We start from the raw sequence: 576,716 nt of genomic DNA on the forward strand, positions 1-576,716 counted from the left end.
CACCTCTAAAAGGTTGACTGGTCCTGTAATTTAATTCCGGCAGTAATGAGGACTTTCGCAGATTAACGGGTTGTGTTTTGGGGCCAGTTCGGGATTTAGAGGGACAAACCAACAATATTTACGATGGTTTTAAGCGTCCATCACATCGACAGCTTTTAGTTTCTTCACCTGCATTTGATTAGCATTAAATATAGGCTACATTTCAGTCTAGTTCATTTATTTATTTATTTATTTTTATTTTTTATTTTTATTTTTTTATCAAAAACGAACTCTAAAGTTTTAGCTTCATATTCCAAAATTATTATTAATTACGACGAGTATGGACTAAATCCAACTGCTATAATGGTGCACACCACGCACAATCAATTTTAAATATTTTTAATTTCCATCTCGTGCCATTGTAGAGAGAATAGCCTGTAAATTATGGTTTGAATTTGTTTTTCAAGGGCATTATAGTGTCATTTTGACATTCTTCAAAAAAAATAGATGTCATGCCTCGGTTTCTACTCTATTCAACCTCTGTCGCATAGAAAAAATCTTTCCAATGCAATCTCAAAATTTGACGTTCATTTCATCCTTGAGAAAATTATGGAGAAGTAGCTCCTCCTGCTGTTTACTTTTCGCTAGTACATGGATGAGAAAAAGAGGATGCGCACACAGAGATAGGCCTACGTTTAACTTGTAGGCTACTAGGCCTACGTTGTTTAACATTTACTAAACATGTTCACATGCTGTCATATTATAATACACTAGGTTTACAGATAACTTTAAAAAAAAAACGAAAAATAACACACAGGCGTAGGCTATATAAGCAAACAAGCAAATGCAAAACTGAAATCTGAAATGTCCATGCCTTACCACAGGGTTATACAGAAGAACATATCTGACCGTACAACAAGTCGTACGTGTTTTGATCTACAGTGGAAGATCACAGAAGAGAAAATCCCATTTCTGTCAGATACAGTGTTTCCCAACCATGGTCCTGGAGCACCCCCAACAGGTGATTCGTTTTACAATAGACCGTAAAAAGTAAGCTACATGTTGAAAATGATAGGGGAAGATGCCCCCTTTAAGAACAATGTGCATTTACTTGCATTTCAATTGTGCATTTCAAATGTGCATTTCAATTGTAACATAGGCATTTTTCATAGGCATACTATTCAACATTTTTTTACAGAATGTATAAATTACTTTTTTTTTATCTAGCCTAATTCTTATTAATATTTATATATTTTTTAAGTTTCTTTAATGTAAAATATTAAATCAATTATTCTATTTAAAATGTTATTTGGACAATTTGGTTGATTACTGATTACATTACTGAACAATTATACATTTAAAAATAATAACACTAGTAACAACATGCCACTTGAGGCTTTCTGTGCCAATTCTGTGGGGTCATCTTACCCTGACTTACCCTGTAGTTTTTCACCGTATATAAAGCTAATTTACTAGTAACTAATTAACACGGTTTTAGTAGGCCTACTATGCAGTGTTTTCCGTCAAACTACATTTTTTACAGTTCAATCTGGATTTTTTTTATATATATATAAAAGTTCTAATGAGGAGAGACTGTCATTTTTCGTCATTAGCAAATAGAGCGCGTCCTGGCGTCTTCACATTAAGCGCATTTCTGGGGGAAATGAGCGAATTCAGCGAAATGTCTTAACTTGCCTTAATTGGCTATAACTCGCTTAAAAACTGAGATTCATTGGTGTCGGGAAATTTTCCGAAGCGTCGTAACTTGTACGTTGTAGAACATTGTAGATGTATGAGTGCTCTGACTCAGAGCACTCATCTACAATGTTCTACAACGTGTTACGACGCTTCGGAAAATTTCATACATACATCATACATACATTTCACACTCATACATCTACAATGTTCTACAACGTACAAGTTACGACGCTTCGGAAAATTTCGGAAAAATTCGGAAAAGCCTCTGAGTACAGTGTTGTGAATCTATTGGCTGGATCATCGTTATTTAAAGTCCACGTAAATTTTGAGGACAAGCTCAGACCACTCACAAGTCATTGATGTGTTGTGACTTGATGTTGATGTGATATTTAGACAAAGGGGTTCATCAATTATTTAGAAAATGATTTGTTTTATAAATTATTTAACCCTCTGGTAGCTAGGCCTGCTGTTCGCGTTTCGGTCAAAAATGACCGATTTTTTTTTACTATTATTTCAATGAAATGATTGTAGCCTATAAGATTTTAGCCATTTATTCACCATTTATTCACTTTTTGAACATGGACCTGAAAATGAAATTTCCAACTTAAACTGTCATAAATCTTAAATGCTTTGGAGAACAGACTTAAGTTTGATCTCTTTTTAAAGACGACACTTGACAGATTATTGCTGAAGTTTAAAAAAGTGAACTTGAAAAAAAGTTGAAAAATGCAACAAAAAATAAAACATTTTCAATTTTTATATGAAAAATAGCTATATTTTCCAAAAACGCGTTTTACTTAAAAAATTTAAGAAAACCAAAGCCATAAGTCTAAACAAGCAGTGTTCCTAATTTGAAGTTGATATCTCAAAAAATGAGCTTTCAGTAAGAATGTGTTTGTGCGCAGTACCAAACGTTTCCAATAGATGAAATCCGTCTCACATTCATTTCCAATAGTCTTTTTGAACCGCTAACAAGTGTGACTATGTTTTCAGGACTATTTAACCTTTTGGAATCATGTCCATGATGTGTGTGTGTGTGTGTGTGTGTGTGTGTGTGTGTGTGTGTGTGTGTGTGTGTGTGTGTGTGTGCTAAAACCTTTACAAAGTTATACTATTCCGATGAAGTTAAACATTCTCAAAAAATTTGTAAAAAAAATTATTCTGTCAAAAATGACAGAGCCTATCAGGTCTCGCCCCTTTTTAAATTAGGCAATATGGCCTACGTTTCAGTTCGGTCACGGCCACGGTTCGGTCGGTCATTTTTTTGTAAATTTGGAGTGCTGTCAGTACAGAGAACAACGACAAAAATCGGTGTTGCCTACACCGTGTTATCCTCTTTTTAAAATTTGCACCCTGTTGACTTCAATGGGGCAAGTTTTAAACCTGCTTTTAGCCTCTTAACATCCTTGATGTGTCATTACAAGTGCCCAGCCATGTGAGTGATTCCTTCAGAGTGAACACGGGTGAATCTGACTGCAGTAGATGTGAAAGATATTAATAAAAGTGATGTTAATTCAGCCAGCGCACATACCTGTATTTTCTTCCTGTTTTATAAGTCCACAGTAATCGATTGTCGAGTTCACGCTGCCTTGCCCTCATGAGCCTGCTATGCCATTCAACACATGACTGCGGATATTTGAAAATTATCTACGAGTTATTGATGCTTCAGGGGATGCCTGGCCGGAGGTAAGACAGAGAGCTGTACTGCTTCACTGCCTTGGCACAGAGGGACAACAGACTTTCCACTCATTGCCTAACACAGGTACAATGTATAAGAATGCAGAGGATGCTTTGAAAGCCTACGTCGTGCCAAAAGCTTACATAGTAGCTAAATGCCATGCCTTCTGTAAACGCTGTCAGTAGCCTCACAAGGCAGTTTTACAGTATGTTGTAGCTTTGCGAGAGGTTGTTGTTTCATGTGAATTTGGTGCCAGTACTGATTAAATGATTCACGATCAGTACAGAATGTGCTTAGCCCACGAATACGTGAGATAATTTACTAGAAACTGATCTTACACTGGACAGAGTGGTTATGAAAGCAAGCCAGATTGAATCTGCTGCCGATCAGGGGGTCCAACACACAGTAAAACGCAGACTAACTAGGAAACCATCACATGCACCTCTTAATTCTGCTCAGGTGTGGAAAGGAAGTCTTGCTTTCGCTGTGGATCGGAGGAACCCTTGGCTAATGCTGCGAATTGCCAGGCTGCAACTGCAACATGCTGGAAGTGTAAAAATATTGGACATTACACTAAACTGTGCCAATCAGTGCAATCAAATACGCACAAGGCCTGTGAAATTTGAATTAACATTAGTTATTGTACTGTACATGGAATATACAGCTTGTACTCCAAGCATTACAAACACAGTGACTATATCTACTTCTGACTCACAGACTTGTATGGTGGATTTGGTGGTTGACACTGGGTCTTCCGGATCTATCCTTCCCTACAGTACTTATGCATGGCATTTCAGTAACGTTGTGCTGTTGAAACCCGCAGTCAGGCTTGTGACATACTCAAAAGCCCAAATGTGGCTTGGTGTTTGTCAGCTAACGTTTCCCTACATGACCACTCAGTTCCTGCTATGTTCTTCATTGTGGACAAAGGGACTCAACTCATGGGGAGGGACCTAATGTCTGCTCTGCATGTGAGGATTGAAAACAATCAAATCCTGCCTCCTAATGTCCTTTCTGTTCCTGCTTCTCAAGTGCCAGTCTTTCAGTGAACTAAGTCAACTGAGATTGTATGGGCTTAAAAACTTTATATCAGAGGAATAAAATCGCTTGCAAGCAGCTGGGATGATAGAATGCATCGATCGATACCTCTGCATGGGTGTTACCAATTGTTACATGGAAAAAGTCAGGTAAAATTAGGATGTGCGTTGATCTCAGATAGCCTAATAAAGCAGTGCTCATGGACTCTTTTCCATTGCCACACATGGATGAACTGGTTCTACTGTTTTCTCTACCATCAACCTGACAAATGCTTACTACCAAGTGCTGCATGAAAACAGTGGTGACCTCAAGGCCTTTATTACATATGACAGACCGTTCCGTTTTTGTTGTTTTCCATTCCTAAAGGATTGGCTTCAGTACCTGTAGAATTTCAGAAGATGATCACCATCATCCTGACCGGCTTGTCAGGGGTTGAAAATTACCTGGACAACATTATCATCCACAGACGTGACATGACAAAGTACTTCAAGCGGTCTTACAACAACTAGAAGCTGCTGGCTTGTAGCTCAATAAAGGCAAGTGTCGCTTCCGGCAAACCAGCCTGCAGTTCTTGGGTCGTACTGTTTCAGCAGAGGGTCTTCTTCCTGAAGAATCACGTGTACAGGCAATTCTCAAAGCCCCTGCACCTTGGACTTATGTCGTGGTACAGTACATTTATTCCTGGTTTTGCCACTGTTGTAGTGCATGTGCATGCCTACAAGATCCAAATGGATTCAGCTGGTCAAAAAAGGCTGAACATAGTTTGACCAAAGTTAAATGACTGCTAGCAAACAACCTTGCTTTGGCAGTATTCAACCCCACATTACCCACAATTGTCTCCGCTTCTGACTATGGACTGGGACCCATTCTTTCTCAGGTCAGCCCGGATGGCATTGAACGAACTGTGGCTTTTGCATCAAGTCTGCTGTCTACCGCTAGTGTAAAGATTCCACCATAGAAAAGGACATGCTAGCATGCATGTGAGCCGTTTAGAGGTGGCGTACATAGCGTTGGGGCTGGCGTTTCACTCTACGTACAGATCATCAGGCAATGACAACCCTGCTCACCACTAAGGGTGTCGGTGTGCTGGACTTTGTGTAGCAAGGTGGTCTGCATGTCTCGTGTCATTGTAATTATGATGTGGTTTATACCCAGGTTCTTAAAATGCTCCTGCTGGTTATCTGTCTCTTTTGACCTTACCTGCTTCTCCTGCAGATAATTCTGTTGCTCCAGCTCCTGATGAGGAGTTAGTTGCTTTTCTATCTGCCACCTGTAATTCTCTGTCTGCTGCTGATGTGCTTCTTGTCCTGCTATAACCAAACTTCATATATACATTTCTAATGGTCCTTCACCCAAGGGACTGGACATTGAGTTGTTGCCTTACTATAAACTGTGACTGGAACTGTCTGTTAAGGACAGTTTTGTCTTTCGGGACTCACGGCCAATTGCACCTGCTTCTCTTCGATCTGCGCTGGACTTCATAGCGCATGAAGGACATCAGGGAGAGGTAAGAAACAAAAATATGCCATTGTGATGTCTACTGGTGGCCAGGGATGGATGCTTAGGTTCATGATGCTGTCTGCCCCTACCACGTGTGTCAGCTCAACTCAACGACAAAACTGTCAAGACACGTTCTACTCCTCTCCAGCTGGTGTCACTGCCAGATGGACCATGGCAGAGAGTGACTGTGGATATAGACACTGCTGTATCCCACTGAAGGTTAGCGATAACATTAATTGACTGTTACAGCAAATGGCCTGAGGTCTCTTTTATTTACACGGGTCACTACGGATTTTGTGGTTTCAGTTTTTCACTGCCATGGAAATCCATTAAATATAGTTACTGATAATGGTGTTCAGTTTACATCTGCTGCTTTCTCTGCTTTTCTGGAAGGAAGGAATATTCGGCAGCTAATTGTAGTGTAGAGAGGTTTAACCATGTGCTCAAACACACTGTCCAAATGGCCATCCTCAACATCAGCCATGGAAACCTGCGGTAACTGACTCCTTTTAGATGTATGTGCCACTCCACATGCTGGAACTGGTACTTTATCCTGTGCACAAGGCTGTCTATTTTTCATCTGCTCCTGCGCAACCACCAACTGACAGGACTGTTTGCCAAAGGGTTACACAGCTGCTACACAAAAAGAAAAGTACACTGATGCTAAGTGGAGTGCTCATACTCCTTTCCAGGAGGGGGATAAAGTGAGGGTATGGAACCCCTTGTAAGGGACACAGAAAGTTTACTGATCCTCTCACGGTTACTGAAAGACTGGGGGTGGGTACATGAGTTCTTAGTGATGGAAAGACATGGAATGCTTTACATCTCACAGCATTTCCATGTGCGCCAACAACTCCAGCTGAGAACACTGCTCACTACACAAACGCTCATACCACTAGACCTAAACGTTATGTTCGGAAGCCTAGTTGGTTTAAGGACTATGTCACTTAAACTGATGTAATATTCTGTTCTTTAAAAAGGGGGAAAATGTTGTTGACTTCTATTTTGAAAATGAAGTCTGAACTGTTGAAGTTTTTTTAATAAAGAAGATGGATGAAATTCGCTACTCCTGTTTTGTGTGCTTTATTGCTGTTTAATAACTCCTGACAAATACCAGACCTTCATCAGAGAAACAAAGTTATTTTGATTAAAGGGGACACATGCATTTTATTAAACGATGTGCCCTGATAAATTATTTTTAACAAATACTGCAAAATTCTATAAAAAAAAAGAAGAATTGTCTATTTTGATTTTGTGGTGACTTAAGCATGAGATGGTTATTAGAATACATTTTTAAAATGTAAATGTTTATGTGACTTTAAAGTTCTCAATGTATTTATGTCTTATAATCTTTCTTGTGTGGGTTTTATGTTTGGTTTACTTTTTTTCCTTAGCAGTGCTGTCCCGAAAATGTGAGGTGGGGTTATGAGTTTCAGATCGAGTTCACAGGCAGGCATTCTGGTTTTATTGTTGAGCTCTTGTTGGGGATATTTAATTTAATTAATCAATCAACGATACTATTGATCAGCATTACCAAACGTGGACGTTCCACTAGAAACAAACATTGATGTATTGTTTTAATTTAATACTGTGAAGCTGCTTTGATACAACCTACGTTGTGAAAAGCGCTATATAAATAAACTTGACAAAACTTGACAGCTCTTGAGTCTTAAAAGCTCTGTGTGTCAACTTGTGGTACTTTATTTTAGATGCATAATATTGGAGATAATTTTTTAATGTAATTTTTGAATGGATTTTCTGTGTGTGTACACGCGCACACGTGTATGGATGTAACAGTGGTGACACTTGATCCACATTTAAAAATACATGGACGTTTTTCTTTAAATAAATTTTTAAAAATTGCTCCAAATGTAATTTTTTCTAGGTGTGCGATATGTATCAAGTCCGTTACACTCAATATCACAGGTGCCATTTTGTCTTCTGATGTAATTGTTCATACATCTTTGAATATTTCTTAAATGGAATAATTGTCATGATTTACACTTTTTTCTTTTTACAATTTTTCAATACAATTATCTGTATTAATCAACGCAACCTGAGCAACAAACAATTGAGAATATTAGGATATGCTGAAATTCACAGAACAATCCCCGTTTTCTTAACAGTGTGTAAAGTGTTTTAACATACAGTATAATGATTTTAAATAAGATCTGGTGAGAGTCTAATGTGTGTTTACCCACATATATGTAAATCCCATGAAACTATCTTTTTTTTATTAGGCTATTGTAAATATTAAAAAAAAAATGTATTGGTTGGTCTTCGCGCGGAAATGTTTGTTTCTGTAGATTATTCTCTGTTTCCCGTTGTCTGACTCCTTGGGTTTGAGAAGTCAAACAACAAGGGTAAATATTTGACACTGAAGAGCTCTTGGGTGCTTGAGAGTGCACACTTTTCCTGAAGCATACTTCTATCTGTGGGTGTCTAATAGATTAAGGAGATACGAGAGGTCATTAGAAACTAAACTGTGTGCCTACACGGGCCTTTATTGATACTCTGAGAGCGTGCGCCTAAATTCAAAGAGCTTGGCAAATATTTTAATTTACTTTATAGCCTACAGTTTAACAACATCCATAGAATGCAGCATGTCGTAGTTACTAACGGAAAACACTATTTAGAATGAAACCTGATACAACGAAAATAATCATTAGCCTATAAAACCTTTATATATATATATATTCATCTCGTCCTTATTTTTTGACAATTGTAAAGTTTAGTTGTTGTTGTTTTTTTTTTATTAAATAAAATTAAATCTATTTTTAAAAAGACTTTGATTAATCAGGAGACAACTTGCAATTTGATGGAAACGAAAAGTCTTTTAATTCCGTTTGGAAACGCATAACTAATAATTCAGTTTAGACGTAAGCAGCTAGACGTGTAGCAGTAGATAGTTGCCCAGATCCCGTTCATCCCTATTCAAAACCATGACAACATGAAACAAGCTCGGATTTATTCGAGAAAGTTAAAGGACATTGTGCGGGGGCGTCAATCAAGCATTATTTCAGGACTGAACAAATGCAAAATCTTGACTGGAACAAATGCTTCCAACGGGTCTCGGACGCGGGGCTACATTTCCCTCTTTTGTTCCTGGTCGCTGGTTGGCATGTATTTGTGTTCCTTTTTTCGGCCGACCACCCAGGACGACTAGACGAGAACGGATACCCACTCTGTTTGGGAGGGTCTCTGCAGTCATCCAGAGCGCGCTCTCTCAGGAATCATCCGAACCCAGTGATGCCTCGTGCACTTACTGGTGAGGTGAAGGAGTAAGCAAGTGTCCATAACGACATATTACTGTTTCCTTGATGTCTGGATCTTTTTTTGGAAGTTCTTTATTCCTGTGGTTATCTCGGATTTCTAGGAAGAAATAACCTGTTAAGTTAAATATTCATAAATATGAAAATTGCAGTGTAACAGGTGCAACTTTAAAACATAAACAGCTAGGTTTTAATTTCATATCTCAAAAATCTACTTGATGGAGACATTTGTGTGCTTCTTACAGTACACAAAGGGCAGGCTATTTTTCCATGAGCCCAAGAATATATAGATTTCATGAATTACCATGAAATATCACCCTAGATTTAACCCGTGTTTGTGCAATAACACCTGCAATAAACGACATTACCCCAATAAACGAATTAGGAAAACCAACTCTGGACGCTAATGGATCACTTTGTATGCAAATATCCGATATGTTATTTGAGCGGGGGGAAGAAGGGAGGGCTCTTGTTGTCACTTGCCACCCAAGACGTGATTCAGCCTCAACAATTACCATTATCTGTTTCCCACTTTTCACGAATTCGGACGAATCAGTAATGATGAAGAGTGTTACCCTCCATCATTGTGAAAGTAACGGGCTATTCTTTGGCGAGTTCACACCTACCATTACAGGGATTTAAGTACACGAGTCATTGAGGTACTTAGAACCCATAAGTAGGAGAGGCCTGAAAGCAGCCAGCAAGTGCTGTTTATATAAACACCGCGACATCAGTGTACACATTGTCACTTGGATGCGCGTCTCGTAAACGCACACATCACTTCAGCACTGCGACTGAGGATAGCTCTTCCACACCGAGAACCAGACCTGGAACTAACAGCACTCCAGCGCTACAGATGGCTATTTCGAACAAGTTCAGTTTCACCGTGAGAAGTATTTTGGATTTGCCAGAAAACGACTCCGAAAGCATCGCGCACCATTCTCCAGTGGACACGTTTTCCGTCTCACCTTACTCGTCTTGGACTGAAAACGACAGAGGACATATATGTAAGTTTAAAAAAACAAAAACAAAAACAAAAAAACATTTCCAAATCAATTTTAAGAAAATGTTTCAAACGTACATCCTTTTTTTTCATGTCCTATTAATTAGTGTTAGTTATACGTGTTACCATTTGGTAACTGTAAAGTGCATACACATGTTTCTAATAATCGTTTTTTTTTTTTTATTATTTTTTTTTTTAGCATCAGACGAGAGCAACCTCGAGGCTTCACCAGACTCCACGGGCCAAGATGTGCTTTCAGTGGATACAGAGCATGAAAAGAGGAAGAAGCGACGCGTGTTATTCTCCAAGGCTCAGACTTATGAACTGGAGAGACGCTTTCGTCAGCAGCGGTACCTGTCCGCTCCAGAACGAGAGCAGCTCGCGCACCTGCTCCGTCTCACGCCCACGCAGATCAAGATCTGGTTCCAAAACCACAGATACAAAATGAAGAGAGCGCGGATAGAGTGCGCTCAGGACCTCAATCAGCCTCCGGTTTTGCGCAGGGTCGTGGTGCCCATTTTGGTCCGAGATGGCAAACCGTATCAGAACTGCTCAATCGATGCAGAAAAAGGAAGATGCATCGTTCCACCAACAGTCCCATCCTCATCCTTCAGCGTTCAAGGTTTCCAGTCTTTACAGCAGCAGACGCCCTTTGCGCTTTTCCCCACATACCAGCACTTTCCCAACACAGCGGCCTCCCGTCACCACTTCTGTGTTTGGTGAGACTCACTTGAACTAACCACACGAACTATTTCGAGACTTACCCCACAGGACAGCGCATGGATTCAAGTTCATTCAAGTTGTTTTTAATTACATAAAGTCTTAGCTCTATTAAAGTAGAAACTTTCAGCGTTGATATAAAATTAATAAATAAATGCTGTTTGCACATATTATGTGATCTATTTAGTTTTGTTTTGGCCAGTTGCGTTTTGCAAATTGTTAATTAATTGATGATGTGTATAATTGCTTAGATAGTGTATTTTTGAACAGTTTGTATTTGTTTTAAACCAAAAGTTTATATATCAGTGAGAAAAAAATATATGTTTTATACAGTGAACAGTGTAGTTATGATTTGGATGAAATGGCATCATCTTAAAATGTTACACGTTTTCGTTCTTTATTCTTCTATGTATTACAACAACAAAAAAACTGAGAATAAAAACATTTTTTTTAGCAGTGTATAGCCTACTTCTGTTTGAATTTTCCATACAAATTGTGTTTATACAGATCATATTAAATATTCTTTCAGCATGAAAATCACTCCTTTTAATCATAAAGATTTCAAAATATATCAAATATATTCCCCCTTTATTGTTTGTCATTTGTTTAGTATAATTCGTTCACCTTTCTGTTAATCCCCGCGATTGTTAGATAGTGTTTGTATAAAAGATCTCAGATTGAACTGAAAAGAGTACGAGAATTAGCGCACAGCAAGAGGTGAGTGCTTTTGTAATGTTAAGACGTCCACTTTCACCCAACAGAGCAAATAACCATCTTAAAGAAAGAACCCTTATTTAAGACTCAACAGTAAACACTGAGGAAGAAATATAAGATGCACAATGGATTTTGATTCTTGTGTGATTCTGGGATTTGCGCATTTATTTATAGGCCTAGGCATATACCGCACAAGCACTTTTGTTTGTTTTAAGCGTTGATTTGATTTGAGTGGTGACTAAATGATAAAATCGAAGTTCTTAAAAATGATTCCTCAACATACAGCAGCAAAAAAGAACAGCAGCGGTTTGTGACAAATTGCACGGAGACTTTAGAAAGTTCAAGCAACTCAAGGCCTCCTCCATATTTTAAAAGAGGGTGATCATTGTTGTAAGTAACATTAATGAAAGAGGCGTGCTTTCTCAATCCCGAGCTTGTCCCAATTAATTCAGCGACCCAGTTAGTATCATCCTTGTCACCTGGTCTTTTGTCCCCTCTCTCAGGCCACCTTGTTCTACATATGGAGGGGACTGACCGCAGCGCTCTCTTCGCTACATCTTCCCTAAAACACTTTTTTGTGTCGTCCTCTGAAAGGACCATTGTGTGGCTTCCAAAGGGACCTAGACAAAATCCGCAGTGTCTCAATTCTCGTGATGTTTAATCAGTCCCGGGTGACAAATTTATGGGCTTTAACAAGACAATGGAGTTTTAAAAGTCGTTGGGTTTGGGGGAGTGACAAAGACAGGCTTTTAGAGGTCTTCCCTGGTTTATGGCGAGACTTGGCCACAACAACTTGGTAGTAACATAGTAAAACTCAACAATTACTCTAATGAAGTTGTGTTTTTCTCTTAAGTAGGGCCTACTGAAATAAATCGCGTGATTTGAGTAAACATTTTACTCTAACTTAATGCACTAAAAGAAATTAAAATCATATACAACTGATACATTGAAATGTCTGTACCAAAAAAACTGATTCATTGAGCAGACCAGATAAAATGTTATATACTGTAAATGTCCCCCTGGCCTTTCATCTGAATATAAACATTTGTGAGTTTTAGTCGAAACAGTTTTGAGGTTAATTGATCTAATTTTGTCTTTGGAAAATAGTGAACTATGACATTGTATTATGTTGAATATCAAAAGTTGTTAATGAGGCATTTGTGGACACATTAATGTTTTTAGATTTGTGGAGTAAAAGTTTTAAAAAAATTATTTTAAAGTAAAAAGATCAGATTAGACCCTTGGGGTAAGATGATTTAGCACAGAAGGCCCCAAGTGGTATGCTGTTACTAGTGTTATTAGTTTTAAATTTGATTATTATTGTAATTAATGGGGTTATTATTCAGAATTCATTAATTAGATGTACATTCCAGACATATTTGCTTGCATTAAAACCTATAGTTTAGTTTAGAAATCATTGATTCATAGTGTTGCTATTATGACATATCTTCAAATAAATATGAATAAACACAGAATAATTTTACCTTTCAGATCAATCTATTTCACTAGGGTTCTGCTTACTGTGGTTAGTCTATTCAGTTATTCAAATTGTCAAAATTCAATTTTAAATAGAATAGTTTATTTAGTATTTTACATTAATGATACTTTAAAAATATATAAATATTAATTCATTTCTAAAAGTAATTTAGCTTATACGTTATGGGGGGGGGCTCTTTGAATTGAATCATTTTACTTTTTTTTAAATACATTTTACATAAACAAATGTTTCTATTTATTTCCTATAATAAAAAAAATTGCCTGATGCATCATCATTATCCTGTACATGCTGAACGTATATCTGAATTGGCTTTCAATTTAAAAGTAAATGCACATTGTTCCCCCATCTTATATGTAATTCCAAATGCGTTTTTATGCCTCCAGTTGGTCTGTCAGACTTTACTTTTCAGACTATAGAGTTGGCTGCCTGGCCGTGCGCAGTGCCACTCTGCCATCTTGAGGTTCACAGCTTCCGGTGGGCCTGATCAGGGGTGCGTTGCCCTTAGGTTAAGTAAATACCATAGTACGATCTTCGATGTATCGTTAAAGAAAGTCACAACTGTTTCCCAAAACTGTACTGTCGCAAATTTGTCGTTCAACCGCGTTGGTTAATGATGTCGCGTAGGTGGTAGAGTAGCTTTTTTTTTTTTTATGAATCTGTTTGAGATCAAATAATTGCTAGATGTTTTGCTATAAATTACGGACATGTCATCTGAGGACCTATTCTCGTTTTTCCCTGTTATTTTGCTTTATTTCCCGATTCAATCATACGTAGCCTAATAGAGCACGTTCGCACATGTATAGGCCTACTCTTCAAAAACGGTGCTTTAAATTTCTTGACAAACTAAAAGACGTAGCCTAATTTTTTTTCGAAAAAAAGATGTAGATTTCACTGAATGTCAGCTTGTTGTTGTTGGTTTTTTTTATGTTTTTTTTTTTTTTTTTTTGCACAAGATAATGATTTATAAAGTCCACATGTCAAGCAAACAAGAAATTATGCTTCTAACCACAGGTCGAGCTGTAGTTCTAACCACAGAACTGTACGATGCTGTTTTCCCATGTTCGATGGAACTTTGGTTTCGGGAAACACCGACTCGTTGAACTAGTTGAACATTATAACGATGCTTTCGGGAAAAGCACCCCTGATTTGTCTCAGAAGGAAACCAATATTCTCACACAACTCTCTCCCATGGGCCATGAGTGCTCTCTGTACAAACTGTTACTCTCCACTAGATGTCACAATAGCATCGTGGAGTCTAAAGTTTGCGTCCTCTGCTCTGGTGTCAATATTTACTGCACCTGATGAGCGTCAACAGCACTCCCGTCCCACCGTAAACAAACGTTCAATAAAACACATTAGGAGAAATAAGCCAAATATAGACTGCAATATAATATAGGCCTATAGGCCAAACATAATATAATATAACATAATATAATATAATATAATATAATATAATATAATATAATATAATATAATATAATTAATATAATATAATATAAAACGCATTTGACTTCATATTTTCATCTATATAATGTATATTGAAAACGTAAGCCACCCAGGTAGCGCTGAACAAAACTCCGGTTTGTCAATAGAAAAAGATGTTAAAAACAACACAAATCGTAGCCTACCAGTAATTGCCGTTAATTGACCATGATAGCCGTACTCCAGTAGAGAGCAGCGAGCCTGATTAAGATAATTAAGAGAGCCTTTTGTAAACTGGATCAAGTATGCCGAACACCTTGAAAGCAACGTTGGACGCTGCATAGTTTTGACACTAATTGTTATAATTGCACGCGCGATTATAATCTCTGGTGCACAAACTACGCCCACCTGTGCTAACTTCAAACTACAGAGATGCGCAGTTGACTGCTTAAGGAGGTTCACGTAGCCTATTTCATTTCACTGAAATGACAAGCTGACTATCACGATCGTTTTCACTAAGCTTGAGCACTCCCCAAAGATGTGAACGCTCGCTGGATATGATGTAAACATTTGTAAGGTTGAAAATAACTAAAGTGTTTCTCATAATCCTGTAAAATGTTACGAATGTGTTGTTGGCATTATATTAAAACTATTAGACTTACTTTGCACATTGGATTGGCTTTATTGATAGTGCTTTTTGTCTTGACATTTGAAAATATTCATGCTGTGACCACCAGAAGACGCTGTATTCCCTCGTGTCAAAGGTTTTCGGCTAATCCTAATAGAGATGGTTTGGTATGTTATTCTGTTTCATTTTTTATGTATTTTTTGGTCTTCTTATTATTTTGGCGTAAGAGCAATTTGACAGATTTCTTAGGGATATACTATTAGGTAGGCTAGGCCTATGTATAGGATGACCAATGTGTGTTCCTGTTACTCTTCAGGACAGCTCGTTATTTCACATGTGAAACACTTGAAGTGTTCCACAAGATCGTAAAGAAATACATAGCGAAAGAAAATGCCATTTTCGAAAATTATAGCCTAACATTTGAATTCAGGTAGAAAGCATAAAAGCAAAATTGTGCAAATTTGTATTTCCTGCTTTAACAACGTGATTTTATACTCGGAATTATTTAATCCGATTTTTTTTTTTGCATTTCTTGGACTTAGGTTGAGCTGTTTTGGTCTCTATACATCCAGAAAATGGATAGCCTAGCATGATATCTTTAAAAAGATAAAAACACAGTTGTTTATTCTATATTACTCTATAATTTGTAATTAAAAAAAAAAACATCTTAAATCATAAACAGTCTCTGTTATTCCTAATGGTTTCAGCAATAAGATAATTTTTTTTCATCTAAATCTAAGTTTTTTTGCCGATTTTGTTTAGAAGCTTGTAGCGCTTAAGAAGCTTTCTCGATGAACGCAGGTCTTGACAAAAACGAAAGTTTAAACCAAATATCTAAGTCTACAATATGAGAATCTTACCCACTCACTTGTGATTTAGCTACATGTTTTGTTTAACCAAAAAACATGAACTCTTGGTGTCCCAAACTATTGGCAGTTTTAAATTTGATACGATAAATGGGTGTTATTGTCTGAGTAGCCTAAATGAACGATAAATCCACATAGGCTTGCGATATTAGGAGGACGAAAATAAAATGAAAACATGTCATCCTAAACAATAGTATCCTATTATTAGTTGTAATGTTTGACATTAGAATAAAATATTAGCGTTGTTTTGAAAATAGCAACAAATAAAAAAAATATATTTGTTAAAATAGAAATATGATGAAATAGCTAATAATAATAACAATAAAGAATATAAAAAATGAAACTTGTCTGCTTAATTTGTAAAATTAATCTTGTCGATTTTGTAAAGTATACTGTCCAATCATACACATTTCTGTAAAATTATGTTTCTGTTCTGAGGGAGAACTATAGGGCGTCGGGGCGCACTGGTAAGCTATGCATTATTGAACTAACACGGAGTTACTTCAGGACTTACTCAGGTTATTTCAGCGTCGTTAAATTTACCTGAGAGCCTCTCCTCCTCCCGAGTTCACTCTCTTCAGTACCGGGTGTCTGAGCCCGAGTGCATGGATGGGAATTTGGACGACACGCTGCCTATGTCTAATAAAATCAAACGGAAACGGGCTTAATCATTTACTTGGCCTCTTAACACGCTCATATGTATTTATTTATTTGTCAGTCAGTGTTCCTGAGTCGTTGCAAGGGCCCTTTGCATGTTTGAGTACGATGGAGCATAATACAAACACGCCTGCAATCACCAGAAGCCTCTTGTGGCCATTAAAAGTCAGTAGTTCAACTCAAGTTTTTTTTTTTTTTTTTTTTCAGAAACTGAGTGGTTCTCAAAGTCTGAAGTCCGCATATGCTCTCACATCAAGGGGCCCTTATAAACATCACTCCAACTGTCAATATTTCATCCTTTGCTGTGTTCCTTGTCGTTCTTGCAAAAGCACCACCGCGAAATAAACAGCCTCGCGCGGAAAATGAACTATGGACGAATTAAATTTACGCACAGGTGTTGTTACATGCGCAAATGTTTTCGGGGTTGGGGGATGGCATGGGTTGCTGAAGACCGCGTAATAGAAATTGTGCGTGGGTGCACAGATGATAGCGCTGCTTTGTATTGTTGCCCTGGCTGCTGATGCCCCGCCTCTGATGGAAGCCTTAAACCTGGCACCAAGCTAAAACAAACGAAAGTCAGCTTCGAGCTCCCACTCAAACCAATTAAGGCGGACTCCAGTGCACACTCATACGTTTCCATCCTGCTGCAGCGACGGTGAAACAACAGGAACAGAGGAGCTGGCCAAAAAAAAGAAGGAGAGATTGCCTTGCCTTCTAATTTCTCCCTTTCCAACACAGAACAATGTCGATGAGCCCTAAGCATACGACTCCTTTTTCTGTATCCGATATCTTAAGTCCTCTTGAAGAGAGCTACAAAAAAGTGAGTATGGAGGGGAACAACTTGGGGGCTCCACTTGCATCGTACAGACAACCCCAAGTCACGCAAGCGGCGATGCAGCAGCACCACATGGGCCACAATGGAACAGTACCCGCTGCCTACCACATGACTGCAGCTGGAGTTTCCCAGCTGTCACACTCAGCCATGGGGGGCTACTGTAACGGGAATTTGGGCAACATGAGCGACCTGCCGGCCTATCAAGACGGGATGAGAGGCAGCACGACGGCCACCAGCTGGTACGGGACGAATCCGGACCCACGCTTCTCTACAAGTACGTGAGGCTGAGCTGTATTTGCAAGAACTGTTTGTGGATTTTTATACAAAAATGTTCAAATATACTGAGTGCATTAAACATGTCAGCTATGAAATGAGCAATTTTGAATTTGGTTGTAGCTGTTTAGTTAACTTTATAGTTTGAAAATGTGGCTTTTGGCAGTATTAAGGGGAAATATGTTAAGCCAAACACGCTTTAAACGTGCCAGGTGCTTTATCTAAACCCAAACAAACTGTATCAATAAACAGACTCTTAACCGCAGTTCTAGTGTATGTCCAACGCTGGGAACAGTCTAACAAGATGCGATTGCGTAATAGTGCACAATCGCAATATTTGCTCTTTTTACTGTGCTGTTAATAACTCACTGAGCTGAGCGTTTGTATTATTATTATTTTATTTTTTTGTGGTCATTATTAGTAGGAATTATTGTACTGTTTGCTGTTAAATTGCAAAGCTAAATCAGACTGTTCGGTCTTGTGTGTGTGTTTTTTTTTTTTTTTTTTTTTTCAGTCTCTCGTTTCATGGGTTCCTCGTCTGGTATGAATATGGGCAGTATGGGCACTCTGGGTTCTTTGGCGGATGTTGGTAAAAGCATGGGTCCGCTGACCAGCACACCTCGCAGGAAGAGACGGGTACTCTTCTCCCAGGCGCAGGTGTACGAGCTCGAGCGACGGTTCAAGCAGCAGAAGTACCTCTCCGCGCCGGAAAGGGAACATCTGGCCAGCATGATTCACTTGACTCCAACTCAAGTTAAAATTTGGTTTCAAAACCACCGATATAAAATGAAAAGACAGGCCAAGGACAAAGTGTCCCAGCAGCAAATGCAACAAGACAATGGCTCCTGTCAGCAGCAGCAACAGTCTCCAAGGCGGGTGGCCGTGCCAGTGTTGGTGAAAGACGGCAAGCCATGCCAAGGCAGCAGCCATACACCCAACACCGGTGTACAAAACCACCATCACCAGGGAGGAAACGTCATGATTATGTCCAATAACAGTTCTTCAATGGGCCAGCAGCATCAAAGTCAGCAGGTAGGCAGCGCCGGCCAGTCCCCAGATCTGGGCCAACATGCTGCCAGCCCTCCATCTCTTCAAACCCAGGTATCCGGCCTGTCACACCTGAACTCTTCTGGTTCCGAATATGGAGCGGCCTTGCCCTGCTCTGCTCTGCTTTATGGCAGGACGTGGTGACACCGGAACAGACAATGACACAATAACAAAATGACAGGTGGATGCAGATGATCTGTACACTCTGCTAAAAAAAAAAAAAAAAGACCATGCGAACAGTGGTTGCGCTCTGAAATCCTTGTCTCCTTTCTGGAGGGAGAAGTGACAAGGCTGCAAGCGACACGAGGATTGCCAAATGCCAAAAGGTATCAAATCTTTTATTGTGAGGATGAGCGCCAAAACACCATTAAGAAGATGGAATTATTTATATATACACTAGATTTTAAACGGAGACTGATTGAAAAGCTAAACTCACAAATATACTGTCATCCTGTTGGATTTTAAAAATGAAGACGTACCCCTCACAGTTAGACTGCTAAATACCTTTCATGATTTCTTATAGATTTCACTGTAAAACGTAGCTTGTATATTTCTGTAAAAGGTTTGGACTGATTACATAGTTTTTAGCGATATGTATATTGTACAAAATTTTTATCGATATTAAGGGTCAAATGTTTTTTCAGTTCCATTGTTATTTGTACGTTTTAATTTTCTTGTAACTTATATAGATATTTGACTTAAACGCAGTCATACAATCATATTAATAAATTATGACAATAATAACAGTAGCCTAACAATACGTTTATTCTAGATTTGGGTGTAAGAATCTTTCACTCGGCGGTGCTAAAAGTGGGACCTGACTAACTGAACATTTTTCTTCAGGATGAATCAAATTAACTAACTAGCCTAATTAACTAGTTTAAAAGTCAACAGACTTCCACACAATTAGCCTTACATTTAAAGGCTACAAGCTTTTGCTGCAGTCGCACATTGTTCGCAATCGTCAATTTCTACTGTTTGTAATGGATATTCCTTCAGGATTGTGAAGATGGACAGGCCTCCTAGTAAAGTGTTCATTCTGCAAATAGTTAGGCTATGTCGTTTTCTGTGTGTCGCAACACTCATGAAGTCACACCACATACATTAGTAGCCTAAATATGTCGGAAGTTAATTAAATGCTGCCTTTGTGCCGTGTTTTTAACATTTTAATATCTTTGAAAAACCCGGAATACATTTACGTGCAAAATGACGCCGAAAAGCAATTATTAGCCTAAATATTTTTAAATGCTTAGGCTATAAAACTTACACATTTTTATACCAATTGGATTAATAAGGGTAAAAGTTCCTTTTAACAAACTCGATCCTAAGTTAATTGTATTCAGTGAATAACCTATTAAATGAGGTGTAGCCTATCCCTTTGATAAGTAAACGAAGTTTTTGTGGAGATTTCTTTTTGTAACTCTTTGTCGTATGAAGAATGAGTCAGAGCAGGTGAGGTCTACACTCCTTGAGAGAAACTCACATCAAACAAACGCTCCTAAAAGCTAACCTATCAATCACATCGCTGTGCAAACTACACAATTCTCCTAAACAACTTTGCAAGACGAAATAAACACACTTATCAGAGCGCCGTCCATCAATACCGTGTTTGTGAAGATCAAAATCAAATGCCCGTGTTTACCACTGATAAAGACCGTAAACATCAGAGGCTGAGGTAAGACTGACTGAGTTTGAAAGTGTGTGCCGTGGGTTTCTCTGTGAGAGATGTAGCCTATAGTCCACACAAGCGAATCATCGAATTAAATTTCTACTTGACATTTCTTTTACACGTTTTGACCAAATAAAAATTAATTCACATAAATTGCCCACGTAGGATTCGGTATTGACATACAAAGCCCGCGGTCCATTAAAGAGTCAGACTTTTTCTTTCTTTCTTTCTTTCTTTCTTTCTTTCTTTCTTTCTTTCTTTCTTTCTTTCTTTCTTTCCTCTTCAATAATATCCTAATTATTTATGTCTTATTTTTTTCAATATTATTTTTGATGATTTTTATTTTTGGATTATTTTCAAAGGATATTTTGGACTTCTGTGATTTATAAACTCTATGACATGCAGATATTAATTTTATATTTATCGATTATGTGGTGCAAAACATTTAACTTTTCAATTATATTTAAGTCTTAAATTTCACTAGTTTCGACCATGTTATTGTTATTTCAAAGATTTTAAGAACCCCTTGATTAAATGTGTCGTCACCCCCCCCCCCCCCCCCAAAAAAAAAACCTAAACAAAACAATTGTGTCGCTTTTATGACACAATTACACAATTATCTTACACAATTGCACAAAATACATGTGCTAAATTGATTAAAAAAATATTTCCAGAAGAAGAATATCCTTAGCGTTGTGAGGGAATCTTTTTGCTTGACAAACCAGAGCTGAAGAACATTGATTGGTCTGTTAGTGTTTCTAACCCTCTGTTATTTGTGAAAATTGTAATAAACGATGTAGGCTACTGATGATATTTTATAGGCTACTACGAACCAACAGCGATAGTCAAGTAAAGTCAAGTCACCTTTTCTACACCACAATACAGATGGTTTCAAAGTTGATGTAACTATTAATGCAAAGCAAAAGTTGTACAATAGGCCATTAGCCAAAATGGTCGGTGAGGCCCTTGTTGCTGTTCACGCCTGGGTTTTTATATATTTTATTCGCAAAAAAAAAAAAAAAAAAACCTCTGCATGTAGTAAACCTTCAACTGATGAAGGTATTTATGTGAAGCTCTCGCGCCAGTAAGCGGGCAGTGGGGCGCGAGCGTTTTAATGACTCACTGATTGTAATGGCGCTCTTCTTTTCTGTGAAGGGTCGTTAAATCAACAGATCATTTTGTCGATTATGTCCGAAATTATACTTTCGAAGGCTTACAGATGCTTCTTTTACTTGCACTGATACTCAATTATATGTAACCTCCACCTAAAACTTCAAGCAATGTCTATAATGTGTCTAAAAAGATAAGATCAATGGGCGACTACTATGAGTATTATGATTACGATCTAAAAAAAAATCCCAAAAATGTGTAGCCTACTTTCCAGTCAAGAGAGTACACGTGTTTAAGAATTTAAATATTCGTTTGTCAGTTTCTCATGACAAGATATAAGCTCAAATGTATAGTTAATTTGTATTTACAAGGAGCGAAATTTATTTTTTACAATATTACCTGTATTTGAGGATGTCTGCTATCGTACTTTCCTCGCAAGACTGCATAAATTGATTAACCAAATACATGAAATAAACGTTCATTTTATAGGCGAGTAAGATTTTCTCTTTTATCCGTTGTGCAAATTCAATCATTTTCCACAGCAATCTAGCAGCGCCGAAAGAGTCTATTAGGTTTTTCGGGGATTCGTTTTGTTAGAGCTCCTCTGAAAGACTCCAGATTACATTAACATGTCTGAGGCTCGGTGTGTGGTCTTTATGTGGAGCTTGTAGCTGTTGAAAATGACTTGTTGGAAGCGTGTATGCTCTCATCACTCTCACTCAACACACGTTGCACAACTGCGGACTGTCCTCGAGGCTTTGGGTGCAAAGGTCTCTGTCACCTCTCTGCAATTACACACCAATCTCTATGCAATCAGGGTTTCCGAGGTCCGTTCCCTGGTTTATTCTAAACTGTAGTTCGGGGAAGTGATTGATTTGCATTATCTGCATTTATAGCACAAACGTTGTGCCCATCTCGACAAAAATAACCATACGCATTTGGCATTAATCTTGTATCTAAGATTTTCAACATAAATAAAACTGGATTTTAAGAGCATTGTCCTACAGAGATTTTTAAAGAGCAGAAATAAATGTAAGGCTATGTAAAGTACAGTGCAAATAAAACGCCAGATTCGTGTCAAATACGACAAATAGCCTTCTAATCATGCCAGTTGATTTAACTAAAACGACCATCTTTTATTCACTGACTTTAAACATGTCCACACAAAACAAACTTGGTTTGGCCACACCTTCGAAAAGTAAGTTTATGCAATGGTTTGCCACAGTGTATCTTTAGATTGCATTATGTAATTTGCTGTGGAGCTGTCCGGGGTGCTGAAGTTTCTATCACCATCATTGCCATGCACACTATACTTAATAATAACTTCATTTATTTTAAAAACACATCTTTGTTCAGTTAAAATTGCAAATATAGGCTATAACTTATACGTAGTTTTAAATAAAATGCTTAACTGGAAAATGTACATTCCGCAACGAAGTCCATATACAAATGACAAAATATAATCATATTTCAACATGACTCAAACTCCATTCCTGACACACCACAGACGCAGCATGTGCTTGGAATGAGAGAGCTACAACTACAAACGAAGTACCGAGAGAAAGGTTTAACAGACTTAAAACTGACATTAAATTTGGCTGGATCGTTTACACAATGGAGTAAAAAGCAAAATTTGTATTTGTCGGTACTTCTGCACTGAATTACTTTTTAATTTAAGTTTTTAAAACGAGAGAACTAGAATGAAGTTAGCCTTTGATTAAAAAGGACAGACTTTTTCTTCATACCTCATCTTTCAAGTTTAATCTAAAAACGTCTTAAATGGGGATTGTAAAAGCAAAGTAACAAAGAAAAAAGACTGGTTTTCGTCTACGGCTTCCAACTCTTTCTTAGACCAGCTTCTGTATGTACATGAACAAATAGCACAATTACACATTAACTGCAATCACCTCCTTTAGTAAATCTTATTGTCAACTAGTAGCAAAAATATATTTAATTGTCCAGTATTTATCTGCTTCTTGAGGCCATTGTACTGCGCACGCAGACGAGGGTCATTTGCAAGAAGAAATACTTAACATGCAGCGCGGAACACAAGATGCAGCAATACTTGACCTTTCAGTGTAATTGAGGCACCAGTGAAATGCAGCGCATTCAGCCTTATGTGAATGCAGTCTTTCTCATCCATTGAACAAAAACTGCATTTTCATACCTTCTCGTTTCTTTACTGTTTTTTTCTTTCTTTCATTATTATTATTTTGCTTGTCATCAAAGAAAATTACTCTTTAAATGGCAGTGTTTTTTTAGAATCCTGCCGTTCAAATGGTCAAATTTACAATGAGGCAAATTATCATAACCTGCTGAAATGTTCCGATAAGAAAATAGGCTACCTAATTTCTTCTCGGATGTAAGAAAAGATTAAATCGATTTTCACGCATGTTTTGAAACAATGAATCAGCCGGGTCGTGATCATTTGATTTATTTTTCATGTGTAACAGATTCTTGTGGACAGGCCTCATACTGTAGGATTGGGCAGTCGTAGAGTAAGACGGGGGAAGATGTCCCCCTTAAGAACAATGTGCATTTACTTTTAAATTGTAACATAGATAGAAGTATAGCATGCGCAGGATGATGATCAACCAATATGTGTTGTTAAAGGAAATAAATATAAACATTTCCTAAATGTTTTAATTGAATAACCGATGACAAAGCAGAATCACAAAGAGATTGATCTGAAAGGTAAATGTATTCTATGACCTATATTCAGGCATCTCCTTCTTTAAGCCTACATATTCAGTTAGCCGAATTTTAATTAAAAGTAACACTAATCAAATTGAATGATTTCATTCAATTACTGAATAATAACCTAATTAATTACAATAATTCGATTAAAAAACAACACTAGTAACAACATGCCACTTTGGGTCTTCTGCGCCAATTCTGTGGGCCTTCTCTGTGCTCTAATCTTTTCACTTCAAAATAAAAACTATAATTTTTACTCCACATATCTAAAAATATGAATGTGTCCACAAATTAGACCACACGTTGCATATGCAAGGAGACAGAATACACGTCTTTTTAAATAATAAGCATGTTCTGAAATGTCCGTGTGGCTCGTGCGACAGCGCGCGGGTCATGACTCCATAATGAAACAGTGAGCAGACAAGAGGCGCTCTATGCAGTCTTGTACTGTACCAGCGGGAGTCCTTTGGTGATCAGCGAACCATTGCTAACCGTGTTAACACTTCCTCGCCCGCTAAATAACATGTAATCACCTCACCCCACTGCTATTTTCATCAACTTTTTGTCACTTAAACACTATCTGATTACTTAAGCGTGGTACAACAAAAACTATTAAAACAGCATCAAAATTAGACATAGCGGATCTAAACCGTAAGTTTGCAGTCACCACCAGCCATCATTTTTAGGACTAAACAACCCATCTATAAATAACAAAACTGATTAACAATAATCAGCAACGAGGGAATTATATATTAAAATCATAATAAGCTAATGCAATTGACCATCAGAACAAGACAAATGCAGTAAACAATGTCATGAACTAGTTTCACCATGTAACATAAAATAAGCTTTATGTCGGTATTTAACTGGATTATTCACTTTAAAAGGGTGAACCATCTCTTTCAGGGTCAAAGTTTCCACAGTGTTTGTGGAGTAGGGCCTAATTAGCATGCAAGTGCAATCTAGCGTGAAGAAAGAAGCATTCTAAATAATATTCTACATTAAACACTATTCTAAGAGGAAAGCAACAAAATACAGTCACTCTATATCTTAAAGATAAAGGTTCCAAAATGTGTGTTTTTTTCACAGCAATGCCATTGAACCACAATTTTTGGTTCCCCAAAGAAACTTTTAGTGATCATTTCTTAAAAGAACCATTTTTTTTCTTAGTGTGAACATTTTAATAATCTAACAACCTTTTTACACTATAAAGAACCTTTAATGGTTCCATGGATGTTAAAGGTTCTTCATGGAACCATCGATGCCAATAAAGAACCTTTATTTTTAAGAGTGTATATTTGGGATTTTGCCTAATTGAGTAGAATAACCATCTTTCAATATAATTGCAGTCGTTAAGAAATTATTAAGTCAAATTCAAATGTCAAAAAGACAACTATAGCCAACAAGATTGTGCATAAACAATTAACAGTGCTTGTCCCAAGAAATCAAATACGCCGAAAGGCAATTCTAGAGTGAAAAATAAGAATTATTGTTATCTCTCAAACCATTGCATTCTGCTAGTCATGTCAGGCCTAAATGCGGGCGACCGTGGAGTGGGCGGAACACAATAAGCAGGCCTGTGAAAAATCAGCCTATAGAGGAGTGCGGTGCATGGTTTAAACATTAAGACCTGTTGAGATTATGGATTTTTTTCTGTAGAACCGGAAGGAGAGATGCTATTTGCCCCTTTATAAAATATGTCATTAGGAAGAATTCATGTCACACAAAGGGACGGCAGTAAAAAATTGCCCCACCACTGTTCAGTAATTATATAGTTTGCCCAGGCTGCGAGCTGTCATGCGTCGAGGCAGGTGGCAAGTCCATCATGCAAATGGTTTGGCGGTGCCGCCATAATTAGCCAGCGCGAGTCGCCCAAATTAACAATTAGCTAACATGCAATTCTCTCTGTGAGCGCAGCGGCTCGCCGTTGTGTGACCATTGTATTACTCAGCCATTTGCACGTATGGCGTATCATTTATTATTTCTATGCTCAATTTACAATTCTATGCCAAAGAAAATCGGGGTAAACGTCTGTGACGATTATAATTTCTGTGACTGGTTGTTTAGTTTCCGGAGTAAGCTATGCACAATATAAATCACATAGCTACATTTAGGCCTATTTTACCAGTCTGAAAGACAGACACCAACACTCCCCCATGCAGTCCAACTTGCCTTAGTAATCTTGGGGATTTTTTTCCTGGCTACAGTTATTCAGTTTTATTATTAAGATTTGGAACGGAAAATGCTACTTAAATTTAACTGTATTATTTACTATTGAATTTTTATACTGAGACTACACTGTAAAAAACTATATGATCAATAAGTTATGCTTTTACATTGCTTTAAATCATCAAAATGAGTTAAGCCATTTTCAACTTTCTTTACAAGTTATACAAGATTCAACTCATTTTAAAGTCAGTTTATTGTGATTTAAGTTGAATTTACTTAAATATCAAAGTTGATAGTACTTGAAAATTTAAGTCAGTAGTTTTTTTTTTTACAGTATATTTGGACTAAGTAGGATTTATTAGACCTTTGGTAAATTATATTTGAACAACCAACCAGATCTCACCGGTGGCAATTCGTACGTATTTTACGAGGTGGCTAATTCATAGGACCTCACTCGTACGAATTCGTACGATTTTTGCTAAATCGTAGCCTACATATTTTACGAGTTGCCCAATTCGTATATGAATTCGTACGAATGACCTATCCCTGACCCCGCCCCTAACCCTACCCATCACTGGGGTTTAGACAAATCGTACGAATTCGCCACCTCGTAGGCTACTCACTCGTACGAATTGGTCTTTAGTGTTGACTGAAATTTGTTGCCATTACATAACTAATATTTCGTTGAAAGATCTCGGGAAAATGCTGCATTTACAAAACTGCAGCTATTGCACCCTTAACATTGCGCTATGGTGCCTTTTTGGTGCGCGGCAACCTGAAAAGTGTTTGAGCGCTGCAACCTAAAATGCACACCTGGTTACCACAGCATCATGTAGGTGTAAATGAATTTCTAGCTATTTGTTTAAAGTTAATTTGATAGTGTGACATAGAGTTCGGAGTCTATATCACTAATCGAGCCCTGAGCCCAAGTGATCGCTTCAGGTTGTTGGTTAAAATGGAAGAGGGACCCACGCTGTGCAGCAGTTAAAAGTAATCCAGACCTAAGAGGTGCTGCTTTTTTAACCCCTCCAGTGATCTCCTTGCACCCGGCAGACTAAACGCCTCCCCAGCAGATAGCCCCAAACACAGCCCACCCACACTTACTCATTATTCCGGGCTGCCCTCCGACATGACACGGGAACAAAGTAGGCGTTAAGCCACATTAGAGCCGGGATGGGAGTCATCAGTAACCCGTTATCAGTTAATGAAGGGAAACACATGCGGGGCGATACACAGTAGCCGATCAATAGCGCGCTCGGACAATGAGTGCCTGCTCACAAAAAAAGAGAAATGCAAATCAATTAGAAACCTTGTTTGCTTCTGGTCCGCACAGTCTATTCCCAGCAATTACATGCTCATTAAAGCTAATTTAAACGGGATGCTGCCGCAGGGACAACAACAGTTGTTTGTTGCTCCATCGTTTTCAAAGGCAGAGAATGACAGCATAATGCGTTATAGCTTAATGGCGACTGTCCACAGGGACATTTCCCATTATGTGGCTCATTAATTTTGGGAGATTTAAGCCGAAATGTTTGATCATAAGCCTTTCCCTATAAACTGCTATAGCAGTGGTTAGAATTACCCCAGCACTGTCTTTGTTATTGAACAGGATTGTGTTTGTAGGCTACAATACCTGATTGTCAGATTAAGGAAGACATCCAAAGTGTGCCATGGTTGTGCCAGATCTTCTGCTCTATCTATAGCATCAAACATTATTGAGGATGACATTGCTTTTTTATTTTCTGCATCACACTGCTGGCATGGCATCCACACATGGCACCAAACCACAGCTTCAATATGTATCCAAAACAGGGAATGGAAAGGGCTCCATGACTCGGCTAATGAAGTTCCTCTGCCCGTTAAGACAACAAACACTTCAGACACCTTCAGATTCACCAGTTTGGCAGTGAACACGTGTAAGTTTGAATCAGCTCTTTCATATTATAAGAAGATCTTTGCCAAATCTACTGCCGATTGAGAGCCATTTCGAGTAAGCATACTTGACATGAGCTATGTATAGTGACACGCTGAAGTTTATCTGATGAATGGTAAATGAAAGGGGTTCAAGCTAAAATCATCCACATGATTGCACGGCTGTTCTTTCCAGGAAAAAAGTCTGCATGGGGTGGATTCATGGTGGCAACAAAATGCATTTATGAATTAGAATGACTTCAATCAATGTGAAATAGAAAAGAGCATTGATAGCATAGATGTGAATGCTTTTGTTCATAAGTACGTTTTATTGTTTGAGATTTTCCATTTATTTCAGACTATCCCCTTTTAGGATATTCAGTCACAATTTTGTCGGATAGGATGGACATTTGCAGCATCTTTTATTTAATTTATTGGTTATAAAGTTTTGCCTTTACAGTATAACATTTACTTTCAAAATGACTTGCTTTCCACTTCGGAACACGAAGTAAGATATTTAAAAAAAAACATTTGATATATAGATATATAGAAAACATTTGGTTTTTGCCTGTAAAATGAAAGTCAATGGAGTCCAAAACAGCATTGGACCACATTGACTTATAGACAAAAAATTATAGAATGAAAGTCGTACAGGTTTAGAATGACATGAAGATGAGTTAATGAAGAATTTTAAGCAATAATGTTATAGCAAACCTTTCATACACTTGGATTTTTCCTAAATGTTTTCTTAAAAGAGATTCATGAGAACAATATCATGATGATGTGATGTAGCTTTGTAATGTTGTACAGTGTGTCTAAATATTATAATATCTAATAAAGCCCAACATGCTCCACTTGATTTTATTTCCTACTTCATTAATATCGTTTCAGTGTTGCTTAAGAAGGAAGCGCATTCGCTTTCTGGTAATGTTGACATTGCTCTTTTTGTGCTCAATGAATGGTCACCTGGGGAAACATCTAACTTAATATTTTAAGCTTCTCATTAATCTCTCATTCACAGCCTAGTGTTTGCCATCTTGCAATTTCATATACAGTATTACGGCGGTGGTGTGCAAAGACTTTTTGCCACGTGATCACGCAGACCCCTGCCCTCGTCTCAAGCTTTTGCCCCCCTCTCCCGATCCGAGTTAGCTTCCTAGTGCAGGACCGTGGCATGCTGTGTTTTGGCAGAAAATCAATAAAGGGGAAAATCTGCTCTAATCATCCGCACATTTACCATCACAATCAACAATCAAAGCCAAGACCTGAGTCTTTATTTGTAGGCCTGAGCTGCCCAATTTTCCCACTGTGAAAGGCAGGCTAAATTAGAACCCTTGGTTCCTGTTAGCAGCTCTTAATGGCTCTGATTTGTGAACTGCTAAATGAGGTTATGTAAATGTATCCTGAGTGCAGGCAGGGGCCCCCAGGTGACAGGTGCAGCTTCCTGTGAGCGGGGGCCGAGGGGGAGTTATGAGACAAGGAGCGAGAAAACTTAGCAAGGCTGTAGGAGCAAATCCCCTCGATAAAAGGCAGAACAGTATTAGATGGATTTTCAATTAAACTCTTAAAAAGTACAGTTGACTTTCATTAGTCAAGAAATAATTGTAATGTTTGCTAATTGTCTGTGTGTTGACTATAAGACAATAGCTAAGACGCTTCTACAAAATTGACTCGTCACACAAGAGAGGAAAATGACTTCATTTTTTTGTTTTGATGATCAAATGGTGTTTATCTACACCACATACAGAATACACAGTGTTGTAAAATAGTATTAAAGACGTTTCTCATAAAAATAGGCATATAGGAGCAACATTTTGTTAATGTTAAAAATGTTAAACCTGGTGGGGAACGACCCAGAAATAACACATATAAGGTTGGCAAAACCGCTGATCAATTCAAAGATATTAAATAAACAAATATTAGGCCTATTTATTTGACTTAAGGGAGAGGACAAATATTCTCATTTTGAAGTCAAACGCTGTGTGTCCAGACAAACTCAGTATTTTGTCACAAATTCATCTCTTACTTGAGATAGAAAATTGGGTTTCCTTTAGTTTCCTACGTGCTAGCCACACAAACATCATGGGTTCGAATCCCAGGGAAAGCAAGAACTGCTAAAATGCATACCTCGAATGCAATGTAAGTCTCTTTGGATAAAAAAATGTTTGTCAAATGCATAAATGTTTTGAATAACCCTCTCATTTGACAGGATGATATTACAACATCACGACAATACAACATTAAGATATTGGTAAGAGAATCTCTAAGCTGTTCTGTAAACAAGTAATTATGAAATAACAAAGCACATATATGAGTTAGTATACTGTGACTTTTTGCATCATTGCAATAAATCCAATAAATCCATCAAATAAATTCACAATAGAAACAGAATGTTCTGTCACTCCTGTTTTCATTTCACAAAGAGGTATTATTGTTCATGTCAGTAGCATTTCCATTATTTTAAAAGAAAATAATTCTTCTGGAGGCATTATGCGCAAACTATCACATGCTTCTATAGAGAACAACATCAGAAATACGTATGTTGCCAGTGCATAGATTCTTATAGATTTGAACAGGAATATGTGGTGTGCCTTATATAGATTGCTTTGAAGAAATGAAAACATGGCAGATAGGGCTACTTCCTTTCTACTAAATCTGATCACTATTTGTACAGCAAATAGATGAAAGCACCTGAGGTCACTATTACATATTAGATGGGTCTTAGATATTTCTAAATTGAATGGTCCTCTTCCTCTCTCTTTCAGGTTCTTTCAGACTCCCCACCGACTTTTTTTTCTTCATGTACTCCTTTACGCTCCAGAAGGAAAGAAAGGATGAGACACAAAGGCAAAGACATTTTACTAAGAGATGCAGTTGAACAGGAAATAGGTGAAACAATAATGTAGATCTGCCCTTGCACATTCTGCTCACAGTTGCTGGGTAAAATAGAATATAACTGGAATCTGCTGACTCGTACCTTCTACTGACCTGACCACCAACAATGTTTTTCTCAAACAAGAGATCAAAATCCTGCTCCATAAACGTAATATGCCTGTAATTGGGCACTCAGCATCAGAAACTTTCCATGTTTTTCCAGTGTAAATGAGACGCAGAGGAGCCGCTTATCTCATTGAATACACACCAACACAGTCAGATATTTAGAGAGGATAAGAATTGTTTGTAGTATGCTTTTAAAGTACTTGGTGTTATTTAACTGTCAATAAGGGTCATTTTTGAGTGCCTTGAGAGCAATGTAAACAGTGTTGCTCACAGTGTAAAGTATGTTAAGTGAATGTTAGATCACGATCAATGATAAAGTATCATTGAAAACAAAGGATATGAAAGAAAAAAGCCATCGCCTGTTAATCACTTGACGAACAACATGTCTGCAGCTGAGAAGTTAAGAGATGGATGGATAAAGTAAAATAAAGTCCCCCTGTAGTCAATCATTTTATCCTTTAAAACGCATCTTTGATCACCAAAATTACATATAAATGTTTTTTACGTGAAAAAAAAAATCCACTCGTTGACGATCACATCACACGTTGACGTGATTGGTTACAAGGAAAGTTTGTGATGTCAGAAACACCAGCGATTTCAAACCACATTTTTGAGACTGTCTTTGGTTCACCGCAGTTTTAAGGGGAAATTACTCAGCAATGTTGTTGACTTGTGAAATTGTACATGGTTTGTCTTAAATCATATTACAGTAAAAACACCACATAGACATATAAAAAACATTAAAAGCTTGATTTACACCTCAGGAAGACTTTAAGCGAATGTTAGACCATGTTTAATGATAAAGTATTATTGAAAACAAAAGATATAAGAAAAAAGCAATTGCCTGTTAATCACTTGACGAACAACATGTCTGCAGCTGAGAAGTTATGGATGGATGGATGGATGGATGGATGGATGATGAACAACATGTCTGCAGCTGAGAAGTTATGGATGGATGGATGGATGGATGACGAACAACATGTCTGCAGCTGAGAAGTTAAGAGATGGATGGATGGATGGATGGATGGATGGATGATGGATGGATGGATGGATGGATGGATGACGAACGACATGTCTGCAGCTGAGAAGTTATGGATGGATGGATGGATGGATGGATGGATGGATGGATGACGAACAACATGTCTGCAACTAAGAAGTTAAGAGATGGATGGATGGATGGATGGATGGATGGATGGATGACGAACAACATGTCTGCAGCTGAGAAGTTAAGAGATGGATGGATGGCTGGATGATGAACAACATGTCTGCAGCTGAGAAGTTAAGAGATGGATGGATGGATGGATGGATGGATGGATGACGAACAACATGTCTGCAGCTGAGAAGTTAAGAGATGGATGGATGGATGGATGATGAACAACATGTCTGCAGCTGAGAAGTTAAGAGATGGATGGATGGATGGATGGATGATGGATGGATGGATGACGAACAACATGTCTGCAGCTGAGAAGTTAAGAGATGGATGGATGGATGGATGATGGATGGATGGATGGATGGATGGATGGATGGATGGATGGATGGATGGATGACGAACAACATGTCTGCAGCTGAGAAGTTAAGAGATGGATGGATGGATGGATGGATGGATGGATGACGAACAACATGTCTGCAGCTGAGAAGTTATGGATGGATGGATGGATGGATGGATAGATAGAAATCATTCTAATATGCTGATTTGGTGCTCAAGAAACATTTCTTATTATTTTCAATGTTGAAAATAGTTGTGCTGCTTCATGTATTTGTGGAAATGGTGGTACTTTTTTTCAGGATTCTTTCAGGAAGCTCAATGAACAACATTTATTTGCATTTATGAAATTTATTTATGCAATTTATTAAGCAACATTTTTTTCAACATTGATAATATTAATAATGAAGGATTCTTGAGCATCACTGATTTCTGAAGGATCATGTGACTCTGAAGACTGGAGTAATGATGCTGAAAATCCAGTTGTCATCGCAAGAATAAATTACATTTGTAAATGCATTAAATATATATTGTGTGTACAGTAGATACATCAGCAAGTTTCTACATGTATTAAACTAAAAACCTGGTTTCTCTAAGTGGCCGACCCAAGCCACTGTCTTCATGTGTCCTGCTGCGTGGGAATATGCTCAAACAGCACAGAGTGTAAGAGGATGTCAAGTGTTACAGTTCTCTTCCAACTGGAGGAATTAAAGAGCGCCACAGAAAGGACTGGAGCTGAAAGGTTTGTCTCCAAAACCCTTCCTAAAATGATTAACCCTTCCAGAAGACATTACAGGGTTCAGCATCGAGCACTTGTGCTTTGTCATTGATGGCAATTGTTCTTTTTCTCAGTTGTTGCGTTCATCAGTCTCCTCATTATATGGAAAAAAAGAAGAAAAAATGTATGAATAGACGAGGGAGATTTTCCCACACTTTCTCGGGCAAGAAAGCTGCTCCATTGTGAGCAGCTTCCCATCCCTATTGCCCTTACACTATTGTTTGACAGTCAGTATTGCTATAAACGGGCAGCCTGCCTTTCAAAACGCTCCCTGGAAGAAAAACTTTGAGTGCTGAGCACAATCTGACCATATCCCCTAAAGAGTGAAACGTCTGACGTTGAATATGAGGGATACTGAACCAATGTCAAAACCCTTCAGTTTGTCTTAAAGGTCACATTTTTGGCCACAATATACAAGCTCAGCCGAGTTGACGCTACTTTGATTGACAGGGGATGTGATTAACAAGAAGAGTAATGTCCTCATGACTCAAAACAAACCAGACCTCGGCTACATTTACCAATATAGAAAAGGTATATTATGAATAATAATAACTGGCTACCCAGAAAACTGTTGTCTTTACGGATGCATTATCATTAGTAATTATACACTTAAAATATATGGAGATTACAGTATATGTTATATAATATTTGACACTGCAAAAAAAAGTATCATTACACTTTATTTTAAGGTGTTTTGTTACTGTGCAATAACTCAAATGTCTGTTTAAATGTCTGATTAAAAAAAAATGATTAAAGGGTTAGTTCACCCAAAAATTACAATTATCCCATAATTTACTCACCCCAAGCCATCCTGTAGGTGTATGCGACTTTCTTCTTTCAACCAAACAGAGTTCACTCTTTCGCCAGAACTAGACTCGCGTACGGCCAGTACCGGAAGCCAGTGATTATAGTTTATAAAGTTATAAATAAAGTGGATATTTTTCCTACAAAAATGCATCGCTTTGCTACAGAAGGCCTTTATTAACACCCTGGAGCTGTATGGATTACTTTTATGATGGATGCATGAACTTTTTGGGGCTTCAAAATCTCAGTTACTATTCACTCCCATTATAAAGCTTGGAAGAGCCAGGATATTTTTAAATATAACTCCGATTGTGTTGGCTGAAAGAAGAAATAAGAAATAATATACACCTAGGATGGCTTGAAGGTGAGTAAATTATGGGATAATTTTCGTTTTTTGGATGAACTAAATCTTTAATAGTTTTATTGCATTAAATTGATCAAAAGTGACAGTGACTTTGCTGTCACAGGAATAAATTACGGTACATTTAACATTTGTTTTACATTGTAATAATATTTTACAGTATTCACAATTTTACTGCATTTGATCGTATATTTACACAAACTGAGTAACGTTACCAACATCTGCTTACTAAAGTTGCTTGTAATTTGGCATAATTTAATAAGTACAATATTAAGTACTTAACGTGTAACAAGGACACAATAAAATAAATTGTTACCAAATTATCATATCATATTCATAGCTTACAATAGCCTATATTATAGTGTTTGATACAGAAGGGTATACATGATAAAAATGTAGGCTACTACAGACATTTACGTGGCACAAAATAAAAAATACAATGTAACTAAATATACAAAGGAACTATCATAGTAGACCTACATGTTCCAAAAATAATATGGATAATAATATGGACGAATTGTCAAATATGGCATAGTAAAAACACAACAGAATGAAACCGAAGAATGCACATAATAAATGTAAAACAAAATTTTCAAACAATTTAAATGAAAGTAAAATCACCCTAGTTCTGTTTTGCTGTCGACATTTTTGAACCACGATCAGAGCGTATATTCCTAGCGGCGTATTAAACTTTCTAATTTCCATAAGCAGATGTTCTTGGCCTGGTCCCTAATATACAAACACAACTTATCTCTGCACGGATATTACTTATGGAACACTAAGGATATTCTCTACAAGAATAAATCACTTTTCTTTGACAACTGGTTCAAAAACAACCTTTTTTTAGTTGGACAGCTTTTTAGCTCACATGACAGAATTTATAATTATTATAGATATATATAATTCCTATAACTGTTAATGAATATGTTGTTGTTTTCAATGCCATTCCCTCTGCAGTGTCTTTTCTGTTGCAAAGTTATAAACTTCCATGGCCATGTACTTACTCTTTAAACATAACTGACACAAAAAAAAAATCAAAAAAAAAAAATCAGAGCTCTCTTCCAGAGAGAGTTAATAACAATGCCTTATGTAATACCATATTGGAATAACATTGAATAGCTTACCAATCTGCTTACCAATAAAGTAAAAGAAATAACATTAAAATGAATTCACAAGTGTTACCCGACCAAAGCCTTTCTTAGGAAATATACATCAGACATTGAAGTGAATTGCTGTTTTTGTCACTCTTCTTAGGAAGATGTCATTCACTTGTTTTGGCAATGTACCAGATTAGTAAATGTTTATCCATCTTTTTTTTTTTTTTTTTTTGGAAGTGACTTTTCATTCAGTTTTAAAGTAGTTTTCTTTGGATTGTTTGACTACTCGAAGAGAATACAGGGAAATACTAAATAATTAATTTGTGTTTCATACCAACTAAATTTCATATACATAAACAAAACTTTACTGGCTCTAAACCTCTCTTTTCTCTACTCAAAGATGATCTAGACAAGTATATGGAAACTATCCAAAACTCTGTTAATCCTAAAGCAGTTAAAAGATTAAAACTGAATCTCCTCTTTAGGAGTACATTTATTATTTATTTATCTTTTTGCCAACACGTCTGTATCTGTGTATCATCTTTTTTGTCTTCTTTGTTTCGTTCTTTCTATCTATATTTTGTACTGTAAAAAAAGAAAATTATATTCCTAGCGGAAGTGAGGTCATGTTATTCAGGAGCGGGTTACTCCAATCAGCGTTGCCGTCAGGAGCGGAAGTGTGATGGCGGCGGACGGAGAGAGACGCGATGCGCGTGCAGAAAGTAAACAGGAGCAGCGCAGCAGCCAGATTTCACATCATGGTGGACACCGGGATGTATTCAAACACTGCATTGGCTCTATTATCGAGTCACTCGCTGAGCTTGGCGCAAAGGTTTGTGCAAATATGATGCAAGCGCTTTAAAACAGCGTTGGGAAAACTGGCATTGATTGTATCACAACGTGCGAGCACATACGTTATTTTAATATAGCCTAACGTTACCTTTAGTTTTTTTTCCGAAGTAACCAGATCACCCATGTCGTAATATTGTATGGTTTCTCTGCAGTAAAGCAATAAAGATGAATGCATATGTTAATTCTAATAGTGCTGCTGAAACGCCACTAGCATGAGATTGTTCGTTTGACGGTCTCACTTGGTCTAGCTGATCGTTGCTGGTTTTAATACCTCTAAAACCAATAAACAGACCAGCCTGACCAGATAGGGAGACTACCTAGGCTGGTTTAGTATTTTTTTTCAGCAGAGATACCCATTAAAAGCAAATTAACAAGTTAGAATCAACAATAACAAATAACTTTCTCTTGATTTCCAGTTAAACGTGGGTGAGAAAGTGTTGAGCATAAGTGCCAATGTCAACAATGTCTCTGAGCTTCCGCCATCTCATGTGTACACCTGTTTACAACAGCACATCTCCAAATTACAGGTAAATAGAACGCACAAATAGTGCTATCATGTGCATTAAAATTTAATTACATAAATAGATGTTCTTCTTTTTTTTTAATGGAAACAAGGCTGTGGGGGATAGACAATGCTTGTGTTACACTTTATTTTTGGTGACAGTTTCATTGTACTTAAATAAGCACTGAGTGATATTAATTTACTACATGTAGAGAACTGTCTGTGTTACCACTTCACTTGTCATTAACTTTCTGATTCTTCCAGTCAGTCTCTGAAAATCTGAAGCAAATGGTTGAGTCTGAAAGTCACTCCAATCCAGGCAACAATGGCAGGAGAGAAAGAGCAGATACACCTGAGCAGATGTTGGTTGACTTGGAGCATGTTGCTCCTACATCCGTCCTTGAGGATCGTAACAAGACTCAAGTCGATGATAATGTGCAGATCAAGGCTGCTAAATCTGAGGTAAAACCTCAAACATAACACTACACAAAATATTGTGTATTTATTTTTATTACATTGTAACTTTATATTCTCAAAAAGAAGAGTAAGCATAGTAATAAATAAAAACTGAAAAAAGAACCTTTGTTTTTATGCTGCCTGCAATAAAAGCATTATTTTGTACTTTGTCCATTTAGTTGAACAGTTAAGCTGTTATTGGTTTTATTTGTATTTACCAATGATTATCATTGGACCAAACATTCACATTTAGGATGTATTCAAGCAATCTCTTCCCAAGCACAATTAAAGTTGATTGTTTGACAGTCGCTATTTATTATTTGCATGTAATCTGCCCCAGTTGGCCAGTCATAGGGAATGTGAATTGCTATCTGTGGACAGACAGTTGAGAATGAATGGAAGGCTCTTTCGCCGCCTGCTTTCCTTCAGAGAGAAACAAATAGCCACCCACTTTGAGAGTCCTATGAGAGGTCCTGGTCCTTGCAACGTTATGAAGTGGATGTTCATTACATGCTGAAATTGCATGTGGGCGAAGGACAAGGAGGCCCTCATTTTTATTGCTTATTTATTTACAGTCACTGTAATAAAAGGCCCAAGCAAATCACAACTATCTGAAATGGTTGTGTGTGAGAAATATTTTGATTTTTGGAATAATTGTGTCCACTGCGGTCATTTGTTAGTCATGCAGCCCATATGGCCTAGTGTTCCTCATTAAAACTAAACAGCATAAAGAAGACAGTGGATTGATTTTTTTTTTCTTCTTCAATAGCTCATCAGTCTGACCCTCATTGCTCTCTCTCTCTCTCTCACTCATTTTCTCAGATTGAACGCAGGATATCTGCATTTATAGAGCGCAAACAGCTGGAGATCAATGAAAACAATGTGCGAGAGTTTTGCAACGTGATCGACTGCAATCAGGGTGAGAATGGGGGGTGGTCAGAGGAATACTGCACAGCAATTGCCAATGTTTGTAAGAGTGCTGATTTCCACGGGCGTGAGGTCAGAATACACACATCATCTAAGACTCAAGCCTCCAAATACAACCTGATCTTAAAAGCTCTTTATGTTTTACCAAATCAGGTCATTTGCTTTGGTCATCTATGGGGTGTTTACAATATGTGTAATTAATCATTAAACTAGCGAAGCAGACATTTTATGCAGTTTCTTTTGTAAATGTATACACAGTGTATATATATATATATATATATATATATATATATATATATATATATATATATATAATTATATTATATATTATAATACAATATATATATACAATATATAAAAAATATACTTTTTTGCAGAAACTCTACAAACTAACATTATTTTCCCGTGTGATATATAGAAGACAGCTGTGCAAGAACTGATGCAGTCTTCACACCATATCCTGGTTTTAAGAGTCACGTCAAAGGTTAGACGCTTGTTCATTCTCATTATATGGAAACTCAAGTCTGCTGTTCAAATCTTTGGGGTCAGTAAGATTTTTTGTTTGAAAGAAATTAATATTTTTAATTGTGCCTTAAATTAATCATAGTTACATTTATAATGTTACTAAAGATTAAAATAAATGCTGTTTAAAAAAAACAACAACTTTCTATTCATCAAAGAATCTTGAAAAATATATCACCGTTTACACAAAATATTAAGCAGTACAATTTTCTATGTGAAAATAATTATAAATGTTTCCTGAGGAGCAAATCGGCATATTAGAATGATTTCTGAAGGATCATGTGACACTGAAGACTGGAGCAATGATGCTGAAAATTCAGCTTTGCCATCACAAGAATAAATTATATTTTAAAGTATATTAAAATAAAAAAGGTTTTCAAATTGTAATAATATTTCACATGATTGCTGTTTACTGTATTTTGGACCAAATAAATGTAGCCAACGTGAGCGTTTGAGAATTTCACAAACATAAAAAAACCCAATCCCAAACACATGTACATACATATACATGTTTTTTACATGTACATCCATATACATGTTCAAAACAAATTTTGTTGTTGGAAATAATGGTAGTAAATACAGTATATAAATAGTCTTTTTTTAGAATTAAAATATGAAATGATTATACACTCTGTGTTTATTGTTTCATGTACTTGCACTCACATTCTAGACTAATAATATCTGGATGATCTATCGATTTGTGAGCATTAATTGGTGTTTGTTTGCTATTGCAGTGACACGTGTTATAAATACATACGGACCTCAAACCAGAGGGGCACATTCTGAGTTAGGAGACCAGCAGCAGGGGTCCATCAGCCGAGACTGTGGAAACCCTGTCATTGAGGAGAGGCTCCGTAACATGGAATCACACCTGAAACTTCCACCAGGTAAGTGGGATCAATAGAAGAGCTATAGGATGTTCACGATCTTAAAGGGGCTATATGTAAGAATTTTCATATATTAATCGCTTTTTTTATTGCCAATGTGTCAGCAGCTTGAAACGAGAACTTCCCAGGCTAACTAGGTTGTCTGAAAGCCTATATACTGATTTCTTTTTGTGAAGGACTCTGATGGTTTTTGCCAGGTGTGCTGAATGTCACTTTACGCGCTCCCAAAAGCCTCTCTTCCATTCTATGAAACGGGTGGTTATGTTCAGGATAATGCTGAAAGAGATATTTTGCACTGTCATGTCAATTTGTTATGCAAAGAAAAGGGATTCATTCAAACCAAAGTCTCACATAGCCAGATCTGTACAGTCTACAGTCTCATATATACTTTATAATCAAACTATCACAACAGTGTAATTATAATTACCTCATCTGTTGACATGATGCCACTGAATTGCCAGCAGGGAACATATCAACATCACTATGATCAGATTGTTTCTTAACTGCTGTTTCCTCACCGCTGTCATTTTTGTTGTATTTTTGTTACTGAGAGGAAAGCGCACAGCACATATTTACATTTTTCATCTAACTGTCGCTGTCAGCAGCGTGGACGCGTCTGGATGTTGTTAACAATAGGACAATGTTATCAAAAGGTATTTTCAACGTATTTTTACTTCTAAGCAAAGAATGACAAAGAACTTCGCTGTGAGTAGATATCAAGGCCTTGAGTGCACAAGTGCGATCATGAGCAATAAGTTGCTGGATACAGGTCACTTAACAGCCGCAGGTCTCACTAGTAACACAGGTTTCTGAATTCTACATATAGCCCCTTTAATGTATTAGACATTGTATTTAATTAGACTATTTTTCGTAGTCCTAAGTGTGTGCTGACAGATAAATGCTAGTTTGTCATGTAACTCTACTGTATCTGTCTCTTAGTAGGTCCAGTTCCTCAAAGCGTTTATCAGCGGCTAAAGAAACTTGAAGATCGAATTCTGGAGCTCGAGGGTCTTTCGCCAGAGTACTTCCATTCCACAGTAAGTGGTGGGAAAAGAGAGAGAGAGAGAATGTGTGTGTGTGTGTGTCCTTGTTTGTTGGAGTGGATGATCAGATATTGAATTAGTTTGTTCATCTTAGTGGTTTCTTTCTACAACTTCCATGCTCTTTGAACATCCACAGTAGCTTATGAACACAGAGAACTAGGTATTAGGTGGTTTTGATAGGGAGTTTTTTTTTCTCTCTTTTTTTTAATTAATCAACATCAAAGACTATATTCCACTGGCTAATCACACAATGTGTTTGTATTCTAAAAGATTAATAGATAACAATGTCTAACAAGAACATAAGCATGTAAATATGCCTCTGGAGTTCCTGCCTAAAATTACAATGTGTACATTTTTATCCTTAAGAATTAATCTAAAGATTAAAACTTTCACATACAAAGTGATATTCATTCAAATTTATAATGATGTTTTGAGATATTAGTAAAAAATTAACTGATTTCAATTAAATCTAATTCAATTGCATTGCTTAAAGTCTAACTTCGCCGATTTTCAACCCGTGGTCTTTAATGAGCCGAAGAGAGCACACTCTCCTCATAACACACTCTACCTCTCCTCATAAAATTGCACTGGATGCCAATTGCTGCTCACATCAAATTCAAGGCACTGTTTGCCTATAGAACAACCACTGGCTCTACATACCTTTACCTAGACTCACTAATTCAAACCTATGTGCCCTCCAAAATCTTGAATTCTGCAAGTGAACGGTACCATGTGGTGCCATCCCAAAGAGGCACAAAATCTCTTTCACGGACCTTTACCCTGACTGTTCCCTGCTGGTAGAATGTCCTTCCTAACTCAACCTGAGCTGATGAGTCTTTAGCCATTTTCAAGAAACGATTGAAGATGCATCTTTTTCAGCAACACTTGATCCATTAATACTAACGCTTACTAGTGTATATCTATTTAAAAAATCAACTACAACCTTGCTATGTGTACTGTGCTGGACTAACTGGTCACAGCACTTGCATATTGTTGCCTTATTGTTAGTTTGATTGCTTCTATTGCTCTCCTCATTTGGAAGTCGCATTGGATAAAAGCATCTGCTAAATGATTAAATGTAGATGTATGTTACAATGTCGGTAGTTTATGTAAATGAACAATGTTTACTTGTTCTCCGTGTTTCCTGGACCGAGAAATTCATGCTTATTTGTCAGCAAAAGTCCACTTTTTTGGACTTTGGACAACTCCATGGCTTTCGCATTTTTGTATCTTCATTAATAACAGAACAGTTATTCAGTCATTCAGTTTGAAAAGTTGACTTGAAACATGAAGGTTTTTCAGATTTTCCATCACTGCGTTCTCACCGTATTTATGATTCTTTGCCGCCTTTTTGCCACTGCCTTCAACGTGCTGGATTGAAACTGAAAAAGTCACTCACTCCCACTAAACGTTTACTTTTTGAATTCGTGCACCAAGTACATTTCATCATCAAAATACAAGTCGACACCATTACGGCTAAAAGTTTGCTAAGAAGTATTTCCTACGGCATTTGACTGGTAAGCGCATCCATAGCAGACTGGTGGGAGTGAGTGGCCTTGGACAGCAACATGGCCAGTGCAAAACAGAAGACAACAGGCAATTAAAAAATGTGCCTTTCTACTGTACAGGCAGCCAAGTTTTATTGAAAGCCCATTTTGCCAGCGGTGAAATATCACTTTAAGGACAGCATAAAAAATCAAATCATGAATATCTATGTGTTAGTGTATTCCTGAAAAAAACTAAAAGAAAAACTATTGCTGCATCTTGATCTCAGAGGCATGTACAAGTTTTGTCCAATAAAATGCTGTTTAGAAGGAGAATGTCCCCTCATCCTAATAGCATCTGCTAGTGAACTTTATTTTTAACATGATGATCATTACCCTGTCCCTGATCATTTCATTAATGTGGCAAATTTGAGTGAAGATAGTTTTATGAATCTGTCACAATGCAAAACATGCTTTGCAAAGAGGCTGAAACTTGTGAAGAAAATCACTGTTGCTCATGTTACATACAAAGGGACATTTTTTAAAGTCACGGGGTCAGCGAAATGGTGGTGCATTATACACTACTATTCAAAAGTTTAGGGTCAGTAAGATATTATTTATTTACTTTTTTTAATACTTTTATTCAGTAAGGACAGATTAAAATGATCAAAAGTGACAGTAAAAACTTTTTTTTTAAATAAATGCTGTTCTTTTGAACTTTCAGTTAATCAAAAAAAAATTATAGCTTTTCAACATTGACATAAATAAATGTTTCTTGGGCAGCAAATCATATTAGAATGATTTCTGAAGGATCATGTGACCATGAAGACTAGAGTAATGATGCTGAAAATTAAGCTTTGCCATCACAGGAATACATTACATTTTAAATTATAATAAAATAGAAAAGTTATTTATATTTGTTATAAAATGTAAAAAAAAAACATATATATATATATATATATACTTTAGTTTTTATGAGAGACATTTAAAAAACTACAAAGTCTTACTGACTCCAAACTTTTGAAGTAGTGCAAGTGTAGGTCAGGGGGGAAAGACTGAAAAAAAAGATATGACCTCTTATGACCCTTTTATTGTGCAATTAGACCAAGTTTGTGTCACTGGTTCCTCTGTTTGTTTTTACACTGACTATCTATGCTACGCTGAAGACTTCTCACTTATGTGTTTTCTCCTGCGCTCACGACAGTCAGCCAGAGAGTTCTTCAAAACCATTAAAAGCTGATATGAGTGAATTTTTTTTTTTTTTTTTCTCACTTCAGAATTTGTTATCCCTGTCAGATTGTAGCCCATCAAAGTTAGCTGAGTAAGTGCTCTTGAACCATTTCTACGCCTCCTCACACCAGCTTCACTTAGTTCAGTGCTGGGCTGAAAGCTAGCTGATTTCCATGTCCTTTACAATGTGTGTGTCTGTGTGTGCATATTGCCTGTAAAGTGGGACTTTGAGTGCCGTCAAATATGCTGATCTTCTTAGTTTGTAGCGCAGCTTTCAGCAAGTCGAATGAATTAATTGAACTCTGCTGACCAGGGTGAGCGGATATCATGTATCTGCCAAGTGGGTCCATATGCACACTGAAAAGTGATTAAAATGAAGATAAATTATGGGTAATAGATAAAAAGAAATGGACAGAATAAATGAAAGGGCCATCGGGTGACAGAAAGAATCCCGATGGCTCCCACTTAATACTATTAATCAGTGTAAGTCTATAGCAGCTCGGGTCTGTTGGCGGTGATTGAGTGATGCTGAAGGACATCTGTTTCATACTCTAATCATGTGCCGTTTCTGTCCACTCATGGGTGTCCTTGGTTCAATTTATTGTTTTGGTTGCCATTTAATCCCTCATTAAACCCCACCCCCCACACACACACTATTTTCTTTTCTTTTCTTTTTCTATGGAAAACCAGAACATGTAAGAGTCTGATATTGAGATAAATGCTTTGCCGTTTTGTTGAATGACGACTGATGTGCATTGTTCATATAAATCAGCATTCATTTCATGCTTTTATTTCCCTTTTTCCCACAGAATTACTCGCACAAACGACCTAAAGCCTCAATGTCGCAGGTAAGTTGCATTACTGATGCATTTGCGTATTCATTGAGGGGAAGATATACAAAGGTCCTGCTGTTCAGCAAAAACATTTCAGCTGATGAAAACGTTCTTGTTTTCACAGAACTACAGTCTCGCTGAGCTGGATGGGAAGATAAGTGCTGTCAAAGCTGCCTTGATGAAGAAAACCAGCGAGTTCCAACCCACAGACGCAGGAGACTTTCCATACTGACACGTGGACTTTTGCTTTAAATGTTTTCTACCTTCTCTTAATGAGTTAGATCTTTACTTTTGGTCATGTATAGATCTGTGATGGTCACAGATTTCAAAGAAGATTTAGGATTTATGTTTCACTGAATATTTTATATCTGTAAAAATGTACATGTTTTGCTTTGTCATACATATGTGTTGTGTGTTTACTTTTTTGGACACCATTTATGTGAATAAATGTACTAACTAATAAATCTAATTCCTGCAGTTTTATTTGTGCATATGTTCCTTACCCCCATTTTTCACATATAGTCCAGTCATTTTCTAAAAATAAAGAAAAAATCCTCAGTAGATGTTTTTGGTTGTGTACAATTCATTTTTAGGGGCTCGAAAAAATTATAATTTCATACACAAATTTACGTTACAGTAAATGATCTGCAAGGTAGTTATAAGGACTTATTAGAGCTCACCATGTTATACTGTATATTTTCTATATTAATATTAATTAATATTTATATTAATGAGCTGTACTGTTACAGCTACTTGTAAGCCCAAATTATGACAAAAAATATTTATTTTTCGAGAAATGCTGAAAATTCTGGATATTTGGCTGTACAAGACATTTGAAGAATCCTTATACAGCTATGGCAGCGAAGGGCCCGTGAATATGTTAACGTTAAAACCGATCTATGATTATTGCGTGTGATTGAGGGTAGAGGTGACTGCTCAGAGAATATGTGAATGTGATTGCAAACGGCAGGCAGTGTGAGCAGACAGCAGTGGCTGCTGTGACACAGATTTCGTCTCTAGCCTCTCAATGCAGTTTTTAAAAAATTTAAAAGTGAAACAATTTTTTTTTAAAGTTGACAATTATCTTTGATTTTAGCCTAAATGAATCAAATCAAGTGGTTTATAAATTCATAACTGTTTTTTTTTTTACTTTGAAGTGTTTGATCATAGAAAATGAAAAGGATAGTTCACCAAAAAATGAATTCGCTCCAAATCTGTATGATTTTTATTTTGTGACAATGGTGTAAAGCATTTGAGTAAATGTAATTAGTTACTGTACTTAGATTTTTTTTCAGCTACTTTGTACTTTGACTTAGTATAAAATATATTAGCAACTTTTTTCTTTACTTGCCTACATTTTTGAATAACCATATTTATTCTTTACTCCAATAAATTTGTGATTAGTAATGCAATAACTCATTACATTTTGCATGGCACCTAACTTTTTATGCAGCAATTTATTTCTGCTACAAAAGAAGTGATATCGCAATCTACAGGGCATTGAAGGTACATTCTTGCAATATTCTTGTGTGGTTTGGCCTTACCCACCCAAACTTGTCAACAAGGCTAAAATGGGAGTGCATTAGCAGGTAGTTGCTGATTCGCAGGTGTTTCATATATGAGGTGAAGACATGCAGCCGGTAATGAGGCCCAAAAGGCACGTCCAGTCCAAGTAGCCTTTGACTTTTTTAAGGTTTTAATTATAGTTGATATTATTTTATTTATTCATTACACTGAAGAGACCTTTTTGAAGGATTTTGGTTTTCTTATGCCTTTTTTTTTTTTTTTTTTTGAGCACTTGAGCTTAACTGAGACTTGAGTGTCTGTAAACGTTTAAGAGGCTTTTGTGTCGATTGCAATATTGAGGTGTTCAGTTTCATTTCGATTTTAGAAAATAAACACGTGATTGCTCTCCACAAAAATCAACTTTCTTGTTTTTCACTGGCATGTCTCTTAGGTGTTGAGGACTAGTGCATCTCTGAGCCTACATTCAGTACAAGTAAAATAGGCATACTGAAGTATTGTTAAAATACTCAAGTGGTATTGAAATTGGTGACTTTTAACTTGTAATGGACTCATTTTCACTGTAAGGTTAATTTTACTTAAGTATGGTGTTAGTTTTTTTGTATGGAAGTCAATGGTCAAAAACATTCTTCAATTTCTTTGTGTGTGTGTGTGTGTGTGTTCTGCAGAAGAAATGCATACAGGTTTGGAATGACATGAAGTGCAGTAAATGATGACAATTTTCATTTTTCAACTATCCCTTTAAGGCAGTTTGCACCAAATGGAAGTTGCGACAGTCTTTTCTTCCCTATTGTGACGTATATGACATGAAACAGCTTCTCGTACAAGAACAAATGATGGACTTGATTTTGTCCATCGGGAATTGATTGGATTGTTGTGGTTTGCTATTGGTCGATCTCATGTGAGTGACAGGTTGTCATCAGAGAAGAGAAGAGATGTTGCTGCAAGAGGGAGGGGAAGTTATTTCGATAAAAGATAAAGAGGGCACAATAATTACAAAAATTAAGTGCTCAGATAAACAAATTAGAATAAATACTCCAATATTCCATTAAAAAAAGAATAGTGAATTTTGATTTCATGGGGACTTTAAAACCGAAGACTCCTTTTTTAACTGGATGTGCATAGACAGATTTTTTTTGAAAGACAATTTATTTAAACTCCACATCGATAAACTTATCTATGAAAATATCTAGTCCAACAGAAGAAATGTACAAATTTCACCAAAGACATGTTTGGATCTCGCTGTACTTTTATTGCACAAGCTGTACCTAGGGTTCCTGTTCCTCTCAGCTTGTACCCACATTCACAATCCCATCATGACAGGTAATTAAAACTGCCTGAGTGAAGGCTTGTCAAAACACGGGACTTGTTGGAATTCTCTGTGTGAGGGCTGCGATCTGTTGTAACTGTGAAGTGGGAGAAGCAAAAGCTGACTCCTCCAGGTGTTCTACCAGACCTCGCTAATTTTTGCTCTAGCTTTCCAGATCCCGAAAAAGGCCCGCAATGCACCCTGGGAGGTGTGTACTTGAACAGTAACAAAGCAAACGGGGGGGAGTTGTCTATTGTTACCCCTCAGCTTTTGTCTCAGGCTTGGACCCTTGTGTAGCTTAAGAGAACAAATTGGCCGGACAATAACACATGGATTATAAAAGTGAATTAAGGCCTTTGTTCTGAAGTATGGCTCAGCAGTGTCCGTTTGTCTTTCTGGTCATTAAGCTGAGAACGCAGGCAGGTGAAATATAGTCTACATCAGGGACTGTCAGTCTCTGTCCTTTGTTGACTTTCTACAAATTGGTTCCTCGTTTTTTTTTTTTTTTTAAACATGAGAGTTGAGTAATCTTACACTTTAATACTTTAACAATGCATTTCTCCTCAATCACCATAAATTCCAAACAAAATCTTTTTTTTCCACCAGAAAGTAGAGACACACAGCATGTTATACACCCAAAGAAGTCTTTAGAGCAGTCAATGGCTATATTCTCATGATTTTATAAGGGTAGAGGGGGACGTTTTGAGGCCCGCCGGAGGATTAACTCCGTTCCCCAACCCCCATCCACTCCACTTCACCCAGCCATTCTGTCTGTAGCAAAAGGTACTTCCGTCCTGATTCGTTTACTGGTTTCTCTCTGTCACCCGCTTTCTCGCTCTTTCGCTACCTTTTACTATCTCCTCTGTACGGCCTGTATGTGATTAAGACTTTTTGCAAAGCCAGTTAGGTTTTTCTCTTTTTCTTTGGTTCGCCTACATTGTGCGAGGGAGAGACATGGACTCATAACCATTCATAACTCCCAAACTCTTAATGGGCTTCAACCCTCCAAAAAGAAGGAAAGAAAGCTTTTATCCCCCTTCTCTCTCCTGTGACTAGTCAGCTTCAGTCTTTCTTCCCCCCATGGCTCTGTGTCAAAAAAGACTGTTGCTCGTTTGTGCGGGGAACAATGGCGAACAAGGCTGAATCTCTAGCACTGAACAAAGGGAAGAAAACAGGTTTTTCATTCTGTGGAACATTAGATTCTGACACATTTTAGCATGGCAGTTTTTTTCGTCCTGAGTGCAGTGGCTAGGCTCTTTAAAAAGGACCACCTGTTGGCTAGCAGGCTGCTCTTCATTACGCGAGCAACTATTCTCACAGAGAGAGGAGCTCCGCAGGGGAGTTCTGAAGTTAACCCTGCCGGTGTGAGCCCGCACGCTTCCTGCCATGCAGCAGGAAGTCACACGCTCATGCTGGTACAATGCATGTACTTCAAGAGGTGTCTGGATGTACTTTTTGATTTTTCAAGTTTTAATGGAATGTTTGTAAATCCTCAAGGCACTTCATTAAAAGATATCTTGGTAATGGTCATTTGTTTGACTTGTACACTGGGAAAATACTACAGGCAAGTTTATTATTAGATTAGATTATAAGTGTGATTATTAGATTACCATTTTTCATTAAAAAAAAATTGGCAAAACTATTCTAGAATCCTAATTCTCAACTGAAAATTCTCATTTGCTCACCCTCATGTTGTTTCAAACCTGCATGAGTTCCTTTCTTCTGTTCAACAGAAAAGAAGATATTTTGAAGAATATGGCTAACCAGACCAAAACAAACCAAATCTGCAATTCAAAAATCTTAATTTTTTATTAACTAAAGTTTTTATCCAAAGCAATTGGTGTGTTCCAAGGTATAGATTTAATCAGAAACCCATGGCCTTTGCTGTTGCTAGTGCTGTGCTCTACCAGCTACTGGAACAGAATGAAAAATAAATATTTAAACCAAATAGATATAAAAGCTCATTTGTCCCCTTTCTAGACTGCAATTCAAACTGAAAGCAAAGGCAATATATTTGGAAGCCTTTGACCATATATGCACAGATGTTGCCCAAGTGGAGTCAAATATAACATCCTTCCAAACAGCCAAAGGGCTGTGTGGCAGTGTCTAGGCTCGCTGGGGTTAAAATGTGGCAGTTATATTGCCAGGATGGAGCAGCGGGAGCCGAATTCAGGCAATTACAATCAAGTCAGGGCGCAGTTAGAGCGTGGGCCTGGAACATGAGTAGGATGCTGATGAGACACTTAGCCACACAGCCTCAGCCATTGGCCCTCTCCGCTGACTGCCAACCCCCCCTGCTGGACGGCCTTAGATCCCTGCATCCCATACTTACACATACTCTCTCACGTTCAGCCAGGAGTGCATCCGTGTCATTGAAAAACCATAAATATGCAATGTAAGCGCTGCTCTGGTTCACTATGTGGGGGTGGGCATTTGTATATTATCCTCTCAAATGCTTGGACTGGTTGTTTTCATGTAAAACTTGAAACACTTGACGACTTATGTCATGATTTACCAATTATTTACACAGTTTTCCCTATAAGAAAATGTCTTAGTCATACAGGAATCCATATAAACGGCGGCTCTCGAGTTTTAGGAAACTCATATTGTCACCTTGCGAAAACATGCTGCCAGAAGTCTTTCCACCTGACAAGAAGCAAGCTTTTCAAAGTGCATATACACCTACACTCGCGCTCCAACACAAATACACTCTTGAACATCGACGCATTAGGTTGCACACCTGAGGCCTGTGCCTGCCCTGTGTGAGCTCTAATCTAGGGTCCATTCATCAGAGTAGGCCTGTCTGACACACATAGGCGAGAGGAGGGTGTGTGTTCCCCATCCTGATTACTCCAACCCATCCCAGCTTCACTCCGGCCTCCTGCAACGCCAGCATCTACACAAATCACTTCTGGTGGCAGAGTCACTGTGCATTGAGAGGAAGACACCTGAAAGCAATTAGGGGTTCAACCGTAGCTTGGAACTGGGGACTTTTCGAGAGCTTTTCAAACTTTTTTCCCCCCACTGGTTGAAGTTTTTGTCATGCGAAGACACAAACCTGATTCCGGAGCACTTGAGATGCTTTGGAGCCCAGCTGCTTCAAAACAAAATAGGATATTTTTAGTAATTGCACGAGGAAATGCATAACTTCGATGCAACATTCTCCTAGATACTTGTAGCTTGTAGCCGCTAAAATGCAAAACAGCGCATTGCAAGTTTCTCCCATGGCATGGAAACCTCATCTTGCTGCATCTAAGCTGTAATCCACATAAAATATGTTTCCGCATGTCTCATGTTTCGGCAGAGCTCTGTTTTGGGCTAGATTGCTAGTTAGTCACCTCAATTTACCCGTAGCTTTCTCTCACTTGATGTTTTGGAAGCCACTTCCCATCTGTATTGTCGACTTGGGGGTTCTGTTGTCCTGAAACACCTCTCGCCCAATTCCTCTTGTAATGGCTGTTTTTTAACAGCACTTTATCTTCCCCCCTGGATCCCAGGCGCTAGGCTTGGCGACTCCATTCTTTCAAATTATTCCATCTTTGCACAGAGAGAGAAATTGGATTGTGTTGATCCCGTTTTTGCAGCGGGGAAGGTGGCCATAGCATTATCCTCGGTTTACACTGGTGACGGAGAGGCAATCACACAGAGGCCTCACTCTGACACAAACACTCCAGCCTTTGGACGAGGAAATTACACCACAATAAGCTTGGACTCTGTGTTTCGAGGTCAGAAACTGCCTCAAACACAGACACACACACAAAAGCCATAGTGTGATGTGATCACCTGCTGAAAGGCATTATCCATATCACTAGATGTCTCATTTATTTTCTCATTTTGTTCAGTCAAGTGTATTTTCCGTTGAGTGTCAGTAAATTTCGTTGAGGGAAACTGATAACATTTGTATGTTTAACCTCTATCAAGCTCTTCTAGTTTAAAAGCAACCGTTTACATTATTTTAACAAAAAAAAAACGAAAAAGAAAAGAAAATGAAAACTTGCTAGGGTGTTGTGGGTGGTTTCTAGTGGTTTCTCATACATGAAAGAGATTGGGGAGAAAAACAAGAATGTTGATCCAGGAACATGTTCTACTTGGTGAAATCACGTTCACCATTTTAATAGCACATATTTAAGCACAGCTTTTAAAAACGTACAATGTACACTACAGTCTCTTTGGCCTCACGGTGTCCAAACTTAACACCCGGTGTTGTGATATGGACTCCATTATTCTCTTATAGTTTGAACAGTTTTTACAGGTATATGGTTATAGTTATTGCTCTTTGTCAATTGGCCTTAAGCTTGAACAACAGTTATGTTCGTCTCAATGATGTTAGTGTTTTAGTAATTGAGTCCAGACAAGACCATCCATCTAAAGACCATATTTTCAGGTGATTTGGACTCGGCCTTGACGCAGACTCGAATAAGCTAGTTTCGACTATTCGTAGAAAATATGGTTCTTGGACTCGGATTTAAGACTTTGTCCGGACTCAAGTACTACAACACTGCGTACCACTAGTAATTTGCTGTATGGCCATGTAAAAGTATCAACTCAAACGACAGACATTTTGGAATATTTTGTAGAATGAAAGTCATAGATTATAGACTAGACATCTTTGCCTTATATTGAGCATTATATATTCAGTGCAACACATTGCACATTGAAAACAGTATAAGGAAATGCCGCTGGAGCTATTACACAAATGAAGACAAGCAGATGAACGTGTCCTACCCCATAAAAAACAATCCATTAACATTCATTGTGTCAACCACCGAGTTGAATCTGGGGATCAGGTGAAGCTCTTTGTGCAAGAGCTCTGACCCCCTATTATTTACACACAGAGAGACGGCCCAGCTGTTACCACCCCAACAGCACTACCTTACACATACAGACCTGTCATTACCACCCCGCCTTCTCTCTCCACACAGCACAGCCACCCATTTCCACAAGAGACCTTAATCTCTTCTCCAATAGGCAACTCCTGTTAAACTCCTTGACATGCCGAGCTGTGCAGGAGACACACAGGACCCATGAATAATCAATAGCACGCTATTTACGCCAAGGCAGAGACAAGCATGTGCCACAACAGGTCATTTCTGTTCGCGATTGCTTGCAGATTAGAGTTGAGATTAGAATTTCAGAGGCGAACGGGGCGGAGGGGGTCTCTGCGCAAGATGGAGGGAAAACCAAGGGCTGCAGAAGAGAAGAAATTAGAATGGAGACACAGAGACACATGTGGGCTTCTAGATAGTTAATTAGCTGGCTTTCATTTTCCTTGCTAAAGAAATGCTCCTGAGCATGGGAAAAAACACATCAAGCTTTCTTTTGTACGCCGAGCGCGCACACGTCACGCACTCACATGCGAGCGCACACCTACGGATACGAGGACCGAACCCAATTTCATCTGCAAGGGGCAGAAATCAATCTCATATCTCTCTAGTTAATCCGCAATGGCTCTCCACAGATCCTGACACTAATAAGGTATTGAGCAGGTGAGGCCAAGGGATGCAGGGAAACAGGCAGCCTGGAGGAGGAGGGGGGCCAAGTCTGGCTCTATTCCAGTTCAATTATGTGACTTGTGTACAGGAGAGTGGAGTGCAGGAGACAGAAGAGAATGAGAGAGAGAGAGAGAGAGAGAGAGAGAGAGAGAGAGAGAGAGAGAGAGAGAGAGAGAGAGGGAAGCATAGAGAAGAAGGGCCACGAGATGAGAGGCAGAGGAGGAGAGCTAGGTGAAAGACTTTAGAGAAGGGGGTTGAGAAAGGCATGTAAGGTTGGTGGAGAAGGAGAGAAAGAATGAGAGCGACCCAGAGAACAGGGGGGTTAAAATCGATCCCATCTGTGGTATGATGGTTAATTAAAGCAGCTCTCGAGTAGACTAAGGATGAGAGGTTTGGCTGGGATCCTGCAGGCAGGGCTCTGATTGCTCCGAGAATGGCTGCTTTCTCGGCTCTGAGAGCTGCCGCTGGCATCCACAGACTCGGCCATACTCTCCAACGGAAACGCGCAAATGCTTGTTTGAACAAACACAGGCGTACAGACAGCCGCAGATCGAAGTTCACCTAAGGATGCTGTTTGAAAGATTTCAATATGCATGAGAGGTGCATCCTCAAGAAAATCATTGATCTCTGCCATGGCTGTTGTGATTTGTTTTGTTGGATTCTTCTTTCATGGCTTGACATTTTTATGGCGATTCACTGTTAAAAAAAAAAAGAAGCTCCTTTGTATTTACAAAATAGGCTAAATGAAAGCAAGTAGATAATACACTACAGTTCTCAAGGATAGTAATAAAAAGACAAGGTATTTTGGTCACATGGAAATATACTGTTTTTGTACTGTTCTACTCTTGTCTTGCTGTGTGACGTTACACTTTGATCATTATTTCATCATTTTAATTATATTAATTAAGAGACTTAATTACATATTTGTGCTTTTAAACATTAACTGGACCTTTCAGTGAGAACACACAAACACAGTTGTTTTATCAAATCATACATCATTAATAGCGGTTCACTTCCGCGCTGCACACACAAAAGCACAGAAACTTAACGCTGCAAAGTTGCCCCCACATTGTGCATTAAAATCGTTTGATCATTATTTCATCCTTTTAATTATATTAATTAAGAGACTTAATTACATATTTGTGCTTTTAAACATTAACTGGACCTTTTAAAATGCAAAAATTGTGAAAAACCTCAGAAATGCAAGTCATATTTTTCTTCTAAACACATAAATGTATCTAACATATGTTATGTTAATAACAGTCAGTCACTGCACATGTTGAGTGTCAAATACAAAATATTATGTAAATATCCATGTTTATTTTTATTGAATTATTAGCACTTAGCATAAATGTACACATTTGCACATTTAAGTATTTCACATTTTTTTCTGAAAGGAACCTTCCCTATGTGTATTTCAGAGTATGTTGTTTTGAGATGCATTTCCTTTATAAATCGAGGAGTTTTGTAAGCTGCCCTTTCAGCACTGTTAATGTTATTTGAATGCACAAAAGCCTGACTGTCCTTGAGGTGCCTACTAGTACAACAAAAGACATGATTAGCATTATCATGTCAAGATTAGCCAACCAATATACATCCAATCCACACCAGTACAGACAAAAACCAGATTTAGCGGTTTAAGTTAGAGCATGTCTACTGCTTAATCTATTTATTCATTAACTTTCTACTATTGAAGTGACAGGCGAGCTGGTTAACACTGTAGCCTGTGTGCTACTACCACTTGTGCAACCAAAATTCTGACACAATTTACGCACCCTCACCACCCATTTAGCTTTCTTTCCCTAAAGAAGAAATTCAGAAAAATGTCTTGGTCGATCTTTTCCAAAATGAATGGAGTTTTCAAGCATCAAAAAAAGAAACAAAACCTCCATAAAAGTATTATAAAAGTGAACTGTATGACTTCAATTTTGGTCTTTTCCAAACACAAAGCTATTTTATGACTTCAGATGACCCGAATATCACAAACAAGTCATATGGACTACTATAAGGATACGTCTATTTATGGTCATTTTCAATCTTTTTGAAACTTTGAAAGCTTGATATCCTCCTTTAAAACTCCTCTCTATTCCACATTTGAGCACAAAAGCTATAATAGGTGTCCCACTAAGTCTAAGTCCCCCAAATCAGGGAAGACTTAAAATAGAGCCTCCTGCCCAAATGAGTGAAAGTGCATTTAATTCAAAACTGCAGAGTGAATCCCAAGAAACTAGAAAAGAGGACTATTTTCTTATGAAGTGACGGCAAACCATGCAGATTAATCTGTAATCATACTCTTCATGTTGCAGAAGTGTGGAAATAGAGCACATCCCTTCACAGGTGTATGAATTATGTATATGGAGATGATTTGATGGGTGTGAAAGAGAGCGTGTCTGATTGAAATCCTGTATTTCGCGCATTACGCCGTCTCCTCGCTCCCTCCGCGTGTAACGTCGGGGTCAGAGCCCTACACTAATTTGCGAAGGGCCAACTGCTTGTGAGGGAAATGAGAAAATTATACATTCCAGCAGGAATCAGCTGTGGTTCTTCAGGATCCGTGCACTATGCCGTCTGCAGCCGGCTTTATGTGGCAGACACCTGCCAGCTTCTCAATGGCGTGAATCGACGTGCCTGAAACTCATATACAAACACGCCCACACCTAGAAGTACATCAAGAGATATTACCACATCAAAAGCCTGAGCTGAGAAATTTGATGTATCTCAACCCTTACAGTACACGCAGAAGCATGTAACAGAGGCTGTGGAATCGTATGTTTTAAATTGAGAGTACATGGGCTTAATGTTGAATATTTCGTGAGCATTTTATATTTATTTAGGGATGTGTAAAACTACATGTTTTCAAAATTGACTAGTCAGTCGAAATAGCGAGTTGACTAATTGTTATTAAGGAAGCCTTGAGTAATTAGTCAGGTTCACCTGAAGATGACCTATATAAGGGGCTGTTTACACAACACCCCGTTTTCAACTAAAAACTTAAAACTTTTTATGCGCTTTGGCCGTTCATTTAGACGACAACTGCGTTTTTGGATGTCTGAAAACGCAAACTTTTGAAAACGGGTTTCAAAGTGCAAGTTTTTGAAAACGGTCTCTGTGTAAACAGCAAAAACGCAAATCTCTGAAGACGATGACGTTGTGCACATGCGTATTATGTGTTCAGTCTATAGTGTTTCATCACCATCTAATGGACTGGCGGCAGAATACAGGGTTTTTAGTCGTTTTCGGATCCGTGTGAATGGGGATCATTTTGACAATATGCGGAAAACTCAAAGGAAAAACATTGGTCTTGCATTTAAAAACAGCTGGACAGAGTGTGAATAGAACAGAATATTTTTAAATATTTTTTAAAAAGTTGTAATATTTTGAACTTGACAAGCTATAGGTTATTTAAAAAAAAAAATCCTATAGGATGCTTAAAAACTGAATGTGTATGGCTATAGCAGTGTTGCTTTTAGCTTTAGAGTACTTTGTGTCAGTCATGCTTGTCAAGAAAGTAAGTGAGAACACACAAACACAGTTTTATCAAATCATACATCATTAATAGCGGTTCACTTCCGCGCTGCACACACAAAAGCCCAGAAACTTAACGCTGCAAAGTTGCCTCCACATTGTGCATTAAAATCGTTTAATGCACAGCTAGCCAGGGATTATCCCTCACTTAAAAAACGTACTTTTAGCGTGAAGGCAGATTATATCAATATTGCTTTGTCATGTTGTGTTATTACAAAATTAAATTTTGTGCTTTGTTTTCTCACAATTTCCATACATTGCACAGTTGCGTGTGCTTTTGAGCTTAATCATGCCATTAGCTGACTAGTCAAATCAACCACTGTGACCCATCCCTAACTAGTCTTGCTAGGGAATCCTCTTTTGCGGTTACTTGCGATCGGCTACTTGCACATCATCTACAGCCACTTATGTAGGGTCCCAGACATCGAAAACTTTACCTTCAGTAAAAGGCTGAGAGTAGAAACATGTTTTTGACCCAAAGGAAGGTTTAGTTTAGAGGTCATCACAAAGCTTTAACTCTGGCAACGATTAACTCTTCCTTATATGCTTGAGATAAGTTCCCTCTTGAGTTGCTGCTTCTGAGCACCAGCCATGTCTGTCTACAGTATGCGAGCGGAGAAAAGAACATGCAACGCCATTTCACCAAGTGGAAGAGTGGAGAGGTCTTCAGGGACGATTTTAATAGGAGAAAAGTGCTAAGTCGAGCATGGGGTGAGCGTTGAGCATGCTCGAAAGGGCATAGCACTCTATTTGCTCACTCACAATATTAATTGTCACTTCCATTGCTTTTAATTGCCGAGTTTTTCACCCTTGCATGCCATTCAACCCAGCGCACTGATCCCTCCTTTAGATACTTAGAGGTTGCTAAGACAACGAAGGATCGGAGCGACTCTGCATTCTGGCTTTCCTTTAGCTCTCGTCCAAAAATAAATAAACACTTGTGTACAATTTGGCCCTCAATTTCTGTTTCACACAGTTCACTGTGTGATATTTCTCATGGGGCTTCTCCTTAATCAAAAGCACTTTACAAATATAAAACACGACTTTTAAAAACATATTCAGTCTTCAATCACCTTCTAGCATTACCTCTTGGTGAACTAAACTACCACAAAAAAACTGGTGAATAATTCACCTAAAGGTGACATTCCTTCTGGCCACAGTCACACCCTACAAACATCTATACAACAAAGCCTTGCCCCCTTTTTTCTTTCTACCTCTGACTGGTTTTCTGGAGGGAGGCTGATAATCTTGAGCAAACATCATTAACTGTTTGCTCCTATCGGCCACAGAGAGTGTGGCAGTGACTCTATTGTGCTGCTATCAGGAGTTTAAAGAGGTTTTGTACCATAATGGGGTTGGTCAGCAGTGCCAGTTCTTTCAAGTGGAGATTCACCCTGAACACTGAACTCCCCTGCACATGGATCAGAAATTAGACTTAGCCTATATAAAGTATGAGCCTCTAAACACTGTTGAGATTAGAAAGTATATCCACGGACCATGGGAAGTCGCAGAGTTCAGTATCCTGTCCAGCTCCAGAGTAACAGAAATGGGGGTTGATTTGTGGAGAGAAGATGTACTCTATGTTTGGCCTGAGCTAACATAGGTCAGAGGAGCCCACAGCCGAGATTAAAGGAGGTGATTTAATAGAGATTCGACCTGTCTCGCTTCCTGCACTATGCTTGATGGGGTTGACATCAACGCACACACATACACACTCACTCAATTCAACACAAAAGGAAAAACCCATTTAAATGTAAACAGAAATGTTGTAAGTAATCCCCTACATTTGACAAATACAGTAGCTTGGTTTCAAAACCAAGTGAGCTGCCTGAATATGTACTGCCTAAATAAGCAAGCTGTCTTTTAAGTGAAATGGAACCTCATAAGTGGCTGATTTGGAACACACTATTTAGTGTTCTTCACATACTGTGTACAGGAAGCTCGACAGTTAATTACAATGGAGTCCGATGTTAGCATGTTGCTAAGATAACGACATGAAAATCAGACCTCAACAGAAAATCTGCAGGAATGTTCTAAATGGATTTAAACATAATAAAATGTGTTAAAAGGAGAATTATACTTTTATTGGTAGAATTGTCATTTGCTAAAATAATAAACAAACACATTTGGATGGAGATGTATAGCATTGTGAATGACGGATGTATTTTTAACGTAAGAGTGGATGCAGCCATTTGTAACTTGCGAGCCTTCCGGTGATGTCCGCTTCCAGTTATTTTAGCTGTGCAATAACAGTGTGTTATGCTTCATGATATTGCAAACTGGCATTTGTTATGTGACGTCTGTTTTATATTTTGGTTAAACTTTTTGTTTTCATGTCTTTTATTTTGTAATTCCCTTGTCATGGTGTGATCATGTCTTGTCTTCCCCTGTTTATGTGTCACTGTCTGACTGATTCGTTGTTTGATTGTTCAAAGGAGTTTCTTGTTGTCATTATTCTTTGTGTATTTAAGCCCTGCATGTTTGCCATGTTACTTTGTCGTGTATTGAAGTTTGAATGCTATTCAGTGTTCCAAGATTATGGCTTCTATGGTTTCATGCTTTGGATTAACTCAGTTTTATGTTTCACGTTTTTTGGATTATCACCATTATAATAAACTGCACTTGGGTCCTCTACATCATTGTTTCCGTCTGCTTCCATGTCAGCATTGTTACGTTATCACATTATTTTACCTTATTATTATAGGCTAATCATAAACACATTGGTTTGTCACGCAAATAGTTTTACCGTTTACTGTACCTAATGAATTTTTTCTCTATTTAACAATAAATTTAAAAAAAGAATAAGAAAAAGAATAAGAATAAGAAAATGAGTAAATAGATCTAATTTCCCTTGATTTGTCCGGCATTTTCAAAGATCCAGCATAACGCCTAACTTTTTGAACAGCCTTTGTATTGCAGCTAATTCGCCTGCAATGCCTCAAAATGCGTTTTAAGTTGGCACCTTTTTTTGGTTTTGGAATATAACCCATACTTTATGGTAACGTGCACATGCTTATATATCCTTGCGTTAACAACCCAATTTTCTGCCTCTGACCTGACCCTCATCAAAAAGGTTAAAGAGAAGTATACATCTGAAATGTCCATCACACCACAGCAAAGAGAAAAAGACCCAGTGACAGAAAGAGAGAAAGGGTTAGAGGAAGCATGTAGACTGATCACAACCCCTACAGTGGTGAGTAAATACAGTCTAATGGCCACTGATTAATTCTTCATTGCTCTCATCGGCCCCATAAAGAGAGATGTAATGACCCGTCTGTGTCTGTCATTCTCTTCTTCTCCCTCTCCCTCCCAACTCCCGCACCCGCTCAATTTTTGATTATAAATTAAAAGGGATTGTAAATGGTGTAATGCTGGTTTGAGGTTCCTGATTGCTGTATTTGATTAGAGAATGTCAGTGCACGCATTTCCCCCTCTCTCCTGCACTTCAATAGCTGCCACACTCAGCAATGCACAAAGAACACAATGGACCAACTGCTTAACACTACCAACTAAACCATAACTAGCACTAGCTGCAATCAAACACATTCTTTCAGCCTCCCTTTTCTCTTTCGGCTCGTTTTCTCTTAGTGTGGCTCTTTGGTGACTTTTCGGAGTTTGTTTCAGGTGTGCAAAACACCAACAAGTGAAAATCACCAGCAATTAAAAAGCATTCACTCATGCAGGTATGAGGAATGTATGACCCTTTGTTTCTCTCCATTATGGTGCAGTGTTGTCTCTCCCAGCATACAATGTCAGGTGTTTTGTGATAATAGGTTTTCAGAAAGTATTCAGAGAGGAGGGTGATGATGATAGATGTAGTGACAGCCAAAATTATTGTTTAAAAAGAAAATGTTAGTACTTTTTAGTTTGAAATATGGTAAGTCCTTTCTGGGACAAAGGAAATAATGATCTTTTAACAAATTGTTATTTTTACGTAAGATTAAAAGTTGTTATATGTTCTACCATGTATTTAGAATAAATATCAATTGGATTATAGCAGATATAAATATTTACATATATATATATAAGTTTGGGGTCAATAAAAAAAAAATATTTGAAAGAATTACTTTTCGGCAAGGGTGCATTCAATTAATCAAAAGTGACAGTAAATACATTTATAACGTTGCAAAAGATTTCAGTTTTAAATAAATGTTGATCTTTTGAACTTTCTATTCATCAAAGAACAAGATATCACAGTTTCCACAACAATATTAAGCAGCACAACTGTTTTCAACACTGATAATAATAAAAACTGTTTCTACAGTACCAAATCCATGTTAGAATGATTTCTGAAGGATCATGTGAAAAGTTATGAATTTAGGAAATTGAAGACACGAGTGGGTAGCTCAATTGGACTGACCAAATTTAGATATATGAATGTGTGATTTCTGCAATAGCGTTTAAACAAACACTATACACAATAATCATTCTAACTTGTTAAAGGCATAGTTTACCCAAAAATAAAAATTCTGTCATTAATTACTCACCCTCGTTCCAAACCCATAAGACTTTCGTTCATCTTCTGAACACAAATAAAGATCTTTTTGATGAAATCTGAGAGATGTCTGTCCCTCTGTTGACAGCTACGCAACTACCACTTTGACTTTTCAAAAAGATCATAAAGAGATTGTAAAACTAATCCATATGAATTGAGAGGTTTAGTCCAAATTTTCTGATGCATTATATGATGAACAGATTGACTTTAGGCTTTTATTTATATATAAACATTCATCAACCCACATCAGTTGTGGTAAACAGAAGCTCAAGCATGTTCGCTTGACGTTCGCTTGAGGTTCATTCTCGTGTTACGCAGCACTTTTGAGCTTCTGCAAGTACCAATGAGGTTTGATCTTGCAGGTCAAGCAGGTTCGGTTGAGCTTCTGTTTATGTTTGCTGATCAATGTTTAAATGTGAATAAAAGCTTAAATTAAATCTCTTCATCATATAAAGCGATCGAGTCTCTTCAGAAAATTTGTACTAAACCACTCAATTCATATAGCCTGGATGCCAGGCGAACTTAGCCCCGCCCACAACATTTGAGTTCGGGAAGTTCGGTCTGGACTTGATCCGTTGTGGAGCAACTATGCTCGAACCAGAGCTGTTTGGACCAATCAAATTGTCATTATGGGCTTTATGGACAGATGATCAACAGTAACGTAATCATCCACGTCACCAAAGAGCGCTTGGGTTAAATTCGTTTACAACAAAGATGACTCCGGCTGGAGAATTGAGATGTGTAGATTCCGCCATCGCGTCTGTTATAGAAGATATCGACAGTGCATTCATTTTAAAAGAGGAACAGAGAACCGCGATCAAGGCATTTGTCGATCGGAAAGATGAATGAAGAACATACATCACTTACTCCATTGCTCTGATTGGTTGTAGGTCTATCCAATTGAGTGCAGAGGCATTTTCTTTCCTGGTTCGGTTGAAACACGCCCCTTAATCACAGCCCAATGGAGCAGTATCAGATTCATATTCTGACTAGAATCTGAGTATGACGACGTCAGGCTACAATTCATATGGATTAGTTTTACATTCTTTTAATTTTAGCTCTTCATGAACTTTTTGAAGAGTCAAAGTGGTAGTTGCGTAGCTGTCAATGGAGGGAGAGAAAGCTCTCAGATTTCATCAAAAAGATTTTCATTTGTGTTCCGAAGACGAACGAAAGTCTTACAGGTTTGGAACGACATGAGGGTGAGTAATTAATGACAGAATTTTCATTAACTAATTAAAATGTAACTAATTACCAAATACACAAAAAAAATTTGGAAGCTGCATTCAAAATCCATTTGGCTCACAAATCCGACGGAGGCACGTTTAAATGAGCCTATTTTTTGGTGCTCAGTCCCAAAAACTGTGAACTTCCCCTCAGCCATGTTAATACGCTCCGTCCACGCACCCCTCTCTCTTTCTGTCTCTCTCTCCCCTCTGCCCTCAGTCTCATCCATCCATTGGAGGGTGGAAAAAGAATTTCTGTTCCTTTCTTTCCATTGCATTTATCCGTGGCCGGGGTCATTCCACTGCGCCGTATAGTGAGGTGGGGGGAGAACACACTGGTAATGGGACCATCAGCACCAACCAAGACACACACACAGATATGCTCACCGCCAGACACAGGGTAAGATCAAATTTGTACCAACTTAAATCAATTCTCCTGTCCAACTTGAAGAAGAAAAAAAACCACACAAAGATATTTTTTCCATCTGCAAGTATGCACAAAGAACAAGTAAAGAAAGACACAGGATAGGAAGTAGAAAGTCCTGATATTAAGAAAAATAAATAAAGGTGGCTCGATCAGAGCTGATGATTGTAGAATGGAAGAAGCACAAAAGACGAGGTGCTTTCTCCCACCAGTGAGACTCAAGAAACCTCTCTACAACTTCACAGGATGAAAAAAGCTCTCGACGGAGCACAAGGTTACACGAGGATGGGACTGAAGAGGATGGGAAAAGGGAAGCTCAAGGTGAGGATGTAGGAGAAGGAGTGAGGGAGGGTGTTAATGAGAAAAAGGGGGTCCTGTTGTTGGGAGATGCTTTGTGTCAGACCTCTTGCATTATGTTGTTGACTCTCTCCCTCGGAAGGGCTGGATAATAGGCCTCAGGGTGCAGGGCAGGAAAAATGCTCCGCTAAAGAAAGTCAGGAGAGGGTAGAAGGTAAAAGGGCGAGTTTGAGCAGCTCATTCTCACAAGATTCCTGATATCAATGGCTGCATTTTTCAGTGTTTTCCTCAACCTCCTTATTTTTTCTTCTCCACCTGTCCCCTTAACCCTACGCCTCATCAAGCCTCTTACATGTGTCAGTCATTTTGTGAGAGATAGCCAAGCATTTAGCAGGAGAAAAGGAACAGATGGGCGACCCAAAATGTACTCTGTACAAGTGTTTGAATACAAAATCGCTAACTCAAACACATTTATTCAGCAAGGATGCATTAAATTGATCAAAAGTGACAGTAAAGACATTTATATAAAATATTTATATTTCAAATACTGTTTTTATTTTACTTTCTACTCAAAGAAACCTGAAACAAATGTATCACAAAAATATTAAGCAGCACAACTGTTTTCAACTGTGATAATAAGAAATCTTACTTGAGCACCAAATCAGCTTATTAGAATGATTCATGAAGGATCAAGTGAAAACTGACTTAATGGCTACCGCTAACGTTGCAAATTTCAATTCACTTCTTGTTGCTTCCTTAAAGGGGGGGTACAATGGTGTTTCATGTATTCAGAGTTGTTTACAGTGTTAAAGAGATGGATTCTCATGCTTAACATGGCCAAAGTTTTTTAAAAATATTTTGGACGAATAACGGAGAATTTCTGTGCCGAAAATCTTACTTCTGGGTTGGTACAAGTTTCGGCTGGTTTTTTTTTCGACCGTGGATCTAATGACGTAGACCAGAGTGGAACTCCTTATATGAGCATTTCTCCCGGAAAAGCGCGGCCGCGCACACGTCGACTAGAGGAGAGCGAGACCGCGCACCTCAACGCGCTTCAACAGGAAATCATCGGCAGCGCTGCATAGTGTCTCCAAAGTGTGTTTTTGGATGTGAGGGAAAGCTTACCAAAGAACCCAGCGTTAGGAACAGTGGATGCTGTTTGATCCCTGCATTTCGACGATGAATGTTTTACAGATCGACGGATTCTCTCTATGGCTCTGGCTTCGCCCACACGGCCCGCCTCCAGACGCTCGTTTTTTTCCGGAAAGACTCGGTACAGCCTATCTTTTCTGTTATAAATATAATAAAACTAAAGACTTTTTGGAGATATGAAGGATGCAATACTACTCTATAGGTACTCAAGATTAACAGGAGATTGAGTGAAAATGAGCATTTCACCCCCCCCTTTAAACATGTCAGATCACAATTCTAAAGTCGCTTTTCTCTTTCAGGTTAACTACTATCATGGTGGAGAAATGGTTTGAAAAAAAATCTTGCTCTGTCAGTTAAATTGACCTGTACATTATCTTCACTATTTATTAGCTTTCGCTAATAAGCTAACACTGCAACAACACTGAAGTCCTCTGAGGCGATTTTCAGTCTACAATCAATAGCTGAGATGCAAGATGGCATAGGTGGATTTATGAAACGAGAGGGAGTCTGTGGTGATGCGAGCGACATGAAAGTAGCACCAGTGTAATGAACAAATGCATTCACCGGTCAAATTTGCTATCAGGGATAGCTATTTTGTCAAATGTAGCATGTAGGCTTATCAGTTTTTAAACTGTGTTAGCTTGTACACCTGTAATTGTGCCGTGCAACAGATGATAATTTTATGGGCATATATTAAAATTGTACTGTTTCACATTTTATTATTTGTATGTTCATACCAAATGATAATATGGTAATATGAGATTTAATAAGCTAGCAGGCTAACAGGCTATCCGTATTCTAAGCTAGTATGCTGAATGGTTAAATAACAAGAAATATTAATTTCAAAATATGTAACATATAATTTTAAATTAATTAGCATAATTAAGACACATACACATATTAATCGAATAATTAGGTTTTATAATCACAGAGTACTTATTAAAAGGCCTTTTGACTGAATCATTTGTTCATAGCACCAGTTTTGCTGTATTCAGACTTATACTACGGGGCTATTGAATGCTTGAATCTGATTGGTTGACGAAGGTGTGCAATTATTTCCAGGGAAACACATAGTTTCAGGCAGGTCTTGAGCATTACAGTTCCATATCACTTTGCCAAATCATTTCAGTTAAGGACATTACAGCCTACAACAGCAAAATAACCAAAACCCACAATGACACTGACCAAGCAAATAAATATAAGAAACAATAAATTATAAAAACGACAAATTATGTCCATGTTCACAAAATTAAGTTTTATTATGTATGGAAAGCACATAGGCTACACTCTTTTTCCCGCTCTCTCTCACACTCAAATGCACACACATACAGAAAGTAAACGTGTTGTTAGCTCTGCTCTTGCGATTTTATCAGTAAAATAGTTTAACAACTTAAAAGCTTCATGAATTTCCCACTATCGAGGTAGATAAACTTACAGTTTCGCTATTAGTAGAGATGCTGCTGCAGAACAGTGTTGAGAGACGCACCAGACTCAGGTAATTCACATACGCTTAATCTCTCTCTCTAACTGCATTAATAACTGCATTAGTCTGCTATCAATGGCTTAAGCCTCTGTTACTAGCTCTAAAATAACGTTATGTAATTAGCAACGGAGGCTTGGGATGAGATGTGTAAGAAATTAGTCGAACACACGCTAGAGTTTTAAGGACAAAAACCTGACAAATGTCTTGAAATACATCATCTGAACAACGTTTTGAGGTGTGGTAACCGTAGTATAAGTGCTTCGCGTCGTGGCCGCATTACCACCTCAGGTGTTCATTTTTTTCTAATAATTCATGGTCCCATCGTCAATTATTCCTTTCTTAAACCAAAGACACAAGACACGTCACTAGTAGTGATGTAGTACTCGAGTCCGGTCTCGGACTCGAGTCCGGTCTCGAGACCGATTTCTGCTTTCTCGGACTCGACTCGGACTTGTTCTTACAAAGACTCGGTCTTGACTCGGACTCGACCCTTCAAAGACTCGGTCTTGACTCGGACTCGGCATAGGCGGTCTCGTCCCATCACTAGTCCACTAGAATACATACCACTAGAAAATTTTAATTGACTGTTCGCAAAGACCCGCCCCCCTTAGTTACTGTCGCTATGTCCGACAAGCTACACCGTTCTCACGCCACACCATGTTCTCACGCAGTGAAAAATACATCGCGGAGCAGAGAGGAGACTGACAACACGCTGACAGACAGGACAGACCAGGTTACTTTTCGGTTACTTTTGATATTAAACATATTAAACAAAGTCTCGCCTTTCAAACTTGGTCATTTTTTAAAAGAAATTTAAACAATAAATACCGTTTTGTGGCTCTTAAATGTGTAGTGACAGATCGCTGTAGAGCATCAGTTAAAGCTGCTCGTGAACCGATCATCTCTTCCTTCTAGTTAATTTATAGCCTCAAAATCATAAACATGAACAAACATAAGAAGCCATGTTGTTTTAACCACGGAAAGGCGTCAGTACACTCCGTGTTTCAAGTTCAAATCCTCCCATGTTAACCAACGGACTCGGTCTCGACTCGGACTCGACCCTTCAAAGACTCGGTCTTGACTCGGACTCGGCATAGGCGGTCTCGTCCCCATCACTAGTCACTAGTATTGCAAAAGCTAATCGCCGATTGGTAAAGTCATCGTGTCACTGCAGCTGTCGTTAGGAGCTCCGGAAACAGTCAGACATGCGCATTAAATTGGTCCAGCCTGAAAAAAATATTTTTCTGTCATGATTTAGAAACAAACTTTATGAGACAGTTTTTGTCAGATTTCATTGGTGATTTCAAATATGAAATTTAATCGTAAGCTTGGCGAACAGTTTTGGAGAATTTGATGTTTCCCCATTCAAAGAGACAGGAGCTGCACTTGCATGCCCGAGAGGCGTTTTAAAGATGGCCGCCAAGTGAAATGATTTGTCTTAAAGGGACTTTGCTTATACTTTGGGTCTGTTGAATGCTTGACTCTGATTGGTTAATGAATGTTTTAAGGTGTGCAATTATTTTCAGGGAAACGCACGGCTAAAGTAGTTCCATCACTTCGGCAAATTATTTACGTTATTTCAAAAGTCTTTACAGCCTACAGAACCAAAACTACACAACTTCACTGACAAAAAAAACAAATATAGTAAACAATAGGATAAAAACAACAAATTATTTCCAAGTTTTTTGCCACTCTCTCTCCCACTCAAACGCACACAAATACAGCACGGACACACACTCGCGTGTAACTTGTCAGCGCTGCTCTGACGATTTTATCAGTAAAATAGTTTAGCAACTTAACCCTCTATTGCATAGCGTTGCCATATGGCAACAATTACTTTATCTTAATTTTTTTTTAAAGCTGTGATATAAAATCTATGTTTTTACAGTTAGTTGTGAAAAGGGGGCTTTAACTTTTAAGAAAATACAATTTATGAGGTCACATGACCAGGATATCCTGTTTGCCAGTCCTTTTTGCTCATGGACATTGACATGCAAACATCACTGTCTGGGGCTCCTGAAGATAGCCTTTTATTCAGAATTTTGGAAAATTTTCATCAAATAAAAAAATTAAATCAGTATCTGGGGTAAGTAAACTTTAATTTTTTAACATTAAATTCAGTTTTGATTTTATAAGTTTTTTGTAATATGCTAAAATACATTTGTTGCCATATGGCAACTATATGCAAATATGGAAACGTCCTGGTGCATTCAACCTAATGGAGTCCCATTGACTTACATAGCATGAAACTACTCTGAGACTATGTTTACAACTTTTGCTTATATTTTAAAGGTAAAAACATTAGACCTTCACAAGCTGTTGTGGTGGGGAAAAATAAAAGAGGGCCCCAAAGCTTTGTCCCGCCAGATCCTGTCCGCAGAGACCGCACAGACCACTGGCCCTTGCATGCATCTGAGAAGGGCAGATGCAAAATGCCAGGATGCAAGGGCATTGTAAGAAGCAAGTGCTCCAAGTGTTTAGTTTTCCTCTGCTTCACTGACTTTCACAAGTCATGAAGAGAATTAAATGAAATGAAACGGCAAAAAAAATGACTAAATGAAATGAAACGAATGAATAGTGTATTTCAGTGAGACAGGTTCCAGGTTCCTGGTTATTATTACCAGACATTTCAGATAACTGTTGAAATTATATAATGTTTTTACTGTATAAATGTTTGTTTAAACATTTCACTAAGTATGAGATGGATTTGTTGAGTCTTGTTTTAAATAAAATTAGTTTTTTTAATTTTTTTTTGATTTTATGGTACTTTCCACGATTGCATATTGTTGCCATATGGCAACAATTTACCAACGACCCCCCTTTAAACTTTTTTTTAGATTTTTTTTATATATATCTGTTATTTAGCTCATGTTAAGTAATAAAAACATGCAAAACATTTTTTACAATGTCTAATTAATAATGCGTGCAATAGAGGGTTAAAAGCTATGACGTTTCTCACTAGCGGGGTGCAGATAAATGTAGTTTCGCTATTAGTAGACGCTGGTGCCGAACACTGTTGAGAGACGCACAGACTGAGGTAGTTCACACATGCTAACTATCTCTCTCTCTCTCTCTCTAATAACTGCATTTATAACTGCACTTGCCTGCTATCAATGGCTCAAGCTTCCGTCACTAGCTCTAAAATTACGTTTTTGGAATTAGCAACGGAGGCTTGGGATGAGATGCATAAGATGATCAACCAATGAGTGTCGAGTATTAAAAAAGCCATGTAATGAAATAACACATGCAATTGTCAATATTGTTCCTTACACCGTTCCTTAAGAAGTTAATGAGAGCATTCAACATACATATTCAGTTGTCAAGCATAAGGATAACTCTCGCACCTTCCCGCATGCAAACGCATCCCTTTCCAACCCCGCTGCACCCCATCCCTAAAAGTATAACCATAAACAAAATCAGAGGATACAGTAAGGTCTCTAATCAAGGCAATCAGTGCTGTTTTCAAACGTGCACCGTGCACTAACAGCGAGCTGGGCTCATCTTTGTCTGCGGTTTAATTACTTGTTTTTGCATTCTGATGGAGGGGGGTGATTGTGCCTTGTCACCTATTTCTGAAGATAAAGGACTAGCCAATTACTTTGTTTGGATGCTAATGATTGGGTTTCATTAGTGGCCGCTCTTAGCCCCCCTCACCCGGTAAATGAATGAATATGCTATGATTTCAATTATTGGAATTATGAAAATTGCTTTTAAAAAGACGACACGGGTATCATCAACTCTCCGCTGTGACATAATGTCATTTTAATTTCCATAATAGTTTTAATTGTCGGTGGCCCTGTTGCGCGTTAATCATTTAATTGTATTGTCTTTTTCCGTCGGCGACACCCACATCCATCCGCCCCTCAGCTACACCAAATCACAATCAGAATTAGCTGAGGACTTGGCAAAGGCCAGTTGAAGGTGTATTTTAAAAGTTTCAGATATGGTTTTGACACCATCTGTGGCCTGAGTCAATGACGGCACGAACTGAAATACTGAAGGAGAAGGTGAAAATGATCGTGAAACAACTTTTGCATCATATAAAATTGCATCTGCCCTCCCACAAGTGTTGTACATTCCATCTAGTGTGCCGGCAATAAAAATGTAGATTCAGGTTGATTCAGAGGGTTAATTGGTACATGAATCCTAAAGCTTAGGCTAAACTGTACAATCCATGTACACTCAAAGAAGCCTTGTTTTTGCAGACTCTTAGGGACTTGTTTTCTCCGGGCTCCTGAAGGAATGCAGCCTTTTCTTTCTCCAAGCGTTTATGAAAAAGCACATGGTGATGAAGCTGAGGTGTGAAAAGAAGACAAATTACCAGCCTACACAGACCAGCACAATGAAAAAAACATGGACATGTAAACCATTCAATTCCTGAACTGTGTGGCTGGAGCACAATCAACAGTAAATTACCTCAGAACCGATGTCTGTTATCATCAGTGCGATGAAGACTGGAGGAAAAAGAAAAGCCTTTACCCAAACAAAGGACAAGGATACCTAATGGGTCAAGGCCCAGCAAGGCCTTTGACAAGTGACAGAAAAGAATCATTGTGGATTTCTCTCCAAGGTCAGGGTTCTAGATTTAAATGAAAGATTTAGTTTTTTGTGCCATGAAGGTTACCTGGCCACATCAGACAGAGATTTACAGCATAATGTACACAAAACATGTGTCCATTAGTGAGGAAGTATTTGCATGGTACATAGAATCAATTCAAGGACAGATTTCAGGCAAGGCCAGGTAGGTTTATTTTTGTGCTCTGCAGAAACCCGAATTTTTCCTTCATCTCCATGGAGATGGAGTCTGCCAGAACAAACGGTCACGATCAAAGGGCACCGCAGAGGACGAGACCTCATTCACAGCCGAGCCAAGAACAACGAGGACGGATTTGAGGAAAAAACTAATCAACCGTCTAAATCTAAAAGCGCACTGCAATGAAAATGGCTAAATATTTAAATGACACAGACTGGTGACACGTTTTCAGTTACTAACATTGTTAAAAAAAAAACACGTACATTTATATATATTCTTATATTACCTTGTCAATAAATGACAAAAAACTATTTAACACTGCTGCGTGAGATGTAGTGATGGCAAATTTTTCTCTTCTGACCAACGTAATCAATCTCTCTCTATATATTTTTCCTCTTGTTTGTGTTGTTTTTTTTTTTTTTGCCAGTGGGGTAATATTGGCAAATGAGAATGCAAAAAAATTGATTTGTTGTGTTTCCATTCACCACTATATAAGTTTACCCAACTCTGATGTCTTGCGCTTCTGAGAACCCCAGAAATGCAAAAATGGTCCATTGTTTAGCATACAAAAGTAAACAAAAATGAACATAGAAATGTATTATTATATTATCAATATTAGTAATATTTATCATTACGTATTATATAATAATAATAATAATAAAACAACTATTAATAATACTTTTATTATATTAATCATTGACTGGAATAAAACACACTGGGGCACAAACTATGTTTAATGTACTCCAGGTTGTATATTTTTTTACCTTGCATTATTTGTTTTTTAGGATGATGACGTCATGCAATCTGTCCATGTCGCTATCTGACCACTTTTTCAAGCTTTTACTCTTAGCTTGTCAAAATCGAGCTTGATTTGAAGTATGGCCTGTGATGTCAACAACATAAGATATGGGAAGTGTTTCGCCTCAATTTTAAAGATTGATCCTCCTAATTATTTTGTTATCCAAACTATGCACCATTATATCAGTCACACACATATTATTTGCACTCAGCATGTTGCAGTCCATGACAATATGAGTACAGGTCTGCGCTTCATTTTTGGGAGCCCACCACTGTATTATGAGGTCATGCGTTGAGCAGTTCAAGAAGCAGTTCGGTTGACTCCCAATAGGCTCCAATGGAGTGAGCGAGTGTGTGACTGACAGCTTTAAGCAGCTCTCTAACCTCTCTCCTCCATCTCTCGGTGTGCCAGAAAGGGGCGGTCAAGTGAGCCCCTCAAAACTGGAAAAAAGGGACATTCAGATGCAACCATGCAGAACACCTCAGTGCCATTCCTCCTCAAGCAAAGACGTTTCTCTTGAATGCAAGTCAGAATATGAGAGGACGTGAATATGGGTTAGGGTGGGGGTTGAGAGTAAAGAGAAGCTCCGAGAGCCTTTTCCCTAAAGTCTTTGAACCATCTTGAAGTCTCCTCCAGTAATTGACAAAGGCTGAAACGTCTCGGCAGCACAAACACACCCACCGATGTTTGAATTTACAACTGACGTTGTCAGTGCAGTGCTGGAAATGACATTCAGGAATGTCAGCATGTAAATCCTGTTTCTTCCATAGTTTAGAAACAGATGTGCTTTCTCTTCCCTTTGAACGACACTTCATGATTGGAGTAGAAAGATTGAAAGACCGCAAGAGAGAGAGAGAGAGAGAGAGCGAGAGAGAGAGAGACGTATGATAACTGTACAACTTCTGGAGAGTAGACAGGCTGAAGATGAGGATACTTGTGGTTCCCATGTAGGACTCAAAAAGAGTGGTAGAAAGGACACAGAAGGAGGGGGAGGGGCATTTTGTCCTCTGTGCTTGTGCAAGTATGCCACCTGCTGGATCGTAAGCGAACAACACCTCGAGCAACTGCCAGGAAGCCCACTTCTGCATGGTTTCTTGAAATGAAACAGTAGTCATGGAATCATAAATTTCATCTGTCTCTCTCTCTCTCTCTCTCTCTCACACATACACACACACACACACACACACACACAGTCACCTTGCATTTGGTTTGCCTCAGGGAGAAGGCCTCTATCAGGCTCCATTGTGTTTTGAGCACTGAGAGGCCCTTCTGGCAGGCTAAGGTAGAGAGAGAGGGTTAGAGGCCATACTAGAGAAGAGGGATGAGAGCGATTCAATCGCTCAACAAATGGACCAGGCTAATAGAGGCAGCCTCTGATCCTATCCGACGCACAGCTGGGGGCCTTCTAATAAGAAAGGGCTGAAGAGGAGAGACGAGAGAAAGCGAGAGAGGGAGATGGAAGAGGAAAGGGTAAACAGGGACTGCTCTATTGGCCTAATTATGAAGCAGATATAATATTAAGGGTATAAGCTGATGTGCTATTTAGAAACTAAAGCTTAGGACGGTCTTGAGTGGAGAAGCCCTTTTCCATGCATGTTTCCTGTAGGAGTAAATCAAAAGAGAATGGATTACCATGGTAATTTATTTTCATTTAATAAGCTGTGATAACTTGGTAACAGCCACTGTCATCAAAAAAGTAAAAAAAACAAAACTACTGTATGTTTGGAATAGCATGCACTGTAAAAATATTGTTAATATTTACAGAAAAAGACTAAGCATGATTCATAACATTAAATGGCTAACTGTAGGTTATGGTTTAACATTGCGTTAGTAGCATTCATTATGGCATTTCGTGTTACATTTTCTGTTATTTGGTTGATGTTTATTGCATTATATTAGTGTTGTGTGTTCCTCTGATGGTGTTTTGTCTTTGTGTGCATGACCATGTCCAGCATCTAAACACGAGTCTGTATCTAACAATGCAAAGAGCTCAGATTAACTATTCATTTCTTGTGTGACTCATTAACCATAAGTATTATCTGGTGTTTAAAAATACAATTTTAGTTACTTTCCTTCCTTTTTCTTTACTTAAATTTTAAAGGTGCTTCTAAGAGTTAAATCAAGACATAATTAAAAAAATTGTGGGTGTTGGGAGAAAAAAAATGAGTTAGGAGGAAATATAGTAAGTCAATGATTTTGTGTTCTCTGGGGAGCGCAAACAATTTGCGAGAGAACGAAAAAAAAAAAAAAAATTCCTCCCATCTCATATTTTTTCCATCACCATGTCCCATGGGCTCTGTAAAATTGTAAAATGATAATAATTAATAATTAGTAATAGATTTAACTTACATAAAATGAGGGAACGAATGAAAACAAGGTGGGCACAATAACTAAAATAAGGAAATTCATTAATAAAATGTGACCACAAATTAATAATGCGGGGGAATATTTTTTCCCACATGACGTGGATTATCTGTTTGTATTATTTTTTATTTTTTTTATTTTTTTATAAACTGTGCTTACATTTGAATTCTTGCCTCTCCTCATCCCTTATCACATGTTACAGATACATTTTTGTTAGAGGGGAAACACAAGCGTAATTTTACATTTTAAACTATCTAATCACTAAATAGTTTGCTTTAAATTGCAACACTGTATTCAAATGAAATGTGTATTGGGGCGACAATAGATATTTGCATACTTTTTACATCAAGACTGACAAAAAGAAAAATTTCATGGACAATAGCGCAGAGTGCCATACTAGGCTACCTTTCTAATCTCTCAGATGTCCACTGGAAAGTGATACAACCATTTTCTCTTGTACAGTCACAGTGGCGGCTTTAGTATGCAGCGTCTAGTGTGCGGGAGACGTGGATGGACGGAGGATATCCCTACTCTTAACACACACAAAGAGCTACTTAACATCCACACAGCAGGAAAGCTTCAGGGAAAGAGAGGGAGGGGCTTATAACCCATCCAAAGCTGGCATCATCACAATGTCACTATAACTTTGTTTATATATATATGTTCATAATGCCAGCAATTAATCTCCCAGAGGTGTGCGTAACTGCAGTAATGATCAAATACACGGGCAGAACATTAAATAATTCCTCCGAGACACAAACAGAAAGTCCGTCCCTCCCACTGTGTTTCCTTTGTGTTGGCCATTGTAACAGTTTTGTCTGGACATATGGAGTGGTTTAGACCGCTGGGACCCCCAACGGTCCTGGCTTTGTGCCGGGGTCACAAAGGTTGCTGGGATTGTGTTCCAAACTAATTCCCCCTTTCACTGACTCCAGATCAGAGTCTATAATGATCTGGGAGGTGCTGTAGCGGGGTTAGATTATGGTTGTGACACCCACAGGGTGGGAAGGGAGAGAGCAAGACAGAGACGGACCCCCACGAGGGCAGCAAGTCTTTAAAGGAAACATTCTTGTGTTTTGCACTTGGCATCTCTAGACTCTCTCTTTAACTTGTGGTATCAATGGCTGGGATACACACATTCACTCCCACTGTTATAGCCACACACACACACACATCATTTTCCACCTCATTTCCCAATTGCAGCTTGAGCAAACATTATAAAGAGGGGAGAGTGTGGGCACTGAAGAGAGCTAGTGTAATTGTAACAATAATGAAAGAGTTGAAGAGAGGCTCTTACTTCCTATGGCCCCTGCATACATCCACATCTCCACACACTCACGCAGGGCCGAAGCCAGCATTATGACTGTGTCCTCACCACAATTTGAAATTTCTTTAGATTCATCTGAGAAATTCAATATGATGCCAATATGAAACATGAAATCAGAATTGACCCTATTTATTTTCTTAATACATTTCTGACCTTACTTTATATAATTCATAAGCGCATTGTCAAATAAAATTATTTGCGTATAATTAAAAATTCATTGTAATCTTAAATCAAGAAGTAATAGCTTGTTCTGCCTCTGAAATGACTTTTCTTTTTTGCTGACATCACCAAGCCCGCCAAAACTGAAAACCTGCCATACAGTTCTTTTGTTATTGAACATCCTGTTTCACTCATTTTTCATCATATTAGTAATACAAGTAAAATAAGTTGCAAATACCATTTCATGTCTGACTTTAAAAGTACACATTTTTTCACATTAAACTATGTTTAAAATTATGTACTCACATAAGATGAAGTATCTGGTCATATCAGTGGCCTTAAAAAAGTTGTCCTGTGTTACATTGGGGAAAACCCACCTCACAGTGGCAGCCATGTTGAGATCACATGACTAGCCGAAAAGTTACTCTTTAAACACCCTATTAACAATTTTTTTTTGTGGATTTTTTTCCCCTTCATTATCATAAGAGTACCTGTGACATACCTGTAAATAGGATATTAGATTACAATAGCATCAGTAGCCAAAATCTTTGGCGTAATACTGCATCCACACCAATAGGTGTCAGTATACATTTCAAAAATTACATCCGTCAGTGAAACAGCGAAAAACAAATACTAAGGCTGTGAAATAGCATACTCTCTTCTTTTACTTTGCAATGTTAAAAAAAAAAGTAGTATGCGTGTAGTATGAATGTAATCTGGATGTAGCCTACTACATTCGTCATTGTCATGTGACCTTGCAGCGTCAGCACTTCACTGCCGCTTACAACTCCTCTCCTGTGGCCTCTTGGGAATGGGATAGTAAAGTGTCCATTGGATCCACACCAAAGACTTTAAATATACAAAGACAGTGGACTCATATTACTCATGAATAAGAGAAAGTGCAACACACAAAATGGCGGAAATGTCCCACCCTCTAAATAAAAGAGCTAATCACCAATTGGTGAAGTCACTGCAGCTGCGCTGCAACCATAGAAATAGTCAGTGTCCTGAAACGCCCGCTTTGGCCTACATATGCACATTGGCTGGTCCAGCCTGAAAAATATGTTATTTGAGCATATAAACCTACATATGGGACATTTCATGTGAGATTTTGTTGCTGATTTTAAATATGTTATAGATATACAACTTGCAGTTTTATTTTTTATTTCAGGATTTTCCCATTCAAGTAGATAGGACTTGGTCTTGGATGCCCTACGCAGAGTGAACAGATATTCCTTGTTGGAGACTTTGATCCACATTTGGAAAGTCCCCAGAAGTATATCATCTGGGTACTTTGTGCTTACTGTTTTATGAATTCTGTGAATTTGGACATCTTTACACATACACAGGGAAGTATGCATTTATTCGAATGGAACCTAAGAGCACATTTAATGTGTTTCCTGCATTTTACAAACATACATCAGAGATTATAATCAATTATTAATGTATTTTACAAAACAAGAACTTTGTCTTCGAGCTGTGCCAATAAATAATAATAGCCAATAACTCACCTTTAACAAACATATAGCAAACATCAGCGAATAAAGAGTTAACAAATCACTATTTTGTTGATTGAGCGTGGTTATGTATACCAAACACTGTGACAGGACATCTCTTAAAGCCAAAGAAAAAGTTTTTTAGCAAAAACAGCATGAAGCGCATTGAGCCATAACCTTCAGCTGGATTGTCGTGGCTGATGAGCAGAAGTAAATGGAGATATTTCCACTGCTGATATCACAAAGCCATTCTGACAGATATGCACATATGCGTTATATTCCCTACAATATCCACGAGTGTTCTCCACTCGGCAAGAGCTGGAGCAATCACTCACGGAGACACTTATAGCCTGCATGGGAGCGGGGCTGAGTGACAGAGAATGAGGACTAAATTAAGAGCTCTCTCTATTTGCTATTGTTAAAACAGCATTCTGCTGATGAGCTCAACTCGCACGCTTTTTAAAAAAAATCACACTTTTCTGTGTTTTGTTTTTCCGATATTATATATTCATACTGACATCTTTGCTTTTTTACCGCGCCGTTCTCGGTTTCTCTCGCTGACTGTCATTCAAATTCATGTTCTCAAGGACCCAGTGCACACAAGGCCTGGGGAATAATAGGCAAACCCATTTATCAGCTGCCTTTGTTTTTTATTCCTCTTTCCCCCTTTGGGAAATTCTGAGAGGCCATGTTCCATGTAAGATGGCAGCTGTCTCCTGACCATTAGCATTGCAAATGAGGTCAGAAGAGAGAGACCCTCAGCCCGGCATTTAGGGGCCAGAGACTGGGTCTCAACAAGTCCCATAGACAGGCGTTGAGCGCCGTCCAGTTTTGTCAAAGTGAAGAGTGACTGTTCAAGAGAGTAATTGGTCATTTGCAAAAAATGCAAGGCATTTATTACATGACTCGAAAAGAGGTCTGAACAGAAACAAGCGGTGAGGGGGACTTCAGTGGTGTTGAGTTTCATTTCTGCTGGTTTTCTGATGAAAAGATATTATGGAAAGTGTTTGTGAATTGTGAATAGTGCTGTGCAAATACAAAAAAAAAAAATAGATGATGTGTAATCTAAATGGTTTTATGTAATCCAAATGGATTTTATGTAGCTGTGGTCATTCGTACAATAATTAGCTTGTTGTAACGAGGCTCCTTCGTTTCGAAAAAATACATATGGTATATAGTGGCACAATTGTTCTCAAAGGCTGCACAGACCTCAGCGACCAACACAGCGGCTCGCAGGTGATTGTTCTCCGAACCCTCAGCAAGCGCTATTGTCATGGTAACCGGAAAGTACTTCAGATCACAGAGGACACACACACACACACACACACACACACACACACACACACTCACAATAAACAAACTCCAGCGAAGTTTGGCGAGCCCCAAAACACTAACTAATCAATGTTGATTAACTTTTCCTCTTAATTACACTTAAAGGGATAGTTCACCTAAAAATGAAAAATCCTGTCATTTACTCACCCTCATGTTGCTCCAAACCTGTATGACTTTCTTCTGTGAAAGAAGAAAGAAGATATTTTGAAGAATATTGGTAACCAAGCAGTTTTGGTTCCCATTGACTTATAAGGACAAAAACAAACAAACAATGGAAGTCAATGGGAACCAAAACTGCTTCTCAAAATGTATTTTTGTTCATCAGAAAAAGAAACCCTTACAGGTTTGCAACAGCATGAGAGTGAATAAATGAAAACAGAATTTTCATTTTTGGGTGGACTATCCCTTTAAGGCTCTCAAATGGTCAAATTTGTTGCATAAACGTTGTAGTGAATACTGTAAGCGCAAGAATGCACATAATAATCTATAATAATATTTGTAGATTTGGCTGCCATGTGCTCCAGAGGGCCAGATTCCTTAAAACAACACTCGAGTCCACACAAATGAATTTCATTCAAATGCATAGCATGGATCAGTGAAATGGTTGACCTCAAATTACACAGCTAATATATTCTAATTGGGTAGACACTCAAATCCACATGCACAGAGACATAAAGAGAAGGTGAAGGAGCAAAAGATTTACACTGCTCTGAAAAGTCAAACACATGCACACAAAGAGCAATGGGCTAAATTTCATTAAAGATTCTGTTGATATTTATCTATAGTAAGGAAAGAGAAAGCAATATCAGAATTTATAGATACTTTTAGAGCTGTTGCTGTGTGTGTCTGCATGAGAGCAGGCTTTGTGCTGAAGTCACAGGGGGGTTGTGGTGACCAGGCCTGGGTCAGCTTTGTCTGTCCAGCTTTCCATCAACCACATGATGGATCTGTATGGTGGACAGAGACGACGCACTCAAAACATCTACAAACTTCACTTTCTTCATTAGCAATATCCTATACTGTGCAGTTCCATGATATAAGATTAACGTATTCCCATTATCCACAGTATTATATAAACATTTATTTTATTAAATCTTCTCTTCTCTAGCTGGTTCCTAATATAATTGCCTAATTAACCAGGTATTGTGCACAACAACGATTGTTGGCTCTTTGATGAATGCTTTGTTCCTCTTTTGCAAGTCGTTTTGGATAAAAGCATCTGCTAAATGCATAAATGTAAATATATGTCTCAAAATTTTGTTGAAAAGTTTTTTAGTGTTTTTGAAATAATTCTCTTATGCTCACCAAAGCTGCAATTATTTCATCAAAAATACAGTAAAAACAGTCATATTCTGAAATGTTATTACAATATAGTTTTCTATTTGAATATATTTTAAAATGTAATATTCCTGTGATGACAAAACTGAAGTGTCACATGATCCTTCAGAATTTTTTTTCTAGAATTCTGAGTTGGTGTTCAAGAAAATGTTCCTAATATTATCAACGTTGAAAAAGTTGTGCTGTTTAAACTGTTTTGTTGAAACAATGACACTTTTTTTCAGAATTCTCTGATAAAACTGAAAAGCACAGCATTTATTAAAAAAATTATAGTGTCACTTTTGATCAATTTAATTTGTCCTTGCTGAATAAAATGACTAATTTCTTTAAAATAAAAATCTTACTGACCCTAAACATTTGAATGGCAGTGTATGTATAATTTATTAAATTAAAAAAATAAACCTTTGAACCTTTATTCATTTATTTTGAATGTTAGTTGTCCAGTTGTCCCTTATATGAATATAATAAAATGGCCAGTTGTCCCTTACATGTAATTACGTAGTACTCAAATCTTAAAGAATATCATGGCATTACTAGGCCTCAAATGAATTAACAGAACATTTTGATACCATATACATGTATAATGATCACTGAACTGTACGATTTTCCTTCAGGGAATTTCCTACATAGCTCTTGATTGAATAATTTCAAGTTAGCTCCATTAGTATCAAAACACAATTTTTAATATATTTCATTTTATTTTCTGTGTTAGAAATGGGATCATTAGCTGGTCATTATCATAATCTCTGACAGAGTGGCCTCACAATTCTTCGATATTATCCATTACATATAGGTAAAAGGCACAGAAATGCTCAGTTTCTATGAGCTCAAACTCTTGCTGAGCGCCGCTTCACCTCACTCCTCACCCTGCGACCCACGTTTGTGTGTGTGGGATTGCCATGGGGACAGCTGGGTGTGGGAAGCCAGAGCAAACATGGCAAGGCCTGGACGGTGACTCCGACCGACTCACAAGGAGACAATAGAGGCTCCCGTCGGAGCTAATGGGGACACATGTAATGGGATTACGGCTCTGGTCACTGATGGTAAAGGTTGGGGAGGGGGGAGACCACATTGGTAGCTACTACACTTCTACACACCTCCCCCTCGTCTGCCCCTCCTGCCGTACCCTGAGAAGTTCCCACTCAATCACATCCCACTGACACACTCAGCCACAGCAGGCCCATTCAGATCCTCCAGGAGCACTCCAACCTGAACGGGCCTTTCCCACAGCCCGCTACGCCAAAACCTCTGCTGCTTCTTTTCAAATTCCACTTGCCATATACAAGGAAGGTTAATGACAGCAGCTGTCTCATTTCTTTAAGGTTGATAGTCAAAATCAGTGCATGTAGAAAACCCAAACTATTGTAAAGCGAGCTTCACTATAGGGTTATGGTTTTGAACAACATTAAAAATACCATTATGGGGTGTTTTGACATGTTCAGTGTACAGATTAATCATGGAAATAGTTTAATGGTCTGGATCTACAACTTTATTCAAAAATTCATTAACAAATGAAACTCATACATACAATGATTTGAACACATTTCTATGATGAGCATGTATTGATGTTGAATACACACACGACTGTTAAAAATTTTGGGGTTGGGAGATTTTTTTTTAAAAAAATTTAAAAACATTTTTATGTTCACCGAGGCTGCATTTATTTGATCAAAAATATTGTAAAAACAGTGATATTGTGAAAAATTATTACACAATTTTTTTTTTTTTTTAAGTATATTTCAAAATGTAATTTATTCCTGAGAAAGCTGAATGTTCAGCATAATTACTCTAGTACTTTTTCAGTATCATATGATCCTTCAGAAATAATTTTAATATGTTGATTTGGTACTCAAGAAACATTTCTTATTATTATCAATGTTGAAAACAGTTGTGCTGCTTAATATTCTTGTGGAAAGTTGTTTCAGGAGTATTTGATGAATTAAAAGCTCAAAAGAAACAGCATCTTATTTTGATCAGTTTAAATCTAACAAACCCCAAACTTTTGAACGGCAATGTACATACAGATATCATAATGAAGAAAATAGTTTCATTAAAAGAATGAAATTCATGAAAAGAAAACCTTTTTGAGTAGTTTGGCATTGTCTTTCATAATTATATATATATATATTATATATATATATATATATATACTGTATATATATAAATACATTAAATCAGCTTTGTTAAAATATTATGACCATTTGAAAAGCCAAATTTGTAAGCCAAATTTAAAGAAAAGTTGCAATCAACATGCAGAAACACACAGGAAACCCTTAAACGTTTGTAGGAAATGGTATATTTGATTTTCATTCATCCGTAGGTTTTCCATTTAAGTTAAGTAAAAAAAAAAAGCCACAAGAATACAAAGAGTATTTCTAAGAACTTGGCACGTGATTTAAACTAGATTTTCAGAAAATTTTACCTTTTTTAATGTGTACACTCATTATGTCATTCATTAGCATCTGATACCATCACTGTACCACGGTACTGTCACAGTACTTTTCGGTAAGGGAAACCCTTTTTCTATGTGATTTTCCCCTAACAAAGCATTTTGGATATAAAGCAATATATTTAGCAACACCCTAGCAACCATCCACAACACTATAGTATTGTGGCATTGACTTTCTATCACTGCTTCCATTTTTTTTCCTCAGAAAATGTAAATATCTAGTTGACATTTATGATTGAGTAGGAGGTCCAGGCTAAGCTGCGAGGCAGTCCTTCCTCTCCTTTTTCTCCCGCAGCCAAATTCCTACACTTCTTCCAAGACACCCAGTCAATTAATAAGACATCGTCTCCTCCCCTTTGCAGCCCCCTGCACAAGAGGCCACCCAAGAGCGAGCAGCCCGTCTCTAAAGCAGCTTCTCTGGTGGCCCAGTGGAATGCCGGGCGAAGACAGGAGGACTGAGGTGGAGAAGAAAAGAAAAAGTCCCATCACTGCTCGCCAGGGCAGCCTGGTCAAAATTTAAGGGAGACAATAGGAGACGTGGGTCCCGTGCAGAAATCCCGTATTTCCCGCCATTGACTCCTCAACACCTCCCACTTTAGACCCAAAGCTCTTTCTGCCCTCTTTTTCGTTCATTGCGTTTTGGAGTTCTTGACTAAGATACGCCAATCTGTGCTCAAATCAACACACAAAATGATGGACCTGTGCTTTTGAATCTAGTAAAATTGGGATACATTTTTTTGGTGAAATATTGATCTTTATTGATTTTTTTTTTCAAGAGTTTCTTGTTGGAGGAAACAATATTAATGCCATGGTCTGATTATTTAACATACTTTTATGTGCGTATATATACAGTTGCAATCAAAATTATTCAACCAAATATGGCCAAGTAAAAAGAGATCTCACAAAAGCTATAGAGAACAAATTGTTTTATTACATTAGAAAGTCTATAGCTATAAGATTACCAAGGCACTAAAAGTTCCTAGAGACACAGCTGGCAGCATTATTCATAAGTTTAAACATTTGTTGTACCAGAAAACCATTGATGGTTTTGAAGAAAAAGCACAATATCATTAAGGGGAATTAAATGTTTGATCAGAGCAACTGAGAAAAACCTTCGATTTACTCCCAAAGACCTGCAAGATAATCTGATGGAAAGAAGAAAAAACATTTCAATGTAGAGTATAAGAAGAACACTTAGACAAGCATGGCCTTCGTGTTGGGACATCTTGCCGAATGCCACTCTTGACCAAGAAGAACATAAAAGGTCGACTTGAATATGCTAATATTCATTTGGATAGACCTGTGGAGTTCTGGAAGAATGTTTTATGGAGGGATGTGACCAAACTGGAACTTCTTGGACCCATGGATCATGTCTGGTCCAAAAAAGACAAAGCTTATGAGCAGAAGAACACTGTCTCCATGGTCAAACATGCTCCAGTCTTCTAATAGGGGTGCTTTGCTGTTGCAGGAAGCGGACATCTTGACTGTGTGAAGGACATCTGGAAGCTTTTTTAAGTGAGGAATGGGCCGAGATTGCAGTAGAGAGGTGACTGAAGCTTCTATATGCTCTTACAGGGATTGGAGGTTATAAAAGAAAATGTCCTGCACAAAATTTGACATTTGGGGGTTAAATAATTTTTAACACGAATGTTTAGGGCCAATTAGATTTTTATTTTTTTTATCATCAACTTTGCCTTTGTTGAATTGTTTTCATAAAATTTCCTCCTATCATCCTTTCATCAGGTCATCTTGCAGGTCTTCGGCAATAAATTGAAGGTTTTTCTCAGTTGCTCTCAAACATTTTATTCCCCCTTAATGATATTGTGCTTTTTGATTGCAACTGTGCAACATATATATATAAATATATATATATATATATATATATATATATATATGTGTGTGTGTGTGTGTGTGTGTGTGTGTGTGTGTGTGTGTGTGTGTGTGTGTGTGTGTGTGTGTGTGTGTGTGTGTGTAAATGAAGTCACTCTGGTATGGTTAATGAAATTTATCATAACTTTTTGGGGGATAATTAATCCCCCAAAGATCAGCATTTTAGACAGAAAATCTCAATCACCAAACTCTTACTACTCAGACATAGAAAAATATAATAATAGTAAATAGTGAAATAATAGTAAATAGTAAAATATATATAAATAGCAAAAAATATTTCAGGCAAATTTCATGTTGTACTTTTGATAAATGTAATTATCATTTTGTGCTTTAGATATTAAAAACATAATTTTGACCCCCAAACTAATATAGGTCTATATATATATATATATATATATATATATACATATATATAATTGCATATATAATAATCTAAGTAAACAAAGAGTTTGGGAATATCAAGATTATATTGTAACATATCACAAAATTACAATAATTATTCAACATTAAAACATAATTCAGAAAATATGAAACATGAATTTTGCTTTATTTTTGCCATTTCTTACACAAAATTGTATATTTACTTACAACTAAATCAAACATTAAAATCAAAGGCTTAATAAATTCAATACTAAAAAAGTCAATTAAAATCTGCACACATTGGATAATACTGAGAATATATGAATTAATATTGTAGCCAACACTGAGAACATAATACAAACTGAAAATATAGAAAAATATTTATACAAAAACACAGAATAAATACACAAGCATTTTGTGAATTTAGAGGTTTTATTCCATTTTGTGACAATTTAAATTATATTACTCTTTGTTCAATAAAACTTTAAGCCCTTATTTTTTTAACAACCACCTCAGACATATTTTGAATCACAAAACAAATGGGAAAACAGTTGCTAACAAGACCAGTTAATAAAAGGAGCACACTTTCTGACATCAGTCAGAAACATGAGCTGATTCAACTCATCTGAGACTAAAACACTCACGCAAGACACTCCAACTCGCATTTGTATCAACATAATGGACTAATATAACCACACAATCGTTGAAAATATGACCTTTTCATGTATATTGTGTATTCTAAAAGTATATCATCTTAAAAACAAAGCACTGGACACAACAACAGGGTTCAGTGTCATACTGTGTGTGGTGAAGTAGCCTAGTATATGGCTTATCACTTACAAAACACATACATAGCATTACAACTCACTATAAATAGGACTATTTTTGGTGCTTTTAAGCATTATAGCTCAATAATAATTCAGATTAAATAAATTAATGAGAGTAAAACTCTAGCCCAGCTAGTTAGCTAAAAAAATGCATTTGTGATAATCCATTAGCTCTCATGTTCAAATCAGTCTTCATGTAATGCCTAAACATTAAACAATTTGCACAGTGAGGACTAGTACAGAGTTTAAAGACAGGAAAGCTCTTCTATACATCCCATAATAAAAAAATTATTTCCTCAGAAACGGCCATCGATGCAAACAAGCTATCTAAATCTGTGTAAACAGCGCCGCTTGTTGGCAGCGTTTGGTTTTACACTAGTAGGAAAACAGCCTGTGAAAATTCTCTATAAATCGATTTACTCAAAATTCCCTTCGCGATTTAATGCAACAACTGGACAATAAACAGCAAAAATACATATTTTACAAATAAGCATCTTTGAAAAACATTAAATTTTAGATCATCACGATCACAATATCTGAATTTGTTGCGACACCAAATGTACATCGGCAGTTACACTATCAAACACATAAGCCCGTAAACAGCAGGAACATATGATGTACAATTTGTATTATGCTTTTTGGTTGCACAATGCTTTTAGGTGGCTTTGTGGAAAGTGCAATGAAAGTAGGCCTACCTGGTCCATTTCTACATCAGACGGAACAAAAAAAAAAAAAAAAAAAAGTAAAGTCTGGGATTGTGCTAGTTATCTATGCTTCTTAATATGACTCTTACAACAAACATCATTTATAAATGTGTTTCACAGCAGGAAATGCTGGAGGAAGGAAGCGCATGGACAAGAACCTAACCAAACCAACATATTTTTAAAGACTTTACCACAAAGAAAATTAAAGCTCAGTGTATGTTGAAAAAAATGTCACTGCTACAAATGTCTTTGGTAAAAATAAAACGGATATGTAAATCATTCAATTATAAACCCCCTTGTCTATAGATTCAGGAGCGGAGACAAGGCATTGATATGCACAGATGCTTTTAGAATAAAAATACAGGCTACAGGAAAGTGGCCGGAGCTGGAAACAATACATCAAAACAGTGTACAATCTGAGTTCATTTCATTTTCACATAATCCATTTTCAGTGTTTGTTAAATGATTTCCAATACTGAATAAATGCCTGTGATTTAATGTAACTTCAAAGTATTAGACTAAAAGCTTTGTGTCAAGACCAACAAACTATCCAAAATGAAATTGTTTGTCTGGTCACATTAGCCAAAAAGACAATAACAGGCATACAGACAATAATGCTGCATACACTACCGTTCAAAAGTCTGGGGTCAGTATATATTTTTTAATTCAAAGAAATCTCTTATCCTCACCAAAGTTGCATTAAAATACAGCAAAAAATAAAAATACTGTAATATTGTGAAATATTGTTACAATTCAAAATAACTTTTGATGAGCGAGCACATCATGAATCCATTTTCCAAACCGTGTTTTTGTCTTATCCTGAATCACTACAGTACACCTATAATAAATGTTTATATTCGGACTATTTTAGACTGGTTCGGGTCGTACTACTGCGGAGTAGCCCAGTACCTTTCAGTCTATTGACATTAACAGAGAGAAGTAGATCCGGCTACAATTCTTCCGCAAGACGCATGCAGTTCTGATTATTAACCGCTAGAGCGCCAACAGTTACGGACAGCAGTCTTTAAAGGGACTATTTTTATGAGTTTCATGTATTAATTGCGTTTTTATTGCCAATGTGTGAACAGCTTGTAACGAAAATTTTTAAATAATAATAATAAAAAAAAGAGATATTCCACAGACTTCTATGAAATCCTGTATAACGTTACTGTTGTTGTTGGTTTTTTTTGTGTGTGTGAAGGACTCCGACGTTTTTTAAAATTAAAAGGATGTGATGTTTAAGCCCGTTCAAGAGAGCCTCTCTTCCGTTAAACGACAGATGAAATTAATGTATTTAATGTTCAGGATAATGCAGAAAGAGCCATTTTGCACTGCAATGTGTCATGTAAAGAAAAGTGATTAATTCAAACTAAAGTCTCGCACAGTCAGGTCTATAGAAAAGTCTCAAATATAGGCTTTATAATCAAACTATCATAACGGTGTAAATTGAATTAGGCCTACCTCATCTGTTGACATGATGCCATGAATTGCAAAGCTAGTCCAAATAAATCCACATGGCTATGATCAGAAGTTTTCTTAACTGCTGTTTTCTCACCGCTGTCATTTTTGTTGTGCGTTTATTTTGTTACTGAGAGGAAAACTCGCAGCACATATTTATATTTTCATCTAACGTTAACCGTCGCTCTCAGCAGCGTGGACGAGTCTGGATGTTGTTAACAGTATATCGCTGCAAAGGTATTTCCAACTTTTTTTTACTTCTAAGTGGAGAATGATAAAGTTCGTGAGCAAATATCGAGGGCGAGGCCTTGAACCACGTTCATTCTCTTGCACGTTTACGTTACATGTGCACGAGACAGTGCTAGCACGAGCAAGAGCAATAAGTTGCTGGCTGCAATTCACTTAACAGCCACCCGTGTCGCTAATAACAAGGATTTCTGAATTCTACATAAAGCCCCTTTAAAATATTTTAAAATATAATTTATTCCCGTGATGGTAAAGCTGGATTTTCAGAATCATTACTTCAGTCTTCAGTGTCACATGATCCTTCAGAAATCATTCTAATATACTGATTTGGAACATTAATAATAATGTCTAGAGTTGTGCTGGTTAAAATTTTTGTAGAAACCATTATTTCAGGATTATTTTAATGAACAAAATGCAGCATTATAAATGCGTTACTTTCACTTTTGATGAACTTCTGAATACAAGTATTAATTTCTTTTCTTTTCTTTTTTTAAATCTTATTTAAACCAACTGGTATTTCAGAAAGAATGTAAAAAGTTGTATTAAGGTGGGTTACATGACATTTCAAGAATTTTTACAGCAAAAGCATAGCGACCTCTAAAACAAGGTAATTCTACTAAATATATCATGAAACAGAGTGGGAACAAGTTTCCATGCAATTAAAAAAATCCATTTCCATTCCAGCATCAACTCTTCAAATCCACAACCCCTTAAAAAAACAAGGTGGAGTTTAAAAAGTCAAATCACCTCACATCCACGAGCAGATGAGCCGCCCACAACCGCCGCTATCACAGATACAAGCGCACAGGGCTACATTTCACAACCAGACAACACAATTTACAAGAGCACTAAAATAGAGCAACAAAAACGAAGTGCACAGTTCAAAGGAGCGAGTTCAGTTTAAGCTCACAACATGCTCACTACGCTTTTAGAAACGCTAAACGAAAAAAACCACGTCTGGCCTTTAATCTCATAACAGCTAAAACAAGCTAAAACAAAAACCCCTAAAAACTTATCAAACCGTAAAGCAAGCTCCATGTTTGAGCAATTGGACACAGAGAGCCGGTGGGACAAACAGCAGCACAGCAAATCATCAAATAAAGCTTCACTCCCAGAGGAGAGTTCAATGTAGGACTCTCTCGGCCTCCCATCATTCTTGTTCTATTAATACACCCAAACAAAAAGAGGAGGCAGTAATGAGGGAGCTTCAGGGAGAACAGTGATGGGGAAGAGGCCAAATGTGGCAGCTTTCAGCCACATGAAAGTGAGCCGAGCTCCTGCTGTTCTTATTGCTCTTGTCCTTTGCCCGGGTTCGAGTGGGCAGGAGCACCAGTTTGTGTGTGTTTGATTCTGTGCGTGCGTGCATGTATGCGTACCCGCCGCTGGGTCCTGATCCAGCCCTCGCCATTTAAACACTCAATATGATGTCTTGTCTCGGTTAGTGCACAAGAAGTGGAATGCATGATTTACTTAGAGACCAGAGCCTTACGACTGTCCCTAAAGATGGCAGTTATGTTCGCCCTGATGATGAGGCACCGTTTATATTCATTATTTTCTAATGCATAAAGGTCTTTCAGGATATGAACAGAGACAAACATAAGAAAGGAAGAAAATAACTTTGCATAGCAATGTATAGTTCAAGTGGCTTTCAAATAGTTTTGTAGAGCTAGCAAGATATGAAGGAATTGTAGAATAATGCTCTGAATAATAAAGATGGTCCTTTTGGGCCAAAGATAAAACCATTCCTTTTCAACTATAGAACGCCACCACCGAATAGAAAATACAATCTACTCAAACACAGAGAACCATATAATCAGCTCAGCAGTGTTGTACACGGCGCATTCAAAGATCGATTGCATCACAGCGGCATGCCAAAGTTCGAAGACTCCTTCGTATGTGGCCTCAAAATGAGTCCTTCGTTTCACGAGCAATGAATGATACAACACATGAATCCTTTGCTGCCTAGCCCTAGCCTACATCAAAATTCATTGCGTGCTGATAACAACAGGACTTTTTGGAGAGAAATTGCCGGATTACACTGTTAAATGCAAGTATTAGGTTTCAACTTACTCGAATGCAAATGTTAAAATACCAAAATAATTATATAAAGCAGTTCAGATGGTTCATCTAAGATGCGATTTTTTATAGTTTTTACTCTTTATTATGTTCAGAAATGGACCAAGGTGAAAATATTTAGACGTGTTGTGGTTGTGAACCTTGCTTTGTTTTCAGACAGTTAAATATAACTTTCAAAAAAGTCCAGAACTAACGTTACTGCCGCTCTTCAATGGCAGCTGTCACAGTTGTTAGGTGACAAGAACAATCCTCCGTAGGCTAGACCGTCTCATTTAACAACGCTCAGTCGGACCTTTGCGGCCTTCGGAGGAGTGGCCTTTGAAGTCTGTGTCCTTTGAAGGATGCAGCCTCTCAATTGGGACACAGCTTTAAAAGTAAAGGTTCTTTGTTGGTATCCATGGTTCCATGAAGAACCTTTAACATCCTTAGAAACTTTCCATTGTGCAAGAAGTTCTTTATAGTGGAAAAAGGTTCTTCATACTTTTCCACCGGCACGGTTCCGGTGCGGGTTCCCGGCCTTTGTCCATTCTTGAACCATTTCATTCAAGATCGGTTCAACTCCGGCTCTAAAAACCTGCTAGTCTCGAACAGAGCCAGGGAGCTGTGGCGAAGAATAGCTGTCACTCTCTATGGCAATCTCATGAGCAATGTAATATTGTTGCACTACATAGGTCTTTATACCTAAATAAATAAAACTTTGCACGCAAGAGAGACCCCACGTGCGAGAGAGCGAGTGAATCGTTTCAATATATCTCCAAAAAGGACAGATGATAGTACCAGGAATTTATGCAAGCTGCCGATACACTAAAAGCACTACCGGTACTGTGAACAGCAAAACAGAAGTGCCGCACTGCCTGTACAAACATCAGGATGCACACTGTTTGATTTGAGACTGTTTATAGTCAGGTAAACAACAATTAACAGCATTACATCACTGTTTGTTCCTCAGGTCTGTGGAAACACGTGGCCAGTTTGCGACAGGCTCCAGTTCGCCTGGCCGAGAAATGCTCTAGCTTAGAGAACGCGAACTATTCTGGTGGAAAAGAGCAATGAAAGGTTCTTTAGGGAACCCAAAATGGTTCTTCAATGGCATTGTGTGAAAACTCCCTTTTGGAACTTATTTTTAAGAGTTTGGACTCACACTCAAATTACCATATTTTCTATGACTAGTCAAGACCAGCTCATTCGAGTCCGAGTCCAGGCTGTTTAAATGCTCCTGAAAATATCTGATCTTGTCCAGACTTGAGTACTATAAGATTTCAGCTCAGTGTCACAAAAACTTCACGGCTTGTGAAACAGACGATGCAAACATGAAAAAACGCAAGCGCATCGTTTTAAACACCACAGGCTCTACCACAGCCTGTTTTGAACTAACACAGAGCCAAAAAACACAACGTGCCACCATCAAACAGGAAACCACAGATGTCTTCTGGCATTTCACTTCATTTCAGGCTAAAATGTGGTGTCATTAGATAAGCATAAGATAAGCGTGTCATTAGACTTTGCAGACGAATAGTTTAAAGTCTACGTGAATTGCAACCCATTGTACTTCCTCTAATATACCGCTTTTTCAAGAAATTAGATTATCCATCAGGTATTGATTGGATCATGAAAAGTAGGCAGTGATACAAACCAGAATACAGCCAGATCAAAAGTGAGTCTGCTAAATCTACGGCTAAATAGCCATTTAGCCTGGATAACCTAAGTGATGTTACTGGAATAGAAAAGTCATTGCAGAGGAAGCAAGAGTTATTAAAGTTTTATTAAACTATGAAAACTTTTTTTTCTTCTTTGTAATAACATGCACCAAAGAATCGTTCACAATAGAACCAGGTGCATTAATTTAAAATGGGTCTATTCTGAATTCATGTTGACTTTAAACAGCTATCCCCAGATTCATGCTCAGCCTAATCTTATACTCAAGCATAAAACCTTGAGTAACGAAATCCAACGTCCAAGTCAACACCTCTAGTGTTTTCTCTTTTAGGGCGTGTCACATTAGCGAAATTTCAGCAAAAAACATTGTTCCATTGTCCACTGTCAATAGTGTATCGATGCACGAAGAAACGCTCATACAGAAGTCACTTTCAAACCAAGCAGTTTCTTGTTGGTCAATGCTGAAAATCTGTGTGACAGCTTGAACCAAATACAAAATTGGATTTCAGCGACAAAATTTCACAGAGCAAGGGTAAATGTGATCGCACCTTCACCCAGTGGCTTTGTCTTTAACTCTTTAGAAATGAGCTCAAGTTTATAAGAACAAATAAATAACCTGAGGAAGGTATCTCAACAGAAAATTCAAATAAAACATAAATGTGAAACAAACGGTCTCTTTTACCTTGCCCATAAACAAGAGTTTTACACAGACACTATTACACCTAGTTGTTGCTACTTCAGTAAAATCTTTTGGAAGAAGTCAAAGATTAAAGTTAAATATGTGAATCAACACCATAAAGCTCCCAGCACAAATGGAGCTGTTGTATTTGGTATATACCAGTTTGTCAAATATACCAAATTTCTATTATATACCAAATTTGAGAGAAGTCTGTATAAACAATAAATCTTCTTTTAAATAAATTCTATTTATATATTTATTTAAAATACATATTCCTTATCTTTTTTGCCTAAAGCAAAGCGCCTGGTCTGTCAGGACACTGCACAAGCCGGCTTTTCTTCTTTCTCCATCAGTGGAAGGTCTCGATGCTCCTCAAAGTGAACTTCTCTCTCGTGTTTGAGACACTGGACTTGATGCAGTGATATTCAGCCATGCAGAACTTGAGCCAGAAGTTCACTCCAGCTCGGTCTTCAGTGCTCATGGTGTGCATCTATTGCTAATGATGGATTTGAGTTGGTCCCCACATGCAAATTCTGGAGTTGTACAGCCTTTCCAGAGTGTGAGGAGAAAGAATGAGACAGTGGGAAAGTTATGTCCTATCACTCTGTAAGCTGGAGTTCACCCTGAGAAGGCTCATCATCAGGGCCCAGAGTGAAAGGCGTGCTCACGGAGGCCTGGGGAATGATGGCCGTCTCTCCGCCCGGTGGCGTCTTATCCTGAGACTGGGAGGAAGAGGAAGAGGAGTGCGTGCTCTCGCTAGAGCTGCTGCGGGTCTCTGTGCTGGTGCTGGTCTTCTTCATCTTCCTGCGTTTGGCCAAAGGAGCCTTGTCAACCGTCTGAAGTCGGAATCCCTCCCGCTTACACTTATTAAAGGCCTGGGGAAGAAAAAATGGATGACCATATCAGTATCTGCCAGAATTACAGTTATAATATACAAAGCTTACTGTATAATAATTTATTGTTATTTTATTACTTTTTCAAATTAAAACAGGAAATGTATTAAACAGTAAAAAAAAAAAAAAAAAAAACAAGTTAAGCACTTATCCAAATGTCCTACTCTGCATTGTCAGCATGTTCTGTAAATTGCATGTAAAAAAAGATTCAAGCTTTATTCTGAACACTATTCCCCCCCCCCAAACAAAACAGCCAAAATATATTTTTTGCTGTATGCCAAATAAATTATGTATTTATCATTAACATTTATCCACACCCATCTACTCTTTTATAGTATGTTGTAATATTTATTTTTTAGCCTCTTTCCATTTTTCTTACATTGAAGGTGGCTTTGAAACAAGAGTGCACTGATCTGGTAGAAGATCCCAGGATGTCAGGGGTCATAAGAGGGTTGGAGGAGAGCTGGCTGTCGTCCTGTAGCCAGGCATTATAGCGCAGGCCGCACATCTTTATCCGCTTGTTAGGGTCCACTGTCAGCAGCTCTGTACCATGAGTAGGCCATACATTCACATTTTAGTTTTAACAAATGTATTCCTATTTAACCTACCCAATGGTCTCTAAACATATCTTGCTGTATCTCACCTTGTATCAGATCCTTGGCCTGGTTGGACACATTCCTCCAGGCTTCACCTTCAAAAGAGAAGTCTCCTTGTTTGATTTTCCTCATGATCTCCTCTGCACTGGTGTGCGTTAGACTCTTCTCCTGACACTGAAATGGGACCTGGCCAGATAGCATGGTGTACTGCAACAAAAAGCATACAAGAGCACCTTAATGCGAGATACCTCAAGGTTCTATCTTAGGACCAATTTAATTTTCTTCATTTATGCTTCTCTTTGGCTTCATTAAAAAAAAAAACTTCATAGTTATGCTTACGATACAGAGCTGTATCTAACTTTTGAAGTAAACATGAAATGAAAAAAGTGACCTAATTTATTTTCCAAATACCAACTGTTGATATGGAGGAGAATAGTCCTCCATAACTGACTGTAAATACTTTTCTTTATCCAATCAACTTAAATCCTTTTTGATAGGCAGGATGATGTATAATGTAGGATGGCTAAAACCTATCACTGATTAATAAAAGAAAAGAACAAGACAGTGTTTACATTATAAATCATTCAGTTTTATATCAGTTTACATCACTTATTTATTTATTTATTTATATTCAGCAGGGACCGCGCACATACGATTACTGTAAATGTGCCAGAATTAGCCAAAGGCCATTTTCATTTGTAGTTCCTGGACAGCACACATCATCGTCATCTACATAACCAAAAGGTTTTGTTTGATTAAGCCCTTAAATTTCGCAAGCATATTAAAGCTGTTTCGAAGAGTTGCCTCTTCCAGCTTAGAGCTATTGCCAATCTGAAATCACACATACAGGTCTCTTAAACGTCCCAACCAGCTGCCCTTCACTTGGTGGCACTTAATGTTTAAAGGTAATGTGCCTTCCGTGTTCGGTCATAAAATAGCCTATCACAGTCCGCTGGGTCCTCCCCCATCATCAGCATGTTTAAAATGTGTCTTAAGACTTATTTGTTTTTGCTAGACATTGCAAAAGTCATTGTGTGCTAGATAGATGTAATGTGCGTTCTTCTATTTGTCTGTATTTGAGAACAGCACAGCACTTTAAAAACAACAGAAGTTGATCAATGTGCACTATAATTATATTGGAGATAAAAAATACATTATTAAGATTTTATTGTTAGGAAAGTGAAATAAAATAGAGAACATGTACACAGCTAAATAAGCTCTCGTCTCTCTACGTGCTGCGCAGAGCTCCAGGGTCTTTAAGCTCACAGCCTATCAGAGATCATCATGTCAAACTCTGCTGCACTACTCTGTTCTCCCCCCCCAGTCAGGTCCTGCTCCTCAATAAAGAGCGAGGCAGAAATGGACCCACAAAAATAACTCAGCTATGGACATCTCCCCCAGGCTCATCTCGCTATCTCCTCTCATCTTTCTCTTAATGAAGTTCTGGCTGAAATCTTCCGCTTAAGGGTAGCTGTGATGACTCCAATCAGCAATGCTAAGCTGTTTGGAAAAGGGCTTGACAGTTTGTTTATATTGGTTGGTGTTCAACTGAATAAGTGTCAGAAACAGCAAGACATGGATTCATATCCAAAATGAGTAAGTTATCTACATGAAGCAGGATAAAAGCTTGTGTATACAGAAGCACTCGTATATCTTCACCATTCGAAATTTTATTTCCATTAAAAAGCCTGAACAAGGAGATACTTCCAAATGACCTAAAGCAGAGTGGTGTGGGTCACATGTATTACTTGCCCCAGGGATTACTTGCCCTCGCTGCAGGGATGACATGATTTTTGTAGGCCAAAACCAAGAAATGGGTTGGCATTTTAGCAAATTTAACAATTTTTTTTTTTTAAATGCGTGTTCATTAGTCAAGATTATAATGATGAACAAGATGTGTAAGAATCATAAACTTTTGTTGGTCACAGAACTCATTTTCTTCATTAATCTAAAAGCCAATAGAAAAATCCTACTGGATTTTTGGTAAGAGAACCAGGGTGATGCAAACTTCCGGGTTGGCCTACAAAAATACGTCATCACAGAAGCAATCTATAATGAACACAACTGTTTCAGACAAACCCTAGTGGGCTTCCTTGCTGTCAATTGTCTACAAATCTGTTCCTAGTGCCCATACATTAAACACTATACCAGCAAGACAATTACAATGTGAATACTGGCCCTACCAAAATGACTCCTAAACTCCAGAGGTCACAGGACTCATCGTAACCATCGTATTTCAGGATTTCTGGTGCGGCGTACTGAAGAGTGAAGCAGGGAGTCTTCAGGAGCTGATTGTCAGGGGGTTTGAGGCGTGCAAAGCCAAAGTCAATAACTTTTATCTCTGAATTCTCAGTGTCGTCAGTAAAGAGCAAATTCTACGAAGAGAAAAGAGAAACTGAAGAACATCTCCATTACACATTCAGAAAAATAAAACCTCAAGCAGTACAACCTCATTATTAGTTTACCAATATAAACATTTACTAATTCACTGTTCACCAAACTGAAACACAAGCAATATTGAGTAGCATAAACTTAATGCAGATGTTTCTTGAAAACATATCCTTTTAATTAAGCAAGACTTGTCAACTATGAGGCCTGACTATGATGTAAACTGCACTTTGGGGCTCCTCGGCCTAGAGTGCGCTGTGACATGTGGGTTGTATATCTACGATAATGACAGTGGATGTGTTGTGGCGTGCTGTACCTCTGGTTTGAGGTCCCTGTGCACCACGCCAACATCATGCATGTGGCTGACGGCAGACACCAGTCTGCGCATGATACGACTGGCCTCCGTCTCGCTGAAGTGCTGCTTTCTTCTGATCCTCTCCAGCAGCTCTCCACCTCGCAAGAGCTCCAGAACAAGATATGCGTGTAGCTATACAAACACACAAACATAAATTCACCATATTAGAGAGCTCAAGTAATTCAGAGCCATGCTGCAGTGGTTTATCCATGTGATCCAGAAAGTTGAATCCTTGGTGCTCATGTGAGCAATCCTGATCACATTTCTCCTCTCCTTCCAACAGTTTCCTGACACTTTCTACCAGGGTTGGAAATTAAGGGGGTTTGCCACCAAAATGAACAAAACATAATATATATAATTGGCAAAAATTGCCCCTGCACAATTAAACTAAATCTATTACAACTGTCACAACTCAAGTATGAAAATGAATGAAAAGTATTAATTGCAGCATTTCATTCAGATCTGCTCACATTGCTTAAAACATTTCATTTACACATTTTTTGCACTGTTAAGAATTATAACCAATCGCACACACTTCTGTTGAGCGTATGAATGCGACGGCCAATCAGATGCATTTAGATTACTCACCAGTAAACAAGAAATCCACTGAAAACACCTGAGTTTTGTTCAGTATGTTCACTGACTGAATTGTAATTCAGAATTTAAACGAGATTTACTTCGCAGTGCGCTTCAAATCGAACACACCATCTTCATAAATACTAGAAAATTATAAGCAGGTGAGTTTGAATAAGATTGGAGCTAAAATTAGAGTTGAGTTGAACCTCTGACCTATAGTATAAACTGAAAAAAATTGGTTAAATATAAGTATTTGACATAAAAAACACAGATACATTCAATGAGGTAATCATAAAAACTACCTTTACAAAGGTAAAAAAATGACCTGAAATCAAATGCAGGGGACAAATATTGGCCCTTAATATAAAAGTTAATTTCTGACCCTGCTTTCTACTATCATTCTGCCTAAGAGACTGCTAGAGGCAAGAGTCCAAATATAAAATTAGTGAGCACAGGGAAACACACCATTTGCAAGAATAACCACATGGAATGGTATATGATCGCAATTACACAAAACTGACAGATAGTTATTATGAAGTGCAAATCCTTCTATCCTGGCACAGATGTACATTTAATGACAGGTAGTCAGAGGGAATGATGCCTTTGAAGGACTGGAAAATAAATCAGTTTGGCAAAGGTTCAGATTTAGGATGATTTTTAAAATGGGCTTCAGTCTCATTATACGCTGAATGAGTGTGAATAAGTGAACGGCAGAACAAGTGTTTGGGTGCTGTATGGGGGTGGGATGAGATAGAAAAGAGTGTATGAGTGTGCAAGTGTGTGTGCACAGAAGAAAAAAAGAGAGGCAAATGAAAAAGAGCAAGCTAATGTCTCTCATTATCTCTGGTATAGAGGAACAAAGACCCTGACCGGGCAGGGCGGCTCTGCTTTTCATCTGGGGCACGGCACTGGGTACAGAGCGTGGGGGTTGATAACCTCCAATTGGCAAGTGGGCACGCACACACATACACACTTTCACAGATCTGAAGAGGAGCCCAACTGACTCTGTCTTATCATACTAATGAATAGAACCATGGATCAGGATGTCTGGCACACACTGAAATACACACACACACACACACACACACACACACACACTAAACGCCTAATTAGCCTCCAGCAACAGTGATGATAAATAATATAAATAAATATATATTTTTAAAGAACTTAATATTTTTATTCAGCAAGGATGCATTAAATTGATTAAAAGTGACAGTAAAGACATTAATAACATTACAAAAGATTTCAAATTCAAAAGATTTTTATTTAATAAATGCTGTTCGTTTGAACCTTCTCTTCTCCAAAAAATCCTGAAACAATGTATCATGTTTTTCACAAAACATTAAGCAGCACAACTGTTTACAACATTAATAAAAATAAGCATATTAGAATGATTTCTGAAGGATCATGGAGTAATGATGCAGAAAATTCAGCTTTGCCATCACAAGAAAAAATTACATTTTAAAATATATTATATATATATATTGTTTTATTTTTAAGCATTTAAAATCGAATTCATAATATGAGGTCATATTCATATTTACATAATTAATTCTGATTTGTCTTCCATCTTTCTTAGATTGGCATATTGTATTGTAATCGGCCTATTTTCTTCCAAACACAGCTGTCACAACAATGAGAAAACAGATTCCATTGTTTTGCTGCCTTGTGAGGACTTACACTTCCTTTAGGAAATGTAAATCTGTTTTTTTCTTTAGAAAAAGAGGCCGAGTATGCATATTAAAAAGTAAATAGGACCAATTTTTGTTGTATAATGAAATCCAACATGGTGTTATTTTTACAGACCTGCGTTTCTCAAAAGCATTGCGAGCTAAGATGATTGTAGAGACCATTGGTGCCCAATCCTTCTACGATCTACTTGGCTTACGATGCTTTTAAGAAACGCATCCCAGTTAGTTTTAACCTTCTTTTGTGCTGCATCTGATAAAGAATGGATGGTAATTAAGATAAAGTACTATAAAAAGCAAGGGGAGGAATTAAATCTGGGGCAGGTGTGAGGACAAAGAGGGTTCAAACTTATTCAGACTAGCCCAGTTCTTTGAATGAATGAGGCTTTAATGTGCACAAGATCTCTAGGTTTCAGTCTCAAACACTGTCATACCTGGTCATGGTAGATTTCATGTAGTTTTACTATGTTGGGGTGTCCGTCACAGAGTTTGAGAGCGGCAATCTCTTTCTGCGTTTGTGCCTCCATTCTGCAGAACAATAAATGAGCACAACAAATCACTTCCATCACTATTATATAATACAACTGAACTTTAAATAAATAATAAATATTCTATTATCAGGCTGCATAGTCGGTACCTTTTACTGACAATTTTTACAGCATATTTTTGTCCGGTCTTCTTGTGAGTGCATTGTCTGCAGATGGAGAAGCTTCCCTCTCCCAGAGCGTTCTCCCTCAGGTCCATCTCATAGTTCATGTAGAACGGCGAGTCCTATGGTCAGTTTGTCAGAAGTTTAGAGGTCAAGGAAAGGCGATGGCATTATTTGCTTAAAGGGAGCATATTCTATACCACATGTGTTAAACTCTGCTCCTGGTCACTGTCCTGCAGATTTTAGCTCTAACCAGCTCCAAAACACCTGCCTGGAAGTTTCCAGTAACCCTGAAGACCTTGATTAGCAGGTTCAGGTGTTAAATTAGGGTTGCAGCTAAACCCTGCAGAACAGAAGCTCTCCAGGAACTGAGTTTGACACCCCTGTTCTACACTTTTGTAGTGTATCAAAAATTAGCCCAAAAATCAGCCTATAATGGTTTCTTGCACCAAAACAATTGAAATATACTTTCACATCACTCTCTGTCTGCCTCTTAGCCCTATTCGGACGGGACTAGTTTCACAGGGGGACGTTAGAGAAATTTCTGTTTCACAGACGTACTTTGAGATTTTAATCCTGTCCGAATCTGCCATGTCTGTCTTTTTCTCACACGACCTATGTAAAAATTCCAGAGCAAATTACCTACTGTTTTTCGTCAAACTCGGCGGTCCTCAGAGAAATCTAATCCCGTCCGAATGCGAATGTCTGTGATTGCCGAAAATGTTTTTTTCCAAAACGCTTTTTCTTGTGTGTTTTGGTCAACGTGAACTACCATACAATCTCTCGCTATCGCGCCGGTATTCAAGTTTCTGCTTTTTGCGCACCGATAATGGATGTAGTAGATGTGTTCAGTACACTGCGAAGAAATAAAAAAATGAAATCAACAAGAAGAGCCAAATCATGTAAACTGTTAAGACTGGCTACTGTTTCAGGTAAGATTAAATATAAGGTAAATTATATAAGTTAAAACTTTTTATTCCAGTAGGTTTATTATAAGAACCCATTTATATAAAATCATGATGATAAATGTAGGTTTAGTTTTTTTATACTACAATTTTTATAAAATGTTTACAAAACACTAAATACGTTAGGACGTTTTACTTTATATTTCATACGCAATCCACGCATTCTGAACACGTGATCTTCTGCAATGCCCACATGTAAAACACAGACACTCCTACCTCGGTAATAAACACGGAGATGTTAGTCCCGTCCGAATCCGTACATGAAATCACAGACGTAGGTTGATAAGAATTGTAACTCAAACGTCGTTTGGAAAACTAGTCCCGTCCGAATAGGGCTTAGACAGTTTTTTGTTAGGGTACCTTGAACATTTATATATGTAAATGACCTCTGTTTTGATTGGCTAGCCTCCTTACTATACGCAGGTGAATTTTAAACTAACGTTCAAGTCAAGTAACCGTTAATGCGTTACTGTTGCAAAAATAGGAGGTCATGTGTTAATGTGCTTGTGGTTCTGATGTCACAACCACAATGATTTCTGAACGACCGATTTTGCAGCTTTATTTTGATAAATGGTCTGGGACTAGGGTCCTGTTTAAATCTGGTATTAAGATGCATTTTGGTCGATGGGATCACAAGTAGACGGGGGAGACACATTCACGTTTACACCTGTTGTGATCAGTCTCTTTTGTCCACTTTCGACCTCTTCTGTCCTCATTTCTTCGAGGGGAGGGTCTACATGCTTGTATGTGTTTTTTTCACATCTTTCGATATAATGGACGAAATGAGCTCACGCAATATACTTTTATTAACACGATCTGTTAATAAAGCATAAGGACACTGACCCTGATGAATAGAATGAACGTAAAGCCTACATACAAATCCATCCCAGCTAACACATGACATACCAGATACATAATTTATTAGTTCTTTTTGATAATTTCATGACTTACTAATTGACAACATAACCACGACGTTGCAAGCTCATGATTTTATTCGCTGTTTAAAGTGAAGTGATATACAGCGTGCGCAAGTGAAGAGTATAAAAGTATAACATCTGACAGGACAGTATAGTTTGTTTTTCTGAAGTGAGAGACTTTTTATTTAGTAACAAGTTATGAAAATAATGTTAAAATAATGAAACTGACATATAGCCAGACAACATCTCATCTCAAAGTAGCAACTGAATCAGTACAATGCATTTTTCTCCAGCACTTTGTCTGACAGAAGAGTCAACAGTTTTCATGCTAGCCTTTTAAAATAAAAGTCTTGCATCAGAAAAACAATTATACTTTTATTGTTGTAGTTTCTTTGACTACACACAACGTGACCCACTCAAAACAGTCTTGCCACCCGCCGGTTGAGAAACGCTAGTGTATTGGTCTATCACTACCTAAAACCAATTTGCTGGTTTTGCCACTGGTGTTTTAAACAGGTTTCCCAAACATTTCACCCATTTTCCATTGGTCAGACTTTGTCGCGTTGGAATAGCATAGAAATGTTTACACTTTTTGGTGAAATTAACCAAATTGCTTACTTACAGTAGTCTCTGCATATTCAATTGGGATGGGAGGAAGTCATTTGAAATGAAAAAAAAAAAATTATACACTTCAGCTTTAAATGTTGTAATGTTTTTACAACACAGCAATATGCAGACTGACCTTCATCATAGCGCTACGGGCAACAGCAGCAGAGCCCGGCCTCTCTGACCCGCCGCACAGCAGAGCCGAGTCGTCCATCACCGCATTCCTCTTAAAAAGGATGGAGGGAGCCATGAAGGAATAGCCCTGCAGATACAAACATCTATTAAGACACTCACTGACAGAAGAGGGAACTAATGCAGAGGAAGTATCAGGGTCACTGAAGGAACTCTAACAGCACAGCCTTTTGCATTTCTGCAAATCCTACATGCTTAGGGACTCCAGTCACATTGTTTGCGACGACTGCATCATGTGCACCCTTCTAAATAAAGCCTCCGCCAGCCCATGTCCCACTTACGCGGCCAGACTGCAGCTGTGTGCTACATGGGCGGAAGAGTGGCTGGCTGGATGAGAGGATGGCTGGACGGAAGGATGAGGAGATGAATGGTTGAAATGCTTTTAATTGCTAAGCCAAGGTATTTGATTGCCCTGCTTTTCAAATTATCACAGTCCTCTAATGCAGCTTAATTTCAGTTTGTGAGGAGTTTGAGGGGGTGGCTGGGTTTATAAGCGGCTATGCATGTGTGTGCGCGTGGTGGAGCGTTTCGAAAGTTATCATTGCAGACGTCGCTGCAATTGTACCGCCCGAGAATTATGAAAGATCAAAATTCCAGCGCACATGAAAGGCGAACGCTCAGAAAAGCCAAGATGAAGTTGGTAATCAAAGGTTGAAGGAGTAATTGAGCCAGACATGGTTGTTCTCGCAGACGCCGACCTTTTATTCCATGACAGAGCCGTTTAATGGCGGCATTGATCCGCCAGACTGAAGGATTCAGAAGGCAATCATAGACACCATCTCTTTCGCAGCCTCCCATTTCAGCTGGCATCATGCTATAGGCAACGTTATGGATCAAGCCGCATCAAAAATAGTCATTCACATCTGATGCTTGAAACCATCTTCATATCACCATAATTACATCTCCAAAAAGCTCTCTAATTCATCTGAATACCAACACAGACAGCCGGGCTCACGTTGCATAAGTGATCATTATAAAGGCTGACTTGCCCATTTCCTCTTCAGTACTTCCTGCTTACTAATAATAAAGGGTTAACTGAACAATTATATCCTAACGCAACATCAAATGTCCACTCGTGTGCAGAAATTCATTCTCAGTGTGATAAATAAATGCTCAATGTGAATCAACATTGGTTTAGGTAAATCATCACACATTTGCCAACATTAGTGATTTCTGATGTATTGGCTTGGCAAAGGAATCATCTGACTTTTTGGGATTATTCTGCTCAAACGCTGAAATATATTTGTAGAAGTTTGGGGTCGGCAAGATTTTTTAAGAAATTAACACTTTTACGTAAGCATGCAATAAATTGAACAAAAGTGACATTTAAAACATTAATGATTTTACAACAAAATTCTGCTTCAAATAAATGCTGTTCTTTTGAACTTTTCTATTCATCAAAGAATCCAAACAAAAATGTATCATGGTTTACACAAAAACATTAAGCTGCACAACTGCTTTCAACATTGATGATAATAATAAGAAATGTTTCTTGAGCAGCAAATCAGCATATTAGAATGATTTCTGAAAGATCATGTGACACTGAAGACTGGAGTAAAGACTGCTGAAAATTCAACTTTGTCAACAAATAAATTATATTTGTTTGTTTGTTTTTTACTGTATTTTTGGTCAAATAAATGCAGCCTTGGTGAGCAAAGACCCCAAACTTGTAAACAGTAGTGTGTTTTCATATAATTTAAGAATAATTTTTGGTATCATTTAATAAAAAATTAACATTTGTCAAATGCAAGTAAAAATTGGATTAGTGTGTAAATGTTGCATGGTAACTTTATTATAAACTGCAAAATTTTCCATTAAATATTGCACAGAGGTAGAATGAATAATAATAATCATCATATTTAAAATATTTACAAATGTTAAAATTATCTACTGTTTCTAATGTTAGAATTAGGATCCACTTTCACATTATTCACATTGATGTTTTTGGAACCCAGTCAACGTGAAAACTGATGAGAATTATAATAATCATTATTGTTGCTGAATATTGGAATATTGTGCAATATTAATACTGAAATATTAATATTGTCTTAAATTCCTCAAATACTGTGCAATATTAATACTGAAATATTAATATTGTCTTACATTCCTCACTTTTACGCATCATATTAGAGCAGCCCAACCTGCAGAGACCAAAAATATATGCCATTACAGAATAGTTATTAATTCTACTACCTGGAAGATTCGGTCACAGTTGTTTGGAAGTGCCGCTGGAGAGTAGGTTGGGTCCATCTCTGTAAACTCCTCTGCAAAGTTGCTCACATCCAGCTCATCGCGAATTACAGGTTTAAAAGGAGCTGGAACCTTCTTAGCTGCTAAATCCTCCCAATTCATTTTCTGAAGCAACAAAAGTCAAACATTTTTGATGTTGGTCCTTCAAAGCCTGAGTGAACTTTAACAAGCCAAGGAAATGACAAGGGAAATAGTTGTACTTCTCTTTTAAAATGAATTTTTGTGGAAAGAAAGTCTTGCCTGGTAAAATGGATGGCTTTTCACATTCTGGGCCCCTGACGGGCCAGAACCCAGCCTCTTCTTTGGGTCTTTAATTAGCAGTCGCTGGATAATGTCTTTGGCCAGAGGACCCATGTCTTTGGGGAATGGAGGATCCTTTTTCATAATTCTCCTATTAGGCAAGGAGAGAGAATTCATCAAAACCGTACCCTACCTGCAGATTCGTATTTGAATTGTATAAAAAAAAAAACTGCAGCTTGAAGTAGGTAATTTGATGCTATTTTGTAAACATGCTGATGCAACCAAATATTCAGCTCATGATTTCGAAACAAGATGAACTTCTAGATAATGAAAAGGAAACTGGTGTAAACTTAACCACATAAAGGCGTTTTTTTTTTCAGAGCAAGTTCCACAAAAAAGTTACAAATGTTCATTTTCATATCCGTTTAAGATCCATGCGCTTTCAGATCCATTTAAGTCAGATTCTTGAATAAATTACTCTTATCAGTCATCAAATTTCATCATGTCCAATTCAAAATGAACAATTTTTTTTTATGTGTATGTAGGCTTATGATACTAAAATCAGTGTAGTTAACAGATTTCTTTTTTTAGTAAGTGGTATTTTATCAAAATTAACAAATTAAATAAGTATATTTCATTTAGTTCATCAAAGAACTTAAAGAATTATTAATTGAACCAGAGTTTCTAAGAAGAATCACAATCATAATCAAAATAGTTACAGGGATAGTTCACCCAAAAATGAAAGTTCAGTCATCATTTACTCACCCTCAAGTTGTTCCAAACCCTTATAATTTTTTTCTTCTTCTGCTGAACACAAAAGAAGATATTTTAAAGAATATGGGTAACCAAAAAGTTGATGGACCCCATTGACTTCCATAGTATGGAAAAAAAATGGGGTCCATCAATTGATTGGTTACTGACATTCTTCAAAATATCTTCCTGTGTTCAGCAGATGAAAGAAATTCATACAGGTTTGGAACAACTTGAGGGTGAGTAAATGATGACAGAATTTTCATTTTTGGGTGAACTACGCCTTTAAATTCCTTAAAATTCTCATCCCATCATGTATTGGTGTACGTACAGTGCTATGCATAAGTTTAGACACCCAGGCTAATGTTGACTAAAAAGAGGAATAAAAAATCATCTTTTGGAAATTGAACTTAATGCCTTAATTAAAAAAAATAGGAAAAATCCAACCTTTAAGGACATCAATTTTCTTTGTGAATGAATAATGTATCGTAAATAAATAAATGTTCTTCCTTAAAATACAGGGTGCATAAGTCTGGACACCCCTATGTTAAATTCCCATAGAGGCAGGCAGATTTTTATTTTTAAAGGCCAGTTACTTCATGGATCCAGGATACTATGCATCCTGATAAAGTTCCCTTGGCCTTTGGAATTAAAATATCCCCATATCATCACACAGCCTTCACCATACCTAGAGACTGGCATGGTTTTATTTCAGTTAGCCTAATAGCTGGTTTGATTTGCATTGAGAGATGATCTTATGGAAAGTACTCCATGCCAATCTCTAGGTATGGTGAAGGCTATGTGATGATATGGGGCTATTTTAATTCCAAAGGCCAAGGGAACTTTATCAGGATGCATAGTATCTTGGATCCATGAAGTAACTGGCCTTTAAAAATAAAAATCTGCCTGTCTCTATGGGAATTTAACATAGGGGTGTCCAGACTTATGCACCCTGTATTTTAAGGAAGAACATTTATTTATTTACGATACATTATTCATTCACAAAGAAAATTGGTGTCCTTAAAGGTTGGATTTTTCCTAATTTTTTTAATTAAGGCATTAAGTTCAATTTCCAAAAGATGATTTTTTATTCCTCTTTTTAGTCAACTTTAGCATGGGTGTCTAAACTTATGCATAGCACTGTATGTGCTGGTCTTACTCGGCAATGTCAGAATGAGAGTTCTCATTGCCATCGACAGTGAAAGGAGAGCCTCCGGTCAACAGCTCATACATCAGAACTCCCATGCTCCACCAGTCCACCGCCTGCAGGAGAACATTGGTACATCACACTGGTTACATTCCCAACAGCACATTCAAATGTATGCTGAATCATTTAAATAAATGAATGAATGAATCACTGTTCAATAAAGTCAAACTTAAAGCTGCGGTGTATAGTTGAAAAAAAATTACTCATGTAATTAAAATGTGGTGAATGGATGGATGAGCGGTTCACTTTACCTTGTCATGTCCTGACTCTCCTCCCGCAACAATCTCAGGTGCCATGTACTCAATAGTGCCGCAGATGGAATAAGTCCTCTCCACCTACAAGAAAAGAAAAGTGTTTATTTTACTGTTTGTAAAAACCTGTAAAAAAAAAAAAAAACCTGTACTGTTTCTTATACAGTTTTAGTTTTCACAGTTGCCTTTTAATTTTTTTTGGAAGAGTAGATATAAATGAATGTGCTGTTTAGGGCTGGGTATCAGCAATTACACCATGTTACACCATTACACCAAGTCATGACTCAATACATCATGAATGCGAAGGCGTTTACACAATTCAAAATCTCATTAATTTACCATAAGCCAGTTGTCTACTGTAGTGGAAGCATCATCTCACAATGTTTACTAACTATGGACCAATCAGTTTTGAACTCAAGGCAAAATTCACACAGAAAGAGAGAGAATTTCTTTGTTTACCACTTTTTCAAAACTAACATCACTTTATATTAGGTGTCTTTAACTACTATAAAAAAAACATTTAAATTAATAATTTGATACAATGCACTTATTGAGTACATACATGTTTTTACATTGTACTTATATTTAAAGCACACCTGCATATAATTACATATGTAATTAATTTCTGTAATTGCATCTATAATTACACTGTTGACCCTTCCCTTACCCCTTAAACCTACCCATACTACCACACCTGTCCCTAATCTTACCCGCATCCCACCTCAATAGCAGCACAAGTATTGAATGCAACATGGACACAATAAGTACATTGTACATATTTTTTATGCAAGTAGTTAAAGACACCTAATACAAAGTGTGACCAAAAAAAACTTACTAGTATAAATTATTTTTTCACAACGAGTCTGGCATTGCTGTAACAATCACAACTGTGTTCAGTTTGTTCCTGTTTTCACAGAGTTTTAGTTTGTATTCATCAGTTCCTGTTGTCTTTGTTCTATTTTCCGCCACTATTTTGTTGTCATGGGAATTCATTTAATCAGCACATGTGTTTGTCCGGACCATAGACTGTAAAAAAAAGTCATGACACGTTGGATTCGAGTATATTTGCTGCTATCGTTTGGACTATTTTCCTGTGTATTATTATTAAAGTAACGTGTGGAACTTTATTAAAGGGATAGTTCACTTTGAAATTAAATTTTGGTATGTTTTAGCTTACCTCAAGGGCATCCAAGATGTAGGTGTCTTTTTTTCCGCAGTAGTTTCAATTTTGATATTTTTAGGTCAAACCATTCTTGTCTGTCAGTCATATAATGCAGGTCTATGGTCACTATCTGAAAGAGCATGCACAGAGAAGTCCAAATTAAACAATTCTCCATCGCAAGTACACATTGATGGCCTAAGACACGAAACGAGCGGTTTGTGTGAGAAAACGAACAGTATTTATATCGTTTTTACCTCTTATACACAGCCACGTCCAAGTGATCTGAGGGCGCGCACGCATCCTGGTGTGTGACGTGTACGCAGACTGGTGCATAGATATTTACACTAGATGTCGCCTTGTCTACGGCAGTTCATCGGAACGAATGTCTTTAAGGCGACATCTAGTGTATATCTATGCACCAGTCTGCGTACACGTCACACACCAGGATGCGCGCGCGCCCTCAGATCAAAAACGATATAAATACTGTAAAAACGATATAAATACTGTTCGTTTTCTCACACAAACCGCTCGTTTCGTGTCTTAGGCCATCAATGTGTACTTACGATGGGGAATTGTTTAATTTGGACGATGGGGAATTGTTTTAATTTGGACTCTGTCCATGCTCTTTGAGACAGTGTCCATAGACCTGCATTAAATGACTAACAGACAAGAACGGTTTGACCTAAAAATATCAAAATTGAAACTACTGCGGAAAAAAAAGACACCTACATCTTGGATGCCCTTGAGGTAAGCTAAAACATACCAAAATTTAATTTCAAAGTGAACTATCCCTTTAATCAGTTTTGTCTTCTGTCTGTGCATACACTGCTGACAGTAACGGTCAGAAGTTATTTAAATATTTACACTACCGTTCAAAAGTTTAGGGGTGGCAAGATTTTTAAGTCTCTTATGCTCACCAAGGCTGCATTTATTTGATCAAAAACAAAGTAAAAAATAGGAGTATTGTGAAACAATATTACAATTTAAAATAAATGTTTTCTATTTGAATATATTTTAAAATGGAATTTATTCCTGTAATGGCAAAGCTAAATTTCCAGCATTACTACTACAGTTTTCAGTGTCACATGATCATTCCGAAATCATTATAATTATGCTAATGCTCAAGAAACATTTATTATTATCAATGTTGAAAACAGTTCTGTTTAATATTTCTGTGGAAATATAAAACAGTAACATTATAAATGTCTTTACTGTCACATTTGATCAATTAAATGTGTCCTTGCGGAATAAAAGTATTAATTTCTTACAAAAAGAAAATCTTACTGACCCCAAACTTTTGAGTGTTTCAAAAGTTAAAAATACAATTAAATATTCTTCAGTCTATGATTAATTATTGCACTTAGATGGCATTGTGGCTAAGATTAAACACACCATCTGTGCTGAATTATGCGGTATTATGGAATGAAATACATGAAAACATCTGGAACAATCTTCTTTAATATCCATTTAACATTCTTGCCACATTTGAATACCGGTACAAGCACATGGCTTTTCATAATTAAAAGTTCCTGAGTACATTTATTAATTGCTTTTATTTTTATGCATCTCATAATCAGCATATTTCTCCCGGATGAATTTACTCGTTTTATGTGTGCTGGTTTATATGTACGCTATAAAGTCTTAATAGTCACTGGCGTGTTTTCAAACCACACTCATAAAAGAAATTCTGGCTGAAATGGGTTGTTAGCTGGTACAACAAAGGTCAAACTGAGAAAAACAAAAAGTTAATATAATCTTTTAGAATAAAGAGCACGATCAATAAAATTGCATCCATGGGACGGCGGAAAGGTTCACTGTGAACTACTGAAACATCAAACAGAACATCTCTGACAGAGCAGGACAGCCAGGACCTGCATGTGCAGAATATTGGGTGGTCCCCGGGAATAAACAATCATTTGTTAGCAAAGAAATAGCTAAGAATTTGTTAGGATGAATGAATGAATGAATGGATGAATGTCAAAACCCCAGACAACGATGCACCAAGAACTCTCTCAATACAGATCTTTAAACATTTGCCTCATACACCCATAACACAAATTTCAAAAAGTAGAAGTCTGGGTGTTTTTTTAATAAGGAACAGTTTAAAGGGACATTTTAAAGGTACACTATGTATTTAAATAAAGAGTCAATTTATCAGCAATCCTTCTTCCAAAACTTGTCTTTGACTTACTATGATTTACAATGGTATGCCTGTTATAAGTGTTTGTATTTTAGACCTGACAGGATGGTTTTCAAGGGAAATTGCATGCATGCATCACTCGCCCATGTGTCTTGTCATATCCGTTAATAGAGAAAAGCTGCTCCGGCTACTCTGACATGGTGTGGGAGTGCCACAGGTTAGTTGTCACAAGGTTGACATGGAGTAGCTAAATCTCCAACCTCCAGGGAATCTCACGTTTGGGAGAATTCACGCTGGAATTTATTTTCAAGGAAGTACCGTGTCTATTAATGGGTAAAGCTACAGTAACGTCTTCAGCTAGTCAGCTTGAGATCCTTTCCATCTAAACTGGTAATATCTCTTAAGCCTAGTAGTGAATGTTTTATGAGTAGTAATATAGTTTCTCTCTTTTTTTAGTTATGAGAAAGAACCATATTCATCCGCACAGTCACGCAGAGCCAAAGCACAACCAAAACAATATTCTTTCACAAAATGCCTGCATAGTTACATAGTGTAGCCTACCTTTAATGTTTTAATATAAAACCACTCTTTTCAAGCATACATAAAAGCCATGAAAGTTTGAGTATTGAGATGTTCCAAATATCATGACAACAATAGCTGTGAAATATTAAACACTTGTTGGCCTGTCTAGTTAAATAACTTGTTTTCACCCTCCCAGTAGTTCTCAAACTAGCATGTCACTCTAACACAATGTTCCAGAAAAAAATATATATTTTTGGACAAACCCAGGTGGCCAACCATCTGAGCAGAAACACCCCAAGTTCAAGTTCAAAGGGTCATTCTTAACAAAGAAACATTTTCACAATGAAGAAACACAATTTCTATATTATGCCATTTCAGTTTTAGAGGTTTGAGGGCATTGCATTGCATTTTTTACAGTAACTAAAAAAAGCACTATATTTACAAATATATTTAAATATACATTACTGTTTAAAAAAAGGTTAGGGTCAAGATTTCGGCTTCAAATAAATGCTGTTCTATTCCCCTTTCTATTTAAAGAATCCTGAAAAAAATGCGTCATAGTTTCCAAAATAAATATTAGGCAGCAAAAAAATGTATGACGATTTCGAGCACCAAATCAGCATGTTAGAATGGGTCATGTGACACTGAAGACTGAATTCAGCTTTGCCATCACAGGAATAAACAATTTAAATATATTAAAATAGAAAACAGTTATTTTAAATAGCTGTAATATTTCACAATATATACTTGTGTCAGGATGGTAGTTCTTGAACCAGTGGGTGAAATCAGTGCTTTTTTTTCTGTGGTTGTGCACAAATGATAACCTTTCAAGTATGTGAAACACTTTTACTTATAACGCTTATTTGGTATTTTTGTCCTTGGCTGGACAGCAACTTATCTGATGGCTCCCACATATGTTTGTTTGCACAGGGTGAGCACATGGTTTTGTGGCACATCCGCCTAATAAGCAGTTCTGCACACCGCACGGCACTTATCTGTATCTGTGATGTTCTGCCCTGAGCATGCTTTTCAATAACCAGAATTATAAGTGTTTATAAGTGTTATTATTCTGTGATCCAGAATTGTGTGAAAAATAATCCTAATCCCTATGAACTAGGAAGACTGTGCAAGGATGCAGTCTTTATCTCATGAATCAATCAGCACGGTGTATTTCTGCACATTTTTTCTCCCAGTTTCACTTCCATACTGAAAATCAGTGCATATGCAGACAGACTCTAGTTGAAACCGTTTCAGTCTCCCTTCAAGAGAAGTTTAGAGGGAACATTGTACTTTAGAGATGCACAATATATTGGTACAGTTATTGTGTGTGTGTGTGTGTGTGTGTGTGTGTGTGTGTGTGTGTGTGTGTGTGTGTGTGTGTGTGTGTGTGTGTGTGTGTGTGTGTGTGTGTGTGTGTGTGTGTGTGTGCGTGTGTGCAAACAATTGATTTCAGTTGTTTTTAGTAATGTTTTATTTTTTAAGACAAAATAGTATAGATTTATAATATTTGCCATTTATTGGTTATTGGCCATAACGTGACAATCATTATCAGCTTATCAGTACCTGACAGAATTTTAAAATGCATGATGTTTTTGAACAAACACAGTGATTTTGATCATTTATTTTTTAATAAAATTTGTAGAACTGACAAGAATGCAAAATGCAAAATGAGTTTCTGAAAAGAGAAAAATTATATAAAGACAATCTCACCTCATGAAATTCCTTACTAAGGCCAAAATCCGTCAGCACAATGTGACCGTTTGAATCAAGAAGGATATTCTCAAGTTTTAGATCTCTGTAGACGATTCCTAGCTGAAAAACAAACAGAACCGAATAAGGTCTTATGTTTAGATGTGAGACCAAATACTTCAATTTCATGTCATCATTCATCACTTCTTTTTTCGTTGTTCAACTGCTGAGTTTACAACCTCAACTTGTCTGGGGTCATAAAATGCACCCATTCACCTGGAAAATGTACTTCTACTTTAATAAATAATAAATGGCAACATAATAGGAAATGACAAAAAATTAGACTGAACCAAAACAAAGTTAATCTCACTGTCATGGTCCTTTCTACAAACTCTGTAATCGCCCCTGGGCAACTCTCTTCTCTCTGAATAATGGCTGCTGCTGTGCACAGAACAAGCATGCATTAAAAACACTTCTCTTCCTCTTTCTGTAAACACAGCATTCGAGTAATTTTGAGCACTGCAGATACATGCGGTCTGGCCTGGTTATCTGAGTGAGGAATTGATCTGAGTAGGCAGGAGAGAGAAGTACCTCCTCCTGAGAAAAGGAAGGAATTTCGTTTACTTCTATCTCAAAATGAGGCGCCGTTCAGCCAGATTGCAAAGGAAATGAAGAGTGAAAGTAAGTGTGCAATTTTACCTTATGCAAGTGCTCCAGCGCAAGTACAATCTCCCCACTGTACAAGGTAACCTCTTGCTCTTTAAAGCGAACCCTTTGGACCAAGTGTGTGAAGAGCTCACCTCCATTCACATAATCTGTGATTTAAGATATAGAAAACAAATTTGCAACTGGTTAATGATGGTTTTATGTTTCAAATGCACCTGGTATTGTGCAGTTACTGCAAAATCCTGCTTTTATGTCAACATAGGTTCCAAGCAATACCACAAAAGCCACGAGTTTCTGTAGTGGTATACAGGCTTCTGCTTTTCATTATTATAGCAAATAAACTGTGTTACAATTCTCAGGGTCACAGGGTGCTCACTGTTATCTACAAACTCAGTTTAGATAGAAGTTCAGTTTATTTGGAATGCCCTTCAGCTCACACTTGAGTCACACAGATATGGGGTTTCAAGTTTGATGAAATTATTTTTTTCACTCAAATAATGAATTAAAAGAAATGTAAATAAATTAAATAGTGCCGTCAGTAAGAATTTTATTTTATTTTATTCAACAAGGATGTTAAATTTATCAAATTATGTGACACTGAAGACGGGAGTAATGATGCTGAAAATTCAGCTTTGCCATCACAGGAATAAATTACATTTTAAAATAAATTAAAATAAAATAAAAAGTTATTTTTAATTGTAAAAACATTTCACAATATTATTGTTTTTAGCTATTTTTGATCAAATAAATGCAGCTTTGGTGAACATTAAAAAATCTTACTGATTTAAAAAAATGTGTATTTATATAAAAATAAAAATATAATATTATATCTTTATTTAAAAAAAATTACAAACTTGAACCCCCTGAATTTTGTCAAATAAATAAATGAATTAATTAATGAATTAATGAAATACTGTGCGATGTTAATAATATTTTGAAAACGTATATATTCTTAACTGTTGTAACAGATGGACATAGTAAAAATGGTTTTCTAATGGTCACATATCTGGTGCACTTATACCCTCCCTCATATTGCTAAGTAAACCACTTCTGAGGTTAATTAAGCTGAATAAAAATGCCTGAGGTTATGCACAATGGCTGATGGGTAAATTTCCCTACCCACTTCCTGTGAAGTGAGATATCAATGTACACTTGCTCACTAAGCTATTTGCAGTTAGAAATGCTTCTTATGACTGAATCACACTTGATGGCCAAATACCCTTTAAAGTCCACTTCGTAGAGCACTATTAGACACTGGAACCATAGTTCACTGTAACAATACTGGTGAGCAATGCAGAGTAAAAGTTCTGCTGCACAGATTGCACTCTTTTAAATGCAAAAGTAAAATTGAAGCATAACATTTTTGCAATCCACACGGGAGAGAGGAGAGAAAGCGTCAACGTACCTAGAATGAGATGCAGTTTGGTGTCTGTCTGGAAGGCATAATGGAGTGTCACCAGGAAAGGAGACTGTCTGATATGTTCGAGGACCTGTCTCTCCGTGCGTGTGTGTTCTGCCGTCTTGGCCTTCTGCACAATAGTGGCCTTTTTCAGCACCTTCATGGCATACAGTTTACACGAATCATGGCCGCTCACCTTGCGAACCAAGAACACCTTGCCGTAGGCTGCCCGGAGGAGGAGAACGGTTTGTTAGTGGAGTAGGAGCAAAGATAAAGACAGAACACATGGTTCACATACTTGAACTACCACTGACCTCCTGTTCCCAGCACTTTCAGCAGCTCAAAGTTCTCAATGCCCACACGCTCCACGTGACCAGTCAGATTGGCTGGAGAAAGATTTAAACACATCCATCAGGTCACGCAGCCAAAAAATCGTGTTTTTCACTTGGATATCATACAAGAAAACCGTCTGTAAACCTTCACAGCTTCAGTTACTTGAACCCTTGCCACTTTCTCACAACAGTGAGAAAAGAAAATATGTTCAAAATGGCCAACTCTTGGGACAAGCCTGCAGCTATTTGTAAATACAGTATGTTGCTTATAAACAGGTCCAGATGGAATCTGCTGACTTTAATATGCATTTTCTGCACTGACTTTAAATATTTAAACATGGAAAAAATATGACGTGGCAGCTGAAAGCATTATGAAATTAGGCAAACATAATGTAATACACTACTGTTCAGCTGTTTGGGCTAAATAAGATTTTTTAGTTACACTTTATTTGAAGGTGTCCATGTTACAGTGTAATTATACATTTAAGTAATGAGTAATAATAATTAACTTCATGTACTTACTATAGGGTTGGGGTTAGCATTAGGGTTTGGTTTAGGGTTAGTTGCATGTAATTATGCATAATTTAAAGTTATTACTATAGTAACTACATGTAACACGTGCAACAAGGACACAAAATAATAAAAATGTAAAACAAAATAATGCTTTTATTCTGCAAGGGTCCATTAAATGTATCAAAAGTGACAGTAAATATTTTTTTTAACTTTCTATTCATCAAGAAATCCTGGAAAAATGCATCACAGTTTCCAAAAAAAAAAAAAAATTAAGCAGCACAACATTTATCAACATTGATAATAATAAGAATTGTTTCTTAAGCAGCAAATCAGCATATTAGAATGATTTCTGAAGGATCATGTGACACTGAAGATGCTGAAAATTCAGCTTTGCATCACAGGAATAAATCACATTTTAAAATATATTAAAATAGAACATATTTACTTTAAACTGTAATAATATTTCACAATATAACTGTATTTTTAATCAAATAAATGCAGCTTTAGTGAGCATAAGAGACCGACACCAAACTTTTGAATGGTAATGTAAATAAACAGAAGCCAGAACTATGAATTAAAGGCACTTGAATTCTGCAGAAATGTGAGTTTTGCAGGCACTGATTCTTTATAGGCCTGCTCATAAATAAAGAAGAGCTTGATGATTTAGAGGAAACAAAACAGCCTTCATGAATGAGCATGGAAGAACGTGAGCATGTGCGTGGGATATGTTTACACGTTAGCTGGGGCTAAAGTGAAGTCGCTTGTTTTATGCAGTAGATTGCTCAGCGAGGTGAACACATTCCTGCTGTTATCCTCACTCACAGGTTATCTGCATCTGACAGAAAACTGCCATCTTTCTCTGTCTTTGCAAATTATCTGATTTTAGATGAAAAAAAACAAAACATAGGCTACCATTACCACATCCTCTGACTGGATATCAAGCAGCATGTTTAAAGTGTGTGTGGCCCCCTTTGAAACCACCCTAGAGGCCCATGGGAACCACAATTATTAATAAGCTTCCAGACCCTGACTTTCTCCACTCAGGAACCGAAGGCTTTTAAGGAGAGAATTTGGTCCCCATTGGGCTTTATCAGATGACCGACTTCTTGTCTTTAGCCCTTCACTCTAATGTTACAGTTTGTTAACCATAAGTCAGAAACAATTAAGTGCCTGATCATGTAAACTGATCATCGCCATTATATACAGTACAGTATACAGATACAGTATTGCACTATAAAATCTTGATTAGTGGATTAAATTACTGTTAATCTGCACAGTTATGGGCCAAACAGCAATCTGAAAATACTGACTGATCTTTCGGTCAGCCTGATGCATCGGTAGTTGAAAAACCCATTTTTATGATATAGCCTAATACAGAAGTCAAAACAGGCCTTTTGACAGGAGATCTTTAGTGTCAGGGTTGCACAGTAAATGCTCAAATGATAGTTACTGCTGATTTCTATGTATAGGGTACAAAATGGGGCCTGAAACTCTTTAAAAAATGGTCAGTGAAAGGAGGTTGTTAACCTTCAGAAAATACTGATCGTCAACCTCATCAGGTTATGCTGAAGTAAAAGACAAAAAAAAAAAAAAAATCATAGGGGTCAACTTTAAAACATGTTGTATTTTCTGAAACTGCGATAACAGACCAAAAACACATTTAAATGGTTTTGCCATTTAAATTAGTTAAGAATTAAAAAAAAAAAAAAAAGTACTACAATTAAATTAATTGTTATATGAATTCAATAAATGGTTCAAAATATATTACTTTGAATTATTATACACTGCCCAGCCAAAAAAAAAAAGTCACTGTTTGGATTTAAATAGGCAAATGATTAAGAGTCTATTATTGGATCATTGTTGCAGTGATTAGCATGCACTATATGATGAAAATAACATCACATGTATTTCCATCAACAGGTGCATACATTTTAGGTCAAGATCTTGTATTGACAATGCAGGAGTCAAGCACTCTGTAAAGTCTACTTCAATACATCCCAAAGACTTTCAATGAATTTAGGTCTGAACTCAGAGGTGCCAATTCATGTTTAAAAATGATTCTTCACAATTTGAGCCTGATGAATCTTGACATTGTCAGCCTGGAATATGGCCATGATGGGTTTTTTTTTTTTTTTTTTTTTTGCCAGGCAGTGTATACATACAGTTTACAAAAAATTGGAACATGTCAACATACAGTTTAACAAATATTTGGCTGCTCATTTTTTTCTTACAATAACTTGGGTAACATGGTTGAATTGTTTAGGTTAATCAATGCAGTCAAAAACAAAAAAGTAAGAAAGAATGAGATTACAGTGAAAAGTAACGAGACAACAAAGTACTGTACCGTACCATACTGATATTATGTGCCTGCAAAGCATTTGTACCAAGTTTACTAACACAGGCAAGTGAGGACACACACCTGGTCACTTCATTTACTATACAAAGACATCATCAGGGCCCTAGAGATTAAATTAGCTCCAGCAATTGGGTTGCTTTGGACTCAAGTCCATGTCATGACTGAGACACTAATTAAAGCGCTGACACATAATAAATGCATTCCACACAATACAATACTTCCCTTCTAATGTCAATCTAATTTCTTACTAATGTTTCTCAGCTTCAAACACGACACGCACTGAAAATGCAAGTGCACTTCTGCGGTTATGAATGTGAAATATTGCACATGTAGAACATCCTCCAACCTCAAAGCACCACATTTGTGATGATATATATATAACATAGGCTGCTAATAACACTTAATGCATTTACACTAGCCGACCAGCTAACATTAAAGCTGTCTCTTCCATTATATAATGAAAACACCACCAGTCCAAGATATATAAGCGCTGTTTCTTAAAAACAAGCGTAGGACGGACTGTCCGGCGGTCATTTACCGTTTCTGAGTTCGTGTTTGACGGTAAACAGGTCACCTTCCTCCGACGAGCCCTCCATCGTAGACGGCATTACTCGCGTGAACGGAGCGCACACTCTTTCCTCTGCTCGCTGCGCGACACTAATGCAAAATACTACAGCAGAGACTATCACAGCAGGATTACATAAACGGAGTTATTGCAGTAAAGCAACCTTGGGGAAAATAATGCAAATGACAATAACTGCATTCTCGTGGGAAGGACAGTGGGGCTGTAAATACTACAGCTACACTAACAGAGATACACACACACACACGCGCGCCGGCCGAGCACCATTAGACACGCCCACTGGTGCTGTTGGGAGAAATACTTCTCCTCTATTGGACCGCCCGACTGTCACTCACCGCCCATCGTACAGTTCTACTTTAATATTTATTACAACAATGTAACAAACAGATAGCTTACATTTTATTATTGTTAAAGAATAAATATTAATAAATAAATATACAAAAATATATCAGATATATTAAAACAAATGTAATTAATAATAATAATTAATATAATGATTAAAATGAAATAAGGCCCGGTTTCACAGACAGGGCTTAGATTAAGCCAGGATTAGGCCTTAATTCAATTAAATAGCTTTTATAAACATTCCTTAGAAGAAAAGAAAAAAAACATTACTGGTTTGAATCTTGAGACAAAAAAAAAATGGCCCTGACATGATATGTCATTGCAAGTTGCTTTCAGTTAAAACAGCTCAAACATGCATTTTTGTCTGGAACTAGGCTTAAACCTTGTCTGTGAAATATATCTGGGTATATATAGTCTGGGTCTGGGTATATATAGTGTATATTATTAAAACTATTACCCTATTGGTAGAAGTTACTGAGTTAGCAGTCTTTAGAGTTCTTGCAGGAATTTATGCGTATAATTTTGAAAGGGTGCTAACATGGTGCCTTAAGTATCTTTTCACTTTTACAGTTTATTATTAAATAATATATTTTTTTAATAATCAAGTTTTTTCCCGGGCAGTTTAGTAGTGTATTAGCTACAGAATGCTGTGATATAATGAGCACTTAAATTGACCCTTTACTATTTCTACTCTGTTGTGTGTGCGTGAGTTTGAAGTATGTTATTTTATTTATTTATTTTTTGTGCATGCACTGTGATTGGTAAAGGGCGCCTGAGGCTCAGGCTGTACTGAGAGAAAAGTGCAGGTTTATAATTTCTCAGGGGGAAGGGAAGCCTGTGTCCTCATTTGGACAAGCAAGGGCCTGTACAGCATTTCTATTATGTGGACCTTTAAGTTAATTTCTAGTGCAATCCTATGGGAAACACCCAGTGTACTTCCAGTATTTGTTGTATACTGCCCACACACAGTTATAGATAGTTTACAATGTAAATATTTCCTAAACATATTGATTTAGATGTTTACACAATGTACGGATAAGAAGTTGTAACCAAACAGACATGAGGGAGACACACCTGTGCATGCAGTGCAAACAAGCAGAGCTTGTGTATTCTTATGACTATTCTTAATGTTTGTCCATGGTCTACATCAGGGATAATGGTTCTATTAATGGGTTTCCAGTTTTCCATATGGCAATAATTGTCTCCTGTTTTGTTTACTACACAAGTCGTTCCTTGTGGTTACAATATATTGTCTTCATAACATTCTAAACAGATGGCTATATGGACCAATAAATAGGTAACAGCGTTATATTTCAGCAGAACTGTTCTGTTTATAGTCAGAAAACCCTGAAGAGAATGACCACTTTTGAGAAACGATCGAGATAAATTTAACTCCAAAAGAATTAACACTTACAAATTTACTGTTTAAAGGTTTTTAGAGCAGCATTTTTTGACTTATGAGTAAAATAACATGAACTTGAAGAAAAGGTTAACATTACTTGAAGAGACTGTCAGGTTTTCTACAATGCTAACAACTTGCTAAATACAGGCTACTGTTTGTTTTAGATCATTTACAATGTTAAACTGTAATGTTAACCTCAGATCTGATTTTAATTAAGGAATCCATGATGCATTAGTCTTATGGTTTGGCTTACACAAATCATAATTTAACATCTCAGTTGTTCTAAATACAGTGATTTAATGGATCTTTTTAAGGGTAAACAGTAAACACTATAAGCAATTTTCCACAAAAGAAAATGAAGCTTGACGTACAGGTTGTTCAAGGTTGTTATGAAACATCTGTTTGTCATAATGATAGACATCCAGGTCCAAAACAGGTGTGTGGATTAATTACATATGGCCCTGAAGGTCATAGGGCACACAATGTTGCCTAACAAAAAGAAAAAAAAAAGCCTTTTTCCTCATTAGATGCCAGCAAAGCTCCACTGATACATGGTTGTATTTGTGATTTGCAGTACAGTAGTTTTTATCTCTCAAATATTACATGCACGCACACACACATTTTTTTAATTACACTCATACAAACCATACTCTGACATCCATACCAACACATCCACACAATATAGCTGCATAATTTATCCAATTGGCCCTATAATATACAGATGAAAAAAAAATAATGAAAAAAAAAACATGAATAAAGCAAGTATTTACTTTATAGGCCAAACCTGAGAAAATGAAGTAAAAAATAAAAGTAAAAATTTACATTCTGAAGCCTTGCCAACAGAATGAAAGCCTATTAACAAAGGCCTATTAAGTCAAGTCAAGTCAGGTCAAGTATATTTGTATAGCGCTTTTCACAATGCAGATTGTATCAAAGCAGCTTCACAGTATTAAATTAAAATAATACAACAAGGTTTGTTTCTAGTGGAATTTATGGATTGATAAAATAAAATTAAATATCCCCAAAATATCCCCAACTGAGCAAGCCAAAGGCAACAGTGGCAAGGAACCGAAAAACTCCATCAAGTGACCTAATGGTGTCCTAAAACTCCATCAGGTGACCTAATGGAGAAAAAAAAAAAACCTTGGGAGAACCCAGGCTCAGTCGGGGGCCGGTTCTCCTCTGGCATTTATGAACTAGAGGCCGGATTGTAGTTTGAACTGTAAGATTAAAAATATTATATGAATGCCTGGCCGAAAAGATGCGTCTTTAAAGGGTTAGTTCACCCAAAAATGAAAATTCTGTCAGTAATTACTCACCCTCATGTTGTTCCAACCGCGTAAGACCTTCGTTCATAGCCTGGTAATACCAGACTCTGCTACTTCACTTTGCTTCGTAGACAGAGTCTGGAATGGCATAACAGAGAAGTGTTTTCTCTCTTGCTAGGGGGCGCTTGTCTGAAGTTTAAAATCATTGGTTACCCGTAAGCCAATCACATAACGTTTGGTTATGGCGTGTGTTATGCGCATGCTCGGCCGCATTTAACTTTCACTGTAAACACATGTATGATGCGAAAACAAAACCATCGAGCGAAATACCGGAGTGAACATGGCTGTGAACGACTTTTGCAGGTTAAGTTAAGTAAATCTACGCATCCACGGTACAATCAGCGTGTACGTCACGGCTCTCAGCCCGCCCTCTGTTCGTTGATTGGCCCGGCTGTTTCCAGACCGGTGGCAAACAGAAAGCTCTGAAGCTGTCTCAGACTGAGTACAGAAGCGAAATGAAATTGAGCGGAAGTACGAAGTCTGACGTAGTCAGGCTACTTCGTTCATCTTCGGAACATAAATGAAGATATTTTTGATTAAATCTGAGAGCTGTCTCACTCCTCCATAGGTTGCTAGGTGACCGAAACTTGCTGGCCCAGAAAAGTTATTAAAGAGATCGTTAATATAGTCCAAGTGACTCCAGTGGCTCAATCTTAAGTATATCAAGCGACGAGAATACTTTTTGTGCGCAAAAACAAACAAAAATAACGACTTTATTCCACTATTCATTTCCTTCTATCTGGGCCTCGAGTTGGTTCACGTAGTGTTTTTGCGCAGCGTGTCTGTGTTGCACGTCACCACGTAGGCTCACAATTGGCCGAAGCTGGTCATGTGTGTGATGCGTGTTGACGTGCAACACAGACGCGCTACGCAAAAACACTACAAGGCCCAGAGAGAAGGAAATGAATAGTGGAATAAAGTCGTTATTTTTGTTTGTTTTTGCGCACAAAAAGTATTCTCGTCGCTTGATATACTTAAGATTGAGCCACTGGAGTCACTTGGACTATATTAACGATCTCTTTAATAACTTTTCTGGGCCAGCAAGTTTCGGTCACCTAGCAGCCTATGGAGGAGTGAGACAGCTCTCAGATTTAATCAAAAATATCTTAATTTATGTTCCGAAGATGAACGAAGGTCTTACGCGGTTGGAACAACATGAGGGTGAGTAATTACTGACAGAATTTTCATTTTTGGGTGAACTAACCCTTTAATCTAGTTTTAAACTGGGAGAGTGAGTCTGAGCAACGAACAGTATCAGGAAGGCTATTCCAGAGTTTTGGAGCTAAATGTGAAAATGATATCCCTCCTTTGGTGGATCTGGATATCCTAGGTATGACCAAAAGCCTCGAATTTATTGACCTATTAACCTATTATTTTTGTTGTGAACACTTTTCCCCCAAATTTATGCAGTTAGCATTAACAACAAAACAAACCCATAAGGACATACAGGGGTTAGAAGAGTTACAAACAAGTTTTACCAACAAAAAAACAAAAACAATCCGTATCTTAAAGTTAAATGTTTCTGTAGGCCTATATTTGTTTAGAGAACAATTGATTTGTGTATGTACTGTAGCCATAGACTGTAAAAAAGACTGTAGCCCGAACCCACACACACATACAGATAAATTGTTTTTTAAACCAATAAAGGCCTACATAAACATTTAACCTTTTTAAGACCCTCTCTGAAAAAGTTTTACTCAGTAATCAAATGGAAGGTACAAACCAACGCAAGTGTTCTCTGAACTTTTATTTTGAAGGACTGGCAATGTCTTCAGTGTTGTTGAGGTTTGCGCGCGTTGCACTGCTCAGCCAATCCCGCCCCTGACAAGAGGCACGTCACCCTCATGATACTCCGAGAAGAATGGCGGCTCTTTTGGAATCGTTGCTGCACAGTAAAGTGGAGTTAAGCGAGACAGTGCTCTGGCTCAAAGCACAACACGTAAGAGTTTACACCGCGCTCTCTCTCTCATACTGTGTTTTTTCACTGTCACTGCGTAGCGGAGTGTATGAGTGATTGGTTTCCTGAAATTCAGTCAGCTAATCTATAGCTACGTTAGCAAACAACCATTAAAGAGTCGCATTATTTTATATGTGGGTTTCAGTTTTGTTTTTAAGGTAAATGTAAGGTTTACATTTAGATGGTAACTGTTAACGCCACAAAACATTTTCGAGCAATAAAAGAGAACGTTGTCATCATCAAGTTTCTTTTTGGTGGGAATTCTGGGAAATTACATAACTTATGTTTTGGGGAATGTAAATATTTCATAAATTAGCTATAACGTTACCTTTCATGGTGTTTTGTTTGTGATCATTTGAAAACAGAACATTCTCAATATTTCTCAATATAATTGCATCATATTGCGTAAGTTAGTCTTACACAAAATTGTAGAAAAAACTAAGCCTTATTTACGAGGTATAATTGTGCTATTTTAGAATTATTTAAGTAAAATTATGGTATTTATTAATTTTAATTAGGTTTTAATTTTGAATTAGCAGTTTTAGTCATTTTAGTACTTCATCTTAAAGTGATTAATTTCATTGAGATGCCATTGTCAAGGCAACATTTTTATTTATTTTATTGTTTCAGCTACGGAAATTACTGAAACAAATAATTATAGTTTTAGTTTAGTTAATTATGACAACACTAATAATATAATGTTAAACAGAGATAAATGGGTTGTATTTCACACGTAAAGTTTTTTTTTTTTGTATTTTTTGTATTTCTTTTACTGAGAAATTACTTTAATGATTTTTTGATAGATAATTTAATGTAAAAAATAAATAAGTAATAAGTTTCATTCGTTTTGCTCAATTTTAAAGTTTGTTCAAGTCTTTTCATGACTTAACTAGATGTTTCTTTTTGTTTCGGCAGGTTTGTGAATCCCAAGACTTTCTATTCAAGGTCAGCAGAGAGGAGTTTGTGCCTTTCCTTTTGAATTTTTTGCGAGAGCAAAGCAGTCAGACTTTGACCCATGGCCCCACCACACCCGCCAAGACCCCCAGCACCTCCAAATCTGTCAGGACTCAGCACTCTTCTGAGCGGAGAGGCAACAAATCCACGCCAGTCCAGGGTCTGCGCAGTGCCAGTCGAGTCCAGCTCTTCTCTCCTGCCCCATCTGCGTCCCCAGTGGGTGGGAGGAGTGAGCAGGAGACCTCATATACCAGCTCTCATTGTTTGAGTGGCGTCAGCGCCTTCAGCAGCCCTTCCTTCAGCTCTGTCTGGAGTCCTTCTCCCCGCAACACCCCCTCCGAGCGCCGCTCCGCCCAGCGTCCCAGTCTTGGCGACTTCATGACGTCACCCCCAGAGGTCCAGCCCAGCTCCTCCACACAGCAGCACAAAGGCCGCAAGAGGAGTGGGGGGTTTGGGGGGTGCGCGTCTGGCCGACAGACGGGAACTCGCGTTGCTGTGTCTGAAGAAGGAGGTGGCAGGAGGAGTAGAGGTGTAGCGAGGTTTGAACCAGTATCACCTCCAACACCGGTGCAGCTCAACTTCAATAATTTGGAAGACTTTCCTCCAGTGGGTGCCGCCCAGTCTTCACCAGTGTAAGTGATGAATCATACCTCTTTTCCAGAAAGATCGGTTCAACTCCGGCCCTAAAAACGTACTGGTCTCGAACGGAGCCGGACAGTGGGGGACTGAGAGGGTGCTGCCGTTGTCTCGTTGAGCAGTCTAAAAACATTGCACTATATTACTCTTTATATCTAAATATAAAACTATGCACGCGAGAGACCCTGCATGCAAGAGAGCGAGTGAATCAACTGGTTACAGTTTAAATTTACTAATATAAGAAGAAAAAAAAATAGCGTCCACATTAAATAAAATAAAAAAGTACACATGTGCCGAATTCTTAGAATTTAATTCATGTTAGGTTCAAATAGGTTTTTACCATTTTCAAGCTCATTTACTGAAAATAAAATAATGAAAAAATAATGAATTATATATATATATATATATATATATATATATATATATATATATATAAATATATATATATATATATTTTTTTTTTTTTATTTTTTTTTTTAAAATATAATATTGATAATAAAATATGATATAAATTCATATTTGACTTATGAATTTACTTTGTTAAACTAATTTGGTTATAAAATAGGTCAAATTATCTGATTGTCTTTGGAGACTTGTTTTCCCATTCCATACACACAGTCTGCTTTTGTATACTTTTCAGTTTAGTTATTTTGAAGACACACCAAAATAGAAATAGAAATATGCCAAATTTAATTATAATATTATTACATTATAATATCAGGACAGTTGTTTCACCCTGACATTTTTACATTGTGCCTCCCAGAAATGTTTTAATTGATTATACGTCCCAATAGGGAAGGAAAGATAAAGGCGATTTTCTTTTCTTTTTTACGTCATGACATTGACCCTGCTAATAAAACAATTCAGATCCTCTCTGTATTTTAATTTGGCATATTTCGAGTGTTTTATTTAGTGATGCAAATGTGTATTCATTGCAATTTTATGAATATGAAAGATCAAATGAAACCTTTCTGCTGTTTTTCCAGAGCAACCAAACCTTCACGGAGAATTAACCCAACTCCTGTAAGTGCAGAGCGGCCTAACTGTAAACCTAAGAGCTGCTTCACGTCCACCCCGCTCAGCCTGCCAGAGAGCGTACCAGAGAGCGCTGGGGCCAAACTGACCGCTGCCAGTCCTCTCAGTCTGCAGGAAGAGAGAGAGTTGCTCAGGAGAGAAAGGTATGTTGGGTGATGTTGTGAGATTCAGTTTGAATTATATCTCTGTGGTTCTGTCATCATTTGCCGCCTCATCTTCTCTAGGTCTAAACTTGCCCAGCAGACCAGCTCCCCACTGACAACCACCCCCGCCATTTGTACCCCAACCAAAACAGTGCACAGGCAGGGATCAAAAGTGACCCCTGACCCCCAGTCACCTTGCCCTGACCCTGACAAAATTACACAGAAATCAGAGTTGGATCTCTTAGCAGAGCTGTATTGTACCTGCATTTCAGGTAAGTGGCCTGCAGAGGGTGCTGTATACTGCGCTATTAATTTACAATTGATGGAAAAGTATATTTGCCAATGTGATGATTCACAGCTCAGCCAGTAAAGAAGCGACTGTAAAGACTTGTACATTTACAAAAGTTCAAGTACAAATCTATTTTCTTTAGAACTTTATATTCCATCACAATAAATTAGAGTTTAAAATATATTATAATAAAAAAGGAGCATAAAGGCTAAATATAAAGTATAGCACCACAACTATAACGATAACAGGGCAGAAAATTCACTTTCAGAATGAATTTTTCCAGCTGATGAACCTTAAAAACATTGACAGCCAATCAGAATCCATCCTATTTTAATGAGCTTGTGCAAAACACCAGACGACAAAACTGCAGTGCACGTTTATAATAAACGGAGCGTTATCGTTCGGTGGTGTGGATGCTAATATAGTTATAGTTATGGTTATGTTTATAGTGTGAATGGGCCTTAAGACTCTTGCCAACCCTAAACTTTTAAATGATAGAAGCATACATATACATAAGCATGCTACATCTGTTTTAAGTTTTAATGCATTTTGTTTGTAGAGAATCTGGTTCCGTGTGTTTTCCTGGAGCTGTTCTTCATGCTGCAGCTCCTGACATCTCGTGGTGTGTCTGTCTCTAAATCTACAGAGGCAGGAATCAGTGTGTGTGAAGACAGTCCAGGTGTGTCAATATTTAAAAACTTTCTTTAAAATTAATATTTAAAATTCTTTAAGGCTTCTGACTACACTTACATGTTAAATCATGCTGAAGAGATGTCATAAAGATGAGGCGTTTCATAATCCTGCTGTCAACACAAAGCTAGTAGAGTTCAGCTTTAAAAATGCATTACTCGTGCATTATGCTGCAAGTAGCTAAAACATTTATTGCAAAACATTTTTGCCTTTTTAAATTTACTGTAAAAGAAAATTCTTAAATACTTGATTTATTTAACAGTACAATAGTATTATTGTAATAGTAATATTTAAATAATTGTATTATTGTTTGCATTTTTATTAAATTAAATATATTTGTATTAGTAATAATAATTATTTTATATTATTATTATTATTATTGTTTTTGTTGTCATATTGACTGGGATCCATAGTGGAATAGAACAAAACAATATGATTTTCATGCAGGGGGATCTGTTGAACACGCCAGTTAGATATTTATTCTGGTTTTGAGGATGAGTCAGTCTAAAAATGATTAATTTGGTCATGTCCTGGTTGTGTCCTGTTCATTTATGGTCTTGAAGAGGTGCTGGAGAAATCTTACCTGGGAAATGTCCACAACTGTGTGTATTTTTCCGTGAGAGTGTTGGAGAATCAGTTTGAGTAAGTCTGATTACAGTTTCATTACCGCTTACTGCTTCGGATCGGACTCCGCGTGCCTGACTTTCTGTCTTATCTGTTCGTCAGGTTGGTGTCACACCTGGACAAATGCACTCTGCGGCTTCTGTCTGAGAATGAGAGAGTGGCGACTTTCTCCCCATCCCTCAGAGATCGCCTGGCACAAGCTCAGGACAACTGCACAGCTAAAGTAAGCATTAGTTTAAAAGCAACCAATAAGTAACCTTTGAAAGCTCATGCTGAATAATGTCCTCACTTCCTCAGGAGCTCCCCAGTCCACCCTTGTTCGTTCATTCAGTACCATTCCAGGCCGCCACAGATAACCGGTCCAATTTTGTCAGCGATAGGGGCTTCCACACATTTAAAAAGCAGAGGTACACTGAACACCATAAATATGTTTCAAATATGTGATGTTTCAGGTCATTTATCAGTTTTGTTGCCTTGATATATATGGGACATGTTATTTGTTTCTGCTTTTGTTGTAGGGATGTGTTTTACGGGCTGATCAGAGAATGGGAGGACTCTCATAAGGAGCCTGGCTGGGATTTTGAGGCAGCATTAGGCAATAGAGTCAGGTGACTATTGGGCAGTGTTAAAAGGGACATTTTATAGTTAAAACTAATAGGCCCGGTTTCACAGACAGGGCTTAGACTAAGCCAGGATTAGACCATAGATCAATTAGGACATTTAAGTAATTTTTATAAACATGCTTAGAAAAAAACATTACCGATGTGCATCTTAAAACTAAAAAGGCACTGATATATTTTTAAGATCAGTCAGTGCAAGTTTATTTCAGTGGAAACAGCTCAGACTTACATTTTAGTCTAGGACTAGTCTTAAGCCCTGTCTGTGAAACCAGGGGATAGTATATTCTTTGCTCTTTTTATATGAATGATAAACATTTCTTCCTTCAATCATTTTGATTGTGATTCCAAATTAAAATGTTATAAATTATACCCACAGGATAATGGTCAGTCAGCTGACAGCAGCAGGAAGTCATTCTCACTTTGCCAGACTCTTCCAGAAGCAGCTGATCCAGGTGTGCCAAAATGGCTGATTATTTTCACATTTCCTCTTATTCTGTCCCTTTTTTATTCTCTCTGTCTCTTTTTTTTTTAGATGTGTAAGAGCCCTTGTGTGCTGGGCTCCTCCAGTGACGCTCCTGACGCTGATCTGCTGGGCATGCTGGGGGCAGACAGCCTGGGTCGCCTGAAGCGCCTGCAGCAGCGTCTGGTCCAGCCTCAGGGACTCATTGGTCCCTGCCCTCCACCTTCCTTTCCTGGCCATCAGGAGTTCTTCAAGGGCTTCCTTCAGACAGCCAGCTGGTAAATGTTGTATCCACCGGACTCGTTGGGACTTTTAGATGTGCAATTGATGCTTTCATGATGTCATAATTTAAGCTTTGCAAGTCTTGCTCCAGCTGTATGAATTATTTTGAGTGCAGTTTACTTTCCTATGTAGACTGTTTCTGTTGACAAGGACAGTGCTTATCGAAGTGCTTTTCCCATTGTTTAAATGGCAAAGATATTTGTTACATTTTAGCACAGCAAAATCACAGCTTGTATGTTTGGCAAAAGCAATGAACGACGCTTTCAAAATACTTTTCAAAATAGCATCCAAGCTGCATTTATTTAATCAAAAAATACAGTAACATGACTATTGTGAAATTTTAATACATTTGAACTGTTTTTTATTTGAATATATTTTAAAATGTAATTTATTTCTATGATGGCAAAGCTTAATTTTTATATAATGCATCCTTTCTGAAAAGTTTTAATTTCTTTAAAAAAAATTGCTGACCCTAAACCTTTAAATGCTAAGCTAGTGTATACCTGCTTAAAGTACATTTTATCAGCTGTAATGAGTATAGCATGGACGGTATTCTACGCTGATTTTAATAGACTAAAAGTCACAAAACTCTTTAAGGTTCTTAATGTGTTTTTGATGCTTGGCTCTAATTACGGTCATCTTTGTTCTAGCTGTCAGCTGAACCAGCACCTGAAAGATGGTCTGTGTCAGCAGCTGCTGAAGTTAGACGAGGTGTCCATCCTCGGTCCAGACGCCAGCCCTGCCCGGGGAGAGGAGACCGGTGACGGAGACATGGAGCAACAGGTTAGACCAGAAAGAAAAATATTCAACCACTCCAAAGTAAGGCTTTGAATTGGTTTAAAACACATTTTTGGGCTCTTTGTTTCAGGATGAGAAGCAACGTTTCTCCTCTGTGCTTCTCACGGCACGACTTCTGGCCAAGTTTTTGGGCTTCATCTCTTTTCTGCCTTACCAGACCTCTGAGCTGCCATCAAGAGACATACAGGACGCTGCAGTCACTCTGCGGAGCAAGGTACACAGGCCAGAATTTTTATTTTTCCAGCAAGCTATGTATTCTTTAGGACCTAATTTGTTTTCTTGTGTGTATTGTCAGAGTTCTCCAGTGCTGGATGTGTGTGCGGTGTTGAGAAGTTCAGTGTATCGGAGACGCACCATTCTGACAGTGCCCTGGATGGTGGAGTTCCTGTCCATGCTGGATTATATTGGCCCATTTCTGCCTTGTTACAGGACTGCTCTGTGCCTTTTGCTCCAGATCTACAAGTGAGTTTATCACATACACATCAAAGATTATCTTTTTGTGTGATTGTGCTATTAATTATGCTTATTTGTGTTTCAGGAGGATGGTATTGGGTCGAGGAGGGGAGCTGTGTTACATGAATCAGCTGCTCATGGTGGCAGTTTTGGGCTGGCTCTTCCAGGTGAGATGTCTCACTTTCAGTGGGGCTGAAAAAATCAAACACCAGGAAGAAAACTGTTGCAGATGGGCACCTCTAATGTGACCTGCTTTGTGTGCAATTAGACAAATGTACTTCTGACATCGCACCATGCCATCATTTATTATATTGCATAATAAAGTTGCATTATTTAAAATAATAATAATTCCACATTGCTATATTATAATAATTTCAAAAGTTGTGACAACATGCAAGTGAAAAATGTAATAAAAATGCACCCAAATAGTGATCTGGATCCAGTTATATGGTCAAGGCCAGTGTGAATGCAAAGAGATTGCAGGGTTTGATAAAGAACTGCAGAGAATGGGCTAAACAGGACTTGTATCATTTTGATAGTCTGTTTCTGCATACACTGAAAATAAGTGCTGTTTCAATGTGTGTGTGGTTATTTTTTATTTTATTTATTTGTTAAAACATTTTGTAAAAGAGATGATGAACATTTATCAAATTGAAATTGACCAAATAATACAGCCTGGACAAAGAGGTGGGTTATGAGCCTGTCAAATCTTTCTGTTGCTGTCCCTATTTTAGATCCCAATCTTCCCAGAAGATCTCTTCTTCAGCACAGATCTAAAGGAAGAAATCAAGGAACTGGAGAATAATACAAGCTGTCAGGGGCTGGTTAGTGGAACACTGATCTTCTGCTCTGGATACATTTAGCTGTTTCCTTTTTAAGGAGGGAAAAAAATGTTTATTTATCTTTTCATTTTCCTTTACAATGTGTATAATACTGTATATTTTCTTTTAAGGACACCCTCCCATTAGTGGACCAACAGCTTCTCTTAACTTGCTGTCCATATTTAGGTGAGAGTGGACTGTTTGGGAAAAAATGTCTTTTACTAAGTTTCGGTTGGAATAAATTCCAGTTGAGGGTGATTTTGGTACCTTTACATCATTCATTTTGCAGGGGAGTTTCGTAAACTTCTTGCTGCTTTTGTGGCTGGTAGCACGTCCAAGAGCGGAGGCTTGATTCGCAAGATCACCCCCACATCTGCAGAACTGAGGGGACCCTCCACCACCCGTTCACAACAGAAACTTCAGGTATCCTGCAAGCAAATGCCTTCCATCTGTTGAAGAATTGAGATCATGTCATCCATGTGTAGACGTCCATGTTTTTCCATGTGTTTTAACAGGTTGATTTGGAACAGGCCTTTTTTCACAACCAGCCCCCATCTCTCAGACGCACTGTAGAGTTTGTTGCGGAAAGAGTCGGTTCCAACTGCGTCAAACACATCAAGTCAGTCTCCCACCATTTTGTCAGTCTTTTTGGCTCTTTCTGCCTGTTAGTCCATGTAAATCAATTTGATTTCTTAACTCTAATTTCTAATTTCTTAACTCTATGTGGCAGGGCTACGCTTGTGTTGGAGCTTGTGAAGGGTGGAGAGAAAACTCTCAGAGATAGTTTGGGTTTGGCGGGTGTCAACACGGCCAAACTAAACGATTCTATCTGTGCTCAGCTGTGTGACGCAGGCATGCAGACTCTGGAGAGAGCCACCAGGTCAGCAGCTCTCTTCTCTCATTACATATACATCATGTTGTAGGACATGTTTTGGACTAGTCACATCTCCCATGATAGGTTCTGCAGTGAGAATGCCCCTGGAGCTGTCCGAGTTCTTCTTCCTCTGGAGACCTCTCCTTCTGTGAGTTAAACAGTCACTCTTAATTAATTCAATCCACTTACTACCATGTAGAAAAATAGAGATGCTCAATAACAGTGTTTGTCTTGGGTGGAAATTTGCTGTACAGTGATGCTCTTATTTGTCATCTCATTTTGTGGTTAATTTTAGAAAAAAGACTTCAAGATCATCATTTATTTACTTAGAGATACGATTCTTTTTTGTTGTTGTGTTTTAGGTCCTGACCACAGCTGAGAGCATCACCACTCGTTTGGCTACAGAAAAGGCTTGCAGCTGGCTGTCCTCCAACATCACAAGTAGTGAAGCCTAATTTTATTCACATTTTTAAAATGACATATTCTCCATTTAGACTTATTACATACTTTGTGGCCTTTTTTTTTAATATAGAGATTAAAAAAATTCCTGTATGAATGTCTCCCTTAGCACTGCTAAAGAGAGAGTGGAAGAGTGCATTTGAGAGGGTGATTAAGAGTGTGCCCTCAACCTTCATTTTGGATGCTGAAGAGGGTGAGGGATCAAGCAAGAGTCAGCAGGTCCAGAGGAGTGCCTCAGGGCTCAGTGCTGGGTCCTCATGTGTTTCAGGCTGCAACCATAAGGTTCCACTTGGATCAGAAGTCATAATTGAAGTTAAGGTAATTATTGGGAATTAGTAATCCAGACAAGTTGTAAAAAATTGTTAAAATGGATTCATTAAGAAGGGTGGTTGATCAAATTTGTGAGAGAATTTGAGTGAGAAATGAGACATGCTGAAATCAAACGCATAATTCACACCAATAGTCAAACTTGCTAAACACTAAATTGTTTCTTTATTCTTGGACAAGGCCATTAGAAGTGTTGTAATTGTTAATTAAACTTAAGCTAATAAAAATTAAGTTTAGAATTTTAAGTGAAGTGAATAAAACTGAATTTAACACTAAACTAAATAGAAATATTAAAAACAACTAATACAAATTACAAATACACTTAAATACTTGCACTAAAATTAAATTGAAAACTGAATATATATAAAGGCTAATTCAAAATATGATTCAATATTATAATAGTATATTAGTAATACTGTTTACCAATGACAATGGCTATCAGTAGAATTTGGAATTAATAAATTGGAAATCATTGTAATTAATGATCAGCAGTATCATGGAATTTGGCCAATTAATTAGCCTGAACTAGACAGCAATAAGCAAACCTAAAGTAATTTACAGTAATTTTCAAATGTAAGTGGTTCAGATCTCAAATAATTTTGTCTCATGATGTTTCAGGAGGTTCTGAGTGTGTCTGTTGGACCCAGGTCTGATGAGGAGGTTTTCACTGTTCATCAGATTGAGTCTCTGCTGGACAGAGTGGGACAAACACTTGGATGCCGAAAAGTAATCAGACCCCCCCCCCCCCCCCCCCCATACTATTTCAGTGTACTAATATCATTCAATGTTTTTAATTCTTTATTTAGAACGGTTTACCTTTCTTACAAATTCTCTCCCGTGTCCTGGTCTTTTTCTAGCTCCTCGCTCCTGTGGTCGAGCAGATGCTGTTGCGTTGTACTGTTCAGATGGCCTGCAAACTTGGTGAGAGAACAGTTAATGCAAAACTGAGAATGGTACATGAAGTCAATTCTGAAAGTGATTAATACCCTAATGTGTCTGTTTGTGTTTGTTTCCATGTGCAGTATCTGGGGAGCTTCCTCTGGTGTTTTCAGCCGAGGGGAACAAGAGACCTGCTCTTCTGGAAAAGTTTTTAATTCTGTGGACTCGGAGTCCCTCTCCACCTCTGCACCTTCTCTACAGTGAACCCACCCTGACTGCAATTTCCAGTGCCACAGATAGTGAGGTAAAACCGCTGATCAAACCTTGGTGTTGTTGATGCAGTTTTGCCGAGCTGTTACATTCTTAACCTGTGTGCATTTTTTTATTTTATTTAAGTGTTATTTTAACTCTAGTTTTAGTAACTTTGTAATTTTTTTATATATATATATATTTTTGTATAACACTAATTTTAGTATTTTAGCACTTAAACATATGTATTTGTCAGTTAGTTGCAAAGACTAAATTTCTGACATTTGACATTTTTGTATATTTAACATTTATACTCCATTTATTTTTTAGCTATATTTTGATTACTGAGAACCATTTTTTTATAGGTTTAGTTTTAGGTGATTTAAACATTGGTTTATCCTTTAATCCTACAGAGGAATGACTACCTGTTCCTGATAAGACAGCTAATAGAGAGAGGTCTTTTAGGAGAGAAGGAAGTGGGCAGCAACTGGCCAAAGTTGTCAGCGTTATCTTGGCCAGAGGTAATTGCTTCTTACATATGCTGTTCATTCATTATTTTAGAGACAACAAAACATGATTTTCTGAGGCTGGAATTCTTACAAATTGCTCTCTGATGGCTTTTCTCATTTGCTGTTGTAGGAGTCTGTAGAGAAGTTTCAGCAGCTCTCCCTGACCACCCAGTTCCCAGTGCCTTCACTGCCAAACCACAGGGACATACTGCAGGTCTCTCAGTGACCACTAGGGGGACACGTGTCGACATTACCAACTAGAATCCCAGCCAAACACTATTGGATGAATAGGCAATGAGTTATGCATATTTGAACAAAAGAATGTTTAAACCTACAATATATATGATTTTAAAAATATTTTAAAGTCTGATTTATTGTTAGTTGCAAGGAGAATATTTGCTGCTCAAAAAATGCTGAGTTGATAGACCAGTCATTGATTATAAATCTTCAAAACTTTTTGTGGGAAATTTTAACAGGGTTTTGCCCATTTTCACTCATACAGCCTTGCAGTAGAACATGATAAAGACCATTCACTGTGCTTCTTTGTCATGAAATTCTATTTATTTATTTTAAGTGTTTGTAAATGTTTTTCTGCTTGTTGGTGAGTTGGTTTGTATACATGCATTTCTTATAGTCTATATTTGTGAAAAATTTGCACTTTGTTCATGTTGGACAATTTTATCTGTTTAATTCTAAACCTATCTAAAGTAATAAAATGTGATATTGTGAACATGCTTGAGTACCTTTTGTTCACATTTCTCATACAGTTTATAGCAAAGTTAGAGTCCATATGCAGGGCTGCACCTTTTACAAAATACATGACAGTTGTGAACTTTAAAAAAGTCATGGAAATTAATGCATTAACGCTATAGTTCACCCAAAAATGAAAATTCTGTCATTTACTCACCCTCAAATTGATCCAAACCTGCATGAAGTTTTCTCTTCTGTTGATAATAAAGGAATATATTTAGAAGAATATGGGTAGCCAAACAGTTGCTGGTCCCCATTGACTTCCATAGTATCGAAAAAAATATTATGGGTGGTGTCATAAAAATACAAGAAGTCAATGTGGATCAGAAACATACATTCTTCAAAATACTGTATATTTTGTGTTCAGCAGGTTTGGAATAACTTGTGGGTGAATAAGTAATGACAGAATTATCTCTAAGCCAAGGAGAAGTCTGAACATTTTTTATTCTGGATATTCATGCTTATTTACTCTCGGCTTTAAAATACTTCATCAGGTAGATGATGCTCTATGTGAGTGCAATATCTGTCAGATTATGATTTTTTCCCTTAATCATGAGTCCTAATAACAGAAAGTCATGGAAAATTATTGGTCAAATGCTATTCAAATATTTCATATTTAAGAGTTGTGCCGCTTAATTTTGAACCGCATTCAAAAGAAAAGCATTTATTGCTTTTGAAATATTTTGTAATTTTATAAATGTCTTTGTCACTTTTGTTCAATTTAATGCTTCCTTGCTGAATACAAAACTTGATTTCTTTCAAGACAATTGTCTTAATGACTAATTGAGTCATTAAGTTTATAAAGCAGAGACAGACAGGCAGTTAACGTGTGCCTTCAGGCGAGCACTTCGCCTTTGTTTGTCTTGCCCTAGTTTCCTACTATGGCGATGGCTGAGCTCATTAATGTTAAAGACCTTCTGAACGAGCGTCTAGTAACAAATCATTATGAATGTTTAGAAGCCACGCCTTATGCAAAGTAAGCTTACTCGTTCAGCAAATCAGAAAGTACTATTGAACTAACGTCACGTTGCACTCTGAATATTCATGAGCAGAGCCTTCGCTATAGTAGGATTCGTAATCTCCCCTCCTGAAGAGACGGCAGGAAGTTTTAGCGCAGTTCAACTGCGGCCACGGCTTCATTATGTGCTCTGTGATTGTCTAGACTCTAGACGATATCAATAACATGACCCGAAAAACGTGTATTCGGTTTCATTACTCTGCTCGGGATAATTCTATGCTGTGGAGACATTTAATAAATGGACTCTAACGGACAGCTGAACTTTAATTCATCGTTTCCCTCCTCCGCCTGGTGTCAAACGAATGGCAAACGTGAAAGTCGCGATTCGAGTCCGTCCGCTGAACTCCAGGTACGACCAGCTTTCATGGATCTTATATGAAATTGATTGTAAAAGTGCATGACAAGAACTGCTGAATGATGTCCTATGAAGTATATAAACAGCCTTGAGTTGTTGTACTGTTGCTATGTCTGGGAATAGACCTGCGCTGACAGCAAACTGAAACAAATAAGCTGCCATTCAAAAAAAAAGTATTGCTTGATGTTTGCATGTAGCTACATCTCTTTATATTGCATATGTTAAGTATATAATGTAATGTATAGGTAACTAGTTTTAACATGCATCAATGCATCAACAAAAACTAAATCAAAGCCTATTCAAAAACCTGTATTGCAGTGCATAAATTGAGATAATGTATCAGCAGTGCATGTTAAGTTTGAGATTAAGAACAATGTGTTTTGCTTTTTGTGCACAATACATTTACTATAATCTCCAAAATCTCATTAAATCCCCTTAAAACCCCTCCCCCAAAAGTTTATCTGGTACTGTATGATTTTAAGATCTTGTTTTTATCAGTTTCACAAAATTGCATTACAAATGTTATGCATGTTGTGTTAGTAAAAATCCAAAGCATGTGTTTTGCTTTAACTTTTTAAAAAGGGGGGTTTTCAAACAGAGTTTGCCCCATGAGAGCCCATTGCCCCACCCTCCAGCATTAGCCAAATTACTACAGTATGTGGGTGCTGGACAGGGGGGGGGGGGGGGTAAAGAAACTCCTCCCAGATTTAGACACAAAGATGTGTGCGTGTGTTTGGCCGTTTCTGCTAGCCTTGACATTTAAAGAGTCTCCCTGAAGCGTGCATCACAAAGGACGACTTCATGGCTTTCCAACACTATTGTGCTAACGAAGATGGCCTTTTAATAGGCAGCCATTGGTTTTTATGAGTATGCGCATAATAAATATTTGACTCTTTGCACTTTTTTGCTTTTGTCAAATGCTTGAAATACAACTTCTTTTAGCCTTCTTTTTGAGTTTAGCTATTCCGCTGGAAACGAACTAATACTCATTCCTGGAGATGGCAGGAATTGAGTTGGAATGGCACAGAAATCCAAGTTTGTAAACATGCTTTCCTCATAACGAGAGTTATTTTTTCTTTCCACTGATTATGTTATAAAATGCACCATTTCTAGGCAGAAGCATGCGCACACACACACACAATGACAGGCGAGGTAGGTTGTTGTGGTTGTGGACAGGGCCTTCATTCATCATTGGCAGAGTGAAACAGACCCATGTACTACACAAGCTAAGAGCTTCATAACAAGCTCCCAGCCTTCGGTGGATGAGTCCATTGCTTAAAGGGATAGTTCACCCAAAAATGAAAACTGTCGTCATTGACTTGCCCTCATATTGTTCCAAACCTGTATGAGTTTCTTTCTTCTGTTGAACACAAAAGAAGATATTTTAAAGAATGTTGGTAACCAGACAGTTGACAGTAGCCATTGACTTTCATTGTATTTTTCCCCCTGTATGATTTATTAAGTGTCTGGGACATGGCTTTTAATGATGAGCCTTTTGTATTTGTAATCAGGCTCTCAAAGTATTTTAAAATTTGGATTTAGATTTAAGACGATATATTAGACTGCCAATATATCGGTTATCGGCTTTCAAATATAAAGAATTATCGGTATCGGTTATCGGTGTTGGTATTGGCCAAAATGTTCATGTCGGTGCATCACTAATAATAATTTTAAATAGCAATTTATTAAATATTATTTAAAAAAAAATTATCCAAAGCAGCTTACATTGCATTCACGGGTGTACATTTTATGTCAGTTCCCTGTGAAGCAAACCCATGATGAACATGGTGTTTCTAGCGCCATGCTCTACTGTTTGAGCCATTATTAAGTATTTTGTGTTTTGAATATCTCGTTTCTCATTTAATGTTTGATGATTTTAATTTATATAGTCTTTTTCATATTTTTGTGGTTCCATAAAAACATCAACAACAAACGGGTTGTTCCACCCCAAACTGAGCCAGAAATTGACGTTGGCAGTGTTTTGAAAGTGCCACAGAGTCACAGTGTGAAAGTCCACATACAAGTGACTTGCTTATAGCTGTGTGTGTGTTTGCACACTGAGCTGGATAGGAAGAAAACATATTTTTTAACATTGAAAAATGACACACTTTAGCTTTAGGATGCAGTGTAGATGACAAGGCCTTCCCCAGCCTGCTCACATTGTCAGACTTCTTCAGGTTTGTACACAGCCATGCTCCTACACTGGATTTCATTCTCTTGCATCAGTTTATCTGGAACCCGATACTGGAGAGATTGAACAGCTGTCCTCGCTGCTCTCTCACACACTGACACACATATCCTGCACGCTCACGCACACACCTGCTTCAGCTCAGCTGTGCGGCTCATGGAGGAGTTTTCAGCGCTCTGTTTTCATTTAAAACGGACCTTCTCTGTGCAGACGAATCCTGCAGACCCCTGGCCTCTCTCTGCTGCCCTGTCTGAATATGATCACAGCCAAATAAACATGCCTCTGCGGGTTTTAGAAAGCTCAATGGTAACCTGGAGTCATTGAAAGCATGCAATATAAAAACAGAAAAGTTACATATAAATTAAGTCTGTTATCTTGGAGAAAAAAAAATTATATGCAGAAACGAATCTTGCCACATGGCACATGATTCATTTTTTTGTCAGGATTCTTTGATTACAAAGTTTAAAAGAACAGCATTTATTTGAAATAGAAATATTTTTGTAACATTGTTTAATGTCTTTACTGTCACTTGATCAATTTAATCAGTCCATTGTAAATAAGTGTTATTTCTTTTAAAAAAAAATCATACATACAGCAAACTTTTGAGTAATAGTGTAAAAAAACCAGAAGAATTCTATGTGGGCTTTTTTGCCTGCATATTCCAAATATCTGGTTCATTTTTGATATTTTTAATGGCCTTACATTCTACACTTTCACACCGTGTTCTAACCAGACGCGACGCAGTAACATTCGATTAAAGGTATCTTTTCATAATCAAAGTTTTTGTACCAACCAGCCGCAACGGCAATACTCAACAATCCTATTTTAGAAACGTTTTCTATTTTTGGCAACATTGCGGCAGGAACAACACAAAGTATGACAATAATAATCTCAGGTACTGTTTATGTTGGTCATTCCTGGGATTCTGTGCCCTTTGTGTTCCCAGTAAAGATTATGATCTTATACTGCCTTATAACATTGAACAATATAAATTTTAAACCTGTCTTTCCAAGCATATTGACATTGATTAATACTTTTGTTTTACAGCATTTTGAACCATATATTCACTATTTCACTATCTCCCCCCAAAAAATGTGAAATGGTGTGTTTGTGAGAAAGTACAATTCATACACAATATTTATATTTTCTGATAATTTATTAACTGATGTGCTTTTAAATGGACAAAGGTACACGAGTTGTTTAATGTACACAGTGCCCAATGTCCATAAATTAGAATCATAAGAATCATAGAATCAAATCACATTTGATTTTTCATTTAATTTATTTTGTTTAATTAATGGTAACATTTATTTACCTGAGTTTGACCAAAATCATTTTTCAAATGTTTTACATCACCCTATCATGACTACACAGTTTATTTACATATTTTTTTTTTTTTAAACTGAGTTTGATTTTCCACATTTTATGATGGCCAAAAGGCACGAATACCAGGAATGACCCATACGCTTTATTTAATGTTAAATGTTTGAATATCATTTTGCCTGCCCTTTATAGCCATACTGAAAGCAACAATGGATAATTCACCTCAGATCTTGAAAATAAATAAAAGGAAACAAGAATGTTCAAACTGTCAACTCAATGTGAACAAACAAGTGTATTCTATGACAAAGATTGTTTCAGTCACTCAGTATGTATTTTTTAATAATGTTAAAATGGTGTAATATTTATGAATTTGATTATCTATTTCACACGCTCTTCTGATTGGCTGTGATTTTAATTGGTTTTGTCGCGTCTCGTAGTCGCGTCGCGCCTGGTTTGGACAGACAAATTGCTTGTCACTGGGATCTCATCGCATTGCGTCTTGTTGGGATATGGTGTCACCTTGATCTTTTAGCGTGTTTTAACAGCGATCATTTATTAATAAGGAACTAGTCTATAAAAAATAATAAACATGCTTGTATTGTAAATGTTTACTTAACAGTGCTCTGTACAGTGTCTTAAATATCAATTTGTTTTTGTTCTGCAGGGAGAGTCTGGATGGAGGACGGTTAGCTGTACAAGTGGAGGACAAAGTAGTGAGGGTCCGAAATGTGAAGGTAAATTCATGTTTGTTTTTTTAATTCAATTTTATTTTCAATAATTATTGAGCCTTATTTATGAAAGATTTATGTATGGTATGGTGTCAGAAAGTACATGCTTTTATAAAACACAGAAATACCACAGTTGTTGACATTCATTTACATTAACATTTATTCATTTAGCAAACCTTAAAGAGGCAATACACGTGAGAATCATAGTTATGTATACATAGATGCCTCATTTGCGGCCGTTTATTTGGGCCGCGATACGCAAGTCTTCTGCCATCTTGGAACGGTCAAAGCCGAGAGCGAGTTGACTGTGAGTCTGCAACCGTAGTTAGACGCATGTATGATTATCTATATCTGATACAGTATATCGCTGCTCACGAATTTCAAACTTCTTTTTACCCCTAGCGAACTTCGCCGTGAGTATATCAGGGCCTTAACACAATACAACAAGACAAATGCGTTAGCTATAACATTAAAAAGTAACCATAGTTTATATATATATATATATATATATATATATATATATATATATATATATATATACATAATGAGTTAATGCATAAAACACAAACCAAGACATTCTCACAAGTGAAAGGTTATCCCATTTCTTCAGGGCAGTTTTACAACCAGATGCTATTCAATGTTGCGGCATCATTGATTCTTACTATGAGTGACGACACTTTGACCGTTCCAAGATGGCGGGCACCCCCGTGTTCAGAGCGGTCGAATGTGACATCTACGTATACATATCTATGATGAGAAGTGTCGAATAGTACAAGCTAGAACATGGAGGGATTAATGAATAGTGAAAGCGTAGGAGAAGAGTTTGTTGTAAGAGGAGTCAGTGTCAGGATTAGACAGCTATTTGCAGTATATCAGTGACAGGAAGTTTATAGTGAAAATGATTCTCTTCCTGCTGGATTACTCAGTTGTTTATTTATGCATGTATGAACTGAGTAAACATATTCGAATAGCAGCACCATGCAATTATCGCTTTCCTCTTGGAAACCCCAAATGCCTAAACAAGCAGCACTCTTGCCTTACACTTTCTAATGTCATTCCTCATTCTTCACTAAAGAGCTTCAAAACCTGATCGATGGGATGACTTTTAAGATGGACTGCTTCTGGACCAAATAGTGATAACTACAGGCACTACAGGCCAAAATATAAACAAAATAAATGTACACTATTGTTCTAAAGTTTGCGGTCAGTTAGATGTATACATAATTCTTTTTTCTAAAGAAATAAACACTTTTATTCAGCAAGGGTGCATTGAAATTAAATAATGCTTTTTTAAATTTTATTTTTATTTTCTACACCTCAAAGAATCTTGAAAAAATGTATGATGGTTTCCACAAAAATATTATACAACTGTTTTAAACAGTGATATGAAGAAATGTTTCTTGAGCAACAAATCAGTATATTATAATGATTTGTGAAGGATCATGTGACCCTGAAGACTTGCATCACAGGAATATATTTTTTAAATATTTTCAATTAGAAAATTTCACAATAATACTGTTTAATTGTATTTGTGATCAAATAAAAGATCTTGCTGAGTATAAGACACTTCTTTCAATAACATTAAAAACATCTTACCGACCACAAACTTTTGAATGGTAGTGTATGTAATTAGAAAAAATAGACATTTTATTTAAATTGAATTGATTTAAATATAAATAAGTATGTGTGTCTAAATGTTAAGACTAATGCATAGCCTACATTCTTCCTCCTGAAACAGGAAATACTCCCTTGCATTCAGTTCATGATTGATGGATTAATGAAATAGCAGGAGCCACATCTGGTCACCTGCTGTGAGCACGAGAGCAAGACAAAGACTTGCTTTCCACTAGTTATTTAAGGAAAGTAGGACAGTTTTCAAGGGAAAAGATGGGCTGACATAAACAAACAAAAGACAGGCGTGGAAAGCTGACAGGAAGACTTCATACAGAAATTAAGAGGCACACAATTTGACATTATATTATTTGTTCATGCTGCACACTTTCCCGGGTCCCGGGGCAGAAGGCAGTCACATTGATGAATGCCTTGAGCCCAATGTGTGTCAGTCGACAGAACCTCATTTAAACTGTTAACATTTGAAGGAGAATACAGAGGTCCAAGGAAATATGAAAGATGAGATGCATTATTATCTTCATCTATTGTTCAGTAAAAAGTTAGGATCTGGTTTTATATCAAACAGTTTTGGTGACCACTGACTTCCATTGTCTAGAAGCCAGCAAACTTCAGTATTTTATACCACAGTAAAATTACTGTAAAACGAACTATATCAGTTTTAAGCATACTGTCAAATAAAGTACAGCATTATACTGTTATTTTTTATTATTATTTTTTAATTTTACTGTTATATATTCAACAACACAAGTTATTGGTTCACATCAACAGCTTTATTCAGGTTTCATCTTTTACATTTCATTGCTGAACTTTAATAAAATATACAGAATTACCAGCATATTAACCACTTTTCATCAATGAACAAAATACAATTAAAGCCATACCAGTAAAATCACAGTAACACATTGTGCCAGTGGAAATTATAAGTTGCTTAATTAGTAGAAGTATACAACACTAACAAGCAAATACATATCATCTTAAAACATTTTAAACCACATGCTTTAAAGGAAAATGTCTTCTTTATCGCGATGACTCTTCCCGCCTGTCTCACGATGGTTCAGCCGGTCTGCCAGTGACGTTGTGGGAAGAAAATGCTAGTTAGCATGGAGCAAACTTATGTTTCGTATTGCTTCAGGATACCAGGCCTATTGGAGCATGGCAATATAATCAGATCTGATTTTGTTTATTATTATTGAGCCTAAATATAACAGTGCTGAGTGCAGTGTTAGGGCTCATTAGTGTAGCTGTGGGCCATATTGTGAGGTCATTAAGTCAGCTGCGGGATTGCCATTTTGTGAATAATTACACACCAGAGCCGCAAAAGTAACGTTGTCGTGGTGATAGGCTGGCAATGCCCGGGCATGTTTCTGCACGCTGTGCAGTGAAGATCTGTTTGACTGGGCGAATAAACTGCTGAGGTTTATGTGGTATCTGTTTGCTGAGATCTGGGTAATAACTTGATGCTGACAGTCAGGTCATGCTCAGATGCTTAAGTCATTTGTCCCCCAGCCTAACTACTTCCTAATTGTTGTCTTTGAGTGCGCTGAAGAGTATCCCTGACGTAGGCTATAGGCACACAGCCTTGCTTCTTGGCATCAGTATGCTGTAGTATTATTAGTAGAAAAATTGAACACATAAAGGGCTTGTCACCTAGTAACCGATTAAATGGACTAAACAGACTTTCAATGGAAAAATCACTTTTCTCAATGGAGTGTAATGTAGTTTGTGGCAGCACTTAATCAGAAGCAATCATAATGAAGAGTTATCAGCTGTTATGAGTGTTGTTGTATTTGAAAACGCTATAATAGAAAACTTGGCTGGCTGGATAACGAACAGTGTGTGAAATCTCTTCAATCATTTTAACAGAAAACATGATATCACTGGCGCCAGTGACTATATGTGATGTAATATGATTTATGTTTTAGTGAAGTTGTTAAATATCACTACTACTCATTTCATTTCAATAAACCACTAACCCTGAGCATTACACTTTACCATGTACCTTAAATTGCATGGCTTGTTGAGGAGAGTTAGCAACTGCATAGCAATGCCATAAAAACACTATTAAAACCCTAGCAACTGCATAACACCTCTCCGGCAACCACCCAGGGGTGCATTTTCTCAGAACCATCGTCAGCCAGCTATGTTCACAATTTCCATTGATAGAAACATTGTTTATTGAAACTAGTTCCAACAAACATTCGCAAACAGCATCGCAGTTGTGTTCTGAACTACAGCTCTCGAACTGTGGTTAGAAGCATCGTTTCTTGTCAGTATAACGTGGAGTTAAATATATAATTGAGCAAAATAAGCAAGCTATCATGCAGTACAATCTATATCTTACATCAGGGTTTCTCAAACTCGGTCCTGGAGGGCCACTGTCCTGCACAGTTTAGCTCCAACCCTGATCAAACACACCTAGCTGTGAGTTTCTAGTGATCCTGAAGACATTGATTAGCTTGCTCAGGTGTGTTTGATTAGGGTTGGAGCTAAAGTGTGCAGGACAGCGGCCCTCCAGGACCGAGTTTGAGAAACCCTGTCTTACATGATCCAATCATCATGTGTATATATACATGTACAAATATAATTTAATGCCTTTTAAGAAATGAAAGTGTTTTTTTTAAAGGTAGGGTAGGCAATTTTCTGAGTGGCTAGCAATAGTGATCCCACCCTCCCTTCAGAGCGTCTCCAAAGCCACGCTTCCTTCAAAACACATGAACGCACAGCAGAGAGCAAACAAAAGCGTCAATAGAGACGGCATTTAACTACCTCATGTCTCAAAGCACGTAACATTACAATTATAATGAACATAAACAACTTAAAAGAGCACTGACCTGTACCACCTGACTGCTGCAGATTCATTTCGGCGTTAATAGTGTTGCCATTGAATCAATCGGTTTAAAAAAAGCCAAAAAAACAGAAAACAGAAATCATTATTTACAGCAATAATCTGACATGAATTCAATCTCTAACCGAAGAATTAGCAGAAGTTTTTACTCCACCATCTGCATGGCATCAACATCATATATGTTGAACCAATATGGTTTGACTTTGAACGTTGGATGTGCAACAAAATTACTACAGTTTTGGGAAACAGTCGTTACTAGCTAGTTCGTTTTTCCAATGACGCATCATAATATGACATCAGTGTACAGGAAACAGAACAGCATTGTGGCCGGGAGGAAGCACCGCTCTTCAGAAAATGTACAAATCTAGTTTATTCTGCTAACCACCTCCCGTTTATCACTCTTTTTTTCCCCCTTTATATAGCTGGAGGGGCGTTTGGACGGGCGATCAGAGGGACTGGCTGACTCCAGGGAGAAGTTGATGGAGTTTGGGTTTGATTACTGCTACTGGTCTGTGGATCCAGCGGCTCCCAACTATGCGTCACAAGAGGAGGTGGGCTTCCACTCTCATGACTGTTTACTGCATCTGTGCTGATGTTGATGACACGCTGATGAGATTGTGTATGTCCTGTGTCCTGTGTCGGTTCTAGTGCATGAGAACCAGAGGACTAATCCCCCCCCAAAAAAGGCGCAAGCATAATCAAAAAACTTGACCCACAGGGAAAGGATCTGAGGATATATTATCCTTCTGCAGAATCAAAACACTGCTTGAATCAAAACACTCATCTCGGTGAAGGGAGTCTTCACCTCCCTGCTTAATCTGAGATTTAGTTCATTTTAACTTGTATGTGGGTGTGCTGTTGGCTGGACGAAACATACTCTATACAAGTGCGCAAATGTTGTGAAGACCTAATCAATACCTCATATGAATTGAGGTGATTTTAATACATTGAATATTTGTACTTTGTACATTGCGTTATGAAGTATTTGAAAACATTTGTGTGTGTGAAATAGACCTTGCGTTACTGGAAGTCTTTGTGTTCACATGCTTACTTTACTTAATTTAAAGGCTCATTCATACCAAGAACAATACCTATAAAGTTAATTATAATGAGAATTATTAGCGTCCAACCTAATGGATGATATTGCACACTGCAGTTATGTCGTCAGGCGCTTTAAATACGCAAGCTCTTTAAAGTCGGGTGGATTCTGATTGGCTCCATGTCAGTTTTTTCCATTCATCAGCTAAAAAATTATCGTTCTACAAGTGATTTCAATGATATTATTCCTCTGTGTCGTTATTGTTATAGTTGTGGTGTGGACTCTTCCCTATTCTCTTAGAATTAGAACGACTATTAAAACTTTATAGTTATCGTTCTTGGTGTGAACAGGCCTTAACTCAATAAACCTTTTATTTGATTATTTGATTCACAAGTGGAAGTGACAAAATGACAGCCAATCAGAACATATTTGATGTTTAATATACAGCTGTGTGGGATATTGAAACACTGAGATATCATTGATTCAACAAAAATTGAACACTCTGTTGGACTACTGCAAAAAAAATCACAAGTTCTCACAAACTTCAGACCAACAAAAAGCATGGATCTTATATATGCAGTACTCACAGTTAACCAAGTTTACTGTTAAACAAGTGAACTGTATCTTTCCTTTGTCCTTTTGAGAGATAGACCGAGAGAGGCAGTGAATCGTCTCCTCAGTCCCGCCCTGGTGTTCCCTTCAGAGTGTCTTTGTCTGCACTGTATGAAAGAATGAGCTGTGATGGTGCACTGTATGAAAGAATGAGCTGTGATGGCCCACGTACAGAGGATGACCTTGTCTGCACAACACTTTTCTTTCTCTTCACTTGCTTCCTCTCTTTCAATTTTGCCCAGTCAGAGCTTTACGGCAGAGGCCTGGAGCTTGCATTCCTGAGGCGGCCTGCAGCAGGGTCTGCTCCGGAAGAGAGAAACTGACCTCTTTTTGGAGTCCTGTGGGAGGGTGTCCATCTGAAGAAAAAAAATAAATAAATCCAGACAATCTCATCATCATGTGTGCTCTGTGATCAGCTAACAGTCTGTGAGCTTGCGTCGTGCCGTGACCACTTAAAGGTAGGGTAGGCAATTTTCGGAGAGGCTAGCAATACCGAGCTAGCTTTGATCCCACCCTCCCTTCAGAGCGTCTCCTTCAAAGCACATGAACGCACAACAGGGAGCAAACAAAAGCGTCACGTGAGACGGCAATAAACTACCTCATGTCTCAAAGCACAGAACATGCATGAAACACGTTGATGACGTGTGATGTCTGTGCAAGCAGAATGTGCAGAGGTATAAAAATACATATGTTAAGAGGCAGGTAGGACATCGGACTGAATGCAGTGATTAGATGAACATTTTATGGTCCTATGCCTCCCACAGTCGATATAAATGCATATAAAAACATTTAGACCATTTAACTTATAGTGATTGCTATCAGGATGTGAAGAGACTTTCAACCAGCATAACAAAAAAATGTTTCTGGTACAAATCACCTACTCTGCCTTTAAGGCTGTTTACACTAAACACGTCAAATCAAAAATTCTAAATCTATATTTGTACTGTTGTCAAGTCAAGTCAAGTCACCTTTATTTATATAGCGCTTTTTACAATACAGATTGCATCAAAGCAGCTTCACAGTGATAACATGAAAATAATACAACAAAGTTTGTTTCTAGAAGAAAATTGTGTCATCGTCCACCTTAAGTAAGGCAGATCAATAATTTTGTTGAATATTAAATGTCCCCAACTAAACAAGCCAAAAGCCAAGGCAAAAAAAGGTTGTCAAAAGTAGTGCAAGCGTGTGGAGTATTTCAGAAATGGAACGGGGCGTCAATTTACTGTAGGTGTCTCAATGGACTGCATCCAGTGTAGACAGTTTCGCTTATTTTAATGAGTTCATTTTGATTCTGTCGCATCACGTCGCACACTTTTTTTAAGTCAGCATGAAACTGAAGTTGTGATAGTCTTTTCTTCCCTATTGTGTTGTATATCCCAAGTGAAACTGTAGGTTGAGAATTGATTTGTCCATCGAAAATGTATTGGATTGTTGGTTTGTTGTGGTTTGCTATTGCTGTGATCTCATGTGAGTGACAGGTTGTTCCACCCTCATGCCGGTAAACACTTCATCAGAGAAGCACAGATTTTTCTAATTGTGCATACTCTGTACACTCAGCTCTCAGATACAGCTTGAACTAATCAGTTTGTCGACAAGGTGGCAACACTGGCCAAAGTCATTGTCACATTGACAGTCAAAAAAGAAACAGACAAAACAACAAAATACACGTAAGTCTAGTTTAAATGAGTACAAAGACATTTTTATTGCTCACAACTTCTGGAAAGACACAGTATACTTCGAAAGACTACACGTTCAGCTGTACGCATACGCTACGTACGCGTCAAAACTGAAGTTTACTTTGGGCTTTAGAGCACATTACTAGCCTTGTGGTGAACAATTTAATTTAATTTTAACTCTCTCTTTCTCTGTTAAAAAAAAAAGCTTTGTCTTTGTAATCTTTAAAATTTGCTTCCCTCTGGAATGATGTTTCTTCTCTGGTGACGTCAGTTTGACTGCTTTGACAAACATCCTTAAACCATTTTCCTCCAACCACCAGTTTACTGCAAGCTAAAGTCAATCAACTTTCATTTCAAGACTTTAATTTATTAATCAAGTTAAGAGCTTATGCCAAGTTACCACAGTTTTACTAACAAGTCACTGTGGGATTTTGAATGAAAATTTGTTTAGCATGTAAATCTTTCCAAGGGTAAGTCTGACCACATTACAGCCAGTATAAATGCATTTCTCTGTTCACTACTTTTTTTTATTATTATTTAAATATTCACTTAATAAAGTCAGTAAATGCCGTCTTTCAGATTGCACACATTGCTGACATTATGAATTTTTCCGTCTAATTTAGTTTAAAAGAGTCTCATGAAGTCGCACGTTACTCTTTAATTGGAACTTTCCGTGAAGTGCTGTTCTCTAAGGCTGCAAGCAACAAAATGAGACTGGAGTCTGTCCTTCCTGTGGGGTCTCCAGAGACGCCTCAGTGGAGGGGAAACCAGCCCTGCTCCTTCTCTCCGACTTCTCCCCTATTTCTTCCCTTTAGGATCCAGCTGCCCCTCCCTGCCCCCTTCTATCTGCATGTGGGAAGATACTGGCCTATGTGTTTGTTTTAGTGGCTAAAAGATTGGTGGTTGTCTTTGGCGGAGCATGTTTATCTGTATATTTCCATGTGTGAAGAGAAAATGGAGCACAGAGGGCTGAGAGGAGGACAGAGAAGAGAATCAGGCCTTGGAGCAGAATAGATAAAGATGAGAAATGGAAGCCAGCTGTTGTGAGGGCAAGGTTGCATCACATCCTGAATTCATTAAACAGCATCTTAACCATCTTTAAAGCTTTGGAGTATAACCCACACATTTGTGAGTGAATACATTTTTTGACTTAGTTCTTTTTAATGAGTCAGTTGAACAGATTCACAAATCAGTCTGAATGGTAATGAATCACTCATAAAACGGTTTTTAAAATCCAGTAATCACAAATTACTGGGAAGATCATGGAAATTCATCCAACAAATAACGACAGATCATTTCTTCCTGTGATTATCGGGAAAAAATGTAGGGGACTTGGTTCAGTTCATCAGTTGTTGATTGGATGGAGACAGATCTGAATCCAAGCTTGCAGTCGATTGTAAGAAAGGGGCATGGTTTATGCGGACAAAAGGTTTACATGAACAAATACAATTTAAAAAAAAAATGCCTGGATGAATTGTTCACAATAAGATCAATAATATGCATTTAGTACATACACGGTAAATTTCTGTTTTGCAGACTTCAATCAAAATGTGTCCAGACTAAAAGTAAAGAGTAAAGCAAATGATGTTTTCCATTATATGTGCCCTTTAAATCTATTCTATTTTAGTTTCAATTTATTTGATTTTCTCAGGTTAATTTTCAAAGCTTCAAATAATGATTTTATGGAGAGGATTGAGATGACATAGACATAAATAAATAATGAGAGTGTAAAGTAGAAGGTGAAGCGCACTGGGGTCACTTTAGCTGCAGTCCCTCTCTCGCCAACAGCACAGCTGCTTTAGTAAATCATTTTACACATACAGATTGCACTAGGAAGACGTCATTGGTCCAGAGCTGGAGCACAATGCTGGTTTTCTTTTCCAAGTGAAGTCAGCTTTGTGGGTTTTTTTTTTTACCCTCCCTTTTTATCACTCTCTCTCTCTCCCCTCCCTCTGTTCCTTTTCGATACAGTGCACGACTTTATTATGCTTTTGGTATTTCTGGGTTTCTGTGTGAGTGGCATGAACAAAATTTGCACAAAACATCTTTACACACAGTCTTACCACGTACGTCAACTATCTAATTTTTTCAGTGAAGCACAAATGAACATGTTTCTTTACAAAGAAGTTCTTTGATTATACTTTTATTCAGCAAGGACGCGTTAAATTGATTTAACGCATTTACAATGTTACGAAAGATTTCTTTCAAATAAATGGTGTTCTTTTGAACTTTCTATTCATTAAAGAATCCTGAAAAAATAGTAAGCTGCATAACTGTTTGTTCAACATTAATAATAAGTAGAATTGTTTCTTAAGCACCAAATCGGCATATCAGAATGATTTCTGAAGGATCATGTGACACTGAAGACTGGAGTAATGATGATGAAAATTCAGCTTTGCAATCACAGGAAGAAATTACATTTTAAAATATTTTCGGATAGTAAACAACTGTTTTTTTTTTTTACTATGTTTTTGATCAAATAAATACAGCCTTGCTGAGCATAAGATAATTATTTTTAAAAAGCTAAAACATTTTGCAGACCCCAAGCTTTTGAACGGTAGTGTATACTTCTCCATAACTGTAGCATGGACTTTAAATCACGCTGCTGGCTGTGGAAGTCATTTACCCTCATAAGAACAGCTGCGTTGGGAAGAACCTTTATTTGAATGGGAGTAGAAAAACTCCATTGGTTTTGGGTCTTTTTCTTCAATCCTTTAGTTTTTGCTCCATCGGCTAATTGCATCAACAGTTGGTGTCTTGGCGTTCCTGTTTGAAACTCAAGTCCAGTCTCTCTCTCTCTCTCTCTCTCTCTCTCTCTCTCTCTCTCTCTCTCTCTCTCTCTCTCTCTCTCTCTCTCTCTCTCTCTCTCTCTCTCTCTCTCTCTCTCTCTCTCTCTCTCTCTCTCTCTCTCTCTCTTTCTCTCTCTCTCTCTCATTCTTTAGCTCTTTCTGTGGGTCGTCTCTGTGTAGCTCTCAGAATCCCCTGACCTCCTTCCCTCCCCTTGCAAATTTGACCCACATAATGTCTGTGAAAGTATGACAATCGTGTAGCAAGTTGAACCCCTGCCAATCAGCTCCGTGTCATTCTCTCTCTCCCACAGTCCCCTCCACCACCCATTTAACCCAGCTTTCCCTACAGTCGCATGCAGCTATAAACAGGATCCCAGAGTCATTACATGAAAATATCTCAGTCAGAACAAGTCTAGTTGTTATTATTCCCAGGTTTGTGAATACAACATTTGGATTTTGAGACAAAATCTCAAAATCAAGTGAGACAAGTGACAGAAATGACTTTCTCTTTTGCATGGAAATCAAAAAAAGATGTTTAGCACAATGTCCAAGCTGTTCTTTTTCCATAAAATAACAGTCAATCATTTACAGTTGTGGTCAACACTCTCTTTCATCAGATGATTTTGTATTTGACATTTTTAATATTTATTAGTTATATATTACATACACTACCATTCAAAATTTAAGAGTTAAGGTCATTTTAAAAGAAGACTCTTATGCTCACCAAAATACAGTAAAACATTAATATTGTGAAATATTATTATTATAATAATTTAAATTGTTTTCTATCTGAATATATTTTAAAATCAAATTTATTCATGTGATGGCAAAGCTGAGAAGTCCCTTCAATGTAAACCATGTGTTTCAGTATTTTTGTCCCAGTGCTCTGTATAAAAGCGGGACTGACGTATTGGTCTGTGGTCTGGGACGGCCCTTGCCTTGGATGGGCTCCAGTTGGCACTCCCATGAGATATCACAAGAAACAAGGAGTTTTTGAGAGGTGGCTATTAAGAAAGCCACATTAAAGAGCCTCTCCTCACTGTAGCGCTCCACACTCTGATTACAGGCCTTAGGATTTTAAAAGTGGGTGTATTACGAACTAACAGCTTTTTAACAGATTGGATTATTCGTCCTAAAGCATCCTGCTTTAGCCTCCTTTTTAGAGTCTTTGACCAAGGCCTTTAAACGTTCACTGAGAAGCCAAGACTGATCCCATGATGGTGTTTTTTTGTTATTGAAAGACGTCATCTCCCATAAATAAGACTGCCTGACACTTCCTTTCCACTGCCCCACTTTTGGATTTGCCCCTCCCAGACTGAGCATCTCCTCAAAGGGGTCAACTTCCTGTCCAGAATCAACTCTAAATTCAGCTTTCCTCTAGCATTGTGACCAGAAGTACATTTGTTTTTGTTTGTGGTATGAGGAGGAAAGCAAACATAAGATGCTTTTGTCCAAGGTTTCCTATGTCTGTACACATGCGCACATTCATAATTGCATACACGCATAATCTTAGAGGGGGATTTAATTCTATTTTGGCCAAAGTCTTTAAGTATTATAATTATTATTATTATTCATAGGATTAATAATATGAATTGTCATTGTGTTTTTTGTGTATTAATGTTTACACAGTGAAACAGTTTAACATGAGCTGCCTTTTTTGCAGTCTATCAAATAAACTGAAAATATTAAGTTTGGTTTGCCAAAGTAAACTTCTTTGTCATGACACACATTATGTTTCTGAATTTTGTCATAATTGATCATCTCCATTTTCTCATGCCTATTTGTGCATGTTATATTGTGGGACCATCTCTAAATAATCTACACTTACATTTTTGTCTTTTGAATTGTTTTTAAATTAGGAGCATAAGTGAGCAAGTTTTACTTTTAGTGTAGTCAGACAAATGACATCTGTGTTCGAAATCGCCCCCTATACCATTAAATGGGGCACTATTTGAGGGTACAGCCATTTGTAGTAATATCCGAAACCATAGTGGATGTTATCAAGTGCACTTATTAAAATCCCATAATACACCGCAATAATGTGTACAACCGATTCTCTGTGAGGGTCACGCCGAATGAATTCCCACATTGTAAGGTTTATACATGCTATTTTCCATGACGGTGTACAAGATAAATCGATTACACTTTATTTTATGGTGACGTAGTTACGTTGTACTTGCTCAAATAAGTACTGAGTAATATTAATTAACTACATGTAGTTACTATAGATTTACGGTTAGGGTTAGGTTTTGGTTTAGGGTTAGTTACTGTACTTGTAATTATGCATAACATACTGTTATTATTATGTAGTAACGTGTAACAATGTCACCTTAAATAAAGTGTTACCGATTAATCTTTTCATTACTACTGGAATTACCAGTTTGCAAAGTTTCAAATGATTATTTAAAAAACAAGCACAAATGATGAAAAAGCGTCAGTCCTTACATCGCATTCAGTGTCCGAATTCACTCACTCCTTCAAGTGGACTATATTAGTGGAATAATGTGGGGCCGATTACGAACACAGCCCATGTCATGTGTCAGTTCACTACTTTAAGCTATAAACACTAATATAATGCTGTTTAAGAACTTGTTTGAGACTTGAGAGACTTTTGGCTAAAGTCCAGTAGTGACAGGGAGAGCAAATTAAAAAGAGAGTGCTGTGACATTGAAAAGCATCTAACATGAGCTCAGTTCAGTGGAGAGTGGGTTAAGATGGACTTGTCTAACAAGCTCCCTCACTGATTCTTTCAAGCTGAAGAATGGAACTCAGGATAATTAGAGTAAGTCAGACAGCAGCGGCTGCTAGATCCACTCTCCCTGCAGACAGCATCCCAATTAGCCTTCATTCACACCCTACACCGAGACCGGCCTGGCCCCAGGACTCTTCTCATCTCTGCCAAATACATACCTGGGTTACAATACCCTGAGAGAGTCTCTTGTTTTGCTGACTCACTGGGTTTTCAGTGGACGTGAAGGTCAAATTACTTTCTCTCTCTCTCCCACACCTGTAGCACACAAAGAAAGATGTATTTTATGTGTTTAGTTTTGTAATCCTTTTCAAAGTTCATGAAGATAGACAAGGGTGTATGAAAAACAAACGTTTGTGTTGGTTTTGTTCTTTTCGGCTCACTGGATATGGTGCTTTATTCACAAATGTTTTGTGCGATATTTCAATTTTGTGCACAAGATACATTCACAACTTTGGTTGGAAATATAGCTACTGTGTGGATGGTGGATGTATATGTTAAAGGTAGCAGAAAAAGGGCTGAATTAATTAGTTTTTTTTTTCTGTAAAAATGCCAGTTTTACAGTGTACAATCCCTCTTAAATTACATATCTACACAGTTACTCTACTATACATAATGGGGGTTGTTTGGTTGGTGTGCTTTTTTAACATGCCAGACTGGCATGTGTCAGTGTCTTATGAAGTGTAACATAAACACAGGGTAAATGCCAGCGTAGCTCTGAGATGGACAACATGCTGTCAAGGAGATTTCGTTTAGACACAGGAGTTCAATGAATTCTGAAGAAAAACAAACTGAAGGAAGAGAACGAGGAAAATAGAGCAGTCCAAGTGGGGCTGGTGATAGAGGAGTAGGTCTCTGTATTTTCATTTCTCCTCTCCTTACAGTTAAAAAGGCCAAAGCTTGATCTCCACTCGCTCTGAGGGTCTCAAGCAAACACAGATGCAGCACATTCTCTTTGCTCTAAACATACACAAACATACGCAGGCAACCTTCAAAGAACAGGTTGGCTCTCTCTCTCAAACAAACATGGATCAACAATAACGCTCTCTCAACAAACTCATTCAAAGTATACAGAACAAGAATTTCAACACCTTGAGATCCAGGCAGGTTTTGCACTAACCTAACAAAATTTGTCTAAAAAAAGTGTGTCGTCTCCTCTAGGTGTTTCAGGACCTGGGTGTGTGTGTCCTGTCTGGGGCTTCAGAGGGGTATAACGTGTGTCTGTTTGCGTACGGACAGACGGGCTCAGGGAAAACGTACACCATGATGGGTACTCCGGTAAGTAACAGCACTAGCATGAGATAAAGTTATTGATGAAGCTTTATTTCAACCTAAATATTATGTCGTCTTCATCTTTGCAGGACTCCATTGGGCTGACACCAAGGATCTGTCAAGTAAGATGCACACCAGTAATGTTTTTTCTAAGGGAAATTTAAAAAAGTTAATTAAATGTCCTAATTTAACTAAGGCCTAATCCTGGCTTAATCTAAGCCCTGTCTGTGAAACAAGGCTATAATTTCTTTCATCTTCAAAATACAGTTTAATATATTTCTGTCCCTCCATTGAAAGTCTATGCAACCAAAGTTGACACTTCAAAAAGTTGATAAAAGCCCTATTCGCACTGGATTAGTATTACCTGGTGACCTCTAGTGATTTGTAATAATTGCAGAGGTTGTCTGTGATCTTAATCCCGTGCGAATCGGCCATGTCTGTAATTTGTAAAGTAAAAATTCCCCCGCAAATGATCTACCATATTTCGCTGAACACCGAGGTCCTGTGATAATATTAGTCCTGTGCGAATCGGCATCTCTGTGATTTGGCAGGGTCGTATATAATTTTTTCAAGGTTTTTGTTTCCTTTTATCCATCTTTCGCGAAGAATGGAGGCTGCGTTGGAGTGTTTTGATAGTAATTTGGGTGCTGGGTAATATTGCTATACCTACACCACAACCATACAATTTGCAGAAAGATGAGGCTGAAAATCATCAGAAGAGCGAAAAAAAAAAAAAAAAAGAATGATTAGATGGAGATGGATGACATGTATAACAACATGCGGTAAGGAACATTATTCTGTTTATGATATATCATACAGCTAGACCTATAATAACGACAAGACATTTCCAAGCAATAGCCTATTGACATCATATCTGGGAGATAAGTCAGTAAATTCGAGTAAAATCACAGGCTTCGCTTATCCTGTGCGAATGCGCCACACTAAATTCAGATGTGGGTGGGTAATTTCTAAATCACACGAGGTCCCCAGATAATACTAATCCAGTGCAAATAGGGCTAAAGACATTGGAAAAGTAATCCATATAAATCAACCTGTTTTGAGCATGTCTTTTGAAGTAATGGACTGTTTAAATAGAAAATGGAAGATCAAATGAGCTTTCTTGACACACATGCATCAAGCAAGTACAGTTGAGCTTCTGTTAACCATATTTGATGTGCTCTATGTGTGTTGAACAATGATCATAAAAAACAATTGTAAACAGAAGACTTGGATTAAAGGGATACTTCAGGATTTAGCATTAAGCTTTGTATTAGTAGAAAACCTGTAGTATTTTCGAATTACCATGCTTTCCACCCTCATATCCCCCTAAGACAAGAGATTTATGTATTTTTTGTCTGGAAAAAATCCTCCGATGACGCAAAAATCGTCATTTTGCGTCATCGGAGGATTTTCTGGCCAGAGGCTAAAGACTACAGCCAGTAGATGGCGTTGTTCCGCATGTTTTCAGCCCGCCCATAGAGGGTTGGATCTCACTCACAGAATGTACACAGTGTCAGCCGTCTTTCTTGGAAGCTAAGCTAGCAGGCTCTTGTTCTGTGGAGAAAGCTGAATAGTAGGAGAAAGCTGAGTAAGTAGGGGTTTCCATCCTCCTTTTCTCGGACTTGTCCCGCGGGCAAGATCATTCAAAATGTACGGGATTCAGCTTTTGCGTTCTGCGGTCGCCATTCATTGTTTAAGTTACATGCACACCTTTTGTTTCAATCTAACTGAATTCATTCCGATTGGTGAATCTGAATGTAGTGTTTACATGAACGCTAAACAAGTGATCGGTTGATGTGCGTTTTACCATTGCTAAGAAAATTCCCGCTCCTCCGTGAGAGATGCGAGACCCGGCGCGTCTCAGTAATGACGCCACCGGTCTCGCGCCGTTCTCCCGCGGCCGTCAGCCTCGTCCTGCTCGCCACAGTAAACATGATGAAAGAATGGCGACTGTAGAATGCAAAAGCCGAATCCCGGACATTTTCGGCGATCTCTAAATCCCTGGCAAACTCATCACGTAGGCTAGTCTTGTTTGTTTCCAACTGCGCTCCCTTACCGGTAGGCGTGGCCTCCTAAGGCAGCGAAGCAAGTGCATTCTGGGAGTTGTTGTCTTTCATCCACATAAGCCAAAAATACATTTTCTGGCTTTTCCCAGTCTAGAAAGCTCCAAATTGAAAAATTTCTTCACATTTCTTCTACTTAAATGACCTATTTTAAATACACATTCATCTTCCCAGAGGTGAAGTATCCCTTTAAACAACTCAATTCAGATGAATTACTTTTATTGATATCAATTTTTTCTTTTGTGGACTTTCAGTGGAGGGCTGAAAAAATTCTCAGTTTTAAATAAATATGTCTGCATTTGTGTTCTGAAGATGAACGAAAATCTTTTATTGGGTGAACTATCCCTTTAATAATGACATATATTTACCAGCACTGCCACTTTACATTATCCATGGCGTTATCTTTGAAAGTTTTCTTACAAAACAAGCCTTTTTTATCGTTTATTAAGGGTCTATTTAGGTCTGAAGTTGACTCTGCTGATGGACAGAGCTGTAGTGTTGAAATAAGGTGAGAGGAAAACCCTTGGATTCTTTTCCTTTGACACTTTCGCAACAGTACCAACAAACATATGCTGAGAATGAAGCAAGAAAAATGCCTGTAAGTGAAAGCAAATCACAACCTTATGTTTTCCCTCTCAGTTTTTTAGAGATTTATAATGAGCGTGTCCGCGATCTGCTGAGAGGTGCGGAGCAGAAGAAGCCAGCACCCCTGAGGGTTCGAGAACACCCAGAGAAGGGGCCCTACGTGCAGGGTGAGTGTTCACACGGCAAACTTTAAATGGCTTTCAAGCTGATTTGTTGTAGAAAGAACAAAACTGGTAAAGTAAGTCTGGTGAATCTCCTCAAACAAAGTCAAAATATCTCTTGTAACTTACACTTATGAAAACACGAGGAAAGCGCTCACTGTGTTATAAAGTTTAATGAATGGTTGTATATTTTTATTAAAGAAGTAATTGTGTACATAAGTTATTCGTTCCTGATTGTTTGCATTTGTAACTCAGGGTGTGTTCACACTTGGCAGATTTGGTTCGATTAAAACAAACTCTGGTGAGATTGCTCTGTCATGCCGGTTCATGTAAATAAGTATGAATGCTGCCATCCAAACCCTGGTGCAGTTCAACCGAAATTTGAATGCAACACTGACCAAAGACATCTAAACTAACCAAAAACAGGACGCAATGTCACAAGATGGGGCCCTTAGGAAGGACAGAATGCTGAAGCATACCTGTTTTTTCTCATCATAGTCACAATGTTGCCCATCACAGATTGGTACAGGCGTCAGAAACACTGTCTCCTTGCAGCAGATCTTTATTTGTGTGCTACGGAAGACTCCTTTACACATTTTCATAAAATACCATCATACGTATGCACATACAAGCCTAGAACACAGAATTGTTTTGGATGTTCAAGTTAAGTTCTGTCACAAAATAAAACATTTTTTTTTTGTTTCTTTAGGTTCAGTCTTAAAATGACAGTGTGAACGCTAAGCGAACCAGGACTAAATGTATTGTTTTCTTTTTTTAGTCCAGACCAAAAGAACCAAGAGAACCGAACCACAAGTGTGAACATACCCTCAGTTCCCACCACAGCTTGTGTTGAGCGTAGCCAACTTGTAGGCTTTGCTCTCTCTCTCTTCCTTCTTGTCCAACATCCAGTCATTGTGTGTATTAGGAGAAAGCCCAGTGCAGCAAAGGAAGTGACCTCACTTCCATGTGGCTTCTGGGAGCTGAGTAGAAAGACATTGTGTATTGACCAGATGTCTTTCTCAAACATGTAAACACAGTAACTCCAAAAAGTATTTGGACGTAATGGATACTTGAAAAGGTTGAATTTTCCAAGCATTAAATAACAAAATACATGCCTTTTCTCATAACTGTTCTGTTTTTTCAATTATATCCCCGACAGATTAACAACCAGTTGGACAACCAGATCTATATTATAATATGTATGCATATATTACAATTTAAAACCTAACAAATGAAAATATAATGTAAATGTTTTGCTTGAAAATTTGTGGTCACTATACGCACATGCACATTTAAACTGAGGCTAAACTCAGACCAAATTACATCATAAAAGACCAATTAGTAAATGTTTTAGCACCGCAGTCCACTTTATATTAAAAGAGGATTTTGCATCTGAGTGTCATTCTCAGGCAGGAAGAGAGTATCTGTGACTCAAATTGTGGAAAGGATGATGATGATGCTATTATGTGTTTATCATAGGTCTTTCTCAGCATGTAGTGACCGACTACAAGCAAGCAGTGGATCTGCTTGAGGAGGGCATCGCTAACCGCATCACAGCCGCTACACACGTTCATGATGCTAGCAGTCGATCTCATGCCATCTTTACTATTCAATACACACAGGTTTGAATCTCTGATCATGTCCATAGCATCTGAAGATCTCCCATTTGTCTTTTTTTTTAAAAGCAAACTGCATTAAACTAGTGTTGTTGTATGACTGGTTAAAGCACCTTAAAGCTCTAAATGGCTGCAAGTCACACTGGATATTTTCTTGATTCATCATCCAAGTGTCAAAAAATATAATTAAATTAAATATACATTACCATTCAAATGTTTCGGGACAGTACGCTAATACTTTTATACAGCAAGGATGCATTACATTGATCAGAAGATTTCTGGTCCTAATCGAAATTGAACATAGAATTGAAAAGAGTTGAACTTTCTATTCATCTGCAAAGAATCCTGAAAAAATGTATCACGGTTTCCACAAGAATATTAAGTAGTACAACTGTTTTCAACATTAATAATGATAATAAATGTTATTTAGCACCAAATCAGCATATTAGAATGATTTCTTCAGGATCATGTGACACTGAAGACTGGAGTAATGATGCTGAAAATTTAGCTTTGCATCACAGAAATAAATTACATTTTACAATACATTCAAATAGAAATAGTTATTTTAAATTTTAATAATATTTCACAATATTACTGTTTTTCCTGTAGTTTGATCAAATAAATGCAGCCTTGCTGAGGACAAGAGACTCCTTCCAAAAACATAAAATATCTTACCGACCCCAAACTTTTGAATGGTATGTTGTAAAAATGATTTTTAGAAGTTGTAAATAGAACAAAAAATACTGGAGTATGTTTTGCAAAAAAAAAAAAAAAAAAAAAAATTCTACTTAAAAATGTTATGTTTAAATCAATGTATTACTTACAGTATCTTTGTAATTATTTGTGACATTAACAGGAATTTAGCAATTTCTGAGTGAAAATTGTACACTACATTTTCTTTTCCAGTGTAGTATATATTGTAGTGAGAATAGTGTTTTCTTTTTATAGGCTATTCTAGAAAATAACCTTCCTTCAGAAATAGTGAGCAAGATCAACTTGGTGGACCTGGCTGGCAGGTTAGTGTCTTTTGTTTAACTTTAAATAATCATTCCTCTCAGGCAGTATAGATCCTGTAAAGTCAACATCTAGATCAAGGATGTCCAAACACAGTCCTGGAGGGCCACTATCCTGCAGAGTTTAGCTCAAACTTGCCTCCACACAACAGCTTGGATGTTTCTAGTATGCCTAGTAAGACCTTGATTGGCTGGTTCAGGTGTGTTTAAGTTGGGTTGGAGCTGAACTCTACTGGACAGTGGAATAACCAGGAGCAGGATTGGACACTCCTAATCTAGAATGTGGCTTTTAGTGAACATGATAGAGATGCCCCCTAGTGGGTGATCTCTGGAATGCAAGCGCAATGGTGAAAAGTAAAGTTCTGACACTGACTCTGCCTCTCTTTGTGCTGTGTCAGTGAACGAGCAGACCCTCAATACTGCAGAGACAGAATAACTGAAGGAGCCAACATCAACAAATCTCTTGTCACCCTTGGCATTGTCATATCCGCTCTTGGTAGGCACTGGCCTTCTTAACTCTTATCATCCTTTCTTATCTTCCTTGTCATCACATTTCACTTTGTTTTTCTAGCCCAAAACTCTCAGATGTTCAGCAGCAGTCAGAGCATTAACAGTGTGCTCAGTGAGGGTGAAGGGAGCACCGTGGGCAGCCAGTCCAGCTCTCTGTCGGGCAGCGGGCGCAGGCACTGCTTCATTCCCTACAGGGACTCTGTCCTCACCTGGCTTCTCAAAGACAGTCTGGGCGGCAACTCCAAAACCATCATGGTTGCAAGTAAGTCATTCAGCATGGTGAATTGTTGGTGTTTGTTGCAGTGCCAGAAGAATTGATTCTGAGATTTGTTTTTCGCCAGCTGTCTCGCCATCCAGCAGCAGCTACAATGAAACTCTGAGCACCCTCCGCTATGCAGCTCATGCCAGGAACATCGTCAACAAGCCAAGAGTCAATGAGGTTTGTCCAAATGCATTCAAAATGTCGGCACAACATGTTTTTCTTGTGAGATGAAGTTAAGGAATCTAAAAAAAAAAAACGTGTTTTACCTCAGGACGCCAATGTGAGGTTGATCAGAGAACTGCGAGAGGAAATTGATCGTCTGAAGAGCATGCTGCTCAACTTTGAAATGGTATTAGAACGTGTCTGTGTCCTGACTTTTTCATTGTCTACATATTTTAGTAATCATCATTGATATCTTTTGAATGCATAAACACTGCAAATTCATCCTGTTTTAAAATTGGACATTACATTTTCATGGAACTTTAAAACTTAGCTGGCTCAATTTGTGTGACATCAACTTCAATTTTGGAATACAACTTGGTTAGACATATAGTACAGCTTTGATTTGTTTGTTTTTTAGAGTCCAAAATATTATGTAGTGAGACCAACCTGTCAAGCCATTTAGAACATATTTGAGGTTTACTAATTAACTGTATGGAGTGAGAATTTGGACATAAGAGATTTCACTGTCCAAATTTCACATCAACAATAACAGACACCAGTCTTCTTGTCCTGTGCTCTTTGCTGCTGCTTAGGAATGGACACTTGTCAGGTGCCTGGTTAGGATATGGTGTCACAATGCCAATGATGTTAGCCAAATTTCCATACTTGTATAAGACAAAAGTTGCTGACTGCTAATTGTTTTTTCCATCCACAGCAGAGGAACCCCAGTCCGTCTCTCAGTGATGAGAGAGAAGGTAGCTTGTCTGATATAGTCCTACAGAATGAACTGAAGGTTAGTTCACGTCCTTGAAACGCTGGAGTCTGTGTTAATTCTGAGCTCACTCTGTAGGAGCTCTCTTTTATGTGCACTACTGTTCAAAAGTTTGGGGTCGATAAGATTTTTAAATGTTTTTGAAAGAAGTTTCTTATGCTCACCAAGGCTGCATTTTATCGTGACTTTACTTCATGTAATTGCAACTTTATATCTTGCAATGTGACCGTTTCCTCATAATTACTATAACAAAAAATACAGTAAAATGAGTAGTATTGTGAAATATTATTCAAATAAAAATAACTGTATTTTAATATATTTTAAAATATACCGTAATTTATTCATGTGATGGCAAAGCTAAGTTTTCAGCATCATTACTCCAGTCTTCAGTGTCACATGATCCGACCTTCATAAATCATTCTAATATGCTGATTTGCTGCTCAGAAACATTTCTTATAATTATCAATGTTGAAAACAGTTGTGCTGCTTAATATTTCTGTGGAAACTGTGATATATATATTTTCAGGATTCTATGATGAAAAGAAATTTCAAAAGAACAGCATTTATTTGAAAGAGAAATCTTTTGTAACATTATAAAAGTCTTTTTATATTTTTAAACAAAAAACTAAAATCTGACCCCAGACTTTTGAACAGTATTGTACTTTTATAAGGAATTCTATAACTGTTCTGTAACACTTCTCATGTTACTGTCTTCCTAGGATGACTCACTTGTGTCGTTTTTGTGTGTGCGTGCGCGTGTGTTTTCCAGTTGTCTTTTCACTTGCTTTTTTCACAGTCGCTCATGTTTCCTCTGCAGGTGGAGCAGCTGACTAAAGACTGGTCTGACAGTTGGCGTGATAAGCGAGCTCTGTTGGAGCGCTACAGTGTGGACATTAACCAGGACAGGGCAGGAGTTCTTATCCGCTCGCTTCTGCCCCACCTCATCGCTCTAGAGCCAGACGTCCTCAGCACAGGCGTCACTATCTACCACCTTCGGGTAGAATTATTCAGCTAGTCATACATTGCTTTTTCCTGTCACATCCATATTGCCTTCAGCTAATCTTTACTCTACAAAATCCTTTGCTCTTTCGGGTCATTAACCAATGATTCTTTCTCTTTTCCCTCCAATAGATTCTCCCTTCATCTTTATTTCTCTTCTGTCTTTTCTTTTCTTGTTCTATGTGCAAAACTCTTGAGATTCTTCTCACAGGAAGGTAAAACAGCCCAGAGCTATGGTCATGTGGTCCAGATATTCACCCTCTCCTTTTTCACTTTCCTTCTTTCGTACTTCTGTGTGATTTGTGCTGGAACATTTTAGTGAGTTACTCAGTGGTGTATGTAAATCTGTGCGAAGAGGTTAGTCCTGATAGCCTGTAAAAAAAAACTCAAGACTGCAATTTCAGCAGTTTCCTTGCTTTAAAAGTTAAAACCACCTGGGAATGATTGTGCGCCCTTGGAACCAGGCTTATATAAGCAGGCTTTTTATCCTCTATAAACAGTAGACAAATCCTGTGCTAGGCTTTGAGGTGTGAAAGAAACAAAAATTATGAAATGGAAGAAGAAAAGGTTTCATTCTGGCCATGCACTAAATGCTCACATTGACTCCTTTTAATGTTTGTTTCATTTTGGTGCTATAGGAAGGGGTGACAAGAATTGGGCCCCAGGGCGACAATCTGGAAGAGCCTCACATAGGTATCTGATATTCATCTCAGCATCTTTAAGTACTATGGTCCGTTTACATCTGGTACTAACTGTGCTAAATAGAGTTCTGCAGGGATGATGCAATTTTGTATGGAATGACCTATAAAAAGAAATCAACAGGTTTTTTGAATGGGGTTTTTGGTTAAATGCCTGAAATCAGGTCTGTGGTTACAGTAACACAAACTCAAAATATTTTTGTTTTATTCTAAGACATAAAATACATCAGTAATACCCCTTGTGATTTAAAAAAAAAAGATTTTACTCATCTTTAAAAGGTGGTTGCTAACAATTGGCTAAATCGGACTACTGAGGTTGTCGGGGGCATTAAACCTCATTATGAACAAACATTATGAAAACTCATCTACTGACGAGTCCACTTTCACAGCCTCATTGTGTTTATAATCATGCTCTTGCAATTATTCTATCTTAAACTTTCAGGAAACAAAAAGTGGTCAGAAGCTTAGTAATGGTTATGTTGAAGTCATGAAACTGGTGTAGTTTGTCTATAGCCTACGTTTAGCTTTATTCCTGTGGCGACTGTAATTAGGCTTGCTTCTTGTGATCGGATTGACTTTCGGAGGTGGTCAGAGACGCATATTTTGCCACATCGCAATTGTAGTGTAATGTGTTAAGATTTGACATGTGTTGAAACCAGTCTGAAGACCTGTATGGCAATATAATAGTTTGAAGTGGACAGCAGTGATTAACTTGCACCTCAAACCCTCAGTCTTGCCAGAAGGTTCCTCCTGTGAGATCGGAAATAAGAGCGGGGTGGTGACTCTGAAGCCAGTCTCAGGGAACATCTGCATGGTCAATGACAGAGAAATCACAGAGCCCTGCAGACTTGCACAAGGTAAATGCAATGTGCAGAAAATTACCCTTCATACCTATTTATGTACGAACAAAATAATGTGTTTACATGACATATTTTGATTATCCTGATGTATTATTGTGTATCTCTATTTCCCTTAAGGTGCAGTGATTACCTTAGGAGGACTCCATAAGTTTAGGTTCAACCATCCTGCAGAGGCGGCTGTTCTGAGGGAGAGGAGACTGGTACAGTCCATGCTTTGTAATGCATAAATCCACTAAAAATTACCTTGAGATACGAGGGCTGGAATATTTTAACAATGTCTTTTGTACTTTTTAATGTGAAATATTACATACAAAAATGAAAAATATCTTCGTACTAGTCTAAAAAAAAAACTTCCTTTTGGGTTTGGAATGACTTGAGGGTGAGTATATGATGACTGAATTTTCATTTTTGGGTGAGCTATACCTTTAGGGTTTTAGTTAGTAGTCCTAAAAAAATAATATTACTTGTTTGTAGGCTTTTTTTTGTTTGTTTGTTTATTAGCATATTTTGTAGGTCATCTTTTAATTTATTACTCAGTCAGCCTTATTTACTTAAATAGTGGGCAATTTTAAAGGGAGACTTTAAGAACTTTAAGTTACATTCCTAGAGATATTAGTTTGATTTGTGCTTGTGCACTGTTTTTGTAATAAACTCAGAGTAATTGTATTTCTTAAATCTAAATGCCTAACCAAGGTAGAAACCTTCTGAAAAATAATGTCTCTGATCCAAATCTGTTGAGAAAAATGTATTGAGGTATTAAATGTATTTTTCTAGGGCTTTCAAAGTTAACATACAATTAATGAATTAACTCATGAGGTTAATTAAATGTCTAATGGCATTATTTTGTATGTAATGCAATTAATGGATATAATGTAAAATGTTGGTCTTTGCAGACCAGTGAAGGAGGTTTGGTCTACAGCTCTACAGAGCTCAGCCTACCCAGTTCTGACACCAGGTAAATATGATTTTTTCATTCAAAAGCAGTACATTTTCGAACTATATATGTATCGTACAAGTTAATGATGTTTCTAAATGTTCCTCTGGTAATGAGCCCTCTGGAGAAAATATTGTTTATAGAGTTGTCATGGTGTTGCTTGGTTACTACAGGGAGTATGTCGAAAACAAAAGAAATGAACAATGGAAGTAAATTAGACTTGTGTTAAAAGGTCTCTGATTTTTCAGCACCATCTGTCATTTTCTGGTTGACTAGTGGATCATCCTTAGAGTTTGCGTTTGTTGTGTGCTCAGGGTTGCTGGAGCAAGTGTTCATGAGAGCGGCAATGGGACAGCACCCAGACATCGACTAGAGGAGCAGCAGTGGTACATAGAGTGTCTAGGAGAGGAGATTCAGATGGAACAGAAAAGAGCGGAAAGAGATCTGGAAAGAGAGCAGGCATGTCTCCGACAGCAGTATACTGAGAGTGAGTACAGAAAACACACTGAGTTGTGCTTAAATGCTGGATTCAATGCTGAATTGCACTTTTGTTATAAGAGAGTTTACTGCTATTTTTATAGCATTCAGAAAGGTTGAACTGAAATACTATATTATGTTCTTCAGCAAAGAACTTAAAACATAGACTTTTAAGTAATAGATTAAAACCTTTCATCCTAGTCAAATACTATAGCAAATGAACCTTGAATACCTGACAGTAACTAAGAAATTGTCCTTTCAAATTGTTGTTTCAATTGTAAAGCCTTGTGCTTCTCTAAACTCTGGTTTCTTTTGCATCTAAAGTCAAGCGGTGGATCTTGCAAGAAAAGCAACGGCTTGCAGCCCACAGGGAACAGGGAATACTTGAGTCAGGGGTTCAGACAGATCTCATACTTCCTATTGGTTTATCAAGTCAGGGGACTGAGAAAGAAGGCAGTGCTGAAACAGTCCCACCGTCACTCTTAATGGGTGACAGGAAAAGGGTGGTGCAAGAGGAACTGCTGAAACATCATGCATTGCGCAGAGCTGAGAACCGTGTGCGCCGCAAAAGGTTACATTACCAACTGGAGAAGATTGCACGAAAGCGCCATCTGTTGGAGGCTAAGCGAGAGCTGCAGAGGATGGAAAATGAACTTCTACAAGGAGGCGATGAAGCCTCGTCTTCAGAACTGGGGTACTCCTCAAAGTTCAGGGGACGCCCAATGACTTTACGAAGGCATTCCTTTTCTGCTGATCTGCTGTCCCGATTGTATCCCCAGCACACTCCCATTTTTAGGTAGGTGTAAACCAGGTGGATAATTAACATTTGTGATGCGATCTGGGAAAACCCGTCGGATGTCGCGCTGGGCCGTTTTCAGTAAATTCCTAAATAGTTTGATGTCAGTTTTTTTGTCAATTTTTTTTTTCCATTAAATTATTATTCTATAACATCTTTTCTCTTATCTCTGAAAATATCTTGGCAAAATTCCCTTGTTTAGTGCAGAAAAACAGCGATTTATAGTGTCAAGCTGAAAATACTCTCTCTAATGCATTCTATGTGACCATTTTCTCTAACGCCCGGCAGAGGTGAAAAAAAAAAAACAATCGCCGTATATCCCATACACCTGTCCATCTCTTAACACTACAAAGATAGTTTACCTTTAAAATAAACCACATACAGTACAGGCCAAAAGTTTGGACACATTACTATTTTTAATGTTTTTGATAGAAGTTTCTTCTGCTCATCAAGCCTGCATTTATTTGATCAAAAATACAGAAAAAAATGTAATATTGTGATATATTATTACAATTTAAAATAAGTGGTTTTCAATTTATTATACTTTAAATTATCATTTATTTCGGTGATGCAAAGCTGAATTTTCAGGATCATTACTCCAGTCTATCAAATGATCCTTTAGAAATCATTCTAATATGAGGATTCATTATCAAAGCTGGAAACAGTTCTGCTGCTTAATATTTTTTCATAACCTGTGATACTTTTTTAGGATACTTTGATGAATAAAAAAAAGAAAAAGAAAAAAGAAAAGAAAAAAAAAGAAGCAAATGTTTTCAAGATAGAAATCTTTTATAACAACAATATACACTACTGGTCAGTAATTTGGGGTCAGTAATTTTTTTCTTTATTTTTTTTTTAAATAAATCAATAATTTTATTCAGCAAGGATGTGTTAAATTGATAAAAAGTGATAATAAAGAAGATTTATATAAAAAAAATATATATATATATATTTTGAATAAATGCAGTTCTTTTTAACCTTTTATTCATCAAATATATTAGGCCGCAGAACTGTTTCCAACACTCATAATAAATCAGAATATTAGAATGATTTCTAAAGGATCATGTGATTGACTGGATGTCACATGTGACAATGAAGACTGGAGTAAAGATCCTGAAAATTCAGCTTTGCATCACCGAAATAAATGATAATTTAAAGTATAATAAATTGAAAACCAATTATTTTAAATTGTAATAATATATCACAATATTACATTTTTTTCTGTATTTTTGATCAAATAAATGCAGGCTTGATGAGCAGAAGAAACTTCTTTCAAAAACATTAAAAATAGTAATGTGTCCAAACTTTTGGCCTGTACTGTACATGTACAGTGAATGTGTATAGTGCGCATTTCGCGCCAATCCTGTTTAAATAACGTCACGCAGTTTTATAACAATCGCGAGATGGACAAGAAGCGTCTCGACGGTGACGGTGACAGTTAATTAAACCTGTTTTTCTCAAAATTCCGTTCCAGAAAATCAGCGATCGGCCGACTTCAGATAAACATAACTTTTGCTACCAACAAGCTATGATAAAAATAAAAACAGATTTGGAAAGGGCTTGATACCAGCTTCCATATGATATCAAAACCTGTAATAGGTAAAATTTCACCATGTGGTGGGTTTTCCCAGATCGCATCACATTTGGTCTCATTCACTAACCGTGCATATGCACAAATTTGTGTGAAATCTGCATATGAACGTTTTCACAAAACAAACATGATTCATCTAAAACTTTCACAACAGAAACCACATGTACACAAAAACCCAAATACTCTCAGGGGCATTATAGCCCAAGCTGCGAGGTTCCTCTGAATAAAATCTCAGATACGCGCATCTAGAGATGGCTAATAAGAGGTCCGTAACCTGGGTCTGTATAAAAGGTTTTATTGTGTTTGAACTGGAGACATTAGAATGAGCTGAAGAACAAATTCATGGGTGCATGTTGTGAATTAGGCAAAAAAAAGTGATATTTTTTTGTGAATAAGACCCCTGTGCCTGTTTTTTTAAGTTTACCTTGTCTAGTAGTAGTAAATTTGAATGAGCAAAGTTTTATTCATGTGAAGATAACACTTAATTTAAAATAATAATCACTATCATTACACCAAGAACAGTATATTTTGTTTTTACTTTTTTAAAAATCTATTTTCCTTTTTCTCCAAACAGCCAATTCCTTAAAAGGAATAGATCTTCTGAGTGTACAGCATCTCAAGCTGGCTTAGCTTGTCCCACTGAATGGGAATCTGATGAATGTCTCCAAGATCAAAAGATCAGAAGGCGTTCAAACACAATGCCCTCAAGATATGACCAAGTATCCTCAAGTTGGGCCAGTTTCTCAGACAGCTTCAAAAGCCCTTTAAAAGATGCAAATTCACCTGAAGCGAAAAAGGCAAAAACTGCTTCCTCAAGGTTGTTAGTCAAGAAAAGCACAAGTGACCAAGACAAGCACTGTCTGGATTCAAACACCAAAGGCACTAGAAAAGTATTACCTATAATAAAACAGAAAACTACTGTTAAGGGAACAAAGAGTCTATCTCAAGGTGGAAATAAAAGTTTAGAGACCATCCGCAAGGTTTTTTCACACTCTGTTGGTTCTGGGTTCAGGACTGCCTTGGCAAAAGTTTTCCGCAAGCCACCATCAGGCTTGAGGGGACATAGAAGTGTGAAATCTGTTAACCAAGTGATATGTCAATTTAATGAGAAGTCAAATAAAAATAAGTCTGTGAAAGACCTAGAGGAAAAACAGGAACCGTGCCCTATCAAATCAACAATGTCTTATGAAAGTTTGGAGCAGCTTAGCTCACTAAAAAATAAGCAACCAAGGCACTGGCATAGTGCAGAAGCTCTGACGAGTACCAAGCAATGTGTTGCAGTGCAAAAAGAAGCAGCTGGGTGGATGAAACAAGGTGGTGGAGAGGATCCCAATGGTTCTTCAGATTGTGATAGTATTTTCTCATTGGATTCGCTGTCGTCAGCTTATGCTACAGCTCTGTCTGAGCAGCTTCAGCAAGAGGAATATGATTCCAGTGAAGCTGAGAGTGAAGACAGTCGGATGTCTCAAGATTCTCTTGTTATGGAGAGAAGTGGAAAGCATGTAACTGTCAGACCAGTGCTCAGGTTTAAAAAAGTTCCAAGCCACTTAACCTCCCATACATTATCGGCGCCATTCAGCTCTCAGTCAATCGGCAATAAAGAGAAGATGAAAATATCCAAAGATGTACCTGCAGAGGTTTTCTGGAGCCTAAATGGTAGTCAAAAGTTGAAACCGACGAATGGCCAAGGGTCTTGTCAAGCGTCTGAATCTAGACCCTGTAGTGGTGCCAGTCTCAGAGAAACAGAGAATCCACTTGCTCTTACTGATGCTTGGTCATCCACTGACGCAGCAGACAGTCCCAGAACCATCAGGGCTTCAGGACACTTGCTCAAACAGGATCCACACACACAGAACAGTAAATGCCAAGGCTCTACTAGTCTGGATCTGTCAGACAACATGAATGTCTCAGAAAGCCAGAGCTCACCTCGCTCTGACTCCACTCAGGATGAAAATGCAACACTTGAAGAACAAAATGACACGTCCTTTGAGAATACCTTGTTGTTTGATAGCAATGAGAGTAATTCTAGTTTTATAGTTTTAGGGCAGGAGATGGATTTTAAGGAGCTGATTACCAATGCAGAACCATGTATAACTCACACAGTGTGTGATTCTACAGATATCAATCCAGATGGGGTAGCATACACAAATAAACTAACCACTGAATATGAACCACTGAATCCCATTGTGACTGAAGCTTTGGTGACTAACTCTTGTTCCAAAGATGGTGACATCTCAACAGATACTAGAATTTTAAAGTGCTTCCCAGTTAACTTGAGTAGGAAAGATTCACATATTAGTGAGGAGAACCCATCATCTTATCCAATGTACCCTGAGGATTCTTCTCTGAAGTCAAACTTAAACCTAACAATTGGTTATCAGGTTTCAACACACAACAATGCAGGAGATCCAGAAGTAAAGAACTCAAAAGCAGCACCGATTCTAAATGAACCACTCATCAATGCAAGCAATGACCATGGCAAAACCACGGGTGATGAAGAAAATAATTGTTTCTACTCAAAACAGTGCACTGAAATTGCTTGTATAAAAGATACCAACAATTATGCCTTGACAATCGAACAATCAGAAGAGCATGATGAAGAAGTTAATAGTTTTGGCAGAGATGGTAAAAGCTTTTGTGTCCAGTTGGGGTATGAGTCAGTCACTGGAACATGTAAAATGAAAGACTTTGTGGGAAATATGAAGCTATCAAAGAAAAATTATGATGTTTCAGACACTGAGACAACACTCTTAAATATGGATCAGGAACAGTCTATTTGTTCAACTATCAACAAAGAATCAGTAAAAAATGTATCTGTTTTGGAAAATGTGTTCACTAAGATGGAAAACTCTGGTCAAGAGCTTAAAGAGAAGGGAATGGAAAGTGCATCACCAACCAGTGATGCTCACAAGGATTTAATCAGCAAAGATCACATTAATATTTTTAGAAATGACAGCAGTACATATGATTGTGGATTGACACCAACAAATTGTGATAGCCTGAAATCCTCTAGGAGTCCTGAGATTAAAAACATTAATGACAACTGTAAAGAGGATACAAGAGATGCAATTCAGATTTTGGAGAGAAAGACATTCAATAACAGATATTTTCAAATGAGCAACTCTGCAATTAATGATAAAATATCAGAGGTGGTGAAAGAACACTTTAATTTGTCTCTGAGAGAAGGCTGTGGTGAAGATCACGAGTTGGACACAAAGAAAGAAAACACTTCTTTTGTTAAGCTGGATGATTTCAAGTCCAAGACAAACAACTATGAATTTGATTACAAAAGTACTCAGGATGGACATGGTGAAAATAGTAATTCCCAGCATTTCTCACATATGGCAAAATCTGAGAATTATACGGACAACACTACTGTGCACTCGGAGAATGGAACAGAATCAAGACATTCTTTGTCTATGAGGAACTCTAATGGCACAGAAGAGTTTATTGTGAGGAAGACAGAGAGAAAAGTAGAACAAGAAAGTCCAAAATGTGGATATATTAACGAAAACGTGGAGTCAGTACCATATTGTGCTATAGAGGCACAGAGCACAGATAGAGTAAATTCAAGTGAATCAGTGTCGTCTTGTGTTAAGGAAACTATTATTGGGTTGAATACATCTAGAGAGAACATTACTGTATGCACGCAACTAAGAAAGTACATTGATGCTTCAACCCCAGTTCAAAAGCCACCCTGCATGTATGCACAAGCTACTCCATCTCTTAAGCTGACAAATGGGTTTGATAAAGTCCAGAAAGATCATCAGTCCACATACCTGAATGCACAGATTGTCAACAATGAAACAAAACAAAATGAAAGTGTGCCGACCTCAGTGGAAATGCACAAATTTGATATTAAACCACTAACCCATGGACATTCAAGACTTTTGAATGAAACCAAATGTTCACTGAGTGAAAATTGTTTTGTGAAGATTTCAACTCCTGTAATGTCCAGTCAATGCCACATTCCTCAGGTGTCATTACCTACCGAAGCAACAGTAAAACATACAGTCTCAGCTTTACTCTCTGAAGAGACAGATATGGCTAACACATGTCAGCAAACCATGGAAGACAGTGCTATAACGTTACCTAATTCAGAGGTAAAAAATAAAAAAACACATTCGTATAATTTTACAACATCACGTATGGAACATTACCATTCAGCAGTGGACGAGAATTACCCTGCTCCTGAAGCCCGGCCTTTAAGCAAGCTAACGTTTTATGAATTTGGTCCAGGAAACCTTGGAAAATATACTGGTTTTGTAAGCCAAGATAAAAATTGTTCTAAACATTCCTTGGAAACCATTACCACTACTATCAATTGTAGTAGTGATAAAGACAGAGTAAGATCCGTGGAGCACATACCTAACAGTTACTCTGAAGATTTCATAAAAGATGCTACAATTTCAGATGTACACCATCAGGCATCACAAAGACCACAAATGCACAATGTGCTTAAAACCGGTGATATTGAAAAAGTTGACAAGGATCTACAATCAGAGAATCAGTCCATCTGCAAAAGTAATGATGTGAATTTTGTGATTAAATCTCAATATAACAATAGTTACCTCAAAGAGATTCAAAGTTTTGGTAACCAACCAATGGAAAAACAAGATCCATATATGCCTAAAAATAACCAGTCAAGTCACCAGTCAACTTGTAAACCTGATAAATCTGTGGCCAACCCCTCATCGACTGTTGAGGTATGTCACAGCATAAAACCAACTCCTTGCAGTCAAAATACAAAGGAATGTTATAACAGATGTAAATCTACAGACCGAGGTAGAGGAGAAAATTGCACAACAGCAGATGCTACAAAACATTTTGTTGGCAATGGCAATGATGATAGACGGAAAGGAAAACAAAAGCGATGCAGAAGGGCCCACTTTATGGCACCTCCAAGTTCATCCACTGATTCTGCACCTGATTTATCCTCAGATGAGAGTACCACATCTAAAATTCATGTTTCTCATATCAAACCTTCTTCACGGGCAAACCTGCTTGCTAGCAGACAAAATGTCCTTGGCAAACACGAAAAGCCTCCACATAACGAAAGCATTCCTTTACCTTCAAGAATTAGTCCAAGATCAGAAGAAGCACAACCAAAAGAGAGATATACCCAGCAGCCCAACACAGGAATTACACCCTCTGTGCTTGGAGTTTCCTTACGTGGAGAAGCAGAGATTGAGACAATAGCATGTCAACAAGAGCTTGGTTTCACTGAAGAAATGCAAAAGACAGAGATGATTCATTCAAAGGGCGATAAAGACATTACTTTCAGGATGAATGCTTCTTCAGAAGATATTTTAGATGTTTGTGTGAAAGACCATGCACATCCATTTGAGAAGACACAAACACAGACAAGGGATTCTGCAATGCATTTTGCTTCAAGTGATATTAACCCATTTATTCATGCAAGAAGTACTATAGGGGTGAAAACAGCAGTCCCCAAAAAGCAGGTCTTTGGAAGTGCTGCTAGTATATCCTGCCAACACTCTCCACTTAATAGTTCCAACAATAATATGACCAGGTGCTGTAGTGTAGACAATGGCCTAAATATTCAGGACCCACCTTTCAGTTCCCATTTGAGCACTTATGTAAATCATAAAGGGCTCTCTAGCACAATGAGTGGTAATGGATATTCTAGAGATCAAATTTCTTCTGAGCCTGTGCTGAAAGATGCTTCTTATTCCTCTAGTTGTTCAAATAAGCAGACCCTAACTGCTTTGAAATGCGACTCTTACAGTGGTGCCTCAGAGGAGTTACGCCACAGTTCAGGTCAAGTTGACGAAATAGTCCTGGTCTACTCCTCTGAGTATGAATCTCAGGAACATCAGAGTCCAAGCAGGTGTGATCATGGCACACAGACCATTGAGGTTAATAAGGATCTTAAAAGAAAGAGTCGTCACAGAAGAAGCAGCACCCAGACACCAGTGTCCAAACCAGGGAATAGTGCCCCAACCACATGGGCAAGTCTACAGAACATGTCTGAACATCTCTCTGACCTGATACACAACACCTCTGATCTTCTGGGGAACATACAGTGTATGCGAACAGGGGAAAGGCCACCAAAGTATGACTCTCCTAAACACTGTTTCCAGGTTTCTACTGTGCATTCTGGCAGTAACCACAAGATGGACAGTTGTACACAAACTTCATTGGATATTGGGGTCCAGACAGAGAATGCTCCAGTGTCAAAGAATGCTACGTCCCATGAAGTCAATGTTATTGTCAAAGTGATTGGCTCAGATATTTGCAATGTGTCTCAGCTAGATGGTGATGCAGAAAGTGAACAAGCCTTTGAAAGGATTAAAAGCCTGCCCGATTTACGTCCCAAAGGCTCAAAGGGAACTGACAGACAAAATTTTCAGATTCCTCCCCAAAAGGTTCTTTCATTAGAGACTATTGTGCCGAATCTGGATTCCTCCACTTTGGAAGCTTTTGAAGGTAACACTGTAGATCATTCTTATAAGAAACACTCACATATAAAGCAAAAGGATAATCAGACTTACCACAGAAATGTAGACCAGAGGACATGCTTTAATAAACACATTATGCTCATGGATCGTGCATGCTCCCCTATCCTTACAGTGAAGGCTGCAAGATACACCCAGCAAAGACAAATAAAAACAACCCATGGTTTAATAAACTATAAGACAACTGAGGGACAACATATCGCAGAGAAACAATGTTCAAAAGTATACAACATGCAATTTAAAGGTCATAAAATGTCTAAACATGAGAATATTGTACTAGCTCAGGAGAACCTTCACAGTAAAAATGCAAAAACAATATCTACATCAGTATCATCTGTGACCTTTGAAAACCAGAGTGACCTTAGTTGTCCAAATCTGAATGGATCTGACTACTCAAATAGTGTCTTTCCACGAAGCAAATGTATGCAAAATGAGAGAAATGAATACTCTTGTGAAGTTGAGGACAGGGTAATAAGTCAACCCACTATTAACTGTTCTCCATCTCACCTACAAAGAATCTCCCTCTCTCCTTCAAGCAGTACCATTGGTGTCCAACTTGCATCATCCTCAGTTCAAGTTAGACCATCTAAATTGGAAACTTCAGGAAGGCCTCATTTGTCACCTGTGAAAAGCCAGTTGAGTCACAGATCATCTGAGTATATAATAAAGTGTTGGGATCATTCGAATCAAAGTACAATGCAACAGCAGGAAGATGACGTGATGTCTCTGGTGCCAAGCGATTGCAACACAGATGTTCTGGTCAGCATCAATCCTCTGGCAGAGACCAGCATGCTCAGAGAATATCAGTGGATCCCTGATGATCTGCCCATGCACAACAAATTTACTAACTGGTCTGGCATCAGTCAGCAGTCACCATCAACGCTTAGTAAAATAAACAGACCAACTGGACATCACTTCACAAGGCTCAGTCCCAGTTACCGGCAGCCAATGGAGTCACAAAGCCCTAGTTCTGTCTATAGACCAGAGTCATCCGAGAAAGCGGATAGGAGAACACAAGAAATTGAGAAGCTGAGGAAAGAACGTGAACAGGTTTTAGCATCTGTACATCTGGATCTGAGCCCTCATCCACTGACTGTTGAACTCACAGAGGCCAGGCTGCACTACGGCCAAGGGGAAACAGACACTCTGCTTAAAATGCTCAAGTCTGGTTCTAAAGAAGTATCTTCAGCCTGTAACAAACAGGAGCTCCTTAACAGGTCTGTCTAATCTGTGATTTACGGATTTTAAGTATTTTTAAAGTTTGACAGTTGACATTTAGGGTGCTTTCACACTAGCACTTTTGGCATGTACCCGGGTTTTTTTGATGTCAGAATTTGGTTTGTTTGGATGATGTGAATGACTCCAGCAGAATGTGAATTTTTTACAACTTGTGCAATACATTTGCAGATAGATGTAAGTACCTCTCTGTGTTGATGCTTTGAAAAACAAAATCAAATGTTCAAAAGGCAAGGCAAGACAAGTTTATTTATATAGCACATTTCATACACTATGGTAATTCAAAGTGCTTTACACAGAAAGGAATTAAAATAATCACAAAATAAAAGCAAGGAAAATTAAAACAGTTGTAAAAGGAATTAAAAGAGTAAAAATATGATACATAGATAAACTTCTCATCTGGCAAAACACCGGTGCATCACAGCTCCCAGTTATACTCTGAGATTTTCCCATGGTGATTAAACTGTGACTGTGGTGTTCTTTCGGCGCCTAAGAAATCTATTGGACGTCTCTAATAGACCCAGATTTTTCCCTCTATGAATGGAATCGATCCAGTCCGCACCCCACAGAACCTCGAGTTTAATTACACGTCAAACTCACTACTCCACCACAGACCCAGGTCATCAGCATGGTTTCATCTCTCAGTTTCCCCAATTAAGTAATTTATGTTCATAATTTATTCTCAGTGCCACTTGAGTTCAGTTTAGAATCGAAAGGAGGAATACAGCGCAATCAGTCAGATGCACAGTGGATACAGTTATAAAATAATTAAAAGAGTAAAAAGATTATACATAGATAAACTTCTCATCTGGCAAATCACCGGTGTATCATATTTTGCACAGCTGCTTGTTTTACTGTGAGATATTCCCATGTTGACTGAACTGTGTCTGTGGTGTTTTTTGGCGCGCCTAAGAAATCTATTTGACGTCTCCAATAAGACCCTATTTTTCCCTAAAATCAAAGTACAAAACTGAGATGAGCAAACGCTATGCATTTTGCCGTCTCCTCCTGTGTAGTCATTAATTAGCAACACAACAAAACAAAACAAAAATACAGTGTGAACACAATCCAGTGGGTCAGGGGGAGAGAGGAACAATCAAACTCTGGTTCGGACCAACTAAGCAACTGAACCTAGTGTGAAAGCACCCTTAGTTTACAGAGCTTGTTATGAATGGAATTCTATTCTGTCATAAGGCATAGGAAGAGCATTGAAAGTTTGAGAAAAGAGAGAGAAGCCCGTCTCCAGATGTGTCGTCGTGCTCGGAGTCTCAGTCCCAGTAAGCATCGGATCCCTATAAATTCTGAGAAGGAGCAATCTCAAAGAATTGCAGGCCTGCCTAGCAGACGTCAGGAATATCTGCAGCAGCTCAGACAAGAGATTGTCGAAACCAGCAGGTGATTTGGAAATGCATTAAACAAAAGATAATATTCTACAATTCTATATACTAAACCAGATGTTCTTCCCCAGAGTTCCTGATCCACCAAGGCGGGAGGGTCAGTGTCCATCTGATATTGAGCTTCTATTGCGTGACTACAGCCGAGCCCGCGAGGAGGCAAGAGTAGAGATTGCCCGTGCACGAGATCGACTCCGTGAGAGGGCCGAACAGGAGAAGAGACGCATACAGCAGCAAGCTGTCTCGCAGGCAGTTAAGGTCAGTGGCACTTGATCATTCTTAATTCTTATAAAGTATTGCTGCCCTTTTCTTATTTAGAAATCGTTTAATATTTTCTGTCCTTTTCTCCCTGTGTCTTGCGTAGGATGACCTGCTGTTTCGCACACGCATTAGTAACAGTACTTTATGTAGTGGTTCAAACCTGAGTCTTTCCTCAGGGCCCACTTCAGGGTATAACAGCAGCAATGCTGCCATTCTGAAAGACATTACCTCACCATTAATACAGGTAGGCACCACACTAAAAAGTGTGTTTAAGTGTTATTTTAATTTAGAAAGCTATTTTTCAAGCTCTTCACCTCATTCTTCAGGTAAATGGAGCCTCAGAATTCAAAGCAAGGACTCGACCTCCTATGATCCCGTTGCAGACTTCAAAAGCTCAGCGTAGATGGCTGTCAGTCCAGGGTGAGCAATAACCCATAAACAATTGGAAACCCAGGGGCTATGCTTCGAATTCACTTAATTAATCAGATCCACTATTATCTCTAGATGTCAGCCTGGAGACATCGGTCACTGGATATGAGCCCGAGTCTTCCTCCACTCCATCATCTCCTCCCTTTGCTCGACAACGCACTCTCTCCTTTGGCTCTCCCTCGTCTATATCAACTTCATATCAGGATATCGCAGACTGCACTCTTGCCAGTGCTATCTCTGAAGTATGCTACTCCAACTTACTTAAGTATCAAAATAAATTTGCAGTAAATTTGCAACAACATAAGTTTCAAAATATGCAAGAGCATGTCAATGTGAAATACTTCATGGACTTACTTGTCTTTTTTAGGTATATTTGGCCTCTGGAGGTAATGCGAGGAATTTGCTGGCTGGGAAAGCAGCTTCTGGCTGGAGGTACACTAATATGCATTTTGTGCATGTATAAATCTTTTACATGGATTCCGTCCTCAAGTTTCATTTCTCACCAGGCATCAAGGCGTGGAGAGAGGTGTTCAAGTCTTTCACAAGGCTACTTCCAAACCTTCAGCTCATGGGTTTCTTGGAGCAGTAGAGCTGGAGAGACCTTTGGCCAGTCTTTGGTGTATTATTCGAGATCATTCAAAGACTCACCTCTACCACGAGTCTATTAAATCTGCCTGGACACGACCACTGGATGAATGCACACAACTAGGTAAATACCAGTGTACACTGTACGATTTTGCCATCTGAGACAAATTTCTGGGATTGTAAAGGATTTCTGTTGTCCTAGGGTAAACTCGTGAGTATTTGATCACCTAGTGCAGTGGTATTCAAATAGCGAACCGGTTCCGGACTCCGGCTTGGAGTTTCCATTCAGACCACGGGACATAACTGTTGCTTTTTACAAGTTCTACAGTTTAAAGTGAACAGTGTCTCATAACAACGGAGCGGTACACACCACAAGTGCTCAAGGTCGTTTAATGTGATGACCTTTCGGTGCTACATCCTCTAATATTTTTATCTAGAGCCATACGCGCTTCATTCAAGCCCTTTCTGCTTCGTGCGTGTTGCTTCTGCAGATGACACTGATATTTTAACAATAGCAGAAACATGGTGCACAGCTAAATAGATACTTTTGCTAAAATGCTGCAGAAAATGAACATGTATAAATTATTTTTATCTGTCATACAGATGACTCCGACCATTTAACTTAACCAGGTTTGTGACAAGTTAACGTGTGGCATCTTTATATGTTTTTTCCCCCCATACATTTAGCTTTATTCATTTGCATATTAAGAGCATTTCATATTAAACAGTGTTATAATTTGGAAAATTATTTAGAGATGGCAAGGGAAGACAAAAAACTATGAAATTACTAGTTAACTTTGTTTTGCGCTCATGATGAGAGCTTTGATTATTAGATTATGTACATTGTTTGTTTTTAGTAGTTTATTACTTTAGGATAAATATAAAAATGGTCCATACTTTTTTTAAGAGGTAAACCCCAGTGTTTTCTCACATCCCGAGGCCTTCTATGTGCCATACACGTGAGTGTCTAAATGTAAAAAATGAATATAAAAATAAATAAATATAAAATAATAATAATAGCCTGATAAAACATCTGATCTCACCTTTTTATATTCATGTCCAGTTGGGAGAAATATTTACTTCTTTTGGTAATATTGGTAAAAATCTTAAAAATCATCACTGCTTTGGCTCTCAGGGCCCAATGACTATTTTAAGTGTTTAGGATTTTGTCTTTTACAAAGTACAACGGCTGCCCTGATGGAAATGTATAACTTTTCCAAAAAAGTTTTGGACCTCCGCTGGCAAGGAAATGTATAGACTCTTGGAACTTTAACTGAATGCCACTGACCTAGTATGACATGTGGTTGATGAATCTAGATGGTGACGAAGTTCTGGCAGAGTCAGAAAATTTGAATCACACTCCTACATTGTGACAGCTCCTACAGCTCGTGTGCACTGAAGAACCAATAGGACTGATGAATTTCGAACATATTGTTTTCTATGGATTGCAGTGTTTTCTGTTGTGCTGACAGCGAACTTCAAACCAATGCCACTTTGTTCATTCTTAAAGTGAAATTTTGTCTGTATGGTGATTAGATTCAACTGTCGTCTTCAGCTTGAGAACACAAGTACAGAATGGTTCGGCCTGTGTGCGATACAATACCTGTGAGTTGTGTCTGAGCCGTTGTACTTTGTAAAAGACAAAATCCTAAACACTTAAAATAGTCATTGGGCCCTGAGAGCCAAAGCAGTGATGATTTTTAAGATTTTTACCAATATTACCAAAAGACATGCTGTTTGTGTGACAGGTTCGTCAACGCTGGCTAGTCTAATGCTGGCTAATCATGGCTAGATGTCTTGGCTACAATTCATTATATAGTCTGACATGAAACACTGTACACATTGCACAATCTGTCTTGTCTATGTCTTTGAGATCACATTGTACACAATCTGTCATTACATTATCTCATTGAAAAATCGTACAGTGAACAGCAGGCTTAATAGGTAAGAGAGGTAACGATTATAACTTGCCTTCAAATGCAGGCAAAAGCAAAAATGTACTCTGATTGTATTGCTTTGTCTCTGTCTTTCTCTCCAATCAGTCTATTTGTTGATGGACATATCCAACTGCCAGCTGAAACAGCCGCGGGACTTCTGCTGCCTCAGTACAGAATCTAAACAGGTGTTCTGTACACTCTTTTCTGTGAATGGCTTTATCCAAAAGTACCTTACCTTAATCACACATTCATTTTGATACATCTTTTTTTCTTTAGGATGATATGTGGGTGCTGGCCATGCAGTCTGTATTTGAGGAGACACTGCCACGTCCCAGTGTGGATACTATCCGTGGTGAGATGCTACCGAGCGCGTGGATCCTTCAACCCAGCCAGCGCAATGGTCGAGAGGTTGTCACGGTCATCTACTTGTTACAAGTAAGCTTGTTTACCCTTGTAAGCATTTACATTAGCATTATGCTTGCTTAAAGGAATAGTTCACCCAAAAATGAAAATTCTGTCATCATTCATTCACCCTCAAGTTGTTCCAACCCTGTATGAGTTTGTTTCTTCTGCTGAACACAATATAAGATATTTTGAAGAATGTCAGTAACCAAACAGTTGATGGACCCCACTGACTTCCATGGTCTTTTTTTCAATGGGTCAATGGGAACTGTTTGATTACCGACATTCTTCAAAATATCTTCTTTTGTATTCAGCAGAAGAAAGAAACTCATCAGGTATGGAACAACTTAAAGAGTGAGTAATTATGACATTTTTGGGTGAACTATCCGTTTAACTATGACGTTACCTGAGATGGTAAATAATCAATTGTCAATCGTTCCCTATAGGTAGATTTGGGAAGCCCGTCCTTGGCTGCTAGACTGCTGAATGCAGTATCTAGGAAGCAAGCAGCTGTCATAGCAGACCTTGATTCTTTCTTTTCTTTGTGACAAATCAGGTTACACATGTAGCAACAAGCACTTACACTAAAAGCCTGAAGGTTTTTGCTAAGATTTGCACCTCGTGTTCTTGCTCTTTACTTGATTCTTTTTCACATAGCACTGATGGTATGAATATTTTGTGTAACAAATTTATCTTGCCACTTAAAATATTTTCTTTATTTTTTTGTTATTATGAATATGTTTGTGGTGCCCCTATGTGCCAAAGTATTGTTTATTCTAAAAAAAATGTTGTAATACTTTGATCAATGTAAAGACCCAAAGCTATTTTTGTTTTCATTTATGTACATATTTATCACTTTATCACGATTATCACTATATATTGATTACACTAAACATAGCTTGGCTTATTGAAGGGATATTCATATCTAAACAATCCACTGTATTACAGTATTCCTTTAATGCATTGCATTGTCTTAAGCTACTTCATCAGCTGTAGAGACGTTTTTTTTAAAATCTTTTCTGTAATATGCAGTACAGTGCCTTCCATACACGTCATTTTTGTGGAGTATTTGTTGCGTGTAGCATAATTTTGTTTTTCTGTTTGTGCAAAATTTCTGTGTAATTGCCAACACAGAATTTATGACAAGTTCTATATCAGCTGAGATAGAATAGATTGACTGTCATAAAACTTATTGACTGCAAAGCAATTGTTGATATTGATACTTTCAGTATTGTCATTTTATTTTATTTTTTTAGAAATGTGTATGCAAAATGTTCTTTTAAGTTTCTTGTTTAATGAAATGCAATCAAATGTTAATAATTTTTAATATGAGTTATGCTCTACAGTGGCTTCAGCTATATAAATTATACACACATCTAGATTTGCAAGCCATTACAGTTTGACATGGTAATCAAGAGAGCCTTTGCTCAAGCACTGTAGAATGTTACAAGACCAGTGGTTTTATTTGTAACATAGACAGCTGATCTGAAGAATTATGTTGCCACTGAAACATTCAAAAAGTATACCCTATAAATGAAGGATATTTTTTTATTATAATCACATTGTTTTAATATACTGTAAAGGCCTTCTATAATATGTAATCTACTATATCTAAATGTAAAATAATTTATCATTTGATATGTTATGTGTTATTATTATATGTTTTTATGTTTGAAAATGGTCTCTTCATTATGACTTTTTTCTTTGCAAGAGCTTCCAAAATCTTAATGTCTTAATTTATGAACCAGAACATATTTTTATTAAATACATTTGGCATTTTTTATACAAGTTTCTTGTTTTCTGTCTTTATTTTAGTATTTAAAAGGATCTCACTTGAATAATAAGTGATAAGTCAGTGAACAAGTACTTGAGTGCAAGGTTAAAACCACATCAGAGAACAAAAAAAAATATTTTTTTGTTTAAATTACTTTATGTAGTTAACATATGAACTATAAAATGGGTTGTTTACATGTGTGTGTGTATATATATATATATATATATATATATATATATATATATATATATATATATATATATATATATATATATATATATATATATATTGTGTGTGTGTGTAAAATATTAATAAAGCTTTAATGGTTTTGGAAATCAGAAGTTATTACAAAGCTTCATAATGCATTTAAAATCAGATTTTTTTACACTCTGGTCTATTTGAACCTGGTGGAACATAATCTTATAAAACACTTTTCAACTAAAACGATATTGTATCTAATCAATAAATTATCATTAATGAGTGAATGTGGAAACATGTTAACGTTTTGAATGTTACTGTGTTACTACCATGTTATTACTACATTTATTAGAACATGTAATCTGAGGATTACCAGCATTAAATTCCTTTGATTTTATTTGATTTTAACTCATGACTGCTCAAAAACAATCCAAATGTAAGAAACCCACATATTAGCCTATTTCCTAACAAAACATCAATATTTTTTTAAATGTTTTCAAACGAAATATATTTTTTTTAAAATCTGCATAAATGTTCACTTTCAGTTGAAAGTTTTTTTCTTCTTCTGCTGTTCACAGATAGTTATTTATAGTTTAAATGTTTATTAGTTTATAGTAGCCTACATTTATCAGTAATTATATATTCCGTATTTTTAATGTATGATCCCGAGTTAAGAAGATGACCTCAGGATATTTGCTGTTACGAAATCACGACACTACATTTATAACTGTAAATTAAGTTGCTCAGATCTTTCTGGATTTTTATTGACTACTGGAATTACTGTGCTCGCTTCTTGTTAGGCTACTTGAATGAAGCAGTAAACGCAGATGATTTCTTAGGCCATTAGTGGGGTGAAGATGACCTCTGGTGGTGATCTGTCAACATAAATCCTAACCAAAAAACATATTTAAAAAGATAATGAGGTGATGAGGTAAGAATAATTTAATCTTTTTCAATAAAATGTCTGTTAGTTATTTAGTGCTGATTAAGGGCTGATTGTCTAATCATATCAGTAGTGTCGAATTCTGTGTCCCTAGGTGCTGTAGTAATGGTTGGGATAGGATTGGGATTAGGAGTAGGTCGGATGAGCTCGATACAGCGCAGGCCTACTAGGGTGAGATAATTTGGTGGGTCACAGAATTCAGCACAACATGGGAACTGTGGTTTGGATCTAGCCTGGGTCATTCACCGATCCCATTCCCCCTCTACCCCCGCTTTCTGCTGTCCTTTCCCAAAAATAAGGCCACAAATGTGCCTTTAACTACTCTGCCATTACACATTATAGATACAGCTAGCCTAAGTGAACTGTATAGTAGCCTAGCAAATATTTTATTGTTCAAGTGTAGTTTTGTTTTTTAATAGAACATTTAAGAAGGACTAGAAAAGCACAAACGAGCAACAAGTGTTCACCATGTAAAATAATCCTTAAAGAAAGTGCATTTAGGTAGCATGTCCTTATCGGCACTATTCGCTATTGATTCGTCGTAGTAGGCTACAGTTTTGCGGTTTTATATTTATGCTGGGCTTGTGATAGAGGCGGGCAGAATAAGGGTGGGGAACGCCATTTAAAGTCAGCGACTCTTGACAGGAATGCGCGTGCCCTGCTCTCAGGCAGCGAGCGCTCCTCCGCTCCTCTACTTTATTTATAACTCTTTGGGAGGGTCAGACAAGCGCTGAGGAGAATGAGCGACCCCGCGCGCGCTCCCTGCCCCTTCAGCAGCTCCCCACCGTGACCTACACCTCACCGCCTCTCATGGGATTATTATTGCCCTTCAAATAACGGACTTTTGTTACAAAGACATCGATAAAGAAGCGTGTCATTCTCCCGGATTGTTTTTCATTTGTATCGGTAAGTTTGTTACATGTCAAACTGTGTAGCCTATACTAGAGCTTCTGTCTTCAGGTTAGGATTCCCAATGTCATTCGATAGCCTATTAGGCGTATTTCGCTGTTTGTTTCTTGCTTTGTTTGAATTAAATTTTATATAAAAACATGTTTAATATCCCACTGACAGGTCTGATTATTGTTTGTGAAAGTATCGCAGTCTTATGGGAAGAGCAGCAACCTGTTGTGCACTGAACAATGTGTGAGCAGGAGAAAACATACTGAATACAAAACGATGCAAAAATGTCAGAACTGCTTTGAGAACTTTTGTCTTATGAAAGTTCAATTCTATTACAACATTCATCTCTCATACTTTGCTTTCTTTTACATGATCAAAACTGTGAGCAACTCTTTTGTCCTCCTAGGTCCAAGCTGGTAACCACACTGGACCAGCAACAAACCAGCTTGTCATATAAGTTTAAGTCAAGCTAGATTTTGAAACATAATGACTGGTCAACCAGTGAATTACCAGTTTGGGCTGCTAAAACCAGCTACAATTTTCCAACTTTTGCCTGCTCTTTGTTTCTCATTGAATAAACAAAAGAAAGCAGTTTCTCAATATTAGCGAAAGAAAAACAGCTGTCACTACATCTTTGTTTCAACTTCACCTTATAGGGAGAACTGCCATGATGTAAACACCATTACTTACTGCTCATAACTTCACTATATGACCATAAAGTTCATTTCAGGAATAGTTTTGCATTATGCTGTCTGTTCTGCTTGCCTGAAGATCACTGTTGTGCTTAACTTACTGCACCTTTAAAGGAATAGTTCATTCACTTTGTTTTCGTTTCATTGTGGTATGGAAAAGAGCAGAGTGAACATTCTTTAAAACATCTCTGTGTTTTACAGTAGAAAGAAGGTCGTACGGGTTTGGAATGGCATACATGACAGAATATTAGTTGTTGGAAACTTATTTCTTTAAGTTGGTGTATGTACCCACAATTTACTTTCCGTAATCTAATTAAAACAAAGAATACTCTGGTGCCATAGCGCCATGGGTTCAGCTGTTCCTAAAGTAACATGGTACACAGGGTGCGTCATGATTCGCACCACACCTTGCGGCCTCTCCCTCACACATGCATGAAATACCCTGCTGTGTTGGCTTCCTGACACCCTTTCAGCTTTGGATGCAGAATTTGAGCGAAAACACACTGTGACATTATCATGTCAGTGATGGATATCATATCATTAGCTAGAAATTTAAATTTTTATTTTACAGTTATTGCCATATACTGTTATTTTAATGACCTAAATATTAAAATGTATCCAATTCTCTAGCATATAGATGTATAATAATTTAAAGGTCACCCAGAAATGAATAAAGTAAAGTATGTGCAAATGCAAATGAGATTTAAAAGGATAATTCACCCAAAAATTCGCCCTCAAGTTCCAAACCTGTATGAGTTTCTATCTTATGTTGAACACAAACGAAGATATTTTAAAGAATGTTGGTAATCAAAAAGTGAACTATCCCTATAGGAGCTTCTGCAGAGGGTACGTTTTTAAGTGAACAACAACTTAAACTTCAATCTGTTACTCACACAAAGCTATCATATAAAGCAAATCATACTTTTATGGTGCTTTCTGACATATGCAGCTTGACAGTGCCGGGTCACTATACGTGTACATCATATGGAAAAAGAGCAGCATTTATATTGTTTAGAATTTCTGCTTTTGTGTTCTATTGAAGGAAGAAAGTCATACAGGTTTGGAATGCCAATGACATGATTTTCTTTTTTATGTGAAGCAGTCCTATAAAGCTGTCCCTTCTGTCTCTCTCTTTCAGTTAAGATAGTGGAAACTTTGTCATAAACTGTATGTGTGCATGTGAGCACATTGCAGAGACACCGTACGCAGAGAGAGCAGCAAAGTTGTGTCTCTTGTGATAACGGGTTTCCCGCTGGTGGGTGGAGAATAGTTCTCTGATAACATCCCCCCTGCGTTGGACTGATAGAGAGAGAGAACCACCATCATCCTTCTTTCTGAGACCTGTTAGATTCTTCTCTTTCCTCAGTTTCTTTATCTGTCTGTTGATTGTCATAGATTTTTGATTATATATTTATAATTGACATCTCCACCCCTAGCACTGTGTCAGTACACTAACCCTGATGACCTACTAGAAACAGTAACATTACAGTAGGTGAATTTCATTCGGTACAGTGCTTTTTAATGGCCTAGATATTTGGAGCCAACTAGAGCAGAAGCTTTGGATTGTCTGAAGCAGTTCACTGCTAATGTTTAGCTAAGCATTTTCCCCCCAATTATATATATTTTTTATTATTTCAAAAAAGGACAGTGTACATTAATCAACATTCATTAATGTAAATGTACCCAAATTAGTCCAAAGGCTAGTTTTCATTGGTAGTCCCCAATGAAATAGATCTACATCTAATAGATACATCTAATAGCCATTGGCCAGATGTCATTAGGCGTAAAAACTAAAATAAAAGAAAAGAGAGAAAATGTTATTGCAAGGAAAAACGCAAGCAAATATCTAATCACGTAGTGTATGACGAAGTAGGAAAATTTGTGAAGGGTGCTCTTCGCATTCTCTTGCTCAGAGGGGTTGCCCAGCCCCGCGTTCAGGGCGATAAGACTACACATGAGCAACATGCCTCACAAAGATAGAACTATCTTAGCAGCTAACCTTCACCCGCCATTCCACAGTAGCACGCGCAAATACACACCCTCATTACGACTGACGGTTAGAAGACATGTGCTGAAAATGGCGCCCTTTGGAATCCTGAGGGTATAGGGAAACAATCTATAAGGGAAACAGGAATACATTTATTAGTTTTATTATGTATTATTTTGTCACTTTATAGATGGGGACAAGCACAGATTCAGGAAAGGATATAAGAGGATTGACAATGAAAAAAACACAAATTTGCTCATACGTGCATCATGGGTATCTTTTACATTTATGTACCTACATTTATGCATTTAATATCTGATTATTGCAAAAGTATTGTTGAAAACGGCGAACATGATGTTTGAGATCTTTTCTAGTTTATATTTTGTATCTTTCTAATTAAAATATTTATTCATTACAAATTTTATTATCAATATAACAATTTAAGTAAAAAGTTGGGTTACACTTTATTTTAAGGTAAAGTAGTTACACGTTACTACATGTACTTACTATAGTAATAACAGTAAATTATGCATGATTACAACTAACCCTACAGTAAACCAAACTCTATAGTAAGTACATGTACATGTAGTTAATTCATTTTACTCAGTACTTATTTGAGTAAGGACAATGCAACTACGTCACCTTAAAATAAAGTGTAACCAAAAGTTGAATTTTAAATCAATTTCAAAATTTCTTTGTATTTGGTTTGTCTCCCTATTGTTTAAATGACAGCTGCGCTCAAGCTGACATGAACAAAAAATGATGATCAATGTTCTCCAGCATAATTTGAGAATGTTTCAAAGAGCATCTTGTGCAAGAACATCTGACCTTTTGGTTTAAAGGAGTTCGCACGATCAGTGTCACGAATTTGTTAAATTGAAGAGTGGCCTAAAAATAGCACGCAATGTTTAATATTTCTAAGTTTGAAAAATTTCTAACTTTCAAAATAGAGCTCAGCAGTTGGGTTCCAGAAGTAAAAACATTCATTTTCTCCATAGGGAAATGATAACTTATAAGAAATCTTTTTAGACAGCCATACTGTGAGCTACGAGGTTGTTAATCGATGGTTTTTGCTTCTGTTGAAGCCATGAGCCTGCATTATTTCAACTTAATTTTTAAATGACCGTGTTTAACAGTGGAATTTGTGGTGAAAAACTACATTACCCATGATGCTGTACAGAAAATTCCTCCAATCAGAGTTGAAACAAGCAGACCCCACCAAAAGTGCTCTTTAGCCCTGCCCACTCCCCTGAAACACAGCGAATGACGTAATCGAGTCGATCTCTCTATGCTCCCCGAAATACTTAAATATTTGCTTGTATATCTTAAAATATAATGTTTATATAGATATAATCAACATTTTTAAACAAGTAGTTTTATATTTCTACATCATTGCTATTTGCAATGCTTTAAGGGATTGTAGTTCTTTCCCTCACTAAAGCCGTTAAGTACACATTACCTATGTATTTTTGTCCAATATTCAAATACTTTAATTTCATATCAAAGTTTGCACCAAGGGGCTGTGCTCACAGGGATGCACTTTTGCATTCTATTAATGTCTCAGAATGTGTTTTCTGTGTGAATGGCCCCTTAGGAACGAGTACTGAATGTCTAAATAATATAGTGAAATGCAAATATATAACGGTCATCAGTGCAATATCTATAAAGTCTTTTTTGAAGTTAAATGTCCAGTTAAACTCCTCCTCCATCTCTTTCTCCTTTCAGATCATCCATCTCTGGCATTCCACTGTCTTGTGTTCGTGTGGCACGCTGAGGTGTTTGGTCCCTCTCATTCCTCAGCATCTCGATGGCAACTATGACCTCCACAACAGACTTTGACAATGCTGAAATCACTCAGCAGTACAGCCGCATCAACACCCGCTTCGAACTATCTGATGAAGAGCTTGACAACGACAACAGCTCGGCCAGACTCTTTGAGCGCTCGCGCATTAAAGCTCTTGCAGGTGAGTCGTCTCAGGTGACATAAAAAGGGGCACATGTGGTTTAGATATACAGAGGCCCACAAATGTGCGAATACATATACAGACGTACAGGCAGCTGAACCCTATCCTCTTCTGCCCCCCTGACCAGCCAGGATCATTTGCACATACCCAGCATGCCTCTGTATGACTGAGCTGGACAGCTGCCCTGCCCGTCTGTGCCCATAGCTTAGATCTCTGTAATAACTGCAGGAGCTTGTCATTTTTGGCACACCTGTGGGGTCTGTTGCTCTCAGAAACAGCAGGTTTTAAATAGTGATTTCACGACCACACTTACAAGCTTCTTTCCAGGGACTAGGTAATCCACACATGACATATGAAAACTGTTTGAGTGACAGTACACTATCATATGTCATGTGTGGATTACCTAGTCCCTGGAAAGAAGCTTGTAAGTGTGGTCGTGAAATCACACATGACATATGAAAACTGTTTGAGTGACAGTACACTATCATATTTTTTTTTTCCTGAAGAAAATGCTTTATAATGCCAGGGTGTTGCTATGTGGTTGCTTGGGTGTTGTGAGTGGTTTCTGGGACATTGTTGGACATTAACACTTTAAACCAGTTCATTTAGTGCAGACCAGATTTTGTTACATGCATCTAAATAGCAAGAACACATGTCCAATGCAATGTTTTGTATCCAATTTGGGACACTTAATATCCACTGTAATGGAATACTTTTCTTGAGGTATGAAATGTCAAAGAGTTGCATTTTACATTAAGGAGCATGTACAGTAAGAAGAAAAATCATTTGTTAAAATGCAAGATTTATCTGTCATTTGAAATTGTATTAATTAGTTGATGTACATTTTAGAATATAAAATTAAGATAATTTAGGAATAAAGTCAGAAGTCTGGCATGGGCTTAATTGGTACTTTGGCACCCTTTAAGCCCGCATGTGTTCCAAATAAGCCCACATCATCATCACAAAATATAAAAAAATGATTGATTTTAAAGAAGTAAAACATCAATATACACTGCTCAAAAAAATTAAAGGAACACTTTGAAAACACATCAGATCTCAATGGGGAAAAATATAATGCTGGATATCTATACTAATATGGACTGGGTAATGTGTTATGAACGAAAGGATGCCACTTCGTTTGATGGAAATGAAAATGATCAACCTACAGCAGCAGCGGCGCCAGGATTTTGATTGTAGGTGGGCCTCCAGAAAACTGGATGGGCCAGTTAAAATAAGCCAAAAAAAAAAAAAAAAAAAAACGGGTTTCCCTTCATCTCCGTTTCAGCGCTTTTCTGCGGCACTGAGGACAGCGACTCATAGCCTACCTGAATTTAATGCGTAGGCCTAATTAGCACAGGTAAAAAAGAAAAGAAAAACTTAAACAGGAATTTTTTGTTGCTTTTAAATTTTTTTTTTTACAATTTCATTTAATGTATTGTTTAATAAAATTATAGGCCTATTATTTTTAGTTTATTAACAGCAGCAACAGCTGTAAAGATGAAGTTGTCGATCGTCAACTCCGTGAACGCGCCTAGAGAGAAATGCACATCATGGATTGCATAATCAGAGAGTAGGCCTAGCCTTTTTCTTTTCGTTTTAAATTGTTAAAAAGACATTTCAAGCTTTAAGATAGATTTCATGTCTGTGAGGCATATGCTGAGTTTCGTTAAGTTAGGATGAGATGCGCTCCTGTTCACGAGCAATGCAAGTGACCGCGCGGGCGCGCCTCTTATATTGTCTCCTATTTGCTTCATTAAATACAGGCAATTGGTTGATAAAAAAAATATTAAAATTAAGATACAATTTATACAAAACGAAATTCACTTAAAAAAGGGCTTTCTAACTTAATTAAGTGGTCAAAATCATGTCTGGCCCGCTCCATGTCTCTCGATATTGTATATCCTATCATACTCGTGCGGTTCACTTTTCATAATCAACTTAGATGAAAAAATAACATTATAATATTTTAACAAATATGAAACTAAATGAGCTTGATGGCTACAACACATATAGTAAGTAGGCCTACAGACTCTCTATTTGTACAAATTGCTGCACATTAATTTTATTCTGAATTTTGCACACCTAAGTTAAAAGGCATTTGTTTGTGCATGCATAGTAAAACATATCTGCAACATTTATCAAGTCCACTGAAAATTATGCGTGCATTTATTAATTATTATCTTAATGAATAATGTAACAAGGACGAAGCATTTAGGCTAAACTGCGTTGTTTGTTTAGAATGGAATGGATCGCAAATAGATCCGAATGAAGAAACGTACAAAACCATAGAAAATGGGTGGGCCCGGACCTAAAATGGGTGGGCCCAGGCCCACCCGGGCCCAATGGTAGCGCCGCGGCTGACCTACAGAGGATTGAATTCAAAGACACCCCGGAAATCTAAGTGAAAAAATGATGCAGCAGGCTTGTCAATTTTGCTGAAATTTCATTGCAGCAACTCAGAATGGTACTCAGTAGTTTGTATGGCCCCCACGTGCTTGTATGCATGCCTGACAACGTCGGGGCATGCTCCTAATGATACGACGGATGGTGTCCTGCGGTATTTCCTCCCAGATCTGGACCAGCACATCACTGAGCTCCTGGACAGTCTGAGGTGCAACCAGGTGATGTCAGATGGACCGAAACACAATGTCCCAGAGGTGTTCTATTGGATGTAGGTCAGGTGAGCGTGGTGGCCCTTCAATGATATCATTCCTTCATCCTCCAGGAACTGCCTGCATGCTCTCGCCACATGAGGCCGGGCATTGTTGTGCACCAGGAGGAACCCAGGACCCACTGCACCAGCATAGGGTCTGACAATGGATCCAAGGATTTCATCCCGATACCTAATGGCAGCCAGGGTGCCATTGTCTAGCCTGCAGAGGTCTGTGCATCCCTCCATGGATATGCCTCCCCAGACCATCACTGACCCACCACCAAACCAGTCATGCTGAACGATGTTACAGGCAGCATAACATTCTCCACGGCTTCTCCAGACCCTTTCCTGTCTGTCACGTGCTCAGGGTGAACCTGCTCTCATTTGTGAAAACCACAGGGCACCAGTGGCGGACCTGCCAATTCTGGTGTTCAATGGGAAATGCCAATCGAGCTCCCTGGTGCTGGGCAGTGAGCACAGGGCCCACTCGAGGACGTCGGGCCCTCAGGCCACCCTCATGAAGTCTGTTTCTGATTGTTTGGTCAGAGACATTCACACCAGTGGCCTGCTGGAGGTCATTTTGTAGGGCTCTGGCAGTGCTCATCATGTTCCTCCTCGCACAAAGGAGCAGATACCGGTCCTGCTGATGGGTTAAGGACCTTCTATGGCCCTGTCCAGCTCTCCTAGAGTAGCTGTCTGTCTTCCTGGAATCTCCTCCATGCTCTTGAGACTGTGCTGGAAGACACAGCAAACCTTCTGGCAATAGCACGTATTGATGAGCCATCCTGAAGGAGCTGGACTGCCTGCGCAACCTCTGTAGGGTCCAGGTATCGCCTCATGCTACCAGTAGTGACACTGACCCTAGCCAAATGCAAAACTGGTGAAAAACAGTCCGAAAAGATGAGTAGGGAAAAAATGTCAGTGGCCTCCACCTGTAAAACCATTCCTGTTTTGGGGGTTGTCTCACTGTTGCCCATCTAGTGCACCTGCTGTTAATGTCATTAACACTAAAGCAGCTGAAAGTGATTACCAACTCACTCTGTTACTTAACTGACCAGATCAATATCCCAGGAGTTTAACTGACTTGATGCTATTCTCTGATTAAAAAGTGTTCCCTTTATTTTTTTGAGCAGTGTATTTATTCAGTGACAGGGAGGTATTAAAAAAAATCCTTTTGCTAATGTTTGATTAGAGCCCTGGGTGGGATGGGTAGGTGTTAGTGGCCGGTGGTCTGGAGCCTTAAGTCGGCTTGACTGGAGTTGTAGCTGGAGTCAAGCTGGAAGTTTGACCGGGTGTATCTTGGGAGCCAAGCCGAGTTGGGGCTCCATACTCTGGGCTTAGGGGGGACTCCTAGTGGGCCCCCCACACCGAGAGTATGGAGCCTTAAGTCGGCTTGGCTCCTGAGTTATGCCTGGTCAAAGGTAGAAGTTAAAATGGGTGTATCTCGGGAAGGAAGCCGAGTTGGGGCTCCAGACTCTGGGGTGTCGGGGGGTCTCCTAGTGGGCCCCCCACACTGGGAGTATGCAGCCTTAGGTCGGCTTGACTCTGGAATTATGCCCGATCAAAGTTCCACAGGAAGTGGCCATATCTCGGGAAGAAAGCCGAATTAGGGCTCAATACTCCCGGCATAGGGGGCTCACTAGGTGACCCCTCCATGCCCGGAGTCCAGAGCCCCAACTCTAGCTTGGGTCCCGAGTTTTGCCTGGACAAAGCTGGACAGGAAGTGGCGGTATCTCGGAGCTGGACGGTCCCAGGGGCTCAGGACTGTGGGGAATGTAGCGTCCTTCTGGGACCTCTACATGCCTAGAATCTCAAGCCTTAACTCAGCTTGGCTCCCGAATTATGCCCAGTTATACATAAAGGACTTTAGGACAAAACGGGCTCTATCTCATTTTAAAGGAGAACTCGGCAACTCTAGCGAACTCTAGTCACTTCTTCGCTGATTTTCCCTTTTGTTGTCGCATGTTTTCCCCACGAGCTCCCCCTACAGCTGTGGGGGGGCGTATATTTCACAACACGGTCGTAAACAACTCACTTGCGGCGGCCTCCTCCCCCTCTCTACCGCTGCTCATGTGCGTTTGTTTTGATCGGAGCAAGCTAACTGTATCGTGTGGAGCTATGTCTACTGAGGTGGGTAATCTGGTAATACATCATACATGCGTGTGTGTTTATGTCGAATTGCCGTAAAGCAATTCGTGTTTCGCGCTCGTTCTCGTTCTCGTTCTCGCTTCTCACGAGACTTCCAATTTCTATCTTGCCGGGACGGTAGTCCCCAAGTTGCAAGGTTGGTTTTCCGCCTGGGAACGCTGGGGGGAGCGGGGAAAGTCACCAATATCACCAGAACAGGTTGTTTAACCATCCAAATGATTTCTAGACAGTTTTATTAAGTTAAAAAAGTTACCAAGTTCTCCTTTAATGAATGTGTGTAATTTGTGTGTAAGTAAGGTAAGGTTAAACGGTTAGTAAGGTACAAAGACATGTTATCATTAAACAGGGTTAGGCCTAACCCTAACTTTCAGAAATGTGTCAAAGTTTGCAATTAGAGGGATTCCTCATTGAAACACATAAGGTGGGCTTAAATGGTTCCACAGTGAGTAATGGTGAAAAAGACAATGTTTTCCTTTAAAAATGTAAGATATGTTTACAAATACATGCATGGAGCTTAAATATACTGTGGACTAGTGTGTCACGCCTGGCTATGCAGTGCTGGGTGTGTCTCTTCCTGGCTTGGCCATGTGTGGGTAATCAAGCCTGAATTGCCTACTGCTGCTGTTCTGTGTCACTTTTAGGTGGAGCTGTTGCGGTGGGCCGTGCCGTGCTAATTGGTGGACCGATGAGAGAGTCTTTAAAATCATTGCCTTCTAGTGGATTCGGGGTTCTCTTTCTGCTATTCCGGCCTGACGATGAGAGGCTGGCTTCGGTCGGCGCTCCTTGCCCGTTCTCCTTTTTGGCTTCCCATTTACTGACTTTTGTAAATCATTCGTTAATAAACCAGCATTCTAATTAAATATTAAATTCAGTGTGGTCTCCCCTATGTCAACTCTACATTGAGCCAAGTGGTCTTGACATATGGGGGCTCGTCCGATAAGTTTTGATCCCGAATATTGGTACATATAGTCTACTTTGATTCCCACTGTCGGCTATGGCAGCGTAGGGTGGTGTGTAGCAACGTCATCGGTGTGATTTTGTGAATGAAACCAGTGGGCGTAGTTTTAAGCATGCCGTTTTTTTTGCCGGATGTTTTGTTTTGGGGAGATCTGCGCTGATCTTGTTGGTTTTGATTTTCTTGTTGGTAGCATTATTTAGTAGATTGGAGCATTTAGTGCAGCCACTTTGTTTGTAGTGTGTGATTGCTGTTTACGTAGTGGGGCGACTAATCATCTGGAGCTATCGTTATCCCCGTGTTAGAGCGCTTCCGCGCTGGGATTTAGGTTGTGTTGTCACTGGAGTCTGGACCAGGGCACCGGCGTAGAGAACCGGCTGAATTGGCTTCGGTCGGGGCAGTACGTCTCTGTCGGTATTGGTGAGTAAATTATCCTGATTCTTGGACTCAGTGTGAAGATAGGTTTGTATAGTTGGGGGGGTAAATGTTTAGGGGGAGGGCTCCGTGATTAGTTTGCTCTGCTGCTTGAACTGCTTTTCCACTTTGCAAAATTGTTAGTTTGTGGTTGTTTAAGAGTAATTGGAAAACCTATACTTAGTTAGTTTGGTTGATAGTGTACATATTATTGAATAGTCTGTACAATGAGTGTGTTGGAGGATTTTTTTGGAGTATGAACAGGAGCGGGCTCGTGAACTTGAACGCACCAGGCTTAAGCTGGTGGCTGAAGGCAGAGCCGGTGGAAATTCCACTCAGAAATCGGGTGTAGCAAATATGATAAAGTTTCTTCCAAAGTTCAACGAACGAGATCCGGACATATTTTTCTCTTTGTTTGAAAATGTTGCTGCCGACCAGAATTGGAGTGATGAAGATAAGACTTTGCTTTTACAAACGGTATTAGTTGGGCGCGCACAAGAGGCATTTGTGGCACTGCCTTTTGTGGAAAGAAAGAGTTACCAATCAGTAAAGGAGGCTGTGTTAAAAAGTTACGAACTGATTCCTGAGGCTTATAGACAACGTTTTCGCAATTGGAGAAAGTCGGAAAAACAAACTCACGCTGATGTGGCCAGAGAGCTTAGTAGTTTTTTTAATCGCTGGCGCACAGCGGAGGGAATTGATTCGTTTAATGACTTGTGCGATTTAGTTATTTTGGAACAGTTTAAGAACATTTTGCCCGAACAGATTGCTACATATTTAAACGAACATAAGGTGAAGACAGCTGCCGAGGCTGCTGTCCTCGCTGATGGATATGTGTTGACGCATATAAATCATATGCGGGATTTTTCTCCGCGTTATGATAATCGCAAGGAAAATCGCCCTGTCCGCGTTAATGCGGGTTTTCCTCGGAGGTCTTATATTGCGCCTCGTAATAGAACATGGGAAAGTGATGCCGACAGTAAGTGCCATTATTGTTTTGAATTGGGTCATTGGAAAAAGGAATGTCCAGTCTTGAGTGCCCGTAATAAGAGTAAAGTAAGCAATGTCAAAGATGTTGCCTGTGCCTCGTCGATTCCCGCTGCAAAGTTGACCAATGTTAAGTTAAATGGAACTCAAACTGACCCTGAGCATTCTAACATGTTGTGTGATGAACCTAAAATCACAGTGTCTGATTACGCTCCTTTTATCACCGAAGGGTTTGTTTCACTGGTGGGAGATGCTCATAGGGTACCAGTTAAAATATTGCGTGACACTGGAGCTTCGGAGAGTTTCATTTGCCAATCGGTCCTGCCTTTCTCCTCTTTGTCTGATATTGGGAGTTTTGTGTTGATTCGAGGAATTGGGCTCCAACCGTTTCCAGTGCCATTGCATAGAATTCAGTTGCAGTCGGGGTTTGTGAATGGAGAGGTGACTATAGCTGTACGTCCGACTCTACCGGTAGAAAATATTGACCTGATTATCGGAAATAATTTGGCAGGGGGTTGTGTGTGGCCGGAGAGGTCATGTCCGTCCCCCGTGGTTAAAACAGTGGCTATGCCATCAGTTGAGCCGGACAAATGTCTTAAAGATTTTCCAGAGGTGTTCACTGCCTGCGCGGTGACGCGAGCAATGGCTCGTGCTCAGACAGTGAAACCATCTGATGTATCTAAGGCTAGTGCAGTTAAAGTGTTTGTACCAGATTTACCAGCACCGTTATCTCCTAGTGAGGTAATTGAGGCGCAAAAGAATGATTGTACTCTTGAGAAGTATTTTGCTTTGGCCTCGGGCAATGATAATGTTGATCATGGTTATCTGATCCAAAATGGTTTGTTGCTGCGCAGGTGGTCGCCTCGGGCGGACAATGATGTGGCAGATCAGGTGTTGCAGGTGGTGATGCCTGTGAAATACCTGGAGTTGGTGTTAAAAGCAGTGCACGGAGTAGCGTCTGGCCATTTTGGTGTGAGGAAAACCTACAATCATGTATTGGAACATTTCTATTGGCCACGGATAAAAAGGGACATAGCGAGTTTCGTAAAAGGTTGCCATGCTTGTCAAATTGCAGGTAAACCAAATGTTTCAATTAAACCTGCGCCGCTACAACCCATTCAGTCCGTGGGCATTCCATTTGAACATCTAGTTATTGATTGTGTGGGCCCTTTGCCACAGTCAAAGTCTGGCAGTGTTTATCTTTTCACAGTGATGTGCCAAGCGACACGTTACCCTGCGGCATATGCTTTAAGGACTATAACCACAAGATCAATTGTGAAGGCTTTGTCTCAGTTTATATCCATTTTTGGTCTACCAAAAGTAATCCAAAGCGATCGTGGATCAAATTTTACGTCCAAGACATTTGCGGCGGCGTTAAAAGAACTGCGAGTAAAACATAATTTAAGTAGCGCATATCACGCCCAGAGCCAGGAGGTTCTGGAACGTTTTCATGCCACATTGAAATCGTTGTTGCGCGCTTATTGTGTAGAACTTAAGAGAGATTGGGAAGAGGGCTTACCGTGGCTACTACTGGCGGCCCGTGCGGTAGTACAGGAGAGCACGGGGTTTAGCCCTAATGACTTAGTTTTTGGGCACAAAGTGCGCACCTTTCTGTCGGTGTTGAGTGGTGATTTAGATGGTGGCGTGGAGATACCTGGGAATTTGGCCGATTATGTGCATGGCTTTCACCGAAGGTTGTTCTTGGCTGGGAAGTTGGCTAATGCAAATCTATGTGAAGCGCAAACTAAAATGAAGCGACGGTACGATCTTAAAGCAGAGGTAAGAATGTTTAGCCCTGGTGATCGAGTGGTTGCGTTGCTGCCAATTCCGGGTTCTGCATTAGAGGCTAAATATACTGGTCCATATACTGTTGTGCGGAAAATATTGGAGAACAACTATGTGGTGTCCACCCCTGAGCGGAGGAGGAAAACACAACGGATTCATGTTAACTTACTCAAACCATATTATTCCTCACCATTGCAGGTGGTGGGTGATAAGACTGCTTATAGACCTGTTGGACTGGCTATTGGGGAGGGCGCATCCAACGCTTTTGAGGTGGCAGCTGGGGATGGGGTGCGAGATCCGGATGATGCGGTCCTGCAGGCTAGGCTAAACAATTCAGACACGTTGGTTAGCTTGGATAGCCTCTTAGGGCATTTGGATGGGGAACAACGTGATCAGTTAAAATCTTTACTTTTTGAGTTTTCGTCTTTATTTTCCGACACACCAACCTGTACCAATCTTATCGAACATGACATTGACGTGGGGGATGCAAAACCCATTCGACAGAGATTTTACCGTGTTGCTCCGGACAAACGAAAAAGCTTGGATGCCAGTGTGCAATATCTGCTTGATAATGGCTTAGCAAAACCATCACATTCGAGCTGGGCATCACCATGCTTACTTGTTAAAAAATCTGACAACACATTTAGGTTTTGTACAGACTATAGAAAGGTGAATGCGGTAACAAAGGCTGATTCCTTTCCTTTACCACGTATCGAAGATTGTGTGGATCAGGTTGGTAGTGCTCGATATGTAAGTAAATTTGATTTATTAAAGGGGTATTATCAGGTACCGCTTACGCCTAGGGCGCAGGAAATTTCTGCATTTATTACACCTTCGGGGTTGTATTCTTACACCCGTATGAGTTTTGGACTGCGAAACGCCCCCTGCACATTCCAACGTCTCATGAATCGTGTCATTGCGGGGTTGGACGGGTGTGCAGTTTATATAGACGACGTGGTGTGTTACGCAGACACCTGGGAAATACATCTGATGCGCATACGTTCGCTGCTTGAGAGGTTGGTGGCAGCAACGCTCACGGTGAATCTTGCGAAATGCGAGTTTGCCCAGGCCACTGTGGTTTTTTTAGGCAAGGTGGTGGGGCAGGGGCAAGTGCGGCCAATTAGGGCTAAAGTATTGGCCATTGACCAGTTTCCTTCGCCGACTACCAAAAAGGAAGTGATGCGTTTTCTAGGGATGATTGGGTTTTATCGAAATTTTTGTTGCAATTTTTCCACCGTTGTGGCCCCACTTACCAATTTGTTAAAACAAGCGGTTAAGTTTGTGTGGTCCGATGATTGTAAGCATGCATTTGAAAATGCAAAGCTTTTGTTGAGTTCTGTGCCTGTCCTGGCTGCACCCAAGTTAGATGATCCTTTTCAACTTCAAGTGGATGCAAGTCAGGTGGGGGCTGGCGCAGTGCTCATACAAAAAGATGAGCAAGATATTGAGCGACCAGTAGGTTATTTTTCACGCAAATTTAATCGTCACCAGCCTAATTATTCGACGATCGAAAAGGAGGCTCTAGCGTTGATCTGGGCGCTCCAGCATTTCGAGGTATATGTGGGGGGTGGTTTACATCCCGTTGTGGTTTATTCAGACCACAATCCGCTCACATTCCTACAGTCTTTACAAAATGCTAATCAGCGTCTCATGCGGTGGGCGCTGTTTTTGCAGCCCTACCGACTGTCTATTAGACACATTCGTGGCGCTGACAATGTGTTAGCAGATGCGCTTTCTCGGGCCCCGGATGAGTCGATGTGATGTTGTCCTTTTTCTACTCTGTCTTTGTCTTGTCTCTGTCCTCCCTTAATTAGCTATCCAAGGTGCCAGGACTTTGCTGGGTGGTAAGATACAGTGGAGATCTGGGGTGAGAGTGGTCAGTGTTGGTTATGGGTTGTAACAGTTGTGACCACATGGATAAATGAGTGAATGTGCACGATTGAATGTGTGTATGGGTATTCCCGTGTGATTAAGTTTAGTTTAATATTTGCTTTGTAGTTATTTGTTACTTTGGAGATTGGGAGTGTTTAATTATGAATCCAGAGTCCCACTAACGTGGGCCTCTGTTTTTTGGGGGGGAGTGATGTCACGCCTGGCTATGCAGTGCTGGGTGTGTCTCTTCCTGGCTTGGCCATGTGTGGGTAATCAAGCCTGAATTGCCTACTGCTGCTGTTCTGTGTCACTTTTAGGTGGAGCTGTTGCGGTGGGCCGTGCCGTGCTAATTGGTGGACCGATGAGAGAGTCTTTAAAATCATTGCCTTCTAGTGGATTCGGGGTTCTCTTTCTGCTATTCCGGCCTGATGATGAGAGGCTGGCTTCGGTCGGCGCTCCTTGCCCATTCTCCTTTTTGGCTTCCCATTTACTGACTTTTGTAAATCATTCGTTAATAAACCAGCATTCTAATTAAATATTAAGTTCAGTGTGGTCTCCCCTATGTCAACTCTACATTGAGCGAAGTGGTCTTGACAAGTGTCATAGTAATTTTCATTGTGCCCACATTGAGAAATGTTTTTTTCGTTTAAGGTTAGCTTGTGTTGGCTATAGTTTGCATGCGTTTTGTGGCGCTGTACCATTTAAGTCCATCTTAAAAAAAAGTTAATTTATGAAAATAATCTTCTCTACAAAACTATTTATGATGTATGTATTTGTAAATTAATGTAAAATGAATCACAAAACATTTATTGTTTGCAGTTCACATCCTTAATTCTTTGGCAGTCTAGCCTTTCTGTAAGGCTAATTGGTTTGACCTAGAGATTAGCTTTGAACGCAAGCTAATAAAACTCATCTTTCCAATTAAAGGAAAATGATATAAAATGATAAAGTACTATTTGTTCATACACAAAAAACAATACATTTATCTCTTATTTGACATAATAGCAACGTAGTTACCAAAGAAATGGCTGAAAATTGCAGAAATGTGTTGATTTCTGAAGGGTCCCGAAACACCAAAGTTTTGAGGTGACTTTTTTTACCTTGAAATAATGTTTCCAAAATCGTATCAGTGGTTCATCAAGTCGTAACAGGGTGAAAGGCACTTCTGGATTTGCTTTGCAGCCCTATATCTGCTATAACCACACTATGCAAGTTTGCCAAACCGGGTCGCGTTTCTGTAGTTCGAATGAGACATAAGAAAACTACAAATTTGACTTGCTTTAGTCAAGCGTTACAATAGTCATTATTTAGTTTTTCTTCGTTTCTGATGTCTCAATACATCATACTTTCATGAAATCATGCAACATACTCTACCTTGTCTGTGGAGATCGTTCATTCCAAAGCCGGTGCTAGATAAACAGCGAGCGTGTGTGCGACGGTAGGCTTTGGACGGCAAAATTATTTACGACAGCGGTACTGGACAATTCCGCTTCCAACCTGTAGGGCGACCGAAGTGGAAAAGTTCCTTAGTGTTGCTTTAATGGGTACACTTACCCTACTCTCTTCAAGTACACTTAAATGGCCTTTTATTTAATCTGTAAGTACATTTTTTTAATTAGTGAGAGAGTTTTGTGAGAATGAATTATGCACAGTTGTTTAAGGCTACGGGTCTTTTTGTTTGAAATGCATTAATGATGGTGAACTCGAATTCAGGCCTGCTTCTTTAAGTCAAGTGTATGTTGCTGAGCCAGGGCTGGTGTGATGTGTTCTGTTGGTGCGTCTGTGCTCTGCTTTTTCTGTAATGCAATTAGAGAGAGTTAAAAAGTGGGGGCGAGCGAGAGAGAGAGAGAGAGGAGTGGTTCCCATTCTTCACCTTTGATTTACAGCCTTTGAACAGACACGCATCCCTCTGAGTATACTAAGTACACTTTGAGTACACAGTCATTAATACATTTGTAGTTGGTATTTACATCAGGGCCAAAACTGCTTATGCACGCACTTGCAGTCTGACATCACATTGTATTTGTAACACAAATCAACACACACGCATACGCCCATCAGAAGACATTTTAGATGAGTGTGTTTGAGTGTGTGTTATGGGGCAGTCAGGAACGGGGGCATATTATATGCATGGCTGGGGTGCTGGAGAACCACTCCATGTGCTACTGGGGAGAGGCACAACAGCATCATTGCTAAGTGAAGAGTGAGTAAGGGAGGGAAGGAGAAAGAGAGAGAGAGGGAGGGAGGGAGGAAGGGAAGGAGGGAGGGAAGGAGGGAGGGCGATAGGACGGGAGAAGATAACAGAACTCGAGACAGAAGGAGGGAAGAAGAGTGTCCTGTTTGTCTCGTTCTTTCCCTGGCTGTGCGTGTTGATTTAACGTGGTGAGGATGAGCAGCCCCTGTTTGTGTCGCGCGGTGCCCGTGAGCCAGACCCGGCTGAGGGAGGTCAAACTCAGCTTGAAGACCAGCAGAGAGACCATACCGATCCGCCCTACCCCAGTCGTCCGGGAGGTCAGCAGCCGGCATTATACCACGGTGAAAGAAGTCCCAACCAGGACCAATGCACCAGGCAGCCGGAGCAGGAGCACCCCACCAGTTTATAGGGCCCAGAGCAGGAGAGGGGCCAAAACCAACAGTCCCCACAATCGTGAACCTGAGCACCTGCCAGAGAGGAACGGAACTTTACTGGGCATCACATCTAAAGTAGCGCCCATGACTTTTACTCCAGTCTCCTCAACCTCATCCTCTTCCTCCTGCACCCCGAAGGGCCATCGGCCCTCACCTCCACGATCCTCACCATCTTGCCCGCTGTCCCCGTCCCGGAGTATGAAACGAGCACGCTGGCTGAGCTACAGTGCTTCCAACATTTCCTTCAACAACTCCATCCTGGATGGGCGCTTCAGACAACTGCAAGGTAGTGTCCTGATGGAGTTTTTCCCTCCCCCCTCAAAGAGGGGGCAGTCATTCCCGACATACCCCTTTAGTACGCCACAGGGGAATTGTTGGATTAGGTAGAGATCCGGAGAAGTGTGTGGGAAGTGCTTTAAGGTGGTATGCAAGATTGTTTTCTATTGGCCGCTGTGGTAACTGAAACCTGGTTTTGTTTTTTTATGTGCAGTATTTATTAATTTCATTATTTATGCTGTATATATGCCCAATTGCTCACAGTGTTACCTCTAAATATTTATTTGACAAACTCATAAAAAGACCATTCAGTGCAAAAAATACTACTTGTCCCCCCCATCAATCTTTTGAATTCTTGCTGAATGACAAAGTGATTGGTACATTGGCAGACTAACCACCATCTACTTCTTGTCTTCTGCTATTCTTGTCTCTTTCAGGAATATGTTTTCTTTGTCTATCCCTTTCTGTGATTTGGGGTATTCATCATCGAGGTCTCTTACCTCACTTATTCAGCGCTGTTTATTTTTAGAAGAAGTTGACTGTCACTGTTAATTTGTGTAAAACTGAGCTTCCTGTTTCTCTCTGATGAGAGAGTTCTTTAATGCTGTGAAGCAGAAAGAGAGTATTTCAGAGAGATTGTATTTTATTTCCTTAACTATCCCTAATATTTAGATGCATTATATGAATGCATAGGGATGGATTTAAAAAACAAACATGCACTATAATTTGAATACTATTCTCATATTTTTGCTCATACATAGGGTTACAGTGTTTTATGGAAACCCATTTTAGAGTAAAAAATAAAGTAACTGTGAGATAAAGTTTAAAATAAGAAATACAGTAAAAAAAAACTTAGACTGTAAGATATAAAGTTGTAATTGTGAAATATAGTCACAACTGGTGGATATAAAATTGCAGTTATTAGAAATAAAGTTGCAAGTACCTAGGACATGGGTGCTGCCTAAAATTGAGCGGCTTTTTGCCTGATGGACGATAAAATGGGTAGAAAAATCGTATTTAGATTGAAGGAGGTATTTGAGCTATATCTAAAGACAAGAACATCATAAATGCTTACATCATGGCTGCATGTTTTACACGGACAAGCACCACTTACATTGCATTTAAATCTATTGCTTCTATGCGTCCACCCATCACACTAGCTTGTAGTGTACAGGGAAAATCCATCAATATAAATATTTCACAGACCTTTCGTGTGAGCTAGAGAGAATATCAGAGATCAGCAGGACCCAAGCAAACTCTATTTAGACTCACTGCTGTTCTAATGGAGAGGAAGAGAGAATCATTTAGTAGAGGTTCAATTGCAGTCCTGCTGTACAAAGTGTGAACAGGAAGAGGAATCATTTGGCAGCAGTTTGGTCATGAAATATGTAGTGTTGCCGGGCTTAGCTCTCTTATTATGCTTTAGCACATCTGGAGCTTTCCTAACTCTGGCAGGAACATGGTAAATTGCACTTTAAAAAGTGAAACTGTACAGCTGGTGCCTTAGAGAGCTTTTCCTACCCGACCTGACCCTTAATAATTGCTTTTCTCTGTGCTTTTCTCTTTGGCTGGTTAGCATGGCCTGTTAGCCCTGGCTATTAGATGCTGTATTTACACCATCTGGACACACACCCACACACAAAAAGCATATTTCCATTGATAGCTGTTTAAACAAGCCATTTATTCTACATACAGTATATTATTATTATTTTCTATTTTTTTGCAAGTGACTTGTATTCATATGTTTCGTTTTATTGTAGATGTTTTACTTTTCATGACACAACTCAGTATAGCCACAAGTGAAGGGCTTGGGACTGATTTCCAATCAGTGTTGTTATGGCAGCATTTTCCTCTGGCTCCAGGGTAATTAACCACATGGCATGGACAGCTCAGGAGATTGGCGGAAAAAAATTTGTGTTCGTAATTGAGCAAGTATTTTATTATAGATCTGAAAATTAAAGCTATTTTGTCTTTCTACAGATGTGTCTTTCAAGTCTGTTATACAGAACAAACATTTTGTAATATAAAATTAACTAATCTTAACACGGATTATTCCTGCACATGCTCAAAACTGGTTCAGACATCATGCATTACACATTTGAATGATTATTATTTTTTCATTGCTTTGTGATTCAAATGGAGGAGACATGCTTCCACACTGTAGTTTTTCCATTCAGAGAATATGTAAAAACTTCAAGGTGTAGTCGAGACCAGTTCATTTAGTCCAAGTCCAGGCCGAGACCTGAGTAGGTTGAGTCTGACTCAGGGCCAAGACCAGAAGAGGGCCGAGTCTGAGTCGACACAGGGACCATTGGAAGGTCTAAATGATTCAGACAGTGTAAATATTCTTTCCTTTGGGGTGAATGAAGCCTAGTTTTGTGTCAGTGCCACACGGATCTCTGCAGCACACACACAGTGTGCTCTGGTCCAGAGACACAATAGCACAGATCAGATCATATAGACGAGTCGGCACAGACCACAAAATGTATCCAGTGTTGTGGTACTTGAATCGTCTCAAGTTCAAGTCAAGACAAGTCCATGACAAGACTAAGATATTGAAAATATGGTACTGGACTCGAGTCTGGTCTCAAGTACTACACTGTGTTAAACTAACATTGTAATTAAATGACTGTTTTGTGTCTTTCAATTGTATGTTTGTATGATAGTGCAAAACTGAGATATATGTTGGCAGAACAAGGCCAAATGTGAAAAAAGTCCCTGACTATGATACTGAACTGTTTATCTGTAGTTTACGCATAAATGACAAGGTAACGCCTAATGGTTCTAGGCTTAAAAGAATGTACCGGTATCCTTTCCACTCTCCACCCTCTTCGAATTCTAATGTTTTTCCTTTCGTCTTTTTCTCCCTTCCACTCACTCTATTTTTTCTACCTCTCTCTTTTTGTCATTTACATCCCTCCATCCTTCCAGTTTTCTGCAGCCATAAGATCTGAATCATTTATAAAACACATCATTAAGAATGCACATTTTTGTTCTTTTTGTGGTAGAATCTTAAATAAACGTGGTACTGCAGAAGACTTGCTCAGGGAAAACACATGGATATAGGCCTACATACACTATGAAGAATACATATACATAGATTGAACTGTATTTGAGTAAGTAACTGTATGATTGTGACAATATTTTGCTCTACATATTCCTTATATTGTACATCCATTCCCAATCTAAAAGGGTGAATCTCATGAAAACTGTCAAGAAAGGTCTAATTTCACTCCAAAAGCATGAAAATGAAGCCTAGTTTTTAGGACCCTTAAGGTTGTTAACATTGTGACATTATTTTCAGGACTAATTTGCACACTAACAATTAAGAGCATTTACAGTGACTGGATTTTTTTTTTTTTTTTAGCATTTGTAAATTACATTTGTAAGCATGATATTTATTGTACTGAATTTAAGTTGATATTAAGAAATTAAACACTGTGTCTGAATAGGATGACTTTTATTGTGATAATTTGGTGGAGATATGCTTAATTGCCATCACAATGAAAATTCTTATTGGTCCTAAAAGTAGACCTCTTTTTACTTTTTTTAAATATTATTTCATATTTTATTTTGTTTTCTTTACGAGATTCATGTAAACATTATCATTAAGGTTCCATTAAGTTTATTTTCCATGCAAATAAAACATCAGAAGTGAAAGTACCAGACCATATCAGAATTGCTGAATGTTCTTCTCTTGCTGTCAAAACCAGATGAGCGAGAGGCTGTCCAGAAGAAGACTTTTACAAAATGGGTGAATTCCATATTAGCCAGAGTCAGCTGCCGAATCTCAGATCTCTATCTAGACCTGCGGGATGGTAGAATGCTCATCAGACTACTGGAAGTTCTTTCAGGGGAGAGACTGGTGAGTGTGTTTAGTGTGTAACCTTGAATTGACAACACCACTGATGTAATTCCAGTAATGTCTTTGATTGCCCATCTTTCCACCATTTAGCCCAAGCCGACCAAGGGCCGAATGCGCATCCACTGTCTGGAGAATGTGGATAAAGCTCTACAGTTTCTAAAGGAGCAGAGAGTGCACTTAGAGAACATGGGATCACATGATATTGTAGATGGGAATCACCGGCTCATCCTGGGCCTCATCTGGACCATCATTCTTCGCTTCCAGGTCAGCCCATCATTCTGATCAGCTTTATTCATTCTGTGCATCTAAGTATGATTTAAACTGAATAACAAGGAATTGGAACTATCATACAACATTGCACTGGCTATAAAACATACAGAACAACCCAAACTTTCTGATATTTACAGTAGACCTAGAGTAGAGTTTTTGTATTGTGTCTTATGCTGATGGAAAAAGCTTACATTTATTTGGCTGATTGGAAAAGCTTATATTTATTTTTAATCTCTCAGTTTGATAGCAGGATATTTTTAGCCCAGCCACTTCAAACAATGTAGTCTGCTACATAATTCAGATCCTCAAAAATGAAAGGAAACAGACCGGAATGGGAATTGTTGACTGCTCTTTATTCTGCCTAGTTCCCACAGCAATGTACAAACTATTGAGACATCAAAAGTCACAATCTAAATAAAGTAACAATGCCTCTGCATATCCAAGAATGGATCCAAAATCCATATTACAGTAGCTCTTCTAGTTAATTTAGAGTATGTTAAATACTATGAGAGTTTACCATTTTATTATTATTGCTTTTAAAAGCTTTAAAACAGAAGGTATGTCTAGTTGACAGCAATAAGGTATTAATATAGTTTAAGTGGGATTTATTTAAGTTTTTATATGCATACAGATTCAAGACATTATAGTAGAGACAGGACAAGCTGACCAGACAGGCCGACTAGAGACCCGCTCTGCCAAAGATGCACTGCTCCTCTGGTGCCAGATGAAGACTGCGGGGTAGGACAACAACTGTTGTATTTTAGTAGTAATGAATTTGACAGCAAATGCTCTATTTTTATTATGTGTTTGCAGATGGATTTGTCTGATATTATTTTGTATCTGCAGGTATCGCAATGTAAACATCACTAATTTCACCACAAGCTGGAAAGACGGCATGGCTTTCAATGCTCTCATTCACAAACACAGGTGATAAATATCAAGAGAAAAGATCAAATTCAAAGACAAAATATAAATATTGAGACAAAAGATAGCTTGTGGAGACATTGCTTAGTGGTTAGGAGAGATGCAATGACACACAATCATATGGATGTCAACTGTTTCTTTCATTCATTGATCAAGTTCCTCAAAGACCAGTTTTACAGGTAACAAAAAGTTGACACTTAAATGAAACATAACTAAAAACTCAATTAAACCACCTGAGCAATAAACAAACAACCACTGAGAAATTAAACGTATCCTGTTCTCCCCTCTTGCCTTGCCTTCTTTAAACTATTCTATCAATAAAAAATAAATAAATATTAACCAAATAATCTCTCCTCTTCGTACTTTTTCTCATTTCCCTCTATCAGGCCAGATCTGGTGGAATATGGCAATCTACAGAGGTCCAACCCCACTCACAACCTTCAGCAGGCTTTTAACGTAGCTGAACAGAAACTTGGTGTCACCAAGCTCCTGGACCCAGAAGGCAAGTAACACCTTTTGACTATTAAGTTAAAACTTATAATAATTATCCTCCCATTATAGAGATAGATAACATTATATTGTATTGTTTGCAGATGTGTTCACTGAGAACCCAGATGAGAAGTCCATAATCACATACGTTGTTGCATTTTACCACTACTTCTCTAAGATGAAAGCTCTGGCAGTTGAGGGCAAGCGAGTCGGGAAGGTGCAAAATATGAGCCAGTCCATTCCCATGTGAATATGTGTTTAATTCAAGAGTACATTTGTATTGATCTATACTCATATTCTCCAGGTGCTGGACCAGGCCATTGAAACAGAGAAGATGATTGAGAAGTATGAGACATTGTCATCAGACCTGCTAATATGGATTGAGCAAACCATCATTGTGCTAAACAACCGCAAGCTTGCTAACTCCCTTACAGGTGTCCAACAGCAGCTGCAGGCTTTCAACTCTTACCGTACCGTGGAGAAACCACCTAAGTAATTCAGGATATTTATGAACAAATGTCTCTTTTTTGTAGGACTGTTAAGCATCCAACTTTAATTTCTTTTTAACTCTTTCTCTTCAGGTTTCAGGAGAAAGGTAACTTGGAAGTACTGCTGTTTACCATCCAGAGCAGAATGAGGGCCAACAATCAGAGAGTCTACACACCCAAAGAGGGTGCACTGGTGTCAGATATCAACAAGGTGAGATGCTAAGATTAATGCTGCATTCATTTCAACTCAGAAAGTATGAACTTCCAACCTCCAATTAGGGAAAGTGCAATCTAATGCCACTTAAAGTTAGACTTTGAACTTGGAAACAGAAATCTACAACTGTGATTTTATTGTGATAAAGGTGACATCATGCAAATATGGTTGGACCCAGAGAATAACTAAAATACATCAATGCGTCAACGTTCCTATATTACTTTACAATAGAACCTATTCGCTTTTCTGTTGATAAATGTACATCTACAAAACCAACTTGTTTTTTTGTTTTGTTACATCTCTATATCTTCTAAACATCAAACAATAGAGTATGGTGGTTATCTGGTGACATCATGTACTGTAGGAATAACTCATACCTGACTTTGTATGGAAGGCGCCATAAGCTCCAGGAATGACATCAATCAATTCATAAGAAAAACTTTTATGAATCAAAACGACACCTGCTAGTCCCAACCACTTTGGTTATATTTTCTGCAGGCACAGTGACAGAGGTTGAACATGATAGTCATTCCAGTGGTCTGAGAGGCTCTGAGCTGTTTGAATGTGTGCGTGTGTGTGTGTGTGTGTGTGTGTGTGTGTGTGTGTGTGTGTGTGTGTGTGTGTGTGTGTGTTGTTCTCAGGCTTGGGAGCGGTTGGAGAAGGCAGAACATGACCGTGAGCGGGTCCTGAGAGATGAACTCATTAGGCAGGAGAAGCTGGAGCAGATGGCTCGTCGCTTTGACAGGAAGGCAGCCATGAGAGAGACCTGGCTTCAGGAAAATCAGAGACTAGTTGCACAGGTAACTAGCTTTCCACAGCTTCTGTCATTGTAAGATGAAATGTGAAGAGAGCCTTTATATAGATACCCATCTTTTCATGGTTGCAACACCTGAAGATTAAAATTAATGGTCATTATTTTGCTTGCTTTCTACTGTGAAGGACAACTTTGGCTATGACTTAACAGCAGTGGAGGCAGCTAAGAAGAAACATGATGCCATAGAGACAGACATTGCTGCATATGAAGAACGCGTTCAGGCACTGGTGGCCCTGTCTAAAGAATTGGAAACAGAACGATACCATGATGCTAAACGCATTGATGCTAGAAAAGACAAGATCTTGAGGCTGTGGGACTACCTGCAGGAGCTCTTGAAAGCTCGCAGAAGTCGTCTAGACAAGAATCTCACCCTTCAGAGTATATTCCAGGAGATGCTCTACATCATCAGCTGGATGGATGAAATGAAGGTAGGAATAGTGAATAGCATGCTTGATTTATACAATTTGATTTATATTATGCTAATATTATGGTTGCATTGCAACTCGTGTAATTAAAGCAAAAAATAATAATTTAAACTATTTCTTATTGGACATTTGTTCTTCAGAACCGACTCTTGTCCCCAGACTTTGGAAAACAGTTATTGGAAGTGGAAGACTTGTTGCAGAAACATTCGTTGGTAGAGGCTGATATAGCGGTGCAGGCAGGAAGAGTACAATCAGCCAATGCAGCTGCTCTTAAATTTGCCAATGGTGATAGTAAGTACAGTTAAACCCTTATGTACTTAGCTGTTTACTTGGTGATGTAGGTGTGAAGTAGTCTTTGTAATCTTTACACACAATTCATTGTCATTTTACTTTTCTGCTCTTAATTGTCAAGGTTATAAACCATGTGACCCTAAAGTGATCCGTGATCGGGTACAGCACTTGGACCTGTGCTACCAGGAGTTGTGTGCTCTGGCAGCTCAGAGGAAAGCCCGTCTTGAGCAGTCGCGACGGCTTTGGAACTTTTTATGGGAAATTGCAGAGCTGGAGAGCTGGATTCGGGAAAAGGAGCACATTTTCTCCTCTCTTGACTATGGTAAGGACCTGACCAGTGTGCTGGTACTGCAGAGCAAACACAGTGTCTTTGAGGATGAGCTTGCTGCCAGGCGGGACAGCTTGAAGCAGGTGATGGACGAGGGAGAGAGCATGATCCAGGCCAAGCACTTGGGTTCCCCCAAAGTGCAGCAGCGCATGGATGATGTGCGAAGACAGTGGCAGCAGCTGGAGGAACTGGCCGCCTTCCGTAAACAGAATCTACAAGACACCCAACGCTTCTTCCAGTTTCAGGGTGATGCTGATGACCTCAAGGCCTGGCTGGTTGATGCTATGCGGCAGATGAGCAGTGACGACATTGGGCATGATGAATACACTACCAAGCGTCTTCTTAAGAAACATCGTGACTTAAGAGATGAAGCCGCTAAGAATGGTGCCACCATTGATGCTCTATCCAAACAGGCCAATGCACTTCCGGAGGAATTAAGGAACACACCAGACATTGAGGGGCGTTTGAATGATATCCGGGATATGTATATTGAGCTTCTGACCCTCTCAGACCTGAGGCAAAAGAAACTGGATGACACCATGGCTCTTTACACTATCTTCAGTGAGACGGATGCTTGCGAGCTCTGGATGGGCCAGAAGGAGACCTGGCTGGTTGGGCTAGAGACACCTGAGAATTTGGAAGATCTTGAAGTTGTACAAAACAGGTATGGCTATTGGTTTTATGAACCCAGGGACATTACTGTAAGTGTGTTTCATAAACTGGGAAACTAATCCAATTTATGCCACTTTCATAAAATCCTGTTCTGTTTGTTGGTAGGCTAAGCATTCTTGCTCAAGAAATGGGTAATATGCAGGCTCAGGTTGATAACGTCAATAAAGCAGCCAAACAACTCGAAGATAGCAGACATCCAAAAACAAAACAAGTGAAAGACTGTCAAATTCGTCTCAATAAGAGGTAAGAGTTATAATCCTGGATATGAATGCCAGTTTCATTCAAAATACTTTAGAATTGGTTTGTAATGTTCCTTTTTTCTCTTCTCATAGGTGGGAAGCTTTTAAAGCAATGGTGGAGGATAAGAAGCGTAAAGTGGATTCAGCCCTCAGCCTACATAACTATGATCTTGAATGTGATGAAACAGAGTCATGGATAAAAGAGAAGACACGAGTGATTGAGTCTACACAGGACCTTGGAAATGACCTGGCTGCAGTCATTACCATTCAGAGGAAGCTCTTTGGCATGGAAAGAGACCTCGCTGCCATCCAAGATAAGTTGGATTTTCTGCATGATGAGGCCCAGAAGCTTGTGAAGGAACACCCAGAAAATGCTTCCGATATACTTGTCAGACAGAAAGAGTTGGACGCAGCATGGAACTCCTTGAAACGTACCCTGAAAGACCGCGAAGACTCTCTTGGGGAGGTCAGCAAGCTGCAGACCTTCCTACAGGACATGGATGATTTTCAAGCCTGGCTGTTCAAGACACAGAAAGCTGTTGCATCTGAAGATATGCCTGATGGTTTACCAGAGACTGAGCAGTTTCTGAGTCTCCACGATGCTGTGAGGGATGATATGGATGGCCACGAGGAAGACTACCATCGTGTGAGGGACACAGGAGCAGCAGTCATTCAGGGCCAAGAAGATGATCCTCAGTACCAGCAGCTGGAGCAGAGGCTGGAGGGCCTTGATAAGGGCTGGGATGAACTGCACAAAATGTGGGACAGCCGTAAGAATTTCCTTGATCAGGGTCTTGGCTTCCAGCAATTCATGAGGGACGCCAAGCAGGCTGATGCCATATTAAATAACCAGGTATACATAAACAGTTTTCATCTATAATCAAAATAGATGTCATTTTGTTATGCTGTCTTCTTATCATTGAGAAGAGTAATCTTTGGGGAAACCTATTCTTTGCAAATGACCTTCAATTGCTAGTCAATAACATTGTTCCTCCCTTTTAATTTGCTCCCATTTTTCTGTACTTTTTGAAAGGAATACACTCTAGCCCATGTAGACAAGCCTGACACCCTGGATGGAGCAGAAAAGGCCCTGAAAAAACATGAGGACTTTGTTACCACCATGGATGCTAATGAAGAGAAGATACTCAGCACACTGGAAAATGGTCAGAGGCTGGTGGACAGTGGAAACCTTTACTCAGGAAGGGTGAAAGACAAGATGGGCTCCATTGAGGATAGGTCTGTTTTTGTATAGTATTTGTCTATTTTACATCCAAGGTCAGACATAGAATTTTTTTCTGTGATCTAGCATATGAGCTATCCACAAAAATGAACTTGCCATTTTATTCTAAATTCCTCATAGGACATCATAGGACAAGTGGTTTGAAAAATGGTTCAATAGGTGGATTTTCATTTCAATATGGATTACCGTGACAACAAAACAATTACATAAGGGCCTTAGAAATATATTAGCATGACAAGAATTATATTTAAATATTATATAAATTGGCATGATAAGAACATCGAATACTTGACTGTTGTAATCCCTCAATGTCAGTGTAATTCAGAAAACAATCATAGGTTTCTTTTTGAAGTTCATGTTAATGCTAACTCAGCAGTGAGTGAGATAAGCATTATTCTGTAAAGGAGTAGCCTGCATTTCCCCTATTTGCCCAGGCAGTCTGTAACTCCTTAAGATGGGCGCCTGCCCTGATGGTTATTGATCGCTTTGTGAAAGTACACCTAATCCATGGGGTTATGTTGCTCTTTTAAAGTGTTCTCTCTGAAGTGGAAATGGAGGAGTAAAGAAAAGCCATGTCAATGTCTGCTAGTGTTCATTTAACCATATACACTTTTTACACCAATTTGCAATAGAGACATTCCAGTAAATAACCCAAGTATTTTTGTGTGTATGACTTCAGGTACAACAAGAACAAAGACAAAGCCAAGGAAGTCTCAGGGAAACTCAAAGACAACAGGGAACTTCAGCACTTCCTTCAAAACACCCAGGATGTGAGCAATACTTTACTCAATTTTCACTGGCAAGATCTCACAGCTTTGCTTCTAATAAAATGTTCTTTGTGATATTTTCTCTCATTCAATTAACATTTACTTCTCTCTTTTAGCTTACACTGTGGATAAATGAGAAAATGTTGACTGCACAGGATACATCATATGATGAGGCTCGAAACCTCCATAGCAAGTGGCAAAAACACCAAGCCTTCATGGCAGAGCTAGCATCAAACAAGGATTGGCTTCATAACATTGATAAGGTATATAGCAATTGTATGTGTTCCATATCTTTAATAGAGCACAGCAGTTTGGTGTCGGAAGTAAAAAATGTCTACATAGGAGTAATGATTTAACAATATCTTTCATAGACAGACCTACCTTGAGCTCTGATTTACCTCTCATTTACACTGCACACCTCTGCGGTGCATTACGTCTGCGACAAGGTTTTATTCCGTCCTCCACGCGGTGCCAACTCACACCAGGAGCATTTCAGAAGCGGAGCGACTGGATGCGCGGGACCACGTGATTTGCCTGTCCGACGTGGTTTTTCTTGATTCTTGAGTTTCTACCATATAGTCTATGGTTTCTACCAAGGATATTGGTGTGTAATACGTTTGGGAGTTTGCACAGGGTGTTTATTTTGAATTTGACAATGTTTTTTTGACTTTTATTTTGTATTCCCGGTGCGACTTGGACGCGCGTTCGTCAAAAATAGACTAGGCGCCTATATTTAGCAAAGCGGCACGGAGAGCCGCTTCTGGGAAGCTTCTGAAACGCGCTGCGTCGCGGCCGGTGTAAACACAACCATTGACTAGAATGGGCACGATCAGCTCCGGTAACCGTGTCGCAGCCGTAATGCGCCGCAGACGTGTGCGGTGTAAATGAGGGGTAATTGTTATTAAATGATGATATAGGATTCTGATGAAGCCTTTGGTTCACATTATTTTAAATCGTGTTGAATAACATATACAAAGTGGACAGGCCCCTTCTCCTGTGTACCATAATCCCAATAATTCCTTAGTATCAATGTGTTCAAATGAATGGAAACAATTATGTGTACATTGAACCATGCTCATATATTTAGGAGGGACAGGAACTGATGGAATCCAAGCCTGAGTATGAGCCTATTGTTATGGATCGTCTTGCTAAGCTTCATGAACTATGGGATAAGCTGGAGAGCACCACACAAGAGAAGGCTCGGCTGCTGTTCGACGCAAACCGTTCTGAGTTGTTTGATCAGAGCCTGGCTGACGTAAAGAAATGGTTGACTAAATTGCAGCAGCAGCTTCAGGGTGATGTGGACGAAGAGGTCAAGGATCTTACCAGTGCCAACATCCAACTGAAGAAGCATCAGGTGTGACATTAAATTTGTGTGTGCTACAATTCTACAGTAGATTACCTCACTTAAGTTACAATTATGGTGTATTATGGTCTGTGCATTGTTCTTCCATATCTGATGTTAGCTTATAAGATACTGCATAAATCTGCCTTTTTCTCTCCTAGATGACAGAGAATCAAGTTCGGGATCGTGCACGGGAGCTTGAAGAACTTCAGGAAGCTGTACAACAGCATGCTTCACTTAGAGAGGACCAACCCGAGTTTGAGGTTGAGCAGCAAACTCTTCAGAGGGACTTCCAGAAGCTCCTCACACCTCTCGCCCAACGCAGGGGCAAGCTGGAGGCTGCTAAGGCAGTGCACCAGTTCTTCAGAGATCTTGCAGATGAGATAGTATGTACATACATAGCATACCCAAACTACAGCTTTTCATTAGTCTTTTTCTAAAGAACTCTTACATAGAAGTTTTCATTTGTGCTCCTCAGCTCTGGGTGAATGAGAGGTTGCCAATAGCAATGTCAGAGGATCATGGCAACAATCTTCAGACTGTTCAACTTCTGCTCAAGAAGAACCAAGTGAGTTTTCCATTTTTTTCCCAGTTACCCCCACAAATCATTCCTGATCATCAATTACTTGACAACATGGTCTATTTCTATAACTTAATATTGGAAATCATTTATAGTATATGTATTATGCCCCCTTCACCCACGCCTTTCATATACACCATTCATATCCTGTACAGTCTCTACAAAAGGAGATTGACGGCCACCAGCCACGCATTGATGAAGTGTTAGATCGTGGCCGACGAATGATGGCAGCAGCAGAGGGCAGTCCAGAGGAAGAACACATGTCTGAGGAGATGAAGAAGCTTCAGGAGGTGTGGGCAAAGCTGCAGGATGAGATGGACAAACGTAGAGCACGGCTCTATGGCTCTAATGAGGCCCAGCAGTATTATAATGATGCAGATGAGGCTGAGGCCTGGATAGGGGAACAAGAACTCTACATGATTGCAGATGAAAAGGCCAAGGTAAGACTATGACAGACTGCGAGAGCCAATGAATAACAGTGTTGTTGCTTTACAGTATGTCTTAAAAAAAATCTTCAAAATGCCAAGTTATGTCAACTCTGTGCTGGTTCCAAATTCTTTGTGCAGTGCTGCCATAAAAGCCATACTAAAATAAACTGTCTCTGAAAATTATTCTCTCTGGATTGTAGGATGAACAGTGTGCTTTGATCATGCTGAAGCGACACCTGCTTCTGAAGCAGACAGTGGATGACTATGCATACTCCGTCCAGCAGTTGGCGGATCGTGCTCAGAAGATGCTGGCTGAAGAGCACCCAGATGGGTATTTTTCACTGATTGCATGTCAGAATACATGCAATATATATATATATATATATATATATATATACTGTATATATATATATATATATATATTATATATATATATATAAAGAATTTATTGCATATTGAGATGAGGGGGCCAAGCTTAACTGTACCCTGAGGCAGTCAAATGCAAGTTAAAACACTCTATAACAAAGATTAATCTCTATTTGTCTGTATGTAAAGGGAGGCCATCATCCGGAGACAAGGACAAGTTGATAAGCAGTATGCTGGGCTGAAGGAGCAAGCAGAGGACCGAAAAAAGAAGCTGGACCATACATATCATCATTTCTTGCTGAGCCGTGAAGTGGAGGATCTTGAGCAGTGGATTGCAGAGCGTGATGTGGTGGCCTCTTCACAAGAGATGGGCCAAGACCTTGACCATGTGACGGTAAAGCAGAACTTACCCACAAACATAAGCACATTTACTACCTCTCACATAAAAGAATGTCTTGTCATGTACAATGCAAGAATTGGCATATTCAGCACTAGTATATTGTGTTGTTAAAGTCATACTTATCAATATTTTAGATCCTGCGAGATAAGTTCAGGGAGTTTGCACGGGAGACAGGGACAGTGGGTCAAGAACGTGTAGACACTGTAAACCAAATCATAGATGATATGATCGAAGGAGGCCACAGTGAGGCAGCAACCATGGCGGAGTGGAAGGATGGAGTCAATGAGAGTTGGGCAGATCTGCTGGAACTCATCGACACTCGTGCCCAGCTCCTCTCAGCCTCCTATGACCTGCTTAAGTAAGTATAGAAAAAGTAAATGGATTAAATGTCACTAAAGAGTGCAATGCTTTTATCAGATTATATTATTACAACTGACACAATGTATCTCACTCAAAAACAAGCCTATGAAACAAGATTATAATTATTCTACAATATCTTCACTTGTGTAAGATGTTGTATGGGGTACAGAAATTGACTGGAAAACATAATGTACTGTGAATTTGGTCAGGTATTTTGATGATGGGAAGGAGTTGGTCGCTCACATTGAGGAAAAGAAGAATGAGCTTCCTGATGATCTGGGTGAAGACTTTAGCAAAGCAGAGTCCTTCCACCGAATGCATGCTGCATTTGAGAGGGTTATAAGCTCCCTGGGCAAACAGGCAAGGAAAACACATTACATGAACAACTGGTGGTCATAAATAGTTAAATGTATTCATCTCAAGAAATCTCTGTGCCTTGTACATATTTAGAAGTCAGTGGCTTTTATAGAAAATGTCAAATGTTATATATTGAAAAGTTTAGGATGTTCCATATTTCTCTCCTTGCAGGTGAAACAGTTCCAGGAGACTGCAAATAGACTGCGTGCCCAGTATGCTGGAGATCAGGCCACTGCTATTCAAGCAACTGAAAAAGAGGTTGTGGAGGCCTGGAAGGGCTTATTGGATGCTTGCGAAGGTAGGAGGAAGCGACTGGAGGATACAGCAGACAAATTCCGCTTCTTCACCATGGTGAGAGACCTGCTGGCCTGGATAGAAAGCATCATTCAGCAGATAGAGACACAGGAAAAGCCACGGTAAGAAAATGCATCATTGTGGTCATCACAGTAGAGATGTCCATGTTCCCCTTTTTAATGAGGTTTGTTTCTTGTTGTCCACTGAAGAGATGTCTCCTCGGTGGAGCTCCTAATGAAGTATCACCAAGGAATCCGTGCTGAGATTGAGACCCGTGAAGCAAAGTTTAATCAGTGTGTAGAGCTAGGCCGGGCCCTCCTGGAACGCAAGCACAAGGACTCTGTAGAGGTAACCAGACACAGGAGGTAGCAGTGTAGCATTCTGCCATAACAAAGTGTCTGGCAGGAGGCATTCATTTTCATTTATACTTGTACTCACAGATTAAGGAGAAGCTGATGCATCTGGTTGAGAAGAAGAAAGAGATGATGCTCAAATGGGACGATAGATGGGATTGGCTTAGACTTTGTAAGTCCACAAATGTCAGCATACACAAATTAAAAGACACACAGGAATAGTGCTCACAGCTGCTTATAATTTTATCTTCTTCTAGTGTTGGAGGTATGTCAGTTTGCTCGGGATGCATCTGTGGCAGAGGCTTGGCTGATTGCCCAAGAGCCATACGTGGCGAGCAGGGATCTAGGCCAAACAGTGGATGAGGTCGAAAAACTGCTCAAGAGGCATGAAGCCTTTGAGAAATCCACTGCTACATGGGAAGAACGTTTCTCAGCACTGGAACGTCTTACAACAGTATGTGTTGTGTGTGTTTTTAACTTTGACTTGTTTTAAACTCATCCTACACCATTTGTGCTTCAGACATTAATAATACCTCAATTCATGTGAATTGTTTGCAATGGCAGGCACAACTCACATTTACTTCAGAAAATGCAAAAACGTTATTGACTATTTATAATCTGTTGTAGTTGGAGCTGTTGGATATTCGGAAACAACAACTGGACATAGAACAGTACAGACAAGAGGAAGAGAAAGACAGCAGGTAAACATAAGATCTAGGGAACACATTACTTCGCTTCCTCCGTATTCCATATTAAAAGTTGACATTTGACCTCCAGGAGAGAAGACACAGGTTTTGCAGAGGAGTCCTCACAACTCTACCCCACAGAAGAACAGTCTCTGGTGAGTTTACGTTTTGTATTAGAATATTGCCATCTTTCTCTTCATTATACTAACAACATTCTTCGTGTCAGATATACTTTCACATTTCATATTGTCATCTCTTAATGTAAATACAGCCTGTAATATTATTTTACTCCTTTTTGTACTGAAAAATATTGAATGTAATAATGTAATACTTCTTAATTTGTACCTGAACTTTGTACTCATGTGGTCTTCAGTCTGGTTTAGGAGTAATAGAGCCTAGTTCCGGCGGAGTTGATGGCACAGCAGGGGACTCCACTGTGCCTTTGATCTCAGAGATGCAGGAAAGTGGCTCACTAGAGCTGGACCCTTCCACATCCATTCAGGTTTCCAAAGAGACAGAAAAAGCTGCCACACTTCCCACTGAATCTTCACAAGTTCAGCCAGTCTTGATGGAGGGAACTCTAGCCCGCAAACATGAGATGGAAGGACATAATAAAAAGGCATCCAACAGGTTAGCTGTTGTTTTTGTTGGTCAGCAAAATTATTGGTGTTTGCTGAGGTATCACTATTACTATTGGTGAAACTTTGAACAAATTTCTAGCACTAAGTATTAAACTTCAGCACATAACTCAGCCAGCACATGAATAATACCTCAAATCATGCTGCAAGTACATTTGAGGTGATAATTGTTACTTCTATAAGTAAACAATCTTGTAATTTTCTCCTGGCAGACAATAAAACAGATAAAAATACTATACTATTATATATTGAAGGACCCAAGCAGTATCTAGAGACCAGAATATCACAGCGACTGGGCTCTTTTGACCACTGAGAACCACACAGAACACCCTAGCATTGTTGCATTTACATTTTCAGAAGAAATCTATTTGTCTTGATTAAGTATAATGCTTCAAGATACATTTTTAATCACAGTAAGTAGCCATCATTTTACCAATCAAAACTTTCTTTTCTCAGGTCCTGGAACAATCTTTACTGTGTGCTTAAGCCTGGACAGCTCTCTGCCTACAAAGATGCCAAGAGCTTTAGTCACAGTGTCACTTACCATGGTGAGGAACCCCTGACCCTCACCAATGCTTCATGCGAGATCTTGACCAACTATAAAAAAAGGAAGCATGTGTTCAAACTCCGGTAAGGGTCTTGGTTATCAATCTTTATAATAAGTTAAAAATAAAATGTAATATACCTCATTGTTGTGAGATAGTGAGGTATATTACATATAGGCCTTGCTTACCCGTTTTATCCTTGTTCCATTTCCTGGTTTCTTAGACATGAAGATGGAAGTGAATATCTGTTCCAGTGTAAAGATGAGGTGAGCTATTGAATGCTTCTTCCAATTAGTCCCTAATTTGTAGCGTAATCTTTGAAATAAGCAAGTGAACAACTTTAATGATGGTATATATGTGTTTTGTCTCTCTGTCCACAGGAGGAGCTCCAGAACTGGACTCAAGCTATAGAGCAGGCAGCACAAGCTCTGACAGAAGAACCAGTTGCAGGGCCATCAGGAGTGAAGGCACAAAGCCTACCTCCACCTTCTTCCACTACTCTAGAGGTCCCCTCAACCAAGAAGGACAAGGAGAAGAGGTTTAGTCTGTTCGCTAAGAAGAAATAAACTCCTGGACAGAATGTGACACAGGTGAAATGGAACAGATTAATAACACCATTTTATTTTTTACATTATATTAATTTGTAAGAATTTAGCTATATGAAATGTAGATTACACTGCTGCCTGTATCTAAGCTAATGAGGCGTTGCTAATGTCCACATGTATTGCTCTTTATGTTTTATTGTGTTTTCCTATACTAGAGTCACATACCACATTCACTCTGTATACAAATAAAAGCACAGGAACCTGATCAAATTTAACCAAAAATATTTGTAAGAAAAAATGTTTTCTTTTTGTCTTGATTTTTTTTAATGTATTGAGTTTCTTCTAGGCATGCTTCAGTATGTATTTTGACTATAAATAACATGCATAGTTTTGTTAATCTGCCTTATTTCTTTAAAATGGTTGCAAATGTAATACTGTGTTCTTTGCATTGGAACTTATAGAATTTTCATAGAGACACGGGAGAAGCATTTCCTTTTGTAAATGGCGCTCAGCTAGCAGGGGGTGTGGTAATGAAGGTGCATGGCATTAACATGCTCTATATGCAATAAGCACAGTGTTTAGTGTGCTTTTAGACTGTCCTAAGTGTTGTAAAACCTATTTTCCTCTATTCCAACAAACAAATGAATATTAATATTATAATAATATTATATTCAAATGTGAACATATTAATGCTATTATATATTAATTCATTAAGAAGTACAGTCATGGTACTGAAGAAAAGACAAAGTTGAGGGCAGTTTTTTTTTTGTTCCAAAACATCAGCTATGTTAAATATGACTTTTTCAAAGCATGAACTGATATATTTATTTAATATGGTGCTAAATGTTTAATATAAGAGTTTTACCCTCTCATAACTCAGGTTTCCCAGTATGCCTGTCACAGGCCTAATCACCTTATAAATACCCTTACACTAGGGCAGCAAAACCATTATAAGCACTAAAACATATCTCTCACATCATCATAACAATAATAAAAAATTCGAAAGAGATGTGTACAGCTTAAATAATGCAGTATAGTATAAATCAAACTTGGTAGCCAATGAATGTTTAAAAACATGGAAAATATTTGTAATACAAATATGAATGTAGAAGTAATGGTAGAGGGAAATTTTACTTGTAACAAATAATAATAATAATAATAATCATAAAACATCATACATACACAAACTTAATACCTATATCCAGATCAAACTAATTAAACATTCATTATGCTTTTAACTTATATTTGTCTCACAAGTTTCTGAAAGGTTGTATCAAAACAATAAGTTATCTTTAGTACATTGTCTAATCTTCTGATTAGAATTAAAGTGCCCTGTTTCCAAAGTCTTAGTTTCTTTCAGTATTAGCCTATATATTAACCTTGAAGTATGTATATGTACTGTTTCTGCCAGGCACTGCAAGCTAAAACAAGTAATGTTTTAAAATAAAATGCAGAATTTTTTTTTTAACAGTAGATACATTTCATCTCACTGTTTGGTTTTGGATAGGAATACGTTTAGAGTCATGTGTTATGAGGGTCAGCGTGGTGCTTTATTACGGTGGTGTTTTTTGTTGGCCACTACATCCCGGACCTCCAGATATTTCAGTTGTATTGCTTTAAACACACTGCAGTCTACACTGCAGTCTACTTTAGAATGAAGTAGTCCCTCTCAACTAATATGCCTCCATTCTCTTTTCTCCTTTTATATCTGTATGTTCAATGCAAAATCACATATAATAAGTTGAAAACAAGGTATGACTCATTTTGGGAGTATGAAAATCAATAAACTCTGTTTGCAGTAACCTTTGACCTCTATTGTATTTTTAAAGCCTTGTAGTTTACAGAAGTCAACCGGTTTTTCCCCATTAAAAAATAAATAAATAATGCATTTAATGTCTGATTAATGAAACAATAATTCTCTCTCTCTCTCTCTCTCTCTATATATATATATATATATATATATATATATAAAATTATTGTTTCGTTAATCAGATTAGTACTACTAGTGTCTTAAATCCTCTCATGCTTAAAGGTGCAGTATGTAAGAATGACAACTATTGGTCGAAATAGGTACTGCAATCCAATTCAAAATATCGGACATCGTTGTTTCTCCCAGCTCCTGCTCCTCAGACTGGACGGCGCTCACACGGGTTGCCAGTTTGAGCACACGCAACAGGAACGAGCGCAATGGACAATGAAAATTGACAAATTGGCAACATACAGTATCACACACCAAAACAACAACAAACATTCCAACTTGTAAATGCACATTTCAAAGTGAAATAACTGACTGTAGAAGTATTTTTCAAAGAAACGAGTATGAGAACTTAGCATGTTTCCTCAAACATATTATGGTATTTTTATGCTTTAGTAGAGTTAAAAAGTTACATACAGCACCTTTAATTGTTTTTATTGACTTACATTTCTATTGGTTGAGTATAAAACCAGTATGATCAGGTGAGGTGGAATTATTATAACCAAGGGAACAATCATTGTTAAAATATACCACTCTTTTCCTGTAGTAGAACTGCTGAGTAAGAAGTGTGAGAAATACAAATATAAATAATTGTTGTAAGAAAATATTTATACTACACTATTACCACTTAGCAATAAGACGAATAAATTAGTTTCTATTAATGTTTTGTGTTAAGGACTTTCTTTGAATGTTTAAAAAGCAAGAAAAGTAATATGTCAATGATGACGGAATTCATTCACAGAAATCAGGTTGCAACAAGGACTAAAACCACTGATCTATATAGATCAGTGACTAAAACACAGATGCAGAACTGCACTATAGGCCTAGGCTAACGTTACTTCAAAGACTCACCTCAAGGCCCAATATTTGAATGACACATTCCTCTTAGTGACACAAACCTTTAATAACTAAATTTGATTACGACTGTAAGTTCCTCTGAGCTGTGTTCAAGCATTGACATTTTTACAAAAAGGCCTATATGTAATATCTTTTTAATGGCAAAACTTCTCGGTGGTCTTTTTTTGTGTGTCAAATTTTGGTCATGCGACAACTGAAACTCAAGGTTCGGTTTTGTGCACAAATCATACGTAATTAACGTAAATTACTTATTTTGTATTCAAAATGTGCATACAATAATTCTGAAACCAAAGATAAAGTTTATTTTTCCGTCTTAAAAAAAAAAAAATCAAAACCCGTGTAGGCTACTTGACTGCTACTGATTCATGTCCTTTAAGTCCAGTGTCTAATGACAGGCCAACCTGGGTAATTTTATAGTTAAATGTTTACCTATAAAGCACGGAAATGTGGTAAACAAAGGCAAGTTTTCGAAATGTACAAAAATATACGTGTTACCTGCTGAGGGTGCCAACGAGCTGTACAGTTGAGCTTTGGTTGTCACGACAACAGTTTGGCCTGTCGGTTACGTCATTTTGAATGAAACCCTGTACCTACGAGTCCGCTATTGGTCGATTTACTTCCACCCGCCTGTGGAAACGCACAGCTGATTGGCTTATGAGGATGTCACTCTCCTGTGCTCTTCGTGTGCGGGACTGCGGGTACAGGTTGAATACTCGGCGACAAAGTAACTCTAGCATTAGCTGAGAGTAAATGGCTAGAAGTTGTGCTTTAATGGTGCAAGTCCGCTTAGACTGTAGCGCTTCACTTATGTGGTTGTAACCTTTCACTTTTGGGACTGCAGAACATTTAAAAGCTTTTTTAAACCAAGGAATGTCTTTTTTATTTCCCTAATGGAGTTGATTCGCGTCCCCTGCATTGTTCTGCGACGGACAGTAATGTGGAGTACATAAAGCTTAGAGGAATCCGACGCACTTAGTTTTTTATTTATTTCTTTAGACGCACTTTAAGGCGCAAACAATTTTAACTCTTGCGTGGGTATTTTGTATGCTGTTTCCTCCCCCCAAAATGGATATTACAGTGTCTGAACTGATGTCTAACTTCATGGATTCGCCGCTTGTGGTTTGGGTAAGTCACAAAGACACGATGGCACCTGCAGTGTTTGTTGTGTAGTTTGTTGAGCAGCGGTCAGTGACAGTGCAAAACTGATCAATACTAATGTGGGCTGGATGTTTTATGTTTTTATCATCTCTACTGGAAAGAGACTAACATGCTTTCCATTTAGCAGATGTCTATGTGCATATTAAAAATATGCTTATCCTTAACTTTATTGCAACATTTAATTAGTGTTGTTTTTTCTTTCTTTTTATCTGTATTTTTTTTTTTTTTTTATGTGCACATACATGAAGAGTTTAATGACAGTTGACAGGGTTTGGCGGAACTTAATATGACCCCCTTACCTTGACCCCTGTGTCCTGTTTGGCTGTGCTTTCTCTGGCCAGTGTGTTTCCAACTCGTATGTCTTCTTAAAGGGTAGTTCACCAAACAATGAAAATTTTGACATTAATTACTCACTTTCAAGGCTTTCATTCATCTTCAGAACACAAATTAATATATTTTTAATGATACTGTCCCTCCATTGACAGCCTACGCAACTACCACTTTCAAGCCCCAGAAAGGTAATCCATGTGACCCAAGTGGTTTAACCTCAATTTTATGAAACGACACGAGGGCTTTGTTTGTGCAAAAAGTATAATTTGCCTCTTTATTTACAAAATATTAATCTCCAACACACATTCACAAGAGCACATTGCTTCATAAAACTAAAGTTAAACCACTGGAGTCACATGGATTACTAATGATGTCTTTACTATCTTTCTGGGGCTTGAAAATGGTACTGTAGTTGCGTAGACTGTCAATGGAGGGACAGAAAGCTCTCAGATTTCATCAAAAAGGTCTTCATTTGTGTTCCAAAGATGAATGAATCTCTTATGAGTTTGGAACGACATGAAGGTGAGTCATTAATGACAGAATTTTCATTTTTGGGTGAACTAACCCTCATTAGACAATCATCAGCGATCCCATGCTGATGATTGTCTGTTCCTGATCATTTATAACACTGAAAGAAAACCAAACACACATATATAGTAATGGAAAGACAGTTGTATTTAGGCTTTGGAGTTAACTGTTTGAAAATATTGACAAGCAATATTTACTCTTTACACAGACAAAGTTTCTCTTTACAAATGTCTAAAATAACTCTGCAGTGCTGTTCTGAAACAGAAAGCTTGGTTGATTTATTGTGCAGCTGTGCATGTATCCTGTCGTGATATGACTACTTACTACTTTTTTTTTTTTTTTTTTTTTTTTACAGGTCAAGACTTTTGGACCCCTTGGGTCCAGTTCAGAAGACAAGCTGTCTATGTTCATGGACTTAGTGGATGGTGTTTTCCTCCATAAGATAATGACACACATGTGAGTGACAGTCTGAGCTGTGTATGTGTGCGACTGTACGTACATGCTGTAATCTAGCAGCTGTTGTGTACCTATCTTTTTTCATTAGAAACCACATCCTATACTTTCCTGCCTGCCATCCAACTGTGCAGACACTCAATCCGAATCTTCACGCTCCATCAGTTTAGTTCCTCTTGTATAATTAGTGTGTTAATAAAGGGGCTGATTTGGGGTTGTACTTTGCCCAGAGTTTTAAGGTCATGTGCGACATCAGTTAGCAAGCATGCAGTATATGTTTTAGCCGCGTTTGACTGAACGTTAGGTCACGGAAGTTTTGGTTAGCTCAAGCTGTAACCTCAGCTAAACAGGTGACTAGGCAGCACTCTTGCGTGTGTTGCTGATGAACAAGGAAATCCCTTCTTTGAGAGTATTTGCATCATGCAAATCAGCTCATTACACTTCTGACGTCTGAAGTTTGTTCATCTTCTAGATTGAGCTTTATAAAACCACTGTTATTGAGTTCTCAAATCCGCTGCATCAGCTTTGTCCTTTAACCTACTTTTACTCAGGCAGACTTGCCGCCCTCTCTGCCTTAATCAGGGGCTTAAACACTAGACCTTCTCAGACAAAGAAAATATTTTCTCCATAAATGGGGGGGGCAAGTGGGAGGGGGATCATTCATGTCTAATAGACGACACATCTACTGTATGAGCCGTCCTTAGACACTCTTGTCACCGTTCCCAATAAATTATTGTAGCCTGGTGTCATGTTCTCTGCGTGTCATGTTACTTGGAAGACTAACTGCATCAGTTTCATTCCTGTAGTTGTTTTAAAGTCAACACAAAACAGCTTTTGCAACCCATTTTGCTTCCCTTATGTGGAATTAAAAAGTCACCATGAAATCAAAACTGACATTTTTTTTAATGGAATATTGCAGTGTTTATTATGAATTATTTATCCATGCACATTTTTTTTTTGTATTCATGTGAGCTCATAATCCTCAATGTAAACATTAACATCCCCTTCCCCTTGTAATAACATCTTTTTTTCTATGATATGTACTGCACATTGGCGCAATAATTATATGCAGTCAATTATAGTTTGTTCCCCAAAAATGAATTAAGGCTACATTCAGACTGCAAGTAAATGTGGCCCAAATCCGCTCACATGAGACTCCGAACAGTATGAAAAGCACAAACCACATTGAATCTGATCTTATCCATTTCCGATTTGTGCCGCTTCCATATGTGGTACTAAATCCGAGGTCCGACTTTATGCAACGCGACCTCAGTCTGAACAGTCATACAAGAATTTTTGAAACTTCAGAAAGACCATAGTCTTTTACGTCACTCTAGACTAGAGCAACCCGACGTAATCAAGACAGTTGTGAAAGGTAGTCAGTGGAAGGACAGTGATGTGTCAGAATTCATAAGTATTGTAGTAACAGCTCTACATACCAGCAAAACATGAGGGCTCTTATTGTAATTGTTTAAAAGCTCTATTTTTCGCATCCTCCACTTTGTTTTTTATATTGCCTGCGCTTAATTTCGCTGGCTTCAGTGGCAGATCACACTATAAATAAACGTGTAATCACTTCCTTTAATGTCCTCTGTTTTTACTTTCGTATGACAGCGTGCTGCGTGATGTCTTTTTATTGTTCTTTTGCACATGCGGGTCAGTTAAGGACCATGATCTGTTCGCACTGGATTCGAAATTGAACACTAAGGCTTGCAGTGTGAACAAAGCCTAATATATATACAGTATGTGAGCTTTGGAACAGAATGAGTTCTTGTATATTGTTAGTATGAAGATTCACTTACTCAGGTGTCCAGTGTGTTTCCACTGAACCATTACAAATGAGTGGAGATGTGGAATGCTGAGGGCAATGTACACACTGCTTCTTTCTCGTCACCCACATCCATTTATAATGTGCCCACACTTGTATGCCTGCAGCAAACCGACACCTTTGCTAGTGTTTTCATGCACCAGGTATGCGGTAAACACCATCGCTGTTAGCAAATGAGCTCATATGCTAATGCATCCCATCTGGCAGATGTCCTCTGCGTGCACCCTATCAGTCTTCCCTCGACTTTTACCAAACAATCATTGTTTTTTCAACCGTGCTGTCAGGTGCTATATCTATGGTCGTAAAAACGGCACAAAAAGTGAAACTCAATGCAGTGTTCTTGGCTTCAGGCAATAGAAAACAGTTGAGCCAGACAGCAGAGGAAAAAACTGACCCTGATCTTTTAAGGTTCTTTCACTAGCAAGTGGGAATTTGTGGGCCAAGCTGGCAGAATTTGCATGCCATTCTCACAAAACAAATGTAAATGAGCATCACACAAACAGAGTCTATGTAGGACCTCAGAACTGTCCGGGCCAAGACGAGGAACCTCCTCTGAGCATCACTCAACTCACTGACATCAGCCTCTGCATCCACTGATCCAGTCCAGTGATATGAAAGCCTAATTACTTATGTCAGAATCATTTGGAAAATATTTGTTTATGTAAAAGATTACATCAACAAAGATTTATTTGGCAAGGAATTGCATATAGATTTTTTTCCTCCCATTACAAATAAATCTTTGTTCTGAATAGGCTAAATCCTTTAAAGGGGTCATATTTTTTATTATTGTTTTATCACTTATAATGTTCATTAAAAAAATTAACGTTTTCTGCACATACACACAAAAAAACGTACTTTGTTTTTCAGCCAAACTGATAAAGTTAACACATTATTTAAAACAAGTGAACAGTCAGTAATAAAATAAGAACAAATACACAAATTACAAGCAGAGATGAGACTTGTAACAAAGTTACAAGTCTATAGGACTCAGGTACAGAAATTAATAATTAAGCCTAAATGTAAAATAACACTTTGTTCACTGTAGAAATTAAACATAGTTTCATATTTGTTAAAGCTGTATATTTGTTTGTTTAATATTAATATTAATTAATATTAATGTTGTATTAATTAGAAGTTAGGTGTGATTAGAAGTTAGAAGTTAGGTGTGTGCTGTCACTTAAAGACCCATTGCACGGACCAAAAAAACTGACAAACATCTGTTTCTTTTTCAAATCCGTTTCATTTATGACATAAATGAGAGAATACTTGCTGAGACGGGCATTTAGATGGGTGTTTTGACATAATTTTGTGTTTATGTGTCCGTTCAAGGGCAAGGAAACGCAAAAGAGGAATCAATTCGGTGTTCGAGCGCTGTCTGAAACGCAGTTTAAAACTACTGGATCACTCTGGATCTGCCATAACCAATCGCTAATGTTTGGATGTGACTTAACCCTATAACTCAAACTAGTGCACGACCTCAACGTCATCGTTCTCTGCCACTCCCTCTGTTTGTTGATTGGACCGGTAAAAATTTGGCCGGAGAAACCCCACGAAAATACCGCAAACCCAGACGGAGTACTGAAGGAAAAATAGCCAGGCTAACTAGGCTAGTTAAATTTAGCAGTTAATCCGCGAATCACATACGTGCTGAACTGTGGGTCCTGATCCGAACTGCGATTCATTCCAACCCTATTACAAAAAACATCCATGTAAACTGTCATTTAAAAACAATGTATTATGAAATCATACAGTTGGCTGCTTCATCTTTCAACAAAAGTTTCTTTGCAAACTCTCCATTGCACTGTGCCTCGTTTACAAAATGCTCTGAACAAACACATTAATCCACCGACTTGATCTGGTACACCATTAAATTAACCATCCACTAGTTTCTGATGCTGGGATCCTTCTGAAGTCTGAACAGAGATGCAAACCTGTTTAAACTGCACGCAGTAAAAAGCAAACGTTATTTCACTTTTCCATTTGTCCTGTTGTCGGCAGACTCGAGCATGTGGAGCATGGAGTATGTCAGAAACTGAGCGCGGATCTGTATACTTTATCCAGTGTAGAAAGCGTCAGTGATTATAATGGATTAAATTTACTTTTGACACAATGTGACGCTAGTATGCGGTGTAGGCAAGTGTCAGTGGGCGGGGCCTTTAATGCGATGTATAACTATTCGTCGATGTCTTGCTCTGAAGGCAGGCATATGCAAATGTATTTGCCCTTGTGATTTGCCATTTTTGAAGCTTGATTTAATAAATGCTTTGTTTATAATGAGGACATTTTAAGATAAGAAATGTACCTCTTATATACCAGAAGATCAAGGCAAATTTGATTTCTCATGTCATAACCCCTTTAAACCAACTAAATGTTTCTAAATTATTCTGGCATAACACACTTTCATATTGGTTAGGCTTTCATATCATGTGTTGCCATTTTTATTTTATTTTTTTCAGTTTGACAGATAAAAATAAGACAGTACATTTCTAAACTTTAGAAACATTCCCACAGTAAAGGATGGATTAGAAGTGAATAAAAGGTCAGGAAATAGACCGAAAAAGACCGAAAGAGAGATGAAGGATTTGGGAACAGAAATGAGAGATTCAAGTGAATTCAAGTGGAATAATTCATGGGTTTTTATTTTTATTTTATTCTTTATCAATTTGCCAACTGCAACATAACGCTTAGGCTTAGTAATATTATAATATTTCTTCCCACACAAATTTTTGTACAATTAATCCGATTATAAAAACGAGCCTACACTTGTATTACTTTAAAGAGTAAAGGAAAAATTTATAAAAATACAACTCAGACTGTCAAAAGGTTTATTTAGCCACCTCTAGGTGGGTTGTCTAGATGACTAGTCAACTGGTCTTGAGGAAGTCGTGTATAATTAGGTCCACCAAACAACTGTTAAAAAAATAAGGATGGATGGATGTATAGGTAGATATAACTAGTCGTTCTCACTAGTTAATTAGGTTGGATGGCTAGTTGAACATTCTGCCCAGCCCTATTAAAGTTGTGCTTATGTGAAGATTTTCAAATGTTCTCTTGTTGCTTTTGGTCCACAGAGACCCAAGCCCCATGAATCAGCGAGTGAACAAACAAGTCAACAATGATGTCAACCTGAGAATACAGAACCTCAACACTGTCATCCGACATATCAAAAACTACTACCAGGTAAGAACTATTCCTTCATGTTGTGTTGCAACTGGAAAGTACTTTCTGGTGTTCACCAGAAAGCAAGAGCTTAAGCTTTTTTAAAGACGGCATTGTGTATGTGTGTGGTTGTATTAGATGGCAGACAGCGGCTGGTCTCTGCAGACACAGGGTGGTGATTCTGGTGTCATGAGGATTAAACCTGTCTGCAGATGTGACTGTGATTTGTGGGTAGCTGGGCGCCTTATATTTGATCCCATAGAAGAGTTTCCGTTAAGTCAACCCTGAAACCTCAGATCTTAGTTATTGTGGGATGTCTGAATGACTAGTCACTTATGAATGGAGTAAAAAGTAATATAATAAAAAAAAAATTATATTTAGTAAATCTCTTAATGCATTATAATATTGTCTAAATTCAGTTGTAGAATTAAAGCATTTTATTTTAAAGTGTTTTATTTTGAATTTATTTAGACAAAGACCATTTTTTTTGTTTGGACCATTACATGAAAATATTTATTGGTATTGGCCAGACTTGAATATCATATTTTAAAATCCTAATACCATGCTGCTATGTTTTACGAACACGCTTTTATAAAGTTTTTTATATGGATGTTGTTCCTTGGGGTAATATCAGAGTGAGAGTGCTTTTCAAGACCTCATGGAGTTGAAGGTGGTCTATAAGAAACTAAAAGTTTTATGAGAGACTGTAGTCATAATGATAGTAATTATTGTGAAGAAAACAGGGATACATGAAAGGACAGCCTGTCTCAACACTATATTAGACAAAATGTATCATTGACTCAGTTTCTGGTCTCACAGAAAACAGTTCTCACTCACAATTACTGCTGGAAGGGGTATTTTATGTTGTTGGTTTTGGGAGTTGAAATCTTTTGATTTGGTTTGGTCTGTTCTGGGCAGCGTCCCACCATCTGAGTAAGCGGTTGCCACATCTGACCCCCTTTTCCCTTGGCAGAGCGTCTCAGACGCATTCCTGCTCAGATCTCACTGCTTTCCATCCCAACTTAGTGAAAGAAGACTTATTGTGTGTCAGTCGCTGGGAAATGTCCCCCCCCCCCCCACTTGTTTAGAATAAAAAATATAGATAAATCCCCCCCCACACACACACACACACACTCAGACACAGACACACACACATATTCAAGCAAGGATATAATCAAATATTCGGTATCGGAGGGGAAAGTTTAACATTGTGTCCCAATCAAGCATTATGCGAAACAGCAGCTTTCATGGGAAAATGACTCAATCAAAATACATTTAATGTTTAATTTACTGTTTTAAGGATTTGGACCAATGAGATTTCACATTGGGTTGGGCTGCCTAAATCGAAAACCAAGTAATTGACAAAATGGTCTGTGGCTTTTCTTTTATCTCTTATCAATTTGGTTAGGACATTGTTATCCGTGGTCAATGAAAAACCTATATTTATTCTCCACTTTTCAAAATATTGGTGGGGGGCATCTATGATGGTCCCTGCACTTTTGCCCCATCGTATACTTTTGCCCTCCAACAGTTCCCTTCTTTGTTCTGTTTAAAAGAACACTCTGCAGTAAGCAGCTGAGATATTAAAATAACCTCTTATTATGTATTATGCAAGATTTTTGGCAGAGCTTCAGAATGTAGTAATCACACTCCTCCAGTGATGGAAGGCCCCCTTAACCACATATTTGGTTTGGGTGGAGCTCATCTTAGTGTTTTTTTATAAGTCACCCTATGGGCTCAGTAATAAGTAACTGAGAGGTTTGTGTTCATACAGAAGTGCTTTCACCTTGGCGTAAGTACCGTTTTAACCAAGCACTGTAAAAGAGGTGCTATCTGTCAGATATTTTGGGTCAACCATGGTAAAACTCAGGTTATTCATTAAAATTCTTTACACTGAGGGGTAAATACACACTCTTGGTTGTGTGTGTTGTTTGAAACTGGTCAACTGTCTCAATTTCCTCATGTGGCTTGTCTAAAACACACACACTCATTCTCAACCCAAGACAAACTGCCCTATATGATCCCGGAAATGGACTTCAGAAAAGCAACATCTGAAAAGCATCTTATTTGGATCAACGCTCTGCTGAACAGAACCAGATGTGTTGTTTTATCCCGTGTTAATCGCTTCCCCGGAGACCCAACTATGGGGGTCTTGATGAGGGGGAAGGGTCACTGTAATGTGAGAACTGACAGCCTCAAGACCCTCTGAAATCCTGTCCTTAAGACATTCGGCTAAAGGCCAAAGGATATGATTTGTAACACATTAGCTCTCTCATTGCAAATTAGGCTGCTTATTTTCTTCTAGTGATTCAGGAGTTGGGTCATTCACTCTTTTTTTCTGTATCTTCTCTCTTATGTCTTACTTAGCTGTGATACACTATGGTGGTCCCTTACAAACACCCAGGGATCTAATTCACACATAACACACATCTTGATAAGAAATGAGGTGGACACTGTATCGGGTGACTCAATTTTATGGCTAGCTGCAGTTTACAATCTATTAATCTGTAATTTATTAATTGATCACCTGGATATATTATATGGTTACTATTTTGGTTATATACTGTTCAAATTACAATAAATGTACAAATGTACAATTTAAAACTGTGCAGTGCAATGAATTTAGCAACAGTTGAGTTTTTTTTGCTAACAGTACTATGACCATAAGTAATATGCAATGCATGTTTTTATAAACAAATTTGCATTCAAATGCATCAGTGCATTGCTTACGCATCTGCTATGCAAATGTGTTGCCTTATTTGATACATCAGTGGATTGAAGTGCCATATTTGTTTTGGCTGACGATCAAAAACGACATTTAGTAACACTTGCAATGCATACAAACTGTATACTTTTTCTGGCACCAAATGGAGTTGGAAAAATAATGGAATGTTTTCCATTGTTTGCCCAAACGCGATATCTCGCTCCAAACATATGTAATTGGTTTAGCCACAGGTTTTGTGCTTAGTCTGTGGCTTTTTCATGAACTGTTTTAAATGTGACCTGTGACTGCATTGTTAAAATCATTTTGAAGAGCCATCAGAGAGATAGATACCATAACCAACCACACTTGAATACCAATAGTCAATGCCAAATATCTATACTGTTACATGATAACAGTCAATATTAGTGACAATATACCATTTACAAATGGAACTAATCAATTTGTTGTCTTCCTCATTCTATTAATTTGGATTGATTTGCAGAAATAACTGGAGCATTCTATTTGAGATCCCCACAAGACGGAAATCTGAGAAGAACTGTCGTTATTTCTATTTGCAAAGTGCTTTCTCTCTCAGCCATAAACTACATTGTATCTGAGTGTCAACAGGAGTCTCAGCCACTGTGTACAGAAATGACCCAGAAGGCCAGTGAGATAAGCAGATGGCTGTAGACTGGTCTTTTATGCTCATGTGAATAAGTCGAACAATGTCATTCATTTCTAAAAAGATCTATAAACTGGAACATGGTTGTTGACATGAAGGGTAAAATAGCGCACATTGTTTGAGCATGTTCATGCAGCAGCAACACAGGAAGTGAGTGTGATAAAGGAAGATGATTTTAGTGATTAATTAGTGGTGTTTGCTACGGCAAGTCTCACTATTACTTTTGCTCAGTCTATTTCAAAACCACAAAGCCTTAGTATTAAACATTGGTGCATTTTTTTGTTCCACCTTGTTTGCGCTACAGAAATAAATGATGGCTAGAATACTGAGGCTTAATAAGGAGAGGCGTGCTTACTTTTTAGTCGTCAAACGTAAAAACAATTTGGCCTGGCGAAAAATAAATTAGGCAACCAAATCCCTTGGACTTCAACTGATTGAGAACTGAGCCATGTCGGAACCGTGAACCAAATGTATTAGAAGGTGGAGAGTGGATGTGGAAAATTGTTTTATCCAAAAAATTTTGTTCAGATAAAAAAAAATCTTCTAGACTATTTATGTAGCCACATGAAGTACAAAGTAATCGGTTTCATTACTGTTTGGTTCTCAAGTCAGTGGAAACACAGGTTCACTTCCACGAACCCTAACCAGGAACTGGTTCTGGCAACTACTACCCATCTGGGCATTGTGATGCCATGTTTTGCACAAGTTGGTGTCACTCACATTTACTTGAGAAACTGTATTTTGAACTGTGTTTGTCATGTTTGTGGGAATGATTAAAGATAGTGTTAATTGGTTCTCTTTGGACAAACATGGATTTGTGATCACTATTTCTGCCGTATGTACTACTGCAGCCTGGGTAGATCAAAAACAACATCCACTTAAGTTTAGATCCCACAGATCATTGATAGGCATTGCATGGTTTCTAAGGACTTGTGACCTGAACTCTATAAATATTTGCACATAAAGCAAATGTCTGTCTCACGGCAGGTTATGAAAGATTACACGCCTTCAATATCTAATGCCAAAATGATGCATTCTCCCAGCTTAGCCTAGATTTAGGTTTAAGCCTAAACCCTCACATTGGGTGATTTAATCTACACCGACCAGATTTGCCCCAGTTTCATCAAGGAATTGGGAATGTATAGTAATCCATTCGGACTGTGGGTTGGGGTCTCACCACAGCCCATTTCACTGTCCTAGTGTCATCTCTCGATGGCTGCCCACACTTTCTGCTCTCCCCTCATTAGCTCTAAAATGACTCGGTGCTTGCTCGCCAGAAAGCATCCCACCGCAGGGATCAGTGCTACAGACAGTGGGAACAATGGACCTCTGGGGGAGGGGAGGGGTTGTAAATTGGTTCCTCCCTGCCTATTGTCTGAAGAGCAAGTCGTTGTGAACATGAGGTCCTGTAAGCTGACTCCTTTCAGAGCTTGAACATGAGATATGTGGCCTTGCCGGGCCCCTGATCTGCCCAGGGTCCATGCATAATGAACTACAGTGGACCGCAACACACTTAACATTATGTTAGGACATCCAGCCGAAGTTGTTTTGTTTTAGATTGCACTCAAAATGGTTCATTTGAAAATGTGTCGCACAGCTCTGGCTGAAAGTTTGTCTCCGACAATGACGTGCCAACTGTTTTTGTTTATGGGTTGGATCCGAGGGTTGACCTTCTACCACCTGCCCAGTTAGCCCAACAAGTCTGAGCATTCCCTTTTCCTCTATGATTGACTGCGTTCCTTAGTTCCACATGCACTATTGTAAAAGTAAAAACCTCTATTCACTGTCGCCATGTGCTATTCGGTTTGAGTTCAATAGCTGTCTTGAAGGATGTGGTTAAGACTCATTCGTAGAATTTGTGAATAACCCCCACACAAGCCCTGTAAACGAGGACAGTCATGTGTTGAATTGCCGTTCCTTTGCGGGTTTTTACAGGTTCTGCTTCACTGTAGCTCTAAACGAAGGGAGGTGTCTCTTTGGGCTAGCTTGCTAGCTCTTTGTTCTACTGTTTGCTCGCGTACAGTGGAGATGACATGGCTGTTCCCAGAGGTGTACAGTTTCCCTTTTGCCATGCACCTGAACAGCTTTAGATGAGCTCTAGGGGCTCTACTTGAACACTCATCTTGGTCTGACATTTCATTTCTACATGATCTGCTTAATTTCAGGATGTAGATGTGACACTTCTTTTGGCTGTGTCTTGTAATGCCTGATTATTTTAATACTCAATGTTGCTTAGACATGAACATACACGTGCTTCTTTTCACTGCTTTTAAAAGGCCTGTGTGTTTGTCCCTGAACACAGGAAACCTCCCTCCAGAGACAGACTGCCATGGGAAACCCAAAAACAAAGCCTCATGGACTGCTTTAAAGCTAGCCTTTTCCCCCCTATTCTTTTACCCTCCCCATCTCTTGCATTTTCTCTACCTCTCTCTTTCTCATCTTTGCCAGCACTTAACGATTATAAGATACAAATAATTTCTCTACACAAAAGTGACAGTTACTTATCCATGGATTTCAAAGCGGATAGACCGTTTGCTACTGCAGACTGCACAGCATGTATTCACGTGTTTGGTGAGATCATAAGTTCACTCGCTGTGCAAAAGAATGGAGACCAGGCTCAGGAAATGCTGTAATGTAAAATGCTAACGAGGTAACCCTGTTATCATAGGCAAATAGTAATGATTATGCTGCCTTCAAGTCTTCCTGAGAGGTTTCTACTTATGACTTGTTATGATTCAATAAGAGAAATTTTTTCTCACTTTGTCACTTGCTAGTGCAACAAAAATAAGTCCAAAGGATGCACAACACTGTGCCCTGACCAGGTGCGATGCAACAAACAATTTGTCTGTCTACACTGAATGCAAAAATAGGGTGTGACAATCACAATTCACTGCCAATCAGAACTATGTTAAGACTCTGTTTGTACACTTGTTTATACTCCCAACACTTTGCCCAGCATAAAACGTGTACCTTGGATTTCATTACCTCCATGATGCTTCGCTACACGACATGCTTTTTATGGTTTTCCTAGTGCCACTCGAGTGTTGTGTGGCATTCGCAGCAGGACAAACTCCTGATTAACATGGAAGAAAGAGATTAGGACATGATGGGAAATGTAGTTATGTGACAAACTTGTTGCCTCATGAATAGGCTAAATGAGTGGTTATTCATTAAACAGTACAAAGTTAATCATTCTAACAAGACAACCCAAAGTTTTGTACCCTATGTTTTTTTTTTAACTGTTACACATTATGTTTCTTCATCCTATTGCTGTTTAATAACATAGTGCTCATTTTATATTATGCTTGTTTGCATAAATCAGGTCATGGCTGAGCCTGTATTGTTTTTCTGTGTGTCTATTGTCAGTTAATGTCGCCCCTTGTTTTTGCTCCAGATAACTCCAGACTGAAGGTTTCTCTATTTATTATGGGGTAGCTGCTGCCATATGGAGTAACTCTAGCCTTCCTCCTGTCTTTGATGGACATCTGTTGCTTCTGAATGTGACACATGAAGCAAACATGTCCTCTGTGGGCCACTGGTCAAAGATCAAGCTGTCTTTAAAAGGTAATGATTGAAGACGAGAAGTCTTATTCTCCTCCACTGCAGTGTATTTTTGGACCCGAGGTGCCGGGACCTGAACATCTACACAGATTTGGTCCAGCTGCTGTGGTGGTCACTCTACCTCTGTGGAATGGGACAGAAGTGGGGGGAGGTTCCACTAGGCTGATTTTATTTAATAAAGAGTTGGGGTAAAGAGGGAGGTGGTATGGCTCTCTAGGTCAATTGAAGTTGCCAGGGAGTCTGGAATGCCTCTCTTTCTGTCCCTTCTGTCCCTGCTGTTGACCTCAAGTCAATGAGAAGTGAAAGCTGGTGTGTCCACGCACATACTGAGCCTGTAGGAATTAGGTTTTCCTTTCTAAGCCATTTGTTTTTGTTTTGTTCAGGGATTTAGGGTTGGACCATTTAATTCTGAGTTTTCTTGATTTTAAAAAGTTACCTCAACAACTACTGAAACCTAAATACTTCATGTATGCATTTTGCTTTGATGTTCCTGTGGTCTTATTGTGCTTTGTGGAGATATCACAAAGGCAATAAGATTTCTGGTAACAGGAAGTGGTGACATCACATGTGACTGTCACATGTGACTGACATAGCAGCAGTGCTCACCTGGGCCCTTTGTGTACACTACAGTTTTTTCACTTGTTAGCGGCTGATATTTATGCTCCTCTTTTTGGACACCATGACGTCTTGGTCTTTATGTGGTTTCCATCTTTTATGTCTCCCCACATTCTGCCAATATATCCTTGAATAGGGTCTCAAATTACACATCCTAAAACAGAATAAATGTGACTGACAACTGCTATATTGTGTGAAAGAAAAAAAGGTTCAGTTCTGAGCGCGAAGGACCATAGAATTCTTCAGAGAGATACACAACATATTGGTTATTGGTCAATGTTAAATGTAGTAAAAATTAAACACTGCAATAAAGAATAAATTTGTCATGAAACAAAAATCTATTTTGTAGATGCATGTTGTATATCATATTGTGAATGATTCATCCATGTATGTTTCATTTATTTGTATTTTTTGACCTTGTAACATATAATGATAATGTCATAGCTCGTTCCTCCAGTGAAAGAGACTTCTCTCTGGTGACGTATGCCAGATTTCTCTAAACATTTAGTCCACTTAAACTCTCCACAATTGACTGCAAATCTCAAAATCCAATAAACAACCGATGAATAAAACCAAGTCCTTTTCTTTTGCGATAATCCGTTGCACTCTGATATCAGCTGATAACCTGTACCATATCTTGTATCCCTATCTCTTGCATGAATACACTTAAACAGCAAAAGTATGACTATATGCAGTATTTTGGAGTTTTTGAAAACACGCCATTCTTACAATATAAAGAACTGTTTAGGTTCTAATGTTGCCTGCAGTGTTTGGACAGGAGCTCTGTGGATTGGGCTTATTTTAAATCTATCTACCATGTGGGTGTGTGTTCATGTACAGAGCTGTAGTCAGCTTGTGGTTTACTCCACAGGAGAGTGAATATAGAACACTGGGTCACTGAGTACAGACAGCAATGGGGCCACAAATTTGGTAAAATTGACCTTCACTTTCAATAACACAAACAGGCATACATAAACATTTTATATGAGCAATCCAAATCAAGCCAAAGTCTAAATCATAACCACAGCCCAGGGTGAACATGTGGCATGATCTGGTCTGGTGAATTGGATATTGATCATTTGTGGGTTTCTCCATTGTATATTCAGCTAAGAACCCTCAGGCAAACCTGCAATATGGGTCACTGTAACAGAGGAGAGGACCACCATGACCATTGATCAGCCCCTTTTTGCCACCAGCATACGTGTCAATCATGACAATGGGCACATTTGCTTCAATCTTTTCCAGTGTAAAATTAGAAAATAAAACTTGCAAAGATGCATTTACTGAAATTGCATTTCTCAAAACTATTAATACAAAACCATCACACATCTGTGCAGACTTTAAAGACTATTAAGTCATTTTAAGCCCGTAATATATTCAGACAGCTGACATTAAAAACTCATAATAGCCTACACTTTAAAACAATGATGATTCATTTACTAAAATGAATTTGTGAGTTTTAATGAGTTTAATTCTTAAGTTTTTCAGAGTAACTTTGCATTTTTTACATTTCAGGTGCAAGATTTTTATGTGTCTGTGTCTGCTGTTTGAGAAATTAGCAGCTTTTGTGAAACTTACATGTGTGTTTGCAGTAGGGACTGCCACTGTCAGATTTTCACTTCGTTGTCGTGGCCAAAAGGATTTACAGTAATGATATTATTTATCATTTATCATATTATAATCTAGGTAATTAAAAAAAAATATATCAGAAAAACCCAACAGATTATTTACAATATTATTGTATGTGTAGTATAAACATGATCATTATTTAAGTTTTAAATATCGTTGTTATTGTCAATACTGGTATATTGCGATACCCCTAGTTTGCACATAATTCAAATGTAAAAAAACAAACAAAACAAAAAAATCTAAATGTAAATCATTTAAATACACACCAGCCCTTCCAAAGAACCCATCTGGGGTTCTGTTCAGATTTACAAAATGAATTAATAAACAGATTTGCAACCATAGTTGAGTGAAATAAGGCTTATGTATGAATTTGTTTTATTGTCCAGTAGCTGTACCGTCTCTAAGATTCTCTGTTTTCTTGTGTGAAGTATTTTTGCATTTCCTCATTCCTGTATCTGTGATGGCTGTAGTCTCAGAATGGAACACAATGGCACTGAATACTCCTGTTACTCACTTCTATTCATCTGAGCCTGGCCAATTCTAGCCGTGTTTGTACTGTGATAAGCACGAATGGTCATTTTGCTTTGACTTTCTACCCATCGAATCCAAATATTTACTTGAATTTGGAATCCAAAAAAACATCCTCACAGGGATCAAGTACATACCCAGTGACCCTGAACAGTTTAAAACTGTGATTATTTTTTTCACTTTTCTGTGGCCATTTGTTTTCTGGTATTGTCTCACTGGACAGAGGAGAAGCTGCTGATGTTCTTTGATGTTTCCACAGAAGTCAGTGGGAGAAATGTGATTTAGTGTGTTGATCCCAGAGCTCCATCACTGCTGTGTTATTGATTTATTACTACTGGAGCTGGCTCCCATTGCCCCCACAGCCCATTTCTCCATCCATCCTTTCATCTCAGATGAAGAGCGCTATTTACCTTTAGATTTTTCTCTCTTTTTTGTCAATACAATCCCAGATTTATCCTATTCTTCCTCCCGGATTTATCCATTTAATAAGTACACTAAACTTCAAATATTTTTAAATTACCATAAAATATACACTACCATTTAAAAGTTTAGGGTTGGAAAGTTTATAATGTATTATTCTGAGGAGTATTATACTAAGGCTCCATTTATTTGATAAAAATACAGTAAAAACAGTAACATTGAGAAATATTACGATTTAAAGTAAATGTTTTCTATTTTAATATATTTTAAAATGTAATGGTAACACTTTAGTGCAGGGTCCAATTCTCACTATTAACTAGTTGTTACTAGCACACATATTACTAGGATATTTTTGGCTGTTTATTTGTACTTATAAAGCACACATTAATGCCTTATTCTGCATAACCATAATCTACATCCCTTAATCCTACTCAATACCTAAACTTAACAACTACCTTACTAACTATTAATAAGCAATAGTAATTAGGAGTTTGTTGAGGCAAAAGTCATAGTTAATACTATAGTGAGAATTGGACCCTAATCTATAGTGTGACCAATGTAATTTATTCCTGTGATGTCAAAGCTGAGTTTCAGCATCATTACTCCAGTCTTCAGTCACACATTATCCTTTAGAAATCACTCGTAAATGCTGATTTGCTGCTCAGTGCTCAGGAAACATTTCTTGTTATTATCAATGTAGAAAATAGTTTGTCAAAATGCCCTTCTCGACGGGCATCCTCGTAAATGCAGTCGCTAAAGGCTTACGTGAACATAAACAATTGAGAAAGAAAACTGATCCGTATCATCATACTGGATCCGTGCATTATCTCTTAATCACTTTTGTAGCTTTTACAAAGCTGAATTGTATTTAATTTATACCATGAAGACTATGCAGTGTTATTTTACATTTGATTATTCTATATTTTACTCTGTTATTTCTGTACCTAAATACTGTTAGACTTACCTGAAAAACATAGGCTGTTCTATCGTATTTATTTTTGCTTGTAATTTATTTATTTTCTATGCAGATTCACTCCTGTACAAAATCACCCCAATCATTCTAGAATGATAAATTATTTCCCAATAGAGCTATTCATCTGGTGAAATTATTTTAATTTCGCAATATATATCGCAGAAAATCAGTTTTTTCCAATATTTGTGCAGCCCTAGTGTACACGTAACATATAATTTAAATACATGAAACTACATTTGCGGTGCATGTGACTCATTTTAAATGGAACAGCAGGTAGTAACTTAGGTTGGGACTTGGTTTTACCAATCAGGATGTGATTGGATGGAATAATGTTAGGTTATTATATACTTGGATATTATTGTTCCCAGCCCACACAGCTTTGGTCATGTCAGCAGAAACATAACATCAGATGTGAGAAAAGTTACATTTTGTTAACTAAGAAAACTTGTTTCCATAAAATAACGCGCACTGATGAAACATGCTCGATATAAGTAGGAACATTTATGTAAGGAAGTAAATGAGGTTAATTTTGATTTCATGTTGTTTTTAAGATCTGTTTGGATGATTTGTGTCAAAACCAATCTTAATGCCAGCGTCCACTCCCAATGTATAGATAATGATCATGTGTCGCACTGGCTTGTAATGCCTAAGCTAGCAGGGGGTGGACAGCCCCAGAGCCAAAGGTCTGAAAGGGACAAGTGCTCCTGTCCTACTTTACCGTTCAGGCATTATTACGCACGGCAACAGAGGAAATGAGCTCAGGAAAGTTTCTATGAAACTTTCCAACTATCCCGACCAGTTGTGCCATGACCTCATGAAGTCATATGCCAAACCACCATTTTTAGTGGATGTTCCAGTGGGGTAACAAAATATGAAGGTGTCGAGGTTATCTTTTGTTGTCCTGATTTTACAGTGGAAAATGCTGTTTGAATGTTGAGTGAAGTTTAGGAGGCCAGCAAAACCAACACTCCCATATTTCCTCAGTGTGAAATCAAAACATTGGCTTTTCGCCTTTCCTTTGGCTCTTTTCCCTTTGTTTTTCCTCCATTTTATAGAATATTTGTCTCCTTTAATGGTCATTTTGTTTTCTAAGGACTTTGGCTAGAAAATGGGAGGTTAGTCTTTCAACCAACACCTTGCCGGCGTTGTGATATGGATACATGTCCATGAATAATTTACTTCAGGCAGGTAATTTTCAGTAATGATGCAATTGCAGGTCCAGTATCGTCTTGTTATTATCTGCTATGATTGAAGGTTATCTTTGTGGTACATTTAGAGTTTTTCTCTGATGTGTTGTGTGTGTATTTGCAGTAGTTTCTACAGTTTTAATGTATCTGAAATGGTGTAGGCACCTTAAGTTACCTAAGCCTGTCTCTGTCAGGTAAGGAAGGTTAACTGATCCTTTATAATTTTTTCCATCCTCAGCTGTTAGTTGAAACGAGATACTGACGCTGGCATGAAAGCCTCCTCGTCTTGCATATGAATCAAATCTAGTAATTAGCCTGCTTGATCTAAGCAGTGCTAGAAATGATCAGGTTTACTGGAAATTTGAAGAATGAGGTGTTTATGGAGAGAATGCTTAACGTGACACAACTGTACACACCCCATCATGGTCCAGTTGTCGATTAAAACATCGTAAAGAGCTTTTTTTCCCCTCTCAAGTTGAAACGTGTACCTTTATGTAATTATACACACCAGACTGGCTGTCAGTCAAAAACACTTAAGTTTCTTCCCAGAGTGCCTTGCTTGTTCCATTGTGCATAGTTATCTCAGAAGTGGTCTTACATCAGTGGTCCAGAAAATAGAGGAACGACAAGATTACTCAAGTGGATTGTAAGGTTTGTCTTGTGTATAGTGTAAAGAAACATTAGTTTTGATGATATTTAGAAAGTGTTTGATGTCTATAAATACAATGTAATGATGCAAATTAGACTTGGACTAAACTGAGTTTCTGAAATGAAAGGAGTAGGCCTAGTTCATCAAAAAGTATGAAAATTCTCACCCTCATGTCGTTCCAAACCTGTATGACTGTTTCTTCTGTGAGATCATTTGACCCGACCCAATCCGACCGATACTGTTATGTTTTGAAGCCCAAACCCGAAATTGCTTTCTTACAAAAAGTAACTTTTTGTAACTGCTGTATTTCAGGATTGCGTGCAGCAGTCACTATAGTAACATGTAAATAAACACCGTTTCATCAAGGCACAGCGGCCTCTGCTGTAGAGTAGCCTACCTGTCGTCTTGCTTTCGTAAGCCAAAACATCTTTGCAAGTCCTGCACGTAACTGCTGAGCTCTTTGTTGTTTTTACTGACAAGTTCATAATTCTTCCCCAGTACAGCTTTCAGTGCATCATTTGCTACCGTAATTAGTTCTCCCTCATAGTGCGTTGTGCCGTCTGCCGTATTGTGACAGAGCGAGCGAGAGCACATACGCGAAACAAGTTGCAATTAAATAAACCTGACCCGAACCCGAAGCAATTCATGAAAAATCGGGTCGGGTAGCAGACCTCTAGTCACCATGGCTCTCAAACTCTTCAAAAAACAAAACAAATACCAAATTATCATCATTCATTCATGCAGATTCCACAATGGGTTCAAGTTGGTTATTTGGATTCGCTGCACTGACCAACAGAAAGCTGCTTGGTTTAAAAGTGATTTCTGTGTGAGCTGTGCTTCATACATCGCTACTCTATTGACATGTGTTGATGTATTGAAACTCTTTCGGCTGCACATACTTATGGGAAAAGTAGATGATAACAAGAGTCTTTGGTTTGTTACTTAAGTATTCTCAGTGTTTGTAAGGACACTAGTAAAGAAAGGAATGCTCGCAGGCCTATGTTTTGAAAAAGGCAGTTGGGTCTGGCCTCTGCCTCAGCTGGAGCTGCTCTATTATACTGGATGAGGGTCGTGTCTCTGATGGTCTCTATACACAAAGACCTCCCCTGGGAGTCACTCCTCTAAGCTGAAGATGGAGTTGTCAGTAGGGGGTCCGGGCTTGACGATTTCAAATTGGATAGCACTCTTTCTTATTAGCTGTGTAGCCGTGCACTCGGGTGAGAGTGCATGTCCATCTGCCTACAGCATGACTTCAGTTTGTTGAAAGTAGGAATGTAGTGAACCACATATTTTGAAAACTGACTAGTCAGTGACTCAGTGGGTTGCCCGTACATCTAATTGGTCATAAGGATGTCCTTATAATCAGGCTGGTTCACGTAAAATGTGTTCTTCCATTCAAAAATAGTAAAACAAAGCACAACAGAATGGAACTGAAAAACTTGTAAATATAAGTTTTAAAACTTAAAATGATATATAATACATTATATATTATATACAAAATATGTTGTCTGTGAATATATATATTCACACACACAAGATCTGTGATAAAGAACGGTTCACCTTTCAGAAATGATTCTCGAATATAATTTCTTGACAGTTGCACAGAAACAATAAATCTGGTATGTAATTCTGTCACTGATGTCAGTGCTCTTATCTAAGTGTGTTTTGGAATGAAGGGTTTGGTCAATTGGACCTGTTTGGTCTTGTTCTTTGTGTACTTTGTTGAGCTTTGTTGCCCTGGAGGCCTTTGTGCCTGAAGGCAAGTCCATTTTCATTACTTTTAAATCTTGTTCCCTTCGTCTTTTTTATTTATTAATAAATATTGCTTAGCTCATATTTTGGCTGTATGCTGGAATTTGATGTTCTCCACCCAAGACATGCCTCGTCTGGGGCTGCTAATGCTTCCCATTTCCATTTTGATTTCCTGCCTGTCTGTTTGTAAGTAGGAGTTTCCTGTTCCCACGTAACCACTGACCCTGTTTTAGGTTCTCGCCCCAAATATTGACACCCGTCCGTCTCTCAATCTGGCTGCCATCTTGATTAATGCCTATTTTGACCCTTCACTGTTGTCCTTTTACATAGATTAAATGTTTAAGGTGCCATCACAGTGCACTGAACGTTTCCATGTCTACCCGTTTACAATAGGCATGTTTTCTTTTTTCTCTCAGGAGAGTCTTCAGCAGCTCATCGTCATGAACCTGCCCAATGTTCTGGCCATCGCCAAGGACCCATTATCAGGTATTGCTCAATCATATAATTTTGAATAAGCCACTAGATCGTGGTACAAAATGGGTGTCTTTCTGGTTTAAGTACATTTTTAAACTAACATTTTAAAACGTTCTATAATGTGTTAATAAACGGCATTGTTCTTAAGATAAATTAAGCTTTTTTTTACACATATTTTAATATGTGTGGAATACATGTATGTATATCTTCAGAAAGCTAACAGATTTGATGGTGCCAAGATTATGGTTTTACTATTTAATTTGAAATGATTAGATCAAGGTCGTAAAACAATAAGGTGTGGTTACACTTTATTTTAAGGTGACGTAGTTACATTGTACTTACTCAGATAAGTACTGAGTAATATTATTTAACTACATGCAGTTGCTCTAGAGTCATGGTTTTTGTTTGGTTTAGGGTTAGTTACTTATAATTATGTATAATTTACTGTTATTATTATAGTAAGTACATGTAGTAACGTGTAACTACGTCACCTTAAATTAAAGTGTTACCTAAGGTGTCTATTAGAAAGAGAATTTAATGCTGACCTTTTTACCAATATCTACTTTTTAATTGTTTACTTTACAAAATCATGATGGGTTGACATAAAACACAAAGACAACTTAAACTCTCTGCTTAATATGTTACTTTAATCTTAAAATATGTCATTGTTTTGTCTCAAGATGCACACCAGTGATGTTTTTTTCTAATGCATGTTTATAAAAGTTACTTAAATGCCCTAATTGAACTAAGGCCTAATCCTAGCTTAATCGAAGCCCTGTCTGTGAAACCAGGCCTAAAAAAGGAAAATAGGATGGTAACAGGGCTGATGCATAATCGGTGGACAGAATTTCAAGAGAAAATAGTGCAACAATTCTATTATCATATATTTTGTTTTCTGCAACATTTGCAAGATGAAATTTAAAACGCAAAGTTAGGCATTATTTTTTTTAAGAGAATGCGTAGATTAACACAGAAAAAGTCATCAGCAATTCATTGCTAATGTTTTTTTATGCACGCTTATGACAGACCAATATAGATAGAATCACCATCCAATCAGCATACTTTTATTTTCTTACTTTTATCTGGATCAGTTGCTGTATCTTCACTATAAATCACCTACTACCACTTTCCATCATGCCCCAAAGCAAAACGTACACCCTACTGAACAAACCTCCTCATTTATCACCTCACATTCACACACCAGCCTTCATAAACACCCTTTCACCTTCTGATATGGGATGTGCGGACAAGGTTCTGGCTCTCTGGGGAAGGAAACCCATGTTGGGGACCTTGTAATGGCAGGAGGAAAAGAGAAAGGCCAGAGGAAACTTCTTGGGACCAAGCCCAGCCCTAAGCGCTGACTGGGGATCTTGCTGTTGACAGTAGAGCAGCTAGAGACATGAAACCAGAACAACTAGGAAATATGGTCTGGGACTACAGTCTAAATTATAAAGCTTTAATCTGTTATTATACTAAAATATTTGACTGAACAATGCTGCAATGCTTGAAATCAGAATCCATAGAGCTGTGTAATAAAATATGTAAAAATAGTATAGATATAAAATGAACTGTTAGCAAATGGTATAGAGTAAAAAAATGCTGCAATTAAAGTAACTTTGCAGATTTCCAATGTCGGTAGTGTACGTTTACTTCTCAGCAAAAGCTCCAGGACTTTTGTAAAAACTACAGATTATACTTCTGCATTTTTGTATCCCTCCTCACAGAAGAGGGTTATTAACAGAACAGTTATTGTAAGGGTAGGTTTATCACTGAAAATTGTATCATACTATATCTACTCTTTAAACAGCATTATTGTAAAAATAGAACAATATGGCAACAGCTTTCTTACCTGTACGCAACCGCATTTTGCTTCGGGCGGAACTGACAGAATGGCCGTTTCTTTCAGTTTTCCCCCTCCGTTTGGCCTAAAACACTGGTCACGTGTTGGCCTAAAACACGTGGTCATCCAGTTGGAAATGTTGACTACAAACTCAAAGGTATTTCCGATTTTCCATCGCGGAATTCTTGCTCCCTGTAACAATGCAAGTTGACATCATTATAACTAAAGGTTTGCTAAGTAGTATTTCCTAGTAAAGCAAGGCAGTATTTGACTGACAAAAGATTATTAGCTGGTATATTGTTTATTAGCTAATAATGTTCAAATATCACTACATGAAACCTGTGGTGTATTGAACTGTTCAAAATGTGACTGACTTATACTAAACTTCTGCAAATACTGTAAGGTTTGCACCATGACACCTGATCACTTCTGCAGGTCTGCTGTTATACTCCAAATGACATATGGTAATGTTACGGTAGACTGTTGACAACAGACACATATAACAGGTCTTTGTTATAATGAGGTGTGTATCTGATCTGCAGTTTGACCTTTGAGTATGTGCGTAGACTAGATTTCCTTCTCTGCTCATGCTTGCTACCTACAGGATGCTGTACAATGATTTTGCATATACAAAATTAACCCTTATAATGGTTATGCCGTCATTTTTTGCTTGTCATAGATTATCAAAACAGTCCGAGATTATTATTTTTTTCCTGGATGCTGTATTGGAGCTTATTTCTGTACATTTTGTTCATTGGGCTCCTGCGGACCACATTCTAGTCATGAAAAGCTTTAAGGAAGTATTGTTTTCCCAGAAAATGACTAACATGAATATATTTCACAGAAGGCCTTATGTTTAAAGGTTTTTATGTGCTGGTCGATTTGTTTCTTATCTTGTTACATGTGCAACACTCTCTGATGTTTGTGTTTTTTAGTAAGCTTCACTTGTAGTGGACAATAGAGTCATTTCCCCCACGGCTCGTAAAGAGCTCCTCCTCTGCTGTCTGTGTAAAGGGGGGTACGATGTAGGGTGGGGTGGCGTTCAGCAACAAATGGTCGCCATGGTGACAGCACCCCCACACCCACTCCATTCTCTCCAGAGCATTTATTAGTCTTAAGACTGCCAGACAAACAAACTCACCAACACACAGAAACAAGCTTCGAAAAACTAATTAAAAAACTTGATCTAAAGGGGTTTGTGTGATTGTAAGAGTTGATTTTAATTTCTGTTGTTTATAGTAACTTTATTCTCAATTCGTGTGAATGGTTTATTTTATTTTTTTTCCTCAGGTAAAAGCATGGAGGAGGTGAAGAGACTGCTGTTGCTAATACTGGGCTGCGCTGTTCAGGTAAACTGCTTGAACTAGCAGAAATCTCCAAACGACATTTTGAGACCAGTACAGGAAATCATATCCATATCACCATGTCTGGGCATGCCTCTGCTTTTCCAGAGTAAAACTAACACACGCTTATTATGCTGCAAAATCAAGCATCTATTCAGATATGTCCCATAGAAGATAGCAAAGATAATTGGGTTAGATATGCTAAAGTTTTTGTCCCCTTCACTGAGGATTGTTCCTCGCATGTCTGTTCTGTGCAGGCCTATTTGTCCCCACACTTTTACCCCCCTCTCTAGCTGGTTTTTCCTGTTCTATGAATGGATAATAAACCGCTTGCATTGATTTAGAGTCTTAAACTTCACAGCATAACATTTGCCTGCGGACTTTCTTTCTGTTCAGAGTTTCTTTGAGCTTGTTTAATCCTCCACCATAACTTCCTCTCACTGTATTCCAGTCACGAGATGCACAATTTATTCTTTGTCCCATTTGAAAGTATCCCCTGCATTCTTTTATTCAAAGTTGGGCTCGATCTCTGATGTGATTAGCGCTGTTTAATCTGTGCCAGCAGTTTATTAGACTAATCACCATCATTAAGTCATACTCCTAAATTCTTTGGCAGCGCTAATTTCATAAATACACAGGATTATTTCCTCCTTTGCTCACCTTTGCTCATCTCTTCCCCTTCCCCTTTCTCTTCCCTTTCCTTTTGTTTTTAATCTTTGTTTCCTTTTTCTATCCTTTCCTCTCCAATTCTCTTCCTCGTCATCATCCTCTTTCCCTTTTCCATCCCTTCCTCTTCCCTTTCCTGTTCCTTTCCCATCCCTTCCTCTTCCCTTTCCTGTTCCTTTCCCATTCCTTCCTCTTCCCCTTCCGGTACCTTTCTATTCCTTCCTTCGTGTTCCCGTTCTCATCCTTTCATCTTTCCTTTCTGTCCTCATTCTCTTTCCTGTTCCTTTCCCATTCCTTTTCCCTCCCCTTTTAATTTCCCTTTCCCTTCTTCTTTGAATCCTTTCCCATTTCCCTTTCTCTTTGCTTTTCTGTTTCTTCTCCATCCTCTTTACCTTTCTCTTCTTTCCTCCTCTCTTTTTTATTCTCACCTTTTCCCTTTCCGGATCCTTTCCCTTCCTCTTGCTCTTCACTTTTTCTATTCCCTTCCCTTTCCCATCCTTTCCTCCTCTTCATCTTCTTTTTTTCCTTTTCCTTCCTTCCTTTTCTCTTTTCTTTACGCATTCCTTCCTCTTCCTTTTCTGGTTCCTTCCCCTTCATTCTTCCTCTTCCCTTTCCTACCCTTTTCTTTTTCCTCTCCCTGCTCCTTCCCATTTTTGATCCTCTTTCCCTATCCTTTTCTTTTCTTTTCCCCTTTCCCACCCTCTCCTCATACCTTTCCTCTTCCTCTTCCATTTCCATCTATTCCCTCTTTCCTAATTATCTTCCTCTCTTCCAACAGTGTGATCGTAAAGAAGAAATTATTGAGAAGATCAAGCTGCTTGACATTGAGACACAGGCTACCATCGTGACTCATATTCAAGAAGTGAGCTTCCCTGATGTCAGCCAATAACTTATAAATATCATACATGGAGCATGTATTTTGAGGGCTTTTTGATTACAGGTAACTCAAAACCAGGAGAATGTTCTGGACCTGCAGTGGATGGAGGTTGAGGACATTCCCGCTGAGCAGTTGGACCCTTTGTCTCGGACCATGGCTTTTCACCTACGTAAACTCATAGACGAGCGTGATGAGTCTGCTGAGGTATGCCGATCTTAGCAGCACCAACTACTGTCAACAATTTTTTTTAGGAAGTTGCATTAAACTGAAGAGATTGATAATCACTGATTAGATGCTGATAGGTCTGTTTTGTGTCCTTAGCTGATCATAGAGCTGACACAGGAAAGGGACTATCTTCAGTCCCAGCAGCCTTCCGGTCTCTTTGGCTTTTCTAGCCCTGAGCACACCTCTCTATCCCCCGTCACCCTACTGTCTAAAGAAGATCGTCAGCATTTAGCTGTGGAGCTGGCTGACACAAAGGCCAAACTGCGGCGCTCCCGCCAAGAGTTGTAAGTGTCTTTTGTACAGTTATGTCTTTTTACTTTTTACGCCAGGTTCAAACTAACTTCAGTGACTGTTAAAATAAAAGTCCTGCTTCTGACACAGAAAGCAGAAAACCTTTTCAGGATGTTTATTATTAATTTAATGTCATTTTTTATTTTTATATTTGCCTTGGCAATATATTGGTCATCCACTAGTTAAGCCTGTCTGTATTGTAAACACTTACTCTTGTGTATGTGCTCTCTACAGAGAGGAGAAGACAGAGCATTTGATTGATACCAAGAATGAGATTGAGCGCCTGGATGCAGAGATTCAGAAACTCAAGCAGGAGGTATCACATCAAGGGCCAGATTTACTAAAGGGCAAATTAGCGTGAAAGCGCAATCCCATAAAAGCACAGATAGGAGTGGAAAGTTCTACGTGTGATCTACTGACGATGGCAAATTAAAGAACACAGATGAAGCCAGATAATTTCTATAATGACAACACAATCTACCAAATATAAATAATGGTGCAAATGCCAGTAAATTGACTAGTGCAAACCTTAGTAAATCACCTTGCATGATTCATTTACATTCATTTGTATTCTCCTCCCATACATTTTGCGTCGGAAAGGGAAACTCCTACAAATGCATATGCGATAAGGTCAGCCGCAAGAATAATCCTGTCCACGCCTTTTCAGCGCTAATTTTTCACTGTGTGTCTTTAGTAAATCCTGACAGTCGTTTTTTAACACCAAAAGAGGGTTTGCGCTGTTGCAAGCTGTTAGTAAATCTGGCCCCAAGACTTTAAAATTCCCACTTTACATGGCTTAATCAAACTGGAAAACACTTTACTGTAGCTTCAGCGATCAGTTACTATCTTATGTTGTATTCATGTATGAGTAGAACATGCAGTTGCTGACAGAGGCACGTTCGGTGCGGGTGTACCGTGATGAGGTGGATGCTCTAAGGGAACGTGCTGGAAAAGTGGATCGTCTGGAAACGGAACTGGTTCGCTGCAAAGAGAAGCTAAACGATGTCCATTTCTACAAGACGCGCATAGAGGTAACCACACACCAACCTATATTATATTTCCATTTTAAGAACTTGCCTTTAGCATTGTATAAAAAAAGTGTGCCAATGTGCCTTAGAGACTTTGTCATTGTCTGGAAAAGCATGAATTATAAACTAGCCACACACCACTTTAATCAGAAGGGGAGAAATTGATTTCTTTGTGAGGTGACTGATGTACAGCTGCCTACTGAGAGCCCCTGCTGCTTTTATTTCTCAGATATAATGCCTCAGGTGTCCGCTGAGGCCCTGAGCTGTCACTGACAGCCCTCTCTCAGTCTGCTGTCGTCATGCTCTCTATCACTTTTGATCTTTTCTTTTTGCCCATCTCTTTGTTTTTCTCTCTTGTCTCTCTTTTGTGCACAGGAACTAAGAGAGGACAATATGACTCTGTTGGAGACAAAGTCAATGCTGGAGGAGCAGCTTACTGGGGCTAGGGGGCGCTGTGACAAACTACACGAGCTGGAGAAAGAGAACCTCCAGCTGCGCTCCAAGTTGCACGATATCGAAATTGTGAGTGTTATGGGAAATCATTTTTTTGGTGTTTATACATGTTAATCTTTACACACCTTACAGTTCAATTTGGTTTCGTTAACAACCATCTTTTGTTTTGTAGCGTAGGGGCGATAAAACATGCTGTAGACCTATCTGATTAATTTAGACCTTTCCAAAGTATATGAAAGCTTGATCTTGTTTCTTGATACTTGAGGGTCCTCTGGAAGTGACCGCAAGAATGCCATTGTTCCTTCAGCTCTGGGTGGAAACATGCATTATGTAACGCATGCCATATTCCTGACCTATTTTATCTTAAGGCCTGTTCACACAGAGAGAAACTCGTCAAAGCAGCTTGATTTTCTGAAAGAAAATAAATGTTTGCTTAATTTTTGCCATAGGAAACTCAGAATACCCTAGCAGCATGCTAGTAGCCAACTAGCAATAATTGTTACCAAAGTACCTGGCAAGTAACGTCCTAGCATGCACTCAGACAGCCTAGTCACAACCTAGAATACCTTGGCAAGCACATAAAAACTACCAAGAAACACACTAGGAACACTGTAGCAACTGTATACCTAGTTTAAAAATGTGGAGATTTGAGAAAACATGAGAAAAAACATTGAGAAAACAATGGATTTGTTGATCCTTTTTTTACCCATCCCCAAGTATACGATTTTTCCTCTTTTGTATGTGAATTAGGACAGGGACAGTGATAAGAAACGGCTGGAGGAATTGCTGGAAGAGAACATGTTGCTGGAGATCTCTCAGAAACAAAGCATGAATGAGTCTGCTCACCTTGGCTGGGAATTGGAGCAACTGGCCAAGAACAATGAGGTCAATGAGGGTGAGTCCAAAACAGTGCTCTCACATAAAAGTTCATTTTCAAACCTTCTGAGACAATGTCTTACGCCCTGTTTACACCTGGTATTAAGATGCGTTTTGGCTGATCGATCACAAATGGATGACGCTAGGTGTAAAACGCTTTGAGCTAGTCAACTTTCGACCACTTCCAGAGGTAGCCGAAAATGCATTCAACCGGATTGCTTTCGTAGTGTAGACGCTCATGTGGTCAAATGGTTTCAAACAGCCACAAAAGACCACCTACAGTCTGCGTACTGACCTAATGCCTAAACATTATGGTAAGCGTGAAAAAGTCCATATATTTACCCACACATAGACTCTGCCCTCGAAAGAAATCAGGACAGAAGGGGTTGAAAGTGGACAAAGAGACTGATTAAAACACCAGGTGTAAACGTGTGTGTCTCACTCATCTACTTGTGATCTAATCGACCAAAATGCATCTTAATACCAGGTGTTAACAGAGACACTACTTTTGGACTTGAATATTAGATTCTGTGTTTGTAATACTAACCCAACATAGAGCCCTTTAGAAAATACAGCACAAAGAGTCAAATTTTGGTCATGACCTATTTTCTGTTTGTCAATTGTTTATGAACCCATCCCAATGCAAATATTCTGCCAACAGAGAATCTTGCCGTTTTTTTCATGCAAAGTGAACAAACGCTTATTTGTTATTAATGAAGCAAGTCAATGTTATAATAAGTCAATATTATCTTGAGAGAACTGGTAACTGAAATATCTCTACCCTCAGGCTGTTTGTAAGTCGTTAGGTGTGTATACTTTGTTTCAAAGGTAATGCTCAGTGACTAAGCATCTGCCTACTTAATGTTTGTTACTCAGGCTGCAAAATAAATATTATAAATACATATCTAATAAATAAATACAATGCATACACATACAAGAAACAACATATACAAGATATATAAGAAACAATATAAATACAAAAATAATAGTAGTTGGCAATGTGGGATTTAACATCTAATTTATCAAAGCATTATTTATTGATAATCAATTATAATGAATAATCTGTAGGTCTTCTATTAAGAAGGCACCATTTTTAGCTGATGCTCATAATCTCAATTAGATATGTTGGTAGTAGTAGGGGAAGACAAAACAATGCAGCCAATCTCAATGATCTGCATTGTTTTGTCTTCCCCTACTACAGCCCGTAAGTCATTTGTGTTTGAGCTGAATGAGTCCACATCCAGCCAACTGTTGAAGCTGGAGAAGGAGAACCAATGCCTTCAAAGCACAATCCAGGAGTTAAGAAAAGCCTCCATCAGCCTGGAAGAAGGTCAGCTGCATGCATTGGAGCTGGAAAGAGAGAACCAGAGTCTTAGCAAGAAGGTACATATCTTTTCCACATTTACTATTTACTGACAGCCAGAATATTGAATACTGATGAGATAACTTCTGTGTTGTGTGTTTTAGTTGGAGCGTCTGCAGTCCCATTTGGACCAGGAAAAACAGACAACTCAGGACAAGGAGAACCTTGGAGCTGAGCTACTAACGGAGAAACAGAGACTGGAGAAAACTCTAGAGACAATTCAGGCTGATAAAGACAGACAGGTGAACATCTAAAGAAAGAAAACTCTTGTTATGTAACATGATGATCATAACAGTACATGAATTATTAATTCATAAACTTAATTTGTTTGTGTGTGGGGGGGTATTAGATCTCAGAGTTGGAGCAGGAGAAGGAGCACCTGACCCAGGCAGTGAGCTCCCTCCGGAAGCGTGCTCAGGTGAACAGTGAGGCACGTGTGAGAGAGGTGGAGACAGAAAACCGCATTCTCCACCAGACCATCTCTGAAACAGGTGGTAAACTTGCTCGCCTGGAGTCTGAGAAACGGCAGGCAACTAAAGAGCTAGACTCTCTCCGTGAACGAGGAGAGCGCTGTGAGGAGATGGAAAAGGAGGTAGCACGTCTGGAGCGAGTCCGAGAGCAACTACAGCGGGAAGCCGCCTCCTTAAAGATTGGCAGTGAGCGTGTCGAGGCCCTGGAGTGTGAGAATGCTACTCTGGAACAAGACAATCGCCGGCTGAAGAAGCTGGCTGACACGGCGCAGAATGCCAGCATGCGCTTAGCTGTTCTGGAGAAGGATCACCAGCAACTTGAGGAGGAGAACCTGGAGCAGCGGCGTGCGTTGGAGACCCTGCGGCCGGCAGCTGCTCGCTTGGCACAACTACAGCAGGAACATGCCGAACTAGAGCGAGAACATGAGGAGATGTGCCGCACTTTGGAGGAGCTCCGCTCCCAGGCCAAGAGGAGCGAAAGATTGGAGATGAGCTACGGCAGTCTGAGCCAGGAAAACCAACGGCTCCAACAGACTCTGGACAACAGTGCCACCAAGATCCAAAGTCTAGAGGGCGAGCTGAGGCAGAATGAGGCGGAGAAGAAGGATCTGCGCAGAGAGTTAGAGGGCCTGAGCCAGACTCTAACATGGGCGGAAGCAGTTGAGAAGGAGAAGAGAGGAATGGAGCAGGAATTGGGCCAGACAGAGAAGGAGAAGAAGCAGCTGGAGAAGGAGACGCGTAGGTTGAAGCAGCAGTTGGAGACGAAGGAGGCAGCGCTGGAGGAGAACTGCCTCAGGCTGGCCAGCATGGAGAAAGAAAGCACGGCTCTCAATAAAGAGTTAGGCCGCCTTAAAGAGGCTGCAGGGAGACTCAAAGAGCTGGAGCGAGAGTACAAAGACCTGCAGAAACAGGCCACCATGGATAAGAAGACTCTGGCCACACTAAGAGAGGTATGACACGTTTAGTACATCAATGACATAAGAGTGTCCACTATAAAGAAAAAATCTAAATCTTAAAAATGTTCTTATAAATGTACTCTTTGTATTCATGTTGGTTTCATAAGGTTTTGAAAAACATTTATACTATTTTCATAAAATTGTTACATTTAATGACTCCAAGTAACCATCAAGTAAAATGTAATGGAAGTAGAGACATTTCTTCTATATTTTGACTTAGATCTGAGCTAAATGGATTATCAAAAATGAAAAAACTTGGTTCTATCTGTCGGTTGTTGACTGGATGGAGGCAGGTCTGAAAGGGTAACTCTTGCCAAAATGCAACCTAGGGTCTTTTTGTTAATCTACCCGAGGCAAACTTTCATATAAAAGCGTAATTAGAATGGAAACGCCACTTTTAAGTTTGACTATATTTTTGTTTTTGGTCAAATTGCCTTTTGAATGGGAGTGCTTGGGGCACTACTATGATAGCATCAAAAATCGTTATTTTTAAAACACTAAGAAGGTTCGACACAACATGTAACTTTGCTTGAAGTATCACCAGGGGCTCGAGCATTGAGAACATTGTTTGTGTACACAGAGTTTACTAAAAAGAAAGATTTTGACAGTCGATGAAAATAGTCGATCTCCGAATGCAACGTAACAGGGTGGAGAGTAAAGATGGAAAGCTCCTAAAGCTTAGTTCCATATAAATTCACGAATAGTTTGTTTTGTCATTAGTGAAAATCAATATTGACCTTGTATTTGAAAAAGTATGCTCATGTAAGAAGCAATACTAAAATTCAGAGTCAGTTCATTCGCATTCGGAGATCGACTATTTTTGACTGTCAAAATGCCGGCGGACACAGCTACAGTGAGTTGTTCAAAATCTTTCTTTTAAGTAAACTCTGTGTACACAAACAATGTTCTCAATGCTCAAGTTCATGTGTAGAGCCCCTGGTGATACTTCAAGCAAAGTTTCATGTTGTGTCGAGCCGCCTTAGTGTTTTAAAAATAGCGATTTTTGATGCTATTATAGAAGTGCCCCAAGCACTCCCATTCAAAAGGCAATTTGACCGAAAACGAAAAATACGGTCAAACTTAAAAGTGGCGTTTCCATTCTAATTATGTTTTTAAACTAAAGTTCGCCTCGGGTAGATTAACAAAAAGACCCTAGGTTGCATTTTGGCGAGAGTTACCCTTGAATGTGAGCTTGAGGTCAATTTTGAGAAAGGCACATTATTAATTGCAAGAGATCAAATAAGATGTGTATGTCCAGACATAAGCAACCTATCTGCATGGGTTGCTTTGGTAAAGACATAGGCATACATAAGTATGTTACGAGGCTTTCAAATCAGATGCAGGAAAAATGGAGGTGCATCATCTCTAGATAAAGTACCCTGTCATGTCGCGATGCAGAACAGAGACTTGTATATTGTGATGCTCCGTGCTGTAGCCACAGCCGAAATTTTTGGACATACTGTTTGAATACCGTATGAGTGCTTCCTGCATTTCCATCACTGGTTTTGGCCTTATCGTTGTGTATCGCATTAAGAGTGATGTAAAAGACAACTTTAAGAGACTTATTCACCTTGACACACAGTTATGAGGGTCTGCGCTGGTGCTCTGTATGATATCACTGGAGTTCAGTGCTGGCTTTGCATATTCTTTCGAGCAGGAGCTGGTGAATGAGAAGTTGAGAGTGCAGCAACAGTGTAATGAACTGGAGAAGCTGAGTCACGAGCTGGAGAAGATCGGCTTGAATCGTGAGAGACTCTTACAGGAAGAACACAGCTGTGAAGACAAGTGAGTAATAAGAAAACGATCAGTCATATCGTTTCTCGGGTTTAGAGTTTATTGGTAGTTTGTAATTACAAGGTGTTGCAAGATGCTTTAAAGTGTCTTGTTTGTTTTATGTGGACGCTGCCCTCTGAAAGGTGTAGCAGGTGAGGTGCTGCTAAAGTTGTAGACTTCCAATGCGACATGCTTGTTTTTCTCTCTTGTACATACCATCACCACTTGTCTCGACTCTGTCTTTCTTTCCTCTCACTGCCTGTGTTGAGGTTAAAGTGTTATAAGTAATGTGCCCTACACATTTAGATTATTTTTTGCTAGTAACACATTCATTTTTTAATTAACACCGTTCAAAAAATAATGCAAAATAAACTAACTATGCTACTTGCATGCTACATGCTACTAAATTACTTTATTTTTAAAAGTAGTGTTTCCCAACACTGTTAATTGCCTTAAATATAATCTGAGTCAAAGTGCATGCTAACTTTACTGTCTTTACTAGAGTGTGTGTGGTTCAGTGACCTGTTATAAGTTCTTTACATGGTTGTTGTCTGCAGGAGCTTTGCTGTGTAGTGGTGTGTTTATAATTGTTTCTTTCATATTGAAGCCCCAGTATGAAGACATTACAGAACTGACTCTTGGTATATACTCCAGTTTGATTAGTTTGCACTGGAATGTTCCCTGTAGAGGGATCAGTAGTGAAGGATTCTACTTTCTCTAGAAGGAAATAGACTCATTCTTTCTCTCTCTCTAACCTTTAACCCCATTATTACGGTGAGTGTGACATCTGACATGTATTTGTAAGTTAGATCAAAAGAAATGAACGTGGCTGAATGGAAACTGCAACATTTCTCACCAGCTAATAGTGTCATAAAACGCTAGTTGTCACTAATCGCTTCGTGTTTGAAGAAATTTACTACTAACAGTCACATTCCACTGTGCTTCGTAATCCCTCCAAGGTGTGTGTGTGTGTGGGCGCGCGCGCGTGTGTGTAAGTGTGTGTGTGTGTGGACCTACTTACTACCATATATTTGGGACATATTTGTACCCAGAAGTGAGCTAAACCCGACTTCCAAAACCTCCTTCTGGGAACGTCCTCATTTGTAAAAATGGCTTAAAAATAAATGCAGGTTAGTTTTTTTGTTTTGTTATTTTATTTTAAATGCTGAAAGTGTTTTGGTAGGGTTAGGGTGTGGGCTAGAATTAGGTTATAGTATTTATAACTGGCTGCTAATAAAAACTATAGAAGTCTATGCAGTGTCCCCATTTAGATAGCTAAGTAAACGTGTGTGTGTGTGTGCACGCGTTATATTATAAATGGTATAAAAAAGTCTCTTTAGCGATGGCAGTTTTGTTGTTAACTAAAACTGTTCAAATAGTTTTTAATTGAAGTAAAGCTAAAATATAAATACTAGCAGAAAAGCTTAAAATTAGAAAACTTAAATGAAAATTAGAAATGTTCTAATGTTGACTTGGCAACTAACTGAAATAGTACTAAAATTACTAAAACAAAAACTGAAATAATATATTAAAAAAACATGGAACTCTAAACATGAAACTTTTATTATTTAAATACTATTAAGTATATAAATAATACTAAAATGACAGTGAACTATGGACACGTTCAGCCCTGTGGATTTTAGCCATTAAGCTTTTTAATACTCACTAGTTAAACTGCACTTTGTTTATTTCAAACAAATGTCATTTTAACCTCATCTCATTCTGAAATGACTTTCTATTTTTTTTAATTACCAAATAAATCTAGTTTGTGTTTCCTAAATAAACACAATTAAATATTTTTGCTCAAAATATTTTTCGTATCTTGACAAGAGAATCTATTTATTGCTAAGGCTGTTGTAATGACTTGCTGTCAGAGATCTAAGCTTTTCTATTTGACTGGTCAGATTCTGATGCTCACACAGATTTAACATTCTAATATACCAACATTCCATTTTTTCATTCTTCAGTAAGTATAAGATCCTGGAGACAAAGATTGAGTCGGCACTGAAGAAAACTCTAGAACTGAGAGAAGACAAGATCCAGACACTGGAGTCTCGCCTGGAGGAGAGCAGAAGCTTAAACCAGCAACTTCGCACCGAACTCACCACTGTATGTTCAGGCCTTCTCAAACTACAAATATATACAATTCAAAACAAAGAAAGTTGGGAAAATGGTGAAAGGAAGTCTCTGATATGTTGCATCTTATATCAGGCCTGATTTTCTGTTCTGTTCTCTTCTTTCCAGGTGAAAAAGAACCTGGAGGCCCTCAAGCAAAGGCAAGAGGAAGAAGCGGCTCACTCTGATATCTCCCAGCAGGCTTTGGGGCAGGCTAGATCTGTCCCAGATAAAGAGAAGTGGGAGACTGAGCAGAGGGAGGCCACAGCTGAACTTCTCAAGCTGAAAGACAGACTAATCGATGTTGAGAAGAATGTAAGATGACGTATTTATATCAGCCCAGCTGTACTTATACAGAATCGCCTTCAGTGTTGTAACATGCTTTTGTGAACTCCCCAGAATGCTGCCCTGCAGACAGAGAAACATCTTCTGAAGGACCAGCTGAAGCAGTTAGATTCCCAGAATGCACAGCTCAACGCACAAACACTAGCTCTGCAGAAACAGGCAACGTCTTTACAAGAGCACAACACCTCTCTTCATAAAGAAACTGCCAAACTGCAGGTACATTTTATTTCTGAAACATTAATCATTACTGTCAGGCTTCTGTTCTTATGTTTTAATGCAGTAGGCCTTAATTGTGTTCACTACTGAACTGAACATTATATTTTAATAATTTTTTTTTTTACATTTTCACATTTATTTTCTTTTAAGGCTGTTAATAAAGAAAGATCATGATTAATCTCATGATTTCTAAATGAAACGATAACCATGTCAAATTTTGTAATGTTACTTTTCTCACTTTCTTTTGTCTCCATTTAATTTTTTTGCCGAACCCCCTAGCTCCCCCTTGCAGCCCCCAGGTTGAAAACTCCTGGAAATAATTTTTGACATCTATTTATTTGCTTACACCATTAAAATAAACCATCCACTTGTTCTTGACGTTCCATCCACTTTATCCTTCTGAAAACTCTACAGAAATGAGTACACATGAGTTGTTATACAGGACGCATCAAAGTGAACTTTCCTTTACGTTTCCATGCACTCTTCTATTTGTCCTCTTGTCGTGTGAAGTGCAACAGACACTGAACGCGCCTCTGTATACTGTATCCAGTGTAGACAGCGGCAGTGATTATAATGGGTTTTATTTGCTTTTAACGCGACACTCGCATCCAGTGTAGGCAAATGTCAGCCGTTAAGCGACTGAACGCGAGTGATGCAATGATGTATAACTATTCGTCGATGTCTTACTCTGGAGGCAGGCATATGCAAAAGTATTTGCCCGTCTGACGTCACAGATCCCACAATATCCAAATAAATAGTTTTTGGATCTTGATTAAATAAATGCTTTCGTTATTACGAGGAGGACGTTTTAAGATATGAAACTTGCAGGATGTTTTAATGGTACAAAGACCTCTTATATGTCAAAAGACCAAGGCAAATTTGATTTCTCATGTCATGACCCCTTTAAGAATCTTGAGTGTACAGCTAATCAGTACTTCCTTTTTGATCTCCAAAAGTATCTGCCATTTTCAGGCACATAAAAATGGTTGACATTGCCAGTGCTTACTAGGTCCAGCAAATACCGTAAGAAAGAACAGGTGGTGATGATGCCGCCTTCTGTTTTTTGGTTATGTAAGGGTCATTAGTGACATGAGAAAGCAATTTTGTGACCAAAGAGATGGCAGGTGTGATACAACAGACTGTAGGATTGACATTTCCAGCATGAGAACAGAATGTTCACCTGTTCCTCTCTGACCCATACAGCAAGAAAGGCAGTTGCTTTGTTCAGCCAAGAATAAAATCTGTCTGTCTGTCTGTCTGTTTGCTTAAAATATACAAAATAGAATCCTTAGATGTCCAATTTTCACGGTTGTTTATTTCCCTTCTCGTGTTCAGGTGGAAAATTCGACCCTAAGCTCCCAGAGCTCCTCTCTCATGGCTCAATATGGAGCTTTACAGGCCCAGCTACAAACTCTGGAGTCGGAGGTTGAGTCTCTTCAGAAGCAGCGCGAGGAGGTGTGTGCAGCCCGCGACCGAGTCACGCAGGACCACGAGCGCCTGCTCAGCGTACACGACAGGCAGGCGACCGAGTACGAGCAGTTTATCGCCCAACACGCAGCGCTGAAAGGCAGCCTGAGAGCTCTGGAGCAAGAACATCGCACGCTGGAGAGCAAGTCAGTACCTTTCCAACTCAGTCAGTCCTTCAGAAATGCATTCATCTACCATCCAGCTCTACATCAAACATGATGGCATTAGGTTTATATGCGAAATGGGAAACTAGCATAGTTGGTGTGATATTCTGTATACCACCTAATATTTTTTAGAAGAATTGTCATGATCAATTGGAATTGCAAAAATAATTAATAATAATGAACAAATACTTCACATTTAGCTTAATTTTCTGCAGCAGGTTTAAGAACACAGTTGATTAGGTTTAAGCAGGTTTAAGAACACCTTTGAGTTATTGACCCTTTCCATAGGTGGCAGCTTATGCATCTTTCTGTCTGCCTGAGGAGGCTGTGTAACAATAGAGTAATGAGCTGCGTCTGGTCTGAGTGGAGACGCCACAATGACCCCATACCATTAGGACTGCTGACAGAGACGTTGAGAGATGGAGGGCCCTTAAAGGGACAGTCCACCCAAAAAAAATCTAAATTCTGTCATTATGTACTCACTCTCATGTCGTTCCAAAACTGCAACTCTTTCTTCTGCGGAACATAAAAGTTTTAAAGAAACTAATAATATAATGTATAATACATAATATTTTGAAGAATGTCGGTAACCAAATGGTTTCGGCTCCCATAGACATTTCATTGTACGGACAACAATTACAATGGAAATCAATGGGAACTGAAACTGTTTGGTTACCAACATTCTTTAAAATATCTTGTTTTATGTTCCGCAGAAGAAAGTCACTTACACATGTTTCGTACGACATGAGGGCAAGTAAATGATGACAGAATTTTCATTTGTCGATGGACTGTCCCTTTAATAGTAAGGAACAGTCAGGGTTTAGTGATTGTAAAAATAACCTTTTTTTCCCCAATTATACGTAAATGTGTTCGATAACAATTGTAGGTTTTAAGGCCTGACTTGTCCTGCAGTAGTCTATGGTGTTACTATTGAAACAGCCCCAATGGGAATCTGAATTGTTTTTTTAGAGGTCGGTCACAGTGGAAAATGTCCCTTATTTTTATACGCACACATTAGACATTAATTAGCACAAACACAACCTGCTCTAATACACACTAATCCACTCGCGTCACACTCATTTTTCCATGGTGCAATGTGGAAAGTTGTTTCTTTTGTTAGAGACAGGAAAAACATGGTTCTGTTTGCCTGTAGTTTTGTAGTCTCCCCTTGTCTCTTTTATCGCGCTGTCTCATGAATAATGCAGTAGTGTGTCTCTGGGGGGCTCAGCTGAGGGGTTCACCAGATGGCTGTCAGGGGCCCAATCAGCTGTAATGTCCACCGGCCTTAGCGTCCATGTCCAACATGCCACCTGTCACACACTCACACACACACTCAATCTCCTAATTACTATTATTTATTTAAACTAGCATCATCAGTTTAGAACAGTACTGGGTTTTTTGAGGACTGTTGGCATATGAAGCTGGTTCCCAAGATTCAGTGATTAGGAAAGTTACTTTTTAAAGTAATTAATTACAATATTCAGTTACTCCCTAAAAACTGATTGAAAACTAAAAGGAAATGCAAATTCAAACCTGGACAGTAGAGGACGCTGCTCAAACAAACCCTGCAGAGGAATAGGACGCATGAGAAGAAAGTTCAACACTTACTTTAGCAATAAATAAAATAAAATAAAATAAATAAAACCCAAATGTTTATCTAAAGTCATTTTTGCTTATTAGTATGGTTGAATTGGATCATCAAAGGTCAGCAGCGAAGACTGCTTAATAAAGTGAGTTTAAATACATACAGTATATTTGTGTAATTTAACATTTAATTATTGCATTTCAATAAAAGAGTTTGCATTTCACAGTATTTCGAGGAATACTGAATCTGTTTTTGCGCAAGTGAGATGAGTAAATGAACGCTCACATTTAGTCTAGAACTACAATAATCATCATGTTCACACAGCGCACACAATGCCTCTGCACTTAATCCTGATTTCTCAACATGGGAACTGAGGTGGAAGTCAATACAATACTTGTTATTTATATGAAAAAGTAACAAATATTTTGATGTAATTTTAAAGTAAGTAAAAAGTATTACTTTACTAGTTACCTGAACAAGGTAATCTGTTTACGTAACTTGCGTTACTTGTAATGCGTTACCCTCAACACTGGCAAGCGTTATTTTTGTCAGCTGAACCCCCGTGACTTTAATTATTGCAGGATTTTAAGCCATTCTAAACTTTCAATAAATAATGTAACATCTTATTAAAAGTTCAGCAAAGTATAGTAATAATAATAATTGTTGTTGTTGTAGTAATAATAATAATAATAATAATAAAAATAAATGTATGTCTTCTTGAGTGTGCACAGTTAAAAGAAATGTTTTTTTATCAAAGTGTTGGGTTTTATGTGGACATGCATTAAAAAATCATATTTGATTTTCTTATTTTTAATTTATTTAAAATTAAAGGTTATGTCTAAGTGTTAAAAGGATTAACAATCAGACATGTTTTTAGTCCACTGGAATTGATTTAGAAAGACATTTCTTTGTTTTGTAGGCTAAATGAATGCTATAAAGGAACACAACACTACAAACACATTAAAAAGACTGTACTGTTGGACAAACTTATTTTTATTGACATCAAATAATAAATATAGCATCTCCCTTAACTAAGACCCATGGGGAAAACCTGTTCTACATTAGTGTTAATCAGAATCTACTTCCTTATACTCCAGAATCCTATGACTTGAATGTGTATTAGAGAAATGGTTTAAATCACTGTTTGTATGTTTGTGTTGAACAGGTATATGGTTCTCCTAAAGCAGAAGGACGCTATGGAGGCGTTGGAAGCGTCACAACACAGGGACAGAGAGAGTCTGGGAGAAGAGATTCACAAGAACACTCTTATCCTGGGGGAGAACCGCAGTTTAAGGGAAGAAGTAGACAGGTTAGAGAGACTTTTTAACAACAAAATGCACTCAGTAGGAAGCTTTCAGTTAAAAACATACAACAGGCTGAGTTAATTCATTGTAAATATTTACTGCCCTCTGCTGGCTGGAATAGACTTCAGTAATTCAGCAGTAGTAACAACAACTTGAATGTATGCATGCACAATATCCCAGCAACCTTTATTATTTATTATTAATATATATTATAATGTGTATAAAATATAATATTTTAAAATGCATTATAATATATAAAATATTATAAAAAGCATATTAAATAATACCATCTAAGCCTCTGTTTATGTCCCTGCAGAATGTCACAGAATCACACACAGCTGAGGCAGGAGTATGACAGCCTGCAACTGCAGACCAAAGAACTAAAGACTTCTCTGAATGAGTCTCAGCTGGAACTGAACCGCTGGCAGGCACGTTATGACCAACTGAAGGAACAGCATCAGGGCCTGGACATCTCAATGACCAAACTGGACAACCATTGTGAGGTTAGCATTTGAGATCTTACAGGATGAAAGAACTGAAGCGTCTTTACGTGCAGCTTCTGCAGAGAGCCCAAGACTGTACTGTACCATCACAAGCCGGGCCAGATATTGATTCCAAGGCTTGAAATTGATTACTTTTAGCTTCCAGCGCTAATGTATCTTTCTTTCTCTTAATTTAGCTGCTAACCCGTTTGAAGGGAAACCTGGAGGAGGAAAACCATCATCTTCTCAGTCAGATCCAGATGCTTAGCCAACAAAACCAGACCCTACTGGAGAGAACCATGGAGAGCAAAGAACTTTACCATGAAGAACAGAAGCAATACATGTGAGCAGTATGCCATATATCATCTTTTGTGGGAATCTAATGTTGCTATTCCTGTGACTTCAAACAAATATATTTATTATTTGGCAATGTGAAACATTGATTTTAGTCAAGAAACCTATATGGTTTAATGCCATTTTCTTAATAGTCATGGTTTCCTCTTGCAGTGATAAGCTGAATTCGTTACGACGACAGAAGGAGAAATTGGAGGAGAAGATCATGGACCAGTATAAGTTCTATGACCCGACTCCTAAAAAGTGAGTCCAACTGATTAAGACTGAATACTTTACTCTTAGGGCAATTTATCAAGTTCATTTATATCAAGGTCTTTATACTATGAACCTTAAATACAAGCGCTTTTTTTTCTTTTTTTTTTTTCTTCATAACACAGGAGCCGTCACTGGGCTGGAGCCAAAGCAATAGCAAAATTCATGAAACCTAAGAAAGAAAGTTCACGAGAACGGGCTGACGGTCCACGTGAGAGGATCCGAAGCGTTCCAGACATCCCTCTTCCGGAGATCCCCACATGCATAGACTGTCCTGAGAGCATGCCACCCCTTCCCCCTCCACCACTGCCCCCCAGACAGTCACGTCTCAGTCTGGACTCCATGAACGGTCACTCCTTAGAGGAGAATCATGTACAGTCTCCCACCCTCTCACCTGCCCTTAATGGCCGAGGTGAGTTCTGCTGTCACAGAGCTGAACTAAGCTCCACACGTCAACTCATACAATGGTTTGGATCAATATATAAATCAGAGTTTGATTCTTCTACTTTTCCCGCTATTATTTAAAGGTACAGTGCACCCAAAAATGAAAATTCTGTCATCATTTACTAGCCCTCATTTTGTTCCAAACCTATTTGACTTTCCTCTGTGGAACACAAGAGATGGTATATTGAGAGATGTCCATACAATGGAAGACAGTGGTAACCAAAACATGCTGTTTGGTACCAACATTCTTTAAAATATCTTCTTTTATGTTCCACAGAAGAAAGAAAATCAAACCGTTTTGCAAGACAATACATAAGCAATTATTTTAGTGCTGGGCAACAATTAATCGCGATTAATCGCATCCAAAATAAAAGTTTGTGTTTACATACTATATCTGTGTGTACTGTGTATAATTATTCTGTATATAAATATACAAACATGCATGTATATATATAAATACATATTTATATTTATATATAAAATATTTATATTTATGTATAATATATATTGTGTGTGTATGTGTATGTATGTATGTATGTATGTGTGTACACACACACACATATATTATGTAAACACAAACCTTTATTTTGGATGCGATTAATCGTTGCCCAGCACAATTTTTTTTACTTGGACTTAAATTATTCAAAATAAGTGGCAGCATCAATGGTGAAAGTGATTTACAAATTAGAAAATTGCTTCCATATTAATCATAAAATAATAACACTAGAGTCTATATGAATCATACTCCTGATGCTCCTTTTCAAGCGATTTGGGGGTCTTGATGCCCATACGAGTTCAGAAAACTAAACTAAACATACTCAGGTCTGCACTAAAAGCTCAAATTGATACAAAAAAAAAGTTGGGACACTTTCATTCAAACACATTTTAGTTGCAGTAAACTAGCATATAGTGTGCTATCTGTGTTTTCCACTAGGGGGCGCCATGCGACTTTTTTTCTGGGTTATTGGTATTATACAACCTCTTTTTCTTCTTGACGTGCACTCAATGAACTAATCTTGATGTAAATTTCCAATTTCAGTCTATCATTTCTCAGCTTTCCAAGTAATAATACTTTCCCAAGTTTCATGCTATATTATTGCATGGCCAAAATAATCTTCAAAGGACACCTCGGGGCTTCATTCTTCATGAATCATAGATGTAGCTATTTTTCAATCTCTGAATCATCATTTCTTCTCTTCCACTGACCCCTCTCTCTCTCCCTGTCTATGTATCTGTCTGTACATTAACCCTCACACACTCCAGCCCCTCCAGCAGCGAAGCATTTCCGCTTTCTCAGGAGCAAGAGCCAGGAGAAAATGCGCGTTCCAGGGACGCCGCCATCTCGACGATCCATTACCAGACGCCTACGCTTCTGGTCCTCATCTGATAACATCATCCCCTGCCCCCCCTGCGAGCCTTTTTCGCATATCGGCCATTTCTAACTCTTCATGCTTTCCATCATCATCAGTCACCATCATTACTCTTTCCATCTACCATTATTCACAATTTTTTCTTTTCTTTTTAAAAAAAAGCATCAAGCTACACTTATTAGGCACTAAAACCAGCCAATGCACACTACGAGCTAAACTCTAAATAAATAAGTTTTAAATAAGAACAAGAACATTTTTATAAATAAGAATAAATAAGAACATTTTTAAATGTTCCTATCACCATCACAAGCTCACAGTACTCAATCAAGACGATGAAACACACATGAATACGCACAACACACACCTCAACCGCACCTCATTTTAATGCTCTGGGGGGCTCTGGGACCGGGCTGCGGGACTCTGAATGCCACCCTGCAGTAAGTAATGTGAATTAAATGGAGCGAAATGCAGCCTGCTTTGCGCTTGCCGTGAGAGATGTGTGTTTGATATTGCTAGCACTGAATAATGCGGGTTAGGTGACCACAGTTGCAAATCAATAGTAATCAAATTAAGTGCATGCATACAGAGAGAGGTTGAAAGGTAGACGGAGGCAACAACCACATCAGATACTCCTAGCTGAAAGGAGGATTTATGCTGTGTGCTTTGATGTGTGTTGCTTAAGTTTTGCTCAAGAATGGCCTGCAATATTTAGATTATATCTAGCAACCAGTGTCCAAGTTTGTCACCTTTTTTTTTTCTTTTTTGCATCTTCCTTTGTACGTCCACTGTAGGTCATGTACATGTGCATGCGACTGTCCCATTTATGTGTGGAGGGTTCACATGCAAATCAGATAGACCTGATGTATTGATTTTTACATTAGCCTTTTCAGTGCACATCACTTATAAAAGCCATTCTTGGGGTTGGGGATGTGTCGGTATGTCCCATAACCACCATTCTTAGGACAGCAAGAGGTATCTTAATTGTACAACAGCTTCAGTAAGAATAAAATAATTAGATTTACATGTTGCATGGTTTGTATTAAGCAAATAAGAAAGTCTGAAGGCAGTTTGATTAGACGTGTGACAATGTGCATCATACAACAGGAAAGACTAAACTCAAACAACATCCTGTGATAGGTTTGAGGTGTAAAACGGATGCTTTCTGTGTCCGCTTCTGTGCTTATTTTGTGTCTATCTTTGAATCCATCATTATATGTTGTGAAAAACAAACCAAGAAATTATGTAGATTTACATAGTCTTGCAACATGCACTCAGACACATTGATCCATGGTGCTCATGGTCTGGCTTGCGACATTTCTGATCTCATTCTAGTCATCGCAATAAAGGACAAAAAATGATGTAGAAAATATTCACAGCCGTAGTTATCAGTTGGCACATGCACTCTTACACTGAGCCATGCCGCTCATACACACAATGCACGTTTGAATCTGGCTTGCAATATTTCAAATCTCATTTTTGACATTAAAAGTGGTAAAAAAGGCTGTATCTAGAATTACTTGGGTCTGTAGCTTAGTGCTTAGCACATGCACTTTGACACAATTGAGCCATGGTGTTCATATAGACAATGCATGTTTGAGTCTAGCTTGCAACATTTCCCATCTCATTTATGTCATTTAAAGTAAAAAAAAACATTATGCAGAATGACCTAGAACTTTTAAATTATCGCTTAGCACATGCACTCTGAAAAATACAGCCATGGTGCTCATACAGATAATGCATGTTTGAGTCTTGCTTGCAACATTTCCTCTTTGCATTTGTCATTTAAAGCCATTAAAAGTCAATATGTAGAACTTCTGTTATAATGTTCTAGGCAGTAATGAAACTAATTTCTCCTCGTTTTAAAAACCATGTAAGGGATCATTTGCAGAATGGCTCTAATATAATCTCATGGAGCACCAGAGTTTTCCAGCTGGTGTTTTAGTTTGGACACAGCAGTGAAGCTTAAAGGAATTTTGGGTTAAATACAAATCCCAAACAAATCTATCCACAGCATCTGTGGCAACAGTGGCATGCTGTCAATTTATCAAAAAAAAAAAAAGATTTTGACTTGTTCGTCAATATGTAAAAGCAAACAAAAATGATGTTTACAGTAATCCACTTAGCTTGGAAGTCTGTGGGTCAAGACATTGCACCAGAATGCAAGTTTAAATGTGCACTTCTGGCTGTACTGTGTAGTCACAAGACTTACCAAGATATAGTAGATTCTTTCAACTATTACATGATCATGTAAAGCCAATAAGTCCAGTAACTTTTGGAGTCTTTCACAGATGCTACTGATAGAGAGCTTAACTTGTTTTGAACCCAGAACATTCCTTTAAAAAACACTCAAGCAGAACTTTCCATACACTTTAAATAAGGTTAGAGTTTTACTAACACGTGCTTGTGCTTTTGCCCCCGACACCTCCTACACAGCTTCCTGCAGCGTCACTGGAGCCCAGCATCAGCGCTTGCACTGCACATGCTCTGGATACGTCACAGATACTGACCTTTTCTCTTCATTTCTTTTGAAGTGTTGAACGACAGTGGTGGGTCCAGAGGCAGAGAGGGCTATCACTCAGTAGGGGGCAGTATTGAGGGCATGAACGGGTACGAGGAACTGGTCCGATGGAGGGGCAGGGAGCCAGGAGCCACCTGTTCAACTCCACTGAGCCGCAACTCCCACAATGCACCAGGCTTCACGTCCTCTTCTAGCTTGCGGCCGGGACGCAGGCCAAAGGGTAACCCTAATTTATGCCGATTAGTACATATGTCAGTGGCCTTGAGCATCAAATGACAGACCATGTTCATTCTGTCATGTTTGGTATAATTTACTCATTCTTAGAGACTGATTGATTGGTTTGTATTGTATTTATATTATAGCAGAATTTTGGGCGCTTTTAGATTTCACTATTAAAGGAATATTTTGGGTTAAACACAGAGGGGAAAAATCAATTAAAGATTAATATTCTGTCATTATTTACTTATGTCATTTCAAATCTACATGACTTTCTTTCTGTTTTTGCCTATACGATGAATGTTAATGAATTCCACAACAATATTTGACTCCAAATATAATTTGAGTAATTACTTTAATTGTATGGTCAAAAACACAGAGACATTTTTCTAAATATCTTTTATGTTCAGCAAAGTAAATAAAGTCATACAGGTCTGGAATGATGTGAGGGAGAATAAACAATGTCAGGATTTTCATTTTTGGGTGAACGGTTCCTTTAAGCTCTCAGTATCTGTTGTTTGTAATATGAAAATAGTCTTATTTCAAAAGGATGATTTAGAAAATATACACTACATTTACAATACAATTCAATTACTCTAATACATTTAAGGAAATATATACAGTACATGCAGTTATGTTCAAAAGCTTAGGGCTGTTAATGTTTTTGAAAGTTTCTTATGCTCACTAAGGCTGATTTATTCAATCAAAAATACAGTACATTTGTGAAATATTATTACAATTTAAAAGAACTGTTTTCTAATTTAATATATTTTAAAATGTAATTTATTCCTATGATATTAAAGCTGAATTTTCAGCATCATTACTCCAGTCTTCAGTGTCACGTGATCCTTCAGAAACATTATAATATGCTGATCTGATGATCAAGAAACGTTTCTTAATCTGTTTGCAATCACGTCATTCTCTATATGTGTCAGCTGATTGGTTCCTGCTGTATCAGTAGCCAATGAGCTCACTGCTCAACTTTCAAATACTTGGTCAGCATTTGCTGTAGCAGTTGCGGCGCACTTTCAGAAACCCTCCACCTTCCCCAGCTCCACCTGTGTAGATCTGCTACGGGTAATTCATGTTCACTATATTGTACAGCAGCAGCATGTCGTGTATGTATTGGCTGTAGCATGTCCCGTACTTGCTCTGCAGCAGCGTAGCAGATCTATTCCCCCAAGACCAAATATATCAACATTGTCATATCCATTACCATGCCAACCACTCAGAGAGTTGTCATGACAGAAATATCATACCTTTTGTAAGATTATTAATACGTTTACTGTCACTTTTGATCAATTTAAATCCTTTTCGAATAATACTATTAATTTCTTTAAAAAAAAAAAATCTTGAACAGTATACACCAAGAGTTTAAAAAGTGAAGCTTATTATTTTTGTTAAAGTACTTCCTCAGTAATTTTTTTCTTTTTCTTTAAGTCTACGGTAAATCATCCTTTTGAAATGAAACTACTTTTCTTGGTGGATGAATGTCTGCTTTAGTAATTGTTTGTATTACTTTAAACATGCTTCATTCATTTTTTAAATTTGAAGGATGAGTGGAAATAAGTTTCTGTGGTAACCAGTAGCACACCATGGATAGAGCTTAAAGTTGGCGTCACGCTACCTACATTTTTAAACTGATTTCCAGGCTAAATTACTGATGGGTGTTCACGGTTAATGGCCCTTACCTACTCTGTCAGCTTGTCAATTTTCTTCCCTATTTAAGTTCAGTTGTTGAAGTTTCCGTTAAGAGAGTTTGTTGTTTTTCATACCGCATTAGTTTATTTAGCCATTAGCTAGTTTACATTGTGTAATGTGCCACGATGTACACATGGGGGCTTCATCTTTAAACACTACTGACCCTCTCAGTGACTCTCACCTCCCAGCCAAAAAGCCTGAAGCTCATTTCATCAATTCACTGTCAGCATAATAGCGAAGCGTTCACTCTAAACCAATGTTTATTTTCAAGCGCTTGAAGCTTTCTCAGATATCCACTGCACTGCGTAAACAAGCAGTCATGTTCATACAAACGCACACAGGAAGACTGCAGTAGCCGGAAGCCTATCATGTCCAATAATGACACTGTTCTTAGAAGAGTATCTTTAAAAGCGGAACTACATTGTGCGGGAAGAAATTCTGTATTAAAAAAATGTATGCTACATTTATTGATATTTTCACTGCCACATTGTTGGGCTACACTCTCTTACTTTTAGGGTTGGTCTCAGAGGAAGACTTGCGCCATCATTCCCCAGATGCTGGCTTTGGCAGTGGTGTCCATGGAAACATAGGTACGAGAATTAATCAATACATGTTGCCTTTTACAGCCTGTTTACTTCCTGCGCTTATTCAGTATGTGATGTGTGCCCCCCCCCCCCCCCCCCCCCCCCACAGGCCACCGGCCCAGTTCTGCCGAATTCAGCCGCAACACATCCAGCAGCAATTCCCCCATCAGTTCCAAAGGTGTGTGTGTGTGTGTGTGTGCCGTCTGTTACATATGCATGCACAGTCATTTCATTAGCTGCTATGGGAAATGCCACCCCCACACACACTCAATTTCAAGAACTATTGAGACCGTAATTGTTTCTCAGGTTGAAACAAAGAACATTAGCATGGCTCCCAGACATTATTAATTTGCAGAGGCAGCTCTGTTGTCAAGAAAGCATTATTTAATTATAAATAAACAATTCAATTATTTAAGTTAATCAAATGTTTATTTCATTGAGTATTAATTAAATGTATTATTTTTTATAATACTTATTTTTATATTGGTGTATTATACACTAGCGTTCAAAAGTTTGGGGTCAGTAAGATTTTTTTAAAGAAATGAATACTTTTATTCAGGTAGGATGCTAAAAAATATTTATTTTTCAAATAAATGCTGTTTTTAGCTTACTATTTATCAACAAATCCTGAAAAAAACACTATTTCCACAAGAATATTAAGTAGCACAGCTGTTTTCAACATTAATAATTGTTTAATAATAAACATTGTTTCTTGAGCATCAAATCAGCAAATTAGAATGATTTCTGAAGGGTCATGTGACACTAAAGACTGGAGTAATGATGCTGAAAATACATGTAACCCTGGTTAAATAAAGGAAATCAAGTTTAACTTATTCACAATTTATTAACATCTAATTTCCCTAATAAAGGTTGAAAAGTGATGTGTAAAAGCGATTTAAGTAAAACAGTTGAAGTTTTAAGTTATTATTAGTTGATTTGTGATTGACCAATGAGAGCGCTCCATCATCACGCGCTGTGTGTGTGTGTCTGTGGACGCGCCTGCGTAATGAAGAGAGGGAGAGCTGAGCATAGAGGAGAGAAGACTGTATGGAGAAGCTGAGTGAATGTTGTTGAGTCACATTTTACTCTGGGGTTATAGTGAATCGCGTGGGTATTCCTCGTTCACCGACGCCATTGCTGGCCATGCATGCCTGTGAGACCCGCCTGGGTGAAAGCAAAAGACGATTAATATAGAGTTCACAGGTGCCATTATTGGTCACATGCGCCTGTGTGAGAAAGACAAATAGGATTGTTCTAGAGGCCAGGGTTTTTTTTCTCTTTCTCTTTTCTTCTTCTTTGTATTTCTATTTTTTCCTTGGTTCTACGGATTGTGTTCTGTGATATCCTGTGAAATTTCACATTTGATGGCGAGCCACCAGAATCTGCTACAGAGAAAGGACAACAATTCATAAAGAAGAGGACAATATCCTTTCTTTCATTCTCCAGTCTTGCTTTAAGCAAGACAATTCCTATTAGTGACTATTAAGTTCCCTTTCGAGATTGACAAATACAGGGACTGATAGGAAACTGATCCATGCTTTGAAGAGCATTGAACACTCTTAATGGTGTGGTTACCCATAGCCAAAATGTGATTGATAATGAGGTCCTTGTTCAATTGATATTTGTGATATTTTGAGAGAAAAGTGTTTTAAAAAAACAAACAAATAAATAAATAAATAAATAAACCACTCCATTATTCATTATTTTTGTTTATTTTATTTTATTTCCTTTTGCCTTTGCAATTACCGGTCTGTGTATGTGTTCTTTAGACACCTGTTACATACAGCTTTGCCATCATAGGAATAAATTACATTTTAATATATATTAAATTAGAAAAACAGTTTTTTATCAAATAAATACAGTCCTGGTGAGCATAAGAGACTTCAAAAAACATCTTGTTTACCCTAAACTCCAGTGTGTATTTCAGATTAACCCATCACTAAATGGCACATTAAAACAGATTTAACAGTTTTGTCTATTTACATGTCAGTCAGCCTGTGTGTTTGTGACCAGAATAAGCTATGGACCAGTCATTTTGCCATTTAGTCAAATGTCCAGCTATTTGAGAGAACTATTATAATGATTTATTTACACAGTGTACGGTTGCTCTTTATTTTACAGTACGTGTACTTAGTGTACTTGCCTAAGAAAGTACTGGGTAATATTGAGGTAACTACATGGGTTAAGGTTGGGTTTTAAGGGTAGGGTCAGGGTTAGTACATTGTATTTTAATTACTATAATAAGTACATAGTATGCACATGGGGAACAGGACTTTAAAATAATGTGCTACCCAGTGTATTCATTTGGAGACTCGCAATCACTGTGGTGTGGCAAAGTAGTTTGTGGTGCTTGCTAAGAGAAGATAAAAATGATGATGTGCTTTTGATAATAAAGTATCTTGCATTTTTTTCCCATTATTGATGAGATAAGACTTCCTAATGATCAGCGCTAGCCTATTAGCGTCATCTGGGTTTTTTTTTTTTATGAACTCGAAAGTGAGTTGGTCAGGGAAGCTTTTCAATGTGTTTTAGTGCTTTTTTTGGTGATTTATTTCATTTGTGGTATTTGATAAAGCAAGCATCATTACCCTTGTGAAAAAGTACACTTTACCATACTTTTAAAAAGAGTACTTAATATGGAAATAATTTGCTTTAAGACAATATAGGTAATGTTTCCTGGCACTTAATTGCATGTTAATTGCAATTAAAAGAAAATGTATTTAAATTAATATTAAATGCAATAGCTTTTAAAGTACTTTTTGACCCAATTAATATTTGTGTAATTTCATAATTACTTCTTTTGTCTTTGGTTAAAATATACTGCAGAATGGACTGAATAGCATTTATGATTTAATAAAACACTTTGATGTTATTTATATTGAAAGTTTTATTTTCGTTTTCGTTTTATTTTCTAATAAGTAACTAGATGAGACAGTTTGAGGTGTGACATTTTGCTCTACAACGTAAACTTCACACACTCAAAGTATTGTCAAGTTATGTTTTCCAGAGATATGATTTGATATGATCATAAATTGAAAAACCCCATTATAAAAAAAAAAAATCTCAAAGAACCACTGGCGATTTAGTCTTCTGGGTTCTGACGTCATCCATGCATCACTCTACATCACCCTGATTTTTGTCTCCTGATTCAGATTGCGCAATAAAAAATCAGGGTGGTGCGTGTAAATGCTGAAACTATAATTATACTTACTGTGTGAATAGCGTTATTGACACACACACAGACCCACATTATAGCTACCTTTTAATGTGCACATTTTTACGACCTCTCACACTCTTAAATTGTACAGTTCATCTTTTAATTTCCTGTCTTTCTCCAGGTTCTCTGGACTGTCTTCAGGGTCGATCTGCCAGTCTGTCAAGCGATGATGTCGTTGGACTGGGTCATGAGGGTTCACGTCTCAGTCAGTTGTCTCTGATTCCCCGTAGCTCCACCCTTCCCTGTGATGCCACTCCTGCTTCACGCTCTTCCCAGCGGCCCACTTCTCGGCGCCCGTCCTCTCCTGGCAGCGAGATGGTTACCCTGGAGCAGTTCTTGCAGGAGAGCAATGCCCTGTCTCCACCCACTGTAAGTTGTTTTAACACTAATAACGTTTTAACACCTCTTAGTAGATTTATTTGTTTGGTGGTTTGACCTTTTAATCCAGGTATAAGATGATCATTTTGGGGAAATAATGACACATACATCAGAATAAATAGCAGTTGTTTGTAGGGGATTTTAAAATATGTGGTGAATATAGGCTACATCGTAGTGAAAGTTGTGGGTGTGAAAAGGGAAAGTTGTGGGTGTATATTTATGCAGTGAGAATGGCAAAAGGGATCTTTTTAAATGTAACTCATGGTACGTAGAGACATTTATGCTTCTAATTAAATTAAGCCTGATATTTGATCTGCACTATGGATTGTTGCTTGCTAATTGTGGATTAAGATAATGTATTTTAGGGCTGGGACGGTATGGATTTTTTCTTACCGCGGTTGAAAAGCAAGAAATTCCCGCGGTATTGCGGTAAACCGCTTTAAACCTCAACCCCCCTCCCCACCCTCCCCCAGTTTTTTTTTTTTTTTTTTTTTTGCGACGTTGCGGCTGGAACAACAAACAAAGTGTGTCAATGATAATCTCAGGTAGTGTTTATGTGCTTTATTTAATGTTAAAAGCATGCAATGTGACTTTGAATATTGTTTAGTGCTCCAGCTTTATAGCTGTAAAAGCAACAATGGATAATTCACCTCAGATCTTCAAATTAAACAGATGGAAACAAGACGTTCAAACTGTGAACATACAAGTGTAACTGTTTTAGTAACTCAGTAGCCTATGTATTTTTAATAATGTTTAAATGGTGTAATATTTGTGAATTTGATTATGTAGCCTACTACATTTTCTTGCAAGTGCCGTCAAGATTCCTCTCTGGTGCTGTGAGTGTGCACTTGCCGCGACTCCGCGAGGGTTGACAAATGCGGTCTTCATGTGAGAGAATTCTGTTAAATAAGCACGTGCAATTAAAAGCTGAGGTCCTGCTTTTACTTTTTTTATTTATTTACGGTGCGGCTTGGACGCGGCGTCCGTCGAAAATAGACTATAGGCGCCTATCTTTATTGAAGCGGCGCGGAGAGAGGCTTCTGAAACGCGCCGCGTCGTGGCTGTTGTAAACACAAGCATTGACTAGAGTGGGCGCGAGCAGCTCCGGTAGCCGTAACACGCCACAGAGTGTAAATAAGGGGTTAGTCAATAGCCTACGAATGGAATGTTATTATGTGTCATGAAACAACTTGCGAAAGGTCGGATTTGCTCCATCTTTTGATGATAAGTTTTGTTTAGAAAACCTTGAATCCATCCATGTAAGACACAATGTTATTAGACAAAATCCATGTCATTAGAATCAATGAATCCATGTCATTAGACACAACGTGAACACATGTGAAGGCCAGGCTTTTTTTTTTTTTTTTTTTTTTTTTTTTTTGCGCGGTGATGACGGTGACGAGCTCAGACCCGCGGTAGGCGTCACGTGACCGCGGTATTGCGGTAATGCGGTAACCGTCCCAGCCCTAATTTTGAGTGTTGTGTGAGATGTTTATAATAGAGATGTTGACCGTGATGGATCTTAACCATTTCAGCTAGTGGCCATAATATTCATATTTGATATACATATCTGTTATCATAAAGGAATATAATATGTTTTCTGCATGCACATTTTGAGAAATGCATGCAACAGGATTCCCATGGGTTAATTGTCATAAACAATTAAAATAATTTTAAAACCATGATTTCCAGTGATGGGGTCCCCCTCCCCCCCAAAAATTGTATTTCTTAGAGTCGTTGAATTTCATAATTTAGGATTCAACAGGGCTGCCAACTCTCACGCATTCAGCTTGACACTCAGTGTGTTCTCACACTCTCATGCCACAAGTCCATTTTCTCACACAGTGAAAAAAACGCGAAGAGGACAGACAATAAGCTGACGACAAGACAGCAGGTTACTTATGATATGGAACCAAGTCTCCAAGCTGAACATTGAAGTTGGCAGCCCTGTGATTAAGTGTTATTTATTTTTAACACCTTTTTATTGTTGTGCACACAATTATTGTTTTTGTCAAAAATCATGAGATTAATTAGTCATTTTATTAAATTAGCAATTAATGTATTCAGTTAACCCTTGTTGAGCCCTTCAACAGAGAGAGTAAAAACTAAATCTGTTTTTTATGTTTACTTTATATAGATATATATCTAACATTGTTTCATCATAAAGTATTTTTTTTTAAATAAATATTTTAATAGTAATATTTTAATGAAACTAATTTTTTAGTAGTTTTCCCTAACATTTTAATAATTTGCTTTAGTATAACAATGCATAAAGAAGCATAAATATTGTAGTCAATATTGTTCTTATACAAATGAAGATATACATGGAAACATAATAGCTGCCTTTCTATTGTAGTAAGGGGGTCCCTTACAAGAGGTTGTAAGGATGTTCCTTGGCATCTTAAAGCTCTGGGAACCCTGCATGTAATTACTATTGTAATCTTGAAAATTTGGGGCACAATGGGATACAAAGCTTTTTTTTTTTTAGTTTAACTTAATTGATGATTATGTGTCTTTTTTTTAGGTGCAGACAGGAAGTCGAGAGGATCTGGTGACTGATTTCTTCACCAGATCTACTCGACCTGTCCCTCTGCGAGAGGGTGCTAAAACTCCCACCAATTATGTCACTCCAACCATCAAGACTACTCCAGCAGAACTAGATGGTCGGGCCGCTAAACCTGGACACAGTGTCAAACCAAGCATTCGTCTCACAGAAACCTCCACACCTCCATCTCAGTCGCAAACCCTTCCCAACCGAGGGGCAGGACTGCGGCCCTCTCCTCTGCAGCAGTCCAATCCTCGCAACAGCCTGAGCCGAACGTTCAGCCTGGCCTCAGCAGACCTCCTCCGCTCCAACGGACCAGACAGCTACCGCACCGAGGCCAGTTCTCCCGACGTGGTGTTGAGGAGGTCTGGTGCAGTCGCCAGAGAAAGACCCATGTCCGCCAGGCTGGCTGGATCCTCGCCTCTACCTGGAGACCCAGGGCACCTGTCCGTCGACCCCCGTCGCCTATCTCTTGCTCCACCGAGAGATGAGTTGTCCCTGGCTTGTCCGCCCCCAATGCACTCTTCTTCTACATCGCTGCAGGCTGAACGGGAATACGGTGGGAGTGCGAGTAGCCGGGCTGGAACGGTCCGTTCTGGACCTGCTCAAACCCGAGCAGCGCCCCACCGTGGTGAGGTGGCTATGGTGACTCCGGTGCGAGCTGTATCAGCATTGAGGCTGAAGGATTTGGAAGAGGAACCCCAGGAACAAAGGCAGGCAGAGTCGCCTCTACTGAAGAAAACAGACACTGCGGACTTGAGCTGCGCCGCCAAGGAGGAGCCCAACAGCAAACCTGCTTCTCCTGACCCCAACAATGACCCTCAGACTGTGTGGTATGAGTATGGCTGCGTGTAGAACCTCGGACTTGGTGAAGAAACATGTTTGACGTATGAAACTGCACTGTAAACAAAGAAAGGCCTCAGGCAGCTCCAGTGAATCTGGGAGGCTGGTCACGTCCCTCCATTCTCCATTTCTCCAGGTGCTTCAAAGGCACCAGGTGCATTTGAGGGTCTTGCACACGTTCACACTGACCTGGAAACGAATGTATGGGGCACTTGAATGTATTTTTTCCCCTTCGTATCAAATCGAACGCCTTTGATTTCCGCAGCTCCAAGGCAGGCCAGTTCACGTTCTATTCTGAATGTGGAAAACAAACGTTGGGCTGTGTGCTCGGAGCCACTCCCAGCTTAATTACTGAGTAGGGACTGCATCCATCTTTAGGAGGCGCAGGACAGTTGCAGGTCCATCACCAAGACAGCCTCACAGGGACCCATTATGGGAAGCGGCCTCTCTCTCACTCGCTCCCTGCTGACAGACCAAACAATCTGCTCTTTTCTGCTTCTTGTGGGTGACCATGTATTTGCTGTAGGACCTGGGTTTGGCTCAGACTCTGTTCAGAGGCAAGAGGACAACACAGAGCCAGAAAGAAAGAGACAGACAGGAGAAGTCAATTGGACAAAGAAAGCACCTAAGATGGAACACTGTTTAGGGAATGGGTTTTAAGTTGGAATCTAGAGTACTGGACACATTGCCCTGTTTCACGCAAGCATTTAGGGTTGTACTAAAGAGAATCTGAGGCTCAGTTTGGTGTTTGGTTTTTCCAACACACTCATTTTATAACACTGCACATCTGTTCTAATGACTAGAAGTTCTTTAATTGGTTTATTTATTAATGTCTTTGAGACAATTAAATGACACTTGTTTGTTTGGTTGTTTTAATGTGCGTGTATGCCTAATTTTCCAAGATTTTTTTGTTTTGCGTTGTTGATGGTTAAGTCTGATGATGTTGTATACTGGAAGAATGGACTAGTCTGATTGTAAAAATTGTCCCTGTCAGTGGTGCTTTTCTGCCATCTCATTTCACCATCTCCAACTTCTCATGGTCTGCTGTGGCAAGAGCTGGTCACCGAAGGAGATGGTGGGTCTTCATAGAAATATATTTGGAGCAAGCATTCACACTGGATGTGTAAATATAAGGAGAGTCTCCTGTTTGAGTGTGCACGACTACTGGTTAAATGATTTTAGATATACAACTGTTTTATACACTACTGCACATGAACATAGATCATTAATTGTAAGATATGGTGTGAGTAGATACCCTAACAACCTTTTACACTTAATGTAAAATTTATTGTGAATGATAGAAACCTGTTTAGAGAAAGCTGATGTCCAAAACCTAAACTCTTTGTAATAAAGCTTTTTTTAAAAACAATCTCTGAAGTTTGTTAATATTAATAATATATTAATTGGTTTGATCTTTTTTCAATAACTTCGATATAAGAGTTGAAAGTTGATGAATACAGTTACAATTTGAGAATTGTTTTATCCTGCCATAAAGAGTCCAAACTTCGTTGCCAATGAGGGATGGTAAATTATTTTTTTGCAACTGAGGAAATCATGCAGTAACAGGATTGCACGCAAAATGTGGGACACAGCAATTTTTTTTCACTAAAAATGAGTTTGTAATTAAAACATTTTTACTACAATGTAGATTACAAAATCAGAATATTGACATTTTAATTGCTGTGTTTAAAACTAGCTATTTTTCATGCTAGTTAAATGTTGTTTTTTTAACAATTTTTTTTTTTTTTTTTTTTACATTTTTCATGCTAGTATAATAATTATTAAAAGAAATTTTTAACAAAAATTGTTGCAATTCACTTCCGGAGTACATTTCATAGGGATACGAAGTTCCATTTCAAAATGAAGAGGATTTCCATCTTTTATCCATGTAATAACCTCCAAACACTAAATATAGAGGGGATTTCTGCATATGGTTTAAAAAATATAAAATATGTCCCCAACTATGGGGTTCCCCTCAGTGAATCTCAGCCATTTCCACCACTGGCTACATAGGACACCAAAGTGTGCGTATTCAAGGAATGAACCAACGCATTTAAGATCTTTTCCTTTGCCATTGTGAACAATACCATTGAAGGAACCTTAGATTTCACTTAATACATGTGTAAATTTCAAAACAACTGACGGAACATAGTGTTGGCATTAAATTTGATAAAATCTGAAAATCAGAATATTCAGAAATCAGAATATGGATGAAAATGAACTCTACAACATAAAAAAATGGGACTATAACATATGCAACAACAAATAGGCTAACACAAATTTATGTAAATGTAAAAAAAAAAAAATGTCACAGATGAAAAACTTTTTTTCCTGACGGTTTTCACTAAACACTTTAAAACAACTTATATTTTATTTTTAAAAAAAGCTTTATATTCTGCATCTACATTGTGCTTCTCTCATCCTTTCTTTACTCCACAGATTGAACTTATGTTCTGCTCTTTACTTTTCTTCAGTCTCTGACTTGAATTTCCCAATAGCGCACGTTATTTGTTTTCTAAAAAAAGTAGATTATAGGCTACATGTCAACTACTAAATAGTCAGTGAATGTCCATTTATTTAATAAATTTGAGTATAATTACTGAAGCTGAAAGTTCGCCCACTTTACCTGAATCCCACTGGCCCACTTTATTTAATATTTAAACACCTTACAAGAAAACTATTTCATCATTTAATTAAAGTGTCTCTTTAATTAAAGACAATTGTCATGCACTTAAAGTGTAAACCCATTGAGCACAGTATATCAAACTTATATGGCCAACACCTGCATTCACCCTATAGCTGCGTTTAATGTCAGTTCTGACATGCATCTGTTCAGCAGTTACTCGGAACGCAACTGTAATGTCCTAAACACGCATTCTGTGTAGGCAGCTTCACATATGAGACACGTCCTGTTTCTGGGGAAGACTCTTGAGCGTAAACCGCTTGACGCAATTTTTGTATTTCTCCTTTTCAGACGCAATAACCTCGGAACACGCGTGTGATCTTATCTCTGCAAAAATGTTCACTTCTGCGAGTAGCCTAAGCGACAAAAAAACAGGCTCCTCTCTATCACAGAGTCTGAGGAGCTGTTGAACGTGAGGAAATCATTTTCATCACACTTCAGAAATGGCTCGAATGACAGGCGTGGAATTAAAAGCGGCAATCTGAAGGTAATACACTTTGATTATCTGATACTATGTAGGCTATTATGGTAATTGTTGTAGTAGACTAAAACTGAGCACTTTGGTACCATACAAGTAAAAGATGAAAAATAACACTTTCTAATAAGACCCCACAAAAAATAGGCTATATTATAGAAAAGATAAAGTTATAGCCTAACAATAATATTCATTGTGGTATATCTGCTTGAGAATATCATGCGACTTATCGTGTAGGCTAGTCAAATAAATGCTGCTGCTTTACAGTTCACAGCTTTCCACAAGCTGTTTAACGCTTTTTTACTATAATTGAAAATTATATATAGGCTAATTTAGCCTATCAGCCTGATCTTTTCTCAAGTAGCCTAGGCTACGTTGCGACAACCGCAAATGGCATCTCTGACCAACAGGTCTGTGAAATTATTCAAACACATTTGCCTATAACGCTGTGCTACGAATAAGAAATTAACATTGTTTAAGTTTAAACCCTGTAAGGGTTCAAGTCAAAAATGTAAAACTAGTCCAAAAAAAAAAAAAAAAATTAGGCTACATTACTATCATGCAATTGTGAGGAGAATGGTAAGATAATTGTGAATAAATACCTTTTTTATGTTTGTTTCTTTTGTTGAAGCAGTGAAATGTGCAATTTTATAATGTGAAAAAGCCAGTTATACTCCAAGTGGTGCAATGAGACGGCGCAAACAGCTTATACAATAAACTCGATTATTACATGTAGCCTACCAAATATATTGCAGTTGTTTCTTATGACGTTTTATAGGCTATGTCAGACCATGGACACTAATGCTACCGGTGGGATTACATGGCTTTAGGTTAAACATTTAATGTCCAAAGTAAGCGTGTCAGCATAGAGATGTTCAAGCACACGGTTCCCTGAGTCTGAGTGAGCATGAATAGGGTTATTTGAGTTTATGTTAGACAGCCTGTCCCTAATATTGAACCTTAATTAGGCTAAACGTTCTCAGTTTCATTATTAAATGGCAGAAAATGTTCATCATCTTACAAACATACTGGATGGGTGCTGATTTGGGGATTTTAGTTTGGAGGGCACAATTTAAAAAATAAAATTCTAATTTAAAATAATTACTAGCTGTTTTAAAAAAAATAATAATAATGCAAAACCACATTAGTGCAATTGGATATTTGATTCAAAGAACTTCCTCATGTGGCAGCTAGTTCTGGAGTCCCCTGTACAGATTTATTAATAAAATATGGTTACACTTTATTTTGATGGTCCCCTTTAGACATTCCATTGACAAACGTTGCACCTATACGTCAACTAACTCTCATTAGAATATTAGTAGAGTGTTAGTAGACTGTTAGGGTTAGTAAGTTGACATTGCAAAGTTTCTCATCGTCAGTCCAATTTCTGTTTGGGGACCATCATAATAAAGCAGATATTTAGCAGGCGAGAGTTAGTTGACATGTAGCTTCAATGTTACTTATAGTCAAAATAATGTCTAAAGGGGACCATCAAAATAAAGTGTTACCTAAAATGGGTAATTGACTTTGAATTCTAATTGGATGTCATGTTTGAAACCACTGGAGATAGATGCACATCTGTGACCAGACTTTAATTGAATTCTGTTTCTGTGTTGCACAGCAACTTCTACAGCTTGGCTGAAAAATGTCTGCTCTAATTAGTGATGATTAATGCATTTATTGGACTACTGAACCACGGTGTTGTGCCTAAGAACACACCCATTGTAACACGTTGCCTCTCTTGTACTGCTATTTTATACTGAAAAATGAAATGCTTGTTTCTGTTATTATCATATATATGACTTCATTGAAATGCAATAGAGGAATGTAATGGTGCATTCACTGGGCAAGACCTACTTGTCAAATGTCAAATCTCTAAGTCCCTTAGGTTGATGTTGAAGCTGGCTCAATATATCAAATACAAAATCCGAAGTAACCTCCAAGAACAGAAAAACAATTCTGCTAAAAAAAGCTTTCCCATATTGAGACACTGTTCTGGGTAATGTTGTATTCGCACAGATGTCGTGCATCACTCTGTGAGCAGTATTACTGAAGGTGTCGTGTATGACTCAGATGCAGGGAAAAATTCTTAAGCATTTAATAGATTGGTGATGAAACGTGTTGTTCACGCTGGTTCATTTGTCTGTTATATGCTGTGTTCCACACTAGTCACAGCCAAGGCCTCACTCCCAATATATCAGATATCCTTTCATCAGCTCAACATTCTGTGTAACAGGTCACGGTCAGTTTGAAAAGGGCAATGTATCTTACTCAAATCCATAAGGTGAATTGGGATTGAATACATCAGATCATTTCACACTGATAAATGAATAAAATACCTATGCTGACTTCGAAGCCAAGTGCACAAGACATTGTACTGTTGAATTCTTCCTGAATTCAATAGTTTAGTTTCAAGAGCACGTTTCACACTTCCTTCAAGTTAATATCTCTTTCTGTATGTTTAGAATACTGTAGTTCAGAGTCTGAAGGACGCAGCCCACACACAAACCATTTGTCATTCAGAAAATAGCAGCCTGAGGATGTTATCAAGATGGCTGCTATTTTCTAAGCATGCAGAAGAACAACTTCTGTCAGCTTAAATTGAGAGAAACCCAAATCATTTTGACAAGTACTGCAAGCAATCAAATCTTACAACAATGGTCAGAAAATGTGCTTCTTTTGCTGAAATTGACCAAAAAATAATAATGTGTTGTAGTTTTATGGTAACTTTCATATAGAGAGCTGAAGGAAAATGTCATTTTCTAGACCAACCCGGAAGATAGCATCACCCTGGTTCCCACTTTCTTTAAAATCTACAAGTTTGAGTTAGAATAGTTTGCAAGAGCTTGAGAATAAACTCAACGAGACTGTAAAAGCGCATTAGTCAGGAGATAGAGAGTTTTTATATTTGCCGTGACTAACTTAACTTAGTGCTCCTGCAGGACTCTATAGTTGTCATTTGAAGTGTTGTGATTTTTTCATACTATACTTGGACTAGGTATCACCACCTACATCACGATACAATACACATTGCCATACTTGAGCCACGATTCAATACATTGTGATGCATCACACTATCATAAATGGATTATGACAGAAACAAAAATTTATGTGAAAGACCCACAGTGCATTTCAAATCTAGTACTGTCAGAGTATGTACTGCATTTGTTTAACATCTCAACCTTCTAGTTGCAGTACAAACAAAAAACGTAGTTGTAAACTAGTTGTGTACTCAAAGTTTGGTACTACTGTTACACTTAAAGTATACTTATGAAGTATACTTTTATACACTAAAAAGTGGGCCAATTTAGTCCCAAGTAGTATTGAAACAGTACACTCACAGTACAAGTATACTACTACTACTACATTGATAAAGTATACTTCAAAATATACTTGAACTTTACTTAAGTATACTTAATAAAGGGAACTCGAAGTATACTTTGCAAGGGAATACAAACCGGACATACTAAATCTGCCATGTTGGCTTTGTAATGCAACAACTGTCACAGTTTTCTGCCGTTTACGAACATTACGACTCCTTTCCCATGGTGTCCGATACGTACTTCAAAATCTCTGAAAGCTGTAGTCCAGGTTTAATGAATCCTGTAGTGGTATTTGGACATACTAATCATTTGACAATATTTTGTTTGCTTCCTTTAGAATTGATGGAATGTTATTCGGAGACCTCTGTTGGTTACGAATGTCCTACACTCATTGAGAAACATGAGGTTGGAAAGATGAACATGTCTGAGGAGCAAATCAACTGCACTATAAGCCACGAGATTCACCAGTACCTGTTTTCAGGTGCGTACATCCTAGTCCTGCTAGTGGGTCTTCCCGCCAATGCTTACTCGCTCTACCATGCCTGGCTGCAACTAAAAGCCCGAAATGAGCTGGGGGTCTACTTGTTAAACCTGACCATATCGGATCTGCTGTACCTGGCCTCCTTGCCCCTCTGGCTCCAGTATATTTTCCAGGGGGACGACTGGAGTGGCTCGGAGTGGCTCTGTCAGCTGTGTGGTTTCCTGCTCTACGAGAACATCTATGTCAGCATTGGTTTTCTGTGTTGTATCTCCATTGACCGTTACCTTGCAGTGGTCTACCCCTTCCGCTTCTCCGCTTTCAGGACGGTACGAGCTGCAGCACTGGTCAGTACGGTGGTCTGGCTCAAAGAGCTTGCCGTAGGAGTGGTGTTTTTCCGGCATAAGGAGCTCAGCAAGGACAAACATAACCAATCTGTGTGCTTTGAGCACTATCCAATGAAGACATGGGAGTACCCAATAAACTACTACCGTTTTTACATAGGCTTCCTGTTCCCTTTAGGAATCCTCTCAGTGTCGTACTTTCGAGTCCTCCGAGCAGTGGGCAAGAGTGCAGGCACGCAGACCGCCCAGAAAATGCGCATCAAGTACCTGGTGACCAGCACCATTGTCATCTTCCTGGTGTGCTTCTCGCCGTACCACATCTTCCTGCTGGTGCGCACTGTATTTGAGCGGGACTGCGCTTTCATTGAGAACATTTTCAATTACTACCATTTCTCTCTGTTGCTTACTAGCTTTAACTGCGTGGCGGACCCAGCGCTCTACTGTTTTATCAGTGAAAATGCACAAAAGGGCATCCAGAAGGCTCAGGATGCTTGTACTCGGGTCTTCTGCTGCTGCTCAAAAAGTCATGGAAGGTTCAGCACGCACCCCACTGAGATGGCAGTCACCCATGATAATGTTACAGGCACGTCAGTGGTGACACTCTTGCAGCAGATCAAAACTGAAGTTTGAACTTTTTTCTCTATACAATAGACATCATACAGTTTAGCTACAGGCTCTTCGGTGGACAAGCATATGGAAGCATCCTAGATGTATAGTCACATGCAGTCAACATACAGTTGTTTTACATTGGTTAAAACATTAGCCTGCTGTTTTAGTGTCATATTGCAATATTTCATGGTTTTGGTAAGCTAACATTCTACTGTTATGTGGTGTAATTCTCAGGGATTGCTACTTTCGCCTGCCAGCCTTGATAATCACCTGTGGTTGACGTTTGAGGTTTCAATATCCTATGATCTAAAAATGTACTATTTTAATGTACTGTTTCAAGTCCCTTTAGCTACATTTGCATGTAGCGGTTAAACGTTGTGTCCAAGACTAAAGCCATTTCTGCTTTTATACCTCATAGGTTTCAGTTCCTGGGTCTCATTTATAAAATGTTGTGTAGAAACGGTCCTGCATTTGAACTTAAGGTAATTTCTTAAATATGTGTACATGTGATTCAGAGAAAGAACGTACGCACAAAAAACGTGTGCACGTCTCTCTTCCAGTTGTGAAATCTATGAATCGCAAATGATCTTGAAATTGTGCGCAACTGAATGGTTTCAGATCTCAGCCCTGTAAACGCCCTGGAATGTCAATAACATATAAAAGATTAGTCAACGTCCAAATGCTTTACTTGAGAATGGCGAGCAGCAAGAATTGCTTAAAATTCCAAATACCTGCAGTTCTCTGACTCTCTGCCACAAGGAAAAGTGCGTAGACCCTGACATAGCGCTAAGCACTTTTCTATGTCAAAGACTGTTTTTATAAATATGAACGTTGGCGTGGATTTTAGCGTAAGCACATTCTAAGATCAAAACTTTTCGTAAGCACATTTTATAAATGAAGCCCTCAGAGATAGTTAGACTGCTAGCATGACAGGAAAAGGCCTTCATTGTCTTCAATAGTTTAAATTTAAATTCTGTCATCATTTACTCACCCTAATACTATTCCAAACCTGTACAGCTGTCCCATACAGTGAAAATTAACAGTGACTAGGGGTTTTAAAAGTGGTCAAAGGTCTGTAAAAGTAGTCAATTTACAATATGCTCTAACTGAAGTCGTTAGTCACTGAAAATCTCTTTTTGACATGTCAACTTTGCGTGTCAGATTTAGTTACGAGGCTTGAGAACCAATGGCATTTGTTTGCCAATCTGCACCTTGATGCAAATGTATGCTTAATTATTGTGATTTGAGAGATAGGGAGGGAAAATGTATCAGTATATATGAATAAAATGGTGGTTGTAAGGCTTCAGAAGTCTTGGAATAGGCTACAAGTTTCATGGACTAATGTGGCAATACTTTTAGAGATTTATTGGAGCTTAAAGGGTTAGTTCGCCAAAAATGAAACATTTAAACAATGATCATCGAACATAAACAGAAGTTAAACCGAACATGCTTGACGCGTTGGTCATTGGTTCTCGCACGTCAAGTGAACATGCTTGAGCTTCCGTTTCTTCTGAGCTTTTCAGAAAATTTGGACTAAACCACTTAATTCATATGGACCAGTTTTACCATCTCTTTATGAACTTTTTTGAAGAGTCAGAGTGGTAGTTGCGTAGCTGTCAATGGAGGGACAGAAAGCTCTCAGATTTCATCAAAAAGATCTTCATTTGTATTCCGAAGATGGAAAAGAACGGCATGAAATTCTGTGTTCCGCAACAGAATGACAGACTTACAGGTTTAGAACATCATGAGAGTGAGTAAATGATGACAGAATTTTCATTTTGGGGTGAACCTTTACTCTAAGAAAAGAAAAGCAATGAAGCCTTTTCTTTGTCACCTGCTCAGCTTTTTTTTTTTAAGGCATGGAGCACACAGACAGTTAACAAGCACAAGAAGGTTCACGGGTGTGAAGGGTCAGTCACCCCCAAACAGACCATTTTAATATGGACAGCTTCCCACTGTGATATCACATCCTGGGAAAATAGTTGAGGAAGAAGTGATGGTTGCTTCCAGAAATCATGAATCTTTTGTTTGCACAAACCGCTGACTTAAATAAAGGTGATGAGTGTTTGGTGCAGTGTTTACATTTTTAAGATGGAAGTGACCACAGCTAATACCAGTCTGAGTGAGTGACCTGAACTGAAACAACAGACGTGGAAGTGCTCTCTGATTCCTGCTCAAACTATGTTTACAATGAAGACTCAACATGCATGCAGTTTGTATGTAACCAAACCAGGTTATTTCATGATTTCACATATGACTGCTGTTCAGTTTCATTTATGAGATTTTTATTATTGGTTTTTATACTCTGTTTATTGTTTGTGGTGCACAAATCACTGGCAATGATTGTATTATTACACAGTGCATGAAGACAGAAATTGTACTTTTTATACCCCTGCTGTACAGCATAGAGAAATTTTATTTAATTATGGGTACTCTTTTTTGAAGATAGGATGTTCTCTTTAGGGTGTCTGATCAATGAATTTTGGTTTTGTTTGGCATGTAAGCCTCAGTAAAATGTATAAAATATGGACTTAAAAAAAAAAAAAAAAAAAAAAAAAAAAAACATGACAGCAGTACAGTATATGCAAAACAACCTAATCATGATTTCCACGTTTTTCCCTTTACAAATACAGTAGCCAAGCTAGCAAGCTAACATACTACACAGACAAACGGTGAGTGAATATGACTAAAAAGGGTGTCAAAATGGCTGGAGAAATGATGAAATATTGAGTAAATAGTTTAAGTCCTCATAAATATGATATGGAGGAGCACAAATGACTACAAATGATACTTAAAGCAATATGTATGCATCTTATTTCTCCTCAATAGTTGGATATTATTATTCTCCTCAATGGTTAAGTAGCAAAAACAAGACTAAAAGGAATACATGATGTACCATCCCTTTAACTCAAACAGGAGACAGAAATTAACGCTCCATTAAAAATGGCTCTTCTTTGGTTCAGAGAAACGCTTTCATCAGATACTTGTCCTGTTTGTTTAGTTATGGCCCTTTTTTTTTTTTTTTTCTTTGTTTGGTTTTGATTATTTTACTTGTTGGAAGCAGAATTGTGACATTAAACAAAGGTGCCTGTGATTAATTAGTATAAAGTCATATTCCCACTAAAAACGCATCCAGCACCATTTTTAAAGAAAATGAGGAATTGGCATATTTATTTTATTTTCAGAGCCAGACTAATGAAAAGTCTGCCATTTAATTTACTTTATGATTAAAGGTTTTGGGATGATCTTCTCCAGTGTTGATTTTGGTTGAACCTTGGAAGAAGGAAAGACATTTATCTCTAAAAAGGTCTGTGATAATATACAAATATCCAAATAACATGAATGTGTTATGTAACATGGATCTGAACTAAAACAGCTGCCAGCAGGCCTACAATACATGAGAGAAGTTGTGTAACACTATGGTATTCCTTTTTTTTTTTTTTTTTTTTTTTTTTAAGTTCCTTGGAGTACAACTTGACAACAATATTGTATAATAATTTATTAGTTACCATGGTAAAAATCAAATACCATCACATAGTATCACCCATGAATATAATCAAATGTGCCAAATAATTAGATGTAATAGCCTAATTAAAGCTGCAATACGTCACTTTGGCATCTCTGTCGCAATCTGTGTTTGAAAATAAAATCGCATGTAGGCCTATTGGATGAATCTAATGGTTTGAGTAATCGCTAATTACTACCTGTGATTTGGGAGCGGATCTGTCACGCTACAAACAATACTGATAGAATGCTCAACAAAGTATAAGATAATATTATGTAATTTGAACAAGTATTCATATATGCCGCTGTGGTTTCGTGTTTTGTTTTGACAGGGGTGTCACTTTACCTTATTGACTGTCTGCATTTCGAAGTTTCTTTGTTTTGGGTGATTCTCCAGAGAGTTGCTGTTTAAAGGGCCCCTATGTAAAATGACCTTTCATGTAGTGTGTAACACAGCTCTATGTGAATGAAAACATCCTGCAAAGTTTTAAATCTGAAAGTGCATCGTATATAAAGTTATTGTCTTTCAAAAGTAAGAGTCGAGCTCTGAGTCAATTAAATGAATTGTTTTGAGTCATAAGCCGTTTCGTTGTGAAGTCAAGACGAAACATTAGCATATTGCCCGCGCCGACACCAGGGAAAACTTGAACCTCAAACCTGCAGCTGATTCCTGTGGATACTTTTAGGATTGCACTGCACGCGGTAGACCAATCACAAGAACAGACTGAGCTGTCTGGCCAATCAGAGCAGAGTAGCTCGTGGAAAGGAGGGATTTAGAGAGATTGATTCATCTGACAAGTCGTTTGAGAATCATTGAAAATGTGGTGATGTATATTATGAGAAAATTAAACCGTTGATGCATGTAAACCTGTTGTAGGAGACTCCAAAACAACATCAGGAAACTTTAAAATAGCATAATTGGGGCACTTTAAAGCTAGCTTGCTGGCGATGTATAATATATGCTACACAAAACATTATTTCTTGTAATTAATAAATCACACGAGATTTCGTAGCCGGGATTTTTTCCCTATATTTACGTAATCCGACCCCACAGCTCAACATTTTATCATAGGCTTACATAGTGAATCGGTAACGAAAGGGCAATAATATGAATTTGAACACTATTTTCTCAATAACAGAATTCTATTCATTTTTAAGCACAATTACTTCCATAAAGCAGCTTTTAAAATATTGTTGACTGAATATTCAGTAGGAAAAGTCCCCCAGTTAGATGTTAGAATATTTGTAATATCTGAAAAACAAAATTGTTCATTTATTCTTTTAAATCATTTATTTCCTAAAGCAAGAACATTTCTTTACAGTGAGAAGCAACAGAGATTGTTTTATAAGGTGAGAGCACAAAAATGAAACACTAAAGACAATCTTCAATGTGAAATAAAGAAACAAAATGTTACCATGGCAGCTATTTCTATTACATTCACATTCTTGTATTCATCTGTGAGAATGTGTGTCGCCTTTTGGCTTGCTTAGTTGGAGGACATTTAATATTCAACAATATTATTGATCTGCCTGCATTGACGATGATGACATCACGGTTTTCTCCAGAACGGCTGTATAAATGAACTAAATTAATAACTTTTTTACAACAAAAATGAACCATCACTGATCTTACTTAAGATGGATTATGACGCTATTTTCTTCTAGAAACAAACTTTGTTTCAAAGCAGATTTACAGTGATAAATAGAAAATAATGCAACAATCTGTATTGTAAAAAACGCTATATAAATGAAGGTGACTTGACTTGAGAATAGCAAAACATTGGCCACGGATCTGTATCTCAACTCCTGTGGCTATGTGATTACACATTGACATTAGGCAAGAGTCAGATGTCTAAGACGCTGTATGATGTCAGAATGGTGTGGATGAAAGGTCAATCCGTCCACCTCCAGTCCCAGGTTTGCCGTTTTACCACTGCGGACGCCATATTTCACCAAAATGTGGAGCATGTCTTCCTCCTGTTTTCAAATAGAAGAACCACGTCAAGGCATGTCTTCAGTCTTTAGTAATGCATTCAGTGGTAATGGTCTTTTATTTTAAGCTACATGTGGGAGTGGGAATTTTAAAACAGGAAAAGTATTATTAAAATGTCAATCCCTAGCAGCCACTAAGGAGAAACAACATGATAGACACAGAAAATATTCAGGCTAACAGGAAGGAATGTGAGTACAGGGTTAACGGGCTGGATCCAGCAGTTGTGGCCGTGATAATTATACAGTATACTGGCAGAGGTTCTGAAGTGGTCAGCAGTTCACCGTAAATGTAAAAATGGCCTGTGCTGACAGGAAGCAGCACTGCGATGTGCCTGCAAGTTTTATACCAGTGGATTTCCATTGAAAACAAAATGGGATACAAAAATGTACAGTATGAGGTGATATAATGAGCCGTGAGACATGCATAAACCCTTGCAGTGCAGACACTCATGCTGCAACGAAACACTTTTTTGAGGAGGACAGATGTTTTAACTTTTAAGGAGAGAACGCTTCCCGCCATTGACGGAATTTTCCGTTTTCACTCTTATTCGGTAGGGGGCGCTATCACATATTTAAAAACAGAGGTTCTGTTCTTTCTTTTGATGTGTGTCATTTTCAGATATTCATACATAAACAGATATATAGATATATAGTGATGAGTAAGTTATATTTAGCGATATCAACAATAAGGAATGATAGTAAATAGAGATTCAAAACAAAGCTATACGGAGCTACAAATGGAAACCACTCAGCAGAGAGGAAAATTGTGAAAATAATACAAAAGTCTGGTGGTGGCTGGCAACTTTAAAAAATAAAAATAAAAAATGGGGAAAGAGTTAATGTTGGACTGAACTGAGCCACCATAATCACCAGCCATCATCATTAGAATACAGTGTTACCTTGGCTATGGTGGGCAGACAGGAAGACCACAGGCTTTGTTGATCAGGTGTGGGTGACAAACCCAAACCTCTCTGGAGATACCGCCAGTGTATTGGACAAAGATTCAAAACATACAGCGCACAGGCGACAGCATAGCCACCCCAGTTAGACACTCCTGAACACATGAAGTGGACGTTAGTTATGCAAAGATTGTTCATGGTACTCCTTCACTCAGGTTCAAATACATGCTTCTGCAGATAATAACATATAATATTAAAATGAAATACATTAAATTAAATATTTTTGCGTTTTTCAATATTAATTTTGTCTGGAAATATTCTGGGTTAAAAACAATAGAAGATCTGTTGACTATACTGTAGACTGTATGTGAATTGCTGTAATCTCAACCTCAATTTGTAAAAAAAAAAAAAGTCTTGAAAGTTTTTTGTTAAGATTATGGCGCAAAAGTGGTCAACACAGCTTAATTTATAATGTTAATTTAATTTACATATTGTTTTATAGTACTTAACGAACTGCTAAATTAGAATTTGAGATTATTCTTAAAGGTGTGGTTGATTATGACTTCACTTTTCTAACTTTAGTTAGTGTGTAATGTTGCTGTTTGAGCATAAACAACATCTGCAAAGTTAAAACGCACAAAGTTCAAAGCAAAGGGAGATATTTTATTTGAAAGTGATTGCTTTTTAAAGACTACAACAAACGCATGTAGGGACTACAGGACATTCCTCCCGGATTAGTGACATCACAAACCCTAAAATTTAAATAAACCCCGCCCCTGGAATGCCATTTATAGATGATCAAGACAGAATATGCTAATCAATGACTAGAAGTCATCAACTAACAGAAATGTTCAGATGTCTGAATGTTCAGTATTCAGAAATGTTGTCTACATGTTGTCACTTCTTCTTGAGTCTCTCCATTTTTGTCTGACTCCGGTTTGAACATAAAAGGATAAAAGTTTTAGAAATTTTCAATGCCTGTGTGAGGTAATCGGAGCTGCTAAGAATGAGCTGTTGAAGCTCCGCCCTCTATGCCAGGAGCAGCAGCTCATTTGCATTTAAAGGGACAGACACAAAAACTGTGCATTTTTGCTCACCCTCAAAAAGTGACAATTTTAGCATGCTATATAAAAAGATATTTGGGGGTGTTTTGAGCTATAACTTCACATACACACCCTGGGGACATCAAATACTTATTTTACATCTTGTGAAAAGGGCATTATGCCACCCCTTTAATATTTTCCATTCTTTTTCCATTTATAAACGTGCCTAAATGTCAACAAAATCTTGGAAAACAAAATGAACGAATCACTCTCTGAGACAACTCGGTAGTCCCGAGTCATGTTAAAGATTCGTTCAAAATGAACGAATCGTTCATGACCGACCCATCACTACACCCAAGTTACATCCAGAGAGGGGGAAGCTGGATGTAACTTCACGCTCCACCCATGGCTCTCCAGGAAGGATGTACTCATTATGTGGTCTCTGTGTGAGATGTGCTTACCTGCTGTGATGGCAAAATCAGCAGCCACGTCACATGCTATCAGGTTCCCATTAGGCATGTATGCTTTAACTGCTGCTTTGACTTTACCCATACCAAGCTCATTACCACCATCTCCGATCCCTGTGTACACACACACACACACACACACAATTAATCCTGTTAGGTAACAGATCTCATCACAACGCTCCCTAGTGCCAGTCGTTAATTGGGAACTAAGTTGGTGATTCAAGCACTGTGAAAGTTAAAAGAGATCAGGATGTTCACTACGTCAGATCAAGCAACATTTGACAGTGTAAGTTAATCACGGATGTTTGTTGCTTAGGCGCTCTGGCTTTGTTACCAGTGGTAGTGATTCCCTCAATAGTGCTGGCAGTGGTGAAGAGATCGTCTATTGAGTCGACCAAATGCCTGATGTTCACCCCCCTCATGTTGTAGTAGTTCCCGTCTGCAGCCCGGCCGCTGCGCTCTATTGCCACCAAGTGGTCGAACCTTTGCAGTAGATATAGTAACAATTATGAGTTCAACTACATTCCATACACTTCCATTATAAGTTTTTCATAGAAAAAGTGAAACAAAATAATTTTTTGAGGTAATCAATACTATGCCACAAATGCTGTTGTTCAAGCTTAAGATGTACTGAATCTGGAATATTCCTTTAATAATGCATTAAGTAATGGATAATATGCAGTCATTTTCATAAAATAAACCCCCACATGGTTTCTAGTATCACCCTGAAGCGGGTTATTTTATGATAATGATTGGCTAAAAGTACATTATCCCTCTTATTACATGGGAAATCACCAAATAACTACATAAATGGACATGACATATTCATTTGAGTTGAGACGGAAGTGTGAAACGAGAGACATGAAGCTACCACAGTTATACTGTAAGAAATCGGTTATCTGACTGGGACAACAGTTAGTTATACAATTTAATTATGTACTATACTACTGTTTATAATATTCATTGTTGCATAATGTGCTCAGTTTAACATAACTTTTTTTTAAATAGTATACAGTATGCATTTGCAGTTGCCGTCATTTTCAGCCATATTCTATCACATTTGATCTTAATAAAGACCAAGAAAAAGCAGTGGATAGAAAATTAGACTGAACCACCATTACACCTGGGCTTTGTGGGATCTCCATCATGGCATAGGAAGTGAAGTGCTGAGTCAGGGCCTTTACTCTGGAAACTTATTACGGGAACTGGAGTCTTTATCACACCTGTTAGTGAACAACACACACACACACACACACACAATAACACCCTATTCTAATGTCATGTTTTCTGTCCTCACTGAAAGTGAAATGCTATGCAAAGCAACAAAAATCACAGCAAAACATATTTGATACATTTTCTTTGTAAATAAAATTGTGAAATATTACGTTTTATATGTCTATTTGAATATATTTTAAAATATAATTTATTCCTGTGATGACAAAGCTGAATTTTCAGCATCATTACTCCAGTCTTCAGGGTTACACGATTATTATCAATGTTGCTGCTTAATATTTTTGTGGAAACCTTGATTTTTCCCCCCAAGTGTTCCTGATTAATAATAGAATTTAAAGATTTTTCCCCACTCAGTTTTGTAAAAGTACTAATTTCTTTCAAAAAAAAAAAAAAAAAAAAATCAATAAAAACTTACTGACCCCACACTTTTAAACGGTAGTGTATTTATGTGTATATGAGCTTGACTCTAATGCGTTTCACCAGCATTTTCATTAGCATGTCAGCTCAAAATGTAAGGCTGCAAATCACGATACAATGGCTCTATATTTCCTGTTTAAAGCTGTTGTAAGTGATTCCAGTCATTCAGGGGCACTGGCCTTCAACATTTCAACACCCCCAAAACATGTCTGCAAAAGGAATGACAGACAAAACATTTCTGTCTAGCTAGTTTTGTGATTGGCTTAAAAAAAAAGTGCAGACAGACTTTTCACATGGAAAACTTGGAAATATCAGGGAATTTAAAATGGTGATTTCCAAGAAATGTCATGGAAAATAATGGAAATTCATTGTTCGGTGAGTGTGGGAACTTTCGGGAAATTTTTACTAAATGCAATTTCTGACATCTATTTTAGTGATATCTGTTACTTTCATCACCTTTAATGTGAAGCAGATTTTGTAGCTGTGAGTTTCCATGGTGGGCGGAGCAACACAACAAAATAAAAGACAAACAATGAAACACACGGCTAGTTATGTCGCTTTATCGCGTCTGACTAGCAAACCAGAGAATATCTCAAAAACACTAAATCAGCAACGATGAAGACCAAATGCGGCACCTTTCTTCACAGCATCCAGCATGATGTGCTGGTTCATCTCCAAAGCCCGCTCATCCGTCAAGATGACCACCTTTTTGCGGAGTGCCTGGAGCATAGCTGCCATGGCGATGGCCCCGGGTGGCCCATCAGTCTCTTCAGGGGGGCTGTGCATGTAGTGTGTGGGGAAGCCAGTAGTGATGAGAACAGAGGAGGAATGGGACAGAGAGAGACAGGCCTTTAGGAGCTCGTCCTGCAAGAACAGGGCCCGAATACCCCTTGCACCTGCACACAAACCACAGACTTACACTGTATGCATCTTTAATGTCATGATAAAACAGAAGTGGGGACAGATCACAGATTATAGAAAAAGGAAAACATTGGGCAACACTTTATGATACAAGTATACAGTAATGAAGTAATCATTTGCAAACTATTAGATGATAGTTAATTCATAGTAGTCTCTACATTGTTAATATATTAATAGGCTACATACAAATAGTGAGTTCTTCATTCATTGTCACTGTAATTAATTTATTATTGTTTAATTAGCTCATATATAAAGCGTTAGATAATGTTTTTTATGCTTTTTTTAACTTATTAACTGTAAATTGTCCTCAGTTTAGATTAGGTCACAGAAAACATCATTATGTAAGTTCTTTAAACCAACCTTTTTAAGACATTATTTGCATTAGAATTAAGTGTTTCTTAAAAATTATTTATCTGAGGGATTTGATATGTAAAAGTGACACGGAGATGGTGTTTTAATACTCAACAGGTAAGGTATTTTATTGAACAGATAAAAATGTTAGTTCTCTAACAGAGTTCATTGTAAAGCATTAATGGCAGACAGTGACCCCAAAAAGTATTTGTACACTTAGGCCACATTTAATGTATTAATTTTGCACTCAATTTTTTTTTAGTAGTTGTGCTTATGTTGTCGTAGACTAACACTGATATCTAGTGGTGTGGATGTAGCATCACGTAAAGGCAAATATTTTTATTTCAGTTAGCAATGCCACTGTATAGATGCATGTATCCATTACATTAACTGAGAGGAAAATACATTTTAATTTGTTCTTAATGTATTCATTATTTTAGGTAAGCATCACATTTGTAACTGCTGATGGACAAAAAAGGCACCAAACTGAACAAACTGTATGTTTCTAATTCATGTAAAGATTGTTGTTAAAGTCTTGAACTTTTTTCCATCTTAGAGACTTTTGCAGTTGTTTTGGAATTAGTGAAGTTTGCTACTCTTTCATAACTCCATTTGTATACTTCAAGTTTAAGTGCAAATTTCACAGTCAGCCATAAATCAATGTCTGCCCTCATAAGATGACCAACTCCGTATAAAATATATACCATTTTATTAGACTACTAATATGACTGGAATCTTTATCTTATCCGAGTGAGCGTGAATGAACTTTTTTTTGTGTGTAAATTCAGTCTATTCATATGCTTTTTTTTTTTTTTTTTTAAATAAATGACATTTTGTTGTTTAAAAGACATTTGTTCATTGTAAGTGCATCATAAGCATTCACATGCTTTTTTGGGGTCAAAACTGTGTTTTTTCATACCTGGGTCTTCGACAACGAGCTCCTCAAGTGCTCGAATCTGTTGAATAGCTCTTTTGCTAGCCATACTGTAAAACTGAGGATTCTGGGAAATGCAGATTGTCAAAGGGCATTGTTCTGGCTCAAGTGTGAGGGGTGAAAGAGTTTCTGCCTTTTTATCGGTGATGAACATGCAGCCAGGAGAGTGTGTGAACGCTAGAGCGGGCTCTGCAACATTAAAAAACAAACGGTCATCATACAGTTCTCTTCCGACACACTGCATAAAAATGATCTGAGTATGCGGCAAAAATGGCATTACTGTATGTAAATCTACAGCAAAGTTTCTCAATGATTTCAAAATATGGCACACTTCACCGTTAAGTCCATCTGTATTGTAATATTGAGGAGTTGGTTGAATTCTTACTGCAGCTCTGTACAGCCTCAACACCCGTGACCCCACAGGCCCAGAACACAGGCACATCACCAGAACACACTTTCACTGGGTCGCCATAGTCTGGTCGCGACAAGTCATCGATGCCCAGCAGCTCTGGAAGAGAGAATCAAGAGTGTTTTACGAGATGTTGAACTCTTTCCCCACCATTGACTGGATTTTCCGTCATTTATTATAATATATATATATATTTTTTTTTTGACAATCCATGTTTTGACTTGTTATACGGTAGAGGCGCTATTACGCATCTTCTGAAAAATTACAGAATCTCTCCAGATCAAAACACAGGTAAAAAATCTGAAGAAACAAGGGAAATAACGCGATCATCAAACAGCATATTAATCAAAACAGCCTTACATTATGTTACCGAATGAAATGTCAACCCAGGAAGAACACATAGATAGACCGTCTATCATTCGGCTTCTTTTTCATCATCTTTTTTTAATTTGCCAGCCAGCACCAGGATTTTTGATCATTTTCATATAAATTTATATATATAAATGAATATATATAAATTTATATTTATTTATTTGTTTGTTTGTTTAAAAGCAGAGGCTCTGTTCTTTCTTTTGATATATTGAATGTTCAGATATTCAAAATATTCTGAGGGACATGAAAATTACCTGAAAATGTAAAAAATGAATAAAAATACTGGCGCTGGCTGGCAACTTAAAAAAAGAAAGAAAGAAAGAAAAACGCTGGTGGGGAAAGAACTAAAGAGGAGTTACGTATTTTCCACCTCCAAGCCCCTGAAATGTTAACAGTTCAAGTATGTTTAGACATGTTTTGATCAACACACGCAGCTGAGCTGAGTATTACAGATGTGCTTTTTGGATCTAATTCCACCATTAGTCATCCTACATGAAACTTGGTATTTACATTGGCCTCAAAATGTATTATTTTTAAACAACACTTAAAATATGTGTGAATCTCCATTTGTTATATAACAGCATATCAAACCCAGTGTCGTTATTGTTAACGAAAAAATATTACAAATATTTTCCGTTATTTGAAATAAAATAAAACATAACATTTGATGAAAAACAACTTCAACGAAAGCTCATAAAATTATTGAAATTAAAACTGAAGATGGAAAAATATAAGCCAATTCAAAATATTAATAAATAATATAATGGTATATAAATAATACTAAAATAACCAAGTGTCATTTATTTTAAAGAAATAAAGCACAAACACATTTTTCAAGTAAAACATTTAACAAAAAAAAAAAAAAAAAAGCTACTGTATATACACTGAAAATAAAGACCAATAAATTACTTTTACACTTTTTGGGTTGTGAAATGTTGCAGCACGGACAATGTTCATAAGTAATGTAGTTAAACTGTGCTCACTCTAACAGGTCACTTGTGTGAACTTGAACACTGACTTCATACTAAAAATCACCTTAAGGAAAGCATCATTCGTTTGCACATGCACCTTGCATTAATAATTTGTGTAACTTTGCCTAACTTGTCCAATTGTGTTGGTCCATTGTAAATAATTAGAGAGAAATGTTAATTCTTTTGAAACAAGTACATACTAGGGTGTCCAATATGGACAGGGCCTCCATGTGCCAGTGGGATCACATGTGTGCATTGAACTGCAGCATCCAGTTTGTCTTCTGGTACAGGTCTCATGCTCACCACCATCGGACAATCAAACTGACCTGCACTAATACAAGGTACTGATGTCTGAAAAACAAAAAAACAGGAATAAGCACTTAGAGGATTTCCTTTTGCTCGTTTTTACAATTTCAAAGATGGGGAAAAAAGCAGACTCAAGCAAAATCAAGTAATACGCTGTCCTGCACATGGATGTAAAGCAGGCCTGGGGTGTCTACTGACCTTGTACATGCTGACATTTTTACCCTGTTCCACATTTCTCACTGGAACCCCAGCGGCCGTCAAGGCTGCTTCAAAGCCAAAACTACAGCCGAGGTAGAATGTGATCATGTCCGCAAGTTGAGGAGTGTAGGAGGATAAACTAGCGATCTTCTTCATTAGCTTGCCATTCTCAAACACACAGTACTCTGGACAGTCCTCCCTGATTGAAAGACAGAACAAGCAAGTCTCTTCACTTATTTATCACACTTTCACCATCCATCATATGTCATTTACAGCAGGAAAGAGTTTGAAATAAACGCATGTGAAACATATATGGCCGGTTTCTAGGCTTAAACCTAGTCCCAGACTAAACTGAATGTTTGAGCTGTCTTCATTGAAAACAACTTGCACTGATGTATCTTACAGTTTTTCTCGATTGCTTAAACACATTTCTTGAAACTATGCCTCGTATTCTCAAAACTATAAACACAAATCCATAACGTCTCACCCAATTCCCCAAACATCCTATTTTCAGGTCAAAATGAAGCTCTACACTCAAAACCATTCACTCTTGCTGAAAAACCAAACTTTGACCTCAGACTGGACACACAAGCCATCAAAATCACACACACTACAACATAGTCTAAGACACTGGTGCAATAAATTCAAAACAACATTTCCAAAACTGGTAAGTTATGTTGCTTGTGGTTCCCCCTCACAAACCTTTTCACACGATGAACACAAAAGACACAACCAGTGGATACATTGGCACATTTTTATTCATACACAGAAAACACACACACACAAATATTTTTTTTTTCCCTGTTTTACTCTTTTTTTTTTTTTTTTTACTCTCTCCTCTAAATTTTTTTTTATATTTACTTACAGTAAGATGTGTGTGACCAACATATGACAGTAAAAGAGCACACACATACCATATTCTAATATGGAATTCGAATTGTACTGGAATGGTAAAGAGTGTTGGGACGTGAGGGTCTCCACTCAAGGATACAATATGATGGACACGTCTAAGAATGTTTCACGTATACGGTTGAAATACCATCATTGGCCTAGAAAGATAACATTCTGGGAGTCCAGACTATAAAGGAGAAAGGATGCCCTCCCTTCCCTGTCACACTCTGCAGCCACTCTGTGTGACTGTACGACTGCTGGCCTTTTCTTGCAAGAAAATAAACCTCATCAAAGACTATTGGAAATGTTTGTCTCTTATTCAGTAATTTTGTTTGCCACCACACCTCCCTGAAGGCTCTCGAGGTGACGGTAAAGCGACTCAAATTTGGCCTTACTCGTAGCCCAGCCTCCCTCATAGTCATACCATTGAATAACACATGGGCAACTATGGGGCTTGAATTTCATCTGACACTGCTTGTCTGCTTGCCCTTGCCCTTCCTCCTCCTCATTCTTATCCCTCTTCCTTCATGTCTTTCTGGATCCATTGTTCCAAAACTCAATAATCTGATTTGGGCCCTTTTATATATCTATTGAAGGTTCTGATTGATGTGTGTTAAATTTTGACTCTTAGTGTTTCCACCTGGGTAATTGTGTGCTAACTGAGCTGAAGCTGTGCTGATTGAGTGAACAATATTGAATGCTAGTGCTTTCTATATGACAACATGGTCTAGGCAATGAGAAATGAAGGGATTTGTGTGTAGAGTTTTGCAGTGACAGTTCAACAAATTTGACTCATGTGTCAAAACAGGGAATAGTGTTTATAGTTTAGTGAAATGGGTGTGCTTTTTGAAAAATGGCATTATGGTTTTGAAATTTTAGTTCAAAAGCCTGGTTATAGTGTTTAAGCAATCGAGAAAAACTGTAAAATATGTCACATCCATTGTTTTGTCTCAAGATGCACATCAGTAATGTTTTTACCTAAGGCACGTTAATAAAAGCTACTTATTTGTCAATTTAACTAAAGCCTAATCCTGGCCTAATCTAAGCCCTGTCTGTGGAACCGGGCCATGGTGAGGGATTATGGGTTGTGGATACTAAAGGTCCCAGCCTGTTTTTTTATTCCCAGTCCATCTCTTGGTGTAATAAAAATGAATACTAGAACATTTAGAATCTTTTACACCCATACGTGACTAAAGATAATCTGGTAAAAGTGCCATATTATTCCCTTTTACAGTCTTGATTTTGTTTTTGGGGTCTTACTAGAATAGGTTTTCATGCTTAACCGTTAACATTTTACATTACTGCAGCACCTGTCTTCCCAGTCTGTCAGTAACGCTCTGGGCTGCGTTTCCTAAAAGCATCATGTTGATCATTGAGACTACCACCACAAATCTTCTCTACAATCAACTTAGCTCATGATGCTTTTGGGAAGCACAGTCCTGTTTAGTTGAAGTTCATGTCTCTATGAAGCCCCTCCTTCCGAAAAGTCAAATGTGCTCCAATTGGTCAGCTGGACCTGTGTGCTGTGATTGGTCAACCGCTTTGAGCGTTTTTCAGAAATGTTATTTCCCTTACCAGAACCACGAGTTTCAACTTACTACTAACGCAACTCAAACAGGCCAGAGTTGCTGCACACTTTTTAAAGTCAAATTTAAGGCTTTTTAAGACCCATTTAAGACCTGAAGAAATCAAAAGTAACACCGTACATTAGGGGTGCGCAATATTGACAAAAATATATCTCGATATTTTCATTCAGTTTTGTTGATAATAATAATAAGATGATATTTACTGATTGTGTTTTTGTGCTGGTGCCATGGCTAGAAGATATTCATATTTTTCATATTCTATATACGGTGGTCAGTTCACAGCAGTGACAGAAATAAAACAAATATTAAGGGGCAATATTTGCCATCTTAAATTGATTTCCAGGGGCATTTTCACATATATACGGACATTTGTAGATGTATGCATCACCTTTTATGTAAAATTCTAACATACAAATTAAATTTTATTAGAATAACACAGTACCACTGTTACCAGTCAAATTAAATCATTAAATCAAAATCCATCTTTGCAGTGCAGACGTGACACAGAAGCGGCATCAGAACTGGCATTAATATATATACACTCCATTTACAATTGCATAAATAAAGCTATGAGATTGTTTTTGTTTTTTTATTTAATATTTAAATATGACATGATTTCTAATTTTAAGGTTTAATTAAAGGGTACCATCTAAAACCACCAGTAGGTGGCGGCAAGTCACTTGAATCTGAATTGAATTTGTAGGATCCGCAGGAACCCTGCAGGCCCCTTTATTTTGCATATGGAATAGCCTTCTGGATAATGTTACATATAATGTACTCCCACTTTAAATCTAGGTTAAAGACACATCACTTTAGCCAAGCATTCACATAATGCACCTCATAAACTTGTACTCCAGTTATATCAGATGAAATGCAGATGACTTTCTTTGCTTTAAACGCCAACTATTTTCCATTTGCTTTGCGGTCTCTACCTCAGGACACCCATTAGGGAAGCTAGTTTGTATCCAGCATCTTTCAAATGACCCAACCATTGCGAGGACTTCAGATGACAAAGTTTCTATTCATTGTAATCATTCTGAACACAACTTGCAATAATTGCTTTAAAGAGATAATTGTCTAAATCAGGGGTTTTCAACTGGTTCTGTGCCAGGGACCACCATTCTGACTAACAAGTAATCGGCGGCCCACTATTGTGTGTGTGTGTAGTGTGTGGATTCCTTTGTCAGATAGCACAGTCGGACGTCGAATTGAGGAAATGGCATTTTTACAAAAAAAAAAAAAGAGTTTGTCATGTAATTTTGCTGTGTACTGAACCTATTCACTGCTCCATCAACGTTTCATGCCAAATCGCTATATTTCCTTGTTTAAAATGTACTGCAAGATGCAGTTTCTTTCCAAACCGCGATAAGCGCCGAACCTATTTTTAGCCTAAACGCGATATATCCTCTCGACTAATCAGAATTCTCTCTCTCTCTCTCACCCTCAAATAATTCGCCTCATTCACGCGTCCGCGCCGCGCTAAACGCCTCATTCGCGCCACAGGACCTCCAGATGCGCGTAAACGCGTCTTTACATTGACTTGACATGAAAATCACTTGCGCCAGACGCTCTATTTTCGTTTGGTGTGAACGCCACTCACTCACTCACACATGGTCATGTCGTGATTTGTTTTATGTAAAGCGGACAATGGTTCTACTTTTTATGGGTTCGACACTTTACTGAATGCCAATGTATTTATTACATTATAAATACATTGGACATTTTATGGAAAAAAAGTGATATTAATAGTGAAATTACGTAGGCTGGAATGCATGTCACGGACCACATGCAATGCCGCCGCGGACCACCAGGGGGCCGCGGACCACCGGTTGAAAACCCCTGGTCTAAATGAATACATGATGTTAACTAACTGCATGATTTGTATTATCTTAGAGCTGTACATTTTTGACATAGACATTAGTCATTACTTTGACACAGTCACCTCTGAAAACAGATTACAATATATTGTAATGTTGTGAAAAGTGCAATACAAATAAATGTGAAATGCATTGAATTGAGTGTATGCTCCAGCAAGAAAACTCAAGACTACTACAATCGAGGCATTTCAGGGAGTTTAGAAACTGCTTGCTGATATAGACAACACACTGGCAACAATTGATCTATTAATACTAACACTTTCTTTTCCATTCTCTTCTACTCTATATCTGTTAATGACAAATATACTGCGTTAGACTAAACTGGAAAGGGTCAAAGCACTTGCATATTGTTGTCCTGTTGTTTGTTTAACTGCTTCTATTGCTCTCCTCATTTGAAAGTCGTGTTGGATAAAAGTGTCTGCTTAATGTAAAGGTAAATATGGAGAATAACTCCCTTCAGTCACTTAGTGCTTTGTAACTCTGCAAACAGCAACATTACTAAAGAAATTTAAAAATGTGAAAAAGCACAATAGGTCGTCTTCAAAAGGTGCATTAAGTGATTTCTGAGAAATGCTGTTGAAAGTGGTTCAGACCAAGCACTACAACACACTTGTAGCCAATCAACAGTAGGGGGCGTGTCCACTCATGATGGGGGAAGAGAGAGAGTGAGAAAGAGAGATGGCTGAGAGACATTACAAAAGAGAACAAGTCAGAGGAATATCACTGTTATGATCAGACAAGCGCTTTAATATTAGAAAAGCTTTCCAGCGCTGGAGAGATCTGAGAACGAGGTTGCGTTGTTTCTGCTCCATACGTGAGTAACATTGGTTTTGAGTGTCATTGTCTGGAGCTGGTGTGCTGCTGCTGGCGACTAACAACCAACTCTTGCTTTTAAATACTCTTGTGTACTGTATGTTCATAATCTTTGCTTGATTTTCCACTAAACTTTATTTTGCTTCACTTCTGCTATGATAGAGAGACATCCACTCTGGCAGGGTGTGTTAGTTGGGATTGATTTCAATTATCAACAGTGCTGAACAATGATTCTCAGAAATTGCTAACTGCACCTTTAATGAACAGTCCATTGAGTAAATAGGTGGTGGAAAAATAAAATAAGAATGAAATTTGAAAGTCTTGGTCAGGGGTTTTCAGTCTGTGATGCCTCTGGTGTGAAGAGACAGTACCTGATGTCAGATCCTGTGGCGAGGGAGCAGCTCCATTCTCCACATTTGCTCCTGTACAGCAGAGGGAGCGGGCTGCTGTTAGCCCGACAAAACGCCTCAAAGTCATCAGCAAGATCCTTGTGCAAGATCACCACGTTAGCCTGTTGATATCCTGTCAGTAAACATCATTTTCTCTGTGAGATCCTGCAATTGTATCCATGCTTGCAGACTTACCTTTTTTGTTGTTGTTGTTTCAGATTATGAATGTACAATTTGGTATACAATAAATAAATTAAATAAGAGTCCTCTAAAAATCATTTAAGATCCTACTGGAACAATGAACTGAAGTTTCAGCTTTCAATTTATATACAGTACAATCATATAGAATTCTTAGTACTCATATTTTATTCATTTAGAATCGGTTCAAAATTACATTAGCATTCCTTTAGTAGTAAATCATCTAGCTTAGGTGCCAAAGTCTAAAAGTGAACATTCATGAGTGAAGTTCAACAGTGTCATAAAAGCAAAACAGTAGTCACAAGTTATCTGTAAAGCTTTGCACTATATGCAGAATGGCATTCACATTATTCAAATTTATTATCAATCTCTACTCATTTCTTTAGAGAAAATGAACACAATGTACTCTGTCAATGCATTTAAATGTGCATAATTAGGTGAGGAGTGTTTGTATGTTAAATGAATCCCCCAGTATAAAGCACACTCTTTTGTCAAGCAGAAATGTGCTTTGCTAACACAATGATAAAATCATAATTAAAATCAAGAATTAAGGTACCATTAAGGTAACATCTAACCATGATTTTTTTTTTAAACCTTTCATACCTGCTGCTATACCAGATGTGTTGATAATATCCCGACTCTGCTGGCGGATAACAGTCCGCAGAGTACGCGGAGACAAACCCTCTGACTGCCACATGCTAATTCCTTTGCGTTACGACAGCCAGACACTAGTATACAGCCAAGCTAGTTAATGATTTTAAGCTGGTGTAAACCCACTATTGTAAAGATTAATGCATGGTGGTGCAAAGTTACAAACACCAAACCGTTTGTAAATCATACCTGGCCTCATGTTTGCTGCTCGGGTGCTGTATTTCAGTCTGACAGCACGACGGAGAAAAGTTCTCACACCCGCACATTTTAATCGCACTGCAGGAAACATTGTCACAGGGTCTGCAAATTATGATGTCCTGGAAATAGAGAAAACTTTATTTCTTACTTTTCTGTCTTTATATAGCACTGCTAAATACAACCAAGATTGCCCAAAGTGCTTTACATGAAAATAAAAAGAATAAAAGATTAAACATACATACATACAAATCTCACACCACAGACACCACATACTGTAAACCACAGGCTAAAAACTGATTTCAAGGCCAGGAAATGTGTGTGCGCGTGTAATGGAAAAGTTTTTAAACCACCCAGATCTAGAACACGGATGGATCTCTACTTGTCACGATAATATAAAACGGTCCTGATTTTAGAGTAACAATTACAGAAGAATAAATGAAAGCATATTTTGTTACCTTTTTGAGCTTGGAAGGGTTCAGTTTAAGCAGATGTTTCATACCATCATCACTGTCCTCCTCAGAGCTCATTTCCCAGAACATTCAGCATCTGGCTCATATTCACGATCTCAAAACTATCATCATCAACATCTTCAAAATCAATATTTTGATCGCTGACAGCATCTTCACCAGATCCACTATCAAGTGACAGTGACACTAATATTTGACTGCGTTCAGTACTTGCTCTGCAGTAAATCACTGAGCCATTTCAAGTTTTGCTGATGATCCTTCCTATTCTCTTGTTTTCTGCCTGCGGTAACTGTGAGTGAAACGTCACTTCATCATTGTGCGTCAAACACCAAGAAGGTTGATGTCTAACTTGAATTAGGAGAGGGGTAGTGAATGACGAGGTATGCATTTAAGGGTTAAATAGTTTACATATATCGTGTATGTATCAATTCAATTTGACGTCTTTAGCTCATATAAGCGAAGACACGGACATGACATGGACATGAAGCTTTTCTTTTTCAACATTAAGATGTGTTATAATTTATATCAGTGAGACCAGGGCTAAGTATAAGGTAAGCCTATCTAAGTCCAGAAATTACTTTTTTCCCCCTGTGACATTGTATGTTGGTTTCATTTTTGTGCACAAAAATTCCAATATCATATTTTTGGCTATAGCTGTTAAGTAAACAAGTGACCACCAAAAAAACCATTACAGCATACATAGAGGAAAGATATCTGTATAATAATGGTAGATCGTAACAAAGATGTTGATTGTTTTCTTAAAGGGGACCTATTATGCATAATTCACTTATATTACACAACGAACCTACATTGGTAAAAATCCATACACTTATCCATCCACTGATATTTTTCCCATTAATCTGAAACAGTGTCTCAGAATGAGCCGTTCAGGAACATTGGAACAGGTCCCGCCCACAACTGGCAACAGAATCAGCCCTATTAGCTTAGCTCCTCCCCTGAGTGAGCTACACACAGTCCGCCATGTTTATCTCCTTGCCAGAGCATTTAACGGCAGCATTCAAGACACTTATTAAAGCTACTAAAGTTATTCAATCAAGAGCAGTGAGTGATTTTCTTTTGTTATTTGATTCATATTAACAGCATATCAGTAGGTACTGTATATTACGCTGCTTTCACTTTAATACACAGATCTAATATACACATGTGATTTCTTTCCCTGCTTTTTACGTTCACAGAGATAACTGACTTTGTTTCTGTGAACTTTGTGTGTTTTTGACATGCCTTGTGTGTATTTGACAGTTTAAGTGCACCAAAATGTAAAAGATAACTTAGTTTAATATTCACGGGATGTGTCGTCTTCCAGCTTTCTGTGGATGCGTGCGTTTAGAAAACCATATATCAGAACAATTGTTATGGCTTTAAAAACACATGCAAATAATACTTTCATGATGACGAAAAACTGCGATGTCACGTGAGCGTGACTGCGATAGAGATGATTGCCAAAAACTAACAAAACATCGGTTTGGTTTTGATTGAGTATTCAAGGCACGAGCTGTACAGGCTCCGCACGCTTCTGGACAGCGGGGTGGGGAGCAGTAGCTCATTTGCACTGAAAGATATACAGGCACGAAAACAGCATCAGCATGTTTTTGCTTCCACTTATAAATAGAAATAATCTTGGGGTATTTTGAGCTGAAATTTCACAGACACTGGGGACACCTTAGACTTACATCTTGTAAAATAGGAATTAGGCCCCCTTTAAGTCAGGCTGTCAATTTTTACTAATGCAAGTTAGTACAGGTGTTTTAAGTTTTATAACCTACACTTATGATTAAATAAAAAGTATCATTTTTTCATGAATTTGTGTTTAATACATACATACATACATACAAATTTGGTTCACCCTAAAAGGTAGGCTATACGAAACAAAAGCCATAAATCAAAATAAATTGTGTTCCAAATTTGAGACTATCAAAAAAACAAAAAATAGCTTTTAGTGAGCTGCTATACCAACAAAGGCCACTAGGTGACATTCGTTCTCCATTGATGATTCCTAAAGGACACTTGTTTACCACTTGACAGATTGATATCCTTAAAAAAAAAAAAAAAAAAAAAAAAATTCTAAACATTGTGTACAGGATGTACATTATTTTAAAACAGTGCATTAACAAACACTGAAGTTTACTTAATTGTGTGTTTATTGGCTTTTCATTACAAAGGCTCCAACTCCTGGTATACTTTTGATTTATTTGATACCTTCTCGTTACAAATTAATAAATTATTTTCACTACATAATATCTCCTGCAAAACAGTGGTCAAATATGAAAACGACACACTTAGAGCTTTCCAACGTTATGTCTGTCAACATTAGATTAAGTTAAAAGTATAGGATATAATCAGGGTTTGAAATGAACACCAACCCGCCAAATGATCAACTGTGGCGGGTTACGCTGTCAAATCACTAGCCAATTTGGCGTCTGTTATACACTCACTTTGCTGGTGAAGCTCGAGTAAGCCAAATCTGCGCAGATTTAGCGCAAATACTCAACTCGTGAGTCATCATTATATTAAATACTAGGGGTGTGACCAGACACTCACTCACTCACGAGACGAGACACGAGATTGGGTTCACGAGAACAAGAGACGAGATCTTTGCACAGTTTTTCAGAAATCCTCAGTGACAAAATTCATGACTGGAGAAATAGTATGCTGGTGCATTTTGAAACTTTTAACTAATAATCTTCTAATGCATGTCATTTCAGGTCTACTTTGAGTATGAATTATCAAATGCATTGAAAGAAAACAATATACAAGCACTGTAAAGGTTTTTCTCCTGTATGATTTCACATGAGTCTCTTCAGACCTTACTGTACATTTATGAGCTTTCAGAACTTCTGATTGAAGCTGTGTGTGACTAAACTCCTTTACACAAATTGAACATAGAAATAAAAACAGTATAAATAACAAAAATAAATAGGCCTAAAAGTTATTTTAGTCGTATTAAAGCAATTTTAGACACATTTTAGGACAAGGACAGACATGTCGGTGCACACATGCGTTACGTCATCAGCCTCTGGTTGTTACCTCTATGGTTGTTACACTACACCTTGACGCCACATGTTACTCACGTCGTTCGCAATGCAAAACGATAATAAAAGCGTATATCTGCAGTGGAACGTACAGCTGAACGAAAATATACGCTGTCTAGAAGCGCACTGACACTTCTACGGAAGCCCTGAACCGCAACGTAAAAAAAAAAAAAAAAAAAAAAAAAAAGCTAAAAAATAAATAAGCTATCATTTCGAGATTAAAGTCGTATGTGTGTGTGTGTATAAAGAAATGCACTTGTGAAGTCGAACTGCCTCGGACATGGATCTACACAAAATAGTAGCTTTTTACTTTTATCCGGGCTTTCAACAAAAAGAAAATTCGACAGGTGCCAATCTACCAACATGCATTATCATGGCGTTGCCTATAGACGAGCACAGACTCCGCCGGAGTAGGTTCACAATCTGGTCGAAACTTTATGTGGCAGTGTTTTTGACGTGTTTTCGTGCTCGTCTATAATAGGCAACACTATCTGGGTAGAGAACACTTAACAGTAACCGCACTGATTCCCTCTTCACCGTTCTAGATACATTTTAAGTGCATCATTCTGTATCCAATCATTTGGCCGGATCCCGTGATTTCCTCAAATATAATAACCACTGGTGGTTGAGGAGAGATTCCCTGAAATGATTGTAAAGCGCTCTTAAGTGTAGGCCTACAGTAAACATATGAAAGCGCTATATAAATGCCTCATTCATGCATTCATTCATAAAGCTGGATATCTTGATCCAGTCTGAAAAGTGTTTTCGCCTGTAGGCTAAAGTCTATTCCGGCGCAGTATATTTTATAATGTCCTATAGCCTAATGCCATGTTGGTAGACCTGGAGATTTTCCTTTTGTTGAAAGGCAAGATAAAAGTAAAGCTATTATTTTGTGTAGATCCAGTTGTGTAGACACACCCACACGCACGCGCACGCATGAATGCCTGTGGCAATGTGAAATAACGGCAAGCACACACGCAACTTCTACAGAAGACTGTATTCTGGTAATGTTTCGACTTTATTCTCGAAACGTTTCGACTTTAATCTCGAAATGCTAGAATTTTTTTTTTACGTTGCGGTTCAGGTTTTCCGTACACTTCCGTGTTTGGGACAACCAAACAAAATTTCACGCGACCTGCAGATTCACACAAATCATAGATCTTTTCTATGCTATGTCGGATTTGGTAACCTAGCGAGGTTACCATAAGCATTTACAAAACTCACCCATCGCTGTGGATCAGAAGCGAATGCAGAAGGTCAACAGTGATTCTGTTTGACAACAAAACACAAAATGGCCAAAACGGCACTACTGGTTTTATACACAAGAGGGCGCTAAACACTCATTCAATGACAAGTCGGACACCCAAAAAACATTTATAAACTGTATAATTTAATAGTTTTCTCCATACAATATTCGTATGATTCATATGGTTATTCATATTCTTTTTAGATTATTGCTTTACATTAAAATGCATTGGTTGGATACATCCATTGCTTGCAAGACAATACATTCAAGTTACACACCAACGTCTTATGTTGAAAATCATTAAATCTGTACCTTACAGAAGGTTTCTTATATGCCGTTCCACTCACAGTGCAGGTCACTTGTGAAGCAGTTGCGCATGTATCTGTGCATGTGTCTTTAATAAATCAAAAGACTGCATGAGAAATTCTCATACTCGTGTGCATATTCATGCCTGACAGTCATTTGAAGCATTTTCCTTTAAGTTTCTGTCCTCTGAAGAGACATACAATGGAGAGTGCATATAAGACTACTCGTGTGAGAGTGCTATACAACTGGCAACAAAGACATCCCATCCGAAGTGACCCGATGAAACATTAATCAAACCACCCCAGAGGTCAGAGGTTTATAAAATACACTTAATGTAAAAAAAAACAAATGTTTCCAGTTCAAATGGTAGCACTTACATCAAGCATGGCACAAATTATCTGCAACAAAGTCAATAGTAAAGGATAGTGCATCATAAGTGTAGATTCAAATAAATCCAGTAGATGAATGCACAAAACTATTGCACTGGAAAAAAGAGAATTCCCAAAACAACCAGGAGAGAAACAAACAGGAAAAAAAAAAAAAAAAAAAAAACTAAATTACTGGCAGCATTTAATGCTAGAAAGACTTAACTATATAACATGGTAACCAGGCATAGAAAGAAGCTTTCAGTGCTCTTCCAACATTATGCATATGGTGTATCTATTTCAGCTGAATAATGTAATCGTACAGATCACCACTGAAAAACACCACAGATCAAAGACGAAAGAAAAGAGTCATCAAGACAACACGTCATTCCGCACAACACAAAGCCACAATAAACTAAAGTCGACATTCTACAGAATGGCAATTATGTGATGTCAGATTAGATGACAGAATCTGCATGCTCGTGTAACAGCGGTGGGCGATTTCAGCAGCTTTCACAAACTATGAAAATATAATCCCCATACTCAGCCCTCACCCACTGAGATTGCATATATTATATATAAAGTGTACATCGAATACTGCAACACCTGTCGTTCTGCACACACAACAGCACCTCTTAGCACTTGACAACGACAGGTTCTACGACTGACACGAGACACAAAAACGTGTTCCCCCTAAGCTCAAGCTCAGATCTCCTGAGCCCACTAGCAGCTGAATAGAGGTCCGGTAGCTGCTCTCAGGAGACCTGTCAAGAACATGTTCAGGTCATATTTCACTCCAAAGTACATTTTACCTCACTACTGTAATTTTCATCTCGGCAACGAGAAATAAATAAATCTCATAATTCCGCAAAAAACCCTAAACATTTTCATGTTTCATTTAATCCTCTTTTTTTTTTTACCGTAATACAAAAAAGCATTTAAAATATATTTACATTATGTTAAATATCTATAAATCATGGTAATATTTTTGGGATTAAAAATGTGCTTAACTGCCATGGAAATAAATGTAATGCATTTAATGGTCCTAAAACTTTACTTACTGTACTTGCACAATATCATTTATATGGTTTTCTTTTGATTTTGATTTTAGGGTGAAATATGACCTGGGCACAATTTCTTGAGATTCATCCTTATAGGGACATTGACAGTGAGCTCACAAAGCTTTTGCCCTGCTTTAGAAATGGCTTCTTTGTGTCAAATCATGCATTACAGACAAACGGCAATAAAGATCCAGAGAGGGAGGTACGGGTGCATTAGAAATAAAGAAAAAGTGGCCTCTTAGGTCACGTGTAAATCCATCCCCCACCCCTCACCTGTAAGGAAGCACTAGAAGTTCAAACAGGATCAGTGATGTTATGTACATATAAACAACAAACACAGATTTATAGCATGTTTGCAAAATCCAGGATCCTTTGTGATGTCATCAGTGTGCGTACGAAATATTAAAGCAGCCACAGTTGCCAGTCTCATCTTCCACACTGCTAAACAAGCAAAGAGCGGTCCTGAGGGTCGTCTGCTCTGGTCTGAACGAGAGGTGAGGAGCAGCTTTTGATGTGTGCTTTATGATTGGTTCCATTCTCTAATGCAGGTCTGGAATGATAAAGGGAAACCAAAACATAACTAATTGTAGAGCTTCTGTTTCGGTGTGTCAGAAGCTGGTCGCCCTCGCTAACCTCTCCATTGGGCACCTGCCAGAAGCTCTCAGCAGGAAATATATTGTCCAGCTCATAAGGATTCCAGAACATCTCACCCCCTGCTGCATGATCCATAACAGAAAATGCTTCACATCTGTTACGAGTCATATTTTCAAGAGTTTTCTTGGGTGTAACGAGCTGCGAGAATGACTTTCTTGCCCGAGGGCAGTGATTTCATGTCAGTTCCATCTTTTTCATCAAGGACATACTTACATTTTTTCGTACTGGAGGAAATAAATTAATGTGATATAGATGTTTTATTCCACATATAAAGTGCATTATATTCATGTTCATGTCATAGAGTGTCTTAAGGGAAGACAGAAATTAGAAAATGTAGATTGCTAATGCATATAGGAATGAGCAGCATTCTTTGTCATTGCTGTGTGAGTGCAGTTTGTGATAAAAGTGTACAGTCTGAATCCTCCAGCTCCAAACGATCCGGTAAAGACAATTATGAGCTGCATTGTGATTGTCCAAGGTTCAGAAGTAGAAGAATATCCAGTTTTAAAGAGAGCTGCCAAGGAGAATTTCATTTCCTGGAATTGATGGAGAGAGTCAACAGTCTTCTGGGAAATGCAGTTCTTCCATTTGAATCACAGTGGTGTGAATGCGAAGTGGGAGACAGTGGTTTTCTTCAACAGTAGAGACTCAGTAAGGAGATTATACAGAGGAAACGGCAGAATCATTGGTGATTTTGGTTCCTGGAGGTATTTTGGTTCAAAGCCCATGAAAATCTCCTGGCCTATAGTTCCTCGAGGCACATGGGCAGGTTGACAAACGTGAAGACGTTATATTCGATCATGACGGAAAAGCAGAGGAAAATGACATACAGAACAAGCACGTACACGCCCAGCTTAAAGTCCAATCTCCACCTGTTCACATGGATCCCCAACACCTGAAGGTGGAGAAACAAAATTAAGAGTTAAAAGTCAGAGCAAAACATCTTATATGCACAGCATGGACACCTAAACACTGTCATGCTGTAGCAGAACTGTAACCAAGTAGGGCTGGGGAAAAAAATAAATAAACTAGATTTTCCCATTTGTTTTGATCTTCATCTGAAACCCAAGATTGATCTTATACGTTATGCCTATTTTTAGTGGCTGTGTAAAAACGTACTTGTAAAGCGCTTCCAGTCCTGCACATGCTGCTACGCTCTACTGAATGCACTTAACTGCATAGTCGGTCGACCAATATAACGGTATTAAAGATGAACGGTGTAACAATCATGTGAGGGCACATGGGTACATAATAGTTGGGACACATTTGAAAAATACATTTAAAAACAACAAGTTAATTTGACTACAATCCTCTTCTCTCTCTCTGCCTTTCTGTGATATATTTATCCAATTATCAACTGATGAGCCAAAACATTATGACCACTTACAGGTGAAGCGAAAAATGTTGATCATGTCAACAGTCAAATCAAGGTCTGGGTTGATTGGATGGTAATCATTTCTCATAGTCAACAAGTTGGATGCAAGAGAAATGGGCAGGATTGGGCCATATTGTTATGGCCAGACAAATGTGTCAAAGTATCTCTGAAACGGCAAGGTTAGTGGGGTGCTCTTGGTCAGCAGTGGTGAGAACCTACTGACAGCGGTCCGAGAAGGGACAAACCACAAACTGACAACAGGGTGTTGAGCTCCCAAGGCTCATCGATGCGTGAAGGCAACAAAGGCTATTCCGTATAGTCTGAGCCAACAGAACGTCTACTGTGGCACGAGTCACAGAACATTTTAATGATGTTAAGGGAGGAAGGAAATGCGATGCCCTGGGCAATGTTCTGCTGGGAAACTTTGCTGCAGTTCCAAGATGGCACTGGCCTCTTTACGCAGGATAATGCACCCTGTCACACTGCACACATTGTACAGGAATGGTTTGAGGAACATGATGAGGAGTTCAAGGTGTTGCCCTGGCCTTCTCAATCTGATTGAGCATTTGTAGGATGTGCTGAACCAACAAGTTTGATCAATGGCAGCTCCACCTTGCAACTTACGACACTTGAAGGATCTGCTGCTAATGTCTTGGTGCCAGATACCACAGTGACAGGACACATTCAGAGGTCTGGTAGAATTCATGGTTCAGTGGGTCTGCTTTGTTTTGCCGGCACACGGAGGACCAACAGCTTATTAGACAAGTGGGCATAATGTTTTGGCTGATCTTTGTATATTTCATGACAACTTTTTTATTTTACTGAGTTTATTGTAATAATCACAAAACATTCTGAAGTCATTTGTGCTAATTTTGTAATAAAGTTCAGGTCTTTTAATATACAAAATATACTTTTTCCCATTGAGTTTTTTTCTTCTTCAGATTTTAAAAACTATCAGTGGATTAATCCGTTATTTGCCAGGTTATTATTGTTATCTGTAAAATTCATTATTGGTCGACCTGTAGGACCCTGCAGTAAATCCAAATAGTGTAGCCTGATTCCCAAAACCAATGACCCTTAGGAGTAAGTTCTTCAGGTTCAAAGGAGTTCAAAAAGGAATCTGTGTGAAATACTGCACTATATAATTTAAAATGTGCAGAGAGCATTTATTTTATATACTCAAGCAAAATATAACCAAAATACACCCATATGAATCAGAATCTAATCAAATCTCTATACCCAGCCAGAGAACATTTAAAGAAGTTGGAATTAGGAGGCCTAACTAAAACTAAAATAGGGTGACCACATATAGTACTTTTGGCCATGTAGTGTATTTGTGAGGTGAATTGTTCTTAACATTTACTCACGGTTAAAGCAACCGAACCTAGCAGCAGGACAACAGAGTAAACCAATCCTCTACTGTTGATTTGAACCTAAATAGGACACAAAAAATAAAAGGTCATTTTACAGTATTTGTAGGAGTGTGTGTGTGTGTGTGCACATGGTTGAGGAGTGACAAAGACAGATACCACAGAGCCGTATTTGACAGCCATTGTCTGGATGCCCCAGGGAAGGCCGAGCCCAACCAGGATATCAAAGACGTTGCTGCCAATCGAGTTCGAGACAGCCATGTCCCCCAGGCCTGAGCACATAAAGACACAAATCCAGAGTTTGAAAGTAAACTCATTTTGGATGAAAGATAAGCAACGGTAAGAAAACCAAGAAAACAAAACAAAGGAGAGCTCTACCTTGTCGTGCGACAATAAGACTAGCTATGCAGTCAGGAACACTGGTGCCAGCAGCCAGGAAAGTTATACCCATAATGACATCTGGAATTCCAAGTGTGTATCCAACGATTGTGACCTGCACACAGCAACCCACATGAGAGCCTCAAAAGAAATGCAGATGCTTAAAGGAATAGTGATGTAACATGCCTGCAAGCAGAATGACCTAAAATAAGCCAAAACTCAAAGAAATATTGAGTCAAAACAGAGACATTTTCAAACTGGCATCCGAGGGCCCCCCGGGGGTCTAAATAAACTTAAGGAAAAAATAAAACCGTTTTACAAAATACAAGGACAGTCAAAGTTAATGCATATTAAATTCAAGTTTATCTGTATAGAGCTTTTCACATATTGTTTCAAAGCAGCTTTACAAAAAATGCTTGTTTCAATGTTACAATTTAGAAAGTATTCTGCTATCAGTTAGAGATGAGTATCAAAATAATGTCCATATAGCAGTAATACTGTATACAGCTATAATATAGTATGTTATGTGGTTAGTTAACTTTATGTGAATGGAATGTTTTTGAAGCTGCTGCCACCGATAACATCATAGATCAGTTTCTGTGAGGATATGTGCATTCCTACTAGGACATTTTTATCATTCAATAATGATAAGCCATGGTTTACAGCAACACTCAGACAACTAAGTTCTTTCTTTGTCATGCCAAAGATGCTTACAGAAGTGGGGATAAAATCTTGTACAACCAGGGTAGAAACGCACTGACAAAGGAGATCAGAGTGGCTAAAATAAGCTACTATGAAAAGCTGAAAAAAACAGTTTCCATCCCAACAATCCGGCATCAGTCTGGACAGGCCACTGCCCCGATCTATGGAGAATCGACAACTGGCTGAGGATCTAAACAGGTTTTACTGTAGCCCTGAAAAACCCAGTCACACCACTCCCCTGCTCTGATCTGCATTTCACACATACACCAACACGTCCTGCAACCCCCCTCCTGCGCTTATGGCCTGTGTGGAGGACGTGTGCAGGGCAGTGTTGGGCATGTTACTTAAAAAAAGTAATTAGTTATAGTTACTTCTAACAAATAGTAACTAAGTTAGTAACTGAGTTACATCATTATAAAAGTAACTAATTACCAGGGAAAGTAACTATTGCGTTATTTTTTAATAAAATGTTCAAATGTGTCAAATAACTTAATGTTAAATGAATGAAATGGACACCAAATAGAATCAATTATTATTATAAAACATAGTACATTAATCTACACTTTTAAAGGAGAACTCCGGTCAATTTTAACATTGAGCTAATTTTTTTGTACATTTGGAGTGCTGTCAGTACAGAGAACAACGACAAAAATCGGTGTTGCCTACACCGAGTTATTCTATTTTTAAAATTTGCACCCTGTTGACTTCAATAGGGCAAGTACTAAACCTGCTTTTAGGCTCTTAACATCCTTGATGTGTCATTACAAGTGCACAGAAAATGTGAGTGATTCCTTCTGAGTGAACACGAGTGAGTCTGACTGCAGTAGATGTGAAAGATATGTATAAAAATGATGTTATTTAAGCCAGCGCAAATACCTGTTTACATCCTGTTTTTCGGTTGAAGTCCAAAGTAGTCGATTGCCGAGTTCACGCGCGTGATCATAGGTAACTAAACCTATGCGCGTGAACCTCGGCAATCGACTACTTTGGACTTTCTGTGCACTTGTAATGACACATCAAGGATGTTAAGAGCCTAAAAGCAGGTTTAGTACTTGCCCCATTGAAGTCAACAGGGTGCAAATTTTAAAAATAGAATAACTCGGTGTAGGCAACACCGATTTTTGTAGTTGTTCTCTGTATTGACAGCACTCCAAATGTACAAAAAAATGAGCTCAATGTTAAAATTGACCGGAGTTCTCCTTTAATGTTGCTGTGGGACAATGTAAGAGACACCTATTAAATTCAATATATTATTGTAAATATTATCATTACTATAGTGGAACAATAAAACAATAGATGGTTTAGAACTTTTAATATTTAATGCACAGACCACAACTGGCCAACAAATAAGTCTAAAAATAAATTATACATACACTCTTTGTGTGTGCAAATTAAAATGATAAAACTTTCACACTGGTAGACCTACTGTAGCCTATACTGAAGAAGTATTTTCTTCCTCACAAAAGTAAACCGTTTAACAAGAAGTGCTCTTCAATAGCCTATAATACTGAACAATGTACCAAAAATAAATAATAATAATAAAATCTAATATTTTGGGGTTTTATTTTTATAACCTACAGAGAACGTCATCATCAGAGGTTATTTAAGCCAAATTCTAGGCGTGTTTGCCGCACGTGTTCACAACCGGTCAAAAAAATATGTTTTCTGGGAACGTTCCCTGCAGGTTATTTTTTTAGTTTATTTTTATAACCATGAAAAATACTTAAAACATTGCAGATGATACCAATAGGCTACAGAGATTATTTTGATGCTGAAATGTGTCATTTATTTATAAACAAACTATATTTGAGAGAGAGAGAGAGAGAGAGAGAGAGAGAGAGAGAGAGAGAGAGAGAGAGAGAGAGAGAGAGAGAGAGAGAGAGAGAGAGAGAGAGAGAGAGAGAGAAAATACTCTGATGAAAACCGCTTCAGTGAGCTCAATTATAGTAACGCCTCATTTTATTGTCAGTAACAGTAACGCCGTTGTAATGGGGGAAACAGTGATTTGTTTGATTACTCGTTACTGAAAAAAGATAACGCCGTTAGTAACGCCGTTTATTTATAACATACTTTGTTTCACCGGCCTGTTTAAAATTCTGCACTGACAAACTGTCCCCTATCTTCACACAGATCTTCAACAGATCACTGAAACAGTGTGAAGTTCCCTGCTGCTTCAAACGCTCCACTATCATTCCAGTCCCCAAAAACCTAAAATCACTGAACATAATGACTACAAACCTGTCGCACTCACGCCTGTGATCATGAAGTCGTTTGAAAGACTGGTGTTAGCTTACCTGAAGAACATCACTGAACCCCTGTAGTTTGCATACAGAAAAAACGGGCCTTTAGATGATGCAGTCAACATGGGACAGCATTACATCCTGCAACATCTCGACAGACCTGGGACTTATGCAAGGATCTTAGGCCCTGTTTACACCTGGTATTAAGATGTGTTTCGGTAAAACGAATCACAAGTAGACAATGCTAATACAGGTGTAAATGGAGTCTAAAAAGTTGAGCTTGTCCACTTTCCACCACTTCCAAAGGTAGTCGAAAACGCATTCGACCGGATTGCTTTTGTAGTGTAGACGCTCATGGGGTTGAATATATTTGAACAGCCCTCTGTTAAGCAGAGGTTGTACTACCTTCGCCAGCTGAGGAAGTTCAACCTGCCACTGGAGCTGCTGACACAGTTCTACTCAGCCGTCATTGAGTCTGTTCTATGCACTTCTATAACTGTTTGGTTTGGTTCAGCTCCCAAATCAGACATAAGAAGACTACAAAAGGACAGTCAGGACTGCTGAGAGGATTATTGGTGCTCCCCTGTCCAGCCTCCAGGACCTGTACTCTTCCAGAGTGAGAAAGAGAGCAGGTAAAGTCATCACAGACTCTATTCACCCTGGCCACCACCTGTTTGAACTGTTGCTGTCAGGACGGCGATTCAGGTCACTGAGCACTAGAACATCTAGGCACAGGAACAACTTTATCACACAGGCCATTTCCCTCTTAAACAGTTAAATGCCTCCCAAGGCATATGCCTGTAAGTGCAATACTTATCTTTGTAAATTCAGTTGATATTTATTCATATTATTCATAATACTGTAAATATGTTTATGACAAAACCTAAATGAGTATTTATACTTATATTTTTATTCTTCAATTTTATTACAATATTTCTATGATGTTGTATTTGTATGTGAGCACTGGAAGCTTCAGTACCAAGAACAATTCCTCATGTGTGCAAGCAGACTTGGCAATAAAGCTCTTTCTGATTATGATGTGTAAAGATTTTAAATATCCTGCATTAAGATTTTTTTTTATGTTTAAATACTAAATTAAATTAAATAATGCAGGAAAAAGCAGTATCCAAATACAGATGCTTACATATACAAAGGAACTCACCATCCACACCATGATGTAGGAGAAGGCAGCTATCCACAGCGTCGAAAGGAAGAAGGACAGCATGAAGCAGAACTCCCACCGCGGCTTGGCACAGTTGGGCACGGTGAAGTACAGCAACACCAAAATGGGCCAGGAAATGAAAAACTTCACTTTATCCAAAACACCCCCTACAGTCACATGGTACAACATGTCACCAATTAAGCCTCCACAAAAAAAATCTAAATAAATGTTTATGTTCATGGCATTCATTTGACCATCCTGTCCTTTTATGTATGGGGATTCTCACAGAAATTAAAACTGTGCATTGTTCAGTCAATTCAAACCCAAAATACTGTAAATGTGGCCAATGATATATCACTCATAACTGAAGATTAAAAAAAAAACCCAGCTCAACATGGAAGTAAAGATTTCCAATTATTTGTTTTTCCATTTCCAGAGTTTACTATCACCAAAAGTGAAATGTTTTAGTTGAGTGTATACAGCATGTGTATAGTGCTCATACCGAATACCAGTGTTTATTTTTGTTATGATATGAATTTTTAATATACTGCAATACCAGTGTATGTCGCTTTAACAACGATCGGTATGCGGCGCAACACTGTTTGAGAGGGGTCCCTTTTCACTGTTGAACTGTGGTGATGTACAGCTGTATGTGTTACTAAGCGTGACGGTGAAGATGGATAGGTTATAGTGATGGAACGGATCACAAAATAGTGTAAAAAATTACACTACATCCTTATGCATCGCTTTCTGCCAGGACTTTTACATGCTTTTCCCAAACCACTGAAGTGACGTCGGTGTCCGGGTTAGCAGTAGCATGAGCCGTCAGGCAAGTGTTATTTAAATAAACCTCCTGATGTACTTAAAAACTTTCCAATGCCTCGTTTTATGAGTACAGAACCCATTTGCACTCTTTGGCTCGAGGCCATGGTGCAAAGGACCCTAGGTTGATTTTACTTGGAACCATCCCTTTAACAATGAAGCAACAAGTGTACTGGTGCATACAACATCAGACCAGCTGTTACAAGCGGGTTATACCTACAATCACAGCGTCCGGAATAAATCCGCGGGACGAGCGAAGTGCACAAGCACAATAATAGGACAGACAGCTGAAACCACTGCATACTGAAAAGACGCAGAACACTGAAGGTTGTGCAATAAATGCATTAGTCATCTAGGTAGTCCAGAATGCGCACCTCACTGAGTCTCAAAGGGGAAAGCACTGCGTTTTTCGTGAACGTACAAGGAGCACGACACCTTCGAACACGAATCTCGGGAAGCACCTGTGATGAGGGCTATCTGAATGTGAAAGTATATGCGTCTTTCAGATCCACCGCTATAAACCAGTCCCCTTGTCTTTACCGCTATGGAGGTATTTTATCATGTCTAATGTATTAATAATGCTATCAGAATGCAACCAAAGCACAGGATAGCAATAAGTAGATATAAGTAATCCTAAATCATACAAAATAAATGCCATGATCACTAGATTTTATATAGGTGTTACTATAATTTTGTTAATAGTGATCAGCAACCAAATATTGATAATGTGGAAGTTATTGACTTTTGCCTTGGCATGACTTCTCATTTTTTGCTGACAATACACTTTTTGCTGACAATACAAAGGCAGAGTACAGCAAGTCAAAAGTTTGAGCTCAAGATTTTTTTATGTAGATAATTTTCATTACTAAAACATCTAATTGCCAGATTTCCTACCTATATTTAATTTGGCGGGACAACTAAAAATCTTTAGTCATTTTTCTCAGTTCCACACTCTAGCGAGTTATGGTCTTTTGCCTTTGTAGAGCAGAATAGGTATACGTATTTCAGATGCCACCACATGCAGTTAAAGATCCAATGTGTTAATGTGTTAAAGTCAAACCGCCTCACCAGGCAAGCTGAAAGGAGATGACATCTCACTCTCCAACTCCTCAGAGAGTTTCTCCTCCGATACGTTGCCATTTTCCATGGTGTCAGCTTTCTGGTCAGCCACCAACACTGCGTCCCCCCCATTGGCCGTCTTCACCAGCCGCTGCTGCTGCATGTATAAAGAGAAAAAACTGCTTCAAAGTTCACTCTTATCCACTTCCTCACAATCTCACTTTTCAATTAAGATACTTTGAAGGAATAGTTATTCCCAGCCAGAATGATGCTATTTTTCCAAAACACATATAGGTTAGAAACAAACATCAAAGTAAATAGCAGATTTTTTCCAATTTCTGGGTGATCTGTCCCTTAAAAAGTTTCACTGATAACCTTCTGTGTCCACAACATTCATCCATTATCAGTTTAACACCATTCCCAGCCTCATTTCCTTCTGAACTAGCTGACATGTCTCTATCAAATTCCACAGCAGTCTTTGTAGCAGGGGTTTGAATTTCTAACACAATTCTTTGAATGCCAGCATGTGGATATTTATAGAAACAGTTTAATCAGCCTCACACCCAGAACTGGGCTACCTGATGAGAGATCTCCACAGTGTTGAGTTAACCAACAAAGACGGGTGCATAAGCTATTCAGAACTGGTTTATAATCCAGTCTCTGGGTTGCCAGAGTTACACTATTATAAACCGGATAGTGCAAACTCGTAATTCTGAAAAGATGAGCTGCATTTTAAGCCCTTATAAAATAGCTGAATACGTCCATTTTACATGAGACTAATTTCGGTTGAATTTAACAATTCAGCATTCACAACCCATTTAATTCTGTATTGTGACATTTTCCAAGTAAAAGATGACGTTTGAAAAAGCTACACTAAGTAAAATGGACGAATTTAATGGCACAAATTTAATGTATTGTGTTCCACTCATGCTGTGCTAAACCTGTATGTTTTTTTTTTCTTCTGTCAAACACAAAAATCGAGGTTTTGAAGAACTGTTTTTGTCTATATAATGAAATCCAATGGGGTCCAACACAACACTTACTTTTCTTTTCCCTCCAGAATATATTTTGTGTTCTACAGAAAAATGTAATACAGGTTCCAAACGTCATGAGGATGAGCAATTCTTTTTTTGTGAACTGTCCTTTTAAAATGGGCTTGAGGTACTCAGTTTCCATTACTGTGTTAAAATCACCGTAACCCAAAGACTTTTGAGGATTATTAGCTTATTTTCTCAGAGGTGTTCACTCAGCAGGTGTATTTTCTTACCTCGTTGATGATAAGTCGGCTTGCCATGCGCAGACGTGTCTTGGGTCCAAAGTGGTTGGTGATCATGACCCTGAGGCCGGCCTCTGGAAACCGATAATGTGGAGGGCTTGAATTTATCATCTCATCCACCATCACAACAGAGCCCCTAGAGTATGTTTTACTGGGCTTTACTGCGGACACGGAAGAAAAAAACATTTGTAAGTGGACCTACACATGGTACTCATGCCAGCATGTACAATATTTGTTCACTCACACACACACACACACACGCATGCACATGTCAAACCTGCCCGAGAGACCAATAAACCAAAAAATAAATAAATCCACACAACAATGGTGCACAGCATAACCACATAAACCCAAACTCTCAAAAGAAAAAAGATGTAACAAATTTCAATCTAAAGTCCTGTCTGTCAGTGAGAGACTGATTCCTGCTGGGATAGACTGTAGGCCCACCTCTGAGCCCCTCAGGATACTGTCAGAAACCATCAACACATAGAATACTGACATGAAATGAAATCTCAACCATCCTCCAGATTACAGCTGGACATCACAGGAAGAGCTCTACTGCCAAAACACGATCAACAACGACAAACACAATGGCCAAAGATATATTTAAAGGGGGAGTTAGTGTTTCCCAAACACTCGTTTCTGCCATTCGTTGGCCAAACAGATAGTCCCATCCCAATCTCATGCCACCAAGTCTTCATTGTGTCACAGTGTTGGGTTTGTGTTCCCCGGGTGTCCACAGATGTCCTCCTTCCCCGGTGTCACTCACATCATGAACTACGTTTCCCATCATCCTGTCTGGCTACCACTGATCATTGCACTCAGGTGTTCCCCATCATCATTGCACTCAGCTGTTTCCCCTCACCTTGTTAGTGTCTGTGTATATATATCCTGATTGTGTCAGTGTTTGTCACTGAGTCCTTGTAACATTTCATACCACTTCTGACATTTGTTTCTGCCTGGTTCCTGTTTTGTTCTTGTTTATGGATTGCCTTTATGGATTTTGATCTTTTGCCTGGACTGGTTTTGTGAGTACGGATTACCCCAATAAATACTGCAAATTGGATCTCTCTTGTTTCCTGTGTGTGTGTGGATCGTGACACATTGTTGTTAGGGTGTCACAATATGTCGGTATTGACTACCGTGTGATATTTAGCCTAACCCTATAAAGCCTACTGTATCATTTGATACACACCAAGGACGATAACTATAAAAGATACAGTTCTAAAAATATTTCTCAATATTAAAGAATAGCAGAGTTCACTCCACAGTTATAACTATAATGGCACAGAGAAACAATATCCTTCAAATCACTTTCAGAACGATATTATCCAGCTGATGGATGATAAAAACATTGACAGCAAATCAGAATCCATCCCACTGTAACAAGCTGAACATATCATCTTACCAAGAGATTATTGAGAGATATAGAGCCACAACTTATATAACCATTTTATGCTAGTAGTTTGCTATACTGTTATAAAGATTTCATTTATTTACATTAGGCTACAAGCTATCAGAATTACATCTTTTTGGCCATATAAATATCAGGCCAATATATGAAAAGTGGTTTCGATATGACAGAGGTGTTAAAAGAAATAACAGGGCTTGCCTGGTGACATCACTCAAAAAGCAAAGTCATTTTAGAAGCAGAGCAATTATTATATTTTGATCAAAGACTATGAAGACAAAGATTTTTTCTTTGGAACTACATGCTCTGATATATTGTGCACAATAAGACCAGGAACATCCTCAATTCTGATTTAATGTTGACGGTACCACATCTATATTTCACTTGCCTTTGTCCTTAAAAGATATCTTCAAAAAACCTCAAATGAACACATGAATACAAACCTTATTATACAGGCAGTGACAGATACCATTTTGTAAAAGAATGGAAGGATGCATCACTGGCACTGGGAATAAGACATGAAAACACACACACACACACACACACACACACACACACACACACACACACACACACACACACACACACACACACACACACAGAACACTGCAGGATGAGACAGGGCAGATTTAGTAAGGCTAAACAGACAGGCTTCAGCAGTGGGGTGACAGACCGCCACGCAGCACAACGGTTAGAGCTGCACAACAGAAAGCGCACCGCAGTTATTCAGCAAGGAAGCAAAGTGTCAGCCTCTCATAAGAGATGTCAGATGGCTACACTTTCAGTAAGTGCTGTTGGCGTAGGTTTTACAAACAGAAGACATACAGATAGTAGAGTGGAATTAATTTAAAGAGAACAAGATCCAACTTTTTTGCAAGCAGCAGAGGGTTAGTCGCTATCCCATGAGGAAGCCTGTCTAGTTACCCTTACCTGGGCTGAGTAACGGCCATGATGCATCATCGTAAAACTGCCCATAACATTCATTACCATCCTCCATCTCGCTGCTGACCGCATTACCATTGACGACACCCTTGTCTTCCTTCCCCGCAAAGTAGTTTTGAATGCTAGTGTTAAACCTAAAAAAATAAATAAAAAAATAAAATAAAAACACACACACAAACAAACTGATTTAAACAAAACAATCTAAACTCCAAAGGTGTGGACATGTCGAATGACCAACTTGAACCATTGCAAAATCTGCATGAGGAAATCTTTCGCCCTCACACGGAATTACCAATCCCAAGGATTCTTGTTGAAACAATTGGATTTCACCCAAAAAAAAACAAAAAAACAAACAAACAACCAATAGTGACCGCACCTTAAGTCAGCTCAAAGTAGCATGTCAGTATACCAATACCAGCTAAAATTAAGGATTCAATACCTTAAATTCCGATACCACAGAGTAAGTACTTCAATAACACACTCCTTTAGTTATTTAAACAGTTCAAAATGAATGTGTAAATTATAAATAATTAAAAAATATTTGAAGGCTCAATGGTTATTTTAATTAAAATAAAGAATCTGATGTTTAAATGAATATACAAAAAGGAGGACTCACTTCATGATGACGATGTAGCCAACATACATGAAAATCAGTACCAGACTCTCCCACCTGCAGAGAGAGAGAGGAGGAAGCCAATCAGATCTCTGCCTTCAACCAGTCAAGATAAGGTATACTCAGACAGAGGTTCACTTACCACAAAATCTTGTCATCGTAAATAAACTGAAAGAAATATACAGTCTGTAAATAATCATTGAGTGGCAGCAGAATTTCAGTACACATGGTTATTTTCATTATGTATTTTTTCCTGCATTTCCTTCACAGATGAATAATAGTCTAAACTATATAAATATAACTTAAATATTTACTAAACTAAAAAAAACAATGGTCAAAGATTAGATCAAAACCAACCAGCCCCAAAATGAACAAAAAATAAATTAAAAAAAGTGAACAAAGATACGTTTTTGTCTTTATATATCAATATTATGTAATCAATATTAATAAATATATATTTAAGGCTTATTACAAACTATTACTGTATATAAAAGATATACAAGTTGTTCTGGAATGCAGGTAGTTCATCATATAATTCAAAATGCTTTATAGGAGTTGCATAAAATGCATAAAGCACTGTTGAAATCTTTTGCTGTGATTTCCAATTAGCAAAAGCAAAAATGTATATTCTGTCATTAATTACTCACCCTCATGTCGTTCCAAACCTGTAAGACTTTTCGTCAAAAGGTTCTTCATTTATGTTCCGAAGATGAACAAAAGTCTTTTAGGTTTGGAACGAGTAATTTATGACAGAATTTACATTTTTGGGTGAACTAACCATTTAACAGCATCTTAGAGAGGTGTTCTGAGTGGTTACTGGTCCATATAAAAACACTCTAGCAAATGGCAGCACCACTTCCAGTTTCTTTATAAAGGCTTCTAAACCATTGTTTAATAAGCTCAGAGCTCCTAGTATATTTGTCCTGAAAGTTTTATGCATTATTGCTAATTATCAGTTTCTCTGTGGAGAAAGTTAATGGGATTTTTCCTTCCAAAACCTACTCTACTGTACCACTTAATTGACAGATCTCATTAAATTGACACTTACTACAATAAGGGCAACCACAGAAAAAATGTAGTAGGTCGAGTCTCTGAATACAGCATACTTGGTGAGATAAACAACCTAATTGGAAAAAAGAAGAGCTTTGTAAACAGAAGTCAACAAAAGCAACTATTCTTTTTGTTAAGTGTCAGGTCTACTGTACCCTCAAGTTTGCCACATGCAACAACAAAAAGCCATTTTTTTGGCCGGTTGCAAAAACTGCTAAGACTCATCTTACAAGTTAGTCATCAGATGTTTTCCTTTAAGACTATTCATAACTTTAAGTCAGTTTCATAAAAACTAGTGGTGGGCCGTTATCGGCGTTAACGCGCTGCGTTAACGCGAGACTCTTATCGCGCGATAAAAAAAATATCGCCGTTAATCTATTCCCCAAGTTGGGTTGGGAGATGATGACGCAATCTACCCGCGGCCGCGAGGTAAACCCGGCTGCAACGCATATTCGTCGTCATCTTAAGTAAACACGGCTGAAAGTGAAAGCTGCAACATCCATTATTTGGACTTGGTTCGGATTTAAGCCGTCCGACAAACAGCAGCAAACTATAGACAGAGTGTGTGGGGTAACGGTTCGGTAAATTAACACACGACTAATCCGTTCTACCACCTCAAATTCAAAACGAAACATGATATCACTGAATACCAGCGCGCGCGTATTATTCTCATTCAAGTAAATCTTAGTGGTGTAACGTTAACACATAATCTCTGTCTATGCCCGATTTTAAGAATCGTTGGTGTGTTTCTTTTTAACTGAAAAGACATCAGTTAGACAATATTATCACTTTAAATTTGGGGTTTCATAAGCTCAAAGCTATAATAAACATTAGACCTACTTAAGTCTCTGCAGCTATAGTGTACTTAAATTTTATTTATCTGCAAAATTATGTTGTATACTTACAGTTTTGCACAATATATGTTCTCAAAACTACATATAGGCCTACCCTTTAAAAAAAATACATTTAGCAGTTGTTTAGCAGGGTCTGTGTAACCTGTTCTGAAATGGTTTTATTATAATATACTGTATATCGTTATCGCAAGAGGCTGCAATGTATATCACAATATAGATTTTAGGCCATAGGCCTATCGCCCATCCCTAATTGATAGTAGTTGATAATAACATAGGCCTACCTAATGTTGCCTATGGACGGTAACAGTACAGTAGTAACCTTTACAGTCTATGAGTAGAACAGCTTTCTCAAGCAGTTTGTGATGCATTTTGGAAACAGGAGATGAGCCCCTGGTCTAATGAGCCACCTGGCTTGAGAAACCCGTTCACAAAGACTTACTTTTATAGTCATTATTTGGGTAGCACACGTATTCTGAATGCCTTCAGCAGAATTCAAATGAGCCATTTTAATCTAGATTAATCTAGATTAATTTCAAAATTAATCTAGATTAATCTAGATTAAAAAAATTAATCTATGCCCACCTCTAATAAAAACATATATTGGTCTAATTTGACACAGAAAATAAAAAAGACTGATTACTGGGGCTGTCGCAATAACTGCAATATTGTAGTATCGCGCTACTGACAAGCCAACCGCAGAGGAATGCAAGTAACCGCAGCAACCGCGATACTCGTGTTTTCCTTTTTCATAAGGCTATACTCTTCTTGTTTTGAACTTTGTGCATGTATATTGAATGTTAAATAAGTTAATAATAATAACAAGACGGTGGATTTGCACTTAAGCCTAAACAGACAGTGAATTAGAGAGATCAATTGAGTGCGTGCGATTACCTGCATCTGTCTTTGAGGTCAAGTCATATACAGTAGTATATTCGTGAGAAGGCTGCCGTGTCCAAGGAAAGCAAAATATTTGTCGTATCATCATCCTTTAACGTTTAAGGGTATTTACCATGAATGGCTTCAGTGGTCAGCATTCCACAGTGCGAGGAAGCCGCGGGAAAAAAAAATCAGCGTGTCACATATTGAATCAATGCCATGTTGGCCACTATTAAGTGAGCATCAGCATCAGCTTCAGCGTTACCCATGCATGCGACGCATTGATGGTCAGCTGAGCCTTGAAAAGTGGAGCTCAAAGTTAAAAATAATTAACACCTTGTTTCATTACATCTATCTTTTAATGAATCAGCATTTTTGAACGTGTTCGTTGAATGAACGGTTTAATGATTCACTCAAAGACAGTCCGTTGCCGTAACACTGAGTGACAGCCTTTCAATGCGCAGAGACGCTGTTTAGTTTCAGTTACATTGGTTACTGAAAATGTCCTCGTTTTTGTGCATGCTGACCACATCGTAACACTTATTTATGTAGCAACAAATACATCTAAATAAATAAATAAATAAATAAATAAATGGCGATAATACCGCATATTGCACTATTGAGTCACTCAAAATTACCGCAAGGGAAATTCCTTCACCGCGACAGCCCTACTGATTACCCCTAACTAACTTCTAGTTGGTCATACAAGTTCTTAAGACAGTCTTAACATAATAGCTGTGTTTATGCAACTGGCCCCAGGCCTTAATTTCTCAAAAGAAAACAACATTACAGCAGTGTACTTTAAAAAGGTCTTTCTTAGACCTCACAAAAGTAACCATAGTATCTGTCTGCAAATCCTGTATTTATTGTGGTCGAACTCTTACATTGATTTATTTTTAAACATTCGCTTTCAAAAATTCCACTCTTTGAAATGAGAATGAGAGAGAGAAAACAACAGTAAGTCTGGAGAGTAATTTTCACATTGCAATGCTCAGATGAAAACATGAAAAGGTCAAGAGTTGCAGCAGCTCCGAAGGAGGGAAGCTGTAATAGAAAACAGAAAACTGCTCACCTGCCCCGCAAAAATCCCACACACGCCGATGATGCACAGGATGTTGAACACAGCTGAGCCCACTATGGTACCCACACCCACATCTCCATGTGTAATGAACACACCTGCAGAAAACAAGAGGGTTCTAATCCACAGCAACTGTCGACACATGACTAATACATAAGCTGTACGTGTGGCTCACCAATTATAGAGGCAAACAGCTCTGGGGCGGAGCTTCCAGCTGCCATGAAGGTCGCTCCTGCTACATCTTCACTCAGGTGCAGTTTCTAATGGATGGGAGGAACATACAAATTCACGCAGAGGATGTGCGAAGGCCATAATTAAAAGGTCTAAATAGACTCTAGAGATGTGCAAAACTGTCAGTGGGTTGCACGAACAATTCCTTTTAGAGTTGCTAGTCATTCTTTGACTAAACAGTCTGATTTTTCTTTGATTAATAGAAAGTTCAAAAGAACTATGATATGTAAAAATGTCAGTCTTTACGGTCACCTTTGATCAATTTAATGTGTTCTTACCGGAAAAAAATATGAACTTATAAAAATAAAAATATTATTGTTTTGAGGTTTGTGATATCTATGGTTTTCAATGAGAACCAGAGATGACCCAACAGTAGAGCTAGATTATTTACAGAGGAATTATTACTGCTCGATTATCTTAAAAAACCTTGTCTGCTTTACACAATTTAGCTACCTTGGAGTTAATCCTAGTCCATAGTTATGCAGCTAGCTCGCTAACAGACTTGATAGCTACTAGAAAGACCTGGAACTACAGGACTCTACGTTGAAAATACCCGTTTGTTGCCCGCCAGGTATCCATGGTAGTCACGTGACTGCAAAGTATGAATAACCTTAACTAGCATTCAACATTAAAGGATGATGTGGGGAATTCTGGATTTAGAAGAACAGCTCATTGTTACCGCTGTACATTTATTCTTACCTCACAGATCTTCTCTAAAGAGGTCACAAAGTAGTCGTCACAGACAATAGCAAGGGCCAGAAACATATATAAAGCCTGAAATGGAAAGCAGAAACCACAATAAACCCATTAAAGAAAGACAAGAATGAGATGCACCATAATGGGGTTGATGTGCAGAAATAATTTAAGCAGTGTCTAAGTGATCTTCTGTTCTATAAGCAGTTGTTAACAGGGTGGCCTCAGTTGCTGTGAACTCAGTGGCAAACTCATGACCAGTCACAAATGACAAAAAAAGCTGACAAACTATTTATAATTGTCATAAAATCGTCAGACATGCACCATTTATCCTGGATGACAAGGTCAACTGGTGAGCAAGGCTAGATGTTGATTGACGTGCACACACAAAGTTTGCCTACCGCAAATATGTGTAGCAGAACAGCTCCTTGTGTACGCTGTCTGTTGGTGAATACATCCATGGGGAACTCGAGGATGGCTGCATTGGAAATAAGAAAGAAAGAGTCACTTTGGCGCAAGTTGTCACTTACGATTGGAACATGTGGGCAACAGAATATAAATTATGGCTACAGTGACATAATACTTAATCATAATGCAAGAAAAATACATTGTAGCCTATGTAGTACACATGGTCACCAGTGCATGGGACTGCATTTATTATTTCACACACTGACACACCACAGCCATGGGAAAAAGCTAAATTTAGAAATAGGAAAGAAAATTACTGATAGATGATAGCATGTAAGCAGTATAGTAAGCTCAGAGAGACTATTCAGTGATGCATCCAGTATTGAGCTTTGCTAGCGGGATGCCTCGCTTGCTACACCTAGTACTCTTGGATCTGGGTGGGTTGAATATGGATTTACACACCCAGTATACCAGTCACTTCCCCTATGAAACATCCATTTGCAGTGAAATTTCTCTAATTTGTTTGAATTTTGAATAGTAACAAAAGAGAACAAATAAATAAAGGGCTTATATAATACGCAGGCTTAATGGGGTCACTTATCATGAGATACATCTTGCAGTGAAATTTGTCTAAAGTAAAAAAGTGTCCAATACATAAACTAAACTAGCCTATATGAATTAAAATAAAATATGTGGGTTTATAAGAGTCAGGTCTACTATAACAGACAAGGTAATTAAGCAGTTAACACTAGTCCAGTGGTTTTCAAAGTGTGGGGCACAATCAGCAGAAAAAAAAGAGAAAAAAAAAACGAAAAAATAAACAGCCGTTGCCATTCAAGTGCGTGAATAACGCTCTGCCTTTATAAAGCGGCTCTTCTTCAGAGGGTTGACTTGTCACCATTAAAACAAGCCCAACATAGAAGTTGCTCTCCATAGAAAAGCTCCTCTTCAGGGGACGAATCACAAGCTGCTATTGTGAACGCGCCACTCCGCAGATGTTCCTCCATTCCGGTAAGAAGATGAACAAGAAGCTGAGCTTGTGACGTGAGGCGCTGTCAAAAGTTGTTATATATTGGCACTTTTATATATTGTTCATCCAAAAGCATCACTGAAATATTTAAATGTTTTTATTTAAAAGGTTTAAAGGTTTTTTAAAGGTTTAAGGGGGGGGGGGGGGAGTTTGAAAAAAAAGATTGAGAACCACTGCACTAGTCTAACAATAACACAAGTCTTATGGCTATACTTTTGAAACCTTAAATGTTTATTGCCTGGATCTGTGTATTTACATTGTGAGTGCCTCACTGTAACCATGATTTTTAGCTTTGTTTGGCAAGAACAAAGGGACGAGTCCAAAATCATTTTCTGTGATAATCAACATTTTGCCACAAATGCAGTAGACAGAGCTTACATCCATATTGAACCCAGGACATTCCTTTAAATCTGGTTTATATGCCTCCAAGGCCTGTTAGAGCAAAATCACTAAACATCAAAACCTCACAAACACATGGCTGGGTAGGTCACACGTCAGTACATTCTGTCATGGCAGCCCTGTTTGTGACCCGGGCAGCCCTGTAGGTCAAAAAATTCCCAATGGTACAAGATGCTCACTGTCAGGGCCACACTACCAAAAAAAACCCTCACATAATTAAATCAACATCATGCCATAATCTATACAGGCAGCTGCCACTCTAAAGCAAAAATATATTATATATTATACTATATTAACATATCATAAACAATGTTACAGACGGAATTTGAATGTTTAGACAAGATTTCGTTGACTAGTTTTGGATAGATTATAAAGTTTTTACTGTAAAATAGACTACTACCACATCAAACAATTTCTGCTCATATGTTAAATACATTACATAGTATGGGATGTTTTGTCAAAAATAAATTAGATATTGAATTATCAGCTAATATGTTATTATAGTGTTTGTTCCAATGTATATTCAAACTAATGAATCCTTAACTTTGAAATACACATGATAAAATGTATGCTTTTTACAAAGAAAGATTACACTTGAAATAGTGTTACAATTGTAATAGTTGTTGATTTACATGTGAAAACTTTTTTAATAAAATAGAAAAAAATATATATTTATAAGGTTTATTTACATAGGTCAACATAAGCCTTCTCATTAAAATATTTATTATTGTGTTTTATTAGTGACAAATTTAGGGGGGGGGGGGGGGGGGGGAGGAGGATAAATATTCCAAAACTTTCTGAAATCGATTCTTAGATGGATCGCAATGTGGACGATTCTGAATCGAATCACAAATGTCAAAAATCAATTTTCTAAATGTTAACTGATGACATAATGTTGACGGAATGCAGAAGGCGCCTGGACAGTCTGTGGCGTGCAGCTGTGCACATAACAGAGACGCATGATTGTTGAGCGAGATAAGAAAATTTGTGGAAGAGACACATTTTTTTCAAGATGTTTCCAACTCTAACTTTGAACCAATTCTGTAGAACGGCCCATATAGCCTATTTGAACAGGATTTGTTTCCAGGTATGACTGTGTACTCAAAATGTGCTTTTGACTTTCATTTATATTTGGATTATAACTATATGATTGATAGATTGATAGATACACGCATACATACCTGACTGAAAGGCTCATTATGCAGGTCATTGTCTTTTCAGGTGTGAATCACAGCATTATTCATGATCATTCACACCCCCACGCATACTGACTTTCTAAACAAAGTGTCTTACAAAATTTATATCAATGTATTGTTTTATGTGAATGAATAGGCAGGATGATTTTCACATAATTTTGAAGCAAAAAACTCAAAGCGACAACGTCCATTAGTCAAAAGTCTTGTGGACACATTTAGTAGGCTATGTGTTTTGTTAGCCTGGTAATACCAAACTCTGCTACTTCCCTTTGCTTCGTAGGCAGAGTCTGGAAGGGCATAATTGAAAAGCGTTTTCTTTCTCGCGGGGGGGGCTCTTGTCTGAAGTTTAACATCATTGGTTACCCGTAAACCAATCACATAACGTTTGGTTATGACGTGTGTTATGCGCAGGCTCAGCCGCATCTAACTTCCACTGTAAACACATGTATGATGCGAAAACAAAACCATCGAGCGAAATACCGGAGTGAAAATGGCTGTGAACGACTTTTGCAGATTATGTGAAGTAAATCTACGCATCCACGGTACAATCAGCGTCTACGTCACGGCTCTCAGCCCGCCCTCTGTTCGTTAATTGGCCGGCTGTTTTGAGGCCGGAGGAAAACGGGGAGAAAGGTCGCTATCTCAGACTGAGTACAGAAGCGAACTGAAATTGAGCGGAAGTACGAAGTCTGACGTAGTCAGGCTAGTGTTTTGTGACCTTGTTTCAGAAACCATGCATAAACCATGACCATGCATAAACATTACTCTCTCAAAAATACAAACATGTTGCTCATATATGGTAGCCCTGTTTGTGTTGAATAGAGTGTAATGACACCTTTGCCATTAGGGATGCAACGGTACACGGTAAAATCCCGGACCGTTCGGTCAGCCCTGCACGGGACAATCTACCCTCGTGTCCCGGGGGACTTCGGTTTTGCCATTGAGTTCGCGCTGATCCTTTTAGTTTTTGCTTTAGGCGCCGTTCACATATCGCGCCTAAAAACGCGTAGAAAACGCTTGGCGCGCCACGTTCTCCTTTTTCCAAAGCGCTAGGGCGGTTGCGCTCCGGAGGCGTCTGTCGTTGCTAAAGCAACCATCAGCTGCGCTCTGGTTGGTTCTTGTCACGTGACCTACGGTGCGCTTGCGGCATTCTGAAAAGTTGAGAATTTTCTCCACTTCTGGGGACATCGTTAGTGCCAACCGGTCTCGCCTTGCACCAGACAGTGTTGATAGACTCATCTTTTTGCACAAGAATCTCTCAATAGTGGATGAGTAAATAACATTGCACTTTGTATCCTGAATGCAGTATTTTTTTATTATATTATTTTGCTCTGCTTTTTTTTATTCAAAGCACAAGCTAATTTATGTTTGTTAAAGGTAAAAGTGCACTTTTTCTTTCATATTGATCACTTCATATACCAGTTATCAAGGTTTGGAATTGGGATCCACTTGAATATTTTGAAGTGTGTTTGTTTACATTTTGTATTTCATATAAGTGATAGTTGAAGAGGTTGTATTACTTAGTGTTGTTCAGTACAGACTAGAGTGTTAATTTATTCCATACATTGATGTTCTTCCTACTGTGACATTCTGTTTATGCTCATAAGAAAAATAAAAGATATTTTTGGGATGAAATAGCAGTCTCTTTCTGCACAAAACATGTACCGAAACCGAACCGAGACCGTGGCCCAAAAACCGAGGTACGGACCGTACCGTGGGCTATCTGTACCGTTGCACCCCTATTTGCCATTAATATGTTTATAAGCAACTGAAAAAAAGCACAAATGTCAGGGCATGTCAAAACATCAAGGATCCCAAAAACACCTTAGGTGTTACCCTAAGGGGTAATGCAAGACAGACTTTTCCACCCATATTATCCTCCAAAGCAAACACCAGTAATGAAAGCATCTGCTGTGAAAATGCATCAAAAACGGCTTAAATCTTATACTGGCAACTCATTTTTCAGTCTGAAGAGCTCATTAAAACACTCAAGGAACTAATAGCTCTCCCCATTAAGAAGTAATCTACCATAAATGACAGCAATAGCAGCGTGATGTTTTATCACAAGCACCATCATCGCTTCCATTGTAGTTATCTGAAGGGTTGAGAAAAACGAACGAAATCCCAACGTTTTATCCATCAAGCGGAAGAGAGTCAATGGTGCCCTGCTCACATTTCCCTTCCCACAGCTTGCCCCTCCCATATCACAAGAAGGAGAGGACACCCTCAAGGTCGTCTCTTGAGAAAACCCACAGAGCACATGCAGACATACAGAGTATCATGCACAGCCTACCAGAAACAAAATACACATACACTCAAGACATTCACAGCAGCCACATCCAAGATAACTGAACTGCTTGGTGCTACTGAATACATTATACTTGCATATAGTAGCTACATTATATTTTGAAGCCAAAGGGTTATATGCTTAAAAAAAAAAAAAAAAAAAAAAAAAAAAAAAACCGACCCGTGAGTGCACATGCAAAAGTTGCTAGGGCATTCTGGGTGGATGTGGACCCAAATCAAATAGCCCACCAACAAGTCTGCTTCTGGTCTCTAGATATGGCACAGATCCCTCCTTCAATTTAAGACTATAGGCGTTTTAGCAATTGTACCATTTCGCCCATCAAGTTCAAAACTTTGAACCTCAATGACATGTCATTGTAACAGACAAAAAAAAAAAAAAAAAAAAAAAGTACACACAAAAAAAAAAACACATTATGTTTCCCATAATTAAATGTATACAGTTTAAATTATACAGTGCATAGTATAGCCTACTTGCATAGTGCATCAATTGGGACACAAGTCTTCTGAAGAAGCATAATCGCTTTATATGATAAACAGATTTAATAGGTTTTTATTCATATATAATCAACAGAGCTTATCAAATATTGCAAACACAGAGGGTCAACCATGCTTGCTTGAGACGCAAAAACAAATAAGGTTTAGGGAAAACGAATATAAATTAGTATATACGATTAAATATCAGCGGATCTGAATGATGAAGCAACCATTTTCCATAGGTGCTGCTTCTGTAAGACGGGACTTCATGTGGTATTCAGCAGGACCTGCTGCTGACAGTGTAAGTTGTTTTTATCCAGGTTGATACACTTGTGTGAAGCATCACAATCTCTTGCAGGTAAATCTATTAAAAGTCCTTAGGAGCTCTGGCATGCTGCATCCATTATTAATGAAAGTACCAATAAAATCTCTCCCTGTCTCTGTGGACATCATGACAGTGCTTTCAGGTGGAGGTTTTGTCAGTGCCTCCAAACAAATGGTGAACAAAAAGTACAAGCATGTATGCATGTGCTTTGGGTTTGTATCTGCTATACAAACAGCATATAGGATGAGCTACTGTGGAGAAGCATCTCAGGTAGAGAGACCATATGTGCTTCGTTCTCTCCCATCATCCGATGACCTTTTCCATCAACGTCTGTCCTGATGTGAACACACATGGCAGGATCGGCGCCTCACAGTTGGACATACTGTGCTGAGCTGGAGGTGTGTGTGGTTGTCAGAGTGGCATGTTAAAGTCGCTGCCTTATGCAAGAAATCGTAGGATGTGTTCAGAATGGCATATACTACTATATGTAGTATGTACATATAGTAACAGAGCAACATGTCTACTATTACAATAAAAAAAAAAAAATCATATCAGTCTCTAATGAAAATTATCACGATGAATGCCAAATCTATATTTCTTTCAAGTTTAAAGGCAGATTTTTGCAACTAAGTGAAAGTTGTAGAAACCAGATCAATAATTGTGGCTTTAAACTACTCTTTATTGTCAGAACATGACAAACACTTCATGTTTTTGAATGCTGTAACCTTTTTCAGTCATTTTTCCTTAAAATAAATATCTTAATAGAAAAATTTATTTCTTAGTTTCTGCATGCGGGTGATACAGTTTCAAATCATGAAACAGGTTTATGTTGCCTGACTTTGATGGCAAGTATCTTCGTCACAGTTTGCAGTGCTGGCTTTATGTAATATTACATGTTGTCACTTAGAACAGAGATTAGATTTGACAGTAGCTTGAGTTGACAGTAGTAGTAGTTTGAGTTAGGATGCAATGTAAATTTATGTTCATTAACAAAAACAGTAGGGCTGTCACGATTCCTTGATTAAATTTTAGTACTCGATTTAAAAAAAAAATCCTCGATTGCAATTTACCAGTGTCGAACCATCAAAATACCGCAAGTAACACATTCCACAGGCGAGAATTCATGAAATGCATTATTAGACCGTTTTCTAAGGCTGCATAATGTATTAAAACCATACCATAGAATAGTGCTATTGTAAATCAACAAAGGCTTCGATTCAGTTAAATAAATATACTGTTCACTCTGTTTTACAGTGAATAAAAGCCTAAATTCAATCTGTTCGTCCTGTAAAGTGATCGTGTCTCTTAGTCTTCAGAAAATTTTGGACTAAACAATTTTTGTGATTTCTTTTATTTATTAAATGATAAACAACTTTCAGATTCTGCAAGAGGGTGCAAACTTATGCAGTTAATTGTAACGTGTACACCTATACTCTCAAAGTGGGCTGGACATGAGTGATGGCTGAAATGGGCTAAGCTAGTCATCCTGTGGAGGTAGTCCTGTTGGGAATGCCATTTCATGTTTAACTGTGGATAGTGTGTGGTTACTGCCAGTGATAACAACCCAGAGCACAACCTAAGACTTATTTACTGCTTGATTTGAAAGCAGAATTACACCAGTCAAGGTCTGTAAGCATTTAAATGTCAAATAGTTACGAGTCTTTTCCTGAATAAACGGCGTAGTTCATAAACGGGAGCAATCCGGAAAGAGCACCATTAATTTTGGATGAAATACAATGCCGCCTCTAGCCCCATCTCTATCTGACAAGCCTCCCACTGTGACAGCATGTTTTCTTTATTCAACAGCTTTACAGTTATGCAGCATATCTCAGTGTATTAACCTATGTCAGTGCCTGAGCTTGCAGTAGTCACATCTTAAAAGTGTGCACACACAAAGCACAACACATTCAACCCTTTTCCCTTACGAACGATTCAATCAATCTTTTCCAGACTGTGAAAAATGTAAGTTCCTAAAATAACCCCTCTTCACAGGCACAGGAGCATTCTGCTTATTCAATTTTCAGTCATCAAGCTGGCATCCAACCCAGACTGTCTGAGCGCTCTCTCTTTCGGATTACTTATTGATTTGAGCTGCTTCTGAGGAGCACAAACATAATGGAGGCCGCTCATCAAAGCACCTGCTTGTTTGCCTATGTGAACGCCTCTTCAGTGCGATTCTCCGGTTACCAAAATCACAAGAACAAGCAAAATATCTTCTCTTCACAGCTATAGATTGAATTGTGCATGTTTGAATTCTGAACATAAATGCAGAAAGAACAGTAATAGGCCTAAGTGCTGTTCTCCCTTGAGAATGCTGTTTGCACGTTTTTTTTAGTTGTTTCATGTCGTTCTTGAGCTGAAGAGATTGGTATGATGCCCAAATCACATCAAATTATATTAACTTCACATAAACTGACAATGAAGGAACATTGTTTATTAAGGCGAGACACGGCAGGCAAAAACATCGTTTTTTTTTTACTGGTCAATTTTGAGATTTTTGGATATTTGTCTTCAATAACATGTCTTCTTTCAGACTTGTGGTGAAAAAAAGTCAGAAATACACATTTAGGCCTTTATTTTATTACACTTTGTCTATTTGCATCTGTAGATTTCTCATAAATTCAACAAAAGTTGGCTTTCTTAATCAACATGCTGCTCCACGATCGCTGCCGGCACCCTGTCATCACATGCACCGTTAGGAAGCGCGCTCTCACCTGTAAATGCTGTCGGATCCAAATATGGTCATTTCCTTTTTATCAGCAACCAATCGTGAAAGTAAAAGGCCTGAATGCGCAATCTCATTGGCTGATGATAAATCTTGAAAAACCCGTTTTCTCAAAATGACTTTTCTCTCATACTCCAAGTCCGAAATCTCCACTTCAGTAGCACCTATATACACCAAACTTTCCAGTCTTGTTCCTAGTTATATTATGAAGACATTTACAGAGGGATTTGTAAATATATTATTCCTAGCCTGATTTATATAACATTTTATTCCAAAAAACATGGCGAAAATAATTTTTTTAAGGCTATTGACAGTATTTTCTGATTTGCAGGATAGCAAAAGTAGATATCCATAAATCCCTCTGTAATTTTTTTCCCCCATCTAATATGTGAACAATGAAAAAATCATTTTTAACCTGGCTTTATCCAATACTCAGATTTGTTTTTTTAAATATATGCAAATTAGCACATATTTAATTAGATATTGCCTAATTTGCATATTTAAACATTAAATTACAGAAAACTTGTAATACATTTTTTCTCATCTTAATGTAGGTAATCAACTGGGAACGTTTCATAGTGATATCTGCTAGTTAAAAATTTTAACCTATTCACCTGTAGTGTCTCGCCTTAAAAAGAGAAACATAAGCTTATTGATGACAACCTACCCTATAGTCTCAGCTTCAGAAAGTGTTCATGGACAGCTTAGGGACTGTATGCATATTGCATGCAGAAATGGCAAGATCTGGCCAGCTCCAATTTGATTGACTGATTGCTATGCAACTTCCATAAATGAGTGTGCAATTAATTTGAATCCGTCTGCTAGGAAGGAGTGTTTACGAAATACTAAAGATGCTACAACAAGCTCTTCAGAGGAAGCAAACATAGAAATAGAGCAAGCATAAAATCCTTAAAAGATATTTGAGAGGCACTTAGTATCAAGTAAACTTGATATTCTCTATAGTCAGGACTGTTTACTGAATGCCTATGAAATAATTGCTACTCATTACTTTTAGATGGATGAAAATTCTGACCACAAAGTTGCAAGACATTAAACAAATTGCTTAGGTGTAGTCTGTGCAAGCTTTCACAGAGATTGCTGTATCAGTACTTGAAAGTGCCACCACTTTGCACATTGGCTGATTATTACGGTATCATCGATTTCACATTTACCTGCTTCTAGGCTAAATGTCACAAAGCTAGAAACTCTGGCTGGTTGTTATGTCGACTTTTCTTCTGTGAGTAGGTTATTATTGGCCAGAACAATATTGTGGTGAACTGTCAAATGTTTTACACAGTGAGAGTATTTACTGATGTTTTGTGAAACACCTTAATTTAATGGCAATATGAAAGCAGCCACTAAACCTCTCAAGAGAAACTGCATAAATGAACAGCTATAGGTATGCGTGGGCACAGCAAGGGATGAACAATGGTTTAAGGAAAACATAAGATGTTGTTGGACTGCTGCTCTGATGCATTTTGGAAACAATCCACCATTGATCTGGACTGGAGCTCAAATGAAACTAAGGTTTTTTTACACTTAGGGATGCACCGATACCATTTTTTCAGAATCGATCCGATAACAAAAATTCTGAGTATCGACCGATACCGATTCGATACCAGCGCAGTTTTTTTTTTTTTAATCAAGTAGAATTTCTATAACGATAATCACTATTTTGTGTGTTAAACACAATCTACTTAATACAGACAACTTCATTATAAAGAAAGACAAAAACAAAAAAATACATGATCATAATCTGACAAATGCTATTATAAACTAGATTAGTGGATAATTCAGCAGTAAAATTTAGTCTAGATAAATCACGAGTGCACAATTGTATAAAATCTGAACATTTTGTGAAAAAAACGTTTAGTGGGGAACAAATAAGAGACAATAAGTGTAACACTAAATCTGGTAAAACGTTACACATTGCTCTTTGTATTGTTGTAAAATACATAAATGAAAAACAAGATAACAAAAATCAAAAATATCAATTATTTTATATATAGCCTACTCAGGGCTCGCAAAATTTCAAAATCGCTGGTAGCCCTTCGGGCAGGCACTCTTCAGATTTTGGTAGCCCGAAATGAATTTTACTAGCCCATATAAAAAGACTACAATTTTTAATGTAGAATATTTATGAGTCAAAACAATGAATCAAAAACTTTTTCAAAACACAAATATCAACAAATATGCATCTGGTAATAACTGAACTGAAATTTGTGTGACCAGTATGGAACATGAATCAGTCTGTGTCTGTGGCTCAGCCCCCAATGAGGGTATGATAAAATAAAATAAAAGTAACTCTTTAGTTTAGGGTCTAATACTCACTATTAACTAGTTTCATTAACATGGAGATGGCAGGGCTTTTTCATCACTGAGGTCCTGAATGTGAGATATGCTAGTTAGGGGGGTTCGGGGGCTCCCCCGAGAAAATTTTGATTCCTCTGATCTACATATGTGCATTTTAAGATGTTTTGAAGGGCAAAAAAAATTGGATAACAATAGCTTTAAAACCATGTAAGTGGGCAGCTGATTATTTTTCTCTCCTTATTTTTCGCATCACACTCCTATTCTCTTTGTTTTTCTCTTGCTCTGTCTCTTCCCCTCCTAAAGCTGAGCTTTGACTGATATAGGCTTTTCATTTTTGTCTGTCAGTGAAGAAAGTTAACAAAGGGTCAACTGACAGGTTGATTTATGAATCATTTTCTCAGACACGTTAATTTACTGAAAGCTTCTAGGAAAGCTAGGTAGCCTAACTAAGTTTATTAAATTCATTCACAATATGTACACATTCATTATTGATCTTATTCTTAATACAGGGCCGTAGACAGGGCTTTATAATCAAAGAGGTCCTACATTTAAAGTTATTAGGGGGTTCAAATTTTTTATTTCTCTGATATGTCCATTTCAAGATGTTTGAAGGCCCAAAAAGGATAAGAAATAGCTTTAAAACCATGTCAGCGGGCAGTAGATGATACCTGCTCTCACTTCTTATCCATCACTCTTTCTTTTTCTCTCAGTCTCCTCATCTTGCCCTGGTTCTTCCCCACCTAAAGCTGAACTTTTTTAATTTACTGAAGGCTACAAATTGTATATTAATTCTCAACATGTACACATTCATTATTATTCTTGTGCCTATGATGAAAATGGCTTTGTTAATGCTAATGTCCCCTCACAATGACAGTAAACTAATTATTAGTCACATTACAGGCCTATTTTCAGTTCAAAATGGCGAAATTAGACAAAAGTATATTCATTTGCCTGATTATTTTTGTCATTTGTTTCACATTTATGACCTAAAAAAGCTGTTAAATATGAAATGTTTAGTTTAGCTACTTACATCTTATCTCGCACTTGACCGTAAACTGAAGCGAGTCGCTCTGCTCAAATTTGCGCTCACCAGCTTCTTGTGAACATAAAGCCCGCCTACTTTGATTTGATTGGTCATCTCAAATATTCTGACATTGACGAGCACCACCGACCAATGAGTGACAGACCAATGAGACTCAGATGAACACACGCACACCCTGTTCTCTCTCTTTTTGACGTGCGCGCCGCTGCGGATTGAAGATAAATAACGCGCTGAATCTGATTATAACAAGACTGAAGCGAACACTATTTCAGATAGGGTGACCACCTGCTAATAAGCCCAAGGGGGGACAAGGGGTATGTTTCTGAGGGACAATGTGGGACACTGTCTGGCGCGGCGGTGCCCCACTGGCAGACTCACTGATAGTGGTTTACCCATTTCTAGCACATACCACCTTGCATAGTATTAATAATGCCCTATTCTCCTAAACGTGTAATTTTTGATGTATGCTCATGAATAGGCCAACCAATGTGTATTTTTTTTCTAAATAAAGACTCATAATATTTTGAACATTCAATGAATTGACAGATGTACTTCCACTTAAGATTTACTATTTAATTTTATTTATTTTTCATTACAATTTATTTACTTTAAATAAATTAATAAATTATAATATAAATTTATAGGATTAACAGGAATTGTAGTTGCTCAACACCACAGGAACAGTTAAAAAAAAGTATTTAAAAAAAATAAGATTGACCTCGTATTCCCCTCCCTCCATGTCCGATTGAGAAGGACGTTTTGCAAAGGTCACAAAAAGCCCTCTCGGTATCCCCCTCAACACCTTTCAGCCACAAATATTCATTTCCCCATTCTTGTTTCTTGTACTCACACCTTCTCTTTTTAATTGATGATGGCGTTGGCTCTCAGACAGTCTCTTTCTCGAATTTTTCGAATTGGAAAGCGCGCATCTAAAAGTTCCTTCCTTCCAAGTGTGTCTGGTATGCGCGTGCGTGCGCTGTCATGACAACAACGAAAAAGTTGACAACAACCTAGTCAGCAGTTCAACTGAGGGGTTTGTGTGGCAACAATAGCATGCTGAAATGTCAAGTAATGTTCGTTTGTCTGCTTGGGGCTCGAGTATATAGAGCGACCAACTTTTTTTTGAGCAAGCATAGATTATGCGTGACACGGTCTCAATTTGCGTGACGCGTGAATTGGGCTTCAAACGCTGTGCGCGCACGCGCTACGCGGGACGGGTGGTCACCCTAATTTCAGATAGCCCGTTGGGCAGGCCGGTTATGCATTTTGGTAGCCCGACTGGAAAACACAACGCCCCGGGACGTCGGGCAGGCGATTTTGCGAGCGCTGCTACTATAAAATTGAGACTTTTTTAAATGTATAGCACAGCTGTTTAATGAGGTAGCAATATATGATAGATAGGACAGAACAAGAACGGCTATTAATAATCTTTCATTGCGTCATTATGATATGAAAGGCTCCAATACAGTGCGGCACAAAGCGCAGCTGATTTCTTGTCTTATGCGCATCCTGAGCGCAGAATGATGTGCTTGAAGCAACATGAGTCACAGCGCGCAGCACGTCGAGTCCGCATTGAAAAGTTTAAAGCACAAAGAAAAGACATATTGATGCGTAGTGTATTATAATTGATGCGTAGTGTATTATACAGTATCTATCGATGCAATCGTTTATTCAGCATTTTCTTTTAACAGTTTTAAATTTCAGTTACTGTGCGCATGAAGAACAAATAGTGCTCTGACTTTACTCCAGTGTTGTGATAACAGACACCTGGTAGAAAGTAACATGATTAAGTTACAGCAATAAAGTCCTGCAAGATAAAGTTGTTTTATGCGAAACCATAGACCTTTATCTACAGGTCAAGTATAATAATAGTGACACTGAATCATCTTGGAGAGTTTCATCGTGTTACCTGTCGTAACCGAACGCGACGCGCTGTTTGAATGCTGAATGAAGAATGATTGACAGCCGCAGCTGAGGGAAACGTTTACGTGATCTTGAATTTGACGACTTAAATATTAATTTCTATCTCACATTATACTATCTAATGGCTTCAGAACACTTATAATATTGTGCACGAAAACTTATGGTGCTTTATAATGTTTGTGTGCCTTTTTGTGGGGCTTAACAATAACACAGAATAGTATACGCACAATATTGGATTGGGATCGGCCTCGTCTGACCGATACCCCATCCGGAAAAAAATGGCAGTATCGGAGCCGATACCAATACTGAGTATCGGATCGGTGCAACCCTATTTACACTGGCATTTTAGTTCGGAACGGGGAACTGTTCACATGACAAATTGCTAATGTGAAAGCTGTAGTGTACACCTGGGAGCGCACAGAGGTCCAGAACCCGAGACTACCTGGAGGAGGTGGTCTGAGTTCAGTTGCATTTGAACTGTGCCGTGACTTGCGTGAATGTAAAGGCAACAGGGACTCGGGTGTGCACTTGTTCAGGAAAAAAAAAAAAAAAAAAAAAAAAAAAAAAGGTAACCTGTTTGTGGTGACGTAAGATGAACGCAAATCAAGCGGCAACATTCTAATCTGAAAAATTAAGCCTACCCAGAAGTGCGAAAAACTGCAATACATCGAAAATCCGCTAGGGGCAGGTTCCAAAAGGGAGCAAATGTCCATAGACCCCCATGTTAAAATGTCCGTTTTCACAGCATAAATTCATGTTTTTACAGGTTGGTCCCATGGACTTTTATTGTATTTTTCGATAGGTTCCGAGTGCCTGACAACTGTGAGGGGGGTGAATTTTTTTCTAACTTGTTAGTTTAGATCATATTTAGATATAAAATGTATGACAAATAAGGGCGTGGTTAACTTTGATTGACAGCTTGATTGACAGCTGATAACGAGCATAGGCTGCGCTGAGTGGAATTCCTGAAATTTGACGTCTCGGCCATGATCTGACAACACATCATACCACCTCTGTATCCTTTCTCAACATTTGTATTGCCAAGATGGCGCCGCCCATACCCCCCATAAACGGCCTCAAAACCGTTCTTCAGAAAGTCTATGGTTGACGTCACAGATGCGTTGTCCATTCTTTTTTACAGTCTATGACGCAAATGCACCAGGGGTTCGAAAAAATCAAGTTAAGAGGGAAACCAGACCAGCACTGGAAACAATTGTGCTCGGACCGCAGCAAACGTGCCCAGTGTAAAAACGGCCAAAGAGCTGTACAGAAATATCAGCGTTTTTACCACTGTGAGCCATTCTGCAAAAAGGAATGGCATTCAGAAAGTACCTTTAATCACCAGACAGATAATACTGAATTAGTTGTGCTAAAGGATCACACCTGTATCCGTGAAAGCCACCTTGGGTTTTCTGAAGTTGAGAGTTCTGAAACTAATTTTAATTAGTTGAAGGGTCTTGAATATTGTTGTGGACAATGGGGAGCCTTGGAGTCAAAAATGTTTAGAACTAATGTCTTAACCCATCAGAAGCCTGAGGTGTTTTCGGCCCATCAAACATTGTGTAGGCCATCCTATAGAAAGAAGGAATGAAGTGAGAATGAGAATGTAGTAGCTGAATCAGTCAGGTTAAGCATATATTCAGCTTCATAAGCAGTTGTCTTTTAGTTTGTTGTGCAAGTCTCTATTTTGCTGATGTTGCTTTTGATTAATTTGACAACACCAAGATGATGTAATGCTTTCCTGCTCCATCTAATATTACAGCGGTCTCAAGGGTAGTTTTGTTGGAGGGAGTTTTGTAAAAAACAAGGTGTATCTTTTTCAGCGGCTTAGAATGGCTAACTGCTTCAATTCCTAAAAAAAACAAAAAAAACACACCTCGTCAGCATTACATTACAACAGTAAGAAAGAAGTGCTCTTCGCAAACTCTCACACGCAGCAGGAAGTAAATGCATTCATAAATTCTCCCTTCTCACTCATCTAGCTGGCAAAGACCTCAGATCACCGCTCGCTCACATTCTGGCTGGGAGCAGCGAGGCTAAGATCCACTATGTCAGGGTTTGACAACAGTGCATGGCATACCGCTGAGCAAATGTGCCTGAAAGCTGTGCTGTTCCACAAGCCCCGAGACATTGAAACATTCATTACAGACAGAGAACAAATTGAAAGGGCAGATTCCATCAGCCCACAATAACAAACTTACTCAGTTCACAACTCTAATAGAGAGACAACCCCTGAAAGGGTCCAGAATCTCACGACGCAGTGCATGCAGGGTCACACACACACACACACACACACGGCAAAATAAGAGCCGCTTAATGAGAGAGCCCTGGGGCACTGAGATGCCAGGATTCCCAAGATATATCCGAAGATCTGGTCTCATCTTCCCTAGCATCTCCTATGGTCACAGCAATGTCGAGGGGACAAACATCTAAAAATATCCTTATTGCTTTCATGCCACAGATCCATTTTTCTCATAAATCACAAATGTTCCTTTACAATTCTTTTGTCTTTCCACAAAGCTGCCCTGAGCGATAAAGATTTCCATCTTAATTTACTGTTGGAACAATTCATTTCAATAAGTTGGCAGGACCGGGCCCAATTCCATTGACGTTCTAATGCATATTACATTTTGTTCAAGATGTATGTCTTTATCAGCATTGTCTTGTCAGTATCTTTGACAATAGACAAATGGGGATGATATGTGAAGCAAATAGCATTTCCCAAAGTGTGGGCCAAGGGACGCAAAAAATAAAACAGACATTGAAATTTGTGGAATAATGTATTTTCTAACACTGTGTCCTAACCAGACATGATGCGACAAGAGATAAGTTATTAAGTTAATAAAATTAAAGAAAACAAGAACGTTCGGACTATGAACTCAATGTGAACTTATATGACAAAGCTTATTTCAGTTAAATGTTTTAATAATGTTAAAATGGTGTAATATTTATGAAATAAAGTTCGTAATTTTAATTGTACTTGTTAATTCGTTGCGAGTCCAGTGTGCTACCAGAGAGCCCGCTCACACTCACCTGATTGACAGATTTTTGATAGATTTTTTTTGCATCCTGCAGTCGTGTCGCATCTGTGTCGACATACAAATAACTTGCTACTGGAATCTTATTGCATCGCATCCTGGCATAGCTGGCAACTCATAGGGCAGCATAGTATGAAATCAAGGCTTTAAATTGTCATTCGTGCGTGTCCTGTGACAGCAGACCTGAAAAATTTTGTGAAATGCTACAATTTACCCCTAAGACTTGATCTCAGAATTGTAACAGAAGTGGTTGGAGGAATTTCAATGTATTCCCAAACTCATGGGGGATATGGGGACTTTTTTTTTTTACATTTAGTAAGCCCTGCAATGACAATGTCTTTTCTCAGTATGAACCAAAAAAAAAAAAAAAAAAAAAAAAAAATTATATATATTCTGATTTGATCATATTCAGTGTAAAGAGCGAGACGTGAGTGAAGATTTGGGAAAACAAACAAGAGATTCCATGTCCAGTGGAATAACTAATAGATTATTGTTAAATTCGCTGATAATCGGGTGACCAGATCGCAAACCAGAATACAAAGCCGACAAAGCTTAAATTTATGGGCTCACGCACAACTCTCTCATTCATCATGAATCCAAATGTTTCCATGGCTGCGATGTAACATTTAATTGCTAACCTATTATTTCTTTTGTAAACAAAGCTTTGTGCTTCACTCGTCATAATATTCATGTAAAACAGCATTCACATACAAAAAATGTGTTTTGATGTACCACCGCCGGTGCTACTCAGCCATCGCTGATATGGAGCTTTACACATCAACCACGGTGGAGCGGTTGTCAAGTTTACTGGCACAGCCCTATATAATAATAATAATAATAATAATAATAATAATAATTAATTAAATATTTATAGCGCTTTTCTCAGCACTCAAAAGCGCTGTACATAGAAGCGTGAATCTCCTCAACCACCACCAATGTGCAGCATCCACCTGGATCATGCGACGGCAGCCATATTGCGCCAGAACGCCCACCACACACCAGCTTACTGGTGGAGAGTGATGAAGCCAATTAGTATGGAGATGATTAGGAGGCCATGATGGACAGAGGCCACTGAGCAAATTTATATAGTATATAGTATACAGCGATGTAAATATGTAAAAAGACTTTGACATGAAATATAATGCATACATTTAATAGGTAAAAAAAAAAAAAAAAAAGGCCTTTATGAAGTAAATAACACCCTAATGTAAATATCAAAAATATGCAGATTTAAGCATGTAAAAACAGATAGAACACTCATGAAAATATTGCTTCAGAATAAATTGTTTACACCACCAAATATAAACAATTTTCTCCTCGCTTAATGTCGAGCCCTGAATAATATAAAATTATTATTATTATTATATTCTAAATGTTTGGCTTCCTAAAACACAAGTGTTAATGTAGACTATATCACAACAACAACAAAAAGGTTGGAGTCCCCTTTAACGTTCCTGTACAAGTCAATTCACTAACTTTTTTCTTTGTTAAATTTGCACAAGAGACATGGGTTGGAGCTCTTAATTTTGAACTCTCTAAGTGCTCCAGATTGATGAATTTTACTTTAAAAAAAAAAAAAAAAAAAAAATACAATATTGTCTTGCCCACAAACCCCCCTAGAGGGACAAAGGTCTGCCCACCACAGTCTCACAAAATCCTGTGGGAAACAATGCATACTATTAAGTGACATATGCATTACCTGGTTTTGTGCAGTTCTTCTCCTCAGTCTCATTGTCTCCCGCAATGGCCATAAGCCTTCGGCCCAAGTGATCTCTTTGATCAGCAAAACCCTCCTGTAGCACCAGCCCATGACCTGTGTATGAAGATGCATCTCATTACATAAAATAAAATATTCAGAATTATCGAATATCAATCAAATCTCGGAGTTCAATGCAGGATTCGCAAACCGCCTGCTCTTGAAAGATGGTGTTCAAAATACTTAGTTTTGTCTTGTGTTTTATTTTGTGTAGGTCTCCTGCTAACTCACATTATTACTGCCTTACTAAAACACTTCTGCTAATCAGTTGTGGGCCACTATTACCTATAACTGTGTCTATTAATGCAGATTGTCTGTCATTCTCACTACTTTGAGGAAAGATTAAGCATGGAGCAAGATTAGTTTTACCAACGTTTATGTTACATCACTCATTCACGCTAGAGCTCAGCTAATGTATACATTGCATACATGCACTGTTATTGATACAGTTTCCACGTGTTCACCGCAATATATTACAAAAATACTCTGTAAATAAATTAGTACAAGTAAAATAATCAAAATAATTTATTTAAAATAAATCAAGTTTGTTGATGGACATGCACTTGTTAATGCTGATGGTGAGGAATCACAGTTGCAACATCTCATAATGTACCTCAAACTGAGAAGTGTATCACTGAGAAACGTCCTGCTCGAGTCGTCCTTGCGATGGAGGTTCGGGTTGAATAACTAGTTTCTCCATAACTAGTAGTCGCGCTCGCATTGATATGGTAAAATCAACGTCATTGTTCATTACTGTCTATAGTTTACGGTGTAGGAAGCCTCAGAACAGCTGACGTTGTTATGACAATGGGCGTTTTTGTTTTTGACGTGCGCGCTATATGCGGTAAACCAATCACAATAGACTGAGCTGTCTGGCCAATCAGAACAGAGTAGCTCGCGGAAAGGCGGGATTTAGAGAGATTGATTCATTTTATGAGTCGTTTAAGATTCAGATTCATTGAAAATGTGGTGATGTGCAAATGTATATTATGAGGAAATTAAACAGTTTTTTGACCTTTGATGCATGTAAACTTGTTGTAGGAGAGTTCACAACAACATTAGGAAACTTTAAAATAGCATAATAGAGGCACTTTAATCAATGTTCCTACAGGATGTGCATTGTATCATGGTTAGCAGCACCAGAGGGTATTTTTGGAAAATCTGAAAAATAAAAGGGTGTGAAGATTCAGCCATGCATACTGTCCTAACAGCCAGAGCTTGAATTAGGATTTCATGTCTGTATGTGTATGCTTCAGCAGTTGATTTCAGCACATCAGTTTTCCATGAGGATATGCAATGAGGTCCAAAAAAAAAAAACTGTATAAATCACATTCATCTTATGAAACTAAGCATAGCACACATTTAGTGAGGCATATTTATTGGACAGTTGGCATTACAGCTGTTAATCACTGAACACATTGTGTTTATTCATATTATAATAATAATAATAAAAAAAAAACAGCTCACCCAAAAACAAATTCTGACAAAAATATTAAAATGTGTGATTACATTTTCTGTATAACATGACAAATTATCCAGCAGAATGACTAGGCAGCTGTAGCCATAATTTGAGTTGGCAATCTGTTGTATTTTTGAGGATTTTCATGACATTCAATAGCATAGACACTCCTTGAACGCCTGGATTCTTTTACCTTTATATGATGAACAGATTGAATTTAGGCTTTTTTTACATATAAACATTGAGAAGTGAACATAAACAGAAGCTCAACCGAACCTGCTTGACGCGCAAGAAAAAACCTCATCGGCTCTTGCACGTCAAGCGAACATGCTTGAGCTTCCGTTTTTTATTACCATATCAGATGTGTGCAATGATGAATGTTTATATGTGAATAAAAGCCTAAATTAAATGTCAATCATATAGAGCAATCGTGTCTCTTCAGAAAATTTAGACTAAACAGCTCAAATCATATGGATTATTTTATGATCTCTATGAAATTTTTGGAGAGACAAAAGTATGGCTTGGAACACATGAAAGGTGAGTAAATGACAATTTTTATTTTTGGGTTAGCTGACCCCATTAATAAATCGGTCCAAAAATTACTCTCAAACTACCAGTTTCAATAAGTGCAATTACAACATGTTCTTGACATTTTACTTTTGTCATGTCTAACTCAAAGTGAAAACTGTTACTGTGTTGCGTAAAGGGTGAAATTTTAAGTTGAAATTGTTACATTTTAAAATGTTAAAGGGGTGGTATTATGCCCCTTTTTACAAGATAAGTCTCTGATGTCCCCAGAATTTTTATAGTATGTTAAAATTGTCTCTTTTTGAGGGTGAGCAAAAACACATCGTTTTGTGTGTGTCCCTTTAAATTCAAATGAGCTGTTGCTTCCCACGCAGAGGGCGGAGCTTCAACAGCTTGTGTCCTTAACAGCTTGCAGACACGCACTAAAATGTCAGAAACCATTCTGCCTGTTATGTTCAAACTAGAGTCGGACAATGATGGAGAGACTCAAGAAGAAGTGACAACATGTAGAATGCAACAGGAAGTTTCTGAATGGTTAGTTGATGAATTTATGAAGCTGATGTGGAGTTAACTATCTTCAAGTCATTGATTAGCATATTCTGTCATGATAATCTTTAAATCGCTCGCGTGGGAACTGTTGCAAGATGCCTACAGAGTGCCATGCTATTGCATTTGTGTTACATACTGTAGGCTATTGCAATAAATGTGAAAAGACGGATGCGACAGCTTGAGCAGACTCACAAATGTGCTCAACTACAACAACTCTTCCTCTTCTCATGGACTCAGCCCTTTGGCCTTTGTTGTGTGTTCCTGAGGGCAAGGTTTATGTACATTTTAGGGTTTGTGATGTCACTAACCCGGGAAGAAGCTTGTGTAGACCCTATGTATTGAACTTTATTAAAGAAAACATTTTTACCAAAATAGATTTTTTGATGAGGGTGATGACAGCTTTCATTTTTGGGTGACCCATTTCAATAAATGCAAAAAAGATCTTTTATCTCTTGATTCTATGAATACTCACTACCGTACATTAGTAGCAGCCAGACAGACACTGAAAAAATTCCACATGCTTAAATCTACTGCAGCAAAACCTGTCAAAATATTCCAACTGCTCCTAAATCAGGAACAGAATGACCCACTTACAGCTTATGAGAAGCAGAAAAAAAGTGCCAGTAAAGTTGTGTAACAAACTGTCACAGGAGGACAGGATAATAAACTCAACAGCCATAAAGTTCATTAAGCAGCATTTTCAGCCCGCACTAACTTATTTACAGTTATCGATGGAGGTAAATGAGAAGATGCAAAAGAACAGGAATGAGAATGGGGAAGCAGGAGTAATCACAGCAGGAGTGCACAGCAGATGGACTCCTGACAGGCTCATCAGATATGCCAGTATTCATAGAGCCATTAAGCAGAAAGCACATATTCAGCATCCTCATCATTACAATATCATGTGCAGGTAATCCCTTAAGCTGCTTGTAATTTTGCCGTAATTAAACTCAACCGCACCCACTAGTATTGCTCAGCTAGGCGGGCAATGCTGTACACTTTGTAGACAATGAGAGGAAGCGGAAAAGCATGATACAAAATGGAAGGACAGTCGTACAAGCGTACAATTAATCATATTTAAATCGAGATATGATATCTGCTTTGCTTGATTAATTAAAAATAATCGTCACCATAATGGCTCGCTCGTTATTTCTCCTGAGAACGCTTTTTAATTTGACATTTGTTTACCTTGCATTGGTAACAAGTCCTAACAAACATTGATGTTTGTGATTGCCAGATGTAAAGAGCTTAAATCCTTCAAACTAGTGGTGGTAAACTTTTAACAAACAATCACGGTCCATGATCTGATTTGTGATCTTCACAATTTTGAGATGTACTAACGAGAATATCCAGACTGGAACAAGCCTATGGACTTATCTATTTGCACACTTTAAAACACAATATTGCATTAAAACAACCAGTTGTCAAAATAGTAATTAAATCTAGAGATGCACCGATTGATCGGCTGGTGACCGGAATTGGCCGATTTTCACGTGATCGGCCGTGACCGGCGACCGGCCGGTTAGTCTAACAAATGTCGATTTTATGCCGGTCAAATGCACTCGGGCGCCGCATGATTAACATCGCGCAACATCAGCATCACACGTGCACACGGAACACACATGTAGAAAACCTCGTGAATTACGTCCGTTCAGACCGCAAGCGCGTATTTTTTTTCGGCGTGCATGTTAATCAATGAGTGCATTCACAACGGGAGCAGGAGCAGCGCGTGAGCGTCAAGCAGGAGCGTCGCGGGCAGTGAAGCGCGTGTTTCGGCGCCGAGTCTATTTGTTGCACTGCTCGCGCTCGATTAAAGCAGGGCTCAGTAGTTTCGGGATTTCTTCGCTGTATTCTCGCTTTTTGCTCGCAGGTTTCTCTCTAGAGCTCCCCCCACAGCTTCGGAATAGATATTTGACAACACTGTTGTAAAAACTCGTTGGCGATTCTCAGACACCAGAGGCTATAGATCAACGACATCAAAGCAGATGGGACATTCTTTAAAACGTCTTCTTCATTCGGGTGCGAACAGCGTGAGGGAGCGCAATAATGACAGCATTTTAGCAGATTTCTTTTGGCCGTAAAGCAATTGTTTACATCGCGAGACCTGATATCACGCGATACTTCCTGACGCGCTGGCCGGCGGCTCGCCGGCTCAAAGTTGCAAGTGCGTATTTTCCGCTCACGGGCACCAGGGGGGTGCACCTTGGACCACCATTCAACCCGAAATAAGTAATATAACCACTCCAATGACTCCGAAGCTGTTCAGTTAAGGTAAAAAAGTTACTTAGTTCACCTTTAAAGGGAAAGCACACTTTTGATGGACAAAATAGCCTAAATAGGGTTTCACAAAAAAAGTGCCCAAAATGCACAGAATTTGCGTGTTTTAACAAGAACTGGAGTAGGCTATGTCAGAAAAGAAAACGAAGACTAATATTTATAGAAAATGTAACTTACCCATTTAAACTTTTTATTATTCAGTTTGTACAAGTGATTGCAATAGGCCTGTGTGTGTGTGTGCTTTGAGAAATATCTTTATACAGCAAGGCTATATTTATTTTATTTTTTATTTATATATTATTTTATTGTCATTCCCTGTTTTGATACAGACGTTTAGTTTGCTAAATACATATATTAAAAAAATTATTGGATATTAAATGTGAAAAGGAAATGGTTCTTCCATAACACTGCACTTTAGATGTGTGTGAACTATGCAAATTGTAAAATGTTCTATTACAGAAAAGATATAAAATAAATATTTGTGTGTGCTGTAAAGTGGTTAGAAAAAATGAAATCGGAATCGGCTAAAATCGGTATCGGCAGGTCAAACTTAATGAAAAATCAAAAATCGGAATCGGCCCAGAAAATTGTAATCGGTGCATCTCTAATTAAATCCTGAGTTCAACTTTAAAACACTACATAGTCTTTAAGACCGAATGCATGAATCTAAAATAATGACATTTCTTTCCCAACTGTTTATTCACTTAAAGGAGCCGTATGTAAGATTATGGCCAAAACTGGTACTGCAATCACTTTCAAATTACTGTAGAGCGGTGTATCCCCTCTCCCTCCCCCCTGACTCGAGGTTGCCAGATAGGCTGCAGGATCCAGCACGAACGTTTGTAGCTGCAGCTGTGGTAACTAGAGCAGAGCTGGCAACCCAGATGGCGAAACACTACTGACTTCGTGATTGGTAGATAGGTGGAGGGTGGAGCATCAGGCCAAAACACAACATGACAACATCAACATCAGTTGAGGGCTGCAACTTCACTTTTTAAATGACAATATCCTGGCCGGACTGCTGTTGTCAGTGATATAAGTATTTGAAATGAACATGATTTCTTAATGTCTAGTGACATATCAGGGCCATTTTATGATTAATTGAAATACATTTCTTACATACAGCTCCTTTAAGACATAGGCTAACTCAGGGCTGCTGCACACATTTTGTTAAAGTCAAATTTAGGGCTTTTTAAGACCGGAAGCAATCAAAATTAATACCGTACACATTAGGGGTGCGCAATATTGACAAAAATATATCTCGATATTTTCAAAGTTTTGTTGATAATAATTAGATACTGATTGTGTTTTTGTGCTGGTGCCATGGCTGGTTTAGGCCTGTTGTTGACAGCTGACTCATGAAGATATTCATATTTGTCATATTCTATATACGGTGGTCAGTTCACAGCAGTGACAGAAATAAAAAATTTAAGGGGCAATATTTGCTACCTTAAATTGATTTCCAGGGTCATTTTCACCTATATATGGGCATTTTTAGATGTATGCATCACCTTGTATGTCAAATTCTAACATTCAAATTAAATTCTATTAGAATAATAACAAAATACCACTGTTACCAGTCAAATTAAATCATTAAATCAAAATCCATCTTTGCAGTGCAGACGTAGCACAGGAGCGGCATCAGAACTGACATTAATATATTTACACTCCATTTACAATTGCATAAATAAAGCTATGAGATTGATTTTTTTAATTTTTTTATTTAATATAAAAAGTTCTAATTTTAACCTTTTAATTAAGTTACTTAAAAAATTTAACTAAAACCGCCAGTAGGTGGCGGCAAGTCACTGTCTTAAGTGAGTTGAGGGAGTCATTCATTCAACCGATTTGTTCAAACGGCTGATTCATTCAGGAATCAGGAATCATTAAACTGATTCGTTCAAAACGCAGATTTCGGTCAAAAAAAAAAAAAATAAAAAAAAAAATCACTGCTGTCTGTTGCATGGAGACTCTGTTACGGTTTCATATTGAAATTCTTCATCAGCGAAATAAAGGGAAAACAATAGTGTCAATATTGTGTATAAAATGTAACACAATGTTAACTCATTATTAATTTAACTGTTGTATAAAATAAATATTTGCAATTGTTCACGGGGAAATGGCACTCTTGCTCATGTGATGTAATATAACATAATATGATATAAATACAAGACAAAAACCCATTTGGGGGCATATAACTTAACACATCACTCAGTGAAAGCACGAGAGACAAATGCGATGTCAGTGCCTCGTACATAGTTAAAACAATGATTACAATATTATCATAGACAATACATAATCCCACACCCCTGCGCACAAAGAATGAACTTACAATTGAACTGACATTACCCATTATCTTCTTCTCTCCTCATTTCGCGTGCAGGAGACAGACAGACAGGTATGCTGCCGTAAATGACGCGAATTGTCGCGTGAACAAGCAAATCCACAAACAAATAAAAAAATAAAACGTACGCAAATTAGATATCTTAGTGTCATCTAAAATTTAAGACCTTTCATAAGTAAAAATAAGACTTTTTATGGCCTTAAAGTCTTAAATTAGATTTTTAAAATTTAAGGATCCACGGGAACCCTGATAACTGACTGTTCAAGATGGACATTTTGTGTATATTTGACTCTTTAGGCGTGTGTCTGAAACCCCAAGTATACCTTGCTTGTCCGTGTCCGCTCCATCTCGCGGCGCGCACACAGCAAGCGTGTGGGGATCAGTCTCTTTCTAAGTTTAATACGCTTTTAATAACTCTTCAAAATAAAGAACGTCCTACAGTACACTGCATTTTACGACAGGTTAAGCCGGGGACACACTTAACGACTTTAAGGCCGATTATGAATGTAATTTGATACTTATGACTGATCATGCCCAAACGTGCCAAGTCAGAGACAGTTGCATTCAGTCGGTGTTTAAAATCTGATCCAGTTGTTGGAAACAGTCTGTATTAGGGCTGGGCGAAATGTCGCATTATGCGCATCTCGTCAGTAAAGCCGGTTCCTTGATTAGTAGTAAATCACCATCACCTGCTTTCAGATGGAGCGGCATTTACTACACAGAGCCGTAGTTCACTGACAAGCTGAGCCATATCGCATTATCAATCACAGACCTGCGATAATTAATGCGATATGGCTCAGCTTGTCAGTGAACTACTAATCAAGGAACCGGCTTTACTGACGAGATGTGCATAACAATGTCATGCGATATATATCGCCCAGCCCTGGTCTGTATGTGTGTTCAGTTCAGTCTTAGAATGTTTCAGCTAGTTGTTTAAGTGTGTCCCTAGCTTTACATTTGACTGATTTGGACGATGAGTTTAGGCTTTTAAGGAGGGGTGAAAGTGCTTTAAAGGAAAGGAACGACATGCTGCACAATGATAATTTAATCTTGATTATCATGTTTTTATAATAGTTGGAAGCCAAAATCGAAACTAAAATTTGATTCATCGCACAGCCCTACTGGTGTGTAATAGTTTTTCAAGTCACCACGCATGAAAGACACATGATAGAGACAGTCATTGCTGTATTTTAACATTATTACGAGGACATAAAAGATCACAATCTTTATGATTTGTTTGAAAAGTGGATTGTGGATGTCTTCAAGATCGATCACGTTATAAAACGGTCAGATTGCCCACCCCTAGTTGTGGTGCTCCTAAATATTAGCTGGTGCTCTTAACTTTAAATTGGGAAGTTCATTTCAAGCCCTGCAAATTAAGTTCTCTTTCATGGCTTATTGCACTCGAATGGTCAAATACAATACGAACAGATAAAGCATGAATAACAACAAATCAATAAATTGTATCATATTTTCTGTTTTCTCAGCAGTGTTGTAACATAAGAACCTCCAAACATGATCAAAATCTATTTTTCTTCAAAGGATTCAAGGCTTTCTATCAAATGAGACCACGTACTTGATAGCTTGTTTTTTGTTTTATTTTTTGGTAGAGTTTCATTACTTTTAAGTATGCCACTAGGATTTTAAATCATTAAAAATGCCTTTAGGGTGTACGGGGTTAACAGTGACAGTCAACAGAGAGCTTACATTTCACTAATATGAATGAACGGGATCGGTATCGGCCGTAGGGTAGCAACTAATCGACACAATTGATTAATATCGATAATGAAAATAATCAACAATGAATTTGATTATTGATCAGCTGCACCTGCACGCTTTTCCTGGGAAACCATCAGCCAGTCACATTTGAATGCTTTATAAGCGCTTCAAACAAAAGTACCGTGTCTTGCCTTCTCATGCATTGACAGAGCAATGTGATGTTTAATGCACGTGACAAGTGTTTTCTTCAGCGCATGGGCTAACTTACATTTTGTTGTTAGCCTATATGCTTATCTGTAAATGTTAAAAAGTCCTGCGAATATTTCCATTTTGCACATTCTGACTAGCGAGTCTTGTTAAACCTCACTGACTTCAATGAACGAGCGCAGATGGGCACATGCGCATCAAACAGACAGAGCGCAGTAGAATAGGAGCACAATAATTCTGACTAAAATACACATTTTGCTAAACTATATTTGTTAGAAATTAAAAGAATGAGCAAAATTTCACAATGAACATCGCTAAACTCCAATTAATTAATTTCATCAGTGCTTTTTGCAACGCAGAGTGAGTGAGTGTGTGTGCATGGTTGGCAGATTGAGAAGATTACGGTAAGTAAAACATTGGGCAGAAAATGTATTCCTTTAAGAGAAAAGCCTCGTTTTTATTTATTCTCTTGACATCTGGCTACCCCAGGCAGAAAGCTTGTGAAGGCTTGTTACCAATGCAAGGTAATGGAAATGTCAAAAAAATAAAATAAATAACAAATAAAAACTTTTCAGGACAAATATTTAGTAAGGCAAATACCGCAACGATTATTTTTAATGAATCGAGAGAAGCAGAAATCGTTATCACGATTAAATTACGATTTATCATGCAGCCTTAACATTACAACCTGACACAAAAGCTTGTGCTTTCTGTTTTGTTTTTCGCACAATGATAAATTGTATTTTTAGTAATTAACTCCAAAAATCATCAGGTATATCAGCGAGAGAGCGACCCGCAACAACACTTATGGAAAGAATATCTGTTTTTGTTTGGTTGGTAATGTATTTTCAGTCCGTGTCTTGACTTTCTCTTCGTGACACATAACTTGTGTAAGGAATTCATCAAGCGCACCATCGCACAGAGAAAAAGACAAGTACTCTTGAAAAGCTAGCACAAAGTATAATTAATTATTGCGTAATTAGCATAATGTTTAAAATGTTTAAGGGGCATTGGTTGCATATATTTGCTGTGTCTCACCTTGCTCAGCCCAGTTATCATTTGCTGATGGAAACAGATGTGAATAAAGATGGTGTTTATATTTGGTTGTTAATGCATTTACACTTGCAAGTCCCCAGTTAAAAGAATGAAATGCGTGTTTCTCATCGCTTGGGTGGTGGGAGGATATAGGGCATGGAGTGCGGGCATCCACCGGCAGAAACATAAATCAGCGCCTATGAACGATAGATAAAATAAAGTCCCCACCCTACATTTTTTCTTTTTTGGATATCCCATTAAAGTCACATGTACATGACAATATGGAAGAAAATTTTTTGACTTTTTCCTTATTGTGAAGTATATACAAGTGAAACTGATTCTTGAAAAAGAAAAAATGTAGGACAGGATTTTGATTTTGTCCATCATTGTGGTTTGCTATTGGTGCAATCTCGTGTGAGTGACAGGTTGATCCCGCCTTCACGCCAGTAAACACGTCATCAGAGAAGAGAAGAGATGTTGCTGCAAGAGGGAGGGGAAGTTATTTTGAGGAAAGATTACAAGAGATTAGCTCTTCATCTACTACAGTACATTCAATGAAATGTAATATTCATGAAAGTACACCAAGGAATTAATTCAATGTAACATTCAAGTAATACTACATTAATGAAAGTAATGTTAAGCAATTTTAGTCACAGATATGACTGTGACGTCGACTCCTCCCTTCAAAATACTGACACGCCCATCTAAACGTTTGAGAGTGAGACTCTATTCAAACTCTGACAGCTTGAAATGGCAGCTAGTCGTCGAATGATATGAAACGGTGCATTTTTTTTTTTTTTTTATCATACCGTTACAGTCGAACAGAAACAAAGACTATATGTGAAAATGACATTTTGTAAATGAAACAGCTTGAAATTAGCGTTGTTTGTCTCATTACGTTAGACTTAAAACACACACAAATGAGAATATACAGTACAACGTGTAACTATGAACCGACATGAATACATACACACTCAATATAGGCTATCCCACAGAATAACGGACGATGCTTCCAACAGTATTTGTGTAATCATTTGAATTCTGAGAGAAAAGGATGCTCGCCTGTTAATAATTCAACGTTTGACGTCCCAAAAAAGGACAAGTATTGCTGCCTTGTATCGGCGAATTAATAATACATTATACGATAATGACCCTCATAATTAGCGATGTATAATATCACCAAAACATATAGGGACAATCACTTACCCGTTTTTGTGAGCAACGCCGACATACACCACGCCAATAACAGGACGCTGCAGATGAAGCACACCTGCACGAACAGCATTTCTCTCCTTTTGCGAACTTTAAAAATTTTGGTGATCATGTTCTTTTTTGACATACTGCAGCTCTGCTCCAGCTCCGTGGTCGTCTGAGGCTGTGTCATTTTATAAGAGTAATTTATGCTCCGAATCGAAGCCACACAGATGGCCGGGACCGCAGGAAATCAGGCTCGGGATGAGGTCCTCCTCATGTCCAGCGCACGGATCCCGTGTTCAGTGTGGCTGTGGCAGGAGCGCGCGGCGGCGTGCATGTGAGAGATTCCGTCCCAGGTGCCTCCACGCGCTCGTTCTGATGTTGTATTATTAAAGCAGCCCGCTTGAGAATTGTGTCCTGTTGCGAGAAAAATGCTAATTATAATCAGCTGAAATTAATCACTGGACAGTATGCAGCCGGATTTCACAGTTGTCTGGTGATAATATGACTAAAAAACACATTTTCTTTGGCATAAGAACCATACAGGGCGAGCTAGGTATACTGTTATTTCATGAAATATATAAGAACCGTGTCAGTAAACATCTTCAGGGTCCGTGCTCTCAAGTTGAGGTTCCATCTCCCTCTCTCATGCAGCTGCCGACTACATGTGAGGGACTGTTACGCGCGTTCACGTGATGCTGCTGATGACGTATACACATGCGATACTACACTCACTAGCCTACTATAATCCTTGGAAAAGGCATGGCTTCTACCATACAAATTGTGTAGGCTATTTCTAATAAAGCAACTGAAGGTCATTCTAAAATCATACGTAAAATAGCCTACTATCACACTAATGAATTAGGCTATATCAATTCTAAAATCAGTAATGATCATTTTATTTTATGAATCTTGTGTCAATGGAACATTTTTCTTTAAAGGTAGCAATTTTCAACACTAGGTTTGCCTTAATTATAAGATGTAATATGTTATTTTCTTGATGTACATCAGGCCTATCACTCAAATGTTTGGAGGTCAGATTATTTTAAAAATAATTACTAAGCAAAAATGCATTAAATTAACCACAAGTGACATTAAAAACAATAATGTTAAATAAAAAATAGTGTTCTTTTAAACTTGTTATTCATCAAATAATCCTGAAAAAATGTGACACGGTTTCCACAAATATTACTAAGCAGCACATTACACATCTGTTTTCGACTTTGATAATGATATGAAATGTTTATTGGGCACCAAATCAGCATATTAGAATGATTTCTGAAGGATCACATGACACTGGAGTAATCATGCTAAAAATTCAGCTTTGCCATCACAAGAATAAAAAAAATGCTAAAATATAAAACAGTTATTTAAACAGTAATAATATTTCACATTGTTTATGTTTAACTGTATTTTGATCAAATAAATTATTTGGAGAGCATAAGTGACTTTTAATGATATACTTTATATTCATAAGTAAAAAAAGTATCATCAGTTCAAGTTTGAGATCCTCATACATGATTATGTCTAAATAATGTTAATTGTCGACCATTTCAAGAAACAAAAATGTAGGCCTATTTAAAAATTGCCATTCAGTGTTTTATTCAATTACCAAAAAGATTACTAATATTTAATATCAGTACTGGTATTTAATATTTAAATACCTGTATTTTACAGTATTTACTACATATTGCAATACTGTGAAAAACAGTATAAACTAACACTAAATTGTCGTAAATTAATCCTTGGTGAGTCACTTTGACAGACTAAGGTATAAAGCAGCTTACATGGTGACGAATGGCTGAGCAACATTTTTTCCAGGCTTTTTCGTGGGTTCTTATTGTGTGAGGCCCTACAATTACGAATAACAAAAAAGTGGTTCATAAACTTAGTAATGCATGTGACCCCAGCATGCAATGGTTGTACTTTTAAAGGAAAAAAAAATGCTATTTTTGTCCGGTTTGAATGATGTAGTTTTAGAAAATGTCCGGTGTAGGACAGTTCTCAATATGATTTTATTTTATTTATCTAGTCACAAAAAGGGAAAACTGTAATTTCAAAAAAACAGTGCATATGTTAAATCAGCATGCCTAAAATTGAATTCACTGGGTGAAAAAGCACAGAATTGGTAATGGTTATATTTTCACAAACAAATGGTGTGCAGTGAAAAAATACACCCAAACAAATGAAACGTATAGATATTTTCTAGAAACATATAGTGAACAGTGAAGTGATGTGAAGGCCAAGTATGGTAATCCATACTCGGATTTTGTTCTCTGCATTTAACCCACCCAAGTTAGAAATATTGAAACAAAGAAAAAGAAAATGACCATTTACAACCAATACTCAACAAACGATATGTCCCAAATGATATGTCTGCAATGGAAAAAGTCCTCAGCCTCTATATTAGCTGATGTTTCTCAGACTCATCTTGTTCACTTCAAACCATTTAATGCAACCTGGGCTTTGACCTAATAACCTATCTCAACGTCATTCGCATTTACAAAAAAAATCACATTCTTTTCAAAGAAAAACTCTGGTAGATTATAGTCATCAGTTTCACAAAATATAATGTAGTTTGTGTGAGCCAAATGTTTTCAACCTTTTTTGATACCAACACTGTTTTTGACTTCAGATTGTTGTCTGGCTCGATTCACTGCATCAGTAATCATTTCTGAGAACAGAGGCCACTTCCTTCCTATAGTCTCAGCCTCAGTCAGTGAACCATGCTGGTGTTAAAAAATATGGTTATGGTTAGACTACTTTCTGTGTTCATATGTAGGGCAAAGTTGTGCCCAGTGCCTTTTCGATTACTGACTGTTACACTTTTATTGACTGAGACAGTCAGTAGGATTGATGGTTGGGAGTGAAAATCATTTGGCTACTCCGAATGCCATGGAGGGTCACCCATGTTTTTACTGAAAACTTCTGTCATCTTGCCATCACAGCCAGCAGCCATATCACCCTGTAGCCCAAGACTGGTTGCCCACTGAAGCTAAGCAGGGTTAAGCCTGGTTAAACCTGTATGGGTGACCTCCTGGGAAAACTAGGTTGCTGCTGGAAGAGATGTTAGTGAGACCAGGGGGTGCTCACCATGTGGTCTGTGTGGGTCCTTACGCCCCAGTATTGTGATGGGGGCACTATACTGTAACAAGCACCGTCATTCAGATGAGATGTTAAACCGAGGTCCTGACTCTCTGTGGTCATTAAAAAACCCATGGCACTTCTCATAAAGAGTAGGGGTGTAACCCCGGTGTCCTGGCCAAATTCCATCCATTGGCCCTTGCCAATCCTGGTCTCCTAATAATCCCCATCCATTGAATTGGCTCCATCACTTTCTCTCCTCTCCACCGATAGCTGGAGTGTGGTGAGTGCACTGGCGCCGTTGTACTGTGGCTGCCGTCGCATCATCCAAGTGGATGCTGCACACTGGTGGTGGTTGAGGAGAGATCCCCTGATATGATTGTAAAGTGCTTTACGTGTACAGTATACATATGAAAGCGCTATGTAAATGCCTCATTAATTTATTCATTCATTCTTTCATCACCAGCCCCTTCAGCAACAAGACCCTGAAGTCTTTGTTCTGGATTGGGGCTAACTACCACCACCCCACCGTCTGGAGAGTGTCTACACACTGTCCAGAACACAGCTGGACCCATAGCCTGTTTCACCACCTACGACCACGCAGGAATCATGTGAGCCCCCCGCAGACGGAGAGCCAGAGGATAAGGTGACAACCCTCGCCCTGGAAGAGGAGCCACCCAGTGAGTCTGACCAGAGATGTGAGACCGCAACATCTGTGGCCGAGAGTATACTGGTGGAAATAGAGACTGAGGACTGGCTGATGAACTTCAGTACGGAGGTATCGTCTTCCACCCTATCCCACCCCGTTTCATGTTCCTCATTGGTCTTCTTAGACAGCACTATGGACTATTTGGACGGTAAATTGTTTATTTGTTCTGAACCTTCATCAATGTTTATAGATAGCACTAAGAACTATTTGGACTGTGATTTGTGTCTCCATCTTGGCTCTTTCCACATTCGGCTCCACCAGACATCCTCTGCATTGTGGCTCCACCGGATTCCCTCATCCCACCGGCTCTCCTTTGGTCAGTCATCACTCCATTTCCGCCATGGTCTCATGGTCCGTTGAGCTCCGTTCCTCCACCCCTATGGCTGCAGCGGGCTCCTCCTTCCCTTCAGATATGCCTCGGTCCTCGATCAAACCGGCATTGCCTCAGTCCTCGGGCACTCTGGCTCCACCTCAGATGCTCATCAACGCGACATCACTTTGGCCTCCTGTGCCAGCTCTCCGTCTGCGCCCTGGGATCCATCAGCTCCATCTCTGTTGGTTGTCCCCCAGTTGTCGTCACCCACAACTGCAGCTCCTTCCTCCCTCGATGGGTTGTCATCGCTGGGCTCTGGGTCTGTGCCGTCGGCCGTCCACCATCATCGCCGTCGGGGTTTCGTCGTCGTCCAGATGTCACCATTCCTCCATTGACGGCAATCACCATCCCTTCGCCATCTCCTGTCAACATCTCTGCACCATCTCCACGCCGCAAGGTTACGCCTTCCAGGAGGGGGCGTTCTGTCACACATATTAAAGGTGCTCTAAGCAATGTCGGGAGACGTAACTTCTTGTTGACGTTCGAATTGTTGTCAAACAAAACGGAGGCTAGCTAGACCCTCCCTCCTCCCCTCCCTTCCGGCATAAAGGAGAGTCAAAGTAGTCACTACAAACAAAGTTGAGTTTTACTGATACTTCACTCAATGTGTAATGTCGCCAAGTTAGATAAATGCTTTTATATATTGCAGAACAGAATGCATTATCTTAAAGTCGTTTCGCCACCTGAGGTTATAACTATAGCTCCCATACAAGGACGCAATAATAGCAAGATAACTTAGCTTCGCGTTTCCCAGTGAGCATAAACAACGGCGGCGTCGTAAACAAATTTAGTCAAAGTTGACTAATAGCCTATAAATGGAAGCCCTTCTGCCGGCGGAGTTCTCGCCACCTTTCGAAAGTTTTTTCCGATGTAAATTCGGTACTTCGCGCGTTCCTTATCCTTGTCCCTCTTCTTTGCAATTTGTTCATTGGAACGTCGTCTCTTTGGTCGTGTGTTGGCCATAATTCAAACTTCCCTCTTCATGCTTCTCTTTCCTTCACACCCCCTTCATGTGTACGCGCACTAACCCCCCAAACCCCTCCCTCAAATACTTCTTGCCAGTTATTGGCTGGAACACTGTTTGTTGTGTTTCGTGGTGCGGGTGAGCCCAGTTTGTTTTTGTTGCAGTTTGTGGAGCCTGTGGTGTCTACAGAGACCGCGTTTTTTTACAGTGTGTTCAGGGGACAGGCAGCTAGCGGATAGTGAGGAGATGTTTGCTGTATGTAACAAAAATGTTTTGGCCTAAAAAACGTCTGACATCGCTTAGAGCACCTTTAAGTTTTGTTTGTTCTTAGTTTCTGTTTTCATGGATTTTGGTTTGTTATTTTCAATCACGTGTTTCTTTGTCTTAGTTTCCCGCCAGTCATCAGTCACCACTCATGGACACTCATCTAATCATCACATCTGTTCGTTATCATCTCATTATCACTGTGTATTTAAGTTGCTTTGTTTTGCACAGTTGTCAGTTGTTGTTCGTGTCTGCGTTTGTTTCACACACTCCCTGTTACACATTTTGTATTTACCAGTTTACCTCATTATTATTAAAGACTTTATGTAGTGAAACCAGTGGAATCTTCTTTATCTTGTGACAGGGTGAGATTTGACATTGAGGATCATATTTAGAAATAGTTTTATTTACTTTAAATCTCTGTTTCTCTCTCTTTTTCTTCATAGTATAGCTCTCCTTTTCCCTGGAGTAAATCATGTGCTCAGCCAAAGGAATTAGCCCCCCTGAGACTCCAGCATTTTAGCAAAGACAGCAACTGACTGACCAATAAAAAGTTGTATCCTACGGCAATGGACCTATTTTTGTTTTACACACTAAAACACTATTTAAAGCGAAAACTGTACATTTAGGCCATACATATTGGTTATTTTGTCGATACATGACACAATGTTTAAAAGCTAAATACATTTATCTGCTGAGTAACATCTAAGCCTGGCTGCTGGCTCATCAGTTTGTGCGTGTTAAAGCCCAACAACAAGGAATCAGCCTCAGGGTGGACTGTTAATGCGGCCTTTTTTGCTGGGCAAGAGGCAAGAGGGTGTTGCATGCTGGCAAATCTGTTTTTACCAGCTAAAGCCAACGCTGGCCGATGTCAGTGCTTTTTAGTGTCAGGTTTTTGCTAACAATTCTTCAGGCTAAAGGAACAGGACTGTGTGACTGGACACTAATTCTAGTGCTGTGGCCCTGCCGTGCACAATGGGTAAGTTTGGTAAAAGACGATGTTGAATAGTTCAGCAGTCATGCCAACTACCTGCTTGTAATCATGTGAATGGTCTAAATTCTCCAGTGGTGTGTGAGTATGAGTGTGTGTTGGGTTACTCTCTCTAGAGTTTAAAGGTCAGCTGATGGGAATTTAGGCTGAGGTATAGCAGGTGAGAAGGCACGTCATGTGTGTTTAAGACATGTGGTTTCAAGTTGTACACTGTAAAAAAATATATTTTGTTGTAAATAAAACAAGCATATACTGTACATTTTACAACAAAATACTATTTAAGTATTTCTACTTCAAAATTTCACATTTAATTGTATGTGTTACTTGTTTGTGTTACTTACAATTAATTGTAAAAATGTATCAGTAATTTCCGAGGGAAAATTATTTCTACACCAATTGTTTTTTCTTTATCGAACCTATAACCTGCATTAAAAAAAGTACAGTAATATTTCAATTATGAAATATTGTTAAAATTTCAAATAACTGTTTTCTATTTTAATATATTTTAATTTTCAGCATCATTACTCCAGTGTTCAGTGTCACATGATCCTTCAGAAATAATTATAATATGCTGATGTGATGCACACATTTCCTATTATATGATCAATGTTAAAACAGCTGTGCTGCTTCATATTCTTTTTGTGAAACTGTGATACATTTTTTTTCAGGATTCTTGAAAATTATATTCTGGATTAATAGAAATCTTTTGTAACATTATATATTTATTTACTGCCACTTTTGATCAATTGAATGTTTTTTGCTGAATAAAAGTATTAATTTCTTTTAAAAGAAAAATCATACTGACCCCAAGCATTTTTTTTTTTTTTTTTTTTTTTTTTTTTTAATAGCTTTGGAGGAAACTTTGGAATATAATAAAAATACTAGAATACTGAGATGCATCGAGACAATAATGCGTCAATCGAGATAACTATATTATTAAAGTAGAGTTTTTCAAAAATAAATTAAAATAAATATAAAATATGATGATTATTTTTTTCATAAATGTCAGGTATGTCACTGTAATTTTATAAATATTCATTTATTAACTTTATTTTACTATAACCTAACACGAAGGATAAGAGTTAATGTAACAAACTTTTAAGTCCTTAAGTCTAAAAACATAAGCTTCAAAGTAAAAAATAATAATAATAATAATTAAAATAAACAAAAATACCAGCCTGAGAGATATTCACTGTAAAAAATGCAACAAGTAGCCTCTGTCTTCTTCTAACTAGTATTTTAATCATTTTCATTTTCGGTAAATATGAAGTTGAAATATTCAATTATAAATCAGGACTTTTGAGAGCATAGATAATTGAATGACATACTAAAGAGAATAATCTTGTGTGCCATTGAGGTTTTGTAAGGAATGTGGGAGAACAGCCCCAGGAAACACCACGACAGCATTTTCAGAAGTAACAATATTAAAGGTGCCCATGTAATTTAAAAGAGAATGTAATTTATTATGTATTGCATTTAATCTCAGAACATTTATTCCATTTCCCAGCAGGGTTTTCTTTCACAATGTTTTCCAGCAACCAATTGGCACTTAAAGAAGGATTCAGGCTGTTAACCTCTCTCGATCGCTCATTCCTTGAATCATGTGTTTAGCTCAGATGACTTGCTTCCCTTGACAATAATTACGAAAGACTTGAGCCTTTTTCCATGTTAAAAGGAAGGCAATTGTATTAAAGCACTGAGAAAGGCTGAAACACTAACAGGTTAGCTGCTGCAGTCACAGTTGTTGTATTGTGTTTTTGATGCTCTGTACTTGTGCTTTTCAGAGATATAGCTTATAGTGTTCCTGCAGAACAGACACGTGATGACCATGCCATTAAGTTTCTCTGCCATGTAACGTGCTAAACACATTAGTACACGCATTTTATGGCAGAATGATGTGGTGAACTGTTAATTTGGGACTTTCTTCAATTGCTCAAACTAAATGGAAGACAATTCAGTAGTCATTCTGACTAACTTGGACTGAAATAGTGTGTGCTTTTCCTTAGCGCTCTGCTGGCTCAGGGATCATAAGGATGGCTCCTTAGGGATGATCAAGCAAGATTTAATGTTGTCACTCAAAATATTCTGCTTACATCAGCTGTAACTGGATCATGCTCAAAATGTAAGTGAAAGTGGAGTATAGCCAAACCTCATTGTGGAACTTGAAATCCAGAATCAAGGTAAATTCAGAGACTTAAACTTGATGACTCTTTGTTGATCCCCATCAAGTCAATCTGTTGACCCGACTCACTGTATTTAATCGAGCAGCGGAAGGGTGACACTAAAAACAAAATGTGCAATTCTTGAACATTTTTTCATATTTTATTTTGCCTTTGCATGCTATCAGAATAAATACAAGTTTCCTAGTGGGAAAACGAACATGAACGGCCTCTAAAGTCTTATTTACGACTGGGAAACTTTCGGATACTAAGTTTCCAAGTTGGGAGGGCCATAAACTTTAAACATGGCTGAAGAGAGAACTATTGCTCTAGTGACTGTTAAGTATTATTCATTTTCCCCACAACATCTACATTGTTTTCTCTTGCCATTGCAGTCATGTATATTTATGTATACAGTAAATAACCAACTGATGCCTATTGTATTTTACACAGTGAAAATAGCACTTTCAGCAAGCAATCTAGATCAGGGGTCTCATTTATAAAACTGTGCGTAGGAACCTTACTAAAAGTGTACGTGCGCCCGAAAGCCAAAAATGGCGTTTGCAAAAAAATATTAAGACTTATAAAACCGTTCGTACGCCAGAACCTGCGCAGAATTCACTTTATAAATCCCAGTCAGCGGAAGATTGTGCGCACATGCGTCTCCACCCCGAAATAACCATATATGGAGCTTACAACGCCTAGTTTTACTATGCAGATCCTCATCTACATATCATTTGCATATGATTATTCATCCACGTGATAACGTTTAACGGTACAAGACACATTAGGCTACATTAATAAAAATCAAGTAGTTGCCTATCCTTGCCTTGTTTTTGAATACATAAATCAAATAGTGTAAAATATACATTTCAGAGAAAGTTGTTCTCAATCTTTTCCACTTGCCGAATTGTATTTTTAACTGATTTATATTTTTAATGGAAACAGATAGGCCTTGGGCATTATTTGCACAAAACTATTTTCTCAGACAATCTGGTATTATCATGATAAGCAATTATCTCTGTGGTTAAAACATTAAAGCACAGCACGCCACAGGAAAAATGTTCAAAAACATTGCATCCACAACAGATATTTCTATTGATTGAATATAAAAAATGTTGTAACTTCTCATTTAATGATTTCATGTTTAAGTGTTTAACTCCATTAATTTGAATGGCATATTTAATCTAAATGTTTATATAATAAGTAAAACATAGTTTAAATAATTATTTTAAACTGTTATTTGCGTCAGTTTCACTAAACGGCTCAACACGCTCGCTGCCGCGGACATTTAAGAAGGGATGGATATTTGCTTCAAGTGACAGGCTTGGTGAGTGAAATTATATTTGTATTATCTTTCTGTATATGTTTAATTTTCTTTAGATTTTCTGTCTAAAAGTGACCAAAAAGACATTTAACTCCAGCTCACCATCGGTGTCGCCAAACTGCTCTGTCTCCAAAACGTTCGTACGCATGGGTCAGAGTTTGCGTGCAGGTGCGCAAATTTTCCCGTCAAGTTTGTTTTTATAAATCACAACTTATGCGTCGGAAGTGGCGTACGCCTCTTTCAGGGCCTGTTTTGTGCGTACGCAACGGTTATAAATGAGGCCCCAGGTGTCTAATCCTGCTCCTGCAGAGTATCGTATCGTATTATATAGTTTTTTTTTTTTTTTTTTTTTTCACTGTGAAAAAAAAATGGTTTCAACTTAAAAAAGTGTTCATGCTGCCTTCAAATTTTAAGTTTAGTCGACTCAAATATCCAAGTTGTCACTTAGTATATCTTCACATTTCAAGTTGACTAAACTAAAAAAAAAATAGTTTTTACAGTGTTGACAGAACTATAGTAACTGGACAGTAGATTTCCAGCATGCTTTGCATGGGAGAGAAAATGTTGAAATTAGCTATTTTATGTGTTTTTGTGTAAAGGAAAATAATATTTATCATGCTAATATGTGCTATTTCTAAATAGTTGTTATCTTACACCATTTTTTTTTTAAAGTTTGTTCAACAAAACATTATTTGTTTAATCAGACTTGTAAATGTTTGTTGAGTGAAATTCAACTGGGGGAACAGCTCCAAAACAGGACCAAAAAACTCTCACAAGTGTACTAATGTTTTCAGAGACTGCAGCAGATCCACATTTCTGCATTGCATCCAAACCCCACCAACCTTATCATGCTGAAGTCAATGGGTTTTTGGTTAAATATCTGAAATAAGGTCTGTGGTTTATACAAGCTCGAGATATAGTGACGTTTTATTTTAAAACATTAGTAATACCCCTTGTTTTGTTTTTTTCTTTAAATGATGTATCTGTGCCTCACGCCTTCCTCTACATGCGTTTATATGCTGCAGTGTCCTCATTAAACAGCTGCAAATGTCACACAGCAAGATGTCAGACAACTTTGCATGTTTTAATGTGTAAATATTTGTTGGTAAAATGTACATTTTGATCTATTTTGGCTTACACTACCCTCTTTTATCCTTACTTTCACAGCAGTAAAACCAATATGGACATTGTCTATAGTCTATAGTTCTTCATTTCTGCTCATGTATACTGTAGGCCCCTAATTTTTGTATCAATTGTATTTTTTTTTTCATTATTGTTGTTGTTATTCTTCTGTCCATGTGTTGTTTTTATTATCAGCATTTATTGTATTTTGTGGAAAGTGTTGTCAGCTAGACTTTTGTCATTTTAAAAAAAAAAATCTATCCTTGATTTAGTTTTATTTCACTTTTAATTTTAATTTAAGTTTAGTACTTTAAATTCAACTTATTTTATTTCCACTTTTTTAAGTTTGTCATCTAATTATTTGTTTTATTTTATTTAATCTTTATTTCAATTAATTAACACAATTTTTTTTTTAAAGTTAACAATAACACTGATTCAGTGGAAACTGATGTGAAAAATGAGGTTTCCATACCTGAAAGGAACGAGACCTGAATTTGAGGTTGAAACTGTGAAAGGTTTCTCCAAGGAACCCAAGGTCATTTTTGAGTGTCTACCAGCTTGAAATGAGACGTTGATAACATCAAGGCTGAAGGTCAGGTTCACCCTCGAGAGCATCTCGACACATCGCATTCTGGCCTAAGTGACGTCAACAGAAAAGTCATTTCAGAGATGAAGCAAGTTCATTTTGATGAGAGATTAAGAAGACAAACAGTTTTTTTCATTGGAATAAGGTACACTGATGAATGCACAATAAGAAAAGGAAAGCGTTCTAAGGAAGTAAATATTGTCCATTTTGATTTCATGTTGACTGATCCTTTGTAAACACTGATGTATTATGTACTGGTGTAGAGACAGCGGCCCAGAAGTCATGCTACCTCCCAGCCTGTAATCATGTGAATGGTCTGAATACAGCAGTGTGTGTGTGTGTGTGTGTGTGTTTGCTGGGTTACTCCCAGGCTCAGGCTTCAAGGACTAGTCAGCTGATGAGAATTTGGGGTTTGAGGCACCAGGCAGGACAGTCAGCTGAGGGCTCAAACGCTGTGGGAAGTATGTTTTTAATTCTTAGGATCAGTGACGTCTGTCTGCGGGGAAAAGCTACACACACACACACACACACAGTCTTATTGCACTTCAAGTCTCATTGGCTGCTATAATATATGTGAGAATGAATGTACTCTGAGTGCATTAGAGCGGGGATGTTTAGGCATGTGGTTCTCAAGTGGTTTTTCTTCAGGATCCAGATTTTATATTGGACATCATGTAGTGTCCCAACACTGTACCAGAATTGTTAATTGTAGAAAGGTAAACACAAATGTCCTAAAAATCAAATGAACCAAATCAATACAATGAAGCAGTGTTTTCCGCACGGCAAAATAAATCACATCTCAGTTTTGAATGTGAATTTGCTGTCATATTGAATGAGATGCAATTCAAAGAAAGTTGTCTCTCATGCAGTTACTACATACAACACTATACTGTAGTCTAACCAATGACTCTTATAAGCTACTTTTTTAGTCGGATTCCTGAACGAATAACTCTCATGATCCGGCTTTTTCAGGGAATAAAAAATAAATAAAATAAAAATACAGTGTGACAGGTCCGATTTACAAACAAATGACTCTTTTGAGATGATTCTTTTAATGAATGGTTCAAAAAGACTAGTTACCAGTTTGATAAATCCTTCACTGAACTACTATAAAATTGTTCCCTCCTTTTCATTAAATCGTGGCCATGATTGTAGAAAAGTGAAATGAAGTTCATTAATACTAGCTACTATAAAGCAGTGTTTCCTGAACTGAAATGATTCAGAACAGTTAGCTACTCAAGATCACTTACTGAACTGTAAGTTATTATTTTCAGTGATGCCTGTATCGATATGAAGCAAGTTTTGTCATTTCTGACTGATTGTCCATATAGCATGTCCTTAAAGATAGGCATTTTTGTCTTTAGGCGCCAAGTTTTTTTTGAAAAAATGCTGGATTTTGACATCAAAATTTCAAAAGCTTGTGGCTTGAAAGGGCTTAAATATAGAGATCTACTGTAAATTAGAAAAATGTTGGGGATGACTGAAAGTTTATATGGGGTGTAAATATACTAATCTAATTTGCATATTATGACGTCATCAGGGGGCGGCCCTCTTGAATTTCATAATATTCAGGAAATAGTAGATATTGAACTGATGTTTGAACTTATTTGCATGTTTTATTTTTATTTATCCTCATTCCAAATGATGAGAAAAGAGGAAACCAACAATAACAGGAGAAAGTACTAAATTATTACTATACTATATAGTAAAACGCATGTGAACAGTAGCCTACTTTTTGATCAGTTCATCAGTAATATTCAGGAAATAGTAGATATTGAATTGATGTTGGAATTTATTTACATAAGAGGAAACCAACAATAAAATAGGAGAAAGTACTAAATTATTACTATATTACAATACTTTAGTAGTAAAACACATGTGAACAGTAGCCTACTTTTGGATCAGTTCATCAGTAATATTCAGGAAAAAATATATATAGTGTTTTTTTTTTTTTTTTTTTTTGTCTTTTTATCCTCATTCCAAATGATCAGGAAAAGAGTACACTAAGCTTACGCCCACCCCTGCCACCCCCATCCCCGTTGGGCAAATGGTCAAAATGATCTGTTTGTGCTTCGTGAACACTCGCACCTTGCACGGCGGCACCATTGCGCGGCAAAGATGTACCGGGAGATGCGCGCGCGTGCGGCACGTTGCGCGGCAAAGATGTACCGGGAGATGCACGCGCGGCACCATTGCGCGGCAAAGATGTACTGGGAGAAGCGCGGGCGGCACCATTGCGCGGCAAAGATGTACCGGGAGAAGCGCGGGCGGCACCATTGCGCGGCAAAGATGTACCGGGAGAAGCGCGACCATTAGACGGCCGATCGTCATTTCCAAAAGGCAAATATTCCTCTTCAGAGTCAGAATCGGCGAATAACATTTGAACACATCCTCACGGACCACAGTACAAGTTTTTATTAGCCATTTTCTCTCACAAATCTCACAATTTACTCAGACGCTCTGAACTGAACTGCTTCCGCATCAATGACACGATCGCTCACTTGCTCTGCTGTTTCCTCCAACACTTTGAATAGGAACATGACGTCATTTTGGTCTTGAATCGAAGTATTACATGTCTGCCATCTAGTGGTAGGGAATTCAAATGAGATATTACACCATATTAGGATCTACAGCCTGTTTTATTAAGTATGACGTCTTGTCGCAATTTTGCGACTTTGGCGCTTAGAGGGTTTTAACAGTTTCTTTTTAATAAATGTAGGACTATTCCAATTATAACAACAAATGGGGATATTTTTTTAAAAGCCTATTTATTTTAGCTATAGTATGTAATTATACAGAGAATATAATTATACTAGAGTCACATTTTATTATTTGTATTTAATATTTTGCTCTTCTGTCACAACTTTTTCAGATCAGACCTATGAAACACCATTTGAGAACTGGTCTAGATAGTTTTGCTTAGTGTGCATATCAGTGAATAATGCTATGCTCTTAAAAATACCGGTTCTTTATGGGTCTCTATGGATCCTTAAACATCCATGGAACCTTTCCATTCCACAAACGTTTCTTTGCACAGAGAGACGGCAACAGACACTTCATGTCAGAACAGTGCGTTATCAGGTCTTGGAATGTGTGTAACATGCCTTAAAAGTGTATTTATACAGTAATGTTGCCATGTGCACCTCAGTCGCTATGTGCATTTCAAACTGTTCCCTGCAGCATGAACTCTAATAATCAGAAATAAATCCATAATCATAATAATTAATAATAGAAGATTACAACGAATACTTAAATTAATACTAATTTTAATGGGACTTAATAGAGGGAAAGGCACTTGCCGCATGCTGTTTGCCGTCAGGGCTTGGCCGTCCTCCACCTTGCTGGTTCGCAGCAGCTTGTTCCATTAACATGGTGCTGCTCTGACAGAGCTGGCATTAGAGTCGCAGTAAGAGGATTAGCTGATGGACATTTCTGCCATGCCTGGTCAATTATGAAAATGAAAAATGGACAAAAGGTCAGAGTTGACGTACACTACACTCCATATCACAAAACTCTTCACCCCGCTAATTGGCAAATGCCCAAACAAACAAAGAGGGGTTTTTGTAGGCCACCACATGGGAAAAAAGGAATAAGCGTGACAGCATGCACTATAGACTAGAGGACGGTCTTATCTTCTAGTTTTTCTTGGCTTCTTCTCTCTTTTTCCTCTGCATGCTTGCACTGTGTTCTCATTCTGCATAAATGAATCTCGCTGTTGTGTCTTCTTGTATTCATACCTCAGCGCCATAAATTAGCAGGAAGTGGAGCATGAAATAAAGTCTAACAACCTGAAAATCAACATTGCTGAACACCAGCGGAACTGTTATGCATTTACGGAGTCAAGCTTCACTTTGTAACACAGCCCTTCCTGTTATCAACATGCACCTTGATTATAAAAGCGTACTAATCTCTGTGGATCTGTAATAATGCCATCTGACGTCCTCTGAAACCAATCGACTTTTTCATATAGCATATGATAAATATTAACATCGTGTGTCAGTGTTGTCCCCTGGAACAGTACAGATCATTCCCTTGACCTTTCAGCAAAAATGTAATACACACTTTGTTATGGTAAATGTAATTGTTGCAAATAGGTACTTCACACAAATACAGTGTCTAAATGCTAAAATTATATTATCATTTATACATCCTCAATGAGAGCTCAAAGTGCTATGTATTATTGTAATTAAAGTATCCTTAAATTGATAACAACAAGCTGCTTAAAACAATTCAAATTTATCTGTGTAATGGCAAATTACAATAAGCTTACTGTAAATGTTTCAGGTACTTCAGACAAATATTTTACTGTAGTAAAGCAATAATGATAAAATGTTCAATAAGTCTTTCAAATGGAAAATTGTATCATAATTTTTTCACCCTGAATTATTATTATCATCATCATAAAATTGTTATTAAAGTGATACCAAAAATCTTAATAAAAATGTTAAAAAAATCATCATAAAAATAACAGCTTATGAGTTTGGGATGGCATGACAGCGGGTTTATATCCCTTATGAAAATGAACCAGGGTTTAACCTTGTTTTATGTAGTAAACCCATAGTAACTAACCATGTTTTTACTACAGTAACCATAGTTAACTATGATTTTTTGCAGTAAAATCACAGTAGCAACAAAAATAACCATGGTTTTACTACAGCATTTGCAGTAAAACCATAATAACTGCAAAATAAACCAGTTTTACTACAGAACCTAGCTTAACTTTGATTTCATTTTAGGTCGAGCTGTCCCTTTAAATGATACACTTTCAAGTCCCTTTCAAGGATATATCTATATAGTCTTTAATGATAGTGCACAAGCTGAAGTGCAGTTGAACTGCTTTGTTGCAAGTCGTCATCCTTGATTGATTCCCTGCTTGTGGACAATCATGTGATATAGTGTGGAAACAGTGCCACTAACTGGGAGTGCTGATATCCTGTCACCGCCTTCACATAACTTTATACTCTATCATTTTGTTAACTACTAATTTTTTTTTCTTTTTTTTATCCTTTTAGTGGCATTCATGTGACTATTCAGAACAAAAATGAAGTTGACACTCCAGCATCAGCATCTTTATGGCGGAGCAGAACTGAAATGGTTTCGCAGCTCTCTGACGCCACCCTGTGGTCTGATTGCGTAACTGCAGTCCTTATAGACCGCCAGCATCTTCTCTGTGTTTGGTGATTTATGACTACTGATGGCAAAAGGTCCTACAAAGACTAACGATCACAGCCATTCTACATACGAGTGACATACCAATTAAAACAGGGTGATATGAAACATTAAACTATTATAGCCTACTTCAGAGAAAATCTGCAGCTGCCTCTTTATAACTACGGCATTGACTTCCAAAAAGGATGGTTTAGCGTGTAAAATGGTGTTGTGTGTGAGGTCTTTTGTGGTTATAAGGACTCTTATGGTCAATTACGCCATCGCAAGCTAAGCTTTCTATCAAAGAGATAAAATAGGCTGTAAAGGCTATTGTAGCCTGGGCCATTCTACAGAACTGGTTCAAAGAGTTGGAAGCGTCTTGAAAGAAATGTGTCTTTTTCCACAAAATTTGTATGAATGCAAATTGTATAATATCCAAGGTACACATTTCTAGTAATTGTGCAGTTAATTATCATATTGTATTTTCAGAAAGTTTTGGAATATTTTTCCTCTCCCCAAATTTGTCACTACCAAAACACAATAATAAATAATTTAATAATAAGGCTTATATTTACCTATTCATATTTTGTTTACATCTACCTTGTAAATGTATTTTTTGCTATTTAAAAAAAAAAAAAAGTAGCTAAAATCATTAATTTCAATTTTAACAATATTTCAAGTGTAATATATAAGATTTGATGTATGTTGAATCCAATCTTTCTTTGTAAAAGGCATTAAGTTAATCATACTGATTTCAAAGTTAAGGATTCATTGGTTTGAATATACATTGAACCAAACATTATAATCTTAGTTGATAATTCAATATATTTTATTTTAGACAAAACATGCATGTTTCGGTCGTGACGGCACATTTTCTGTAGTGACAGTAATGTTTTGGTAGCGACTACATCACATTACAGAATTTTAACTAATGATACTAATGATTTGCATAACTGTAAAATTGTATTTCACCCAAATAAATGATCATGTGTTCCCTTTTGTCACTACCAAAACAATTATGACATGTTTAGGTCATGACTGTTTTGGTAGTGACAATTTTAGATACTTTTTAGCCTAACTCTTAACTAGCACAGTTCTGAACAGTTGTACACACTCAAACAATTTGTTTTATATATATAGAACAACACTCAAAAAGCCATGATGTCACAACAGAAATTTCACCACATGTTTTGGTAATAACTGTTTCGGTAGTGACAATTTTAGATACTTTTGAGCCTATAGTTCAGATATGATAACCAGCACAAGGTTACCTAGCACAGTTCTGAACAGTTGCACACACATAAAAACTACATTTTATGGAATAACTCCAAAAAAAGTGTTTGGTAGTGACGTTCCTTAACCCTTGTGCATCAATTTAAAAAAGTTACTCATAGGTCCAAAGAGGACAAAAATGTCCATGTCAAAAAACGGTCATAAAAAGTTGAAGCTTGGGAGCACAGACTTAACTTTGGTATCATTTTAAAGAATACCCTTGGCAGATTATTGCTGAAGTTAAATTTTTTTTATAAGTAAATCCAAAAAAAAGTTATATAGGTTTAAGTTTATGAAAATTATTTATGAATATTATTTTATATAAAATATATATTTTATGAAACAAGTTGAACTCTAAAACGGCTAGAAAATCAAAACCATAAATCTAAATAAGTTGTGTTCCAAATTTGAGGTTGATATCTCAAAAAATGAGCTTTCAGTAAGATTTTGTTTGGGCGCAGTACCAGACTTTCCCCATTGGATCCCAGCAAAACTCCTCTGGTCACACAGTGATTGGCTTTGTTATTTGCAGTTGAGTTTTTCTCTATCAATACTACAAACACACACATGCACACAAACAAAATTTTTTTTATATAACACACATACCAACCACACTCTGACATCCATACCAACACACCCACACAATTATCATTGCATAATTTATCCAACTGGCTCTATAATAGCTCAAAATTCATGCAGTTAACAGAAACAAAAAAATAAAAACTTACTCATAGGTCCAAAAGGGACAAAAATGTCCAAGTCAAAAAACTCTCATAAAAATGTTATGCTTGGGAGCAAATACTTAAGTTTGGTCTCATTTTAAAGAAGACCCTTGGCAGATTGTTGTTGAAGTGAAAAAAGTGAAAAACGTGCAACCAAATTTTTTTTATAGAAGTTTAAGTTTATGAAAAATATTTATGAACATTATAATCAATATTTTATATAAAATATATATAAGTATTTTGTGTAACTAGTGCAACATTTTTTTTTTCAAATTAAATGGGGGTGAAATAGTAAAATTACAATAAAAATAGACACCTGTGCCAAAATTAATGCAGTTAACATAAAAAAACTAAAAAAACTTACTCATAGGTCCAAAAGGGACAAAAATGTCCAAGTCAAAAAACTCTCATAAAAATGTTATGCTTGGGAGCAAATACTTAAGTTTGGTCTCATTTTAAAGAAGACCCTTGGCAGATTGTTGTTGAAGTGAAAAAATTGAAAAAAAGTGCAACCAAAAAAATTTTATAGAAGTTTAAGTTTATGAAAAATATTTATGAACATTATAATCAATATTTTATATAAAATATATATTTTATGAAACATTTGGAACTCTAAAACTGATATAAATTCAAAGCCATAAATCTAAACAGGTTGTGTTCCAAATTTGAGGATGATATCTCAAAAAATGAGCTTTCAGTAAGATTTTGTTTGGGCGCAGTACCAGACTTTCCCCATTGGATGCCAGCAAAACTCCACTGGTGAACACAGTGATTGGATTTTCGATTTGCAGTTGAGTTTTTCTCTCTCAAATATTACAAGCACACACATGCACACAAACACATTTTTTTTTTTATAACACACATACCAACCACACTTAGACATCCATACCAACAAACCCACACAATTATCGTTGCATAATTTATCCAGTTGGCTCTATAATATGCCGAAGCAGAAAACAGGAATAAAGCGAGTATTTGCTTTATAGGCCTAACCTGAAAAAATGGCACCATCTGATAAAAAATGGTAAAAATGTAAATTTTGAAGCCTTGCCAACAGAATGAAAGCCTATTAAAAAAGATTGCATCATTTTATAGTTAAACGGCACAGGGATTAAAAAATGCAGTTTTAATGGGTTTCAATGGGGACATTTTTGTCCTTAAGGTCCTGAGAGGAAGTATTTTGTGTAACTAGTGCAAAATAGATTTTTTAAAGAAAATGATGATGAAATAGTAAAATTCCAATAAAAATACACACCCGTGCCAAATTTTATGCAGTTAGCATTAACACAGGCAAAGTGATCAAAAAAACAAAACTGAAAAAGCCAAAAATGTCCTCAAGGATGCACAAGGGTTAAAGTTACACACAGATTTTCAGACTTATGAACACATTTCTTCCATCAAAATGATGGTACCTATCTACAATGAAAGAGAGGCTATGAGAGAGAGGGACACAGGAATATTTCCTGATCAAAAATGTAGGGGTATGGTTAAAATCAGTCTCAGCCAATGGACTAAAACACACACTGTTTCGGTAGTGACATGAAAATGCTGGACACATTTTTTTTTACATAAAGTTTCATGATTTAAAAATAAAATATAAAATAAATGTTTACTTTCTTTTTTCACAAGTTGAAATTTAGGGGTTAGGGTTCGGGACAGCCCCCTCCCAATTGAAAGTACCCAATAAGATGATTTTATATATATATTAAGCTTACTGATATTTTAAAGGGGTGGTATAATGCCCTTTTCACAAGATGTAAAATATGTCTTTGATGTCCCTAGAGTGTGTATGAGAAGGTTTAGCTCAAAATACCCCATATATATTTTTATATAGCATGTTAAAGTTGTCACTTTTTGAGGGTGAGCAAAAATGCACCGTTTTGTGTGGGTCCCTTTAAATGCAAATGAGCTGCTGCTCCCAGCACAGAGGGCGGAGCTTCAACAGCTTGCACTCACACAGACATGCACTGAAAATTTCAAAAACTTTTAGCTGTTTATGTTCAAACCGGATTCAGACAATGATGGAGAGACTCAAGAAGAAGTGACAATATGTAGAAGCAACAGGACATTTCTGAATGGTTAGTTGATGAATTTATGTAGCTTATGTGTAGTTATCGTGAAGCTATTGATTAGCATATTATGTCATGATAATCTATAAATCACATTCCGGGGGCGGGGTTTATGTAAATTTTAGGGTTGGTGATGACACTTACCCTGGAGGAATGTTGTAGTCCTTACCAGCCGTTCGTTGTAGTCCTTAAAAAGCAATTTCTTTAAAAACAAATATCTCCCTTTGCTTTGAACTTTGGGCGTTGTAACTTTGCAGATGTTTTTTCTACATTACACACAACATTACACACTAAATAAAGTTAAAAAAGTGAAATCATAATCAACCACCCCTTTAAATATTATAGTGGGATTCAATAGATAATAGAAGGATCTTTGTAAGGATCTTTGTAAACATCTAAAAAATTTGAATGCTTAAATGCTTTTTAAATGTGTTTTTTTGGTTGTGGGACAGCAGTTTGCACCAATTCTGTCGAATGACCCCATATCACGTCATGTTTGCTAAATAAATGTAACTGAATCACTGCACTAAAGGTGTTAAAGGAATAGATGAAAATTACTTACCCGCTGTAGTTTCAAAAACAGCTTTCTTCTGTGAAAAACATGAGGAAATACGAGTGGGGCTGTGCCTGTCAAGCTTCAAAAACACCCAAACGTATCATAAACTATCATAAGAGCAATATTAGCCTACATGTGTGTTGTTTTCCAAGTCTTCTGAAGCCATGCGATAGCTTTATGAGATAAACAAACCGAAATTTAAGTTATTATTCGCTGTTTTCCACTTCAGCGGGCTGTTGAACGTTGTGAGTGACTGGATGTTTAGGCCTCACTACAGCCTCATTTCATTTTCGTCAATCCACAGGAATCCAATCAGATTTCAGATGTGCAATGTTCTGTTTAGAAACGTAAACTATGCAATCCTACTCACATGTCTTGATGACAAAACTTAAAAGAAAGATTTTTAAATAAATATTCATAATAGGCTAAAATGTAAACATGCATGAACATGTAGGCTAACTATTAACATTTGAAAAAACGAATGAATGCCTAAACTAAAACGTTTCAGAAAAAACGTACATGAACAATGTATAACAACATTTTTGTGCTAATGTTTTGAACACATTGTTAAATATATAACTTTAAACAAACGTTCTATTAACGTTACTGGAAAAACTGGAACAAATGTTCTGAGAAATTACAGGGAACCTGTAAACTAAACGTAGCTAGTTCAAGGATTGGATCAGTCTGATTGGAGAATGAATTACTTAGACTGCAAACCAATTCACTAAAAAAGATTTGACTCAAAAGGAGTCTTTCACAAATCGCTCTTCACTATATGATTCAGAAAACTTGAAATATAGCACGCAAGTTGTTTACTTTTATGATATTTGATAGTGCTTTTGTGTCATTGAGAGCTTGACAGCCTCAGTAAATTCTTATTTCTACTTTAAATATGTAATGAAAGTAAAATGTGATTTGTGAATGTTGTTACATGTTGTCGTTAAGTTCTGAATGTTTCAAAAGAACAAGCAAAATAAATCATGACCTCTATCCTTTTGACAATATAGCATAGCCTACCGGTCAAAAGTTCAGAAACATTATTTTTATTTTTTACGTTTTTGAAAGAAGTATTTGCATATTTTATAAATTAATATTGCTAATACGAGATAGTTCTTGTACAGATCATAAAACACAACTGTATGCCTTAAAAAAAAAAAAACAAGACTCAATTGTTTAAAAAGTATTTATTGTGCTGCAAAGAAACAAAATAATACAAGAAACTGGAAAAAAATCTGCTGTGCTACAGGAATTCTGAGTCAACTTTTCATCTACCTTTTTTTTTTTTTATAAATCTGCAGTTTCATGACCCATGTTGACAGTATTTTTATTATTTTTTACATAAAAATTAAACACCAGTAGTATACAAACTCCAGAAGGGTTGATATTTCATGTAGAAAGAAAGAATGAGAGGGTGGAGAGGGGACACAGGGACACATTTCTAGAAGTTTCCTGGGCTTCAATTTCTTGGAACAAATAAACTTGCTTAGCATCCTTTTCAAAATTGAACAATTGCGTACTCTCCGAAGAGGCAAAAAATAAAAAGAAAAGAAAAAAGAACAAACGGAGACACTCCATGAACTTTGAAACGCTCTTTGAGAGATTGGCACAACGCAAACATTTGTGATTTGAGCTGTGTCTTCCGCTAAGTTCAGTTTTTCTGCTCAACAATAAATTATTAAGGTCATAGACAATATATTACATCTCTAATTCTTACTCTCTCAAAACCTTTTTTGTATTTTTTTTTTTTTTATTCAATTTTTTTATTGTAAGTTTTGGCGAGTGACACTCAAGTATTTACAACAATACTTAGAGAATGCACAAAAAAAAAAAAAAAGACTCCACCCTGTAAGACCCAAATAAATGTGCAGGTCTGCCCGAATCAAATCTAGTCATTGGTGTTCGTCAGTTTTCATCTCAAGCACAGTGTGTTCAGAGGCAATGAGGAGGAAATGCTGTTTAGTGTGTGGAAATTGCATTTCAACTTGAAAGTGGGCTATGCACAGATTTCACATTGCTCATTAAATATGGATGGCATCTTGCTGAAATGCAGTTGAGTTTATTTTTGTAAAGGTGGTTGGGTCCTCCAGAGCAATGCTCTCTCCAGTGATCCATTAATAATTCTTGTTTACCGTCTCTCTGATGCTTTTTGATTGGCCGTGACCGAAAGACAGGACTACCAATCAATTGTTTAACTTCCACAAAACAGAAACGTGGTAAAGAATAAACAGGAGTGAAGGTCCAGATCTCTGTATTTAGCCTTAAATCCTCAAGAGCAAGTGCTTGTTTGTGAGTTAAAACTCATTAAGTGAATGATATTGTGAACATGTGTGTGTTTAAGTTCTGAAACAAACGTATCATCAGGAGACATATCTGGGACATATTTCAGCCCGACATCAAAAGAAAAAGAAAAAGAAAGAAAATAAAAGAGTAAACTATATTTTGGAATTGGGACATTATTTTCATGACAACTCAAGGGATAGTTCACCCAAAAATGAAAATTCCGTTATTAATAACTCATCTTCATGTCGTTACCCATAAGACTTTCGTTCATCTTCTGAACACAAATGAAGATATTTTTGATGAAATCTGATGACTTTCTGTCCCTCCATTGACAGCTACGCAACTATCACTTTCAAGCCCCGTAAAGGTAAAGGCATCATAAAATAATCAATGCGACACAATATTAATCTCCAAGGCATGTTGTGTTGATGCGAGAGCACACGTTGTTGCGTGCACGCACGTCAGAGATTAATATTTTGTAAATAAAGTGGTAAATTATATTTTTTGTGCATACAAAACTTAGGTAAAAACTTTTGTTAAAAGTGGTAGTTGCGTAGGCTGTCAATGGAGGGACAGAACTTTCATTTTCTATTCCTGTAATGAGAAAATATTGATGAAATATTTATATTAATGAAGTAAAATATGTCTACATCATGCCAGTATTTGCTGCATTGCATTTAATCTCTTCTGATTTTTAGAAAAGTGTCATAAAAATAATGTCACAATTGTCCTAAAAACAGCCTCCATTTTCTTTGTTCAAAATTTTATTTCTCTTCTCTTTTTTTTGCATTTGATTAAGGGATAAAATGTGACTTGGAAGTGTTTTCGCGAGATTCAAGAGACTATCGCTGCACAGGGTCCCACAAGGGCTTAGAAAAAGTCAAAAAAACAAGGGCAACTCTATTCTATTAAGAAGATTAGTTAGAAAACAAACCAAAACAAGAAAGAAACACAGGTTACTTTTCTCTCTCTATATAAAAGTGCCAAGTTGTATAGCTCTACAAACAATATCACATATAGATAAAGATACAACCAAGACAAACTATCACAAATCAACAGCCCCGCCCCTTCTCCCTCCCACTGCCCCTCCCCTTGCCCCGCCCCCTCACTTCAACAGCTTATGTCCATCAAACATTCCAGTAGTTCTGACACCTGAAGGGACTCATGACAGGAAACAATGAATCAAGAGCGTCATCGTTCAGCTGTCAGATCACAATGACGCTGCTTCACTTACAGAAACAAAGGCTTTGTTCACACTGCACACAAAATCCTTTTTTTTTTCTTTTTTTTAAAATCTGATCTATAGAATTGGCTGTCCACACTGTGCGAAAATTAGATTTCTTGTGGTTTTATATTTCACACTACAAAAACCATTTTGAGCCGAATAAGCCAAATAATCAGATTTTGGACCTGCCAAAGCCAAAGTGACTCTCATGGGCCCAAACCGTTCAGCTGAGCAAAGCTCAATGAGAAAACGAGAGGGGGGATAAAAAAATCAGACAAAAATAAAGGATAGAATGAGATGTTTGTCTTTTTTCTGTATCATCATCATCATCATCATCATCATCATCTGTGCTTTTTTACCACCAAACAAACACCAAACAAGAAAGGCAATGGAATGCCTGTCATCATCAGTTTGCCATTATATAAATCTCTCGTTTGGCTCAATCATAAATACATTCATTAGGAAAATGAACTAAGAACCTTACAGATGAAGAGAAGTCATGTGTGCGTACATGTGCGTTTGTGTGTGCACACTTGTACATACATGCGCGAACACATATACACACATACATATATACTCACATAATATTTCAGGTCTTTTCATTCTAGCAGTAATATGTACATAAATGTTCCTATAATAGCTTTGGATTTATTAAGCCAAATTTGTTCTCAGCTAGAAAACCAGAACACAAAGGTGCCTCAGTAACGTTTCGAAGCTTCCAGAAAAGGAGGCCGTTTCGTGAACAGTACAAATAAAGAAAATGGAAAACATTTATCCAAAAGCAGTATACGTTTGTCTCCAAAGCCCTACCAAAAATCATTCGATCAGATCCCTTGGACTTCATTCATAAAACTCTGGCAATTTTGCGTAAATCATTCGTAGAACTCGTAAATTGTCAGCAATTTGCAACTTTTTGTGTATTACCAGTATTGTATGTAGTAATCATTCATAAGATCATGTATACATAGTTTTCAGACAATTTAGAAGCTTTGCCATGAAAATTGACAAAACACTGCTTTGTGAATCTTTGTTACTTCATACATTTTTGGTAACTTGCAGAAATGCAGAAATACTAGTATTTAGCAATATGTCCATTCGTATGAAAACTGCCGACAATTCAGAATCTTTTGTGAAATCGTTCGTTAAATGATTCGTACGACAATTTACTTGAACTTTTTTGTGTGTAAATTATTCCATTTTTGATAGTACTATTTTTGGAAATTTTGCGTATTCACTATTTTTCTGCTTACATCTCTAGCGTAAAATGGTGTAAGTGGTTTCGTTGAACAATTTACACAAACATTACTACATTTTTGAAACTCAAGAATGTTTTTACAGACGATTTACAGAAAAAAATCCGTTCTGCTCGCATTTTTAGGAATAAGGCCATTTGATTCTGTGTTTTCTTGGTAAATGTTTCTTAAAAGACGCAAACGATACTCACTACTGGTTTTCATTCCTACAAAATGAGGTTTACAGAATCAAAGCAAAAGAAAAGCGGCACTTGTAAAGCATAGCCTCAAATCCAAACCACTATCGCTATGTTCTTGCATCTCGTGACACAATCCTCGGATTCGTTTCAGGAAAATATATATTTGCTATAGGAGTGTCATTCTCTCCTTAGTTGTGGGAGAAAGAGCAAATGGTGTTTGTATGATTAACTGGGAAAATGCTCGTACGTGTAGGCAGAAATACAACATATAGAGATCCCACACATCCATTGACAGGAAGAACTCATGTCCACAGAGCAGAGCTTACTCTGTTTTCCTCCTTTTGTCTTTACAAGAGAAATAAAAAATGGCCAAACTCACCCACAGCACTGGGGAAATCTTACAGTAGCATCTCCTACAAAAAAAAAAAAAAACGCATCTGTAGCAACAGACTTTTTTTTTTCTTTCGCCTGATTTTCCCTCTTTTTTCCCTCTACCCATCTCTTTGCTGTGCTCCATAGACAGTCCAGCGTCTCCTCTGTCTCTGGGAAGTGAACGTCCCTCCTCGGCCTCATCTAGGCGCATCAGGTACCGCAGACAGAGAAGCTTTGGTTCAGCGTTAAGTGTTCACACAAGCACTTGTGTCAAAAAATGATCACTCCTAAAATCATTTCTCTCTTTTCCAACAAAAGGTAGGAATGCAGGAAAAATATTGTTAAAAAAACAAAACAACAAACAAACAAAAAAACGCCCCACTTTTCCTAATCCCAAAGATGTACATTTGACTTCACGATTACCTTCAACTTGTGCCTGAACATCCACGAAATCTCACGCTCACACAAAAAGATGCTCACCTATCATACCTCTGATTCACAAAAATATTCTGGAAGAGTCCTCTCCAATTTAACACTCTCACTCCGTAATGGTTCGGTTACATAGGTGCGGCTTCCATCTCCTGTTGAGACTTCTGGGTGTCGACGTGTGATATATTTTTTTGATTTGCTTGGAGTGAATTATGTGACTATTATAATTGTTATTCTGCATCAGGGTCTCTTCTCTGCCCACTTGCTTTGGTGGCTTTGTCCGTCTCTACAATTTTAAAGTAGGTGTCCATGTGCCGCAAAGGTCTGGCAGCTGAACACGGGCTCAGTCTCTCTCTTTCTCGTTCACTCACTCTCTCTCTCTCTCTCTCCTGTTTCTCACGCGGTCTGGTAGAAGTTGTCAGCTTGCAGGTTGTTGTGTTTCTGCATGCTGTAGTAACCGCTGTATCTTGAGTCGGGATCCGCAATGCGGAGCATGCGTTGGGAGCTGTCCACTTGGACCTTCGTCCCCTTCTGGCAGTCCACATACACCAGCTGGTTATTGAGACACGTGGTCTATACAGCAGATATGAGAGGACAAAGAACAAAGTGAGTCTTGGACCACAGAGGGAATTTTCCATACGCATGGAACTAAAGGTTGGAATACACTACAGGACTTTTGCCCAGATTTGCAGTCTCAAGCATTTGACGCTAGATGACAGATGACAGGCGCGTGTTTTTGCGCGAACGACTTGAAAGTCTAGTAGTGTGTGATACTTATTCATGTAGTGTATGTGATATATTCAAATACATGAAAGTCATGTAGTGTATTCCAGCCTTAAGTACCATTTTGGGAATGGAAATAAAGTTAATAAAAAAATAAAAATAAAAAAAGCACATAAAATTACTAAAACGCCTTAAATTGCAATAAAATCTTAAAAATATACAAATAAAAGCTCATTTAAAATGTTAAAATATACTATAATTGTACATAAATAATACTAAACTAGCACTGCTAAACTAAGGATCTATTCGCTCTCTCCATAAAGGCCCGTTCACACCAAGGACGAAAACTATAAAGACAACAAAAAAGATATAGTTCTCAAACTCGTTAAACTATAACGATAACGGCACAGTGAAACTATATAGTTGGAATCACTTTCAGAGTGATTTTATCCAGCTGATGAACGATATTTTTTTTACAGCCAATCAGAATCTGTAATGCTTTTAATGAGCTCGAGCATTTAAAGTGACAGACAAGCATGCGCTTAGAATTAACAGAATGATATTGTCCGCTGGTGTGGATACTAATATAGTTATCTTTCTTGGTGTGAACTGGCCTTAAGGCCTATAAACCTTCAAACATTTTTCAAAACTTTCAAGTCAAGTCAAGTCAAGTCAAGTTTATTTATATAGCGCTTTTCACAACATAGGTTGTATCAAAGCAGCTTCACAGTAATAAATTAAAACAATACATCAATGTTTGTTTCTAGTGGAACGTCCACGTTTGGTAATGCTGATCAATAGTATCCTTGATTGATTAAATTAAATTAAATATACCCAAATATCCCCAACTGAGCAAGCCAAAGGCAACAGTGGCAAGGAACCGAAAAACTCCATCAGGTGACCTAATGGAGAAAAAAAAACCTTGGGAGAACCCAGGCTCAGTCGGGGGCCAGTTCTCCTTTGGCGTTTATGAACTAGAGGTCGGATTTAACTGTAAGATTAAAAGTATTTCACACAAATCCATCTATGCAAACATTCAGTTAATTCCATTCATTGTTGCATTCAAATTGCAATTCTGCATCTTGTTCAAATTGTGATTTTATCCATGTATTGAATTGTGATGAATTGCCATGCACCTTATTGGGCGTGCGGTAGCAAGGCATAGGAATCCACTGCTTCCGCTGGTTGACCAACAGCAGGGCGGCGATAGTGAGCATCATCATTAGGATGGGCAATGCCACCCAGGCCCAGTGCAGACCAGCATCCTCGCTGCGCAACGGCGTCTTGCCATCTAGGTAGGGCATCTGCAGACTTCCAAAGTCACCTGAAACAACCCACAACGCAACTGTTGGCATATTTTGCACCTGATAGCAGTGACTCATTAAGCATTGACTCACTGGGGTGATTTAGAACAATTCAAAATTCAATCTTGCCATATGAAATGCAAATATGGCTTGATTGTAAAGTAGGAAATGTCAGACGTCTATATCAGCAATTAAGGCAAATGCCAGTCTTGACAGACAGACTCCCACTCACATCAGCCTTAACTAAAGAAACGCATGAAAAATCAAGTAGAAATTACAGATTGCTATCAGAGAAAATCAAAAGAAACAAACAGCCAGCTTTGTGAAACTCTTGACAGTGACGTTTCTATTGCACAAGTACATGAAATTGTTCAAAGACATCATAATTAGTTATAAACATTTAATCTATAAACTGAACTCTTTCCCCGCATTCTTAAGAAAAAGTGGCCCAGCCAGCGCCAGCATTTTTGATCATTTTCACAAAACTTTGATGGCCCCCAGAATATTATGTTGTATGAATATCTGAACATACAATATATAAAAAGAAAGAACAGAGCATCTGCCTTTAAACAAAAAAAAAACATTTTATTATAGCTACATGCATTCTTTTTTATCAACTGTTGAATAAGGGTAAGTTTCATAACGTGTGTCATCATCATAGTGTTGTGTCATAAATCCCAGAAAATTTCGTCATTGGCGGGAAAAGAGTTAATCTTAAGTTTGTAACTTAGTATCTTAAGTAAAACAGCTTAACAATTGACTATCTAAGTAACTTTTTAAACAAGATTCTCTTCAAAATTACAATCAGATTGAACCAGAATACTGACTATAGAAGAAGACTGTTTACTAAAGCTAGCAATAGCACCCCTTGTGGCAACGCTGAGATACACATTGAATTATAAATTGGATTTTGATAGATTTTGGTTTATAACATGCCCATTCCATTTAACAAAATTAAGACTGATTCAAGTCTGTCTGAGAAATCAAGTATTTTCAGCAATTCACTAAAGACAACACAACAAAGATTTACTGTCTATGTATAATTTTCTCATACGAACCTCTGAACTGTGGCATTATATCGTTTTCGCTATGAGTCGGCCAGGCTGGTTGATGTCTCTGCTTGTCTCCCCGTTGGTCCGTCTTCTCGATGGGCACGTTTGTGGGAGCGTAGCTCTCTGTAATTAAAACATCAGAGACATGGGTACACAAAGAATGAAACAAAGAGAGAAGAGTGTGTTACAGAAAAACATACACACACACACACACACACACACACACACACACACAAAAAAGCACATAATACAAATTGTAACTACATTAAGAGGAGTTGAGAAGTGCCCACTCAGAACAAACAAGATTCGGGTCAGTGTGAAATTGCGGGCCGTGGTCTAATTAAAAGCTCATCTTCAGAGCTGTATCTTTGAATGTGAAAGCACCAAAGGATGAGTGATTACCCAGAGTGCACACGACACCACTCTCAACCCACTCACTGATCCAGAGCCAAGTGACACAGCAATAAAGAGGGCCGTGATCAATGACATTATCTCCCAAATGCAAAGAGAGCTAATTTAGCCTCTGTCCAGCTTCGACTTAATCAATTCTTTTAAATGATTCATCTCAACGAGTCCGTATTTAGACGAAAGACCCATTCAATTAGAGAGAATGTTCTAAGTAAACATTGCTTTAAGAGAGCCAAAGAGAGAGAGAGAGAGAGAGTCAGTGAGATTAAAAGAGAGCATGAAAAAGAGAGGGAAACGTATGAGCAAAACTGCAGGGTACTTAGATAAGAGATTTATTCTAGTCAGTTTATGCGGGAAAAAACGTGCAAACAATTTGCGAATAAAGCAGCTATTACCTCCAGTAACATGATGTATTGTAGAATGAAAAAGAATATTTAGTGGGAAATAATGTAGGGCAGGGTTTGATTTGATCCATCAGGATTTGATTGAGTAGTAAAAAAATATGTTATTGGTTAAACTCATTTGCCCTGCCCGCTTGATTATGTCAGCAGAACAGAAAAATAGTAACCAAATTGCTTATGGAGCATTGACAGAAGTTGGTCTTGCAGGATGTTTTGATACCATTCTTTATTCATAGCAGTGTTTTTGGGCAGAATTGTGAGAGAGGTCCATGCCTTTGGATGAAAAGCAACCCCAAACATGGATGGTCTCAGGATGCTTCACTGTTGGCACAGCACAGGACTCATGGTAGCGTTCACCTTTCCTTCTATGGTCAATCGATTTTCCAGATGTCCCAAACTTCATCAGAGAAAATAACTGCACCAGTCCTCTACTATCCAATTTTTGTGTGTGCAGAATTTCAGTCTGTCCTGGATGTTTTTCTTGGAGAGAAGTGGCTTCTTTACTGCCCTTCTTGACAGCAGGCAATTGTCCAAAAGTCTTGGCTTCAATGTGCATACAGATACACTGACAGTCGCATGCTGCCAATACTGAGCAGCTCTGCCCTGGTGACAGGGTTCCATAGCCGACTCCTCGGGAGAAGACAGTCCTGGCGCTTACTATACACTCTGGGACGCCCTGAAGCCTGTTGAACCTGAACCGGTAAATGGTTCTCTCAGGTGCAATATTCTTTGCAGCAACTTCCTCACATATGAGGCCATTTTGATGCAAAACGATCATGGCTGCACGCTTTCTTTGGAGGTAACCATTGCTAATACAAGAACACAAAGATTGGAAGCACTTCTTCCCTCCTTTTACAGCAATCAGTCTGCTCTTATAAAACCAATCAGAAAGATTTTACTGAACAGTACTTGTTCACACTTTCCCATGTGCTGATGACATGATTAGTGAAATGATGTCAGCTGGTCATTTTGTGAGATGGGCAAAAACAGTGAAATTTGGGCATTTATGATAAAATTAAGTTTTTGGCCAATTAAGCTTTTTGCAATTATTTAAAATACATCTGATCAATCTGCACAATAATATAGAAACGTAAGCCCCTTTCACTCAGCAATCCTGGTAAATTACAGCAAAATTACCCGAATGACTTTACCAGTGAAAACACAAATATGCTGTTCACACAAGCAACGGCGTTCTGGCTTTTTACCGTTAAGAGACCATTAACACATCAGCACCAAAATAGCGGTAAATTCTGTGATTTCAGTCATCGGAAATTATCTTTAAACTCTGCACTGTTTTCAAAATTCGCCCGCACGAGGAGAAGCGCTTTAGTTTCACTATCTGTTCAGTTTGACAAAATCTTTTGACGTCTGAGTGACAGGCATAAGGGGATGATCAAACAGAACGCGTTTTAAACACGATATGCGCATAATAGTATCCAACTGCAGAGCCGCAGCACTGATGAAAGGAAAAGAAGGCTGGCCCTGGCTGGGCCTTGAGCGCGGCATGCTGAAAAAGCTGCGAGATGTGGCGAAAAGGTAAAAAATGTCCATCTAGTGCATATTTACATAGAAAAACTACTAAAAGGCAACACAGCTTACTGTAAACAGTGCAGAGAAATCATGTCATCTCCATGAAAACTTTATGATTGGCCCAAAGCAGACTCTAAATTGGCAGAAACGATTAACTGGTATTTTTGAAAAGGTCCTGTTTTTTTCTTCTTTTTTTTCCTGTTCACACATGATCTCTTACCGGTAACTTACCAGTAAAGACTGGGCTAATATTAATCAACACCACAACAACTGAAGCAGCAAACTTGATGTCACCGATAATACTTTTGGCCACGTCTGTATAGTAGATCTGTAATGTGTTTACCACGCAGATTCACTTTCCCTCAGTCTGTTCTACTCTGATCATCAGATCTAATCTCTATCTGAACACACAGCCCATAAGTCCTGACCTGGACACATGGGGCAGCAGCTGCCCTCCACGGTGACCGGCTGATGGCAGGGTAATGCAGGACAGCTGACAGTCGAGCAGAGGGTCTGGCCTTGCAGGCAGTAGCAGTGAGTGCAGCTGTCAATGTCCCATCGCTCCTCATCCATGTACGTCTTCCCGTTGAAATGACACACGGCCCTCGGCGTGGCATCTGGTGAAGAGGTGGGATAAATGCTCGGTCATAACCGTGTCATAAACACCCACATATGATCAAAAGGCAACTAAACTGGGCTGTCTGATCTTAGGGCAATATGATCTTCAGCTGTGCATACCTAGACAGTATGGGCAACACTGGCCCTTTCTGAGCACAGGCCGGGCGCAGTTGACCGGTGGGCACGACTCGGAGAAGCAGCTGATGGCTCCATCTAGACACACACAACTGGAGCAGACATTCGGCTTCCAGGACTCAGCGGCCAAGAAGATATCACCATCTTCATTCCTGCAGTAGCTGGGCATGCTGTCGTTACTGGGCGTCTGAGGGGTGACTGGGTCATCTGAAGAGAGACATATAAATGGATTTATTACAATACTAGTCATTTCTTAAACATAATGTGACATATTCTAGAGTGAAATAGAGCAAAACTTTATTTTATCCATTGGGAACTGATTATGAAAAGTGGGCAATTCTAAAATGGAGCCAGACCTGTATTCACAGATTTATTCTTGTGCACCGGAAACTCGTTTAACATGCCGTTATTCTCTTAAGTTTGGGGACGGTAGGATTTTTTAATTTCTTCAATTATTTGATCAAAAATACAGTAAAACAGTAATATTCTGAAAAAGTATTATAATTTAAAATAACTGTTTTCTATTTAAATACACATTAAAATGTAGTATATTTCTGTGATGTCAAAACTGCATTTTCATTGCTCCAGTCTTCAGTGTCACATGATCCTTCACAGTCATTCAATACTGAAAACAGTTGTGGTGCTAATGTAAATATTTTTCATGGAAACCATGATACATTTTTTCAGGATTCTTCGATGAATAGAAAGTTCAAAATAACAGCATTTACTTTTGAAATAGACATATTTTGTAACATAAATGTCTTTACTGTCACTTTTTATGAATTTATTGCATCCTTGCTGAATAAAAGTATATATATATATATATTTATATATACACACTTTTTATAAATATAACAACAGTTCTTTTGAAACAGGCCTCCAAATTGCAAAGGCCTTGATTTCAGTGACATCCAGTTGAAAAGCTTAAATTAATTTGACAGTCAACAATTACAGTAAAGCTTTGAATTTTAGCTGAAAATTAGCCAATATTTACAAGTTAAGCATATTTATCTGGGGATGTATTTTCTCCATATTAAAGTGAGAGTGATACATTTATAACGCGGTTTCTCTTCTAACTGAAGCAAGAAATGTCAACATACATTGACTAAAACATAAAAACACATAAATATTCATAGCAACTCAAACAATACAAGCTTGAAACATATCTTAATCTCCCCCTTTCATTTACAAAGCTGAAAATGATTTCAGTGGCATTGAAGAGCAAAAAGAAGTATTCTATAGTTTAGTTGCAGAAACATTTTCTGAAATGTGATCCATTCTATTCCTCTGTCATCCCTTCGGCTCATCGTGTGGATCATGTACTCCAGCGCCCATGCAGTATTCATCATTTCCAAAAAACCCATGCATTATGCACATTCACATTTTGTTAACTTTCCTCCAGTCAAAGGTGTCTCATATGCCTCTATGCTCCCTCACAATGATGAATCTTTTAATAAAAAATGATGCCCGTAATTCTTCTCATACAAGATCCAAATATCACAGCCACTTTTACTTCTCTTTGACCTTGTTTTTGGTAAGTTAGAGCAGGTCTGATGACCTTTTTCAAATGTAAAGGTTTTTGTTGACAGCACACCTGGACAGTGAGGGCAGCAGGAATCCTGCGTTCTGATTGGACTGTGGCAGAGGAGGGGCGGGCACACCTCCGTCTCACAGAGCACACGTCCGCTGTGGCAGGTGCACTGAGTGCAGGAGTCAATGTTCCACGTCTCTCCCTCCACAAAGTACTCTCCACCCGGGGCCAAACACACGGACGCCTCACTCAGCTCTGGCTTATGGGAACTGGACTCTTCTGAGAGAGATAATCAATATTTGAACATGTAAAAGGCATCTTTGAGTATCTACGGAGATTGTCAGTATGTTGCAGTGTTGACTCACCTGGGCAGGTGGGGCAACAGTGGCCGGGTCGGATGGTGGGGTTATCACAGGGGGGCACCGGGCAAGAAATAAGGGCACACATTTCTCTCCCAGCATGGCAGTAACAGTCCCTGCATCCGTCATGCCAGCTCTGCCCATTCTCGTGCCTGCGGCCATCCATAGACAGGCAGGAGCCCAATTTCACTGCTGGAGCCACAGACGACGAACTCTGATCTGCACGGAGAAACAAATGAGTGAACAATAAACACAGCAGCTGCCTTTCTGCCTTCATAGAGCCTACACAAATACTGTGGCAGAACCACGATGGTCAGGTGGTGCTTTGAATGAACCAGTACGTACTGAATGATTCAACCTTTTGTGTACGTGTAATGGTCACTGTGATTTTGCCAAGTAAGACATGTTCCTGGATCAACATTCCTGTCTGAAAATTTTGTCCTAACCCTATCCCTACCCCTAAACCTAACCCTACCCATAACTTGGGAAATGATAGGCGAATAACACTGATGTAGAAACACCTAACCCTGGTTTTAAGCCTAAACTTGACATAAACTGTACACTTGTCCCTTAAAACGGATTGGTTGATTGCAATGTTGTTCCAGAGTCGACACAGATGTTGAAACATGTTGTACTTGGTGAAATCACGTTCATCAGTGTGTAATACAGCTGTCTGTGAATGTAAAAGGTCTACAAAGTGCAAGATTAATGGGGTTGTTGTCTCCCAAAAGAAAGAACCAATTCTGAACTGCCTGAAAGGATTTGTCAGTAATTCCTGTCTTACTTTCTGCGCAAATCTATGTAGGTTTGTAACAAATTTGCATAATGCCATACAGTCTTCATTGGCTGCTTGCGAACAACGTCTACTTTGACCCGCCATCAAACACTGTAGTTTAGTTGGTGTTGTTGATATGTGGAGAAGAAAGCAAATTGACTTTGCATGTACTTGTACTTCCAAAGGAATTGTACTTCGATTATTATGGTTTGTATCACTGTGAGGAGCTGAAATTTAGATATGGTAATGGACGTGTAGTTTCCGACAAGTGCTGTAAGTGGTAAAACAGTCACAGACTGGGCCATCTGACCAATCAGAGCAGAGTAGGCTCTCGGAAAGGAGGAGTTTAGAGAGACTGGATTCTTTATTGAACTGTTTCAGACACTTTGAGAAAAGAGGTGATGCTGCAATGTATATTATGAGAAAATTAAAGTGTTTTTTGATTTTTTATGTATGTAAACCTATTGTAGGAGACCTGATTTTTTTTTTCAAAATAGCTTTTGCGTGGTAAACAAAAATGCCGTGTTGGGTCGCCACTTGATGCCAACTGTAAAATCTGGGTTGAGAACTTCTGCTTTGCAGTGAAAGCAGATCATAATTAAAATGCATTTAGAGGATGTTTTATTTATGACACAGAGCAGATGTTTGTTTAGAGTCAAGTCTTGATGGATTATTTGGCATATTAATAGTGAAACGGGAAAGCCAGAGGATTCCCTGAATAATTTTTGCATTTATATTCCAGACATTTGACCTCTTCAGTGAAACATTTTCACTGGCTGCTCCACAAACAGCATGAAATGACAAAATATGCAAGCAATGCTTTGCACGCTCCAAACCCCACAGCACAAAACATTCTCAAATCTCATTCTATCTGCCAAGAGCGTCACCTCTCACTGCCTCTCTATAACAGCGGCACGGCTCCAGCCAGACCCCAGTCAATATCACAGAACCATTTCACATTGATTAAAATCCTGTCTGGGTGATATAAGGAGGATTCACGTTTCAAAAATTCAACGTGAGAGAGATTAAAATAAGGGTATTTTTCCTCACGCTCTCGTCTCATTAAAACGGACCGAGCTTGTGAATATCGCACGTGCCGGCTTCATTATTGAAGATGAATCAAATGAGGACACAAGAGCCGTATGAATAATGGAGGAGTGTGAGTAACTGTGGGCCTGGCTTTTGTATGTACAACAGGTGGCCCTCAAAATAAATGGGAAATATGGGAAAGGGGGATGAGTCATGCTGGAGACCATGTCTCGGTCTCTGTGAACACGAAGCCCAGCAGTGCTCTATGTGCACATGGCTCACACTTAAAAATTACAGAATGAACACCTCAGCATATCGATTCAGCTATATGGGGCCAATGTACTATAGCACTAGATCACCTCTGGCCATGGAGGGGAAAAAAATCCATGTTAGTTGTCTAAATCAAGACATATTTAGGCATTAAAACAGATTTCGCTTATCCATTAAAGCAATAAGACATCAAATACAGTGATTTTACCAAGAATGTTCATGTGTCTGAAAAAATAAAATAATAATAATAATTGCATGGCCTTGAGCGGCTTATTGTGTATGAGAAAAGTCACCAATCTGTAACAAATTATTATAATTATTAATGTTATTAAACCGAATAAACAATTTTGAAAGTAATGTAGTTCATTACAGTGTTGTTATGGTTAACAACATCTACAGCTGGAAAAAAATGTAATTAGATATGCAACATTAAAATAAGCTTAAGTTATATAATTACTAAAACTATAACTGATGTATAAATAAATAAAAGCTAAATAGAAATATAAAACTATTAAAATTTTACTCAAAATGAAACTGAAAATATATATATATATATTTAAAGCTAATTCAAAATATTCACTTGCTTGGTTCATTTACTAATTAGTGAGTGATTGATAGCAACGTAACAACTAGAATTAAAATGATGTGCATTATCAGCTGTGCATTTATCCTAAAATTATGTCAAATGTGGCTCATCCTCGGAGTTAAAGGGATAGTTCACCCAAAAATGAAAATTATCCCCTACTTTAGTCTCCCTTAAGCCATCCTAGGTGTATATGACATTCTTCTTTCAGCAAAAAACACAATCGGAGTTATATTAAAAAATATCCTGGCTCTTCCAAGCTTATTAATGAGAGTGAATAGTAACTTAGATTTTGAAGCCCCAAAAAAGAGCATCCATTCATCATAAAATGAGGGTGAGTAAACTATGGGACACTTTTCATTTTTGAGTGAACTAACCCTTTGAGATGGGATCTATCATTTTCCTATAAGAACCAAATAACACAGAACCATACTTTTAAATTTATATATAATACTTTTGCTTACCTCTACACTGACAAATCAGACAGCCCAACTCATCATGCTGGAAGCCCATTGGACAGGCCTTGTCACATGGCAACTCGGGGCATTTCTTACAACGGCAGGTGTCACAACCATGTTTGTTCTTACTGGCAAGAGAACATGAGAACAAGAAAGCTTAAAAGAGAAAAAAGTAATAAAATAATACATAAATAGTATAGTATACAATAGTACTTTTATATAACAATAATACTTTTTTATAAATTATGTATGTGCAAATGATATAGAAAGTCCAGTCATACTGTATCTGTATTCTAAGGGGCCTTTCACACAGAACATGTTTTTTGCATTCCACTGTCCTACTTTTCCAACGTTTTTCTATGTAAACATGCACCAGACGGACATATTTTAACGTTGTGCTCGCGTCTTTTGCAGTCTGACACATGAATCTAAAAAATTGCGGAAGTTAAAATGAGTTTAACTATTAAAAAAGGCTTCTCAAGACCTTGTGTTATTTTCCCATTTCACTGCTCACGTTTTGCATTTTTCAAAGCAAAAAAAGGTTCTAGCTGACAGAGATTACCACATTTTTATTTGTGGATTGCTGGATCCACACCACCAGGTGTCAGTATTGATTCAGAATGGCTGTTATATTGGCCAGCGCAACATACACAAATATGACTTAGTGCACCTTTAAAATAACTCTTCAAAACATATGGACTTCATAAAGAGTCAGTACACACACTCAGCACACTTTGTCATTGGCACATCAAAGCTTGGCATTATACACCAGGTGCCAAAGACACGGTCCAATGTCATCCGTTAACACTGGAACAGAGAGCGAGAAGGAGAGAGAGGAAAGAAAGAGAGAGTCTTTGTTGACCTTACATGAAGTCCTGTCAGCAGATGGCACATTAAAGATGACTAACCAAACCGACCGATCAAAATGCTCCTTGAAGTCCAAGGCACCTTCCTTGGAGAACAAACTCTTGCAGACGCACTGGCCTGAACCCCAACTGCCCATCTCACACACACACACATGCTTGTCCCACATCCCCCTATCTGCTCTTATCAGATGAATAATAGGGCTGAGAAGCAGCCATGTGCAGTGCGTATTTGGTTTGGTGATAAGGAGCTATCAGGTATGATGTCAGCAGTGGGGAATATCAATATTCTTTGTGCAAGAGGAAGAAATCTGCGCTAAGCTGCATGCATTATTCAGGACGCGAGCTTGATCCTCAGCCATAACTTTGAGGGGGCATAAATAGATATCTAAAATTAGAATCTGAGATGCAAGCATTTGCACTTGTGTGCTCATTCATGACGGAAGAATTGAGGGGGAAAAGAGACAAAGATGGGCCAAGGGCCGAACTCTGATAAATAAAGACTCCTCTTTATTCAACCACGCCTGAGGGAACGAGTCTCAGATAGGAGACTATAGAGGTGCAAGACCAGCTAACACTGCTGCCTTATTCTCTGCACTTGTCATTATGGTCTTTATTATATTTTAAAGGAACAGTACACCTAATGACAAAAATGATAACATTTTTTTGCCTGTTTTTTTATTATAAAGACAGTAGAGAGGAGGAAATCATGAGGGAGATGAAGGGGGGAAGGGATTGGGTCTCGACGCAGGCCAAATTGGAACCTGCATTTCTCATATAAGCACCAGAGTGCAACATGTCAGGAGCATGTGTGCTAACCACTACATCACAGCTCCATCCTGAGGCGGGATTGGTTGTGCTCAACATCAACTGTGATCAATTGCTAGATAACTCCGTCCACAGTGAAATCTCATGGGTCCCAAATCTCACTCATAGCTTTATGTTTGCTTTATTTCCAGATGTTTGATTCAATTGCAGGTTCCCACTTACGTCATACTACGGGGTTCAGCATAAACTCACACGCACACTTTTTAAAATGCCACTAATTCTCTTGACAAACTAAGACGCAGAATGAAATTTGCATGTAAATGGAATGAAAGATGTAGACTACTACATGTAAGCTTGCTTATTTTGCTCAAGAGAGTAATCTATTTAAGTCTGCACGTCATACTAAAAAGTTATGCTTCTGACCCCAGCTTCGAACACAACTTTGCAAAGCTGTTTGCGAATGTTCAACTATGGTTTCAGGAAACATTGTATTGTTGAACTACAGTATGTTGTTATCAATGGAACTTATGACCAGTGATGCTGTTTTTGGAGTTTAAATGCGGCTCGCAACAGTTCCCAATCCTTCTCCCTGTTTTTCTCTTCACTATCATCTGAATAGAAAGCACGAAAAAAAACCCAGACAATCAGACATCAGTCACTGAAAGAAGTGGCACACACTTTCCTGCACTTCTTTCTCATCTCCATTTGTCACAAGGTGTCTCTTTAACCTGCCGACTTGCACAGCTCCACAAAAGTTTTTACAAATTGGCTCAGCGATCTGCCTGCATAATTGGAGCATTTTTTTTGCAGACGTGGAACAGCAGTGTTTATTCGCAGTGCTGTCAATACATGGTGTTGTGTAGATTAGGTGTTCAGCTTCGCTATCGCGGCTCATCCTTTACGCGGCGCAATCAGAGACGCTGATCTGAGCCGGCTCTAATTAGCTGTCAGCTCCAAACTCGCAGTCGGGCACAAACAAGCAAAGCATAGCGCAGGGGATCATTTTGTCATTCACAATTTCTCCAGACCGTTTTAGGAACAGTGCGGGATTCGCTTCAGTTTGTGACAACTAATGACTGCTGCCTGCCCTGACAGTTTCCAAAATCATTGGGGTAACAATGACATAAAATGAAAGATAACAATGGTCTGGACTTTTATGGCACTATATTATTACCTCAGTGAAGTGGAGACTAAAGAAGACGTATTCTTATGCTAATCCTTAAAAGCTAAAAAAAAAATGTAGTTAACCTTTTTCGAAATTGCCTTAAAGTGAAACTAACAGTCCCAATCCGGCTCAAATACAAGTTCTTGTGGTCATAACAGGAAGAGCTTTATGGCTTTTCATGAAGTTTGAAGACATTTGACCACTTGCTGTACAACTAACAATGAATGTTTAACAGAAACTGCACTTCTTGTTGTTACCTCTGTGCATCAGATTATTGTTTTCTTACATGTAGCCGAATGGGCATTCCTTGGCACAGGCCACAGCCTTGCACTTCTTGTGACGCGGGCGACACTGGCAAACATCACAGCCGTGAATGTCAGTCTGGAAGCCAAAAGGGCATTTTAGAGTGCAGCTGGTAATTAGACCACTGCACAACTCTTCTCCTGAAGGTTAGAAGAAAAACACAGCAGAGACCAATTCATTACAGCTTTAGACATTAATTGCACTTCAGTATACATGCTTTAAGATGGGCACTTGTGAGAAAGGCAACATACATTAATACAAAAAGAAAAATTCAAACGCCCTGAATGCACTACAACACATTACAACATACTATAATATAATATAATATAATAGTAGAATATCGCATGGCTGGAAAAGGCTCCTAGCCAATCAGATTCGAGAAACAGAACTTTAATATACTATAATATACTATAATATAATATAATATAATAGTAGAATATCGCATGGCTGGAAAAGGTTCTCAGCCAATCAGATTCGAGAAACAGAACTTTAATATACTATAATATACTATAATATAATATAATATAATAGTAGAATATCGCATGGCTGGAAAAGGTTCTCAGCCAATCAGATTCGAGAAACAGAACTTTAATATACTATAATATACTATAATATAATATAATATAATATAATATAATATAATATAATATAATATAATATAATATAATATAATATAATATAATATAATATAATATAATAATTTTTCCTTCATTATCTTTAACTCATCCATTATTATTATTTTTTTTTTTTTTATGCTTTGAGAAGCACCCAACTATTATATGAATTATTATATTAAATATATTATATTATATTGTATTATATATTGACTTTGTATATAATAATTATATATAAAGTTGAATAAACTGAAATGAAATGCTTTACACTTACCAAATAACTAAAAAATCTTAAAATCTCACAACAGAAATGTTGAATTGTACTCTATTCTATCATAACTATTTACAGTAAAAATAATATATTTTTTTTTTCTTTTAAAATCTGTTTTGTGAATTTGTAAATGTAATTATATATTCATATTCAAGCATATTCCTCGAAGATAAATAAATTAAAGGGAATTTGAGACACAAATCAGTCAAGTGTGTCCAAACTTTTTACTAGTAATGTATATTTTATAATAGAATATTTATAATCCACAACCAGGCTTGTGGTCCCACCCTAAATCAGCATTATTATCTTTTTCCTCTGACATTTGTCAGACTTAGATTCCCCCAGTCTATCTTAGCATAAAAACAATCCTTTAATCCATCTGCCCTTCAGTGTTTATCCTCATAAACATCTCTGCTAAAGCCAGTCAGTGTCTGGAGAGATGTCCTGACAGCGTGTGTATGGGGTGAGGAAGATGAAGCACTCCTCCAGTGACGTCACAGCTCACTTACGTGTCTTGCAGCCGCATGTCCTGCAGCCGCTGGAGTCCAGCCGGAAGCCATACGGGCAGCTCTTGTCCTCCAGCGTGCAGTTGTCCAGTGAGCCGCAGACAGGGGGCGCCATCGTGATGTATGTCGGCTCTGGAAAGCAAAAAATTCCCCCAGAGGATGTGAGTCACTCTTGACTATGTCAGACAGTTAAACAGACAGAGAAAGAATATGGGAATCATAGGGGCTCAAACAGGACTACGCTTATGAGTCATGGGAGTCAAACACAATTTTCCACAGACTTTCTTTTACTTTCAGTAAAAAGGATATTTCACACACAAACAAAAATCCTGCCATCATTTATCACCCTGCCTCATCCTCATGTTGGCTTGGGGAACACAGAAGGAGAATTTTTGAAGATTATCTTTTTCAATAGAACTTTGTTCAATATAATAAAACCAGTGTTATTTTAGTATTATTTATATACTATTATATCATATTAAATTAACTTTTATATTTATATTTTCATTTTCAGGTTTTAGTCATTTTTGGTATTTGTATTAATTCCTATTTTTTTATGTCTATTTCGCTTTATTATTGATTGCATTTTTATTTTTTTAATGAATTTTAGTACTTATTTTACTTATTTAAACTTATTTTATTTCAGTTAGTTGCCAAGGCTTTTTTAAGTTTAAGTTTTTCACCAAATACTGAATTTGCTCTCTCTCTCTATATATATATTTACTCAGATTTATATATTTAGGGTCATATTCATCCGCAGTCACACAGCCGAAGCACAACTAAAACAATGTTCTAGGGGGCAAAAGTTACATAGTTAACCTTTAATAATAACAACAACACTGGAAAAAAAATAAAAATTTGTGTGAACAATCCCTTTGTAAAAAACAACAAATATTATCTCTCTTTGCTCACAATGACATCTCGGGCTAATAAAAATCCCACTTGGTTATAATTGATTAGAATGAATCGAGTATCAGATTACAGAGCTGTTTAATATAGAATATAAACCATTCTTCCATTTAGGTTATGACACCCCCCCGACAAGCTTCTATTTGATCTCGATCTTTCCGGTCGCAAGTTTTAATCCATTCTGAAAAAGATGGGAAACAATGCATTCAGATGGATAGACAGAAAAAAAATAGAGATGATAGATAAAGTTGTCAAGGGCTAAAATAGATAAAAGCCTTCATGACTACAAATACAGTTGATGGCAGCAGTCCAAAAACGAGCCATCGTGACTAGAAATGGACTTTTTCACGGTGCGACAAGAATCTATAATTCGCCACTCCAGCAAAACCTGAATGCTTGTAGTACATGCTGAAATTACTAACTGAATTGATTGGTTTGTGGCTGTCAAACAGATCATCCATTCAGCTTCTCTCCTGCATGCAGTTTTGAATGCTGTTCTGCGATAGGAAAACAATTCCATGTTCAAGTATACATGCAAACATGCAATGCAATGCATGTATGCAATTTCATTTTTATTCGAAAAACAACAGATGATCCATCTTAAAGGGACAGTTCAGGGAAAGTCTTTTACACAAAAGATTTTTTAGTTTATACTCTTTGGCGGCTCTTTGAAAATTGAAATATTATGGAGACGGTTTGGCCGTGTATTATGCTAATTAGTAACTGCAGGCACACGCTTCCTCGTAAAGAATAATCGGGAATCATTAGCATTAGAACGAGGATGAGAACGAATGTATAAGCGTGTGCTGCTTGTACGCATTATTAGTGAAGCAGACCCACTGTGTTTTGTTTATGCTCATTAAGCTGCTCTTTTAAACAGCATGCGGTCTCTGGTGGGCTGACCCTAGACCACACGGCTGCTGGGACACACTGCGCTGGAGAGAGACAGACTTGTGTCAGGATTTGCAAATGAGTCAAGACACGTTCCTCTTTTGATTAGCTTGAACCGCACATGGAGAAGAGACACATGAGCTGTCAGTGGCCAAAAGAGAGTGCCGTCCTTGCATTAATAATTAGTGCAGCACCTTTCTCAGACTGAATATAAATACAGTTGTCATGGCCTGAATTTTGGGAGTCAATTCGTTATTAGAGTTCAACAGTGTCCTTTTTATTGTATGGAAAAGGGAAGTGTGAATAAGAAACGGTAACACTTCATTTTGATGGTCCCCCAACAGACATTCTACTAACTGTAAGTAACTTTGCAACTACATGTTAACTAACTCTCATTAGAGTATTAGTAGACTGTCTGCTTAATATCTACTTTATTTTGATGGTCCCCCAACAGACATTCTACTGACTAGAAGTAACTTTGCAATTACATGTCAGCTTATTCTACTAACCCCAACCCTTAACCCTAACCTAACAGTCTACTAATACTCTAATGAGAGTTAGCTGAAATGTAGTTGCAAAGTTACTTATAGCTTGTAGAATGTCTAAAGTGGACCATCAAAATAAAGTGTAACCTAAGAAACTGCTTTTGTGTTTCATGGAAAAAGGAGAATCAGATGCGTTTGAAATTGAATAAGGGTAAACGACAGAATTTTCACTTCATGGTGAACTATCCCTTTAATACATTCAAAACAGCATTTGTTTGTGGTCATAACAGTGTTTTCCTGCAATGTTAAGAGTTACCAGAGTTGGAAGTTGTGGTCTGAATTGACTGTGAAGAAAAAAAGACTGCACTGCAAAATGAAGCCCAGACAACACATCTTTCTCCTGTGCATTCACTGGAAACAACCAAAAACAAACATAGAGCATGACTAGTCTAATCTGATTTACCAACAAATGACTCACACAATAAGACTCACAAAAAACAAGTTATTGGATTGAAACAAAATCCCTCATTGAATAAACTCACTGAATTCGTCATTACATTCAGGCATGTTTGAATAAAAATAAAGCAACGGTTTGATTTGTGAAACTTAAATCAGTATCATTACTGGCTGACTGTTCATATATGATACTGTGTAGTTGCAGAAAAAAATATATACCAATAAAAATGTATAGTATAATAAATATTAGTAGCATATTATACATAAATAAAATATAAGTAAAATATCATTATATAAAAATATAAGTATTCTTTAAAAACAAGTTGAAATAATGCAACTTGACGGCTTTAATCAACGCAAAAACTATTGCTTAAACTCGGATAGTTACAGTAGGTCTACTGACTTCAACAGTTTATATGTTTTCGTAAAAAAAAAAATAAATCCCTATGGAGACAATGAAATACTAAGAAAATAGTTTCAGTTGTGACTTTTTTTTTCATTTGATTTAGTCTAGTTAATTTTATATCAAATACAATGTGATTTTCGAGGTTAAAGTCGATCATTCTTTAAAGAAGACGCGGTGTGTTTGGACAGAAGACGAGACAGAGTTCTCCATTAAACTCATAAAAGACAAAAGTGTTATGGGAATACTGGATTCTAAACAACAAAGAAATGCCACAATTTATCAAGACCTTGAAGCAGACAGAAGGGAGAAACACCTCATACGTGGCCGCTCCCAAATATAAGGGGCTTTCCTTGCCATTAATGCTTGGATAAAACACCTAAGTCTCCTTTGATAAAAAGAATGGCTAGTGCGGTGGCTGAGATATACAGTATGAACCTACCAACATCCATTGCCATGATTTTTCTAATGATTTATCACGAGAGGAAAAAAAAAGTTTTAGTTGCATAAGATTGGTTAATGGAAACGCCGTCATTTCGCAATCGTTTTTTATCGTTATTTAGAAAATATCGCAAAAGTTTTGCCCAAATCTGTAATGGAAACGCAGCTTATGATTCTCAAAACCTATATTTATTTATATCACATAATGGCAACCAATGATTCAAAGTGGCTTCTTTTCTCTCCCCAATTTGTCTCAAATGTAAGGACAGTTATTAAATTAAAAACGAGCTAGCTCTCAGCGATAAATAGAAACCTGAGGCGAAAAAAACAGCATTCTGTTTTCCTATTCATTAAAGCACGCTGTTCCATTAACACTACTGTAACATTTGGAGCCATGGCGCTATTAGTGCCTCGTTTTATTTCTTCCTATGTGGCTCCACAACAAACAGAACATGCTCATATTCAAAGACTGCTAGAAATAAACAAGTAAAATAAAATGAAGGCACATATTTAAACATATTTAATATAGAATAATACCAGTGCAAAACGCTTCTGGCTGTGGGGTTTGCTATAAAACCTGATGTGCGATCTTTGGGGGTTGAACCCAACCTGACAGCTTTCATTTGCTTAATTGCACATGCTGCGTCTGGTACAATAACTTGCTTCTGACAGGGAGAGGGTGTCACCTTGAGGAAATGAGCTCTTCTAACAAATAATAATTAGGAAATAAAAATGCACAGAGTGCAGGGCAGCTGGCAAATGAGCTAAATTAAGCTGTCCTGGGACCAGGGGGATAGAGTCAGGGCTGTGTCCAACAGGGCCCAGAGGACAGAGGCAGGACTGAGGCAGGACATGGACACACACCAGCAGCGGTGGGATGTTTCAGTGCCAAAAGACAACACTGGAGTGGGTACATCTGTTCACAAAAGCGGGCAAACACACCAGTGCTTGTGTTGGGTAAATTGAATATTTACAATATATTCAATGTTAAACAACAGTCAGTTCTGGTCTGATAATTATTCAAATAAAATAAAGATATACTTACTAACTGGCTTCATTTAGTTTGAAACCTGTTGCTAAATATTAACAAACTAAGACAATCAATATTAAATGAACTAATGCTACAAGATGGCCACGTTCACATCAGCAGAATACTAGTCCTTACTTTCACACACAGTTCAGTTATTTACAGGAGTGAAAACCCCATTCTATGGAAGCTTGTTTCTGACACAGAATAAAACATTTTAAAAGACAATTGCAACTTTTTATCTCACAATTGCGAGTTTATATCACGCAATTATTACATTTTTCCTCAGAATTGCGAGGTATAAACTTGCAATTGCGTGTTGTAAAGTCAGAATTACGCAATTCCGACGTTTCATATACTTAATATATACAAAATATAAAATGGCTGGCCCTTCAGTACTATTGTCACTGGGATGCGCTGATCACATTCCCAAACGACTGCATGTAACATGCCACATGTAAATGAGCGGCGCAGCGAGAGCAGGGTTCTGTAGACCTTGCCAACAGGTATGGCTATTTAAGTCCTCTATCGAGGGGAATATCAGGCATCATTACAGATTCCTTTTATTTCCCCATTTGCCATCTTTTATTAGGGCCACATATGGCTCTGCTGAATGCACATGGCAATTTCTCTGCTTTATCCGGCAAGATAAAAAAAAAGTCATAGAATGGAGTAACAGTCCTATCTTTATTTTTGATTGCAGCACTGCTATCACAAGGCTGCCGACACTTCGACTCTGACAGCAGGAGACAACAGGCTCTGTTAGGGATGGAACCACCAAGGTGACAAAACAGATCTGTGTGTGACTTCAAAACACTAGAGTCATGGACACAGTCAATTTGTTGTTCTGCATTGCATAGGAACCTTCTCATACAGTACACAATGCATTGAACATCCAGTGACTACTGTATCTGTGACAGAAGGAATTCATTAAAGTTCAGAGTTCAAAATAAGTTGCATTCTATAGATATCATCTGTGACGGAAAACTTGTCTCAGTTTGTAAAAACAAGTAAATAGTAGGTAATGCACTTTTTAGGGCCCGAGCACCGATGGTGTGAGGACCCTATTGGAATTGCTCCGTTTATTCGGCTTTATTAAAAAAATAAAAACATAAATAACCCTTACACACATTAACAAAATCACAGAATAATTTATTAACCTTGTTTATGCCTTCTGTAGAATTCAAAAAGTTATAAAAAAATCTTTCAACTCTTTTAAAGGGATAGTTCACTTTGAAATTAAATTTTGGTATGTTTTAGCTTACCTCAAGGGCATCCAAGATGTAGGTGTCTTTTTTTCCGCAGTAGTTTCAATTTTGATATTTTTAGGTCAAACCGTTCTTGTCTGACAGTCATATCATGCAAGTCTATGGTCACGGTCTCAAAGAGCATGCACAGAGTCCAAATTAAAACAATTCCCCATCGTCCAAATTAAACAATTCCCCATCGTAAGTACACATTGATGGCCTAAGACACGAAACGAGCGGTTTGTGTGAGAAAACGAACAGTATTTATATCGTTTTTACCTCTTACAACACAACCACGTCCAAGTGATCTGAGGGCGCGAGCGCATCCTGCTGTGTGTCGTGTGCGCAGACTGGTGCATAGATATATACACTAGAGGTCGCCTTGGCTACGGCAGTTCATTGGAACGAATGTCTTTAATGCGACATCTAGTGTATATATATATCTATGCACCAGTCTGCATACACGTCACACACCAGGATGCGCGCGCGCCCTCAGATCACTTGGACGTGGTTGTGTATAAGAGGTAAAAACGATATAAATACTGTTCGTTTTCTCACACAAACCGCTCGTTTCGTGTCTTAGGCCATCAATGTGTACTTACGATGGGGAATTGTTTAATTTGGACGATGGGGAATTGTTTTAATTTGGACTCTGTGCATGGTCTTTGAGACCGTGACCACAGACCTGCATTAAATGACTGACAGACAAGAACGGTTTGACCTAAAAATATCAAAATTGAAACTACTGCGGAAAAAAAGACACCTACATCTTGGATGCCCTTCTGGTAAGCTAAAACATACCAAAATTTAATTTCAAAGTGAACTATCCCTTTAATGACTATGTAAACACGATAAACATTGTAATTTTTGCATTATAAAGCCGAAAGGGATCATTTCTATAGACAAAAATTGGTAACAGACATCCATTCACATTAAACTGTATAGTCCACTTGTTCAAAGAATGATTTTGAGAACTTTATAGCTCAAATAACTCACATTTTTGTACTGATGAATTTGCATTGCACTTCAACAAAAACAAAAGCTGCATATTTTATATTTCCACAGTGCAAGGTATACATTCATAGCAAGTGCTTTACTTTAAAGCCTTTTTTGTTTGTTTTATTAAATTGAGTCAAAATGTCTTTCGTTTTTGACCAGGCCACTGCTTCTGTCGAAAGAGCTTAACTTGTATTGAATCTGGAATATATTTTAAGAGCTTACATTACACCGTAGCCTTGGAGAATAGATGCCCAAATATCAACCCTTTAGTACAACTTCTGCTCCCTATACTGACATTTAGCTGATGCTTTTATCCAGAGCAACAGCATACAATATTTATTACAGGGTATAATAGCCCGGGAGCAACTTAGGGCCTTGCTCAAGGGTCCATGCTAACAGTTAATGAATGGCTCCTTGCTGGGTTCAAACCTGCAAACTTCTGAATGCCATTCCAGACAGGAATAGCTCACTAAAAATGATGAAAAAACACAACAAAAGTAAAATAAAAGTGGTGCATATGATCACAAATGCTATATTCCAAGTCTTCTGAAGCCTTTTGATAGGTTTGTGTGAGAAAAGGATGTGACACTAACATACATCACTGTGATTGGCAGACCAGCTTAGCAAACCAGAGCACAAGAAGAAGAATGGAGGTGACGAAACAAGCAAACAGCTAAGCAACTTATCAGATACATTCAAATAAGCTATATTACAAATCCGTCTGTAGTGATCAGAAATTGTGAGAATATGTTAAACAAGCATGGCTTTGTTTACAGTTTGTATATCCGCAGTCCTAGCTCTTCTGGTTTCCCTTTTTGAATGACGAATACAGATTACTGCCACCTGCTGGTATGGAGAGTTTTTTTTTTTTTCTCACAGAGGCGCAGAACATACATGCTAGTTGGTCATTGGCTGTAGTCTTTGCGGTGTGTTTAACGTGAGGCGACGAAACGTGAGGCAACACCACAGTTAACCTTTGTTGCCGCTAGTTCTTTGATGTTGCTTTGGTTTTGTTATGACCTTTAAAGATTTTAAATGAGTTTCAGTTATTTAAATGTTGGTCTGTTCATCACACAAAGGCATTTTATGACTTCAGAAGGCTTCAGAAATATGGAGCACAAGACATATGAGACCACTTTTATGGTGCTCTTTCGGTCATTTCTGGAGCTTGACAGCTTTAAACTCACTTCCACTGAACAGAAAAGCAAAGAGATTGTGGAAGATAACTCTTTTTTTTGTGCAGTGGTAGAAAGTGTAAATATGGTAGTGGACTCCTTTTATGTTGTGAGACAATCTGCTAAACTTCTCTTTTTGTGCTCCATGGAAGTAAGAATACCATATCCATTTGAAAGACATGAGTGTGAGAGCAAAATACGGAGTGATGAATTCATATGAAGCACTAAGCGGTTAGTCACCTTGCCGTCACAGTGGGAGGATTTCGAAACCGTTTGAATATTTTCACATTCATGTAGTCTGTCTGTGCTTAACCTTTCACTGCAGTCCGTGATGAAGAGCAGGCACACACGCTGCCTTTGATCTACCTCTGCACCGCCCGGAGAAAGAGCGAGAGAGAGAGAGAGAGAGAGAGAGAGAGAGAGAGAGAGAGAGAGAGAGAGAGAGAGAGAGAGAAAGAGAGAATTCAAATAAAGAGAGAGTGCTGTATTTGAGATGTGGTTAGAGATGCATCGACGGTATTGTGTGAATAGAACTTTGTATGGAAAGCCATAGTGCACTACCCCCTCACTTCACCTCAGTACCGAAGTGAGTGCTCTCCACGGTCAGGCAGACCCATCTAAACCTCTAATTGCTTCACAGGCCGAAAGGCGTATGAAAGATTAATTGAAAAGGGGTGAATGTGAGCGTGCTGCACTGCGAAGGTCTGCAGACACGCTGCTGTCACTCTCTGTCCATCCACTGCTTTCTCTCTCTCTACCTCAACCAGCTCAAACAACCTCAAGTCTTAAGGGCCGCTAATCACACACTTTGCATCCCGAATTATATTTATTTATTTGCCATTTTCTAAAGAAAATGTGAATAGAGGTTGTGCAAGCAAAATGTATACATAATGTTAGGGTATTGTATGCTGTGAGTAAATAATAATTATAATTATTATATTAATAATTCATATATACAGTATAGTAAATATAAGATAACATGATAATGTTATTCTGCTTGTATATATTTTATAGAAAATATATTATATATGATTATTATAATTCTGATTATTCAAAGATTATTTATAACAACTGTAGCCTGGCATCAGAATAGTAAAACTGACATAATAAAGTGTCTATTCTAGATTTAAAAAAAAAAGTTAAACCCTTTATGATTATAGGTTGAGTGTTTAAACATGCTAAAGCTAACGGCAACAAATCAAAAAAATGTCCCTTTTTAAATTTGAAAATGGCAAAGGTTTTTGTGCAGTAAAAAAAACGTTAAAATGTCCCAGCTTAAAATCAATGCAAAGTGCAAAGTCTTTGGGATTTTTCAAAAGATTTATCATACGGCATGTGAAATCAGAATGCTTAGAAACTGCTTCTCAACACGCCACACAATCTGAGGCATCACTCATTTCTGTAGCACATTTGTTGACATCCATAACCCTGAGTGTGAGCCATAGAAAGGCTTGCCTTTACTATTAGCAAGCACCACTATGAGACGAAGCACTCCAGGCATTGTTTTCTCTCAATATACTGAGCCGGAGAAAAAGAAGGATGCTTCATTTGCTTGGATCTTTAATTGGAAGGAGGTTGAAGGTGCAGAGGGTAGATGAGACAGACAGGAATCCTATTACCCCCGGTGTGACTCAATTCCACTGGAACCGCATTGATCATAATCAACACGACAGTTGGTGGAGTCTCGCCCCCACAGCCACACACACACACACACACACACACAAAAAAATGCTGGTTGTTTAGCATGGTTTTTCATAACCTCCTCCACACATATTGTCAGTCTGGCATTTAGGATGGCTTGATAAGATTGTTAATCGCTCTGAACAAGCTTTCCTTTCTTGGTCCCAAGTCTGTGAATAACAGAGGGTGAAAAGAACATCATGTAACTTTGTGATTTGAAAATCTAGACCGCAAACAGAGACGTGAGAAAATCTATATTCTCCAGCTTTATTCAAAAGGATGATGTCATCGGTCGACACACACAGCCAATCCTGGGAGAAATTCATTATCCGACATTCCTGCCACTCATCTATCACTTGCTCGCTTCTTCCCATGTGTGAAATAACCTTTATAAACCCCCTCTACAAGAATGTAGCCCACGTCCCGGCAAACCTTCCTGCATTCCTGCATACCGAAGTGTGCGGCCATACCTCGCGGTGCTTAATCAAAGCTTATGATGAGATACAAAACGTTGCTCGCAACAAACACTGAGAGGAAAACCCAGCCAGCTGCAGTGGGAGTGGAAGTCCCAGGGGTAGCCGCTACAGATCTGTGAGCAGTATGAAAAATACATGGGCAGGTGGGATATGATATTCCACTGCTGGCGAGGGTAGGGAGCCAGGTCCAATGGAGGGAAATCCACAGGAAGGGTTTTGGTGCAGTGTTGCATGACAGTAAAGGAGACACAACGAATCTAGACCTGAGATATGAGACGATGGAGATGTTTAGGTTGTGCTGGAAGGGGGTTGCTGGGGGATCCAGGTATGCACCTGCCTGTCCTGCTCTCAGTCTAATAGATTATTCACACATACAGTATGTGACTGGAATGGAAACTCAAAACATTCAGAGTACTACAGAACATTGAGAGGAAACGGAGAAAGTGCTCGCTCACACACACAGACCCAGAAGTCCAATTCATTTTAAAGACTCAGTCATTTCAGTCAAGCAGTTCAAAAAACAATTCACTGATTTGTCGAATCGTCACTCACTGTGATGTCCTCATCGTTTTGTAGACAAATAAGTACATATTAAGATAGCAGTGTTTGCAAAGGCAAGCATTGCTATAATAAATTCTGTATTGTATTATTCTGTATTCTTGACCATGTTAAGGTCTCTGCCTTGACCTGGATTCAACCTACTCAGGTCTTGACCTGGACTCAAATAAGTTATAACAGTGAGTTAATGTGCATATTTAGTGTTAGAGGTTTGTTCTATGGCTTGCGATTGTCACCTGGCTGATTAAATGCACAGATTAATTCACACTGAAGGGATTCCAGATGGTTTCACTTTATTTTGATGGTCCCTTTTGAACATTTGGTTGACTATATGTAACTTTGCAACTGCATGTCAACTTTTTCTAACCCTAACCCTATCAGTCTACTTACACTATAAGTTGACATGCAAAGTTACTTATAATAAGTAGAATGTCTGTTGGAGGAGCATCACAATAAAGAGTAAGCAGATATTAAGCAGACAGTCTACTAATACTCTAATGAGAGTTAGTTGACATGTAGTTGCAAAGTTACTTATTGTCAACCGAATGTTCAAAGGGACCATCAAAATAAAGTGTTAAAGAGAGCACTTGATTTGGGCAGGTAAGGAACATTACAACAATCTAGTGAGGACCTACAATACAACACTCTAGCAAACATTCAAAACAACCTATAAATTGCATAGTAAAGTGCTTATAGCCACTCAGAACATCTTGGCAACTGTCTAGCAATACCCTAGCAACCACTATAGCATCATAGAAGAGAGATTTGCAAGCATTGTGTTGTAAATGTAACACTAGACTAAACTGTAGCTTCACCATAGCAGTAGTTGACCTGAAAGTAAAACTGACCATAGAAGATACCTTACAATAGAAGAGTTTACATTGGCTATTGTGATAAATGTGATGCATTCTAAAACTGCATCACGAATGTGACATTTCATAATGGCACATAACTAGAAACATTTTGGTTCATGTACTTGCATAGAGAACATTTCAGGTCCAAGAACAATACAGCACAACTCCAACCCACATCCATAAAGTGCATGTGTTCTTACCCTCACACACGGGGCAGCACTCTCCGGGAACGGTGACAGGATTGAGGCAGCTGTGGCCACAGGCAGCAGCCACACAGCGGGCGTCTCCACTCACACACTGGCAGAAGGTGCAGTCGTCCTCACGCCAGTGGTCTCCGTGAGCCAGGATCTGCCCATTCACATAGCAGCCGGCTAAATTGAGCACCGGGTAGATGGGGTCTATACGGGAGAAGGTAGGAGAGCAAAAAGACATTGAACATCCTGACATCCTCTACAGTGCACCCTGCTGGAAAGGTCAGTTTACGTCGTTACAGAACATGACAGATGTAGAACATAGCAGATGGTTCCTGACCACCTTAAGTTTGGCTGGTTTGTTGCTGGTTCAAGAATGTCTACAAGCTTGCACCAACTAATAACCAGCTTGGACCAGCAAATTACCAATTTAGATCATCTAATTGGACTAGCTTGGACTAATCTGGATCAACTAATGGCCTGGACTAGCTAATAGCCAGCATAGACTAGCTAATGACTAGTTTAGACCATCTGATGATTAGCTTAGACAAGTTTTGCATCTTAACTCCCAGATATTAACACAGATATTATGGAGAATTTATTTCAGAAATTTCGTTCGGGCTCTGAGATTATGTGATTTTGTATATTCACACTGCCAGAGCTTTAGAGTGTTTCATGTTCAACCATGTTCCAAAACAGTTATCAGCTTAACATGAATTTTCCAGCAGAGTCAGTTTATACACTTGAAAACAGAGTTAAAATAAACCAACGCAACATATATGAAGGATGAGCCAGAGTATTATTTCTAAAGGTGGGGTCACATTTATAGTTGTGCTGCAAATTTTCACAATAGAGATGGAGTCATTTCAATAGAAATCCGTGCAATATGGAATTTCGCTCAAGAGTGAAGATTTCCCCATGCAGATTTTGAATCAAGTTCAAGTTGGCCGTGTTGCAACCAATAGAAATCTGCTTGGTTTGAAAGTGACTTTGTGTGAACTCTGCTTCATATATTGATAGAATATTGACAATGGAAGTTTTTTACCCGTGAAATTTTGCTAATGTGACCGCAGCTTAAGATAGTGGTTTTCAACAAGGGGGCCTCAGCAAACTTTCAAGGGGGCCCATAAAATTACTTACATGTATATATATATATATATATATATATATATATATATATATATATATATATATACATACATATAATAATTAAAAATGCAAAAACAAGCATTAAAATAAACTAAAACAACAAAAAATCAATAAATGTATTATTTTAAATTCACTCTCTCAAAAACTGTTGTTTTTTTGGCCTAATTGTAAAAGTGTGATTTCTAGAACTGAAAAAGTCATGAAAATTAATAAAATCTTAACTCCATGGTCATTTTATAGTTATGCCAAAGTCTGAAATATTTTATCAGGTAAAAATTGTGAGTACAAAATATTTTTTAAAATCCTTATACAGTATATTATGAACAACTAGAAATGTCATGAAGCCTTTGCATTTTGTTGTGGACAATGGGGACCCTTGAAGTCAAAAAGGTTAATGATTAAGTTGTTGATTCCAATGAATTGTTTCCTTCATAAGCCAAGACTGCCTAGAGTCAGCACATGGATTCATACAGGCTTATATTTACTGTGAGCCGTCTAACTTTAGTTGGCCGATTTCATTTGTTTAATTCATTGCAGTAAAATTCTCAGGAGGAAAGCTACAGGGGACTGGGGAGTTTCGCTTTAATTAACTACATAACAGCAAAATCATTCGCAAACTAATTTCAACATGACAACAATCTGATAAATATAGCATGAGCAGAAAATGTTGAAAGGTAATTCCAAGCCATTATGTATTGGACAACAGAACCTACCCACAAGAGAAGCATTGCAATCGAAATTACATGCTCCCTTGCAGCCTATTACAGGTTGTCTACGAAATAAAACAATGAACAGTTTCCCTGAACTAATTAGCACTGGATGCTCATTGAATTGGTAGAATACAAAGCACAAGAAGAATTTATCACGCAAATTTAACGTCCAATCGACAGAATCTTCCCCATCACGTAATGTTAAAATTCACAATATCCTCTGTGAAGTTAAAAAACAAGTCACATCATAATTGCTTTAGAATCTAGTTTTGGACCTGTATGACATAGTTCATTAAAATTCACAAAAATCACCTCAATTACGGGCAGAGCATCAACAGCAAATGCAAAAGAGGCCCTGAGGCACAAGATGCTAAATGCTAAAGACTGCCTGTATCATTTGGAGAAAGGTGCACATGTATGCCAGCTTATGCTCTTATCAATATTTTCTTGTATATGAGGTTTCCTGAGCTGATGCAAGGGTCATCTAACCTTCACAGACCGGACAACACTCTCCATCAGGGACGTAGTAGCGCTCGCAGTGGAGGACACCACACTGCGCCGTAAAGCACACGGATACCCCTCCCTGACAGCGGCAGAAGCGACAAGCGTCCATCCTGAACATGTCCCCATCATGGTACTCCACTCCGTTGAAAGTGCAGGCCGGCTTTGTCTCTGCAAAACACAGTAATCAGGACACAGTGCATTAGAGGGTGTCGCATATATGACTGACAGAACAACAAAACAAACAGGGTCTTGATGACAGGGCCAAGAAGAATAGTTAGTTATGGGGTACGCAGGGACCTAAACGTTGTGCATTTGTGACCGAGAGAGCTTTTAGCAGCCATGGCAACCTCTAGACACCAAATTCCCCTTTCAGCTCATGCATTACAATGCCTACACTTGTGTACATGAGAAAAGTCCTGTTTTGCCCCAAAATGAAGTCTCTTTGAATATAAACTCACACTTTGAGGACTTATATTTATGCAGTATTCAAGAAAAAAAAAAGTTTTTTATTGAAGTATAATTATTAAATTGTGACTAATATCTCATAGCTAACACCAATTAACACTGTGGCAAGCAGGGCGAGGCCGAGGCCGAGAGCTGTGGGAACGGAGCGAGGAGCTCCGGAAGTATAAAAGGAGGAGTGACGACAGTAAAGGACGATAGAGGACCAGGCATGGACTTTATGTTGTTGTTTTGTTTTAGTTTATGTGGCAGTTGTCCGTGAGGGCTTGCCGCTTTACTTTCATTTATTTTGTGAATTAAAGTTACGTTGATTGTTAGCTGGTTTCCACCTCCTACTTTCCTCAGAACTCTGAACATTGTTACAAACACATTCAGTTCATTTTACAAGAAAGAAAACTAAATAATAGATCTAGAATACAACAGAAATGCAAACACAAAACTCAATACAAATCTATAATAAACTGTGCAGGGGGAACACATAACAAGTAACGTGAGTTACATGATCAGATTACTTTTTTCAAGTAATTAATAAAGTAATGCATTACTTTTATTGCAAACCTGCAATAATTAAATATGTTAACGCAAATGTTTCACTTTTTATTGCATGTTTTTATTACGTAAGGTAAATACTAAAAACTTTCTAAAAACTAAAAACTTTCTTCTCCTGCGATCCAGAATGGCAGAACAGTTGAAAGGTTTGTCTGAGCTACGCCCTCTACTGTACAGCCGTGAATTCGCATTTCCTTCAGTCTGAGGCTTATTCATTTCACTTTTGGTGTGAAAGGGCTTTACATTGGCCAAGAATATAACCTTTGTTTTGTTATTTAAAAAAAAAAACAAGCAGAGAAAAAGTAACGGAAAAGTAACAATGGATTACTTTCTATAAAAAGTAGTAACACAATTAGTTACTTTTTTAAGGAGTAACGCAATATTTTAATGCATTACTTTTAAAATAATGAGGCATTTATATAGCGCTTTCTATGTACTACTGTACACCAAAAGCTGTTTACAATCATATCAGGGGATCTCTCCTCAACCACCTCCAGTGTACAGCATCCACTTGGATGATGCAACGACAGCCACAGTACAACGGCACCAGTGCTCTCACCATACTCCAGTTATCGGTGGAGAGGAGAGAGAGTGATAGAGCCAGTTGAAAGTGTGGGGATTATTATTAGTAAGGAAAAGTAACTTTCCCCAACATTGGTAATAAATAATAAAGCACCTTTGGTCATAATCTGATATTTTGCTTGTTGAGCTTTAATGATGATTAAATTGCATCATATAAATACTGGAAATTGCATTACTTTTGCTAAACATCCCATATGAGTTTGATTTATAAATAAATTACCCCCAGTGTTTTTTTCTCTCTTTCATTTACTGTTAAATGGCTGCTAATATATATGTCCTTCAAACAAGGTAAATTAAGAAGCACATTTTTGAAAAGCTCTTTCTTCTTCTGAATACATTTTTAGTCTTTAAAAGATAAACATCTTGCATTGAGCAATACTGAAAAGTATTGTTTAGTAAGTACATTTTTTATATATTTTTTTCAAACAGTGACAGTTATTTGAACACCAAAACATGTTTGATTCAGGAAATATGTGCCACTTCCTCTCCTTGTGCTTATGCTTAATCACGCCAAACACGTCCTTGAAGACATCTGATAACAAAGTTGACGGACCTGAGATGTCTGAAGGATCCCTCGGCCTATGACAAACAAGAGTCCTTGGAACATTCCATAAAGAACTTTCAAATGAAAGAGTGACAGAATATCAAAGCAATCCATTGAGATGAATTATTAGAAACCATGGAGCCAACAAAAAGCACCCAAAGCCACGTGGGAACTGATCTCTGCACGGTTAACTGTTGAAAGATCAGCCAAATGTGGTGCACAGGGTTTTTCATTCCAGTGAATAATTTTGTCAATTAGTAGAGGCTCAATGAATTACCCAGTAATCTGGTGTGGCAACCCTGTGATGTCACACTAGACAGGCTTTAAAGAGGACTGTACGAATTTGCTCAGTTTTCTAATCAAAGATTTTTTTGTTCTGTCTGTCTGGGTCTATCGCTCTCCTCTGGGTAACTGCTATCACTGCTGAGAGCGGCAACTAATTGGAAGGAACTGCTTAAAAATCAATGCGTAAAAGAAAAAAAAACCTTTTAAAAAGTAATATAAGAAATAACCCCCTGCCATTAGACAGAAGTACAGGAATCGAATGCGAAAAGGAGTTGTATAGTTGGAGTACAGATGTCTATTAAAGGACAGCTCTCTATGGGTGAAATATATGTCAAGTGTCTTGTGTTAACAGGTGTGGCTGTGTTGTATGATCGTAATGATACAGTATGCAAGAAGGATAAGCCGAAGGATTCAGAGCTGAAGCAGTGGATGTTACAGGTTTAAATGTGCATCACACACTTTTCAGTAACAGAAGGCACTAGATTGTGTGTTATCTGGGCAATCAGCTGAGGAATAGTATCAAGAGATCATTAGCTTTTAGTGTGAAACACAATATAGGCGATAACAACAGATTAGTTGTTAAAATGAACAGCAACAGCCGTTAATCCATAATTCCTACCTATGTTGGGGAGCAACTAACTAAAAGTAATAATAAAACAAGGAGTATTCAAACATATTTGCCTAAAATATCTCACTCTCATGTTAGGAAGTTCAATACATTTTTGTGAATAAGTTTGCCAAGATTTCAATCTTTTCAAACAGTTTATGTAAATGTCCTTGCAAATGATGAATCGGTTCAAATATTGATGTACCATTTGTTTTGAGTCCTTCTGTGTGGTGAATAGATTCTTTTCAAACAGTTAATTGGTTAAACCAATTCTTTTGCGTCCTTTTGAATGGTGAATCGGTTCAAAATATTATTCTTTTGATTCTGATTGAACCATTAACTGGTTCAAAAAAGGGTTCAACAATTCTATTGAGTCCATGCAAATGGTGAATTGGTTCAAATATGGTTCACTGATTCTTTCAAAACCATGCAAATAGTGAATCGTTTAAAAAAATATGAATCATCAATTCTTCTACTTTCAAACTTAGTGGACATTTATTTGTTCAACTACAATCCTAATCGAGGGTCCTCATTAATTTGAGCCAAATAAATACTTGCAGAATTAAATATTTTCAAAAATGTATTGCTTTATTCGATAGCTTTGGTATAGTAAGCTACTCTGTAGTGTACTTTATTAAGGGTAGCAGCTGTAGTTTAAAGGGATAGATCACCCCAAAATTACAATTCTGTCAAGAAAGAAAAGTAAATGACAGAATTAAAAGAATGATAAGATTTTTGGGTGAACTGCCCCATTAACTACTTTAAATAAGTAGCTTGTAGATCTGGAAGCTACAGTTTCAAGGTAGTTCCCCCAACACTGACCCCTTCCCTTTACTATCATTTCCCTAACCAGTTCTCTACACTAACCCATATCCTACAAATTCCCATATCCCACCAACATTATTCTTTCCATTCCCAACTCAATTAACCATTCTATCCTGTCCATTCCCTACCCAATTTCCCTTATCCTATACATATTCCCTACCTAATTAACTATTATTTATAAACAGTAACATTAACAAACTCTGATTCCTGAAGTTCACATTAATATAATCTATGCGAGCAATAAAGGTAAACAGGATTGGTTTGATCTCTGCAACGAAGGGGCTCACGCTTGAGACTCAACTCGAGCTCTAAATCACCCCTCTGGACCAAATTATGGAAATAAATATGGAGTTGAGGTGGTGGAAAGAGTGAAACTGCTGTTTACAGTATATATACTTTGCTTTGCATTGTGATTGCAAGGGAATATGAACACCCTCCCACTCATAAATTAATTTGGAACTCATTTATTTTGTGGGAAGTTCCCGTTGTAACTACAATCTGGAACGTAGCATCTTGTGCTTTTTGCTACTAACTGCAATAAACATTTATCATTTATCTTAATGACTAATGACCAAATGCTTCTAATGTGCTTCATCCCACTGGCGCAATGGTGTGGCCAAAGCCTTTCGCTGTGGCTGAGGTAAATAATTAGTGGAGGCGTGAGTAATAGTTACGTCAGCATCTTGACCTTCCCAGATGTTCAGTGCAATTGCCTCGCCCAGTGGATCTAATACTTAAAAAATGACACAAGTAGCCACATCACAGTTAGATTCAGTGTTTTTTAGAGGTGACTCGGACATGCTAAGTGCAGAGTATGTCCCGTTTCTCTGTTTTTGTCTCAGTGAATGTCAGTGTTTATGTAAAACTGCTGCTTTCAAGCCCTGCTGCATCTCATTAGCTTTCAAGATAAAATCCGAACCAAGCCGTCTGGATGTAAAGAAAGATTTGAAGGAGAACAGATAGAGTGCTCGCCCCCATTTGTTTTGCTGGCTGTTATGACCTCACCGAAGAGAAAAAATGCTAAAAGGGAATCTGGCTTTCCTGCCGCATTTCCGTTTGTGAAGGACAAGCCATAAGTGTCGGTGTGTAAACAGCTGGCTGAGGCTCATGGAGAGCTGGTGTCTGCTCTAGGGCTTATCCCTCTCTCACCACAGTAGGACAAGCTGGTTGTTGAACAAATATGCAAAGTTTGTCAGGCTTGAGCTGGTGGCTCCATTTCTCAGCCCACTGGCTGCCTTGATTTGGGACTTTACCCATCACAAAGGATAATACAACTGCAGCAAATTCCTTCATAGTTTTATGGAAAAGTCTTTGACTTGGACTTATTCCAGAATCCTCTGGCATTAGGGATTGGGCGTCATGTAGGGAGAACAAACTTGAATGAATTCGGTTTAATATTTGGAATTTCACCCCAAAGCTGTAATCCTCTAAAGGCTCTGTCAGGGAAGAAAATGCTGATTCAAAGTCTAGGGTAAACTTTCTGAAAGAACTTTGGAGATGGTCAGGGTTGTTCTAGCATGGAGTGTCCCTCATTTCCGCATGTTATTCACTGCCGAACAGCTAAACTGTTTGTTGGAGGGATGTTCCAACAAAGCAGAAGGATGCAGGAGGTGTATTAGCCCAAGAAATGCTGGATTACTAAGACAAAAAGTTGGGACTTTTGGGGAACTTGCACCAGTTCCTCTCAAGTCTTTGTCAACACCTTTAGAAACACAAAGATGAATGTTACAGGAGACCAATACCACTCTGGCCATTTTAATCTTACTGTTTAAAAACAGTATTTTGGCCATAGAGTGTCAAAGGTGTGTTAATGTTTCACTCCTTTACTCTCTCTGCAGACTGCTTTGTATTAAGTGATAGGAACTATGAAAAAAAAACAACTTGATTTGACGGTTTCTTTTATTCTTAGCACATTTTACACTAGCCTATTTGTACTCACAAAGACTTGTATACTCTTCTATGATGTACATGTTCTCAATTGCTGAAGCAGTATAAAAATAAGAAATACATTAAAAAATAATTGATGTCAGACCATCATGCTGTGTGTCAAGCTCAGTAAACCTTAAGAATATCAGATCATTTTACCTTTTTATGACACTGCAAGGTTAAGGTTGCAAAATGTCATGTGGGTCAACCCCCCAGGAAAGATAATAATGTATTAACTAATTAATTCATAAGGTGAAGGGTTACACCAAGGGTTATGTTTCTTTAACATAAAACTTTCCTTGAAAATGGTATACCTTTTCAAAACCACATGAAACTAGCATGAATACAAGCAGTAGATTTGTAAGACCTTGCAATGTGTTCTAAACTAGATTTTTCCTTTATCATAAACACTCGTATTTGCCATTGACCCAAATGCTTGCAGCATGCAGTATGAATTTACCACGTTTACATTTTTTTGTTTTACAGAATTCCTAAGATGTTCCACCAGAAATTAGAACAGAACATGCAAATAAAGTCTATGGATTTCTTTATTCTCATATTTTAATAATGTAAAGCATTGTATACAAGCATCATCTAATATAAAATCTTCTAGAGAGGAGATTCTTGCTCTCGTTTTGAAACACCACACCTCGGTTTAAATTAGTGGAGGAGATTGGTAACCATGGAAACACTACCCTAAGACGCCAAAGCCTAGTTTTCTCTGCCTCAAGACTGATTCAACAGGTCCCTTTCCCTCCGAGGCCTTGAGCTGTTAACTGGCCCCATCTGAATTGGTAGAGTGCATGACTGCACTAGCAGGGTCTGGACGAAATGAGGTAAGTGACAGAAGTCAACTATGTAATCTATATGACTGCCCAACCCTTCACACATCTGTATGGATACAAATAAAGAATGGCTACTACCTGTGTTCTCATATGGCTTTCTGAAAACAGAGATATAGAATCTCACACACGTACACGCACACACATACACACACACAGAATCTTATTAAACAAAGGCCATCTGAAGCAGGAGGAAAAAGAACCCATTTAAATTGAACTAAGAGTTTGACAGGATTGTGAAGAGGCAGTAAGACCTAATGAAATTCTCCATCTGGAGATTAAAACACCTCCACAGCTCAGTCTCACGGTTCCCAAACAGAGCTTCGAAGTGCAACCTTAAATAACAACGTCTATTCCTGTTCAAACGCTGCTAACCTTAACGTGGAGGATTTACATAATCTCCCACCTCCAGTCGCAAACTTGTACTCGTGCAGATTCCTCCCGCTTGAGGTCATGGTTAAACACGGACCGGTGTGCACTAAATGTAACGTAGCAGAAGAATCACAGCCGGTCTTTCAACACCAAGCTCGGCGCCACACACTGAGTCTCGTCAGGTCTTTAAAGAAGCCACAGCGTACACTTTAGCAGCATTTTATATTTTCCCCTGAAGTCCACTTATATTGTTAGATAAGGTTTTATGCACCAAAACAGACATAATTTAGTTTTATATGACCATTTTCTTCCTCCTTTCTGACCTTTAGAATTAAAAGTGCTTTGGAATTCTACACATAAATTGTTCCTAATACATGGTAGATATTGAAATAGGTGTCTTGAGCAATTGTGCCTGTCTCTGTGACTGCCTTTGGCTCTGCAAACATCAAAACAAGAGTCAAGAGGGCGGACCAAGCTTTTTGGCCAGAAAATCAGAAAATCAGGCAATCAGAAACACAATCTGTAAGTGATCTATTTTGTGTTTTGGGATCGTTGACATCTTTGGATGCGGAAATCATTTGGTAGGACATGTCTGTGGAGGGTTTTGGGTAAAGGGTGTGAGGTTGAATGGTGAAAGCTAACAAAACAGCAGCACTTTTAAACAAGATTTAAAAGATTTTATATGCAAATGATCTCTGTTATAATGACTAACCTATTTGCATGTGAAATGAGATCTAGTTTATTCAGAGGCCAAACTGCTGAATACTGAATAAGTGTTAGCATGTAAATATGCTAATGCTTCTGGTGTCACAACCACTGACAATTTCTAAATGATCCACTGCAGCTTAGTTTCCATAAATGATACAGGCAGGAGATTTGCATTGTTTAGAGAGTATGGAACCTGTTTAGAGTACTTGTGCAGAGTAGCTAACTAAAAACAACTATTGTATTACAGTAATTTAGCTGTTTTCAAAATAGTGTAACTAGTAAGCTACTTTTTCCCAACAAGAAGCAATGTAAGGTTACAAAATGTAGCATCACTTTTTTTTCCCACGCATAGCATTGCAACTGAACGAAAATCATTTGCTAGTAGAAAGTCTGACCCGATCGCACGAGAAAACATGACTATTTTACAAGGTGAAATTCATACAATATGTGATTCCAACTGAAACTTAACATTTTTTGAAAACGGTCTACCCCCCTATAACCGTCAGTGGAGTGCAAGAAGATTCTATGGAAACGAACGAATGAGATTGTACAAATTAATACGAATTGGTCATCAATTTGCCAAAATATAAAATAGTTATAAATTGTCATGAGACTGTGCTGGAACGTATATTTTTTCTTTAGTAACGCTGGAAGGCCTGATTAATTTTAGCGAATTAGTTTAGATTGTTAAAAAGCCAATTCACTGATTCATTTGAATCATCAGCAAAATCATCAGCTTTTTGTGTACTTGTAGCTTGTAGCATAGCTACTTGTTATAGCTTAACTGCAATTGAACTACTTTAAAGTAGCTTGTAGCTTAGCGAACTACAGTTTCAAAGATCTAAGGTGCGCCCAATATCACGTACTGTCTAACTAGGTACAACATTTGATGAGGAACAAAGTTTGCAACAAGCTAAAAAAGTAAGTTCTATATGTATGTATTATAAATGAGAAAGTATGTGGACTTTGGAATCTAAGCGGAGGTAGTAGGTCATCCAGGTGCGTTTCGCCTACTGTTTAATGAAAATAACAATTTCGGACATAGTACTCATTTCACATACAGTACAGGTTGTTTTTTTTTGCTATAGGGAAGTAGGCATATTCGGATGCAAGGCTAGCCTCACACAAAGAAAATGGAAGAAAACTATCTGAACCATGAAGAGGAAATAGAATGTGAAGGCTGAGGAGATTGCAGTTATCATCCTCTCAGATGCTTGAGATGTTTTCTTTTTTCTGTGTTAGGCAGGAGAACGCCTCTCTAGAAGGACTCAATCCAGCATTTTTTTTCTTCCTGTCCTACAGTCCAACAGGAGCTGCCTCCCGGTGTTTTTCAGCCCTCCCTCATGCTGCAGGCTAGCTTGTTTTGGCTGCAGCTGCTGAGAGGCAGACTAAATAATGTGATAACGCGCCACTTCACAGTTGCGTCTTACACTGCCAAGACCCGCCACTGCTCTGGACATGCAAATCACTACAACCGCACAACACCTGCAAATCAAGGCTAAGTTGTCCAGGAACAAAACAAAACAAAAAAAGATGGCGTTTTTGTGTGCATGTTTTCACATTTTTTATCTGTGAAAGATAGTGGCCGCTGTGTTGGAGCAGACATAAATAAGAGCCGAGTATAAAAGGGAGAGAATAGTGCCTACGGGGCCTGTCAATCATCACAGGCTTCATAGCGCACACGTTATGTGAATGGCCCCTCGGTGACTCCTATTCCACCCCTACCTTAAAGTCACTTTCCTCTTCCGACGCCGCTTTCTCTGAAAAGAGAAAAAGAGACGGCCGTGTTCTTCTATCCTTATCAATGTTATGTTTACACTAGCAGTTTAACTTCCGGTTATAACAAAATGTTATGTCACATACTGGCTGGGCCTGTTATAATCTCTCGAAAGAATGAGCAGCTGTTTAAGCATTTTACTTCAGATCGACATATGTTCTAATCCTTGCTTGTCCTATGAAAGAGTGTGCATTGTTCTTCCATACGTCAGTTTGAGAACAACATGCTATGTGTACAGAGCTAATCCTAATGTTAACAGCTCAAGCATCGACAGCACAATCAAGCTTCTCCAGAACACTTTCTCATTGACAAGAAGAGGACTGAAATCAGCGCTCATGACCTTTATTACATCTCCCTTCTATCCTTAGGTTGAACAGCTAGTGCAATCCGCCAATAATGCCCTTCTCCATGACAACCACTCCCTGGGTAAATATTAGAGTAATGATGGGGCTCGTAGCAGTGAGGCTGTATGAATGGGGACTGACAGGTGCGCCAGTTCATCTGTGAAGATGCACAAAGCTAATTATGGGACTAAAAATATCGCTAATGACAAACCAAATCTACCATGCGCAAATGTGGCAGAGTGGCTTCCTGTTTCGCTGCGGACAAACAACATGTTCGCAAATTCACTTGTTGATCAACACACTCTAATTTTATGGAGAAAACTGTGGGGTTGTTGCTGTTGAAAATCAATGTGACAAGTGAAAAAAGCTGTGAATTCAATGAGTAAACAAAGAGTGCCAAACACCCTAATTTAAACGTGCAAGTCATGGAATAGCACAATAACAACAACAAACTAAACTATCTTATCCTTGAAATTCCTTGGTGTGGTCAAAGTTACTTCACGCTTTAAAACCTTCAGAAAGGAGTTGCCATTACCTCAGGGTGGGAACATTCTAGATTAGATGCACACATACACACACTAATCAGACCTTCTTCTTATCTACTCTCCAAAAGGGTGACATCACTGTCTGAGAGAAAAATGTGGCGCACAAACACTGTCTGAGAATGCTCACTCCCTTGCCATCCCAAACACTTGCCTTTGGAAGTGTGTGCGGGCACCTAGGAGAGTGAGCGAGAGACTGGCAGAGAAAGACTGCATTCTGTCTGTCTGACATCTGCTGTTGCTAGAATCATCAAGCTGTGAATTTGTTCAGAAATGGCATGGGTGATCAACCTAAATATTCATCGTAATCTTCAAAACTACTTCATGTAGATAACATTTCCTGTATTTACACTACACTGCTGGGAAAAAAAACAGATTCAAGTAGACAATTTTGGAGAGCAATTGCAATAGCAAGCTAGCTTTGAAAGCATGAGATCCCACCCTCCCTTCAGAGCGTCTCCAAAACACAAGAACACGCACAGCTAGAGATGAGTGTCACAAGAGATGCCATTAAATTACCTCATGCCTCAAAGGACATAACATTACAGTAATAATGCAAGTAAACCACTTCAAGAGCGCTGACTTGTGCTACCTGACTGCTGCAGATTCATTTCAGCATTGATAGCAGTGCCATAGACATGCATGAATACAAGTCTGAGGATGTGAACCCCTCAGTAGAATGTCACGGGTTGCTATCTCTTAATTATAGTAGTTCTGGCGTGAACACAGCATAAGCTCATTGTTTAGGTTCAGGAGGAACTGTAAAAGGCGGCTGCTGTTTGTTTTTGGCACTCGGTCAACAACTCTTGGCATAGGCTCATGGAACACGGTGATGACGGGATGTCTGCGCGAGCAGGTGTGAGGAGGTATGCAAATACATAGGTTGACAGGCAGGTAGAACATCCTTCTGTGGAAGTCTCAGGACCAAAACCTTTTCTTCCAGTCATAGCATTTAGTCACTGCACAAGACTAATCTAGATCATCTTGGAAAAGCTAATGGCCAGTTTGAAACAGCCAGAGTTTCCAGCAGAGTATAGTCCGTGAGGTGCCAATGTGACTAAACCTATAGGGAAAAACTTCAAATAAACACAATATAAACTGAATTTAATAAGACTCGAATCCTCATTAAGGAATGCCGCAGTGAATAAATCTTATCACACATTACAGAGAACAGAAGTGAAAGACGCCGGCTCCTTTTTCCAATTAAAGATTTATAGAGACAGTTTCCAGCAGCCCAGCATTATGTAAATTAAATTAAAGGGATAGTTCACAAAATGAGAAGTTTTGAAAAATATACTGGCCACTCATTATCTTTCAGTATAATGAAAATAAATGAAGATTTGGGGTGTCATGTTTTAAATTATGACTTTTATATTTGAAGTCTTCTAAAGTCATACGATAGCTTTGAGGGAAGAAAAAGGCTGGAAAAATGTAATTATTCACTAAATAACTCTCTTTGGCACAGTCATCCTTGGTGTTCAAGAGAATAGCTTTCATTTGAAAGATTTGTTCATGAATCAGGCTAATCTCCCTGATTTAGTGAACTGACACTTAATAATCAAGATTATCAGTGAATTTGTCTGTTTGTCTGTACAAAGACTTCAGAACAGAGGTGTCGTGATATACCGGTATTAACGTTAATCGTGCATTTAAATAAAATGAAATATCGTTACTGTGTTAATTAGGGGTGTCATAATATACAGTAATATATATTGACAGACAAGACACTCAACCCGCACTCCAAGAAAGTTAGCTTTCTAGTGTGGAAGTTTTTTTTAATTGTATTTACATCCTTTAGTCCAAAAGTGTGCTCATTCGGATAAAAACTTATAGATTATGGTATATACACTTCAAATATCTTTAGAGAGCAGTGTTTTTTCTACTTTTACCCCAAAATAGGGTGATGTGAGAATTATGGAATGTTAAACTCTCACATGTAATTTATGTTTCATTCATACTCAACATCTGAGGGCGCCCTCATGCAGAAAGGCTACAAGTAAGACTCATAGGAGTAATACAATTTAAGATGTTCAAGGAAATCCCTAATCTGGACAAAGACATCCAGCTATCACTATAGATGAATAACATTCAGATAGAGGCATTTTGACTGATTCATTAAACATGAAGACAATTAACACACCATTGCGACAATTTATGGTTTATCCGTGTTCTTCAAGCTATCTCTGGTAATTTCATAAGGATAATGTATATTTATTATGCAATGCCAATTGACATAGCCTTTATCGCTGTATAGAATACTATAAAATGATATAATTTCTGCCTCATTCTGTGATCAGTTCACAGAAGGATGTTATTTCAAACTGGTTGCCATTAAATGTAATTGTCCCTTGGTATACAATAGAGCGATTCTTCTAAAAACTGATAGCACTATTTATTTATTTTTTCAAGATTTATATAGATATCGCAATACATTGTTATTGTGAATTCTTTTGGCCACGGTAATAGTGTAGTAAAACATTTGATATCGTGACACCCCTACTTCAGATGATTTGAAATATAGCATGCAAGTCTTTATTTTTATAAAGCTTCAGTCTCCATGAACTGCCATTGTGAAAAAGCGACTGCGACTGATATATTATTAAAAATTTCTCCTTTCGTGTTCCACAGATGAAACGGGAGAAATTTCAGCATGGGCTGATGTGACCACTTGTTGTTTTCTCTCATCCATCCGCAGTGCATTCATCTGTTGTGTCAATTTGTTCAAGTCATGACAGTCTTGAGAAGGTCACTCATCTAATGACGTGCGAGAGATATCTTTCGAATATTAATCAGTGTCTGTTCATCCAAGGGGATGAGTTCATTTTCTCTTTCTGTCGCTCCTTCGCGTTCTCCCCCACCCCTCTCATCTGTGGAATATTAGATCAGCCTTTACACTGTACACAGCCACCGGTGGCCAGATGTTCAATTAGCCTGTATTTCTGTTCAGAGCTTTGATGCTCCCCGCGCTGCTCTCCGGCCTCAGCGCTTTGTTCTCAAATCAGCCTTAGGCTAATTTCACCTCCCGCTGTGAAGATGACACACAACCTGGCACCTCACACACCACACCGCTATTTGTGCTTGCTTGTTTATGTACATTCATGCATGGAAGGAAGGTGACTCCCCAAATTACGAATATGGAAAAGCAAGTCCTTGGGTTGCACTCTCTTTTCTGTTTGTTGCTTCGTCTTTCATGTATTGTGTGCCCTAGGCCTGGTTATAGGGTGAAGCAGGAAGGAAATAAACAACTAGAGGGAAAGTGGGATTGTTTTCATGGGTCCCTTTATTCAAAGAGCCACTCATGAGCTTTTGTGTTTGGATGGAGCCTTGATTCTGTTGTCTTCCTCTTGGCGGTTGTCTATCTGCGAATATGGAAAAGGCCCAATGTGCGACATACGGCCTTGGTGCACGCTGATGTTTCCAGCTTTGATTTGTTGCTGATTTCCTGTGGCTTCCGTCCACCTGTCCCCTGCAGTCTCTTCATCTGAGAGAGTTCTCCACCACCTGCACACAGCTCTGCCCACAGCGACAGTGGGGTTAAGCTCTCTCTTTCTGTCCCAACTCTCAGCGCAGGTTTTATTAGTCAGTGAGCTGTGTAGTGTCTGTGCTTATGTTTGCGTACGGCTGTGCACAAGTGGTAGCCGGTGCTTTCCAAAAGTGGGGAATCGCAGATGTCACTTATGAATGGCAATGTGTACTTTGTGTATTTGATGTCTGTAATATATAAATATATATGGAAATGATATATAGGGCCCCATCATACACCTGGCGCAATGCAGCAGCACACAAGCATGCCAAATATTAAAAATAAAAGGATTACAATTAATATTGTGTTCATAAAGATATAGTGGAATCCAGCTTGTCCCATAGATGTTCTGCTTGCGCGCTTTTACCTCACGCATGAGCAGATCCGTTTGCTCTCTGGAGATGCGTTCAGTCTGCAAATTCCGTCATGTAAATAGCGAATCCGACATGGCGCGAGCGCAACTGGCGTTTAAAGGGAATGGGGAATTACACTCTGATTGTTTTTTGCACGTTACGCCCAAAACACAGCCATTACTCATTAATAGAATAGAAACAACCCTTTTAGACCATGCGCTGGGCACACAGACCATTTTTCCTGGCGTTAAACTAGCAAAAGTGGATTCGGACACGACCTAAGTGCACTTGCGCCGTGCGCTTTAGACCATGTGCTTAGATTGTTCAAATATGGCCCATAATGTTATTCCATCCACTCATGTGTCTCTCTCATTTTCCTTCCACACATCTCACACACCCAAACATATACTTAAACCGTAATGCCAGTCTAAACCTCTTTTTCTAGCACCACCAATTCCATGCAAGGTATCAAAAAAGTAGACGTGAAGTTATAAACTTGCAGTGTAACAATGTGGTCAATGTGTTAGTAAAGGGCAGATATAAACATTTTACAAGACTGTGCTTCTTTATTTCCATGTGTAAGAGTGTTTTCTCTCTTGTCACTACGAAGAATGAAAATGCAACCTAACTTCAAATTCAAAAAGGAGGAAAAATACATTCTCACTCATATAAATAACAACTCACAAAATCAAACTGAATAATGTTGACTTGAAAAAATGATAAAATCTTAAATATACAAATTAATTTTGTTCATTTTGCTTTAAGAGCAATGCTTAGATGACATTCACTTGTGCCTTGCACACACACACACACACACATAATTTGGGGAAAAATAATAACTATGTCTTTCTCGAGTTTGTTAAAGCCATTACATGTAAAATGAATTAAAATTAAAATCACTGCAAACTGATTGTGAAAGAAGAGCAACACAAGTAGTAAAAGTGTGTATTTCCTGTAGTTGTGGGTATTTTGTGGGTAATACTCTGCTGAGGCCGGTCACTATGGCAGCAGCGACAGGGTTCTGCACACCGACTAGACGACCTTCCCAGTGCACCAACACAAAAACACTAATTAAGACACACAGAAAACAGAACCTACCATTGACGCACTCAAACACATCGCAGCACCTCCCAGGTGTTCCGTCACCACGGGACACAACCTGAGGTGAAGTCCCTGCTGAGCACTGTGGGAAGGTGCAGAGGCCAGGCAAACACTCACATCTGAGTAGAACAGAGAGAGAGAGAGAGAGAGAGAGAGAGAGAGAGAGAGAGAGAGAGAGAGAGAGAGAGAGAGAGAGAGAGAGAGAGAGAGAGAGAGTCATGCCTAATACATAACAACAAAACACTCTCTCCTGGCACTCCTATGTTATTAACTTTCAGTACTGAAATAATCCATTCTTTATACTAGTGAAAAAATAGGGAAAATGTTTTCGTTTTTTTGTACAATTGTTTTGGTCTAATCTGGATTATAAGCATGAGACAGGTGTGATGTCTAACCTAGACTCTGAGTGTGAGACAGACGTAACATCTAACCTAAATTAGTCTGACATGTTTACCAGTCTAACCTGGATTGTGAGTGAGAGAAAGGTGTGCCTAACCTGGACTGTGCGAGTGAGACAGATGGGACTGTGCAACCAGGACTGTGTATGTCAGACAGGTCTAACTGTGTAACCTGGATTATAAACATGTAACATGAAACATTTGACCTGTATTCTGAGGATTGTAACGTCTAATCAGGATTGTGAGTATGACACAAGTGTAACAATCTAACTGGGATTGTGAGCATGAAAGAGATAAAACAGCCTTACTTGGATTGTGAGAGCAAGAAAGGTGCAACGTCAAATCAGGATTGTGAGCATGAGACGGGTGTAATGGGCTTACTGGGACTGTGGGAGTGAGACAGGTGTGACGGATAACCTGTACTGTGAGTGTGAAACAGATTAAACAGTCTAACTTGGATTGTGAGAGTAAGACATGTGTAACATCTAATCAGGATTGTAAGCATGAGACGAAATGGTCTAATTGGGATTGTGAGTGTGAGACAGGCTTAATGTCTAATGTGGATTATGGGCGTGAGAGTAGGTGTTACAGTCTAACTTGGATTGTAAGCATGAGACAGGTGTAATGTCTAATCAGGATCATGAACATGAGACAGGTGTTACGGTCTAACCGGGATTGTGAGAGTGAGACAGGTGTAACACACTGCCTGGATTGTGCGTGTGAAACAGTCTAACTGGGATTGTGAGAGGGAGACAGGTGTAATGTCTAATCAGGATCGTGAGCATGAGACAGATGAAATGGTCTAACTGGGATTGTATGCATGAGACAGGTGCTACATCTATTATGGATTGTGAGCACAAGACAAGTGTAACTTCTAACTTGAAATGTCAGTGTGAGACTAACCTACATATTGAACACCAGACAGTTGTAACAGTCTAACCTGGATAGTGAGTGGGAGATGTAACAAAAAAACATACCTAAATTGCAAATGTGAGACAGACGTAAGGCCAAACCTGAATTGAGCATGAGACATGCCTCGACTGTGAGTGTGAGAAAGGTCTAACCTGGTAGGAAGGGTGCAGCAGCCGTCTGCTGTCAGTCTGACCTGAGTCTCATAGCTGTCTGCTGGACACTGGACAGGCTTCACTGGTGGACACTCTACTGTGCTGCAGTCTACACTGAACACTGAACACAAAACAAGAGATAAAACATTTATCACTCCACATCAAACCTCTAATTAACAAACCTCATCAAACTCTCATCCAAGCAAATGATTTACCTGCTATAATCACACCACAGATTTCAATACATACTGTTTACAGTGCAGTAAACAGTGCAGTGCAGAGCAGAGCAGTCATCATATAATGAAGGTTTAATGAAAAGAAAAAAAAAAAAACCCAGTGGAAAAAACAAACATAAAAAGCACTTGCTGCAGGTTAACATCAACCAATGACAGTTTCAGAGGAAGGCTATTATTATATTTCGATGACCATTAAGATCAAACATATGTATTAAAGGGATAGTTCACTCCAAAATGAAAATGTTGTTACTTAAATGTTACTTAAGCCCTATTCGGACGGGACTAGTTTAACATGGAGAGGTGGGGTAAAGTAATAATTACCAGAGCTTCTCTGTGATTTTAGTGCGGACAGTGCCAGTAAAGATCACGGCAACTTTTACCTTCAGTAAAAAGGTCCGGAAAAATTACCTCAGGTAATTCTGATCCCGTGCGAATAGACCCGCTGTAAATATGTATGTAACTATTCCATCATTTCCTTTTTAAAAGTAGTTGTCCACGGTTTTTCAAGTATGGAGACGCTTGAAAAAGCATTCAGTTGCGTTCTAGATGCTGGGACGAGTCTGTGGCAAAACTCAAGTGTTTTCCACATACCATTCAGATCAGAAAGAAGATCGAAAGCACTTGTTAGAGGCACGAAACATCTTTTAGCGTTAGGTAAGTGCCTATTACCAACAACATCCAATCTGAAGTTAATTAATACATCGTTCGACCGGACATAACCGTTTTATATATATAAATATAGGTTATGTGTTTGTGCACGTGATATCAGGAAGCAACGTAATACGCACATGACGACAGGAGGGTAACGGCTGTGTGTAAATCGAGTTACTCTTCCCACTTCTGCTACTTTTACTGAGATATCTTATCCCGTGCGAATTGGCCATTATTATTACAGACGTCCTGTGGTAAAATTACATTACTCCATCTACCCTTGAAAAAGTTAATCCCGTCCGAATAGGGCTTTACTCACCCTTAAGTTATTCCAAACCTCTATGAGTATTTTTTTCTTCTGTTGAGCACAAAAGAATATATTTAAAAAAATGTTGGAAACCAGACAGTTGACTGCACCCATTGACTTCCATAGTAGGAAAAAAAACTATGAAAGTCTTCCTACTATGGAAGTCAATGGGTGCAGTCAACTGTCTGGTTATCATCATTCTTTAAAATATTTTCTTTTGCGTTCAACAGAAGAAAGAAACTCATACAGGTTTGGAACAACAAGAGGGTGTGTAAATAATGAAAAAAAAACTATCCCTTTAAGTAAATGCTCTATTTCATGTTCAACTTTACTTGTTTTTCAAAAAAGCGTACATACAAAAATAACCCAAAGACATATGTGTCCTATTTACCAAACTGCCCCTTGAACAGAAACATATTTTCAACAGCCCATGACTTTAGCGTGTCTCAAAAGCGTTGGCAAACTCCCAAATCACGAAAATCACTCTCTTTTATGTATTGGGAAATGAATTACGGATATTTTTTTGAAGCCAAGAGGCTATCTCTGCTCAAGGCTGCCATACTGCAGCAAAATATAGCATGACAGAAGAAGATATATTAAAGTTAAGGTACTATGACAGCATCTTGAGATAACCTGCAAAGAATTCAAATCTATCACTATCAGGTTCCTGGTGTGGATCCCCAAGACTCCACAACAATCCATCTATTACTCTAGCAGGAAAAGAATTTTATGTTGCAAGAAAAGTTGACACGGCATGTTTTGTTTTATATACAGTATTAGAAAGACCATTGTAGAGGCATAGTCTCCCACAAATGAAAATTCTGTCATCATATCCTCAGCCTCATGTCATTCCAAATATGCATATTGTTCGTTGTTCTCTTCGAAGAATCTTTACACAGTTCCTGCCAAACAATGATAGTGATCAGAAATGTCAAAAATGGACATGAGGGATAGGATTTCCATTTTTTGGTTGAAACATTCCATTAAACCATGCTAGTGGAGACTGGTTTGTACTGGTTTGGTTGATGTTCACCGGCAAATCGCATGGTGTGAAAATGGAATCAAGGACGTCACAACACTTAACTAAATATTGGATTTCTTTACCCGGTTTGCATTCGTAGAGATCACAGCACTCGCCGGGTTTGCCGGAGCTCTTGGATACCAGGATGTTGAGGTGCCCGGGCTGGCACACTTTCCTAAGACATCCGGCTGGGCTGCACACACAGCGGCTGGGCAGGGGGCAACATTCACCCGGTGGAGCGTAGCCCTCGATTAATATGGAGTCCTCAGGGCAGCGTGGAGAAAACTGCACCTCGCACCTCGCCCTAGAACAGTCTGGTCTTTCCTCTACGGAGAAAAAGAGCACAACTTATGTCATTTATGATGGTCAACTATGCTTACTATTGATTCTTTTCCTGTGAATAAAAACTGGTAAATAAAGTAAATAAAACAGAGCAACTCACCGGTAACCTTATTAGAAACTGCAACATGGTTTAAATTGAATTGTAAGAGGGATTGTTAGACTCGCACAGATGTAAGTGATATACACGACTCAAATCAATAACCAAAACAAGCTATTAAAGAAAAACCATCTGTCAGGGCTCACACCACATATTTTGAACTAAAAACTCCATGTGGCGATACATATGTGGCGTATTCCTCGCATTAAGCCTCTAATACTAAAATACGAGGTATTTGTCTTCATGTTTTTTTTGTGACAGGTACTGTTTTACCAAGAGACAGACTAGTTCGTCATGTATATGAGCTGTGACACAGTGACATGCGATTTGTCTCACATATGAAAGGAATAACATCTAAATAACCACACAGTCATGAAAAAAAAAAAAAAAAAAAACTAATTCACAAAAAATGTAATTGCCATATGCATGTAGTTAGAGGTTGGTAAAATCTTTGTTATTAGAAGTTGGTAAAAAATGTTTTTGAAAGAAGTCTCATTTGATCAAAGATAGAGTAAAAACAGTCATATTGTGAACAGTTGTGTACAAAATAAAATATCTATTTTCTGTTTTAATATATTTTAGAATGTAATTTATTCTGATTTGCTGCTTAAGAAACATTTCTAATTATTATTAATGTTGAAAACATTTTTTTTGTGGAAAACAGTGATAAATATTTTATTATTCTTTGATGTATAACAAGAACAACATTTATTTGAAACAATCTTTACAGTCACCTTTGATCAGTTTAAAAGATCATTGCTGAATAAAAGTGTTAAATCCTTTCAAAACAAATTATATTCTATTTTTGGCTGGTTTATTCTCAATTTACCTGCTGGTAATAGCATGTGTGTCCTAAAAAAAACGATATACCCTTATATAAAGTGTATTTTCTCAGTTTCTTTCTAGTAACAGACATGATAAAAGTAGGGCTGACTGACATTTGACTACCTTGAGCAGGCAGAACGATGAGCAGTTGCAGCAGCAGAAGCATGCATGTCAAAGTCCAGCATTTTATGAACACACTCAATTTGACCTTCCTTCATTCAAGGCATGATTGCTTTTATTCATTCTTTACAAGGGAACAACAAGCTAACAAAGGAAAAAGGCAGAGAAATTGAAAAGGTGCATGGGAGAGACATAAAAAGAACCACAGAAAAGAAAACTCATGCTGATGTGAATGTGAATGAATGGCAAATGTCAGCAGGAGAGAAACGGCTGACATGCTGTAACGCTCCCGTTGCTTGTGTTCTGTCTGATAACACTTGGCAGAGGGGTGTGTAATAACACTAAACGCAGAACTACATGTTAAAACACAGGCGGTAGTATTAATAGAGCCAGGGCATCTGAGTGTGTAATTTGAGTAGACTGATCTGGGCCATATTGTGGTTTTTCAATCAATATACTGTATGCAGTTTTAAAGGGAGAGTTCATCCTAATTTACTCACCCTGGTGTTGTTCTACTGGACTGCTGTATGCCCTTCTTTCTTTTATGGACCGCAAAAGAATAATAATTAAAAAAAGTCCCACGTGCGCTAGCGACCAGCGTCAAGCTTTTTAAAAAAGATTCAAAAGTATCACAGAATGATCCCATGTGACACGAGCCGTGTATTCCAAGCGTTCTGGGGGAATACAATAGAAATCCCAAAAAAAGTATCCGTGTACTTTTCTTCGTTGAGTTAAATATCTCCGTTGACAGATTTGAACGCGATAACTTCTTGTTACGACGAACACAGCGATCTATATTCATCTCAGAGAAGGTGGTACATGGGTTGTATTTCATGTTGCGTTTTTGTTAATCTTGATTTCTCATAACTTGTGTGTTTTTTCTGGGCGAGACGGAGAGAACTGCGACACTAACAGAGTCTCACGAGCGCGCACATCGTGCAGCTGTACAGAGAACAACAAAGGTAAAGGTCAAGAAATTCGTTACATAATACATTCAATTTTGGTTTGTTTTTCACCAATCACTCTGTGATTCTGTGAGTGAGTCAAACTCAAGAAAAAAATCCATTTTGAAGCTTGAAATTTCCAGTCTGCACATAATAGAAAAAAATCTCCTTTTATGTTCCATGGAAGAGAGAAAGTCACATATTTGGAACAACATAAGGATACATAAATTTTCAGGTGAACTATCCCTTTAAAAGACGTCGAGAGCCCTTCCCTCAGAAACGCGATCAAACAATTGCTCTGAACTGACGAACAGCAAGAAAAGAAATGCACCGCAGGCCAAAACCACTGACTTTGTTGACTGAGGTTACATTCTACATTAACCATTACTCTGACGCTGATTAATTAACTAGCTAAACTTATTAAAGGCAATGTACTACAGCCATTAAGCACATTGTTACCGCTTTGTTTGATCTTGTATGAAAACCAAATGTGTGCATGTCTTACAAAGAGGCTATGGCCTATTATTGCCTTTTGATGTGTTATGATGTGCTAGGAGAGGAGAGTCCTCCATAGAGAGAGGGGGTGTAATTACCTCAAATGATAGACAGAGAGAGAACATAATGCTTGTAAATTCACAATAAGAGCAGTGAAGATAGATACCTCTTTAAAAAGCTCCTCATATTTAAGCACTGTGTTTATGTGTCATTATACAAGCGCCCAGGCTTTTTGTTCTCGGCAAGGATTTAGGGGCAATTATGACGGCATTATTTTTTGTTTGCTGGCAAATGCCACTTGAATGTGAAATGACTTGATACATGAAGATGTGATGGGTGAAAATGAGACAAGAGTGAATAAGTGACATGGCGAAGTGTCAAATGAGGCCACATGTAACAGTCACCAAATGAGACAGAACATCACAACACCTTGCAGTGATGGATGTGACATTTAGTTTATGCTTTAGAAAGACGCTTTTATGGGAAGAGGCTTACAGTACTTTCAAACTACTTTTATTAGTACAGTATATATGCTGCCTGGGAATCGAACCCATGACTTCCCATGACTGCAATGCTCTACCATTTAAGCTACTGGAGACAAAAAAAAAAAACTCACATTGTGTACTTTTACGTACTTGTTCTTGGCATAATGTGTACTTGTTTAAACTATGGCCATTAGCAATTTAGTATTTTCTTAGTGGATATGACTTTGTCAGAGTTCATTTATAGTTCATATGTTTATATGGGTCTCAAGTTGCCATTTAAACATTTTCCGAGAAACAACCACAAATAAAAGCTCCTCCATCTCCTTTCATCATCTGTACATCCTCTCTGCTAAAACCATCCGAGAACTCTCAAAATATTCAACAATCCCCAACACATCAACAAATCTATCCTTCAGCTTTAGCTATATGTGTTATATGAACTCTCTCTCTCTCTCTCTCTCTCTCTCTCTCTCTCTCTCTCTCTCTCTCTCTCTCTCTCTCTCTCTCTCTCTCTCTCTCTCTCTCTCTCTCTCTCTCTCTCTCTCTCTCTCTCTCTCTCTCTCTCTCTCTCTCTCTCTCTCTCTCTCTCTCTCTCTCTCTCAAGAGTGCACTGCTTTAGATAAACAGCCTTTAATTTGTTCTTATACTTGGAGCACAACCCAGCCTCACATTGTACTATACATACATCTTATCTGGGAATATTTTGCCCCCAAAAGGATTGTGGGAAATGCCTTAATTGACTTCCCCTTAACTGTTGTGTGCTGAAAACATTCAAGAACTCAATATTACTACAAAACACACTCAAGACTTATAGTGATTACGGTAAATATGCAAAACTGCACATTTAAAATTTACTGGTTAATGGGTGCAAAAGTTGGTTTTGGTTCACTTTATATCAATTATTCCGTCAAATCTGTCTGAATGTGTAGACCGTAGCACTGGTGCTAAAATGAATTTAACAACACAACATACACCAATATAAAAAAAATATGATTTTTTATTATTTTTAAAAATATTTATTATGTTCTATGCAATAACCAATATATTATGGAGGACTGAGAACGTCAAATAAATATAAAAATTTCCATTGGACGTTGATATATTTATTGACATTTTGGTTTATTTATTGACACTTTTACTTAAAGATTTATATATATATATATATATATATATAGCCAATATATATAAATCCAAAAACAACGTATGAAAAATATTAATATTATTTTTTGCTAAATATTAATAGTGGCCAATATATATATGGGCAAAATCAACCGATATGGATAAATTAAAAGTCTAAAACTGACTAATAACCAACAGAGTACCAATTTATCTTATCCAATTTAGAAAATGTACACAACAAATCTAGATAAACTAGTCAACCTTAATGACTACTAGGTTGTTGGACCCTGACTAACTGATCATCACGACCCATCCATTGGCAGTACTTACTGCTCGCTGGGACTTAATGGTTCTTGTTAATTGTAGCCTGATGAAAGAAAAGGTGAGAAAAACACTTCCTCACAATGCGTCCCCTCCTTCACTATGACGAGAGCTACTGCTCAGTTCCTTTTTCATGTTTTTCACAGCCTTCGCTGTGATTTCTCGTTTGACAATGACAGCTGTTCACCACTGATCGCATGGACTTGGTTGCCAGGCATCTGCTGCTGAGATGGAAACAGATTGTTACATATAAATTCAATCTGGGAGCAGCCTCGACCCCTGGGCTTATCATACTGCCACTTCCTAAGATGCGACAGAACACACCATCTCCGGCCTCTAACCGTAATGAAGTCCAATAACACCTGGGACAGTGCGAGCGCACAAAAAGAAGCTAATGTCCATTTAGATACCAGCAGGTAATCTATACAGTTTCACATCTAAGACTGAAACATCAGGAAATGAAGTTAAAACATTGATTATTGTGCTATAATGAGCTTATTCATAAGGAGCACAGAATTTTGGCCGATAAAAAGACCCAACGTGCAGAATTATTGCCTATAGAAAAGCTGTTTTTCAAAGCACATAATCAAATCAGCCATCATTGATGGAGACAGGACTCTGGCTGAGAGCAGCAGGTTGGCTTGGCACTGTAAAGTCATTACTTGTTATTTCACAGAAAAAGTCTAATGGATCCAGGGAGACAAGGAAGAAAGTGGCAGAGAAAAGAAAAGTCCATGGAGAGTATAGAAAACCCAACAAACTGCAGATAAACAAGCAGACAGCTCCTACTAAGTAACTGTCTTCAGACTTCAAACAGTCTACATCACTAATTCCACCTTTAATTACTACATAATTACTTTTACAACACCATTTCAAGAGCATCACCATACTGTTCGACAGCCTTCACGCAGTTAAATGTCATGTTTTTCCTCTGGTTTGGAGAATGAATCTTAATTTTTGATGACTTCAGTCTTGTTGTTAACGTCTATTATTCTCCGCCTACATCACAAATGAGTCAGCTAATCAAAACCCACGACAGTTACGTTACAGGCTTACATGAAATCATTTTTATTTTTATTTTTTTATCCATCTGTCATGTTATGACATATCCTTGTCACGAGAAAAACTAAAACAAATATGATATGGATGCTGTTGGATTTATAGTGTTTATGATCACTAGTTGCGGTTCAGTACTTTGTTCAGTTTTGAATTTTATGTTATCTACAATAAGCAGTATAAATATAAAATATCCAACATTTAGTACAAACTAAATTATGTAAAAATATGTTATAAAGGGCCGGTTTGCATCTGTCAGTTCACTTGGTCTTTCAACAATAGTGGACGTGCAGTGATAAGTGATATATTTATTATATACACTGCTGTTCAAATGTTGACAGAAAGACATTTATGATGTTACAAAGGATTTCAAATAAATTCAGTTCTTTTGAATTTCCTATTCATTAAAGAATCCTGAAAAAAGTATCACAATTTCCACAGAAATATAAAAATGTATATTCATAATTAAAATGATTTATGAAGTGACACTGAAGACTGGATTAATGATGCTGAAAATTCAGCTTTGCCATCACATATATAAATTATACATTTTCACACAATTTCAAAATATTAGTGATTTTACTGTATTTTTGATCAAATAAATTCATAGTCATATACATTTATGTCATATAATTTATGTATGGCACGCCTGAAACGCTGTATTGGCCTTCATGTTCTTCCAGAAATGTATCTATCCATTTTGTAAAGTATTATGTACGTGAGCTCTCAGTAAATTAGCTAAATAAACATGTAATGAAAACTAATATGGATTTGTGCGATATCCGGAGCTTGTACAAAACCCAGGCTTTTCCTTGCACATATGGAACATTTCAAAATGAAAAGTTCCATCTTTGAAACATAGTGCTAAAAACCATAAAAAAGCATTTTATATCATGTATAAATTAATTAAGAACATCAGTCAAACTCTGATTTACCTTCCCACATGTCAGCGATCCATTTAAATGCAAAACGACAGAGAGAGGTTTGATGAAATGTAAATAAGGAAGGTGATAGATCAGCTTTCTCAGCCTAAGGCAAACAAGAATGAGGAAAGGATTGAGACGGTTCGTGTTTTTCTTCACTGATGGAAGCTGTTCTGAAAGAACCGAGGTAAATCTGCACATAGTGTGCAGTAAAAGCATATTAACACTGGAGTGAGTTTAGCTCTTATTCATATAAGCTGAATTCATATATATATATATATATATAATTTTAAGGCAATGGTTCTCAACTATTTCCCTCCTTTGTACAAGATAATATTATTAGGCCCTCCAATCTTAGTTGATATGTACCTCTGGTACTTCTATTTTAATAAAAATATGCCAACAAGGCATATTATGCCATTTAATGTAGTACATCTTTATTTTTTTTAATAATTAATAATAAAAAAAATGTATATGGCATATTGGGGCCCTTCTAGAAGTTTGCTGAGGCCCTCTAGTAAGTCCCGACATGCTGGTTGAGAACGACTTTTTTAAAGGTACGCTCCTGACATAGCGGATAACCAGGCTGTGTTCGAAATCGCACACAACTTGTTGCTATAAATTGTATTGCATATTACGGCATTGCATTGTAAACTTCATCAAATTCTATTTGAATCAATGGAGAGTTACTCTTTAATAGAATAGTATACTGCATTTAAATGCATCTTAAAAATAAAGATTCTTTATTGGCATCTACGATTCCATGAAGAACATTTAAAATCCATAGAACCCTTCCATTGTACAAAAGGTTCTTTTTAGTGTAAAAAGGCTCTTTAAATTATTCAAATGTTCTTGATTCCTTAAAAATACTTTGGGGAACCCAAAATGGTTCTTCTATGGCATTCGCTGCAAAAATCCTCCTTTTAGGAGTACAGACACTCAAATGCACTTCCATAATTTCACACTGAATCCAAACCAAACCAGTGGAGAGACACATAAAGAGAAATGAATCAAAATGAGAGTAGATTCGGCCCTCAGATGACTCATTACCGCCACTGGTTGATTGAGACTGTCAGACTGAGCTCTCTACAGTCCAACAACTGTCCACTCCACAATACCCTGCCCCTGGAGAACATCACTGACACACTTCAACCAACCCATTATACACATCTGGATTTGGAGTGCCTAATGGTCCACATCTGTTGAGTGTGCATGCCCAGCAGCGAGGGTGATTGAAGAGCACGTATGGACCAGCGCACACACGCTTTATGCCACGGCCCACATTTGCTCTGAAAATCATTCCATGCTCAGAGGTGCTGTTAGCACATCATCATCATCGAGCATCCATATGGACACGGCAACACTTTGTCCCTGTGTTTCGTTTCTTTGGCAACCATTTACAAGTGTGTTTGGTGAGCCCTAACACACTGAGGTGAGAAACATCTTACCACGTTTGCAAGATGACCACGTAAAACATTAGATGAGGGAAAAAAGGTCGCTGTATGAGGGAGAGATATTTCTCTTTCCAAAGATGGTAACTGTGATTCAGTATTCATGAATTTCTAGCGTAGGTTCTTATGGCATCACAAGGAACTCATTTTTTCTATCATTCAAAAAGATTTAAAATGCAATTTAACTTCCACTCATGTGACTTTTCCTATATAGCCACCATGAAATCAAAATTGATTTTATTATAATGTTATAATTGATATTATAATGTTTATCCATGCACATATTTTTCATCTTTAACAAAGGTGTAAAGAGTACCTGTAAACCATACTTGAGAAAAAGTACAGATACCTTACAGCGAAAATTACAAGTTACTAGTCATGAGGTTCAATATGACCAAAATTAAAAGTAAAATGTTAAAGTATCTGATTTTTACAATACTTAAAGTCCCCCTGTAGTCCTGAATTCCTTCATGCCTTAAAATAGCTTGGATGTTACTCTACACCCTTGCCTCATTTATTATACTCGGTTCAGTGAATATGCAAATTAGCCCCGTCTCCACTCACTCACACTAGTTTAGATCCACTCGTTGACGATCACACATTCAGGTGATTGGTTACAAGGTAGTTTGTGATGTCAGAAACACCAGCGATTTCTAACCGCGTTTTTGAGACTGTCTTTGGTTCATTGCAGTTTTAAGGAAAAAATACTCAGCAATGGTGTTGACTCATGAATTTGCACATGGTTTGTCTTAAAGCATATTAAAAACACCACATATACACATTACACATTGTTTATAGACATATAAACAACATTAAAAGCTTGATTTTCACCACAGGGGGACTTTAAGTATTTTACTCATACTGAATGTAGACTCAAAGATGCACTGGTCCTCAACAACTAAGAGACATGCCAGTGAAAAACAAGAAACAGTTGATTTGTTAAGGGAGCAATAGCGTGTTAATCTTCTAAAATTGAAATAAAACCGAACTTGCATTTATGTGAAGTAGCAATATTGACAAGTTTGGGTGGGTAAGGGCAAAACACACAAGATAAAGTACCTTCAATGCCCTGTAGATTGCGATATTGCCTTTTGTTGCAGAAATAAACTGCTGCAGAAAAAGTTAGGTGCCATGCAAAATGTAACGAGTAATTGCATTACTCATCACAAATGTATTTGAGTAAAGAATACAGATACTTATTCAAAAAAGTAGTCAAGTAGAGAGTAAATGTTGATAATATCTTAGTAGCTAAGTAGCCAAAAGGATACTTAAATACAGTAACTAATTACATTTAGCCTACTCAAATATTTACACCACTGATCTTTAATCAAAATAACTTCACCTGCCTCTCACAGCAGTATCTCTTGATGTGTTTACTGGCGTGAGTGCAGGACAACCTGAGATCACATGAGCAATAGCAAATCACAACCATCCAATACATTTTTTCTTGTTCGAGAAGCCATTTCACTCGGATAAACGTCACAAGAGACCATCACAATTCCCTTTTCATGTCGACTTTAAGTGTTTGCGCCAAAATTGAAGTATACTTTGGGCTTTAAAAGCAGGCTCTACATTTAACATTCAGCTAAATAATATAAAAATGTATATACAGTTTACCAGACTCATGTGAGGAAAGGCACCTAAACCCCAATCGCTCCCCGGGCGCCACAGCAAAAAATGCCCACTGCTCTGGGTGTGTGTGTGTGTGTGTGTGTGTGTGTGTGTTCACTACTCACTGCTCCTAATGTGTGTGCACTAACTTGAATGGGTTAAATGCAGAAGACAAATTCCGAGTATGGCTTGCCATATTTGGCCTTCACATGTCATTTTCACTTACACCTGATTGTCAGCAAGTTTACCTAAAAACCCCTCTGAATAATTACACATTTCTGGCACTACGCCACCAAACTGAATATTTTAGGAACAAACTTGATGGGATGTTTTCATGACAGATGGCATCCGTCACTTACACACTTCAAAATGTTGGCATCTTCATTTAGACGTGGCATGCATTTTTGTGTACAGACACTCCTGATGCTTGAAACAGCGCTAACTATATATATATATATATATATATATATATATATATATATATATATATATCATTTTGGCACCTTATGACTGTAAATAAGATAAATGAATGCCAACAGTTTAACAGTAGCAACCACATATGTATTATAGCTGGCAATTTGCAAGTAAACCGCCATTGGCGATGGTGGCATGTTGTGTTCGTACACATTAGCGACTACTATTAAAATGTTGCTTTTCAAAAACAATAAGAGAATAATGCTAAATACAGTTTTGTAAGAAATGTTTATGTCCAGTAAATTCTCAATTCACCCAGCATTAACAAGTACGGTGAAAAGTTAATTTTCTACAAGGCTATAGTTCAGTTCCTCTGGAGCTGGTTGAAAGATGGTTTGGTCGAGCAGACGATGAAAAAACAAGGCGACAGCGAGAGCGAGAGCGAGAGAGAAAATTGAGGGGAGTTCAGGGACCGGTTTTACAGCCAGATAACTCGCCTTCACTGTGTAAGCCACACACCCCAGTGAGCAGTTTACTCTCCATTAAATGACACAAACACTGACCCAGTGCCTGGCTTTCTCTCACAATACAGGCTTCTTTACCAGACAATAAGCTCAACATTACAGTTCACTGATGGGGAATCAGTCAGCTAAGTGCCATTGAAAGGATTATTGCGGTTCTCTCGTAAGTACCTGCTCTTTGGGGTACGTAACTTCAAATAAGAAAGCCACACAAAAAAGATGGCAAAATACGGAGGACTGTCTGGTACAGAAAAAAATGTTTTAAACGTGTAAAAGATTACCCTGAAAGCAGATCTTGTTATGGAACAGACTGTGCGGAGGAATAAAGCTGTGAGAACACAGGAGGATAGGGGAGTGCAGCCAGGTGTGGCTTTGCGACTCCACACAAGCTCTATTCTTTGACAATCTGGCCACTGCTGAGGGATATAACGCCCAGCACAGGGAGTGTCTGAAACAACAGCATTTCTATCTATCAATGCTCTGCTCCCATTAGCCCCATCAGTAGCTTTTTTGTGGAGTGTTAGATTACAAGGCCCTTGGAGAGCGTGGTCTCTTTGTTTATCATTGGGTCTTTAGAGCTGACTGCACTACGATGTGTTGTCAAGAGCCCTGCAAACTAGAATAAAGACAGATCTTGTCCAAATGAGGCGCTAAGTTTGGCACCATTTGGTGTCACCAGTGCAATGGGCGCTACCTGATTTAGTCATGACACTTGACTAAATCAGTATACTTCTAAGACAAAGACAGATTTATTCTAGTAGCCTGAAATGTACTCTACACTTGAAAAATTATTGTAATTTTAAAGGTATAAAGTGCTACTGTAAAAATCTGTTAATTTGTTTCACCATCCTATATACGGTGAAAAACTGAAATAAATCAAATGGGACATTTCATGTAGGCCTAATTTTTTACAGTAAGATACTGTTAAAAACAGATTTTGGAATGAAAAAGAACAAGTCATCTTATAATTTAAAGTGAAAAACTGTAAACTGACAGCATTCCTGTGTGACACTTCAAATTGAATGTTTTTTCATTTAAATAAACGTTTCTTCTTAGTTTTTTCTTATCAGTTATGCACATAAGGATTCCATGTTAAATGAATGTTTATTGCATTATTTTAGTGTCATGTGAGTTACAATGATGGTGTCTTGTGTTTGTTGGGAAAGACACTGTGTGCTTACCTCAGCTTGTGGAAAAGCTACTTGTGATGAGCTTTGATCCATCATGTGGCTTTCTCTTTACCACCTGTGTTTTTTGGTGGTTGTCAGTGTACTATAAAAGTGCAAAACAGATTTTAGCACTTCAGTATGTTGGAATATATTAATATTATATCAGTTAATGATGACAAAAAATACGTCACATGGACTAGGGTACAGTAGTGTACAAAAGGGGTTAAAGCCATTGTGTATGGCTTCATAAAAAAAATATATGTTTTTATTGAACATTGATGGAGCAACAGATTTTGTGTAAAAATAAAATGTATGAGGTGGCAAGGTGGGCCTTTTACCCCACACACGACCGTTAGCTTTAGCATTGCAGCAAAATGGTGCTTTAGTCGGAATTAGCGCCATTTTTTTATAGTACGTATTCTTTATTTGCCTCTCCTGTCAAGGTGCATCAGTAATTTGAAGAGAATCTTGCTAAGAAAATTTGACACCATCCATGTACCATTCATAGAATGTTTTATGTATATTGCACACAAACTGGCAATAGCTTTTTCAAAACGGCAAGCTTTTAGCGGATTGTTAAAAAAAAAAAAAAAAAATCTGGCAGTCAGGGTGCAAACTACGTGTTTACAAGTTCCCAGGCTGATACAACGGGCACTTCCAAGGAAGAAATGATGACTAGATTTGACAGTTTGTGAGGTTCGTAGCATTGCATTTTGTTTGAGGCCTTTAGTAACAAGAAAACAAGATTTCCTTGAGAACACCTGTATATTCTATATTTTATTTTGTCAACAAAAGCTCAACTTTTTGGTCACTTTACATGGTATTCAGATGACGTTTGACTGAAACAAAACTCTTCAAAGATCTTCAATTAGGCTGGCAAAAATTTGGAGATTAATTCTTCCTGCACCCTGACTGCCAGAAATCACATGAAGGCAGCCAATTGGATCGCAGCTTGCCAGACCGAGAAAGTGCTTTCCGTTTTTGAGTGGACCGTTTGCGATCTGTGTGCTGAGGCTAGGAAGCATTTAACTTCAGTGGTTGAGAGCTTAAGTCTCCTCACTACAGCACCAAACAGATCAACAACATAGTTTGCAGAGAAAAAATGCTGACTGAAGAGAGATTTGGCAATCTCCTCCACTGACAGACTGATAGCCACTGCTGAGAGGAGAGAGATACAACAGATAAAGTGGATTAAAAATCTTATAAATGTTAACAATTTCATACAGTGGTGACCGGATATCTGAGACCACACCAAAAATCTGGGATTCAAAATGAAATTTAAATCTGAAAACAAAGATTTTTTCCCCAATTTTTTTTTTAAATAAAAAACCATTATGATGAAAAAGCGACAATAAGTAAGATTCTATTCTTCTTCTATGTCACTAATCTAGAATTTGGTTTATAATAAATGTGAGCAAATTTTTACCATGTGAATCTTTGTGAAAATAAAATAAAATTCTTGCTTCAACTGATGCACAGAATGGTCTTTGTAAGGTTTTCACATCATACAGGATGAAATGGATTAGCAATGTGAAATACTACAAATTTCAGTGACAGTGTGTTGCCTAAATGACTAGTCGACTAATGGAATCACTACAAAATTAGGCAGGTATATACTGTATATCAAGTCAAGTCAAGTCACCTTTATTTATAAAGCGCTTTTTACAATACAGATTGTTTCAAATCAGCTTTACAGTGATAACAGGAAAATAAAGCAGCAAAGCTTGTTTCGGCTGTACAGCAGATCTAGAAGAAAATAGTGTCATAGTCCAGTTTATGTAAGTTCTGTGATGGTTCATATCTGTTGTAAAAAAGTTATTAATTTAGTTCATTTATCTATACAGCCGCTCAGGAGAAAACAGTGATGTCATAGTCCAGCTCAGCTCAGTTCTCATATAATGGTATCAATGTAGGCAGATCAATAATATTGTTGAATATTAAGTGTCCCCAACTAATATATATACAGGTGCTGGTCATATAATTAGAATATCATCAAAAAGTTGATTTATTTCAGTTATTCCATTCAAAAAGTGAAACTTGTATATTATATAGACTCATTACATGCAAAGTGAGATATTTCAAGCCTTTATTTGTTATAATTTTGATGATTATGGCTTACAGCTTGTGAAAACCACAAAATCAAAATCTCAGAAAATTAGAATATTACATGAAATCACACAGTAATTACACAGTGACACCATGGTCATTGAACCAGGTTTTGGTTCTTTTGGCAGTGTGGGCCGGTGCAAATCCTGCTGGAAAATGAAGTCAGCATCTCCATAAAGCTTGTCTGCTGAAGGAAGCATGAAGTGCTCTGGAAATGTCCTGGTAGACGGCTGCGTTGAGTGGACAGCACAGTGGACAACACCAGCCGATGACATGGCTCCCCAAACCAACACAGACTGTGGAAACTTCACACTGGACTTCAAGCATCTTGGATTGTGTGCCTCTCCATTCTTCCTCCAGACTCTGGGACCTTGGTTTCCAAATGAGATGCAAAATTTGCTCTCATCAGAAAAGAGGACTTTGGTCCACTGTGCTTTATTAAATCCAGAGTCAACGCAGCCGTCTACCAGGACATTTTCAGAGCACTTCATGCTTCCTTCATTTCCCAGCAGGATTTGCACCTGCCCACACTGCCAAAATAACCAAAACCTGGTTCAATGACCATGGTATTACTGTGTAATTACTGTGTGATTTCAAGTAATATTCTAATTTTCTGAGATTTTGATTTTGTGGTTTTCACAAGCTGTAAGCCATAATCATCAAAATTATAACAAATAAAGGCTTGAAATATCTCACTTTGCATGTAATGAGTCTATATAATATATTAGTTTCACTTTTTTAACGGAATTACTGAAATAAATCAACTTTTTGATGATATTCTAATTATATGACCAGCACCTGTATATATAACGTTGTAAAATTGTCAATAATACATTTTGTAATGATTTTTTTATCTATATTTTACCCGTGATTTCAAACCTATGAATCTCACTGTATTTGCTAACTGCTGAATACCAGATTGCTGAATATGGGTAAAGAATACCACTTTCACCTTAAAAATACTAAAATCAATCTTATCTTCACCTGAGAATAACCCAGGATTTGAATACACTTAACTGCTCTGTAACTAATTCAAAGCTGAGCTGCTCTTTAGAGATGCATGTGCCACGCAGGTCTTGTCGCGTGGGCATGTAGCGCACTTTACATTGCAGGTAAATGCTGAGCAACGCTCTTCCCGCAAACACTATCATCTCTCAGACAGTCGAACCGCTGCCTGTTAGACGTTTGACATCGTAGCTGTTCAAGTAGAAGAGAGAGAGCAAGACGTGGACAGACAAAAATAGGAAAAAACTCAGACACAGTAGGAGGCAGGAGATACGAAAACCTCAAGAAAACAGAGGCAGAGGATAGAGCAGGATAGATGTACAACAACGAAAAGATAGCAAGAAAAAGAGAGGAGGAAAAACAGACGGAGTGAGGTGACAAAAGAAAGAGAAAGCAGACAGACAGGCAGAAAGAGATCTGCAGTTCTCTGGCCCATAGCCAGGCAGGGTGAGGATCAATCTGTCTCTGACTACGCCAGAAGTCTCCATGAATAATGCAGCCTCATTCCCAGGCGTAGTCCTGCCTGTAATCTGCATAGCGGGAATGACTTTACCCCCAGGTTGCTGTTCCGCACAATCACCGCCGGCCTTTGTTTATTTATTTATTTACTTTAGTTCATCAGGACGCGCAGACCCGTAAGATCACACTCATTTCCTGACAGCTGAGCTCCCAGTGCCGCACGGACACGAGACACCCATGAATTACAAGGAGCGCTGAACTCTCCTCATTTCTGCGTTTATTCCTTACGTGTGTCTGTGTGTGCATAAAAAGAGGAAATCGGCATTAATTTCATGAAGAAATGTCCTGGAATTCACTCCAAACTCAAAAGAATACAATATGAAATTATATTCAGCATAAAAAATTACGCCTATTTTTAGGACAATTGAGATTACATTGCATCTTGTCGCACTTGAATGGTTTAAAAGCACTTGAATGAATGATAGTGATCATATTTAATGTAATGCTAGCCATAGGATGCCATTAAAAAACACTATGGAAGCTTGTTTCTGCCACAGATTAAAAAAATAATAAAGGGGTTTTTTTTTCTCTGAATTGCGTGATATAAAGTCGCAATTGTGTTATAAAAACAGAACTGAGTGATATGAAGTCGCAATTGCGAGTTTAAAAGTCAGAATTGCGTGATATAAAATCCCAATTCTGAGAAAAAAAGTCAGAATTGCGAGATATAAAGTCCAAACTGCGAGAAAAAAATCAGAATTGTGAGTTTATATCTTGCAGGTCTGACTTTTTTTTAAACTCGCAATTGCAACTTTATATCACATAATTCTGACTTTCTAACACCCAATTGTGACTTTATCTCACGCAATTGTGACTTTATAACACGCAATTGTGACTATATCACGCAAATCTGACTTTATGACACATAATTGCGACCTTATATCACTCAATTCTGACTTTATATAGAGAAAAAATGTCAGAATTGCAGAATAAAAAATCTTTATCTTTTAATCTTTTTATTCCATGGCAGAAACAAGTTTCCAAAAAAAAAAACAGATGCTGTGTTAATTCTGTTAAAAATTTTTAACACGTTAATTAACAAACTTAACGTTAATTGTGACAGCTCAAACAAATACACATTCAAGCAGCTACTAAGAATGCTTAAGCGAATACACCAAAAACACACACACATATTTCTCACCCAAACGAACTGTTATTTCGTGAACAGTAGCCGTCCTTGAGCTACTCTTCCATGCAGAATACAAACAAAGCTATTTACAGTGATAGCACAGCTTAGCTGGTTTAGGAGAAAGTTTGTCATATTTTAAATATTCTTAAAAGATTAAAGTCTTAAAGCCTGAGAGCTGAGGTGTAGTAAACTGTATACATACTCAACTCATCTGCCTTCTACTCTGTGAAACGTGCTAAGAGTGAGAACAACACCTGGAACACACAAGTCCTGTCTCAAGTTTCTCCATTGCTTCCCGTCAGGTTTGCTGTGAGTCCGTGCTGTGTGACCTTACTTTATATGTCAGTAAACGAGTATGTCTGTTTCTGTTTGAGGGGTGGAGATCTTCAGGAGCCAGACGGATTAGTGTGCTTCTATCTTATTAAAAAACCTTCAAAATTGAAATGCACAGCCACTGGATTTGGCTTGGAATGCAAAATGAGTGATTTCAGCATCGCCTAAAACCACGCTTCAAACATCCCATCCCTCAGAAAAAAGTGAACCTTTGTTTCATAGAAACTCCCCCTTGGCACAATTTTTGTTATGTTTTTCAGGTTAAGACGACAGATAAGAGCAAAATGCCAGAAGTTCAACATAAAGGAAAGAACAGACCTTTCGAATACCTTCATCCCCTGTGATACTAAGCTACATTCATTGAGCTACACGGCTAACATGATTATTTCTTAGAGATGTAAAATGAGATTTCCCAACGGAATTCCTCCAGAGATTAAGTGTCCTCACCCCAAAAAGTGAAGAAACAAGCCTTGACCATTTTTTTTTTTTTTTTTAAGTTAAAGCTAGTCATTGTTTAAAAAAAAAAAAAAAAAAAAAAAACACTTCATCATTTGCTTTGACTGCTCTGACTGCATACAGAGTGTCTTAATAAACACCATTGATTTTCTACTGCTTTCTCATCCGTAAAGTCGACCAATGCATCGATCACAACAGTCGGGTCATGGCACCAAATCTAAAGAAGCTTGGCGGGCAACTATCTAATGTAGCAAACACCTGTACACTGATAGAAATCTCTTGATTACTGATGAACTTCACGGAGAAACAAATCATGGGATGTAGCTCTTACAACAGGAACAAGAGATGGATTAACCCAATACTTGAAGCTGAAAACAGCCGTTTATATTCTTCAGGGTATTTCCCTGCAAGAACTGGTTCTCATCGTAGCTTGCTTTGAATGGCTTGTAGCAGGTTCAAGCTTGAGTGTCCATGATAACTAAACTTTTTTTAAACTAATGCACTCTGCTTTCATGTTGGTTTTGATTAAAAAAATATATAATTATATGAATATTTATAATTATAATATTATTTTGAAGAAAAGTTTTCATGACTCAAAAATGTCATGTAGTGTAGCCATCAAGTAAAAAGTAAGTGTACACATCTTTTTGTGTTTTTAAGTCAGTGTACGTATGAATATTCTTTTTTAATGTTTTTGTTACAGATGAATAAATGAATACACAGAACACAAAATGTGCATCACATCTTACAAACCAATGGAAATCTGCTTGGTCGATCACCTGGACTACTTGAGTGGGACTAAAGTCAACCTAATAGACCATCTTGGTCAAGCAGATCAAGGCTGACATGTTCTACAAAAAGCCAGTCAACAATCAAGCTTGAGGACCATAAGCTGGTACGACCTGGATATTCCAGCAGGTTTGGGTGATATTTTCAAACAAACATGTTTGATCGCACTCTGATATGGGGAAATCTCAACATTAGAATTATCACACTGGTCCATTATAAACCATACGTAAAGTGGAGGGCATAACAGGAGAGGGGAGGAATGTAGGAATGCTTTCAGAATGCCTCTGTTCCTCAGTACTACACTCCACCTACACATGGTGGGAAAGCATTTTGACCATTTATGTCATTCTAACACCCACAAGCTCTCTCCACAGACTGTCCTGCTCTAGTCCCTGGGTCTGGTGAACCAGTCTTCATCAAAAGTAAGACAGTGAATGAGTCATCTTGGGTAGAAAGGAGTGCTGGAATGCGATATGAGCGGTTCAGATGGAAGAGCAGATGAAATAGCTCAGCCGAGAGTGTGATTTAAAAAGGACCTGTTCAGAATGAAATCGGCAGCCAGTGTGAGGAAATGACTTGAGAGATTGTACAGCGTTGTGTTCAAATGAAAATAGAAGCTTAAGATTCTTGGCTGCAGCCGTCTCATTTCTGTGATCTGGGCACTTGAGTCCCATATTTTCCAAATCATTCAACTTGATTATGAATATCTACTTCTTAGTGTCCTTTTTTACTGTAACGCAATTATCACTATTAGATCTGTTCATACTCGAAGTTAAAGATTTGAACAAGCCTAGAAAGTTAAGTATTAAACTTCAGTGCGTAACTTGTCTCGCACTATTTATGCTTTAGACGTGAATGTCTTAAATCGAGTGGCTTTTTGAGAAGAGGTGTGCTATACCTTTCTAAAGTGTTCAGACTTACACTTGATAGACAACTTTTGTTAACTTTAATTAATCAACTAACATTTGTTTTCTTGCAGGAATGACATTCATATGCTTTTAAATGTTTCCAAACTCTTTGGGGAAAATTTGTGACTGAGTTTTGTGTGTGTGTGTGTGTGTGTGTATAAATAACAATTAAGGGAAGTGAAACTAAACAGATGACTAGCTCCCAGAGTTTGCTTGTGCCAGTGACAGAGAGGGAAAAGGTTGGGGCTTTTGAACCAATTATATTGGAGGTGATGTTAGTCTTATTTGTTTTCTCGATTCTATAAAAACTGTTGTATCCGTGTTTTCGGGTGGGATTCTCAATGGAATTTGTCTGAGATCCTCCGGCCTTGCTTCTTGGGAGAGATTCCCTGAGAACTCCTCGGGAACATCCCCTGGCCGTGATAAAGCATTTAAAGGACATTTGCTTGAGTCTGTTTGTCGATTATTCCTGTGCAGGAAGCTAGTTTAGGAAGTAAGCTAGTTTAGGGGAACAAGTTAGTTAGGTGACTATTATTGAATGGAGACGCTGATTTGTAGACGAGACCCAGATAGACTAAACGTCGACAGTAGACGTTCGGGGACGTCGATTTGTAGACGAGACCCAGATAAGGAAAAATCTACCACACGTTTCTGTGTAAATTACAAAAACACAAATTTTTGAAAACGTCATGCGCATGCGTATTATGTGTTCAGTCTAAAAGCACGTAGTGTTTCTTTACAAAGTGACATCGCCAACTACTGGCCTGGCAGCAGAATAAAGCGTTTTTAGTCATTTTCGCAGATCCGTGTGAACGAGGATCGTTTTGACATGATGTCGTCTGTGTACAAAAAAACGCAAAGTCGTGTAAACATAGTCTTACTTTTCTGCATGTTTCTACATAATTTTGTTGGTTACACCAAATGATTAACTGTGCGTTCACACCGCCGGCGGCGAGAGCGTCAAAGTGACCGGAAGCCATTAATTTCCAACGAGAGCCGGCGGCGAGTTCCGGCGAGGGCGGCGCGGCGCGACTTGGACGGCGAGAGCGGCGAGAAGAGTTGAAATCAAGTCAACTTTATGGTAATAAGCTATGACGCGGTTCGGCGGCAACCAGCGGCAACCAATCGAAATGTCGAAGTCCTCCGCCTGAGAGGAAAAAAATCACGCATTCTAATCTACGTCAGAGAGTCAGAGCGTCCTCGAATCTTTCTACGGCGTCGGTGGCAGGGCGGCGAGAGCGAATTTTGCCGCTCTCGCCGGCGGCGGTGTGAACGTACAGTAAGAATTATTTTTTTATATTACTGTTAGGGCTGACCCTTAATGGCCAACTGATCATTATTTAACTAGAAGAGGCTTAGTCGACCAAATTTTCATTAGTAGGTTAGTCGCAAAAAAACAAACAAGAAAAAAACTCCATAGGAAGTGGCAAAGTCACTCAGGCCGTGAGGACAGATTGTTCACGACGGGTCCTTGTGATAATTACAGTATGTTGGGCAGGAAATCCAAAGTTTCGGCTATCATCCATCGACCTCATATGGCTTATCATTTGAAACATGCAAGTAGCAACTTCACTTCCTTCAGATGAGATGTAAAACCGAGGTCCTGACTATCTGTCGTCATTAAAAATCCCATGGCACTTCTCGTAAAAGAGTAGGGGTGTAACTCCGGTGTCCTGGCCACATTCCACCCATTGGCCCTTGCCAATCCTGGTCTCCTAATAATCCCCATCCATTGAATTGTCTCTATCACTTTCTCTCCTCTCCACCTATAGCTGGTGTGTGGTGATCGCACTGGTGCCGTTGTACTGTGGCTGCCGTCGCATCATCCAAGTGGATGCTGCACACTGGTGGTGGTTGAGGAGAGATCCCCTGATATGATTGTAAAGCACTTTGGGTGAACAGTAGTACATATGAAAGCGCTACATAAATGCCTCATTCACTCATTCATTCATTCATTCATTCATTCATACATGGCTGCTCGCTCTATATATATATATTAAATTCTCATTATGGTTTAACATATTTAAGTAATTAAGTATAAGTATATATTTAAGTAATTAAATTAATATAACCGTGCTATTAGTTGACTAACGGCTTAAATGAGAGACTAATAGTTGACTAGAAAAATCTTTAGTCAGGGGAAGCCCTAATTACTGTGCAGTGAATTAGTTTGGATAATTTCTTTCCCTAAAAACATGGCAAACTACTTAACATTCATTTTTCAAAATGTTTAACTTTTAATTTAATTACAGTAGGACAGTTGCATCCATCCATCCATTCATCCATCCACCCACCAACCCAACTCAATCATATCAAATTTGAAATAATTTTTAATTCTGAAACTAAAACTGCTCATCATTTTATATATTAATAAATCTGGACAAAGGTCATCTTACCCCTAAAACTGTGAAAATTATTCTTTATTATAATTACACAATTCTAATTTTGCCTAACTAAACGTTAAATTGGCAGAGCATTTGATTATCAAACTAATCAGTCGTTAGCCAACTTCAGTTTGTTATCATCATTCTCACACCCTGCAGATCTCGACAGCCCATCTACGCTTCGAAAACTAATCCATGGTATAAAGCTTTTGATGAAAGGAAGGAAACAAAACAATTCTGTGAGATGACAGAAAAATATGTGATGCGAAGTATGATTCATTACCAAAGTGACAAAAGAAACCCTGCAAGCTGTAGACATCTCATCTCCACATTATTATAGGCTGATAAGAGGCGCTTTTAATGCAGGAACCAATTATGAGGAGTGACTCGGTCTGATAAGCCATCTGCTCAAACATCCAAACACTCCGACAGTGGTATTACATGATGAATCAAACATATTCGTAATTCCAGCACAATCTTTTCTGTCCCCTCCACAATAAACTAAACGTTACGAAGACAAGAATCACACCGCTAGCAGCTTTGTCACAATGCGTCAGCACAGAAAGTTGACATCTACTCTGTCCTTCACTTTTTCTCTCTTTCCCCTCATTCTCTGCGTTTTTAAAACTGTCCTTGATGCGCGTCATCCCGCTACCTGCTACAGCGCCACACTTCCTGCATTCCAGCATGGGCAGTCATGCAGAACGCAATGCCACTAGGACTCAAAGTCACCAATGATTTCCCAACATGTGTTCTGCTGGGTTATTAATAAACGCTGTGGCACGGAGCAAGGAATGGCACTAAAAGGGCTTACACGGCCTGGAAAACAACAGGGGCCAAACAGAAGAGCATCTGTTTATGTGTGTTGTGCAGGGCTGGATTGCACAACCCATTGCAGAAGGTGATCTTTTCGGTCACTATGAGTGGTATGGGAAATGAGCAGGAAATGGGGTTAGTACAGATTAGGGGACGTGCCCCTGGAAGAATATCAGACCATTTGGTATAGTGCTTTGTGATTACACAACAACAACAACAACAACAACAACAACAACAACAACAACAACAACAACAACAACAACAACAACAACAACAACAACAACATGGATCTACTCGCCATTCTGGTCTCTGAAAACGAGACTCTAGTGTCACAGCTAGTTGTGGCCGTCTGAGGTTGTGGGTTGTGTTTGACGGCCATTAGCATATGCTATTACATTTAAGGTTGGGGTCAGGTCAATATAAAAAGAGTGACATGCAGCCACTTTCCTCATTCACTGTCTTTATGTTCTATTTGAGTACAGCTTCCCTTGAGAAACCTACAATATCACCAGTATCCACATGACATTGCCAAGAAGAATGAACGTGATATCAATAACAAGTAGGCCTATTTTTAAATGATCAGCATTAGAACGAATTTTTCAGCAAATAATCATTATCCATAAGTTATCCATATTTTTTTTAAGTGAATTTTAAAGTTTTGATGCCTGATTTTGTTTGTGCATTTATTCACTTTAATGCAAGCATCAGTGTTTTTTCATCACTACATGCATACTATGGGAATCAAACACATGACTATGGCGTTGCAAGCATAATGTTCTACCAGTTACAGAAACAAACTTTACTTGAAGTATGCATCTATATCTGAACTTATTTTTGTTATTTTTGGCACTTTATATTTAGAGCTAAGCATAGTAATATGGTATAGTATTAGCATAGTACAATATGGCGGTATAAAAGTTATAATATAGTAACAAAAAGAAGAGAAAAAAATTATTGCCAGAAAAAGGGGAAAGGGATTGAGAAACACTGCAAGTCATATTTAATAGCAGTGCCATTTTTTTTTTTTTTTCTGTCATGACAACTCTTGGAGCGGTTGGTAAAGATAATGGATATGACAATGTTGATATATTTGGTCTTGGGGGAATAGATCTGCTACGCTGCTGCAGAGCAAGTACGGGACATGCTACTGCCATTACATACACGACATGCTGCTGCTGTACAATATAGTGAACATGAATTACCCGTAGCAGATCTACACAGGTGGAGCTGGGGAAGGTGGAGGCTTTCTGAAACTGCTGCAACTGCTACAGCAAATGCTGACCAAGTATTTGAAGGTTGAGCACGCAAGCTAATTGGCTACTGATACAGAAGGAACCAATCAGCTGTGCCTTATAAAGAATGAAGTTAATGCAAGCAGTATTGATAGTCTATCAGCTTGCACTGATTTCATGACAGAACTTTGTATTTATATACAATTAGAGTATTTATTAATATTTTGAATACTCCTTTATTTTTATATTTTCAGCTTTTATTAAGGCTGCCCTTGACTAAAGATTTTCCTAGTTGATTGTTAGGACATAAATATAATTTTAAACAAACGAATATGCAGCAAACTAAAACACTTAGGTGAGAAATATCAGTGCAAACACAACCAGGCCGACGGACAACTAGCCTTAACACTGAATGAAAACTCAGAACACAGAACAAAGAAAAGAGGTCAGAACACAATAAAATAAATATACATTAGGCCTAAATAAAAACAAATAAATAAACAAGCACTACAAGAGAAGACTTGGTCGGCTAAAATGTAATTCATCAGTTAGTTGCCATACAATAAAAATAAAAACTCCACAGGAATTGGCGAAGTCACGCAGTGACAGATCGGTAACACGGCTGGCGGTAATAAATGTGGAAACATTTCGAGAGGGTAAAGAGTGACCACAAGACACAGAGCTCATGTCTCCCCGGCAATGTGGACAAACTCGTGTCCTTTTCTCATAATATGAGAAGACTGAGTGTGGAGGAAAAAATGTGACGTGTCAGGTATAGCCAATTGTCCATATTGTTTTAGTGTTACATTTTTTTCTATTTTTTTTTTTTAATAAAAGCAGGCATACAGTATACAGTAGATATATTGGTTATATCTAATTTATAATATCAAACTGTAGAATTACGAAAAGTGGAATGCCCGTTATTCACATTCAAGTCTACACAAACATGCCCCAACTGTTGCATGTTCGTTTTTTAAAAATAGGTCAGCTGATTTTGATAATGTTATTTAAATGACCTCCACAAATGTATCCACATTTCCCCCTACAACTAGTCCAGAAAACGCAAAACAAGTCTGCAGATCCAGTCTGGCCTTGACCTTAACAAAAATAATTATCAGCGATCGTAATGGCTAAAATTCCTCCAAATTGCTCTTTTCAGGGACATACTAAGTGCAGCAAACCATGCACAGCATTCCTACAGAGTAGACAACATAAAAACATCAAATAACTAACTAACCTTAATAAAAATTGTAAGGACAGCCTTAAATACCCCACGCGTTCATCTATTCATCAAATCTTTTTTATCCTTGACTAATATGAAAGTGAAACAGCATGCATGCGAGTCGCATGGAAAGAAATCTCTCTCAAATCATTTTTCAGAAACCCAGCACGCGCTCCCTCACACACACAGACAGACGCAGCACTGTTACTGCACAAATGCTGCGACTGAAGAAACAAAACAACATACTGAGTGAATTAATCATTTCAATAAGAAGCTCATTTCAATAAGGCTCAGCGGAGAAAGATCAGCTGATTGTCATTGTCTAAGTGCTGCAACCCCTGGCTTTCTGTTTTCTTCGCCACTTTCCTCTCGCTTTTTGGCAAGGCGTCCCGCTGTAATCTTTCTCCCTCAGTGGCTCTCTAATTGAATCTGTTTAATAAAACATTGCTCTAATTGCTACGTCAGATCTGAATCACTGTATGACCAACCGTGTAATTTTGCCAAGTAAGACATGTTCCTGGATCAACATATTTTGTTGATCCTGGAACAATATTCCTACCCAAAAATTTTGTCCTAACCCTATCCCTACACTAAACCTAACCCTACCCATATCTTATAACGTATTAATCCCTAAATCAGAGGGAAATGATAGGTTAATAACCCTGATGTAGAAGCACATAACCCTGGTTGTAAGCGTAAACCTGACATCAACTGTAAACTTGTCTCTCAAATCTGATTGGTTGATTGAAATTTATGTTGCATTTGGTGAAATCATGTTCACCATGAAGCAATATAGTCTCACGTTATTCAGTTTAGCCCGCAGATAACCAGTGAACTTAACCCTTTCTGTGCTGCGTTTCCTCAAACACTGGAAGATGGATGAGAAGCTGAACAGTTTTGAGGTAGCAGGCTCTCCATCACTGACAACCGCACATGCGATGCTATCACCCAATTAGCATGCTATCCATTCTAATTGGAATGTAAGATTAAGATTAGTGTGTCCCAAATCAGAGTGCGCTAAAAATAGTAAGCCAAAGGATCTGGATGTTGTGCTAATTCTGTTGGATTGTCAAAGAGTGCAGCTGTTTATGCAAGTGAGCTAATATCCCCCACAATCCCATGCCCTACAGAATCTTAATTGTATTTAGAATAGGACTAGATTAGAATTTAGATTAGAATTTTGTTTTGTTTTGTTTTTTATGAAAAAAAGAAAGAACTACAGACTTGGTACGACATGAGGGTGAATAAATGACAGAATCATTTTGGGGTGAACTATCACTTTAACAGTGTTTAATGCTTGCTTGATGCATGGAAACTAAAGTTTTAGCATTGTCAAGCAAGTGTGACTGAGCTTCTGTTTACCATATCTGATGTGCTCTATGTTCATTGATCAGTGTTTATATGTGAATAAACCTAAACTAACGCTGCCTTTACATACTATCGGAATTTTCGTAAATACTAGTTTCTTAGTTAAAGGGGGGGTGAAATGCTATTTCATGCATACTGAGTTTTTTACACTGTTAAAGAGTTGGATTCCCATGCTAAACATGGACAAAGTTTCAAAAATTAAATTGTACGTTTGAAGGAGTATTTCTGTGCCAAAAATTGTCCTTCCGGTTTGTCACAAGTTTCGGAAAGTTTTTTTCGAGTATGGGCATGTGTGACGTCAGATGTAACGGAATTTCCTTATACGGGTCCTAAGGGCACTTCTCCGGTAAGATCGCGGGCGCGCGCGCACTCGTACACCAGAGCAAGAGAGCGAAAGCAGTACCTCATCTAAGCGCTCTGCTCGGCTTTAGGGAAGTCAGTGTCACCAAAGAAGTGGGTTTTTGGTTGCCAGGGCAAGACAAACCTGCACAGATTCCCAAAGAACCCAGCGTTAAGGGAATAGTGGATGCAGTTTGTTTTTCCGGGGCAAAAACGAGTTGAGCAAGACTGTTTCCCTGCATTTCGACGATGATTGTTTTATAAACAAAGCCCAGATCACGGATTTGCAGATCGTCTAATGCTTAAGGATCGAGCAGTCACAATGATAAAGTTTCGCGGTCGTGCGTTGGAACCGGACGGTGAGTAAAACTGTTGAACAAATGTCTCTGTGTGTTGTTACTAGCTCGGCGCGTTAGCACAGCTTTAGCTTCGCCCACAGGGCCCGCCTCCAGCCGCTCGTTTTTTTCCGGAAAGACTCGGTACAGTCTATCTTTCACTTATAAATATAATAAAACTAAAGACTTTTTGGAGATATGAGCGATGCAATACTACTATATAGGTACTCAAGATTAACAGGAGATTGAGTGAAAATGAGCATTTCACCACCCCTTTAAAAAATTGGACATGAACGCCCTCTCAAGTCAAAATTTGAATGCAATGAGCTCGTAATCACGACTTCGAAGTGGGAAGTAGGACATTTCCGATAGCATGTGAAGGCAGCATAAATGTGTTTATTATATAAAGCGGTCATGTCTCTTCAAAAGACTTGGATTAAACCGCTTGATTCATATTACTTGAACTTTTTGAAGCTTGAAAGTTTTGGTTGAATGGACTTTTGATGGAGGAACAGCATATATTTTTAATGAAACCTCTCAGGTCAATTTTGTCAATTTTCATATTTGTGTTTTAAAATGAATAAATGTCTAATAGATTTATAACAACATGAGGGTAAGCAAATTTTTTTCATTTTGGGGTGAACAATCCCTTCAAGACTGTCGGTATCTCACAATAAATGTATTTTATTCTCGTAAGAGCCGCAAACATGAACTCCACAAGAGACCTTTCATAAATGTTATATCACTATTATGCATGGTTGAAGTCACAAGAAACAGTCTGGGTTGAAAATAGTTTAACTGTCAAGCAAAAACTAGAGAAATGTAGAGAGAAAATGATTTTTGAAATTTACACCCCTGAAGCCACAAACAAATCGTGAACAGCATGGGAAAGAGAGAGTGAGAGAGTTAAAAGTAAAAGTAAAACCAGCATTCATTTATTTCCCGAAACTCTGCCACATACACTGACGTAATATTACAGCTGTTCCTCCAAAACCAACAATAAAATTTCCAAAAGATTCATCTTGTGTCAGTCACACATCCTCTTTCTTTTATTGCTTCACATTATCTCACGTAAATGCACAGATGTATGACGTTCAGCAGTAGGAGAAAAAAACACCAACTGGGGCCTGTTATAAAACTTTCTCACTAATGCTTTTTTTTTTGGTGTTGATTCTCCACCACTAACGGTCACAGAGTTTATATAGTACATTTAAAATAGTTTGGAGAGAGAGAGAGAGAGGTGGAGGAAATGCTGGGATAATTGTCTCAGAAGTGAGGTAAGAAAGCACATGGATGTCTTTGAATGGTGATTGACAGGATTAGAGGAACTCGATCTTCATTTAGAACTCTGTTTAGCTGAATCAGGCAGTTTATTAAAAACATCTCACGTTGCGCTGTAAATCATATGTGGCTCCAAAAACACATGAATCTAACCTGCTTGTGCAAGTTATTTACTTTACTCAAGACATTGTGAGTGGTGCTGTTTTATGGGGTGGTTGAGTCAAAAGAGCCCAACCCAAAGTTCTCTAGAGTCGTGTACACACTGCAAAGCTTAGGAGTGACAACCGATTTTAAATGCAGAGTGAATCTGCAAAATTGTCATTGCAAGTGTGAATGGAATACACAACCAAAATGGAGTCAATACCAAAATGACTGATTTTTTTGTTTTGTTTTGTGGTTGTAAATAAGAAACATGGATGGCAAAAGTTTAACCCCTTTTGCTTTTAGGTGGACTTTATCGTTATTCAGTTGTTTCTACCAAAATTTATCAGAAGTAAATTAGGCTTCAGAATACTATTCTCAATCACTCAAAAACCTGAAACTTAAACTGAAATAAAAATAAATGAAAACTATATTTGGGATTATTTAACTATTTTAAGAAAAAAAATCCAAAAGTACATAAAATTACAAAACTTTTTTAAACTAAAAATAAAAATAAAGCTGAAAATATTTGAAAAATAATTAAAAATATTAATAAAACAAAATAAATAGTGCTGTCAAATTGCATACATATATGTACACACACACACACATATTATATAAACACAAATTTTAATGTTAGATGCGGTTAATCGATTCGACAGCTATATATATATATATATATATATATATATAAAGTAATACTAAAATTACACTTGTCCCTCCATGAATGTAAATCTTTTTTTCCCCCAAAATCCTAAGTCAGAATGCTTAGGAAAGAAGCCAAACCACCAAATTTGAACCCTTCAAGCTTTATCACAAACAGTGTTCCAAAGTTTCTTACTTATAGCTAAGAATTAGTTCAAATGCTTAACCCCAAGTATAAGCAATGGTAATAATAATGTATGTCTCAGCAACCACTGCAAATTACATCGGCCCACCATAAATGATAGTCTTGCTACTGACCAAAATGCTACACACTACATATGAGGCTGTTCTACTCTTGACAAGCTCTCTCAATAATTATGGAGAAGATTAAAGCTGCTCCTCAACCGGCTTTCACACCTGGACAATGAGTGAATGATGCAATATCAGGCTATTGATTTTTGTGGTAATGAAACAAAAACTGGATCACCAATGGAAGATGTTTGAATGTTAAGCAAATCATCTGCTGTGATAAACATTGTCCGTTCAGTAGGTTTCAGTCACTGTTTCCTATGGGACCTAATGGAAGCAGTTGAATAATTATGTAAATGCGGTGATCAAAACTATATTTCTTGTTTATATGTCATATGAACTGTACTGAGGGGAGCCCAGGAAGATTATGCTGTGGAACAGCATCTCTTCTGCTGTGATCCTGCCTATTGAATTTACCGTTACAATCTGCTGCGACTCTCGGTTGTCACAAACCTTCCTGTCAAGAGCAAACCGGTCACACGTGACGACAGCGAAGCACTATGGGAATTCATTGTGCTTCTGGCTGGGGCTACTCTCTGCTTTAATGTCCTATATTTCTTCAATGCTCTGCTTGTTCAATGAAATCCATTCCCAAATTGAACACTACCTCAAATAAAGACAGACAGACGTCAACATAAATAAAAAAAAGTCCTTCATGAGAAGACTCGGAGGAGGAGCAGTTTCAAACTTTGATTTAAACCACCTTTAACTCAAATTCAGCAAATTGAAGGTAGCACTGGTGTAATATTTACTGGTTTAAAGGAATAGTTTACACAAAACTGAAAATTCTGTCTTGACAGCAAACATGAAATTATCAGTGTGTTTGGCAGATTGTAGTGCTGTGCTGAAAGGGTGATTACAGAGAGGGCAGGTGGAACGTCGTAATGATCATGTTGAATTAACAGTCATTATGAGTCTCTCAGTGGAGACGGCGCTCTGCCTGAAGAAACTGGACTGATATGTTAACTGGGCTGGGCTGATATAGCACTTGAGGTGATGGTTCAGAATGTGATTACCCATTTAAACCAGCTGGACAGCTTAGCTGTAAAATCCTAATCACGTCAAAGGAGAGGAACATCTTTCCGACTAGTAGATACAGCAGAACAGAAAACTTTTACAGCCCACTTCTAGTCTCAAATTTGAAGGCATGCCTATGGGAGGGGGGTGTCATTAGATTTGAATTTCGTACACAACAAATTTTTTTTTTTTTTTTTTATTTATTAATTTATTTATTTTTGTGAGTTTTGTCTGTGAAATTGATAGCAGTTTTGGGCAAACTGAAATTCTGACTGCACAGTTTACACTTATAATTTACAGTTACACTGCACACTTATAATACAAAAGCAGAGCAAATCTTCAAATAGGCACTATCTTTATAAATAAACTGCAGATGTGAGCTTTAAACAACTACATTCTCACCTGAAAAACTCTTTAGACTACATTTTGTGACACAATAGCAGTAGTATTTTTAAAATTACACAGTTTTCTCCTCCACCATTGACACTTTGTTGGTGTGAGATGCATTCTAGGATAACTGGCTGCCTCAAGTTCGCACAAGTCACCTCCTGATGCATTCTCGATAAAAGGGGTGGAGCAAGAACAAGGCAAGCGACCGATGATGTTTCACAAGTCCACAAAAACATATATTGAAAACATATTGAAAATTATGCATATTGAGAAAAGGCTAATGCTGCCCCGCCATTGACAGAATTTTCCGGAAATCCATGTTTTCACTGTTATTTGGTAGGGGGCGCTAATACGCATCTTCTGAAAGAGTACAAAATCCCCGGATCCAAAAACATGGGAAGAAGAAACTGAAACAAGCGATCGAAGCATCGATTATGCATATGTAAGCTAACGCGATTAAGCGTTAAACGGCATATAATTCAAAACTGCCTAACGTTACTGAATGAGATGTCGACCCCAGAATGAGGTATAGAACTGTGCAAGCTTGTTGATGGATAATCCAAGTTTTAAATATTGTTCCGAATCTGATACGGAAGTATTCTTTGACACAATTGCAATTTTCTCTTTTTTTTTTTACAAAACGTTGCTTTTTTAATCGAAACTTACCCAAAATCAAGTGCTGATAAAAAAAGAATCAGCACTTGTGATGAACTCCCACTTTGTTGCTCATCACTTTGAGACTTTGTAGCTGACTAGTATTTTGGTGACAATGATTTCAGATTTTTCCCCTCCTAAACAATCTCAAAAAGAAAGAAAGAAACAGAGAACCAAACAAACTGATTGTTCAATTTACAGATGGTTGGTCAGATGGCCAAGTGGGCAGTTCTTGGACAGTATAGGCTACAGAGTGGACCAGATTTTAGGCCAATACTCAAAAGTCTGGCTCTGTCAGACTAGACCCTTCCAAATGTTAGGACTGGCTTTCATCCATTGTTTCATCTGAGTTTACCCCTTCTTGTGACGGTGCCTGTGGAGTTCTAATCTGGAGGTACAGGGTGCGATTGGCCACGTGCCCTTTCAACCTGTGCCTCTGTGTATTACAGCTTCAGCCGTTAGCCTTGACGGGCCACATCAATCCACCCACTTCCTGCCACATGTTTGTTATAAATGAAGGACACCGGTGGCAGAACGTAGGGAAGAATTCATTTTTCCATTTGTGTTCTTTCTGCTGGCAGGGCAGATGGAAGGCTGATGGATGTGTCCATGTGAGGTCTGGGTAAGGAGCGAATGCGAGAGCATGCAGTGCCAGCGTGTACCGCCCCATGTCGTCAAAAACCCGCCAGCCGCACAGCATGCATACATCAACGGGAACCGACATGGCGGAAAGAAGGAGTGAGCTGACAAGCAGATAAGCGTGGCACTGACAGGTCTATCAATCACATGTCTTTATTCGTCATGTTTAGGTTTGTTTTTTAAAATAACTGGACATCTGTGCATTTGTATACATTTTTCCACGGAGGCTTTTCTCTTCATTTGAGAACTGAATATTACAGAAAAATCTATATAATAAAATTATAATAAAATTCTGTCAAACTTGAAGTATAAAAATGCATCATTTTCATTTATATTTAAAAGTTAATTTATATACCTTGGAATGTTAAAAATGTATTGTAGAAATTGACATTAACTATTGATGTTCAATGTCAGTTCATGATGAAATGCATTAAGTCAGGGGGAATAGCGATAGTTTGCAAGGGGATATTGTATCGATACACAGATGCCAAGGATCGATATTTTCAGGGCCTGAATATCGGAGTATTAGGCATAATTTTACCATAAGCTCTGTGTTTATAAAATTATTTGAAATATTTCTTTCAGACTGTAATTTCACACACAGGGCAAGTAAATCAGCTCTTCTGCATCTCTCTCTCTCTCTTTCTCTCTCAGACACACGCAGTGAGTTGTTTACAGGAAACTTGTTTTCTCATATTTCTGAACATGGACTGCTCAGTCCATGTTTAAGTGTTAATTAGACGTGTTAATTCGACACCCAAATGTAAGCCAGCTGCCCATGACGCTGCTTAAAACAGCCTGTGAAACGAAAATGGATGGATGACATATTAAGGGCCAGATTTACTATATAGGAGAAATTAGTGTGAGAGCGCAATTCAAAAAAAGCGCCGATGGGAGTGAAAAGTTCTGTGTGTGATCTACTGATGACGCACACATTAAAGAACACAGACACAGCCGGATCATTTCCATAATGACCAATGTAATCTACCGCAAATTGATTGTCTGATTTAAGAAATGTTTTCAGTAAATTGACTAGCGCATACCTTAGTGAAATAACCTTGCATGATTCATTTAAATACTCTCCTCCCATAAATTTTACATCTAAAAGGGAAACTCCTACAAATGCATATGCAATAAGGTCAGCAGCAAAAATAACTGTCCACGCCTTTTCTGTTCTAGTTTTTCACTGGGTGTCTTTAGTAAATCCCGACAGTCGTTTTTTAACTAAAAAATCTCAAATCTTTTTTTTTTTTATCTCTCAAAGTAAGCCATGCAGTTTGTAACGAAATGAGGTTGTGTAAATAATTTCTTAAAATCTGGCATATGGAGACCTAATGAGCAAATTCTTGATTCTAAATAGAAAAATCAATAAACAGACACTTTAACTGTCATATCAGTGGTTCAATTCAAAGACATAACATTCAGTTGTTTAACACAGAACCTTTTGACATTTTCTCTTTGTGACAAAAGCCATAAAATGAAAACTTAGAATTACATTTGACATTTCAATTCAAAGTATCTGATGTTTCTTTTGTGCCTTAATCTGGTGCAAAGAAATGGTAGCCATTTTGCATTTCCCTTGGAGACCAGTGCTTAAGTGGAAGGATAAGGATCACAAAAAAGGCCCTTACAATTCAAAATAACATCTCTAGGATAAATGAGACTCTTAGAGCGCCCGTATTTCACCTGTTACAAGGAGTATTTGAGATGGATACTATGCCAGTTGAAAAAAAAAAAAAAAAAAAGTCTCTCAGCAGTCGATCTCGTTAATGTACAAGCTTTGCACAGACAGATAAATCTGCAGTTAGCTATGTGGCATTTCTAGTATTGCGTGCCTGTCTTGCAGTGAATCAATATTGTTGACCTTTACTGATGGCAGTCATATTGAAAGCCGAGCCATCATTTGCCTGAAAACACACAGACAGAAGTATTGAAATATTGAAAGATACAAGGAGACTATTTTCCCTTGGGGTTTCTGTACAGTAGTTTGGAGCATTACTAGGGCTTTAGGGAGGCAGTGGCTCTTTTCTAAATTCTAGAAGGGTCTTAAATTCAATATAGTTGTCAATTACTGGCTGTTTCAATTGTATGGGCTAAGCGATATACCAGTTTGGCATAATAAACCAGTAGAAATGTATTGTTAAGCTTTCTACATTTATTTAGATTTTTATTTTTTATTTTTTTTTATCTACCTGTAGTTTGGACTTTATTTTAAATCAATAGAACCTTTCTGTATTTTTTGACTAACTTTTCATTTAAAAACTAATTTGCATAAAATTTCACATTATACAATTTCCTGGCATAAATGTAAGCTTATATCACCCACCCCTACTGTGACCAATAGATTTGATTAAGGGTCCAGCCTTGTGTGATAATGGGATGGAGCTTATTATGGAGTGAAAGTCTCACTTCCCTATTCCCAACACCGTCACCAATCCTCCCAACAGCAGGGCATTCTCTCATTCGCCCACAGTGACATTCCTTCATCAGACAGTTCAGGCTTTCCAGACTCAAGAGTAGCCTCAAGTCCAATACTAATATACTGCGAGGGGTGTGTGTCTGTGTGTAAAGAGGCAATGAGGCAAGAGGGGACAGAGAGCGAGAGATGAATTCAGGCACTGAGAGAGAGAAGAGGATGAAAAGAAGCTCAATTAAAGAAGCTGTGGCATGTTACACATTCCAAACGATAAGTCGTAACATGCTCTCCGGGATAAATCCACAACAAATATTCGGTTCCAAAACCAACATAACCATTAGACTGCTAATGCTGTCTTCTTACAAGAACATCATGCATTTTTGAAAAATAATTAGAAAAAGCACCTTCTTAAGAACAGTATCTTTTTAAGGAGATACCCCCACCCCCCACTTGCTGCTCTTCAATATGGCTCTCTGTAAAATAATCTCATTTGTGATTCAAATGTTACTCCAAAACGTATGTGGCATCGAGATGTTTTTAGAAAGACCTCATAGATCTTTGCTTGTTTTTCTACTGAATGTGTATCTTTGGTCCTAAAAAAAATGCAACAGTTTGTATCTCTATGCCAAGATGGAAACAATGATGCAGGTAAATTACTGCAAGAATAAACTGAGCTTTAAATTCCTGTCTCTTGCTATGTCTAAATCAAATGTAGCCTGAAGTGAACCATGTCAAGTTCCTCCCTGCGTCTGAAATCAGGGGCCCAATTTTCCTTCCAAACTTCTTGCTTCTTTCCTTCATCCAGAATGAGCTCACTGAGACGAAGATATACAGAACGTTTCCTCTTTTTTTTTCTTCTCTGCACTGAAATTTTGTCGCAATGACACAACAAACTCTCTTTCTCAGCCAGACTGCCAGTCAAAACAGCACATGACCCACTGGGCCTTTCCGCAATCGGCAAACAATAAGCCCTTGTTTTTGCACATTTCATGTTTCCCCCACTCACAGTTACTTTGGTTATGAATTATGCGCTCTGAGGAAAAAAAGGTTAATTTTCTCCTTGCAACCCACACACACTTTTGTCAAAACAAGTACACACACAGGCTCACAGTTTTCTGTGTACACTTTAAACAGGCAGCAGCACTGACCTCTCCGGAGCTGAAATGGGTTGGTCACTCGCTAACAACAATTCAAAGCTCTTTTCCGATCTACAAGTAACCTTTGCTGAAGACCACAAAAAGGCATTAGTTTTTGAATAGCTGAGAGCAGTACGCACAGGTGAGCGATAAATATATAAAATGCAAAAAAAAAAAGCACATTAAACAAATGAGATCAGCATTGTGATTCTGAGAGTGAGACCTGAAACGGTACTTTGCGTCCCGCCGGCCTGTTCAGTAACTTAATTATAAAATATTGTTTATTGGTATTTCTCATCCTCAATTACTTCACAGCAAGGGTGGAAAACATAGTAAACACAGATTTAAGCCCCATTAGCCAACAACAATTGGCAAAAATTCAACAGCTTTAACACATCTTATTAATTCTGACAGTTGTTCATATTCAAGGCTAGCAAAACTAGCATATTACAATGTCACAAATTCTATGAAAGAACATAAAACAAGAAAGCATCCAAGTGTTAAATTATAACCCATTGTCAGACAACTAAAACAAAACACAACAAAATTGTGAACAATATTTATAAATAATTCGGTTACACTTTATTTTAAGGTGACGTAGTTACATAAGTACTGAGTAATATTTATTAACTACATGTACTTACAATAGAGTTATGGACTGGTTAGGGTTATTGTTTGGTTTAGGGTTAGTTACTTGTAATTATGCATAATTTACTATTATTACTATAGTAAGTAGTCCTACTTGTAGTAACGTGTAACTACGTCACCTTAAAATAAAATGTTACCAATTATTCCACTAATTTATTTAAATTTAAGTGGATGTCTGTAAAATGAGGATTTTTTTTCCCATTAACTCCAGTGTGTGCTGGTAAGGGACTCCTTTAAATTCAGGTGTGCCAAATTCTGATGCAAATCCTAAATGATCCTAGCAAAAATATGAAAAACTAGCATATTACAATAGCAAAATTTCTATGAAAGAACATCAAACAAGGAATCAAGGAGATGTTCAATTATAACCCATTGGCAAACAAAACTAAACAAAACCAAAAGTCTTGTTTATTTCAATGGATTTCATGATGCAAACATCCAGATCTCACGACTTAAATGAGATTGTTGTTACTTCTGACACTCACAAATTATCAAAAAGGACAGTGATCTCAAACTCGCCTGCATTAGTACATGAAATGGCAGGTATCCTATTTTTAAAAAAAAAAATTGTAATTTAAACTACGTTTGGAAAATGAATCCTGTTGGAATAGTATTATGCCAGGATTCAGCACTGCTCATAAATATCGGGCAACTAAATATTCAAAACCATCAAAAGTTGGCAGTGATGATTAATTATTTAATATATTCTAGTAATCCTTATAAATATAACAGAAGCAGAGAAAAGACGGTAACTAATGTAGAACATGTTTCAGGACTTTGACAATTTGAAAAAGTACAGCTTCTTTATTTTCCCCCAACTGATCATTTGACGAACTGTCAGAATAACTGATAAAGCACTCAAAATGAATTGTTAGTTGAAGCGTCGTCTGTTATATCCATTCAGATTCCTCTTTCCTGCCAATTTGACAATGCGACCTCTTCCCCAAAGCAACAATCAGAGTGTCTTCGTAAAATGGCAGATACAGAAATCTTTCTGTTATACTGACATGCTTGCTCTGTCCCACATATACATTTTCCTCACCATCTGATCAAATGCTCAAAATACACAGAGCGAGCAAAAAGCACCCAAGGACCATGCTGTGAGCCACTGTGTGTGTGAGAGAGAGAGAGAGAGAAAAGTTCCTTAAAGGTTCTGTGTTATCTTTACCAATTTAAAGGACAAACGAGTGGCACGCTTCGACAGGCCGCTGTGTGATTCATCTTTATCAGCGAACCACACCAAACCCTCAGACCAAGCATCTACTGCCAGACACCACAGGGACACCAGAATGTCAACAATTGACTTACAAACAAAACGCCTCACTTCTCTTTAAAATATCATCACATCTACCATTTCAAGTACATAGCCGTTGCGTCCCACCTCACCACTGAGTAATTGTTGGCCTACGGCTGAAATCACGAGGAAATAAGCTTATCACAAACGCAGCAGTTTTAAAGCTCTTACAGGAAATGAAAGAAACTGACAGAAGTAAATATATTATCTGTAAAGGAGGCAATGATTGTAGGCAAGTGTCAGTCTAAATGTCAGACTTTTAAAAGTGCGGTTCGAGGTGCACATCATTTATCCTTTTCTGCCCTGTAAAGTTTAACATTTTCCATCTTCGATGCAGTGTTAAAGCGATGAGCTACAAGAGGCCGTGAGATCTTACTCCCCTATACTTAAAAAAAAAAAAAAAAAAAAAAAAAAAAAAATTCACATTATCAGCAATGTATGATAAAAGACAACAAAGTTCAATACAGTTGCAGGAAAAAGTAAGTGATTTACCTGCATTTCTGCATAAATTGGTATACAGACCCTTTCCAAAAAATTTGAATATCATGGAAAAGTTTATTTATTTCCATAATTCCATTCAAAACGTTAAACTTCCATAGATTATAGATTTAGGGCCCACAACTTAAACGATTTCAAGTATTTAGTTGTTTATTTGCACATAATTTGGGCTTCCAGCTCATAAAACCCACGAAAACAGGATTTCAAAAAATTAGAATATTACATGAAATCACACAGTAATTACACAGTGATACCATGGTCATTGAACCAGGTTTTGGTTCTTTTGGCAGTGTGGGCCGGTGCAAATCCTGCTGGAAAATGAAGGAAGCATGAAGTGCTCTGGACATGTCCTGGTAGACGGCTGCGTTGACTCTGGATTTAATAAAGCACAGTGGACCAAAGTCCTCTTTTCTGATGAGAGCAAATTTTGCATCTCATTTGGAAACCAAGGTCCCAGAGTCTGGAGGAAGAATGGAGAGGCACACAATCCAAGATGCTTGAAGTCCAGTGTGAAGTTTCCACAGTCTGTGTTGGTTTGGGAAACCATGTCATCGGCTGGTGTTGGTCCACTGTGCTGTCCACTCAACGCAGCCGTCTACCAGGACATTTCCAGAGCACTTCATGCTTCCTTCAGCAGACAAGCTTTATGGAGATGCTGACTTCATTTTCCAGCAGGATTTCCACCTGTCCACACTGCCAAAATAACCAAAACCTGGTTCAATGACCATGGTATCACTGTGTAATTACTGTGTGATTTCATGTAATATTCTGATTTTTTGAAATCCTGTTTTCGTGGGTTTTATGAGCTGGAAGCCCAAATTATGTGCAAATAAACAACTAAATACTTGAAATCGTTTAAGTTGTGGGCCCTGAATCTATAATCTATGGAAGTTTAACGTTTTGAATGGAATTATGGAAATAAATAAACTTTTCCATGATATTCAAATTTTTTGGAAAGGGTCTGTATATATCTCTATGACTGTAGTTAAGGTCCATTTAAAAAAAAAAAAAAAAAACTTTATTTCTTGTGGGCCCCATTGTGCTGGGGCCTCTGTGGGGCCCATGAAAACCATGTGGGCCCTGCCATATTTTGGCACAAGAATATCATAGAGACATGAGGATGGACTCTCTTTACTTGTGGCAGTGTATGTAGCTCCAACATGACGCCAGAAATGTTTTATTTTTATTGTAATAATTATTAAAATAATATAATTTGTAGGCCTAACTGTAGACCATTTAAGGTGCGTCACAAAATTTGAACCCGACTTGAACCCAATGCATAAGGTCTGAATTAAACAGCTTTAACTCCCCGTGTTCCCCACAAGTTATATTAAGCAATGAAATTTGAAATGAATTTGATTGGATATCATACCGAATGGGTTATGCTTCTAACAAGTGTAACTTTTGTCAAGCTCTAGCTGTGCACACTGCCCCATGTAATCCATCATTGAGAAACAGCAGCACTCTCAATCTGATGAGATGAACCAGGCTGGTGGACCCGTGTCAATATCCATCCGACCTGTCCTACATGTGTCAGAGGCTTGAAATCTTCCACACCAGCAGAGCTGTCAATACAATGAACGTATAGAGCAGTAAAAACCGCTGGGGACTGACTGTGAGGATGCTAATAGATTCATTATTGGAATAAGGCCACTGTGCTAATGGTCATTTCAGATAATGTAATTCGATTGTCATTGTTCCAACCACAAAAGGGCACACTTTTTTTTTGCGTGTTGTATCATAGAGGAATGTAGTTCACTGGGCTTCACCAAAGCTCTGGTTGGGTCACACTGCTGGGGGTGTCCTCCATGTTCCAACTACACACAGATAAAAACTTGAATTGCTCTTTCTTATCTCAGGAGGTCTCTGCAACGTATTGAAGCCTCACTTTTTTTCTGAGATGTTTCTGCTAAAATTTCTAAGAAAAAAAAAAAAAAACAGAAAATAATGTTGATGTAAAGTAAGAGTATATAGCTATAAAATGATTGTGGAAAGCATCATTCAAATAATTTGGTTTAGGGAGGATCTGATTAGAATTGTTTGAGTTCACATCGAAATTTTTGACTTTTGAAATCTGAACATGGTTTGAGACAGAAGGCCAAACATTGAAAAGAGTGTCCACAATAAATAAGGGGGGGGGGGGGGGGGGGGGATCTCTAAGGTCTTAGAAGTGTAATTTTTGCAGGTTTCACATAGTTTTGAAAATGTATAAAAAATTATTTTCATTGTTCACGATTCAGTTTGATTCATTCAGACAGATCACTCATGCACTGAACCATTTGCAGCAATTTCTCACTCTGAAATAGAAACGGGATACTTTATAAAACAGAAAGAGCACTTGATGAGATGGATATTTGCCAAACTTGCAAACATATTTTATATACAGTATGTGACCCGTGCTGGCAAAATGAGTCACAATGAGCAAATTTTCTCTATTAAAAAACCTTCAAAATGATGTATGATTTGTTTGATAAAGAATGACTGAGCTACACGCCTACAACTATTTGAAGTCGCTAGAGTCAGCAAAGTCAATTTTGAGAAAAATATTTATAAGCAAAATATATATTAAACTTTTTTTCCATGATACCACAATTGTTTGATTAACATTAATGAAACAGACAGCCTATATATTAAGATCTACTGTATGTATATATGTATGTGTGTGTTTATAGATAGATAGATAGATAGATAGATAGATAGATAGATAGATAGATAGATAGATAGATATACACATACAAATATATTCTTAAATACATTAAGACATTGCCAACTGACAATTACCTTTCTTGGGAGAAAAAAATCTGAAGTTTAAGCAAAATTCGCCTTGCCCATGAGTACTCAGTAAATGGTGACAGTGCTGCAAAATACCTTGAAATCAATTAATCTGCTAACATGTCACTAAACTAAAGGTAAATGAAAAAGATTTGATTTTAAAAGCTCTAAAGGAAGTTCTACTGACATGTCTCTGCCAGAAAACTACACACGGCAAAGGTGACGGAATCAATGGTTTTAACACCTCTAATTTTCCGCCTCAGGAGAAGGAAGGGAAACTACTCATGTCGTGCGCTAGAGCTGACCCTGTAGATGTGACGGGGCTGCATCCAATTAACACCTGTTTGCGACGTGGTGGCGCTCTGGTTCTCACAACATCTAGTATGTCCAGACGCCTGGACAGATTGATGCGAGCGAGTTTCGAAAGCCGCATCGCCTCTAAATCTTGGCTCCTGTGGAGAGGAAGAACACATTCGTGCTGAACAGACAGTTGTCCTCAAACATTTACCACTGCCAAAGTCAGGGGAGGATAAAATAACCCGTAGCAAGTATGCTTTTGATAATTTTGCAGACCTTTGAAAAACCACAGAGGTTAATTACACTCTGCCCCCACAATAATTAATTAATGCCAACAGCAAAAAAAAAAAAAAAATTATATATATATATATATATATATATATATATATACACATTTTTACGTTTAAGAAATTAAGCTGTGCGTAAATTAGCGTGCTGTGGTTTTAGACAGCTGGCATGAGCAAAACCCTCCCAGAAAAGTTTATTTCAATTAAAAATTTAATTCAGCCCTCATTAAATAAAGAAAGAAAAAAAACACACTAGAGACATACACACTCCACACACCACAAGCTACACTTGTGCAACAGTGTTTTTCAACCTAAAAATAAGCATGAGAAACCCATGCTTTCAGTTTCATTCTGTCTGGCTGCTTTTGAAGATCGCGACGTCTGCTAGAAAAGCATCCAATTGATGTCAGGTGAACCTGAAATCAGCCAAATTATACAGGGTTTAATATATATTAGAGGTTTAGAAAAAAAAGCATTTTAATTTTATTTTAATACACTTTTTATTTTGAATAAAATAAAATCAAATAAAATAAAATAGCATATATTATGTAGCAAAAATGGCATTAGAGTAAGTTTGATTTATCACTTTGAAACTTTGATCGATTCAAAACTGTATTTGCATCATTATATATTTACATAAGTCATTGCATTGCATTTTGTATTTACAATTAGCAAATATCGTTGTTTTGATGCATTGTTATATTGGTGCATACGGCATAGAAATGAAAATGGTTAAATATCATTCTTATGAAAATGCTTTGATTATTTTTTAACTTGACTTTACATTTTTTTCACAGGAAATACATCAATCTTGTGACTTATTTTGAATATGAAAATATTTTCATATTTTTTTTAGCCATATTACCCAGCCCTAGTCATCGTTACTGAATACTAATGTTTCAACTAGTAGCAGTTTGTTCATGGTGCACAGCACACACCGTCACACATGGAGCTCTGCCCATGTTCCACATCAAACGGTTGAATGCCTTTGCGTTTTCCTCTACGGGACAACAGGGAAAGTCAAAGTACAGTACTTTCAGGCATTCCGTTCTTGGGTTGGCCGACCCCCCACGCTCTCTTTGAAAACAGGACATTGTTAAAACAGAAACATGTTGCTTTTGGCATGAAGTTGCTCTCTGCCTGCGTACAACGGGGCCTGCAATTAGCATGGCCGGCTCCCCAGAACAAATATTCTCCACTGTAATCCTGCCAGGGCAGCAGAGACACAGCTCCACTGCAAGAATGCTTGGCATTTCCTTTAATGTGCTTTGGCTGAGCTGGGTCAGAGAAAACCAACAGTAAAAGCAGTCCCACACAACAAAACTTCCTGTTCACACTCACTTTCTCTCGCAAACATACACGCTTTTCCCATAAAGAGAAAAACATATTTCCATCCCCTCAATCTTTTTAACTGCTACGGTTACAGGTTTTCTTTAAAATAATATAATATATCCCATATATCTATAATTATTTTTTATATAGATATATGGGGCTTGACATTAACATTTTTGGTCCCCAGCCACTGTGGCTAGTAGTTTTCCAAAGTTACTAGCCACTCAGTATTTTCACTGGCCACAATTTTGACATCGATACCATTAGAAAAAAAACTGCCATACAGATATTTTTTATATTATCTCATAATTAGGCAGCAGGTATAAGCACTTTAAGACTTGATTCACAGATCCATTATACTGTTACACATGCATTTTCTTTCTCAACTGTTTACGCTCACTTAAAACATAACTAATTGTGTTTACGTGAATACTCGTGTCATTATTTTGTGTGTATTTGACTGTTTAAGCGCAATAAGATGAGAGAGAGAGAGAGAGAACGCGCAGCTGGTATCGTGTGTCTATTCTGCGGAAAAATGAGAATTGGAAGCGTTTCAGATATTTCAGTATCGATATGTGTTGAAAAATCGCTACTTTTGACAACACTACATTGTACTTAGTTTACTATTTCAGATGCCTTTTTAAAAGACATTTATATTATATATAAAATTCAACCCGCCAAAGTAGCTATAGGAGTGACTGTGTTGCACGCCACTGCTGAAATCCCCCCGCATTTGGCGGGTTGGTGGGTATATATATATATATAAAAATATAAAATAAGCTTTCTATTTCCATAGCTGGCAAAATTTCAAGTTATATCTTTTCAAGCGACAGTTTCTAAAAGTAGTGCATTCATACACTTACCAAATTACTCCAACCTCTAGGTCAGGGGTCTAAACTGGATTAGTGGAAGACTACCATTCACCTCCATGTTAATTTCAAACACAGGCTCTCTCTAAAAGAGCTCCAGCACATACCCTTACTGCTGTTTAGCCCAATCATTTCAAGTTGACGGTAAAATTGCCTTGACTAATCTAAACCCAGAGCTCAGAAGTCTTAATTGATCCAAAAGCCTGCATGTTCAAAAGCACTCTACCATTAAAACAAAGTGTTTGACACTGTGAAACAAACCCTTGGACCTTTTTCCCATTTGTATTTCCAAACTTTAGTTAGTTCGCAAGATAAAATGTTTCTTGAGCACCAAATGTTATTACAGTGAAATAGAATGGCTTCTGAAAACTCAGCTTTGCCATTACAAGGAATCAATTACATTTGAAAATATATTAAAATACAAAACAGTTATTTTAATATTTCACAATATTACTGTTTTTTGATCTAATATATGCAGCAATGAAAAAATGCATGATTGGCATACTGTGTGCGATTTGAAATCCCTTCAAAGTCATTTCACTCTGCAGCCATCTAAACAAAGGCCACACGAGTTCAGCTGCTTTCTACAGTAGTTGAATGGGAAAAATCGCTATTTATCATGATTACATTTCAATGACATTTTAAATCAGCAAACAAATCTGACATCAACAGTGTAATACATTTTCATTATTTAGGCCATTCTAGAGTAAATAAAAACACAGACAATGCCTATATCTACTGTCTTAAAATCAGTTTAACAGATTTTACCAAATTTAAATCCATTCCCTTTATATAACACACATTTTCTCCCTCAATACATGCAAGTGTAAGCCTATCCCGGTTGGCCAAAAATTGAATTCCTCAATATGTCATAGTTTAAGTATTATTTTCTCAAGCAAATGGACATCCCTAATTAAATCTGAGACCCTTGACCAGTGTCTCTGTACAATAACCTGAACCTGTATCTGTTGGACAGTATCTGAAAGATCTGTCTTTTAAGGTCAGTTTTACCATCCTTCTAGTCTCACATAGACAGATTATATTCTGTCGCTTAGAGAACCGCCCGCTTAGAAAAGACACGTCGGACTGACATGTAAAGAGTGGATTTACCTAAAATAGATCATACTACAATACTAGATGAGAGCTGATCCGAAGACATGACGCGAAGAACATCTTTCCATCAGGTCTGGTGATGATTTACTGCTCTGGGATTTTTACCCAGAGACAAAATCTACTTAGACATCAAAGGTCAACATATTATTACCGTTTTATTGAGGATTGATTTCCTGTAGTAGCAACGATAGAAGAGACTATAGATGTTGTTAGGGAACCTTGAAGAGGGCACTGCGACGGCATTATCAATCTTCACTGTCCTTAGAGAAAGACCCACTCCTCACAGTTTGGCTAAAGAAATCCAAGAGGTCACAATTGGGGCCTGCTCTGATAATATCAATAGCACTTATCTATTCAAAGTTTGCCCTTGTGCCTGCCAGCTTCCCGTAAATACAAAACACTCCCTTGTGAGGAAGGTTGTTTTTCCATCGGGCTGAATAGGGTGAACGACCTCAAAGAACAAGCCCATATTTCTGGTGATTTAAAAACACTTCTTTCTCTTTCTTTCACCAACAGCGCAAAGAGAGCAACAGAAGTGGAAGTACGAGATAGAATTCTATCATATTACCGTGACGGCTCCACTATCTGTGTGACAGAAGCAATTGTTTAATGTGAAATCAATAAAATCTCACAATGTCTGCTGACTGTAGACAGAAAAGATGGCCAGGTTGATGAATCAAGACAGTAATGTTTTTCTTATGCAAATGATAACTGCTGAGCGCATACCATTACAACACTGCGAAACATGTGCTTTGGCCCACACTCCTCACGGCACTGAACGCAAACAGATGTATGAGGAGATTGGAAGAAAAACAACTTTACGCAGCAGCCAGAAAATGCATCACATTCTCTAGCAACAAAATGTGTATTATGTACGCCAAATAGGTGGGCAGTGTCTATACACGGTTTATTAAAAACGTACTATGTTGCTTTGGGCCAACATGAGCAAAACAAACTGTATTAGCAGTGACAAATTATATATATTTTTTTTTTCATATTTTCTGAAGGAAATATGAGTGGTACTTGCCTATGCAAAACTTTGTTCTGAGTTTTAGGCACTTCTTAAACAGACTCATTGGGGAAAATGTGCCTCTACCAACATACAAAACTTATACATACTGCACAACCCACTGCAGTTTCCAGTTAAAATAAACACTACTGGCAGTAAAACACCAATAACTTTTGGTTATTTCAATGGTCCACAAGTAACACTGCAACTACATGTCATCTAACTCTCATTAGAGTATTAGTAGACTGTCTGCTTAATATCTAGTTTCATGGTCCCTTAACAGACATTCTACTAGTAAGTTTGCAACTACATGTCAACTTATTCTACAAACCCAAACACCTAACCCTAACCTAACAGTCTACTAATACTCTAATGAGAGTTAGTAGACATGTAGACGCAAAGTTACTTGTAGTTGTCTAAAGTGAACCATTGAAATTAAGTGTAACCCAACTTTTCACGCATTTATGATTACAGGGCAGATTATTGATTGATAAAGACCTCAAAACTTTTTTTACCATAGGGAATTATTTGTAAAATAATACTTTTTTTTACATTTGCATCACATAACGTACAGGATTTCACTTGGTTTCCTGAACAGACTCAACAGCTGAAAATTGCATTTAAAAACCCCATTTAAAACCAGCCAACAGACCAGCTTAACCAAGCTAGGAGAAAAGCTAAGACCAGCAAATCAGCTTAGGTTTTTTTTCTTTTCTTTTTTCCTCAGGTATTGCTTTGTGTAATATTTTTTTTCCACCCCTGTTTTATTAGCCTGGCACCACTGTAAAAGGACAAAGGCATCAAAATGATAGGCTGACAGCCACTAGAAAAAAAACCATCAACAACGAGCTACTCATCAAGAGAATTAACTATCTATTAGACACTACATCTCTAGCAAATTGACAACTCTACAAATAGACAAGCAAAACAACATCCCAGACTAGACACAACATCACAATAAACAAGTGACAACTGCAACAACTTTAAAGCACTAGTCAAAACAACATGACAAGTACCTATTAGTAAACTAAAACAGGGGGTAAACCTTCAAAAATAGCCACAGCCGGCTTCAGGGATGACGAAAAGCACACCTGCCGCTATAAAACAACAAGGCCCTGCACCTGTTGCTATGACCGTTGTGATAACAAGCATGTATTTTTGTGTTTAATTGCCAGTGTGCCACCATCTAGTACTGGACGCACAGGCACGCTCAGAGAATGCGAGCAAGTATCCATCAGGGACTGCATTTTTCAACGCAACATTTGCATTCTGATAGCTCTAAAAGGAGCCTTATCAGCTTCTAGTAAATCAGATTTGTCTGTTTGTTTAATCACAGGCTTCTAAAAAAACTGTCATTTAAGCAGGATTCCACTAAGAAAAGAGGAGAAAATAATCTTTTGCTACCCCACCCTTTACAAAAGAAAGGGAATTAGAACAAACAACTATGTGAAAAAAAAAAAAAGGCTCGAGGTATGACAAACACGTTGTTATGCAGTGGCTTAGCGAATGCAAAAAATGTTGCTGTCTCAAAGTAAAAACAAAACAAAAACAAACAAGTATTTGTTTAGGGTTCTTATTTAGGGTGACGTTTGAAATAGAAAAAAATAATATCTTGGCAAACCTACTGCACTTTTGTACAAACAAAATAAATAATAAAATAAAATAAAATAAAATTCCCCCACAACAATTGTACATGTACTTATTAGAAAGCAGTTTTTTTGCATGTTCATAAAGTCAAGCAATCGAAAGTTCAAACATATTTTAAAGACTAAACCCATCAAGGACGCATTAAATAGCATGATGACATTTTGAATACTGCAGAAAGACATGCGCATGCAGGTACAAGTATGTTACACGCTGGAAGTAGATAGAGAGAAAAGATAATGAGAATGGAGAAATAAGAGGTACCTTCAATCTTCTGCAGGGCTGTCTGACAGGCTTCCTGGCTAGCGAACTCAAATGGGTTGTTGCATGTTCGTACACTGTCACATTCACACTTCCCATCAATGATGTTACAGCCCGTAACCAGGTTTTCATTGCATGGCTCAAAGCCCAAGAGCTGGTCGTCATCCCAGTTTTCATCTGAACGAAAATGAAAGAGACACATATCAATGAGAATGCCACAGCAACAGAAATTCATTACCAGATGAAACAGAGTATTTTAAAATTCAGAATACATCCAGATACATTTTTACAGTATCATTAAAACCGCGGGTTCCCCAAAGCCAACTGGTCTGGTGATGCTGAAGTAATGAGGCTACTGAATGCTAGAAAAGAGCACATGGCCAATTACATGAGCATTTGAGGTCCAAGGGGTATCGTAGAACTCAGGAATAGGAGAGAAACGTAGACTTGTTATAAAGGATTATGCAGTTTCTACGCTCCTAGCCTCTCTCGACTTACACGATAAATAAATGGTGGCAGAGAGCAGCACATTTTCAAAATAAGAATGACCCCGACCCTGAAGACGCTTCTATCTGCCAGGAACATTATGAAGTCTTATTTGCAGTGCAAACACACATTGCTGATACAAGCGCTGGTATTTCAGCCCACTGAATGTTCACCTTATCAGCGCGCATGCATGTTTGTGTGCTTAGTACGGATGAATACACACTCATGATGGGCACATACCAGGGCTGGCTGATATATTGAATTTTTTTGTTTTTTTATATATATAAATTATTTTACAATTTATTTTATAAAAACCTTAATATTATTATTTTTAAATATTATTTTTTTTTTATTTTTTTTAAAGCCCACCTTTCTATGGTATTGTATTCCCTAGAAAACATAATAAAAAAACAGCTTAAACCAGTCTGAAGATGGTTTGAGCTGGTCTTATCTGGTTTCACAACCTAGTCAAGCTGTGCAGCCAGCTGGTTTCCTAAACTGAACAGCTGAAAAGTGGCCAAAACCCCTAGAGAACCACCCAATAGACCAGCTTTACCAGGAAATCAGCTTAGGGCGGTTTATTTATTTACTGTATGTCAGCAGTGTGTTGCTCAGTAAAGGTATATGAGAATTTTTTTGCCTATTTTAACAGCCTGAAATCACTAACATCATATTAATGTATGTTGTTGATCCTGGAACAACATTCCAATCAGTTTTAAGGGACAAGTTTACAGTTTATGTCAAGTTTAGGCTTACAACCAGGGTTATGTGCTTCAACATCAGTGTTATTCACCTATCATTTCAAAGTTATGGGTAGGTTTAGGTTTAGGGGTAGATAGGACTAAATTTTCAGGCAGAAATGTTGATCCAGGATCAACAAACTATGTTGATCCAGGAACATGTCTTACTTGGCAAAAATAGAGTTGTAAAGTAATACATTATTACTACATTATTTTAATACCTGTCATTTGACCATTAATTGTCCATACTAGACCTCAGTAACATAAATGACAGTAAAGTAGTAGAGTAGAGTTTTAATGAATCAGTCCAAAACACGGATTTATTTGCATACACATCAACCAGACCCAGTGTACCAGCGCATGCATGTAGATGCATCTGAATGCTTGTAATTTGTGTCTTTCGGCCTCTGAGGAATGCAGCCCGCTTGCCAATAAATAACAGGCCTTGTGCTTCTATGAGCAATTCGGCTGTTGAGTCAGAAAGACTTCTGTAGAAACCTGCCTGGTACTGCAGAGAAACCTTCAATTTGATTTAGCACAAATTAGACTACTAAATGACTTTGTTTTGTATCCATAACTTCTCAACCCCTGGGTGGGTCGCTTTAAATACTCTGAGGATAAACAAGTCATGGAAAAACATTCCTTTCACCCGCCCTTGTATGTTCACTGTAGGGTCAGTCACAGCTGCACACTTGCGGCCCAGTGTTTCGGTCATCTGCATTTGATGGGTGTGATTCCAGCTGTACGGCACAACACCCATACCGTGGGCCGCAAGAACACAAGGTCCCCATATAGGGGACTGCGACTATGTGATCTTCTAACAATCAAGGACTAGAAGCTGATGTTCCAAAGCCTTGTGCGCTTGTTATTTTCACCAAAGCCACAGGGGTGAAGTCCCCAAATAGCTGCTGTCAACAGCTGATTCTTCCGTAACTAAGCATGGCTCTCCAGACCAGCTCCGGGTCGTTTAGCTGGGTGTGGAGGGTCGAGTCCCCTGCCAAACAAGGGTTGTCAGTAGCCTGGCATAGGGTTCACATGATAAACACATCGCGGTTGGTCCAAACCACACAGCGGGATTCAGCTTGGCATGTTCACAGACAGCATTGCCTTGAAGACCTCCTGGGAAGATCCTCCTTACGAGTTCAGAAATCATAATTACGACGTGATGTGCATTCAAGTGATTTCAGTCAGATTAAAATGGATGCAATTTCACAATTTCTCTTTTTCACTTCCTGACAAACACGGGATGTTTTTAGTGCTAATGCAACAAAAATGAAGAGAAAATACGCATAATATGAGTAACTGATTTGTTAGCTATATATTTTATAACATTCTTGTGCTCCAAGCACAATGACTGATAAGAAATACCAAACCAAGTCAGCCCATAATAATCCATAATAATAATAATCCATAATCGAGCTACATGAGCCGTATTTACTGGCAAGCTGTATTGAATTCAATACAAAACTGCATACTAGAGATGTCAATCAATTAAAAATGTTAATCGAATTAATTACATGATATACTTATTACAACATAAACTGTTTGTTGTATTCCATTTTAAATGTAAGCCTATCACTAGTGTTTTCAGTTAAAAGCAGGTTCAAGTTTTTCCAGTCATGACCAAATGCTTGTTTAATGTAATTAATCGCAGAAAATTAACATGCTAAGTTGATAACCCTAGTACAATGTAATTGGTACACATTTACAATTACAACTTCTATCATGACACATTTGCGTGTATCATGATGAGTATTTAATTGATACGCCTCCAAACCCCAGAAAGACAATCAGTGTTCAATAAAATATAATTTCCCACTGGAAATTACAACATTGTGGAGGATTCCATTTACATTCATTTTGAAAATACGATCATTTGGAGACACTTGACAGCAGGATTACTGTAGTGTTGTCACAAGTCTAAAATGGTCTTAGTTTTTACATTCACTAAAACCATAAAAAAGTAACAAAAGTATTGACAGATCCTTTGTTCTGTATTGTGACAAACATCTGAGTGAAACAGATTATCAAAAAAGAAACAAAAAATGGTGCAGGGACTGTCGACTGGACGGAGGCAGATCTGAATGCAAGCTTTGGGTTGACTGTAAGAAAGGGTGGGGTTTAAGCGGATGAAATGATTGGAGAAGTCTGGTATATGTCACCAGAGAGAAGTCTGTCGTTTCACTGGAAGATTGAGTTGACATTTTGAAAAACGAATATTGAGCTCAAAATATTTTTTAATTTGCATGGATGAAGCTTTTACAATAAGATAAATAAGACAGAGAGTGAATTTACACTTCATGCCGACTTTAAAATATTCTTCTTGAATATTTTACATTCTCAGTTTGAAGCATTTCACAAATGTAATCAGAGATGTGAGTTATCGCAATAACTTAATAACAATCACAAAAGTGCAACTGCTCCTTCTATCATATTCTCTCAAGACTCAATATTTGTATTAAAGCCTTGTACTATACGAAAAACACAATCCTCTCACCTCATGTTACCTAATATAGTCTGGTAGATGAAGAGGCAACAAAAAAAATCTCACAAAAGGCTTGTAGAATCAGAAAAACTCAAGGAATAAAATGAAGACAGCGGTTCTTCATAAACAAGCACAGTGAAAAGTGTTGTTTTGCTGATATCAAAGCATGATATCGTCCTTTTCTAGCTGATACATGGCCTTCCCGCTGTACTCAGTGGCACCTGGTTGTTATCAAGGCAGGAGTCCTTCCTCAAGCAAGAGATGCTTGCTAATTTGCAACCAAAGCAATTAATTACTCTGTCAGGAAACGACTGTCATTTTCAACACCCTAGATGTTAAACACTACTCTGCAACCAATGAAAGACAGTGAAGATAGGAAGACAAATGCTCGTTATAAATCAGAAAAGCTATTAATACCCAAAATATGGTAATAAATTCAACAATTTCATCATAATTTAGCATATACTTAATGCATATTCCTGATGTTGCTGTGGACGATTCATCAGTGCAATTCATTTTAACGATTAAAAAAAAGTATTTTTAAAAATGACTGAAATTCTTTTATTTATATAATTTAAAATAAATGTATAATTAATAAAAGTAATATGTAGGTCACCCAGGCTATCTAATGGATAATGTCAACCAATAACTAAATAGCCAACACAATATCTCTTTTACATTTTGGCGAATTGGTGGATAATACCTATGAATTCATTCGATCTCATTCATACATTTACATACAACCTGCTTACTGTCGGTTGGGTTTAGGGGTGGAGTTATGGGATAAAAAAAAACCTGCACATTTTCGTACAGGTCAAGGTGATTTTGTCAAGTAAGACATGTTCCTGGATTAACATATTTTGTTGATCCTGGATCAACATTCCTGTCCAAAAATGTAGTCCTATCCCTACTCCTAAACCTAACCCTGCCCATAACTTATCTCTAAAATTAGAGAAAAATGAAAGGTGAATAACCCTGATGTAGAAGCACATAACCCTGGTTGTAAGCCTAAACGTGACAAACTGGAAACTTGTCCCTTAAAACTGATTGGAATGTTGTTCCAGGATCAACAGAGATGTTGATCCAGAAACATGTTGCATTTGGTGAAATCACATTCACCTTTCCATATAAATCACATCGTATGAATCCATAAGAAATCACCACCTTGAAAAATCTTTACTTTTTTGCAAGAGTTTAGGCCTCAGGTTTGAATCCATTCAGGAATATAATGCCCACCTTCACAATCCAATCATTTCCCACCCCTTTTTTTCCTTATTGAATATACCATTTCACTCTGAATTGTCACATTACAGAAGTAAATGGTCTGCAAAGCCAATTTAGAATTGACTTTAGGGGAAGAAGTCTTTTTTGCAACAGTGTCTACGGTCTGTATCGCCTGTTCATTGTTCAAAAGCAGAGCCCCTTTTGACACCAACTTTCCAGCCTCTGAATTATAACCACGAAAAGTCCCGCCGGCCCCTACGCAGAACCCCCCGAGGACACTTAGTACTCTGAGGAGCAGAAGAGAGACTTCAGGGAAGTGCTTGACAGGGAGGCTGCCGAGAGGGGGTACACATTTCCGCTTGTCTTCACTGACTACACCAGACAACCGGTTCTCTCTCTACAAATTTCAGCCTGCCTGTGCTGTCCCTTTTTGCGAAAAAGAAGAAAAACATAGACACAGACATGCACTTTGGCTGGCAGCAATGCTCTACTTTAAAGAAATAGTTTGCCCAAAAATTCTGTCACAATCTACTCACCCTCATCATGTTACTCCAAACCTGTATTACTGTTCTGGTCTTTTCCCCCCCATGCCATTACAAAGAACAGAGCTTCAAAACGGTCACCTGATCCAGGTCTCAACTGACTCAGTGTTCCGTCAATTAATAGCTCACTGGAGGAGAAGAACGTCAATAAATAATGACTTCAATTTCTTCAAATAACATTGTTTTCTCAGTAGACTTGGAATATAGCACTCATCTCTCACAGCATATTATGATACATTTACAGTGCTTTTGTGCAACCCATCTTGTTGGGAGATGATGTTTACATTAACTCTGCACACAATTCTCTGATTAAGCACTAGAAAATTGCAAAGGAAACCTAGCTAATTATGGATCAGTGGCGTAGCGAGTAGGCGGTGGTGTTCGCTTTTGACACAACAGATCTGAGTTCGAATCCGCATTCGTCTCCCTTTTCCCATTGCATATCAGGTCGGAGTAGCATTTATTTTATATAAAAATTAAGAAAATAATCCAAAAAATGGAAATAAAGTGCCAAATGGGTATTTAATAGTGGGAATAGAGTGTTTATCAGGTAGGGTTAGATGTAGGTGTAGGGTAATGTAGGGCATTTGAAAACCAAAACATGCCAAACATTACATATTTTTACATATTCACTTCATAACGTCAGTCGAGTGTTTGAAATAACTTCCATTTGGGATCTGGCTTCTTTTCACAGAATGAGGCAGACAGAATATTATTTTGTAGTGTTCTATACTTGAATTAATGCTATGTCGCTTAGTACTGCATTATAAATATACTTTATTCTTATGTTGCGGTGGTGTGTTTATTGGCTTCATGTTTAATAAGTCAAATCTTCTTATTTTTCAGCTACAGTGATAGATGGATGCCTTTGTCCATATTAGGGATTTCCTGGAAAGTCATAAGTTGTATTACTTCGAAGAGGCATATTTGGACTTACAGTAAATAAAAATAAAATAAAAAAACATGCAGATTCCGAATGCACCTGCTAGTGAGGAAAAATGAAACTAGACATTAAAATGAGTGGAGCTGCTCTTACATCACTTTAACTTGGAGCACCTTCTTAGTTTACTTCTATCACAAAGAGCATTGTTTCCCAATCACCACATAACCTTTATTTAGATGGGTAATTTAGCGTTTTTGGCAGAAGAATGCCTTAGACAAAAAAAAACAAAAAGTCCGTCTGACAGTGATTAAGGCCAATGTGGAGCTGCTTTGTTAGCAGACAGAGTCCAGGGTTTGTGTGGATGATATTAATAAGGGCAGGCGTGCTTCATTCTCCAGGTGTTCTCTGCAAACAGATTGTGTATAATCACGTCCCATTCTTCCCAGTCTGAATCCATTTAAATGATAAAGACCACTGCTTTTCTCCTAGCCGGGAAGATTATGATTTGAGCCCAGTGCTGTATTAACAGTAATGTGGTGCAGTCAGTTGGGGATATGAACTGTCAAGCTCAGGGCTCCAATTCCAGATGGGTGGACAAGGTGAAGCTTTAGTAAATATACTGCCGCACAAATGGTCAGAGTGAGTGTGTCAAAAATTTCAACCATGCATGTTGTCAAGGATGTCAGCTACACAAATAAATTACAGCACAACAGGAGAGCATCACAAGTACAGCAAGGGAAATGTCATTTACAATGTTTATAAAAAAAGCCTAAAAACTAAAACTAAGAGTAAATGTGTTTTTTTTTTCTAAGGTACTAAGTTTACATTTACATTTAGTTATGTAGAAATACGACTAACAAATGTCTAGTCCACGCCACTACAACAATAACGGCACAGAGAATTAATCATTCACTTTCAGAATGATTTTGTTTTAAAATTGACAGCCAATCAGAATCCATCCTGCTCAAGCATTTAAAACAGCAGACGACAAAATGCGTTGGTGTGGATGCTAATATAGTTTACTCATTTACTTACCCTCATTTCTGCATGACATTTTTCTTCTGCTGAACACAAAAGAAGGCATGCGGGGCAACCTGTCACTCACATGAGATCACAGCAATGGCAAACCACAACCATCCAATCAATTCCCAATGGACAAAATCAAGTCTCACCCTACATTTTTTCCTTGTTCGAGAAGTTGTTTCATTTGTATTTACATCACAATAGGGAAAAATACTATCTCACCTATCCAAAAAAATAATAATTATCACCTGATAACCAACGTGGCGCTAATATATTGTTTCCCTAAAAAAGCAGCATGCAAATTTTTCTAAAGACTCAAGTTAAAGTATTCATTTCTGGCTCCATACTAGGTCTCTTATGGTGATTTATAAGTCACATTTTTCTGACACTGTTAAAGTCAGCGTGAACCGGAAGTTGCAAATGACTTTTCTCCAGTGTTGTGACGTATTTCCCAGTGAAAAGGAATATTGAACAGAGGGCGGGGTTTTACTCTAGCGCTCCTCCTCTCCATCTCTGCTCATAGCAGACTAACGGTTTGAGGGGAGTGGTTAAGCGTTTCCCAACCCAAGCCGTCAAACCTACATCATCAGAGAATGAACGCCATTCCAGACCGGAAGTAACTTTTCAGACTTTGATTAAAGATTACGACGGCAAACAAATTTTTTTTGTGTATTAACTTGCACGGATTAATTTTTCACCACAAGACTAGTAATATGCGCTAACAAAGTAAATAGGGTCAATTTTGATTTCAGTTGGACTTTAAAATCTTGTATAATCATCAGGCAACATATGGATGCCAACAAACAAATAAAGCAGTTTTACAAGAAAAACACGGTAAGCTAAAATTTCATAGATTTGAAACATTTTCAGTTGAATTTTGAGTGCAACAGTTCACTTACAGATGTAAAACACTACGACTGCACCTGAACCCTTCCAAATTGATGCAGTGACCAATATGATGAGCCCTAAAGTAACTTTAATGTCACAGGGCTGTCAAGTCCAGCCGGCTTCACACAGGGACCCCTGACTGCTTTCTCTGAATAGAGAAGCAGCACATCATACATCACTTCTCAGGGAAAGCTCACCTGGAGGGTCCTGACACTAACCCCCCCGGGTGTTCCATGTGATGTGCTTGGTAAGCCCATCTCCAGAGAAGCCCACGGGGCATTTCAGGACCATCATCTCGAATGTACATGTTCACTTGTAAACAGCCTGTCAAAATAATATCATGCACAGGAATGCACAAGAAAGTATAGACTTGGACGTGAATATTACGGTCAATACGAACAGAAAATTGCTTCTGTTGTTTTCTCCTCCACCCCTGTGGATTGTGGTGCTCCATTTAAAGGAACAGTTCACATAAAAATGGAAAATTCTGTAATTATCATTCAACATTTAAATTTGGGTTTGTTCGGCTTCAGGAAACTTAAAAGATAGTAATATGAGCTATTTTGCTTTTGTGTCCTTTTTTAGGCTTGACACCCCTTGTTGTCAGTCGATTTAGCCTATTTGTATTTAAAACACAACCAGGAGTTACTTTTTGTGTTCCAAAAACACAGGATAGAGTGAATTTACACTTCATGCAGACTTTAAAATATTCTTCTTGAATATTTTACATTCTCAGTTTGAAGCATGTCCCATATAGTCAGAGATGTGAGTTATCGCAATAATTTAATAACAATCACAAAAGTGCCACTGCTCCTTCTATCATATTCTCTCAAGACTCAATATCTGTATTAAAGCCTTGTACTAAAACACAATCCTCTTGTTGTCAGTCAATTTCATTTTATTTAAAACACAACCAGGAGTTACTTTTTGTGTTCCACAGAAGAGAGAAAACAGGTCTTGAATGACATAAGAGTAAATAAATAACAGAATTAAACATTTTTGGAGTAAACTTCGCCTTTAAATTCAGAACAAATCTGTAATGTCCCACAACACACTGGACTTTGAGATATTCATAATTCATGGTGACTCACGGCAGGCACGGTCTACAGCACTTGTACTTTCTAATTCACTGTTAAGACCCTCTGAGGTCTCAGTTTGTTAGGAGGTGAGGGTGGAGGTTAGCAGGACGTGGCCTATAGTGGCATTCGCTGCGCTCTCTCATCTGACTCATTTATCTGACAGCCGTAGCTGTGGCACTCAGTGCCGCAGTGTTTTCTTGGCTGAATTACAGCAGATGTCACCCCGGCAGTTACATGTCAAACGGTCGAGACGCCTTCAATTTTCATTGCCATCCATGCTGAAACCTGACCCGTGACATTGCAATGCATGTCCTCTGACCAAGCCGGCATTCCAACTTGGACTAGACCTAACAAGCGACAGGACTCTACAGAGGCAAAAGTATACCGATACAATGTGCAAGCATTAAGAAAATGTTACAGATTGTGAGAAATGTGCCTAAGAGTCTTGATAATTGCTGTGCCAGTTTTTCATCTCTCGGGGTAATTTTCTTCAGATGACAACACATTCTGGTAGTCGCTTCATTAACATGGTGATTCAGAAAAGAAAATTCAGAAACATGAAATAAAAGGATCCTCTACCCAAAAATAAATCTCATCATTTAATCTCCCTCATGCTGTCCCAGATGTATATGACTTTCTTTCTTCTGTGAAACACAAACTAAGACATCTTCTAAGATTTTTAGAAAAATAATCCATCTCTGTGAGTCCTTGTAATGCAGGTGGATGGGGATCCTCAAAGTTTACACTTGAATAACTATGCAAACAAAGCAAAACAGTAATCCATACAACCCCAGATGATGAATCAATGTCTTCTGAAGAGAAACAATAGGTATGTGAGAAGCTCGACTCAAACGTTTTGTGAAAATCGCTCGAGAAGTGATGTAGAAGCAGACCCAATCACAATCTACTGGCGTTTACCTCAGGCATGAACTCATGAACCTGCATTTTAAAAGTTGTACGGAAACGATGATTTATAGTTTATGAGGTTGAAAATATTAGTATTTTTCTCTCACACACCTATCGTTTCGATTCAGAAGACATTGATTCATCAACTTTGAGGGACCCATCCAATATGGACTCACATAGATTAATCTCTGTCACAAAATCTCAGTTTGTGTTCATCTGAGGTAAAGAAAGTCATATACATATGGCATGAGAGTGCGCAAATGATTATTAAGCCTCCATGATTAGAATTTTCAATTTTGGGTGGAGTCCCTTTAAGTCAAATGGTGACAGGCCGATAAATCAGCTGATATTTGACATTGACAACACTGTGAATGAATTTGTGTTTTCAAAAATGTTGTATAGAACTATATTGCATAGAATAAATGTGCATTTTATTTCATAAATTGCATACATGTAAACCATGGGTTTACATTCTAATTTGCAGCCTATATTATGAGGTCAATAACATTGATTGAACAAATAGTCTACAGTTTAAAATGGAACATTCATCTGTAAAATATCAGTCAATTCTGGATATTCTAAAGTCTCCCAAACAATATCCATTTAACGTGTTTTCCATTTCATATATCTCAGGTGAAGAAACTAAACAGCATGTGAAAGTTTAGGCTATGTGACTGTTCAAAGCTCATGTATTATGTAATCATAGTTTCACTTGAGTATGGCTTCATAACACAGGATTTAAAAACACCCTTTTAAAACTACAAATATGAAATGCACTAACCCAGGATTAAAAAGAATGTTACAGGGGAGAAAACCCCTACAGAGAAGACCCTGAGCCAAGACGTGCTTGACAGCACAATTAACTGAATCAAGGTGAGGTGAGAAAAACGCATCCCGAGAAGCAATGCCTCATGACTGAAGGTATTAGAAGCGCACGTCCCTCGACGGTCCGATGTCAAATAAACTGGCTGAGGCACAAGTTAAGTTGCATAGCAGACATTCCGATGAAAAACCAACAAGCCTCGGCGGAAAGAGCGAGGCTGGCACCACGTCCAAAAACAGCACGGAATCCGTTAGCCATACCCAAAGAAACGGAAAACCGACATGCTGCAAACACATTAACCAGCTCGCCTGTCTTTCACTCTACTACAAACGACATGTAGCTTATAAAGGCAAGGGAAATGTGTTGTTGTGTACTAGACAAGACTGACGCTTACGTTCTGACTCATGCTGTCACTATATCCTCTCCATAATGGCTTTACAGTCACATTACGATATCTAATGAGCCCTGATAATGGTCCATTTCTACTCAAATTAGCTGTAATCATGATTCATAATGTTCAGGAGTTTGTTTTTCTTTCTTTCTTTCCTCGAAACTGATACACTACTGTACTGTGAACCAGGTTATCCTCTAACATCTCAAACACAGCACATTGCATCACTGATTCACTACACTTTACACATTTTCTTTCCCTTTCCATATAGACAGATAGTGTGGCAAGCCGTTTTAACATCCATTCTTTAAATCTATTTAATGTTACCAGTAGCCCTATTTTTAATTCCTCCACTGGGGAAAATATTTCTTTCAGTTTCACTATGAAATATCTATTCACTAGATAATAGAGGAATATAACAAATTCATTGCTACTGGCATTTTTTTCTATTGAATTCTATAGGGATCTGTGGCTCAGATAGGGACTATTAACTTATAACTAGCAGGCTACGTATTCCAATGTTGCTGTTTATCAAACCTATACACTTTATTGGGATCTATTCATTGAATGATAGAACTTTAATTAAATTCATTATAACTTGGAATTCCAACTGTATTCCAATTGTTACAAACATTTCAATCATGGTAAGAATGTAACTAGTGGGGTATATGTTAGGCTTATAGTAATTGGGATAGAGTCACACGATCTAATAAACAAGAACTAAACATGTATACTGGAATGTAGGCTACTTGTAACTAATGTGATGGATAGCCTACTACTAGCTATGTACTACTACTACTACTACTACTAACAAACAAACAAGTAGTACCACTGGGAATAGAAGTTAATAGTTCATATCTGAATCACAGATCCTCCGAATTCAGAGATAAATCTTTGCAATTTTTTAGCAGTAACAATGGAACCGTTAATTGGCTATATTGGGATGTTACTAGCACTATAGTATGAAATAATTACTAGGTCTACAAATGAACAGTAACAAACAATGATAGGCCTATTAGTTAGTTTTATTAGGCTAAATGAAGTGTTAAAAGAGCTTGCCAGAAAACATCCGCTTTGGTTTAGTTTCACCAATACAGATGGAGGCAGAAGTGATGTGATTTATTTAATTCCTTTCACTATCATTAGCCTCGATTAAAGCAATGAACATAGATGGCAACTTTTCAGAGAGTAAATGGAATGTGTATACAGACCTTCACAAACTCCAACCTCGTACTGCGTGATGGAGCCGCCGTTTAACGGGGGTCTGATCACGCACCGGAGTCCGCGGTCGCAGGTCCCGTACAGACCGTAAACGCCGCCGCAGCTCTCGTTCTTCTGCTTGGCACAAACCGAGCAGCAGCCGCAGATCCCCAACACCACCGAACCAGTACAGTGCTTGGGCTCCTCGCATTTGGATTTATCACAGGGCAAACAAATGAGCGCCCGACTGTTTTTCGCGATCAGCACCACAAGTTGGAAAATCAGCATGCATTTCATAAGAAGATACATCCTGGAGGAGGCCATGAAGGAAAAGTGAAAAATATAGATATATCCAACCCAACCCCTGTCCCCCAAACTACGCGATGAGGAACAGATCCTCCAGCCAAACCAACAAATAACAGAAGTAAACAGCGACTCTGGACGAGCGCGAGAAATGTTCCGTTTAGAAAGACGCGTTTTCTTGTCGAACAGAATAACACGGCGTTCCTGGCGTTAAAGTTTTGTTGACAAAAGCCACCAAAAAGGCATCCCCCTTCAGATGAACGACACCAGAAGAACTATCCCACGCTGTACAACCAGTGCATGGCTTATGCGTCACGATTTCTGCACTGTTCCGTCCAGTTTGTTTTTGCGGAGGAAAACTTTCCTCACGCGCCTCTTCCTTGGAGTCTTTCGTACACACGCCTGTCCTGCGCCTTTAAAGACAAAGCGCGATGTTTTTCAGTAGTTCCCTGTCGAAGAAAACGCGGTCCTGTTATTTTTCTTTTTGTTGTTGCCAGAAGAGATTCATTCAGCTGTGTGAATAAATGTTTCCAGCTATCGCGTCCGTCTCATGTCTACCGCTTGCGCTCGCTGCTGAGCGTTCAGTTCAGTCCCTCACCGTGACCTCATAACGGAACCACTCCCATCTCGCATTACTTTGCTCCATTGGAGAGTTCGTTCGTTCCAGATATGAGACACAGGAAATGCTGGTAACACGACACGCTCAAGCGCAGGAGTCTGTGATATAGTTCCCGCTGGTGAAGGTGCATGTGTGGAATGTGGGGCCCGCATAACTTTGAAAGAATCTCGAGTTTGTGTGGCTGCACATCTTTAGTACGGTTTTGTAGAAGGAATTGTTATGTCTTGTTTTGGCCATGTATTGTTTCCTATCATCCAAAACATGATTTGTTTATATAGTATGAGTATTTACACACGATATCAGAAAGACAGCACGTTAAAACAAATCTTCCCATCGCAAAGTTCAGATTAACATAGCCTAAACATAAATAGGTTTTGTCAGACAATATCATTTTAAATGTAATCAGAGATCATAATCTTGAATAGGTTTAAAAAATCTTTATGGTCTTATTGTGAGTCTTGGACAAACCCAATGCAACAATTTCTCTTACATTGTACATTGAGGCCTGTGTGAACTCACTGATCTCTCCTGGTTGACTTTGAACTCTGCCGCTGAATGTAAAGAAAACAGCACATTTACAAGAAGCAAGCATTGGCAATATTATGTTGTTTGTCATTTTCATACATTAAGTAAACATTTAAAGTCAACGTGAAAACAAAATAGCCACATTTATTAATATTACATGTTCCTGGTCATATTGTGAAAGTCAGTTCACCTTTATTTATATAGCGCTTTGTTTCAAAGCAGCTTTACAGTGATAACAGGAAAATAATGCAACAAAGTTTGTTTCGGCTGTACAGCAGATCTAGAAGAAAATAGTATCATTGTCCAGCTTAAGTTCAGATTCATTTCAGTCGTAAAACAGTGATGTCATTGTCCAGCTCAGTTCTCATACAATGGTGTCAATGCAGTCAGATCAATAATGTTGTTGAATATTAAGTAGGCCTATCTCGACTCCAACTAGGCAAGCCAGAGGCGACAGTGGCAAGGAACCCAAACTCCATCAGGTGACAGATGGAGGAAAAAAATCTTGGGAGAAACCGGGCTCAGTCGGGGGCCAGTTCTCCTCTGGCCAAAGAACAAACAGTTTATGATTATGATTCAGGCAGCATTACAGGATGTCCCTGCCATATTGTGAATGATTCATTATATAGTGCATATTTTTCCTAAGAAAAAAAAATCTGTCTTCATGTTTTTTTCAGCAAAATGTAACAACTTTCTCTTCCTCTGAAACAACTTTCCTTTTCGGCTGATATCCCCAAACCCTTTTATTTTTCAACCCCTCACCTCCAACCACCTGTGAGACCTTTCACGATTCAGTCAAGCTACATTTTATCGTTCAATAGCCATTGTTAGATTGTAAATCTTAGAATCTTAAAGAATGCTAGAGGTGAAACGCCTTTCCCAAAGAGAAAAAAAAAAGTATGATTTCATCCATGCAGATTTTATATGATGCTTTATTTACAAAGTTTAGGAGGATCACGTTAATCAAGTCAATTAATAAAATAAGAGGCATATATATATAGGCTACAGCAGACTTATTGCCTCTATTCCATGACAGCTTTCCAGCATCCCAACACCACCCCATCTCCTCACTTATAACTTATAACTATTCCCATCCCAAGCTGGCCAAATCTCGGACAGCACGCCAAATACGCATAAACTTTACTCTATTTAATTAGTGTGAACTCGTGAATGGATCATTGTCATTTTCAGATTGCTGTGATCTTATTTGAGTGACAGGTTGCTGGAGGGGATGGATTTTCACCCAGCCTTCATGAAATCAGAGAAGAGATGTTGTTGAGAGGGGAAGGGGCTGTTAACGTTTTTGCACAGATAAATCATTTACAATAAACTGAAATATTCCATTAAAAAAACAAGAATTGTACATTATGATTTCAGGGTGACTTTAAATCACAATTGCGCAACTGAGCAGTTATTTGCAGCATGCTTTATCTTACATTCGATGCTCCATACTGAAGCTTTTCTCTGTAGAGATAGCTATCAGTGCTATCAGATGTCATAATCTGTAGATGATGAGTGATACATGTGGTAAAAGGCAAGAACAGGGCCTCTCTTCTTGCCTTGAGAAACCATTTGTACAGCAATCTCTGAAGAAATCAGATATCGTTGGATTATATTTACTGTTCTTTCATCTCAACTCTTTTTACTGCAACGGTGTCCTGGCTTTGGGCTGTAGCCAATTAGCAATAGCAGAAGATCAGAGGCTGGAGTTGGCATATACTGTAGATATAGGTTTAGGCTGTTTAGTTGCTGCTAAATGGATATGATAGCAGACACATTGCTTCTGTTAATTCTGTTCTCTATGCAGGACATGTCGATCCCAAGAGGGGCTCAAACGTAAGACATGGAAGCCTTTTTGATGCTGTTTATATCGATCAATAAACCACAGTCTTGGCTACCTTCAAATTCTATTTATTTTCTCTCCTTTCTCTTTTCACATCAAATTTCATCTTGTCTGAAGGATGTAAGATTTTTTTTTGATTTAAGGTTTTTTGCGTATACTCAGTGGTGTCAGATATTCCAGAGAGTATCTGAATACAGTCAAACACATAAGAGTATATAATAAAGAGGGGGGGGGGGGGGGGGGGTTCTCATGTGGGCCTATGATTTGACGCTATTTCCCAAAGGCAGTAAAACTGGTGACAGTTCTTGGAGCCAATGGACATAGGACTGTGAGAGTGTCTATTATGTGAGAAATCCTATAAAGCATTCTCTTTAAACCAGTCCATTTAAACCCGAACAAATAGATTTTTTATAGAGCTTCAAAATAATTCCTTTTTATAGCTACCTGTGGTACTGTTATCACTAAAGGTTGTATTATGTTATGTCAAAGAGACACATCCATGCTCCTTAGAGATTATTTTATTTTATTTTATTTATTTTATTAGACTTTGGTGTCTTGACAAATCTCAGCACAGGTTGAGACGGGAATTGAAGCAGGGGATTTAAACCAAAATCCCAATTTTTCTCTAAATATGATCTAATTTATACTACAGTTACTTTTACTTTTACTAATACAACTATTAGGAGATTTTTTGGATTTCTGAGTATTCTATTTTCTTTGGGAAATGACATTGACATTGTGAGGAGGAGATAACTGGTACGATGCTTTGGGTTGTTTTCTTTTGGATGTGTGTGTCTAATTGTTTAATGATGTTAGGTGCTGGCTAATTGAACACCCACTGTTCCAGTACCACTGTTTGTTGCTATAGTTCCTGGGGAAACAGCCACCGGTGTTCCTGCACCCTATTGAATTAGCCCTGATGAGCAAGGTCTTATCAGCCATCTCCTTTAAGTCAGAATTTGACCCTCAGAAGTCATTTCTCCAAACCGACAACATTATGTATGCCAAGGACGCAGAGGAATGCTTCCCAACGAAAGGTCCCTCGTGCACTCAGCATAATCTTGCTCAACAGCCCCCTCGTTTCGTGTTCAAATGAGGGTAGAATCTTTCAAACGTCTTGGGAAACAGCTCATATTTAGTCAAACCACCTCAATCTTTGAACAGCAGTAGCCATCAACAGCTCAAATATGTAGGTGGCACTCCCACTGAGGAACAAGATTAGATTTTATGTTAAAACAACCAAGGCTCTGTCTTTCGTAACTCAAGACTCAACTCACTTTCCTGCTATGATTCTGCAAAGTACTGACGTTTACCAGTCCAGGCTGTCACGTCGAAACCGAACTCTGAGCGTCTCCCCGCAGCGATACAGACGTCTGTCAATGTCTAATGCAATTAAAAGACATAAAACACAAGTCTTTTTCTCTTTTGCCTCTCAGCCTCATTGTGGTTTCCAGGTACTGAATGACGGTTGGCTATTGTACGCCAGACAATGTCCTAGACAGAGTGTTTTTTTTGTAACTCGGAGGACAGTCTGTGGTTGTATTGTGTTGTATGTAAATTATAATCTCTATGGTATCTCTTTTGTTGGAGCTGCTGTATTTAACGCAGATGATTTGATATTGTCTCCCAGCGGTGGCACTTGTGAGCCTGTATCAAATTCATGGAGGTCAGTGGGGGAAGAGAGATGGAGTGTTGGATAAAGCAGTGGAGCGTCTGATGTTTTATGGAGATTTGCAGCCGTGTGTGTGTGTGTAATCGGTGGCTGATCCTACTATTACCATCAGGTCCGTTTCCAAATGTTTAGCCACCTTGTTCATTCTCCCGCAGCTGCCTTCCGTATCATTTGCTCAAAAGTGTGTTTGGCATGCACAAGCAATGTTTTTGTTGATTAGATGCATACTACATTAATAGTTGTTATTCTCGTTGTCCCTCCCATGGCCTTTCTGCACAGCAAGTGTTTACTTTGGCATTTACTTCTTCACTTTTTTTCCTCATGCACCACAACAACGGCTTAGATTAATGGCATATCTTAAATTAAATAACAAAAGCCAAATGCTATCTGCTCAGGATAGGACAAAAAAGAAAAGCAACTCACAAGAAAACAAATAATTAATGTCGCACAAGGAGTGACGGCTCCAATTCATGAAGCAATTTTATTCCCTGGCCTCAGCCACGCAGAAGCTGTAAACGCTGGGCCAGGGAGCAGCGTGAGGGTGCAGAGGAGCGCAGATGACAGCCTGTAGACTCATCGTGACTGGGCTAACTGCTCCATTAATCATCCACACAGGCCTGCACATCACCCCTCAAATGCACAGCAGCACAAAGCCAAGCCAAGCACCCAAGGACCCTGCTTACCACCATCTTAGGTAGTTCCTCAATGAAATAAATCTGCTTGTAATGCCAATTATTCAATATGAACTCTAAATGATTGTGTGGACAATAGAATCTATCTATCTATCTATCTATCTATCTATCTATCTATCTATCTATCTATCTATCTATCTATCTATCTGTCTGTCTGTCTGTCTGTCTGTCTGTCTGTCTATCTATCTGTCTGTCTGTCAATCTGCATGTCTGTCTGTCTATCTATCTATCTATCTGTCTGTCTATCTAACTGTCTGTCTGTCTTCCAATCTGCATGTCTGTCTGTCTGTCTGTCTGTCTGTCTGTCTATCTATCTATCTATCTATCTATCTATCTGTCTGTCTGTCTGTCTGTCTGTCTATCTATCTATCTATCTATCTGTCTGTCTCTCTGTCTGTCTATCTATCTAACTGTCTGTCTGTCTGTCTGTCAATCTGCATGTCTGTCTATCTATCTATCTATCTATCTATCTATCTATCTATCTATCTATCTATCTATCTATCTATCTGTCTGTCTATCTATCTAACTGTCTGTCTGTCTGTCTGTCTGTCTATCTAACTGTCCGTCTGTCTGTCTGTCTGTCTGTCTGTCTATCTATCTATCTATCTACCTGTCTGTCTGTCTGTCTGTCTGTCTGCCTGCCTGCCTGTCTGTCTATCTATCTATCTATCTATCTATCTATCTATCTATCTATCTATCTATCTATCTATCTATCTATCTATCTATCTATCTATCTACAGTATCTGTCTGTCTGTCTGTCTGTCTGTCTGTCTATCTATCTATCTATCTATCTATCTATCAAAAGTGACACAGAAGAAAGTCATACAGATTTGGAACAACATGTTGACATTTTTTGGAAGAATTATCCCTTTAATTTCTGTGATGGTTGGAGAATTCCTTATTATAGAATTAACGTGTGGGTCCGGAAGCATAATTAAATGCATACATTTTCTAACACAATTTAAAAAAAAATAATTATCTGTGATCAGTTTAAGGGATACTCCACCCCAAATAGAAAATTCTCTTACCATTTACATGCCATGCTAGATGTAGAGTATATTACTTTATTTCTTCTGTGATTTCTACAAAAATAATCCACCTCTCGGCAGCCCATGTAATGCAAGTGAATGGGACACTCAAAAGTTCACGCTTCAAAAAACAAACAAAACGAATACGACAGTAACCCATACGACTCCAGTGGATGAAGAGAAATGATAGGTGTGTGTGAGAAAATACTAATTGTTTTACTAAACTATTTCAACTAAATTATTTTAATCTAAATTTGCTCCTGCCCAACTGTCATATGCAGGTTTCTGAGAGCATCATGAAGAGCTATGACAGTACATTGTGAAGCAGGACGTAATGCACTAGAGTTTCACAACGCGCTTACATCACTCATCACAGCATGCTGAGGTTTAACGTCAAGCGTGAACTCATCAACCCGCACATGACAGTTGGCCAGATAAGATGGTTTATCGATAAAAAAGTTTAAAATATTAGTATTTTTTCTCTCACACGTACACACACATCTATCATTTTGCTTGAAAATACAGATTCATCCACTGTAGAATGGTTTGGGTAACCATCGTAATTGCTTTATGTGGTTTTTGAAACGTCAACTTTGAGGGTCCCATCCACTTGCATTAGTATGGACCCACAGAGATGGATTATTGTTCTAAAAATCTTTGTGTTCATCTGATTCTGAAGAAAGAAAGTCATATACATCTGGGGTGGCATAAGGGTGAGAGAATGCTGAGAGAATCTCTTTAACATCTAAACTAAAAATCCAATTATGGTATATATTATATTTAAACTTGTGCCCTATATTACTAATTCAAAACATGGCAGAGCCTCCTCTTATCTAGACTCAAGTATGTGAACCATGAGGCAGTACACTAAGAATAACCCCTGCAGAAACTGTCTCATCTTGAAAGCATCTACACTGAATAAATGTTTTGTGATGACAGAACAATCACTTCATAATTGAATTTAAGGCTCATTGTCCGCGAGGCACAGAAAGCTTGGGCTAATGGCTTTCATTCAACTGACAGGCAGCATTCATCTGCACTCATCAGAGCATTCCAAACATCTCAACCATTCCGCAACGCTCCAATGTTTATACACTGGAATGCAAAGTAATATGGGCCTGATAATTATCAGCATAACTTTGGATCTGATGATTTTAGACTGCACAGTTGAACTTATTGTTATCTGTTAACAGCCCATAATAGGACACACATGCATGAATGAAAGAAAAGAAAATATAATAGAACTTCCCATACTCATATAATACAGGAACACATAAACATATTCATTTCATAGTTGCTAAAAACATGATCATCTCCTCTATTGTCTTCCAGATGTGGTCCTCTTTTTACACATCAGCCAGTTACAGACACTTTGACACACTGTAACACAGCAAGGGTTAACCCTAACTGTACTTTCCCTCTTGTCTCTCATTCTTTTTTCCCCTCGTCTTTTTGTGAGCACATGATAAAAGAATGCATGGAATGCCAGTGAGCGCGGCGCCAGCAGCGTTTCCAGTCGCACTGGCCGATGAGAACTGGGAGGGTGGAGGTGGGGTCGAGCCTGGAGACTGGCCTTTCTTTACTGTGTTTGGGGAAATTACTGCTTTTTTCCATATAAAGTAGTGCATTCCACAGCCTGACTGGCAAACTAAACCTCCTCTCCCTTCATAAAGGGACAGAATTAGAGACATAAGGCAAAGAGACATAATAACCTAAGAGGGGAAACGCATTCCTAACTCGAGGACACATACAGCACTTGAAAGTATACAGTTACAGGAAAAGACTGAATCAGACTAATAAAAGAATTTGGCTGTATGACATCACAGTGCATTCAGAGGTCACAATCTGAAACAAATCATGAAGTGTATTTGAATTGCGAACGATTACAGTCTATATATGCCTATATATATATATATATACAGCATATTTATAATGTTGAGCAAAATCCCATCACACTCAAACCCGTCACATATATATTTCTCATTATTTCGGGGTTGTAAACGTGTGACAGGGTTGAATTTTTCACTTCATTTTTGAATAATTTTAATAAAAAGATATAAAAGTCACGGTTTCAGTAAATATGTACTTCCCAAAATCATGAAAACTCTTGTTTTAAATAGAATATTTTATGTAATGCATCCACTTACACATTGACAAGCATCCATATGTCAGAAATGACACATCAGCAGCAGAAAGACTGTTGTGTATGCAGATATGTTGACCGAGAAAGAAGGGCACAATATGAGAAAGAGACTAAATTAAAAAATATAAAATTGAAGACAATGTCTCCCTTCAACCCCGTCACACTATTCTCAACCTTGTCACATTAATGTTTTTGAAAAATAAATAAATAAATATTTTTTTATGAGGGACACATGAACAGTAAGTAGATGTTTGTTTTATATCAGTCTTTGTGTAAAATCCTTTTTAAACCAATTCCATTTAGTCAGGTACAGGGTTGAGAATAAAGGGTGTTTAAACCTGAAAAAAAAAAGAAAAAGAAAAAAGGTTCTTTAATGCTTGAGGTGGTAAAATATGATTTGTTGGAGGTTTGATATGTGCCTAATGAAGTGGCATATTTAGAAAATTAATATGTACTTAAAAAAATTCAATTTCAAATATTACCGAATCCCAGGAATGACATGAAATGACCCGTGGTAGCTGATCTATAGGTGGAGCTGGGGAAGGTGGAGGGTTTCAGAGGAAATTTGAAAGTGCTGCAAACAGCTACAGCAAACACTGACCAGCTATTTAAATGTTGAGTAGCAAATTCATTGGCTGAACAAGAACAACAAGAACCGATCAGCTTGTGCCGAGTAACCGCTGGTTGCAGCACAAAGGGAAGTGGTCTTTTATTACACAAACTTTACAAAACACTGAAGAATCTCTGGAACTGGAACAGAACAACCAATGAAGTAATGACGTAGAAGTGACATTCATCTGAAAGAAATACAGGGCTTAAATAGACAGAACAAACTAACTACTGTAAACACACCTGAACTGAGGACTCGAATCAAACCAGTAACCATAGAAACAAACAGACAGGGGACAGAACTAATTAGCAAACTAGAAAGGCTGTTTACACGACACCATTTTCAACTAAAAACGTAAAACTTTTTATGCGTTTTGGCCATTCGTTTACACGACAACAGCGTTTTGGGTTTTGAAACGAGTTTCACGTGTTCAGTCTATAGTGTTTCATCGCCATCTGAAGGCCTGGCAGCAGAATACAGGGTTTTTAGTCGTTTTCGTGGATCCGTGTGAATGGGGATTGTTTTGACAATGGTGTCGTCTGTACGCGGAAAACTTCTCAGTTTTAAGCATATCGTTGTCGTGTAAACGGCCCCTTAGAAACACAGACAAGCACAGAACAGGAAAACAGATCAAAAACAAACTCTAAATGTGACGCCATCAGCCTACACCATCTTGAGTTTCATGACATATATATCTTTAAGTATGACACCCCTGCTAGCCTATTAGACGTTGAATAGACGTAAATCTTCAACGTCTAATTACGACTTTTTAACGTTGAAAACAGGTCGATCTTTAACGTCTTGATGGAATATGTAAAACTGTTTCAATTTATTTGAGATAATAATGAACATGGTTTGGTAGTTTGTTTTTCTCTGTTATTTTAGCATGTATAACAGACTTATTCTGTCTTAGATTATAAGTTGAAAACACGTGGTATCTTAGATGATCAGTTGAAAACACATAGTCAATCAGTCCGGCCGAAATCACATCGTAAACCAGTCCAAAGCGGACTGTCATATTTTCGACCATATTTCAACGTTGAAAGACGGTAATTGTTTACTGGGACACAGTAGGCTAATCAGTGTTATTGAACAAATATCAGTGTTATTGAACAAAAAATAACAAAAAACATTTAAGCAAATGATTTAATGACTTAGGACTAAAAATATGTTTTATAATGTGAGATTTTTTACTTGATTTTACTAAAAGAAACAGCATTGCAAAACGCTTAGTCTTAGTCAATCTGTCTATTAGTTAGCGATTCAAGTTTCCCGAAGAGAAAGATGCTGCAGGGTGAAAATGAGCCTGAGATCAAATGGAGGAACAAACACAAAGGTACCCATTTCATAAACAGCTCTAGGGTAGGACAGCCATTATTCTATGTGAAATTCAAGGTGATAATTCCAAAGTTCCCCTCTGGTAATTCATGGGACTCAGTCTGGACCATAGATGGCAGTTCATTCAGATTATCTGAAAGAAGATTAAATTGAATTTCACGTTCTGTGCAGATAAAATTCAAATCACATTTTGCCATTATTTGATCTTTCAAATTCACATGAGGAAAATGTATTTTCTTGCAAAAGGTAATTTTACACCGTTGCCTCTATGGTCGTACGGTTCAATCTATTGCAGCATTACAGTCTTTTTTAAAAGTAAATGATATACTTCCCTGCTTCAGATCACACAGGCTTGAATAGAAAACGGCTTGTTTTTTAATAAGCTCTTTGCCTAAATATATAGGGCCTACTGAATATACTGATACCCTGACTTGATTGATTGTGTCAATCAAATCATAAATACTTGCAAATGAGTATCAAAATTTTATTATTGCAAAGTTTCGGTCTCACGACCTTCATCAGGCATATACAACTATTCAAACTCAATCCCTTCGAAATGATCACATGACCAATCACCGTCAAGATCCATTTGTGACCAATTAGGCTCAATGAGACTGAATACATAATTAACACCACATCATCATAAACAGTTACAAACATCATTATTCCTTATATCAAAGATAGAGGAAAGTTGTATGAATGATGAAGCATTATTTAATGTGATGTTATAAAGTTCATATTATTAATATTATAACTTTTTTTTTCTCCAATCTTCAAATTTTAGTTTTCATTATTGAAATGCGTTATTTCCCCCTTATAATGTATAACAAAATTCTGTACATACATTATTTTTTTGTTGAACTGTTTCCCGTTCTTTTCTTTTCTAGCTTTCTTTTCTCGGAACATCTCAACACAGCAACAATGAGAGTGAAAAAGAGATAAAGGCACAGCACTCAGCACTTCTATCTTTATTACATTGGAGTGCAACTCCACCTTTACTCATAACATGAGGTCGATTCCTCCTGAAACAGCGCTGAGAGCCGAAAGAACAAATGCTCATTCCGTTGGAGTTTCTGAGATGCCATTAGAGAAGTCACTCGGGTTCATTCTTCTCTTGACACATAATGAACAACAGTAGCCAGACACAAACCCATAATCTGCTAATGTGTTGGGTCCTCATAGCAAGCTTCACTGGGCAGCTATGCCGTAATGACGCCTTTGCCCTCTCTTTTCCGTGTGCATGGAGACGTGAAGCTTCACAACATCCAAACAATATGAACATAGATGATGTTTGTTTCTGGCCTGGTAAAGTCAAAGAGAGGATCACTGCTTATCATGTCTGATACACCCATCCCTCTAAAATACATTCAAATGTGCCTTCGGTAAAACATTGCTTTTCAATTTTGGCTTCAGAGACCACAGAGAGTAGAATAAATAGTATAACCTCATAACACCCATTATGAAAAAAGAACTATAATAAAAGCTATTTGTTCTTTAAGCAGTTTTGTTGTTACACCCTATTGCACTTTTTCTCTTTTAACGCAGCCCATAACTTCATAAACATTCATAAACACGCTGAATTGTTGTGGCTATAACGTCAACAGTGCATTTTGGTTCAGCTTGTATACTGATTTAATACGCATCCTTTGCTATTTATAGAGACATGTTGCTTGTCACATTTTAGAACAGACCGAATTCCCTCTTAAGTGGATGGCGTCTTGTCAAAGTGATATAATTAGGTGTTCTCTTTAACAAACCGCCAGAGGCAGTTCTGCACCCCTTCATTTCAGGGTTTAGATTTCATCAACCTCATTTGTTTTCTCAGAATTGTCTGTTGCTGTTTAAAAGACAGATTTGCTTGAGTCTCTGTTCAACATATTTGGGCTCCTTCTTGCACGCTATAAAACCTACACTCTAAAAACTGCTGGGTTAAAAAATAACCCAACCTTAACCACACCGCTGGGTCACTATTGGACAGAACACGCGCTGGGTTGGTTTGACCCAAGTGCTGGGTTTTACCATTTAACCCATATTTCTGGGTCATTCATTTGACTCAACCAGTGGGTGAAATTAACCCTCTTGCTGGGTTAAGTCTTACTCATGTGCTGGGTTATTTCTTGTCTCATTGCCTTAATAAAATTAGTAACAAATATTTGTTATATTACGAATGTAAAATAATTATTATCTCTGTAATACAATAAACCAGAGAGGCCACAGTATATGTGATTTCAATCTCATTTAATTTTTTTTTAATTTTATACATTTCTTTAATACTTTTCGTTATTGAATACAAATGTTAATCAATGTCAAAGGTCTGACATGTCCCCCTCATTTCATCCCTGAGGCACAGAATGTGCAGCAATTCACCAGTCATCTCATTTTGTAAATATTCAACCATGTTGGTCCTCACAAGTCAAGTAGAGTCATCTTTAATTATATAGCACTTTTCACAATACAGATTGTATCAAAGCAGCTTCACAGTAATACTGTAACATGAAAATAATACAACAAAGTTTGTTTCTAGATGAAAAATTGCGTCATTGTCCACCTTAAGGCAAATCAATAATATTGTTGAATATTAAATGTCCCCAACTAAGCAAGCCAAAAGCCAAGGCGACAGTGGCAAGGAACCAAAACTCCATCAGGAGACAGAATGGAGAAAAAAACCTTGGGAGAAACCAGGCTCAGTCGTTCAGTTCTCCTCTGGCCATCGAGCGAACAGTGTATGATTATGATTCAGGCAGCATTACAGGTCAGAGGTCAGATTGAATAAGAAAATTCAGAATATTTATCCAGTTCCATCTGGTTGGAAGTCGGAGTCATCACACCGGTATGGAGACGAGTTTGTTGAGGATCAGTCGTGTCGATGAGGCCTTCACAGGGCTGATGAGACTGGCCCTTCAGGGATGCGTCATGGATGGGTCCAGGCGCAGGTCCACCTTCTGATCTGGATATGGCCTGGATCCGGCTGACTTCAGTAAACTTTAGAATGAACAGAAAGACAAAAATTAGCATAGATGCCATTCTTCTTATTAAATAATGAGTACATCAGGTGTTATAGGAAAGTGTCCCCGGTTCCGGCTGACCTATGCAGCCTAATAATCATTTAACTGATTTGAATAATAGAAATGTATAATGTTCTATATGAATGCCAGGTAAATGAGATGCGTTTTAAACTGACAGAGTGAGTCTGCTTCCCAGACAATCACTTAGAGTGTTGCAATAAAACTGACATGCAAGTTAAGTTTTTTTTGTGGAAGTATCAATTTATTATTGAATATGTAATTAAAATATTGCAAACATTAGGCCTAAATGACCAAATGTGAAAAACAAACAAAATGTGTATTCAGTATTTGCAAACTGAATTATAGTAATAGTAATAAAATAGTAATTTGGACAAATATTATCAACATTAAGGCATTCAAATAAAACATTAGCCTACTTTATTAAAAGTAAAATATTACTGTAATGTTGATAGTGTCTTTAACGTTAAAACTCACAAACCCACAAAGCTGCTCGGTATCTCCTGACTGGCGCTGATGATCGCCTCGTTTAGATGTTACACACAATAAAATACTTCGGGTAGGCTATCATGTAAGTTTGCATTTTTTAAGTTTTAAATATTGACGATCATTCGTTCAACTAAACGGGTATAATTTTCTTCTCAAAACTGACGCCTGTCCATTTATTTCTCCTTTCCTCAGTCGCTGTTTATAAAGATTGCAAGTCATATCCTACATAATAAAAACTAGGCTATATCAAGCTCTTGAAAGCCTTTTTTTTGGCAGAAACGATGGTTCGAGACATTACAGAAAACACACGCAGACTGTGCTGGAACTTACCTCAGTCACTTCTTCTGACGAGTATTTCTAGCAGACTTTTCACTCACAACTCACTAGCTAGCCTACATAAGAGACTCATTTCCCGCTGATTTTACGTGCGAGCCCTGTGAGGAAAGTGCGCGTATGGATTTCATACAAAAGCTTATCTCACTTTTAAATACGCAACGTCCACAATGAATAGGCCTACGATAATTACATGATGAATTTAGAATTTAAACTGCATATTTCAAAAAGGCTGCTGATATAGCTGGTTTAATTTCAACTAAGGATTTAACGTGGCATTTTGTCAAATAAATTCTAACCGGCTAGCTGTGGCTATTTAATGTTTCACAGAAATAAATAGTTACCCCTCACACTTCCATATCAAAGACTGTATGTTGAACAGTGAAATTAGCTTGCTGCTACCACCACAACTTATTAAAAATATAGGTAAACATTCATATTAACTTACCATAAAACAGCTGCCTGCTCCGAGTGGCGTGCTCCTCGAGTCAGAAGTGAAGAATCCAGAAAGTTCCGCAAAGAATGAAAAAAGTAACCAGTTGCTGGGTCAAAATAACCCAACCAGCGGTTTATTTGTGAATGACCCCCTTACAACTCATTTGACCCAGCATGATCAACCCAATTATGTGTTTACAGTACCCCAAACAGCCCAACTTTTTGACCCAGCACAATCAACCCAACAATTTGTTTACAGAAACAACCCAGCATTTTTTTGAGTGTAGTGTATTATATTTAATACATACATTTATCAGGGCTCTAAATGATCAGCATGATCTGAAAAACCTATTGCACACAATCTACTACATGCTTCTTGCCCACTGATTGATGGTTTATACTTTTTTAGTTAATAAAGGACCTTAATTCTAAATTCTAAAAATGTAAGTATAAGACTTAATATAACTCAAAAAATGTTTTTTTTTTCTTCCTGTGAAATCTTTAATGATCTTTATTCAGTAAACGTTAAATGTTATGTTGTTAGTAATATTTCTAGATAAACATTTACTGGACTGAAGCAAATTATGTTTACTTGATTCTCCATACATCATTTTTATGCGTTTACAATTTATTCTTACATCAGGCTTTTGGGTAAACTTTATTTGTATCTCTTATCTCTTATTTGTATCTATTCTTTCAATCATCACTGTACTGCATTACATCCTGTTTTGCCCCCTACAATTCAAAGTACAGAGCTTTTAAAACTGAGGTGTTTTTTCCTCATCAAGTGTGACTGTGAGCTATCATACACAGGTCATAAAAGCCTGATGTTTCAAATATAAAACACAAACAATTTTTCAGATTGTGTCTAAAGGTTTCATTTAAAGAAAAATAGATTTTTCCTGACCATTATTTCATATGCCAGGCTTTACAGGGATAATTTAATTATGGTCTTGTGTCTCTTATTTTGAAAGTCTGTTTTCTGGTCATCTGTTGTTTTCTTGCTGTCGCCGCATTTATATAGTGCTTCTTAAAGGGATACTCCACCGTTTTTTCATATTAAACTATGTTGTTCCTTTAACTAAGACGAGTTGATACATACCTCTCGTCTCAGTGCGTGCACTAAATCGCTCTGTCTTGCGGCGAAACTTTGTTAGCACTTAGCTTAGCTCAGTTCATTCAATATGGGCCAAGCAGAGAAGCTACCAAACACCTCCAAGTTTTCCCTATTTAAATACAGTTACTCGCGTAGTGTAACTCGACCTAGGACGGTGACACAAAACAAAACGTTGCGCTTTTCTAAGCGTGTAAAATGGATAACTATATTGTATGGCGAAATACCATAGCAAGTGCTTGTAAGAACTTCGACTTGGCGCAGTAATATCTTCACTAGAGGGAGCGGGGGCCGGTGAGAGGATTTTTCACGAGTGAAGATATTACTGCGCCAAGTCGAAGTGCTCACAAGCACTTGCTATGGTATTCCGCCATACAATATAGTTATCCATTTTACACGCTTAGAAAAGCGCAACGTTTTGTTTTGTGTCACCGTCCTAGGTCGAGTTACACTACGCGAGTAACTGTATTTAAATAGGGAAAACGTGGAGGTGTTTGGTAGCTTCTCTCCTTGGCCCATATTGAATGAACTGAGCTAAGCTAAGTGCTAACAAAGTTTCGCCGCAAGACAGAGCGATTTAGTGCACGCACTGAGACGAGAGAGGTATGTATCAACTCGTCTTAGTTAAGGGAATAACATAGTTTAATATGAAAAAACGGTGGAGTATCCCTTTAAGAAGTCATAAGTGGCTTAGCTATAGTGAAAATCTGCACATAACTCTTCATGCCTTCTCAGGTTTTTGAGCTGATAGGTCTCAGAAAGCTCTCAGATTTCATCAAAAAGATCTTCACTTCTGTTCCGAAGATGAACGAAAGTCTTACGGGGTTTTTGGAACGACACGAGGGTGAGTAATCAATGATAGAATTTTTTGAGTAAACTATCCCTTCTGTAACTACAATGCAGTAACATTTAAATGAATCATTGATACAATGCACTGATTGTGAACATACATGTTTTTACATTGTACATATTTTTAATTTAGAGTTTGTAATTAATTTATGTAATAACATCCAGTGCTTGAAGTGGAAAAAAAGGGCCGGTACTCCTGTTGGGTGTTCAGACCGGCAACATGTGAGAAGTGCCGGCACGCAAGAATAAGTGAGGGTACGCTATATAGAAGTTCGGGTACCGGTGCGTAACGGCCCACTTTGAGCACTGATTACATCTACAATTACCCTGTTGACCCTACACTCACCCCTTAACCCACCACCAAACCTGTCCCAACCTTAACCGTATCCCAATACACCATGAACACACTAAGTACTTAACAATACATTTTATTGTTAAATATTAGTACATAGCAAAGACACCCAATATGTGTGACCTCATTTGCTTGTTTTATAATGAAACATAACTGAGAAGAACAGGTCATCCGACCTTCATGTGTGTGCAGCAGGGTTCGCGATGGCTCCCCGTACGCCGCAAAAAGGTCCCTTGACACACAAACTAATTAATGTTTAAGAGCAAGAAAAAAGGGCAACCTTGGACTGTGTCCATTTACTCATTTTCTCTTGCCTTTATATTAGTACATTCACAGTGCAAATCACACACGAGCAGTCCATACAATTCACGGGATGTAATTTAAGCCATTTTCTCTCTCTTCCAGGTAGATCCCTAATGTGTTTTGATATCTTTTTAGTATAATGTCATGAGACTCGTAGATGTGTGTGTTGAGCGGGATTCGGACCCTTTTGGGACGTGATGCACATGTAATAAGAGCTGTTCCCTGCGTGTCTGACCTTGCAGTGCATTTGGGCTGAGCTCATGCATAAATGCAGCCTCTTACAGTCCTTTTGGACATCATTATCAAACGATACACCAACTAGACAGATATTATTTGTTGGATGTTACATATCAACACTGTCGGTGTGGCTCCGAATAAACTAGCACATTACACAGATCTGTTTCATATCCTTTGTTGTTTTTATCACAGTGCTCATTTACAATATTATTTTTCATTTGAACAATGTTAAGCTCAATCAAATGCATCCAAATGTTACTGAGAACGTACGCCTCATGAAAACACATCCCACAATTCCTTCACTCTACTGCACTGTGATTGTCTGCCGCTAGATTTATCTTTATTTGAACTGAAAACAATGTGTGTGCATGCACTGCCATGGTCTTTAGGTATTCCAAGACTGTGAAAATGTCTTGCGTGTCAAGAAAGTGATATAAATGGAGAATGTGTTTGCAGAGAAAACAATCGCTGGTATAGCAGGAAATCTACTAAATTCATCTGCAGAAATAATTACAGTTTGTGGACGCTAATGGCAGTAATAAAAATGTTAAAAGCCTTTGAAGACGAGGCCAAACCATAAGACATCAATTTGGTGGTATTAAGGCACATTTCTACTTAGTTTAACACTGAGCACTTGGAAATGAGGGCAATAAAACAAGACTAAGTGCAAAGTCGTCTTGGTTCAAAATGCATCTGCTGAAACTCCGCTGTAAACAGCTTTTTATTTGTTTGAAAAAGAACGGCTTTACAGGTCATATTAACTCATCTAAGTTTAATTCAAATGTTAAAGACGATAAATGAATGGTTGGATAACTATGCATTTTGGTAGATAGATAGATCTAATAATAAGTTATAAGCTAATAAGTTCATGTACATGCATGAATTGTTGATTTATCAGCCTCAGCGTGAATGCGGTTAGGTGAGAGACCAGGAACTGTTTCATGTAGAGGTGAGGCAGAATCCCAAGAATTGTGATGAGAAAGAGAGACAGACCTGGTACAACGCATCAACACTTCGAAAAGACATTTCCTGAATTAACACAGCAAAAAGAAATAGGGATTATATGAAAGCATTTGAGCAGAAAAGACCAGGTCAGAGACCTTGCCCGATGATCTAATTCACATATAATATAATGCAATTGCATTTAAAGCTAATAAGAAGCGTCTTTTTATTTGAAACTGCATATAAATTGAAAGCAATATAGTTAGAGTCAAGATCAGGTTTTGTGGCTGAATGGGAAATTGAATAGAAAACCGTGCGAAACACGCCGTAGCGTGACAGAAAACCTGCTCTGCTGAGAACACCATTTTCTCAGTGAAAAGAAAAACGTAATAAATTCTTAACAAAATGAGTGAACTAAGACCAGGAGATGACATATGATTCACTGCGCATCAGAAAAGAATAAAACAAGCGAGAGAGGTTTTAAAATGAGAATCATTTTCTCTCATAACAGGTGCATGCGTACGTTACTGTTTCTAGTGCTCTGTTTACAGTGAGGGCATTCCTGTTTCTTGCATTTTGTGTGTGGCTCTTATGCACTTAAACCTTTATCTTTTAAGAGTGGACGCTTGTGAGTGTGTGCCCGGTTCATCGTGCCTAACAGCGGTGCGACATTTTCATCAAAAGAGCAGCACTGCTGTGACCTACTGCTATAGCACTATTACAAACTTTGTGCTAAATACGTCGGCCGTTCAGTGAAGGTCAGACCATTAATCTCACCCTTCAGGAGAGCTCCAGTGTACTGGGTTTCGCACATGAACACACAGTCCTAATGTATAGCGTGGCCGAGGTCCAGGGAAAAAAACTCGTTCCCTTTACAGAGCTTTTATGCTTGCCATTTTATGAGGTAATCTGCAACAATTACAGTTTTCAACAAGTAGAATATGCATTCATTATTCACTGCTGTCTCGTCAGGTCAGTGCACTTCTATGCAACCGTGTAGAAATAATCAGAAAAAAAGTGGTAGTGGCCGGAGCAGTGTTTATCTCCCAAAAAGGGACATTGATAGAAACTTCAAAAGCTCTGTTGTTTTTTTTTTTTAACTAGTAAGCTGCCTTGTTTCTGCTTCAGAATAATAAAAAAAGGTACCTGTGACTTTTTTTCTTCATAATTGCCACTTCACATCTCACAATTGCAACTTTATTTCTTGCAGTTTTAATTTCATGTGCCAACCCGACTTTGTATCTGTGATTTTATTTCTCACGACTGCACATTTATATCCAACGATCTGACTTCATATCTTACTATTGCAAGGTTGTTTCTCAGAATTCTAACTCATAATTGCGACTTTATACATAATTTCTTGTAATTGCGAATGCGACTATTTCTCACAATTACAGATTTTTGATCTCACAATTGTTACTATTTCTCACAATTTTAACTTCATATCTGATTGTTGTGATTTAATTTCTCATAATTGCAAATACATTCTTTATTTCTTGTAATTATGACTTTATTTTGTCACAATTGTGCATTTATATCTCACAATGTGACTTCATATTTTACAACTGACATCATTTATCACAATTTTGACTCATAATTGCAACTTCATACTTTATTTCTTGTAACTGTGACTATTTCACAAGATTGTGCATTTATATCTCACAATGTGACTTCATATTTTACAACTGACATTATTTCTCACAATTTTAACTTCATATCTGATTATTGTGATTTAATTTCTCATAATTGCAAACTCATACTTTATTTCTCGTAATTGTTACTATTTTGTCACGATTGTGCATTTATATCTCACAATGTGACATCATATTTTACAATTGACATCATTTATCACAATTTTGACTCATAATTGCAACTTCATTCTTTATTTCTTGTAATTGTGACTATTCATCACAATTACACATTTTTATCTCACAATTGTTACTATTTCTCACAATTTTGACTTCATATTTGATAATATTGATTTAATTTCTCATAATTGCAGGTTCATACTTTATTTCTCACAATTGTGCATTTATATATCACAATGAGACTTTATATCTTACAATTGTGACATTATTTCTCACAATTTTGACTCATAATTGCAACTTCATACTTTATTTCTTGTAATTGCAACTATTTCACAAAATTGTGCATTTATATCTCACAATGCGACTTCATATTTTACAATTGCAACTTTTTTACCCTTACAATTGTAACTTTAATTCTCACAATTGCGTATTTTTATTTCACAATGTAAATTCATATCCCACCATTGCAAATTTATTAAACTTCGGCATGAAACGGATATTGCAAAAATCTATTCCCCCCATTGTGATGTATATTCGAGTGAAACAGCTTCTCGAATAAGAAAAAAATGTCGGACGGGACTTGATTTTGTTCATCAGGAATTGATTGGATTGATTAGAGATGTCGTTGCAAAAGGGAGGGGACATTTTTTTGATTGAAGATTATGAGGGCACATGAATTAAAAAAATAATGATGTGCATGGATAAATCATTTATGACAATACTCCAATACTCAATTAAAAACAAGAATTGTCGATTTTGATTTCATGGTGACTTTAATTGACTAAATATTTTTAATTCATTACACTATTTTTTTTTTTTTAATCTTAACTAAGCTTGTCGCAGTGTATTCTGGGATTGCTTTCTCAGCGAACATACAGTATGACACTACCATCACGCCTATAGCGCGCTACGTATGAACAGCGCTGATTCAGATCCTATGGTTATACATGGGAAATGTGGAATAGAGGTGATGTACATACAGTATCTGAGTGTATATGTAAACATGTGCATATACACAGTTTAAGTATATATGTACACAGCATGACACAACACACTCACATTCGACATGAGTTTTTCAAGCTGAATAATGTTTAACGATAAACATTATTAAATATTTGAGCAGCAACTGAGGAAGAGCTACTGAAGAAGACAGATCTAAGAGAGTGATGTATGATAGACCAGTCCCTTGCGCAGACAAATAAGACTCCTCAGCCAGCGCGCCTGTGTAAATATTTGAACTCTACCCAGCAGATATCAGGGCCTCTAGAGAGAAAGACACTAGTTCAGGTGAGAAAGGGTTCATTCCCGTACTGCATGCCTGCTGCCTCTGATCTCTCCCGCAGCTCATGTATTCACGCGCTGCATACAATAAGTACATAAACAGAATGAAATCATCTGGGGTGTGTGTGTTAAAGGGATAGTTCACCCAAACATTTTAATTCTGTCATTAATTACTCACCCTCATGTCGTTCCAAAACCATAAGACCTCCGTTCATCTTCTGAACACAAAATGTCTTTTTGATGAAATCCGAGAGCTTTCTAAACCCCCATTAGACAGCAACGCTATTACCACTTTCAAGGCCCAGAAAGGTAGTAAAGACATTGTTAAAATAGTCCATGTGACTACAGTGGTTCAACCTTAATTTTATGAAGTAATGAGAATACTTTTTGTGCGCAAAAAAAGTTTTTTCTTTTTTCTCTTCCGTGTCAGTCTCTGACGCTGCACTGTTTTTTTTGCGCACAAAATGATTATATATAGAGCCGACTCACCTAGTTACCTCAAAGGTTTTTTGCATCCCTCCGCCACCTCGACGACTCACTCTCGGCTGGTTCCTATTCCCAGCCAGGGATACGGGGGAGTGCTCTGGGCTTGGGCTAAATTCCGAGCTCGGAGCCTCCACTCGCACAACATGCCAAATATTCTTTATTCTTTTACTCTATTCGATCATTTGCCAGTGGGAACTCGTGAAAACAACTGCCACAGGTAATCAGACATTATTTCCTTTTTTATTTATTTATTTTCAAAGATTTTAGTTTTTTGCCTTTTTATTATCATAGGACAGTGAGTAGGCAGGAAGCGAAGTGGAAGAGAGAGAAGGGGGGGGGGGGGGATCGGGAAACTCGAACTCGGGTCACCTGAGCTGCCCACGAGGCTATCAGCGCAGACAATATACCCAGTAAACAATTACCGTCTTTCAACTTTGAAATATGGTCGAAAATATGACAGTCCGCTTTGGACTGGTTTACGATGTGATTTCGGCCGGACTGATTGACTACGTGTTTTCAACTGATCATCTAAGACACCACGTGTTTTCAACTTATAATCTAAGACAGGATAAGTCTGTTATACATGCTAAAATAACAGAGAAAAACAAACTACCAAACCATGTTCATTATTATCTAAAATAAATTGAAACAGTTTTACATATTCCATCAAGACGTTGAAGATCGACCTGTTTTCAACGATGAAAAGTCGTAATTAGACGTTGAAGATTTACGTCTATTCAACATCTAATAGGCAACTTTTTGCTAGCAGGGTAGCATTTTATTGCTTACACAAACTTATCTTCAGAAGGCCTTCATTAACCATCCAGAGCAGTGTGGAGCACTTTAATCATGGATGGATGCACTTTGATGGACTTCCAAAAAAAATATACCCATTCACTCCCATTATAAAGCTTGGTTTTTAATATAACTTCGATTGTATTCGTCTGAAAGAAGAATGTCATTTACACATAGGATGGCTTCAGGGTGAGTAAACCATGGGCTAATTTTCATTTTTTGTGAACTATCCCTTTAAGGAGCACTGAAAGAGCGACTGAGTGAAGGAGGGATGGTATGGGGGGCACATTTGATGTCCCTTCACAATTAGAGATTACGTGAGTTTCACCCACAACAGAAATAATTGAGTTTGGCATTGTTGATTAACAATTGACGCTTGTGCGTAGACAAAACAAGAGTGAATAAAGAGAAAAGAGTATGTAGGCTATTAATAATGGTCTTGACTGAGTTTAGAAATTGTCAGTTTTTCATTTATTGTCTGAAAATGTGTACAAACTAAAATGTGTAAAGGGCAATACATGTTTTAAGGCAAAAACTAGCATGGGTGGCTATGTCAGCCTATTATTACATTGTGCGGGTTATTCATTTTTCTAGCTCACCTTTTTAACAATTTATCAGTAAAAATCAAAGACAGAGTAAAAGAAGAATCTTAGGCTATAAAATAAAAAAGTTTAAATGACTGAAGAGGAGTAAAATACAGTTGAAATACTTGAATATATTCAAACTATACAGTACATATTAACAAGGAAATATACAATCATGCAAATACGATTTAAAACATAATAAATAAAATCAAAATGTTTATGTTAAGACACTTTGTGGGAATCCCGAAGCTGTCAACTGGACGAGGTGGAAAATTGTAATTCCTTTTTGGGCAGGTTTTGAGCCGGCTGTGGGCTGGGACCTGGCAACCCTGGCTTAGACAGGAAGGCCTTTGAATATTATCTTGGACAAAGGGAGACAAACCACTAGACTAAACTAATGTTTTAATGTTATTGGTCACACTACACTTTATACTGGAAAATTATGCAAAGAAATCTCTGACAGGCTGTAATGAAGTACTGAAAATGAAAATTGTCATTGTTGCACCTCAATATTTGCTGCTATAGGAAATGTTTGCACAATTCAAAGGAAATCTCACTTTGCAAGTTTAACATTCTGAAAACGCATACTGTAGAAAGAAGAGGATTCTCACCACTCTGTGTTTTTGCTGCAGGGGAAGTGTGAATCTGTGGGGGTTGTGTTCAAAGGGCAAATAAAGGCCGACCACTTTTACAACCACACTGTAGAACAATTCCTGATAAGAGAATGTCGAGTGAGACAATTTCCTCCTGTTACAGCTGACATGCATGTGACTAACCGAACGGTGTGTTTTAACTCGAAAACACTTCCCTTGTCCACTATTCCCTTAGGACAGTATGAACATCTACATGGGTTTGCTCTACCTAACACGGCTTTAATATTAAGAGACGGTTTCCTTCTTCCTTCCTCGTCTCTATATCTGTCACTGCGAAGCTGAATATGTCGGCATGGAAAGAGAAACTAAGGAGAGTTGTTACAGTGGAGCCGGTGATTTTCCTCTACATGACCAGCACTTTCATCGTAACACCTGCATATCAACAGATGATTATCACAAAGGTAAGAGAGCTGCTACTTTTTGTGATTTAAAGCAAGGGAGAGAGTGAAAAAGAGAGACATTAATCAAGTTGGTCCGGCGAGTCAGTGTTTTGTTCTTTGAACTGAAAAACAGGTCAGCAGGGTCCAGTTCTAGTACACAAAACGGAAATGCCCGAAGCAGAACCACGGAGCGCTTGGAGAATAGCAGTGGAGCTCGAGATGTACTCAAAACCCAAAACTGCAGCAGGCATTAATCAAGCCGAACCAGCCATGACAGTCCCAGAGCAAAACAATCACTCATGGACCAGATTAAACAGTCGCTGACAGTCATTAGTCTGTATTCTGTTGCTGAGCTTCAACATAGACTATGCCTGAGAAACTTTGTGGGCAACTGACTTGAAATTTTACTTTTTGGTAAGTTGACATGTCCAGCGATGTGACGTACATCTGCATTTTTGCCATATAACTTAATATATTAATATATAAAGGAGACTGCTTTGTAATTGAAAAATCTATTTTCGTAATATATTTTTCATGGATTAGAAATGAACAAGCGCAGGCAAAAAGATGATTAAAACAAATCCAGTCAGGCTCATGTCCTAATCTTCATCATTTTGCATTTAATTTTTAAAATATATTTTACAGTAAAAAAGTGCATGTATACATTAGCTATTAATATATTACCTGGTTAAAAATAGACTTTCATTACATTTTAAAGTAATTTATACTTTTTACTTGGTCAGTGCAAACTCGCACATACACAAACACAAACACACACACAATTATAACATGTATATTCAGTGTGTTACAGCAGTACGCAGGTTAATCTCAAGAAACCTGTCAAGATTACATTTAACCTCAAAATTATTATTTTTTTGTTGCTTTTTTTAGTGTCAATTAACCACAATGTCTCCAAAATACTGTAAAAGTTCCTGTAGTTTATAATCATTAATAATAGTAATAATAAATATTATTATAATTAAATATTTAAATTAAATAATTTTTAATAATAATAATGAAATAATTTATTATTTATGATTTGATAATATATGTTTAATTTTAATCCGTATACATTATATTATAAGTTAGATTAATTAATTAAATAACTAAATATATTTCCATATTTCTATTTCATGCAAGTAAATAGATATTAATATAATACTACTAAAATATTGACCAACTCGAAAATGTCCATTAAAATAGATTTCTTTATTGTAATTTTTATTGTAGTTTTTATTTAATTGTAATTTTTTTTAAATGGCACACACACACACACACAGACACACATTTTTACATTCAGATTAAATAAATTATATATTTTATAATTTCAATACATTTACATCCTAATAAATAATAAAAGAGAGAACTTATGCCCAAAAATAACAATAATAAAAAATAAATAAATACATATATATATATATATATATCTTTTAAAGTAAAGTATAATAGAGAGGGGAAAATGCAGGAAAAATAATATGTGAACAACAAAGACATTATGAATATAAATAATGCAGTGAATATATGCATTTGCTTAAGGGAGACGCTCTCCAAAACATGCAGCTGTTTTTAGTTCCTGCTCCTGTCACTTTGCTTTTTTTTCTGAGTGAGTGTCCTTCCTTTCCTCTCTCCTTTAAATTCTCTTACCCTTCCAATGAACTCTGCAGCTCCACACATAACAGCTCTCAGAAAAATGTGGATGAATATATCATATGAATGAGCACAACTCCACGCAGTGGAAACTGTGGAAAGATTAAAGAGGGTCCAATCATTTATTGCAAAGTGCTCATTTACGCCACTCTTAATGGCCTCGATTCTTGCCATTTGCTCCTTGATATCATCATATTTGTGAGGTTGCGGTTCGTGAGGTTCCCCGAGGCTTGTTCTTACAATAACTGAGGGCGTCCCCTGGTGTGATGAGTTACTGCCCGGGTTGTGCATCATTCCCATAATGCCTCAGAGCATCATTACTGACAATGAATAAAAACGTAGAAGTAGAAAATCCTCAAAGCTGACCTAAGAAGCAATACCCGGTTTTCAATTCTAAAACATTTGATCCAACTAAAAATAAAAACTGTTAAAGCTCTAGTCTTGTACAAAATGCTAAGGCTCACCTTAAAAATAATGCTGACCTAACTTTAGCAACTGTTGTTAGCCCTAAACATGTTATGAACACTTTTGTTCACTTACACTATGTTATATAATATAATACGAGCAAGAGTACTATTGAGCATGGAGCCAAGGTTCACAGAAGCAGAAGTCATCATAGCTGGGTTAACTTCTATAGTGGAATCTACAACTAATATATTTTTGTATTCCTGTTTTCTCCAATAGCAAAAGAAAAATCCATGTTCGCGATTCTATGATTTGATAGATTTGACAGATTATGTTGGACAGTCACAGAAGAGAGAATGATGTATTTGTATTAGAAACACTCACACAGCAGTGTTTTCTGTAATTTAATGCCAAGGTAATATAACATAAACTATAATATAGTTTTTATAAGTAGTATATACTGTATAATGTTGTAAATGTACATACATGTTATATAAAAAAAAAAAAAAATGAAAAAACTACTAGATTAACAATGTTAATAACTCGTCATCACAGTCTGTTAAAAGGGCCCATTAGGATTAAGCTGATAATTAAGCTGATAATTGGAAAAAATAAAATCATGATTGCAAATGTGATATACAACTTCAATTAGGTTTATTAGGCCCCAGTGATGTTATGTTAAGGCATGGAGTTAGGGGTGGGAAAACATTTTTTACATTTTCATACGACTCACATCACACCAATCCATGAAAGCACAAAACACAATGCATTGTAGTCCCCCAGCACGTGTTCTCCCAAAGTTTAAATGATAAGCATTAGCAGTGTGTACAAACAGGGAAACAAATAACTCTTTTAATGAATCTTTTCATGAATCGTTCAAAACAACTCTCAAGAGTGGGGTTTTACATATTACCTGCAGATTCAATTAATTTAGTCTCGAAATGAATTTTTCTGAAGATTCGTATCATTACTGACACATTTGCAACAGCTTTTTGTACTAATTCAATTCAATTCACATTTATTTGTATAGCGCTTTTCACAATACACATCATTTCAAAGCAGCTTCACAGAAAGTGCATGAGTCAGCATTACAATTTAGAGTCATCAAAGATTCAATTATTGTTGGGCAGAATAAAATATACTTGCACGGTTACACTCCTCGGGTCGTAAGCGACCCTATACAATTTTTGCACAAAAATTTATTGGAAAACAGGCATTCTTTTATAATTTTATAATTTATTTTTGTCGTTATATTGTTTATTATGAATTGATTGAGGAATACTAAGAAGGCTGATGTCTGATTTTAAAAACTGAATGAGGAGGAGGATAGTGAATGATGTCCCGGGTCACTTAAGTGTTGTTCTTGGGAGCTTGTTATGGTATAGGTATTAGCACATTAGCTAGCTATGTATATGAAATGATGTTTTGTTTCTGTTAAACTGTATACGTTTCACCCAAGTAAGTAGATAGTAATATAATAACTCTCACTTAAATTACTGATCTGGGGTGCGTTTCCCGTACAACTATATAGCTCGCTGCTTAACTACCATAGTACGATGCATCGTGGGAAATCAACTAGCTAGTCATGACTGTTTCCCGAAACTGTATGTCGCAAAGTATCGTTCAACCACGTTGGTTTATGACGTCACGCACGTGGTGGAGTAATAACTTATTTTAATTAATCTGTTTGAGATCGAATTAACGCTAGATTTTGTCATATAAGTTACAGACATGGCATCTGAAGACCATTTCTAATTTTTCTCAGTTATTTTGCTTTATTACCAGACTCGATATTTGGCTCGTTCTTACAGTAGAGCACGTTCGCACATGCGCAGTCTTCAAAAACGGTGCTTTAAATCTCTTGACAAACTAAAAGACGTAAATTACATTGTATGTATTCTAAATAAATAACACGGGTTGTACTGAATGTCAGCTTGCTTATTTTGCTAAACATAAGGATTTATTCAGTCTACATCTCATGTAAACTAGAAACTATGCTTCTAACCACAGCTCGAGAGCTGTCGTTCCAACCACACAAGTTTGGAACGATGGTTTCGGGAAACACAGACTCGTTGAACTATGCTGATAACGACGGAACTAACGACCATAGTTGGCTAACGATGCTTTCGGGAAACGCACCCCTGCTCGAAAATCTGTAAGTGACTTAGAATAGATTTTTTGTTTGTTTGTGATAGACCTCAGTCAGGGTAGCACCCTGACAAGACGTTCATGTATTTTTGGACAGGAATGAAAACGAGGCTGCAAGCAATAGAAGTACACTGCGTTCCAATGAATCGTACTGTTGTTTAACATACTGATTGTTCAGCTGACGAAATTTGTTTTTCTTTTTAAAACAAAGCTTTCAGAAGACAAAAAGCTCAGGGACATGTCGATTTTGTTGTTGTGTTTAATAGACAATGTTGTGGTGATTTAAATATCGATAATGATATGAATTTGAATCGCTTTTGTCTTTCGTAGGTATGTCAAGAATTGCTCAAGAATGAAACTCTCTGCAGTAACCCCAAGCACCACAAAGAGGACGAGGAGATTCAGACGTCAGCCTCCTACATCCTTCTTCTGTTCAGCGCCACCCTGAGCCTGCTCTCCATCCCTCCGGCTATAATGCTGGGCTCCTGGTCTGACCGCGCTGGCCGTCGCTCGGTCATGGCGTTCCCTTCTCTGTTGTCCCTGCTGAGTGGGGGTTTGCTCTTGGCTGTGGCCCTGTTGGGAAACATCAGTGTTTACTGGACCCTGCTGGCTGCTGCCCTCACAGGCCTGACAGGTGGATATGTCTCCATTTTCCTCAGCTCCTTCAGCTACCTGGCCGACTTGACCATGGGCTCCAGCTCCAGTCGCACTTTACGTATGGCCGTGGCCGAGTCCATGATCTTTGTTGGCGGTACAGTGGGTTTCCTCCTTGGTGGATTTTTGGATCAAGAATTTGGGCCCAAGGCAGCGTTCGGGGCTTACATTGGCTGCCACGTCCTGGCATTACTTTATATTGCGCTTTGGCTGAGAGACCCATCGACGGGGAAAAATACATGTATATCTGCCTATAAAGAGGATACAGATGAGCAATGTTCTCCAGCAGACCAGTCTCGGCTGTATATCCTAAAGTACGCCAAGCTGTCTTTCAAAGCAGTGTTCAAGAGGAGGTCAGGGCAGCAGAGACTGAAATTGCACCTTCTCATTCTCTGCACCTTCATAAATAACCTGGTGGCTGTTGGTCAGTGCAAACACGAACATACACATACACACACACACACACACACATTATATATATTCAGTGTGTCGCAGCAGTATGCAGGTTAATCTCAAGAAACCTGTCAAGAATATGTCAAGATCACATTTAACCCCGAAAAAAGAAAAATTGTTGCAGTTTATTCATGACAATTAACCACATTGTCCCCGAAATGTAAACTGTAAAAGTTCCTGTAATAGTATTAGTAACTATTATTATATTTATTCAATTCAATCATTTATTATTTATGATTTAATAATATTTGTTTATTTTAAATCAGTATACATTATATTATTAATGATATTAATGAATTCTATAATTAAACAAATACTACCATGATCTATACTTTCCAATTTCTATGACATATTTACATATTTGTATTTCATGCAAGTAAGCAGATATTAATATAATACTACTAAAATAATTGACCTACTCGAAATTATGTTGGTAATGTCCATAAAATAGATTTCTTTATTGTAATTTTTATTTATTATTTATTTATTAATTATATATTAATTGTAATAATTGTTGTTAAAATGTCACACACACACACACACACACAATATGTATATATATGTATACATACATATATATATATATATATATATATATATATATATATGTATACATACATACATATATATATATATATATTTTTTTTTTTTTCACACAGTACAACACAACAAATTGTTGGTGACATTTTGTTTTATTTAATATACATTAACTTTTAATAAAGAGAGTTTGAAATGAAATATATACTGTATGAGATAATGAAATAATACTGCATAAACATTCATTTAACCCTTGTGTGGTGTTCAAAACCCTATAACCCCCGGGATCTTCCCGGTCAAAAATGACCGGACTATAAAAAATAGCTAAATATTCACCCAATTTTGGATTCTATCTTTTTGTCAACTTGTTTTCTTTCAATTAGGACTGGTTTTATATTTCTATTTGCATCTGATTAATCATAGGCCGCATTTATTTGAGAGTAGGCATCTCATTTTTTGAGTAAAAAAACATTATTTTTGAATAATTTTGGAAATATTAAATAAAATCTGAAGAAAATTGGCACTGTTGATCACACTAGTCTACTTTAATTTTTCACCAGGAATTTTGTTTTGAAAAACTTTTATTTTGTACAAAATGGCACAGAGTTACACTTGTGGTGTTCCACTGTGCCATTGAGGGCCATTGTTTCAATGGGCCATTGAAAGTGAATGGGAGAGACTGAGAAGTTAGAACGCCATGAGCAATATCTATAGATCTGGTTGATGGAATATATTGAGTTTGGGCTCTTTTTAATCTTGAGCTCCTGCTGTAAATAATGTTATGCCATTTTTCGTGATCAATGTATTTTTTATGAAGATACGAGTAAAAAGGCCAAGTCTAAGCTACCTTGCTTGGCTACGTGAGTCTGAGAATTTTTTTGTGTTAGAACTCCATGAGGAATATCTTTAGTTCTGATTGATGGATTATGTTGAGTTTGGACTCATTTTAATTGTAAGCATCTGCTGTAAATAATGATGTGTCATATTCCACAATCGGAGCATGTTTCATGAAGTTACGAGCGGAAATGTGTCTAAAATTCCATCATCCATATATGGTTTACACATGGGTCTCTTGAAGGGCTTCTTTTACAAAAACCTCGCTCAAGTTTAGTAAAAAGCCTAAAACAATTATGCTTGCTGTATTCTACTCATTGAGACCTTTCAAATGACACATGACACAGGACTATCTGAGCTGTATGATGTATTTGACATATTGCTGAATGTAGTACAAAAAAAGTAGTTTATAAATTATGATTTTTTTTCTATTTATCAGCAAATAACTCAGCACTACTTAGGAGTTGTCAAATTGGCTACATTCATTGTAAATTTCAGACTCTAAGCTTTCAAATGACACCTATTTTAAGTTGATCAAGGTAATAGTTTTGAAAAATATTGTGATTATTTATTTCGCAGCTAGGTGGCGCCTGCGGTGGGTACACTCCGTTTTAGAGTGATAACTCAGCTCTTGTTAGGAGTTGATTGATCAAAGTGATTAGATGCATTAAAAAGCTGAGACTCTAAGCTTTAAAATGATACCTATTTTGTGTTGTTCCATTCATTGTTTGCATTGGTCTCTCCCATTCGCTTTCAATGGCCCATTGAAATAATGGCACACAATGGCCCTCAATGGCCCAGTGGAACACCACAAGTGTAACTCTGTGCCATTTTGTTCAGTTCAGTTCAATTTTATTCATATAGCACATTTAAAAACAATCATAATTGACCAAAGTGCTTCACAAGATCCAACAAAAAAGAAAAAAACAAATTATTATACAGACAATATCACACAAAGTACAAACAAATAACCAACAAGTCAAGATATCAAAGCTCAACTAGAATTGAAAGCCAAAGCATAGTAATGCGTCTTAAGCAAGGACTTGAATGTTTCAGTAGTCTGAGCTTTCCTTACATGAATTGGTAGACTATTCCAGATATTCGGAGCAGCCACTGCAAACGCTCTGTCACCATTGTTTTTTAGCCTAGATCGGGGCACATCGAGGAGCATCTGGTCAGAAGACCTCAGTGATTTGACAGGTGTGTGGACATGTAGAAGCTCCGTCAAATATGAAGGCGACGACCCACTTAAGATTTTAAAAACAATTAATGCAATTTTAAATTTAATTCTAAAACAAACAGGAAGCCAGTGAAGTGAGGCCAATACCGGTGTAATGTGGTCACGTTTTTTGGTCCCGGTTAAAAGTCGAGCTGCTGCGTTCTGCACTAACTGTAGCCGTCGAAGTGATGACTGCTCCAATCCGGCATACAAAGAGTTACAGTAGTCTAATCGCGACGTAATAAAAGCATGTATAACTCTTTCAAAGTCTTTGCGTAGCATGTATTGCTTGACCTTAGCCAGAAGTCTCAAGTGAAAGAAGCTAGTTTTAACAACTGAACTAATTTGTTTGTCAAATTTAAAAGCACTGTCAAAAATTACACCCAGATTCCTGGTAAAATTTTGTACAAAATAAAAGTTTTTCAAAACAAAATTCCTGGTGAAAAATTAAAGTAGACTAGTGTGATCAACAGTGCCAATTTTCTTCAGATTTTATTTTATTTTTCCAAAATTATTCAAAAGTAATGTTATTTTTACTCAAAAATTGAGATGCCTACTCTCAAATAAATGAGGCCTACAATTAATCAGATGCAAATAGAAATATAAAACCAGTCCTAATTGAAAGAGAACAAGTGGACAAAAAGATTGAATCCAATATTGGGTGATAATATTGCATAAAGAGTGCTTTATAAGCAATTTTCTGTAGGCCGGTCATTTTTGACCGGGAACACCACAAGTGTAACTCTGTGCCATTTTGTACAAAATAAAAGTTTTTCAAAACAAAATTCCTGGTGAAAAATTAAAGTAGACTAGTGTGATCAACAGTGCCAATTTTCTTCAGATTTTATTTAAAGTTTCCAAAATTATTCAAAAATAATGTTTTTTTTTACTCAAAAAATGAGATCCCTACTCTCAAATAAATGAGGCCTACGATTAATCAGATGCAAATAGAAATATAAAACCAGTCCTAATTGAAAGAGAACAAGTTGACAAAAAGATTGAATCCAATATTGGGTGATAATATAGCATAACAAGTGATTTATAAGATATTTTTTGTAGTCCGGTCATTTTTGACCGGGAAGACCAGTAACAAGGTGACAAAACCACCCCTAAAAAAGTAAGAAAACTGTCAAAAAACATTTGAGAAGTAGTTATACCGTCTGTGAATAAAGTCACTAAGTTTCAGTCCAAAGCGATAACATTAACTAGTATTTTGGGGTAAAAGAAAATTCTGTCCGGGTCAAAATGACCCGAACACCACACAAGGGTTAAAAATAAAACTTGCTGTTCCAGCTTTGAAAAGGCTGTAATGAATGATGAGCGCATCTAATACGTCCCCTGTGGTGGAGTCGGCTGTGATGATGACACTGAGCCACTGCAGGGAGCTTTTAAAGCACTCCATCTGAATGCTGTCAGTCCTGAGGCCAGAGAGAGACATGGGGATTTCTATAGATGTCTATACCGTGTTCCATAAAGTCTTAAAATGAGTTATTAGTGGTCTTAAATATTAGCATCTTTAATTCTGTCGAAATTTAATTGTCATTATTTGCATAGGTTCATAATTATCGTTCAATCATCTCATTGAATTACACACTTGCTTTGAAAAACATTGATCTTTGAAAGTCATGCCAACAAAGAGTTGGAGAGAGGGTGGACATAAATAATAATGTGTTTTTATGTGCATTTGTCTCTGCAGGCGATCAGTCGATCTTGCTGTTGTATTTGATGTATGAGCCTCGAGAGTTTACGACTGCCCTGTTTGGGGTTTTTAACTCTGTGAGGATGCTCTTGTTGGTAAGTGGTCTTGTTTAATGCAGTAATGCTTTCTCTGATGACTCATGTCTCTCAGCTCTCTCTGAGTGGAGATCAGTGGATGTCCTTGAAATGCCACTAAATCTGTGGATTTCAGGCTCAAACAGCAGTGGCCCTGCAGAACGGCCATTGACTGGACACAGCTGCAGTGTATCTTTGCTTTCTCTTCATTTGATTCTCTTCTCTGCTAGCACACACAGCTGAGCATGAGCACAAGGTTTGCGGTCTCGGGCCACTAAGGCACCGCTGTCGTGTAAATGGGCGGCCGGAACGCATAAAACGTTTTCTGTTTTCGGTTGAAAACGGTGTTGTGTAAATGGCCCCTAAATTAATAACTAATGATTTTTACAACTGAAATGAATCAATGCTGAACTTACTTAAAATGGACTTCTAGACTTCTTAAACTTTCTTCTAGCCCTTGCTGTGTTGAAAACCCTACAACACTTGTGATGTTCCCGGTCAAAAATGACCGACCTGCAAAAATTTGCTTATAAATATATCGTTATGCTACACCTTATCACCAAATTTTGGATTCAATCTTTTTGTCAGCTTGTTTTCTTTCAGTTAGGACGGGTTTTGTATTTATTTTTGAAACTGATTGATCATAGGCCTTATTGATCTGAGCCTCACTGTTTTGAGGATAAAGTTCATCTCTGTGAAAAAACCCTGTAATACTCAAAATAGTTTGTTTGTGCACATCAACGTGTGTGTGTGTGTGTGTGTGTGCGCGGATGCACGAGTATGCATGTATCCACACATGCACAGGTTTGAGGCCTTTATTTTTGCAAGCCCACATTGTACATGTGAACATGGACATGATGAACACACTATTTGCTTCTCTGATTTTCGACTCCCCCATTCATTTTCAATGGGCAGTCATTTTTGACCAATATAATTTCAGATCAATGAGGCCTACGATCAATTAGTTTAAAAAATAAATACAAAACCTGTCCTAATTTAGAGAAAACAAGTTGACAAAAAGATTGAATCCAGTATTTCGTTATAAAATAACATAATAAGAGATTTATAAGGCTGGTCATTTTTGACCAGGAACATCACAAGTGTGACTTTGTGCCATATTGTACAAAATCAAAGCATTTCAAAACAAATTTCCTGGTTAAACATGAAAGCACACTAGTGTGATAAACAGTGCACATTTTTTTTACCATATTTTTATGTAAAATTGACAAAATTATCCACAAATAACGCTTTTTTCACTCAAAACCTGAGGTATGTAAGCTCAGATCAATAATGCCTACGCTCGATCAATTCCAAAAAGAAATATAAAACCCATCCTAATTGAAAGAAAACAAGTTGACAAAAAGATTGAATCTAATATTTGGCAATGATGTAGCATAATCAGACATTTATAAGCAATTTTTTGTAGTCCGGTCATTTTTGACCGGGAACACCACAAGTGTTACAGTGTGGAAAAACCCCCACAAAAAGTATAAAAAAGTTTTTGGGAAGTTGTTCGATTCTGGGTGAGTAAAGTCAGTAAATTTTAGTCCAATGCAATAACATTCCGAAATAGCAATTTCGGGTACGGGTCAAAATGACCCAAACACAAAATGAGGGCTAGAGCTGCTCTACAGCCAAAACAATCTTTATTGCATTATTTTCCTGTTATCACTGTAAAGATGCTTTGAAACAACCTGTATTGTAAAAAGCTCTGTATAAATACAGGTGACTTGACTTGACTTGACGATGTCCTTGCTCAAACACCCCTTTGATAACCAAACGTGCTTTTTCTTGAAAATAAGTTTTGAGATTTAGTCAGAAAGGAAACGATGGGGTGAAGACACAACTCTTAACAGACAACACACCTTCAGTTTCAGCATCAGTTAATTCAGCTCCATACGGGCTGCAGTGATACGGGACAAAGGCACATGTTCATTCACATGCTGTCAAAACAAGAATGTAGGTTATTGTGGACAGCAATGTTCCAGTCTTTATGACTGTGACTATAAAGATGTGCCATCTGAAATCATATTAAAGGTCTTAAATGAGCAAATGATTGTCACATGTCAAATGTAATTGGGACTATATTTCACAATTTCTCATAGTCGTACAATTGTAATCTCACATTGTGACAATGTTTCTTGTTTTAATCTTTATCTCAGTTACCTTTTTAATATTTTGCTTTGACGCAGAAACATGCTTCTATACACGCACTGGGGAAACATGATTTCATTGTTTGACGGTTTTATAGTATTTACAACGTTGTTTGTTTTTTTTGTAGTGCTTTTGTGCTATCTCATTTGATAAGTGATATTTTTGGTTTGAAGCAATTTGCTTTCCATTTACACTACCATTTGGGGTAAGTAAGATTTAAATTTTTTTCTGAAAGACATTAATACTTTTATTGAAAAGTGACAGTAAAGACTTGTACATTGTTACAAAACATTTCTGTTTCAAATAAATGCTGATTTTTTAAACTTCTATTCATTAAAGAACATATGGAAGCTTGTTTCTGCCACTGAATAAAAACTAAACAAGTAATAAAAACTCAGTGAGTGTTTTAGCGCAATTTTCTGACGTCATGGGATCACAACACTAAGAGAAAGTAAATCTTTTCCTGGATTTTTTTTGTGCGTTCCCGAGATTAGACCTTCCTTAACATAATGCCGAAAACCCGAAGTCTCTAGGTGGTCTGGTTGAGGAGTAGATAGAAGTGCAAGATTGGTGCGCACAGACAGAACAGAAATCATGAGTTAACAATCGCAATTTTGTCCGGTGGAAAATTGCGCTAAAAAGGTAATTGCAACTGTTAATCTCACCATTCAGACTTTTTTTCTAAAAATTGCATGATATAAACTCGCAATTGCGAGTTATAAAGTCAGAATTGCAAGAAATAAACTAAGAATTGCGAATTCAGAACTCGCAATTATGACTTTTTTTTCACGGAATTGCGAGTTTATATCTAGCAATTGTGATTCTCAATTGGCAGAATTCTGAGATGTAAACTCACAATAGTAAGAAAAAAAAATCCTCAGAACTGGCCTTTGTAACTCGACTTTTGTAAAAAGAAAGAATTGTGAGATAAAAAGTCGCAATTATCTTTTTTATTTTTTTTCATTACATAGCGGAAACAAGCTTCCATATGAACAAAATATATCACGCTTTCTATAAAAATATTAAGCAGCACAACTGTTTTCTACATCGATAATGCACCAAATCAGGATATTTGAATGATTTCTGAAGACTGGACTAATGGCTGCTGAAAATTCAGCATTGACATCACAGGAATAAATTATATTTAAAAATATATGAAATAGAAAACAGGTATTTTAATGGTTTTTACTGTGTTTTTTTATCAAATGAATTGCTGAGCATAAGAGACATCTTTCAAAAGCATTAAAAAATCTTAAGACCCCAACATTTTTAACTAGCGTACATTTCTCACAGATAGAATACTGCTGTATGTTCTGTTTTGGGAAGAAAGTAAAACTAGTGAATTGTGAGTTTCACTATTGATTGAGGTGCTCCTTCACCGTGGCATTAGCTGAATAGCTCTGCAGTTTGAGACGGTCTGTACAGCAGTAGGGATGGGAAACAGGTTGAAGGCAGCTTTGTTTTTGTCACCTGCCATGGGAAACTCTTCTTCTGAGCAGGTCGATGCTGTGTCTTAGAGTGACACTTAAACAAAGCCTGCCAGTTTAAAGAGCACCCTTCCTGATTGGTGAGGTGATGGCTCTCCATTGATACTGGGATGCACCACTGGGGTTCCAATCGCTTTGCTGCCTTTTGTGTGGAAGCCGAAGGCATCGATCCTGATGGAACCTATTATACACTCTGTCAGTAGGGGATGTCAGCTAGCGAGCCGCCACCCAATACGTTAAGCAAAAAGTTTTAATTAACCGCAATTGAAAGAGTCAATTGAGGGAAAAAAAGGACAGACAAAGGAACTTTTTTAAATACAAAGGCATCGCGGAGGGGAGCTGATCTTGTGCTTCTAAAGATCTGAGGCTTCAAAATCTTGGCTCACATGGCTCCACGCTTGCGGTTTTTATAAATGGCTGCAGGGCTGGAATTGACTTGTAATTAGGGTGGCGTGGAGTTGGAGAGGAATTATTAAACACTCCAGGCTCTAATGAGTTGATGAAAGTAAAAACACGGAGCGTTGACCTTTTCCGTGGAATGTTTATGCATTCCCATTATGTTTTCTGCTGCGAATCAGAGGCAGTGGCAAAGTCTGTTGACACCGGGTAATTAAATCAGAACTGTTTGCATGAGCAGGCAGGGCAAATGAGTCATGCCACGTCTCGCGCACCTCTCACGCGTGTTCACACGCAAACGTGGAAGCAGGTGAGTTCGCTTTCAAGTGCTCTCAGCCGTTCTGAGTGAAACAGCCTGACTGCTTTTGACACTGTTACATCAGGCACAAACCCTGAAGGTTAATTAATGCACTGGTTAGAAGCATCTGAGAGAATATAAATATGTATGGGCTTTGTTTTTATACAAGCTGAACCCCAGAAATGTCTAGTGCTTAGTGCCGTGATCATGCATTTCAGATATTATGCAACTTTTATATTACATTATTCGACATCAGCATTATTTTAACAATTTTAAATGATCATAGTACCACCTAAATAATTGGTGATCAAATACAGGTGAAAAATTCCATAGATTTACACAGTAGGAGGGACTGAGACAAATATCTCTGAGCCTCCTAGCTAATATCAACAATACTCTAGCAACCACCTAGAAATGAGCTACAAATCACAGCAAATGCAGAGCAACATTATGACAAATACATATAACCAGGGCTTGACATCGATACCATGGGGAAAAACTGCCATATAGATATTTTTAATGTTATCTCATATTTTGGCAGCAGGTATATTAGGCTGGCTTAGCTTAACTCTGGATTACATTTACGGGTAATGCAGTTAAAGTTTTTTTTATTATACGTGGATCTTAAAGTGAAATGAATTTGGGTAAGCTAACAATGAACCAATAGCTGATTAGATAATAATGGATCCATTTAGCTTTTGTTCCATTTACATTCTTTGCTCATTTTCAAGGCATTTAAATACAATAGGGTGCTTCAGTTATAATCGACTGAGCGTCAACCAAATGATGGCAGTTTTTTTTTTAATCCTAGCGCAGATCTAACCTGCTGTGATGCTCTCTGACAGGGCTTTGGTCTGCTGGGTCTATTCCCTGTGCTGATGAGGTGTATTAAGGAGATGACTTTAGCTAAACTCAGCGCTGTGTTCAGAATTGCCTCTTACGTCCTACTCGCCTTCTCAAACAACACATGGATGGTCTTCCTTGGTAAGTTCCCATCACTCATATGACTCATTTAAATGATGCATTGACACAATGAAGCTCCTTGCAAAGATATTGTGCATGAAGAATGATCCGTAAAATCATTGTCAAGTTAATTTTGCAGAAGGGTCAATGACATGACGCTCATTTATTTTGTCCAGGCCTGTTAATTAATTCAAAAAGACATTAAAAATGCAATTCATACATACAATAACTTGAATACACATCTTCTATGATAAGCATGTTGTTGCTTTCTGAATTAAAATTCATCTTTTGATATTTTCTTATGGGTGTAAAGTAAAAAATGCCAGGGTGAAATTACTGTCTAATTTAAAATATACAGGTGCTGGTCATAAAATTAGAATATCGTCAAAAAGTTGATTTATTTCAAGAATTCAACTTAACATGTGAAACTAATATATTATATAGACTCATTACATGCAAAGAGAGATATTTCAAGCCTTTATTTGTTATAATTTTGATGATTATGGCTTACAGCTTCTGAAACCCACGAAATCAAAATCTCAGACAATTAGAATATTAATTGCGTTAACTACGTTCAACATTGATAATAAATGTTTCTTGAGCAGCAAATCAACATATTAGACTCATTCAGCTTTGACATCACAGGAATAAATTACATTTTAAAATATATTAAAATAGAAAACAGTTGTTTTAAATTGTAATTATATTTCATAATAGTACTGTTTTAGTCTATTATTTTAGACTATACATTTTTTTTATCAAATAAATTCAAAGAGATTTGTTACAAAAAGATTTAAAAAATCATTAAAAGTAAAATGTGATTTACCGTGACACAGTAAGGTTTTACTCTCAAGACTGCTATAAACAACACAACTGACCCTATTTCAAATCTGTCAGCGAGCCTCAAAGCACATCTCTCTTTCCTAAAACAATGTAGATTTCTTTTGTCTATATGTGACATGCACAAAGCGATTTCCACTCGAGGCCTGACATTCTTCACTTCAGCTGACTGTTTTAACAAGACAGTCAAATGGGTAAATGGGTAAAAAGTCTACCTGATCAGACTTTTTAGGGTTCACATCCTCACTGCTGTCTGAACTCCATGCCTTGTTCCAGAAGGGCTACACCTCCAAAGAAGAGTTCTCAGTGTGGTAAGTAATGATAACATTGTGGAAGACGGCCACTCTCAGGGAGAGACAGCCGGATCAGAGTTAATACTGTTAATTAATTAAATGATTGAGGAAATTGTTATTCTAATCGATGTGGCGGACTAAAGCCATTTAAAGGGAGATGAGTGGCGGCTCTGATGAATAATCAGTGCCAGGGAAGGGGGAATTTGCTTGCTGGTCTTTTCTTTTGGCTGCGATAATGAGGGGCACAGCGGTGGCACACGGGAGTCATAACCTCTATTCTGCTAGTACAGCGCATGTGTGGTGTGTGCAGAACCGGCACACACACTGACGCGTGCACAGATACACCTCACCGCATACGCATCAACGCAAATGCAGAAAACATTTTGTTCTCTTGAGGATCTGCTTTTCTTGATCATGCATGATCAGGCTGCCGAGACGAGCGAGTGACTTTACATTCTGAGCTATTAGGAAAAGCCCATGCTCTGTAATCACAATTACCTCTCAGAATTCCATGCATATAGATTAAGCTCATGAATTATTGAATATTCCATTTAGATTCACTTACTTCAGAACTGGTTACATTCTTCTAGTCTCACCAGATTAGTTAATTGTGGCTTATGTGTAACTTTAAGTGATGTTTTTGTTGTGTAAGCTATGTTTTATATGTGTAGGTCTAGTATTAATTATTGTTTACTATTAATCTTAACAGTTTTCTAAAGTGGTATTTGTCCTGTGGTTTTACAGTTGCTGTAGTCGGTGCTCCAGCTGGTATCAGCCAAGCAGTGATTCGTTCTTTGTCTTCTGCCATCGTGGGACCTGATGAACAAGGTACTGTGTTAGAAATTCACGTTCACACAGAACCATGCTAAGAGAGAAAGCTGAAAGAGGTAAAATGAGAGAGACACCACAAACAAGAAAGTACTAAACGTATGGTGGTACTGACATGTTGGTTTGTAAATTCCTGATTCTTTTTTTTTTTTTTTTTTTTGAGTAGTCCTGTATGGTGTACAGTATGGTGATTAATGTACAGTATGGTGTGAAAATGACAACGAATCTGCCCAAAACACATGGTTACTACAGTTTTACTATAGAAACACCATGGTTAAGTTTACCATAGTAAAATATGGAGATACCATAGTAGCATTATGATTTTTTTTGCTATGGTGTCAAGGTGTTTATTTATTTGATACCATAGATACCAACCATAGAAACCAATGGTAATACTATGGTTTTAGGATACGGACACAGCACAAATTTTTAGACATGGTAGCATGGTACAATCTTTTTTTTTTTTTTTTTTTTACCTTTTTTTAGATAGTTCTTTTGGAATTGTAAATGAATCAGTGACCACATATTTACCATTGTTTTCCTACAGTAACCATAGTTTAACTATGGTATTTGTAGTAAAACTGGTAATAAAAATGATAACAAAGTTTTAATCAAAACAGTTTCACTATGTTATGTTAATAAACATGAACTATGAAAACTATAATACCACAGCAAAATCGTGGTTTCTGGATAGATACCACGGTAATGAATTGTTCTGAATCTTACAGGAAACACCATGAATATAGTAATCATTCAGTACTATGTTGTTACCATCTAATACCATCACTGTTTTTTTTTTTTTTTTTTGCGAGATCATGATCCTTTGTGTAATGTGTAATAATAATTTAAAAAATTGTTACATTTATATATTTTCTGGGTACTCAAAGTGTTTTACATGGAAGGAGGAATCTCCTCAACCACCACCAATGTGCAGCATCCACCTGGATCATGCGACGGCAGCCATATTGCACTAGAATGCCCACCACACACCAGCTTACTGGTGGAGAGGAGACAGTGATGAAGCCAATCAGTATATATATATGGGGATGATTAGGAGGCCATGATGGATAGAGGCCAATGGGCAAATTTGGCCAGGATGCCGGGGTTACTTACACCCCAACTCTTTTTTGAAGGACATCCTGGGATTTTTAATGACCACAGAGAGTCAGGACCTCAGTTTAACATCTCATCCGAAGGACGGTGCTCTTTGACAGTATAGTGTCCCTGTTACTATACTGGGGCGTTAGGACCCACACAGACCACAGGGTGAGTGCCCCCTGCTGACCTCACTAACACCTCTTCCAGCAGCAACCTGGTTTTCTCAGGAGGTCTCCCATCTAAGTACTAACCAGGCTCAACCCTGCTTAGCTTCAGTGGGCAACCAGTCTTGGGCTACAGGGTGATATGGCTGCTGGCACACAACATCATGGCTTTCTTCTCCCTGTTCGATCTACAAGCCCACAAATGAGCTGAAATACCGTGAGGAAAGTGTTTTGACCTTCACCATGACGAATTGAATTGAGTCATGCTTTTATTCTACATCTTTACTTTCTTTGACATTTGTTGCTGCCTGATAACGTAGCTAAAAGCCCAAGATTTAATCTCCATTGTCCTTTCACAAATCCTTAATGAGAGGCATCGCAGTATGCATAATTAACTGGGAAACTGAACACCGGCTTTCTCAAAAAATCATAGAATTATCAAACTCGGCTAAGTGGAAAACAATGCAAGAGGAACAGAGAAACAACAAACAACATCTTGAGCAGACTTTCATATTCATATCCACCCTCGTTTCCACTCACGCTGCATGCAGCTGAAAGCCAAACCGACAGGAAACATCCATTTAGTTTGTGGACACACACAAACATCTTTCTTCCCATTAGTTTTATTTATTTTCCTGTTGATGCAAGAGTGATACAACTGTGAAAGGACATAGTGATGACAGGCCATGTCCATCCATAAATGCACTGTTTTCACCGTGCAAGTTGCCCATTTCCACTTTGACAGCCTTTTCAGTGCTCGTGTCTTAGATTGCATGTGTCACTGAATCTATAGCAGTTACCAGTCATTCAGGGGCACTCGCACGACTTCTAGCTTCTGCGAAGATCAATACGTATTGCATGTTCCAGGCACTTACAGGCTGCCCCGATGCTCCGCGACTCATTCTGCTCCAGTTAGTCAGAGCAGTCACGAAGTTCAGAGTAGCTCAGGGAGATATTTTATCAAAATGGTTTAAACCATTATTCATGCCAACAATCTACTGCACAGACCTCAGTTTCCGCGACCATTACTCTTTCATTCAGATAAAATCACGGGTTAGGAATTTCAGGTGCATCCACGGCATATTAATGAATCGGTACTGGTTTTATCCAGAACTGTTTAGATATCTTTATCAGTTAGTAAAGGAGGGTCACAGACTGACTACTTAAAAAAATCATGTTTTCAATGTAGGGGTAATATTTGGGCTCCACTAATATTAAAATAATATTATAATCCATCCATCCAAATTTATTATACACTTTAAAGTCCCCCTGTAGTCAATAATTTCATCCCTTAAAACTCATCTTTGATCACCAAAATGACATATTTAAACGTTTTTTTTTCCTGCCTTAAAATAGCTTGAATGTAACTCTGCACCCTTGCTTCATTTAGTATCCACAGTTCTACGAATATGCAAATTAGCCCCGCCTCCACTCACTCACACCAGCTCAGAGATCCACTCGTTGACGATCACGTTGACGTGATTGGTTACAAGGTAGTTTGTAAGGTCAGAAACACCAGCGATTTTAAACTGCGTTTTTGAGACTCTTTGGTTCACCGCAGTTTTAAGGAGAAAATACTCAGAAATGTTGTTGACTTATGCATTTGTACATGGTTTGTCTTAAAGCATATTAAAAACACCACATAGACATTTAAACAACATTAAAAGCTTAATTTTTACCACAGGGGGACTTTAAAGCTGTAACTTTTTGTGTTCAAAATTGATCTGAATCGATTTTCCAAACCGTGTTTTTGTCTTATCCTGAATCCCTATGGTACACCTATAATAAGTGTTTATATTAGGACTATTTTAGACTGGTTCATGTTGCACCGCTGCGGAGTAGCCCGGTACCTGCGTGACTCGTCATAAACATAAACAAAGAGAAATAGCTCCGGCAATGTTCTTCCGCAGGACACATGCAGTTCTGTTTATTAACCGCTAGAGTGCCAAAAGTTACGGACTGTAGCTTTAAACATCCAACAAAACAATTCCCACCTCATGCATTAAGGCCATTTATTATTTTCTATTGTCTGATTGGATTTCCCAGGGACCCCATGTACTTTAATGCACTATACTGTAGGTGATTTGGATAAAAGTGTCTGTCAAATGTAGCCTATCAATATTGAAATTGCACAACAGGTGTTTGGTCTGAATTTTAGTATAATACTTTGTGCTCCATAAACTAAATTAATAAGTACAAATGACTACTGCATATATGTAAATTCTCATATTTTTCATATTTTCCCCTCAGTCTTACAGCAATATCAAGACTATTGAAACTTCCGTTTCATGCATGTTTATCGAAGTTTTTTGTGTGTTGTTATTTCCTACTCGTGTTTCTAAAATGATCATCTACTCATTATATTAGTATTTTGATGAACTGATATTTTAATAAGTTAGAGGGCCTGAAATGTTACTGAAGTCCATAAGATGTTTTACACTTCTTTTTTCTTTATGCACATTTTATTCTTAAAAATAAAAAAAATAAAAAATTAATCATGTAAAATGCAACATGAATTCACTCAAATGTATTTCCCACAGCCAACTGAGTCTGATTCAGCTGAATTTCTCTAGATGTCTGTTTCATGTCTTTATTGACCTGAATTTTGCTGTCCTCAGGTGCCATGTTCTCCTTCTCTGCCTCAGTGGAAGCGACCTGCATCCTCATTGCTTCTGCGATCTTTAACGGGCTGTACCCCCTGACCCTGACTACTGTTCCTGGGATGCCCTACATCATCATGGCGGTCTTCATGCTCATCGTGCTCATTCTCTTGCAGTAAGCTCACCATTCTTTTATATGTAAACTGTATATTGAGACTGCAAAATGTAATATATTTTTATTATTTAGTTTATACACTATGCAAAAGACAGGGTAAAATTTTCTTACCCTTTCTCTTATGCTCACAAAGGCTGCATTTATTTGACCAAAAATACTTGCTTTTCCGAGGAGGGACAAACCATACACCGGCGACAGGGTGTTGGGCACCCAATGCATTAGGGCAACAAAGGCTATCTCTTCTGGTCTAAGCCAACAGAAGGTCTATTGTGGTACAAGTTACACAAAAATGTAATAAAGGTTATCAGTCCATCAAACTCTGCTGTGTATGGGGCTGCATAGCCTCAGACCAATCAGAGTGCCTATGAAGACCCCTGTCCACCGTCGAAAACGCCTGCAGTGGGCACGCAAGTGTCGGATCTGGACTGACTTTGGAGCAATGGAAGAAGGTCACCTGATCCGATGTGTCCTGTTTTCTTTTACATCACATGGATGGCCATGTATATGTGCACCGTTTACCTGAAGAAGTGATGGTACCAGGATTCACTGTGGGACGACGATAAGGCGGTGGAGGGTGTGTGATGCTCTGGGCAATGTTCTGCTGGATATATATACACAACAGCATATTAGGCATGTGGTCATAATGTTCATTTGTATATATATAACTAATCAGCAAATCAAATGGTCAAAATGATCTGCTGAAGTTCAGACTGAGCATTAGAATGGGGAAGAAAGGTGATTTAAGTGAGTTTGAACAGTGGCATGGTTGTTGGTGCAAGACGGGCTGGTCTGAGTATTTCAGAAACAATTGAACTAATGGGATTTTCACACACATCCATCTCTAGGTTTTATAGAGAATGGTCCGAAAAATAGAAAATATCCAGTGAGCGGTTGGGTCAGAATTTGGCGTAAACAACATGAAAGCATGGATCCATCCTGTCTTGCATCAACGGTTCAGGCTGGTGCCGGTGGTGTAATGGTATGTCTTGGCAAACTTTGGGCTCATTAGTATCAATTGAGCATTGCTTAAACGCCACAGCCTACCAGAGTATTGTTGCTGACCATGTCCATCCTTCTTCTGATGGCTACTTCCAGCAGGATAACGCGCCATGTCACAAAGCTCAGATAATCTCAAATGGTTTCTTGAACATGAACAATGAGAATCACTGTACTCAAATGGCCTCTACAGTCATATCTCAATCCAGCAGAGCACCTTCGGGATGTGGTGGGATAGGAGATCCGCATCATGGATGTGGAGCCAATAAATCTGCAACAACTGCATGATTCTGTCAAGTCAATATGGACAAAAATCTCTGAGGAATGTTTCTAGCACCTTATTGAATCTATGCCACAAATAATTAAGGCACTTCTGAAGGCAAAAGAGAGTTTAACCTGGTACTAGCAAGGTGTACCTAATAAATGGCTGGTGAGTGTATATATGTTTGTTCTACAACATAAATTGTAATCTAAAATGTTGCTATGGTTGCTTAAGTACACAACATTCATTAAAGCAGGCAGCAGTGTTGGGGCTGTTTTCAAACGTTCATATTAGCCCATCTATTCAGTATTTGAAAGGGATACATAAGGACTACAACCTGAACAGCTCTATTCAAATTATTTGTATAGATCTTTTCACAATACTTGTTTTTCAAAAAGTAGCTTTACAAAGAATAGTGCCTTAAATCCCCAGTGACCAAGCCAACTCCACATTGGCAAGAAATAAGATATTAAAACTGACGAGGCAAAACCCATGGGAGGAACCAAGGCACAGTTGGGGAAGCCCTCCTACTCAGGCTGGCACATATTTAAAAGCAAACGTAAATATGTACATACATGCATACATAAATGTTCATTTGAACAGATGTCATCCAGCTACATAATATTCATTATAATAATATTATTTTAAATACTGGCTAATTTGTTTTTCAATTAAATGTCATGATCAGTGTTCTCCTATTTTTTGCTTCCACAATTCACAATAGTACCTCAGAAATGCAGTGTGATTGTTGGCATGGCAACCCTTATGATCACAGTTATGGTCTAATTTTAATCTTAATTGCTTGCTTAGTGTCTGGGATAATTGTATTAAATAATTGTTTTTAAGGTAGTGACAAATGGAGCCATAGTTCAATTGGAAATACTGAAAACAAATGATTATTTTAATAGCTTGTTAATAAGATACTCAAATGAACAGATTGAACCGCATTGTCTTTCAAAAATATTTGAATTACCTTCCTACCGAATCAGGGTTGTCATCTGGTGGGCAACCAGGAACACTGTCCCAGGCCCATTATGTCCTTCTGTGTTATACAGTAGTATATCCCAGTGGTTCTTAAAGGGATAGTCCATAATTTACTCACCCTCATGTCGTTCCAAACCTGTCAGCATTTCTTTCTTATGCAAAACATAAAAGAACATATTTTGAAGAATACTGGTAACCAAACAGTCTTGCTTTCCACTGACTTCCATTGTATGGACAAAAAAAAAAAAAGAAAGAACTGAAACTGGTTACCAACATTCTTCCAAATTTGCAATACCAAAATATGTTATATGTAAATGATGACTGAATTTCCTTCTTTTTTTTTTTCTTTTTTTTTGGGTGGAATATCCCTTTCACTTGTTTTGCTTTAAGATCCGGATTTTGAAATCATTGGAAATCAATTGCCAAATCAACATGGTAGCACAATTATTTATCATACTTAATAATTTACAGTTTCAAATGATAAACGTAACTAATGTGATATTTTAATGCAAAGTTCTTGTTAATATTGTATGCTACGTACTGTAATTGGCTTAACATGTGTTTTACTTTGAAGTATGTCTGCATCTCCACTGGTTTGATTTTTATTTAGTTGGGGAAGATGAGCATGACAATGTGTGCTGTGTGCTAATAAGTACTTGCATTTGTCATGTGGTGAAATACAGAGGATGGCAAATTAGATATTGATCCATCACTAGCGTATTCTTCAGCATTTACAATGAGAGAGGGATGAGCTTAATACACTTCCACTTCTCCACATGTACTACCTGTGATGTGACCATTACAGGTCTAAAGTCAATCTAGAGATTGAGGTCTAGATTTAAATAGTTGCTTAATGTTTTCAAAAGCAAAACAATCTGGAGTGTTTTGAAGGTCAGTCCTTATTTGGTGATATCAGTATTATAGAAATGACAATTCACTTAGTTAGTTAAGCGTGGCTACATTGGAGTTTGTGCTGGTTTGAGGGTCTACGACTGTAGAATTAAATGCCTTGTTTGTTTATCAAACACTTTCTTCTAACATAATAGAGCACTGTTTTACAATAATGTGCATTACAATAATGTGATGGAAGTGATGGCTCTTGATAAATGCTCTTTATATAATGGTCTTTCCATTTGCCATTACGGACAGATGGGCTATGTCTATCAAAACACATTAATATCTCATACTCAACCTGACTACATTGTTACATTAGAGCACGGTGCTACTAGCAACATCAAGGTCATGGGCTTGAATTCCAGGGAAAGCATTAAGTGATATAATGTATACCTTTAAGGCAAATATAAGTTACTTTGAATAAAAGCATCTTCAAAATGCATACATTAACAAAAGTACAAAAGTACATTAACTCAAAATAAAGGATTATGTAAAGTTATAAAAATGTATATGTAAAAAATTATAATAATTTAAATGTTAAATCACATTAAACAGAAAATTAAAATAACGTATCATGTTTGTGTTTCTTTCTTTCTTTCTTTCTTTCTTTCTTTCTTTCTTTCTTTCTTTCTTTCTTTCTTTCTTTCTTTCCTTTTGCCCATACAATTAAAATCAGTGGTATCTAGTGTATCTATCTTTCAAAATATCTCATATCATGTTTTATAAAAGTGAAACGGGTGAGTACTATTGAAAAAGTTTGGGGTGGGAAAAATATTTTTTTAATTAATACTTATTAATACTTTTATTCAGCAAGGATGTATTAAATTGATCAAAAGTGACAGTAAAGACTTTAACACTGTTACAAAAGATTTCCATTTCAGTAACACTTTATTTTACAGTCCTGTTTCCCATTACTATGTACTTATCATAGTAATTGCAATAACTGGGTAATAACTAGTTACTAACCCTGAACCTACACCTACACTTAAACCTAACCTTTACCTATTATTACCAGTACTTTCTTAGGAACACTAAGTACACGTAAGTGCATATACTGTCAAATAAAGTGCAAACTCTATTTCTTTCTTTTAAAACTTTCTATTCATCAGAAAATCATGATTTCCACAAACATATTAAGAAGAACATCAATAATGGCACCAAATCAGCATATTAGAGTGATTTCTGAAGGATCATGTGACATTGAAGACTGGAGTAATCACAGGAAATAATGTTATTTTAAATTATAATAATAATTCCCAACATTACTGTTTTTACAGTATTTTTTGATCAAATAAATGATCACAGAATTTTCATCTTCCTTCTTTCAAACATTTGACAAGAAAAAAAAAAAAAATAGTATGAAACTATATTCCATTTCAGTGAAATCCAAGAGCTTACGGACTGAATCTGTGCAGTCTGCATTTTATCTCTAGTATATTTAGTTCAATGATGAAAAAAGATAACCTGCTATGCACAATCACAGTAATATCCCTTTCAAGGGGTTCCTCGAAAAGCTTTGATCTAGCTGAGCACTTGTCAGGTTGGCAATAAACAACTCTACCGCCTCCATTATCAGCCTTCAAATTGATTCTGACGTGCATTTGATGTTCTTCCTCAGACTATATAATTAAGTGATTGTCTTTGGTAATGAAGGCATTAAGTAATGTACACCTGCAATAAAGCCTGTGTGTGGTGGGTAGTGAAGTGTAGCGTAGTTATCACACCCAAGCTGTAATTACCCCACTAATGGGCTGTTCCCAGAGGCAGTGCCCGCTCAGGGTCGCGCAGTCTCCTCTGCGTCCCGAGCAGCCCGCTATTAAACCTGTGCAATTCAGAGGAAGACATACGCTCCTTAATCCATACTTAATCCATTATCCTGCTAGGAAATGATATGTGTCCAATCATAAATTGCAGGCCATCTTCTGAAAACTCAAATTACACCCTTTGACGCGTGGCTTTTTTATTTGCGTTGAGTGAATTTAAGCATGGCACCCATTAACACACAGTAGGCTCATTGGAAAACATGGACATTTGATTTTCCCGGTACTCCTTTGTTACCATGGTCACTGTCATTATGAGTTTGTTTGTTTCAGTTGTGTCTCGTTAATTACCTTTCACTGTGTCGGTACTTAAGTTCCTCCTTTTCCTCTGTTTTTTGTCCGGTCAGGTTTACGCTTATGGTGTGTATTACTACCCGTTTGGATTGCTGCCTGTTTTTGACTATTAATATTAAATTTTGCATTGGACTTTATTCACCTGCCTCTTCATCTGTCTGCCTGCACACACCTGTGACAATATATTAGGGCTATCAATAGATTCATATCTTGTTTAACACATTCATTTTGCAATCATTTGCTATATCCAGCAAAGTAAACTATCAGATTGAAGGATAAATCTGACAAACCACTAGTTATTTTTTCATCATCACCAGTGCCAAAAGCATCACCACAGTTCCATCTCAGCCTTAAGTGACATTTTTATTTTATATGTGTGTGTGCTTGTGCACGTCTTAGAATGTCAGTCAAACTGAGGAGGAATTGCGGAGTGCATGATACCTGACCCTATGGAATATTGATGAGTCTGAGGAGGAATAAAAGCGAATAAAAGAAAAAATAATGACAGAGTCTGGGTGGGTGAGTAAGCGCAGTCTGCCTCTGTGGTGCCACTGACTCAACTCAAGTTTACACAGGGACTCTGGAGACTGCAGACTTAAGACCGGTCTTAATCCATCCATCAAAGCCTCTCTCTCATTACGCTCCACAATTACTGGGACTACGAAGGGCTTGTCTGTTAAAATCTAACTTCAAACAGTCTTTTTTGTATTTAAGCGCTTAGGCCCTCTTTCTTTCTCCTTCATCTCTGGCCTCATATTCAGGCTTTCGAATGTGATTATATCTGCTCAAACATCGTAACTAGAGCTGTACTGTTTGGAGAGAGTGTGGCACATGACTCAACACGGATGCAAAACTGGTTGGATTTTATAATTAATCAAATCCTCTCAATGGCCCTGTCACCCTAAGCCTCATCAAGTCCACATTTTGGTGACGTATAGTACCAAATAGACGTGAAAGACCAATGGTGTGTCATTTGAGGCAGGACTGAAGTGTTATTTAAGCGACCTGAAGATACAAAATGGACATTCATTATTTTTTTAAAAAAATAAGGTTTTAAAGCCTTTGTCACATGAGGTTTCTGTTTTACCAGCGTTAGATACATTTACACGACAACAATGTACGAAATACGGAAAAGTTTTTGCTTTCCATTTTTCGCGTACTCGCCTGTTTTTTTCGCCTTTTTTTTTCGTTTTTTTTCGCCTGTTCACATGGATCCGCATAAAAATTACAAAAAACGTTGTATTCTGCTGCCAGGCCAGTAGTTGGCGATGTCACTATGTAAAGAAACGCTACGCGCCTAAAGACTGAACACATAATACGCATGCACATGACTTCACCGTTTTCACAACTTTGCGTTTTTGTAGTTTACACGCAGACAATAACAATATCGTTTTCAAAAACATTTTCAAAAGTTTGCATTTTCAGGCCCCGAAAAAGCCATTATGGTGTAAATGAATGGCCAAAATGCATAAAAAGTGTTCCATTTTTAGTTGAAAACAGTGTCAAGTAAATTGTCCCTTGGTGCTTATTTTCATTGCCCCTGTTCATTAGTTGTCATGGTTTCTACAGTATGTACAGTATGTTTCCATTTGTTTCCATGGTTACTCATTTGTCAATTGATTAATCCCACTTGTTCCTTGTTTTCTCCCTTCGCTGAGGGGCCGTTTACAAGGGGCATGTAATTCAGCATTTTTAGTCGCTGGGATCATTTTAACCAACATTTGCACGCTTCAAGAAGTTCATAAAGACATCATACATGTAATCCAGATAAATCTAGCAGTTCATCTAAGTCTTCTGAACAGACTGGGGGAAACAAAGAAATTATTTTCTTTGATAATTGACAGCATGTAACAAACGCTGTTGATGCAGCTTGACTGTATGTACATAGCATTATTTTTTAAAGTGTTGGAGCGGTATGATTGTAATTGTGGCAGTGGCACAATAATGTGCCAAGATGTTTAAGACTTCTTGACATCTTGTTTTTTCAGTCATCCATAATATAGAGTGTGAGGTAGAGTGTGAGGTAAAACTCATTAAGAATTCAGAACCTGCTAAAGACATCCAGGCAAAAACTGGCAGAAAGCCTTTTTCTCACATTTGTAATTTAGAGAGTTGCAAGAAGGATAGTTTTTCATACTTCATTCACACAAATATGCATAGCATACGTATATTGTATGTGTAAACATGCACTACTGATCAAAAGTTTGGAGTTAGATTTTTGTTTTGTTTTTGAAAGAAGTATCTTATGCTCATAAATACAGTAAAAAAAAAAAAAAGTAAAATTGTGAAATATTATTTAGAATTAAGTTTTTTTGAAAATATTTTTGAATTTGTGTCTGCATTGTATTTGTTGAGCCCATTCTTTCTTGATGAGGCTATGAGATACTGGCAGCGACATTATACAGAATAGTTTCAGGTAGACATGACTGACATTCGAAACCATACATGGAGTTTTGCTAAACCTCTTGTGATCATTTTAACTGGATTTATTCTGTTATTCATTGAAAACAAACCCACAGGTTGGACCTTTATTGCAGAGCTTGAAGCTAAAACATGCATGGCAGTTGGTCAATACATTCCTCTTGTTTTAATTGTTTATTTATTTATCGGTTCTACTGAAGAAATGTGTATTGGCGTTAGCCTAGAGGGAAGTACAGTGTTGAGACCCTTGGAGTAAATTGTGTGTCTGGTTACCATGGCGGCATCATGAAAATTAGTGTTGCTTTGTGCTCTGAATCTATAATGACGATGAATTCCAGCCTGGAGATTATAAAAGAGATTTGTGAGGGCTGTGGCCAAAATATACACTGCTTTGACATCTGCACCTCAGGATTTGTAAAGCAACCATTTTTCATGTCTCAGAAGTCAATTCATATTGCAGAACGTAGTTAAGATTAATGTTTGATGACTCTTGACTTTATTGGACAGACACGGGATGAGTATGCGCAATTTTAAATGCAGAGAGGAGGGCTTTTGCACGGCTGCCTTTAAATTTGCAAGACCTCTGAGACTTTGCTCGTTGTTCTATTTTCATCATGAATAATTATGCTTTTTCTCAGCCAAACAAACAGCGTGGAAGTTTTGCAGGTGTAGGTTATGGCCCAGTGCCTCAAATGATCCTGTGAACCAGGGCAAAATCTGAAGCTTTGGTACATTATAAACCTTGCATTGACTAACATTCCAAAATGTGCAGAAATTAAATAGAATGAAACCATTTTCATAGAATAATTGTAAGGCCATTTAAAGGCCATTTACACGGCACCGTTTACAACTAAAAACATAAGACTTTTTATGCATTTTGGCCGTTCATTCACTTCCCTAACTCCATATAAATAAACGAATCACAAACAAAGTCAAAATAAATGGCAGGACACCCCTACGCTCCTAAATACATAAGAAAGAACCAAATTAAATCATCCCAAACAAACGAACGAACGTGATCAACAGAGGGTTTTTGGGATCTGCCGACGGGAGGAGGAATCCGGAGCTCTTCACGCCACCAGGCCAACGCCTGAATGAGCTCAACATCTTTGATTAGCGCCGCCCTTTTAAAGCGGCGCATCAGTAGATCCGCCAATCAGGCTTCTCCGACGGCAGCCAATCACTGCACACATGTATAAAACAACAACCCACACAAAACAGGTACAGATGATCGTAACAGCGAGTAACATTGGTTCCCTGATCAGGTCATTTATACATGTTTTTTTTTTATAAGTCTATTTTGTTTATTATTTTGGCCTTGGGGCACCCTGAAGCCATTGCTCCTTAATTGAATGACTTTTTCCACCTTAAATAAATTAAATTTTTTGTGGAGCTAAGAATTGTGTCTTTGGTTATCTGTCGGCTGGGGCTGGTTTCTTTTTATCAACTGCAAAAGTTCACGTCAACCCCGTCTTTATTGTACGGGTCGTAACACTCGCGTATGGGGCAGAAACAACACAACCTCCGCGTCCGTTTTCAGGCCTTCCAGCTTTTCCAATATTACAGCTCTTGTCTGATCATAATACTTCTTTTTTCCAGTGATATTCCTCTGACTTTTTCTCTTTTGTAATGCCTCTCAGCCATCTCTCTTTCTACAGTCCTTCTTCAAATCTCCATCTTGCTCACTCTGTCTCCTCCCCCATCATGAGTGGACATACTACTGATTGACTACAAGTGTGTTTTGCTGCTCTGTTCAGTCCAGTTTCAACGTTTCTCAGAAATCATTTACTGCACCTTTAAACAATCAAAGCACCAGTTTCCCTCACTCTTTATCAATACGACTGTAATTTCGAATGTGCTGAAATGAACATTTCTGATACAATTTTGCAATTAATGTCCTATTCAGCCTCAGTGTGGCTCAGACAACGAGGTTCAACAAAACTTTGGGAAAATGGCAATGCCAGTGACCACTGTTTAGCGCCTGCACTCTCTCATTAAGCATGAAAATAAAGGCCTATCTCACTGTCTGCCAAAAGCCAAATGCATTCAGACTGAGCCGCGTGACACACCTGCACTCGCCTGACAACAACAATTATCTGTCCACACTGCAGCGCACTCCAACCCTCCGCAGAATCAGCACTTTAATTACTGTATTGTTAAAGTCTCTTTTCGAGATTGCATGAGGAGGGAATGGCTTCTGCATATTTATTATTGACCCTTCCTAGAATTAAAAAAAAATTATGCTCATTCTCATATGCTCATGCCTGGAAAAGCAAACCTAGAATATTTATTAGGATATGGAGATGGACTTAGATTAATGTGACTGAAAATGGGAAAAAGTGCTTCTCTGATTGCATATTTGCGAGTTGCAAGCTAAAGACTAATTCACCCAGCTGTTGCTGTCAAAAGTATTAGTCAAATTTATGGATAGCCCTTATTTACTAGCTTGAAATCCTGGCATTCTCTCCATTAGTACCTCCTTTTGTGGAAATCGCTTCAACCTGGTTTCTCCTGGATGTCGTAACACTTTACTTTTACAGATGCACTTTCAAACAAGAAACAAATATATAGTATACTGTATAGTGTACATATAACTACTTATGTATATTGTGTAAAGGAAACAATACTAGGGTGTTTTGGGCATTGTTATGCAGTTGCTACAGTGTTCTAAGTGTTTTTACTAAGGATATTCTGAGTGGTTTCTGATTTCCGGTTATTATGCATGCCTCAGGTCCTTCTTTTGATGCAAGTCTATGGGATTTTTCCATATCTAGTGGCAAAAAGAAAACTAATAGCACACCTTTCCTCAATTCAACCCCCTAACCCATCACTAATAATATTTGTAATAGAATTTGTTAACATAAATGTCACGTGTATGTTCTGTTTTGGTTTTATTCTAGTTCCAGTCTCTTTTGTTCTGATTTTCACGCCATTGGTTTGTTAATTAGTTCCCCACACCTGTTCTGTTTCTCCCTTTATTACCTCTTGTGTTTATAAGCCCTGTGTTCTTTGTCCGATGTCGTTTATGGATAGTGGATCCATGGATAATGTTTATGGATAATGAATTAACTAATGCTAAAAAATTCAGCAGCTATTAATATTAAGATGCATTAGTGAATGTATTTAGTATATATCATGCTATATACAGATGTTTTTTATTGTTAGTTAATGTTAATGAACACATTTACATTAATTAACAAATACAACCTTATTGTAAAGTTTTACCGAAGTATAAATACAAAAGTTATTTAAAATGTTACCTAAAACTATACAATTTTAATATTAATAATTTCTTTAATAAAACATATAAGACAGTTGTATTTGTAAATTATTTAATATTATTATATTGTGATATTATTTTAATATATTGTACATAAATGTTACATGTATATATTTTTTATTTAATAATGAAGAATTTACTTTAAAATCATTATTATTAGTAGTAGTTTTTTATTTTATAATAATTATTATTTACATAAAAAACCTCAACACAGAAACATAAAATATTCCATTTAGTTACATTCCAAATATACAAAGATCTAATTAAACTACATTAAAATCTATCAAATGAAAATACTAATCAGTAATGCAAGTAGACCTGTGCAGGAATTAGGGGGCAAAACCAGTGGAAAACATACAGTATATCAGTTGCATTTATGCATGTGGCCAACACTTTTATTCAAAGCCACTTATGAATGCAGTCAAACTATACAGAGGAAATGAAACCTGTGATCTCACTTTCCATTGAGCTAGTGAAAGCTACAGTGGCTTTAGTTTTAGTTTGCCCTTGACAATGCATAAACCTTCATGTGAATTATGAATGGCCTATTTATGACACCTGGTGGCCTGGTGCCATTCCTAAGCCAACACTGAATTACACATACAACAAGTTGTTATAATTAGGGGACAACCAAGCACTGAAGGTGCGAAGACACCTTATGTATCTGTTAGTATTCTTATTCTGCTCTTGAAGTCTATGGCAGTCCTTAGAAACGTTTGCGGTAAAATTATGAAATTTGGCACACAGATTTACATTTAAGCTAATAACATTTGAACCACAAGGACTAGAAATGTTTTTTTCCTCTGATTCCTTGGCTCTAGACGAACACTATTTTGAATTTTCCAAAAAAACGAATTTTTCGAGCTCCTCCTAGACCATTGGTCCAATTTTGACCAAACAACAGCTCAGATCTTCTTCAAACCATGCCGGCATAAAGTTATTAAAAGCTTTTAGAGACCGTTCTGGAAGAACCCTGTGTGAGCAAAGTCAGCAGATTTTAGTCCAGTGCAAAAACATTAACAAGCATTTTTGGAGAAAAGAAAATCCTCTCACACAACATGAGGGTTAAATCACTGGTTTAAACAAAGAACAGTTTAGTTCTTTTGTTTTGTGGGAACTTCTCTTATTGTGACATGTCTCTTTGTTGGATTTTAGGTGGATTAGCGAGATGCCCGCCACTCATCCTCGCCTAGTGCTTTCAGATTGAATCTCCTCCTTCAGGGTAATTCTTCCAGCACAAAGTGGATCCATGATTGGATATTGCACGCTTTTCTGTGACAAACTGATCTTCTCTAAAAGTCCAACTAAATGATTCTGCATCCAGGGGAAAAAAATGTATTCATTTGTAATTCATGTAAGTACTGTATAATAAATTTCAAACTACAGAATGATTTCATGCAGCAAAGACTTTTCTTGAGTTCTTTCTTGAGCTGAAATGCAGTGAAGTCTGATGTTGTGCATGTGGTGAGAAAGCATTGATAACCTCTTAATAAAATTAAAATGCTAAAAGGTCAAATCCAGAATTGGAAAAAGTAAATGAGAATCGCTGCCTGATAAGCCATTCACCACAATTAGACTGACACAGGATAGAATCCTAAAATCGTTTGACAATTAAATACATTTCAAGTCATCGTGGAAAGTTGAGATAGTTAACAAGCATTTCCTCTATTAACTGGGCCACGGACGTCTCTTTGCATCTCTTCATCTCAGAACTCAGAGTGGCAGAAAAACATATGGGCTCTGAAGGCAACCGCAAAACTTCAATCAAAGATGGTCTGTTGGGGAAGGAACTAAATATGGAGAGAAAGATTAAATGGGAAGTTTGTTTATGGACTTTTGAAAAAGGAATATTTCTTTTTCCAAACTTTACATAAGCGTGCCATAAATGAACACAGACGCTGTTCATGGCACATAAGCGTCATTGGTAGCCTACATGGACAAGCCTTTTCAAATCAACATGAAACGATGTTCACAACCCATTTCACTTCTGAAATCTGACATATTTCCAAGTGAAATATTTTTAAAGATGGAATTGATTGGATATAGTGAAAAGTGGTCTTTATTTTAACTGGTGTTTTTTAACTAACTTTAACTGGTGTTTGTTGTCAGGACTTTTTAAATACTTTCTTTCAGACAGGATGCATTCAATTTATCAAAAGTAAAACATTTATACTGTTACAAAAGATTTATGTTTCAAGTAAACATTGTTCTATTTATAAAAGAATAAGGGGGGGGGGCGTTTTAGAATGATTTCTGTAGGATCATGTGACACTGAAGAGTAATGATGCTGAAAATTCAGCTTTGTCATCACAGTTACAAACTGTATTTGACAATATATTCAAAAAAATCAAAAAAGCTATTTTAAACAGTATTTTTTTTTTTTTTTTTTTTTTTTTTTACAATTTTACAGTTTTATTTGTATTGTGATCCAGTAATAAACGCATCCTTGGTGAGCATAAGAGTTATCCTTCAAAGATATATAAAAAAAACCTTATCCAAACCCAAACTTTCGAACAGTAGTGTTATTTAGGATCATCTATAATGAAAGTAAATAGGATTAATTTTGGTGTTATCCTGACTTTAGATCACAGATACACTGTGACAAGTCATCAAAATGGACTGTGATACACTGCTATTATTTTTGTAACACTAATTAGCTCATTAAGCTAGCAATAATAAATATGTTGAGGAACACAATACCATTTCTTTGAATGACACGCCTTTCTGCAGCTCATCCCAATCAAATCTGCAGCGTTACGATGTAAAACAGTATCTTGAGGCTGTTTGATACTGACTGGCTGATTGTGATGAGAATGAGAATAAGAGAGCCCTCTCAAGAGCCTTGGGAAGTTTGGACACATGCAAACACATCCAAACACACATTAACATACACGCACAAAGAGCGGTGAGGGCCAGCGTCTCCCAAAACTACCAACTCTGATAAGGCTGAAGAGAATCTCATTACAAGCAATACACACACACACACACACACACACACACACCGCAAACGGTTCCCATCAGTTGTAATTATCATTGGTATACCCAGTGCAAGCGCTGGCAAGTTCAATCCAATCACGGCACTGCAGCGTGACTGAAATTGAATTGTATCGTATTTAAATGATCAGACCGATACCAACCGCATCAAGACGGTTTTGCACAACTGAAAATGAAGTAATCCTCACAAAGCCATTTAGTGTGTGGCTCGGTTTTGTTCCTCCAGAATATGTGCACATCATAAAGCCAGGGCAGCTCAGTGTTTGTGTTTCAGGAGACTGCACTGCCCTTGAGCCCCAGGTACAGATGATGCTGACACCAACTATAATGAGAAATAGAAGACGCCATTGATTGCCTGGCACACATCGTGAAGCGGTCGAAAAAGCCTCTCAGAGCAATATCTATGCATAAGTATAGAAGAGAATCATTATTTTTCAATAGTCTTCTCTAATTGCAGCTCTGATCAATACAATTCCACACGGCCGGATGGACCTGTGGAGGGTTTTCCATGGCTTTATTGCATCACTGCCTGCATTACTGCTGACCGCAGGGGGTTTGTGCGCCAATATTGTTTGACAAAACATATCATTTGAATTGTATTGAGTGTTGTATTGAGGCAAGTCTAGATGGGAAGAGAGATATGACGCTTGAGTGACGCTATCATTTTGGGGTTCTGAAGATAAATGTTCAAGAGGCTGTTTTAAATGGATTTTCAAGTCACGGTCTTGGCTTGCAGGCTCAAACGAATCTGTGGAATTTTTTCACATTTTCTGTGCTCTTTGTTGGGGGAAAATGCTAAATGGATTTAAATATGGTACAGTAGTATGGTAAAATAATAATTGATTATTAGGCATTATCAATGAGTCAAAATATATAATAAACACACATGCAAAGGAACGTGTAAAAAATTGTGGATGACAGACTTTCCAATTCGATTCAAAGCTGCAGAGATAATGTGTGGGTCTTTATAGAAGTGTCAACTGATCCTGTCATTGTGCAATGCTTGGTCAAACTTTATCTCATCTGTTGTATATATACATATACATACATACATACAACATATGAGATCCTACATAAAAATAAGATCCTACACACACACAATTTTTAACCTACAGTTCGAAGATATAGCAGGTCCTGTATCTTTTGTTTTTAACTTCTTATATTTCCTCCAAGCCTCCAATTGCAATTGTCAGTTCATGCATCAAATGAAGCAATTACAACACAGGCGAGCTTCTGTTTTCCGGCAGTCTCCTCAAGACTTGCTGTGTTGTCGCTAACAGCATTGCTGCATTTCACAGATGGTAAGAAATTCACATTCTCCTCTCCAAGGGAGGCATTTATACAGTTAATACTGTACAACGCACTGTCTTCCCAATGCCAAACACATAAAAAGAGACTTCAAACTGTGGCCCCTTGGCCCTGAATTAAATCAGATACTTGTGTGAGGCATTTACCATCATAACTCTGAATCTGAAGTGGGAGAGAAAGAGACGTAGAAATCTAAGACAGAGAAATGGAAGAGGAAGCTTGCCACCTTGACACCCACAAACTCAAGACAATCACATCTGACACGCAATTTATCACTTGTCATAGGCGTGTTTTGTTAACATGTCACAGCTGGACTTGCGGCACTGAAGACACATGGCTTGTAATTTTAAAGCACTTCAGATGTATCAGTTTGTGGCAGAAACACACAAACAGAGAGGTTCCTCTTAAATACTTCAGACGACGCACTAGTAATAAGAATGCTTAAGCTTTTGGGTTATGAAACAACAAAAAATATGAACAAATATTGAATTTAGTGCGCACTTTATTACGTCTTATTTCAGTGATAAACACAACAATTGCATTCCTTTGTGAAAGCCTTTGTGATTAGCAGAGCATACAGCTAAAAGGTTTTGCCGATCCAGGTTATTTTATTTGCCCGAGTCTGTCCGTGTTTTTCCTGTTCGTCAAAAACAATCAGTCAAGGAATTGCTTTCAAGCATGGCTTCAGGAAACAGCAGTGCAAATGGTGCATTGCTTCAAATCAGTCAACTTCAGATAAAGATATGTTTGTAAATAGCATATTTCATGATGTTTATATCTAAAATTAATTGTAATACATAGATAATTGTGGCTAATAACTGATTCACATTAAAGACTAACGTTACCACATTTGTTTCAAAAGAGCACATTCCTTTGCCAATTTACTTACTTTTTTTAAGCTTAGATAAGAAATATTATCATCCACATGTGTAAAAACTGTGTATATGACTGCACAAATATGTTTTGTGTGTTTAAAAGACTATTAAAAATACAACAAAAATTAAAAAGTAGATGTAATGAATATAATATAATATAATATAATATAATATAATATAATATAATATAATATAATATAATATAATATAATATAATATAATATAATATAATATAATATAATGAACCACCTGGTGTCACAATCACGTTAGTTTGGACTCGTTATGTGTCATCATTGTTTGCCTTCGTCACTCATTTGTTGTCACGGACACTATTATGTTCAGCTATGCACTCATCAATCACCTGTATATGTTCAGTTCAGTGTCTGGTGTTGTCTATTGTGGAAGTGTTGTATGTTGCTCTGTTCCTATTCAAATTACCCATTGGATTTATTCAATATTACCTTATTCAATTCATCTTCTTCTTCATGTGTTTACCAGCCCTGTGACACAAGGGGCCATGACATTATTATTTTTTAATTATTTCAATATGGTCCTTGAGGTTTGTTTATAATGTTAATAAAGTTTTTTGCACTATATATATCTGTCCTTTAGGTCTTTTCAGTAAAGAGCCACTGTTATGATTGCCTAACGTCATCATTGCATAGAAAAACGTATGAACTCGCTTTTTGCACGTTTCAAGTTTATTCTATTATTTATTTTTTAACAGGGACAGTGCACATTAATAAACGTTTCAGTAAATATGCCAGAGTTAGCCAAGGGCTATTTTTCCCTGGACAAAAACATAAGTGTTTTGAAAACATTATCCATATATCCATATATCAATGTGTCATTTACTGACAAAGCATTCTGAAATCATTCACTTACGGTTTTTAACGCAGCTGCAGTCAGTTTTATTCATATAGCTTTTCTGAAGGTTTTTACAGAGGGGTTTGTTAAAATATAATTTGCCTGATTTTATTCCTAAAATTTATTTGTTTTTTTTTTGTTTTGTTTTTTCCTGGCTGTTTATTATATTTTCTGATTCATGTACTGTATATGTGATAAAAATAGATATACAAAAATCCCCTCTGTAAAAACCTTTAACTCCAATATGTCAAAAAAAATTATAATAATTAAACAAGAATTTTGAACCTGACTTCATCCAATGTTCAGGTTTTTGTTCTAGAAATGTATGCAAATTAGTGCATATTTAATAAGAGAATGCCTCATTTGCATATTTAAACATAAAATTTCAATAAACTTTTTTTTGCAATTCTTAATGTAATCAATCAACTGGGGAAGTATGGTGATATCTATATTTTCATTCTTTTTACCCTATTCACCTGGGGTGTCTTGCCTTAAATTTAAAATCCTTTAGATATACAGCTAAAAATAGCTAAAATGTGCAGTATTGGTAAATGAGGGGGGCTGTACAGCACCCTTTACCTACATCAGTTTGCAGTGTTTAAATACCAAGCACAGACACACTTTCAAACTCATTCATGAGAGCAGGATGCCATCTTGCATATTCAGTCAGAGCAGATGCTCTCTAATTGAATCACATTAGACTTCCTAATGTGACCTTAAATTGTGAATGACGTTTAGATCAGATACTTTAAACACTCACTTATTCAGATCTGGATTTTCCGTTTGAGACAGTTCTGCCGTCAATTGAGTAAAGGACACGGATGACCTCCTCCCATACCCCCTCCGCCTCCCCCACCCCTCTCATTCAATCTTTCAGAAAGTCATTGCCTCAAGGTGTGTAAAATTAAAGTTGTCCTACATGACTCATTCACCCTTGCCATCCACTTGCCATTGCTCACCCGCCTCAGTCAGAATATCAGGCTCAGCAGATACATTTTGACAATCTTATACGTTTATAGGAATAGTTCACTAAAAAATGAAAACTGTCATTTGGACATTGATGAGATTCACATCTCTGTAAGGTCTGTACTAAGGTGGGAATGTCAGTTGTCTGGATGTGGGCATTATGATGGTCATGTGAGGGAGAAATAAAGTCAAAAACTGTGAGATATAAAGTCGCAGTTACTAGATTTAAAGCCACATTAAGTACAAGAAAGCAGCAATTGCTGTAATGAGGAAGACTCTGGAGGCCCAGCAGAATCCATGCACAGTATTTAATAGGCAAACACAAAGACAAGGTCATAAGATGATGGTTCAAACCAGGCCAATCAGGCAAACAAATCCAGAATGAGAGGCAAAGGGTAAACACAAGTGAAGCAAGATCATACACTGTAAACACAGCAGTGGAAATAACGCTCAGGGGTGCGTTTCCCAAAAGCATCGTTAGCCAACTATGTTCGCAAGTTCCGTCGTTATCAGCATAGTTCAACGAGTCTGTGTTTCCCGAAACCATCGTTCCAACGGACATTCGCAAACAGCATCGCAAAGTTGTGTAGTTGGAACGACAGCTCTCGAGCTGTGGTTAGAAGAATAGTTTCTAGTTTGCATGACATGTGGACTTAATAAATCTGTATCTTGAGCAAAATAAGCAAGCTGACATTCAGTACAACCCGTGTCTTTTAGAATACATACAAATGTCATTTACGTCTTTTAGTTTGTCAAAAGATTTAAAGCACCGTTTTTGAAGAGTGCGCATGTGCAAACGTGCTCTACTATGTAAGAACGAGCCTATGACTGAATCTGGAAATAAAGCAAAATAACTGAGAAAAATGAGAAATAGTCCTCAGATTTAATTTATAGCAAAACATCTAGCGTTAATTCGATCTCAAACAGATTCATTAAAAGAAGTTATTACTCCACCACGTGCGTGACGTCATAAACCAACGTGGTTGAACGACCACTTTGCGACAGTACAGTTTCGGGAAACAGTCGTGACTAGCTAGTTGATTTCTTCAACGATGCATCGTACTATGGTAGTTAAGCAGCGAGTTACGTCGTTGTTCACCCCAGTAATGCACTAGCAAGGTACAAGACTTTGCAAAGTTACTTCCGATTCTGATTCCGATTCCGATTCCAATTCCGATTCCAATTCCGATTCCAATTCCGATCAATTCTAGTCAGAAATACAATAAGAACAAAGAAGCAGACTGAACAAGGCTCAGAAATTCTAAAACTCTGCATAGTTTTCTTTTTATATAAAAAAAAGATTAATCCTTATAAAAGTTACAAAAGTATTTCAGTCAAGATTAGTGAGTGAGTTTTTTTCCCCTCTAGTTTATTAGTTTGCTGTCACTTTATGACCTATATTGAGTTCTCTTTCACGTCTTCTTGCGCTTGAATGGTTTAAAACCACATTAAAACAGGAATCGAAATTTAAATTTTACAACAAGTATCTGATTCGTGACTTTAAGCATCCGATTCCAGAATTGGAAACGATTTTCGATCCTAACACTACTGATGAGGGAAACAAGGTACAGGTGGGACAGAGTTTCAGAATTCATGGTTCCCTCATGTGGTGAGTTGGGGTAATGACCAGGTTGAGTGAGGATGTAACAATTGCGAGATATATTCACAATATATTCACAACGTGAAACATCTGTAATCATGAGATTTAAACTGTAAAAGCTGCAATTACAAGAAACCAAGTTGCATTGTGAGATATAAAGTCAGTAACAAGATTTAAGTCATGTTGTAAGATACAAAGTCGAAATTTCAAGAAATCTCTAATTGCGAGATTCACAATTATGAGAAACAGTCGCATATATGTGATTTAAAGTCAAATTGTGAGATATAAAGATACAGTTACAAGAAACCAACTTACAATCATGAGATATAAAGTAGCAATTACAAGATTTAAAGTCACTCTATGAAATTGCAATTACAGGAAAGCTGAAACTGCAAGATATAGTCACAATTATAAGAAAGGGTCGCAATTACAAGATTTAAATAGTAAAATAGTCGCAATTACGAGAAATGGAAAGTAAGATATAAAGCTTCAGATGTGAGATTTTAAGTTGTAATTACAAGATTTAAAGTCACATCACGAGTTAGGAATTTGCAATGACAAGAAAGGCAACTGCGAGATATAGTCACAATCTATAATTAGAAATAGTCCTAATTATGTGATTTAAAGTCCAATTGTGACATACTGTATAATCACAGCATAGAAACACAGCTGCAGTCGCGAGATATGAACACATTGCGAAATATAGCCACACAGTGATGTGTAGTATTGAATGTCACAATCGTAAGATATAAAGTTAAAATTACAAGAAACAGTTGCGACAAAGTCACACTGTGAGATAACTTTCAAGTTCAAAATGAATATCCACTATCACAAACATTCCTATCCAGAAGGAATTACACGTCTAAAGGACTGTTCACACCAAGGATGATAACTATAACGATAAATAAATAGTTCTAAAATCATTCTAAATATAAAAGAATTTCAGAGTCCACACTACAACTATAAAGATAACAGCACAGAGAATCGATATTGTTGGAATCACTTTCAGAACGATTTTTTCCAGCTGATGAACAATTAAAACAATGACAGCCAATCAGAATCCACCCGATTTTAACGAGTTCGAGGATTTAAAGCGGCAGATGACATAACTGAAGCGTGCGCTAAGAATAAACAGATCAATATCGTTTGCTGGTGTGGACGCTTTTGTTATAGTTATCTTTATAGTTATCATTCTTGGAATGAACGGGCCTCAAGAGGGCGAGAAATCTAAAATAATAATTCCTTGAGATAAAAAACAACCTCACAACTGCATGTGATTGACGCCCCCATATAGGCTACTAGCTGCGCTAGTTACTGTATTACGTAAATTATTCATGTCACTCATATGTATGGCTGGTTTGATCATTAGAAGCATAGGGAGTATGTGAGAACATTAAGATGTCACTGGCACAACAGGTACATCGCCTCACAGTGAAAAATGCCACGTCTTGTATTTGATGGTTGTGCGACGTGTCGATACGCTACGGCATGCAAATTACATACAAAGCCGACAAAAGCATTCAGGTTGATTAAATAGAATACAAACAGCATGGCTATGGCATAAATCTAATTTCTGGTCAAGGTGCAAAAATACTATTAAACTAATTGTGGATAAGCACTTTATATTAAAAATCTTTATATTATCTGACTTTCTATTAGTGCAATAGACAGTCCACGAGTGGTTTGCATCAGTGTTTCTCAACTCAACCCTGATTCAACACATCAGCTTTTTATTGTGTTGAATAGGGAGACACCTAAAACATTCTGGGAGATGGGTCCCGAGGACTGGACCTCCAACTGGTTTACAGTAAGCACAGTTTAGCATTATGCGATTAATTTACAACCAAACAGAAAACATGTCTTCATCTTCAAAATCTTGCATTACATAATGAAATTGGACAAGCTCAGACTCATTTTCTGCTAATTCGTTGTCATGAATTTGAATGCGTGCAAAAGATTGTGTGTGATTATACCAGATATCATGTAGTGTGTAATACAGCTATTTGTGACTTTTTGTGAGTTTTGTGAGATTTGTGATTTTCAAAGATCAAAGTGCATGATAAATGGATTTATTGTTTCCCAAAAGAAAGAGCCGATTTTGAACTGCCTGAAACTAGTAGTCAGTAATTCCAGTCTTTCTCCCTGCATGAACTTACGTAGGTTTGTAACAATTTAACAAATGTAACATAATGCCAGTCTACGTTCTTCATTGGCTGCCCGCGAACAACGTCTACTTCGACCAGAGATGACACTGTTTCTGAGCTGCGAAACTGATGCTGTTTATGTCACTGTGTATGAAGTGCTGAGGAAGCCTCCGGAGCTGAAGTTCAGATATGGTATTCACAATAATGGGTGTTTTGTTTCTGACACACACTGTAAGCAGAAGACCAATCACAACAGACTGGGCCATTTGACCAATCAGAGCAGAGTAAGCTCTCAGAAAGGAGGAGTTTAGAGAGACTGGATCCTTTATCGAACCGTTTCATACACTGTGAGAAAAGAGGTGATGCTGCAATGTATATTATGAGACATGTGAACCTTTTTTAGGAGACTTCCAAAGCAAAAATAGAAAATAGCATAATAGGTGAGTTGGAATAAAGTCACGAATCAGATACTTGTTGTAAAATTTAAATTTCGATTCCTGTTTTAATGTGGTTTTAAACCATTCAAGCACTGTTAAAAAGACGACCTAAAGTTCTGCACATGAACTTGAATCTGTGACTCGTTCTTTGACATGAACTGTCCAAAACGAACGGCATTTTTCACTGTGAGGTGATGTACCTGTTGTGCCAGTGACATCTTAATGTTCTCACATACTCCCTATGCTTCTAATGATCGAACCAGCCATACATACGAGTGACATAAACAAACTGATTCTCAATGAATCCAACACGACATACAAGAGAGCAGCTAAGGGGTGTCCTAGTATTTTAATTTAACATTGCATTTACACTTGGCCACATCAATGTCTGCAAAACGGATGTATATTCAAGCCACTATTCCCACGCTGTACGCAAACATACACGTCTGTGAAGATGCTAATCTGAAATTTTCACTTGGCAATTAGCGTTTGAATTTTGCAGTTGCTCAAATGCAAATGAATCACCCTAGTATTATGAATGCAAAACTGCACGAATTTCACTAAGGTGCCAATGACATTTAGAAAATTCTCCACCAGAGTGAGTGAACATTCTGAGATATCACATAAATATAAATAGCTATATGCTAATTTTATGTACTTGCGTATGCTGGAAGCAAGTCTGAATGAATAAAGGTTTGAAAAGTGGTACAAAGGCCATGATTTGTATACAACTGTGGGTGCTGACCGTTGCAGTACATACAAACTCCCTCGCAGCCTCAGACCAAACATTAGATTGTAGTGAAACTAGAAATGGAGGCGCAGCCAATGAGGCGAGATTTCCTCATTTCTCAACTTAGCTCATCAGGCCTGGAAACCTAATGTGATCTATAGTATCACCTCACACTTCAATACAACTTCCATTTCGAGGCTGCGTTTTCACATTAGCGCCACATGGACAGCTAGCCTGCACAGACCAGTGCTCTTCGCCAATCCCAGCATTCCCTGCATATCAGCGCTGAAGAATTAAGTTACACAGAGCATCTTATAAAGGTTTTATGACTTTCACAAGGATATGGGGATCCATTTTGTTTATACATCATGTGTCTTGGTGCATGAAATTGCTTTTTTCCCCCATGTTTCCTGTTACAATAAAACATCGAGGTATCAAGAATATTTTAGCAGGAGGAAATGCCAAGACTCTTGATTATGACTGCAGCTATGAGTGACAAAGGGTTCACCTCAGGCCACTGACACCATAAATGACCAAATATGTTCTGCAATTTGTTTTGTAGTACATTGGGGATATCAAATATGCCTATGCCACTTAAACCGCTTGAAGCATTTCCCTTTTCCAGTTCAATCATACAAAAAGTGGCGATTTCCTCCTGATTTAACCCATAAAAAACTATTGGTATGTATTAATGCATATAGATTGGTTCAGTGTTGTTCAATAATAATTTTGACTTGAATAAAACAAGTTAAATTAGATGTTACCATTTGTAGGTTATGCTTTTAAGATGGTTTTAAGATTTAAGATGGTTCTTTACAATGCATTTGCATAATTTGATATTCAGAGGGTTCTGTTCAGACAAGTAACAGCAAAAAAAGGTAATTTGGAAGACCCTGACTGTGCAGGTGAGAGGCAATCAAACATTAGGGCAGAGAGATTAATGAAAGTGCATTTGTGGCTTTGTCACGTTTAAACAATAGCAGAAAGGCAACAGTGTTTCTGCCACTCGGTGATGCATTGTTTGACATTAAGGCTAATTACACTATACGTATACCTTTGTAAACATTGCTTTATCCTCCTCTTCAATGTCGCTGCATAACCACAGAATCATTTTCTCAAACAGACGGACACAAATTGAAATCCAAAGCTCATTTTTGCTCTTGTGGCCCATTATGTTGCATAGCGCATGTTTATGCATGATACCTGGAGAAGCTGTTGTACCAGCGGAGCTAGCAAAACAGTGCACTCATCTTTGAATTATTTAAAACAGTGCCTCAATGAAGAAAACACACAGCTCCAATTTATGTTCCACATCCACCTCACCACACATCAGGGAATATAAGCCTTCTGAAACCCACACAAGCTCTGTGTTAGCTTTATTTGATTTAGATCAAATAAGATCCCCCGTTCTGATTGTAGACGTTTGAAAAGAAATAGAAAATCTAAAAATGAAATGAAAACACAGTACAGTTCTTCACTTCGACAATGCTTTTTTATCATAATTTATTGTAATTATTTGAATTGATCATTTTATGTAATAATAAAAGAATTCATTATTTTACTTTTTTTAAACTTTTTTTTCATATTAAATTAAATGTATTGATTAATTAGTATAAACATAAAATATAAACAATTATTTGACATTTTACCTATGTATTCATTTATTTAAAAATAAATAAAATATGTTAATATAATGAATATACAAATATTATAAAATATATAAAATAAATATATTATATATATATAAATGATGTTATATTTAATAATGTAATATTAATAATATAATGTATATTTATTTAATATTTGTAGTTATTATTTAATTGAAATCATATATTTATAAGTTTACATACTTATATAATTAATTAACTTATTAAATATTTATGTTTTTGACATTTTACATATTTATGCATTTATTTACAAAAAAAGTATAATTTATTGATATAATAAATCAATGTTTTTTCAATATACAATATAAAAAGTAAAATTATTAACAATAATATTTATTTTATAATAAAGAAAATGTATTAAATTGAGCACCAGTCTAAAGACAGACTGAGAATATGGTATCTTCATTCTTGTTCAAAACTGTCCAGTGACCAAATTATGGCAGACATCTTTGAAATATATTTTTGTTTGTTTGCAAATGACATCTAGTAATTTGCATCTGCTGGATTTATTTATGCTTTAGAAGAACTAAAGCTCGGGAGATTAATTGGAATACTTTGAAATCTTGGATTGCTACCTTCCATATTAACTCATGTTTACTTCTAAATGCTCAAAAATGCTGAAAATCATCTGAAGATGCACACGCGCGCCACGAATATCCGCTTAAATGCGTGCATCTATGCACCGGTGTGAAAGATATCAAAGAGAACACGTTCCCTGGGAAATGTTTGCTATTATGACTTGTACTAATTTCCATGGGACAGGATGAGTTACAGAAAGACAATATACAGGGGTGGGCGGGAAGAACACATCTTCAGAGGAGCCAGGATTAAAGTGATGTAGATGAACATCAAAACGTGCTGAGGGACTTGTGTTTTGTGTGGGAACATGAAAAAGAACTTCCTGATAGCGAGGCCCATTATGGCATCTCTCTCATCGAATTTTAACGAGCTCTCCAGCAGCGGTAGTTTTTGTCTTAGCGCTCTTAGGGATGACTTTAATGTGCTCCGGAGAAAGGAGACAGCCTCTCTGCTTGAGTTTAACAAACTCGGCTTCACAGAGTCCTCACGTCCATATGCAGTGCCATCACTGAGCCTCTTTTCTTGAGGTTACAGCGCTTTCTTGGCCATCAAAAACTCTCAGCTGCAAACCCAAGTGATATCCGAGAATATTTCGCATCAGTCGCCTACTTCTCAACTGATTTGATGCAGGACCAAGATTTTACACTGGACGTCTTGGCGCCTCAGCACAGTGCCAAAATTGTTTATTGTATAAAAGTAAAGAAAAATGTCCTTAGAATCAAACTGTGCATGAACGGCACGGGCCAAACAATAGGCCAAAAATATAATGACAGGAAATGTGACTTTTTTTTAGATCGTCTTTATGCTCTTAACAGCTAATAATTCACAAAACAATTTGAAATCAATCAATCAATGGTTTATTGTTGATTCCCTGCTTGTCTACAGTATATTAACACAAAATAAAAGTTGGCTATTCATTGTTAGTATATTATTTTCACGTGTATTTGAGGGACACAAAAGCCCCTCATTCAGCAAAACAACACTTGAGAAGTTTTCATTGTGTGGTAACACTTTACAATAAGGTCTCATTTGGTATTTACTAACATGAATGAGCAAAACATTTGTTACTGTATTTATTAATCTTTGTTAATGTTAGTTCATAAAAATCCAGCTATTCTTTGTTTCTTCGTGTAACTTCACAGTGCATTAACTAATGTTAACAAATAAAACCTTTGATTTTAATAATATATTAGTAAATGTTGAAATTAACTTTAAGATTAAGAAATGTTGTAGAGGTATTGTTCATTCTCAGTTCATTAACTAATGTAGTGAGCTAATATTGACCAATGAAACCTTATTGGTTTTTATTTAACATACTATGATGTGTTTTGTATTTTCTTTTATAATTTTGTACATGGTTTTTGTAGCCACATAACCTGTCTGTGCTAGAGCTGAATAACCACTGTTTTACATGGCCAAGCCTTTTCAGGGAAGCATATCAAATAACTGACATAAATACAAATGAAGACATTGTCCATTCTCTCTGGCTGTGCTGACAGTTTTGGAACTGTGTTTGTGTATTTTAAGGTCCCTTTTTGTTACAAAACAGGTTATCAATCATGTTGCGGAAACGCGCCTTAGAAAATGTTGAATTACACAAGGTTCTTTATCTCTATGTAAATATTATGCTAATAGAGCTGAGCTTGTAATCTTAGATGCTGTGATGCTTTTCATAGTCGACAATAGAATGAAAAGGCAAAATGCGCCGGCTGCCTCGTGCTATATGGAGAACGATAGAACTGTGGAGACACATGATTGATGAGGTAATCCATCTATAGGGTTATCAGTCCAGAGCAGTTGTGTTGCGTCTTTTCATACAAGCAAACCCACCTCATAGCTTTTTTCCTCTTCCTCTCTTTCATTTTCTGTTTCCGTTGGCAAATAAACACGGCTGTCCAGATGCTGTTGTGTTTATAAAGCACTGGAATGCTGTTATCTAAAAAAAAAAGAACAAAAGGACTCAATTTATTGATTCCACCACCCAGTGGGCTGTTCTTGGGTCAGTGTTTATTTTGGGTTTAGCCCAGACCTGTGCATGAGGGCATCTTTTGTGAAAATATTGGAATATGATAGACTTTATAAGAACTAGGGCCATTCAATCAAACTGGCTCCTTTTTGGTAGGATGTACATTACTTGTTTGAAAAGATTTGAAATATTTGGAATATATTACATTATTAATATTCTCCCTATTCTTCAACTATCCAAACTATTCTGTTTAACCTATTCAAAATCATGGTAATATGGCTGCCATTTTAAGACTGTATCCTATAGAGAATAAAAAGGGACTCACTGTGCCTCAAAAAGGCCCACACTCTCCAACAATGAAGAAAATCAATACTTTAATGAAAAAACAGCAAACGTTTCGATCACATGTGACTTTTCTCAATGCCTAATAATAAAAATGAAAAATGATTAGGCATTGAGAAAGGTCACATGCCGAAAGGTTTGCCGTTTTTCCATTAAAGTAGTGGTTTTATCTCACAATTGTCTCTAAGGTTTTTCTTCGTTGTTAAAGTGTACGGGCATTTTTACATTTTTTTCAAGATAGTATCCTACACACAAAAAATAAGAAAACAAGATTTTCTCGTGATAAAAACGAGAAATAAAGAGTTTACTTCCTGAAAGGACGATGATGTCATAAAAAATTTAGTTCACCCAAAAATTCTGTCATCATTTACTCACCCTCATATCGTTTCAAATCTATAAGACGTTTGATCATCTCTGGAACACAAATGAAGATCTTTTGGTAACACTTTATTTTAAGGTGACGTAGTTACACGTTACTACATGTACTTACTATAGTAATAACAGTAAATTATCATAATTACAAGTAACTAACCCTAAACCAAACCCTAACCGTAACTCTGTAGTATTTACATATAGTTAATTAATATTACTCAGTACTTATTTGAATAAGTACAATGTAACTATGCCACCTTAAAATAAAGTGTAACCAATATTTTGAAAAAAAACAATATTTTTTTCTTATACAGAAATCTCTGACACTTCAAAACGTTCATAAAGAGATCGTTTTACAACTGTTTATAACTGTATTTAAAGTGTTTCATTATGTGACATACACATTGTATAAGAGACAGTTTTGTGTCAGTTGGTTTTCTGAATGTCTGCTTTGTTTAGAAGGTACCAGGCTATTAAATAGGTACGTCTGAGAAAAATATAATTGCTGGAATTGTCAAAATTGAAAAGATTCTTGGCATCTTTTCTTAACAAAACTAATTTTCTTCAAGTCTTAAAATGTCAAAATATATTCCAGACACTGTAAACAAGGTGTATATATATATATAGCTGGTACGTTGGCAATGGCAGATGCTCAGAATAGAAGTGTGATGTCCTGATCTCACTCTCCTCTCTCACTCCTACTTTCTCTTCTCACTTACTGTCTCATAAATGAAGTAAAAAAAAAAAAAAGAAGATTTTCCTAAAAACATCCAGCGTGAAAGCCTCAGAAACCCACCCCTAGTGCCACCCATGCTGCTAACCCAAAGAAACCCTATTGACAGTGGCTCAAAATGAAATGCAAACAAACTGGTAGTATTTCAGGCAAAAACACAGAGCAAGAAATTCCAAGCTGTGTCGTTGCCGTCAGGCGAGCGCTAGGGTGTATTCTGAGGTTTGGATGCTGGATGCCCTGTGGAGCGTAGTAATGTGTTTACTTCATTCACGGGCACCTCAGGAAAACCATGATGAGGTTGCGCTGGTGCAGCGGCTTCTGAACGATATAAAGTGACCTGGTTATGGTGATGTCACCAAGTAATGGCATGCGTGATGGCGGTTTGATGTTTAAGCTCCTGCCAGCGTGCTATCGCAGCTTCTTAGCAGGTGCCTGAGGCAGATCCACAGGCTAGAATTCACTTAGAAAGGATAGTAAACTACTCTGATGTTGTTTGCAACGAAATTCACGCTGAAACTCAATAAATGATGCGCCCTCCTCAGGCTTATTTGCTTGATAAATAGAAGTGAATAGACAATGACTACGTTTCGCGCAGAAAAAAAAAAAAAAACTTTTGCAGAATGTCAGGGAATAAGTGCTAGAGGGGGTTACCTGGAAATTGCCTGAAGCATCTTGGCTAACAATCTCAACACTTCCAAAAAACTGCCAAAAAAATAAAAAAACTTGCTTTCCATTCTTTGATGTTTGGATTCGCATCTCTGTGCTAGCTTGGGCTACTGTGCAATCGCAGGAATGTGTCAGTGACATTCGCTTTGTTTATACCATTTTAAATGTGTGTGGTAATCAGAAGGTAGAAATGCTTTATGTTATTTATACTCAAACCAAAATTTATTCAGACACCTTCAACATTTCTCACATTATCACAGTTTATTCGCTATGGTTTAGAAAATGGTAATAAAATATGACAAGAATATGAAAGAGTTATCAAATCAGTTAATATTTCACTGGTTTTGGCCATCCTTCTGTTAGACTGTCTCACAGATGAATTAGGTTGAATAGCTGTCAGCTGTTAAATTTAAGCACACAATTAGATAATATCAATTTAGGCCAACAAATTACCAAGCAATGCTTACTTTTGTTCAGTCTGTGGTGTAAAAAGGTCGCATTAGCAATTAAAAAAAAAAAATACAATTAAGTAAAACATGGTCGATTTTTATCAATTTCATTGGTAGTCCACTGTATGAAGAATTTTTGGGTATAATATGTCACAGTTTATTTTATTTTGCTATCCTCATTTACATAAATTAACTTTAGTGTCCTGCACTCACTAGTAAAAAAAATATCAAAAATGATATCTGGTGTCTGAATCATTTTTGGTTTGACTGTATGTGTGAGTGAGGAAGAAACAGTTTTGACATCAATTTTATTGTAATATTGAAATAAAAAATATAATTCTATTATAATATATTCATTATATATTTGTTATGTTTATAACTCTGTTTATAACTTTTCAAAGTGTGATGCTGGTTTTACACTGATTGATGACTTTTCATAAACATGAATAATGATGGTTAACATCCATCATCCGTCATGGAGGAAATAATGAAATTGTATTTTTGTTTTAATTATTATTATTATTATTATTATTATCATCATCATTATTATTATTGTTGTTGTTATTACATTTCAAAGCAGGTAAGCTAAAAGCAGGTGTA

General features: G+C 37.8%; 13 protein-coding genes across 19 annotated transcripts; 9 read left to right on the plus strand and 4 right to left on the minus strand.

Moving 5' to 3' along the window:
- The first annotated feature begins 9,811 nt into the window (after positions 1–9,811).
- Positions 9,812–10,933, plus strand: nkx2.9 (NK2 transcription factor related, locus 9). The gene is made up of 2 exons (XM_079854325.1): positions 9,812–10,172; positions 10,368–10,933. Exons 1-2 carry the CDS (start codon positions 10,022–10,024, stop codon positions 10,889–10,891), a joined length of 675 nt encoding a protein of 224 aa, XP_079710451.1. The 5' UTR covers positions 9,812–10,021; the 3' UTR covers positions 10,892–10,933.
- Positions 10,934–15,038: 4,105 nt separating this feature from the next.
- On the plus strand, positions 15,039–19,303 carry nkx2.1 (NK2 homeobox 1). The gene is made up of 4 exons (XM_079853529.1): positions 15,039–15,062; positions 15,260–15,317; positions 16,881–17,782; positions 18,296–19,303. Exons 3-4 carry the CDS (start codon positions 17,416–17,418, stop codon positions 18,970–18,972), a joined length of 1,044 nt encoding a protein of 347 aa, XP_079709655.1. The 5' UTR covers positions 15,039–15,062; positions 15,260–15,317; positions 16,881–17,415; the 3' UTR covers positions 18,973–19,303.
- Positions 19,304–36,555: 17,252 nt separating this feature from the next.
- Positions 36,556–45,203, plus strand: mbip (MAP3K12 binding inhibitory protein 1). The gene is made up of 9 exons (XM_079852688.1): positions 36,556–36,739; positions 37,176–37,286; positions 37,526–37,723; positions 38,540–38,636; positions 39,063–39,128; positions 39,901–40,053; positions 40,993–41,090; positions 44,620–44,658; positions 44,768–45,203. Exons 1-9 carry the CDS (start codon positions 36,590–36,592, stop codon positions 44,873–44,875), a joined length of 1,020 nt encoding a protein of 339 aa, XP_079708814.1. The 5' UTR covers positions 36,556–36,589; the 3' UTR covers positions 44,876–45,203.
- A 33,525-nt stretch (positions 45,204–78,728) lies between these two features.
- Positions 78,729–117,609, minus strand: rps6ka5 (ribosomal protein S6 kinase, polypeptide 5). 2 transcript variants are annotated; one of them, XM_079853423.1, is made up of 17 exons: positions 117,324–117,609; positions 113,899–113,970; positions 113,591–113,809; positions 112,219–112,334; positions 111,541–111,642; positions 106,007–106,090; positions 105,708–105,811; positions 103,799–103,949; positions 103,502–103,663; positions 101,253–101,378; positions 98,617–98,750; positions 98,414–98,507; positions 95,677–95,847; positions 95,156–95,347; positions 93,020–93,179; positions 92,756–92,919; positions 86,563–92,358 (listed from the first exon to the last, which is right to left on the minus strand). In XM_079853423.1, exons 1-17 carry the CDS (start codon positions 117,391–117,393, stop codon positions 92,083–92,085), a joined length of 2,397 nt encoding a protein of 798 aa, XP_079709549.1. In that variant the 5' UTR covers positions 117,394–117,609; the 3' UTR covers positions 86,563–92,082. The 2 variants fall into 2 exon arrangements, 1 of the variants encoding a protein (XP_079709549.1); XR_013819413.1 differs by lacking the exons at positions 113,899–113,970; positions 117,324–117,609 and adding an exon at positions 78,729–78,747 and having other exon boundaries at positions 86,830–92,358; positions 113,591–113,829.
- Positions 117,610–122,265: 4,656 nt separating this feature from the next.
- Positions 122,266–134,230, plus strand: cdan1 (codanin 1). Its single transcript, XM_079853832.1, has 28 exons — positions 122,266–122,382; positions 123,316–123,986; positions 124,977–125,168; positions 125,250–125,440; positions 126,017–126,136; positions 126,711–126,789; positions 126,874–126,994; positions 127,069–127,178; positions 127,290–127,379; positions 127,768–127,843; positions 127,924–128,129; positions 128,784–128,916; positions 129,002–129,145; positions 129,227–129,393; positions 129,470–129,551; positions 130,119–130,208; positions 130,337–130,391; positions 130,495–130,628; positions 130,721–130,824; positions 130,936–131,085; positions 131,164–131,227; positions 131,442–131,520; positions 131,648–131,856; positions 132,484–132,591; positions 132,723–132,786; positions 132,888–133,048; positions 133,407–133,514; positions 133,633–134,230. The coding sequence occupies exons 1-28, from the start codon at positions 122,305–122,307 to the stop codon at positions 133,726–133,728; spliced, it is 3,882 nt and encodes a 1,293-aa protein (XP_079709958.1). The 5' UTR covers positions 122,266–122,304; the 3' UTR covers positions 133,729–134,230.
- Positions 134,231–135,365: 1,135 nt separating this feature from the next.
- On the plus strand, positions 135,366–182,491 carry stard9 (StAR-related lipid transfer (START) domain containing 9). Its single transcript, XM_079852964.1, has 32 exons — positions 135,366–135,619; positions 139,801–139,870; positions 144,764–144,892; positions 154,368–154,484; positions 154,568–154,600; positions 156,991–157,049; positions 157,181–157,293; positions 158,767–158,909; positions 159,852–159,919; positions 160,315–160,412; positions 160,488–160,688; positions 160,768–160,865; positions 160,960–161,037; positions 161,566–161,643; positions 162,440–162,619; positions 163,260–163,314; positions 164,051–164,176; positions 164,297–164,379; positions 165,073–165,134; positions 165,428–165,600; positions 165,915–166,386; positions 168,552–175,673; positions 176,887–177,087; positions 177,161–177,344; positions 177,451–177,591; positions 177,674–177,767; positions 177,852–178,018; positions 178,144–178,208; positions 178,283–178,485; positions 180,404–180,483; positions 180,575–180,733; positions 181,147–182,491. The coding sequence occupies exons 1-32, from the start codon at positions 135,573–135,575 to the stop codon at positions 181,246–181,248; spliced, it is 11,001 nt and encodes a 3,666-aa protein (XP_079709090.1). The 5' UTR covers positions 135,366–135,572; the 3' UTR covers positions 181,249–182,491.
- A 1,739-nt stretch (positions 182,492–184,230) lies between these two features.
- Positions 184,231–222,592, plus strand: sptb (spectrin, beta, erythrocytic). 2 transcript variants are annotated; one of them, XM_079853425.1, is made up of 37 exons: positions 184,231–184,521; positions 188,920–189,158; positions 206,590–206,741; positions 206,832–207,005; positions 207,643–207,749; positions 207,858–207,938; positions 208,322–208,437; positions 208,529–208,641; positions 208,729–208,916; positions 209,006–209,123; positions 209,768–209,926; positions 210,066–210,368; positions 210,506–210,656; positions 210,778–211,648; positions 211,762–211,899; positions 211,989–212,748; positions 212,929–213,131; positions 213,815–213,905; positions 214,019–214,165; positions 214,990–215,259; positions 215,409–215,633; positions 215,726–215,815; positions 215,983–216,267; positions 216,456–216,586; positions 216,811–217,015; positions 217,156–217,379; positions 217,591–217,741; positions 217,910–218,154; positions 218,242–218,380; positions 218,473–218,557; positions 218,643–218,839; positions 219,013–219,086; positions 219,163–219,226; positions 219,445–219,701; positions 220,166–220,339; positions 220,478–220,520; positions 220,635–222,592. In XM_079853425.1, the coding sequence occupies exons 2-37, from the start codon at positions 189,002–189,004 to the stop codon at positions 220,818–220,820; spliced, it is 7,074 nt and encodes a 2,357-aa protein (XP_079709551.1). In that variant the 5' UTR covers positions 184,231–184,521; positions 188,920–189,001; the 3' UTR covers positions 220,821–222,592. The 2 variants fall into 2 exon arrangements, with proteins under 2 accessions (XP_079709551.1, XP_079709550.1); XM_079853424.1 differs by lacking the exons at positions 184,231–184,521; positions 188,920–189,158 and adding an exon at positions 202,237–202,886.
- A 1,730-nt stretch (positions 222,593–224,322) lies between these two features.
- On the plus strand, positions 224,323–281,884 carry ccdc88c (coiled-coil domain containing 88C). 2 transcript variants are annotated; one of them, XM_079853426.1, is made up of 30 exons: positions 224,323–224,757; positions 226,004–226,104; positions 231,001–231,109; positions 246,205–246,274; positions 249,393–249,451; positions 250,890–250,973; positions 251,052–251,192; positions 251,310–251,497; positions 251,739–251,820; positions 252,377–252,535; positions 252,908–253,054; positions 253,736–253,880; positions 255,063–255,244; positions 255,329–255,466; positions 255,574–256,644; positions 258,308–258,435; positions 260,391–260,532; positions 260,668–260,853; positions 260,938–261,099; positions 262,435–262,712; positions 265,481–265,624; positions 265,936–266,122; positions 266,299–266,444; positions 266,609–266,698; positions 266,833–267,119; positions 271,053–271,259; positions 273,472–273,546; positions 273,650–273,718; positions 276,879–277,126; positions 279,660–281,884. In XM_079853426.1, exons 1-30 carry the CDS (start codon positions 224,677–224,679, stop codon positions 280,533–280,535), a joined length of 5,982 nt encoding a protein of 1,993 aa, XP_079709552.1. In that variant the 5' UTR covers positions 224,323–224,676; the 3' UTR covers positions 280,536–281,884. The 2 variants fall into 2 exon arrangements, with proteins under 2 accessions (XP_079709552.1, XP_079709553.1); XM_079853427.1 differs by lacking the exons at positions 271,053–271,259; positions 273,472–273,546; positions 273,650–273,718; positions 276,879–277,126; positions 279,660–281,884 and adding an exon at positions 268,415–268,719.
- A 1,671-nt stretch (positions 281,885–283,555) lies between these two features.
- gpr68 (G protein-coupled receptor 68) lies at positions 283,556–290,967 on the plus strand. The gene is made up of 2 exons (XM_079853434.1): positions 283,556–283,693; positions 287,342–290,967. The coding sequence occupies exon 2, from the start codon at positions 287,347–287,349 to the stop codon at positions 288,454–288,456; it is 1,110 nt and encodes a 369-aa protein (XP_079709560.1). The 5' UTR covers positions 283,556–283,693; positions 287,342–287,346; the 3' UTR covers positions 288,457–290,967.
- A 2,255-nt stretch (positions 290,968–293,222) lies between these two features.
- dglucy (D-glutamate cyclase) lies at positions 293,223–313,895 on the minus strand. Of its 2 annotated transcripts, none has more exons than XM_079853433.1 (13): positions 313,797–313,895; positions 309,047–309,174; positions 307,991–308,141; positions 302,453–302,651; positions 302,149–302,299; positions 300,582–300,704; positions 300,182–300,385; positions 298,626–298,886; positions 297,464–297,563; positions 296,675–296,823; positions 296,335–296,454; positions 294,831–294,985; positions 293,223–293,916 (listed from the first exon to the last, which is right to left on the minus strand). In XM_079853433.1, the coding sequence occupies exons 2-13, from the start codon at positions 309,144–309,146 to the stop codon at positions 293,773–293,775; spliced, it is 1,857 nt and encodes a 618-aa protein (XP_079709559.1). In that variant the 5' UTR covers positions 309,147–309,174; positions 313,797–313,895; the 3' UTR covers positions 293,223–293,772. The 2 variants fall into 2 exon arrangements, with proteins under 2 accessions (XP_079709559.1, XP_079709558.1); XM_079853432.1 differs by having other exon boundaries at positions 309,047–309,133; positions 313,797–313,859.
- Positions 313,896–313,941: 46 nt separating this feature from the next.
- slc24a4a (solute carrier family 24 member 4a) lies at positions 313,942–365,249 on the minus strand. Of its 3 annotated transcripts, none has more exons than XM_079853431.1 (17): positions 364,597–365,249; positions 353,216–353,329; positions 334,738–334,814; positions 334,343–334,417; positions 333,588–333,672; positions 333,407–333,510; positions 330,603–330,677; positions 329,697–329,722; positions 329,558–329,611; positions 328,987–329,075; positions 326,580–326,749; positions 325,322–325,469; positions 323,432–323,598; positions 319,328–319,442; positions 319,109–319,221; positions 318,947–319,012; positions 313,942–317,099 (listed from the first exon to the last, which is right to left on the minus strand). In XM_079853431.1, exons 1-17 carry the CDS (start codon positions 364,772–364,774, stop codon positions 316,947–316,949), a joined length of 1,809 nt encoding a protein of 602 aa, XP_079709557.1. In that variant the 5' UTR covers positions 364,775–365,249; the 3' UTR covers positions 313,942–316,946. The 3 variants fall into 3 exon arrangements, with proteins under 3 accessions (XP_079709557.1, XP_079709555.1, XP_079709556.1); XM_079853429.1 differs by having other exon boundaries at positions 328,930–329,075; positions 364,597–365,234; XM_079853430.1 differs by having other exon boundaries at positions 325,322–325,466; positions 328,930–329,075; positions 364,597–364,894.
- A 23,756-nt stretch (positions 365,250–389,005) lies between these two features.
- Positions 389,006–501,604, minus strand: crim1 (cysteine rich transmembrane BMP regulator 1 (chordin-like)). The gene is made up of 17 exons (XM_079853428.1): positions 500,679–501,604; positions 488,001–488,174; positions 440,595–440,837; positions 438,297–438,417; positions 436,832–436,953; positions 421,478–421,660; positions 419,139–419,336; positions 407,341–407,469; positions 405,930–406,086; positions 402,854–402,975; positions 399,739–399,951; positions 399,437–399,652; positions 397,828–398,049; positions 397,518–397,706; positions 394,757–394,873; positions 393,531–393,718; positions 389,006–392,244 (listed from the first exon to the last, which is right to left on the minus strand). The coding sequence occupies exons 1-17, from the start codon at positions 500,989–500,991 to the stop codon at positions 392,068–392,070; spliced, it is 3,084 nt and encodes a 1,027-aa protein (XP_079709554.1). The 5' UTR covers positions 500,992–501,604; the 3' UTR covers positions 389,006–392,067.
- Positions 501,605–517,669: 16,065 nt separating this feature from the next.
- Positions 517,670–558,823, plus strand: LOC307148278 (proton-coupled folate transporter). Its single transcript, XM_079853677.1, has 8 exons — positions 517,670–517,678; positions 525,403–525,525; positions 530,035–530,782; positions 535,098–535,195; positions 540,355–540,493; positions 542,350–542,433; positions 546,314–546,470; positions 558,577–558,823. The coding sequence occupies exons 2-8, from the start codon at positions 525,409–525,411 to the stop codon at positions 558,626–558,628; spliced, it is 1,395 nt and encodes a 464-aa protein (XP_079709803.1). The 5' UTR covers positions 517,670–517,678; positions 525,403–525,408; the 3' UTR covers positions 558,629–558,823.
- Positions 558,824–576,716: the final 17,893 nt, after the last annotated feature.

Source organism: Squalius cephalus (genome assembly GCF_949319135.1).
Source record: "Squalius cephalus genome assembly, chromosome: 20".
NCBI lineage: Eukaryota > Metazoa > Chordata > Actinopteri > Cypriniformes > Leuciscidae > Squalius > Squalius cephalus.

Coding starts and splice junctions, on each gene's coding strand:
- nkx2.9 (XM_079854325.1), top strand. CDS start 10,022: ATGGCTATTTCGAACAAGTTCAGTTTCACCGTGAGAAGTATTTTGGAT. Junction 10,173..10,367: donor AAACGACAGAGGACATATAT/GTAAGTTTAAAA, acceptor TTTTTTTTTTAG/CATCAGACGAGAGCAACCTC.
- nkx2.1 (XM_079853529.1), top strand. CDS start 17,416: ATGTCGATGAGCCCTAAGCATACGACTCCTTTTTCTGTATCCGATATC. Junction 17,783..18,295: donor GGACCCACGCTTCTCTACAA/GTACGTGAGGCT, acceptor TTTTTTTTTCAG/TCTCTCGTTTCATGGGTTCC.
- mbip (XM_079852688.1), top strand. CDS start 36,590: ATGGCGGCGGACGGAGAGAGACGCGATGCGCGTGCAGAAAGTAAACAG. Junction 36,740..37,175: donor TCGCTGAGCTTGGCGCAAAG/GTTTGTGCAAAT, acceptor CTTGATTTCCAG/TTAAACGTGGGTGAGAAAGT. Junction 41,091..44,619: donor CAGAGTACTTCCATTCCACA/GTAAGTGGTGGG, acceptor TTTTTCCCACAG/AATTACTCGCACAAACGACC.
- rps6ka5 (XM_079853423.1), bottom strand. CDS start 117,393: ATGCCGTCTACGATGGAGGGCTCGTCGGAGGAAGGTGACCTGTTTACC. Junction 113,971..117,323: donor CAAACACGAACTCAGAAACG/GTAAATGACCGC, acceptor ATCTTTCTCCAG/CCAATCTGACTGGTCACGTG. Junction 101,379..103,501: donor ACTGTGACCGAATCTTCCAG/GTAGTAGAATTA, acceptor TTGTATCTGCAG/GGCTATTCCTTCATGGCTCC.
- cdan1 (XM_079853832.1), top strand. CDS start 122,305: ATGGCGGCTCTTTTGGAATCGTTGCTGCACAGTAAAGTGGAGTTAAGC. Junction 127,179..127,289: donor CACACATTTAAAAAGCAGAG/GTACACTGAACA, acceptor CTTTTGTTGTAG/GGATGTGTTTTACGGGCTGA. Junction 132,787..132,887: donor TCAGATGGCCTGCAAACTTG/GTGAGAGAACAG, acceptor TTCCATGTGCAG/TATCTGGGGAGCTTCCTCTG.
- stard9 (XM_079852964.1), top strand. CDS start 135,573: ATGGCAAACGTGAAAGTCGCGATTCGAGTCCGTCCGCTGAACTCCAG. Junction 139,871..144,763: donor TGAGGGTCCGAAATGTGAAG/GTAAATTCATGT, acceptor CCCTTTATATAG/CTGGAGGGGCGTTTGGACGG. Junction 177,768..177,851: donor TAGATGGCTGTCAGTCCAGG/GTGAGCAATAAC, acceptor TATTATCTCTAG/ATGTCAGCCTGGAGACATCG.
- sptb (XM_079853424.1), top strand. CDS start 202,361: ATGAGCAGCCCCTGTTTGTGTCGCGCGGTGCCCGTGAGCCAGACCCGG. Junction 216,268..216,455: donor TTGCAGATGAAAAGGCCAAG/GTAAGACTATGA, acceptor TCTGGATTGTAG/GATGAACAGTGTGCTTTGAT. Junction 220,340..220,477: donor AAGCATGTGTTCAAACTCCG/GTAAGGGTCTTG, acceptor CTGGTTTCTTAG/ACATGAAGATGGAAGTGAAT.
- ccdc88c (XM_079853426.1), top strand. CDS start 224,677: ATGCTGTTTCCTCCCCCCAAAATGGATATTACAGTGTCTGAACTGATG. Junction 246,275..249,392: donor CGCCAAGGACCCATTATCAG/GTATTGCTCAAT, acceptor TTTTTTCCTCAG/GTAAAAGCATGGAGGAGGTG. Junction 255,245..255,328: donor ACCAGAGTCTTAGCAAGAAG/GTACATATCTTT, acceptor TGTGTGTTTTAG/TTGGAGCGTCTGCAGTCCCA.
- gpr68 (XM_079853434.1), top strand. CDS start 287,347: ATGGAATGTTATTCGGAGACCTCTGTTGGTTACGAATGTCCTACACTC.
- dglucy (XM_079853433.1), bottom strand. CDS start 309,146: ATGTTTCCTGCAGTGCGATTAAAATGTGCGGGTGTGAGAACTTTTCTC. Junction 297,564..298,625: donor GCTGGATGCTGTGAAGAAAG/GTGCCGCATTTG, acceptor GTTCACTAACAG/GTGTGATAAAGACTCCAGTT. Junction 296,455..296,674: donor TGAGGGAATCACTACCACTG/GTAACAAAGCCA, acceptor GTGTGTACACAG/GGATCGGAGATGGTGGTAAT.
- slc24a4a (XM_079853429.1), bottom strand. CDS start 364,774: ATGACACAGCCTCAGACGACCACGGAGCTGGAGCAGAGCTGCAGTATG. Junction 333,511..333,587: donor GCTGTTTGCCTCTATAATTG/GTGAGCCACACG, acceptor TGTTTTCTGCAG/GTGTGTTCATTACACATGGA. Junction 319,013..319,108: donor CTGTCAAATACGGCTCTGTG/GTATCTGTCTTT, acceptor TGTCCTATTTAG/GTTCAAATCAACAGTAGAGG.
- crim1 (XM_079853428.1), bottom strand. CDS start 500,991: ATGGCCTCCTCCAGGATGTATCTTCTTATGAAATGCATGCTGATTTTC. Junction 421,661..436,831: donor TGTGTTTGAGTGCGTCAATG/GTAGGTTCTGTT, acceptor TGTGTTTTGCAG/AGACAAAGCCGGCCTGCACT. Junction 398,050..399,436: donor CTGCTGCCCTCACTGTCCAG/GTGTGCTGTCAA, acceptor GTCTCTCTTCAG/ATGACCCAGTCACCCCTCAG.
- LOC307148278 (XM_079853677.1), top strand. CDS start 525,409: ATGTCGGCATGGAAAGAGAAACTAAGGAGAGTTGTTACAGTGGAGCCG. Junction 530,783..535,097: donor AAATAACCTGGTGGCTGTTG/GTCAGTGCAAAC, acceptor TTGTCTCTGCAG/GCGATCAGTCGATCTTGCTG. Junction 535,196..540,354: donor CTGTGAGGATGCTCTTGTTG/GTAAGTGGTCTT, acceptor GCTCTCTGACAG/GGCTTTGGTCTGCTGGGTCT.